The sequence below is a fragment of the Nelumbo nucifera genome, chromosome 2 (assembly GCF_055504915.1).
Source record: "Nelumbo nucifera cultivar China Antique chromosome 2, China Antique-T2T, whole genome shotgun sequence".
In the NCBI taxonomy this organism is placed as follows: Eukaryota; Viridiplantae; Streptophyta; class Magnoliopsida; order Proteales; family Nelumbonaceae; genus Nelumbo; species Nelumbo nucifera.
This window is the reverse complement of record NC_142650.1, coordinates 104589660-105166375: the sequence shown is the minus strand read 5'-3', so window position 1 is coordinate 105166375 and position 576716 is coordinate 104589660. Positions and strand designations below refer to the sequence as shown.

At 37.2% G+C, this 576716-nt stretch overlaps 19 protein-coding genes, 1 long non-coding RNA gene and 3 other non-coding genes across 45 annotated transcripts in view; 10 read left to right on the top strand and 13 right to left on the bottom strand.

Moving 5' to 3' along the window:
* Positions 1-245, bottom strand: part of LOC104603520 (uncharacterized) — a 3467-nt gene extending 3222 nt beyond the window's left edge. Inside the window, exon 1 of the mRNA XM_010267573.3 lies at positions 1-245. This exon is cut by the window's left edge and continues 169 nt beyond it. Coding sequence (XP_010265875.1) covers positions 1-195 — 195 coding nt within the window. The 5' untranslated portion in view covers positions 196-245.
* Positions 246-3864: 3619 nt separating this feature from the next.
* On the bottom strand, positions 3865-5863 carry LOC104603521 (uncharacterized). The gene is made up of 3 exons (XM_088897164.1): positions 5414-5863; positions 4613-4842; positions 3865-4257 (listed from the first exon to the last, which is right to left on the bottom strand). Exons 1-3 carry the CDS (start codon positions 5778-5780, stop codon positions 3979-3981), a joined length of 876 nt encoding a protein of 291 aa, XP_088753290.1. The 5' UTR covers positions 5781-5863; the 3' UTR covers positions 3865-3978.
* A 14137-nt stretch (positions 5864-20000) lies between these two features.
* Positions 20001-20912, top strand: LOC104603523 (uncharacterized). The gene has a single exon (XM_010267576.3). The coding sequence runs from the start codon at positions 20032-20034 to the stop codon at positions 20605-20607; it is 576 nt and encodes a 191-aa protein (XP_010265878.1). The 5' UTR covers positions 20001-20031; the 3' UTR covers positions 20608-20912.
* Positions 20913-36186: 15274 nt separating this feature from the next.
* On the top strand, positions 36187-41456 carry LOC104603524 (uncharacterized). 6 transcript variants are annotated; one of them, XM_010267577.3, is made up of 8 exons: positions 36187-36474; positions 37325-37810; positions 38913-39078; positions 39170-39220; positions 39345-39527; positions 39661-39763; positions 39866-40641; positions 40769-41456. In XM_010267577.3, exons 2-8 carry the CDS (start codon positions 37347-37349, stop codon positions 41129-41131), a joined length of 2106 nt encoding a protein of 701 aa, XP_010265879.1. In that variant the 5' UTR covers positions 36187-36474; positions 37325-37346; the 3' UTR covers positions 41132-41456. The 6 variants fall into 6 exon arrangements, with proteins under 6 accessions (XP_010265879.1, XP_010265881.1, XP_088753906.1 ...); XM_010267579.3 differs by having other exon boundaries at positions 36204-36474; positions 39869-40641; XM_088897780.1 differs by having other exon boundaries at positions 36341-36474; positions 37345-37810.
* Positions 41457-45460: 4004 nt separating this feature from the next.
* Positions 45461-60579, bottom strand: LOC104603525 (uncharacterized). Its single transcript, XM_010267580.3, has 8 exons — positions 60036-60579; positions 50739-50848; positions 49087-49143; positions 48662-48961; positions 47742-47989; positions 46973-47279; positions 46606-46879; positions 45461-45949 (listed from the first exon to the last, which is right to left on the bottom strand). Exons 1-8 carry the CDS (start codon positions 60450-60452, stop codon positions 45695-45697), a joined length of 1968 nt encoding a protein of 655 aa, XP_010265882.1. The 5' UTR covers positions 60453-60579; the 3' UTR covers positions 45461-45694.
* A 26907-nt stretch (positions 60580-87486) lies between these two features.
* On the top strand, positions 87487-111012 carry LOC104603526 (protein EMSY-LIKE 3). Of its 3 annotated transcripts, none has more exons than XM_010267583.3 (10): positions 87487-87976; positions 95466-95674; positions 95765-95874; positions 95963-96212; positions 96646-96831; positions 96911-96979; positions 109278-109523; positions 109601-109669; positions 109752-109815; positions 110280-111012. In XM_010267583.3, the coding sequence occupies exons 1-10, from the start codon at positions 87949-87951 to the stop codon at positions 110489-110491; spliced, it is 1443 nt and encodes a 480-aa protein (XP_010265885.1). In that variant the 5' UTR covers positions 87487-87948; the 3' UTR covers positions 110492-111012. The 3 variants fall into 3 exon arrangements, with proteins under 3 accessions (XP_010265885.1, XP_010265884.1, XP_010265883.1); XM_010267582.3 differs by having other exon boundaries at positions 96637-96831; XM_010267581.3 differs by having other exon boundaries at positions 87488-87976; positions 96604-96831.
* Positions 111013-111128: 116 nt separating this feature from the next.
* Positions 111129-117964, bottom strand: LOC104603528 (uncharacterized). Its single transcript, XM_010267587.3, has 2 exons — positions 117476-117964; positions 111129-111538 (listed from the first exon to the last, which is right to left on the bottom strand). The coding sequence occupies exons 1-2, from the start codon at positions 117822-117824 to the stop codon at positions 111216-111218; spliced, it is 672 nt and encodes a 223-aa protein (XP_010265889.1). The 5' UTR covers positions 117825-117964; the 3' UTR covers positions 111129-111215.
* Positions 117965-132777: 14813 nt separating this feature from the next.
* On the bottom strand, positions 132778-136594 carry LOC104603529 (uncharacterized). The gene is made up of 3 exons (XM_010267589.3): positions 136044-136594; positions 135129-135867; positions 132778-134044 (listed from the first exon to the last, which is right to left on the bottom strand). The coding sequence occupies exons 1-3, from the start codon at positions 136382-136384 to the stop codon at positions 132941-132943; spliced, it is 2184 nt and encodes a 727-aa protein (XP_010265891.1). The 5' UTR covers positions 136385-136594; the 3' UTR covers positions 132778-132940.
* A 34034-nt stretch (positions 136595-170628) lies between these two features.
* Positions 170629-173083, bottom strand: LOC104603530 (uncharacterized). The gene has a single exon (XM_010267590.3). It carries the CDS (start codon positions 172075-172077, stop codon positions 170956-170958), a length of 1122 nt encoding a protein of 373 aa, XP_010265892.1. The 5' UTR covers positions 172078-173083; the 3' UTR covers positions 170629-170955.
* Positions 173084-184052: 10969 nt separating this feature from the next.
* Positions 184053-184138, top strand: TRNAY-GUA (transfer RNA tyrosine (anticodon GUA)). Its single transcript is given in 2 exon segments — positions 184053-184089; positions 184103-184138. It is a non-coding gene; the product is annotated as a tRNA-Tyr (tRNA).
* Positions 184139-204485: 20347 nt separating this feature from the next.
* LOC104603531 (Nse4, component of Smc5/6 DNA repair complex) lies at positions 204486-208000 on the top strand. The gene is made up of 7 exons (XM_010267591.3): positions 204486-205086; positions 205235-205315; positions 205662-205911; positions 206023-206113; positions 206870-207086; positions 207181-207272; positions 207458-208000. Exons 1-7 carry the CDS (start codon positions 204888-204890, stop codon positions 207707-207709), a joined length of 1182 nt encoding a protein of 393 aa, XP_010265893.2. The 5' UTR covers positions 204486-204887; the 3' UTR covers positions 207710-208000.
* A 1272-nt stretch (positions 208001-209272) lies between these two features.
* MOD1 (NAD(P)-binding Rossmann-fold superfamily protein) lies at positions 209273-223662 on the bottom strand. The gene is made up of 13 exons (XM_010267592.3): positions 223350-223662; positions 222500-222813; positions 213902-214011; positions 213757-213812; positions 213581-213665; positions 213437-213484; positions 212303-212377; positions 212111-212222; positions 211931-211982; positions 211781-211832; positions 211603-211660; positions 209708-209806; positions 209273-209585 (listed from the first exon to the last, which is right to left on the bottom strand). The coding sequence occupies exons 2-13, from the start codon at positions 222774-222776 to the stop codon at positions 209434-209436; spliced, it is 1176 nt and encodes a 391-aa protein (XP_010265894.1). The 5' UTR covers positions 222777-222813; positions 223350-223662; the 3' UTR covers positions 209273-209433.
* A 40329-nt stretch (positions 223663-263991) lies between these two features.
* Positions 263992-269477, top strand: LOC104603533 (protein NRT1/ PTR FAMILY 7.1-like). Of its 4 annotated transcripts, none has more exons than XM_088897126.1 (6): positions 263992-264376; positions 266470-266529; positions 266791-266947; positions 267039-267256; positions 267394-267938; positions 268190-269477. In XM_088897126.1, exons 2-6 carry the CDS (start codon positions 266476-266478, stop codon positions 269052-269054), a joined length of 1839 nt encoding a protein of 612 aa, XP_088753252.1. In that variant the 5' UTR covers positions 263992-264376; positions 266470-266475; the 3' UTR covers positions 269055-269477. The 4 variants fall into 4 exon arrangements, with proteins under 4 accessions (XP_088753252.1, XP_010265896.2, XP_010265897.2 ...); XM_010267594.2 differs by having other exon boundaries at positions 266467-266529; XM_010267595.2 differs by lacking the exon at positions 263992-264376 and adding an exon at positions 264775-266102.
* Positions 269478-277683: 8206 nt separating this feature from the next.
* LOC104603535 (zinc finger CCCH domain-containing protein 14-like) lies at positions 277684-284790 on the top strand. The gene is made up of 3 exons (XM_010267597.3): positions 277684-278035; positions 279162-279222; positions 283845-284790. Exons 1-3 carry the CDS (start codon positions 277954-277956, stop codon positions 284617-284619), a joined length of 918 nt encoding a protein of 305 aa, XP_010265899.1. The 5' UTR covers positions 277684-277953; the 3' UTR covers positions 284620-284790.
* A 17263-nt stretch (positions 284791-302053) lies between these two features.
* Positions 302054-306516, bottom strand: LOC104603536 (uncharacterized). Of its 4 annotated transcripts, none has more exons than XM_010267598.3 (5): positions 306305-306516; positions 305612-305831; positions 305284-305531; positions 303126-303554; positions 302054-302534 (listed from the first exon to the last, which is right to left on the bottom strand). In XM_010267598.3, exons 3-5 carry the CDS (start codon positions 305464-305466, stop codon positions 302400-302402), a joined length of 747 nt encoding a protein of 248 aa, XP_010265900.1. In that variant the 5' UTR covers positions 305467-305531; positions 305612-305831; positions 306305-306516; the 3' UTR covers positions 302054-302399. The 4 variants fall into 4 exon arrangements, with proteins under 4 accessions (XP_010265900.1, XP_019054322.1, XP_019054321.1 ...); XM_019198777.2 differs by having other exon boundaries at positions 305627-305831; XM_019198776.2 differs by having other exon boundaries at positions 305665-305831.
* An 8191-nt stretch (positions 306517-314707) lies between these two features.
* Positions 314708-359471, bottom strand: LOC104603537 (protein N-terminal asparagine amidohydrolase family protein). 8 transcript variants are annotated; one of them, XM_088898439.1, is made up of 10 exons: positions 359349-359471; positions 359128-359267; positions 352162-352347; positions 351483-351547; positions 351275-351374; positions 351110-351148; positions 350798-350989; positions 328117-328313; positions 327810-327929; positions 314708-315140 (listed from the first exon to the last, which is right to left on the bottom strand). In XM_088898439.1, the coding sequence occupies exons 2-10, from the start codon at positions 359176-359178 to the stop codon at positions 315035-315037; spliced, it is 1056 nt and encodes a 351-aa protein (XP_088754565.1). In that variant the 5' UTR covers positions 359179-359267; positions 359349-359471; the 3' UTR covers positions 314708-315034. The 8 variants fall into 8 exon arrangements, with proteins under 8 accessions (XP_088754565.1, XP_019054333.1, XP_019054335.1 ...); XM_019198788.2 differs by lacking the exon at positions 359349-359471 and having other exon boundaries at positions 359128-359321; XM_019198790.2 differs by lacking the exon at positions 359349-359471 and having other exon boundaries at positions 328117-328295; positions 359128-359312.
* Positions 359472-372935: 13464 nt separating this feature from the next.
* TRNAY-GUA (transfer RNA tyrosine (anticodon GUA)) lies at positions 372936-373021 on the top strand. Its single transcript is given in 2 exon segments — positions 372936-372972; positions 372986-373021. It is a non-coding gene; the product is annotated as a tRNA-Tyr (tRNA).
* Positions 373022-373090: 69 nt separating this feature from the next.
* Positions 373091-376937, bottom strand: LOC148802701 (uncharacterized). The gene is made up of 3 exons (XR_016082899.1): positions 376499-376937; positions 374850-374928; positions 373091-374056 (listed from the first exon to the last, which is right to left on the bottom strand). It is a non-coding gene; the product is annotated as an uncharacterized LOC148802701 (long non-coding RNA).
* Positions 376938-386333: 9396 nt separating this feature from the next.
* Positions 386334-386419, top strand: TRNAY-GUA (transfer RNA tyrosine (anticodon GUA)). The gene is given in 2 exon segments: positions 386334-386370; positions 386384-386419. It is a non-coding gene; the product is annotated as a tRNA-Tyr (tRNA).
* Positions 386420-390994: 4575 nt separating this feature from the next.
* LOC104603538 (uncharacterized) lies at positions 390995-392052 on the bottom strand. The gene is made up of 2 exons (XM_010267600.3): positions 391891-392052; positions 390995-391782 (listed from the first exon to the last, which is right to left on the bottom strand). Exons 1-2 carry the CDS (start codon positions 391963-391965, stop codon positions 391198-391200), a joined length of 660 nt encoding a protein of 219 aa, XP_010265902.1. The 5' UTR covers positions 391966-392052; the 3' UTR covers positions 390995-391197.
* A 15620-nt stretch (positions 392053-407672) lies between these two features.
* LOC104603605 (uncharacterized) lies at positions 407673-408771 on the bottom strand. Its single transcript, XM_010267667.3, has 2 exons — positions 408596-408771; positions 407673-408475 (listed from the first exon to the last, which is right to left on the bottom strand). Exons 1-2 carry the CDS (start codon positions 408668-408670, stop codon positions 407963-407965), a joined length of 588 nt encoding a protein of 195 aa, XP_010265969.1. The 5' UTR covers positions 408671-408771; the 3' UTR covers positions 407673-407962.
* A 10075-nt stretch (positions 408772-418846) lies between these two features.
* LOC104603606 (uncharacterized) lies at positions 418847-421726 on the bottom strand. The gene is made up of 3 exons (XM_010267668.1): positions 421605-421726; positions 420306-421469; positions 418847-419897 (listed from the first exon to the last, which is right to left on the bottom strand). Exons 1-3 carry the CDS (start codon positions 421724-421726, stop codon positions 418847-418849), a joined length of 2337 nt encoding a protein of 778 aa, XP_010265970.1.
* An 11697-nt stretch (positions 421727-433423) lies between these two features.
* LOC104603539 (cation-chloride cotransporter 1-like) lies at positions 433424-568787 on the top strand. 3 transcript variants are annotated; one of them, XM_088897722.1, is made up of 15 exons: positions 433521-433750; positions 433879-434017; positions 434105-434189; positions 438366-438515; positions 439466-439553; positions 451850-451941; positions 459433-459547; positions 463005-463105; positions 463290-463351; positions 467724-467927; positions 473168-473282; positions 512558-512752; positions 549080-549480; positions 556494-556655; positions 567550-568787. In XM_088897722.1, the coding sequence occupies exons 4-15, from the start codon at positions 438394-438396 to the stop codon at positions 568638-568640; spliced, it is 2748 nt and encodes a 915-aa protein (XP_088753848.1). In that variant the 5' UTR covers positions 433521-433750; positions 433879-434017; positions 434105-434189; positions 438366-438393; the 3' UTR covers positions 568641-568787. The 3 variants fall into 3 exon arrangements, with proteins under 3 accessions (XP_088753847.1, XP_088753848.1, XP_019054305.1); XM_088897721.1 differs by lacking the exon at positions 433521-433750 and adding an exon at positions 433424-433512 and having other exon boundaries at positions 433879-434189; XM_019198760.2 differs by lacking the exon at positions 433521-433750 and having other exon boundaries at positions 433757-434189.
* The last annotated feature ends 7929 nt before the right edge of the window (positions 568788-576716 follow it).

Sequence of the window (576716 nt, the reverse complement as noted above, 5' to 3'; positions counted from 1 at the left end):
ACCCGATTGGTTGATTTCGTTGCAGAGAGACTTCAGTCGATCTTTACGCCGAGCAGCGGCGACTATCATGCAACCGGCCTTCGCAAGATCCAAGCAGAGCTCACGGCCGAAACCCGAAGAGGCGCCCGTCACCATCACCACCTTTCCGTCTAACCGATGCCATGGCTCTAGAACTTTCTGGTTTTCGTACTCCATGGATTCCGAACTCTGCCTTTTCTTTTACGAGATTGTCTACGATAAAGACACAAAAGCTGCTTCAATGAATGTTGCTATATATAGAGTGAGTGAGTGAGAGAGAGAGAGAATGAGTGAAGTGAGGGAACGTAGGCAGTGACGACAATGGAGCACATGGATATGCCGCCACAAGCCGATCATCGTTCGACTCACATTATTGGGCCCATTCATGAATTCGAATTCCGCAGGCCTTTTGATAGGTGGCGTTTGGCTTGGTTTCAGATTACTATTCAAAATCGGGTGTTCACTCCAAACGCGTTTCTGAGTCTCAATATGACATGATCTTTTCAAAAAGATTTCTACGAAAATACGTTTGCCACATCAGCCTGTTGATGTAAGGGTCTATTTGGTTTACCGTCGGAATTGATTCTTCGGAATCAAAATCTAAATGGTCCATTCCCCTCACCTGTTTGATTGAGATTGGAATAGAATCGAAATTATAATTGGTTGGAATGGATTCTCATTCCCAAGCAAAGTTATAAATAATGAATCAAATATGCAATCCTTTTGTCCACCAGTTTTTGGGTCAAACGGTCTGACCGTTTGGTTCAAATGGATGGCCTGTTCTGATTTAAAAAATAAAAAAATAATTAAAATAAAAAAGGGCCAAAACCGTTGGTGATGACTCAGTGATTCAACCACCTAGGTCAGCAGGTAACTGACCAAGTCAATGATTTTTGGCCTAAGAACGGTTTTAGGGTGAAACGGACAACCGGTCCAACCTGGTTTTCAGAACCATGTTCCCAATAGAGAGGGAGGGAAAGGCCATTCCTTCAAATGGGGGAATGCCATTCTAACATGAATGAGAAGAAATTCTGATTCTACCCAATCAATAGAGTCGGAATGGACCATTTTGATTTCAATTCCAAATTATGTTCTCCACAAGCCAAACGGACCCTAAGTATATTTTTAAATCCAAAAATCCAACTATTGATGCTAAAAAGTCCTACTTTTTATTATTATAAAAATGGTTGTGAAGAAATTAGCTAGTAGTGTTTCTGATGTGACCTATTAAAAAATGGTAGAAATCATATTCAATTTTTGCTTTGTATTTTTAAGTGGTGTTTGGAACCAATGTCGTTGTTTCAGAAAACGGTGATACATCAACGCCACATTGGAAAAATCAGTTCCAGAAAACAATAACATTTTTAAATCGTTTTTCCATAAAATACAGTATTCCCAGCCACGTCTTAAAAACCGAGAAGGCATGGTTTAGAGCAATGCTGAATTCGATGTTTTCTCTATTTAGAACTCATTGACAATGAAAACATGATGTGGCAATGACATGGACTTCCTATAATGGGTACCAGTGCTGAAAACAGATATGGAGTACTAATACCAAATGGAAGGTTCTGTTATTCCAGAAAACGTTCTACCTAATAACAACATTTCCAAACAAAAAAAGATATACCGCTTTCGTAGAAAATTGTGCTTTTAACCCACACATATACAGCACCGTTTTCTCTGCAGCATCAATGCCAAACATATACTTAATAAATTAGTTAGTAAGTTATGAATTCCTTAATTGTTAGGTTAATTATTATGTCTACTGAATATTATATTGTATAATTATTTATCCATTAAAAATAAAAGTAATAAGTCATTCAATTCGCAGTTTAGCTAAGCTGGTTCTGAAGTGTTTCAACTTTCAAATAAGGTTTTAAAAACCGACTTAAAACCAAAATGTTTTGGGCACCAATTTCTGAGTTGAGGGTTCAACCATCCAATTTGAACGAATAACCTGTTCTAACGAAAAAAAATATAAAACTAAAACAGCCATAACCATTGAATTGATTGAACGGGTTAATAGTTTAATCATCTTTGTCAATAAGCCATTGATCAATTCAATTGTTTTTGGTCAGAAAACGATTTTAAGCTATTCAATTCTCAAGCTGAACAGTCGGACCATTTCGATGAATGACGGTTTGAAAACATTAATTTCAAATAAGCTATTTAAAGAGACTAAAGCAAACGAACCTTGAAGCTGACTAATAAGTAATAACCAATTTATGTTTTTAGGATTTTTCACCTAACTTATAGGCTTTATAGGACTCACCTTGAAAAGATCAAAGTCATAGTGCTTCAGCGTTCAGTCCCAAAAAGGGCATTCAAGGCCATAGTTTTAGAAACCCCAGAAACCGCTTTGACCACTCGTTCTGAATCAAACGGTGCAACAATCCGCTCTAAACTCTGGCCAAAATCAGACTCAGAGCCAAAGCCATAATCAATTCATGGATCAACCGGTCCAATCATTCGGTCTGGTCCGATTTTCAAAACCATATTCAAAGCCCATTTGGAAGAACTGAACTGAAGATTCAATTAAGCTGATTCTGCTTTGAATTACTTCAAATAAGCTGTTAAGAAAGGGGTTGTATGGTTACAATTCACTCTCGAGTCAGATAAAATGAATAATTCATTTAATTACTCACAACGGAAAAACTTTAGCTGTTGGGGGCAACAGTCTATACTGTTGAAAGAATTTCTAAAAATTCTATATTATTAGGAGAATGGATAAATTAGTAATTATATTTTAATTTATTTTGACTAAAAACAAAAGCATGGCTGTAAATAAATAAACTGCTCAGAACGTATCCAGCCCAGAATTTGTCTCAATAGCCTGGGCCCAACAGCCAAACTTAAGCCCACAAAACCCATACTCAAACCCATGAACCCTTAACCCTGGTTAACCCTGTTAAAGGCGGATTTTTTATCCGCCTCCCCTGCAACCAAGCCAGAAACCTTACCAACTGAACCGGTTAACCCTGTTAATATTTTTCTTATTCTCTTCAGATAAAACTTAACTTTCTATCACTTCAAACCAAATTAACAATGAATTTATTAACATATAAATTTATATTTTTATATCACTTTTATTAAGATTACATTATCAAATTTTCAATTTTAAGTTATTATTTGAATAAATAAATAAATATAATTTTAACGGTTCTCAGGTATGGATATGTGATTTTATTCCAATTAATAATCAGGGTACTGTACCCGACCCATTGACAGGCCCTACTGAATAGCTATTTATTCTCTTAACATACCCCCACTACTCTTATTGTTTAATATTTCCAATTAATATTTCCCTACTGAAAAACCTGCGTTTGGCTTGATGATAGAATCGTAGAAAGTAAAGAGAATCTCTGCCATAAAGTTATCTGGTTAGCTAAGCACAGAGCAGCCGCAATGCGAAATTGAAATAGGCAAGCCTCCCTTCTTATGACCAGAGTCATGTCTTAATTCAACGTGGTTTGTCCGCATATTTTGTCCCTTGCTGAACTTCACTTGCCCAATTTGCTGAAGAGGGATTCATACCAAATATAAGTTCAAAATGTAATTTGATCTGGAGCCCAGATGGAAATCAAATTTCCCATTTACATGTTACAGCAGATACAGTTGAAAATGTTGATTGCAATATTAATCAGGTTTTGTCATGTTGATTGATCATTTTAGCTAATTTAACACATCAAATTGAAGTTGGCGTGTTGATCTGGGCAGAACGTGAATTACTGCAACAGTCATAACTTTCCTCGTTTCATTCAATGAAACGAGATTAACTTAGCTTCATTATATTTCCAGTCATCAATTAACTTTGTGACCCCACAACCAGGACTGAAGGAAGCAATCTTGGTTTCAAAAGAGAGATTAATAAATTTATCTAGCTAAGACTGGATGTAAAGCACCCAGCTAGCGAGGTATACATGATGCATACATAGAACATGTTCAAACATATACAGAAGATTAGAGAGAAGAGAAAATGGGGACACCCGGAAGGGTGGCTCCGGCGTCCACAATGAACACATTGCCTGAGACATATTCTGAGGAATCATGGATCAAATATCGCACAAGTGATGTTAACGCAGGGTCTGATGTGCCAAATGTTCCCAGAGGAACTGTTTTCTTCATCACATTGTTGATCCACTCTTTCTCCATAAGCTTCTCAGTGATCTCTGACTTGAATATTCCTGGAGCTATTGCATTCACTCTGATCTTGTAAGGTCCCATCTCTACAGCCATCACCTGCAGTCTCACAAAACAAACCATTTCTTCAAAACCCCATAAGAGTATGGAGGACTATGCAGCAGATACCGATTAATTAGGAGCTAGCAGATTCATTTGCTTCTCTGCAAAATGGAGTTATAGAAAGAACTCTGTTTTCCATCTCTTCAATTCTAAGTTGTTTTGATGTAAATGGCAAGGAATGAAAACAAAGATTTTATTAGCTGGGGCTACAGTGCCCTCAGCCACAGGGTAGTCCAGACGCCAGAGTGCCCATGTCTCACAAGCCTCTGTTGCAGAGAGCATCAAGAATCTCCATTAACTGTCAGAGTGAGTGAGTGAGAGAGAGAGAGAGAGAGAGAGAGAGAGAGAGAACCTGAGTCAGGGCGTTCAGACCAGCCTTGGAAGAAGCATAAGGACAGCCCCCAGGTAAGTGGCCACGGTAGAGGCCATCTACGGATGTGATGTTGATAACTGATCCTTTGTGTTTAGTGTCCCGCAGGCGTCTACCCACACACTTGGCTACTACCCAAGCTCCTGTTAAGTTGGTACCAACAACATTCCCCCATTCCTTCTCTGGGAAATCGAATGAAGAACTTATACGACCTAATTAAAACACACAGACACAAGTACACAACTAAGTTAGATGCATATTTACAAGCAACCAATTCTCAAATTCTGTCTTTTTCTGAGTTCTGCTGTTATAGATAGAAATCAGCTGGAATGAAGAAAACACACAGACACAAGTACACAACTAAGTTAGATGCATATTTACAAGCAACCAATCCTCAAATTCTCTCTTTTTCTGAGATCTGCTATTCTAGCTAGAAATCAGCTGGAATGAAGTTCCTGATACTTGTTTCATCTAAAGTTACACCAATAATAGAATTGAGTATCATGGTCGGCCTGCAGCCCTGCAGTGCTACTGGCTCGCTCACTCAGGTCAGCTGCACCCTCATCTTGGGTGCTGGCCTGTTGGGTGTCTGGCCTGAAAGTCTGAAACCACAAGAATGCCGGCCTGAGTCTGAGTGAGAGCTACAGTAGGCAATTGATCAGGCTGCTTGTTTCTGAATTCAAGGCAAGGCCAGATACCCAGATGGGTGAAAGTAAACTTATGACTAATCTGTAAGCTACTAGAGCCCATGAAAACATCAAGCTGAACTGTTAAAGAGTTTACCTCTAACCCCAGCATTGTTAACCAAAGCATCGATTCGACCGAACGCATCCCAGGCCTTCTGTATTGAAGCGTCAATTGCAGCTTCTTCAGCGTTCACATCGAGCTCTACAGCCACAGCCCTTATGACTTTACCAGCTTTGGAGTCCTCCGACGACGAATAGTCAGAGCCAGAGATGAACCGATTGATTTCGTCGCACAGAGACTTCAATCGGTCTTTCCTACGAGCAGCGGCAACGATATAGCATCCGGTCTTGGCAAGGTCCAGGCAGAATTCACGGCCAAGTCCCGAAGAAGCGCCGGTTACCAACACTACCTTTCCATCCAGGTGACTCCATGGCTCAAGAACTTTCTCGCATTTCTCCGCCATTGATCTTGCTTTTCTTTCTTCTGCTGCAACTACGATTGGAACTTTGATCGTTTGATAGAGAGGATGTGCACATGGGACTGACAAGGTTTCTTGTAAGATATATATACGGTGATACTCAGAGAGAGAGAGAGGAAGAGCTTAGAGCCTTTAGTCGGTGACGCCAAATGACGACGCAGGAAAACCGTCACACCGGACGTTGTTTACTTTGAAAAACTTGGTTCTGGGCCAGTGGGCAGTCTGGGCTGGGCCACAGAATCGCAATTGCCGTGCGCGGCCACGTGACCTGCTACGTGTGTTTTATTCACGAGGACAGTTCCTGTGAGTGAAAATATCGATTTTTTGTAGGAATGGCAACGTGACCATTCATTTGGATCGGATGGTCAGACCATTCAATCAGAGAACTTGACCCAAAAACGGTTCCCTGTCGAGTCCAGTTTTAAAAACCTCCGTATTATCCTGACCCGTCCTATACATAGTGCACTTGTACGTTGTAAGTTGTAACAGATAAATGTTTCAATCAAGTTTCAAAAAGAAGAATCGCGATACATGGGAGCATGTCGGGCAATATCGTATTCTGTTAATAGTTTCCCGATATATTAAAATCATTATGTATTTCTAATTTTTGTTATATTTAAGAGTATATGCAAAATTGAAACAAAAATAAATAGGAAGCGTAGTAGGTGATCGAAGCACTCCATATATACACTCAAATGTATTGAGGTGTATCAATATTTTAAGGGATTATGATGCTAGAAAGACATGATATTGAAAAAAATTTATATTCAAATCAATCAGCCTCATAACACATAAAGTGGATGTTTGGCTAAGTGTTTTGTTTTTGTAATCGGCAAGAAAATGTCAAATTGACAGTTCTTGAATTGCCTTAGTGATATGGCACATTGAAATTTAAAAAAGCTTACTATTTTTCTAAGATGTTACACACTTATAAATATATTATAACATTAAGTTAAATTACTTTAAACACCCAATCAGCCTATATCTCATCTTTTTGGGTTTAAAAAAAATAAATAAATTGAAACACTTGTGAATTGAAGCCCGTTTAGAAAACAGACCGCTTATAAAATGCTCCGATGCCAAACATTATGAAAAGTAGTAATAAAAGTGGGCTTTGAACAATTGATAATGGTTTATTTAGTAGGATGGTGTAACAGAGACTTAGAAACAAATTCCATTGTTACCGGTGGATGGGGATGGGCTACCCCTATTATGTAATTCTATAAAATAAAAAATAAAGGATAAATAGATTACACTTCCCTTAGAAATCTGAAATTACAGCCCTCTCCTAATCTACTATGAATATAACCCCAAAAATACGATGGAAGCTTATGAAGAAAAAAAAATATCTGGTGAGTTTTGACCAAAATTTACAAGGGTTGCAATTGCAAAAAAAAAACACATCTCATGCCAACAAAAATCCCTTCCAAAATATCCACACATCATGTGTGGGATCCATCATAAGACTGGAACTCACCATACAAATCATGTTGGAACGTACTAAGAAGGGATTCTTGTTGGTTGGAGATACCCAACTCTTAATCAAATCCCTTCGGATATCATGTCTTTCAGCATAATAGAGATAGATGTTCCCATGTCTTAAACCTTGGTTTCAACTTTCAAAACGCTGCAATATCAACGGGTAGAAATGGCACGGGTCCAGCTCAATCATAACCCGACCCGATATCCGATTAAGGGTCAGTGCGGGTTTATCACTTAATCCGACCCCGTTGACATCTCTAAGAGGCTAAGACATGTGAAGACCGACACCGCGACCCCAACGGGCCCTACTGAAGAATCTGAGAAGATCTCGTGGCGTAATTGAATTGTTGACTGCAATTGTCATCTGACTCATGTTGTTTGGGTACAGGTGATGGGAGTGGGACAGTGACTGACAGTCTCCGGGAAATGCCACTAATTGTCGGCTACTGGATTAAAGCAGAGTCAGAGTGGGCGACTGGGCGTATCAAGAATGAACCGGGCCAGTTGGACACCAGATCCAGATGTCTCATGAGACGAGTCTTATCTCGGGGAGGAAGGGAGTGGGCCGAGCCGAGTGGCAGTGCCACCGAAACTCCATCATCAGCAACACAACACCGAAGCGATGACGGCATCCCCGCCGGAAAACGACAAGTAAATAGGCCCTGCCATTGTATTGACCCCAACCAGCAGCTCTAAGTCTCTGACTGGCCACTGGCCTGATTCACTCACGTTGGGCGCTCATGGTTTATTCAATGAGAGCGCGCGCTCATAATCACATGTCCTCTCTCTAGAGAATTTGGCAACTTTGAGCGATTAATAGCGTTGTAAACAAATTTGAAGCCAACTTTGATACGTCCAATTTCCTCCTGTTCAGGGTTTATGAGGTGGCCCCCATCTGGATGGTTTGATAGGATTAAAAAACTTAAACCCTAAGGGTGGAATGAATTCTGATCGTAAATTGATGCTAAATCCACAGTCGAGATAAGACTTAAGACTTTACGCTAAAGCATCTTTTATTCATTTTTTAAGGCAGCTCAATCACAGCGTCCTTACAACCAGTCTCAACAACCATTGTAGCCGTACATCCGGGACATCTCTCTTGTAATTCATTCCTGCCGCACATGCACATTTCAGCGTGCATTGTCAACATCTTGTAGTTGTGATGTGCTCTGAGTCACTGTGTAAGTCAGATTTCAAATCAACCCCCATAAAATGGCGCCCCACAACGTCCCACAATACATACTGCTGTGTATTGGAAATATCTCTTCATAATAGTATCAGAATTGATGAACTTATTCGGAGATGTTCTAATACATGGAAGGGATGTGCTGTGAGACGTAGTGGGGCGCTGGGGTTGATTTGAACTCGTAAATTCATTTTAGAGATAGAATTGGTTGAATGCAATAGTTGTTAGAGTCCATTATAACACTCTACATTGAGTTCTCTATCACTTGCCAACAAAACATGTTCCAACCCTCTATCAACTTGATCTAATACGGCACATCTCATCATGAGATTGGGATCCACTATAAAAGTGGGATCCATCGTGTATGTAATGTGTGGTGTGAGATCATGTTGGTAGGTAGAGAGTTGGAACGTATTTTGTTAGTAGAAGATCTCAACTTCACATCATTCATAAATTATATATGGCGCCCACAACTATTCAACCTTTGGGTGTGGGATCCATATATTTTATCATTGGTGTGGGGCATTCTCTTACCATTGGTCCCACAGTCTACTAAACAGCTAAAGCACCAATCCCAATTCTTCATTTTTAAAGTTCTAAAGGACGCCCAACCAACAGAGCACACCACAAGTGCTCCACAGCCTTATCCCCTTGTAACATCTCCTACACTTGGAGACCCTATATTAAGATTCATTACTTAGGGTCTGTTCGTTTTTTGGATTTTAAAAAGGGGGAAATTAGTTAATAAGATTTTGATTTCTATTGACCAATAAATCAATGTTCTTTTTTTTTAATTTATATAGGAATCAGAGAAAATTTATATTCTCTAGATATCACTTATACTTGGATAGGACAAAATTATTATTTTTAATAATAATTTTTATGGTTAAAATGATTATTATCTTATTTATCTTAAAAACATTTATCTAAATAAATGTATTTATCTGAATAAACAACTTATTAAAAAGCAAACGGTGCCTTAAAGTAAAATTGCACCACTCGAATTCCATATTTAGTGTATTACTGTGTTAGATCGACGTATCGGTATTGTCTAGTTATTTGAAACTCAAACAAGAGTTCTAGTTGTATTTTGCAGGCAAAGGAGTTGTAATTGGAATTGAACTCTATGAGCTGTGTATTTTTTTATTTTTTTTATTTTACATTACACATCACACTACACGGGGATCAAGGGGTGGGAACAGAAGAGGGTGCGCGTGAGGTCTACTGATCTTTAACACAGAGATGCTGCAGTTACCACAATCTCAGCTAGTCAGTTTATAATTGAAAATGATATTTCAATGTTTTAAAAATTGACCTGATTTTGGAAATATTATGGCGATTAGTTCTTGGGTCAATAGTTTGTTCGTTCGGTCCGATCGAATGGCCCATTGTAACTTAAAAAATAAAATATAATTAAAATAAGAAATGAATAAACCCATTGTCTAGGTAAAACTGGTTGATACTACAAGTCTTCAACTTGACCTGTCAGTGGATCATTGACCAAGCCAATGGTTTTGGGCAAAGAGATGGTTTAGAGGTAAAATAAACCGGTTTCCTACATGGTTTTTGGGCTGAATGGTTCGACCATTCGAAAACCATGTGATATATTCACTCCTTTTCATTTTCATGTGACACACTATGTTTTCTTACATTCCTTGCATGTATTTCCAAGTTCAAGTAGGAAATTTATTATCCTTCAAAAAAAAAAAGTAGGAAGTTTATTAAGTTGGTGCTTAATAAATTGAATTCCAATCTCTAAGAAATCAAAGAAGATTTGAGTGTGATTCTTTCTAGAATCTGAATAGCTAAAATTTGTTTCTTGCTTTTTTTTTTATCCCTTGAAATGCAGTTGAATTGTTAGAATATCTCCATACTCGTGTGTTTTATTTCATGAAGAGATATTTCCAATACAAGGTTGCAAGAGGCTGTTCGAACGATGTGAGCATGGGCTTGCATTGATTGAAGCTGAACTCATGGGATTAAGGGTCTAGAATTGTAATTGGAATGGGCCATTTTGGTTCCAACTGTTTGGTTGGACGGAATTGGAATCCCATTCTCATTTATGGTGTAATGGCATTCCCTCATTTGAGGAAATGACCATTCTCTACCCTCCCTTGTGAATGAAATTCCATTCTAATTTATTCCAATTCCTATCTGAACCAAGCAAATTATGGGAATAGATAGGAACCGGAGTTGATTCCAAGCAAACTATATATAGTCTATTCCTATAACCTATTTGGTTTAGATACGAATCAGAATGGGAATTTAAATCAGTTAGAATGCAATTTCATTCCAGAGAGAATGAGGGAATGGCCCTCAAATGGGGGAATGCCATTCCACCAAGAATGGGAATGGAATTCTAATTCCACTCAACCAAACAATTGGAATTTGAATGATCCATTTTGATGCGTGATGATGCGCGATCTGGAAGCTCCTAACTGGAGGATGACCTGGACCTTAGTCGTGTAGCGAGCTGGACCAAGCTGCAAGACAGAGGATTAGAGCACCCAGAGCGGTTAACCCAACGAGGTCTATCCAATGCTTAAGTCAGTACTATGTCATGATTGCGAGCTAGAATCTGAGTGCTAGAGATCTTAGATGCAAGTAATCGTGCATACCTTTTTGTGTCATTTGGGTTGGTGCCTTTATATAGGCTTTGTTTGGTGTGGGCTTCACGCACCACATTTGAGATTTCCAGGAGGTCGCCTAACCAGTCCAAGAACCCCAGAGGTAACCGCCACGCACATTGACCATCCTCTGAAACACTTAGTACGTGGGCCAACTTCCGAGAAACTTGGAAGTGTCGGGATATGCGTACCGAATTTGTCGGCGAGCACAACTTGCAGGTCGCTTCCTAGACCTCAGTCAAGTTGACAAACCCTCGAAAGAAGTCACTCCTCGCATCAAGGTCACATCGGCCAGGGACGAGGTGCTACAGGTCGGCCCTAGACGAGCTTCTCCTAGCTGACCTAAGTTGTGGTTGAAGTCGCTAGGTTGGAGCAAGACGAACCACGATCTGGGACTCCAAATCATCGCTTAGGTGGTGTCCATGTGTCATCCAGCTATTCTAAGTTGCCATGTGTCACGATGTGACTAGAGGGCCAAATCCGCCCTCATCAAATGCCCCCCACTCCCGAGCTAAGGGCAACTCGGCGAAGGGAGTAGATCGTTCCTTTTGGCCCGGAATGACTGTTTGATGAGCTCGTAGTCGTAAGCATCGGTCCAATTTGCTTCTCAGGTCGGAAGAGTTCAAGTATTTGCAGCCTTACGCAGGACCTCGCCATCTTGATTTTCGGGGCACGAGAACAAACTCATCCGCTCGAGGAGAGGTGAAGCAGATACCCCAAGGACATCTACCTTATTAGGGATGCAACCATCAAGGGGTTCTGCAATCCAACCTATTACCTCAAGAGCAGAGCTCCTCATGTCGTCCTCAAGATGGGGTTCTAACCGCGTGATTGCTTTATTAGGTCGCTCCACCTAGGTAGACTTCGACGCAGTGTCACTCGAACTGGTTCTCAAAAGAGTAGCCAGTGAGTTCGACACGGAGCCTAAAACCAAAGTGAAGAGATCGGCCAAGTTTGCATCTGTCATGCTGTTGAAAGCAAACTAGTCATTCCTTTGTTCTATTTCTCGTGCTGGATGTGAACTGCTTTTTATTTCGCCCATGCAAAAGAGGCGACTAGGTCTTATGTGGTGCTGAGGCCTTTTATCAGCTCAGCACCTTAGCCCTTAGGCTCTAGGAGCGACTCGCAGTCCACTCTCCTTATCCTTGATGTTGCCCATGCCAAAGAGGTGATTGGATTTCATGTGGTGTCGAGGTCTTTTATCAACTCGACACCTTAGCCCTTAGGCTCTAGGAGCGACTCGCGGTCCACTCTCCTTATCCTTGATTTTGCCCATGCCGAAGAGGCAACTAGGTCTCATGTGATGCCGAGGTCTTTTATCAGTTCGGCACCTTAGCCCTCAGGCTCTAGGAGCGACTCATGGTCCACTCTCCTTATCCTTGATTTTTCCCATGCCGTAAAGGAAACTGGGTCTCATGTGGTGCCGAGGTCTTTTATCAGCTCGACACCTTAGCCCTTAGGCTCTGGGAGTGACTCGTGGTCCACTCTCCTTGATTTTTCCCATGCCGAAGAGGCGACTGGGTCTCATGTGATGCCGAGGTCTTTTATCAGTTCCGCACCTTAGCCCTTAGGCTCTGGGAGTGACTCACGGTCCACTCTCCTTATCCTTGATTTTGCCCATGCTAGAGAGGTGACTGTGCCTCATATAGTGTCGAGGTCTTTTATCAAATCAGCACCTTAGCCCTTAGGCTCTAGGAGCGACTCACGGTCCACTCTCCTTAACATTATTTAGCCGACGTGCAGCCTGACCTTTCCGCCTAAGCACGTGGTCATTCTGTAGTAACTTCTCATAAGGCTGCTTCTACGTCATCCCATGGGATTATCTTTCCGGGCGAGTGCTTGCGAGACTGTTGTGTACGTGTTCTGCCCCCCGCCCCCCTACGAGGGCTGTTGATACATAATGTTGTTGTCGGTGTGAGTTGGCAGTCCGGGGCCACGACTGCACTACATCAGCCTCGTTATGATGCCGGTCATCCATTCCTACAAGAGGCCACTGGGAGCTCAACCTACGGGGGCATCACTACTGACTCTAGGTCACCAGCTCGTGCAGGAGCCTTGGAGGGCTCGACCTGCAAGGGCGTCCATGCAGTCTGCTTGTCGCCGACTACCACGAGAGCTACGAAGGGCTCGACTTGCAGAGGCAACCTCCCAACATGGGGTTGGTGAGGCCTCACCCTGGCTAACTGTTGTTGAGGATGAGTTGAGGTCATTTTGCTGCTGTCTATATCAAGCTTCAATCCCGGTGGGAACCGCTGGTTGCTCTACCGCGGGAGAGGGCCGTTCACATGCGGTAGCAGAGTATCTATCTGAGGCACTAGGAATGTTGAGTTCGGCCTGAACTTATCTGATTGTCACAGGGGAGTCCTCAAGATTCATCATGGATGTCTTTGCCCCCCAGTAATTGATATTCGTTCTAGATGTTGGTGTTGTTCAAAAATGTCTTTGAGTTCATAAAAAATGGAAATTAGAGAGTGAGAACTTAAATTTTTAACAGGTGAGATATTTAGCTTTTTGGAAGATGAGGACTTATCATTTTAGAAGGAGAGAACTTAGCTTCTTGTAGCATTTACCACAGACGGCGCCAATTGATGATGCGCGATCTGGAAGCTCCTAGTTGGAGGATGACCTGGACCTTAGTCATGTAACGAGCTAGACCAAGTTGCAAGACAGAGGATTAGAGCACCCAAGGTGGTTAACCCGGCGAGGCCGCTCCGATGCTTAAGTCAGTATTGTGTCGTGATTGCGAGCTAGAATCTGAGTGCTAGAGAGCTTGGATGCAAGTAATCGTGCATACCTTTTTGTGTCATTTGGGTTGATTTCTTTATATAGGCTTTGTTTGGCATGTGCTTCACACACCGCATCCGAGATTTCCAAGAGGTCGCCTAACCAGTCTGAGAACCCCGGATGTAACCGCCACGCACATTGACCATCCTCCAGAACACTCGGTACGTGGGCCAACTTCTAAGAAACTTGGAAGTGTTGGGATATGCATACCGAGTTTGTCAGCGAGCACAACTCGCAAGTCGCCTCATGGACCTCAGCCAAGTCGACAAGCCCTCGAGGGAGGTCGCTCCTCGCATCGAGGTCACATCGGCCAGTGACAAGGTGCTACAAGTCGGCCCTAGATGAGCTTCTCCTAGTTGACCTAAGTTGTGGTTGAAGTCGCTAGGTTGGAGCGAAGACAAACTGCGATCTGGGACTCCAAATCATTGCTTAGATGGTGTCCATATGTCATCTAGCTGTTTTAAGATGTCATGTGTCACGATGTGACTGGAGGGCCAAATTCGCCCTCATCAATGCGATTATAGACCCCTACCATATTCCGGTGAACCAAATGGATTCTAAATGTTATAACATCTAAAAAGATTGTTTTACATATTTACCCTTATAAAATTATAAGTTGTATATTTTTGTAGATGAAGAAAAAATAAGAAGGGAAAATAGAAAAAACATGGTTTACCATAGTATCAACTCTACCAGGCAAAGACAAGCAAAGGAGAGACGGTGGTGTGAAAGAGGTAAGGTTTTTACTTTTGAGTAAGAAATAAATTGCATGGGCATCTGTCACATTGAAATCTGAGTGAGGTCACTTTTGGAACAAAAAGATGTACAACAGCTCTTACTGTGCTAAGAAGCAAATGAGCCCCTAAAGACGAATCTTTATAATCAGAGGCCAGAGTCAGAGAGGTTACACCAAACAACTTGGGACATCTGAAATTCAGAGCTCAGAGGTTCATTCAGTGCAAACAAAGACCACCTAAGTAATCTTACCAAACAATTTACCCAAAGTTCTCTTTCCATTAGCTGCCTATATTGTGTCAAATTGAGCCAATTTGGTAGTTTGGGGGTTCAATGTCCTAAGAAAATAATGGTATATTAATATAGAAACTAAGCATAATTAAATCTCAATGTTCTCCAAATTTGTTCAATTCAATTTCATTACAAATAGAGAAAAAAAATGAAAAGACGAGGACTCAGTTATCAATTATCATATATTTGTCCCAGTTATCTCTCCCCTGAGGCCTGAATTGCTTGATCAAATAATCTGTGTCGATAAGGACAACATAAAAACCATCAAGGTTGGCCGGGTCAATCTAGCCCATCTGGGTTCCTATTACTTGTGCAAATCCAAACCTCAAGCTACTCCAATATATGGGACACATTTCTGGTAGGGGTGGAAGGTAGGCACAGGCCCAGCCCAAGCAAGAAAACTTTGGGCTTGATCAGGTTGGCCCAAGGGGATGGGAGCATAAACCCAGGCAGACTTGTATACTGGTCCTTTGGGCAGCCCAAACTTGTCAATAGAATTTAGAAATTAGAATGTATTATTAAAGAAAGGGGGTGTTCGACAACACGGTTGTTTTTGTTTCACCCCATCATCAAAAGAGTATAATTTTGCTGATGTGGTAATTATTTTTATTTTCAAAAACAAAAACAACCATATTGTCAAGCACCCCCAAAGTGTGCCATTACACTTGGGGTTCTTACTAAGGATCGAATTGAAATTTGCTCCTCACGGAGCGCACCTAACATTATCCTCACAGCATATGCATGGGGAATTTTTCCCGTAAATAACAATACTGTCAACACACATATGGGAGATATTCTGAATGTGTGGTTGGGATGTATTGTGAAGTTGTGTAAGGAAACAAACCCAGACTCATTGGGAGCTTACTAGGTCTTGTTTAAATCAAGAGTAAGATCTTCTGAAAGCAAAAACTGTGTAAACACTCCGACAGCAGCAAAGCATCCAGTGGCAGGGTGATTGTACAGAACCTAGATCTCCTGAAAGCAGAAACTTGAGAACATGGAATCCATCCAAAGTTGGGGAATATCTCCAGTACATGTATCTTAAATCCATGGAGAGATGTTCATGTGCAGCTGGACCATACTTTCAGAGTGTGCGCAGGGTTTATGCTTACAGGAGATTCCGTTGGATTTGCACAGTTTTTACTTTTAAAAAATCCGGGCTTGTTAAGACTCTGGATCTCCTGTCCACAAGAACTTTACGTACATGTACCCACATCACACTATCCCCATGCATTGGGAATATCTTCCCGTGCATAAAAATGAGATGTTCTTCATGTGTAACTGCGATATTACGTTAATAGATGTGGGCAGAATTCTTATGAGCAGGAGATCCAAACTCGCTTGTTAAAACAATATATACAACATAGAAAGCTAAAATAAAAAAAAAAAATTAAAAAAAAACTCATAAAATATACAAAGTCAGGATCTCAGTCTTGGTGTTAGGCTGAGAGAAAACTTAAGCACGGCCCAGGCCAGCTCAGCCCTAGTTTCCTGGTGAACTGGTTTGACTAACAGGCTAACATCACGAGTTTTATTTTATGAGAATGGCACTTAATTCTTTTTTTTTTTTTTTCTTGTAAATGAATGGCACTTAATTCAGTAGATGATATGAGAAGACAAACATAAGATTTTCCAGATAACAAATAGAAGAAAACCGAGCATTTGAAGTATTCAAAGCCCTAGAAAAGTGAATTACTTGGGACTTCTTTGATTGTGACAACTGATTCCAAGGGAATATGGAAAAGGAAAGGTGATGTATTCCAATCTTCCGAGTGATTGAATGTATCTCGAGTACAAACTAAAGCTGGTTTGGGGTTTGGCCACTGTTCCTCCTCACTTTGCTTTGTTTCCTTTGTTCTAAGATTCTCTCCCACCTGCTCATGTCAGGACTCATGGACAGGGAAAAAAAAAGCTCACAGCACCCCTATTGGATTAATGGAATTGCTTCATTCTCTTGCCATTCAACACTATATCAAATATCATTTAACATTTGTCTGAACCACCTCGGCACCTCCATCGTCTAATCTAATCTATTCATGTTGAATCCCAACTTCAAATATCAATCCTTACTCAAAAAAAAAAAGAAAAAATTAAATGGGTTTAAATCTTGGTGGGACCAATGACAAGCTCCAGACACCCCATTACCTGCCTCAAAATGGTAGACTGTTTGAAGCCACTTTGCTCTCATTTTGTTGTGATCAAATTTAGTTAACTCATTAGCTATATATTTTTTCATGCTTATGGCTATGGGTGAGCAAAAAAACCGAAAAACTAAATTGATCGAAAAATCGATCGAAATCGAATCGATCAATTTGGTGTTTTTAAAAAAATCGAAGGTACTGGTTTGCTTTCGATTAACCAATATAGAAAACCGGCGGTTAATCGAACCGACCGGTATATATATATATTTTTTCTATATACTTTATGTATTTTATATATTTTATATATTATAAATTAATAAATATGCATTATATATATTTATAATATACAATATATTATTTATTATTTTAAATATAATATTTTATATATATTTATAATTTCTTATTATATATTTTTATAACATATATTGTAAAAATTAAAAAACCAAAAAACCAACAGTTACCAATTTAGCGTTTAGAATTTTCCAAAAACCGGTAGTACCGGTTCAATTACAAAAAAATTGCCCACAATTCGGTCAACCGAACCATGAACACCCCTACTTATGGCCCAACCTTTAGAGAGTCCGGATCACCTGTCAAAAAAAATACATTCCAACACCCTACTAACAACATTTGACATCGTACATCTCATACATGGTAGGTCCCACTTTTATGATCGGCCCTAGATTTATAGCAAGATGCAAGGGTGTCGGATTAAATTAGTAGGGTGTTGGAACTTGTTTTATTGGTAGGTGATCCCAACTTATCTTTGTAACTACAATCATAATTGTCAGGCCCATAGTTTGATTCGGTCGCTCCATTCATTCGCTGTTTGTAATTTTGGTGTATACTATCTACTGAATCTATATATTGATTCAGCAACTTTAGAATTTATCAATTCGATGTTGTGTTTAGACTTCTTCTATGTGTTACATCACCACAGCTTGTAACTACATTGGATTTATAGATAGGTTATTTTGAAGAAACTAAAGGTTAGTGAATTAATTCTTAATGAATCAAGAGAACCCATTCAACTTTCCATCCAAAAAAACAATAAAGCAAAGAACCTATAAATCAATTTACAATTGACTGGTTGATATTAGGGGTGTCAATTGGACTGGATTTGGTCCAATCGGATCCAGCCCAATATGAGTATTATAAATGGATCAGGTCCAATCCAGTGAATGTTTTGGACTAATTTGGATTGGTCCAATTTAATGTCTGGACCATCTAATCTGTTCAAATTCATTTTGATTTAGATTGGTTTCAATTTAAACCCGGTCCATTGACACATATATTCTTATCTTATATCAATGGATCAGATATTGCCTTATCCAACCCAATCCAATATAAATTTGTTACAGACGGATCAGGTCCAATCCAACCTAATAAATACTTTGGACCAGATTGATCCAATCCAATATGTCTTATTGATCCATCCAAATTGATTTTGGACTGAACGGGGTCCAATTCAAAACTGGCCCATTAATTGACACCCATAGTTCATAATGAGAATCTGGAAACTAGCTGATCCTATATTCAGCACAAGGATGAAACATGAATATTTTGGCATTTCAGTTGTTGCAACTCAAAATCCTAACTACACATCTTGGCTGTTTGACTATACCAGTACTCTATGGAAGTTCTTGTCCTCTATTATTTCTGATCTTCCTCTAGTTCTTTTAGACCTCTACGTTCATTACATGAACCCTTCCTATTCGTGCAATAATTAATTAGGGTTAAATTAACTACTTCTAGATTTCAGAGAATGAACTCATTTCTAATAATTCTACTTACCTTTTTATTCTTCATTTTAAATATTCTCATCTCTACTGTTATCGTTTTGTAGACATATTATATTTTGTCTGTTGTCCAGAATCCACTCTATATATGTACACATTTATCATTTTAGTGGTTTGTTGCCTTTGATTTCCTTCCTTTTTGACATTATACTCACAAAGAAAGAAAAGAAATTAACTGTATTGCAGAACAATTTCAGAACTTTTGCCATTTTGAAATGCAAAACCTTGTATTTTGTATGTATTTATGCTCTTCCAACTGAGCCTTAAAATCTAACCATATGTTCCATTCTTTTAATCACTATGATGAATATAATTCTTTTTGGTCTGTAATAAAAAGGAAAAAAAAAAACTGAAATTTCATACTACTATTTTACAAAATAAAATGTAGCCCTCTTACATCTATTTTGCTCTTTTTGTCTCTTCTCTCTTTTTTTTAATATTGGTGGAAATTAAAAAAAAAAAAAGCATGGTTTTTAAAACCAACCCGGAGAGCGAATCGGTCAGGGGTCTGGTTACCGGGTCAAACGGTCCGACCATTCGAACCAAACGCTAGGCCCATTCTGACAAAAAAATAAAAAAAGGTCAAAACCGTTTGAACGGTTAACCACCCGGTTCAGCGATCCGGTTTTGGGGGGAAACGGAACCAATCACCTGACCAATTCCCGGTTTTTCCGGTCCAACCGTCCGGTCCGGTCTGGTTTTAAAAAACAATGAAAAAATCCTTTTTTTGTTATGAAATAACTACAAATGGTGAAAAAAAAACAGCTACATTACAGCATGTTTCATGTAACCCCATGCATGGTTTTGAAAACTGGACGGTGTGAGGTTTGACCGGTGTTTGGACCGGATGATCAGACCGTTTTTGGGTTGGTTTTAAAACCATGATGTAACCCTTTCATGGTAAGAGCAATTAAGGGAATTGAAGGAAGGGGCTTGTTTGGACACTACCCAACCAAGCATGAAATACAATACATTTTCTGTACAGCATCAGCTGTCTTAAAGGGACAGGCGTGGTCATGAAGAGTCCAAACAAGTCCCATCTTTATAAACACTTACACCACAGAAACAAGAGCATAGCTTTCCAAAGTGGATGGCACTTCTGTGATTTAACTGAAACCCAGTGGCGGTTTGAAATCCCAGTTCCTTTATATATCGGAATTTGAACTAAGACCTTGAGATACCCTACCAAAAATGGCTGTCCCATCTCATCCAAAATCCATCCAGCATCCATGTCCGAGCTCAAATTCCATGAAAATCAAAACCCTATTCCACTCTCATGTCTTCAGGCACATTTGCCTCGTCGTCCGGGCACTGACCAAAGCCAAGTCAGTGATCGCAGAGCTTTTCAAGGACGACGACCGACCCGATTACTACAAGAACAGTATCAAGAAGAGCAAGAAGAAGAGGAAGCTGTTCAGCACCATTAGAACACACTACAACTGGTGCTCCTCTCATGTCATACCCATGCCGGAGCCCGCCATGGATGGGTTCAGCAGCGGCCACAATCTTTACTACGACTCCACATGGAACTCCGTCTGCCCTGCGGAGGAATGCGAGGCGGCTGTGGAGTCTCAGCTCTCGGGGCACTTTCATTGGCTTGAAGAGAAGGTCGTCGTCCCAGCTGCAGAGAACTCCACGGCAGATGTTGAGGTCGACGAGATTGATCGGCTTGCTGCCAAGTTCATTGCCAGTTGCCATGAGAAATTCAGGTTGGAGAAGCAGGAATCTTACAGGAGATACCAAGAAATGATGGCTAGAAGCGTGTGATCGATCGATATGGGTGTCTTTGGTTTCAGAGTTATACTTAGCTCCATTGGTGGGGTGGTGGTGTGGCATTAGTTGTAGAGTTGGTTATAGATTGGGTTGATGGGTTCAATGGTCATCCTCTTCCTTCTTCTTCTTCTTCTTCTTCTTCTTCTTCTTCTTCTTCTTCTTCTTCTTCTTCTTCAACTTCTTTCCTTCTTTCTTTTGTTATCTTTTTCACTGATGGGTCTTGGACAATGGTATAAAATGTGAATTGATGATCAGGTTTTTATGGTGGTTGGCTCAACTTCTGAACCAGTTGCACTGAATTGCTTGGACTTTCTCTGTGTTCTTCATTCATATTTTTTTTATTCTTATTCTTGGCTTTTAAATTTAATTAAGTTCACAAAATGTTCCGTCTCAAGGGATGGATCAAAGGAATTGTTTCTGGGATTTCACCCTACGAAGTTTTCATGGTTGATTGTCATCAATCTTATGATTATGCGTTGCTTTCCAAAGCATCCTAATCATTTTCTGGGTCCTGTTCTTCTTTCTTTTTCTTTTCTCATCAAAAACTTTCCAAGTCATATGCTCACTCACTGTCAATATATATCCTCTCTCTCTCTCTCTCTCTCTCTCTCAACAGCACATGTATTAACAACAAGAAACTTTAAGCAAATATGGTTGGGGTCTCTGGTTGAAACTCAGAAATGTTTATAGGGAGAAATCTCAGAAAGTATGGCAGAGGAAGATCAACCTAGCACCCTTCTATTCTTAATTTTGACAGAGACCCATTTGCCATTGCACTGGCTTCATGTCTTCAACCTTTCATAACTCCACCCAGGAGGCATGAAATCTCAGTCTAATAGACCAAATTTCGAATTTTCATGGCAAGTTAAAAAGGAAACAAAAGAAAAGCGAAAAACTGTAGGCCCCTCTCTCCTTCTCAAGGGAGAAACATTCAAACTCTGTGATGAGACCACAAGCACATGCATGTAACAAGAGTGTACCCCGCTATGATATCACCAGTCACCAACATAATCAGGGCATACATACCCACATTAGGCTAACCACTCGATTATGTCACCCGAGGTACAAAACTGTACAAAGTTGACGTAAATCGTCACCAACTCTTTCTATTAGAGTAATTTGGCCTATAAATACAAATATGTATGATGCAAAATCTTCTATATTGTATTACTAAACATATATAGGCTCAGTTTGGTAGCAGTACAAATGCAAATATGTGCAGCTTAAATGCATACAAAATAATACAAAATATAAGGTTTTGCATTCTACAAATTTGTATTTGTACTCCTTCCAAACTCAGCCATATTTGCATATTTACACTCTTTCACATACAAAGATTGACACCAATCCCTCTTATATAGTGCAATATATATTAGAAGAAACCATCCGGTGGGAATAATTTTATCACTGGGTGGGTTCCACCACCACTTATTCTAAACAAACGATTGTCGGATTAATTTGGTTTCAAATACACACTTTAGTCATCGTTTAAGGTGCAAAAGAAATTTGTCTGCGTTGCTCTTTCATTTGCACTGGCACAAAAGTATGAGAATGCTTTATTTGTCTGATGAAATAAAAATGAATAGTATTTGCATTCTTCTCACTTGCACTCTCATGCATTTACACTAGTGCAAATGAAATTGCACTGTAAACAAACTGATGAACCTAAATTTTGATGTCAAAACAAGCAATTAGAGATGGAAAAAGAAATTCACTCGTTGTAGAATATAAGAACCATTAACCATTTAATATCTTCTTTATTAACCATTTAGAGCCAAGATCAATGGAATTCATATAGATTTAAGCTTAACAGGTCTAGTATTCAAGTAGTGATTATGGCTAGCTACTTGATAAATCTAATTCATTATATAGCTAGCTTGTATAAAGAGATGAGATCACATCTCTGCCCCACAACACCTCACAGCACATCCCCGCCGTGTATTGGGAACATCCCCCAATGATGATATCATCGGTTCTGATACTATCATCAGGAAATGTTCACAATACACGGTGGGAATGTTGTGGAGCGTTGTGGGGTGGCCCCTTATGGGGCAGAGATGTGAACTCTAAAGAGATGGCCCGGCAAGCTATAAAAATGTACAAGTAATTGAATGCATGATTATACGCATCTAATCTTGATGTTTTCATTTTTTGGTGTGTCATCATCTAATACTGTTTTCCCATTTAAACCCTAGCTATATCCCACCTCCCAAGGAATTAAAAGGAAAAGAAAAAGAAAAGTGAAAGAAGTGGGGCCAATCCTAAGGTGGGTCTCCAACCAAAGAAAGCAAATAGCTAAGATATGTCAGGTTGAACCAAAGCTGGACCAGTAACTAGCTTAGCTGCTAAGGGGTGGAATGAGTTATACTAGAGACGGTCAAGTGTACTACTTTTTCTTTAATTTTGAGAGGGAGTCTTTGTGAAATAGACTGTGAAAAGGGTGGAGAGACATCAAAGATGCCTCTTTTATTTTTATCAGTTTTTGTTCCTTTATTCCATCAAACTACTTTTGATGCTTTTACGGGAGAGAAATGAAACTTTAATGGAGCCTTGTTGGGTTCCTTCGGTTTCCTTGACATTGATTTATGACTGCTTTTACAATAAAGTGATTAGCTGAAGCTTCTTGGGATTTCATTTTTATTCTTAACTGGATCAGCCCATCGACAACTTATCTATTCCTCTATGTTGATTTGTCATCCATCCATCCAAAATCCAAAAGATTGCATTTTTAAGAAGAGCATTTTTTGGGTATCTATTAGGTGCTTATCGTTTAAATCATGGTTTTTAAAATCAGACTGGACCGGATGGTTGGACCGGAAAAATCGGGAATCGGTTAGGTGATTGGTTTTGTTTTTCCTTAAAATTAGGATTTCTCAAAAAACCGTAGTTTTTTGGTCAGTAAACCGCTGACTTGGGCAGTTAACCATTCGAACGGTTTTGACCATTTTTTATTTTTCTAAATTTTTTTAAGTTTTTTTATTTTTTTGTTAGAATGGGCCAACTATTCGGTTCGAACAATCGGACCGTTCGACCCGATAACCGAACCCCTGACCGGTTTGGTCTCCGGGTCGATTTTAAAAACCATAGTTTAAACGGATTCAACCCAAATGGCAAAAGAAACCAGTATGAGCTATCATTAGAATAATAAAATGAAATGTTATTATTAGTATATTTATATTAATGTGTACTTAATGGTATATAAAATCTCGGGATGACAAGTGTGAAAATGAAGGTTCAAGTTTGAGAATGGCCACTTTGTGCAAAAAAAAAAAATGTTAAAGGTTATCCAATCTATCCTTCCCGAGACCATGGATAAGGGGATCAATATTGGGTAATTGTCTATTTTTTAACCAAATGCAAATAAAAATTAGGTTAGTTGGTATGAAATTCTTTTCTATCTCTAGTGTCTCAATATTGGGTAATTCTTTTCAATCAATAATAATTTTTCCCTTCTACCAAAAATAATAATAATTTTCCCCATCACTACTGGAGACCCATCTAATTGCAACACTCTGATCATCATTTTCATTATCTTCTTACTTCTCTGAGATGAATAAATATCTAAGTATAAATAAGGGAATCAATTGGACCAGATTTAATCGAATCCAATATGAGTCCATTACATATGGATCATGTCCAATCCAATCCGATGAATACCTTCGACAAATCCAATTCAATGTCTGGACCATTCAATCAGTTCAAATTGGTCTTAATTTAGATTGATTTCAATCCAAATCTAGTCCATTGACACCTGTGCTCTTATCTTCTATCAGTGGACTGGTTATTGGTTCAATCTGACCCAATCCAATATAAATAGGGATGCCCATTCAGTGGTTTGATTCGGAAAAAAAAAAAAAAAAAACCTAACCAATATTTTGTATAGGTCATTTTCATGAATCGAATTAGACTTGAAATCGAACTAAATTTAAATCGATTCAATTAATTTGGTTAGTTAAAATATAAATGCATTTTATACTTATATTAATAATTATTATTAAAATATATCAACATTTAAAATACATATTATATATTATTATTATTAATATAAATAGTAATGTTAATATTTATAATTGAAATATAAATATATGTATTTATTTTGGTTAATTTAGGTTCCGGATCGATTTGGTTAAATTTTTTTCTCAAACTGAACCAAAATCCTAAAATAGATATTTCTAAAATCATAAAGCCAAACCGAATCAAAAACCAAAATAACCAAATCGGATTGACTTATTCGATTTAGTTTGGTTTGGTTTGGTTTGGTTTGGTTCAGTTTTCAATTTAATAACTGAATTTGAACTCCCCTAAATATAAATTCATTATGCTTGGTTCGGGTCCAATCCAATTTAATGAATACTTTGGATCATTAAGTCTGGACTCGTCCAATTCAATATGTCTTATTGGTCCATCCAATTCATCCAAATTGATTTTGAGTATAAATAGTGGATTTCTCTTATATATCCTACAAAATGTTCTTTGGTGGAAAAGAAATATAAATTTTTATTTTCATGTCCCTTAAAGGTTTAAGATGATAAAATAATTCATGTATTCCCAGAAATCTGCTTCCTATGTCTATATCTATGCAACACAACTACTAACTCTAATTACTTTGGGGCCGTTTGGCAAGTCTTTTTGGGAAGATCTTTTAGTAGCTCTGACAGTCAAAAGATGCATTGAGCTTTTGCATTATGATCTGAGCAGCCTGAAGCCCGTTTGGTTAAGGCATATTTCTTCACGAAAGCAAATAGAAAAAAAAAATACAAAAACTCCATTTGAAGCTCCACGAAAATCACCTGATTTGGGTTTCTCACATTTTTTTTGGCACACCGTTTTTTGGCGGCTAAACCATGCAAAAAGATACACCAAACGGGCCCTTCAATTTTTTTTTATACCAATTCATAAAGAAATAAAGGGATAAACAAATGAAGTTAAAATAAGAAGAAAAAGTGGAAGTCGAGTTTTTCTTTTTCATGAAAATAAATAATGGATCTCCTAATTGGGTCATTTAATGAAGTTCTAAATGACATAGGAATCTTCCACATGGCAAGATGAGTTAAGGCACAGAAGAAGTTCTACAAGTCTCTCTCTCCATCCAGCAGGGGTAGCCCACCCCTAACCCCTTAATCCCTAATGAAGGAAAGATTCAATCACAAGTCCCCATCATAATCAGCCAGAGACCTTACCAACAAGCTACCTAAGAACCTATGTCATTAATTAAAATACACCGCATAAGTATTGCAGGCAGTAAAGCAAGAACTACATTTGCTTGTCTAAAAATATGCTTGACTTCAGCCCAATAGCCTTTGTCGGCCATTTTGAATCTCAGCAGTTATTATCACTTTGAGCAAAGCTCTAACTAATCAATGAGCATGGAGCTGACAAATTTGATTACCCACCTCATCTCCCCAAATAGAATAAACATGATTAGATCATCTAGGCAAAGAGCTAACTGACCCGAAAGATGAGGACCTAAATGCTCATCCGAACTGTTTTCAAGGAAATCCACCTACCCAGAGGTGTCAATTGGACTGCATTTGGTGCAGCCCGATCCAGTCCATTACAGATGGACCAGGTCCGGTCCAATCTGATGAATACTTATGACCATTTTGGACCAGTCCAATTTAATGCTAGACCGCCCAATCTGTTTGAATTGGTTATAATTTAGATTGGTTTCAACCCAAACCTAATCCATTGATACCTGTATTATTATCTGCTATCAATGGACTGGATATTGGTTCAACCCGATCCAATCCAATATAATTCCATTACGAATGGATCAAGTCCAATCCAATTCAATAAATATTTGGACCATTGAGTCTGGACTGGTCCAATTCAATGTCTTATTGATCCACCCGATCTGTCCAAATTGATTTTGATTTGGACAGGGAACCCAAAACTGGTTCACTAACACCCCTACCTACCCTGTTAGTCAATTGTCATAATTTCTGTAAATTGCCAGTATGCCCAAATCTATTCCTCTCCTCTATCAAACCAAACACAACCAAACAACCTCATTCATGTAGGCAATTTCCCTAGCCTAAGTTGGGTCTTGCTATAAAACATGTACCTAGTTCTAAGCTGGGCCTAACTGGGCTTTAAGTTGTTAAGCTCAACCCATTCAAATATTGGCCACCCTTGATGACTTGCCCATCTTATACTAACCTGGTACCAATGCAATTTGCTTTCTCAATTATGGTTGTAAGCTTCCTTATAGAACTTTTCCTTCGATATATATGGCTAACAGAAAACCAAAATAGCTTGTCTTCATTACATCTGCTCACTCTATTTATTAATCTATTTTTATATCTTCATAATAGAAGTAGGATAATTTTGCAATTAGAGGAGCAATTTGGGCAGGCTAGGATTAGGGTTTTATCAAATTTTGAATGGACTCAACTCAAAGGCCCAAACCTGGAATAGTGTAAAATGTTAACTCGGGCCAACCGACTTTGTCTCTATTTGCAATTTCCCCCACCTAGAAGGAAAATGCCGACCCTATATAGTTGGGACAAAGCTTAACTGAGTTAGAGTTTTCCTTTTTTTTCATGTCAAAAAGCCTATTATTATGATCTGACAGACCTGATCTAATCCAATGGCAATTACATTGATCCGAAAAACCTAGGTTGTATGTGGCATGCTCTCAGAGAATTAATTCTGATGAATTTTTTTATTCTAAAAATCATTTTCAAGTTTGGAAGTACGAAAATTGTTGGAAGTAATTCTTCCTTTGGAGCTAAAAGACTTTATTTAAGGAATGACTTTTTCTAGCTAAAAACTCAATCCTTAAATAGTGATTCTTTAGAATAGAATTTTTAGGTTTTTAGCCAAACATTAGGGGTGCAGCTTGGGCGAGTTTGGGTTGAGATTTTGTCAAGCTTTTTTTTTTTTTTTTTTTTCCTTTTTCTTGGGGGGCAGGGTGCTCCTTTCTTCTTATCCGAAAGAAGTTGCCCTACCACTCAAATATATTTGGTGTTGCATTGGTACACTAACCTTGTGGCCCACAATAAACAATCACCGTTGATCAATGAAACAGATGATCTAAGATGAACAAAGAAACTAGCAGTGACCTGATCCCGTAAAATCTTCCAATTCAAAAGTGCTCCAGAGGAACACCATAGCAAACGACCAAACATGAGCCAAGCCTCCCACAAAGCAATGTTTTGAGTTGGTGGGCCAAAAGATTGATCCATCCAAAATTTCATTGAGCCCACAGGCCCACTATGGCAGATGTCCCTTGCATAATTGCATGCATTAAAAGAGCCTCCCGATCAGTCAAACTTCATTGTGTGAAAGGGAGGAAGATCGGACCCCACCATTTATTTATGCAAATAATTAGAAGAGATGAGAACTTGAGAAGGATGATTTAAGAAAAAGACAAACCTTGGGCCATGGGCCCCCGAAACCATGGAATGGTCTGGACTCTGGAATGCCCATATATGGATATGCGTCTCATCTCATGTGCAGAGAATTGGGCCCACATTTCTATAAGTGTACAAAAGAATTATTTCCATGCTTCAGAAAGCTATACACAGATCCAAATGGTTATCGAAATTGTCACGTTTGGACCTACCCCAGGGTAGGTTTTTCTTGGCCCATATTTGAATGAACTTCTATTTTACGAAGGGCCTCTCACATGGATGGTTGTTTCTCTGTTCTCAGATTGGAATCTATCTTAACACCTCGGGTACCCAAAATGTATTGGAAAACCAAAGTTGTGCTGTAAAATAGAATGGTTGGATTGCAGCCGTCTCCCCCCAAAGCTTATTTTGGCCTGGTTTCTCCATTGTGGGCCCTATTCTGTTGTGGGTACCAAAACTCAGTTCACACAACAATTTTTATCTGTTAAGAACCGTGTGGACTCTTATAGATAAAATGTCAAAGGCCCGATTATCAATTTAGCTTTATCTATCCCAAAAAAAAAAGAAAAAAAAAAGAAAATTAAAAAGACAATAATCAACTCATATGCATACGTACATACATTTGACAGATATTTTCTATAAGAATCAAAACCCTTATTTCTGTATTAAAAAAAGCTTATTTTCATTTACCTAAATTTCTATCCTTATTTAGGGACCATTTGTTAACCGCTTAAGTGGCTGAACTGAATGATTTATTCAGTGAATAAATCACTAAAACACCAAGCAATAAGGTTTTTTGATAATGAGCTATAAGCTATTCAGCTATGTCATTTCAGCCACTTTTAAACATCCCCAAAGAAGTTAGTCTCAGTTTGGAAAGAGTACAAATAATATAAAGCACAAGGTTTAACATTCTACATATTTGTATTTGTATTTCTTTCAAATTGAGTCTAAGGCTGAGTTTGGAAAGAGTGCTAATACAAATATGTATGGAGCAAAACCTTATATTTTGTATGCATTTGTACTTGTATTTTACATATTTATATATTTGTATTTCTCAGTTTGGAAAAAATACAAATATAGAGTGCAAAACATTATATTTTGTATATATGACTGAATTGAAAATTCAGCTAAACTTGTTGAAAGAGATTGAAATGGACATTCCTTCAAATGACGACTGACTGACAGCCAATTTGGTGTCTCCTGATTTCTCACCAAACTAGCTTATGGGCTGTCTCTGTGGTGTGGGGCCCACATTGAAAAGCCAGAAACATCTACACTTCACTCTTACAAACGGGGCACTTGGTAAAAATGGCGCTGGCTTACACTTGTGACATACTAATGGGCTGAGGAGGTGGTCAGTCCAGTCAAGAACCACTCACTTGACTGGACAAACCACCAAACCAATTGAAAAGTGTCAGAGAAATTTGGTCATGGCTACGCTGGTTTTGGCATGATTCTGTATCTTTGTTGCGTGAATCAGACAAAGCATAGTAGATAAGTAGAACCCATACAGCACATGAAAGGGCAATGGCATGAGAGACGAGGACAAAAAGCCTAAAGCAGAATTTGACCACTCCACTCCACCCTACCGGTGTTAATTTGTATTCGTCGATATGGATGCCCAATCCTTAAATATAAGTGAACAATTTTGTTCTAATACCTTGGAAAGAAGGGTTGTTGGCTCCGTTCTGTCATTTTTAAGGTGGTGAAGTTTGTAATCCAGATTGTACCTCAAAAAAGGGAGGGACCTTCAAGCATATCCATTGATCATTTGTCTCCATCTTTTAGTAACAACTTTATTTGCATCGAGCTAATCAAATGGTGGGGATCATTTCAAATTCATGATTTTGTTCGTTGCACTTTGTGCGCATGAGTTATTTTAAGCATTTTCAGACCAGACGTCTACACTCCACATTATTCAATCAGTGATTAATTCTTCTTCTTAGTTCTTCTTATTATTATTATTATCTTTTCTAACGGTGTAGTGGAATGGATTAATGGAACCCTTCACCCCAATTTCTTGATTAGAATCTATCCCTTTTCTGTGTTTGGTTGCAATGCAAATAAATTTGTATTGATGCAAAATTATGGCAATGCAAATGAATTTAGTGTAAATTCTGCCCTATTTTTATTTTAAATTTTAGTTTATTTTGTTTGATTGCAGTACAAAAGAAGTAAATTAAGACATGAAGGAGAATAAAATAAAATTCAAAACAAAATTAAACGAGAATTTACATTTTTTTTTTCATTCACTCCCATGCATTTGTACTAGTGCAAACAAAATTGCACTGCAACCAAACACTGATTAGTATCAGTTTGGAAGGAGTACAAATATAAAATATATAAATATGTACAATGTAAATATATATAAAATAATATAAAATATAAGATTTTACACTCTATACATTTGTATTTGCACTCTTCCCAAATTGAGACTTAGACTCAGTTTGGAAGGAGTACAAATACAAATATGTACAGTACAAATACATACAAAATAATACAAACTACATAGTTTTGCACTTTGCATATTTGTATTTGTACTTCTTCCAAACTGAGCTTTAATAAAAAAAAAATTAAGGTTATGTTTGGATAAGCTTGGGTTTATACTTTTAGGTTATGTTTGGTTTGAAAGGAAAAGGTGGTAAAGGGAAAGGAAACCTATACAAGAAGGGATTTCCCTACTTTTTCTTCCAAACCAAGCACAGTCTTAGAGTCAAAAAAAAAAAAAAAACTCTCACCAACCACTCAAATAATAATATTTTTAAAAATAACTCTCACCAACCACTCAAAACATTTTATTGTTCAATTCTTTTGCTTACGCTCAAAAACAAAAGCCTAAAGAAACCACGTAGAAAAGGCCTCCAACCATAAGCTCAACATCACTCACTTTTGACACGACCTCCAAGCAAACTGGTCGTTTTTCCTTTTAACTTTTTCAGGTAGGTTTTTTCCTTTCTTTCGAATTCATTTACTCATTTAGTATGCTTTGAAGCATCAAGCATTTAGGCTATGTTTAGTTTGAAGGAAAAGGAGTGGACTTTTTCCTTCAAACCAAACACAGCCTTAGGGTGAGTTATTTTATTGGATTTGAGAGACTAAAAGTGATCTGTGAATTGTGAGTAAACAATGCACTCTATCCCGAATAATGGGACACACAAATGTAACTCTATGTTGATTGGGATTTACCATCTAATATGTGATGAGCCTTGGAAGTCTGCTCGTTTGCTTGTTAAGTTGAGCTAGAAAATTAGTCTCAAAGAACCATTCAACCTAAAAGCTTAAGTTGTTAGGTAAGATCTTTGAATAGGTTGATATCTCTAACATTTCCCCTTACACGAAAGCCCATTGGGCTTGAAGTTTGAACAAGCATAGGTCCACTCATACCTTGTTCTGAAAATTAATTATAATTGAGGTAATGAGGATCGAACACTAGACTATTTGTTCAAAGCGGCTCTGATACCATCTCAAAGAACCTTCAATCTAAAAACTTAAAACATTAGGTGAGATCCTTGAATAGATTGATATTCTCTAACAACTAGAATGGATTTGATTTATAATTTGAATAGAAATAACAATAAAGCTTGGGAGGGTGAGATCCTTGTCATATGTACTTTTATTTTGAATGAAAACTAATTCCCACACCAACCATTTTGAGTGAGAAGCCAAGCCACAAGTTTGAAGTTAAATAGAAACCTTTATACATGAGGGCTTTGTGTCCCTACGAGGAAAAAGCATGGCTGTTTGGAAAATGCATTTTGGGCTGTTTTGAAGCTTCCTGCACATGACATGTTACCTCACTTAGGTGCCTGATGACCCGGTAATAGATATGGTTATTAGGCATCTCTCCAAATGTGGAGCCATGGGATCAAATCTGTCGTAACTGCAGGCTCTGAGTGATAATGTTAACGGATTTCGCTTACATCTTCCATACTCATCACCGGGAAATATTCTCAATACACAGGTGAGAGGTGCAGCGCTGGTGAGACGCCAATCTGATCTCTAGAAAGACAGTCCACTTAAGTTTTTTTTTTCTGTCTTTTTAATTAAAAGAAATATTGAATGCAATTGCCCTTTTAACCCACACACAAGGCGTTATGCATATGAAGCTTCATAACAGCCTAGACTGTATTTTTGAAACAGCTTAGCTGATCTCCCCATGCCACTATCTTATCCAATATTTTTCCCAACTCATCTGAATCAAATGAGGATTTGGTAGTCATTAGGGGTTCTAGTTCGGGCTGGTTAGGTTGGGCTGCGGCTAATCCTGACCCAATCCAAGTTGTTGAACCCCAATCAGAATCTTGGGGTTCAGCTTGAATTGGGTGGCCAATTAAAGTTGCCTGTGGGACAAAGTTACGCCATGCTTATGTTGCATTAAACATATTTTGCCTTTTTGGCTCAGTTTGGAAGGAGTATAAATACAAATATGTAGAGTGCAAAATATTGTATTTTGTATGTATTTGTACAGTACTAAGGCTGTTTATAAGAAGGCCCAACCCGACCAAACCGACTAACTCCAACCGACCCAACCCGAATCGGCCGGGTTTTTATCAGCACTGGTTGATTTCAGGTTGTACAAATTCATAAACCGATGGTTCGGGTCGGTTTTGGTTTTGTTGTGTGAAAACCGAAACCGACCCAAACCGAACCGACTTAGTTCCTACTTAACTAAAAACTGAAATATCTGAAAATATATATTCCAATATCTATATCTAAAAAATATATATTATGAAATATGTCAGATATATATTTCCATAAAATATATATTCCAATATATTTGTATGTATATTTTTGTTTTATATATATATTTCTAAAATACATATTTCAGTTTTAAATATATTTCCAGAAAACTAGGTGGCCATGGGGGGGCATGGATGAACTTAGAGTTGAAACCGACCCAACCCGACTCAAATCGACCAAGTCGGTTTTGCTTAACACTGGGTCGGTTTCGGTTTTCATCTCAAGTAACCCGACCAGATCGGGTCGGTTGGAAAAACCTCAGTAAACCGACCCAACCTGACCTATGAACAGCCCTACACAGTACATATTGTATTTACACTCTTTCCAAACTGAGCCTTAAGATTAAAATTATTGATACATATGCATATTATAGGGGTCCAAGTCAGGTACCCAATTTGAGATTTCAATCCAAATTGGAATTGAGATTTCTTACCCACACCTACCCACATAATATCCCAACCACACATGGGGAACATCTCATCCTTACATGTTATTATGCAGGGAAGATGTCTCCAATTCAGGGAGGTAGTGTTTTGTGGGTAAATGTGGTAGAATTCTTGTGGGTGGAAAATCCAGAATCCCCAAATTGCACACTAATGTACAACGAATCTAAAGTTGCTAGAAACAAAATCATACACAACAGGCTGAACAACCTATCATGACTCATGAATGAATATATCAATGTTCCTTATAAATACTAGATTGTTCAGCCTACTATACTGTGCATGATTTTATCTCCAATCCATCTGGTCCATTATAACCATTGTACCTACCAAATCGAGTCAGACAGTTCAGATCCCCCTTCTCTCTCTCGGATGATTTGCCAATGGTTAGTGAACCCTTTTAAGAGGAATACAAAGTAACGAGGGATGATGTGACTAAACAAATGCCTTATTGTTTTTTCTTTAAATAAATAATGTTTATGGTTTATCATAATCACAGTTATGTACCATTCAACTAAATGCCTTATTTTTTTTTTAAATGGATAATGTTTGGCGTCAATACTGTTTTCTGAGAAAACAGTGCCATGTAGGCATCAGATCAGAGAAAGTGATACTTCAAATAACATCTTCTTGTTTGGTACTGTTTTTCCAGAAAAAATGTTGCTCCAGATCGCATCTTGGAAATCAGGAAAATGTGGTCTAGAGCAACACCAAATTCAATATTTTCTAAGAAAACGATGCAGTGCTGTCAATGGTGCAATGATGTGGCATCATCTTGGACGTTGGATAATATAAACCATATTAAAAACGTTGTTACAAGCAATGGTACCAAATAAAACCAATATTATTTTCTTAAAAAATAGCTTATAAATAACACCGATTCCAAACAAAAAATAAACATCGTTTTTTTCAGAAACAATATTTACAATTCAATATGCCCAACATCAATTTTCTTAAAAAATGATGCGATATTTCCAGCACCGATGCCAAACACCTACTAAGTGAGTGAGTGCAACCTAGTCATTCACTTCACCTACTTTAGCCCACAATCACATAAAATGATCTTAATCAATATAAATGCACATGAACTCAACCCATACAACCCACATGGTTGATTTTATATTAATGTCAATAATTACAATAAATAAATAAAAACCATATGGGACCCACAAAGGACTCAAAGGATAACCCATATCAATTGTTAGGATGTGTGGGGCCCACACGCATTAATTAAACATGGGCTTGATATCCCCCCTCAATCAAACAATAGTGCCTCACCATGTGCTTCGGACTTCTCAAATTAATCCTCAACAATATTTTATCAAAATGCCCTTCAAAATATTAAAAACATTAGTTTTGACTTCAAATATATATTTTGAAATTAATAAAAATATTTTCATTTTAAACACTAAATATAATTTTATCATCTTAAATTTTTATTTTATTTTTCCCTGAGATTGGGAGAGTGCAATACTGCAATTGTATTTGCAACTCTTCTCAAATTGAGAGTAAACCCTTTTTTTTATTTTTACCCGTCTTAATGCAGGGCAGTAAAAGCTTATTGGCTTATCCCTTCAAAAAGCATAAAGGATGATACTTTTGTCCTTATAACATGCAAAGAAGGTGCCAAAAAGGTAAAACAGATTTTTGAAAAGCTTTATTTATTTATTTTTTGAATATTGCATACACCAGGTTAAAGGGGTGAAGACAGGGCAAGATGCACGTGAGGTCTAATGAACTTAGTACCTTACTTTACTACGGAGAGCCCATATTTGGAGGGATGCCAAATGACCATCTTAACTATGGGTCATCAAATAAAATGGGTGGGGTTACCAAGGAAAGAGATTGAGTTAGCACCTAAATAGTTATTTTACCAAAACACCCTCGATAATAAAAATATTAATCTTGCCTCTAACATATTTGAAGATTTATAAAAGTAATCCTATTTGTGTTTTTTAAGCAAGATGTTATCCTATTTATAAATAATTTGAAAGTCCAAATTTTATTTTATTTACTTTTAATTTATTTAATTTTCTTTGTTACCTTAAATTTTATGGGAAAAATTAAATATAAGAAGGCATTTTTGTCCATATAAGGAGGTTCTAGGTTCGAGTTAGAATACAGGTGTCAATGGACTGACTAGGTTCGAGTTAGAACCAATCTAAATTAAAATCAATTTGAACAGATTGAATGGTCTAAACATTGAATCAGGTCCAAAATGATCCAAAGTATTCATTGAACCATATTAGACCTATCCCATCTATACTATAATGGAGTCCTAAAAAAGGGTAAATTTGACTTTTAAAATAAGAGATGGATAAGTTAACAAGCAAGCACGAGGAGAGATCTTGGCATTTGACCAAAACCCCAAGGGGCGTATATGTAATTTACCCTTTAATATTGGTTTAGGGGTGGGAACAGGGTAGGTTCACGTGAGGCTCACTGCAATTCTGCAGGGTTGGTCCCACTTCTCCTCCCTTTTGGAGTGACCATCTCAACTACCAGTACCAGGCCAACTGAGCCTACAATTCCTTTTCCCTTTGTGGAAATTAGGGCCTCAGGGGTAGGTGATGGTGATCAGTTCTAGCTCTAGTCCGGCTATGAATCCTGGGCCGGGTCCGGGCTTATAATATCAGCCTGGCCCAGAATGGCCTGGCCTGGCCCATGTGAAAACTGATAAGAAAACCCTGTTTTTTTAGGTTTTTAATTGCTTTTCAAAATTTTTAAAACTTTTTTTAGTGCGGAAAAGAACGATCCTGATCTTGCGGGTTGGTCAGTAGTCAGTATTGAATAAAGCGCTACCTGGTACCGTGGCTGAGCATTAGAGTGGGACCCATTGCTCAAAAGTCACGGTGCAAAAAGTGCCGTGTCCAATGCGTAATTGTTAACCCCGTGTGCTTAGCATTGCTCGGAGACGAAACAAAAAGCAAGCAAAATCGGAAAAGCGAAGTGAGTGACGCATAACGCATTCTCTCTCATACTGCACTCAGCACTCGTCTCATTTGACCCCCCCGAGTCGATACGTTTACTTCGTAGCAATCTCGTCCTCACGCTTGCTATAAATACTCTCCCCTTCCATTTTTCCGCCACATCCGCTCTCTCTTCTCCATCTCCGATTCTTCATCCCAAGGCTGCAAATTAAAAGCCGAATTTTTCTTTGAAAGCTGAATTGAGAGTTGTTTAGATTTGCTGGTTTTTTTATCACGTAAGGGCTCAGATCTCGCCTCTCCAACAAGCATATCTGATTCTTCAAAGGCGGACTTTTAGCTCCTCGCTTACTCTGCTTCCGTCTCTTGCATCTCCGATTTTTCCGACTTCCGGTACGACCGCTACTTTCTGTTCTCTTTCTTTTCGCAGATATTTTGATGAGGTTTATTTTATTTTATTTTATTATTTTTTTTTGTTATTCGGAGGTGAATATTTAGGCTGTGACAGTGTTGATATTAGCTAGATTTAGGGAATTAAATTAATCAAGTTTTAGATCTGTAAATAGTTGGATTGTGTTTCTTCTTCGAGTTAGTTTTAATTGCTCGAATCAGAGTTTGCCAATTTCAGTAAATTGCGTGTTTCCTTAGCCCGATCGACCAGATCGTACTGGTAACTACGTAGCATCTGTGTCTGCTTTCGTTGTTCTTCTTATCTTTTTTTTCTTTGGCTTATTCTTTCCGTTATTAATCCGCAATTCAAAACGAGATATCAAGTCCCTGTTTTCTGATGTTTATTGCTGGAAGTTGTGGATCTTTTGGTATTTCAGATCTGTAATAGCGAATTCTATCTATGATCTAATGAATCAACTGCTGATAGCCTGAACTCTTATCTTGAAGTTCAGTGAAAGTTTGGATCTTGGCTACGCATCCAAGATTCGATTGTCCATCGGTTCTTTCTTTAGGAAATTTTCCCTAGGTTTGTGAATGAACTAAATATGACGTCTAAGATCTGTACGTGTTCAATAAAGGGGGCTTTAATTAAAGTTGCAAAAGCATGTTTCTGATGATTTTGTTAAAAGGAAGAAGTCTTGGAGTGAGGTTGGGATCTGTACATGTGCAATAAGGGGGCTTTCTGATGATTTCTTAAAGAAAAAGGTCTTGATGTCAACTCTACAACCTTAGTTAGTATTTGCTTTTATTTTTAAATCTAATTATCTTGAAATGCTCTCTATCAAAAATGCAGGGCTGTCTTCGTTATTTCAGTCATGTGGAGGTTCAAGCAGTTTATGCCAAAAGAACATGCTGGGCTGGAAGGCCGCACTATTGATGTTGGCAACATCAAGGTTCATATCCGCAATGTGATTGCAGAAGGCGGGTTCTCTTGTGTTTATCTTGCACGTGATGCTGTTCATACATCTAAGCAGTATGCTTTGAAGCACATTATATGCAATGATGGGGAATCTCTGGAGCTGGTGACCAAAGAGATCTCAGTGATGAAAATGCTTAGGGGACATCCAAATGTTGTCGCACTTCTTGCTCATACTATTTTGGATATGGGGCGGACAAAAGAAGCACTTCTTGTTATGGAATTTTGTGAGAAGTCTCTGGTTAACGTGCTGGAGAGCAGAGGAGTTGGATATTTTGAGGAGAAACAGATTCTTTCCATTTTCAGAGATGTGTGCAATGCAGTGTTTGCAATGCACTGCCTAACCCCTCCAATTGCACACAGGTAACCATCTTCTTCCGACATCAAATTTTAATTTCCTCTAATCATAAATGCTGCCTGGTCTCCCTTCTTGGTGTTGATAGTATTGATCTACCTTTCTATTTGATGGAAATTCAGGTATTCCATTACATAGTTAGGGAATCGTCATTCATTATTTCATTTACTGTAGTATGCACTAGCTCCACATTCCCTCCTTTTTGGGCTGGGTGGACCACTTGGGGGTAAGGGGGTTGGTAGTTAGATGGTCATTTGAAGTATTTGATAATATATGGATATTAATTCTGTGCTAGATAGAGTTTGTATTGCTGGAGCTGGTGGCAGAAACATCTGATTTCCATTGCCTAACAGTAGCATTGTTTGTTCAACCTTCATGGATTCTCTAATTACTAATAGTTATGGTGGAATGTGATTTTATTGGTTACATATTCTATATTTAAGTAATTCATATAAAACATAATTTATTTTCTGATCTTTTCTTCAGAACATTACATTTCTTTTACAACTTCCATTTGTGTATTCATGCAGGGGTCTAACTTAAAAAGCTAGGTTTGCTTGCTAAAATATCATTAGATAAAAAGGGGGAAACTTACTTAAGTAAAGGCTGAAATGATATTTTATACAAAGATACTTTAATCTTTCTTGAGGAATTTCTGTGCATTTCGATTGTTTAACTACTGTCTACTGATCTTGCATAAGATAGATACTATAGATACTTATATTTTAATAGATAAATAGATGGATTTGACATAATGGGAAATTCCTTAAAATAGTAATTACAAGGGCTGTTTTATGCCTCTTTTAATGGAGATACACTGGGAAGAAGTTTCAGCTATTTCAGTTATGTCATATATAATAACTATATTTGAATTTTTAAGTAAATAGCTTTAAGGTTCATCCACATGTACTTGATTTCATGTTATGCGAAGTGAAGCTTAAGAGAATAGTTGAGTAATAAACCGAAAAGTTTTTTGCATGCAATAAGTTTCTATTTCTATCATTTTGTCATTTCTGACAAGGAAGACTTAAAAGCTGACAAGGAGGCTGCAATCTGTTTTTACCAATAAATACATTCTGATTTCTGATGTGTTTATCCTCCCTTCTTCAGAGACTTAAAAGCTGAGAATCTTCTTTTGGGATCTGATGGAATATGGAAGTTGTGTGATTTCGGCAGCACTTCAACCAATCACAAGCGCTTTGAAAGGCCTGAAGAAATGGGTATTGAGGAAGACAATATAAGAAAACACACAACACCTGCCTATAGAGCCCCTGAGGTTGAATGAAGATCAATCCTGTAGCCTGTAATGTAATACCATGGTGATAAAAATTTACAACTGACATGCTTTCCTTTTCGCTTTATATCAGATGTGGGATCTGTATCGGAAGGAACTTATAAATGAGAAAGTGGACATTTGGGTAAGTCAAACTACCTCATTTTGGTGGAAAATATATTTGTTAACAATTGGGAATTTGTGATTATCCTTTGAACTTGACATCTTTAGACATAATTGAGAGCTGAAGCTATTTTGTCTTTCTGCAGGCTCTTGGCTGCCTGCTTTACCGGATCTGCTACTTCAAATCTGCATTTGATGGTGACTCAAAGCTGCAAATCTTAAATGGAAACTACCGCATCCCAGATTTACCAAAATATAGTTCATCCATCACGGGCTTGATCAGAGACATGCTTCAGGCTTCTCCAGATGCCAGACCAGACATCACGCAGGCAAGGGCTTTGCTTGATTGCCCATTCTCCATGAATCTAGGTTAGTTCTAGATTGTTTGTGTCCATGGTAGTCTTAGGTTAATATATAGATTATTTTCTGCTTACTGAAGCCAAGCTTTTTCCCTGGTGGCAGGTGTGGTTTCGTGTTAATGAACAGCTACCTCCAGAGTTGCAGAAATCATTGCCAGACAGACCACCTGACATGCACCAAGCAACTGTCAATATGCATGATGATGGTAAGAACATATCTTCAGATATCCTCTAAGCATTAAATGCTGATAGAGTATGATATAAATTGCTCTTAGTTCATATTATCTGATATGTAATTGTGTTGTTAGTAGGTATGTCAAATCCTACAAACAGGGCTCATCCAATGCCTCATAGGAGTCCACCCCCTCCTCCAGCCAGAGAACAAGTTCAAAATGTATCATCACCATCTCTCACTTCCAAGGCAAGTGGGCCTCCTTTAGGTGCATTTTGGTCCACCCAGCATGCAAAAGGTTTACATGTCTCAGAGGACAAGGGCGAGCCCATTTTCGATGAAGAACCAAGTAGTCAAAGGAAATCCCTTCATGATCGACGGAGTCCAGAGAAACTTTGCCATCTTGGGAATGTTAGCCCTCCAAAAGAGCAGAACATTGGGACCCGTTCTTTCAGAAAGAGTGTACATGTAAACCCCCCTAAGAGATTTGATGATGTCCACTCCAAGGACTTTGAGATAAGATTTTTCTCAGAAGATGCAAACCATGGATCTGAAAAATCAAAAACATCAAAATCTGAAAATGCAATTACTTTCCAGAATGAAACATTCAACACTTTTGTTGCTGAATTTGATACCAATAAACTTGACTTTGGAAATGGTAGTAATAGCAATAACAAGAAATCAGCAAAAGAAGAAGCACTTGAGGCTGAAGTGGATAGACTGAAAGATCAATTGAAACAAGCTAACACAGAGAAAGCTGAAATAACATCCAAATATGAAAAGCTTTCTGCCATTTGTCGTTCTCAACGACTGGAGATTCAGGAATTAAAGCAAGCTCTAGCTGCTAGAACACCATCACCAAACAAGGACTATTCAAAAACAACCTCTGGAAGTCAGCAGTCTACAACTCCGGTACAGCTTTTATAAATTTGCTTTCTTCTGCTTGGCTTTTATTTCTCAGTCATCATCATAATTATTTTTATTTTTATTTTTCTTTTTATGCACTGCTCATGGTTGGTGTATTTTTACCTTTACGCAGCAAAGGGAGAAGATCGAAGGGACAGTGTGGGAACTCCAACAAGGGCTATTTGCCAATAGTTCCCCAAGTCCAGATTCAAAACCATGGAATGCATTCTCTGATGATACCAAGCCACAGCCTTCCTTGAAGAACAACACTCCCAGATCAGTTCGGACAACAAATGGACGGCAGAAGAAACAGGCTCCTGATGAAAGTCATGGTCTTGAAACATGGGGTTTTGGGTCAGATAATTTCACGGCGGTCCCGTCCAGCACTCAGGTAACACAGACCTCTAGCCAAGTTCATAGTTTTGAACGAATTGGAGATTCAAGGAGTGTAGAAAGGAAGAAGGCTTCTCAGCCTGCTGGATGGGCTGGTTTCTGATTCCAAATATTTGAAGAAAAAGCCAGAGTAAATCATTACTTTATTGCAAAGCTTTTCATTGATGTTATCCAGATTGTTTTCTTTTCCATACTAGTTATTTTGGTTTAAAAGCGAGGGGGGGGGGGGGGGTAAAGAAGAATGAAAAAAATGCAATGTATGGGCTATTGTTTTATGTTTTTTTTTGTTATCCTTGCCCTTTAGAATTTAGATGTTGGAAAGCGTAAAAGAATGAAACAATACAAATGACCTCTGAAATCTCAGAGTCATCAGTAGGCAACAGATGTACAGTTATTGCATGCATCAATATATTCAGGGTAAAAGTAAATACTTTGGTCTATAAACAACAGCAATAAAAACTCTTCCCCAAACCCATATTACCATCTGTTTGTGCTGTCGGACTGGACCATGACCATCATTGTCTTTTAATTGCCTGGAAAGATTGCACATATTTTGCTTCTATCAAGCTGAAGTACGATTCAAACAGCCAACATTGAAGCCTATTTTGATGGTTTGCTCCCTGGAGCATCAATTAAGTGTGGTAGTAGTACACTCGTGTCAATAAATTATTGTGATTAATGCCCAGTGGCTGTTTGAGACTTCTCCCAGGTCTTCAATACCCCAGGACGCAGCCGATGAGGCAAACTTGGCACTTTGGCAGTGGTATGTTGGAGAATGGAGACACTATCAATTTAATTATGGGCATGCGGCTTTGACCCCACAATAGCGGGGTGCTATATGCTTAGTCGGGATCTATGGAATGTGGGTTAATTATAGATTTATAGGTATTGTATTTGTGTTAATTATAGGTAAATACCACTATTTACATTTCAATCCTGTTGTTCGGTAGAGGACATGCGTTATGTTGGAGACGTTGCCATGCCAACTCAATCAGGACATTGAGATCCACATTATGTCTCTAGTAACTTAATCGTATGTTTTCTTTGAATCAGTGAACACCCTATGCAAATCCCTCTCTAAATTTTTCTATTAATTGTCAGATGGCTTAACTAGCCATTGAGATTCTGCACCTAAAATGGGAATATATCAATATCATCTTAAAAAAAATTCCAATCAAAGTGTTTTGTGACCATTTTAACTCAAAAACGTTCACAAACCAAACAAGCTTTCAACCATTAGAGTCAACTGACAAACTTAGTTTTAGACATGGTTTTTAAGTTCTGACAAAATTAAAAAAAATGAAAAATGGTCAAAACCTTTCGAATGGTTTGAATAGTTAACCAGCCGGTTCAGCGGTTTATTGGTTAAAATCAACGGCTTTGGAGAAAAAAACGGTTTTAGGGAAAAACAGAAATGGTCAGATGATCGATTCTTGGTTTTTTTGGTCCGGTCTGATTTTGTAAATCATGGTTTTAGATTCTTCAACCCACATCGAAAGGTAGAAGTGCTGAGCAATCAGAGCTTATCTGCACTCCACATAGGATGCAAGACTGCAAGTGTCCTGTCAATGAGTCGCTTAAATACACATAAGCCATTCTCATTCAACCAGGGAAAAAGAAATTTCGGCTTTAATATAATGCTGGGTAAGGTGCTTCAGACGTCCTTCTTTGAAGGAGTGAATTTTTTCGAGCAATTATTGCCACTAATTCCCAGCAATAAACGATTTATATGCAATCGCCTTTTAACGAATGGATCTATTGCTGAACTGTATGAGGGACCTAAACCAGATAAGTGATAAGTATTGTGCATGGTGCACTTTGATATGCCTGCTTGGTATGAATTTCCCTACTGTATTTATGCATATACAAACTTTTCCATCATATCGCGACATTTCACTAATGTCGTCCGACATATGTCGGTGTCGAGACTCACCAACATGAAAATGGGTTGTAATGTAAAAATTATAATATTTCAGTCGTCAGTCCAAATAACCAAAAAAAACAACAGTTTTCCTATTATGTCGACAGGCATGTCGACTAACGTACAAGCAAGAGAATAAGGTTTTACATCGAACAGAAAAAAGAGGAAAAAAGAAAACCGCATGCTAGCTACAATCATTCATAATTTCATATACATGCTTGAAAAAATGAAGAACAAGGGAAAGATTCGAAAGAAAAAGACAACATGCTTACAAACAAATGAAGAATCATAGTACGCCCATTCAAGCTTAGAAGAAGTAACAAGAGGAAGAAGGGTTTCATAGAAGGGGTTTTCAGTTTTCTGTGTACAATTTTATTTACCTAGAGGTTGGAACGAGGCTTGGTTTTGAATCAGCAAGACTTGGAGGCTAAATCGTGGAGCAACCGAGCAACTGAGCAACAACCAACCAAAATTTTGAGTATTTGAAGCTTTTCATCTCAGGCTTCTCATCTATTCTCAAATCTCAGGTAAGAGCAAACCCTCTTCCAGTTCCAGATTTTTTAGGAGAAAAAAAAAAAAAACTTGAGGTGGAAGTTATGAATTTCCGCTAGAAGCCTAGAACTTGAAACTGATCTTCTTTTTCATGCCTTCAAGTTCTGGCTTTCACACTTGTGAAGGATCGGAGGTTGAAGTATTTTGCAGAGCTCCAAAGCGTCTCAGCTTTACTCCCTCCCTCTTTCGAAAATTATGTCATGTTAATTTGTTAAGTAGCTTAAAAGTTATGGTATTATGTGTGATGGTCTATGAAATGTCCATAGACCATCACAACAAACATATTATTTTTGGTGTAGATGTTCTACAGTAAATGAAGGTAAATCGTAATATTGTAGACCTTCAAAAAAGATACCAAACAAATGAAATGTTAATATAATAATATAATATATTAGTATATTATATTAATATAACACAATATACTAATATACATTATTCCATTAATATATATTGTATTATATTATATTATATTTAATATTTCAAAAAATAATAAATAATAAATTAATTACTTTATAATATAAAACATAAAATATTTTTCAAGTAATAAAATATTAACTACTTAGTATTTTTAAAATATTTATTAAAAAACAGAAAACGTTTATTAAATTTTATAGTAAATCATAATTTATTATAAATTTAATATAAAAATTCAGAATAAATTTATTAAATTTTATACTAAATCATAATTTATTATAAATTTATTATTAAAAATCAGAATAAATTCATTCAGTTTTATAAGAAATCAGAATTTTTTAGAATCTTAATACTAAAAAAAGGAGAATTAGTTTATTAAATTTATAATAAAATATAATGTATTATAACTTTAATATTTAAAAACATCAAAATAAATGTATTTTTATTTACTAGTGTGAAATAAATATATTAGTATATTAGTATTTATAATAAATCAGAATTAACAATAAGAAAAAAATCAGATAACCTTGTAAAAACATCAAAATGCATAATAAATCAGTAAATCATCATTTACTAATTTGTTATTGGTCTTAGTTTCTTAGCTTTATATAATGGTTGGAAATAAGATAATAATTTAGAAATATGTATTAATGCTTCTTTTATCATTTTACAAAATATCATTGCATATTTCCACAATGTCTCTAATTTTTATAATATTTCCCCTTGACATTTCCGACATATGTCCTATATTTTGGTAAGCAACATTTCCATCGACATCAACACTTTAGACCTTACTACATACAATATCAACTTTTTTGAACCTTGAATGGCACTGTCTTCCACGAATGGTTCTATGGCGCTTTAAATTTGAATTGGGTTAGAAACTTGGGCCACATAGGTCTGAGACTAGATATATAAACCATGAGGGTTTGAGCTCAGCACCATGGGCTAATTTTAGGACTCAGCCCATCTCCATAATAAGCCCAAAGATTTCATGCTCAGGCTAAACTTGACCCGATTTCTATTAAACGCATATGGTAGCACAAAAGGATATCAGGATTCAGGAATAACCAGCGCGACCAGAGATTGCTGCTGTGGACAGAAGGCCTTTAAGTCAAGTCACCATTGAAGCTCACCTGCATACCTGCTTTATACCACCTATGATTTGCCTCTTGCCACTAAAAGGTTTTTTTCAGTTTTTGAATCCACCGAAATGCTATTTACGAATTTGAGGATTTTTTCTACCAAAAACAGAATTTGAGGATTTCTATATATGCTTAAATGTTAAAACCCCTACCCCTCGTAGTGTATCATCAACCTGTGAAATACTGGAATGAACGAGAGAGAGAGAGAGAGAGAGAGTATTGCCATTAGAAAAAACTAATGAAAACAATGAATGATGTAGCTGCATGCATGAATTTCCCAAGAGCCTTCTTAGTAAGCAGTCTTCATCAGTCTTTCCATATATTCCCTTACGACTTAAGATCATTCCCTATGAATTCACCAACCACCACGACCAATGCTCGTCATCAAAGCACTAAAAGCTAAAAGAAGTCATTTCAGCCATCTATTATTGTCTGATCCAAAATCATTACAAGTGATTTGCTGTAGTTCCAGAAGATACACTAACCTAGCAACACTTTTCTCATTACAAAGCATATGAATAAAAGAGTACAACTTTTGTATATTATTGTTTTTGGCCGCAACTGAATGCAACTATTATATACACCAAAGTTACATGATCTTTTGGGATTTATGTTCTCAGAATGTCGAAGTTTCTCAGGAAGAACAAGAAAGCATGCACACACCAGGCCGATAGGCCCATGCAGGGGGTAAACGTGCATATTTCTCCATCCCTGGCTGTTCATCATATGGTCGTTCCATGACTTTGAGCAGCCTCTTAACCTCTTCATAGTCACCTTGTTCAGCTGCATCTATGGCACTTTGACACAAGTAGTTCCGTAGAATGAATTTTGGGTTGATAGAGTTCATTGCAACCTTCCTTTGATCATCCGGAATGCCACTAGCAACAAGCTTCGGGTGGAATAGAAGAGATCATGTGAGATCAAATTTCTAAAGATCAGAATAGAATTTCCCTTGTGCAGAATCAATGGCATCATAGCTCATTAAATTGATAAATTATTATTGATCTTTTAATCATGCGGGAAATAGAATTGACATTAAAAAAAGTATCAAACTAGGGATGAAATTACCCAAAAGCCTTCAAAAAACATTTTTCAAAGAAATTGCATCCATGCTGTAGATGTAGGTGTTAGTTATAATACTAATTAATTACAACATTTTTACGTAATTCACTAGCAATTTCTCCTAATGCAATCAGCAATCAACCATAGTTCATCATATTGACAGAGAAAAAAAAAGGAAAAGGAAAATACATTTCACAGATGAAGCTTTCCTGTAAAAATATCTAGCTAAGAGCATGACATATATACAAGACAAAAGTAAATCCTCAACCTCTGAAACAAGGGGAGGAGATGAAGTAAATAAATAAGCATGTAGTATCCATGTTTCCCAGATACAGGAAGGACAATATCAGATATAGAATTTACGCTAAAAAATCAAGTGCTTGACACCAGATGACACTCTGGACAAGTATCCAGGTAATAGTGTACTATAAGAATATGCACATAAAGTAACAGCGAGACAACATCAGAGTAGCATCATTATACCTCTTCTATATAGGTCTGTACCCAGCTTATCCACGCCTCCTTGCGCTCCTTGCCCATATCCAGTAAAACAGGCTTAAGTGGAACAAGCAGTTCATCTTTTGAGATGCTAGGGTCTGCCTTAACATTTGAAAGCAACCGGAAGAAATTTGTGTAGTCAACTTTATCATCTGCCATGTTGTTGAGAAGTTTACTTATCAATTGTTTGTTGTATTTTGGCAAACCAAGTTTTCGGGTCATAATAGATTGGTACTCATCCATAAATTTAGTCCCATATCTGTTAAAAGTGAAGGACATAGACCATTTCAGTAATCAACAAACTAATTTCTGATGCATTCCTAAATGAAAGAATCAAAATTTCCAAATATACCTCTCCATAGCATAGTTCGCCTCTTCATCACTGATCAACTTTGCAGCTGATAGAGTTGCAGAAAACTGTGCAATATTCCATAAGCCAATATCTGGTTGATTTGCAAAGCAGTACCTTCTCCCTGGCAAGTCTGTGGTATTTGGAGTGTAACTTGGATCAAAAGCATCCAAAAATCCAAAGGGGCCATAATCAATGGAAAGACCCAAAACACTCATATTGTCAGTGTTGAGCACACCATGAGTGAATCCAACCCCCTGCCAGCTTGCAACCAAGTAAGCAGTCCGCTCAGCAACCTCAACTGCCCAGGCTGGTTAAATGAAAGCATAAGAGACAAGTTATTTCAGATCCTTAAGTAAACTAATTTCTCCACAACGTCCATGCTTTTATGGGCAATTTGCACATGCAAAGGGGAAAAGGAATGTCGTCAAAATAAAAAGAAAAAAACTGTCCAGGGTCTAGCCATTGTAGACATGCATCATATATATATGCCAAAAAGCCTTTTATTCAAGCATAAAAGAAGTGTATTATCACAAGAAAAAAGGGCTACTTGATCACCCTGGTCTAGAAATGAACTGGTGAAATGATCTTATCAACTATCTAACCAATGGACATGTTTCGACATAACTTTTGAAGTCAAGAAATGCAACAGATGGAACAATTACAAACTCAGGCAAATCCCAAAACATGTATAACAGCTATTGCATATATCAATTAATTCTATAATTTCCTGAAATAACCCTAAAGTAGACAAGCTGTAAAAGAAAACCACCTGCATATTTGTTAGCTGTCAAATCTACAACTGAGGAGCCCTCCCCACCCATCTTGAAAGACAAGCTCTCGCCCTTGTTTATCTTCTCAATATTGGGAAAGTGATGCCGGATGGTGTAGCCTGCCAAAGCTTTTACAATATCAATATCTTCTTTGCCTCTAGATGCATGTATTTGGAATGAACCAAAGCGAAGAAAAGATTGAGCAACTCTGCAAACAATTGCACCAGGTTCCTCCTTTGGATTTCCACTGCATGAGAATATATATTTAGCATTAACTAAATGGAACAAGCTTATCTTACAGTCAAAAAAAAGCAAAGATGATACAAATATTATAATAGGAAATATGATCCCCAGAAAATGTAAAATGATAAAGTATAAACATGCAAGATGCAATGGTTGCTTCTTTGGCATCTCAATTATTTCTGTAAATCCCCCATTCAACTATTGTGATTTTTTCTTTTGAATGATGTCAATCAAAAAAAGTATTTTATATTAATAAAATAGGATATGGACATTAACCAAGAAATCAAAGTCAACTCAAAGCTGTAGAAGCTTTACAAAAATGGAATTGGGGACTTCTTGATCAACGCTATGGAAGAGAGAATTATGTTTATAATCTTTCTCCTTCAACCTCTCACTTTGCAATGTTGTTCAACTCCCCTGGAATCAATCTCAGAACAGTGTTCATCAACCTAAAAGCATTCTGATCTCATTCAGAAAAGATGTGAAGCCTCTAAAGGCCTGTACCAAGCCCTTAACCCATATGGTAGCATCAGTAAAGTCTCCTCAAAAGTTCATGAGAATTTATGAAAACCACAGAATTTATCAAACAAAATACATGACAGGATGTAGAAAAGATATTACAGAAATAGAATTACAAACAAGTAGCATTTGATCATTTAGATTCTGCCAGACATACTCATAAAACATATCCCGGGTGACATATTTGCCTGTTGTAACAAGACAAAGTGCACGGGTTGTTGGGATTCCTAGGCTGTTCATTGCTTCACTGCAGAGGAACTCCCTGATGCTACTTCGCAGAACTGCAAGGCCATCTGCAAACCGGCTGTAAGGAGTCTTACCAGCACCTTTAAGCTGCAATTCCCACCTCTCATGTCTAGAATTCAGAAGCTCCCCAAGAGTTATTGCACGACCATCACCCAACTGACCAGCCCACATGCCAAATTGATGTCCTCCATAGCATTGAGCATAGGGCATCCTGTAAGATTAAATTGATAATGAATAATAGAATTTGAGCTATGAATAATTACCGCTACCCCTAGATGCCTTACCTATACCAAAAAAAAAGTATGATTACGAATTATAAAAGTTCAGAATACTAACCCTCCCACCAAAGGGGATGCCCCTGAAAATATGAGTGGGAAGTCCGGCCTTTCAAATCTGAAACCCACACATAAGTCACTGTTATCCCCATAGTTAACAATGTTCCAGGCAAAATTAAAAAAAAAAAAAAAAAAAAAAAAAAAAACTAAACTTATCCACAGAATAATTAACATAAGAAATAGTTTAGGAGGGCTACTGAATTGCCATTAACATTCAGGATCGATAGAATTGCTAAAGCTAGGAACTGCAAACCTGATTTTTCTAGGGTGGAAAAATGGAACAAACTGAGAAGCCCACTTTCAGCAGTTTTGGAGACTTCCACCCCAACCGGGGAGGATATGTTTAATTGAATCATCCAATTTTCATAATTGAAATTGTCAGAGAATAAAACTTATTCAGGGACCTCACCCAACAGCTTAAGCTTTTTGATAATAACAGTTCCTTGACATGGTCCCAAGCCTATTTGACCAAGTGGTCTAGTGTTCAACCCTCGTTGCCCCCATCATAGTTTTCAAGGTGCCAAGGCAAGACTAGGTGATAGCCACCTAGGTGGGCACCTAAGCATCACCTAGGTGATGGATTTTTTTAAGTAAAAAACATATATCCTAGTTGTGTTATCCGGGGTTTCATAACCATATTTCCTTAATAAAATTATCCATAATTTTCATAAGTATACTTCATGTTAAAGTATAGAAAATCAACATATTTCAACATAGTCATAAGAAGAAAAAGAAGAAAGCAAAGAAAATTCAAAAAATATAGGGGCTGAACCCCTATTTCTATTATAGGAAAGGAAGAGAAGAAGATGTGGACAAAGAAAATTTGTTGATTAGACAACATTTTAAGTTCTTCCTTACTTATCAGTTCAGGTTTTGAAGACTTTGAGGGTACAATACAGAATTTAGTAATGCTTCTATTCATGGGGACCCAAGCCTCAGTTGGGGAGACAAGAAAGTCTGTCTCCTCCTTTGTAATTAATATTTCTGATTGATTAATGAAATGTGTTATTGATCAAAAAATAAGAAAATAATGAAAAGAAATTAGTATATAAACACACAAAACGAATATTTTAGTTTAATGTCTATTTTATAATTATAACCTCAAAAAATTAAAAACATAAGAGTATTTTATAACACACTGTACAAAACTGCTTGTCGATTAGGTGAAGTGAACCTCCAAGGGCGCCTTGTCACCTAGGCATCGCCTTGACAACTATGGCCCCCATTATAATTAATTAAATTTCAGAATAAGGTATGGGTGGGCCTCTGCTTCTCCGTGCTTCAAGCCCAATGGACATTTGCATGAGGGGGCATGTTAGAAAATAAAAACCTATTCAGGGACCTCACCTAACAGCTTAAACTTTTAGGTTGTTTGGTTCTTTGATTAGGTGAGGTCCCTGAATAGGTTTTATTCTCTAACAGAAATAAATAGAAATCACAGACATTCCAGTAGATGATAAAATGTCATTCATTTGTAAGTAATAAATTTTATTTCAAAATAAAACTCTAGTTGGTTCTAGAGTTTCAGGTAATCCAGATAAGTAGGGAAACTCAATTACTTTAACCAGCAACAGGGAGATCAGGACTCCTCTTAGGTTGAATCTTAAGAGGCAGCAACAACACAAGGCCAGAAGCAAGAGAAGAGATGCTTACTCCTTAGGATCCAAATCGAGTAACTCAGCAACTGACTCTGACCATGCAACAAGCTTAGGGTTGTCTACTTCAGCCGAAGGGGACACCTTTGTGTAGCAAGCATGTAATACCTGGATACCAAAACAAATAGAAAATGCATCAGCAACATGTATACATAAATAAATTAACTTGCAATATATCTTTTTATTGACTGGTTCACATGTACCCAGGCTGACATTTAGCAAATATAAAGAAAGCCAACCGACAGAAATAAAGAGAAGGTCAGTTGTTTATTGACAAGTTCACATATCACATGTCTCCAAGCTGACTGTGTACAGATATACAGAAAGGCTATCATCAGAAAATAAAGAGTACGCGAATCAAAGTCCAGACCAACAAACTACTGCCAGCTATGATCACATCAAAATAAGTAACTACATAAAATAGTAAAAAAAAAACTGTAAGAACTGCAAGCTCCCCAAGATCAATCATGAGTAGCAAATGGGATCATTCTATCAATTGGGCTAGTTTACTTTCTACAATAGATTTCAATACAGTGCCCCATTGGCAATAGACTTGGAGAAAAAAAATCTGACAGAATTCTACACTATCTTAAGGTTTTGAGGCACAAAAAAAAAATGCATGCTTCTCTTAAGGCCCTATTTTTTATGATTCAATTATGGAGCTTGTGCCCCAAAAAATAAGCCAATAACTATCAGATGTAATTTAAAAAAGAAGAAAGAAAGATACATCATACGGTTCCTACCCTAACCTTAAACTTAATATTAACCAAATCCAAGTTGTGCGCTTTTTTTTATCATCCATGTGAAGAAAAGGGTTTTGTGAGGATCTTTCAAGTGAAGAAGAAAGACGAGATAACCAAGCAATTGCCAGGCATATGATCCTATGATTTCAACAAGGGTTGTATTAGCACTTGCATGGGCTGAGAGCCAAAGACTGGCCAGATCCTGGGGCTTTAGGAACATATTGGTGGAGGGGGATTCTAAGGTGGTGGTGAACTGGCTGAGTGTAAGCAAAGGTTCATGGCAATATAGAAACATCTTTAGGGAGACAAAATACCTGGCTAGGGAATTGGTAACTAACTATTCCTAGGCTCTAAAACTGGTAAATTGTTTAGCTGATACAATGGACAAATAAGGGGTGCACAAGTATCAATTTTTCTGGGCACAATTGTAAGAAAAGCACTTGAATAAAAACAGGTAAGTGTTAGGTAGAAGATCATAAACAAGGGGTGAACAGGAGTGATTGGCACTTATTGCTTATATATAGACATAGAACATGCTTTTCTCACAATTATTAAAGTTTAACTACTAATAATCAAAAATAAATTACCAGGCATGTGATTTCTTCTTCTTTTCCCTTTTTCCTTGTTTTTCAGGTGGGAGGGGTGAGATTTACCAGAAGAAAAAATGCAAAATAACCATTTCTTTTACTTTAAATATTTGGGATTTTCTTTTGGTTTCTTCATTCTTCTTCCTCTTCTTCAATCTCTTTTTTTTTATCAGTAACAGAAACTTTTATTAATAAAGGAGAAGGAAGAAAATACAACAGGAGGGGGGGGTAAAAACTCTTAGCCCACCCTAAAAGAAAAACATCATATTACAACACAGCCCAAAAGAAACTAGCTCTTCCCACCCCTTGTTTAGCTAAAAAGTCTGCGAAAGAATTGGCACTCCTCTTTGACCACTGAAACTGAATTTGCATGTCTTGAGTAAGCTGGTAGATTTTCTTTTTTCATTCGAGAATTTCCACAAACTAACATCTTCCTTTTGCAGCCAGTTAATAGTCAATCTAGAGTCACCCTCCACCAGCAACTTCCTAATATTCAGCTGTTCGGCTCTTTGTATTCCTTCTAATACTGCTGAAATTTCAGCTCTCAGAGAATCCCCCCAATCTATAGGTCCTGAAAACATGGCCATAACTCGACCTTCGTCCCTGAACACTCCACCTATACCTGAAGGGCCTGGATTTCCTTCACTGCTGCCATCAAAGTTCAATTTAGTGAACCCCAAAGTTGGAGGAGACCAAGTTGGAACAGGGGAATTAATCAACCGAGCGGACCAGGCAATTTATTTCCAATTTCTAATGATATCTCCTGCTGAGAAACCTTCAAATAGCTTCATAGACTTGACCCAGTGAATCACCTAACATGGATTAAGTCAATGAAGGCTTCTTTGTTCTTTTCTTTTTCATGGAAAGTACATTGGTTCCTTTCCTCCCTTATTGTCCAGCATACAGCTGCTCTTACACACCTCCACAAGATTTTACCTCTCTTTTTTAAACCCCTCACTGAAGAAGAAATAAACAAACTTTGCACACTTAGAGGGGTGGGCCACCTGCAACCAAAGAGAGAGAAAAACCAACACCGGATTTCTAAAACAAAATGACAGGAGACTAATAAGTGATAACAGCTCTCACCATCCTTCTTACATAAGATGCACCAGTGCGGGGATAAACACCAATTTGGCCTTTTCTTTTGGAGTATATCACAAGTGTTACACTTTCCTAAGATAACTTCCCAACAAAAAGCACCTACTCTGGGGGGAATTGGTCTACCCCAAACTTCCGGAACTGGGAAAGGAGAATCAAGAGCCGATTGGGAATGGGTTAATTCCTTGAAAAAAAAGAGCAAGAAAAGATACCCGAAAGAGTACGAGCCCAAATCCTACAATCCATTCTAGAGGGATCAACAACCACCTCCTTCAGAATCTTAAGCAAATTAGAAATGGAATCCAATTCAGAATCTCTAAGAGCCCTTCGAAAGCCCAGGTTCCAAACAGGGGTAGAATTCGAAAAGATAAGGAAGGTAGTTACAGGCTCATTTTTTAACCTTGAAAGAGAGAACAAAGAGGGAAATTGCTCTTTCAAAGGTGTGTCACCCACCCAGATATGTTCCCAAAATCTTACAGAGTTACCAGAGCAAAGGTCATACCTGATAAAAGGAAGGAAGGAAGGAAGAATTGCATGAATAGACTTCCAGGAAGAAGCTCTTGTGGCCCTAGATGAAACACTTGTGTCCCAGCCATCTGCCTCTTGCCCATGTATACTTAGGATAATTTTAGCCCACAGGTTATCCCTTTCCTTTGTCAGTCTCCATAGCCATTTCCCCAGCGAAGCTTCATTCTTCTTCTACAAGTTACCTAAGCCAAGACCACCATCCTTTTTAGCTCTAGTGACAAGATCCCACCTAACTCTATGATCCCTTTTCTCCTCCCCAGGTTCCTATAGGAAATCTCTCATAAGTTTCTCCAACACCCTACATACTCCCTCAGAAATTTTAAACACAGACAGAAAGTAGATAGGGAGGTTCGCCAAAGTAGCTTTAATCAAGGCTATCCTACCACCCAAAGACATGTAGTTTTTCTTCCATGAAGCAAGCCTACTTGTGAACTTCTCCATCATCGGATTCCAAAAGCCACTTTTGCGAGGATTATCCCCTAAAGGAAACCCCAAATACTTCATTGGCCACTAGGCAATCTCGCATCCCAATACTTGGGCCCTTTCTTCCACCTCTCCAACACTCATTAATGCCAATCACACAACTCTTATCAAGGTTGACTTTGAGGTTGGTCACTTTTTCAAACACATTAATCACCCGTTTTAAGTTTCTCACCCACCTAATCTCATTCCCTCCACAAAACAGAATTGTGTCATCCGCAAACTGTAAATGAGCGACTGGAACCCCATCCCTCCCAATTCTCCAGCCACTTACCAAACCTCTAGAATCTACCCTCTTAATGATCCTCCCCAAAACTTCAGCAATCAAGGTAAATAGAAAAGGGGAAAGGGGGTCCCCTTGCCTAATACCACTAGTAGCTGGAAAATGGTCTACCACCCTACCATTCACTAGAATGGAATAGTGGCAAGTCCTAATACACCCTTTTATCCACTTACACCACCTCTGCCCAAACCCAAAAGACCCCAGAACTTCCTCTTCTTCAATCTTGTGAATATCAGATTGGGATTAGGGTTCCTTTGCTCACTTTTCATTTGTCATCCTTTCTTTCCTTCCTTCTGTCTATGCAATAGAAATTTAAACATGAAAAAAAAATACTATATTTTTTAGGAATTTTCTTGGTCTTCCTTTTCCCTTATTCCTTATTTATTTATTTTTCACTTCCTTCAATCTACCAAAAATATTTTAACAAAATAAAATGTATACACTGCTTCTCTGTTAGGCTGCATTATTTCTATGTAGAAGGAACTAATAACTTCAATTTCATCACAAAGGGGCAGACTTATATCTGAAATATTTTCAAACAAATATTTTCTATCCCATTTAAGTTGAAACAAAGGAGACAGGACAAAACTAGTAATTTTTATGGAAAATTTTGGCCAAGTAGCCACAATGTGATGAGAACTTCTGTTGGGCCTCTACCCATAAGAGTACAAGTAGTAAACAAAAAACATGCTGAACTAAGTACATGTTCATCGCTCCAAATATTTTGGCTGCCAATTGTTTGCTCATTTATTTGGTTGTTACTAGATATATTGATGAGTGGTCATTTGGCTACTTGGTTATTCATTTATTAGTAAAATTTATATTTTCCGTTTTTATCCTTTTTATTTATGTTTATTTGTTTACTCAATTAAAAACTGCATGCTCATAAGGATGATTACCCTCAGACTTGGGGGTTATTCCTAATGCTCTAGGAACGTGAAATGCCTCACACCATACCTTATCATTTAAATAAATAACAATGAAACTGAAGCGATCACAGGCTAATAGGGTGCTCAAATACCTAACAAATGATGGGCAGTTCGGCAGCAGATGAAATGGATTTTAGGGCATAAATAGACTGTCAATTCAAAAGGAAGATGAGATTTTAGAGTTGGTTCTACGACTGGTTTAGACAGCATTCCAAAATTTGGACTAAAGCAGAAAGAAATAAAGCTAGAAATAGGTTATAGGTAGGAGAAAGAGAGGTTGTCATCTAAGCAATGGAGAATGAGGGGTATTATGTTGTAAGCAAACCTTATCAGGAAGAAAGAAGCATTCTACTAATAACTATGTTTGTAGAAACAAAATATGGCAAACAGAATGATAAAGGGCAGAATGAGATAAAGAACAGAAAATATGTTTACAGGGATATTCTCCCAAGAACAAGATAAATGTGTATCCATTTCCATTAAATCTTGCTTTTCCATTACAACTCAATTCAAATAAAAGAAAAAATAAACTTGCCCAACCATTTGAGTTAGCAACATAAGTCCCTTTTGGTACTCCCAATCTGCCCAAAAAGAAGAGATTTCCATTAGTTTATACCAAAGGTAATTTTATAAAGGCAACATGTCATTACTATACATATCCAACCTTTGGACAACTATCAATTATTGAATCATATGACCATGGGACCCAGCATGGAGATATGGAATGTGTATATCACCTTTCGCTCTTAGAGGTATCATCTGTTTGCCAGTTGCAATCATTAGGCTTTTCAAATGAACCATGATCTATACTAAACTTAACTTAATTGTTGCATATCTATAGAGCTACCAAACATTCCCCCAACTATTGTGGGCCCATGTTCCCAAAGAAGGGACCATCTAATTGGTTTACCTCCCTTGAAATATGTAGTATTCATTTCTTTCAAAATTCCCAAAATGATGGCCATGGTAACCTCCCTCTGGAGCATCCTGCTAGTCTGCTACTAGAGACCAATCCCACCAGCCAACCAAGCTTTCTGGAGTTACATTCATGCCTGAATGCCCAAAGGAGGCAAAAGGCAATACCAACAACAGATGATACTCCTCAATGAACCCAGTAAGGATGGGCAACTGAAGAATGAAAAGAAAACTAAAAATTTCAACACCAATCCCTCCAAATGCTTGTCAAACAATGCCAAAATAATCGAGAGAGAGGATTCTGTCAGGTTCTAGCAATAAAGTAACCCATCTCCCTCTAAAGATGTTCATGTAACTATTCCATTCCTTCAAAAATCTTCTCTTTTTGAAGAAGGTAGTATATGTTTCATTAAAACAAAAGACTTGTACAATGAGATGTTGTACCAGTATGTACCCTTAGGCCTCCCAAAAAGAACCCTCAAAAATGAAGAGTATCGCTTTTTAAATACAGTATGTATGGATAACCAACTTCTAAGATCCTCTACTACCCTGTTTATCATCTTGATTATGGTGATGCTTTCTATTCAAAAATCCCCAAAATTTAATAGTCTGTAGGAATCCATATCGGAGTAACCTCCCTCTCAATACACAAAACCCTGCAATGCACAAAAAGACAGCCTATAGATTCGCCACACAACAAGCATACTCATGGAGAAAGGTAGCTATAGAACATAAATAACTACTTCTGATAATGACTATATATGGGTACAAGTACAACCTTGAACTTCCAAATACCCATCCTGAGGAACACTTGTGGCCTTGGAGAAGATGTTCACTTAGAACTGAGAAGCACCCTAATATGTTTGCACCTACAGGAAGGTTGGGTGAAATTTCAAAAATTTCCTTCACTTCCATCCGGGAATCATATTCCCTAATTTAGAAAACTACATTTTCAAGGTTCGTTCTTGTAACCAAACCGAACCAAATCCGAAACCAAGTTTAGGGAGAGGTATACCTGATACGGAATCCACGCAAAAGCTCCTCCCAATGCAGGTGTTCACGCCCAAAGAAAGTACCAATTCATCCCTCCACTGAAGATGGCACAACTTAGGATGAGACAAGATCAACAAGTGGTTCTTCACCAAGAACCTTTGATTCTTCAGCAAGAATCGAATGGGGTAGTGAGCATAGCTTCATAATTGTTTCTTCCAGCAAAAACAATATCAAGATCAAATCTTGATCACTTCCAAGAGATGGAGATCAAACAGGGTGGGGTGGCAAGAGCAGTGAGAAAGAACTGGAGGCAGAAGCAGTCAAACTGTGTAACCCTTTTTAGGTCTGCCCTGCTCTTTATGTATAACCCTTAAAGAGATGGAGATCAAACAGGGTGGGGCGGCAAGAGCAGTGAGAGAGAACTGGAGGCAGAAACAGTCAAACTGTGTAACCCTTTTTAGGTCTGCCCTGCTCTTTATGTATAACCCTTAAAGAGATGATCTCCTAATCTGATGAGGAGTTTCTTGATCCAAATCTTTATTTGGATCTGAATTCTTTAAGAGATAAGGATAATTTCTTATCTTATCTGCAGATCAAAAACAGCTACTCCTAATTTAGAAGTTTCCTGATCCAAATCTCTATTTGGATCTGGACTCTTTAAGTGGATAAAAGTTATCCTCTTATCCTCATCTACTAATCCATACCCAGATTCACCCCTAATTAATTAATCCAATTAACCTAGTTCGAAATGGGATTAAACTTTCAAGCTCACTTCCTTTTAATGCTGGCTAGCTTGGCTCTCTTTGTATGGCGTGGGACCCTATCATTGATCTACACATCAGCCACATGGGTTCAGTCCAGCCTAAATTACAAGGCCTGGCCGAATTTACTGTAGGACACAATGAACCCCTGAGTCCATCACCATGGGCTCTTAATGGGCCCAACATTTACACTAAATGGTCATTGGGTCTAGTCATCTTATGAAGGCCCAAGGACTGTGGGCAGATGCATGATTAGCTCATCAGGTATAACCCTCAATGGTCTTACACTTAACCCCTCAGCCCTTGATGATTCAACACTGCCCGACAAGAGAGGATCTCTCCTTCGGCTGCAAGGTACAGTGTTGCACTCTTTACTCACATGAATCCTAGGAATTAAAACATTTCCCAAACAATTTGAAACCATTATATATATATATATATATATATATATATATATATATATATATATATAATATATGTATGTATATCTCTATATAAATATATTTTGCAAAAAACAAATTTCAAACACATTTGAAATCCACTACCGGCAGTTTAGGTTTCCATCAGAGAGAGTGCATTCCCCGATCATTCACTTTGTCTGACAAAGGGGATGATCCTATCACTATGATCACTTACTCGGGTGAATTCTCGGACTGTCCCAACATACTTGGGTTTTTGACCCCCTCTAAGGATCTCACTGATTGGCATATCAAAGACAGCCCAATCCAACACCTAGTGCAGTACCATAATCGATTCTAGGGGTCAAGTGTAACATTCTAGTTTTGTCCATCTATCTCCAAGGTCCAGGGCAATACTGGAATTTAGTCTGGTTCAAGGTTTCAAGAAAACCCACACTGCATGTACCTTAGGTCTCACCCTGGCAGCTGTGACAAGTCACCCCAACCAACTTGGCAGCACATCAGTATCAGTCTTGGCAGGATAAATCTCCTCATACCTATCCAACGGCCGTGAAGATTCTAAACTAACACGAGTCTCATAAGTGTCTAGTTTAAGGGTATTACATAGAAACATACCAAATCACATGAATCAATTATGCACTTTATTCATTTACAAGAAATGACAATAAGTACATCAATCTAATTGGAGCTAAGGGCATACACTGTCTAACATAGCAAAGGGACTTGCCAACCATAGTTACCACTTCTGGAACAGCCCAATGAAAACTAAAATTGAAAATAGACCCCCTGGCCATTAGCAAAGCGATTTGATCAAGTTAAGCAACACAGCAATTATTGCCCCAAATATTTGTGAAAAAGTGTTATATGTTAGGACAGATGGCATATGATCCACAACTCATGGCATTCAATATTTTCAGCAGATTTACCAGCAACTTCTTTGCACTTTGATGAATCTTAATTTTTTCGGTCTGCATCCAATAGTGGTGAGGATCAGATGAAATCACTCTCATTGCATGGCCCAAAAGAAAACATATTTATTGGTCATTAGCCCAAAAACAATAAGACTTTAATATCATAAAGATATCCCGGTTATGGAGACCATAAATAATAGACATGGTAAGGTTCTAGTGGAATGTTCAGTGCTTATGTTCCCAGAAAATCATCACTCAACCAACAGGTGGGTTTTAAATACAAGTCAGTGCTGAGAACTTCAAAGAGCTTACACACTTAGATAGCTGGCATCTTAATATCAGAATGGTCTCAATACCATACACATGTTGCCTGAAATATTTGTATGTCAAATATAGTTGAACGCCTAACATTTAGAAGACCCAAAATCCTAAAGTTCATACAGAAAAAAAAAAATGTTCTCAAGTTACAAGCACAAATATGGTTAGCTCACTAAGAAACACTTGAATCACCAATTCACCACCGCAATTAATATCAACCTCACATTGGAATGAATTATATGTAATTCACCCGTCGAATTGTTTCTTCCGGAATCAAACAAACAAGAAGCCAAAAAGAAAACGAAATGAAATTTAAAGAGAAAACTTCACCTCTCGTGGAATTGTATCAGTCCTCGGATCTCCAGGCAACTCTCGTACAAATGAATGGTCCCAATTCAGGTCTTCAAGCCTCAAACCAACCCTCTCATCGTTCCCTAATCTCTGGTTCTTAAGATTATCTGTCATTGACTCCAGAGACAAAGTCCCTTCTCTTGCAGAAGAATCCATTGAAGCAGCACCTGAGAAAAGCCGTCCTCCAACCTCGCACGCGACGGTGGATCTCAGGCGGCCAGCCGAGGAGAAGAGTGATTTTCGGCCAGTGACCCGAAAAATCGTGAATTGCCGGCAAAAGGTGGTCGGAGGAAGAAGACGAGAGGACGATTTCGGGAAGTAAAACAAGATAGGTCGCAACACAGTGGGAAAGGAGAGACGAGTGGAAGGAAGAGGCATCGATAAATGGGCGAGCATTTCTTTAATTCTTTTCTTTGTTAGGAAAAAAAAAAACCCTCCCTCTCTCTCTCTCTGACTCTCTCTCTAGTACTTGATTGGCAGTGTCTCACACTTTTTATCGGTCAAAACGGATAAGTCTCCGAGCGAGAGCGTGTGAAATAAGGAGCCGATGTATCTTGATCGGTTCAGTATTACGAGTAGAACCGTAGGCAATACGAAATGGAACTGTTTAGCGACAGAGAACCCCTGTACTATCGCCGTGAGACAAAAATCCCTTTTCCCGTTAATTCGGCTAGGAAGGGGTCATTTGATGAAAATACCCTTCGCACAATCAATTAACATTTTCGAAATGACGAAAGTAGACACCCACCTCTTATTCAATGTTTTCGAATAGATTTCACTTTTGACCTAAAAGATGCCTGAAACCCAACCGAAAATAGAGGTGTAAATCGGTCATGCCACGCGGCATGGCACGATGGCATGCAGGTCGTGCCAGGCCCAGTATGATGGTCCAAGTCATGCTAGGCTTAGGGTTAGGGGTGAATAAAAAAACCGAAACTAAACAAAAAAATCGGTTAATTGAACCAGTTGGTTCAGTTTCGATTCGATGTTTTCAAAAAACTGACAGTTTTGGTTCGGTTTCAATTAACCATTTAAAAAAACTAGCAGTTAACTGAACCAACCAATATATATAAACAATAATATATATGTATATAATATTATATATTATTTTTTGAAAATCTAATAAATGTTGAACTGAGACTTTTCAATTCGGTAGTAGACTCTAGAGTGTTCGCCAGTTTGGCAGACTGGTGAACAGCCAGACTTTTCACTTTTTCAGTCCCTTTTCTTTTCTTTCTCTCTCTCTCTCGACTCTCACTCTCACTCTCTCAGACTCATTCTTTCCCTCTCTCTGAGCTCTCTCTCTCGACTCTCACTTTCCCAAACTCATTCTCTCTCTCTCTCTCTCTCTCTCCTCTCACTCTTCGGCGCTCCCAAAAATCAATGGATCAACGGGCAACGGCCTTCGGTGCTCCTAGCTTCAACAGACCAATGGGTGACGGCCTTCGGCGCTCCCAAAAATCAATTTTCTTCTTCGTTCTTCCCCAAGCCTTAAGCTCTCTCTCTGTTCTCTGATCTCTTTGTATTTCTTCCACTCTCCCACTCTATCAGATTCCCACTCTCCTTGTCTCCAGTTCCTTTTTTTTATTTTGAAGTCATAAAAAAACTGGAAAACCGAACCACGGTTAATCGGTCAGTCGGTTAACAGGTTGCATCAGTTCAGTTTCAGTTCGGCTAAATGTAAAAACCGAACAAATCGGTTCAGTCCAAAAAATCACCCCACGGTTCAGTACCGAACCGTGAGCACCCCTACCTGGGGTTCTAGGTCCATAGGCCAACACGGCCTGTTACAAGCCGTGCTTGGCCCACCCGATGAATTAGTTGTTGGGGGTTTTTTCATAGAAATACCCCCAAAAGCTATAAACAATTATATAGGGGATATTTATGTATTTTGGTTTTGGGGGGAAAAAGAATGACACAAATGTCCCCCAACATCTATATAACAACTAGTTGGGAGCATTTTGCATAAAGTGATAAATAACTTTACAATAACTAAAATACCCCTCCCAATAACTAAAAAATGACTAGTTTTTAGGGTATTTTGGGCAATTGAATTATTTTCAAGTCCTATAAATAGCCCTATCCTCCACCATTCTCATCACACCAATTCAACAATTCTCTTAATCTCTTCTGTAGTTCTCATACTCTCTTAAGTCTCAATCTCTTAATTTCTCATACATTCTCTCATTCACTAATTCTCAACTTTATTGAAAACAGCTCAAGTATCTCAAAGTCAAGAATAATAGGAGAAAATGATGAAATCAATATTTTTTGTATACTCAATAGTTGTATATCATTTTTTCAAACTATTGTAAATTTTATTTTATTTTATTTTATTTATTTGATATTTTTAATAATGTCATTTTTTATTTTCAATTTGTTACTATATTGTATTTTTTATATTTTATTAATTTTTTCCATTTTCCAATTTTCATGTTTCATTAATCCAACCATTGTATGCTTTGTATCATTCAAATTTAAATGAAATAAAATTCATATTTTTCTTCCAATTTGTTATTCACTTTGAGTCTTTGTCTCTTTAACTTCTTATTTAGTGAAGTATTTTTTTCATTTCATTATTAGATTTCTTATTTTTTCAAATAGTTTCCAAAGGAAAGTTAAATATTTTAGTTTTACTTAGCAAATAAATAAAAAATGAAAAATGTCAAAAAAATTTAAAAAAAAAAACAATCTGGCCCAATTTGGCCCATGCCCAAGGCCCGACCTATGGCCCAACCCAGCGCCCACAGCATAACTCAACACTGGCTTGGGCCATGGGTCGTACCGGGCTGACCCCCCAAAATTATCCCTAGGGAGGGCGTCACGGCCCATTTTACACCTCTAGCTAAAAACCCTTATGTAATCCATCCTAGCTCCTTTGAATCCGATCTCCATCAGAGTTCGCACCAATATCACATCGAACGTAGAAGAAGGAAGTGACATGTCACACTGTTGTTGTTGGGGAAGAAAAACCGTGTCACTATCACCAGATAAGATCTACTTTCGTTGTCGTCGGAGAAAAATACCTCTTATCGCCGTCACAGGGGAAGAAAGCTTATTTTTTCGCAGTCTCTAGTCAAGTGAAGGTAACATATTGCATAATAGTACAAAAAGGAGATAAATAAAATTGTTTTGTTTGAATATAGGGTTTCTTTTTGAACCGACCATAGGATTCTTCGATTTTCCTCTACTAGAATTGTTTGTGTCTATTATTTACATGGATGCGTGCATGGAACATTGTCTTTGTAGTCTTTTTGTACCGGTGAATATTCCCTTTTAGTACTATATTGTCTGAAGTGGGTGTTTCATCTTGGAATAATCTTCTTGAGGTTTGTATTTAGGTTTCTTTGTAATAGTTGTTTATTGTCTTTGATTTAATGTGTTTTAACAGTTAATGTGTCTGTATTTGATTGTTGTTAACATTTATTTGATGTGTTTTAACAGTTAAAGTGTCTGTATTTGATTGCTATTAACATTGTTTTATGTGAGTATAATAATGACCAATTATACAATGTTTGATCTCAATAAAATAATGTTTAGGTTCACAATTTTTTAATGGTAGCTTTTGGTATATGTTTGTTAACTTTGGGCATATGTTTGACCTTAGTGAAATCACTAGTAGAGAAAGATATGTGGCCTTGGGTATACCACTTGTTTAATGTTTATTATTACCTTTGGGTATTTACTAACTCTTTGTTGTTGGAACTTGAGAGTCAATGGTGGGTTAGAGGTCTTTAGATATCCACCTTATCATCAACCTTGTATTCTCGTCCATGTCAGCATGAGAGCCAGAGGGGGCTAAAATGAATGTGTTTACAAATGAGTGTTCCAAAGAATAACAATAGAAAAGAGGGGGTTGTTTCAACTCCTAGTGGGCTAACTGGCAAAGGGGGAAACAAAAAATAGGGGGGAGGGGGAGTATTTCAACCCCTAAGGGGTGAATTGAAGAAGGGGAAACCAAAACATAGATGGTGGAGAGGAAAGTATTTCAGCCTCTAAGGGGTGAACTAAAGAAGGAGGAAACCAAAACATAGAGGGGAAGAGGGAAGAGTTTTAGCCCCAAAGGGCTGAACTAAAGAAGGGGGAAATTAAAACATAGAGGGGGAGAGGAAAGTGTTCCATCCTCTAAGGGTGAACTAAAGAAGCGGGAAACCAAAACATAGAGGGGGATAGGAAAGTGTTTTATCCTCTAAGGGTGAACTAAAAAAGAGGGAAACTAAAACATAGAGGGGGAGAGGAAAGTGTTTCAGCCCCAAATGATTATAACTAAAGAAAGGGGAAACTAAAACATAGAAGGGGGATGTGTTCCAGCTCTTGTTGTGTTACAAATAGACCTGTTCGTTGGCCAGGCTTTAGGCCTGGGTTACACTATGTCGGGCTCGAGCTTCAAGTTAGGCCCCATTCAAATTTTGGCAAAATCCAAGCCTGGCTCATAAACAAGTCTAATTACAAACTCCAAAACTAGATTGCTTGATGAATGATGAAGGAGAAATTTGCTTATATTTGCTAAATTATTTCTTAGCTTATTGAAGTGTAAATCAACATGAAATTGTTTATGATTTTAGCACTAATGCTTGTGTACATGTTTTTCACTCAGATGTCAAGTAATTTATACAGTATCAACAAACATCATAGTGGTTACTTTCTGAGCCTACCACCAATGATATACACTTGTGGTGATGTATTTGTTAGCCATAATGTTGATGCTGGCTTTTATCATTCATTGAGATATAGTTATTGGTGAAAGATATTGGTTACAATTCAATTAGTGAGGTATATCATAGGAGGCCGAATGCAGATCTAGATGATGAGTTGGTAAGGCTAAAATGTGACAGGAGTATACTAGAGATGTGCAGGGTCCATGAGGATTGTAGACACATTCATATATGTGACAGAGTGTAAGAGGGCTGATGTAGGGTTGTCATAGACACTACTGTCAAAGATGTGTCTTTCACATGTTGGTTCATCTAGTGTTGAGCCACCACCTCCACCATCAGGTTTAGCTGATCATGTGAATAAAGTTGATCTTGGTGCTGATTTTGCCTTTGGGTTTGAATATGGGTCTGATAGAGAGGGTGATCCTAATTTTGAATTGGAATGTAAGGTGGAAGAAGAATTGGAAGCTGAGTATGATGTTGATGATTGTTTTGAGGATGAGGTTGAGGATGGTGATGTCAACAGGATTCCTGTTGTCAATGTTGAAATAGTTGTTTGGTCAGATATATTGTCTGATTATGAGCAACCGGAGGAGTTTGAGAGATTATATGGTTCTGATGACGAGAAAGGACCTCAATTTGATGCTTTTGCTAAGAGGCGGATGGAGAATCCACAGTTGGTTGTGGGTATGATATTCTCCAGTCCTGCAATCTTCCAAAAGGCCTTAGTCAACTATGCAATCATGGGTGGGTTTGATTTCAAATATGCGAAAAGAATAAGGGTACTAGAGTGATAGTTATTTGCAAAAAAAAAAGTGTGAGTGGCATGTGCATGCATCCTGATTACAGAGTAGGGATGCCTTCCAAATCAAGTCATTGAAGAGTATACATACCTGTGAATGTGTGTATTCAAACACAAAAGCTACATCTACATGGTTAGCAGAGAAGTACAAAGACAACCTCTGGGATGATCTTGATTGGAAAAGTAGTTCACTACATAATGAGACACTATGACAATTTAGAGTTAAAGTTTCTAGATTCATAGCCTAATGCGCAAAGAGGCATGCACTTGTCGATATTGAGAGTGTACATGTTGAATAATATAGCAAGCTGTGAGATTATTATGAAGCAGTTCTGAAGACAAATCCTTGAAGTGTAATCAAACTTGGGTTCCATGAGGATTGTATAGGCCAAAGATATACATGGGAATTTCAGAGATTGTTTGTTTGTTTGGCAACAATGAAGGATGGGTTTGGAGATGGTTGTCGCCCCATCATTAGGCTTGATGGGTGCCATCTAAAAGAACCTCATTCTGGGTAGCTTTTACATGTTGTTGGGTTGAATAGGAATAATGGAATTTTTCCCAATAGTTTTTTCAATTGTTGAGACTAAGGTGAAGGATTCTTGGGCTTGGTTTCTGACATTGTTGAATGATTGCATTGGACTTCAAGACAAATGTGGTTGGACCTACATCTCTGACAGGCAGAAGGTACAATGATTTACACATGTAAATTTAAATTTTCTTATATTTATTAACCTGTTCTCATGTTAATAGTGTAATGCACAATTTCTTTCAGGTGTTGGTGGAGTGTTTTTAGAGTTTAATGCCAAGGGTTGACCATAGGTTTTGTGTCAAACACATGTATGCCAACTTCAAGGATAGGTTCAAAGGAATGGATCTAAGGGATTGCTTATGGAAGGTTAAAATGTCATACACTATGTCAGAATTTCATTGGTATATGGGTAAGTTGAAGGGCCTGAATAATGATGCTTACTAGTGGTCAGACCTGTTCACGGGCCGGGCTTCGGGCCTGATTTTACACTGTCTCGGGCTCGGGCTTTGGGCCGGGCTCATTAGAATTTTGACAAAAGCCAAGCCCGAGCCCGACCCATGAACAAGTCTACTAGTGGTTAAGTGTTGTGCCTGTTAATCTATGGTCCAGAGCTGCTTTTGAACCTAGAGCTAGAAGTGATAATATATGCAACAACTTCTCCAAGTCATTTAACAAGTGGATTTTGGATTGTAGAGACAAGCCAATAATCACATTAGTTGATACTATCCAGAGGTAGATGATGAAGTTGATTCAAACAAGACAAAAGAAGTTGAGAAGGGATTGGGGGCTAGTGTGCCCTAATGCTAGGAAGATGTTGGAGAATGCATAGTCACATGCTAGAAATTGCTTCTCAGTATATGTGAGGAATAGACTTGTTCATCGGCCGGGCCGGGCACGGACCGGGCTTTTACTCTTCATAAATAGAAATTTGTTAGGCCCGAGCCCAAGCCCGGCCCTGATAAAAAGCTCAAAGGCCAACCTAATAGAAAGATTGGGATTTTTCCCTATTCAAATGGACATTATCTATTTTAATTCAGATGGTTTTTTTTCCCCATTCAAATGAGCAACAGGCCTATAAGATGGTTTTTTTCCCTTTCTTTTACATTTTAAAGAATAGTTTTACATTCTTAAATCAAAAAATCTATTCAAATGGACATAATTCATTTTAATTTCATTCTTTTTTTCTTACAATCAAGTGAATCAACAACCTTCTTTGAGGTTGTTTAATATATTCCCTGTTGTTTCTATACAACTAAGGCAAACCTAAAATAAAACATATGATAATCCATTTTAATTCCTACAAAGAACCCATTTTAATTCTTACAAAAAACCCATTTTAATTCCATGTTTTTCTTATAATCAAGTGAATCAACAATCTTCTTTAAGGTTGTTTAATATATTCCCTGTTGTTTGGTTGTTTCTATACAACCAAGGCAAACCTGAAATAAAACATATGAAACAAGGAAAACCAGAAAATAAAACACACAAAACCAAATCATATAGTTTCATATTCCTACAAATAGCTTGATACACTAAAACTAAATTAATATAACTTCAAGTTCATGTTCCTCCAAAATCATAAAAAGAAATCTAAATAAGATAAACAAAACCCATAAAACATGTTCTCCATCCATTCTTGAATTCACCAACAATATGGAATATTCCAACTCTCAAGTTCCAAACCATTCTAAAAAATAAAATAAAAGACCACTTCATTGCCCATATCGAACAAAACATGTTTTAGCCATCTCCATTCATTCTTGAATTCACTAACAAGATTGAACATTCCAACTTCCAAGTTCTAAGCCATTCTACAAAAGAAAATAAAAGATAAATTCAGTATCCATATCACATATGTAATTAGTTATCATGTCAAATGACAAATAAATAACGAAAATATATGCTATTATAATACCTAAAACATATCATCAAGTTCAACATTTTCATTATCATCATCACTACTATTTGATCCTTCATCCTCTTCTAACAAGCTTAATTTTGAAGAAGCCCCTAACAAGCTTGATCCCATTGCATACAATTGGAAAATCTATTAGAAAAAATTCAATGAATCATATATTTTAATAAACAATAAATAAAAAATTACCTAATACAAAGCTTCGTGCACAGAGCCAATCTTCAAGACAAACCAAAGCTTGAATTGTCTTGAATTTAAGTGAACTTCTCCAAAGATTGATCACCTTCTTCCCAATGCTAAATGTAGATTCAGATGCAACTGTGGAAATAGGAATAACCAAAATATCTCGAGCCATTGATGCCAATTCAAGATACCTAAGTGAACTCTTACTCCAATACTCCAAAACATCAACATCTGCCTTGATATCAAGGTTTTGTTTCTCCAAGTAAATGTCCAACAGAGTTTTTTCACTTTGAATCTTTCTTTTTGAATTCAAAAATTGCTCATATTCCTCAAGCCCATCACCATCACCATTTCTCTCACTCATGTCAAACTGACTACAAGATCCAATAAAGGAGGTGTAGGAAAAATTTTCTTTGTATTCATCAAACAAATCATGAAGAGTTTTAATTATAGCATTAACATGCTCCTCAGCTTCATTCCCATAAAGTTTATCAAAACAATACTCCACTAACCTAATCTTGCAACGAGGATCCAACACAGCAGCACAAGACAAAATCATACTATATTCATCCCAATATTTATCAAATTTCTCCTTCATATTTCTAACCATGTCAGTCATAAAATTCTGAGATTCCTTACTCACTAACATTAAATGTCTGTGAATCATCCACACTCCCTTGAAGTAATTGTTTGAAGTATGGTACTTAGTGGTAGAAAACATGCAAATAACATCATAAAAAACCTTTAAGAATTTGTGAAGTTTATCCACCTTTCCCCATTCTTCTTCCGAAAGCATAAACATTTTGAAAAAAATATCCCTTTGCCCCCAATGTTGTAAGACTTGCTTATAATAAATGGCATGTTCAAGCATCAAATAAATTGAATTCCATCTCACACACATATCTAACATCAATCTTCTAGTTGTGTTTAAGTGAAAACTTTTTTCAGCAAAATCATAAAATCTATGCTTTCGGGCAACAGATTTCTTTATATTTTTCACACCATCATGAATCTTAGAAACAATATCATCAACAATGTTCAAACCAGCTTGCACAATAAGATTCAAAATATGGCTACAACAACGAACTTTGAAAAAATCACCACCACACACCAAAGATTTATATATTGAATATCTCAATTTCAAAGAGTTATCCATCACATCATTGTAACTAGCGTTATCTAATGTGATGCTAAAAATTTTCTAATCAATATTCCATTCGCTTAAGCACATGGCCACCTATTCTACTAAAAATAGTCCATCAAAAGGAGGTGTCAAATCTTTAAAGCGATTAATTCCTTTTTTGTAACTTCCAATTGTTGTCAATCCAATGAGCAGTTATACACATGAATTCATCATCAATGTGCTCAGATCTCAAATTAGCAGAAATTAAATAAATCCGACCAACTGTATTAGACAAATCACTTTTCACACCCTCTCTCTATTTCACATAACTAGACATGATATTTCTTTTACCAATACGCCTACTCACATTTTTAAATTTAGGATTTATAGATTGAATAAAGAATCTAAAACCAGGTTCTTCAACAGTAGTAAAAGGGTGTTTTCCACATACTAGAAAACTGATAATGCTCTACAAAACTCTTGTTGATCAAACTTGTAGTTTTTAAAATACTCCCATCAGTGTTTGATTGAGTTGTTACTTTGTACTGTCTAATATCCTAAATTGCACGTCTAAGGAAATGCTCTAAATGATGCTTCAAGTGAGTAGTTCCCTTACTTGACTTACCTTGTAAGATTTTCTTGCAGTGTTTACATCGTGCCTTCTCCGAATTAATCTTTTCCATTTCTTCCCACACCTTAGATGTCAATCTTTTCTTAGTAGAAGTATGGTCAAACTCTTGATAGTCATCATCAACTATATCTACTCTTGCAGCCGTACTTTCACTTGCCATTGACATGATAGTAATTATTAAGTATGAAATAACCTGCATAATGAATTCTAATTTTATCAATCAGACAAGCATATATTCAATAAAAAACTAAAAGAAAAATAATTTATCAAAAAAACTTAAACAATAATAGAGTCAATTTTATCTACGAAGAAATAGATGGGACCAAGTCAACAACATATCTGAATTCAATATAAATCAGAATTTATTTACATTAAAAAAAGAATATAAATTCTGAATTTGCAAAAAAAAAATAAAAAGGAAAACCAATTGCAGATTATTCAATATAAATTATGAATTCAATAATCAATATAAATCAGAATTTATTTACATTAAAAAAATAATATAAATTCAATATAAATTCTGAATTTGCAAAAAAACATAAAAAGGAAAACCAATTGTATATTATTCAATATAAATTCTGAATTCAATAATCAATATAAATCAAAATTTATTTACATTAAAAAAGAATATAAATTTTGAATTTGCAAAAAAAAAGGAAAACCAATTGCAGATTATTCAATAAAAATTTTGAATTCAATAATCAATGTAAATCAGAATTTATTTACATTAAAAAAAGAATATAAATTTAATATAAATTTTGAATTCAATATAAATCAGAATTTGTTTATATTAAAAGAAGAATATAAACTCAATATAAATTTTGAATTTGCAAAAAAAAAAAGGAAAACCAATTGCAGATTTGCAACATTACCAAAGCCAAATACAATGTTTTTGCTTTAAGAATTAGGATAATCAAATCTAACAGTTTCAACACTTTTAAAAGACAAACTAAGCCAATAAATATGTGTAGTGAATCCCTAATGCATTAGGTTGTTTTTATCATTCTCTAACAAATCTCTAATAGCATTCAGCCAAACAATAGCATTCAGATTTTGGACAAACAATAGCATTTAGATTTAGGACAAACAATAGCATCTGGCTATGTAAATAGTAAACACTAAACACTAAATAATAATTTCGTAATACAATAAAATGGCAAAGAGGACTCACTACTGGTGATTGTGTTCGTCGGAGCTGAGTTCACGGTGAGATGCGATTTTAACAATGAAAAGTGTGTCAATTCGCGTTTGAGAGAGAGAGAGAGAGAGGAGACTCGCCGCCGCCGTCGATGCCTGTATTCGCCACCTCGCCGGTCTTTGAGATTTGAAAGAGAAGAAGTGAGAAGAGGAATTAAAGAGAGAAAGAAAGAGAGAGAGAGAGAGAGAGAGAGAGGGGGAGGGAGGGAGAAGGAGAGGACTCACCGTTGGAGTTGTTGCACCGGTGAATGTTCGCCACCTCGCCGGTTGTGTGGTTGCCTGAGAGTGTGAGGACTAAGGAGGATGTGAAGAGAAGAGAGGTTCGGCTAAGGGGAAAGAAGTGAAAGAGAAGGGTTCTTACATTTTAGGATATTAGGGTTTTTTAGGTTTAGTCTATAGGTCGAGCCGAACCGGGCTCGGGCCGAGCTATTTTGGCAAATCCCGAGCCCGGCTTGAATTTATTGCGGGTCAGGCTTTTTGGCCTGAGGTTAAGCCCGCTGGCTCATTTGCGTGTTCAAGCCCGTCCGGGGGCCCAGCCCATGAACAGGTCTAGCGAGGAATGGAAATTTTGAGGTTAAGTATTTCAAGAGAAGAATGGTGGTGAACCTACAGTCCATGACATGTAATTGTAGGGCCTGGGCACTAACAAGGTTGCTTTGTTGTCGTGCCATTTCATGCATTCAGTCACAACATGGTAGTATTTATGACTATGTGGATCCACTATATAGTAATGAGAGGTGTCTTAAGGCATATAGTCATTATGTTTTATCAGTACATGATGAATCCTAGTGGCCAAGGACTAAGGTGTTCCAATCAAACCACCACCATTTAGAAAACAACCTAGTAGGCCAAAGAAAACTAGAAGGAAGGGGCCAAAGGAAGTAAGTTTGGGGATTTACGTGTCAAGAAGGTTCAAGAAGATGAAATGTACAAATCGTGGTGTTGGAAAGCACAATAGAAAGTGTAAAGTCAGGGAAGAAGCAATGAAGGACCACTACCTCAAATAATTCATAACATTTGTAGCTCTCTTCAAAGGATTGATAAATAACGCAAAGTTGATAACATTGTTGTTTTGTGTACATGAGGGTCAAACAAGCATGAAAATGCAAGCTAGTAGTGGGAGTTCTACATTGTTATTGGAATCCCAATTAAGTCAAGTTAATCTCCATGTGTCTCATGATGGAGATATTGCTACGGGTAGATGTAGAAATATAGCCAGAGGAGTGGCACAACAGTAGGTTCCAACACATCAAGCTCCAAAACATCAAGTTCTTTATCAAGTAAATGTTCTCACAAATAAATACAACCCTTAAAACCAGATTAGGTTGATAAGGTGTAATACAGTTGAGGAGCCGTGTTCTTTATTTTTGTATTTGCACTTCAGAAGATGAGGAGGCTGACCTAAACAAAAGTTATTGAACTATTATTCTCTATTAGGGAATCTCTATAGGCTTCAAACACAAAACATTATTTGCAGCTCCAGATATCTGCTCTATTGGAGATGTTATATTTTGATTGTCCCAAAACTATGATTACTATTTGTGATGATCTAAATTGAAACATTGTCCTATATGTCATGATTGTTGCAATTTCACTAATCACCTTGACTACTGTAGTTGGTTTATACTTTTTCTTACTAGTAAATAACAATAAATAATCAGATGTTTAACAGTAAATAATTAGAGGTTTGAATCTTTGCTTTTTGTTGGATTAATCATGTTATTGGAATTTAAGCTCAATTAGTTATAAAAAGTTTATTCCTAAATTGCTTTCTTGTGGCTTTGATTACTCAAAGGTTTGAATCTTTGTTTTACAATATAAACTTTTCTTGTGGCTTTGATTACTCAAAGGCTTAAATCTTTGTTTTACAATATAAAGTTTTTTTTGTGGCTTTGATTACTCAAAGGTTTGAATCTTTGTTTTATAATATAAAGTTTTTCTTGTGGCTTTGATGTTTAATAGTAAATAATCAAAGTTTTGAATATAATTTAACGGAAAATAACAGTAAATAAACAAATGTTTAATAGTAAATAATTAGATATTTGAATCTTCATTTCTTGTATAAAGTTTTCTTGTTGGATAAATCATGTTTTTGGAATTTAAGTTGAATTAGTTATAAACTTTGCTAAACTATAGGCTGAATTAGTTATAAACTTCAACTTGATGTTTAATAATAAATAATCAGTTTTGGCTATAATTTAACAAAAAATAGCAGTAAATAAGTATATGCTTAACAGTAAATAACCTTTGCTAACCTCTAGGCTATCTTCCCTAGCAAATGTGGTGGAACCATTCAAAAAATAACCACCGAGATCACTAACTAAAGTCTTGTTGTCCACATAGAAGAAGGCATATGTTAATTATTAGAAAACCCATGGAAATTAATGACCATACATCATTGTTATCAATCACATGGTTACAGTCTGGGCACATTCTTGTTGGATTTTTTTTTCCATTTAATGTTTCTAGGATCTCATGTTGCATATGCATTTTTTTTTTGAAGTTTCTTAAATAGGGAGGTTATTCAAACCCGTTATCATTCATTTCCTTTGATTTGTTTTATACTTTAGTATCTTCCTTAGAGGTGATGTACTGATTTATTGGTACATCATGTTTGTTGGATTTATATGGTGAGTTATATGCATCCCTGACATTAGTTTTTCTCCAATGGTGCAGGAAGCATCCTATAGAGTTCATCAGAATTTGGACAAGGGTCATTGAGTTTGGATGAAGTTGTAGCCATTGATATTCATTGGGCTGGAATGATTGAATGGTGAAATAACTTATGGGTCAATTGGACCTTTTTTTTGTTTATTTTCATGAACATACAATATAGGTTGGAATATCACCCAATCTGGCATAAAAACACATAAGGTCAGGTTGTTGAAAATTTTTTGTACGCAATGGTTAAGTGCTAAAATTTAAAGTGACCCTAAAGTAGATATGCCAATTTAAAGTGACTATATATTGATACTAGTTAGCCACTGTTGGGTTCTAATCTAATTAGTACAAGTTGGCAAGAGATAACTTATCTGCACATTATGCTATAAAATACACAACAGATATAGTAACTTACTTGCCATCATAACTAAAAAAAAAGTCTTAAGTTCTATCCACAAGTTAGAAGTCATAAGTCCAGATTTTCAAAGGGTATACACTAACACCCTAACACCAATGATGTATAGTGATTAACCCTCCCCAAAATGTAAACATGCAAAAAACCCATTGCTTCCTCTCTTCTCTTATGATACCCTATTTCCTAAACATAAACATTAGAATGAAGCCTAAAAGAACAACTTTCAAGAGGCGCATGATCCCAATTAACATCTTATCAAATTTGACATTTTGGTTGTTTTACTTGCATGACATGAAATGCCTTTTTTTAAAGACAACTAGGAACAATGGCCTTGTTGCAAACAAAGTGACTTTACCATAAGACTTACAACTTTGCGAGGGCATGTATAAAACAGCTTTTGTGGGTTCAAAGCCATCTCCAAAACCCTAATGACACACTTCTTCGAAAATCACAAAACTCTGTCTCAAACCTCAGATTACTTGGTGATTGCAAAGTGAAAGTTGAGTGTTCGCTCATTTCTACAATAAAACTTCATGAAGATTAATTTAAATAATTTCTTTCATTTTATTTAATGAGAATTAATATACAATTCTTGAACAGTTAACTCTCTTAGCATTAATCTTCATTAAACATTAAAGAAGAAAACTTCATTAAACAAAAAATAAAACTTCCTCAATATTAGTCTAAAGAATTTCCTCCATGAACATTAAACTTCATTTTACTTAATGAGAACTAATCTATAATTCCTGAACAATGAACTCCCTTAACATTAATCTTGATTAAACATTAAAGGATAAAACTTCATGAAGATTAACATTAAACACTTCATTAAACATAAAATAAAACTTCCTCATGAACAATAAAATTCAGTTAACTTCATGGACATTAATCAACCTAAAATTAGTTGCACATAATTTGTTCTCCTTCATGAACATTAAACTCCTTCTAGGAAGACTAATCTATAAAAATATGAAAACACAAAAAAAAAGACTAAACCATAACACTATGAATGGTTATCACACCTAATATGTATCTCAATACCAATGTATTTAGTTCATTAACATAAATAACACAGCGAATCATATTGGAGGTCGCATCATAGGCCGATACGTAATTTGTGCTCCTTCATGAACATTAAACTCCTTCTAGGAAGACTAATCTATAAAAATATGAAAACACAAAAAAAAAGACTAAACCATAACACTATGAATGGTTATCACACCTAATATGTATGTCAATACCAATGTATTTAGTTCGTTAACATAAATAACACAGCGAATCATATTGGAGGTCGCATCATAGGCCAATACGTATGTTACCATGGCCTTCCTGATACGCCCCTACAAGGGGTGTTTTAGGTTAGACCATGGTTCAAAGGGTAGTCAGGCCTTAAACTGACCCCTCTGAACCAAATTGAAAAAAATAAAAAAAAATAAACACAAAAAAAGCACCGATACATCGGTGAGGCATATCAGCTTGTATCCATATTTTGAACCTTGGTCGTAGGACGAGTTCCTATATGAAGTGTTGCATCAAGGACACACCCACCTTCTCTTGTCCTCTGCCCAGGTAATCACCATTGTAGATAATGAAGAATCCCTTGCCACTAAGACTTGATCATGAGGGAGAAATCTCTTGCCATTGAAACTTGATCACACGAGAGAAATAAAGAAAGGTTAAGGCAACATATAAAAATGAAAAGAGGGGTAAAACTGTCCGAATAGTTATCACAAGGGTAGTATGGGGATTAAGATTTGTTGCAACAACGGAATCAAAACATTTTTGGACGAACGACTAATGGAAGGAGCCTTTGTTTCATAGCCATAGTATCGGGAGGTCTTTGTCGCAAAACAAAGTATAGGGGGCCTTTGTCACAGACCCCATAATACAGGGGCTCTTTGTAATTTACCCTAAGTAAAATAAAAATCGGGTAAATTATAAAGACCCCCTTGTAGTATGGGGTCAGTGACAAAGACCCCCTATTGCAACAAGGATCCTTGAACTTTTACTATAGGACAAATACCCCCTTAGCCATTAAGTCAGATGATGAAATTTGTTAAATTACCAAAATATCCACATGAACTTTCTTTAATTTTTCTTCATTGCCCTTTTCTCTTAAACCCTAGCCTAATCTAATCTTATATTCCCTTCCCTGGTCTTTGTTGCTCACCAACCACCATTTTCTCCTCTCCCCTTGCTTCCGCCTCTACCCCTACCAATTTCAATTACCACTCGCACTCAACATTAATTCAACACCCAAAGAATGGCACAACCAACAAGATCACCAATAATGTAGATTTTCAAGACAAAAACCACCAATTGAAGAGGATTGAACAAATCAACTGTTGTCATGGTCACTGGAATCCATGGTGATCTAGTTGGTGATGTCTTTTCACCATTCGAATAAATAAAAAGGGTAGTTTGGGGATTTAAAAAATAAAACAATTGAATGATCTTTTTTTTTTCAAATTTAACCAATAGAACACTAACAGAAGAGGGCCTTTGTCACAAATTAAAATATAGGGGGATCATTGTCACTAACCCCATCATAAAAGGGGGGTCTTTGTAATTTACCCTAAAAATTACTCAATAACCCTTGTTTGAGCCAAATGGTGCAATGACTTTCCAAATTGAATGCACACACACATATATATATATATATATATATATATATATATATATATATAATTTTATTTTCAATTTTTTATACTATTTCACTTTATTATTGCATATATAAACAATGGTATACATCAAAATTCATATAAAATAAAATTTTAAGTTTTTATTTTTAATTTTTTTACTATTTTGTTAACTTACTTTAAATTTTTTCAACTTAAAAAAGCATACCTCTCAAGGCTTGGCCCAGTTTGTAACTCAGCATGGCCCAAGGCTCGACTTGTAGACCAGCTCGGCCCACGACACGGCACGGATCCGCATGGGCTTGAGTCAAGGGCCATGCCAAGCCAATCCCCTGAAGTATCATAGGGGAGGGAAGCACAACCCAACTCAACCCGTGAGATAGCATGGCACGGCCTACCAAAAGCACGGGTCATGTCATGCTAATCCAACACGGCCTAATTTACACCTCTATAGTTTTTTTTGGGGAAACCTAAGCTAGGTATAAAATCAAAACTAAATAGACAAGTTGAATGGTTTGATTGCCCACTTCAACAACACTATGACAACCTAAACAAATTGCAAATAGGTGACAAATTCCCATGCTTAAAACTAAAAAAGAACTATACATACATGTACTCTCTCATACTTGCTTAAATATGAGAGTTGAAAAGTATTCATTATTCAATCAAATTAAAAGAAAAAAAATAAGCCTCCTAGGGTAGGGATGCAAGCGGATTAGATCAGACCGAGTATATCCAAATCTGATCCAATCTAATTTAACTTTTGTAAAATTTAACAAATTATTAAAAGAAAAAAACCATAGAGGTTTATAGAAAGAAAAACAAAAAGAATGCATGCATTACAAAAATGCAATATAAAGATATTTATAAATAAATAAATAGCTAATATATATCATTTCAAATCGTATAGCGGGTGATCCAAATTCGATATGATTTTTTAAAATTTTTAATTGGTTCCTATTGTTCGATCTTATTCAATCCAAAAATCCGATAGGAGTGATATCCAAAGCCAACAAAGTACGAACAGATTCAAAATTTAATCAAATGATGATTTGGTCCATTTGCATCCCTAGTTCCAATACAATAAGCTTACACAAACATGTTAAACTACTCACTTGTTTAAAAGTAATTTGGCTTTTTTTTTCCTTTTCTTAGTTGTGATTAGGGCATATTCCACTTTTGATAAGGAAGATCTTTCGATGGCCTATATGGCCAAAAGATGTAATAAGATTTTGGGGTAATGTCTTTAAATATACAGATCATTTGGTAAGTATCCTAGTCTACCATGTGGTTTATTTAGGTGTAGAAAGACAAGAAACTTCATTTGAAGCTTTTAGATTATTGGCCATTTAGGGTTTCCATGAGCTTTTTAGGGCATAGGTCTTTCTAACTTCCTATCTTTCATTGCCAAATGGAGAAAAATCAAATTTTGGTCTTCCAAGCTTTGAAAAAGCACAAGAGACCACACAAAAAGACTTACCAAACACCCCCAAGATAACCCTATGCATCTATCTACAGTGATTGTGATTGGTATATTTTGTCTTTTCATAAGGATGTTTCCCATTTATTAAAATTAGTATGTGATTTACCAGGTGCTTTTCTCTTTCAAAGGGTTTTATCATAATTAGTATGCCACTAGTACCCTTTTTCTATTGTCAATGTGCTTGATACAAAGATGTGTTGATTAGACTTTTAAAATGTATTAGTAAGCACGCACATGCTTTGGATGTGGTAATTCTAGATGATGATAATGATAATAGTAATATATCAAAAAAAATCTATAAATATGTATATTTATTTTTTTGTTTTTTATAATTAATCGAATGCAAATTGAAAAATCCAAATGCATATCGGGTCCGATACGCATGAAAAAAGACGAAATGCTCAATTTCCATACATATTTTGTATCTGTTTTTCAAAGATACGATATGATACAATACGTATCATATGGCATATGGCATATGAAAAATGAAGATCAAGATCTAACAAAGGGATGAATAGTTATGTAAGCATATGGCATGATCAAGATGGTTATTGAACTTCTTATTAATGACCACTTAATTATGATGACTCAGTTGGTAGGTTCTTTTATTGTTTGTACTTTATAGTGAAGACCTAGGATCAAATCTTGCCGCCACCACAGTTGGGGAGGGTTATATGATTGGGGCATGGGCTACCCCGTGGTTACATAACCTCGTGAAAAAAAAATGTATCAATGATCTCTCCTTCCTAAAGACCCCATATAGTTTAGACTTTGGACCAGCACTGGTTAATGGCCTTTTATATTTATTTTCTCTTTGTTAATTAGTGAGTTAATTGGGCCAAGTCGGGCTTTGGCCAAGAAAATCATTGGCCAAGCTTACATAGAATGAATCCTTTATTGGTATTATAGTAGTCAAACCGGTGACCAATAGAGGTTTGAGACTTTGAAAATTCAGATTTGAAAAAAAAAAGAAACATTTCTTTTCCTATTTCTTTGGGAATTTGTATGTTTATATTTTGATGATGGTATGGCACTAAACATTTATATATGTAAATATGGATAATCATGTTTGGTTTTTAGGTTGGGTATTGCCTCACCCTAGCCCAATTTGAAGCCAAACCAATTCATAGTTTCTCAACCACAATCCTTATTCAACCCAACCCAATTTTTTTTTTTCAATTTTTGAGCTAATTTGGCCCAATTTGCACCATATATTCCTTGGTGTAGCCCAATCAACTTGGTTGAAATTGCAATTAAAAAGTTAGTAATGCTGAATTGAAGGTGAGGAGAGCCCTATAATATCAAAACCTTAACCATTTATTATGCTATATTTTTAAAGATGCAAACTTTGCACCATAGGCTAGAGGTGTAAGTCGGGTCGGGTTGGGCCTGGCACGAAATTGGACTGGCCTAACCTGGCCTGACACGACAGCTTGCGGTCCATGCCAGGTCTGGCACCAATGGTCCGTGTTGTGCTATAGGGGGGTATTTATATATTTTGCTTATGGATGGGAAAAAATGACATAAGTGCCCCCCAACAACTATATAACAACTAGTTTATGGGGGCTTTTGGGTGAAGTTATAAATAACTTTACAATGACCAAAATACCCCTCCCAACAACTAAAAAATAGATAGTTTTTAGGGTATTTTGGGCAATTGAATTATGTTCAATTCCTATAAATAGCCCTATCCTTCACTAATTTCATCACACCAATTCAACAATTTTCTTAATCTCTTTTATCTCTCTCATACTCATACATTCTTTGCAATATGAGTAACTATGATTGGCTAATTGTCTGATTCTACAATTCTCAAGTCTCAACTTTATTGAAGTTTCAACTTGAAAAATGCTTGCTCAACTAGCTCAAGTATCTCAATTTGGGAGGCTTGGACGTTGAAGGCTTTAATCGTTGAAATCAAATTGGGATTTTGAATCGGTAATCCGTATAAGTCCAATTAAATTAATTTTTATCTTTTTAGAATTAAAAACATATGGTCGGCTCTCCCCAAAACCGATTCTCCAACATGTTCATTGTTGACGATCTTCAATCGCATCATGATAGTGTTAACACTGATGCTATTGATATTGATGGAAGTGGAATTTTCACCCCTGGTACTAAGGTTTCGAAAACGCAAGGTGTATCGGAAAGGTAATTTTAAGAGACGTATCAAGATACGCTTTGGAAATGTATAGATACAGATGCAAAATCAAGATGCGCATTGATACACTAGAAAATCCAAAAATATCCTTAAAAATATGAACAATAATAAAAATGAGCTTTATGTGAGTATAATTAATTTATTCAAACATAAAACCATTCTTTAATGATTTATATAAAGTATAGGAGTATAATTAGTAACCATTGAAAAATAATAAAAGAACTAAAATGTGTGTATATATACTAATATTTTTTTGAAGTCATTTATTAGTTAATATGTATTATATATAGATTTAGATAATATTTATTATGTATACAAGTTGATATATATACCTTAATTTTTAATAAGTAAATATAACATGTATTCATCTTTTTATTATATAAATATTAATAATCAAATTTATAGCATTTGTTGAGAAACATCCACCAAGGCAAGAAAGATTACTTTAAGTATAAAAAAACATGTTGTTCTAATAAGTAATTAAGGTCGGCATAATGGTTAATTAATTATTGTTGTAACCAAATAACTTAGGTTTGAAACTTGTTATCTTTAGTTTGTGATTTTTAACAAGTTATTTCACTTAAATAACATTTAATGACATATTAAATGTTATAATTAAAGGTAACTTAAATGAACATTTAATTAAATTATATTAGCATTTATTGACGTCTCAAACTTTAAAGCTTAATTAAAATTGATATTAATGAGAGAGAGAGAGAGAAGAGATAAATTAAATTTAAATTTAAAAGGGTGAGGGAAATTAAATTCAGCTTATACATAATGCGTATCGGTGCATTTCGGATATGTATCGGCCCGATACAATCTGATACGAACAAAAAAATATGAAACAATCAAACTGTACATGTTCCATGTATCAGAAATATTCTGAAACGATACGTATCAGCCCGTATCGACCGATACGTTGCAAAATTTAAAACCTTGCCTAATATTAATACTAGGGGAAAGAAAAAGAGGGCCTCTAAGTTGAGTAACTTGGTTTGGAAAATTTTTTAAAGTAGAGGATATTGAGGGGAAGGAAAAAATAGCAATTTGCCAAAAATATAGAAAAGACTAGCTATTGTAGCAATGGTGGTACGGGTCATTTGAGCAAACATTTTCTCACACATGAGAAAGAAGAAGAAGAAGGAGGGAGGTAAACAACACAAATACAAATTGGGAGGGCAAGTTTTGGTACATTTAAATATTCACAAGAAAAAATGAGACAAGAATTAACAAAGTATATTATACATGCAAAACAACCAATTATATTAGCTTAAGATACTAAGCTTGAAAAATAGTTACGTAATTCTGTAAATCCATAATATAAAAAAGTTTATAGTAATACTATTAAATCGAATGCTTTAAAAATTTTTTATTCATATAAATAAAATTTAATTTATTTGTTATCAAATTTTAATTCTAAAGTTGCAATTACTTCTAATGTTTGGACATCTAAATTTAACATAAGTTATATTTGTGTTATTGACCATTTTATTTATGAAAATTGACTTTTAAATAAAAGAATTTTAAGTTTTACTATGCTTGAATGACCACATACTGGCCCCGCTATTTCTGCAAGTATTTTAAATACTTTACATGCTTATGGAATAGAAATTAGTTTTGATAATACCAACAATAATGATTATGCAATAAATATTTTAAAATCTCAATTAAAACCATGTTTAAATGGTAAATTATTTCATATCAGGTGTGCATGTCACATCTTAAATTTATGTATTCAAGATGCCTTGAATATTATCTCTACTCATATTTCTAAAATTAAAAATTATATTATATATATATTAAAATTTTGGGAACAATAAAACGGGAATTTAAATATTTATGTCAAAATTATGGTTCAAAATATAAACATTTTATATTATATTTAAAACATAGGTGGAATTCTACTGATGCTATGTTAGAAAGATGTATTTTCTCATAAATAAGTTCTTACTGATTTTTATAATGCAAAAATGCCTAATAATATTATATTTGAGGACGATTGGGAAATGGTAATTAGTGATTGTTTTGCAAAATATAGAAATAATCCACCATTTAAATGTGTTATTGAAATAATGGAAAGTAAATTAAAAAATATATATTGGGATAACATTTCTCCCCTTTATTGTTTAGCTACAATATTAGACCATAGGATTAGGAAAGATGGTTTAGATATTTTACTTGAAACATATTGTGAAAATATGAATATTGAAATTGGAAATAAAAAAATAATTTAATAATTTGTTATTTGAAATGTATAGTTTATATGAATCTGAAACAATAGGAAATATTCCTACAACTTGTACAACATCTTACACTTTTGATCTTAAGCCCAATAGTATAAGAGAAAAGCTTTTTTATTTAATAAGTAGAAGGCAAAAATATGCTACTTCTACAACAAGTTCATTTACTGAACGTAACTTTTATTTACAATCATTTTTTTCTAGTTTAGGTGAGGGAACAAATAATTTTGATATTTTAGCCTGGTGTAGTGAACATTAAAAAAATTATCCAGTTTTCGCCGCCATGGCACGTGATCTACTAATCCCTCCGATGTTTACAGTTGCATTTGAGTCTTGTTTTAGTGTATGTACCAGGGTGTTGGATGACAAGAGAAGCTGATGAAAGTATAGAGATGCGCACATATTTTAAGGATTAACTAGATGTTGAAGATAGATTACAAAACAAAGGAGGGCATGATACTACACTGGATATTTCACCTGAAGCAGATGATGAAAGTCATGATTCATGAAGTTTACTAGTTATATAGAATTTTTTATTTTTTATTCAAATTATTTTATTTTTAAAATTTTATTTAATTTATTTGCTATTTTTTTAATTTTTTAACAATGTAATTTTGTATTTTCAATTTATAACTATATTGTATTTTTTATATTTTATTAATTTATTCCATTTTCATATTTTATTCATCCAAGTATCCAATGATCCAATCATTGTATTTGTAATTTGTATCATTCAAATTTAAATGAAATAAGATTCCTATTTTTCTTCCAATTTGTTATTCCATCATTCTTATTTGGTTATGTATTTTTTTTTTTCATTTATGTGTTAGATAACTTAGATTTCTCATTTCTTAATTTTTCAAATAGTTCCCAAAGTTCAAAGGAAAGTTAAATATTTTAGTTTTACACTTTTACTTAGAAAAGAAATAAAAAATTTCCAAAAAAATAAAGAAAATAAAAAAATTAGCCTAGCCCAGTTCGGCCCAGGCCCAAGCCCACGACACAGCCTACAACCCGATCCGGACCAAGCCTGCAGCATGACACGGGCCCACATGAGCCTGGGCCGTGGGCCATGCCGGGCCAACCCCCAAAATGTTTGGGAGTGCGACACGACCTGTGATAGCCGCAGGCCAGCATGGCACGGCCCGCACTTTGCACAAGCCACCTACGGGCCATGCTATGCTAGCCTGACACGACCCACTTTACACCTCTACCATAGACTCCATTTGGAAGGAGTACAAATACAAATATGTACAATACAAATAGATAGAAAATAATACAATATACAAGGTTTTGCACTCTACATATTTGTATTGAACAATGACGAAAAGGGGGAAATGAGATTTATATTGAACATTCACGAAAAATGCAATCTAATGGTAGATGCTACATCTAATGAAGTGCACCATTTTAGAGCTACTATTGATGGTCCCATTATCGTTTCGTCTTAAATGAAGTTGTCAATGAGTTGGTACTACAATGCTACACAAAGGACACTTCATAGGGCAATGAGATATTTCACACACACTCTCAAACCATTGGCATCTACGTTTATATCTCCCTATGAATTTAACACATGTAGAAAATTTGTTCCTAATGTGTGAATATCATTTTTTAGGTACCATATTCAAGCTTGCTATTAATAGTAATTACCGAACACCCTTTTAGAACTTCAAATGAAAAATAAAAAAAAGGAAAACACCAAATTAAAGGAAACAAATATTTTACACACACTCTCAAACCATTGGCATCTACGTTTATATCTCCCTATGAATTTAACACACATGTAGAAAAATTGTTCCTAATGTGTGAATAGCATTTTTTTAGGTACCATATTCAAGCTTGCTATTAATAGTAATTACCGAACACCCTTTTAGAACTTCAAATGAAAAATGAAAAAAAAAGGAAAGCACCAAATTAAAGGAAACAACATACCCCATGTGTCATGCAAAGGAGTTGAGATCACCTGCCAACAAAACTCCTTCCAACACCCTCTCAACATGATCGACCCCCACACATCTCACCTAGGACCCGCCATATATGAGATGTATCATCATGTATGGAAAGATAACGTTGGGAGGGTGTTTGAACGTATTTTGTTGGGAGGTGATATGGATTTCATGCATTAAGAAGAACACTTTTTTGTTGGGACTTGGGAGGAGATCCCCAACTTGCCAAAGTATCTCATTAGAGGTGTAAAGTGGGTTGTGTCAGGCAGGCATGGCACGGCTTGCGGATGGCCCGTGCAAAGTGCAGGCCATGCAAATGTTGGCTCATAGGCCGTCACGGGCCATGTCACACTCCTTAGTGAAAATTTTGGGGGTCGGCCCAGCATGGGCAACAACCTAGGCCCGTGCTGTGCTGTGGGCTTGGGCCATGCCAGGCTACAGGCTGTGCCATGGGTTTAGGCCATGTCAGGCTGGGCCGAACCAGACTAGATTGAATGGATTACGATTACCCAAAAAAAATAATTCAAATACAAATTACAAAGCATACAAATATTGAAATATACAATGGTTGGATACTTCATACTTGGATGAATGAAATATGAAAATGGAATAAACTAATAAAATATAAAAAATACAATATGGTTACAAATTGAAAATACAAAATTACATTAGTAGCAAATAAATTAAACAAAATTTATAATAATTTGAAAAATAAAAAATAAAAAATTCTATACAAATAGTCAACTATGTTCATGAATCATGACTTTCATCATTTGCTTTAGGTGAAATATTTGATGTATGTAGTAGTATCATGCCCTCATTTGTCTTGTAAAGTTGTAATCTATCTTCTGCATGACTGCATCTAGCCAACCCTGGTACAGTGGTACCTGCACTAAAACAAGACTCCGATTGAATTGTAGCTGTAGACACTAGAGGGGTTAGTAGATCACGTGTTATGACGGCGAGAACTGGATAAATTTTTGAATGTTCACTCCACCAGGCTAAAATATCAAAATTATTTGTTCCCTCATGACCCTCACCTAAACTAGAAAAATTTGCTTGTAAATAAATTAAGTTCACTAAATGAACTTGTTGTAGAAGTAGCAGATTTCTACCTTCTACTTATTATTTCGTACTGTTTCAGATAATCAGATTCATATAAATTGTACATTTCAAATAATAAATTATTAATTTTTTATTTTTTATTTCCAATTTCACTATTCATATTTTCACAATATGTTTTAAGTCCTACTGCTAATCAAATTCATATAAACAAAACATTTCAAATAATAAATTATTAATTTATTCTTTTTTATTTCTAATTTTAATATTCATATTTTCACAATATGTTTCAAGTGAAATATTAAAACCATATTTCCTAATCTTAAGATCTAATATCGTAGCTAAGCAATAAAGGGGAGAAATGTTCTCCAAATATTTTTAAAATATATTTTCCATTACTTCAATAATTCATTTAAATTGTGGGTTATTTCTTATTCCTTTGCATGTGTGAGAAAGTCTGCTTAAATGATCAGTACCACCCTTGCTAAAATAACTAAATTATTTTCTACATTTTTGGCAAATTGCTATATTTCCCTTCCCCTCAACATCTTCTATTTTAAATACTTTTCAAATCGAATTGTCGATTCAGAACATCTTCTACATTTTTTGCCAATTTTTTTAATTCTAAAAAAATAAAATTAATTTAATTGGACTTACCCCGGATTGTCAGTTCAGAATCTCAACTTTATTTCAACGGTTAAAGCCTTTCAACGTCTAAGGCTTCAAGCCTCCCAAATTGCTAACTTGGAGAATCAGACACTCAGCCAATCAGACTATTAGAGTTCACTTAAACCGCAAAGAATGTATGAGAGAATGGGAAGAGATTAAGAGAATTGTTGATTGTTGATTATTGAATTGGTGTGATGAAAAGTATGGTGGATGGCTATTCATAGGAATTAAAGATAACTCAATTGCCCAAAATACCCTAAAAATCAATTATTTTTTAGTTGTTGGGAGGGGTATTTTGGTTATTATAAAGTTATTTATAACTTTACTCAAAACCCCCCTAAACTAGTTGTTATATAGCTGCTGGGGGGCATTTGTGTCATTTTCTCCCATTCATAAGCAAAATACATAAATACCCCCCTAAAATAGCTATATTGGGAGCTATTTATGTAAAAAACCCTCAAAGAACTGAAACTAGCTGTTGGGGGGACTGGGAAGTAGGGGCCACCGGGCCAGATGGATAGCCTAATTTTCGGATGGGTTGAGCGTGGCCTGCTATGGGCCCTATTGGCCATACCGGTGAGTAGACTACGAACCCTAGACCCAGCACGACACGGATCATAATGCTGGGCCTGACACGGCCCGCGGGCTGTCGTGCCAAGCCAACCCGATTTACACCTATAATTCTCATTCCCATTTGTATGGAGCTGACGTGGAATATCTTGATTGATGGCCGAATGCTACGAGTACGTCGAGTAGAACTGTAGACAATTAGAACTCGATTTTAGTAGATTCTTTAAGGTTGATTTTTATTTGATTCAGCTGTCTTTTGAGTGTCAGTCTGTCCATTTCTTTGCTACACACGTGTAATCATGTAACCACAAGAATTTAATTCACCCCTACTTGGCTATTCATCAAATCAAAAGCAAATAGCCCGATCGGACCGGCCACGGCCCACGGGTCTTTTGGTTCATACGATACGGATGCGATTCCACCTATGATCCATGATCCATGATCCACGATCGACGACCCATGATCCATCATCAATCAAACTAGATTTTTGCATATTTAAAGGTGCCCGCTCTAACTCGGGAAAGCCCCGAACTTTTCAAAGCCCTAGATCGCACAAGCAGACAATAGAAGCGAGAAGGGGCGGACCTCAAACTCCACTATAAATTGAAAAAAAAGGCGCTATAAAATACATTTCAAGTCCGTCTTTTCTCCTCGCATTCCCTCTCGCTTGCAGACCTGACTGATCGACCACGCTCGTGAGTCGTGTCCCTTGCTGCTCCCTCTCCCTCCCTCCCTCTATTTAACTGATTTTCAAGTGTCAAACGGATATCTCCTTCTCCAGCTTCGAATTCCCGCTCAGGCCCTCGTTTCAAAGCCTACTGAATCGCTTCTCCGTCATGTTTCCAGAAAGAATGTAGAAGAGGATCGCCAACATCCCGCTCGTGGTCGATTGCAGCTTCTGTTTCTGTTGATTCATTCGGATCTTTCAGCTTTTCTGGACGCCTAGAGTGAATTCCGGGGTTAATTTCGTTCGAGTAGGGATCTGGTTCCAGGAGCCTTGGTATGGATTACGGGCTCTCCGATAGCAGCGGTGAGTTACTTCAGGATCCTATGTTTACCGCGTTTTGTGATCTCCGAGGAGTTTCTGTGCTTTGTTTCACGGGTTGGGGTTTAAGAGTTTGGTGAATTTGATTCACATTGTTAGTTTCGAGGTGTTTCCCGTTGGAGCTGCTGAACGGGGGTGGGAGTTGGTGAGTGTAGGAGAGCGAATGAATTAGGGTTTAGAGCTTGATCTGTTGGTAGCTGGTTTTAGGGTTTTGAGCTGAAGTATGTTTGTTTTATAACATTTGAATTGTATTTGGGTTGGTTTTTGGAAGCTGGGTTTATTCAATTTAGGAATTCGCTCCAAGCGAACGCGGGCTAGGGTTTCTGCCTCTTTAGTTTGTGTATTTTGTTTGGCTTGTTTCCTGAACCTAGAAAAATTGGGTGTTGATCAAGGGTGAGTACCATTGGGGTGTCAGAGGTTACTGTCAGTAATCCTAAGCACAAAATAAATGTTTTTGTGAAAACCTTAAGACAATCATCTTCCTCTAGGAGTGCACAGTAATATTTGAGTTACACGGGATGGTTGGACCTGCAGGAAGTGATTTATCATCACCAAGCTGGTTATTATTTTTTTCCGTTCAACTTCTATGGTGAAAGCCACATAAAATTCTTTACTTTTTCTTTCTACATTTTCTTTATCTTGGCGATTTCCATCTTTTGAGCTTGTTCTCATTGAGAAGCGCATCTGGCATTTCAGAAAATGAACGCATGTCTGTTTTCAAGTGCTTCAAATGACAAAAAAAAAAAAGAATTTTACGTTTGACAACATGATTTCAACTTAGTGTATATGTTGCTGAACATTCATCGTGCAGCCAAGAGGTTTGCACGAGTGACTGGGGTACAGTTTTTTTTTTTTTTTTGATGAGATCGCTGGTAGACAGTCTTGGCTATCTATGCGTTAGATAGAAGAGAAAACAGCAAATAGAAAGTAACCATCATAATTAGTTAATTAGTTGCTTCTTAAAAATGAAAGCTAATAGAGTTGCTATGATAAATGTTCATTTCTAGAAGAATTATAAAAAAAAATGTTCATCTCCAGAAGTCTCTGTTCGGAGGATTATCTAATAGATAATTCTTTTGACTTATGACTTCTTAATCTAGTTCTTTCAATTTATTGACAATTATTATTTTTTGGACTAACAACATAATCAGCAAAAGTGAATTATTATTTTTTGATCAGAAACACATAAATGATTCATTAAATTAAAAAATCATGTATAACAAGAAGTTGTGGGCAGACAAAAAGTCCAAAGGAAAATCCCACTAATCACAACACAGTCCCAATTTATAGCCCAAAGGACAATTTCATTACTTACAACACAGCCCCAAAGATAGCCCAAAGGAAATCCCACTAACTACAACATAGCCCAGAACATAGATTGTCTTTGAACTCATTGCTTAGCTAAACCATCATCAATGCTGTTAGCTGATCTCCTAATCCATCTTATTTGAATCACCAAATCATTAGAAACCTGCTTGAAGCGCCTGAGCTCATTCCTTAGCCTCCATATTGCTCCTTCCTCTTTCTTCAGCCAGTTTACAACAATTTTTTAGTCCCCTTCAAAAGTGAATAAGTGAATTATTACTTAAATTGGTTGGAAGAATCAGGTGGAACTAAACATTCTCTAAGACTAAGAATCTAAGAGAGTGGAGGTACTGATGGAGCAGAAAAGCTTGTTGGACTAAAGTTTGTTATACAAAGAATGAAGAAGCTGTTGGGGGAGGAAATCAAGATCCTTTATATTTTTTCTTTTGGTTGGTAATAATTAAGAAAAATTTATCAAATTTTTGAGGTACAAAAACACTAGAGAAACAGCTATCTGGAAGAATACTAAAAGCCCCCTGTCTGGCCATCAGCCAGCTCCCCATACATGATACACCCAATAAATTACAAAGGGTAGATCACGCCCCATCAAGTTTCCTCAATTTCTCTTAGTCTAGTTGAAAATTTGTTACTTTTGGGTTTTCTTTTCTTGATCGTTCACAAGTTTAAATACGTATGCTAAGAGAAAATTAAAAAAGTACATCAAATTTTCCTCACAAGGAGAGCAGGAACAATCATTTCTGTTTTCTTCACCTAAAATAAATAAAAACCTAATGGTCCACCCGTGTAATTTTGACCCCATTTACAATCCCACACCATTAGCATTTATTCTTGCCAATGAGTCAGTAAAAGATTAGCTGATTGTCTAACATGTCATTTATATTTGAAGCTAGAGATCTTGATTCCCTAATTGCATGTCATAGAACTCATGGGCCATCTTTTTCATTCGTCATCCACCCTCTCACAAGTCACAGCTTGAGAGTCTCTTCCATCTCTAGGGATCCAATGGTATGTTGAATGAGTAACATATTTGAAGATCTTGGTGGAGAGATGGTAGTCCATATCTCAAGTTATCCCCTTTCCCAGTTTAACCTGAAAAGATATATAACTCTTCATTATGTTTCTGATTGTACCACCCATTCTAGAATATAAAGGCAGTGAAACCTGGCTACCAAGGACCTGGCCTTATGAATATAAAGACGGTGAAACTAAGGGTCCTTGTCCTCTTCAGACTTCAGTCTTCCCTCATCTAATCAATTGTAACTTGGAGAGTTATTTAGAATTAGGGAAGTTTAGATTTTAGGCTCCTCGCTTTTTTTGATCAATAACAGAAATCTTTATTAATGAATAATACTTGTGAAAATTAATTACAGAAATTGGGGAGGGAGGTAAACTATCTTAACTCCCCAACATCAAAATGACAACAAAATACTAAAAATGTGCCCAAAACAAAGAATCCTTAGCCACCCCTTGCTTAGCTAACCCTTCAGCCATTGAGTTAGCACTTCTCTTCACCCAGCTGTATTGCACCTCTAAGTCCTTACACAGCCAATTAAATTTTTTCTTTTCATTGCTGTAACTCCACAAGCCACTGATATCTCCTTTCAGCCACCTAATCACCACCTTCGAGTCCCCCTCAATCACTAAGCATTTGATGCTTAATTCTCTTGCTATTTGGATTCCTTCAAGAATTGCTAGAATTTCGGCCCTAAGAGAGTCACCCTCTCCAATTGGCCCAGAGAACATGGCAGTAATATACCCCTCCTCATTCCTGAAAACACCCCCTATCCTAGAAGGCCCTGGATTCCTTAAGCTACATCCATCAAAATTAATTTTTATGAATCTGGCGGGAGGGGGGGTCCAAGTGGGAATACAGTTCCTTTTATACATAGCAGCAGTAGCAACCTCTTTCCACTTTCTCAGCAAGTCTGCCATAGAGAATTCAGAGAATATCTCCATTGATTTCAGTTTAGGCTCCTCACTTTTCTTTCAGCCTTTGTTTTTGTTGGACAAAGCATGTTCTTTTGGCTTGATTTTGATGTTGTTAGGTAGGTTATTTAATTGCCTATCTAGTCATCATAATCATCATCATTGTTGTTGTCATCATCCAAGCCTTATGCAAACCGTGTGGGATCAGCTACATGAATCTCATTTTGCCATTCCATTCTGTTTAATGCCATTTCCACTGTTAAATTATTTGTGCTTAAATAATTTCTTATTACTTCAACCCATGTCCTTTTTGGTCTACCCCTACTCCTTCAAGCCCCTTCAACTTGTAACAGATAACTTCTTAATTCTTATAGGTGCTGTCAAAGGTCTTCTATGCCTGTGATCAAACCAATTGTCCATCTACCAATTAAAAAAGAAAAAAAAAACCAATTGTTCATCTAGTGAGACCATAAAAAAAAAGCCATTGTCCAATGTTGGTCCCTGCTATTTGGGTCTTGGTAGGGGTGGATTGGGCACTAGAATAACCTTTGGCTTTTTTGTTTTTGGTACTGTGTGACTGCTCTCAGATTCAAACCCGCATTCTCATGCTTGTCAGCCTGATATTTTACCAATACACCAAACAATGCCCCCTTATCTTTTGAGGTCATGATCTCTTGCATTCTCTATGCTTTGTGTGAGATATGACCCTTTGATTGATAGAGTGTCATGTATCAGTTGGTGGTGGTGGAAACCGTCCTTATCCTTTTCGGGCCAAAATTTTCATTGTTTTTGATTTGTTTAGTTGTACTATGATTAGTATTTGATTGTTCAAGTTGTTTAGAAGTCAATATCAATTCTGCGTGTCTTTATGGGTTATAGGTTATTGTAGTTTTGAAACGTTGAAAGAATGCAAAAATGTCTTGTAGATAAATAGATTGAAAAAAGTCCGAGTAGTGAAGAAAAGTGTTGGTGTTATTGCAGTACTTATGTTTTCATTATCATCATCATCTCTATTTCTTAGTAATAAAAACCTTTTGTCTATAGCATTCTCTCTCTCTCTCTATTCCAAACATTATTTTTTTTATCAGTGAATTGTAAGATTTATTAATTCAAAGCCAAAGAAGGTACAATTTAGGGAGAGGCACGAGATGTTAAGGAGGGGAGATGGAGGAAAACATCAACCCTTTAGTTACTAAACATAACAAAGGACTAAGAAAATTACAGAGAAGCCCAATATAAGGAGACCCGAGTAGCCCCTTGTTTAACAAGATAATCAGCCAAGGCATTAGCTGATCTCCCCAACCACTGAAATCTGACTGTCATGTCCCTTAATAGCCATTTGACCTTTTTTAAAATATCCTTAAACTGCCAAGTGACAGTACTCACAATGATATTCTAGTGCCCAAAGGCTTGAAACATTTAAAGAGAACCATGATATGACCACTTGGCAGTCACCTTCCACGTCTAAGTTTGACAAATTTATTGATGAAGCCATTTGGAGATCTTGCAAAAGGGATGTGCTCTCATCACTTAGATTTACCTACACCAAATGGACCTGAGAAGCTAAGGATAATACTTCCAGTTTCATTGTGTTAATAAATGATCTTTTCTTTTTGATCTTAATACAATACCTTACCTTCTCTTAAAAACAAAAGAACAATACTTCCAATTTCATCTCTAAGGACTGCACCTATCCTCACCTTGTCTGCCATCAAAAGCTCTCCTCATTTCCAGAGGACTTGCCATTGATGGATCGTGCTGTTTCTGTGGTGAGAACGAAGATAGTGATCACATTTTTAGAAATTGTTCTTTGCAAAACAAGTTTGGCATATCATTGATCCCAACATTGTTGGGCCGACCAATAGAGATTATTCAATTTAGGAATGGTGGAAGAGTGTGGCAAATTCTGTGGAGTCTATGCCCTATGAGAAATATAACCCCATTCTTTGGTTTCTTTGGAAAAATAGAAATGAAAAACAAAAGTTTAACAATCGGTGTCTTCCCTCGTCAAGTATTATTGTGAGAGCTGTGAACTCTTATAAAGATCGTTTTTGTGCTTAGCAAATATTAGCAATCCAAACAATTTAAAATCATGTAGGCCCATTATCTGGAAGACACCAAGATATGGTAATGTCAAAATAAACTTTGATGCATCGGGAAAGGATGATGGAGCTTGTTTGATTGCTTGCATTGCTAGGAACCATGTTGGTGATGTGCTAGATGCTAAAGCTTATTCAATTGGTATGACCACTATTAATGTTGCTGAAGCTTGGGCAGCTTGGGAAGCCCTTAATGTTGCTTTCAATTTCAAGGACCACCCCATTTGTATTGAAGGTGATTATCTCCTTGTTATTTCTTGACTTAAGAAGCTGATTGATGTTCCCTGGAGGCTGAAGACCATCATCAATGAATGTTCAAAGCTGGCCAATAGTCTGGGGTGCAGTATTTACTTTGTCCACTCCTTCAGGGAAGCGAACCAAGCTGCAGATTGGGTGGTGCATCAAGCTCTCTCTTCCTCCACCAATCCTCTAAATTTTTGTATTTTTGCTCTTCCGAGTGCTTTAATGTATATTTGCACAAGTGATGTTTGGGGCAGAGCTGCCCTCTCTTGTGTAGCTCCTAATCTTAAAAAAAAAAGGAAAAAGAAGTGAAGCTTTGATCAATGCCAGAGGAAAATAGGGGATATTGGCCAGGCTAAAGGTCACTGAAATTGTGACAACAAGTTGTTGTAACTTGTAAGTAAACCACTCCAAAAGAAGTAAAGTAGGATAAAAATAGGGTCTCTGTCTGTCTGATTGGTTAAAGTATAGGTTTTAAGGTACTGTCCCAGAACAGTGAGGAGCCGTTGCCCATAATACATAAAAATACCAAAACTAGGGCTATATGGGTATGATTGAATGATTTTTTATAAGGAGGATTTCCTACAGAATAGGGAATGGTTTCATATTGGGCTCTAATAAAGGTACAATGGGGTCAGAATGAGAAAATAATGGGCAAGATTCTAGATCAGCCATATGAAAAAGTAAAACAGTAGAGGAAGTAAATAAAGGATAGAATAACCAAAATCAGCACCATTTTTCAAGGAAAATGCACCCAGAGATATGGTATCATCACCTTCATGAGCTTGAGGCACTAGACAACTGTAAAAGGAAGTTATCTTTCATTCATTGTCCTTGCAAGAATGTTGTCATAGGTATGTGTAGAGGATATAAAAAAATATTTTTGAGTTATTTGGCAAATTAAGATTTGATTTAAGAGAATCTTATACTGATTAAGTGGGCTTATTGGATTCAGAACTTAGTTGCTATTAAGTTAGGATTGCTGCAATGGCCAGTTCATGGATTGTAAGTCTTATTAACAGTTTTCCTGGGCCTGGGCCTGTCACCTGTGGTTATAGATTTTTAGTCCTGTGGCTTAGTTTCATTGTTATATATATATATATAGATAGATAGATAGATAGATATAGAGTTCTCCTCAAATGCCTTTTGATTGTTGAAGAGTTCCTTGAGCTCTTTAACTTTGCATCATTTCCTTTTTTTTTTATTTTACAAGGATGCCATCAATTGTTTTACCATCTTGCCTGAAATCCTGATAACAAGGGAATCAACACTTTGATTCTCTTCCATATCACAGAATACAAAGATTGATGCCTTTTTTTTATCTTGTTTAGCTACTCTCTTTTCAGGTACCTAATTACATATACCTTGCTTTAATCCTCACTATTATGTATGCAAAACTGGTGGACACATGTCAAATTGTCAATACTCCATCTGCATTTCTTTGGTAGTTGAAAGAAAAATGTAATTCTACCGTGTTGCTTTGTTACTTTGTGTAATGAATCAAGTCTGTACAAAGTGTTATACATCCCTGAATAGGCTGGAAGTACTCCACCTATCTTTTTTTAAGAATATCAATCGTCAGTCTTATGAGGAACATAATAACTCATAGCCTGCTTACTTAACCCTCAGAAGCTATATTACCTAGATACATCAAAGACACTGGCTGGACATGGTATCTGGATATCATAGCTCACAGGTTATTTTCTGCAAGGGACGGTATAACTGGATCCTATATCTGTATTTCAGAAACAAAATACTTCACACTGAGGATGCATTACTTCTTTCATTTTTCACCATGAATTACTTCTTTAGGTAAACTCATCACAGTATTGGCATACCTATGGATTTATTCATGTTATATTTCTTTCTTAAAATGACAACAGGAACTGATGATGATCTTCCTCCATCACATCAAAACAGAGGAGTTCCCAGAGGGGGTCGCCTTGCAGGAAATGGAAGATCTGCTGTTGTAGGTTCTGCTGCATACCCTAGGATGCATACCGATATGGAGACCCAGATCCACCAGCTTGAGCAAGAAGCATACAGTTCAGTCCTTCGAGCCTTCAAAGCTCAATCTGATGCTATTACTTGGGTATTTATAATTGCCTGTCTGCTAAACATTATAATGTACCATATATCTTGAATAGATTTAAGTAACTGCTTAGAATTGAATTTTCCTCAGGAGAAGGAAAGTTTAATTACGGAACTTCGAAAAGAGCTCAGAGTATCAGATGAGGAACACAGAGAGCTTCTAACAAGGGTTAATGCGGATGACATCATCAGGAGGATAAGGTCTGATAGTGTTATGAAACAAGCTTTCTTGTTTTTTCTTGGCCAATTCTTCCTTGTAATTGGAAGCTATATTGGGTAATGACATTAGGGAATGGAGACAGGCAGGTGGACTACAAGCTAGTTTGCTCAGTTCTCAACCTGTTCATGATCCTGTACCCAGTCCTACTGTCTCAGCATCACGCAAGAAACAGAAGACATCACAATCTGTACCTTCTCTTTCCTTGAATGCACCATCTCCGGCTTTTCACCCACAAACAGTATCTGCATCCATGCAGCCATCGTCTTCGGCTGCAAAGCGAGGGGCTGGAGTAGGAGCCAGGGGCAAGAAACCTAAATCAGTAAGTCAAAATATTTTGAATTATGTGTCATGTGAAGATAAAGAATCTACATGGATAGAGACACATACTTACATTTTTGAGCAAAAAAGATTTCTGTTGAAGCAGTGATCAATGCATGCCTGGACGTTTTGTGTTCCTGGCTGGCAAATCACTCTTTATTCAGGGATATGCACGGAAATGATTTACTGTCTTCTGTCTTTTTTTTGAACACTTAATGTATCTTCCCTGTGGTGTGTATGGAATCTCATTGTACTGGGGTTTTTTGTACAGCTTTGATCATTAATACAATACCCTACTTTACCTTCTTCAAAAAAAGCAGGATTAAGAATTGACACCAATATCTTTTTCTTCCTTCCCTCCTTTTTGAGTTTTTCTTTCATTTTCCTTTTAGGGTCAGTCTATGCCTGATACATCCTCAATGAAGTCCATGCAGTACCCTTTGACAGGTGCAGCTGGAAGGGGCCAAGTGGCTAATAGAGGTTCCTCTGGTGCCCTCGTGGCAAATGAACCTACTGAAGCAGCAGCATTTGATCCATTAATTGGGCGGAAAGTGATGACAAGGTGGCCAGAAGATAACAACTTCTACGAGGCTGTTATAACTGACTATAACCCTGTTGAGGTATATTTGACCGTTGAAGATGCATTATTTTTAGCCTTCAATGGGATGTGTAGCTAAGCTTGTGATTCCATTCTATTAGGGAAGACATGCCTTGGTCTATGATATCAATACAGCAGATGAGACATGGGAATGGGTTAATCTCAAAGAGGTAATGTTTATACTCTTGTGAGTGAAATGTATACTCTTGCTTTTTTTGTTTGTTAGATATTGTTGCATTGGCATAAATGTGACGTTTAAAATGCCAATTTTGTGAAATTTCAACTACTTGAGAAGATTATGTTCGAAATGTTACAAATTTTATGTTAGTATTATGCTTTAGAGCATTGTTAATACTAATTGTTACTTATAAAAAACATTGTTAGTATTAATGATTGAAAATATCACTATTTTTTTTTTGAAATTATAAAAGGATATACTCTTTTAAATAATTATATCCAAAAAAAAGATTCAACAATGATTCTAGAATCCTCTTCTTCCACTTAAAATGAATGTTAAGGGTTTAAAAAATTACTACATGAGATCATCATTGGGCAATAGCCCTTTGCTATACACCAGTAAATGTGCATGTGCATTGCACATGCTGATGATGATGAGTGTTCTTATTAGGGCTGTAATCAAGCCAAGTTGAGTCACTTGAGTTTTGGGAAGCTCGAGCTTGATCTCGACTAAAAAACTCAAAGTTCAAAATTCGACTCGAGCTCAATTGAGTATTGAGATTCGTACTCAAACTCAACTTGAGTCAATACTCATAAGCGACTCGAGATTGACTTGGTTTGAACCAATTATAAATAAATTTCTATTAAAATTTATAAATAATTCAACATTATGAAATATTGTAAATACAAATATATTATGAAATTTGATTATAAATTTATTTATTTATATTATGAATAAATTAATATAAAAGTTAATATTTACTTATATTATAAATAACAATATATTAAAAAAATAATATTTTATTAGAAGCTTGATTAAGCTTGCGAGCTACTCAAGCTAGCTATTATGAAGCTCAAACTCGGCTAAACTAACTATTGGACATTTGGACTTGAATCAAGTCTGACTCGACTCATAATCTTCGAGCCAAGTTCGAGTATTTAGCGAGTTGAGCCCGAGTAGCTCGCGAGTTGGCTGGGCTCGCTTACACCCTAGTTCTTATCAAAACCCATGTAAAAAAGATTGAAGGATGGTCTACTAATGGATTTATTGCCTTTCAACCTAAAGGCCTAGCTTCAAATCTTCTTGTAGTTTATATCAATGTTTTCAACTTGTGGTTGAATTAGATAGTCGGGTTAATTGACTTGTTGCTTAGAGAAATTTCCAAGTACTAGTAAATGTGCACATGATTTGCTCATAGCAATTTCAACAACATCAAAGCCCATGTAACAAAGATGAGTAGTTGAAACATGCATGGTGGATTTATTGCTTTTTAACCTAAAGGCCTAGCTTGAAATCTTCTTGTAGTTTATATCAATGTTTTCAACTTGTGGTTGAATTAGATAGTTGGGTTACTTGACTTGTTGCTTAGAGAAATTTCCAAGTACTAGTAAATGTGCACATGAATTGCGCGTAGCAATTTCAATAACATCAAAGCCCATGTAACAAAGATAAGTAGTTGAAACATGCATGGTGGATTTATTGCTTTTTAACCTAGAGACCTAGTTTCAAATCTTTTTTATTTGTAACCAAGGTTCAAAATATTGAGACATCCAATACACACGAACGTGCATATTGGGTGTTCTGATCACGTGCTCCAATATTTATTTTCAAAATTTTACAAGGGATCTGTTTTAGCAAGGCCTACCCCTTGAAAATAACAAAAAACCAAAACACTAAGTATTTAGTGTATTGGGGTGTAGCCCAAATTGGCACTATATGCCGAATACACCGCAATACATTGTGATCTTTTGAAGCTTGCTTGTAGTTTATATCAATGTTTTCAACTTGCAGTTGAATTGGATGATTAGATTGATATTTACCCGCCACCTAGACAAAATTTTGAGCATGTTTCAACTCAACTAATTGAAAAAAGAAAAAAAGGAAAAAAAATATTGGCTTGTTGAACAACTAATTGACCCTACTAGTTGAATCGTTAACCTATTTAACCTGGTCAATGGGTCATGGATAAGGCATTAGTTTTCTTTTCTTTTTCTTTCTTATATTTTATCCATTCCCATCATTATTAACAATAATTCTTATTTTTTAAACATATTTTGGTTTAATATAATGAACATATAATAAATTTAAAATACATGCTCAAATATTACAATATTTTGTATATTTTTATTATTTAATTTATGACATCACAAGTTGATTTGTCTGATTGAGATGGTAATATGGTTCCAATCGATTTTTAAAACATTGATTTTTTATCAATGTTTTTTATTTTGTAGTCAAATCAATTGGTTGGATTAGTTGACCTATCACTTGACTAGAATTTTGGGCCCATTTACCACCAAGCTGCTTGCCTATAAAAACCATTGGCTTAGTCAACAACATGGTGACTTAGCCATTGAACCACTTGATGCCTTGTCTCAATTATGGGGTCACAGGTTAGACATTAGTTCTATTTTTTCTTAGCTTTTGTATTCCATTTCCATCAGTAATAAAAATAATTATTTATTTATCACATTTATTTTTTTAGTATGATGAATGCATAGTATTAGAGGTGTGGCCATATTTTTCTACAAAACTTCTATATTTTTTAGAATTTATTTTATTTCTATGTATTCCAATACCTTGGTTCAATAATTCATAACAAGGGAGAGATTTTTTTTTTTGGTATTCAGTGCCATGCACCATTAATAACTTCCCCCTTGATCGAGGTTCAAAGTATTGATACGTATCGGCCTGTATAAGCCAATACGTATCGTGCCGGGAGCTTCCTGATATGCCCCTACAGGGGTTGTATCGGGTGAGACCATGGTTCAGAGGGTATCCAGGACTTAAACCGACCCCTCTAAACCAGTTTTGGAAAAAAATAAAACATAAAAAAACACTGACACAGGCCTATTACTTTGAACCTTTCCCTTGACCCCTTTTCCCCCAAAGTGCTGGTTGTGGGATTCAATTCTGCATTAACACTGGAACAAACCAGTTAACACACCAACGGACCAGCCCTCGATTTGGTAACAAGGGAGAGCTTGAGGAGGATGCCACCCAAAGAATTAGAGCAGGATGGGCAAAGTGGAGGGTGCATCTAGAATTTTATGTGATAGGTGAATACCACTTAGATTAAAAGGAAAATTCTATAAAACAGTCGTATGGCCAGCTGTGTTGTATGGAGTGGAGTGTTGGGCGGTCAAGAAACAACATGTTTAGAAAATGAATGTGGCAGAAATGGGAATGCTAAGATGGATGAGTGGAAAAACTAGAAAGGATAGGATTAGGAATGAAGTTATTTGTTACCTAGGAGTAGCTCCAGTAGGTGTGGTAAAATGAGAGAGAGTAGACTAAGATGGTTTGGGCACGTGCATAGAAGACCGCCAACTGCATCCATTAGAAGAAGTGATCTGTTACACATTGAAGGGGCTAGAAGAGCTTGGAGTAGACCAAAAAGGACATGGGTAGAAGTAGTGACAAATGATTTAAGCACTAATAATTTAACAGTGGATATGGCTTTAAATAGAACAGATTGGCAAAACAAGATTCATTTAGCTGACCTGACCCCACATAGTTGGGATAAGGCATGGATGATGATGATGATGATCATTATATTTCTGTGTTTTTTAATTTTTATTATTTAATTATTACATCATGGGTTAATCCATTTGATGTAGACAATTTAATTGCTGACCCGCCACATGGATGGAAAAGTCGTTTTACTTTAGGGTCATTTTTAATTTTACATTCCATTTAATCATTAGTAAAATTAGCTCTTATTTTTCACACTTAATTTTTTTAATATGATGCATATATGATATTGGAGGTGTGCTCAATTTTTTTCTACAAAATTTATTTACATTTTCATATTTTTGTCTCTATATTTTTTAAATATTTATCTTTCATCATGACATCATGGGTCGACCCATTTGATGTAGAAGTTTGGATTGTTGATCTTCCACTTACTGGGTGAACTACTGACCCTATTTGACCAAGTCATCAAGCTATGGTAAGACATTAATTTCTTTTTGTTTGTATTATAGCCATTTCCATCATTAACAATAATAGTTCTCATTTTTTTTGAACATATTTTTGTTTAATATGACACATATATAATATTAAAGGCACAATCAAACTTTCTATAAATTATTTAATATTTTTATATTTTATTTTGTTATTTAATTTATGACATCACAAGTCAAACCTGACTTGCTTATTGAGAGGGAAATGTGGTTCGAATAAATTTTAAAACATTGATTCTCTATTAATGTTTTTTAGCTTGCAGTGAAATCGACTGGTTGGCTCATAATTTGATGAGGATTTTGGGTCCATTTACAACAAAACTACTTGCTTGTACAAACCGTTGACTTGGTAAAAAAACATGGTAATCTGTCTAATTGAACTATTTATCCATATGACCCAATTAGTGGGAACACAGGCCAGACATTAATTGTCTTTTTTCTCTAATATTTGTATTCTATTTCCATCATTAAGAATATATTCTTTATCTGTTACTTTTTTTTAATATGATGAATATAATGTTTTAGATATGCCCATATTTTTATACAAATGTTTCTATATTTTTGCCTATTTTTAAAACTTTTAATATTTAATTATGACATTGTGGGTGGACCCATTTGTCCTACAGGGTTGAAGTGCTGACCCACTACCTATGTGGAAAAACCATTTTGCTTTTGGGTTGATTTTAAATTATGTCTTTTTTTCATTTTTATCTTTACTTGCAGGCATGCATGGCATGTGTCCTTACACTAGTGTAAAAGACTGTTGGCTCAAATTACATATAAAATGTATTCAAAGCGAAAATGTGAAAGTGAAGACAAATATATGTTGATCATATCAAAGTGCTTCAAGCACTCGAAACAATTTAAGTATGTGGAACTTTCAGTGTGTTTGTTTATCACCTAGTTTTATTTCTAGAAGTAGTTAGTGTAATGTTAAAATATTGTATTCCTAATCCTAAGAGATAGCCTTCTGTCTCCATAAATGCATCATGAAGCAAGCCCAAAGAAGTCCATGCGGAGGATTGGGCAATGTCCCTAACCTAGGTTTTTGTCTGATATATACATAGGGGTTGTTTTTGTGATTTTAGTTGCACTTCATTCTATTTTAAAATTAGGGATCAGATGCTAGTTGCATCATTGTTGCTTTAATGGATATTTTGCTATTTTGATCCTACTTTCAAGAACTAAGGCTTCAGGTATTAAAAGGTCTTGGTTTTTGTTTATTTTAGAAGTTTTTTTAATGGATAACAATAATTTTATTATATGGTTAAAAGAATGGGTTAATTACATAGAGTGCTGTTCACTTAAGTAAAAAAAAAAAAGTGCTGTTCAATCTTTGCATGAGGTTGGCGCATGCCCCTTCCCTTGACCCTACTTTTGTTTGCTTTACAAATTACCCTAATACAACTGTGTCTTATTTATCCCTTGTCTGGCCAAAGCATCATCCGTCCTATTTGCTTTCACCCCGTCTTGCCAAGGCATCTGCCATACTGTTGGCAGATCTGTAAATCTAAGAGGATGTAGCATTTAGTTCTATGGCCAGTGCCCTAACTTCCCTCAACAAGTATTTATACTTCCAATCTTAAGCCTTGCAAAACAGCTAGTAGTTCTGCCGCTGTTGAATCTCTATACCCAGTAGGTCCTAAAAACAATGCCATTGCATCTCCGTCGCATCTTCTAAGTTCTAAACACTCCAATCCCCAGAAAACTTGGGCTCTCTGTAGCCATCAAAATTCATCTTAATTATGTTTTGCAATAAACGGTAATTTAGAAGTTGGAAAACCATTACAAAGGTGTAAAACATATAAGAATCTACAAAAAACATTGCAGAAAAAGTTAAAAGTAAATGAAAGATAAAAGAGGAGAGGGTAGAAAGGGCTAGCCCAAAGCAAGGATGCTTGACACTTGGAACATCTTCGTAATTGTCCCAGGATGCTCAGCAGTTGGCATACCTTAATCTAATGTTTTCACTGGAGGTGGAGGGTGACTCTTTGACCATCAACAGTTGCATGAAGGGAGCACTCTTTAGGAGCATTTCCTAAATTTCTCATCTTTTTATTTACTGTGAGGTAGTTATTTTCATTTGGACATTCTTCTTCACTCTTTTTAAACATCCAAGTGTTCGCCCTTCTACTCTCGTGGATATTTTTTCAAGGTAGCCCTGCACTTCTAGGCGCAAAGAATGCAATTATTCTTTGGAATAGACAGTCTTTTGAAGAAAAGGAATATGCATACCATAGTTGTCAAGGCGATGCCTAGGTGACAAGGCACCCTTGGAGTCTCGGCTTCTCGCCTCGTCTAATCGTCAAGCAGTTTTCTATAGTGTGTTATAACGAACTTTTATATTCTTAATTTTTTGAGGTTATAATTATAAAATAGAAAATTTTAAACTAAAATATTCATTTTATGTGTTTATATACTAATTTCTTTTTGTTACTTTCTTATTTGTTAGGGTTTAGTCAACACAAATATTGCTAAATGCTGCATTGAACCCTCAAAGGCTTCAAAACCTGAACCAATAAGTAAGAATGAACATAAAATGTTGTCCAAACACATTTTCTTATTTTTCTTTACTAATTTTGTGTTTCTATATACTAATTTTTCTTCTTCTTCTTCCACCTTTTCTTTTCTTCTTTTCCTATAACAGAAATAGGGGTTCAGCCCCTATATTTTTTGAATTTTCTTTTCTTTCTTCTTTTTCTTCTCATGAATATGTTGGAATATGTGGATTTTCTATACTTTTACATGAAGTTTATACTTTTCTTATGAAAACTGTGGATATTTATTAAGGAAATATGATTATGGAACCTAGGGAACTACCCCGGGATACATGTTTTTACTTAAAAAAATCCATCACCTAGGCGAGCGCCTAGGCGACTAGGTGCCCCCCTATTGCCTAGCCTCACCTTGGCGCCTTGAAAACTATGATGCATACTTCTGAAGGAAATATTTGTTCTACAATTCAAGTGGTGAGATATTTGTTCTATGCAGGTGGAGTAGATCTTGGTGCATTTTGAGTCCTTGGATTTATTTAGTCTCTCTTGGAACAGCTTTGCTTTTTTCCTAGACATTGTATTTTGTAATGATTAATTTATAGTTAGTATAGTCAAATTTCTTTCTTTTTCCTTTTCTTGGGTGATCTATTTGTTGCTGAAATGTCTTCACCATCTATTGTAGTTTTTCTTTCTTTTTTAATATTTTTCTACTTGCTATAGAAAGTAAAAAAGAAATGAGAGTTAATAAGTGCTCAAAGAGCTCAGATGGTTGGTTTCTGGAGCTAGTTATTTGTGCTTGAAACTCATTGGTCTGATTCTTGGTTGTGGCTGGTTGGAGCTGTTGGGTGTTGGTTTGTCGGTTTCTTTTGCCTGGTGATGATGGGTTTCCGGGTGTTGGATCAATTGTGTTATCTCTCTGTAGGTTGTGTAGATTGGTTTGGTTGGGTCGTTTGGCTCTTGTTCAGTGTGGCCCTTGTTGAAGATTTCTTTGGATAAAGGGAAGCCCATTTTTCATGGGTATTGTTTTTTGTGGGCCTGTTTTTGTATTTGCCTTTTGCTCTAGTTCCCCATGGTTGGCTCCTTTCTGGTATGCTTGCCTATGATTTTTGTAGTTATTTTTGCTGCTGAATAAAATCATCTATTTATTTATCAAAAAAAAAAAAAAGAAGAAGTGGGAAGAAGTGGCTCGGTCTGCTCCCTTGATTTCTTCCCCTAGTCCTGCTTGGACTCCTCCAGATCCGGGATACATTAAATTGAACTTTGATGGTAGCAGTGAAGGAAACCCAGGCCCTTCAGGTATAGGTGGAGTGTTCCGGGATGAAGAAGGCCGAATTATTGCCATGTTCTCAGCACCTATAGGCTGGGGGGATTCATTGAGAGCTGAAATTTTAGCAGCTCTGGAAGGGATCAAAAGAACCCAGCAGTTGAAAATCAGAAATCTGTTGGTGGAAGGAGATTCTAGGATGACAGTTAGATGGTTGCAGGAGGAAGATTCTAGCCTGTGGAAGTTCTCAAATGAAAAAAAGAAAATCAACCAGATTACTCGAAACATGCAAATTCAGGTTCAGTGGGCCAAGAGGTGTGCCAATTCTCTGGCAGACTCTTTGGCCAAACAAGGGGTGGGAAGAGCAAATCTTTTTTGGGCCATGTTGTAATCTGACCATTGATGTTAGGGAGGGTTAGGTGTTTTTACCCCGCCCTTTTCTGGACAGGTCATCCACCTTCCATGCCTCAAGAAGCTCCTTGACTGATTGAGGATTTGTCCATTGCCAAGAAAAGCGGGACCAAGCTCTGTGAGCAAAAGATTAATGAATGAAATCATGGTTTGCACTTTCCTATTCTTCATGGCACAAGGCACAGTTAGGATCTTGGATGATCATTCCCCTTCTGAACAGCAGCTCCTTGGTCAAGCATGTCCACAAGGCACCCATTCACACTAGAAATGTTACTTTAGAGGGCACTATAGCATCCCGGACTATCTTGTAGGATAATTTAACTGCTTGTTGGAAGGAGCTCACAGAGGAAAAAGGCATTGCTTGACCATTTCCAACATCTTGTATCTGGCTTATTGGGCTTTAGGGAAATGCTACGCAACTTTGTTAGTACTTTCATTTGTCTATGATAACCACACCACTACTGCTGAAAAGTTTACTTTTTCAGTAATAAGAGCGTTTGGTTCATTGACTTACTATTATATAAAAATAATTCCCTCTAATATGTTTGGAAATTGCAACTTACCATCCTATTGTAAAAGCCATTCAACGAAAATAATTAAGAAAATGATTAAATAATTCTTAAATGAATTAATAATTAATAATTATTTAATTATTGTATAATCATTTATTAATTTAATAATTCTTTGCTAATTTAATAGTTGCATATTTCAAAATTATTTAAGAATTAATAATTCATAATTTAATACTGATTTCATAATTCTTTGATATTTTAATTATTAAATTTCTCTTACTTTAATTTATAAAAATTTACTATAAAGTTAATAATGAATTACTAATTAGTTTAGTTATTAGTGACTAATAAATAATGAACTACTACTACTACTACTACTACCAATTTTTGTTATTAATTATTTAATTATTTAATTCACCACCTGAATTAATTTAAATGAATAAGTACCTAAATAGTTACTAATATTCAAACAATGAATTAATTTATCTTTATTTAATATTAAACTTCATTAATATGAATGATTTTATATATTAAATTATTAAATTACTGTTATAAGTTATTAATTATTTAATATTTAATAAATGATGTAATGATTACTAATTTAATTCTTTTTGATTATGAAAAAAATTAATTAAGAATTTATTTATTAATAAACATAGTTTAGCTTTTTATTAATTATTACTTTCATTAATCATTAGTTATTTCATTATTTATCTAAATAGTAATTATGAACGAATGGATTGATTAGTTAGTAATATAGTTATTAATAGCTATCATATATTTAATTGTTAGTCATTTTTTATTAATTAATTAATTGATTAAATTGTTAGTTTATAAAATAATTATTATTTGTATTAAATATTAATAAGTTTTTATTTCTTTTTGTGTAACTTTTAATCATATATTATGTAAATTTTTATAATATTATTAATGAAACAAATATTTATACCTTGTCTGGGTTGAATCAATGCAAGTTTACCACTTAACCTAATCCACGACATCCCTAGGTGCAAATAGTTGGGTGCCCAAGTATTTGGATCTTCTATGCACATCTATAGAGCAATAGTCTGCGGTATGATATTTTTTAATTTTACCATTGCTTGATGTAATAGTAAACTCCTAAGTTGTAATGATAGAATACGAGGCTAACGAGCATGAGAACATGGTCCGGGACTAAGGGCAGTCACTTTGTTCCCAGAAAAAAAATGCCAAAGGTTAGGACCATGTCAAGCTCACCCCTCCCTAGACCCCAGATAGCTTGGCCAACATTGGGTAATGACCTTTTTTTATGGGGAGGGGAATGTTTTAAAACGTGGAGGTGTGACGCGAGGCGTTCCACTACCTAGAGGTGTGAGGCATAGTTCAGAACGCAAGAGGCATAAGCCTCCTGAACACAAGGAGGCATAAGCGTCCTTAAGAGGAGGGGGGTTAGGAGGAAGGGGGGATCTAATTTTTTCTTTATTTTTAATAAAAATCTTTTATATTAAGAACACAAGGAGGCATAAGCGTCCTTAAGAGGAAGGGGGGATCTAATTTTTTCTTTATTTTTAATAAAAATCTTTTATATTAAGAAGAATAAAGATGCATAGCATTAGTTGAAAGGGGGGTCTTTTTTTTGATAAATGATTGAAAATTTATTCATGATAATCAGAATGATATTACAATACAGCCTGCCCAAAGGAGAGGCACGAGCTGGTACCTCTCCACAACAACAACAAAGTACTACCTCAGATTAGGAAAAGAAAGTTTACAGCGTTGCCCATAATAAATGTTCCCTTGATACCCCTTGTTTAGATAACCCATTCGCTATGGTATTAGCTGTTCTACCCACCCATTGATAATTAACAGTCATGTTCCTTGAAAACCAATTAGCTTTCCTCATAAGATCCCTGTAGCACCAAATAACTGAAGTTGGATTTTTTAACCATCCCACAATGACTTTGGAGTCTCCTTCAATAAGCAAATACCGAACTCCTAACTAGTCTGCGATCTGAATACCTTGTATTGCCGCTAGAAGCTCAGCTCTAATAGAGTCTCCTATACCCAGAGCCTGAGAATAAAGCTAATATATTACTATCTTTATCTCTCAGCACCCTACCCATCCATGATGGACCCGGATTTCCTTAGCTGCTACCATCAAAATTCAGCTTTGTCCAGTCTTCTGAAGGAGGCACCCACACAGCTGGTACCCTGTTCTTCCTGTTATTGCTACTAGCCACATCAATCCAGTTCCTCTAAATGTCATAAAAGGAATATGTTTTAAAGGAATCCAATGATCTCAGCCAATGTATTGCCTTGGTCAAAATGCAATCCTTTACGTTTTGAATACTTCTCTCCTCTTTGAAAATCTTCGCATTTCTTTCTTCCCAAATTGTCCACAAAGCAGCAGCTCTAATGCACCTCTACATTGTTTTACCAAATTTTTTGGGCCACACAAAAAAGGAAGGTCAAAGATCTGATCTACGGCTGTAGTCAAATTCCATCTGCAACCAAACAAAGCAAAGATCCAACCCCAAATAGCAACAGAAAAAGAACAGGTTAAAAGTAAGTGAGAGCAATCCCCACCATTAGCCACTGCATAGTACACACCAATTAGGACACAGACACATAGAAGGCCTTCTCTTCTACAGTAAGTCTGAAGTGTTGATTTTCCTATAGAACACCTCTCAGCAGAAAATAATAATTTTAGGAGGTACAGATTTAGACCAAATCTGCTTAGCTGGGAAACCCACTTGTCCCGAGGGAGATCAAAGAGACTTAAAGAAGGAAGCACGCGTGAAGTAGTTGAAAGGGGGGTCTTGCCGCAGGGGCAGGGGGCAAACCACTTTCTTTCCCCTTATCTTTTCTTCCCTTCCCTTTCATTTTCTTTTCTTTCCTTTTCTCTTTTTTCCTTCTCTTTCTTTTTCTTTCCCTTCCCTTCCCTTTCCTTTCCTTTTTTTTTCTGTATTTTTATATAAGATGTGCATGAGGTGTATGTCTCTAGCACACCTCGTGAAAAAAGCGCATGAGGCGTATGCCTCAGAGGTGTTGGCGCCTCTGGCATACGCCTCAGGGCCTTTTAAAACACTGGGAAACAGCTTTTTGGTCCTCTTGCACTTTAATGCTGCACATGGATTAGAGAATATTTAATTTTTGGGGCTTTCTTTTCTGTATTAGGCATTTTTTTTTCGGGTGTGGGAGAGAGGGGTGGGGTGGGGAGCCAGAGGACAGGATTTGATCCCAGGTCAGTGTGAACCACATTCACTGGCTTTAGCAGGTGAGCCAACTGGAACCTTTGAATTAGAGGACAAAATTTATATCCAAGGATGAAGGACAAACAAAGTACCAGTATTTCATTTAGCTTTTTATGCAATGGTGTTTCAAGGCATCAATTCCTCTAGATTTTTTTTTTCTTTCTTTTTAGTCTTAATTGATGTTGGAACCCATCTTTAAGCGATATTATTAGCACATGCTTTTCTATGCATAGCCTTTAGTCTTGTATTTGTTAAACCTATAATTTGCTTCATTTTAATATATAAAGCTAAAAATTATTACCATGTTTCTTAAGTTGGGCATTAACTAGATAATTATTCTGGATTTGACTTGGTCCTAAATTGATAATTTATTTCTGACTGATTTTATGATATTCATCCATTAATGGCAGATATCACCGGATGACATCAGATGGGAAGGTGAGGATCCAGGAATTTCTCGTCGAGGGGGCCGTGGTGGGTCTGGTCGTGGGATTAAGAAGTCTGTTGGCCGTGGAGGTGCTGTTCCGGGTGCTGGAAGAGGGAGGGGTACCACAAAGGTTCAGGGCAAGAAGGATTTCCCACCTTCACAAAATGGCATTGGGAAAAAGAATTCTGATGATATCGAAATTCTTCACACGGATACTCTAATTAAGGAGGTATGAATGTGCAACTTGAGCTCTCGGGCCATAAAATGCAAATGAGTTGACTTTCAGCTTCTCTAAATTTTGATCAGGTGGAGAGGGTTTTTGGTGCAAGTCATCCTGATCCCCTCGAGATTGAGAAGGCAAAGAAAGTGCTAAAGGTAAGAAATGTCACACATCATGTGATCTACTTTTCTGCATCTTTAGGAATCTAAGCTTGGCCTTTTTCTCCTTTCAAATCAGGAGCATGAACAAGCACTTATTGATGCTATTGCAAGGCTTGCAGATGCATCTGATGGTGAAAGCGGTAATTAAAATTTCACTACTCCATGTTCTATTTTACTTTTCAGTTTTCTCAAAATCTTTGGAATGACCCAGCTTCACTTTTCTATATATTGTGGTGATGAGCACCATATTTTGTATATTATGTGCTTCCCCATTGCATTAATTGAACTTCTTGCATCAAATTGAGGTCACTTTTCTTTCTGCAGTACTAAATGGTCTTATTTCTTCTGCTATAAACATCTTATTTATGGTACATTGCTAAAATTGATAATTTGATGGAATAGTTGTTTTTTGAGGCAGCTGGGGTTGTGGTTACAACCTTTATGTATAAGCTGTAGTATGCCAGTGGTTGGTGCTCAGTACGTAAATAAGATACTGATCCACGGAAGCATCACCTTTTTTAGTTTATTTAGATCAATTTTGCATTTCTTGATTGATTTTCAAAAAATAAGCTTAATTCCATATGGTTCTTTTGCCTTGAAACAGATGGCGAGCACCAGTTCTCGCATGGGCAATCAATGGACCGAGAACGAGGGTGGAGAAACCGGCAATATGGTGGCAACCAGCACACTACAGATTTTGATGATGAAATGGGTGAAGGTAGGGGTGAAGGTTCAGATGGGGATCATATAGCTGGAGAAGGTAGAGTTGGATCTGATGACCAGCAAGATGGTGATGAGGGTGACGATGACATTTGATGTTCAGTGCACCATTTCTAGGGTTTGTACTACCAGAAAATTCCTACCTCCCTTGTCAAGGCTATTTTCTTGTCTTGTGCCCACCTATGTGGAATAACAGCTCCTTGCTTCGGTATTTTGTGTAGTAGAGGACTCATAGGTGGGTCTGATCTTACCATTGATCCAGTAAATTTCACCCGGGTAGGCTAGGATTCTTTTGTAAAATTATTTAAGCAGTGAATAACCTGTGGCCATGTAACAAGCCGTCTTGGAAATGGTTGCCTTTGGTTTTGCAGGTTGCACTTGTTTAACTTGCTAATCTTCTCTTCTCTCTTTTTTCAAATTTGTTCTTGCCATTTTAGGTCTGGTAGATGTTCTCCTTGTATGTTTGCAAAGGAGGCATTTTTCATGGTGCAGAGCGTATATGAGCAATTGTACTTGTACACCAGACAGACAAGCCAGGATGAAGAACATTTACCGATTTATATACAGATGGTGTCCATTGACATTTGAAAGCAACCTAATTTCTTTGTTCTTTCCTACCTGTTTTCTTTTGTGTTTGGCACGATGTGTTTTGGTTTTCAAGTCCTCTTGAGGCAAATATCATCATGGGAAACGACCAAACTGGGCCGAGTCTTTGAAAGCCAAGTCAATAGTCTTCTTGGTAATGGAATTACTAACATAATGTATTTCACTTTCATCCTGCCAGCATAAAGCATGGCCATTGGCCAGGCTGGTGCAATCACTACAAGGATCCGATGAATTCCAGAATCAGATCGACCATTTGAGCGTCATAATTGGGCCCCTCCATCTGGAAGTGGCTCACTCCTTCAATCAGATGAGTTTTCACACGTCCTGATGCAGATTTGAGCTTGTTCTCAAATTGTTTCACGCTTGTAAATCCATCCCTGGTGCCCATGACAAATAGTTTTGGTTTTGGGGACTGTAAGATGGCTTTATGATGCCGCCCAAAGAGGATGGATGCAGTGAGACCAAAAGGGTATCCCAGACTGACATAACCAACGACTTGTTCTACTAGATCAACGGCCGAGCCTGATATGGGTGCACCTGTGCAAACAAAGCAAGATGAGGTAATCCACAACTCATTAATTGATTTCAGTAACAGCTTTTTTCTCTGAAGAATACTACATTCATTGTACGTTAGCTGAACAAAGGTGTCCTCTCATGCATCCATGTATCAAAAGTGAGAATACACCCGCTTATCTATCTAATTCATGTTATGGAACCCATATCCATTCGGCCGGCCATTCGCAGGCAATCACGTAACATATCAAATAACAAGGAAATGTTTAAGCAAAATCTATGTAATAATGTGCCGAATATTCGTGCATCTTAGATGAGTTTAACCAACCACCTAAGAAGCTGTAGACGCATGGCCAAGCCAAAATAATTCCTGCCTGCACAGTGACCAAGGCATGGCTACTCTAACATGCAAAAATGAGAAAATCCCGACCTGTCGAACCTTATGTATAATCTATAATGGGTATGAAACCTACATGTTGCCTACTCCATCCTGAATCCATGTGTAAACCCATCCTTGTCCAAGCGTACGGGTTGGTCAAGTCTGTTTTGGAATACAGCCCTTTGTACATCATGGATCTCATCTCGTTCACCGTGTGGGACCCAGTGTTTGCTTAGACACCAGGTCCCACGTCATGCACGAAGTTCTACAATTACATTGCATAAATGCATAGGAATGATTCCCCCACCCTATGATGAAAAGGTCAAAAGATAATATTTAACTAAATCATTACAAAAATATGAGAAGGGGAAGGCCCTCCAGATCTGACACTGTAGATGCCTAAATGCAAATGACGGGCTCTATCTTCCTAATCACCATGTCCAATTTTCCACTGGCTGAGCCTTGTGATCAAACAAAGCGCAAAGGAACTAGGTTTCATGGGTTCGCCCACCCCCAACCTAAGAAAAAGGATATTTCAGGGATGACCAATCCCCCTCCCAAGCATTAATTGGAGGTACAGTTCCAAATTATGTTCATGTTTTCAAATCTAATACCTAAATTTATAGTCAAATGGTTGTATGCAAAGCACAACCATCTGCTTCAAGTTTCATTTACATTCTAATGATGTTCTTGCAAAATACGCGGATTGGTGACAATTGTTTTTCTGCAGCAATATGTATGGATGATGCTGCTAATACCAACTATTCACCAAGTAGGGGATCCTTTGGATTTGCAACATGTTTGGTTCTCCAGTCCTGATCAGCATTGTACCCCACCTTGAATGGGTAATTTTCCCAACTAATATTACCTATTTGGAGTTCTAGGTTTAATATAAACCTTGTCCATAAAGTGCTTGTTTTGAACATGTGGCATGTTCTTTTGAGCCAAGATTTGTTCTAATATATGTTGAAAAGATGAATGGGATATCTTTTTCTCCGAACTAACCTCATGGAAGACTCCAGGGTTGTTTAGGCTTCACTAAACAACCTGCTATTGTGTGATGGGATGATGAAACTTCCATATGTTACTAGCCGTTTTGGAAACAGTTCTTCTTGATAAGGATCAGAGCTGGGTAGACATTTGCATTGATTCAGACTCTCAGTGGGTGATCAGAGGTGGGTAGACATTTGCATTGATTCAGCTATTTTCTGGACCTGTTTATATATTGTGGATAATATTTTGAATTCTTGTAATCTTATGAACCATGTACGTTTTGTTCATATTCTCAGGATAGTTGGACTTAAAGAAGTGGCATACACCACCTGACTGACTGAATTTGTATATTTCTGACTCTTTGGTTGTCAGTTAATGCTAGTGAGTTTTATCTATCAAAAAATGTTAAAAGACTCAAATACCCTTGTAGCATATTTAGAGCATAAGGGCCTTTATTCTTGGTAACACAAATTTGGATACCCAGTCCATCCCACCCAAGATAGCTGGGACCAACATTGGGTAATGGCCTTTTATTAGGGCCAAAATACACCTAAGACTGGAACTGGCATGATGGATCCAACAAAATAAACTAGTTCAACAATCTGACTTAAAAGAAATTTGATGTTTTTGCTAGAAACATGAACTTGATTCTCCACTGATCTGTCTGGACTCTAAGAGTTAAAATGATACCTTAATACTACTTTGCTGCAATAACAGATCAAGGTTATGTGAAATAATAAACCTACTTGATTGCAAAACTAGAAACATAGGCCTTGTAGGAATTGCAATCACAGTTTCACAAGACATCCAAGTTATTCACAGTTAGGATATTATACTCCCGAATGTTTAATACAGATTGGATATAGATCCCTCATGGATTCATGCAAACAATTGAACTAATAAAACCTCTTTCTCTCTCCCTCACACACATTAAACCAAGTTACACAAAAAATCTCGAGAATGTAGAACTGAAACTACATAAAAATAGTCATTTAAATGCATAATTGGGCGTCTGATCCACCATTTCAACACAAAGGAAGAGAATTTGACATTTCACTTAAATACTCACTAGGATATCAACCTCATTACCAACCACCTGTTTATTGAAAAAAAAAAAGTTTCCTAAAAATATAGTGGGAATGATCTAGGACAGGAGGGAAAAGATTCCTACAATCTTCACATGGTGAGAAGAAGAGCAAAATTAAGGATCTGATTTATGAGAGAAAGACATTCAGATCTAAATAGAGAAAAGAAAGAGAAGAGGTACTGCACCCTTAGAGATAGAGAGAGAAAAGAGAAAGAAGGGATTGGGTCTCCCGTCTCCCTTGTAGAATTCAATTTGAACTCAGAAATTGACCAAATACACCTCCCAATTGCTTTATGACCATCACAAAGCCATGGATAACTCAAAAAGACACTTAAAGGACTTTAGGCTCCTAAAATGACTCTAAAAATGATCTACTAATCCTGCAATAAAGGGGGTGCCCTCCAACATGAATGTTTTTGTTTTTCTTTCTTCTAAAAAATGTCACATCAGTAAAAAGTAACAATGCTTTCTTGGATGTTAATTTCTCAAAAAAAAAAAAGTGAAAACATTGTCATTTTGAAAAAAAAAACCTCTTTCTAAAACTGACAAAAAAGATGCTTTCAAAAACAAAAACATGTTTTCATTTCCATAAGCTGGTGTGGTTTACCATTTCTTGTGTGGCATATGGACCAAAATATCTAATCACCTATGGAGAAAAGACAAATACTACACAACCAAGACGGTGGTTTTTTTTTTAGTTTCAAGAAAAACAAATGTTTTGATTTTCAAATCATTGTGGAACTCCAAGATAGACTCTAGAAATGGAAAGATGCAAGTCCTATAACACCCACACCCCATTACTAAAATGGACATAACTCCCTAAAAACATGTTGGATTTGCAAGATCTTGGTCTTGTTTGATAGAAAACTAAATTACCTAACATGACATCAAAATTATGCAAAAAGGACAAACTTTGGCTCTTAAAAATAATCTGGAATAAAACTGACATGATTGCATTTTCTACTTTTGAAAACTCTAGTAACTCTCTTAAAAGTGTCTTTAAACTAATTTGACCCTTAAGATGATTAACCCTATTTGCAAAATACTAACAGGCTAGAAAGTCAAATTTTTTGAACCCCAAATTGTACTGATAAAAACTACAAAATTGCCGCTTGATAAGGAAATAGAAGAAAACTTATTTCTTTCTCCATGGATTCTTTTCCTGTACCAAGTCTGCATCAGGGAATTTATGAAGACTGTTATCTTGATATATGCATATATTGGTTCAACACAATCACTTTTTTCATTATTATAAGAACCTATAACATTATTTACAACAACTGATAACATTTTAGCTTTTAATATATGTTAGCAAATGAATCTAATGAAGCATATGGATTAGATAATACATTGCAACCATGATGTTAGTCAATTGACAGGTTCAAACTCCAAAGAATAATGAGTATCTGATGATATCTTCTTTTGGCTGGATTAATAAAGTTAAGACATTTAACAATGATTTCAATCTAAACTTAGTGGACCTTCTAATAAAACCCAATCACAAGCTTGACAAAAAACTTCACTGCCCCCTAAATAAAAATAATGATAACAAGAAAAGTCTACTACCCAATGCTAGTTCTGGTATCTGGGGTCTTGGGAAAGGTGGACTGGGTAGGGACCTAACCTCCAGTATCTTCTGCTACGTGAAGGTATTTTGTGGTTGATCTGGACCATTCATCAGATAGGTGATCCACTGGATTGGCAACTTGCCCAATCCCATAGTCCATCCATATCATCTATCTGCCCCACCTTGTATTAGCCATTCAAAATTTTAAATTTACAATATAAAACTTAATTGTAAAAATGGGTCTATTTTACACATGTTGCAAGGTATTTATTCCAAAATTTTTCCATGAGTATCCACAAGGAGTAGGTGTAGTAATTAGTTCATTTAGGGGTTATTCAGTATTGTGGTCTTGATAAAGTGCAGTGCATTTGAATCCACTGGACCTATTGTGGTGTGGTTGAAACAACATGATTTGAACCACTCCACACTCCATAGCGTGTTCTGTACTGTGGTGTGGATGGGTGTGAATGCATTGTCAACAAAATTGCCAATAAAATATCTTGGTCATTTATTGCAGTACATTATAATGATCAAGTCTACTTTGGTGTGGACCAATCCACAAGATTTTGGTGTTGAAAACAAATTGTGACATTTTGTGTTTCAAAAACATCCACAGTAATGCACCACGCCCCTAAAAGAACGCCTAATGGGTGTGGCACGTTTCAGAACCAAGCAATCCATGGAATATTAGTGAGCTTCCTTGAATGGCCAAAGAATCTTAAGAAAATTAATTTGGAACTCAAAAGGGTCTCAGAGTTCCTTTCCTCACTATCATCTATTTATGAAACAAATTCAGCCTACAACACTTTTCCATACGTGTAAAATAAGCCCACCTTTATAGGTAAGTTTGATATTGAAACTTGAACAGTGTACCACCAATATAAGGTGGGCCATATGGTTGATTAAAAACTTCCGCTCCTTTCAGATATAAGGGAATGCCCATTTGCTTATTTATTTTTAAATTAAATTATTGAAAACATATTGTCGCAATAAAATCCCTGTTTGGTCTTAATTTCCTCTTACATCTTTACTTTCCTTTTAATCTCTCTGAACCCCTCTTGACTCTCTCTAATAAAGCAGTCTATAAATTAGATGGATCAGGTCAGGTTTAAGGGCCAACTTACGACCAACCCTAAAATTGAACTTGGTCTGAAAACCCAAATTTGCCAATCCAAACCTAATCAAAATTCTATTCAACCCCATGCATTGTATGGATTTAATTGCTAGTGTTGAAAGAATTTTAAACTACATAATAACATGGGTGATGGTTTTGCTATCCACGGAGAAATGAGGATCCACTCCTTAAAACAGGGGGAAGTGAACTCATGGCTGATAGCCTCTAAGTTTGAACATGTTGCAAATCCAATGGGTCCCCTATTTGATGTATGGTTTGTATCAGCCACAAAGATCCCTCCACGTGGCAAAAATAGGAGGGGCCATGTGGAAAAGCTCTCCACTAGCAACGATCAGGGAACCTTTTACAGAGTTGGGATCTGTTGCACTTCTTTTCAGTCTGTGACAGGTGTCCAATTAAAGAGTGCAGCAGATCCGGACTCAGACAATACATGAGTAGAATGAAATTGAAAGGAAAGAGGTCTCCTTGCTCATCCAAAGCCAATCACATTCCTAACATGAAACAAATACCATCTAGAAGAGCTGGAAATCAATGGCCATACCCGTTTCACTACATCAAAATTATTTCAACAAAGTAGTATAAAAGTGTAATCCATAACAGGAATGGTAGAAACTAATTAGATTCACTTAGCACAACAAGCCCTGATCAAACACAAACAATTCCCTAACATGAAACAAATAATTTCTGTTAAAAAAATACCCATTTCATATAACTCAAGAGCCATCCATCAAAACCAATCCAACATGTAACAATGCAACATAAACACAGAGAGAAAGAGAATAGTCCTTCGAGAGTCATACCTGCAGAAGAACCGACCAACAAAATTCTGTCAGTGGACAAGTTCTCAGTGACCCACTTGCAGACAGCAACAACATCACGGATTTCAGAAAAACCGGTGAGAGAAGCTCTACCGCTTGATTTGCCGGCCCCTCTCATGTCGAAGGTCACAGCTCTGTAGCCTCTCTCAGCTAACCCACTTGCGATTCCCTTCAATAGGCCTTGACAACCACCCAAAACAGAGTAGGGATGGACGAGAACAACCACCAGGCTGTCCTTCACCTCATCGCTAGGTTTGAACACTCGGGTGTGGAGCTTAATTCCATCGCTGGTTTCAACCTTGCAGGATTCCACCTGACAGCTCCCCGCCATTGAGGTATAAGGAAGCTATGGAGCAAGGGAGAGAGGATCAGAGAAAGGGGAAGGCAAAAAGGGAGGGAACGAGAGGCAGTTGGATGCAGACATTATTTTCTGGACACAAGACATATTTATGTCTTCTTGTCAATGTTTAATAGGTGTTTGATCGAAGTAGTTGTATTTCTACCCAAAAGAAAGTAGTTGCGTCGGAAGCTTCCTTAAATTTTCTTTCCCATGGCCACACTCATCTAGACGCACAACAGGAATATCAGCTTATAAAGTACAAGAGATGTTACCAATGTGCAGCCGGATGAATGCAGTCAGCAATGTTTTGTGGTCAGCAGATCCAAACTGGTTTGAAGGGTATTCTAGCCTGGATCTGCTGGAAACAAGATACACAAGTTTTGTCGGGATTGAAACCTAAAGCTCAAGCCCTTTGATGAAGTCTCTGAACATTTTTTTATTCTCTAACATGTCCTCTCACAAAAAACCCATGGTTTTAAAAACTAAATCGGTCAGGGTCCGGTTATCGGGTCGAACGGTCTAACCGTTTGAACCAAATGTTCAGCCCGTTCTAACAAAAAAAAATAAAAATAAATAAAAAAAATGGTCAAAACCGTTTGAATGGTTAATCGTCCGGTTTAGTGATTCGCTGACCAAAAAGCAATAGTTTTGAGGGGAAATCCGGTTTTTGGGGAAAATGGAACTGGTCACGGTTCCTAATTTTCTGGTCCGATCATCCGATCCGATCCGGTTTTGAAAACCATGCAAAAACCCAATAGACTTAAAATGTGAACAAACATAGGCCCACTTATATGTTGAAATTTAATTAATTATTATGAAGACAATGAAGAATAAACACTAAACCACTTAATCAAATAGGCCTTGATACCATCTTAAAAAATAGTTCAACCTAAAAGTTTAAGCTATTAGATGAGGTCCCATACTAGGTTTATAGTCTTCTAACTTCTGCAGTGTTAATTACATGCTTGTTGCTTCTGAGGATTCTTTTGAACCCATTGAGTCTTCTGCATTTGAGCAAGCTAATCCGACAATGATTAGATTTTTTGCATTTGAGTTAGCTAATCTAAATTCGATTACATCAGACAAAGGGGTAATGCTGTAGTTGAGATGAGCTAAATTATTATTGATGTGGGGTTCTGGTGGGTGATTGATCAGAGAAGATTCCTTGTGTTCTTTATTAAGCTAATTTGTGAAAGCTTAGAGGAGAAGTTCATTGTAGATTATTTGGTTAGCTTGGAATTTGATATTTGAGCTTGTTTCTCTTTCAATCTCCAATTTATCAAGAAAATTGTAGAAACCTTCAATCTTTGCAAGATCTGTTGAAGTGGCATTTTCTTTTAACTGGTCCAAGGGTTAATGCCAGTAGTGAGTAGGTCCAGTCTGGTACACATGGAGCCCTCACATTCAATTAACCCCACATGGATGCATAATTGACTAGATGCCTTCTCAATCACAAACCATCTTTTGAATTTGACATTTTCCTTTAACTTTTTGCTGTGTTATCTGTCAGAGAATAAAAACCAATTCTGGACCTACCTAACAGCTTAATCCTTTAAGTTGAATAGCTCTTTGAGATGGTACCAAGAGTCTGTTTGACCAATTGGTCAATGTGACCATAAGGTATGGACGAATTTAGATTTAATCATCACACTGTACTCACAGTCTCTTGCAGCTGTACAATGGAACACAATTGCAAATTGCTGTGAGGATGGTTTTGTGAAGACTATATCCAAATTCGACATGAATGGGTCTGTGTTCGTCCATGCTTCAAGACAATTGGGCTTTCGCGTATGCAAGGAGAAGTATTAGAGAATAAAAACCTTTTCAGTGGTCTCACCTAACAGCTCAAGCTTTTAGGTTGAAGGTTCCTTGAGATAATCTCTCACCATTAAAAGAAGTAACATCTCAAATGCATAGATATTCAGTTTTTGTAACCACTTCCTATGGTTAGCTTCTTTCACATGAGATCTCCTAGGTGAATGTTTATGTAATAGTAGGTTCCTTGGTCTCTGCTTATAATGTTGCCTCACTACCTCCCCTCAATGTTTAAAGTATCGACACATATCGGCCTGTATCGGCTGATATGTATCGTGCCGGTGGCTTTTCGATATATCCCTACAAAGATTGTATGAGGTCAGCCACTGTTCAGAGGGTAGCTGGACCTTAAACCAGCCCCTCTGAACCGATTTCAAAAAAAAAAGTAAAATATATAAAAAAGAAAAACACCAACACAGGCCGATATGCGCCCGACCGGCCCATGGCGATATTTAAAACCTTGCCTCCTGTTTCCTCTTGATACACTGAGTAAATGGAGTGTTTCAACAAATTCAAACTATAACTAGAAGCATTCTGTGTTTTGCTATCATTTCATACCAAAAACTCTTATAACTAGTTCATGAACTGTTATGGGTAAAAGAAATCTATTAGCAAGGCAAAGCCCTTTGCACAGAAACTGTTGATGGGAAATTATACACAAACATGAAATTTTGGTAGGTGGAGACAATGCTGAAGAAAATTAGCAGGGATGAATAATACTGCCTAATTAAACTGCTTAATGTATTATTTGGGTACTCAGAATCATTTAAACCTTTTCAGGGAAAAATAAGAAAGATCCATTGTAATAAAATATGAAGGATATAAAAGGTACAATAGAATTAATTTTAATCCATTCAAATGTGTGAAAAGACCAAACCATTTTCCACCATTTTCTCATGCAGCACTTTGTTTGTGGTGCAAATTTGAACCAAGTGCAAATTTTGCATCTCTTTATTTGTGACCATGATACGCAGTCATATATTGCAAAATTTTCAAATTTTATCTCATTTGCACTCATTAGTGGAGTAGATTTTGTATCCCAAAAACTAGTACAAATTTTAGACCACCTTTGTTCTACCTTCCAATTTCACTCATATAAAGTGGGGATTATATCATTTTAGCTCCCATTTCACAATTCACACCTAAATAAATAACCTCCCCGGCTCCCCCTCATCTTCATTCTCTTCAATGGACCACATAATTTTACTATTTGCATTCCCAATGCAAATGAAATTTGCACAAAACAAATGGAGCCCGAACAACTATCATGCATACCGTAAAAATCTTGGGTTGCATCTTTATCTATTCTCTGCCAAATTTTTGTCAATCTCCCCCTATAGGGGTGCAAATGGATTGGCCATCCGAGATCCAATCTTATTTTGTTAATCTCCCCTTTTTTACGGGTGCAAATGGATTGGTCATCCGAGATCCGATCTTATTTGGTTGAATTTAGATTACCGCTGGTTGGATTTTTGGCTTGGGTTAGATCAGATTTTATGATCCGATCAAAAATTGGATTGGATTCGAATCCCCCATCCCATCCGATGTGTTATATATATATATATATTGTATTTTTATAAATATATTATTTATATTGTATTTTTATAAATTTGTTATATTATTTATTTTTTTATAAAAAACATATATATATATGATGAAAATAATTAAAAAATACTTGTATTTTTTTATTTTTTATTTAAATCGGTATATTTTATTTATTTTTAATAATTTATTAACTTTTAAAGAAAACAAGTCAGATCAAATCAGATTAAAAAATCTGATAGAATTCGAATTAAGATTGAGTCCTATCAGATCTGATTGGATCTTCGAATTGGACTAGATCTGACATGGTTCATGTCAGATCGTATTTTGGAATAAAGAGCAGCTGTACGGTTGTAGAGATAGTGTTCAAATTGTACATCCTGTTGCCATACGGAGAGGTAGTAACAATCACACAACTATCTAAACTAGCAACTATTTGACATTTTAGTACCAAATGATGGATGGCTCAATTTGTATAATATTCACTATGTATATGTTTGATATGGTTTCCATTTAATAATTATAATGTTTGTATTTAATTTCTTTTCAAAATCGAGAAAAAGTGATTGATAAATGTTTTTCTGAGACACTTAGGCATCACATCAGTGGAACAATAAATAAACACTTAACCATTGGAGAAAGTGTTAAAATGAAGATCCCTAATAGTTGGCGGCTTGACGCACATATAAATCAATATCAAAATTTATCAATAACAATGCATACGAATCGGCATGATGAGACACATACTGATTTGGCAATGACATGACATCATTTATCAAATAAATGAAAGTCATACCAAACAGCATCTATATTATTGCTGAACCATGCAAATTACCCTACCAATTGAATCAAGGGGTGGAAGTCGGACCCCATTTAAAAATCTCATACAACATTGGTCCGGGGTAATCCCACTAGTTTATAGCATTATTCACCTCGATGTGTTTGTCAATAAAACGTATGTTGTGTTTGATACAATTGATGTTTCTATCTGAAACGTTTTGGGTTGATCAAAACAAATTATTATTTTTATTTGAAATGTGAAATTGTTGTTTCAACCATAAATGTTAAATGATCAATCTAGAACAGATGCACTTTTCTAGTTGATGTGACTCTCATATGTGATATGACAATATAGGGATATAAACCATCGCATCGGATTCGAATCATGGTATATTTGAATATGATCTAATGTTGTTCATGTCGGATCCGATTCAATCGGATCTAATAGGACTTGATTTGAATTCGAATCATATTGATAAGTCAGATCTTTGGATCAGATTTCATCTAACTTGTTTTTCTTTAAAAATTAATAAATTATTAAAAAAATAAAATATATTAATTTAAATAAAATAAAAACAAAAAATACAAGTATTTTTTTTAATTATTTTCATCATAAATAATATAATAAATTTATAAATAAATAAATAACATATTATATATATATATTTATATTTATAAATATATAATATATATTAAATTGAATCTTATCCGAATCCGACCCGATGGTCCAAACATGGGTGATCCGAGTTCAACCAAATAGAATGGGATCTCGGATTCTATTTGCACCCCCATAACAACACCTCTCATCAATTTGTATTGATCAATGGAACATGCTTATATTATCCGGTAGAAACAGCAATAGTACTAAATACATTTTTCTCACAGAGGTGTAACTCCTGTGGACCTTTTTGTCAATGCATCGGGAAAAGGGACAAAATACCAGGGTTATTTTGGTCAGTAAAAGGATATGGCGTTTTTTTGTCCTTTTGTCTCTAATGTGGCAACAAATCTGAATCAAGTAAAAATCAGTGGGTCAAGTATTGGAAATAATGTATGTAGTACCCGACAGGTTAGAAAAGAAAAATAAATAAAACCATGCCTTCTCCTTTTTATGTCTTTCTCATCTTTGCCTCTCTCTCTCTCTCTCTCTCTCCAGCTTCTTCTCGTTAACAAGACAAATGAATGATGATAAATGAAGCAACATTTGATAGCTTTACTACTTTCTTCTCCTTCCAAACCACGGTTGAATCGGTTCTTGAAACAAAATTGTTTACTCGGTCAAAGACCTGGTGATCTCGTTCTACAACATGAATGTTTTTGTTTTTATTTATTTATGGAAACATGAATTTGAAGCTAGATTCAATAACATATTTTTTGTTTCAGTTTTGAAAACAGAAAATACACTCACAACCAAGAACATGTCTTTATGTTTTTGCTTTAAGAAACAATCTGTTTTCAAACAAAATAATTTTGATTTGTTTTTGGAACTGGCAACAAGAAAAACAATTCATGTTGTAGAATGCCCCCTAAACATTTTGACCCAATTGGTAGGTAAAGGGATCGGGCTTAAATTCTCTTTTTGCCCCTTTTTCTATTTTTGAATAACTCTCATTTATCAAACTTATTTCTATTTAATATGATGAATATATAATATCATAAATGTGTCCATATTTTTTACAAAAATTTAATATTTTTTCTGTAAATTTATCTATTTTCATATTTTAGGATTTATGACATCATGGGTTTACCTATTTAACCTAGACAATTAAACTGCCAACTCACCACTCAGATGGAAAAATGATTTCTTTTCCCTATCAGCTTTTTAAACACTTGTGCAAACACAAAAATAATATAAAATTTTCTTTGAATTGTTTTTACTTCCATTCGAAGGGGGTAAGTAGCTAATTTATGGGCTGTAATCGTAACACTCTTTTAATAAAGATCATTGATAAAGGTCTAAAATTAATTACCTATCAAAACAGTGATAAGATGAAACTTCTAAAGTTGAAGGCTGTTAGAAATGTTACAGGCTTGAAAAATCTCTTGATGATTTTGACACGATTTTGATAGATAGATAGCATAACTGAATGTGGAATCAAATGTTGGAACCTGTAATGAGGCTCTATCCGGTCATCATCATCTCTTTCTCCTTGAAGAGAACCTGCACTTGGGGAGGCATCTAAACCCCCATCACACAAAGATTGTCTTCATCTTCAAATGTGAAGCCAAAAAGAAAATGGTCAATTAATCATGGTACCTCAGTCCCTATCTATTCTTACAAATAGATGTGCATGAGTTATTCGAGCTCGGTCTGTGAAAAGCTCAATTCTATTTAATTTAAATCAAGTTTTGAATCGAATTCAAGTCTAATATGTAGGCTTGTTTGCTAATCAAGTAGAGCTTAAGATTAATGAAGCCTAATCAAGCTTATATAATATATAATATAAACCCCAAACTTTATTCGAGGTGGAGGGGCGATCACCTTAAATTTTATTAACCATTTTCAAAAGAAAAATTTGTAATAACGGGAGAGGACTTAGCCCACCTTACCCCAAAACCCAAGCATACATAGCTCTCCCTCACTATCTTAGGCCCACCCAAAGAAAAACAAAGAAAAAAAAATCTAACAAAACCTAATTAATTCTAAGGATAGACAAACCCAAATTATCTTTGTGAATAAAACGAGCGAAATCTCTAGGAATTTGGAAATTACCATTAATCACTTTAAGCATGCATCTTTCATCAATTCCTTTGTTAGCTAGGAGATCAGAACAGAAATTTCCCTCTCATAAGATATGGGTCCTCATAATATTCATTCTTTGCACTAAGTTCTTAATCCTGCACATGATGTAAACATAATTCAAGGATAATCCGATTTACCCATTAATAATAAATATTTTTATATGCATAATATATATATATATATATATTAATTTTTTACATGTATAATTTTTTATTTCTTATATAAAGCTTGGCTCACTATCGAGGTCGAGTGATAAACAATCTCTGTAGTTATACACTTATACTGAATAAATTATGTGAAACTAACCTGTTTATCATTGGTTGGAACCAAAATTCTACTATTTACATAGATTCTTATATAGAAACAAGGTTAAAAGTGTAAAAAAATTGCACATTTAGAATTTCATTCAATCCAAACTCTTTTTTTATTATTTTTTAGGCTTTGGAAAATTGTTAGTGGTAGTGGATATGTCACATTATCTATTATCATTTAAAACAAGCAAAACCCAAACTCCCTCGTGTCTAATGACTCAGACTTGATTTGGATATTTCCTAGTCAAGGCCGAGTTGAAAGGTGGCCAAGCTGTTATGCATTGCAAGAGGAAGAGAATTAGGGTGCCTGGGTGTTTTTACCCGGGGAGGGCACTCCGATGCTCAAGTCAATAAGTATTTGAGAGTTCTTTGAGAAATTGAGAGAACTTGAGAGTATTTGATTATGCATACATTTTCAGGTAGAAATGAGTACCTTTTATAGGCACCAATGGTCAAGGTCCTCTTGTAACGGGCCTGAGCTTTTCGCGGAACTGTTTCTGTTTTGTTGGGCGCGTTAATGTATCGGTTGCGAGATCCATGCGTGGGTTACGATTTGCCCAAGTAACTCTAAGGCGTGCGATGCGGTAGGCTGTTTTAACGGTTGAGATATCAGTGCTCTAGGATCTTATCTTGGTAGCATACTGTCGAAAATGGTTAGCAAGCTCTTCCTCGCAGGTCGCCTTGAACTCCTACAACTCGACCAGTTCCTAGGATAGGTCGTTGTAATCTTATAGGGTCTACTAGTTCAGCCTTGCCGAGGTGGAGGTCGGCCTGGGCGAGATGTTCCAAGCTAACTTGCTGAGCTAATTTGCTTACTCAGTGTCGAATTGTTATCCAAAGGCCACGTATGATTATATGATTAGAATGACCAAATTATCCCTCATCAGATACATTGTGATATTTTAATTTTTGAACTTTATGGAAAAGGATTTCCTAATTTGGCCAAGGATTTCCCTATACAGTTTGTCAAATGGAAGGATGATGTGGCTAGACCAATCCATCATCCAATAGAGCCCTTGACCTTTTGCTCAAGCTGCCTTGTACCAAACCTATTATTAACAGTTTCCACAAAGTAATAATCACCGGTACATTAGAAATTGTTTTATATGATGATGTTGAATTTATCTACTAAGGGGTTTATTTTATCCAAGTGACAAAGATTTTAGGTTTCAATTTATCCCATAAATAGATGATAGGGAAGAAAGTGGAGAACTATTTTGATTTCTAAACCAATTTCAAACATTACAGATTCCGTTTAATAGATCATCATACTTGTCTAAATGACCCAACTAGCAATAGGGGTGGAAAAAAAAAACCGAAAAATCAAACCGATTGAAACCGAACCAAAAAATCGGTTAACCGATCAGTTTAGTTTCGATTAACTAATATAGAAAACCGGTGGTTGGCCAAACCAACTGGTACACATATTTCTATATATTTTATATTTTTATATATTATAAATTAATAAATATGCATTATATATAAATATATATTTATAATATATGATAGATTATTTATTATTTAAAATATAATATTATATATATTTATAATTTTTATTATATATTGATATATTTTTTTTTATAATATATATTATAAAAATTAAAAAACCGGCAAACCAAACCAATGGTTAACCGAACCGGTCAACCAATTAACCAATTGGCTTTAGTTCAGTTTCAGTTACCAGTTTTCCAAAAACTGGTATTACCGGTTCAGTTACAAAAAAAAGTCTACGCCCCTAACTAGCAGACCCACTCCCTCTTTTATTGTTGCACATCTAAGCAATGAGAAAACTAAGGACAAGAGTTTTATTCTTTTTTTTTTCTTTTCCCTAAATCAGATTTGTTCCTCATAATGCACCTCACACTAACTTCAGAGCACGTTGCAGCCACACATTGAAAATATCTCCCCATAAATGATAACTTACAAGAATGGAGATGTTCCAGATGCATAGCTCCAAGAACTGTGAGATTGGCATGAAGCACACTCCCGCCCCTCTAAACAAGAAATGTCATGCAACCAATTCATCCTCAATTGTAACCTGACTTAACTTCAAAATTTCCGAGATTGAGCATAGGTTTTGTGTCCAGGTCTAGTTCAAACCTGGGTTACATCAGGACCAAAATGTTTTGGTCTTGGGCTTAACCTGGGCTAACCCAGGCTAGACTTGAGCTTTAGCACTTATCATAGGTGCCAATAGGAGTGAGCATTCGGTTCATTCAGTTAAAAATCGAACTGAATAAACCAAAATTTTAAAAATCGAACTAAAAAAAATAAAAACTGAAACCGAAATTTAGAAAAACAGAAATTCTCTGTTCAGTTTTCAGTTATTTCGATTAAAACCAAATTTTAATAATATATACTCTATTATATATATTATAACAGATAATATATATTATATATTTATAAAATATATATTATGAAATCAAATTTCAGTATATTATATATTAATATATAAATATATATATTACATATAATAATAAAAAGTTCGACTAATTTGATTAACCGAAATTCTAATTTTAAAAATCGAAACCGAAAACCAAATTATCAAAAACTGAACCGAAAAAACCGGAATTTTTTATTTGATTTTTCGGTTTTAATCGAATAGTGCTCATCCCTAGGTGCCAAGGTGATAGATTGGCATATATATATATTGTGTGTGGATTTGTATATACATAAATTGGATTGGATTGGATTGGATCAGATCAGATTCTAACAGATCAATAAATGCATCATATATTTTGACCCAATTGAATATTCAAATCAGTCTTATAATTATTCGGCCATTTAAAAGTGGTCCATTTGCGATCCTAATTGCCACCTGGCAGTATATGGGACATTCCATAATATATTATATGTTATTAATATAAATTGTACATAGTTATATAACTATTTTTTGCTGAAGATTTTTACGTTGGTCAAGGACTCAAGATAGTTATTCCCACATTCCACGCTCCCGATGATATTTGGTTTGTACTGGGGAATATTTTTATTATTCCCAACCAAAAGCAATGGCTTGATTCTGTTATTCTTTATTTTGTATATCAGTAGAGTAAATTATTGTATGTATCAAATCATCTCTTAAACAAAAACAGAAAAACATGTTGTTGGTTATTAATGTGTTTTTTGTTTCTAAAACTGAAACGAAGAAAAGCTCTTAAATTTCTTATTTCAATGAAAAATATGTTTTATTTTTCATGATACAATATAACGTAACTCATCATCTTTCATAAATGGTACAGCTTCTGTACTCTCACATTTGTCTTCATTTTGTAAAAACAAAAAACAAAATGAAAAACTGTTTCCTAGAACGAACAAAAGCAACTTGTTTTGTTTCTCAAAATAAAAATATAGTCCTATGAACATTCTTTTATTTTGTTGCTGATGTGGCAATTTGGAAAACTAAATAAGGGTAAAAGACTTAAATTTCATATTTCTCTTAAATACTAACACTTCCCCTCTCTTTTTAATTTGGACTGAGACCTCCCCTCTCAAAGTTAAATCTAACGGAATCATTAAAAAGTCTCGTATACCCAAGGTTTTTAAAAACGAACCAGAAATAGAACTGGTCAGGGGACCAGTTTCCGGTTAAGCGGTTCAACCGTCCGGGTCGAATGGTTCGACCCGTGACATCATAAATAAATTAAAAATTAAAATATATTTATCAATAATAAAAATAGCATTAAATTAAATAAAAAAGAAAAAATACAGAAAATAAACTATCTAGATACAAAAATAATACAGTAGAAAATATAAAAATAAAATACAAAAAATTTCTCAAAAATATAGAAAAGAACACAAAATATAAAAAAAAAAAACAGAAAATAGAACTATCTAAATACAAAAATAACAAAGTACATAACAAATAGAAAATACAAAAAAGTACAGAAACATTCTAAAAAATAAAGAAAAAACACCAAAAAATACAGAAAAAATAAAGATAAATTAGGATGTATTTGGTCATACTCATACATGTGCAGAAAATACAAAAAAATCCAAAAAACTACATAAAAACACAGAAAATTGTAAAAACTAGAAAAAACACAGGAAATTGCAAATAAATAGAAATAAATACAGAAAAATAAAACAGGAAATTGCAAATAAATACAGAAACAAATGCAGAAACAAAAACAGAAAAATAAAACAAAAAAGTGTAAATAAATACAGGAAAATAAAACAGAAAATTGCAAATAAATACAGAAAAATAAAACTAAAAAGTGCAAATAAATACAGAAAATTGAAAACAAATACAAACAAAATACAGAAAAAAAAAACAGAAATTTGCAAATAAATACAGGAAAAATTAAGCAAAACTTTCAGCAGAAAATCTGCATATGAAAATTAAGCAAAACTTTCAGCAATTTTATCATATTGAGTTTGTAGAAAATTGCTTGCAGAAAATTAAAAAAATCCAAAAAAAAAGAGATTTTATCATTCTTTGACATCATCTGATCATCATCATCATTCACGTAGCAAATAAACAGGGAATTGAAAAAAAAAATTAATAAAGCAAAATTAATTAAGCCAATGTGAGTATGTGAATCTCTGTAAATAATTAAGCAAAGAATTTAGAAAAAAATAATTAAGCAAAGTTAATTAAACAAAGAATTAAGCAAAAAAATTCAAAGAAGTAAGCATTTTATACCTTCAGGTCCTTCACGGTTTCACTGCCCGTAATGGTGGTGTTACAGTGGGCTCGCCGCTAGTGGGTCCGGGCTTGGTCGTAGGTGATTGCTGCTGCAAAATCGCCGGCCGCCATACCTGTTATTACCGCAACTGTTACTGTTGGAGCCTGGAAGTGCTGCAAAATCAACGCTGGCCGTCGTAGATGAAGCTCACCACCGTTGCCGGTCACCGTGAATCGTTGTCGGTAAATGTGAATCACCGTCGGTCGGTTGGGTGTGAGGGATGAGAGGAGGGAAGGGTTAGAACGGAAGTGGGGTTCTAACCCTAAACATTCATAAGATTTGGGATCGGGGATATGGGGGTTATTTTATTTTTTGATTTTATTTAAATCAGAAAAAATAAAAATGATAACCTGCAAACCGCTGCCCGGGTCGAATGGTTTAGCAATTCGACTGCCTGGGTCAGCGGTTAACAATAACTCACAACTAGAGGTAGTTAGTTACCATTTCTAAAACTTCCTTCATCTTGGACCCTTGGTCTATGAATATCTTTTTCACAATTTGGTTTTTTAAGGTTTTGTAATTAATGCTAAATTGCCTTCCTTATTTGAGAAAGGAAACAATAATTTCTAGGATTTTGAGACAGAGTACCCTTTTGAATCTTATCTACTCTCAATTCTCTCATCTCTCACTTTCGAGAAAACAAATTTGACTTGAAAAATCAGCTTAAATGAATGATACTTGTATGCTTTTTCTCACTACTTCGTCTGTCATGGTCGAAGGAACACAAAGGGGCAAATTGATTGTTAACAGAGGGGAGGTCTTTGTCTAACGAGATCACCTAACAAAGGAGTGTTAGTTCAATTTGGAAAACAAGGGAAGGTTTCAGTATTTATGAGAAAAATGAAGGAAGGTTTAAGTCTTTTACTCAATAAATAAAAATAAAACCATTCCAATTGAAAGATCAACCCCAAAATGAATTAGAAATAATTTAAGATTCAACTAAGATACCAAAAACATATGATATCCAAATTTATCAACCAGTATCATAAACTTATCGATCAATCATGTGAAATCTATTAAAATTCGCATGTAGATTTTGATTAATTAAACTCTTCTACAACCACATCTTTCCGGCATCATAGTTTTTTATCATATGGTCTGGGTCGGTTTTTGGTAGAATCAGTGTCAAACCAATTATTTATTGGGATTAGACCTGTTCATAAGCCGGATTTTGCTTTTATACCATCAGAATATATTCAAGCCTGAGCCCGAGCCTAATCCTCATATAAAACCCAAAGTTCAGTCAGGTTGCTCTTAGGTTTGAACTGGCTTTTTTGAGAAAGCCCGAGCCTGACCCAAAAAAGGTTGGGCCAAGTGTTTTGGGCCCAATCCCAAGCCTTCCGGCCTAAATATCTGCCAAGTCTGACTAAGAGAAAGCCGGGCTGAGCCATCAGGCTATCTGACCCATGAACAAGTCTAATTGAGGCAAAAGAACTGACCCAGAACTGCCCCGATAAATAGTCGAGTCCTATCGGATCTTATTTGATGGACCTGATTATTCTGATAATTATATTTATTTATTTATTTAAATAATAACTTAGAATATAAATTTTGATCATATAATCTTAATAAAAAATGATAGTAAAATACTAAATTGGTTATTTGTTTATATGTTAATAAATTAAACATTTTTAATTAATGTTAAAATTTACCATTTCAGTCTTCAAACACGAAATATAATAAAAAAAATAAAAAAAAAACAATATATATATTTAATAAAATAATCGGTTCGGGACAAACATGAACGAACCGAAACCCACCCGATTATTAATTGGGACAAAACCATGTACCGAAATCGACATAATAGATTCGGTTCGATTCAGGCAATAAAGTAAAACCACCACCCCGATTTTGATTACTAAGGGTTGCAGTCACACTAAAATGTATTGAAGCTTCCAAAAGGCCCTAACTTGATACATTATTTTTGTCAAAAAAAAAACATTTTTGCCTTGAATTTTTATTTTTATTATCTATGAAAAATAAAATATAAACATAAATTAGATTTAATATGAACCATATATTAAAATGATGTTTGACAAGTCTTTTAGCGTGGTCTTTGGAGCTTGGGAAAACTTGGAAGACCAAAAATTGGTTTTTTTCCCATTTGATAATCAAAAGCTACTAGAAAACATATAAATTCACATGTGCACGCCATAGAGGGTTTCCAACAAACGCCCCACAGCATAGAATTCACAATGCACACTGAGATGTGCACATGGTTTTCAAAACTGGAATGGACCGGAAAAACTAGGAACCAGTCAAGTGACTGGTTTCCTTTTACCTCAGAACCGTCATTTTGCCAAAAACCATTGTTTTGGTCAATAGACCGCTGACCCAAGCGGTCGAACCATTCACACCATCTGAACTGTCCAATGGTTTTGACCTTTTTTTATTTTTTTGTCAAAATGGGTCATCCATTCGATTTGAACGATCGGACCGTTTGACCTGGCAATCGGACTCCTGATTGGTTCATTGTCCAATTCGATTTTAAAAACCTTGGATGTGCATGTGCGACATTTGTGGGGCGCATATGTGATTTGAAAATAAGGGCCGTATCTGCTCCTTACACAGGGTGTCTCACACCGACCTCATACCCACATCCTACCATGCATTGAAAACATCTCCCATTGTACTTATATGTTATTATTCACAGGAAATATTCCTAATGCATGTGAGGTCGGAGTGAGGCACTGTATGAGAAACACCAAATTTTAAGAAGCTTCAAATAAAACTTTCTAGTATTTTCCTAGGCCCTGTATGCATTTTTAAAAACCTGATATAACCAAACCGTTTATCAAAATGGTCCTTTTATCTTTAAATACAAAGACAAGAACACAAAATCTCAATACGTCTAGGCCATCTGCCCATCTACAACGCTAGAACATCGTTTTATAAATACTAGCCAAATGATCATACAAGTCTTATAATGAACTGACCCAACCAACCCAGAAGATTGAACCATTGATCCGAAACTTGGAGGCAAAAACAGTTCAACCTTCGGGTCCGTTTTTAAAAATGCTGATAATAACAGCTTAACAAAGGCGATCTTACCTATCAATCTATCATCATTCATCAAGAATAATGTATTTTAATGATTTTAAGAGGTTACACGACCCCATTAAAAAAAGAAAGACAGTAGTATTATTATAACATGAAGCGAAAAAAGCAATAAAAATAAATTTTGTTACAAAATAAAAACTTAAATCGCCACATAATTTACAGAAATTGCCATCACCTCCTCGCACGTTTCCTCGCTTGCCTGGAGCCCGCAGCTTCCGTTTCCGCAGATTCCCTCACCCGCTTCGACGGCGCAGGAGGGGGCAGAGGAGGCGTTCCCATGGCCCGCTTCGGCGGGCGCCCGACACTCCTTTTCGCTGGACTGCTCTGCTCTGCAGTTTGTTTCCCGCCGGAACCTTGTCGGAGAACCTGATCCTTCCGCCCATCACTCCTCCCGCTCGTTTTCTTTTGCTCGGTTGCTCCACCTCCTGAGCCTCCTTTGTTATTGTTAGAATTATTTACGGAGCTCTTCAACGTCTCTAACAGTGTCCCGTTGGACGAAGAGCTCTTTTTCATCCTGTTCAAGAAATTCGTTGCGCTCCGCTTCTTGGCAACAGCGGCCGTGTTATTATTCTTCCTCTCAGCTTTGGGCTCAGGACTGCCTTCACGAGCTGCATTACCCTTGCTTGTCGAGACAGGATTCGAGCTGGGTGGGGTGCTTTGCCCAGCATTCGCGTTTGAATTTTTGCCGGAGGTCGTGTTGGTACGGCCCTTGTTGTTGCCCGTTCTTGAGCTCCTAGCACCCGACGTTGTAGGCCGTTCTCTCGTCTTCTTCTTGTCATCGGCCACAGTCGCAGATGAGTCATCGGCTTGCTTCCTATCGACAACCGCCTTCTCATCGACCGCTGCTGTTACTGGTCGTTGCTCCCCTTTCCTATCTACGCTTGTCGTAGTAGAAGCTTTGGCAGAGATTGAACTGCGTTTACGGCAGGCAATCATGGGAGCAGCAGGCTTTGGTTTAAGAAGCACTGAATCCGGCGGTTCGATTTTGGATGGTACTGGAAAAACAGGAAGAGGTGGTGGAGGTGGGTCCTCTGCGAGCTGATCTAATTTCCGATGTCTTTTAGCCATCTCCTTTCTGACGACGTCTCGAAGTGCAATTGCGGCAGAGGACTCGGACGAGTTCTTGGGGAAGAATACAATCGCATTGCTAAAGAGGAGAAGAAGATCGCGGAAGAACTTGCGGCTGCAACCAGAATATCGTCCTTCTTCCAACCTCGATCTCACTGTTTCAAGATCAAGATGTTGCCGGACCAAGTTTCTGTACCTGGCCGTATCCTGCAAATCGGGAAAAAAATCATCAGCAGCTAGTTGCAATGTGGTTTTCCGGCCAATTACGCGGTTTTCCGGCACAATCTGTAAATTATTTGTCTTTTATGCGTGAACCTCATTCAGACATTATCATAATAACTATTGCCCAGGCGGGAACGAAAAATCAAACGTGAAATGGAAGGTCTTCTGCAACTAAAACGCACGGGATGCGTAGTACGCATAGCAAACTTTACACATAAGCTGGGTTATGAGGTAAATAAACCTGGCTATGGCTTATGGGTGATTTTACGTTTTTGACTCGTTATCAGTTGGAGAGCATTCTGCTTCGAAAGACGGAAAGACGGTCTGGAGAGCTAAAAAAAAATCAAGGAGGGGATACTGCCGGGTCCCACCAAATGAAGCCTCTTTCCTTGTAAACCGTTCTTTTTGAAATTATTAGCCACGTTGTCATGAATGAGAACCGTTTGGGGTGATTTATGGCCCCATCAAGAAGCACCACAGAGACCGGCAGACCGCTTTCCTTGTTCCTATTATTCTCCGATAGGGACCGTACAAAACGAATGTCTTGATCAGACGGCAGTGATCCAGTGCCACTACTTCTGGCCCCACAACCCAGCTGCCGCATGAATGGTTTCTGACCTTACAGCTTGCAAAAGAGAACCTGATGCAAAAACTACAACGTCGTAGAGCATGCCACTATCATGAGCAACGAGACCAAATAAAAATGAATATTTGGCTCTCCCACCGTTGGATGGCCTTCTTTCGAAAATCATCCAACGGTTGCGCGGGCCCCGCATGGTAGATCGGTTGACAAACACAAAAGCCAAGAGCCGGGCCACGGTACGGCGGCAACTCTTGCGTGGGACATGCATCATGGATTCCAGACCGTCCATCGTTCATCATAATAATTGATGGCTTTAGTCGAACTGTTTAGATCCAACCTTTGAGTGGGCCCCGCAGGAGCTAAAATGGCATATTAGGAAGACGGCACTGTGTTACTCAACCAAAAAGGATTCGATATTATTTTCATTTTTCTTTAATTAAAAAATAAATAAATAAAAAATCGACGATGTTTTCGACGTGGGAATACCTGACTATCGAGCCGGCGCTCAAACATGGAGCCATGTTTGTGAGACCGGATAATTTCGAGAATAGCCACCAACGGCTGAGATTTAACAGAAATCCGTTTGATGGCGGGAGAAATCTCTTCAGTCCCCGGCTCTTCGCCGCTGCTACTGCCCGAAATCGTCTTCTTCCTGTTTTTCTTGCTCGACAAACTCGCCGAACTCTGCACGTCGCTGCTTTCCTTCATTCCTTCCTCCCCACCACCTTTCGACTCGGCAACCGATTCCCATAACTCGAGCGAGTCACCGTCCACCGTGGCCTTAACCGCTCCCAACGACTTCCCGATTGGCGGGGCGGCCGCAGACTCTTTCGCTACCGTATCCGAACTCCCGTTGTAAGACCCCTCCCCGACGGGTTTCGACTCGCCTGAAACCGGATCCGGTCCTCCGGTAACCGTTTCCACCGGTTCCCGTTTCTTCTCCGTCTCACCGACGCCGTTATCGCGAATCTCAGCTTTCGGATCCGTTGAATTGGACTCGTTGAACGACTGATTTTCGCGGTCCGATTCTTCGCCGGAAACACGTGCTCCGGCGGCGTTCTCCGGTGAAGATTTTTCCGGCTGCTCATCTACCTCCCCTTTCTCCTCCTTAGCTCTATCTTGTTCCGAATCTTTCTCTAGATCTGATTTCGCTACACTGCTCTCTTTCTCTCTCAAGCTCCGCTCGCGCTCTTCTTTCAACCTTTTCACTTTCAATTGCAGAGACCTGTAAAAATAAAACCGAAAGAAAACTTTCAGATCTTAACGAAAACTATAGATCCCTTCCCTTGACGTCCAACCGAAAACAGAAAGATAAAAGGCCACTTTTAAATTCAGATCTTCGGCAATATAACGTAAACGAAATAAATAAATAAAAGCACCGAAAAACAAACGGAGATTTACACGATCGAAACATCGTATCGTTGAACCTCACGTCTAAGCTCAGCGACTCTGAGTTTTCTCAACTCTTCGAGCCACGGAATCTCACCCTTCTTATCGTCGGGTTCGGACCCGTCTTCTCCGTCGTCGGTTTTATCGTCTTTCGCCATGAATCGGCGTTTAAGGTCATGATATTTCTGTTTACAGTTCTGAGCGGTTAAGGGATGAAGAGTGGAGCTTCTTGTCTGTATTTCCATGGCGACAGAGTCCCATCTGTTGGTCCCATGCCGGTTAACGGCACATGCTAGCAATAGCTCTTCCCAAGTACCCCATGTATCCGTCTGTCTATCGTCGTTTTTCGCCATGGTTTCTCATCTCTTAGCTTCAATCTCTCTGTAATTCCTCCATCGTTTTCCCTTCCTTTTTTTCAAAACTAGGGTTTTTCTTTTTCGTTTTCGTCTTATTTCTCCCTTTTATTTCCCTTGGATGGATTTTCGTGTTTTTTTTTCTTTTGTTTCCGTCTTTTTTTCCCTCACTTTTTCACACAAACATACTCTCTCTCCCTCTCTCTCTTCTCGACTCGGCTTCTCTTCTATACACGCAAGACACGCAACTCGCTCTGAGACCTCTTGGCGTTACAAAAATACAAAATTATAGAAATACCCTAGGTAATTGCTTAGAATTGCAGCGCCTAATTGGAATTTTAATTTTTCAGTAGCGTCTATTTTATAATTTAAGTTTTACTAAAACTCCCCCTATAATTGGCAACCATTTACTAAATCGAACTTCTATCAAGAATCTTTTATACTGCTGTCTAAGAATGGTAATGTGACCATTTACAAAGAATGGAAAATATTCAAGGGCATGGTGTATGGTATTTAATTTCAAAAGTACCCGTATATTGTATGATGCTGCTTGATCTAAGGTGTTTTGAATTGAAGTCGTAGTCAAATGATTCTATCAATTGGACAAAGTAGAGGTGGAAGGATGAAGTCGTGCAATAAGATTTGAAACCAATAATAGAGTCAGAGGCCTGAGGAGTTATTTCCCGAATAGGCACTCTAACACTTAAGTCGGTGAAAAGAATGAGTGGTCAGGTTGAGTAATTGAGAGAGTAGTGCTAGTCCGAGCAAAGTAACAGTATGGGTACTAGAAAGTCAAAAATCCCTTACCTTGAGTGGAAATTACCTATTTATAGTTGAAGATTTGTGTCATGTTTGGATGATGCTTCCAAGATTGTCGGGATGAGGTTATCTGTTGAAGTCTTTGAGGTAAGACCTAATCCCCAATGAAGTTGTCCTCTTGATCCGTACAAAATTCTCCTTCCTTGGTCACGCTTATCCATCTAATGTGGTGTCGACGTGGCCGAAGAGATAAGATGGCCACGGACGTGACATGTGGCACCCAGGCTAGCTCAACCATAACCCAAACACTATAATATTTTATATTGAACTTTTAAATCCAATCAATATTTAATTTTCAAATCTACCGTCCAATGTTTGATTTCAACAAAATGATGAATAAGAGAAAACATTGCATCCCATTTGTAACATGTCTTCCTTCTTCATATGAAGAACAAAATTGATCAAATAGAGTTATTGACTATGTTTTCTTAGGGGCAGGAATGATATTTTAATTTATATATTTTTGTAGATTAAATTGATCCTAATAACATTAAGGTCAAAACCATCATTTTTCACTTCAATTTAATCTAAGGTTAATTAGGGGTGGATTCGAGCCGAGCCGAGCCAAATACTTGGCTATTCGAGCATGACTCGGTTCATACCTCGCAAGTTCAAGCTCGGCTCGAGCTCGAGCTTGACTATAAACCAAGTTTTTTTGAAAAATAAAAATTATTATTTTTTATTTTTTAGACAAAAACTTAAGAATTATAAAAATTATTTAATATTATATATACAAAAATATTTATAAAAATTATTTACTATTATACATAAAAATAAAAATATTATTATATATAATAAAATTATTTATTATATGTATGTATATATATTTAATACTAGGCTCACGAGCCCCAAGAACTGAGCTTCACTAGGCTCAATCTCAGCTCGATTAGCAAATGGGCCTATATATCGGGCTTGAATTCGGCTCGAATCTCGATATTGAGTTCGAATAGCTTGTGAAAGGCTCGGCTCGTGGCCACCCCTAAGGTTCACTAAGGTGGTTTTGGGTGGTGTGTATGGGCCACAATATATACCATTTCAATCCACACCACATCTATGTATTGCATTCGGTTGTCCCATCATGTGCAGTCTTGTGGATCGGTCCACACCATAACCGATTTTCTCGTCCATGGATTTTTCTTGTGGAACCATCTATGCTACATCGTTTTACCTATGGAATAATGACACCATATCGAGCATGAGATGTTTGACCCTAGGACAAGACCTCCTTTATTAATATTACTATTAAGATTGTTCATTATTGTTAACACTATTTTCTTAATGATTAATTTTCAAATATTATTTTATTAATAAAAAAATATTTTTATTATTAAATAAATATCAATATTATTGCTAATATTGTTAATTATTATTGATATTATTTCATCAATTATTAAGTTTTGAATATTAATTTTATGAATATTAATAATTGCTTTTAATTATTATTAAAAATATTATTTATTATTAAATATTAGTAATAATAATAATATTATTATTATTATTATTTATTAAAATTATTAGTAATTTATTGATTTTTTATTGTGTATATTACTAAAACTATGGGAAGATTCCACCTTAGTACCCTGAACCTTGGGGGTAGTGTCAAGTTAATACCCGAACTTTCAAACATGTCGCTGTAGTACCTAAGCCTTCAAAAAGTGTCAAGTTGGTCATTGTCGTTAACCAACCATTAGTTATCTATTGAAAATGTCAAAACTACCCTTCAAAAGAAGAAATTGGTCATTATCTTCTACATTGAGACTGAACCGGTTATCTTCAAAGAAAAAGAGAGAAAAAACATGAAATATGATAGAGGGAAACAATAACTGAAAGCAAAGAAATAACTAAACAATAATGTGTTTCAGATCTAAAGGTAGAAGACAATGACTTCATTAGTCTAGAATCTCAAACACCTCAATCGGTTCAGTCTCAAGGTAGAAGACAATGAACAATATATTCTTTTGAGTGGTAGTTTTGACATTTTCAACATATAACTGACAATCAATTAACGACAGATCTTTGCCCGTGGTACAGAACAACTACCTTATTGAGGTATGAATGAAAACACACCACACAATTTATCATCTATGCTACAAAACATCCTTAAGTAAATCGGCGGTAAACTATTGGGAGTGTTTTAAAACACAACCCAAAGGGTATCTTTTACTAGAGGATTAGACTGTCATACCGAAAAGACATCATATTGAAAATATGTACAAGTGCTATGTATAAAAAATTCATAGGTTGCTTTAATTGGTCAAAGATCTTCTGATACCAGTGTCTTCTCGGTACCATATATTTTCCCTTTTGTAAACTCATTGATAAAATTACCCTCATTATATTTTGTCATTTTATCAGTTCAACATAGGCTTAAGGCTACAAGCCTGTCTGTTTGCTTTGACGTCTGACATCTAAAAGTCCAAATTACATTAAGAGGTATATTGGTATCGGTGAATTTTTCTTTCCTTTGAACTTTGAATGTAAAGAATGTTGTTCTAAATTTTGAATTATGAATTCTGAAAATTGTCAAATGTCAATTTTAACCCCATATATGAGATTTTTTGTTTGTCTATATAATTCAATAAAAAATAATATTAAAAGTTGTTATAATGATTAATAATTAATCAATAAAAACTAATAATTATTCATAAATAATATATGTTAATTAATAATTATTTATAAAAATTATTATAATTTAATAATTAATAATAATTATTAATTAGTATAATAGTTAATAGTTAATTAATAATTAAAATTAATTTATAAATAATAATTCTTATTATAATATTTAATAAAAAATCAATAGTGAATAATTAATAATTAATAACATTAATATTTATTGTTATTATTAATTAATTATTAATTTTTAGTAATTCAATAAAAAATAATATTAATAATTTTTATATCGATTAATAATTAATTAATATTTCATAATAATTAACTATAATAATTATTATTTAATAATTAATAATAATTATTACTTACTAATTAATATAATAGTTAATAATTATTTACAAATAATAGTTAATAAATAATATTTAATTAAAATAAATTTTAACTAATAATAATTATTATAATATTTAATTAATATTTTTTTTATTTAAATAATAATTACTAATTATAATAATAATTAATAATTAATAATAATTACTATATTAATAATAATAATCATTATTTAATTACTAATGAATTTACTATTAAGTAATTATTATAATAATTAGTTAAAAATAAAAGTTAATATTAATTAAGTAATAATAATTATTATTAGAGATTAATGATTAATTATTATAAAAATATGTATTAATTAAATTTTGAAAAAATAATAATAATTAGTGTAATTAATAATTAATAATTATTATTTTACTTGTGGGGTCCTTGAGGTAAGAATAATAATTAATAATTAATTACTAAATACTAATTAATAATTAATATTAGTATAATTAATAATTAATAAAAGGAAACGAACAACTATTTTCCCCTTCAAATTACAAGATTCATTTTAAGAGGTAAGAGTTTATGTTATGTTTGGTTTGAAGGAAAATGTAGGGAAAGGAAGGGAAAGGTAGGGAAACCTTTACAAACCTTGTATTGGTTTTCTGTCTTTCCCTTCCGTTCCCTACCTTTTCCTTCAAACCAAACATAGCCTAAGAGGAAAGAAACAGGCCCTACAGAAGTGGAGTGAAGTGGCAAGAAGGGGTGTTCACGGTCCGATTAACTGAACCATGGGGCTTTTTGTTTTAACCGAACCGGTACTACTGGTATTTGGAAAACCGATAACCGAAACCAAACGGAAGCCAGTCGGTTCGGTTCATTGGTTTTTTGATTTTTTTATTTTTACAATATATATTATAAAAATAAAATAATATATATATATATATATATAATATTATATTTTAAACGATAAATAATATATCATATATTGTAAATATATATTTATATATAATACATATTTATTAATTTATAATATATAATATACATAAATATATATAAAATATATAGAAATATATATACTAGTTGGTTTGATCAACCGCCAGTTTTCTATATTGATTAACCAAAATCGAACCAATACCTTCACTTAACCAATTTTTCGATTCGATTTCGATATGTTCGATTTTTCGTCTTTTTCTTTTTCTCACCCCTAGTGACAACCCAGACTTTCAATGAATTCAACTCGTTCATTGCTCTAAAAGCGTAATTATATACGGTTCTACCCGTAAACTCGTAGGGCAAGGTTTAGAAAATCATCCTTCAGTCACCACTCATCACACATCTGAGGCGGGGAAAGCTGCATGGTTTCATGTTTCAATTTTCAAGCGGCTTTCGCAATTGTCAGTGGTGTGGGTCCCGTAAGGAATATTCCATATTCGCGGTACACAATGCATTCGTAAGCCACACAAGAAAAAAGGAGTTTCAAGTGAATGTACGCTTAGCGTCTCCCAAACGACTTCGGATCTCTACCCACAACACATTATTGCTATGAATTTGGAACATCTCCCCTTGTATAATACTATGCAGAGGATGAGATGTTCTCTGTGTGACTTCGATAGACGTGGATAGAATTTATGTGAACAGGAGATCCGAACTACAAAAAAACTAAGGAAGAAGTACCAATCAGCCCAGCTCAGAATTTATTAGGCCCAAAGTTTAGGGGGAATGCATCCTGACCGTGAATTGATGCCAAATTCACGGACAGGATGTGATTTATAGGGGGAAAGGGCTAGTTGTAGGGGGGCTGGAATTCAGAATTCTGCATCGTGTGTCTCCTACTTCTCCGAAAAACTAATGAGCAATGAAACGCGGTTCTCGTGAATTTCTCCCGAAAAATATAGATGGGACAAGGACGTGATTACGTGGATCTCTAATTCATTCAACGATTCTAAACAGAACCTATCGAGAGCCTGTATCCGAATATAATGACACGTGTACCGACAAGATGTACCACTGTGAAATTGACACCTGTCCATATATTTGTTGCCGGTGCCTCCATCCACCGTATTCCACCCACCGAGTCTGGATCTGCTCTGACAGAGCGCGCCTCACAGGCTCGCACCAACGCCGACCCCTCCAAATATCTACTATGAATAATAATTATAAGTAGGGAAGATGTTCCAGATGTGAAGTTAAGTATCGAACATATATGACACGTGTACCGATAAGATGTAAGCAATAGAATGAATGGATCAATCCACTGTAAAATTGACATCTGTCCATATATGTTGCTAGGTCTTTACCCACCGAATCTGAATCTTCTCTTACAGAGTGCGTCTACACCGAGCTCACAGCATGTCCTTACCTCACATCTAAAACATCTTCCTACTTGTATTTATTATTCTTAGTGGTTCAAAGTATTGACACATTTTTGTCTATTGGCAGGCACGCACGTATTGATATTAAAAAATACTCGTTCATTAAGGTTATTGTTTTAGTTTTTTTTTTCAAAATTTAAATTTTAAAGATATTTTTAATATTTTTTTACCGAAATGAGTGAGGGTCTCAAAACACCTTTAAATAAGTATATCGAAACCAAAAGATATAATACGATGTGCTACAATACTTTGATAAGGTCGGGGTGAGGCGCGTTCTGTGAAGAGCAAATCCCAATTCCCACCCAAGACACTTAGATGCCTCTCATGGTGGGTGAAGCAGAGGTTGTGGAGTACAACTGTAAAAATGCTGTCATCGGGCGCGTTTGGCAACGAATTTTAATTTGCTCGCCAACGTTTTAAGCTGGGACTGCTTTGCTGGGGCAGGACTGGTTTATGGCAAGACAAAAGCTTGGATCCGGGATCACATCATAGGCTTCATCAGTGTCCAGAGGACAGCGATACAGTAGCAATCCGGGTCTCGGGGTAGAGCCTTTAATGGATTGGATCTAATGTTCGGATTATAATTGCGTTAGGACCGGGGCCGGTTATACCGGTTAATGGGTTGGGCCGATTATCGATCCATACGGAGTTTTATTAAGGGCCGATGTCTACTTTGAATGTGTTCTTGAAAACTCAATTGAAATACCTGGACAAGTTTGATGCAGGATCTCCTTCCATTGTGAGACCGACAAAATAGAGAGTCAGTGTCATCTCACTGTAGAAAATGGTTTTCAAACAGTCATTGATCCGGACGGTCAAACCGTTTGGTTTGGAGGAATCGTTTAGACAATTAGTTCTGTTTTACTTCAAACCCGATTCCTGGTAAAAAACTGTTAAATCAGTCAATGGCCCGTTGATTTGGGTGATCGATTCATCAACTCATTTAACGGTTTTTTAGTCATTTTTATTTTTAATTATTTATTTGTCAGAACGGACCATTCATTCTAATTGAACGGTCGAACCATCAACTTGGAAATTGGTGGCCAAAATGGTTCTATTTCCAGGTCATTTTTTAAAACTATGCTACAGAATACTTGGAAACATACCAGATCCAGCCCCTTCAGAACATAACATCAAGGTTTTAAAAATCAGATTACACACGGAATCGTTTTGGATATTGGTTTTTGAGTCAAACAATCTGATCATCCAGTTCGAAAAGATGGCCTATTCTAATTTAAAAAAAAAAATAATTAAAATAAGAAATAATCAAAAACCATTGTTTGAGTCGATGGATCAACTGCTCGGATCAATAGATTACTGATCAAATCAATGGTTTTCAAGTGAAATGGAGCCGGTTGCCTAACCTTCTTAGGTCAACCGGTTCGATCATCCGGTCAGGTCAGTTTTCAAACCATGCATAAAACAATATAGGTCAAATGTATGGTGCATTCTTATGCAAAGTGCTACAATAAGGAGAGGACGTATTCTGAAAAATGAATTATTATATAAATAGAACAATGTCTTTAACGCAATTGATTGAAACTTTGATAGATTCTAATTTGACTTAATTGTCAATATAATGACCCTCCTTACATTAAATTGGGTTGCACCCCAAAGGAGTCAATAAATCTTATTAGGCTAGGAGCGGGACTGAAAGCAGATTTGATCACCGGGTTAAGAGTTGAATTGATTAATTTGCTTCAAATAAAAAAAAAATGAAAAAGCGATTCAAAATTGTCATATAAAACTTGTTTGCATAAAGAAAAGCTTAGTAGGAGTCCTTATACTTTTAAGCACTTATTTTAGGCCAAGACAACACCACTAAGCACTCATAAACTAAGGCTGAATAAGTACATTATGTAGGAAATAAGTGCATTTTGAATAAGCTCAAAACTAAGTGATTTTGAAAAAAAATGTTTATTACGTTTTTGGCCCGTCTTAATCCATAACATAATTTTCAAAATACCTATATTACCCTCATTTGAAAGAAATGGTTTTCCACCAAACACTCATAAGTGCTTATTAAGATAAGCACTTATTTACCCAATAAATACTCACAAAGATTACTTAGAGATCACAAGGCCAATATGGTGAAGAAATCATTAACCCAAAATTGATTTTTAGCTGCCATTTTCAACTCAAATGATCCAATTTTAACAACACTACATCATTCCAATCGGATCGGGCTAAAGGAAATTGAAACTTGATCCTCCAGAAGTCACCGCTTTTTTATAGATTAAATACTTTGTTAACCAAACACATTCTTAAGCTAGCTGCAGGAATCCTCTTTTTCCATTCTATTTTATTTAATGCCATATATATATAGTGAAAATAAGAGTGTTAAATAGATGCCCTCTTTTTTTTCTTTTTCCTACCCCTTGTCTTTTTAACCCCTTCAACATTGTACCAATTAATTTGTTTGTACTATTGGTATTGATTGTTAGTTTGGCTAAGTTTGGAAAGAGTACAAAACTTTGTATTTTTTTATTATTTTGTATATATTTGCATTGTACATATTACTTTGTACTAGTAAAAAGAGATTGTAAAAGAAAAAATTAAAAATTTTAATTAGCAAAACATAGGGGTGGATTCGAGCCAAGCTGAACCAAGCCAAACATTTGGACATTTGAGTATGGATCACCAGAAAACATGAGGCTCGAGCTAGAGAGTTGAGCTCGAGTTCTTTTTGACTCAAAAGCTCAAACTCGACTGTGAGCCAAGCCTTCTATGAAATTAAAAAAAAATATATAGCCTTCTATGAAATTAAAAAATATATATAATATATATTTTTTATTTTATATAAAAAAATTAAGAATTATAAAAACTAGTTACTATTATATACATAAAAACAAAAATTATTATATATATAATATTTTTATTATATATAAGACTCACAAACCTTACAAATTAAGCTATATTGGGCTCGATGATCTCGGTTTGACGAGAAAATAAGATTGTATTAGGCTCAAGTTTGACTCGAAAATTGGTTTAGATCGAACTGAATTGAGCTTTTCAAACTCATAAAAGACCACAAAACAGTATTCACTAAGCCGACCCCATATAGTTGGGATAAGGCATTAAGGTGTGGATGATGATGATAAACTATAGGGTAGGTTTTAAAACCAAATCGGACAACGAATTGGAACTGGTCAGGGGTCCAGTTCCCGGGTTGAACGGTTCAACTGTTTGAATGGAATGGATGGCCCATTCTGACAAAAAAAATAAAAATAAGTAAATAAGTAAAAAGACCAAAACCATTGGATGGTTCGAACGATTCGACCACCCCAATCAGTGTAATACTGACCAAATCAACAGTTTTTTAGCAAAATAACAATTTTAGGGTAAAACAAAGCCAATCACCTGATTCATTCCCAGTTTTTCCAATCTAACCATCCGGTTCAGTCCAGTTTTAAAAACCATGCTTAAAACCTGAAAAGATGCCTTAATGGGCTAGTTTCTTAAAGTGGTGCCAACAAGAAAGAAGGTTGGCTAGAACACCAGTACACCACAGCCGCACCGCACATTGGGAAATCTCCCATGAAAGAAGATATAAAGTATGAGCGGCTGCGGCTGTGGTCTTGTGGTGATGTTACGGTCAGCAGATCAGATTATTGCCTTTCTTTATTTACTTTTTCTTTCAAATCAAACACAAAGATATAGCAAATCAGTAATGACAAAACATAGCGGGGATAGCAGTGTTAGGTTTTGAATTGGGTGGGTTTATCCAAGTGGTCAATCCTAATCCAATCAATAGTGAAATTGGGCTTAAAACCCTAACCCTAACCCTAATCCAGCCGTCATCCTGTGCCCCCAATCCAATCTAACTTTTTTGAGTAGGGTCTGGATAAACCCTTCCAAATTGCATCCCTAGATGAAATGCATATATTTGCAATCAATGATCAAAATTTCGATATGTATTGGCTTGTATCGGTTGATACGTATCGTATCGGTGCCTTTCTAATATGCTCTTACAGGGGTGTTTCGGGCTGATGAATGGTTCAGGGGGTATATTAGCCTTAAACCGGCTTCTCTAAACCAGTTTCGAAAAAAAAAAAAAAACATAAAAAGACAGTACCGATACAGGCCGATATGCCCTACCAGCATATCGCTGTGTATCAATATTTTAAACCTTGTTTGCAATGAAATAAATTACTGTTGTGGTTGTAGATGAATCAATCACAAGTTAATTTAGCATTGTTAAATCAAGTGATTGGGATGCATATGGACAAAATATATTTTATTCCATGGTTTTTGAACCGTCATTGACCCAGATGGTTGGACCATTCAACCCAAAAACCATCCAGGCAATAGGTTGCGTTTCACCCCCGAACCGCTCTTTTGTAAAAAAATCCATGATTTTTAAAACCGAACCAATGATTGAACTGGTCAAGGGTCCGGTTACCGGGTCAAATGGTCCGACCGTTCAAACTGAAGCTCCGCCCATTTTGACAAAAAATAAAAAAATTCAAAAAAACAAAAATGGTCAAAACTGTTTGAACGATTCGAACGGTTAACCACCCGGTTTAGTAGTTCACTGACCAAAATCAATGGTTTTGGGGGGAAATCCGGTTTTTGGGAAAAACGGAACCGGGATCACCTGACTGATTCCTGGTTTTTCCGGTCCGATCGTCCGGTCCTGTCCAATTTTGAAAACCATGCAAAAACGATTGACTTGATCAGTGACCCACTAACTCAGGTGGTTGATCTCTTAGACCCAAATAATAGTTTTTTGATCTTTTTTAATAATGAAAAAAGAAACAAGCACTTTGTGGACCAGAGAAGTAATCTGCATCGCTACTTTTTTTTCTGGGTGGCTTGGTTTGGTTGTCGGAAAGAAAAAGAAAAGGGGATCTCCATCTAAATTGATGTTGCAAAAAGCTCCACCTAAATATTAACAATCATAGGTTGTCAAACAGTAGATAGTAGATTTGCAGCCCAAAAAAAACAACTATAGTATGTAGATATATACGTCCAAAGGAGGACCACTGGACCAGGATTCAACATTAGTGACAAATACCGTGTTGTACCCCAACTTTGAAATGTATTTGAAAAGCTTCATATATATATAGAAAAAACATTAGGCTCAGTTTGGAAGACTACAAATACAAATAAAATAGTATAAAATACAAGGTTTTGCAGAACAAATACGTACAAAATATAAGGTTTTGCACTCTATATATTTGTATTTGTATTCCTTTTAAATACAAATATGTAGAGTGCAAACCTTGCATTTTGTATTATTTTCAACGTTTTCAAACCGTTGTTAACTTGGACGGTCGGACTGTTTGGCCCGGGAACCTTTCAGGCAACCAGCTTTGTTTTACCCAAAACCCAAAATCTAGTAAAAAACCATTGAAAAAGTCAACAAATTGTTGCTCAGGCAGTCGAACCATTGACCTGTCAACCCGTTCAATGGTTTTTGATTATTTTTTTAATTATGTTTTATTTATTTTTTTTTAATTTTGCTGTCAGAATGGGTCGTCCGTTTGAATGGACGGTTGGCCATTGACCCAAAAACCAATAGCTAGAACGGTTCCATTTCTGGGTCATTTTTTAAAACGTTGATTATTTTGTATGCTTTTACACTGCACATATTTGTATTTATATTCTTTCCAAATTGAGCCAACAAATTTGCATTTATACTCCTTTCAAACTGAGCCTTAGGCTCCATTTGGAAGGACTACAAATACAAATATGTAGACTGAAAAACCTTATATTTTGTATGGATTTGTACGATACATATTCGTATTTGTACTCCTTCCATGCCGAGACTTAGCGACAAATACCTAAAAAAGGGCCCAAATTCCTTTCCCACAAAACTCTGCACGACCCCAAAACACTTGACATCCACTCACACAAAGGGAGTATCTCCCATACATGTGTGTTAAAATCATGGAAGATGTTTCCAATTAGACGTGTTCATGGGTCAGCCCATACCTAGATTTTTTACGGGCCGGGCTCGGGCTTTCTCAAAACATCCTGGCCCAAGCCCAATTTGATACTATATATTAAATAATAAAAATATATTTAATTTAATAAAAATATATATACTATATTTTTTCTTTCTTCTCTTTTTTTCCAACTATTGAGATGTTTATTATTTTTGAGTTTAGGAGGTTTTAATATAAATAAAACACTTTTTTATTGAATAAAAAGGAAAAAAAAATGTTTTCAAATTTCTAGCCAAGCTCAGGCTCGGGCCCAAGCCCAGGCTTCGGGCTTTATATGACGACCAGGCTCGAGATCAAGACCTAGGCCCAATGATCAGGCCGGGCTTGGCTCGGGCCTAAGTGTATTCTATTGATACATATACAAAGCCAAACCCGGTCTGACCCATGAACAGGTCTATTTCAAGTGTATGGGTGGACGCCAAGAATTCAGGTTCAATCCTCACAAAACTAGTTTTGTAAATAGATATTCCAAATGAAAAAAAGAAAAAGTAAGGGGCTGTTTAGCAAGTCATTTTGGAAAAACTACATTTGGAACAGCACGAAACCCCTTTCATTAAGGTGTGTCTTTCCATGCGAAAACAAATGAAAAAAATAATGCAAAATCTACATTTGGAAGTTCTCAAAAACTGCATGCCAGCTTTTGGAGTAGATCTGCCTTAAATCAAACGAAAAAAAGACCAAATTACAATTTATCGGGCTTATAAATAATCGACTGATCGTATGAAAAGAAGCATTAAATGGAGCCTAATAAATACTCCAAATGAGCGCTGTATATGTTGGGAGGATGGTGTGAGCACAAATTTTGTGAGGACGGAATTCGGTCTCGAATGCCAATGCTTTTAAGGTACATGCAGAGTTATTTTATTATTTTAAAAAATAAAGGATAAATCTCTTAAACTATCCTACCATGTATGATTTTTTTTCAAAACCCAATTTTCCCCTTCCTTCTACGTCACCATCCGTCTCCCCGAAGACAGCTACAGTGTTTCTGTGCCGCCATCACCACCACTGTCCTCGTCTGTATACGACCACTTTCGCCGGCGACTTCTTCTTCACCCTCTTCCTTTCCCTCTCTCTCTCCATCGAACTGAAATAATGACCGAAAACTTCACTATTCACCTTCATCTCCATCTTCATCCCCCATTTTGGATGAAGGGGAGAACAATGATCTGCAGCAACGAAACCGGCGGGGATTTCTAGTAAGGGAGGCTCCGAGCGGAGGAAGAGAGGGAACAGTGTACCCAACTCTATCGAGGCTGATCTCGGTGACTGGGATGATGCCGGCGATAGGGAACGGGGGCGAGAGAACGAAGGGGAGAGAGGGAGCGGTGACGAGCTCCGAGTGCATGGAGGGAGCCCTTCGCCGGTGTTGCAACGAGCTCTGAGTGCGACAGCTGTGCCGAGAGGGAGAGGTGACGAGCTCCGAGTGCGTGGAGGGAGTCCTTCATCGGTGCTGCAACGAGCTCTAAGTGCGACGACTATGCCGAGAGGGAGAGGTGACGAGCCCTTCGTTGCCGTGCAGCAGCGGCAAAGGGATCCCTCCTCTCTTTCTCTCTTCCTCCCCTTCGTTGTCTCTCTCTCACCCGTTCTCTCTCGCACCTGTTTCATCACCGCCGGCGGTGAAGAAAACGGGGCGAGAGGGAATGGGGAAGAGAGAGAGAACGAAGGGGACAAAAAGGAGAGAGGCGAAGAGCTCCGAGTGTGTGGAGGGAGCCCTTCGTCGGTGCTGCAACGAGCTCTGAGTGCGACGGCTGTGCTGAGAGGGAGCGGCGACGAGCCCTTCGTTGCCGTTGCAGCAGCGGCGAAGGGCTCCCTCCTCACTTTCTCTCTTCCTCCCCGTTGTAGCAGCGGCGGTGATGAAAACGGGGCGAGAGAGAGACAACGAAGGGGAGCGGCGACGAGCCCTTCGTTGCCCTTCGTCTCCATCGAGCTGCAACGTTCACCTCAACGTTGCTGTTGACTTTTGGGAAGTGTTGGTAAATTGAAATTTTTTACGTTGAAAACAAAGCCACTACCGATTTTATTCACGTAAAAATCAAGGTGGTCCAAATAAATAGAGTTCCATAAAATTAAACTTAGCTAAAAATAAGCAATTAAACTAGAAAGTGGGTAAACATAGTCCACTAACTCAAAATAATGCCTAACATTTAGGAAGTAAATCACCCACTAAGTTCCCATTAAGTTTGAAGCACTATTCAACACTCCCCCTTGCTTCAAAACTTGTTACTCCCATTTGCTTTGTGAAGTACTCGTGCTTGGCATGCTGCAGTGAAATGATACTACTTGCTCATTGGTCCCACAATGCTTCATTGCTATTGTTCCTTCACCAACCAGATTTCGGATGAAATGATATTGGATGTCAATGTGCTTTGTTCTATTGTGAAAAGCTGGACTTTTCGCCATAGCGATTGTTGCCTTGTTGTCACAAAACACTTGAGTTGCACCTTCGTGAACTTGGCAAAAATTAGCTAACAATCTCCTTAGTTAAACTGTTTGACAAATTGATGTCGTTGCAGTGACATAGCCGGAAGTGCTTTTTCTATCATCCAAACAACCTGCCCAATCATTGTTAGTAAAACCCAAAAGTTTGAAATCTGATACTTTTGAGTACTAAATTCCAAAAGCAACAGTTCCAGCAACATAACGAAGTATCCTCTTTGCTACCTCGAGGTGATGCATTATTGGGCTATGCATAAATCTAGAAACAACGCTGACAGGGAATGCTATATCAGGCCTTGTGTGAGGCAAGTAGTTCAAACCGCCAACCATACTCTAAAATACCTCGCACTCGCCATTCCGGTGCAATCATTAGCTACGAGTGTCTCATTCACATTCGTGGGAATTGGAGTTGTTTTACAGTTTAACATATTGAACATTTTCAACAAATCATTAGCATAATTCTTTGAGAAATAAAAATTCCATCTGCACTTTGGTTTACCTCCAAACCAAGAAAATAATGCAACAAACCCAAATCTGACATCTCGAATTTTTTCATCATGCAAGACTTAAATTCCTCAACAAGAGACTCACAAGACCTCAAATAAATTATGTCATTAACATAAAGACACACAACCAAAAATTCAGAGTTACCTCGCTTCTTCACATAAAGCGTTGGCTCATTTTTACTCCTTTCAAATCCATTCTCCTGAAAATAGGAGTCGATCTTGCTATACCAAGCTCATGGGGCTTGCTTTAGGCCATATAAAATCTTCTTTAACCTGTAAACTTTGCTGTCATCGCCACTAAGAAAACCTTCATGTTGAGAAACATACACCTCTTCATCTAGTTCTCCATTCAAAAAGCTGGATTTAACATAAAACTGGTACACAACCCAATTTAATAGTGCAACCAAGGCTAGAAAGGTTCTCACCGTTTCAAAGCGAGCAACCGGAGAAAAGGTTTCTTCGAAGTCAACACCTTGCAGCTGAGAGTACCCTTTCGCCACCAACCGAGCTTTGCGTTTCTGTATAGTACCGTCAACATGATACTTTGTTCTATACACCCACTTGAGCCCAATAACATTCTTGCCTTTCGGTAGATTGATCAATTTCCATGTTTCATTTCTTTCATTCCATCCTGTGAAACATGACTTTCTGCAACTTCATCATAACAAGTGGGGTCAGAAACATACAAAGCAAAGCTACATGAAACTTAAATATCCCTCAATGATCAGAATTTTCTTGCAGGTGTTTCACTAGAAGAACTTGAAGATGAGGACTGCAAGCTTGCTGGAGTAGATGCGCTACTGTTGCTGGAGGGAGATGAGTGAATGGTTGAACTGCTGCTACCAGTATATGGACTAGCTGGTCCTGGAGGTTCTGTCACAGGGGTTATACTAGCATCTTCTGTAACTTGAGGTGTTGTAGGTGTTGTGTTGTCGTTGTTCCAGGTCAAGTTTCTTCTTCGTTGAACTTAACATCCCTGCTTATAATTACTTTGCCACTCACAGGGTTATACAACCTATATGCTTTGGATTGACGGTTATATCCAACAAAAATGCATTTTTTTTTATTTTTCATTAAGTTTGTTGCGGGTTGGAGAAGTAACCAAGGCATAGGCTATACAACCAAAAATTTTTCAGTGGCTTACCCGCGGCTTCCTGCCCTTCCAAGTTTCATTTGGGGTCTGGTTCATGACAGCCTTTGTAGGTGAGATATTGAGAAGGTATACTGTTATTGCCACTGCTTCTGCCCAGAACTGATTAGGAACACCACTTGCTTTCATCATGCTTCTTGCCATCTCAACCACTGTTCGATTTTTCTGCTCATCCATACCATTTTGCTTTGGTGTGTACGGTGCCATCAACTCCTTGTAAATGCCATTTTCCTCACAGAAATTAGAGGTAAATTCACCACCCCTATTGGAACGGAGCGCCTTTATACAACGCTCACTTTGCTTCTCCGCTAATGCTTTGAATTTCTTGAAAGTTTCAAAAGTTTCTGATTTGAATTTCAAGAAATACACCCAACTCATGCGGCTGTAATCATCAGTAAATAACAAAAAATATCTGTTTCCACCAAATGATTCAATACTCATTGGACCACACACATCAGCATGTACCAATTCAAGACAATCAGAAGCCCTCCATGACTTGTCTACAAGAAATGAATTTCTACTTTGTTTCCCCTAGACAAAGCCTTCACAAAAATCAAGACCATCAATTTTCGGCAACCCAACAACCATATTTTTTTGAGCCTACAATTTCAGCCCTTTCACATTTAAATGCCCATAATGCAAATGCCATATTTTTGCATCACTAGCTCTAGCAATCAAGGCACAATTTCTTACTTCAGAGACATCTAACGGAAACATTTTATTTTGTGTCATAGGACTGCTAACTATTATATGCCCTGTTTTCTCATCTTGGACAGAACAACAACCATCATCAAACAAAATAGAGTATCCACCGTCCCTCATTTGCCCAACACTCAACAAATTATGAGCTAAATTAGGAACATATTGTACATCATGGAGGAGTTTTACATTACCTTGTGAGGTTTTGATGGCAATTGTACATTTCCCTTCAACTTGCATCTGCTTGTTGTCTCCGAGTCGAACTTCGCTTTTCTGTGACTCATCAAGTTCTTTAAAAATAGATTTTGTTCCGGACATATGGTTGGAGCATCCATTGTCCAAAAACCACACTCCATTGGAAGCAATTTCGATAGGAGAATGAGCCATGAATAGCTTGCTCTCCTCTTCAACTTTCTTTGTACAATTGGCTTGTTTCTGCTCATCTCTTTGCTTGGTCCAACAATCTACTTCTTTGTGACCCAATTTCTTGCAATATCGGCATTGGATGGTGCTTTTGTGTTGGCGTTGATCACCAAATTGGCCTCTTCCTCTACCGCCACAGTGACCTCGACCACAAAAACCACCTCTGCTCTGTCCCCAGCCTCCTGAATTTTCTGACTTTCCCTTGTAAAAAGACTCCCCTTAACATGAAAAGCCTTCTCCTCAACCTCTTCATAGGATCTACTCAGCCTAACTTCATGGGCTAACAGAGAACTCATTAATTCATCAAAAGTATAAGTAGACAAGTCCTTAGACTCTTCAATTGCAGCAACTACATAATCAAATTTTGAGGTTAAGCTACTCAAAACTTTACTCACAACAGTTTCATTACTAACATTTTCATCATATGACTTCATATGATTAATAATTCTAGACACCTTAGATAAAAATACTTGCACACATTCTTTTTCTTTCATGGCCAACGTTTCAAAATCACGACGAAGGGTCTATAATTTTATAGTAATTACCTTCTTGTCACCCCAAAAGTCTTGCTTTAGAATCTCCCATGCTTGAGTGGATGTGCTAGCTGCTGCAATTGTTGGAAACATTTATTCAGCAAGGGCCTGTTGAATGAGGAACAGAGCCTTTGCATCCTTCTTACAGGTTTCTTGCAACCGTTGATTGGGCTTAGCCGGATTTGTGTCTTCAAATCCCTTCTCCACCAAGTCCCATAGCTCTTGAGACTTGAACATGGTCTTCATTTTGAGGCTCCATAAGTGATAATTTTCCCCTTTAAAGATTGGAATTAGGGGCAGAGCTGATGAATTGGTTCCATTGCTTGCCATGACGAAATTTCTCTCTTCTCAGTTTTATGTTTGCCTTACTGTGTTTCACTCAATTGGGATTCTCTCACTCTTTTTCTCTCTTACTTTACCCTTTGCCCAGATAAAGACCCAAATCTGGTTCTGATACCAAAGAAATTGTTGGAAAATTGAAAATTTTTATGTTAAAAACAAAGACACTACCAATTCTATTCACATAAAAAGCAACGTAAAGGGTCCAAATAAATAGACTTACAACAAAAATAGCCTTAGCTAAAAATAAGCAATTAAACGGGAAAGTGGGTAAGCATGGTCCACTAACTCAAAATAATGCCTAACAATTAGGAAGTAAATCACCCACTAAGTACGCACTAAGTTTGAAATACTATTCAACAACTTGCTGCTTGTTCCGGAAGCTACTCTTGCTACTTGTTCCCTGCAACGTTGTTGCTTGCTCCATCATCTCCATTGATGGAGCCCTTCGTCTCCATCAAGTGGCTACGATCCCTTCGTTTCCATCGAACAACAACGTTCCCTGCTGACTTTCCGGAAGATACTCTTGCTAGTTGTTTTTTGAAAGGGAGGAAAACAAGGAGGGGATACCTGGGTAGCGTGATCTTATCATAAATTTTCTCCGTTCCTCTACCTTTCCCTTTGTTAAAGTTCCATTTCTTCAGGATTCTTCCAATCTAATCATGAATATGGTATTGCGTCTCATAAATGTCACCACAACCACCGTTGTTGTTGCCATTGCCAGTTCCGGCACCGGTCTCGATGGAAATGAAGCAGACCTGCTGGTCTTGCTAGCCTTCTATAGCCTCGCTTGGCGGTGAAACTGGAAGCCTTCGGGAAAGAAGGCATCACCGCCGAGACCTTGCTCCATTGAATAGGAAGAAGATGGCAAATTTGACATTTCATTTCCTTTCGTTAGCACTTAATGGCAATAACAATTGTCAGAAAACTTACACAATAACTAAAGAGTAAGGGTACCCCGCATGTCATTACGCTAAATAGTAGGAGTAGCTTATGAGATTTAATGGAAAAAAAATGCTTATATGTCACGATAGAATTTGCTGTCAGGAAAACCATGCTAACATGTTGATAGTATGGTAATGCGGCCTAGGGCTGTTCACGGGTCAGGTTGGGTCGGTTTACTGATGTTTTTCCATCCAACTCGATCTGGTCAGGTTACCTGAAATTGAAACCGAAATCGAACCTGTGTTAAGCAAAACCAACCTGATCGGTTTGAGTCAGTTTGGGTTGGTTTCGGCTCTACTTAGTGGTAACTTAGTTGATGTTCAAGTGTTCATTTTTGGCTCTACATTTCTAAAGGAAACCAACATTTCCTTAATGTTTTGTGGCCCATCCATGGATCCAATTGTGGAGGGAGCAAAGTTTGAGAGACAACCTAGTTAAGTAGGTTGTAATTAGGATAGAGACAACTTAGTTAAGTAGGAACTAAGTAGGTTGTAACTACTAACTAGGAACTAACTACTAAGTTGGTTCGGTTCGGGTCGGTTTCAGTTTTCATGTGTGAAAACCGAAACCGAACCAAATCATCGGTTTATAATTTTTTATAACCCGAAACCGAGCGGTGCTGAAGAAAACCAGACCAACTCAGGTTGGGTCGGTCCAGGTTGGTCGGGTTGGATCTTCTTATGAAAAGCCCTAATGCGGCTGCACATCGAGAGTAGACTCCGAATGTTAATGCGGCCGCACATCGGGTTAAGATTTTGATTAACCAATTCGGATTTAAATTTTGGTTGATCCGTTATGATATCCTACATTTCTTTTTTGCAATTGTGACAGTTATTTTTGTTTTGAAAAATCAAAACTATTTTATATTTTCTGCCCACTCCCTCTAAAATCTAAACCATTGTCATGTTTATTCGAAAACTAAGGCTGCATTTGGATGCGATGTAAATCAAGAATCGATGTAAAATTTACATCGGTTTGCTTTTGTATGCATTTGGTAAAAGAGTGTAATTATTATCGACGTAAAATTACACTTCGATTCTGTTTTGCATATATTTGGATGGAGTGTAGTTTTACGTCGATAATAGATGTAAAACCTCACCACCTTTAAAATTTTACATCAATAATCGATGTAAAAACTACATCAATTTTCAAAATGTAATGGTCATTATATGTACAATTCAGTGTAAAACATCATCTCTTCCAAATGCAGCCTAAGTAGTTGTATAAATTGTCATCCCCCTTTACCAGATTTTGGTTGCTCATATCAAAGGATTTAAAGGCCCACAAATGTATACTTTTATAACTAGCAGTTTGCTCTCATTTATACAAGCGATAAGATCGCCATTTGGAAAACTGTGTGGATAGAAAAGGAACTGGAGTACAGATCAGGTAGGCACATTGCATAAGCACACTGAAGGGAGTTTAGATCTTGCTATCAACGCCTCATTACAGCTGTACACTAAGAATATCTTCCATGCTTGCATGTTACTATTTAGGGGAAGATACTCACAACATACAACTGTAGTGTTATGGGGTAGGTGTGGGTAGGACTCTTGTGGGCAGGAGATCTGAATTGCATCGGATGAATACACATCAATGTACAATCTGTTTGCAAAAAGTACAAATATATAACAAAATATACAGAATACAAGATTTTGCACTCTACATATTTGTATTTGTACTCTTAACCAAACAGAGCCTATACAATAAGGGGGTATTAAGGGGTGGAATTAGAATAGGGTGTATGTGAGGTCCACTGATCTTACCAAAAAAATAATAGCAATTACGCACTTATTCACATTTTGAGTGCTCATTTGGGAGACTGGAAGCACAATTGGCTTTCCAAGATAGGTCTTACATAAACACCCTATAAGCTGTTTTTTGGTGAAAAGTTCTAAGAATCCAAATCAGATATCTGTCCATTATTTATTTGAATTTTGAAAAGCTGCTTGCGTTAACCTCTTTAACTAGGGGCCCATTTGGCGCATCTTTTTGGAAAGAACTTCTGATAGTTCTGACATGCAAAAGACGTATTGAGCTTTTGCATGATGATCTGAGAAGCCCGAAACACGTTTGGCAAACACACGTCTTTTTGTGTGTATTTCCGTACGAGAATAAAACGCAAAAGATACAGAAAGTTTCATTTGAAATTTCTTGAAATCAACCCAAAGTGGGCTTCTTGCGTCTTTTTGGAACTCCGTCATTTGGCGGATAGATCTTCCATGAGCCAAACGAGAATTGGTCTGTCCAACTTGTAAACAGTCGAAAGACAGCACAGAAAGACACGCCAAGCGGGCCCAAGCTTTCCTGGAGTTCTTCAAAGGAGAACCAGATTAGTCGATGTGCTCACTGTTGGAAAATGGGGTCACTGAAACTTGAAGGGGAAGCTCTAAGGCGTGTCTGAAGACACTGTCTTTAGAACGTTATTTGCCCCCACTCAATTTTCACTGAGTTTGTTGTTGTGTTATAGGCAAATCCTTTCCTAGGATACAACAGAGCCTTGGGCGAGAATCTGCAACAGCAAAGTTGAAGAGTCTCCGAAAAAACCTTCTATGAGACTATAGAAAACCGGACTAAGAGAGAGAGAGAGAAAGAGAAAGTGAATTTCGAAATTGTTGTGTGTGAGATGTCTGGTTCAGAGAAGGCACCTTGAACAGTCACAATTTCAAACATTGTGACTGTTTAAAAGGTAGTTAACAGTTTGAATAGTGCCTCTTGATCACACCCGATCGAATCATGACTGTTGATCTAAAGCATCTCATTGCGCTGCACAAACGTGTACACACATTACGCAGTATCAAACCTCCATACTCTCATCATTATTTCTAAGGAGTGTGAATCATCTCCTATTAAAAATGTAAAACAAAATTTGTAAATATCCAATGTGAGACAAGTTCAAAACTGGTTTTAATAAGAGAAAAGTTGTTTTCTAAAACAAGTGTGTAAGTGCAATTTCTCATGTAATTGACCAATCAAACCCATTGGATTTAGTTCTCTAATGAGATTAAAATCCAACACTCACCAAGAGTCGGTATCAAACCCATATATAAGGTTTTTCATCCGAAGAATCGACTCATTCATCTAGAGAAGCCTTGCCAGTTGCCACTTGCTGGTGGCGTTTTCCACCACCCTTCACTGTCCAAAAGTTGCAGTTTTATGAATTTGCAAAATAGATAAAAACAAATCCCAACATCTAATACTATTTCAATGCAGGAATAAAAACACTGAAACTTTGAAGATAGGATAAAATACTTTGGACATCTTCCCAAGTACTAAACAAAATAGGCAATGTGATGAATATCAAAATTTTGCAACTTATTCGTTCATGTCAAATGATACATGTATCTTATTGGCAAGATACCAATACATTGCTTTTAGGCATTCTTCGCTTTTCGGTAAGTTACTTACCCCCGGTAAGTGTTTCTCGGGAAAGATTTACCCGGGTAAGTGCATTTATCCATGTTCTTTTATTTCCCATGTAAATAATCCAATGACCATTTTAAACATAAAAATCCATTATTAAAAAGGACACTTTTGTCCCATTCAAATATTGACAAATTTGCCCCTCTCAAAATCCAAAAAAAAAAAAACCCTTAAAGGTATTTTTAAATAAATCTTGTTTTAAATGTTAATAAATATTATTTCCACTCCCACCCTAGTTTAAAAAAATAAAGAAAATTATAAAACAATAGATTCAAAGTACAGATACACCTCTTCTGCCCTATTAGGATGTATTGATATCTTGAATCTTCAATGTGATCATTCTTGTGATAAAAAGGCCTCTTGGATCCTTGGACACAAGGTTTGTAACTGGTACCAATCAACTTGTAGTCAAATTGATAGTGAGGCATCACTCAAAAGCTCTTCACATTGTGTCGGTGGGTCTGTGTGCACCTTGCCACGAAACCCCACTGACTACTTTGGTGAATGGCACCTCGCCCCAGTGGCAAATCTAGGACATTATCAAAATAACATCTTAGTCATAAGTCATAACATTTGAATAATTAAAATAAAAAAATTGATATTGAAATATCTTCAAACTAAACATTTTAACAAAAATAGATACATCTCACATATGGATCGTTTTTTTCTTAGATTTTTTTATGCTCTCAAGATTATAGGGATCTAAAAACTAGAGAGAAAAGAAAGAAAACATTGTTCCTAACATAGGCAATGGTCTGGATGATTTTGCATAAAAAATAGGGGTTGTATTTATAATACACACACAGATCAAGTATATTTCATCCTTCAAGAATGTTAGAATGAATAGAGATAGAAAAGAACTACTCTACTTAGTTTGTCTCCCTGATTTCCTCCTCCATAGTCCATCAACTTTCTCCAAGAATCCAACCCTCCAACCCTAAACTTGAAAAAAAAATTGTGTTTGTCAATTGTTATATTAGAAAAATCATGAGGGTATAAGATTCACTTCATTTCTTGTTATTTAAGTTTTCGATTTTAAGTGGGTCCAACGACATGGGTGCCATTATTATACCCTTTCCCAACTCATTACAAAAAATAAAATAAAATAAATTGACTCCGTACTACTATTTTATTTGAGTGTCCGACCATTCCCGGGTTTTTAAAATTGAATCGAACAACGAACCGGTCAGGGTTCCATTCCTAGTTTGAACTGTCCGACCATTCGAACTGAATGGACGGCTCATTCTGACAAAAAAAAAGTAAAAATCAACCAAACTGTAAAATGGTTCAATCAGTTCGATTGCCTAGTTCAATGATTTATTGACCAAATCAATAATTTTTTGAGAAATAACGATTCTGGGGTAAAACAGAACCAATCACCTGACCGATTTCTGGTTTTTCTGGTCCAATCGTCCGATCTGGTGCGATTTTAAAACCATGATATAGATCCGCCTATGCCTTGGCCCTATAGTGATCATCTCACCGGGCTTTAGAATACCCGAGAAAAGGATTGTTACGGGCATGGGCTCATATAATTGACCTCTTCTTTGAATATTAGATTGATAAAATAAAATCAGCTTAAAATCTCATTCAAATGTGTCGTTTGGAAGCAAAACTGTTAAAAAAAAAACAAAAAAAAGGGAATATATTCAAAAGATCTTTTATCAGATGAAATTATTGTACCAAAATTTCTGGAGCAAAAGGAAAGGACGATCCATGTGGGGACATCTGCTTACTTCATATCATTAAAATGAGACCTATACCATTGCCATGCAGATGGTGTAGGGGACTTCACAACTCTGATTGGAAAGTGAAATTTGGTGAAACTTCATTCAGTTTCGGACAGTACAAGATGCACATATTGCCATATTGGGTGGATTTTATATTTTTTGTTGAAATTTTAGAATTCATATATCAGATTTTTTTCTGAATTTTTGGGATTTTTTCATTTATTTCATCTAAATAACATGAAAAATAACATTAAATAAAAATATATTAAAAATAAAAAAATAATAATGAAATAGATCAAAAAATTCATCATTGACCAATACAAAATAGCTGAACCTACGTAATTTGGGTAAGATAACTAAGGAACCACCATTTGACATGGAATAATTAACTTTGATCAATTGACCCAACCTGTGCATTCTTTTGAGTAGGAGTGTAAATGGATCGAATTCAAATTGGATTAGACAATATTTGAATTCAAATTCGATTAAATATTTAAATATTCAATTTAAATTTGGCCAATTAATTATTTTAGGTAATTAATAAATATTTTATTTATATAAATATATAAACTATATGATTTAATTATTTTATATATAAATTGTATAAAACATTTAAATATTTTATATATTATATAAGAATTAAATAATCGATTGAACTCGGATATTTATCGAATCGAATAATTAAGGTAATATCCGAATTTGGTTTGATTATATTGAATCTCAAATTGGAAATCGGATTTTTGAATACTATTGACACCCCTACTTTTGAGGTAGACCAATAAAATGGTTTACATCTAAAATTGTGTTTGGTAGAATTGATGTTTATCTGAAAAATGACATTAATTCAATGTTACATAAGTGTTTTTTTTTTCAATGAAATTTGAAATGTTATTTAGTTAAACTATTTAATCTGTTGAGGAAAATGTCTTTTTAATGTTCCTCCAATGCTTAGGGATTTTTTCACTACTAATGGCACCTGACTGTCAAAAAAAAACATTAATTAAAAAACATTTAACATTTTTTCTCATATTTTATTAGAGATATGAGATATCATACAAATAACAATTAAACTATCAAATCAAACAGCCCCTAAAATAGCCTTAGCCTCGTTAGTTGCCACAAGTTCTTCCATAGGACCCACTTTATAAGCTGACCTTTCGGCCATGCATCAGCTTCAAAATAAGATATAGACTTCCCATGTGGGGTCCTGAATATGAGTCCAGATCTACTGACCATGATACATTCTGTTATACATCGAAAATATTGGTGTTTTAAAGTATAACCAATTGACTGTCCAGTTCAAATGGATAGTTCGTTTTAATAAATAAAATAAAATCAAATAAAAAATTATTGAATAAATCAATGGTTAAATGCCGGAATTAATAAATTATTGATTTTTTCAATAACTTTTGACTAATAACCGAATTTAAAGTAAAACAAAACCAATTATTTAAATGATTTTTGGGCCGAACAGTCTGACTATCCGAATCAACGACAATCCGAAAACATTGTAACAATGTACCGTAATCAGCAGACCGGAACACGCTGGATATCTGATCTTCTTCCGCGTGAAAAATACTTGACTAAAACTGAATATGATTACGAAAACCAAAAATAAGTCAGATACCTCCCTACTTAAAGCGGTGAGACATTCCCACCCATTACAAGGATTAATTGCCGTGGCCGATCTGTTACGCAAGTTGGACTTCAAATATCATTAATAATCATCATTTTTTAATATTGGAATCGAATTCGGATTGGCCAAATCTGACCCGATTACAGCTCAGTGGTCTTGTCACCGTCCACCAACCCATTATTGCGCCCTTCCCAAAACCACTTTCACGTGGATGCGAGTGCAAACAAGCTGCAACTCTGCGTCTCAGCCGAAGTATGGGTTTGAGTAGTAAACAACCAAATTGGAATATGATACTCAACAATCGCAATTTTTACTTGATTAATCCATCTATAACCTAATCCCTGACATGGATGGGTATTCTATTTTTCTACCCAACTCAAAATTTTAGCCCATTCAAAGTTAGACTCAGCTTGTGTTTCGGATGTAAATAGATTATATTTTTTCCCTTTTTTTTGTTATGAAAATAAATCAAGAGGCATGAGATTCAAAATTTTAGCCAATTCAGATTAGCCTGCGTTAGTATTTTTACAACGCTTCGGGTTTTGAGACATTGGGCTGGGCCCAATCAAAATTTGACAAAAGACCAACCTGGTCCTGCCCAAATGGCACCTCTAGTCATAAGAATAAGGGTGTCAATGGTATTTGAAACTCTAATTTCAAATTCGAGATTTGATAAAATCGAATCAAATTCGAATATTTAAATGCTCGAATTCGGATATTCTATTCATGTTGAATAGTTATTCGGGTTTGAATTCGAATATGACCTGATTCGATTCGATAAATATCTGAGTTGATCGAAATTATTTAATTCTTACATATAGTATATAAACTATTTAAATGTTTTATTTAATTTATATATAATAATTAAATTATATGATTTATATAAATAAATTATTTATTTTATATATTTATTAATTACCTCAAATAATTAATTGATCAAATTCGAATCGGATATTCAAATATTTAATCAATTCAAATTTAAATATTAATTTCAATATCCATTAGATATCAAAATTTTTAATTGGATTCAAATTTGGATATTGCATGATTCTATTCAAATTCTATCCATTTACACACCTACATTCAAACATTATAGTAACATAAGAGATACAACATAGGTCCGGTCAGGTTGGGCCCGATTCCGTTGTAGTTGAAACCTTAGGTTATGTTTGGTTTGAAAGAAAAGGTAGGGAAAGGAAAAGAAAGGAAAGGCTTAAAGAAAGGAAGCATGCACAAACCTTATGTCCAATTCAAACCTGGTTTATTAATACTTTTACTTAAGGTTCAAATTATCAACGTGTATTAGTTTGAATCGGTTGATACATATTGTGTCAATGGCTTTTTAATATGTCCCTACAGAGATTGTATCAGGTCAGATCATAGTTCAAAGGATGGTTGAGACTTAATTCGATCCTTTTAAATCAGTTTTAAAAAAAAATAAATAAAATATAAAAATGTACGATACACCCTATCGGCATATCGGTCTGTATCAATACTTTGAATCTTACTTCTACTTTTATCTTTTGTTAATGATGATATTGGTTTCACCTACCCAGGCCAATATAAATGATAAATCCATTACAAATGATTGAGGTCCAATCAAATAAATCTTAACTGGTCCAATTCAATGTCTTATTGGATCGTTCAAACTTCAAACTTCAAACCCGTTCAAATTGATTTTAATTCTAACGGCATCTAACCCAAACCCGATCCATAACACCCTATCCAAAACGGTTGCAAGTTGCAACAGGACTAGAATTTAGAAAATATCATGATTCTATCCTATTCTGATCGGATTATAAGTCTTCACTTTTCGATTTTAGCCTCATTATGGAGTGACAGGTCACTTAGAGGCGACGAGCACAACTGTGAAGTAGGCCTACTTCTTATCATTGTTTTGAAAACTATAATGGACCAACTAGTTGAACAGGAAAAAAAAAAGCGAATCAAGCACGAATAGGTTTCCAATTCCTTGTTTTGGATAAGTTGTCAGTTGTCACGTTTATGCACTTGAAACTGCTAAGTTGAACCGAGTCCGGATATGCTCCTCACAAAACGCTCAGCACAGCACATTCCAATGTTGAAATCTAAAAGTTTAAGGGTGCGTTTGTCGCAAATGAAGATTTGGAGAGTTAAGCTAATTCACCATCCGTACAAAGCTGAAAATTCAAATTACTTTTTGCCTCTGCTCTGCTTGTCTCTTTTATAGTTCAGGTTTCTAATTGACCAACAGCCAACAAGGTAGAAGGTGTCTCTCAACTCTCAAGAGTCAACATCCATAGTCCACTGCAATTTGACTATTTTATTTGGGGAAAATTCTCGATCAGTACTTGGCTCGAGTTATAATTTGATCCCCAAACTTTAAAATGCGATAATTTAGTATCTGAACTTTCGAAATGTGACAATCTAATACATGTTGATAATGGACTGTTAGTTATTCATATCACATGATCTTATGTATGATTTAAGACTTTTGAAAATGTCAAAATAACCCTTAGAAATAAAATATACCGTTCATCATCTTCTTCTTTAAGAAGATGAAACAGAGCCCAAGCTCTCTATCACAAACACCAAAACCCTTGCAACAGAGTCCAAGCTCTCTGTCACAAACATTTGCAATGATTTTGCCTTTCTCGCAAAGTCATTGCGAGTCTTTGCCAAGAACAGAAAATTCCAGGTTTTATACAACTTATTTTTATTTTTTATTTTTAACATAACACAGTAATATTTTATTCCTACCATAGTTTTCAAAACTGAATCGGACGGTCAAACCAAAAAAAACCAGGAAACGGTCACCTGATCGGTTCCATTTTCCCCGAAAACTGGATCCCCCCCAAAACCATTGATTTTGGTCAACGAACCGCTAAATCAGGCGGTTAACCATTCGAACGGTTTTGACCATTTTTTATTTTTTTATTTTTCTATCAAAATGGGCTAAGTGTTTAGTTCAAACGGTTGAACCATCTGACCCAATAACCGGACCCCTAACCGGTCCGGTTTTAAAAACCATGATTCCTACAAATAAAAAAGAGGAGAAGAACTAAAAGATTTGTCTTGATAGAAGAGAGAGAGAGAGAAAGAGAGAAAGGGAGATCAGTAATAGTGGCCGGAGACTTTTTTCCCAGAAATTGCTTTGATTTTGATTTGAAGATGATGGAATATTCAGAGGAAAAGAAAAACAAAAGTATTGTTGCAGGGATGAAAAAAAATTGGCCGATGATTCTGATTTTAGTGGATGACTGGTATAAAAAATTAGATGAGATTTGAAAGACATTTATGTCTTTTCATATATCAGCTGATTAATAACAAATATTAAATTATCCCATTTGAAAATTTTAGATACCAAATTGTCACATTTTAAAATTCAACGAACAAACTATCATTCATGCCAAATTATAAGGTACTAATCGAAAATTTCCCTTAACCGGGCCCACCACAGCCCATAATCTCATTTGGGCGGGAAGCAAAATACAAATTGTAGAAATGGGTGTGGAAGAGATCTCAGCCGACTGATTTGTTTGAGACGGTGGCTTCATTTTCGGTGGGCTCCACTATCTATATAAGCTGTAGACTTCGACTGCTATTAATTATTAAACTTCAAAATGACGGAAGGATCTGAGCTTAACCATGTCATTTCCATTGTTCAATGCTGCTCGCGGTTACACTGTATCGTTTGCCCAGCTCTTGCGCATGAATTAAATTGACCCCAGGTTCAATCATCTGGTAATACTTGACCGGCCATAAATCATGGGGATGCATGCCTCCAACAGCCAAAGTTTTTCCTAAATCATAATTCTACTCCGGGGATACCGGTTCATTAGCTTGACCAGTAATTCAACCGTCTCTGCGACTGCAGACGGTAAGTCTACTCTACCAAAACAGTACATCATTACTGGAAAAGCAGATTTGCCATTTTTGAAAAGTATAATATTATAAAAAACACGATATAGCATTTGTTTCATATACTTGTACTTTTGCTTTCATACTTTAAAGTATTAGTGGTTCCCTCACCCTTGTAAGTTAAGGCACTCTATTTTATTCCCGCCTCCACCCCAATGGCGAGGTGGGTTTGAGGTGAGGCACTCATTTCTCGTCGAGGATAGGAAATTTCTAAATTTTTCTCACAATGAGGCAATCATTTAAAAAAATCTAATTTATGAATATTTTGAAAATAGGATTATGAGAATTTGGGGGTATTTTATGATTATGCCAATTTGGGCATGCTTTATAAATAAAATTATGGGACCTAGGATTATAAGAATATGAGGAAAACTTAGAGATATTTAAAACAAATAATATTAAATCTATGAATATTTTATTAATTTACCATCAGGTTTGGAGAATTATATACAAACCCCATCCCTAATTTGGGGCAAAAAATATTTTTCCTGTCCCCCACCTTGTTCGGGGCGGGTAGGGTAGGGCCCTAGTTTTAAAGGGAAAATTGCCATCCCTATAATTCTAATAAATTTCTATAACTAATTAACTAACAATAAATTAAATCACAATAGATTATAATATTTTATGATAATTTCCAAAATATTATTGAAATTTCTATAGATTAGTAGTAATGTATAGTAAATTAATTATTTATAATAACAATAAGTTAATTTAAATTATTTACCTTTTAAGGTTAAATTGTTTGCTATTAATCAATGTAATTATAATAAATTAATGTATTATTAAAAATTACATTATTTTTAATTAAAAGTAAACCATTTGTTGTTAACTAATGTAAACCATATATGATCTAAGTCAACCAAGTGGTCTAAGTTGATGTGGATAGACTTAATAATTTTCCTACATTATTTAATATTTTTTATTGAAATAATAATAATAATGGGTTGTAATTTAAATAATTATGAAACAATTTCTGATAGATTAATTTACTAATCTAATTTTCATAAACTGTTAATAATTATTTGTTGAATATAATAATTTATTATTATTTAAATAGTTTTGGAAAATATTTATTTCATAGATTAATTTCTTAATTTTTAAATTACTTATTTAGAAAATAATTGTGGATTATTAGTAAAGAGTTCCCCTCAATTATTTGATAATTGTTAACTATAATTATTGATTTTATAGAAACTACTAAATTATGCTAATTAGAAATATCTTTTATCAATAAATTATTATTGTAAAATTATAATACTATTAATACATAATTTTGTTATTTTAACTATTTAAAATCTAGTTATGTTAAATATTTTGTTATTTATCTAAATATTTAAAATCTTAATCTATTTATTATAATTGAAAGTCATTCAGTAACTATTTAAAATATATTATTAATTGATTTAAAACATTAATTTTAATACTTTGTTATTTAATATATTTAGTTATTCAAATATTTAAGTAATATTTCATTTTTAGTGTTATACTTTTATTATTTGAATAAAATTTAGATTGAATAATTCAAAAAATCATAATTTATATTGTTTGTACATAATTTTGCGCTAAATTTTGTAAAAATAAGTAATTATTAATAATATGAATATTATTAAATTGATTATAATCATTTTTTGTCTTTTTAATAAACATTTTAAGGTTATTATATAATTTTGTTAGAATATTTAAATAATTATTAAATTTTTTAATTCAAACATTCTTTAGATGGATGTTGATAAAAAGTGGGGGAGAAGATAAAAAAGAATTAGAGATAATTTAGGAGAGAAACTCTTTTAAATTAGAGATAGCTTAGGAGAAAGTTGGGGATAGTGGGGGAGGTTGTTTAGGAGAAATTTTAGGATATTAGATTTTTTAGGTTATTGGAACGTGTGTGTGTGGGAGAGAGAGAGAGAGATTTTATGAAGATTTTTTTAGGAAAGTAGAGTTTCTAATTGGTAGTTTAAAAGATGACATTGATTAAAAAATTATAAAATTAAAGAAAATGAGAAAATTTCTAGACTTCATTGTTTTAATATATATGGCTACATTTGTTTTCAGTCTAAATGTGAATTGACGTAAATTTCCATCGTTGGTTCGTGTTTGCATGTGCTTAGTTTTAGTGTAAATACGGATTGGTGTAAATAGGGATGCAAATAAATCGGATTGGATCAGATTCAAATCAGTGTATATCCGAATCCGATCTAACATTGTTGCAGATCCAATCGGATCTAATAAACATGGATCTATATTCGAATCCGATGAGAAAATCAAATTTTCAGATCTGATCCAATCCAATTTCATTTGATTATTAAAAATTAATAAATTATTAAAAAAAATAAAACATAACAATTTAAATAAAGAAAAACAAAAACTACAAGTATCTTTTTAACTATTTTCATTATATATATACATATTTTTTATAAAAAATTAAATAATATAATAAATTTATAAAAATATAACATAAATAATATATTTATAAATAAATAATTAAATAATATATCAGATCAGATAGGGGGTGATCCTATTTTTGATCGTACCCTATCATCCAATCCGATCCGATCCAAAGATCCGGAGTCCGAAATATGCCTAGGTGTAAAACTCCATTCTCGACCAACAACTGAGTTTTCTATCGATAATCGATTAACCCATCGATTGAGTTTTACATCAATGAACTTTAATCCTATATCTACTCACCGTTGCTAAAGTCAAACCACTATTGTCGGTCTCTGACCATAACACCACAAAACCATCATCAAAAGCACAAACGGATATTCATTTTACTAAATAGAAAATAATACTTCTTATTTGGAAAGCATACTTTTCAATTTTTTTTTTTACTCAAAACGGTTTTTAAAGTAGGTATTAGTCATTGGTGTACGTCTGATTTGTAAACACCATTTTCTCTTACTTTTTGTTGGGAGACGTGCTGCCACATAGGCTGGTTTTCAGAAAACAATACTGGTTTTATTTGGTACTAATGCTCTTGAACAGTTTTCAGCATTTGTCTATATTATCCAACGTTCAAGATGATGCCACATCATTGCACCTTGGCAGCAATGGGTTGTTTTCTGAGAAAGTATTGAATTTGGCATTTCTTGAGACCACACTTTCCCTAGTTTCAAAGCATGGTCTGAAGCAAGATTCTTCTGGAAAGACGGAACCAAATAAGAGGTCATTTTCTGAAGCACTGCTTTTTTCTGATGTGGCGCTTATGTGGTGTCGTTTTCTCAAACAACAACATTAATGCCAAGCACCGCCAAAGCAAAAATACCAAAATAATATTTAATGTAATTTGTATCGAGGTTTTAAAAATCGACTTGAAAGCTAAACCACTTTGGCCACCGGTTTCCGAACCAGCAATTTGAGCATCCTGGTCAAAACGGTCAAGGTATATCTTGACCATTGATTTAGCCTTTAGGTCACACGTTGGGAAGAAATACAAATAGAGAGAAGTAATTGTAACTTGTATGTTGTTGGCTAGGAAAGAAAGAAAGGAGGAGGAGGAGGAGGACCATTTTGGACTGATTCAATTCAATGTTTGGACCATCCAATTTGTTCAAATTCATTTTAATTTAGATTGGTTTCAACCCAAACTCGGTCCATTGACACCTATATTCTTATCTTATATCAATGGACCGAATATTGGCTTAATCCAACCAAATCCAATATAAATTTATTACGGATAGACCAGGTCCAATCCAATCTAATAAATATTTTGGACCAGATTGATCCAATCCACTGTTCTTTTGGTCTTTTCAATCCGTTTGAATTGATTTTGGATTGGATAGGGTCTAGTCCAAAACCCGTCCATTCACATCCTTACTCTCATTGGTCTCAGATTTGAGGTCTAAAAACTGATCTCATTTCAATCCCTCCCCCATCTCTCGATATGCTCTTGTTAACAATTTAGTAAACTATGAACCACTACCTAGGTCAAACGGTTTAGTGGTCGAATCGCTTGGGTCAGCGGTTTTTTGAAATTTTCAACTTTACTTTTTGAAAAAAGCAATTCATAATATAACCAAAATCGAAGGCCTGGCCAGTTCATAGATTTTCTAGTCTAGCCATCTGGTCGAGTCCAGTTTTGAAAACATTGATTTGTACTATGATATTTTTAAGGAAGAATGACTGTTTAACCCACTCCAGGATTCTTAGCCTGCCGTATAGATGAGATGACTCTCCACTTTGGATTGATACCAAAACCATGAACAGGATGTGGTTTATAGGGGACTACTAATAATGCAGTGTATTTCACTTATGCAAAATTCTAAATTCCACCTCCATTTTATACATCAATGTCTTCCCATAAATTAGCATCAATTCCGAACTAACACCTACCCCAACTATACTTTAGGCCTAAAATTTCTGACCCGTCTTCTCCCAATTAAAATTTTATCAAACAGCGACTTAAATCACAGCATATTTAAAAAAAAGTAAGGTCAGGCCAATGCAGATTTCTAAATTCTACTAAAGATCTATAAACATTCAAAATGTGAAAAACCCCCTCTCTATACACCAATGCCCGCCCGTATTTTCTTCCTGCCCCCATCTTTCAAATTCGATAGCCACAGAATCAGACAAATTTTCAGAAAAAAAAAGGAAAAGAATATTATATACAACTCTGCAAACAAAGCTAAGCTCACATAATCACATTATACAGCCTAACCCATAAGACTATCTTGCATCTGATCATCTGCCTATCAATTCAAATCCAACGGTGGAGAATGCTCAGCTACTGATGTCACAGTCAGATACTCAGATTACACCACCGCTGGCCCCCATCACTCCATCAGTGCCTTCTTTAGCTCCTCACTTACATCCCCCTCCGTCCCGTTCCCGCCGACGAATTCCGACGACTTCCTATCTCCGTTCCCCCGTCGATCGTTCCTTCCACCATTTCTTCCCATGTCTCTGTACTTACCCGAATCCTGATTTCCGATTAGTGGGGCTCGCTTCCCGGCGCCGGCTTCCGTCCGGAGGTCCTCGATTGCCTTTCTCAACAAGCCGTTCTCCGCTTGCATCATCTCGAGCTGATGCTTGACCGAGAAGCACGCCTCCGCTTCGTCAACATTCCCGGAGGAGAACAAAGAAGCTGGGACCTTCTTCGGAATATCTTTTAAATCTTCTTCTGCCACGTGTTCGACAGAGATTTTTCTCATCACCATCAACGGAATCTTGCGCAGCGATATCTGAGCCGTTGAACGTGTGATCCCGTCCTCCTTGAAAGCAGCCTTGAGCTCCGGCGGAAACTTGAGGCCCCACCGGAATTTCAGAATAGCATGGTTTCTCACCGGCAGGATGGTTCTCGCGCAAACCTCCACTCCTGAAAACAGGCCGTCAATCGCGTTGGCGGAATCATGAGCCTCTGGCGAGAAACCGCTAACCTTCTCGGCGAAAAAGGATACGCTTTCAGGCCTGTATACGCCGTTCGCTGACGGAGTTTCTCCGTCGTCAACAGACTCTTCTGCTTCCGAGTCGATATCCTTTCCTTTCGGATTGACTTTGGGGGCGAACACGGACGACTGCGACAAGACGATCGGCGAACTGGTGCATTTCTTGATGGAGAAATCGCCGAATTGAGGCTTGAACTGGATGAAGAAACTAGGGTTACCACGGCGAAGGAGATTGAACTCAGCACTCATCGTCATGGGGGCGGAGAACGGGGATCCGAAGTTTCCTATTCCGGTCTTCAGGACGAGGCTGAACGGGTTCCATGAATCGTTGGGACGATAGGCGATTCTCAGCGACGGGCCTGATTCGAAGAGAGTACCGAGATTCAAGCACAGCTCCTTGGAGTCGCCGGCCGAGATGCCCGACTGGAAAGGGAGCCCCAATATACAAAGAGGAACTTTTGCCCTGAAAAGGGGCTTTTGATCCTCTCGAAATTTGAGAGAAGCTTTCATCGTTTTCCCCTTCTCTGCTCAAAACAAACCCTAAATCGTCATTGATAGAGGCCTTCTTGGTGTGTGTATTACAGTATTACTTGGTGGTGGACTGGTGGTGCACATGCCGAACTGAACTGGTTTCTTAGTTCCTCGTAGCCGTATGTAATAAGTAGGGAACTTTGCTGTAATAAGTACTCGATTTAGCGGAGATTACGCCAAATTTGGCCGGATTAAGCCTTGGGTGTCTGTAGATGATGGCAGCTACCACCACATCTGTGGGTACTGGAAACATCCTTGATTTTGTCTAGAATTACTAAAATGGAATAGGAAGCATATCTGAAGGTTGTCTTCGTAATTTGGGAAAGAAAATGGGCTTTAATGCTGAGATACTGGATAAGAAAATTAGAAATGACAGACACGTGGCAGTGGATGAGTCGTTTTAGGCTTTTGGCAATTACGAAGCTCTTCACCTTCACCGGCAAAAGCGTGTCAATTTGGGGAATCGTCACGTGTTTAGGCACGAGGCAAGCAGTAGCTGCTGCATCCTGATTGGATTGACTGATCAGCAATTGCAAGTTAATTGGAATTTTGGGATCTGTTCCTCATATTGCGCGTCTCACACCGACTTCACCCTGTATTCGGAACATCGCTCATGTTTTGAGGTTGACGTGAGGCGCGCACTATGAAGAGCAGATCCGGACTCAAGTTAATGAAACTATGCATGTTATCTTCTCTATATTTTAATATTATATCATATATTGTATATATAAATATTATAATATGATATATAATAACTTATATTATATAATATATAAAATAAAAGATATTGACCCAAAATTAGGCCCAACCCGGTCCATGATCATCCCTGGTTTTAGCTTTCAATGAGATGCTAAGATGATTTATGGATAAATTAAATAAAATAAAATTATGTTTAATATCATTGCCATTTCTACATACATTTAGGTTGAACAATACAAATTTTTGAGAAATTATCTCATCACTGTATCGAATGCTAGAATATAATTTTTTTGGCCCAAGAAATTAAGTAGAGTCCAACATGAAATAAAATCAAAAGGGGTTGTTGGGTCCACTAAGAGGAGGGATTTTTTAGGTGGGACCCAGTGTGTTAGCTTATTAGCCCAAAGAGATACTAGCAGGGTCTAATAAAAAGACAAATTACAGGAAGTGATTTAATCACTTGATTTCCAAGTGCACCGGTCTTATACAGAGATTAATTCGGAAAGAAAATCACAAATTGAAACTTGTCACTAAATGATAGATTGATAAAATTTTAATTATGATTTAGTAGATCCCATTTAAAAGACAACTAGGATTTGATATGAGCTTAATTGATCCAATATAAAAGGAAATAATGATTGCTTAATGGACTCAATGATACGTGGCCCCGACCACCCCTTTTGCCTTGATCTCAAGTGTTGGGATTTTAGTCAAACCCACTTACCTTAATAAGGCATGTTGGGAATTAGTAAATTCATCACCGAATCATCAAAATTGGTGGGTCACATGTCAATCAACCTTAAATTATGGCCATATAAATGGCAAGCATGAAAATTCAAATTAATTTGGATTTATTGGGTGGATTCATTTAAGAATGAAAACACTATAAATTAAAGAGTAGAAGGAGAGTCCCCTCCTTTGGCTCCCCTTTCGGCTACTCAATTTCTTTTCTTTACTTTTGTTGCTTTTGACAAAGAAGAAGGAGTCAGGCTGCATCAAGATTAAGGGAAGAACAATCATAATTTCGGCTCCTCAACCATTTAAGTTTTGAAACCGTTACAACTCCGTGTCACGTCGATTGAAGGATTCCAGCCTTTGAGTTATTGTAATGAGTTTGTATTCCATTTACATTTCTACAAAAAAATAATAATAATAATTAAATTTCTTTGAATTTGTCAACATTTTTTTATGCTCCAAATTTATGCACAAAATTTATGTTGACAAATTTATGGCACGCCCGGTGGGACAAATCAACCATTGAAGCTCCGATGGTTCAACCATTTTATGCATAAATTTAGAGCACAAACAATGCAGACAAATTCAAAATTTTCTTTCTTTTATTTTTTTTTTTTTGCAGAAATGTAAGTGGGATACAAACTATTTTCTTGGGCAAAAAAAAAAAAACCCTAATTTTCTTGTCATGAACACAACCCGAACTTGTATTTATAGCTTGTCACGAATACGATCCGAAAAACTTGACAACTTATAGTTGTAAAAAGAACTTGTAATTATCAATTATATGCGCATAAGATAGGAGAATTTTCTTCTTTTTTTTCGATGTAGTAATTTGATGAAGCTTTTAATTGCAGCAACTCAAAGGCCGGAATCCTTCAGCTGATGTGGCACGGAGTTGTAATGGTTACAAAGCTTCAATGGTTGAAGAGCCGAAACTATGATTCTTCTTCCCTTCTTGGTGCAGTCTGTTTCTTCTTTCTTCTTCTTTATCAAAAGCAACGAAAGTAACTGAGATGAATTGTTTTACTTGTTAAGTGAATCCGCCTAATAAATTCAAACTTGAATTTCCATGCTTGCCATTTATTTGGCCATAATTTAAGGTTGATTGACATGAGTCCCATCAATTTTGATGATTCGGTGATCAATTTACTAAACTCCAATATGTCTTATTAAGGCAAGTGGTTTGACTAAAATCCCAACACTTGGGATCAAGTGCCATTTGGCAAAAGGGGTTGGGGCCACGTATCATTGAGTCCATTAACCGGCCATTATTTCCTTCTATATTGGATCAATTAAGCCCATATCAAATTCTAGTTGCCTTTTAAATGGGATCTATCAAATCATAATTAAAAATTTGTCGATCTGTCATTTAGTGACAAGTTCCAATTTGTGATTTTCTTTCCAATTCGATCTTTGTATAAGACCGGTGCACTTGAAAATCAAAATCAAGTGATTTAATTCACTTCCTTTAATTAGCCTTTCTATTAGACTATGCTAATATATTTCAACAGGCATTTATAGTGAAAACATCAAATTTAAAGTTTTAGGTGGTATTCGTTGGTGTGGATTGGCCACGATCTATTCAGTTTCAATCCACACCACCACTATGCCATGCGCTTTATTGGCTGTAGTGTGGATTTATCCACACTATCTCGTGGATTGGTCCATACCACAGTTCATTTTCTCACCCACAGGTTTATCTCGTGGAAGCATCTACACCACACCGTTTTGCATATGGAATAATGATCCCATACTTCGCATGGATGTTTAACCCTAGTATAAGATTTATTTTCTTCTTACCGTTGCAACACTTCTTTGTAAGCTCGCCGTTGTTATTCTTCTCTAGGGGTGAGCAAAAAAAAATAGAAAAACCGAACCGAAAAATCAGTTAATCGAACCAATCGATTCAGTTTCGGTTAGGTGTTTCTAAAAAACCAAAGGTACTGGTTCAGTTTTGGTTAATCAATATAGAAAACCAACGGTTAACCAAACTGACCAGTATACATATATTTCTATATATTTTTATAATATATTATAAAAATTAAAAAACTGAAAAACCGACAAACCGAACCGGTCAACTAGTTAATCGACTGCTTTCAGTTACCGATTTTCCAAAAATCGGTAGTACTGGTTTGGTCCAAGAAAAAGCCCCACGGTTCGGTTAACCAAACCGTGAGCACCCCTATTCTACGCTACTCGTCATTGCTATTCTTCTTTATTTGAATTATGGTTGTAATAGGATCGGACTTAGATCGGATGCAACAAAACCCACATTCAATCCGATTATTGATAACCTACATTTAAATCCAATTGGCTTGGATTCGAATTCAAATCCTAACAGACTCGGATCAGATCCGGATTTAATTTGACTCCACTATAAATTTTCTAATATACCAGAAAAATAAAATTTATTTATTTTTCAACTTTTATATATAATAAATTAATATAAATATAACATACTAAATTATTATATATAAATTCATATATAATATAATATATAGAATATATTTTTATAATTTTAAATACAATTATATAAAATTTATATATTAAAATTAATAAATATTTATAATAATCGGTTTCATATTTTAATCGGATCGAATGGGGTCAAATCTGAATCCAATTCAATTATTAATCAGATGTAGACTGTAACATCCTAATCCAATCCGATTACATAAATACATCATTTGAATATGAGATAATCGGATCGGATGTTAGATCAGGCCTTGGATTTTCGGGTATTACTAGCAAACCTAGTTTGAACTACTTGCGACTCTTCCTCCTCTAACCAATGCTGCATTGGATCGTTAATGGTAACTAGTAAGTATTCATCCTTTGTTTATTCTCATGCTATATTACTCTTCTCTATTTGAACCACTCGCCATTGTTACTTGATGAATCGATTTTTATTGATGTATCAATTTTTTGGCTAAGTACCTCGTCATTTGGTCTGCTTTCAAGTGGCCGATGACTCAGGCCGAAGTGGAGAACTTTGGCTGCCGAGCGGAATCGAGTTGGGTAGGCTAGGTGGCAAGCTAGCTATAGTGTTGAGCTGCCTATAAGGTGTCGAGCTGCCTGTGAGGTGGCGGGTTGACCAGGTGCTGAAATGGCTGTGAGGTGCCTGGCTAGCCAGGTGCCGAGCTGGATTGATGAGTTTCGTTGCTCTTTAGAGACCTGCAAGGAACCAAATGTCAAAGGACCCGGGGTGGCTAACCCGGCGAGGTTGCTCTGATGCTTAAGTTAGTATTGTCATAGTAGACTACGAGCTAAAAATCGCAAAGTATGAGAGATAGAATATGCTTACTTGCTTGCTTGTCCCCATGTCATTGGGGTTGGTGCCCTTATATAAGCATTGTTTGGCGTGAGCTTCACGCACCATATCCGAGATTTCTGAGAAGTCGTCTAAGTGGTTCGAGATTCCCTGAGGTAACCGCCATGCACGTTGACCACCCTCCGGATCGTTAAGCACGTGGGCCAACTTCCAAGGATTGTGGGAGTGTTTGGATATGCATGCCGAATTCGTCGGCGAGCACGTCTTGCAAGTTGCCAGGTCGCGCCTATGCCAGGCCGCCAGGTCGGTGCCTGTGCTAGGCCGCTAGGTCGCGCCTGTGCCAGGCTGCCAGCTTGTGCCAGGGCTAGGCCGCTAGGTTGTTCTAGTGCCAGGGCCAAGCCGCTAGGTCGCGCTAGTGCCAGGCTGCCAGCTTGCGCTTGTGCCAGACTGCCAGCTTGCGCTTGTGCCAGACTGCCAGCTCGCGCCAGGGCCAAGCCGCCAGGTCACGACTGTGCCAGACCGCCAGGTGGAACACCATCAACTTGGCTAAGGCAAGTTGTTGCAAAAGTGGTTCCGGGTGTCACCTAATTGTTCTGAGGTGCCATGTGTCACAATATCATTGGAGGCCAAATCCGCCCTCATCACTACTCATGTTTATTAATTAATATTAATATTATTTTTTTAATTATTAAGTTTCAAATATTACTTTTATTAATATTAATTGTTATTGATATTATTAATTTTTGTTAAATATTATTAAAATTATTGTTAATATTATCAATTATCATTAATATTACTACTCATTTTTAATTAATATTAATATCATTATTTGTTATTTAATATTATTAATTATTACTAATATTATTTTTATTAACTATTAAAATCCTTAGCAATTTACCAATATTTTTCTATTGTATATATTACAAAAAATAATATATTGTTTTTTAATGATTAATGACATAGATTATCCCAAATGTTGTAATTGAAATGCACGGAATCAAATGCAATCTGCAGACTGAAATATGCCACACCTTGCACGACACCCATGGGGGTGTGGTGTGGATTAATCCACACATTTTTGTCCACGGTGTAGAACAACTACCTTGTTAGAGCATTGTTTGTTTAAATCAACACTACACCCATGGTGTGAATGAAAACATACTACCCAATTTCTCATCTATGCTATAGAACACCCCTTTAAAGCATTTGTGGTAGAAAAAATATATATTCTCATAAAATTTGTGTTATCCAACCTAACACGTTTTCCCAATAGAAGCAACAATGGTACCAAACACAACCTAACTCTATGGGAGAGTTAGGTGGATTCCAACAAAAATCACTGTTGGCTTTATGAATTTTCTCCAAGTTCCCATTTGGAAGAACTGGACTGAGCTCACATAAGAACACCAGAAACTGTGTTTGGTAAAAAATCAGGAAACTGATTATTGTGTTTTGAACACAAGAAAAGCAGCTAAAAAAAAGTTACTTCATGTAGTTTTTCCAAAACACCTAGCCTTCAATGCAGAAGCCCTCCCAATCAGATTTCAAATATAATATTTGGGCTTTTCATATTCTGAAATGTAAGAAATCACTCCCTGAAAATTTATTCACAATACACTATCTCCTGTGAATTGGAAACATCTTCCTTATTATGCAGAGGATGAGATGTTCTCCATGTGTGATTGTAATAAACATGGGTAGAACTCTCGTAGGAGATCTGGACACCTTAACATTTTCAATAAAAATTCATATTTGCTCCCGACAAACACTTACGGTTTCACATTAGAACATCTACCCATTAATGACAAAAAGATATCCTTACCCCTGCAATTGAAGGCCATCGTTAATATGGTCGTGGCAGCAGAAAAACCACACGAGAGCTTTAGGGCTGATAAAATGCCAAATATTGCAGGATTGAGACCGAGCATTGGATGGGTCACGGGACCATTGTCTGAGGTCAGTATGGATAAACGCTTATGGCTTTGATGGCCGGACCATTAAATGAAGTAGTCTACACTGATTTTAACAGATTAATTGCTATTCAACTTCCTAACCATCAAAATTGCTAAATACCGTTGAATCGGATTTTCAATTCAGTGAGACCCTAATGCTGCATTTGACATTCCTTATTTTAAGGATTTATCTTCTTTTTTTATAATTAAAAAATTCAGTATTATAAACACATTTTAATATAAAAAAGGATATAAATCGTTAAAATAAAATATGCCAAATGCAACCTAATGAAGGAATAAATCAAAATCATATTTGTAATAGACTAGCGAGTTCTTATTTTGGGCTTTTGTGGGTGTTTCGGAGTGGGGAGAGAAGAGTTTCCTTATCGATATTTCAGATAGGATTATTCTTTTTTTTTTTCAGTTTTATTGCTTGTGGGAATCTCATAGAATTTGTCTGGGGTGTGTAATTGAAGTGTGGCTGCAAACCTTGTAGGGCCTGTCCTCCTTTGGTTGCTGAATCTATTGGGTTCGGCAAGGGTCTTTGTGTTTTCTGCCCTATATCAAGATGATGTTTTGGAGTTCATTAACCACAACACATATTGATAATATCAACGATATAAGGCTAAATTTGCACACTGGTTTATTTTTGTCCGTATTGGGAAACATTATTATATTTATGTATTTATAAATGATACGAAACACATTTTCAATGCATATTTACATTGATAATAAGATGTAAAAATACATCAATAAAAAAATAAATAAATTTGCATTCAAGTGGATTTTTGATAAAAAAAAGACATATGCTTTGATGGAATTCGAGTTTTCATCTATTACATCTAAAAGTCTGTTTGGTAAGAAGATAAATTTGTCAGTGTAAAACTAACCCAATTTTACAATTTATATGGACCATTTTACACTCTACATATTTGTATTCACACTTATTTGCATCGTTTCGGAACACAAAATAAAGTACAAGAGATGTTCCTAATGGCTTTTTAACACCCAATTGGGTAAACCTGGCCAGCATATCTGTGAGGCTCAATGAATGTGACTAGCCATGTGTTCAGTTAGGATCTCCTATCCACACCTCACTACAGTTATACATTGAGAATATCTCCCATATTTGCATCTTACCATTCATGGGGAGATGTTCCCAATGTAGATCTATAATGTCATGTGGGTAGGGGATCTGAATTGCAATGTGTTGTGGTCAGAGACACACCTCCCCTCTGTGTCTTGTATCTACTTAGGTTGCTGACAGTAGGCTCTTTCGGTTTAATTAAGAGTCTGTTTGAGCATTAGAGGCGAGGTGAGGTGATTCAGCCGTAGTTGTTAAGCACCTGTGTTCAAGAAAAACTACCTGGAGTAGCCTCTTATTTCAATAGCGTTTTTGGTGTTCTGAACACAATGAGGAGCTTTCTGGATTTTCACCAAACACAGCTTCTGACATTCCTGTGTGGGGACCAGTTTGGAACGCTAGAAGCTGAGTCCCGAAAACCCTCCCAAACGGGCACTAATTCTTGATTTGCTTTGTGTATAGAAATTGTAATACGGCTGCCCATACTCAAGCAAGATTTGCTATAACCATTGATCTTGATTATCGTATATCGAGTCTGTATCTCGAGATTGATTTATGAATTTAATTTGGCCTTCAGCCTCTTTCAGAAGAAAAGAGAATCGAGATGGTTATAATTGAATCGGATATAAATCAAATGATCCAATAAAACCCATTAGGATAATGTTTAATATGTTTAAGTTTAAAATGAAGTTGGTTTGGATGCTAAAGTCACTACTCAACTAGCTCAAGCTACTTTGTTTGTGATATGGTAATTGCCCATGTAATATCATTAGCCAATTTGATTTGAATAATGCCAATTTATTCATAATATATGACTTAAGATTCAATCCAAAACCTATTAATTAGTCTCATAGAGATGTGGACGACTTTTCATAACTGCTGAAATTGCTCAATTTAATGGCTTACTGCTTTTCTTAGCTGATAAAATTATTAAATAAGTGTATCCAGGTGCAATTTATATGGTTCGGGTTAGATTTTCGCCAAAACTTGAATGGCCCGACCCGAAAGCCTAAATCCAATGCATTACAAAATACTAACTGGACCAACCCAATTTGTACCCTAACAACCATTAAGGCTCAATTTGGTAGGAGTATAAATACAAATATGTACTGTGCAAGTACATACAGAATACAAGATTTTGCACACTATTTGTTCTCCTTCCAAACTGAGCCTAAGGAGCGGAACCTCCGTGGCTTTGGATTTACTTTGGATGCTTTTATGAAATGATGTATCTCCTTTAATTTTGCATGGCGAGACCTTAGGGTCCATTTCGTTTCTGGTCAGAATCAAAATTGGAATTGATCTCCCTGACTGAAATCGGAATTGGAACGGCCTATTCCTTTGCCTTTTGGACTTTGGATTAAACGGGAATTGGAATCGTATTTTAATTGATGCCGTATGATTCATCTGGAAGTTGAAAGCGAAATTAAATGGGATTTCAATTTTAACTCTTTGGATTCTCTGGATGTAGTGAAAAATAAGGTTTTAAAAATCGATCCAGAAATAGAATCGTTTTGGCTGCTGTTTTTCGTTCGGCAGTTCAACCATCAGGGTCGAATTGTTCAACCCGTGACATCATAAATAAATTAAAAAACAAAATATATATATATATATATATATAATAACTACAATAAAGATTAAATAAAATACTGAAAATACACAGAAAAATACAGGAAAAAAGAACATCATATGAAAAATAAAAAATACCTAAATATAAAAATAATAAAATACAGAAAAATCCAAAAAATTATAGAACAAATTCCAAAAATTACAAAAAAAACACAGAAAATTACAAAAAAATACAAATATTTTTCCTCCAGTTTGTATGAGAACAATTCAGTCATACAGATATCTAATGTTTGGAGCAGCACTTGGGAGGAAAAAATATTAGTGGTGAAATATATATACTGTCAAAAATTAAATTGAAATCAGATAAACAACCAAAAATTAAGCTGAAATACATTATTAAACAATTTAACACTTTTGTCTTAATATGCTGAAATATATACTATCAGACAAATCAAATGAAATCAGTCTGAAGTATATATGTTTCTGTATTAATAAAATAAATTGAAATAAAAAAACTACATTGAGCATTTCAAGTTTTCAACACTTTTGTCTTTTTGAAAGTAACTACTCGAAGAGATTAAGAGAATGGATTTCAATTCTAACTTTCTAGTTTCTAAGAGAATGAATTTCAATTCTAACTTTCTAGTTTCTAATTTTTCAAAAAACTATTTTATGTTCTTGAGCATTCAAAAAACCAGCTAAAGAGCCACAATAAGATTAATTGATTCACACATACGAACAAAGCAAGAGGCATGATATAAATCCTAGGGGTGCAACTTCTGCGGGCCCAGACCGAGCCCTAACCGGCCCAACCCAGAATTTTATACGGGCTGGCCTTGGTACCAAGAAGTCAGGTTTTTCTATTTTTTTTTGGGCCTAGCCCTTAGGTAGCCCAAACCTGGCCCAAGCCCTGCCCAATTATATACATTATACATATATATATGTGTATATATGTAAATGTTGCATTCATATTTACATATATATACATAGATATAGATATTTTGCATACATAATTACATACATAAATATATGCATAAATACATTTATATATGTATAATTTTAGAGCGGATTCATTGACCAACCCGAGTGCATCAAATTACAGGACGAGCTAGGCTCGGGTTGGGAAAATTGGGCTCGACCTCAGGCTTGGGCCTTAAAACCAAATTTTAGGGTCAGATCTAGGTTGACCATAAACCCGGCCCAACCCGCCCGACTTACACTCCTAATAAATCCAAAGTTTAAAGCTTTAAGCTTCAAAAAAACATGGTGATATACCAATTTAAGCTTCAAAGCAATATTTGAAAACAATTGATGTGATTCTGCAGTGGTTCTCAACTCTAATGGAATGGTTGCCGGTGCAAATGGTGGTTCCTGATGCAAGAAGTCATAGTATTGCAAAAAAGAAAAAAAGGGGAATGAATTAATGGCTTAATGTGCAGATATTATGATCAAATCAGAGAAAAAAAAAAACACAATCTCGTACAAGTTTTTTACCTTATAGTCGCTACTCTACTCCTTCCAGAGTGGTCGCTGGCAGTCGCAACTAAGATTGGTTGTTGGAGGTTGTAGGGATGGCAATTTTTCCCATTTCTTCAATCCCTATAGGGATCCGCCGCATGATTTTCCCCCTGCGGGGATGGGGATAGGGAAATTTTCATCCCCGTTAGCAGGGATGGGGTGGGGACAGGGAGAGCACTCCCCGCCTTGCGGGGACCCCAATCCCCGCCCGCCCCGTAGGATCCCCACTAATATATATGTATATATGTATGCACATGTTATATATGTATATATGTACACATACATCTACATATTAATATTTTTAAAAATATGGTTGAATATATTTGAATCTTTTCTAATATAATTGTAAATTTTAATTATTTTATTTTTATTTAAAAAAAAAATTATTAACGTTATAAAAAATCACTAGGAATGGGGATCCCCGTGGGAACTAAGATATGAATAGCCTTGTCCCCATTAGCAGGGACGGGGATGGGGATGGGGAGAGGCTACCCGTCCCCACCCTGCTCCGTTGCCATTCCATAAAGGTTGGATGTCCACAATGGTCGTCGTTGTTCCCTTCAAGAGATGCTTTTCATTTCAAGATATTAGAGATGTTCGGAAACAAAGGAAATAGTCTTCCACCTTGTTCGCCGACTCCTGCTACAAATCTTGGTCGTCGGCAGATAGTTGGTCAGACTTCAGGAATGTAGGTGTCGGTGTTTTGCCGTCGTCTTCTTCGGTGAAGCTTGTGAAGATGTTGGGTTTTGGCAAAACAAAACCTTACAGGGAGGACTAGAGGAGTCATCAAATGTTTAGTTAGGAGAGGTTTGTCGTTTTCTTTTTTGTTTTTATTTTAAAACAAAATAATAAATCAAAATAAATATAAATGTTGAACCACTAATCGTTGCCCGGGTCGAACGAGTCGATTATTCAATTGTTCAGGTCAACGATTTTTTTACCATTTCAACGGTTTTGGGCTAAATGACGATTTGGGGTAAACCGGAAGTGTTCGAGTGACCGGTTTTCGGTCCTAACGATACTGTCGAGGTCAACGATGCTTCGAAAACATTGATGCCTAGTTGATCGGATTGTAGGAACCTTAGATTAAAAGCGTTAATATAATAAAACAATGACTTCTTAGTAAAATCCGACCTTAGCTCAGTTGGTAGAGCGGAGGACTGTAGTTTGAAAACAGAAATCCTTAGGTCGCTGGTTCGAATCCGGCAGGTCGGATATTTTTACTTTTAAAATCAAACTCAATTTTCCATTATGATACGGGAAAGGTAAGAAAAATCTATGGGAAAAGACATTACCCGAGTAAAATCTTTCACCAATCAAATCTAGACCTGGCAAAAACCCAACCTGCGAACCCAAGTCGAAAAAGTAGGGTTAGGGTCACTGGGTCGGGTCATAGGTCAACCCGTTAATCCAATTGTCAAATTTAATTGGGATTATTTATACATTGTTAGAAGTTTTCATTCTTTAATTTTTTATATTTAGTCTGTACTCTTTAAATTGTTAAATGTTTATGTTTTTTATTTCATATTTGGAATTTCAAGGTTAATTCTTTTAATTTTGACATTTTTCATGTAATTTTTCTTTATTTTTTAAATTTCAATTATTTTTGGGGATGTTGTGAATTGACCCATGGGTCAACCCTAACCCTAACCCGAACATTTAGGGTTAGGGTTTAGCATTTGACAACCCAATTCAAAATTCAACCCGACCTGACCCGAAGTACCTTGACCTAACTCGAACCCGAACCCGACCCACCCAACCCAATTGCCAAGTCTAAACAAATCTATATCTTTCTTTACTATTATGCACATAAAATTAATTTTAACTATTATTTAAGGTATTAATTCTCTTTCATTAAATCGTATATTTAAATTATTTTTTTCACTAATAAATTTTATTATTATTTTACAACAAATAAATTAATTTTAACTATTATTTAAGGTATTAATTTTTTTCACTAATAATTATTATTTTTTCAATACTTTTAGCAATATAAAATCCATGTCTAAAACTAACCCAAAAATGACACCATTCTTCCATTGTGGTGGTAAGTAATTTGACCATCCAAATCGATTGGATCAGCCTATGATGTCATTGTTAAATAATAAAACTTTTAAAACAAATATAAAAAAGATTAAAACTTATGAAAATATTAAGCACATATCTAATATTTTATATTAATCATATTAAATAAATGTATGTATAGTAAATAATAATTGTTTTTATTGATGTTGGAAATGAAATACAAAATTTAAAAGCATAAATTTCTGAAACTATCATTTTTGTTTTAGCTAATTGACTAAGTGTACCTTTACTGTTTGAAAATTGACTAATGCTACCCCTACTATTTCTGACAAACTACCTAAAATTTCCCCTACCGTTAACATTCTATCATAAACTGTTCACATGTGATTGTCGACACAAATTTCACGCTAAATTTGGAGCACAAAAATTAGTGAAGACAAATTGAAGAAATTTATTTTTTATTTTTTGCAGAAAATTTTAGTGGGATACAAATTCTTTTTTTTTTTTTGGCAAAGAAAACCCTCTGATTCTCTTGTCACGAACATAACCCGAACTTGTACTTGTAGCTTGTCACAGACATGATCTGAAACCGTAATTAAAACTTGCAATTATGAGAAGCAAGTAACGTCCAACCTTGTGTGAACGAAAATTTTCTCACGCTCAATCAATGATTAGAACGTGAACAGCTAAAAGCAATATCCTCGCTTGTAAAATTGATAGAAGCCTTTTGGATCATGGGAATTTGAAGATCGAAATTCCCCTAATTCATGTGGTACAAAGTTGTAACAATTTCAATTCTTTGACAGTTGAAGAGTTGGAGTCTTTGTTCTTTCTTCCTTGATCTTGGTGCAGCCCGTTTGGGCTCTACTTAAAATGCCATTTTCAGTTTAGGCAAATGATGCTAACTCTATTCTCAGGCATAGACTAGTTCTACCGTTGAACTCATCACCGACATCAACACAATAGGGATCGACCTATTGTTGGTAATATCTGACACCGGCACCGACGTACAAAGGAAAAAAAAAAAACCTCTGCAACAGTGTCCTTCACGTCCACACAACCATTGTTACTCGGATTCAAGTCCGAATAGTGTATACCACCCGAGAATCCCTGCCCAAATCATCAAATAATCTTGTCCAAATCTCCTCATTTCTCTCCATAAAGAACATAGTCACAACAACGACAACGGAAACACCTTGGGAGAGAAGAAGCGGCATCCTCTACACCGATGGAATCTCTGGATTAGGGAGAGGCATCATGCTATATAGCTTTATTTTATTGATCATAGCAATGAAATACAAAATTCAAAACAAGCCCAAAATGAAGTTAGTCTCATTTTCATGGCCAATAGTTAACCATTGATGTCATAATTTAAAAATAAAAATTAGAAAAAAGATAATAATACAAAAAACTTATAAAAATTAATAAATTTTGTAGAAATAATTTGAACACATCTCTAATACCATATATTCATTATATTAAACAATAGTAAATGCAATTATATATAGAAATAAAATGTTGAAAATTTGAAATCATTTTATTACTATCATCACCATTCTCCTCCTCTAAAATTGGCATGCGCAACACACATGCACACTTACTAATACCTAAATGTTGTGCAAAGGATAATGCTTCCACACAACTAAAATTTCCCCATATTGGGGGGAGGGGTTATATTCACTTTTCAAGCAAAATGCACATGATTTACATTATGTTAAATGATAATTAAAATTTTATGCATTCTTTTGTTATATTTCTGTGTAAAAATAATTATTATTTATCAACTATCATACTTACTTTTGTCTGATACAATAGATATATAATATCATAAATAATATTAATAACAAAATTATATAATAAAAATATAAATTATAATTTGATGGATGATTAAAATTCCATAACTAAATGAAATTCAAAAATATAAATATAAATTATTTAAATAACAAAATATTAAAAATATCTAAATAATAACAAGATATTTAAATTACATAATAACTTTAAATAAATAAAATTTAAGTAACAAAAAATATTAAATATTTTACATATTACTTAAATATTTAAAATAACTAAGTTTTAAATAGTTGAAATAACCAAAAATTGTAATAAATTAAAAAAAAACTCAAAGAGTAGAATAATAATTATAATAGATTTCATAATGTTTAAATTAATAATAACTTTATATCTTACAAAATTAATAACGAAATTATGTAATAATAGTATAAATTATAATTTCATGGACTATTAAACTTAATAAATATATAGTATTCTAAAATTTTAAATAATGGTATTATTTAAACAATTAAATAATATTATAAATAACTAATTTTTAAATACTTAAAATATCAAAATATTAATAACGAAATTATATCTTATATATTATTTCAAAAACAAAAAATAAATTAAATAACAAAATTATGTTATAACATTAAAAAATTTATTAAAAGCACAAAAGTAATTATAACTAGCAGGGCCCATGCGATGCAAGGGATGTGGCACCCCTCCATGTCCATCGTCCCTATAGTTAAGATAGTCTACCCCATCCCCGTACCCTCCCCGGTGGTAGGGTGGGTTGAAGGCGAGGCACCCATTCCCCGTTGGGGATGGGATAACTCCAAATTTTCCTCACCTGAGGCATCCACCTAAAAATGATCTAATTTGTGGATATTTTACAAATGGGATGATGAGAATGTGGGGTATTTTAGGAATTGAATTGTAACAATTTGGGGGTATTTTATAAATGGAGTTTTGGGATCCTAAGAGTTTACTAATTTACCATTGGGTTTGGGGAATTATATGCAAACCCTGTCACTTCCCTATCCCTGATTTGGAGCAAAAATATTTTTCCCATCCCCACCCTCTCTCTTCCCCATTCCTATTTAAGATTCGAGAAAACATGCCCCGTTCAAGGTGGGGCAAGTTATTATTTATGTTTTAATACTATATTTAAATAAATTTTAAATGTTTTCAATATACAAAATTGAATACTAAATCATAATTTAAACATGTTTTAAAAAACAAAAAGATTAAATAACAAAATTCTATAGTAACTTTAATGAGAATATAAAAATAAATAAATAAATATTATTGAAATAGTGGAAGTAGATTAATTAACTTATAGGTATTAAAGCTTTTTATTACTTATTTATTGTATTTTTGTTATAAACATATATTCAGGAATGGTATATTTTTGCTATAACTTTTCAATAATTATTGAAGATTAAACTATTGTTATTTGTTAAAGATTATTCTATTTATTTAGATATAATTTGAAGTTTACTAATCAATTTAGTTTGGTTAGGGATTGTTTGGCTAGCCAAACAGATCTGGTTCGATTAGGGAGTTGGTCACTCGAAACTGACCAACCATTAAATAACTAAATATTTTAAATAACAAACTATTTAAAATAACTCAACTTTAAATATTTAAATTAACAAAATTATGTAATAAACCAAAAAGTTTTATTAAAAGTAGGAAATCATTATAATAGATTTCAAAATATTTAAATTAATAATATTTTATATTTTATAAAATTATGTAACAATAGTATAACTTATAATTTTATGGATTATGAAATTCAATAAATCACTAATATTGAAATAAATACATAATGATATTATTTAAATAGATAAATACTATTGTAAATAACTAATTTTAAATATTATTTAAAAATAAATAAAATAGATTAAATAAAGAAATTACATAATAACCTTGAAAATTTTATCAAAACACAAAAAACAACTATGATAGGTTTAATAATATTTGATAATAATAATGTAAAATATAAATAATTTAAAATTTTTAAATATTATTGAAATAAAGAAAATAGATTTAAATAATTTGTAGGTATTAAAGCTTTCAAATTAAAAAAAAAGGCAATAACATTCAAACAAGTTTTTAAAAGATACTAGAAAATATAATAGTAATTGCAATTATTAATGTACTAATAATCAAAACATTATTTCACTTATATCAATTAATAATTCTAGAAAATACCTTTCAAAAAATTGATGTTTATTAATAATAATTTTAAAATCTTAATCTATATTTATATACACTAAAATTAATATTTATTTGATTTTTTCTGATAAATATATTTTCAATAATTATGTATAAATCTATTTTGGTTTTGTTATTTAATAGAAAATTTTCAATAATTATTGGAGATTAAACTATTGTTATTTATTAGAGACTAAACTATTAGTTTAGCAAAAATTAGGAGTGTTCACGGGTTGGTTCAATTCAGTTGTAGGTTGTTTGGCCAACTAAACTGACTTTGTTGGGATGGGAATTGGTCATCCAAAACCATGGTTTGGGTCAATTTTCGGTTTGGTTGGTTGGGTCAAAATATTTAAACTTAAAAATTAATTTTAAAAATTACAATGGTATTATTAAAAAATAAATTAAAAATTTTAAAATTACTATAAAATATTTATAATAAGGAATATGGAAATTTTCCCACTTTTAATCCATATCATTTTCAAAACTACCAATTAGAAACTCTACTTTCCCATTTCTCCTAAATAACCCCGCCCCCACTATCCCCAACTTTCTCCTAAGTTATCTCTAATTTCATAAGGAGTTTCCCTCATAAATTATCTCTAATTATTATTTATCATCTCACCCACTTTTTATCTACATCTATCAAAAGAAATTTTGAATTAAAAAAAAATTAAGAATTATTTAAATATTCTAACAAAATTCTATAATAACTTTTAAATATTTATTAAAAAGACAAAAAGATAATAATAATCAATTTAATAATACTCATATTAGTAATAATTATATATTTTTACAAAATTCATTACAAAATTATGTACAAACAATATAAACTATGACTTTCTTGATTATTCAATCAAAATATTATTCAAATAATAAAAATCTAACATTAAAAATGAAATATTATTTAAATATTTCAATGACTAAGTATATTAAATAAAAAATATTAACATTTATATTTTAAATAAATTAATAATATATTTTAAGTGTTATTGAATACCTTTCAATTATAATAAATAGATTAATATTTTAAATATTTAGTTAGATAGCTACATATTTTAAATAATGAAATATTTAACAGAACTTGATTTTAAATGTTAAGATAACAAATTTATGTATTAATAGTAGTACAATAATTGTATGTATTATTAAATTCAACAAGTAATTAATATTTTAAAATTTGAATAATGATATTACTTCAATAAATAAATAATATTGTAAATAACTAATATCATTTATACCAATTAATTATTCTAGAAAATAACCTTAAAACGTTATTATTTATTAATAATTTTAAAAATTAATCTTTATTTATTATATATTTATCTATACTAAAATTAATATTTATTGTACTTTAGTAATTATTTATTGTTTTTTGTGATAAATATATTTTTAATAATAGAAAATTTTCAATAATTATTGGAGATTAAACTATTATTCACGGGTTGGTTCAGTTTATGATCCATTTGGTTCGTGACCGAAATCAAAATGGTTTATTCCCCCTACCTGTTTGGTTCAGACAAGAATCAGAATCAGATTCGATTGATGTTGTTTGGTTCATGAAGAGGCTGGAACTGGAATCAACCATGATTTCCAATTTTACCCTTAATAAAAAACATATAATGAAGTAAAAAATCTGTAAAACCCTTTGCTCGTTTGCTCGTTTTGGCTGGTTATCTTTGAGATGTAGAATCTCCCACATTAATCTAATAAGAAAATAGGGATTTATTATATTTTTTTTATATGAGGCTAGATGTGGTTACTTCTTGTCCTATCTACCCAAATAATAGTACTTGTCTCAAAAATCTTTTCACTAGAGCGACGCCATTAATAAAAAACATATCAAATAAATGAGGAACAAATCAAACCAGAAACGGGCGGCGGAGAAGGAAGACCCTTACGGAACATAGACGAAAAGAATAAATGCGCAATTTTTGTTATAATCCTCAAAGCTAGATCAACATGCTTTAGTAGGAAGTTGTGGTTCTCTGAAAGCTGGATTGAAAATAATAACCTCACCGGCCTATCTTAAGGCGTTTGATGTGATTCTCCAAAACGACTTCTTTCAAAATTTCCCACCTGCTCTTCCTTCGCACCCTCTTGCTATTGTCGCCATGAAAGCTCAATTCCATGCTTAACTCAGAGACACAAAAATGGAAGTAATGCCCACCTTTTTCATTTCACAAAAGAAGAGTAGGAGGGAGGGATGGAGGGAGGGAGGGAGATCGATGATCACTTACCTGGTCGAAGTAGTTCAGGTCGGATTTAGAATGCAACTGCTGAATTGTTGAAGGGTTTGAAGGAGGGAGTGACAAGAGATGAAAAAGAGGGTTGGAAACTTGGAATCGGGGGTTTGAAGTTTTTTTTGTCATTTTCATTTTTCTTTGTTTAATCGGCTGGAATGGGAATCCGATTCCGAGGGGGTGGGATTCCCCTTAGATGGGGGAATGCCATTCTGCCCAGAGTGGGAATCTAATTCCGATTACACTCAACCAAATAGTTGGATTCCGATTCCGATTCCGGGTCTCCATTCCTGCGAACCAAACATACCCTTAGTTGTAGTTAGCTAACCAAATCAACCTGGTCATGTTGGGGGGTTGGTCACTCAGGTTATATCGGTATGGGTCTATTTTCGGTTTGGCCGGTCAATTCAAAAGATTTAAACTTAAAAATCAAATTTAAAAATTAAGTTTAAATTTTAAAAAATTACAATGGCATTATTAAAAAAATAAATTTATGATATAAACTATTTAGCCTAAGAAATATTGGAATTTTCCCACTTTTCGTATTAAAAATATTTAAAATATAAAATATTAATATATATATATATATATGGTTGGATCATTCTATTTTAGTCAATTTACAAATGGCCAAAGCGAAACTGATCCAATCCAATCGGGTTGGAAAATTGTTGAACCAAAGCCGATTAGAAATACTAGAAATCGAGTTGGTTAATTTCATTAGTTTGATTCAGAATGGCGACAGGTAAGGGCGGGGACAAGGAGCCTCTCCCCATCCCCGTCCCCATGAAAATCCTCATCCACGTCCACGTCCCCATCCTCGCTAATGGGGACAATGTTATCCCCATCCCTGTCTCAACGAGGATCCCCACCCCATGTGATTCTTTATAATGTCAACCATTATGTTTTTGTTTTTATTTTATTTAAAAAAATAAAATAAAATAAAATAATTAAAATTTACAATCCTATTAGAAAAGATTCATACATATTTAACCATATTTTTTAAAATATTAGCATATAGACGTATGTGTGTATATATACAAATATAAATGTTTTCATATATATACACATATATTAGTGAGGATCAGGGTCCACGTGGAACCAACGGGAATGAAATCATCCCCATCCCCGCCCAATTTGGGGCAGATCCCCACGGGGATTGAGGAAATGGGAAAAATTTTCATCCCTAAGTTTGATAAACAACCCAATATAAAATTAATTATTGTTATTTTTATATCATAAAAATTATTAAAAGTAATATATAAAATATAAATGATTATTAATCATTATTAAAGCAATTGAACTCTTATATGTTTTTGTTGTTTATCTTTAACTTAACAAATCTTGTGCATCGCGCAGGTCCCCGCTAGTATATACTAAAACACAATAGTGAATAATTTGTCTCCTGTTTTTTAATTTTCAATTTTTTATTCCATGTCATTTTTTAAACAATAAATGAGATGCTCTCCTTCCCCATAAAAATTACCTAACCTCTCTCTCTCTCTCCCACATGTTCCCAATAACCTAAATAGTATCATCTCCTAAAATTTCTACTAAATTTCCTCTCCCACTATCACTCACTTTCTCCTAAATTATCTCTATTTTAATAGAGATTTTTCTCCTAAATTATCTCTAAGCCTATATATCCTCTCCCCCACTTTTATCTATAAATATCTAAAGAAAGTTTGAATTAAATTTTTTAAGTATTTAATATTCTCACAAAATTATATAATAACTTTAAAATATTTATTGAAAACACAAAAAGTAGTTATGCTCTCTCTTTATCCTCTCCTAAACTACCTCCCCCACTATCCCTCACTTTCTCCTAAATTATCTCTAATCCTATATATCCTCTCCCCCATATAATAACTTTAAAAAAATTATTAAAAACACAAAAAATAGTTATACTATATTTAATACTATTCATATTATTAATAATTTTATATTTTACAAAATTATTGATTTCTGGATGATTCAATTTAAATTTTATTCAAATAAATTATGTACTAACAATATAAATTATTGTTTTCTGAATTATTCAATTTAAATAAATATTAACATAAAAAATAAAATATTGTTTAAATGTTTTAATAACTAAATATCAAAAATAGCTAAATAATTATATAACAAGATATTTAATATTATGTAATAACTTTAAAATAATGAAAATTTGTAAACATTTTATATATTATTTAAATAAGTAGATATTTTCACTAACAAAATATTTAACATAACTAGATTTTAAATAGTTAAAATAACGAAATTATGTAATAAATTTTAAAAACTTCTTAACACTAGAAAATTATTTAAAACATAATATTCAAATTAATAATAATTTAATATTTTAAAAAATTAATAACGAAATTATGTAATAATGGTATAAAATATAATTTTGTGGATTATTAAATTAAATAAATAATTAATATTTTAAAATTTAAATAATGATATTATTTAAATAACTAAATAGTATTGTAAATAACTAATTTCACTTATATCAATTAATAATTATAGAAAGTAACTTAAAATTTTAAATTTTATTAATAATAAATTTAAAATCTTAATCTATATTTATTGTATATCTATATATACTAAAATCAATATTTTCTATATTTCAAGTAATTATTTATTGTTTTTTGTGATAAATATATTTTCAATAATTATGTATAAATTTATTTTTGTTTTTTATTTAATAGAAAATTTTCAATAATTATGGGAGATTAAATTACTGTTATTTAACTTTTTACATTTAACTTATTGTACTTACTGTATTTAGTGTAGTTTTGTTATAATTTATTGATTAATATTTATTAGTGATTAAACTATTATTTAAGATTACTCTATTTATGACTAATCTAATACAACTTTTTAGTAAATATTGTACTTTTCTTACCAGTATATTTTCAATAGTTGTGTATTTTCGCTATAAATTTTCAATAATTAATGGAGATTAAACTATTTTTATTTATTAGAGAATAGACTAAGAATTTAGCTAAAGCTAGGAGTGTTCACAGGTTGGTTCAATTCAGTTATTGGTTGTTTAGCCAACCGAACAAAAACTTACCAAATATAACAAAAACTACATGTAGCTTTTCAACTATTTTCATCATATATATTAATGTTTTTATAAAAACTAAATAATATAACAAATTTACAAAAATTTAATATAAATAATATATTTATAAATGAGTAAATAAGTAACATATCTATGTGTTTTATATATATCAAATCAAATAAGGGCCAGGTGATTACAATTTGATCCAATTTCTGATCGGATCAAAAGATTCGAAAATGGGGCTATCTAAATCCAATAATATAGGATCAGGCGATGATCTGATCCATTTGCGCCCCTACCCCGAAACCAACTAACCATTAGTGAAATCCGTCCAACTCGAGTTGTACAGTTTGAATTGATTCTCGGTTTGGTTAGTCGGTTCAAAAGATTCAAACTTAAAAAATAAATTTGAAAATTAAATTCATGATTTAAAATATTTTAGACTTAGAAATATGGGAATTTTCCCACTTATTAAAAAACTATATTAAAAATATAAAATATAAATATATATATTGATGGTTGGGTTGTTCAGTTTTGGTCAATTTACAATTGCCTAAAGTGAAACTGATTTAACATGGTCATGATGGGAAATTGTTGAACCCAAGCTGGCCAAAAAAACTAGGATATCGACTAACTCGATTTGAGTTGGTTGGTTTCATCAATATGATGAACAACGCTGGCTGAAATTAATTATTATTATTTATGTGTTGTAAAAAATTATTAATAGTAGTATATAAGAGAAAATCTATGATGTTGGAAAGATATGGTATCGAAAGAGTTTTGAACAATGGAAATCCACCCATGAATTTTGATAAATAACACCTATTGGCTACCACGTTTATGATACCAGTTAATTGGTCAAAAAAATTTTGGACATCATATATTTTCTATATCATTATCGAACTCAAAATGTAAATAATTATTAATTATTTAAAAATTTAAAAATTTAAAAATAAAACAATTGTATACTCTTATATGTTTCTATTATTTAGATTTCTCTTAACAAATCTCGTGCACCGCACGGGTCCCCGCTAGTTCATACTTATGAACCGTCGGCAAGTTTTGGATATCAACAACCTCATTGGTGGCCATGTCATGTCCATTGTCATCTTTATGTGCTAGTAATTTGATAGACTATGGCTATATTTGGTTCTATGGGCTTTTATTTGGTAAAATAGTAATTTGATAGACTGTTTGGTTTATTATGCATGAATATGAAACATTTATTTGCTTTAATTGTTCATCAAATAAACATTGAAAAACATAAACACTTGGATTTATGTGTATTAGGAATGAGCATGGGTCGGTTCGGCTTAGTTCCATGATAGAACCTAGAACCTACCCTTTAGGGGTTAGTTCCAGGTTTTTGAAACCGAAACCTACCCTGTGAAAGTCAAATATGGCCTTGGTGGTTTCGGGTCGGTTCCAGGGTCTACCCGTTGAACCTATACTTTTTTACTCTCCTCCTTCACAAAAAAATGCATGTTCTTTAAAAATTTGATTTTTAATAAATATAATATATAGTTTAAAACTTATATCATCATTATTGATTAAATTTGATAACTTAATATGTAGATTACCATTATATGGTTAAAAGCTTATAATTAAATTTAAAAATTGTAAATATTACCTTTTACACTACATAAAAACAAATGATCAAATCACTTAAGTAACTCAATAATCAAGTGATACCATGGCCTTTGTAACCATGAATGGTTGGGTTCTAATCTTCACATCCCAAAAGTATTCTAGGGCTTATTTTAAGGCAAGTTCAATTCTATTTTCAACAAGGTCGATTTCCCCAAGGCCAGTTCATTGATCAATTCGGGTATGGTAAACCCTTAGACCTTGAAACCGGTCTGGTTGGGGGTCGGTTCCAAGAATTTGGAACCAGACCTTACCCTATAATAGGTTGGATAGGGTAGGTTCAAGGCCGGTTCAAGGTCAGTTCCATTTGATTCCGAGTAGAACCTACCCACTTGCTCACCCCTAATGTGTATAAGATGTTAGGGCAAACTTCAAGTTCTGGTTTCTCCCAACACCCCAACGTTTATTGAAGTGAAATACTTACCTAAGGCATTGTAAATTGAGGTAGAAGATAATTTTATGGGGTGTTACCGTGTTACTCGAAAAACCCACGAAATGCCCAACCAAACAACAAAACCCACCTATAAAGGCAATGTTTTATATGGCTTCCGTTTATTTGATAAATAGTGTCAGGTCATTGCCAAATCAGCATTTATTCCATCATGCTGATCCATATGCATAGGTATTCACAAAGCAAGTCTTGATTTATGTGTGCACCAACTGTTGGGGGAAGTTACATTTTAACACTCCCCCCAACAATTGAACGTTTATTCACTATTCCGCATATGTGGTGCCTAATGGCACCCAACCTAATTCTCAATAAACGGTTTATCAAATACTCTTTTCGGTTTTGAAGGCAAATCAAGTATAAATATTTATTTAAATAAATGGGAACTATACCAAACATATACAAAGTAATTATTTTTTCAATTAAACATTTATCTAAAAAACACACCATCTATAAACACCCACAAAATCAAGCGCATACTTTTATTGGTTGTCATTGTTGCCGCCAACAAATTCCAAACCCATATTTGTGCAATCCAAACAGACTCTTAATTCTTTATCAGGAAAGCTTCTGATACATTTGCAGCCCTCCATTATGAAGAGGAAGCCAGCAAAAACCCAGGGTTCAGAACATGCCATGTATTACACGATTGGGGCCAACCATTGGATGGGTAAGGGTAACTCTCGTCTCAATTCGACATCATTAATCACTTTCAACCATATGATATATGCATTATGGCAAATGGGCTTATAGGTTGAAGGCCTAGAGGGTCCATACACACCTTCCACATTCTCTTCTTAAATTTGAGATTAAAACCCCTCGACCTTGTTACAATTTCTTTTTATTTCTCTTTTTTTTTTCATATTTTTCAATTTAAAATAAAGATCAAAATATTGCCGTGGATCGACATATGTAAGGTTCATGGGTCCATGGTGAATGGACCATGATAAATGGTAGACTGGGAAATGGGGAATTGAAGGCATTGATTATTGTGGAACTATGAACAAATGTTTCGGGATAGCTGACCTATTCATGGATCAGTCTTGGATTAAGCTTTTGCCAAAATTTGAATGAACCAGGTTCGAGCCCAAAGTAGTCCAAAATGTTTATGGCCCCCTGCCTATGAACAGACCTATCGGAGAGACACATGGGTTGAAGATGCCACAATAGAGAATTTTGGCCTCGTTTGAAGTGCCTTTCCATGCAGTCTTTCAGATGTTTATAAGCCGGGCAGATCATGTTTCAGTCTTTTTCTGTTTGGTTTGTAACAAATTTAGTCACCAAAAGTCAGTGCATTAGGGAAGCTCCAAGTAGAGTTTTTTGTGTTTTTCTCACTTTATTCTTACATGACACACTACGTAGATCTTCATACAAAAACTCAATGCTTCTTTTGATTATCAGATATACCAGAAGATCTTCCTAAATAGACTTGCCAAACAACCCCTTTATAAAGGAAAAAGGTATAAAAAGTCGATACCTATTTCCAACTCCAAACCCAATTATTCCGGGTATGGATCGTACAAGTTGTGTTCGACTAATAATTGGATCCGATGCTGATCCGATTCAAATTATAGTCTAATAAATATTTATTATTATATATTTAATATAATTTGTCCATATATGTAAGTATTATATATAATTAAATAGAATTTATAACTAATAAATTTAATATTTTATTTATATATAAATTATAAATAATTATTTTTTAAGGCATTGCAAACTATTTTTGTTACTTTAAACACGATAATAGTCCGGATGCAGATTATGTCCCAGTCTGACCTAGCGGATCTCGCATGATATTCAAAGAGTCTATCCTTATGAATGTTTTAAATATCAATTTGAAGGCTGAACCATTTTTTGCTTGTAAGTGATGGGTTTGGATCATGATATATATTCTAATACAATGTTTTTAATTCGTTGTTGTTGATTTGGCCGATTGAATCATTTGAATTGTCAATTGGTTAAGATTCTAGGTTTGGTTCAGTCAAAATCAATAAGATGATAAAAAATTGTTGACTTGGTCAAAAATTGTTTGATCTGATTAGTTTAATCATTGGCTCATTAGACCCCGTCATTGGGTCCCAGGTTATATATATGTTTGACCCGGCCGGTTAAACAGGTGACTTACAATCTGGAGACAAAAATAGGTTGGCCTTCATGTGGGTTTTTAAAACATTGCCCCAACATATTATATTTTATCAATAAAATAATGAGTTAGTTACTTATATATACCCTATAACCTCTATCTTTAGGAAACTATTTAAATATACTCTAAAATTTTAAAACCTACTTATATAAATCTTATTTACCTTTCAAAGGTTATAATAGATAAATTGTAAAAGACAAAAATGTCCTTATCTGCTAATTAAAATTTCAAGATATACCATAAGCCTGAATATCAATAAAAGATAATATTTTTATAAAATAATAAAAATAGGATAACTTTTTATGAAAATATCAAAGAAGGGCAATTATACTCTTCGTCGTCTTCCTTTTCCTCTACCTCTGTATTCATCCGAATACACTGGACTGAGACAAAGCGACTCGTGCCGGACTGGGACAAAGAAAACGAGAATTTGATTGGGTAGCTTCGAAACGGCGGAGATGGCAGCCACCGCTTATGGCATCGTGGCGTTACAACTTAGAGGGCGGTTGGTGAGTCTCAATTTCCCTGAGTTGGCAGGCAGATCATTGAGGCGGCTTCACTGCTTAGAGGGCCAATGGAAAGCTTCGAGGTGTGTAACTCCAGCTCGTACTCTGTTCCAACAACCCAGCGGTAGCTCAGAGGGCTGTTGGGTTGTCACAGAGTCAAATTTAGGCTATCAATGAGTCGCCATTGGACTCCCTCCCTTGAGTTTTCATCCACGACCCACTGATAGTGGAACCAAACTGGGAATGCCACGACCTACCATTAACATCGGAGAAATATCGTACCTTTGATTTATCAATAGAGATAAAAGAATGGGAGAATTTGCCAGGTTTAAAGAAAACAGATAACCCGAAATCTTCCCCTAAGATGTGGACAGAGTAAGCAGAAGCTCCGTTGGTGGAACTCCTCTAATGGTAGTGTTTTCTCCTTCTCTACTTTTGTTGTTGCATTCACTAAGAGCTCACAACCAACTCACGGTTAATTGCTTCTGTCATCTCACCTTCAAAAGATCTGCCTGGAGCCATGCATAGCCAATTTCTCGGTTTGTTCAATATCACCAACATTAACAATCCAGACAATCATATTGTTGCCATCGAGCTGGACACAATCCGGAACCCCGAATTCAGCGATATCAACGACAACCATATTGGAATCGATTTTAATGGATTAATCTCCAGCTTATCTGCTCCAGTAGCATATTTTTTGGAACCTTCTGAATGTGGCTTGCATCGTCTATTTGAACAATTCTGATTATGATGACAAAATCCATCTTCCGGCCATCGTCTCCGGCATCTTATGAAGGTTCTCCATCATCAAGTTGGTGCTTGTGCTAGCTTTCTCGATTCTAGCAAGCTCTCTTTGACTCTGTGTGTGTACTGGGATTTTTTTTTTTTTTTTGAACTCTACGAGAGCTTTGTGAAAGACAAAGAGCAGAGCCCCTAGCAAAGTGACAGAACAGCTATGCCGGTGGTGGCTATTGATAGAATATCGTTGGTGCCATTTATTTCCGCCGAGTAGGAGGTAGAGGAGCTATTGCGTCCGCAAAGAAGAATTCTGCTTGAAAACAGAGGAGTTGGAGTTGCTGGAGAGGAACGGAAACAGAAACGAAGGCATAAATAGCATCAATGGGGTGTTTGACGAAAGTCCCCGTTCCTTTCAAGCTGCAGCGATGACAGAAACATGACATCCTCGGAGAAGCAGGGGAAAGCGTTGAATCAAGGATTTTTTTGAGAGGAGATGGAGTGGATTTAAAGTTTTAAACAATTAATAGTATTTTTGCATTTAATTAATATTATTTTTAAAAACTTAATTTATTTTTTAAATTTTATTAAAAATATTATTTTTATTGATCCACTTAAAAAACAAAAAAAGATGATTGTTGGAAGTAAGTCCATTTAATTTCGGTCAACAGCCAAGTAGATAACCCAAGACCAAGAGAGCCGAGAGCGGAGGCCAGCAACACCTTTGAAGGGCGTAGTAGCAACCTCAGTTCTATTGTCATCCTTTGATTTCATTCCTAAGGGGGTCAAGCTCCCTCAAATCTCTTACAGGTTTGATCTCTCTATCTCTCTTCTCGTTGGTTTTTTCTCAATTACTTATTGATTTTGCACTCCATATGGAACTGGGTGCTTCAAACATATTCTGAAAATTCCTTTTTCTTTTTCTCTGCATCTTTAATTGGATATGGGAATTTCATTTTTTCAAGAGGGAGAGGTTTTCTGGTTGACGGATCTGTTGCAAAGGTAATCCTGGGCATTTATTCAATAAATGCTGTCACATAGGCCTTACTTTAGCATTTAGCCCATTATGCAAACGTAATGGTGGGCATTTATTCAATAAATGCTGTCACATAGGCTTTATTTTAGCATTTAGCCCATTATGCTGATTCGTAGGCATAGAGATTTGCAAAAGCATGACTCGATTTATGTGCATGTCTAACGTTGAAAGAAACTTTATTTTAGTATTTCCCCCAATAAATAGGTGTTTATTTACTGTTTTGCTGATATGGTGCCTAATGGCATCTAATTATCAATAAACGATTCAATTATTATTTTTCTTAATTTCATAAATAAATCAAGTACAAACATTTAGTGAATAAACAGAAGCTATATCAAATACATAATAAATCAAAGCCACAATCTCAGGTTTGAGTCTTCCTTGTTCTCCCATTGAAAGTGGAAAACATCTTAATTTGACCTTTCATACCAACAAGAGACAATAAAAGTGTACATTTGGGATTTTTTTTTTGGAAAAAATTAAAAGGCATATAAAACAGTTTGTATCATGTAGAACCATCCTATTAAGCTATACACACACACACACATACACACGCAGACACTACTTTAAAAAGTAAGAATAACCTCAAGAATATTTTCTGGAATTTTGTGATGACAAAATTTATCCCTCTATATTTAAATTTATTGATAAAAAATGAGGGCAAATAGGGTAATTAGTTATTGATATTAAATGAGTTGAAAATAGTTAATTTTAAGATATTCGATGCATTCAATTATCTCTCGTTAAATCCAACATTTAAGATATTAATTTGCATTCGCCTTCATTAAATCATATATTTAAGGTTTCTTTGTTTCTTATCATCATTAAATTCTATAATTAAATACATACATAATAAATTAATAATTTCAATAACAAAAAAATGTATACTTTTAAAATCTACCTTGAAAAAAATAGTGTTTTCACCTAGGTGGTGGTAAGAAATTAAACCATTTGGGTCAAATGGGTCAATCCATGTTGCCACAATTAAAAAATCAAGTTCAAAATATATAAAATACAAAAAATATATAAATTAAAAAATAGAACGTTTTTAACATCATATATTTGACATATTAAATAATAATAAGTATGATAAATAATGTTTTAAAAACCAACTTGGATGCCAACTTGCTTTTGCCTTCAAGTCATAGGTCACCAGTTCGACTATCAAGGTCAAACGAGTCAAATCGCTCTGCGTCAATACTATGTATGTGTGTAAAAATACATTTTATTAATAAATAGTATATTTATGTTTTACATATATCATATTTATGTTTTACATATATTACAAATAATATATGTATTATGTTACATTTATTGATTTTTTAATTCTGTTTTAGATTTATTATTTATAAAAATATTAAAAATTATAAATTGAGGCCAAAAAAGGTTTTTTTTTTCGTGAAAATAGCAAGGCAAGGCGCATAATGCCCTTGGAACGTATAGATCTTGAAAAGTTACTAAAAAAAAAAGATAACCCCAATTGGATATTGGAGTGTAAAGTTATGGCTTCCAAAAGTTTGCACAAAATTAAGTGCGCAACCTACGATTTGGTTATTGGGTCGAACGGGTCAATAGTTAAACCACCCAAGTTAGATGTTTTTTAACCAAAGTGGTGAGTTTCAAAAGAATCAAACCTAGAATTAAGGCTGAGTGACGATTAAAACGGTTCAATCGGCTAGGTCAACAACAGGTTGAAAACATTGATGATAAATAAGAAATGTTTTTATTAATGATGGAAATGAAATATAAATTTAAAACCAATTGGTAGTAAAATTATTTCCCTATTATCTCTCATTGAATTTCATATCTAAGGTATATTCTTTTATTAAATCATATATTTAAGATATATCTTTTTCATCATTAAATTGTACTAATTAAATCCACAACGTTAATTTTAATAATATAAAAATAAATATTTTAAAAATAAATTGAAAAACAAAACCATTTTCTTTCCTCTAAGTGATGGGTAAGCAATTCAACCATTTTGGGGTCAAATTTGTTAATAAATAATACCATAATTAAATAATAAAAAAATTGAAATAAATAAAATATATAATACAAACAAATAAAAAGAACTAGGCATTTAATTAATATTGTATATTTATTATTATACTGAACAAAAATAAGTATGAAATGTAAGAAGTATATTTGTAAATGATGAAAATGGAATGACAAAATTAAAATCAACCAAAAAATGAAATGATGTCATAGTCAAATAATAAATTTTTTAAAAATAAAATATACAAAGAATCACAAAAATAAATATTATACATAAGATATAATGTTATATATTTATAAAAAATAAAATATTATATACATACATATAATATTATACATTCATTATATTCAACAGAAATAAATATTATACATAAGATATAATTTTATCAATAATTGAAATGTAATACAAAATTTAATGTCAACCTAGAAATCAAACTATTTTTCTTTACGTGTCATGAGTTAGTGGTTTGGGTCAAATGAATTAATCAATGATCCAACTTTTTTAAGAAATTCATGATGTCATAATTGAATAATAAATATTAAAAAAAAAGATAGAACATAAAAAGTAAAAATGTATAGAGTTTTGTCAAAGACATTTTGGAACATTTCTAATATTATATAATCATCATATTAAACAAAAATAATTGTTAAAATAAAAACTATTTTCATTTAAGACATAAATGGAATACAAAACATAATAGTAGTAGTAGTAATAATTGTTATTGTAATTTAATTTCTGTAAGTGCACATTTAGTACAAGTATTTAAGTTTATTTTTTACCATATTGTTAATTTTCAATTTCTATCGTAACTATTATATATATAAAATTCAAGTAATTAATATAAAAAGAAGTATACATGCAACACACATGCTTAATTACTAGTATATATAAAAGGAGGCTTTGAAGGTTTATGGTACATATAAGTTGATGCATAACCGGCACTTTAGGAGAAAAGGGAAGAAGGGGAAATTATTAATGGTGCATGGCACCAAATACCAAAAAACAAAAAGAATATATATAAGTAATTAACTCTAAAATAATATATTTCTACATATAATATATATTAATTCTCTAATTTATAAAAAGGTTGAATATTGAATTTTGAGGCCCAAAGATTTTTTTTTTTTAATTTTTTTATGAAAAAATACAAACAGATTCAATGCAGATTTTTGATTTCCATTGCAAAATTATAAACATTCAAAATGTCTAAAACTCACACTCTATGCACCTATGCTACCTATAAATTGGCATCAATTCCAAACTGGCACCTAATTCAAATGTATTTTAAGCCTAGAGATTCTGACCCTGAGCTAAAGGGTCATTATTTTTTTTTATGCCTCCTTGAAACGCATATATCAATGGGACAATAAACTCTGACCCGATAATTGGATCGGATGGATCAACTGGGTGAACGGTTATTGACTAAATTAACGATTTTAGGTCAAAACCTGGGTTGAAAAAACCGGACCAGCAAATATGGCGGCAGTGTGATGGTCGACCGTCCTTATAAACCGCTATTCGAACGGTTCGACAATTGGACCGTCCTTCATGAATCAAACCCTACCCATAGGCATCCGTACACCTTCACTAGTCGCTTACTGCGGGTTAATCTGTGGAAGTTTGCATTGGCTTGGGGCTCAAGCAACTTGATCGTGCTTCAACACTAGCCGGAAAATCTCAACCGTCCACGTGTTTTTATTACACCGCCTCTCTCCCCTCTCTCTCTCTCAGACAGACGGAGAGAGGATCGTTCGTGTCTTCTTACAAAATTTTGATTTTAGAGAGAGAGAGAAGAACGCAGAAACTTAAAAAAAGAGAGGGCTCCAAAAAAGAAAATGTCCCAAAAGTTTCACCGAAGCGGGAAGCCCTATATCTTCAAAACTTCGTAGTTCAAACTTATAACCAGAACCTTCATTTTCGATTTATTCGACTTGCAGCAGAAATCTTTCTCTCTCCCCCTCTCTCTCTTTCCTTAGGGTTAGGGTTTTCAACTGGGGATTTCTCTCTACTAAGGGGTTTCAGACTTTCAGTTTCGGTCATTGGGGGGATTCCATTGAGGGGTTCGAATCTCCGAGTTGCTCAACTTCATTACCCTTTCTTTTATTAGGTTTTTTGCTTAGAAGCTGAAGTTATGCCGAGAATTGTGAAGAGGGAACTCGGAAGCAGTAGTAGAGCCGACATGGGAGGCCCCAGGATAGTCAAGCGCGAGCAGGGGAGCAGGGGCCGAGGGGAGAACGGAGAAGCTGAGACGAGCGATTCGGCTTCGCAGGGCGTCGTGGAACGTAGGGTTCTTAGGTCCCACTACCTGGCCATGAAGAACCTAATCAATGGTGAGGGGGTCTTTCTGTTTGTTTTCTTCAAAAGGGTTTGTTGTTGGAGGCATTTCATAGATGGGAGCTCATTGGGCTTTGTTATGGTTGGGTTTGTGATTTTGCTGATGGTCTAATTTGTTTGTTTGTATTTTTTTTTTTTGTGCAGAGGAAAGGGATGATATCTCTAGAGTGGATTCCGATAAATTCAGGACGATTATCAATCAAGTTGAAAACTTGCATCAACTAGGTACTGAATTATAACTTCTCTATTCGTTCCCTTTATTGTGTCATTCTTGTTGCTTTTTTGTTTCCTGTATATATTTCTTTTCTCTATCCATATCATCTCCTCTGCTGTTGATTGCTATCCTCTTTAGAATAACAACATTTATTGAAGCTATTCATACACTGTTTAACAAAATCTTTGTAACAAGTGGTGGATGATTTGTAACAAACTATTCTTACTACTAATTTGACCACGATAGCACACCCTTAATGAATTGAAATATGCCGTTTCCTTTACTTGTTTTTGAATTGCTATTGGTTCTTTCTTTTTATTAAATCTTTTGTTGTGCTATGTTTTCCTGCAATTTCAGTTCAGAAACCAAGGGAACAAGTGGCGGATGCAGAAGCTTTGCTTGATATTGCTAGCACACTGGTAACCTCTGTTAAGTCACATGGCAATGAAGGTACGACCGCTGCAGATTTCGTAACTTCTCTGCTTAATTTTGGCCAACACGGTGGGTTGAGTGCAAACACGGAGGATGCCCGGAATTCGGTGGCTTGGGGGGAAGTTGGAATTGCAGTCTCAGACGTTTTCAGGAGGGTTAATGGATGCTGCACCATGTAAGTATTGATTTCAGTTTGTGATCAGTAAATGAGTGTTAAAATGTTTACTCGATGGTTAGTTTCTTATACTGCAATTAACTTTATCTTATATTGTTTTTTTTTTGAAAGGCTTGGGCCTATGGATACTGAGGTGAAGCAGCGGAGGGTTGCGGCTCAGCGAAAACGTGTTAGGCCAACTGAAAGTGCTCGCCCAGAAGAGGTAAAATGCTTTTTTTCCCCTTCCTAGCTTCAAAACACGTATTTTCAAGCACTATTTTACCATATGCTATCCTGACATGGCTCAGAGAATTGAAGATTCTAGTTATATGTGAGTTGCTAAGTAAATGGTAGACCTCTTATCAAGTTAAGGTTAATGGTTGAAATCATGGTTTGAAGTAAGTCATGCTCCTTGTAACTTCTGTTCCTAGCCAGGTTTATCGTGTTCTTGTCTGAACCTCTCAACATTCAATTTACCGCCAGTTAAAAACACCAGCTTACCCTCCTTTCTCAATTTTGAGTTTATTGTTAAATATATTGCAAACTAACATTTTTCCATAGTAATATGTCTTTGTATTGGATGGTCGCAGAAAAAGGGGCCATCACTTGATGCAATCGTATACTCTTGGGATGGCAAATCTATGAGTGTGGGTTTGAGTTTGTCAGTGACCACTTTGTGTAAAAAATGCCAAAGTTTAGGGCCATATCTAGTTGGCCCCTTCCTATAATTCAGATGGCAAGGACAAATTAGGCCCATAACTAGCCCTTCCTATAATTCAGATGGCAAGGGCAAACCAATATTGGTTAATGCTCAGAGTCTTAGACTTGAGCAATACTGAGAAAAAAAGACATTATCCATGCATGAAAAACAGTGGTTTAAATTGGTGTTTTGTTTAGGTTTGTTGCATATGCAGATTGACATTCCTTTGTCCAGGATATTGTAATTTGGTTACTTTAGCTTGTTCATATTCTTGTGCAGCTTCATGATGCAGGAGCAGAAGAGAGAACAGATACTGATATAAACATGGCAACCATGTTTGATATCTTGAGGAAGAAGAAGAAAGTTGGGCTTGAAAATCTGGTCTTGAATAGAAAATCTTTTGCACAGACAGTGGAGAATATTTTTGCTCTGTCATTTCTTGTTAAAGATGGGCGAGCATCAATTACTGTGGATGAGAGTGGTCGTCATCTAGTTTGTAAGATCTTTTCTAAGTTATGCATTGATTCCCTTCTCTCTTTGGTTGTTATGCCCGGTGCTGATGAGTATTTGTCTCTGTTTTTCCCTCTTAGCTCCAAAGAATGCTCCCAATGCCAATGCAGTAGCATCAGGGGAAGTTTCCTATAGCCATTTTGTATTCAGGTTTGACTTCAGGGATTGGAAGGTATGGAACCGGAGGTTATTAGCTTAACTTGAAATTCTCATTGCAGATGTAGCTTTCTTTTCTCATTTTTTAAATGCCTTTTATACCATAAAACATTTAAAAGTTCCAATTCTTATTTCAACCAGTGGTATTCTGGACTAATCCTTTGTTTTGTAAAATAAACTGTTCTGGCGTGCTTTGTACAGTTGATGATAACTTCTGTGGGGATTGGTGAAGAACTTATGCCTCATAGAAATCGAACAAACACACCAAGTGAGTCTCATTTGGATCAAGCTGTTGGAGACACTCATGCAGCAACAGCACCTACAACACCAATCAGAAAATTGTCTCGGAACCGTGGCTTAGTCATTCAGGAACAGTCAGTTGTAGAGGAGTCGCCTGAAAGCAATGATGCTGAACCAGCTGCCATTCGAAAGGGTAAGCGTAAGCTTGGTTGAGACTTGAGAGAATGGGTGAGGAATACGATCAGGGTTCTATTAAGTTTGTATAGTAATGAGCTGCAAAACGCGTCTAATTGTAGTTCTACTTGTGTATATAGATTAAAAGATTGATAACTACACCCTAAACCCTTCTACCGATAGGTTGACTTTGTAAATGGCATCTCCGCCGAGGCTCGTCATCTTTTATCCTTTTGTTTAGCTCATGTCGAATTCCATGTAATGGGAGATGCTGGAATGGTCTCATATCTTCTTTAATGATTTTTGTATTTGTTTCCCTTTGCTAGTCAACTTGATCTTGTTGGTATGCAATGTATTTATGATCTACCAAGCAAATTCAGAATTCTGGGTGATACCTTGATCCTGATTATGGCTATTTAGGACTTTGAGACTCCGTGATCAGCAAGCCCCCTCCCTCAAATCATGCAGGTTCAAGCACAAACAAAAGTGTGCAAGTGGCCTGGAGGCAGTCCAAACTGGCTCGGAAAAAAAGGTCCTATTATCGCAACGTTACCATGATTCTATTTGAATGGTCCGTGGTGGTTATAGGGAGTGCGCCATTTTATCTTTTGCTTAGTTTAGTGGGTAGATCATGCCAAATGTCGATCAACTTGCAGTGCTGAATTGGACAGTCTAAAGTTGTCCCCTTTCTTAGGCATCTCAAGATCAACACTTTGCATTAGGCCGAAGATTCAAAATTTGACTTTTTTATAATCCGAGTAAAGGCTCAGAAAAAGAATAGCTACATGTCATGTATTGAGTAAAATTTGCTTAAGCGATCATCCACGGAACCATTTCAGGATTTTTTTTTTGGTCATCAGTTTCATGCAAATATGGTATGTCATGTATCGAGTATTAGGCTATTAGTCAATATGGAACGACACTCAAAATCATAATCGAGTATTTGGGCATAGTGATTCCATATAAACGTGGAGTTTGTCATGCATTGATGATAGTATTAACCTAATTAATGCTAATAACATGACAAATATCCTAATGAAATTCTTCATTTTTATAAAATTCTTTTTATACTTCAATATCCAAACTTTCAAAATATGCTAATTTAGTATCTACCATAAAACTAATTGTTAATCAGCCATAAGTGGCATTTAAAAACACAAATGCCCTTCAAGTGTCATCTAATTTTTTTATCAGCCATCCAAATGTTGACAATAAATAGTCCTAAATCTTTTTTTCTTCTTTTCAAGTTGGGTCACTAAAATGCCTCAAATCTGATATGTGACCCTAACTTTATTGAATGTTAGAAAAAAGGATGACACTATTTTTTTAGTCAACATTTGGATGGTAAATAAAAAAAATTAAATGACACTCAAGACGTTTGTCTTTTCAAATGCCACTTAATGACTGATTAACGGTAGGTACCAGATTGACATATTTTGAAAGTTCAGGAACTGAAATGGCACTAAGCCCAAAGTACAGGATAATAATTGAGAATTTTTCCAATTTTTTATCTCTACTAATTATAACGTGTCACTTCACTGTTTGAGTGAGAATGGTATCACCCAAAAAGGGAAAAAAAAAAGGAACTTGAAGAAGCGAAAATGTGGAAGAATAGCTCATCAATCAGCAGATAAAATGAATTCCTACAAAGGGAAACGTTCATGGCATAATTGGCACAAAACTGTCAGTCGGATGAGTTAAAAAGTCCAAAGGCAATTCCGACTAAAACGGTGTTGCTAATCAACTTGTGGCTATTTCTAGCTCTAATTTTGCTTTGGGATATCAAGGTCCCCAAAAACAGGGCTGTCCACTCCTACTCCCATTGCATTTAGACCATTGTCGACGTAAATAACTGCCCCTGTGATGGCTGAAGCCAATGGTGATGCCAAAAAGGCAGCAGTGTTCCCTACCTCATCTGCCAGATATTTTTCTCGAATTCAGAAAGATTGTAATGTAAACATTTAATCAGAGTATAGGGAGAAAAAGAAAAGCAAGACGAACAAAATCAGCTTTGGTTAAGTGACACAAAATACTTACCCGCAGATAGTTCTTTTTGCAAGGGTGCATTGGCCACTGAATATTCAATCATTGTGTCAATGAAGCCAATCGCTTTTGCAGCACGGCTTCGCAGAGGGCCTGCATTAAGAGAGTTTAGAACTTCCGTAAACCTTAACCGTTAATTTATTTTAATAGTTACCTTAATCATTTAATAAAACCCCCAGCTGAAAACCAAGAAAGTTCAGTAAACTAAGGGGGGGGGGGGGGGGGTATTTGTGATATTGTTTTCTAGAAGAGAAACAAGTGCCACATCAGCAAAAAATGAATTATTTTGCTGACTAGGCAATTTTTAATAGAAAAAAGGAATCATATTAGCAAGACCCCCTAGGTTGTATATGAAAACAAAAGTACCAATCTTTCCCGACTTGATTTTTTTTTATCAGCACTCCCAAGTTTATTGAGGAATGCTTACATGCAACCAAAAAAGTTCTTTGAACTTGCGATGAACTAATATTAGTTAAAAACCAATGAAAAAAGTTGGTAATAGATTTACGGCTGTCAATGGACCAGATACTGGTCTAATGCGATCCAGTCCATGGACCAGGTCTAATCCAATCCGATGAATGCTTTGGACCCTCTTGAAATTGGTTTTAATTTAGATAGGGTCCAACCCAAGCCAGGTCCATTGACACCCATACTCTCCTGTTAATGGACTGGATATTGGTTCAATTCAACCCAGTCCAATATAAATTCATTACAAATGGACCAGGTCCAATCTAATCCAATAAATACTTTGGACCATTGAGACTGGACTTGTCCGATTCAATGTCTTATTGGTCCATCCAATCCGTTAAAAAATTAATTTTGATTTGGGTGGGGTCCAACCCAAACCTGGTCAATTGACACCCCTAAATAGATCCCGCCATATTGCAAAGCCAAAGGTGCAAAACATCTCGTGTTATGGTTTAGCTTTTAGCATAAAATTACATCTCATATTGTGAACAGATCTAACAAATCAACTTGACAATATTGTGCAATTAAGTAACTGTGGTATAAAAGAGTAAAAAGAATGATCTTGATATAAATATGCATGGGGTGATTATGGTCATCTGAAGGGTCCAGCATCTGTATTCCAATTTGATTCTAGCAAAAACTGAAAATCAAACGGAATCAAACCAAATAAGTCAGTTCAGTTTGGTTAATTTGGATATCAGTTTGGTTCGGTTTGTGTTGTTAAAAAAACAGTTTACGGTTTTGGTTCGGTTTGCATAAAAATTTTGACCGAACCAAACAGAAAACCCAAATGCTATGTTATGTATATCATATAATTAATTATTTATATTAAATGTATTATATTTTATTAATTTATTTACTGTTTTATATATTATACTTTTTCCTGAATCTCCCTTTGGGCTTTGGGCCCAATCGAACTTTTAGTTAGTAACAAATTAAAGGACTGCATGACTAGACTAATAATACTGGTGAATGGGATTGGGAAACTCAAAAGACACAACGCCCTACTCAAGAGTAGGACAAAAGACTAATAGTAATAATTAGTTATTCTGAGTCTCTGAGAGAGGTCACAGTCTCAGTCTCACATCACAGTAGGACACACATAACTGACCCAGTGTTGCTTCTTTTTTTTTTTTTTTTTTTGTGGTTGCTTGCTTCATTCTTTGAGTTGCTTCTTTTAAATGTTACTAATGACAAAAACTGAACCGAACACGGAACAGTCGATTCAGTTGAGGGATATGGTCAAACTGAATAGTTGGTTTGGTCCTCGGTTCAAACTGAACCAACCAAATATACACCCCTAGTCACAGCCCTGGAGATGCATACTGCATGTTCTGATACGAGGACGGAAGACAAGTCTTTGGGAAAAAAATATGGCTTCGTATAAACAATAAAATTATGAAGATGAAGAATAGAATTACCAGCAGATATCGTATTGACTCTAATTTTGTGCTTCCTTCCAGCTTCAAAGGCAAGCACCTGCATCGGGCAAAAGGAAAAAAAACAAAAAAAAAGAAAGAAAGAAAAATATATTAGGACAAAAAAAAAGAGAGAACATAAGGAACAACAATATGTTTAGCCAGGAAAGGAAACACTTACTCGAGTATCACTCTCCAGAGCAGCTTTTGCTGAACTCATGCCTCCACCATATCTATGTGCAAAACAATCTGGATTAGAAATCTTTCTCCTTGATAACAGGTTCAATTTGCAGGACCTAAAAAACAACTAAACAAGGTATCAAGTTCATACCCAGGAATGATCCTCTCCGAAGCAATGTATGTGAGAGAAATAGCAGAACCACCTGTAATATAAATACCATATGTATAATAAATTCAAACGATATTGCTTGGTGCTGCAAATTATACAAGGAAATGTAAGGGGAAAAGAACAAATCTTGATCCTGATTAGAATAGCAAAGGGAATGCATGCCTGGATTCATTATTGGGATGAAATGTTTAAGCAAAGATACATAGGAATAGCTTGATGCAGAAAGAGCTGCAAGATATCCTCTCCTGGATGTTTCCAATAGAGGTTTACTGACCTGTATGCAGGATGTTTACTTGTTAGGTGCAAACAAAGATTGAAAGAAAAAGAACACCAGTGGAAAGAGAAAGAGTGAACCTCTGGTCCATTAGCAAGAGAATGCACAAGGATGTCAATGCTCCCATAATCCTGTTTGACAGACTCAGCAACTTCCTGCAAGACATCCAGAATAGATGAGAAAATAATAAGAAAATGGCTTGCTTTGCATGCTTTGTGTTATATTGGTCTAAATGAAGTTATCAGGTCCATGGAAGGACAAATATGGATTACTGTATCAGACAAAAGTGGGATGGCTAAGTCCCATTAATAGGCTACAAATTTGTTACATATGTTGGGGTATTTTTGTTTATTATGCAGATTTCAAGATTTAGAAGTGCCCCAAAAATTTAGGAGTATGGTTACACAAGGTAGAACTAGCAGTTCTGTTTAGATCATGCCCCCTCTATCAGATTCTGGACCTGGTAACTATGATACAAGACACTGCTTTAAATGGGTATGTCAGGCTTAGACCTTGACCCTTAGGCTTGAACCAAAGTTAGGCTTTAGTGAGGTTCAACCTTGAGACTCATGTCTATACGTCTACAAGTATAGTGCACATATGTCAACCTTTGATGTGTCTTATGTCAAGATTCAAGAACATGCATTCTGTCCATTAAATGAAATAAGGCTCTCATGAAAAGAAAGAGTTAAAAGACCAATTTAAGATTTCCAGGCGTGTTTTTGATTTGGATAGACATTTAAGGTTTCTTGGATAGGTATAGATATTTAGGTTTTTTCAACACCCATTTGAGATTTTGATTTTATATTAAGAGCTTTTTAATTGTTGAAAGGATTGTAAGAAAGTTCTTAATACTTTTTACTCCTCGTTTTATATGATGAGCAGTTAATTTATGAATTCTTAAACAAAATTGTCGTCCTTCATTGAATAATTAAACACTTATTCTCAATTAAGTTCACATTTCTTGAAATAACGAGATCTTGAGGTGTACGTCTCTTGTATTAGAAAATCCTAGCATCTCTTGCATTTTAAAACATTGATATAGTGTATAGACTTCAGATATCATTATAAAGCAGGAATGACCATACTTCATTCAAATATCCTTACAGCAGAGTATGTTCTGAGAAGTTTAATAGTATTCCCCTCATTTGACATTGATCACCTTGTATTACTTTTATTCTACATCAAACAAATAATCATAAAAGATAAGATACCTGAACAGTCCAATTTGAAGATACTGCATAACGTTTATTTGTTCTTACCTGCACAAAACCATTGTATACCAATTTAATGGGCTTAACCCTTCAAATGCAAAATGCCCAGTGTAGGAACTACCAAAGTTCTTCATATATGCTTACATCTTCAGGCACATCCTCAGGGCTGTCAAATACTGCATCTAGTGGATATATTCTGGCAATCTCCATAAGAGACCCATCTGGCAACCTGGAAGATCAAGTTTACATAAGTGGATAATATTATGCATGCTCAAATCCATCTAAATGCTATTGGAAAACATCAATTATAATTTTCCTACATGCGTGATTCATCAAACTTTCCACGACGTAGACTGGTCTCAAAAATGTTCAGTGCCTGAAAAAGATTTGTCAGATATTGAAAATTGGTGCTAGAAATTATTGCAATCATAGCAAAGATCGTAGAGAGAATGTTGTTTTACATACAGGTACCCATGTGCCGACAAGAATTTCAGCACCTGCAGCAGCAAGTGATTTTGCAATTGCCCAACCGTATCCATTGTCATCGGCTACCCCAGCAATAAATGCCTTCTTACCTGTAAAGAGAAGTAGGTCTTCATATCCAACTAAACAATCATTTAAATGGTGACTGATAAATTTGCAGTGCTTTGTTCAATTTTTTTGTAAAGGAAATAAAAGGAGTCTTGAACAATACATAACAATTAGTACTTAAATTTTCATTTTGATCAAATTGGTACTTTAATTTTCTTTCATACACGTTACATAACACGTAAATGGCATCTAGTTCTAAGCAGAATTACCCCAGATATCAATATTAATGCAAGTAACCATAACTAAAGTGAATCATAATCATGGTATTCAACCAATTGAAGGCTAATTCTCACTGGAATTACAACTCGCAAGGTGTTCTTGTCATTGGCACCAAGAAGTTGAAGGTATCCCTGCCTTCCAAAGGTGCATGCATGCTTGTTTGAACAGTGAATGTCACAATCTCTTGAAGAGCATGTAGCAAAGAAATAAATTATAAAGGGAGAAAAGAGAGGCAAAAGCATCTTCTATAAAGAGTTATACATATATGCAAATATATAAATATATATAGGAGGGACCTCTGTTGATTCTCCCAACTCTCTGAGGATTAACTTTTGATTTTTGACCCAGTTAGCTTCCCTACACAGCCAAGGAATCTTACAAATGGCAAATCAGTTTAGAGCACAAAGGGAGTCACCAAGTCTTTGTTCCTACCTGTATTCATGGAAACAATTTCAGTCCAAAATACCTTTCCATGAGTGAAAAATAAGCCCACTTTTGAGGTAAGTTTTATTTGACAAAGTTAAACATTGAGCAGCTAACATTCATTGCTAAAAACCACCAATACAAGGTGGAGCATATGGCTGATAAGCACTGTGGGACTGTATGTGCCTGACAATAGTTGATCCCCTATCTAATGGATGGTCTGGATCAGTCACAATATCTCTTTATGCAGCAGAAATAGATGGATTTGTATACGGAAGCCCCCCCTAGTTGACCCAATCGGTAACCTCTTTTATAGATAACTGAAAATCTTACTAAAAAACAGCAAATGAATATGTACAATACATATTTACAGAATCATAGATAGGCTGGAAACTTCCACCTATCCCCAACCAAAAGTACTATTTACAATTGAGCCCAAAATACTTGTTCTCTGTTCACCTCTTGTTTGGCTAAAGAATCAGCCAAACTGTTTGCCAATCTTTTTACCCACTTAACTGGTACATCCATGTTCCCAGTCAACCACCTAATCTCCTTAAATTCTTCCTATAACATCACAAAGCCTGACCACCATGAATTAAACAAACTGGCAACCACCCTTGAAATCTTGAATCACCTTCTATTATGACTTTTCCCAGATTCAAGCCCTTCGCTAGCCTCAATCCTTGTAAAACGGCCAAAAGTTCCACTTTTGGAGAATCCCCCAAACAGTTCTGAGAACATAGCCTTCACCACTCCATTCTCATCTCTAAAAACACCTCCCAAACCTGAAGGCCCCAGATTGCCAAAACTACTGCTGTCGAAGTTAACTTTATGAAACCTCTATGTGGTGGCCTCCATTGCATTTGAGTTATGACCTTTTTGGACAAAGTACCATCTACTTTTAAGTTTTATCCACTTTCTATAGAAGTCATCCATCGAGAAAGCTGAGAAAACCTCCAAGGTTTTAATCCAATACACCACTCTCACCATAATACACTCTACTATAGCTTCCATGGTTCTATACCGCTCCTTAAAGATTAACATATATATAGTTAATATACATAAATATTAAATTTTGTATTATAATATTTATAATACATAAATATTATAAAATGGCACATATATTATATGGCATATATAATATAATATATTTACATATATTAAATATAATGCATATAAAGAAATAGGTCTAAAACCAGCCCAGCCCATGATCACCCATAATCTCCACATGATTCTCCCTCTTTTCCTTGGCCATCTAAAAGTTGATGAATTAAACAAACTAGCCAAATTAATTGGAAAGGTTTTCTTGCCAAAACCGAACCAAAGAGTTAGAAGAACCCCATTTTCAACCTCAGGGTCCGACAGGCTCCACTTCTAATTCCAGCAATCCCATTCTTCCCCAAATCAACCCATGTAACTGTGTCTTTTCAGTTTGTAATACTAATGTCTGCTCTTTATCCTATGTGCCAAATACAGATCGAAGTCCAGAGGCTGCTACCCGTGAAGGTGGGGAAAGGGCAAGAGATGGCAGTGGAGACAGGGAGGGTCAGGAGGGTGAGATAGGAAATGAGGAAGAAGCAAAAGGAAATAAAAGAATTCTGGAAATTCTTGAATGCCTGTTAAAGGAAGTAGTTGGGAGCAATAAACAGAAGGAAGGGCCAGAGGGAATTAGAATAGAAGAAATTAAGGAGAATGGGGACAAAGGTGAGGAATCAAAACAAGGAGGGAGGAATAAAAAGTCGGAAGAAAGAGAGTTGACTAGTGAGGATTCTATGGCAGCTTTTGTGCAGAAGTTGGGATGTAAAGTGAAAAATCCAAATGTCTTAAAAGTGTTTCTACAAAAAAAGGGAGAAGAAACTAGGGCTAAAAGGAAAAAATTAAGTGAATTGGAAATATTGATGAAGGATGTGGAAGGAGATAGTAGTCTTGGTGTTAAGAGGGACGGGAGGAAAGGGAATAAGTGAGGGTAAGAGGAATAAGTGGTCAAGAGTACAGCGGAATGAAGATCATAAGTTGGACTGTCAGAGGGCTAGGAAATGCTAGGAAGAGAGCAGTAATAAAAGAGGTCATTAAGAAAATAGACTCAGATGTAGTTCTCTTGTAAGAGACTAAAAGAGCAGATTTTGATATCAAGTGGGTAAGAAGTGCTTGGAGAGGTAGGGGGATTAATTGGGCATTTCTGCCCTCATGGGGGTTTGCAGGGGATGTTGTGACAATGTGGAAGAAAGAAGTACTAGAGGGTAAGGAGGAGCTGATAGGCCAATTTTCAGTTTCCTTGAAGTTTAGACAGGTGGAGGATGGGTTTGAATGGGTGTTAACCAATGTCTATGGACCGAATGACTATAGAGAGAGGAGGCAACTATGGGAAGAATTGGCTAATATAAGGGGTTTGTGGGAAAGACCTTGGTGTTTAGGAGGTGACTTCAATGTAATCAGATTCTTGGAAGAAACAAATAGTATTAGGCAGAGGTCAACCATGAGCATGAGAAAATTTAATCAATTTGTGGATGCCTTTGGACTTAAGGAAATCCCATTGTCACATAGCTGTTTTACCTGGTCCAATCTCCAAGTGAACCCAATCTGTTCCAAGTTGAACAGGTACTTGTTTTCAAATGATTGGGAAGAACATTGGGGAAGTTTGAATTCTAAAACACTCCCAAGGGTGACATCTGATCACTGGCCTATAGTAATTTGTAAGGAGGTGAGAAATGCAGGCCCCACCCCTTTTAGATTTGAAAACATGTGGCTTGGACATCCGAGTTTTATTAAGAAGGTCAAAGATTGATGGTTTGAGAGTAATCCAATAGTGAAATGGAGTGGAATGAGGTTCTATAAAAAACTCCAACATCTGAAGGGTAGAATCAAGGAGTGGAATTTGTTAGAGTTTGGCAGACTAGAGGAAAGGAAACAAATGGTGACTGCTCAAATTGAGGCATTGGATAGTAAGGAAGGGAGGGGATGTTTTACAGAAGAGGATAAAGAGCAAAGATGGAATCTGTGTAAACAATTAGAGGATTGTCTTTTGCAGGAGGAAATAAGTTGGAAACAAAAGTCAAGGTGTAAGTGGTTAAAAGAGGGGGATAGAAATACCAAGTTTTTTCATGCAATGGCAAATGGAAGGAGGAGAAAGAATTATATCTCAAGTTTGGAGATTGAAGGGGCAACGATTTCCAATCAAAGTGAAATTGCAGGGGCTTTTGCAAATCATTTCAGGTCTATCTTTAGAAGACCCCTAAACAATAGGGTTTGGATTGAAGGATTGGAATGGCCTACATTAAAGTTGGAGGAAAAGGAATGGCTGGAAAGGAAATTCGATTTGGAAGAAATAAAGGAAACAGTGTTCCCTATGGACAGATCAAAGGCACCAGGCCCTGATGGTTTTACGATGGCTTTTTATCAAGATTGCTGGGAGATTTTAAAAGAGGACCTAAGGATAGTGTTTGATGAATTTTATTCTCAAGGAGTGATAAATCCGGGGCTAAATTCCACATTCATTGCCTTGGTTCCCAAGAAAAGGAATGCAAATCACCCAAGGGACTATAGGCCGATTAGCTTGGTAAACAACCTTTATAAGATCAATACTAAGGTGTTGTCCATTAGAATTAGAAAAGTGCTCCAACAATCATAGCAGACAACTAAGGAGCTTTTGTGAAAGAGAGGCAGATAACAGATCAAATACTTATTGCAAATGAGAGTTTGGAGGAGTTCAAGAGATCCAAGAAAAAAAAGGGGTGGTTTGCAAACTAGACTTGGAAAAAGCTTATGATGTGGTGGATTGGTCTTTCTTGTTGGAGGTGATGGTCAACTTTGGGTTCGGAGATGGGTGGTGTAAGTGAGTGATGGGTTGCATAAGAAAATGCCATTATTCCATTTTGATAAATGGGACAGTGGTGGATTTCTTTCTAGCTTTGAGAGGAATAAGACAGGGAGATCCTCTTTCCCTATTCTTATTCACGATGGTTGCAGAGGTTTTGGGGAGATTAGTTTCTAGAGCAGACTCCAGGGACTTAATAAGAGGATGGAGAGTTGGAAGGGAGAATGTGCCACTCACTCATTTGCAATTTGTAGATGACACAATACTTTTCTATGAAGGAGGGGACCTAAATAGAATAAGAAACCTGAAGCTCATTATACAACTCTTTGAGCAAATGTCAAACCTCAAGTGAATTTTGAGAAGAGCTATCTAGTGGGGGTAAATATGGGGGAGAGGGAGATAGTGGAGTGTGCAAACATCCCGGAGTGTGCAGTTTCTAATTGGCCCCTAAATTACCTTGGTTTGCCATTGGGAGATAACCCGCAGAAAGATGAGTTTTGGAGTCTGGTTGTGGAGATGTTTGAAAAGAGACTTGCAACTTGGAAGAACTATTTGTCTCTTGGTGGGACAATCACTTTAATTAGGTCTACTCTAGCTAACCTTCCTATTTACTTTTTATCAGTCTTTAAGATTCCAGCTAAGGTGGCTAGCAGGTTAGAAAAACAAATGAGAGATTTCCTTTGGGAGACGGGGGAGGAGAAGAAGGACCATAGGGTTAGGTAGGAGATGGTTTGTAGGAGCAAGAGGGAGGGAGGTTTGGGTATTGGAAATATAAAGAGTAGGAATTTGGCACTACTAGGGAAGTGGCTGTGGAGATTTTCTTTGGAGAAGGATAAGCTGTGGGTGAAGATAGTGGGCAACATTCATGGGGTAGCAGACAATGGATAGGACTCTGGGATTGTGGCAAGGACTACAAGAGCAGCACCTTGGAAAGCTATTCAAGCTATTTTTCCTTTGTTCTCTCCATGGATCAGGTATGACTTGCACTCAGGTAACCTCATCAATTTTTGGGAAGATGTCTGGATTGGAGACTCTCCCTTAAAAGATCAATTTCCGAGTCTTTTCACTCTTTCCACTCTTAAAAATGAACCAATCTCCTCCTTGTTCCTTCTAACTCAACTTCTAGGTTTAGCTGGAACTTGGGCTTTAGAAGGGAAATTAGGGACACAGAATTTGATTATGTCTTATCCTTGCTATCCATTCTTGAAGGGTTTTTTTTAGAGCCTACAAAGACCGACAGTAGAATTTGGTCACATGTGCTTCCTTCTTTAAAGCTCTAGCTCAACCTCCTTCTTTGGGTCTGTCTTTCCTTGATAAAGAGGTGTGGTGTCTTCCTATACCCCCTAAGGTTTGGAGTTTCTGTTGGGAAGCCTTTCTGGAAAGAGCTAATACATGTGATCTACTTCAAAGAAAAAGACCCAACAGTTGTTTGTGTCCTCATTGGTGTATTCTCTGTAAAGCTGATGGTGAATCTGAATACCATTTATTGGTTTCCTGTCGATTTACTAAAAGCATTTGGGAATGGTGTACTACTTTGTTTGGGTGCAGGTGGCCCCCCCTTTGAATGTGCAGAGTTTATTTAGGTTCATGCCTAGTCGGCCAACAAAAAGGGCCAAGGCTATGTGGAGATGTATGAGGGCTGCAGTATGCTAGACTATTTGGGAGGAGAGGAACTCACGGATATTCTCAGAAAAGGAGAGAACCTTGGAAGTAATATTGGAAGTAATCCATATTAGGGTGATACATTGGCTGAAAACTTTGGCCTTGTTTGCAGACTTCTCAGTAGATGAGATAGTAAAAAACTGGAAGGAAATTGCAATTAGCCTCAGCTAAGAAGGCATCACTCTCTTGCTGGAGTCCCCCATCTAATGGCTTTCTTAAACTAAATTTTGATGGCAGCAATATGGGTAATCCAGGTCCATCTGGAATAGGGGGAGAAATAAGAGATGAACATGGAAATCTGTTAGTTATGTTTTCAGGACCAATTGGGGAAGGAGACTCCCTGCGGGCTGAGATTCTTGCTGCCCTTGAAGGGGTTCGAAGAGCCAAGGGTATGCAAATTAGAAAGCTAATTATTGAAGGAGATTCTGAAGTGGTGGTGAACTGGTTAAAAGAAGATAACTCAAGGATATGGAAGTACAACAATGAAAAACGAAAATTCAAGTGGCTGTCTAAGGATGTTAAAAATCAGTACAAATGGGTTAAGAGAAGTGCAAACTCACTGGCAGATGGTTTAGCTGGGCAAGGGGTTAATAGAACCTCTTTGTTTTGGGCTTTATTGTAATTGTATTTGACGCTCATAGACTGTTATAGGGAGCTAAGATTGTTTAGCCCCCTTGCTTTGTAATTCTTCTTAATTTTAATGAATACATTTCACAGTCATTGATAAAAAAAAAAAATCCTATTTTTCCATTCTGTTTGGTTCAGTGCCCATCCACCTCTAGGTGGCTTTCTATGCACGTTACAAAACCATCTTAGTCTACAATCTCTCATTTTATACCTATTGGAGCTACTTTCGGGTTTCCTCGAATGACTTCATTTCTGACCCTATCATTTCTAGTTTTTCTGCTCATCCATCTCAGCATATGCATTTCTGCCACACTCATTTTTTGGACATGTTATTTATTAATTGCCCAACACCCTCCTCCATGCAACATTACTGGTCTTACAACTGTTTTATAAAATTCTCCTTTTAACCAATGTGGCATTCCCCTAGCACATAAGATTCCGAATGCTCCTGTCACCTAAAACTAAAAGAACCTTTTTATATTTACGTATATACTGTTATATTATCAGCACTTATGAATTATGACTTATAATACTACTCCATATAAGATTACTATAGCTTAAACATATCATAACCAAATCTCTCTCCGAAATGGAATTCTACTTATAAAATTCTCCTTTTAACCAATGTGGCATTCCCCTAGCACATAAGATTCCGAATGCTCCTGTCACCTAAAACTAAAAGAACCTTTTTATATTTACGTATATACTGTTATATTATCAGCACTTATGAATTATGACTTATAATACTACTCCATATAAGATTACTATAGCTTAAACATATCATAACCAAATCTCTCTCCGAAATGGAATTATACTCAAATAATACTAAATTCAGTGCAACATCAGTTAGGAAAGAAGAGTTAAAGTTTCAGTAATATGACAAAGACTACTAAATTGTATTTGAAAAGAAATAGCTGAATATTTCCACATCTGCAGATCTGATCGTCATGATCATGAAACTTTAGGATATATTGAATGAGCAGTGTTAAATGTGCTCCAGTCAAGTGGTTGGTGATCCCGTGGAAATGCAGCAGTAACTCTACCAGGAACATTTTCTTGGTTACTCAGCTTTGTATGGCCATATTTTTTAAGGTTTTGACCTCTATCACAGTTATAAAATAGATACAAGAGGTGAATGGGCAACTGCAAACAAAATATTAGCACAGAAATCCCAGGTGGCATATTGTCTGAATTGGAGCACAACTACAGAATGTGAGAGCAAGAATACTCATTTGGTTCTGTTATACTGTATAATTTGTTTCATGGAAAAATTAGTTTCAGTTATCATCAAAGTAAGTGTCTCTCCAGTACTAATACACATTTCATCATCTTTGCAGAATGCTCTCCATTTATTTATGCTAAAAGGGCTGGGGAAGAAGAAAACATATATTAAAAATGTAGCACATGAAAAGACCGCTAAGAATGTAACAGAATCATTAATAAAACTTAGGATTCTACTTCTAGAAAAATGGACTCTGCTTACTATATAGCAGCAATGAACTATAGAAGTCAATGGAATTCATCAAGAGAAAAATTCATTAGACTAATACCATGAGTTTCATGTTCTCTAATTTGGCTTCGGCATAAACATGAATGCCACTGATTATTTGGGGAAGGGTCAAATGGCGATGTTAATAAACCAGCATTCAGGACATAGAAACCTCTAAAAAAGACAAAACAAAATATCTATACGTATCAGAGAATAGGAAATACATGAGATATCAAACCTCTGAGATCAATTGGCAACCCTGGAATTGATTTGCTCTCACTAGCTTCAGACATTGCCCTTGTAACAAGCTTATTTAGTTTAACAGGAGTGGCTGAAAAGTTCCGGATGAACAATTGTGCAGAAGATATATGAGAAGAGCTTGTAAGCTTAGAACGTGAGACGCCCTTAGAATCGGCACAGACAATAGCAGAGGTTGCCTTGAACATCCTACGAGATGAAGAAACACAGGGCCTTGTTGTTGCCATTTGCAGGCCAGAAGCCGCAGTTGCCGCCATTTTCAATAAATTAAATCCCGAAGCCACAAAGGGAAATCTACAGAAAACAAAAAGATCAGAGTTATTCTACAAGAACGTATTTATGCAAGACCGAGATTTAAGCAACATTTAAGCTTCAGGTACAGTAAAAAATGCATCAACAAAAGAAATTCATAGAACAGAGACCTACTTAGGCATTTAAATCTCAACCCTCACTCTGCAGAAGAAGAAAATATTATAAAGAACGCCTAAAAGAATAAATGAAAATAATTCTGCGGATAAATCCTAAATCATCAACATTTAATAGTGAATTAAGTCGCAAATTTTCTTCAAAATCTTCTAAAGCACACATAAATCTGCAAATGAAGTTGAAAAAGAACCACATTTTCCATTTAAGGCCCCGTAAGCTTTATCCAGACCAGAGGAGCCTAAGCAAACATCAACATTGAACAAATCTAATATCCGAATGTACACAAAAAAATGGACAAAATGCGAAAAAAAAGATGCGAACTGTGGCCAAACGAAACGCATTCCTAGATATCTTAATAGAACAGCAGATCAAAACTATCTTTCGCCATTTCTGCTGAATCTCACCTCTTAGCGACCGAAATCGCGGCGTTCAAGTGTTGCTGGGTTAAAGCTGGGGACAGAAACGGAGGGAATCTTCAGTTCCCCTCGTTCTTATCAGCGGCTGATTTGTCGAAACCCTGGAGTCGGTATCAGACTCTGAAGCACTGAGGAAGTTGATTTATAGAGGCGTCGATGAGATCGAGGTCTCCCTCCTCTCTAGTCTCTTTAGTAGTGCTTAGCAAATACCATTTATACCAACTGTTGAAGCTTTGGAAATGTCGAGTGAATTAAGCATATGACAATAATCCTCTACGGTTTAGGTTCGCAGGTATCTTCCTGCGAGTCTAATACCATTTTGGCTAAAATGGGAGTTCGGATCTGCTCATCACAACAATTCATTGCTGGCCAGTGGCCACATTCATCCAGCCGCACAGCAGGATCATTGGCTATATAGTAGTGAGATGTTCCCGATGTACGGCTAGATGGAAGTGGCCAGCAATGTGCCAATGTGTGTAGTGTACAGATCCGAACTCCAAAATTGGTTAATTAATCAACCAGGCACCGATTAGATGACAAGTAGAGGTAGGCTTTGAAGGCGTGAAATGAATGATCCGGCGCCTGGGCCTTGCTTTTAGCAACGTCCATGGACTTACAAGTACATTCGGGTTTTTAATACCCATTTAGGAGAGCTGAACGGCGAAGTGTATATGCAAATAACACGGATCGGTTTGAAACCGAATCCGACCCGATAAGAGCATGATTCGGATACCTTCCTCAATCCTAACAAGTCGGTCCGATTGGGAAAGTTGATCCGTTTAGTTAATAGATCAAATTTCGGATATACTCCAATCTGATCGGTTATGACTCGATCTAACCTGTTAGTTATGAAATACTATATATTATATATTATATATGCATATTCTACATATTATTCATATAATTATATATTATCTATTATATATTTTTTATTACAATTCTAATCAAATCGGATATTGGATCGAATCAAATATACCCTTTACCGAATCTGATGAGATTTATTTGCAAGCCTATCGAAGCAGTGGTTTTTGGTTTTTTGAGATGGGCCCTATAGGGACACTTTTGAAATATGTTTGGTGAAAAATCCGGAGGGCCCAAATCAGTCATTGGCTAGCTATTTGAAGGGCTGTCCGCTTTAATCTTTATAAGGCTCCATTTGGGACGTTTTCAGTGTCTGAGCCACTTTGGTTGATCATCCATGTTTTGGATAAGTTATTTATAGTAGCTTGATGTAAAAATCATGATTCTGACACTTAGAACGTTCATGTTGGTTTTTCAGGATTTTGATCAAACACAGTTTTAGAAGTTTCTGTGTGGGGTCTAGTCCAGAATGTTGGAAGTCATGTTTCAAAAGCCCTGGCAAGTGTTTCAATGTAGTTGAACCTAAGGATCAAAGTATTTGTATTAGGTATTATGTTAGACAATTTGGACATAGATATAGATACGCTTTGGAAAAAGCATGCATATTGATAGAAGATATGGAAACGCTTGGATATGTTAGAGAAATGCATCAATAGCACTAAATCCAAAGCCAAATAATCTATGAATAAGGTATAAACACGAGAAATCCATACTAATAGGTTATATGAAGAGAAATATTACAATCAACAATATCTAGACTCTAACATGTACACATCATATAATAATTATCATTCTATTTCAGTCTTTTATAATTATACTTTTCAATTATTATTATTATTTTTGTTGCAAAATTTGTTTATTTAGTATTTTTATATAAATAATAACTCTAATTTTCCAATTAATAAACATGTATTCATTTTTAACATATAAGTGTTTTATTTTATATATAAGTGTAAAATAAAACATACAAAACATTTAATATAGATAAAATAAATGATTTTTATAATTTTCCATTTTTATTATATTTTTGGGAAAAGCTTGCATCTTAATTTTTCAGTTTTTATAATTAAAATTATTATTTTTTAGGAAAATTTATTTATTTAATGTTTTATATAAATAATAACTATTTTTTCAAATAATAGACATGTTTTCATTTTTAACCTATAAATTATATGTAACATAAACATATAAATCATTTAAAATAAATAAAATAAATTATTTTTATATTATTTAAAAAATAAATCTTAAATTTTTTGTTTTAATTTTTAAAATTAAAACTATTTAAATTTTTAGAATTATAATTTTCAATTTTTTAGTCCAAAAGGGGTCAATATACAAAAACAAAACCATTTATCGATCCAACACGAAGGCACATGACTCAAGAGATATATATAATCCACTCGTGGTGTATCTCATATTTGTTAACCTTTGGATGAACCAGCTTAGTTGAATCTTCAACTCAACCTTCCTTGATGGGTCATTAGTAGTTGGAGTTGAGATTCTCAATGCCTATTTGATAGGGGGTTGAAGTGAAGCAACTTCTAGATTTCTAAGGTAGGCCCTACATGGACGTCCTATAAGCTATGCTTAGCTAAAAATCACAGCCCAAAATTGTTTGTCAATTGACCATTTGAAGGGTTGCCTGCTTCAATGTATTTGAATAGTTTATTGGGAGTGCTTCAAAGCAGTTAAACCAATTTAGCTGAATCTTCAGCTTTACCCTCCCAAAATGGGCCCTCATATTTGTGGCTTTGGACCTATTGAAACTCACATCTTCATTTTTGTAGTTATGTAGTTTTATGCCTTACTAGAGAATGACCCCATATTAAGTACGGGGGCAATTACACTTATATGTTTTTTGTAATAATATTATTTTATTTGAGGTTCACTATTTATTTGGTAATTATATTAAATTTTATTTTTATTTATTTTAAATAATGAAATCAAGTATAATTTATAATTTAAAAGCATTTATAATCACTCCTTTTATTTAAATTAGAAAATTGAATTACAAATATTAATATGGGCTCCATATCCTTTGGTATAAATAATTTTTTATAAGTAGCCGTGTGTCTAAAATTGAATTGGAGTGGATACTTTTTTTTTCTATGAATAACCACATGTTTAAAGTTATCACTTTTCTTTTTCCGAGAGTTTAGTTAACTTTCACTTTTTGTGAAAGTGGATAAATACATGTATGAGGAATATAGTTTCTATTTGAGAGTGGAAAGTACCCACTTATTGGATATTGTTTATTGAACAAATAGAATGCCATGTATTTGAGGGAGTGGCTCTCTTTTCAAGGGCTTTCCTTTAGGCTGTGTTTGGTTCGGAGGAAAGAGTAGGGAAAAGAAGGAAAAGATAGGGAAACCTTTACAAACATTGTATGGGTTTTTCTACTTTTCCCTTTCTTTCCCTACTTTTTCCTTCAAACCAAACATAGTTTTAATATATATTAAAAAAGACAACACTATACTCTAAGTATGGGGCAGGTATTCTGATCAATTTTGTTAGAAACTCATTATTTATATTGTAAGTATAGGCCAATTTTTTATTAGATATGTAGAATTGTTATTTAATTTAAGAGATTAAATCAAATTTATTTGTAAACATTAACTTATGTCATTGATTCTACATCATTTGAAATGAGTTTTTTCGTGGAGATACCACTAACATTTTAGAGGATATAGGTAATTACCATTTGAAGCTCATACTTTTTTTTTTTTGAGTTGGTAAATAGATGTTTAAAAAGAAATGCTTTCTACTTCAAATATCAACAAATCAAATTTGGGTTTACTTATCATCCATTTGGAGCCCCACCCTAAATAACAAAGTCCTCTTCATGTTAAAATCAATACCCATGGATGCAAAATGTGGTGTGGTCATATCAGTTGTAGTGTGCCCAATATCAAATTAAATCACCTATTGTATGCTCGTATTAAACTAAATTCCCCAGATGTGGTGTGTGCAAATCATTTTTATAATGTTTCGCATGGATTCATAACATAATGGGCAAAATAAAATATAAGTTATTAATTTTAATAATTACTATTTTTTATCATAATTAATAATTATTATATTATCTTGTATGTTGTGCTGTAAATTAACCATTCAATTTATAGTCAACCATCCATTTTATCTACCTTACCAAACATTAAAAGCCCTTTTTATTAAAATTTACACTAATAGTGTATATTAGAGTAAGGGGTGGGATTGTAAATATCTTGCTTATTATGATCAATATGCAAGATTGTTTGTGCTCTTTAACTCGAACTTAGAACTTAGAACTAAAAAGAGCTATGCATGGGCAATTTAATATAGATTTGTGGGGGGGGGGGGACAATAATGGGTTTTATTAGAATCAATTAAGACTTGGGAGGGTTTTTATTTGAGTAGTGGGTGGATTTTATAATAGATAATTAAGGTTGGGTTTTTTTTTATTTTGATTTTTTATATTTTTTATGATTTAATTTAAAAATAACTAACCACATATGTCAGAAATGAGGGGAGGAGGGTTGTGTGAGCATTGTGGTGAGAGAACTCCTTTGTATATATAGATTGGTAGAATCATGGTTTTCAAAACTGGTTTGGACCGGATGGTCGGATTGGAAAAACTAGGAATCGGTCAGGTGACCGGTTCCATTTTTCCCCAAAACCAAAATTTTCCCAAAAATCGTTGATTTTGGTCAGCAAACTGCTGACCTGGGCGGTTAACCATTTGATCCATTCGAACATTTTTTACCATTTATTTTATTTTTTTTTGTTAGAACAGGCCGACTGTTTGACCCGGGAACCAGACCCCTGACCGGTTCGTTCTCCAGGTTGGTTTTAAAAACCTTGGGTAAAACTACAAATATGCAGCCATTTGGATTTTGGAGTTGCAAAGATCAGCCCAAGTCCAGCCCAACATTTCTAAATTTTAGCCCTATAATTAGGAATGGCAACGGGGCGGGGCGGGGATAGGGAGAATTAGAAATGGCCTCTCCCCATCCCCGTCCCTGCAAAAATCCCCATCCTTGCTAATGGGGACAAGGTTATCCCCATCCCCATTCCCCATGATTTTTTGTTATGTTAACAAATTTGTTTTTATTTTTATTTTATTTAAAAAATAAAAATAAAATAATTAAAATTTACAATCCTATTAGAAACGATTCAAACTTATTCAACCTATTTTTTAAAAATATTAATATATAGATGTATGTGTACATATGTACATATATAACGTATACATACATATAAACATATATTAGTGGGGATCCCATGGGGCGGGCAGTGCTCTCCCTGTCCATGCCCCGTCCCTACTAACGGGGATGAAAATTTCCCATCCCCGCCCCATTTGGGGTGGATCCCCACAGTGATAAGGGGAATGGGGAAAATTGCCATTCCTACCTAGAATCTTAGTTCAAGCCTCAAACTAGGCAACTAGAATAAAACTACTCAAGTTGTTCTGTATGATGATCACACTCATCATCATACAGAAAATTGCCATCCAAACTTTTTCCAATGAGATTTACACTGTTTTGGTTTTGGTTTTGGGCCTTTGGGTCAGGTTCATTCAAATTTTGACAAAAACTCAACTCAAGCCCATTCCCCATGATTTTTTGTTATGTTAACAAATTTGTTTTTATTTTTATTTTATTTAAAAAATAAAAATAAAATAATTAAAATTTACAATCCTATTAGAAACGATTCAAACTTATTCAACCAATTTTTTAAAAATATTAATATATAGATGTATGTATACATATGTACATATATAACGTATGCATACATATATACATATATTAGTGGGGATCCCATGGGGCGGGCAGTGCTCTCCCTGTCCGTGCCCTGTCCCTACTAATGGGGATGAAAATTTCCCATCCCCGCCCCATTTGGGGTGGATCCCCACAGTGATCAGGGGAATGGGGAAAATTGTCATTCCTACCTAGAATCTTAGTTCAAGCCTCAAACTAGGCAACTAGAATAAAACTGCTCAAGTTGTTCTGTGATGATCACACTCATCATCATACAGAAAATTGCCATCTAAACTTTTTCCAATGAGATTTACACTGTTTTGGTTTTGGTTTTGGGCCTTTGGGTCAGGTCCATTCAAATTTTGACAAAAACTCAACTCAAGCTCATTCAAGTTGCACCCCTAACTTCATCCGAACTGAAGCCATGAAGGGTTGAAGCCTAAATTCAGGCTTGGCTCAGGCTCAGAATCTGTGCTGAGTTTAGGCCCAGCTAGGTTTAAATATTTGATGTCTATTTGAACCTCTGTGACAAAGCCTAGCCTCATACTCATCCTCAAATACCCATGTATCATAAAGTTTACTCACTGAAGGCCTGAGGCAACCTCAAATATCAAATGTATCTTAACCTAGTTTACTGAATGTAGTGGCTTTTAGATTTATGAATTGGAGCCCACCAAGACAGCGTAGTATTTTAACTATAAATCTGGAGAGCCACTGTGGTCATTGTAAAGCCGTTGAGACAGCTCTCTGGTGAAGCCTCTTCCATCATCTAATCAAAGTTAAGCCCTTCCAAACAGGGTGTGACGGACCTCAAATTGAACCTGACACTAAGGGGTATGATAAGTTGGGGTGTTGAGAGTTTTAGTGTCTGTTTGGCATCATTGCTGTGCTCTGCATCACATTAGCACTATATCGGGAAAAATGGTGCTCCAGGAAATGGGTATTTGTTTGGAACTGTTTTTCATAAAAAATGGTACTCCAAGTCATATATTGAAAATTGGGAAGGCAGGGCTTGGAGCAATGTCAAATTTGACATTTCCTGGAGCAACAGCTGGTTGTTACCAGAAAGGATGTGAGGTGGCACTGGATAATGGATACCAGTGCAGCAAACATTTCTTGGAGCATTGGTACCAAACAGAAAAAGTTATTGTTGCTCCATGAAACATCCTACCAGGTAGTAACGATTCCAAACAAACAAAAATGACACCGTTTTTTCAGAAAAAAGGTGCTTTCAACCCGCACATCAGCAACTCCATTTTCTAAAAAAATGGTACTGTATCTATAGCATCGATGCCAAACATATACTTAAATTATTATGACTATACCATAAAATAAAAATTTGTGAGATGGATTTCAGTGAGATATCCCCGATTTTTCTATTGGTTTGTGTATTTGGACAAACCACGGCGCTAGGGTGTCCAATTGTTGATACAATCTGAAACCGATTTGTTCTTAAGTTTTAACAATCTCGATTCTCGACCAACATGCATTTATCCAATTGGTACATTTTGATTTGTGCAGTATTCACCTCGGACCAACTTTTCACTACTCTGACCTGACTCTTTCCGTCTCCAGCTTGTGAAGCCTACCTTGTTGTTGCTGGTGGAGCTCAACTGTTTGATCAAATGCTTAATTGTGTTAATGGGCTGGGTTGGCCTAGTGGGCTTTTTGGACCAGTGCTGTCGAGTTCAAACCTTGAGATCCATCTATGTTTATGGGTCTTTTCTGTTTTTTTTTGGGTAAATAGACAGATCATTTGGCATAGGCAAATTTGCTTGGTACAAGTGGGCTTGTTTGGCAAGACATTCTAGTCTTCTTTTGTACTAGAGCCCAACATATCTGCATCTGCCCAGCCCATAAACATCCGCATACATGCTCTCATTTGAATGGTAGTTTAAATGAATAGAGTGTTAAGATTAGGGGTGGATTTGAGTGAGCCAAGCTGAATACTTGGTTATTCAAGCTCGACTCGCTAAAATTTTGTTAGGCTTGAGCTCGAGATTGGGCTTGGTTCAGTTCAAAGCTTGCAAGTTCGAGCTCGGTTCGGCTTGAGCTCGATTGCAAGCCAAGTTTTTTCTAAAAAATAAAAATTATACATATAATTTTTTTATTTTACATACAAAAAATTAAGAATTATAAAAATTATTTATTATTATACATATAAAAAATAAAAAATATACATATAAAAATGTTTTTATTTTACATACAAGAAAATAAGAATTGTAAAAATTATTTACTATTATACATAAAAAATAAAAATATTATATATATATATATATATATATATAAATAAAAACTATTTATTTTATATTTATATATTTATAAGTATAGGTATGTATGTATATATGCATATAATAAAAAAATATTTATTTATTATACTAGGCTTGATTAGACTTACGAGCCTTATGAACCGAGTTTCACTGGACTCGAACTCAGCACGAAGCTCGATTTAAACCGAGCTGAATCGAATTTTTCACAAGCCGAACTCGAATAATTAGCAACTCCTAATTGAGAGCAAAATAGATTGGCCCTCTTTTGTAACAAATATGATCCATGAGGCATGAGGTTGATCGCTACCTTGAAAACTGATTTATTGGGCTTGGACCAACTTTTGGGCTTTACCCTTGGCTTCCAAGGTCTGCCTAACCATAGTCCATAATTCAGATGGAGGTCCAAATGCTGCCAAATGTAAGGCCTGTTAAATTCTTTCTCCCTGTTACAGATCAATAACTGTCTTTGTTAATATACCGATGTGAATGCAAATTTGGTCCAGTATGAGCACAAACTTTATTTGCTTTTGCACTGGTAAATTTACGTGTATTGTTTAGTTGTGATAGGTGCAAACATCAATAATCTCAAGGTTGGAACCCACTTGTTTTACATTGATCAACTTTGAGTGCAAAGTTTGCTTAATTTTTTGGTATTAATTTTGTTTCCATTTCGAAGCAAAAACGTTGGAGCAAACAGATTTATTTTTATTTTCAGTAAAAAAAAACACATTCTTACCAAACACATGCAAAACCAAATCAGAGTGCAAATTCACCATTCTGCATTTGCAATGGTGCCCAAAGCAGTAAGAGGACAATGTGAGAAGAACGTGTCTCTTAGACCACCAAGTGAGTTGTTACGTGTAAGATTCTTGACCTGTTGAAGCTCAGATGCCAATGTGAGGTCTGAGCTAAGCCTGTCGCTTGCACGGGACCGTGCACTTAGTGAGGGTGAGGGTGTTGCCATCAGCTCGACCAAGCACCTTTGGTTGCATATCTCCAACCGTTCTTTTTAGCCACAAGGTGGGCTGATGTGTCTAGTTCAGACACTCACTCCATTGGATTTAGATAGATAGATAGATGAGACCCATTTGGATGAACCAACTCATTCGTTTGCAGTGGCCCATATCAACCCTCAAACCCAACCTACATTAGTCTCTTTCCCCAGTAATTACACCCACCTATCAAATTATTAAAGCAAGTAAGCTTTCAATTGTAAGATTGTCAAGTCTGGACTAGCATAGCAGTCCCTGCACCGGCTAGAAAAAGGCACATTTGTCAAAAATGGCGGAGCTGAAACCGATTGGCTATTTATTGGAGCAAGGATTAATCGAACTCATGGCAGTTCAGCGGGCTGTGGAACCAACTCAACAGTTGGCTGTTTAATGTTTATATACATTAAACAATTATGATGGTTACACAGCCAACTCAACAGCCATCACGTTCAGCTAATCCGAATTCTATTTATTGGCATAAGCGAAAAGCCACTTTTAAAGGTTCTTCTAACTGGGGTCAAGCCCGCCCTATGACATGAAGTCATGAACAATTCCTGCTGCATCACATCGAATGGAGAAGCAAATGAGCCCTCAACATCTGAGAAGCACACGCCTTAGCTTGTTGGTGGTCATGGCGGCCATGACATTGTTGAGCAAGGAACAGAAATCGTCATTGGGTGGTCATTGGTTTTGGGGTGATTAATCATGAGTGGACACTAGCTGAGCTTTTCACGAGTTATTCGAGCTTGGTTCATGAAAAACTCAATTCAGTTTGATTTAAATTGAGTTTTGAATTGAACTTGAGTCCAATATATATGTTCATTTGCTAATCGTTCTGAGCTTGATCTCAATAAAGCTTGGCTTATGAGTCTAATTGAACTTTTACATATATACATGTATATATGCACACACACAAACACACACACACACATACATACATACATACATACATACATACATACATACATACATACATACATACATACATACATACATACATACATACATACATACATACATGCATGCATGCATGTTGTACATATAAAAAATAATATATATAAATATATATAAAATAAAAATATTATATATATAATATTTTATTATATATAAATAATAATTAGTTTTTATAATTCTTAATTTGTATATGTTAAATAAAAATATTTTTTATATGTATAATTTTTTATTTTTATAAAATGTTTGGCTTGTAGTTGAGCTCAAGTTGATCCAAGCTTGAAATTACGAGCTTTTGACTCAAGCCAAATTTAAGCTCAAGTCTCCTTGAGCCTTATAGTTTATTGGGAAGTCGAGTTTAAATAGTTAGATATTCGGCTTAACTCTGCTCGAATCCACCCCTACATTTAAGTATATGTAGAACTCATTTCATGGTGGATCATTGCTTCTTTACGCTTGTTTAGAATATAGGACATGCAACACTTTGGGAATGAGAAAAACAAGGTCAGGTTATGATGTTTCATGCTAGAACTAAATAAAAACCTATGCAAAGGAAAGAGAGAAGTTTTGTTTGACTGAAAGTTGATAAAGAGGAAAGAAAGTCCAAAGAATGAATGTGGTAGAAATGCAAATGTTGGAATGGATGAATAGAAAAAATTAGAAACACTAGACCAAAAATGATTTCAATTGAAGGAAGCCTAGGTGTAACTATAATATATTATAAAATGATATAAAGTAGGTTAAGATGATTTAGTCACATGTATAGAAGACCATCTACAACACCTGTAAGAAGAAAGGACATGCTACAAGTTGAAGGGGCTAGAAGGACTATGAGCAAACCAAAACAGATGTGAATTGAACTAGTAAGAAAGGATTTAAACAATCATAGTTTTTAAAAAAGGATGTAAATAATACATTCTTTATTGTTATTCCATGTAGAATATTTTCCATTATCCCGAAACAATAGATTTAGGCCCCGTTCGCTTTTTGGTAAGTTACTTACCTGGATAAATGCAACTACCTGGGTAAGTTTTTCTTGGGAAATACTTACTCAGGTAAGTGCAGTTTCCCATGTTCTTTAATTTCCCAGGTAAATAAGGTAATGACCATTTTAGCCATAAAAATCCATTATTAAAAGGGGCATTTTTGTCCCATTCAAGTGTTAGTAACTTTCCCCTTAAGTGGGAAAGTTATTTACCCACCTACGAGATGGGTATCACTCACCCGTGTATCACTCACCCGTGTAAGTGATTCCCAGGAAAATAAACTTTTTCTCATCTCCACATAAATCTGAAAAATGAATATGGGATTCTTGGTACCAACTCCCCCCCTCTCAAAATCCAAAAAAAGACTGCCCTCTTGGTGTTACAAAATGAGGTAAGAAGCTGTGGTTAGAACTCATGGGCCCACATGTCACATACATGACTCTATTAAATAATTTATTTTATATAAAAAACATAGTAAACAATTGAATAAAATACTTCTTGAAGCAATAACAACAACAACAAATTCAAATTATCACAAAAAAAAATCACAACAAATTCAAATTATCACTTCAATTATAAATAAAAAAAAGTCTACTACCAATTTTTTCTAATTAATCACAAAAAAACTACAATATCAGAAGACAAATATTTCAAGCACCAAAACAAATTCGGATTAATATTTCAATAACAATAAATAATGTTTTTCTTGATTAGTCACAAAACAATTGCAATCAATATCATAAGCAAATATAAACTGTTAACCACATTTTCTATATAAATAATTCAGGTATTAGCATTCTCATTCACAATGATAGCTAGGGAAAAAATGATCATATATTTGTAAATAGCTAGGAAAAATAAAAAAAAAAGTTTAGAATTCACCAAACTAGAGACTGTTGTTGGCTAGGTGGTTTATCTCCTTCATAAATTGCAGATCTAGGGAATAATGGCACAAAACTAAAGGATTAGATAAAACCACCAGGGAAGCTTGCCCAAAATGAAGAGGAAATATAGAAAAGTGTGGGAAATTCCCATACCTGTAATGTGAGTTCTGCTTGGGTTCCTTATCATCGTTGTTGTAAAAATTAAAAAGGTCTTCACACGCAAATGGAGCTTTTCTATAACAGGGGCATTTAGTGTAAATTTGAAAAATTTATCGGGATGGTTTTGTCCTATAATAAGTACTTAAAAAATAAGTGATCCCAAAATGCTATAATAGTTTCCTTAGTCCAACCAAGATTTAGAGGATAGGCCTTAACAATATGTTATAGTTGGGCTATTTGGGACAAGCACACACCTGTTTTATTGGGGCTGCAATGGGTGTTAGACAGTGTATGCCCTTAGCTCCAATTAGATTGATGTACAGATACATTTATTGTAAATGAATAAAAATACATTATTGTTTCATGTTGATATTGGTATGTTTATGTGAAATTACCCCTTAAACTGGACACTTATGAGACTCATGCTAATTTAGAATGTTCTCAGTTGTTGGATAGGTTTGAGGAGTTTATCTTACTAAGGTTGACACTGATGTGCTGCCAAAGAAGTTGGGGTAGCTTGTCTCAGTTGCTAGGGTTAGACCTAAAGTACATACAGTGTGTGTTTGGATGAAGCACTGAGCCTGTACCATTTTCTAGTTATGCCCTAGACCTTGGAAATTGATGAGCAAAACTAAAAAGTTACACATAATCCCTAAACTTGATTATGGTACTGCATTTGGTGTTGGATTGAGTTGTCTTTGATATGCCAATTAACGAGATCCAATAAGGATCAAAACTTAGGTATGTTGGGGCAGTCTAAGAATTCAATTGAGTGGGTGATCATAGTGATAGAATCAGCCCCTTTGTCGAACAAAGTGAATGATAGGGCTTACACTTTCTCTGATGGAAACCTAAATTGTCGATAGTGGATTTCAACTTTGTTTGAGATTTGGTTTTGAAAAATATATTTATAATATATATATATATATATATATATATATATGTTTTATGAAAAATGTTTGTAAAAGGTTTTAATTCCTGGGATTCATCCAAGTAGAGTTAAGTGTCCTTGCAGTTAGGGGAGATGTCATTCCTTGTCGGGCAGTGCTGTAATCATTATGGACCGAGATGTTAAGTGTAATAGACTATTAAGGGTTGATTATTTGATGAGTTTTATCTTACTTAAGTCCATTATCCTTGGGTCTTCATAGGATGACTGAATTCAAGGATCATTTAAGTGTAAATATTGAACCTATATTGAACTTTTAGTGATGTGCTCAGGGGTTCATTACGTTTATTAGTGAATTCGGCCAAGCCTTTTTACAAAGGCTGAACTGAACCCACGTGGACTTATGTGAGGTCATTGTAGGGTCCCATGCTATACAAATCAGGCCTAAGTTGGCAATGCAACATCTTGGGTCATGAAACTTTGAAGAAAATGGGCCTAAGGCCCATAATTAATAAGATTATGTAAGGTGTCACATGATTTGGGTCATGTGCTCTTGGTCAAATCTAGGTTTGGAAATGGGTATGAAGAACCCATCTTCTTAAGAAGATAAGGCTTATCTCTTGATAGAGTTCAGATCCAAATTAAATTTGGATAATCTCCTAATTTGATTGGGAGAGTGCTCCATAAGGAGATAAAAGAAAAAGAGGGTGAACCAGACTAAAACACCACTCTCTTGTTCTCTTTTGTCTTCCAAGAAACCCTATCACGACCTAGGCTTTCAAGGACTGATAGATATAAGTTTTTTTTTTCAATTTTTGTAAGAAAAATTTAGAGGAATTTCAGGCTCACCTTCCCTAATTCGATCAAAGCAGTTGGGTTGTAGTTTTGCTAAAACAACTTCACCTATACACTGCGCCATCTTCAGTGGAGACTGGTTTTAGGACTAATTTGGGCATGAACTTCCACCCTGGGATCTGTGTTTGTGGTATCTGTATCAGGTATAAATCTCCATCCATGGTTAAAGTATCAATATGCCCCTGTGTATCGGTAGGGGCGTATCGGTACTTAAAAACACACGCTCAATGTTTTTTTTAGTTTTTTTTTTCAAAATATGATTTTTAAAGATGTTTTTTTATGATTTTTTACTGAAATAAACTAGGGTCCCGAATCACTTGTAAATAGGTGTATCGAGACCAAAAGATACAATACGATATGCCCGATATGGGGTGTATCGTATCGATACTTTAAACCTTGTCTCCCTCTTTATTTGTCCTTAAATCTGGTCCGGTTCAATGCAAGACCGATCCTGAAAAATCTAGTTTTTCAAAACATAGGGAATTCGATTCCCAAAAGGATTAGGAAATTTTTGAAATTTCACCCGGCCATCTATCATAGTTTGGCCATTCATATAGTGGATCCTAACCTTCCAACAATGGATCAGGTAGACTCGATAGTTGACAGTGTCAAACCTACCCAATTATATAGGTTTTAGGTCTGGATTATGTGCCCGAATTGGGCCTAAATCAGGTTTGGTTATTGGACTGATTAGGACTTCAACCGCTTATATATAATTATGTATATGTATATTTATCTAAAACCTATTTTCTCGCGATATAATATTAACTTATTATGATATCCAAATTTGTCAAAAAGTAAATAGGTTTTTTTTTGTCAAATTATAGATTAAACACATGGTTATCAATTATACTCGGTTCTTATCCAATTTGACCCAATGGTCTCCATTAATAATTGGTTTTAGGTAATATAGGGTCTAGTTTGGATAGGTTTTGCATATTTATTTATCTGGCCAAGACTTGGTCTACCCTGACATAGATCAAATCTGACTTACTGACAACATTATAAGCCTATTTGGTTCATGGGAATAGGGGTTTGGAATTAAAATCGAAATAGTTCATTTGATTCTAACTATTTGGTTGGGTGGAATTAGAATGCAATTCTCATTCCTAGTGAAATGGCATTTTCCCATTTTAGAGAATGGCCATTCCCTCTCATTCCTTTAGGAATGAGATTCCATTGTAGTTGATTTTAATTTTGAATCCAATTCCCATTTGAACCAAATAGGCTATTGAAATAGACTATTCTGGTTCTGATTCCAAAGGAATTTGGTACCAATTTCGGGTACAAACGAAATGAACCCTATATATTATAGTTCACTAGGTTGAATTGGAAAATTTTGATGAGCCAAACCACCCAAAAGGAAGAGAATTTTTTAGATATTAGGAGGCCGATGAGTGGTAGACTTAACCCATGAAGAGCTGCCTTAGGCAACCATCACTAGTTGGGCCCAAGTTGGATCCAAGCCCGATGCCAAGTCTTATGCCCTATTTAGCACATCTTTTCGTGTGAGTTGTAGGCTGTTTAGAAGTCCAGTAGCCTATGCTTTCATCTTTTTCCATTTGATCGGGGAAGATCTAGCCGCTGAAATATTATCTAAAAAAGACATGAAAGACTTGATTATAACTTTTTTTGAAGGTGATTATAACTTATTTTGGAAAGCTAGAAATAAAACTTTTTGCATTTAAGTTTCTTAAACTACCCTTGTGGTTTATCTAATTGACTAAGTGTACCCTTACTGTTTAAAAATTGACTGATACTACCCCTACTATTTCAGACAATTGTCTAAACATTACCAGGGTCGTTAAAGATAGACCGAAAAATGTAAAATGATTGTCTTACCCTTAAACTCAAACCCCTTCCACTGATGGGATTGTGCCCATTGTTGACCCATTGCGAGTAACTGAATGACTATGACATCTTGGTTGGCGGCGACAGAACCATTGCTAGAGACGCCATTGACCTTGACGGGAACTAACCATTCCCCCAAAAATTGAGCATATGGTTTGCTTCTTCAAATCCTGTACAGAGATGCGGTGGTGGTGAAGTCGGACTAAGAGAAGTTGGACAACGCTTTGGCTGTTGGTGAAGTCAGATCAGGAGAACCAATCTTCGCAGCTACTGCGTCATGTCGGTGCCTCAGTTTAAAACCTTGCCCTCAGTTTTCGTTGTAGTTACTAGAACCCGCCACTCGAAAATCTTCACCAATGGATCTCAAATTCTCAAATGGCAAAATGGAATGTCCATCATTGTTATCATCATCGGATGAAGATGAAGTCGAGACCAGTGTTGTGACGCTGAACTGGGCTGCGAATCTTGCTTGGGTCTTTAAATTGCATGTGAGGGGTGCTCTCATAGGGGAAAGCACCAACAGTAGTGACAAGTTGTGGTGGTGGCGCTCAGTCCCAACCTTCACAAAACTCAGTTGATTTGAAACCCATTTCTTCACTCTTTCCCTCTCGTTCTCTTTCTATGGTGTCACAGGGGAAAGCACAATAGCAGTGGCAAGTGGTGGTAGTGGTTCTCAGTCCCAACGTTCGCAAAACTCCGGTGATTTGAGACCTAGACTAGAAAAGATCTTCTTGCCCGCCACTCGAAAAGACCCTTATCCATAGTGTTTGAAGGTCAGGCATAGCTAGTGAGGAGCGAGGGCAGGAACTAGAGCAAGAATACCTTTACAAGATGACATGGTTTCCTTTTCCGCTTTAGAATAAAGTCTTTTTAACAACACTTGACTTGCCCAAGGAAGCATATCAATAGCATCAGATTTGGAGGAGCCTGAGACCTGAGAGCAGAGATCAAGGACCCTTCTACATCGCCGAATCTCGACACTGGAAGACTCTCAAATATGAAAGATAGGAGGAAGCGTTCCTCTTAAGTGGAGGAGTTGCAGCGGAAGAGAGAGGAAGAAGAGTAAGAAGGAGAGAGAGAGAGAGAGAGTATAGGTGGAGGAGTTGCAGCGGAAATCTCATATGGTCATTGACATTCTCTTCAGTTCTGGGTTGGGATGTCGATGCCCAGTTCTGAGAGATGCCGATGGCCATTCAGATATTTTTTGTGACTGCTCATCTCCTACAAATTCTTTCTGGTTAATGGTATTTGATCCGAGCAGGGAATCAACCTGCGTTATCTTCGTAACTCAGTTCTTCATCGTTTTATTGTGGTGCTTTGTTTTGCTTACTTGCCTCTTTTTTGTAAAGGACTGATATTCGATTTGATTCTGGGGGAACTAGGATTGATGTTAGGATTGTTCATAAGAAGACCCAACCTGACCAAAGCGACCAACCTGGACCGACCCAACCTGAGTCGACTGGGTTTTCTTCAGCACTAGTCGGTTTCGGGTTATAAAAAATCATAAACCGACTTGAACCAAACCGACTTAGTAGTTAGTTCCTAGTTAGTAGTTACAACCTACTTAGTTCCTACCTAACTTAAAGTTAGGTTGTACAGCAACTAAGTCACCACTAAGTAGAGCCGAAACCGACCCAAATCGACTAAAACCGATCAGGTCAGTTTTGCTTAACATAGGGTCAGTTTCGGTTTCAATTTCAGGTAACCCAACCAGGTCGGGTCGGTTGGAAAAACATCAGTAAACCGACCCAACCCGACCCGTGAACAACCCTAATTGATGTTTAGTTCTAGGAAGTGGGTGTTGTCGGCGACACCAAATAGAGTTGAGGCGTACTTTTGAGGTTGGAGTATTAATGTTGACCGAAGTTGAATATAGAAAGACATAATTTTTAGTTACGGCGGCGATCATTGTGGGAGCCCAGTCCTATCAATTCATATGTGGACTCGACAGCTGCTTATGAACCCACAAACAAGGTCACCTTCTCCACCTCCTCAACCACCTTCGTCGTCATCTACCCCATTCATATGTTGCTTCCCAATCCATCCACTACTACTTATCTACAGAGATTTCAGTTGGACAGAGTTGCGGCTACAGCCAGAGTGGGCTTTGGTAGTAGCTCAATTCATCCAGCACAATTCACTTGGGTCCAAGGTGGTGGCCGAGGTGAAAACACGGGTACTCATCTCAATATCACAAACAAAATTGGTGGGGTGTGGAGAGCCAAGGGATTTTGTTATCTTTGTCATCATCATTGCAGCACTTGGAAGTGGCCAAGGCTGAGGAATTGAGGACGGGAGATGGTGGGGTGTTCTATTACAATCTCGGAGGTGGTGTTTCTTCAGCCACTTCGTGCCAATGGAATCCCAGTTGGATGACCCATCCTAGTTGACCAATCCATTAATGACTACCGGTGATTCACCCTGTGATGAGTTCTTCCATTCTCCGAATTCCGGATAGTCGGCTGGATACATCACATCTACAAACTGCAGGGTTAAGAGTACAACTACATGGATATCTCCCTTTTAATAGTTTAAAACTACAACCACTTTTGGTTCCCACTGCTATGTATTCCAGAGAAACTCTAATCGGTTGCATCAATCAACACCTCGATGGGATTCCTTCCAAGAGGAAACTAAACGATTATGGGCCCTGTGGCGATGATTTCTTTGATTTAGTAGTATCGGCGAGGATGAAGAAAGATGAAATTGATGCCGTTTATTCGTCTAGAGTGGAGGAAAGCAGATTAAGTCATAGCCTCAAGGGGAATGATGATTCCGGTGATGCTGGAAATGGGGTTTCCCATGCTCTATCGGAGCCTTGCAGTAGTAGTTTGAGTGTGGGAGAATTACAACCGGTGTCAGAGTTGAAACCTGGATTCATCCCAAGTAGAGCATGCGACAACAATAGACACAACTCTGGTCATAGGAAGGCGTTGTCGATCAGAGGAAGGGGATGATGGAGGGGTAATATTGGGTTTTAAAAGAATTTTAAACATTATTAATACGGGTTCTGACGGAATATTAACGGATATTAACGATATGAGTAGAATTAGTCAATTGTCAAAAACAGCAAGGGCAACGTTAGTCAATTTTAAAACAGTAAGGGTACACTTAGTCAATTAGCTAAACCATAAGGGTAGTTTAAGAAATTTACCATTTTTTTATTTTATTTTCACGTAGAAAGATGCACGGAAAGATATGCCTCCAATCAAACGATATATAAATTAACAAGATCTTTATCTAAAACCCACCACATCTTTTGGGTTTTCAAAAAAGATTTTCTTTCTCAATCATCTCAACCTCCAAATCCCAGTAGTCAATCTTTGAATGTTGCTTTCACCCTAAGGAGTAACGTCACATACTACTACTAGAAAGGCAAACAATTCGATAGGTGCCCATATGAGGATGGGCAGTTGTCCTTTCAAGGGGTGGCTAATGGTGGGAGAGTCCTTAAAGACAACACACAAATGCCAAAAAGTACAGCACACCCTTAAGCCTATCCCACTTGTGGTCCAAAGTCCTAACCATAATTTTAATGGAGGTTGTGTTTTTCATTGCTCAAATTCTAAAATCTTCCAAGACATGATTGTACACACTACCCATAGATAGTGATACACTCCATTCCCTACTATAGTGCCATTATTTGTTACCAAAAGCTTCTAATTAATGAGATGTGGTCACTCAAGGGTTAAAACCTTTGAGAAAATTTCACCACAAACTGCCTTATTTCTTTAGGTAAGACACAAACTGCATTGTTTTATTTTAAATTTATCGGACTTGAATTAGGGTTTGAGGCTTCGAGTCGATTGAAAATTTAATACTCTCAACTTAACTTTACCCAAGTAGCACCCCACGATTATTTTGTATGTATTTATATTATACATATTTGTATTTATATTATTTTGAAACTGAATTAGGATTTAACTTGGGCCGAATACAGCCCAAACTTGACTACTCAACCTGAAGAAAAAGGGTAGATTGGGTTGATTTTGTTGTTCATTATATTAGGGTTTATATCAGAAAATGAAAAGAAAAGGCTGTTTACATAATTTAATGGTATTGCTATTATTGATATTGACGTATATGTATTACTTGTGCATGGTGACATGTGTTAGGTATGGTGGGGATACTTAACAAGATCCCAACCTCAACTAGATTTGGTCTAAACCGTCACAAGTCCCAACTCACTTGGTAGTTGCACACTTGCATTTTAGGCTCCGTTTGTTTGTAATACAAATGTCGAATTGGGGTATTTATATATTCCGGTTTGTATTTGCGAGCGTTTGTTTGATACGTAAAAAAGTAATGATTATCAGAGTAAAAATGTATTTTCTGATACTTTTATACTTTGAGAAGAGAGAATTATTGTACCTATTTTTTGGATACAATTTTATGTTCTTTTGATAATTAATTTTTTGACCAAAGTTAAGGCATTTGAGCATAAGATAGTTGGAGCATTTAATGATGGGCCCATACTTTTGCACCGATTTCAAACAAACAAGGTAAATGCAAAAATGGTTTAAAATATGAACTGTATTTGCATTCATGAACCGAAAAATGGATAAATATGTAGTGTACATATTTGCGTTTGCATTGCAACCAAACGCAACCTTAAGAACAAAGCTCAACAAACGAGATTTTCTTTCGGGGAAAGATAGTAGGAATTCATTCATAAAAGAGGAAGTAGGATATTTCACCCAATCATATCTATAGGATCATAAAACCTCTTCCTATAATTGATCACTACGAAAATCTTAACTCATAAGCTTGCCAAAGATTAAGTCTACACCCAGTCGAAAAATACTTGGCTCCTTCTTGGTTGGAGGATATGTGCATGACCAATGTCATTATATACACTAACTTTAAGGTTCAGAGTGTCTGGGGTGATTTATCTGGTGTGGATACTCTGATGCTTAAGTTAGTGAATTGAAGGTTTTTAAGAGAGCTGAAAGTAATACTACTAGAGTATTGAGAGAGCTGAATCGCGTGTACCTTGTAAGGCTAGAGGCGAGCTGCTGTGGGCCTCATGATGCGTGTCTGAGATCCTCGGCCCGTCTGGTCCGGAGTTGGTTTCGCACTTGAAAACAGACTCAACATAAGCTGATAAGACTTATCCAAGTCCGTCCCAATCGGGCAGGGAGAAGATGAACTCCGTTGACATGGTATCGTGATCCCAAGAAGATCGGAGACAACTAACTTACTTTTGAATCGAGGTTATGTGGCATCTCAGTCTAGTTGAGTGATCCGAGGTGTGCGAAATGATTAGAATCACTGAGGTATCACCTCATCGTTCTATCACTCTAGGTGTCGTCACATCATTTGATGGCCAAATAATCTCTCATCACTAGAAACCAAAGTTAAATGGTAAAATTGCCTTGACCCAACCTTTAAACTTAAGGGTGGTAATTTGTTTGTTTGTTTTTTTTTTTCACATTTGTGTTGTGTTGAGTATTGCCCTATCCAATCGACCTTAAGCTTGAGTATTTGGATATATGGGCCGATATAAATATGACATGTACGATTGTTTAATTATGCCAACTTTTCAAACATGAACACAACATATTTATTATTTGTATAACAAGATACGACCCGTATAATCCGAATTAATACGATTAACTTGATTATAAATACAAATATGTAGGGTATTATTTTGTATGCATGTGCACTTTACAGTATTTGTACTCTTTCTAAGCAGAGCCTAAATGACACATATAACCTGAATTAACACAATTAACTTGTTTAAATCAAATAATAAATTAATTTAAATAATAAAATAAACATTTAATTATTCAGTATCTAAACAAATTCATAAAAATCATTCAATGTCATATTTATCTACCATAATTCTTTTTGAGTTAATTGGGTCAATCCAAAATTGACATGTTAAACAGACTGATACAATTTTAATATGAACAATACTAAAATAAACTCAAACCCATTAACCTTGTGTTGTATTCAAATTGTATTCGTATGCCGTGTCAAATATTGTTCATAAACTCAAACCAATTAATTTCTCTTATTTTCCATCAAACCAAACATATCTTAAGGGTAGAATCATAATTAGAGTATAGGGTTATCATTGAAAGACGGGGTAGGTAGGGTTCCGTATCCCATTTTATTTCAGATTCAAGTTGGAATAGCTTTGGGCCAGGTTTAACCTGCATTGGACCGGACATGTTGACATGTCTATCTAAGGCGTATAAAAAATAACTAATAACCTTATGTTTTTTTGATTAATACAGTCTAGTGCCATCTTTAAGCCAAGAAAAAAAAAACTATCTATATATGGCATTTAATTTATGATTTAGACTTTCCACTTGAAGCAGGCAACAAAAGCATAGACAAACAACACCATTTTCATTACGAAGGACAATGGGGTGAGGGCAAGGCTGGGTTTTGCAGGATCTGTCCCCGCCCCTGAACTCAAATGCCCTTCCCCACATCCTTATCCTCATCGTTAGTGGGGAATGGAGATTCTCGAATTTTCCCCGCCCTACCCCAATCATTCATACTTTCATACTTGCAAATTTATTTATTTTTATTTTTTTGAAACTAAAACGATATTATATTTTATAATATAATATATTATAATATGATATATATTAATATATAGTTGGGATGGGCTCAAGGCCAAAGTTAGGGTGGGGTGGACAAATACCATCCCTGATTCCTAGAGTTTTGGGTTTCCTTGAAACTTACACCAATTGGAGCAGGGTTGGGCGGAGCCCCATGGGAACTGGTTAAATTGCCATCTAGCTTCCTAGCTTCCTCTGAGCGACCAATTTGGGTTGGCACTCAAAGTTTCTAGATTGGTGAGATTCACAATGAACTAACCCCAGCCTTTTAATTAAAAATGGGTGAATTACAAATTACTACTCTTGTACTTTGGGGGTAGAGGAAATTATTCCCCTAAATTTTCATTTTTGACAAAGTCACAAAGACTCTTAAATATTCAGATTCTGACCCCCTCCATTAGCATTCCCTGGTTAACTCTGAAAAAAATATTCTTATGTGATTATTTAACTTATTTTGAATCTCCAAACTATCCTTTTTTCAGGATTTTTTAGCAATTTTTTAATTTCCATTTGCTACTAGTTTAATTGATATTAATCGCATGTTATGTTAGTTGCAGTTCCAAATTTTCATATAAATTTTTTGGTTTTCTTATTGTATTTTCCATTTTATAAAAGTTTCTTGAATGGATATTTTGGTAAGTTAACTTCTTCCGTCACTCAACCTAACGGAGGGTAAAAAAGTCTTTGTTGGAATCTAAAAATTTAAAGGGTCTTTGTTGCAAAAGAAAGTTTAGGTGATAATGGCCTCTACCCTTAAAGTATAGGGTACTGATATACAATTTGCCCTAAAAATGCAAAACAAAATTAAAAACTAACAACTTTTTTAGATCATATTAGGGCAAGTTACAGATCTTTCTAAGTACATAAAATCATAAATGGCACCAGTTCTCAACCGCAGGTAGGTTGGGCTGTAAATGAGCCGAGCTAACTAGATTGCCTCGTCCATATGAACTTGGTTGGCTGGAACATAGCCTGGAAGTCCAATATTAAAGCTCATTTGGCTAAGGCTGCGTTTGGCGTGTTTTTACAATTAAAAACTCAATATTTATAAAGGCATATTTTAACTGCAAAAAGCGATAAATCCTTAAAGTAAGAAATGCCGAATGCAGCCTAAATGAAATCGTAGCTCCATTGGTTTGGCTTTAAGCTGGGCTAGTTTGCTGCTGCACTATACATTCAATTTCTTTTATTTTCCTCTCTTCTGATGATGGATATTAGTTATCGACTTATCATAGAGCTAAAGCCTGCTCGAACTCAAATTTTAGGGCTTTCAACGGATTTGGGAAGCTCTATATTCCATTTGACTCTCGGATTATCTCAGATTTAGATATTAAAAGCTGATTTGATTATGATTAATAATCAGATTGGATCTAGTTGAGATGTTGAATTCATCTGGTTGGGACAGTGCATTTGGACTCAAGACTCCGACCCTTTTGGGGGCTCATACCAACTTACCTAGTGGCACCTATATCTAAACAGAGTTGGATTGATTAGACCACTGAACCAATTTGTTACTAATCTTTTCTCTTTTATTGTTATTAGGGCAGGGCCAGCCAGTTTCTGCCATATAAATGACCACTCAACTTGTCAATCCAAGTAGGTTGTACCCACTCCATATTGGTCGTTTGAAGTTGGATTCGGGATCAATGGATCGATGCCAATTGTTCTATCCTTCTAGGTCCCCAAATGTCTACCTAACACCCATACAGTTAGAGAGAGAGAGAGAGAGAGAGATTATATTGATAAACCCAAGATCTAAATGATCTAAATTGATTGATAAATAAAAATATATTGGATCAGAATCATACTGGTTTATTCCTCGTACCTGTTTGATTTAGATAGGAATCAGAATCTGAATCAGAATTGGCAGGAATGGATTTTTACTATCTGTTTGGTTCAATGCCTTTTTCATTATGAATGGAAATGGGATTTCGATTCCATTCAATCAAACAGTTGAAAATGGAATTTTCGATTCTAAACTCCTATTCCCACAAACCAAATGGACCCTTAGTAGCATAGAAGAATGTAACATGGTTAAACTTTGGCCTATTGCCTATGCCTCTATGGGAGACCATACTCTCTCCATGCACGTTTGAAGCATTCTCTATATTGAAAATAGGACCCATATACAAAGTGGGTTGGACCCCAATCCCTTGCATTCACCACAGACCTTGACAAAAAATGCCAATTTGGTTCTTCTCCACAGTAATGACCTAATGGGGCAGAGACCTTACTCTCCATCCCTGACTTTGACCTTAAATAAATTCCCATTCCTGATCTTAATCCTTGTCGGAAAAAAAATTAACCTCCATCTTAAATCTCGGATAAAGACAAATACCCCATCCCCATCTCCTTCCCCATCCCCATCAAAACAGTCTCCATCCCCAACTCTATAGGGCCACGAAGGCTAGGTACCCAGCACTGCCATCCATATGAAAAATGTCAGATCAGATCATGGAATGGGCCACGAACAAGAATAAGGCAAGAGCCCAAGATTCAATGGAGATTAATATAATTACAAGAAGGTGGAGAGCCATGTGATGGGAGACTGCTTATCTACTTAAGGAGTAAGGACAGGTGATAAAGACGTGGCTCAAGGTTGATAAGCTGTACTTCAGCGTAATATGTACGTTCCTCCATATTATCACACTCCTTGTTGGCCAACCACCCTTCATATCTTATTTGGAAGTAGTTCTGATGGGGACACTGTATATGAGACAAAGGATCATTATAGGAAAATTATAATGCCAAATCACGTCTCAGTGTTGTTAGTCCTGGATCGACCCAACGGTTGCATCCTTCAGATCGAGAATGACCCAAACAAAATTCAAATGGGTCTTGGGTTGCCCAGTTTTCAGAATTTTCCTTTTTGGACAATGATTTTTAGAAATATTGGCTTATTATTTTGATGTCAAATGGTCTAGTCTACAAGATAATCTAAAACCATTTTTTTTTAATAATTTTTTTTGACATTTAATCTTGCATAACTGAATGGTCGAACCATTCGTCCACCGACCAGTTTTAGGTGCACGGCTCTCTTGGGGCCCAATAAAGCGAATACAGAATTACAGATTGAATCAGGATTTTTCTGTCAACCCCTTGTCTCCTAGTTCACTAGTTCACATATTGAGGGTACACCCATGTGCAAACCCTATAAAATCCGAGTTCTGGCCCAACCTATTCTCCATGATGGAACCCCATTTAAAATTGCCTAATTGAAGTAATATCGCCCGTATAAATTTGTTTTTTGTAGGGGTGGTAAATGGGTGGGGTGGGTTGGGTTGAACACCAACCCACTCATATTAATCCACCAACCCATCATGATCCATGCATCATCAATTCTTGTTAAAGGGTCATAACACACCCTAATCCTGACCCACTCAATTGATCCACTTGACCCATTCATATTGACTGTTAACCACCCTCACCCATACTAACCCACTTATTTTCACCTATAAATACAAAAATGGGTTAGGACGGCCCGTATACCCGAAATAATAACTTTTGAGAGAATAATCTCTCTTAAGATTGCCACGTGACAAAAACAAGTTAGATCAATCCGTATACCCAAAAATGCAAAAATTGTAGATAAATGCAGAAATTAGTAGAGAATTGTAGAAAATGCAAAAAATACTAAAAAATAGAAGAAATGTCCAAAAAGTACAAAAAATACCAGAAAATTACGAAAATGCAAAAAAGTACTAAAAAATGCAGAAAAATCAGAACTTTTGTAGAAAAATCATAACACATGCAAAAAATACCAGAAAAATTGCAGACAATGCATGAAAGCACCAGAAAAATGCAAAAATTATGCATTAAAGCACCAAAAAATTGTAGAAAATGTAGAAAAATACCAAAAAATTGCAAAAAATGCAGAAAAAATACCAAAAATTATAGAAAATACAGAAAATAGCAGAAAATGAAAAAAAATGCATAACTTTATAAAAGTGCTTTTACAAAAGTACTTCTGTAAAAGTGCTTTTATGCTTTCATAAAAGTACTTTTATAAAAGTGCTTTTGTGTAAAAATAATTTTGTAAAAAGTGCTTTTATGCTTTAATAAAAGTGTTTTCGTAAAAGTACTTTCATAAAAGTGCTTTTGTGTAAAACTACTTTTGTAAAAGTACTTTCATAAAAGTATTTTTATAAAAGTGCTTTTATGCTTTCATAAAAGTGTTTTCATAAAAGTACTTTCATAAAGTGGTTTTGTGTAAAAGTGCTTTCGTAAAAGTGCTTTCACAAAAGTGCTTTTATGTAAAAGTATTTTTATAAAAGTGTTTTCGTGTAAAAGTACTTTTGTAAAAGTGTTTTGTAGAAGTCCTTTTCATAAAATTACTTTATAAAATTGTTTTTGTAAAAGTGCTTTTGTGTAAAATTGCATGTGAACACGAAAGTTAATAAAATCTTTTTATTTCACTTTTAATTTCAAAATGAAATGTAGCATGGTGGTTTGGAATTCTAATGAGATAAAGACGTGTTAAGAGGTTTGAGTTCGAGTCATTTCAACTGCTTTTTTTTTTTTGAGATTTGGCAAGTATAGATAGAGATGACTTTGACCCAACCCATCCTAACCCGTGCGAACCAACTCATCTTGCACCCTAATGGGTGCCCTTGACCCAACCCATCTTGACCCTTTTCCACTGACCCAAATGGGTTATTTGACCCATATTGACTTGCCAATAGATTGGGTGGGTCAAATGGGTTGGGGTCAAGATTTACAACCCTAGTTTTTTGTTTGAAAAAGTTTTTTCTAATTCGATCAATAAGGCCATTTTATGCGATGGGCCCTCATTAAGTCTATAAAGTGTGTGTTCTAATACTGGTGAGAGCTACGAATTCAAGTTTATCCCGGGGAACAGAGGTCCAATCCACAAAAGGTGCCAAGACCAGTAAAGTCTTAGTTGGTTGTAGCAGAAACCTGCCACTCGATTCCCGCTTTCGTTTGGGTTGGGGGTTCTAGGGTTTGAAAGGGTTATCCTAATGTATAGCCCATCCAAAAAAAAAGAACCCAATTTGTTGCATCGTGTTGAAGATCATTGGATGGTTTAGAATGACTCTGTCGCTCGATTCCCACCTTCCTCCAGGTTGGGGGTTCTAGGGTTTAGAAGGGTTATCATAATGTACAGCCCATCCAAAATCTATCTATATCTATACTATATATAAAAGTGTGAATGTAATGTGAAACTTTTTCTGGACTAAAATTACCTTCTATTTCTTTGCTTGAGAAAGGATATAAAAGCCATTTTATTATAGTTTTAATATCAACTTTAATGGCTACTACAATGGCCATATTTGTATATTTAATCCATCTCTAATTGTAAGGGTTGAAAATATAAATTCAATTATTACTTTCTAGCTCATTTAATCCCCTTTCATTAAGCATTATACTTAAGGTATCAAATCCCATTTTATCTTATTAAATTAGATCTGTGTCAATATTTTTAACAATATAAACCCATATATTTTAAAATTGACTCAAAACAAAATCATTTTCAATCCAAGTGGTGGCTAAGCAATTTAACCATCCAGATCAAATTGATCAACTTATGAAGTCATAGTTAGGTAATGAAAATTTTAAAATATAAATAAATATAGAAACTTACAAAAAATGTAGAAAAAATTACACATTTATGATATTTTTATTAATCAAATTAAAAAAATAAGCATAATAAACAATAATTATTTTTATTGGTAATGAAAATTAAATGCATAATTTAGAACTAACCAAAAATGAAATTATTTATTGTTTGGAAAATATCAATAGTTCAAATTTTGGGTCAAACATATTAACCTTTAATGTCATAAATAAATAATAAAATATAAAAATACATAAATTTTGCAAAAAAAAAACATTTAGACACATGTATAATATCATATTAAACAAAAAGTAAGTGTGATATATTAGAATTATTTTTACACACAAAAAATACAAAAAAGTTACAGAAAAAAATTTAAACCATTTATAATTCTATATTTATACTACTATTTAAAATATGAATAAGATTGCTGAATTTGTTTTTGACTAAAATATTCATTTTTGAATTTAGTCCCTATTTAATTATGAGATTTAAATTGTAAATTGAACTAATACTTTTCACCTCATTCAATTCCCTCTATCAAAAAAAAAAAGAACAAAAAAAGTGATACACCAAAAAGATTAAATATTACAAAAAAGAAGAATGTAGCCAAGCAAGTAGGCCCATCAATGATACTTTAAACTTCAAAATTCAATCTAATGATCACATATTTGTATGAGGTGTTTATGTAATTAAATTTTGATTTTCAATCCGCATCTGATTAATAACAAAAAAAACAAAAAAATACAAAATACATAGTTTATAGAAAATTTTGGATACGTTATTACTATCATTATCATCATCTAGAATTACCACGTGCAAAGCATGTGCACATTTACTAGTACTATATAAAAGTGTGGATGTAGTGTGAAACTTTTTTTGGACTAAAATAACCATTTATTTCTTTGTTTGAGAAAGGGTATAAAAGTTATTTTATTATAGCTTTAATACTACTAAAATGCCCATATTTATGTATTTATTCCATCTATAATTGTAAGGGTTGAAAATGTAACTTCAATTATTGCTTTTCACCTCATTTAATCCCTTCTCATTAAGTCTTATACTTAAAAGGTATTAACTCCAATTTTCTCTAATTAAATCATATATTTAATTTATTTTTCACTAATAAATGCTACTAATTATATTTATGTCAATATTTTTTACAATATAAACCCATATATTTTAAAATTGACTCAAAAGCAAAACCACTCATTATCCAAGTGGTGGTTAAGCAATTCAACTACTTGAATCAAATTGATTAACCTATGAAGTCACATAGACCTGTTCACATGTCGAGCTTCAGGCCCGACTTTCATTGTGTTGGGCATGGGCTTCGGACAGGGCCCCATTCAAATTTTAGCAAAAGCTAAGCCTAAGCCCGACCCATGAACATGTCTAAAGTCATAGTTAGGAAATAAAACTTTTAAAATACAAATAAATATAGAAAATTACCAAAATATAGAAAAAATAGACACATTTATGATATTTTTATTAATCAAATTAAAAAATAAGTGTAATGAATGAGAATTATTTTTATTAATAATGAAAATGAAATACATAATTTAGAATTGACAAAAAATAAAATTATTTTACTCTTTGGCAAAGATCAATATTTCAACTTTTAGGGAAAATGTATAAACATTTAATGCCATAAATAAATAATAAAAATTAATAAAATACAAAAAATACAAAAAATGAGAAAACACATAAATTTTTCTAAAAAAATCAGGGACATGTATAATATTATATAATTATCGTATTAAACAAAAAGTAAGTGTGACATATCAAAATTATTTTTTACTCACAGAAACTCAAAAAAGTTGTAGAAAAATTGAACACATCTATAATTCTATATTTACACTACTATGAAAATATGAATAAGATTGTGAAACTTTTTTTGACTTAAATACTCATTTTTTAATTTAGTTCCTATTTAATTGTGAGGTTTAAAATGTAAATTGAACTACTACTTTTCATCTCATTTAATTCTCTCTATTTAAATCTTATATTTCTTTGATAAATGAAAAAAAAATGCATAAAAAAGATAAAAACATTACAAAAAGAAGAATCTAACCAAACAGGTAGGCTTATCAATGATATTTGAAACTTCACAACTTGATCCAATTATCACATATTTCGATGAGGTATTTATGTAATTTGAATTTTGCAATCTGCATCTGATTAATAATAAAAATATAAAATATAAAAACAAAAAAATAAAAAAAACTAAATATTTATAGAAAATTTTGGATACATTATTATTATCATTATCATCATCTAGAATGACTCCACTAACAAATCCATGCTATTTCAGGTTTAGAACTACTTAACTACCATAAATAAAGGTTTGAAGGGATAAGAATCAGAAGCATACATAAGTTTGGGGCACCAATAACTTACCCATGATGTTCCACATTTCAAGAGTGGCCAATTAAGTGGTTGTTTGGTTGGAGGAACTAATTTGTCAATACTGTTTATGCTTTTTGGTCTAAACATGCTTCTGAAAATGCCAAATTTTGAAAAGCACTTTTCTAATATTTGGTTGTTCACTAGCCTTTTGGTTTAAAATGACTTCTTGCAAATATAAAAAAGCTAAATATAGTTTTTTTTAATTTTTAAAATAAATTTTTATGCTAAAGTCTATTTTGAATTTTTTTTCCAATATTTTTTAATTGGATTTTAGCTTTTGTAACATAAAATAGCACAAAAAATCCATTGGAGAAGCACTTCCAATTGTAGCCTTAAATTTGCTGCATTGGCTTATTCCCCATGTTATGTACAAAACCTTGTTTGATAAGATTAATTCCTTAAAAATAAAAAGAGAAATATGTTAGTCTAATATCCATGACTTGGGGTGATGCTAACGCTTTGGAGAATTTTGGGGATAAGGAATGGCAATAGGGTGGGATTGGGGTAGGGACCATATATACTCCCCATACATACTTTATAGGAATGGGGAAATTTCCATCCCAAGGGGGGGGGGGGGAGGTGACCCATACATACCAACAATGTTGTGGCATTTGCCTATTATTATTATTATTATTATTATTATTATTATTATAACCTTATTAGCGTTATTTCTATAAAATATGTATTTTAGAAAAAATAGTGATTCCCCAAACCTCTAAAATCAGTGATTATTGAAAATGGTTTTGCTAAATCAATTCCTCCAACCAAACAATCACTAAGGGGGCGTTCTACAACATGAATGTTTTTGTTTTCATTTGTTTTTGGATCACCACATCAGCAAAAAAACGCACACACAACCAATAACATGTTTTTTGTTTTAAGAAACAAAAAACACAAGTTGATAAATTTTATGCATTTTGTAGAATGCCCCCTAATTGGTCCAATTTACCAACATAGGCTCATCAATTTTATGCATTTTGTGGAATGCCAAATAATTTTTTTTAATAACTCCAATAGTCTTCAAGTGTTATTCTCTTTAGAATTGTCCTATCTTTTCTTTTTGTTCTTTCATTGGAGCTGATTTCTTTAGTCTTTTCCACTAATAGATCTATCATTGGTTTCTTTATCTATGGATGTAAGATATTGATATTTTTATTCCATTACCTTTTGTAATGTTTCACTTGTTTCTTTAATTTTATTTTGTTAGATAAACTAACTATATTATAATTCCAAAATATCTACATAATTTTGCACATTGGGAATCCCCTAGGGGTACTTTGAAAAATAAAAATAGTCATGGTCTAAAGTTTTAGCTATTTGAGAGATTGAAAGGTGGTACTAATTTTTTCAATGATTCTATGAGGAACTAGTTTTTTTATCTTTGAAGCACCTTTCACACCTTGCAAACCAGATAAAATACAAAGTAATTGCATACCAACCTATGACTAGATTGCATAAGTTCTAATTAAGTAAAGACAAAAGTAAACCATTCACACAATTCAACCAACACCTTTTAAAAATAGTCTATAGATTAATGTTCCAAGAGCTATAAGTGATTAATTGTTTCAGAGTTTTGATTACATAAAACACATCAATGATCTTGAGGAGCTACAAACAAAGACTCTTTCATTAGGACATAGCTATTGATTGCTCTCCAAAGGAATAGTTGGTTTTGAGGGTATCGAGAAGAAACTAACGGCTTCCAAATGAATTTAAAACATTTTCTTTGAGTGAAAGAGACTAAATTAAAATGATATTGTTAGGCTTAGAGATAGCCATGTTTCATAGTAAATTTGCCTGAGGAATGAGGGGTCTAAATCCAATTAATTGAATTATCCTCAAGAAAGATAGGAGTATTAAGAATGTCTCTGATAACCTCCTCACTAAAGTGGTGCTAGAGAGCCTGTTGATCCCAAGAGCCATCCACAATAAAAGGCAAAATTGGGATATTCACCAAAACTGAGGAAATAGGTTGAGGAAGTAAATGAAAGTTGTTGTTACTTTTCACCCAAGGAACCTTATCTACTGCGATTGAAGAGTTTGAACTCACCAAATATCCCACTTATTGAGCCATCTCTCAAAGTTTGGGAACCATGGATTTCCAAAATAACGATCTGGAATTTTTGATGGAATAAGGAAAGAATAGATTATCTCTAAGGTATTTGGATTTCCAAAACTAAGCCCAAAGTTTATGTTGTTCTTTAATGAAGTGCCAATCCAACTTTTTTAGAAAAACCAAATTCACTATTTTGGAAACCCTAAAACTAAGACCGCTAAACCCTTTCAGCTAGGCTAAATTATTCCATGCACACCATCTATGGGGATGAGGATTTGACTTAGACGTAGCCCACAAAAAATTTTTAATTTGCTTATCAATTTTCGATATGGTTTTTTGAGGGAATTGAACAATGCTCATAGGATAGACATGAATAGATTGAAGAACAACTTAGATTAAGGTACACTTTCCAGCTTGATTAAAGGCAGAAGCTTTCCATTGGTTCAATTTTGTTGTTATATTATCTGGCACAAATGAAAGACTGCTATTTTTATTCCTAGACCAACATATAAAAATCCCTAGGTATCTAGCATGAGGGTCAAGGACTTTAATTTGAGATGTATATTTTTTTAAAAGGATCCCTGATTTATCAAGATTAACTAACTGCCTACATAGATCTTGGAACTAATGTATAAGAGATTTAAGGTTGTCACGATCTTCTCTATGGGCTTGAATAAACAACATGCGTGACATCATCAACAAAGAAGAGATGTGTGATTGAAGGAGAGGGTGGTGAAATTTTATTCCTTGAAATTTGTTCTCAGATTCTACTTGAAGCAACATTCTAGAAAAACCCTCCATAGTCAGAATAAAGAGATAATGGGATAAAGGGTCCCCTTGTTTGAGACCTCTAGAGGGGTAAAGATGACCTTATGAGGTTCCATTCATGAGGATAGAAAAAGACACAATAGATATACACTCCTTAATCAATTGACAGAAGTCAGAAGAAAACCTTAATAGGCTCATGACTTTTAGTAGGTAGGGCCAATGCAATTTATCATAGGCTTTTGCCATGTCTAATTTAATTGCTACAAAGCTTGTACCCCTATTGTGATGCTTTATAAAATGGAACATTTAATGGGTAATTATTCTTTTGTCAAATATTTGTCGGCCTAGAACAAAAGCAGTTTGGCTACGAGCTATGCATTTATCTAGGAGAGAGTAGAGATGATTAACAATAATCTTTGCTAGGATTTTGTATAGAAAATTAATAAACCGATGGGTTTAAAGTCCTTGACTTTGGAATAATCTACTTTCTTGGGAATAATACAAAGAAAATTATGGTTTAGCTATCTAAGCATTTTCTTGTTTTGGAAATATTCCTAGGAAAATCGAACCAAGTCATTTCTCATCAGATCTCAACATTCTTTATACATCAAAGCCGACATGCCATCAGGGTTAGGGGACTTAAGGCTTCCTATACTAAAAAGAGCTTATTTAATCTCTTCTATTAAAGGACTGACCATTAATCGCTGGTTTTTCTCCTTTGAAATGGTTGGATTAAACAGAGAAGATAAAGGTTGCAAATCCCCAGAAGTTAGAGCCGTAAAGAGCTCCGAAAAGTAGGAGATAAAAACTTGAGCTATATCCTTATGCTCTAGCACCCAAGTACCACTGTCATTATTTATTCCCTCAATGGAATTCATTTTTTGCTTAAAAATGGTAGTTTTATAAAAATAATTGGGGCTTATCACCTGATTGTAACCACAATTGTTTAGACTTTTGTCTCCAAAAACTTTCTACCTAGTTAGAGAGATCCTCATATTGTCTATACATGTCTTCAATTTTCTCATTATCCTAAAGTGAGGATTGTTCAACCACCATAATTTGATTCTCCAAACACTTAAGTTGTTCTTGGGGGTTTTTAAATGCGGATTTATTCCATTGTATCAGGTAACATTTAATGTGGTCCATCATCAAGGCAATTTTATAAGTTGTGTGGCCATTTATGTGAAAATTCCAACCATCCTCAATAACCTTTTTACTAGATTGCTTTGACAACCACATTTCATATAATCTAAAAGGTTTTAAGAGTTGTTGAGTTCTAGGGTTGGTCTTTAAGATAATGGGACGGTGATCAGAACCCCACTTTGGACCTCATATCAGAACCCCATCTAAGAGAGGAAAGGGCCCTATCCAGGGTATGGACCAGGCAATGACCTTTCCTATATTTATTTGACCAATTTAAGCCTCCCTCTCTAACACTTAACTCTAAAATATTTTGGTCAAAAATAAGACTTCGATACTTACGAGGTGTTAGATAGTTAGGAGCATGGGAAGAGCAAGGGTCATGAACTTCTACAAAAGCTGTTTCATTGAAGTCACTAATAAGAAAGAAAAGGAAGATCAACAATTTATAACCAACTTTTCAAAATTGCCCAAAACCAGTTTCAATGGACTTTGAATGACACAATGCCAATAAGCCAATGGTCCAGAAGAGGAGGAGATGAGATTTTCAGAAAAAATATACCTTTCGTTTACCACAAAAAAATAGAAACAACCAAACCAAACTTCTTGAAGACCACTAAATTTACGGCTCACCCTTTAAGAGGAATTAAATAAGAGTTAGCATATTTCAACTGAGAGGCTTAGATGATCCATTTTTTCTCTAGGGATTTTGGTTTCACATAAAAAATATAAAATCAAGATTGTGGCAATGTACCTAATCCTGAAGGCCCTGAATTGCCTTGGGATGAGCTATCCCTCAATAGTTCTAGCTTAGGATTAACATTGGTGGTAGTGGGGCTGTTTTGGGCTAGTCATCACTACCCTCATTGATAAAAAATGCAAGATGAGTCGATACATACTGTAAGGAAGTCCACCCAACAACCATCACTACCCTCAAGACTTCAGGAGTTTCAATTGTAGTATTGTCTATGGAGATCAGGTTGATCAAATAGTGGGAGATCAGGTCTTTCATCCTCAATTTCAAGACTTGAAATAAAGTCAACATGTGGTCATTTTCCTTGTAAAATGGATGATATACTTAGGGTATCATCCAAGAGGATGTGATTAAGCATAGCTTGCATATTGGAAGCAAGATGAAAAGTTTCAGAAGAAACCCCGACTAGAGAAATTGATGGATGCATGGAGGCCTCAACTCTTTTTGACTGAGGGGATAAGGTAAGTGCTAGAGTGTCATCAGATAAGTTTTGGTTTTGTTTAATGGGTTGAGGGATTGAGTGTTGAGCAATATGGATGGATTGTACCTCAGGTCATGCTTCTGGCTGGGGTGGAAGGTGAAAAATTCATGGATATAAGGTTGGTGCCTGTTTCATCACATATTCAACTCAACTCTCAGCAAATGTCTAGGAAGGTTCATTGAATGCTAATTAAAAAATTAATAAAGGGAATGGCCATTACTACGTGGAAGAGGTTGGGAATAGAGCCGAAAGAGATGGCCAACTTTACCACAGATGTAATAAACCCAAGGAAGGTCTTCTTATTTGAAAGTGACCTAGTTTTGGGCATTGAAAAAACAATAAGTTTTTAGAGGTTCCTTAACAAAATCATAACTTTTTCTCTAACAAAGTTTTGAACCATCAAAAGCGAATGAGCTAGACCAATCCTTTCAAATATTGACCTTCCTATATCTACATATAGGATTTCAAAAGGCAAATTGTGCAATTGAACTCATATTTCAATTTCATGGAGGTTCCACTCATACCAGGGTCTTCTTGGTTTGTAGGGTCTAAGGATAATCCATTGGCCATTCAATTGCCAAGGACCATTGTCTCTTATACAAATGAAATCCTCTTCGTAATGGAACCTAAGATGAAAGTGGCCTCTCGGGAATGGGGCTATAAGTAACATGTTGGGACTAAGATTCCAAAGATAATACAAGCCTTATTTTAGGTCAGAGAATTGGTCCATCAGATGTTGTAACAAATGAAGGAGAATTATCAATGTTCATGTAGGTTTAGAGGAATATGGTTTTGAATATTCACTACCTCTATTCCCGTTGGCTATTTGCCATGTAGAATGTTTTGGAAGGTCTCATTCAAAGTGTTAAGGTCAATGCTAATGAAGACAAAGAAAGCAAGGGGAGAAAAAATGACAAGTGGGGAAGGAAGTAAACTAGAAATGAAGAAGATGGAAAAGCAAAACCTAGAGTAAGGAGAAGCGAGAACACAAGTACCAGGTGGCAAGAGAACCTCAACCGCAAATGAGAACTCCATCGCCTCTCTCCACCTAGACAACAAAACGACTTGATGACAAGACCTCTAAACTAAACCACCAACTAGCACAAGAGCTGGTTACAAACCCTCCCTAGCCAAACTTTCCTTAAGTATACTCAGCAAGAAACTAAGAGCCTAACTAAAAGAGGAACTGATTAGAACCAAACAAAATTAAACTTAAAATAAAGATCTTGCATTTAATAAGAGTAGAGTAGAAGGATGAAAAGATATATGTTAGCAGTGGTGCTGACAGTACCATTACCGGCGATGCACTAAGTTGGTGCCATTTTGTAAGAGTTGGTGATGAGTAATGGAATTGGTCTTTTTACATGTTTCTTTAATTAATTTGATTTCCGATGGAATATTGTGGTCTAATGGACTTTTTATCACGAGTTTTAAGTCCCTTTCGAACTATACTCATTGTAATATCTTCTTTTCTATTATGATGATAACTATTATTTTTGTTAGGACTTGATGCCCATTTGGGAGGGTTTTCAGTAGAGCTATAAAACAGGTCGTACTGGGCCAGCATGGCACGACCCGCACGCTCGTGCTATGCTATGCCATGCCATTGGCCGGGATGGTCCGTGGGTCGAGCCTTAGGCCAAGTCAGGCCATGGACTTGGCCAAAACTATTTATTTAAAAAAAATTGAAAAAAAAATCTTAAAACTATTATTTTATATGAATTTTGATGTATACAATTGTTTATATATACAAAAATTAAATAAAATAGTATAATAAGATTGAAAACAATTGTATATTATATTAATATATTATATACTATATATTATTATATAATATATATAAATATATAAATATTATATATATATATTAATAATATATATATAGGTCGTGTGTGGCACGACCCGCCATGCCAGCCCGACCCACGGACCTGAAACCCCAAGCCTAGCACGGCCCGTGAACCATTGTGCTGAGCTGGCTCAAAATCATGCTAGATTGCAGGCGACATGACCCGATTTACACCTCTAGTTTTCATAATGTGGCTTCTGGCATTCTAATTTGGGCCCCACATTGGGAATGCCATTGTATTTGGTGAAAATCCAAAAAGTCAATCATTGTGTTTCGGATGGTATGGCCGAAATGGGAAGCTACTCCAGGTACCTTCTTTGGAATACAGGTGCTCAGTCGCCATGGCTAAATCACCACACCTTTCCTCCAACATAGAAGCCCTCTCAAATGGCCTCAATACCAAAGAAAACATATCCATTTAGACCCTTATAAAAGGAAAATGTGTTAATTGGGACCCATTTATTGGTTGGTTCATTTATTAGATACTACTCTCTACATAGGATTAGGGGGTTGAGACATGTGAGGTCCATTTAGCTTAACATAGAGAGCTTGCAGTTATGTGAATTTGATGATTTGATCATGTGCCTTCAGAGGGACATCAAGTGACATCTCAACCATTAGGTCACCAACATAATTGTACTCATCACCGAGACCCAAGTTGCTCCTCATAAATCGCTTCTCACACCAACTTTACAATGCCTCCGAGCCATACATCAGGAACATCTCCCGTACTTTGTGTTATTCATAAGGAGATGTTCCCAGTACATGATGGGATTGGGATGTGAAGTTGATGTGAGATGCACTCTGTGAGAAGCAAATCCTGATTCATGATCAAAATAATTATACTAATAGAAAGCATAATAAGATTATCACCATGAAAAAAAAGGAGTTGTTGATTAGAAATTTACTTTTACAAAAAGTGCCTCGTATATTTAGTCAATGGTTCAAGTGGGAAAGAGGTCAGATGCATTAAAATTTCATCAAACCAATGTACCATGTCTTAATTTGATAAAGGGAGAGCAATTTTTTTATAAAACAAATGAAGAGAGGCTACACAAGACGGAAATAACATATCCCCAAAAATCAAAGCAACTAATAAGACCTAAATGCCTAGGAATGTTAGATGCAGTGATAGGGCTATAACAGTAGCCTAATGGGCTTTTAAATTAATGTTTAAAAGTGCTTGAACTGAGTTTTGATAGCATCAAATACAATATTCAACCATTATAACAGTAAAGCATTTATTTGGCCGTTAGGAATTAGGACTTGTTTGTTAAATGGTAAAGCATTTATTTGGCTACATTTATTTGAGCAAATGTTTTATAGGAAATACTTGCCCGGATAAATGCTTTAACAATGCTTTTTTGTTTCTTATATAATATTGTACAATGATTGGTTTATTTGTAAAAGTGTCATAAATGAAGGGGCAATATTGTCACATCATATATTAACAAATTTTCATGTAGCCAGAAAAGTGATTTATGCAAGTCTTAAGTTTTTTTTTTTTTTTCATTTGACACAACACACTATTAATTTTCAAAGGTAGGTGGCAATAGTGGGACTCGAAACCGCATAATCATGGAGTCTAGGCAAAGGAACTAGGACCATTGGAGTTGTAAATAGTATGTTTTCTATATGTTCATTTAGGTCTACCGGTGGTGTCTAACTGTTTATCTAATTCAATTATTTATTATTTATTTAATTTATATATTTAGATTTTAGAATCTACATCCATAATTAAATATTTTTTTTTGCTTTTTATTTATTTTATAGATAATAAATTGAATCAAAGATTAAAATATCGATATGATAATACCCCTTAGTGTATCATATTTGTATCGGTGTGTCCTAATACACGTGGATACACTTATACAAAAGTGTTTTAAAGTACTTAAAAGTTTGGAGGTCTCTTTCCTAACCCCCTAACAATTATAAAATAAAAAAAAAGTAAAAAAAAAAAGAAGAGAGTATTAATCATGTCCATATGCACCAATACCCAGCTTTGGGTAACCGATTTAATCATGTTGATATGCACCAATATTGATTAAAATATAAATATACTCAATACCAAAACGTACCTCACTAAATACTGACATTTTTTTAAATTTTTATTTTTTATTTATAATGAACAAAAGATTGGGATCCACATCTTTGAAAAGTCAAATCTTACTAATAAAAAGTCTTTGATACATCAATATGGATATATGTGTATCTTATCGATATTTTAATCCTTAAAATTGTAATGTTTTAAGACTTGGCCTGGACCATATTGTAGGATTGTGAAAACCGAGACCAGTGGCTTTTTTTGGGTCCCAATTAAATGATGGTTTTAGAAGGTTTAATGGGCAAACTGCTCAATTAAGAAGTAAAACCGGGACCTAGAGAGCATTTCAGTTTTACTCTGATCCAAGTCTTAAAGCATTACTTAATAGAAGAAAGGGAAAATCTATGATGCAGGAAAGATATGGTATGGAAAAAGTTTTGACCAATCAAAACCCTAAAAGAAAATGGTGAAGTGAATGAGATTCATGTAACTGATCACATGTAGTTAACAAGGTTTGATATATTGAATGTTATATTTTCAGTAAAATAATAGTTCGATGTTTTGTTAGAATTTATTTTCAAAGTCATATTATGCATGAGAGACGAAACCAAAGTTCATTTTGTTTATAGTTTCCAAAAAAATAAAAGCATTTTGCTTATAATTACGCAATATTTTGATCATTTTCAGTTTGATCCGAATGAGATATCAAATTTGGACCAAATACATCCAATATTGTTCGACCCGATCTGTTATTTTATTCTGTTGTAACTAGACCTGTTCATGGGCCGGGCCGGGCCGGGCTCGGGCTGGGCTTTTACTGTGTATTAACAAATTTTTTTAAGGCTTGAGTCTGAGCCCGGCCCGACCATTGGGCCCGAGCCCGGCCCTCATAAAAAGCCCGAAGCCCGAGCCTGGGCCCGGGTCCGAAATTTAGCCTATATTATTATTATTATTAATGTTGAAGCAGCTGAATAAAGAGAGATAGATTGAAATTATAAAGAAAAGAATAAAATATATATATATATATATATATATTAAATTATAAATATATATTTTAATAAATATTATATTATTTATATATTTTATATAATATATAAAATACATATTATATATTTTATAAAATATATAATACTGAGTTGGGCCGGGCCGGGCTCGGGCCGGGCTTTTTTGACAAATCCCGAGCCCGGCCCGAAATACAGTCGGGCTTACTGTGTTAAGCCCGAGGTCAGACCCGCGGGCCTAATTATATGACCAAGCCCGGCCAGGGTGCGGGCCGGGCCGTCGGGCTACCCGGCCCATGAACAGGTCTAGTTGTAACTAGATAGCCTAGATAGGCACGTCCATCCAAACGTTAGTTTCTGGCCGTGGGATCTGTTTGCCACGTTGTGGTAAAGTTTGGTCCGTGACTCCGTGTCACGCGACGCAATGGAAATGAGGGAGCATTCCAAACGGAACCCCTCGAAACGAACAGCCAAACTCGGTCTAAACTTCCACCCGGTATTTCGCCTATAAAATATAGATTAACCGATTCGTTCTGATTCACAGTTCACAGTTAGTTGAATGGGAGACCCAGTTTTTAAGTTCGAACAGGAGAGTTCGTCACACAAATCGTCAAAAGAAAATCACCTGGAACTGATCGATCAAACAGTCTCTCTCTCCCTCTCTCCTCCCCAGTTAACCTTCATTAGAGAGAAAAGAAGAGAAACAAGAGATTAAAGAGAAGCAAATCGCTGATCTTTGAAAGAGTAGAGTGTGGTCTTTTGCCGGTGAAATTTGACCCACATTCACTCATAAATGTCAAAAGGTTTCACCGGTTCATTTGGCTCTCCGGCGTGGCCACGTCTGTTCCTCGACATCCGTTCATCACCCTCGCCGGAGTCCGGCAGAAACTGGGAACACACCACCTTGTCAGTTACCAAGTATCGTAAGAAGGGTAGGCCGCCGCTTCTCTATCTTTGACTGTTTACTTCTCGCTTTTTCTAACTTGTTATAGGATCTTGTTCTGATGCTTTCTTCCTGGTTTGAGGGACTGAGATGTCCCCAGAACTTTTGAGAAGTTTTGGGCAGTGGCGAGAAGTCAATAAATGAGGTGGGGTTGGTGATGGCAACCCCTCCGATGAATCCCTTTTCCTATAAACGGTTCACTATCTCATCCACATGTTTTATCCAATCCACTAATCATCTTGATTGCTTAGTTAATTAACAATTCTGGTAATCTACCCTTTAACCTGTAAAACTCTCATCGTATTTACTGCCCAGGGGAAAAGCTCATAGAAATGGTTAGCCCATGTTTGGAAGTGCTTATTTGAAAAATAACTGTTTATTAAAAAAAGTGTTTAAAAATAAGTACGACTAAAAAAAATCATGGCCTTGGATCTAATGCAGTGTACCTAACAATAAGTCATTTCATCTGATTCAAGGTGGGGCTCATGACAACAAATCAAAGATTCTGATACTGGTATGGGTGTTTGGTGAAAAAAACACTTATTTCAAACACGGTGGTATAGGCATTTTTTTAAAATGATGTGGCAAGTCAAAAAGGAAATAAGAAATTAAAAATTAGAACAAAAGAATTGGATTTATTTTTAATTGTTTATTTTTTGGACTTATTTTCTAAAGGCAAATCCGCAAATAAGCACTTATTGATATGGTCATGGCCCAAATTAAGGGTTCATTTGGTTTGCATCAGAATCAAAATCTTCGTAATCAGAATCGGAATGGTCCATTTCCATAATCTATTTGGTTCAGGCAGGAATGTGAATGGGAATTAAAATCAGTAGGAATGGGATTTTATTCCCAAGAAAGGAGCAGAGAATGGCCATTCCCTCAAATATTCTAGCAGAAATGGGAATGAGATTCCGATTCCGCCTAACCAACCAATTCCAAACCCCTATTCCCGCGAACCAAACGGGGCCTAAGTGTTTATTCCAATTAGCATTCCCAAAATTAGATTTAGATTCAAACATGCAATGTCTTCTTGGTGAAACTTTCCTTTTTGTGTGTGTGTGTGAAATCTGGATAACTTCTGTAGTTCTGTTAATATATTTTCAGAAGAAAGGACAAGGAGAATGCTATAAACTCGTCGGTTGATTCTTGTCATCTTGAGAATAGTTTGGATTCTTACCCATAAATCATCAGCCATGGAGTAGCATATTCTAGTATCTTTTATTTGGTAGATGGTGACATTAGAAGTGGATCTCTCTCTCTCTGTTACTTTACATGAAGAGAGTAGGTAAAAGCAAGTTTTGGATTTTCTGGAATAACTTTTACTCTGTTCTTTTTGTGCAAAAAGACATGATTACTAGAATTACAAAGAAAACAGGGGATAACAGAGGAAAATAAAGTTTACAGAAATATATAAATCCAAAAATGATTCAAGCAGGAAAACATATCGCTTTCCACAAGAGCGTTCAATCGCATACCCGCCACTAACCCGAGAGAATCAATAGAAGAAGCAACCAGTTCGTGGTAGATACTGTTCCAAACCACAGTCTCTCCTTCTCTGCCATCCACCACTTTTGTCTAAACAAAAATTAAAATCCTGAAAACGACCCTTTTCGTCTCTTTGCTTCCCTATATATTTACCTTTCTCACACTCTTCTCTCCTCACTTCTCTATTCACTTCTCTCTCTGTCTGTAACGTCTCTTCACTTGCTCAGGTATTTTCAGGATACTTGTTTAGTCCTTTAATTCTCGTTCTGTTTATGTTATCGTTCTGGTTTGTTTGTTTGTTTGTTTTAAGTAGAGTTCTGTCAACGAACAGTTTGGTTTCTCAGTAATAGTGCTCCAATTTTGTTGGGTTGCATCTGAAATTTGTTTCTGAGCTTTAGTCTTCTAGTCCTTTTCATTTGCCACCTAAACGTCCCAGAATGAATCAGTACGTTAAGCTTGAACAGAGGAAGAGCATCATTCCATGTTTACAGTGAAGCCTTTCAAGAATGAATATGCAGTCCTTTAAATTATTTTCTTCACATTTTTTTCAATAAATTTTAACAGATATTCTCCTGTCTGTGTTTTCCAAAGAAGTAAACCATGGAGGCTTCGGAACTCGGCAACAAAGATGTTGTGCTGAACGTTGGAACTTCGGTGAGTTCTTGGATTAATTTGTGGATTGTGATCCAGCTGAGCTGTATGAGATGGTTCCACCTCAGCTTTCAGGGGATGCCACGTAAGCATGGGTCTACGTGGCAAGCAAGGACCTGGTCTATGGCCCAGCTAGATTGCCAACATAGCAACAAAATGGAGTGCCCTTCAACCATTTTGTTCAAGTCTGTTGCTTCAGAATTCTTCTTAGTTTTCTGTTTCAGTTTCAATCATTTATTATTATTCCTATATTAAATAAAGCAGGTGGTAGAAAGTGGACATGGAGAAGAATTGAACAGAGACTCAACTGAGAATGAACATGTAGAGGTTTCTTCTACAAGAGAGAGCTCCATTAACGGGAGACAGAACAGTGTAATCAGAGGGAACTCAGGAGGGTGGAAGCCTGCATTTCTCTTGCTGGGTAATTACCAGATTAGTTTCTATGTATATTACAGTAGTTCTACTTTTCAGATTGTAATCTTTTAATTTGTTCAAATGGGTGAATGCTGCAGCAAATCAGGGTCTAGCCACGCTTGCTTTCTTTGGTGCGGGTGTGAACTTGGTCCTGTTCTTGACTAGGGTTCTTGAGCAAGAGAATGCTGATGCTGCAAACAACGTTAGCAAGTGGACTGGGACGGTTTACATGTGTTCACTGATCGGTGCATTCCTCAGCGATTCATACTGGGGCCGATACTTAACCTGTGCAATCTTTCAGTTAGTCTTTGTGCTGGTACCCAAATTTCTTTTTCTCTTCTGATTACTGAAATATTAATGAAATCTTCCTGGGTATTTCTATTTCATTTATCAGAATCATTTACCCAAACCCAGAAATCAGAAATGATGGATTTTTTTTTCCTTGTTGAATAGGGTCTGGTATTGCTATCACTGTCATCTTGGCTGTTTCTGATCAAGCCGGAGGGCTGTGGAAATGGAGTAATTGACTGTAGGCCAGCATCTTCAGTTGGCATCGCCATCTTTTACCTGTCAATTTACCTCGTTGCCTTTGGATACGGCGGGCACCAACCAACCATAGCCACATTGGGATCCGACCAGGTTGATGAGCCTTCGAAGCCAGCTTTTTTCTGCTATTTTTACTTCGCATTGAATGTTGGCTCTCTCTTCTCCAACACCATTCTGGTCTACTTTGAAGATTCCGGCAAATGGACTCTGGGGTTCTTGACCTCCACAGCTTCTGCAGTTATAGCTCTCATCCTCTTCTTGGTGGGAACGCCGAGATATAGGCACTTCAAGCCATGTGGCAACCCATTGCCCCGTGTTGCTCAGGTATTTAATGCAGCTTTCAGGAAATGGAAGGTAACTGCTCCTAAAGATGCCGAGAAATTGTATGAGTTGGAAGGTCCAGAATCTGCAATTAAAGGGAGCAGAAAAATTCTGCACAGTGATGAATTTGGGTAAGATAGCAATTGACACAAATATTCTGTATGTCGACTCCTTTTTTTTGCAGTAAATTCTGGTTTATTTTTGCTCTCAACTCATCATTTGCACTCTCTTTTGGCTTGTTGATCAGTTTTATCTGGGTAGGTTAGTACTTAGTACGTATAGTTGAAGCATTGTTATCACATGTTTACCTAATTGGATGTGGCCCATTTCCTCCATTTCATTACTGCAACCACCTTCATTTGTGTTCTTTGAATATGTTCAGGTTCTTGGACAAGGCAGCCACCATGACTGAGAGTGACCTACATGGACCAATGGACCCCTGGAGGCTCTGCACGGTGACGCAGGTAGAAGAGGCCAAATGTGTCCTGAAGATGCTGCCCATATGGCTCTGCACCATCATCTACTCTGTCGTCTTCACCCAGATGGCTTCACTCTTCGTTGAGCAAGGAGCCGTCATGAACTCCGACGCTGGCAACTTCCACCTTCCCGCTGCAAGCATGTCTGCTTTTGACATCTGCAGCGTTCTAGTCTTCACCGGCATTTACCGTCAAATCCTCGTGCCGGTCGTCGGTAGACTAACCGGGAACCCAAAGGGTCTCTCGGAGCTTCAACGAATGGGTGTAGGGCTGGTAATCGGAATGCTAGCTATGGTGGCTGCCGGAATCACAGAGCTACAAAGACTCGAAAAGGTTACTCCCGGAAATGAGATTAGCTCACTGAGCATATTCTGGCAGATTCCACAGTACACTCTGGTGGGAGCGTCGGAGGTGTTCATGTACGTGGGGCAGTTGGAATTCTTCAACGGGCAAGCACCGGACGGAATCAAGAGCTTCGGGAGCTCGCTTTGCATGGCTTCAATCTCATTAGGAAACTATGTCAGTAGCTTGCTGGTTCACATGGTGATGGGGATTACAGCCAAGAATAACAAGCCGGGATGGATCCCCGGAGACCTCAACTCCGGTCATATGGACAGGTTCTACTTCCTCCTTGCCGGGCTGACGGCCATTGATTTCGGTGTCTACTTGTTCTGTGCTAAGTGGTACAAGTGCATTAATCTTGAGTGCCATGCGCAAGGCACTGAGATGGCGGAAGGCCAAGCATCAGATAATGCAGTTAGACAAGTCTAGTTAAGACTGAAAATCTAGGGAAATGACTGTCTATAAGCATGGTATTAGAGCGTGGAGTTCTTTCATCAGGAATTAACAATCCAAATTAGTAGTTCAGATGATGAATTATGTAGTGTAGATGGACAGTCATTTCATTTCTGATCAGTATCAAAGGGATAGAGAAGCATGACCCTAAGGAGAAAGCTGCAAGGGATGGTTGCTTCCATTTTAATGCAGGATTTCATACAGTGAGAAAGGTTGATTCAAAACTGAGAGATGGGTTCTAGTTAGTAGGCTTTCTTTTGATACTTTTTAGGGTTTGAGATGGGGTTTGCTAGGTGAATTGATCTAAGTTTTCCTTTTCTTGCTTTTCTGACTTTTAAGATTTAATTAAGATGGGTTGTATTCCCAAAATTTTAGTTGATATTAAACATGAGAAGCCCAGATTATTTATATCTGTTCTTTTGCAACTTTTATCCATCTATATAAAGTCTTTAAAGCTGTGTTTGGTTTGAAGGAAAAAGTAGGGAAAGGTAGTTCACAAACCTTGTATAAGTTTTCTTACCTTTTCCTTCAAACCAAACATAGGCTAAAACTACGTAGTTTAGGAGATCAGGGAAGGCTTGTGCCATGTCTGTTATATGGGCGAAAGAGGCTCCAGAATTATAAGATCTACAAATTAGGGGCAATGTCTGTTCAACTAGGGGGTTTCAAAATCTGGTTGATGGGGGTTGCAATCCAAGCCCCAATTGGGTTTGAGCAATTAAAGGTATAGGTGGTGCAAATATGAGACTGTTCAAATTAGGGGGTGATTATGGGCTGGGCCAGACCTGGCTCATGGCCTATGTAGCAATATATACATCATATTATTAATTAATAAGTTTGACTATGATACCATACAGACAAAACATTGGAAAAGCTCATGAACAATTATTCATCCAAATTCACGGGGTGCTTTGATTGCAAAACTCTTCTGGTACCATGTCTTTATAGTATTGATTTTCCTTTAATTAATATATTGTTTTTCCTTTAATTAATACCAAAAGACCTTTGATCATTAACCCCCTCCTCCTTTTGAATTTTCATGAATACAACCTGATTGGTTACCAATCAACTGATATCATAAAAGTAGTAATAAATAAGTAGTATTCATCAAAATTCACATGGTTTTGATTGGTTAAAGCTCTTCCAATATCATACTTTTCTATCATCATAAATTTATCTTATTTTATATTATATGACATAAAATATGTTATAATTTATATAAATATAAATATTATATATATGTTATATGTGCCTTTTTATGATATTATATATAAAAATATTACCCAATGTTAAAAACCAACCCAAAGGTTTAATGGTTTTTGTCTCTATGTCGTGGATCACCAATTCAGTCATTTGGATTGAACAGGTAAGATTGTGACACATCAGCATATTATATATACATATATGTGTATAAACATGTATTATATCAATAATTTGATGTATAATTTAGGGTTGTCAACGGGTTGGAACCAGTTAGAACCAGAACTGACTTGACATGAAATACTAAGGACCTGGAAGCTACCCCAGACCCAATAGGGTCCCAGAACCGAACCGATCGATTCTCAATACAATCGGATCTGACCCAATGGACCTGATTATAATAAATATATATGTTTAATATTTATTAAGTATTAAATATTATAGATTATATATTATGTATATAACTCGGATCAGGTCTAATGGTGATCCAGAGAGAGAGAGAGGAACTTTGGCTTTCATTCCTTCCGTTGCAGTCTTGATGAAATTCAAGACCCTCGACAAATTCAAAGGAGCCCTAAGCTAGAAAATGTTAAGGGAGGCTATTTAGGTCTTTTACAATTGAAGAGTATTTTTGAATTTTACAAAAAAATAAGAAAAAATGACATGGAAAACCATATTCTCTTCCAAGTCATCAATATAGACAAATTGCCATACATAGTGTGGGAATCTATCCATCAAATGTTTCAAGTAATTTGGACTTTTGAAATCTGTTAGGACTGGATTGGGATTTAGAAATCTGAATCAGGCCTATCCGTACTTTTCCCAAAAATACAACCATTAGAGGTGTAAAAACAGATTGGGCCGCCCACAGGCCATGCCTAGCACAACCCACCAACTATAGTGAAGGGTCGTGCCAGGTATGGTACAACCCTTGGGGCTAGGCTAGACCGATGGTTTTTTCTACCCTTGCGGCCGTGCCAGCATGGTTTGCGACATGGCCCAAATCCCAATACATTATTTAATCATTTTATTATAATAAATTTTTAATTTCATTTAATCATTTTATATTTTTATTGTAGTTATTGATTGTTCATATGGAATAAAATTTTAAGATGATTTTTTTTTTCCAAATGGTTGTTACAATCACAATGCAGGCGGCACCCCAACCTACTACAATGCAAGCAGCACCAAAATGTGGGCTGTGCCGGATCACTTTCTAGTTTTTAATAGAATGTTTTGAACATCCTAATGAAATTACATTTTTAATAATTAATTTTTAGTAATTATTTATTAGTAATTTTTTTCTAGTAAATCACATCTAATTGTTTTTTAGTAATTATTGAAAATTTTCAGTAAATATCAGTAATTATTAATCTTTTTCATTAATTATTGATATTTTCAATAATTACAGATATCAATAAATTTATTTAAAAACTTTTGAAAATTAATGCTTAAGTGCGATATTAATTGAAATGATTTTTTTTTTCAAACTTAATGAAATTTAACTTGGTTTTATAAAATTTCTAAATATATCAAAAACTAATTATTACTAAAAATATCAAAATTACTGAAATTGAAATTAATTTTCTTAAATTACTAAATTTGAAATTAATTTTCAAAAGTTGATTAATTTATTGTTTAATGAAAATATCTAAGCAATTATGGTTTCATTACTAAGAAATTATATATTGTTTAATTAATGAAGTTTAGTTACTAATGAATTAATAAATTGACTGAGAAAATATAGGAAAATCAATTAAAATGGGATAAACCTGACCCGACGATCCAAAGCTCTACTTTCTTTCTTTTCTAAGTTCTCTTAAACGACAATGCCTTTTCTCACTCTCATTCCAAGCCCTGTTCTCATGATATTTATATCCATTTTACCCTAATATTCCAATTCAATGGGTAAGATGAGATGATTTTATCTTGTTAAAACTTTTGAACCGTTTGACCTAGATGATCGAACCACTGACCAAAAACTAGTGGTCAAAGTGGTTTCGTTTCCAGGTTGGTTTTTAAAATCTTGCTTTCCATTGACTAACTCCACCCTTACTATTTACATATTATTTTAAAGTACCCCTACTCTGTTGTTAAATGCTAATGGAAAAAATAAAATGTTGAATTTTTCCTTTACTGTTTTTCAAATTTTCAAAATAAAACCCAATCAATGAAAATTTTCAGAAAGACAGGAAGCAGATCGTTGCTCTGCCTCGGCCTCCGTATCCGTCTCTATTTTTGTACCCGTCTCCTCCATCTCCATTTTTCATTTTCCATTTTCCATTTTCCATATTTGCCCCCGCCTCTGTCTTCGTCTGTGTCCCTGTTGTCTCCATTTTTTATATGCTCTAATTTTCTTTTAATGCTCTAATTTTCAGTAAGCATTAAAAGGGAATAATAAAACAAGAAACGCAATTAAGTAGTGTAATTTAGAATTAGTAACATCTAAATTGAGATCGAAGGAATACAAAAGGGAATAATAGAGACTTAGGATAAGATCATCCCCTGCAATGGGTGTGATATGGTCGTCATCCACCAAATCTTGCCATACTTGTCTTGTATTTCCTGTCAATTGATTTACAGTAAGCGCCATTACAACTGTTTACACCAAAGAAGAAATCATTGAGAGAAATGAACAGGCGTTATAGTAATTGAAATTACCCACTGTTTTCAAAACGGGATCGGACTGGACGGTCGGACTGGAAAACTGAGAATCAATCACTTGATCGGTTTTGTTTTCCTTTAAAACCGTTTTTTCCCCCAAAACCATTGATTTTGGTCAGTAAACCGCTGAACTTACCGATTAACCGTTTGAACGGTTTTGACTGTTTTTCAAATTTTTAAATTTTTTATTTTTTGCCAGAATGGGCCGACCGTTCGGATTGAATGGTCAGACCGTTCAAACTGATAACCGAACCCCTGACCGATTCGATCACTGGTTCGTTTTTAAAAACCATGCAATTACCTCTTATTTCCTTAAGTCGAAGCATCATCCACCTTTGAAGACTCTCAGCTAGAGATCAAAGAAAAATTTTCCTTGATTTCTTCTTAGCTAAAATTCTGCTAAATTAGGTTGGAGCAAAATACTTTGGGGGAGAGTTGTCAGTAATCTCTTATAGGACGAAGAAATTTCTTGTGTTTTATCTTCTGACTTCTAAGTAGTGGACCTTTAATGGAACTTTCCATCTCACACGCACTCGAAAATCTGTGAAAACTCTAGTTCAGAGTTCAGACGTCGCCCTTTCTATTTATTTTGCTCTTTTCTCTCCATAGTCTGTACTCTCTTCTTTGGTGTTGTCATCCTCCCTTTGTCGGACTCTGCGTCTCGAGATCCTTCTGTACAGAGGAAAAAGAATATTAGGGGTTGTTCTCTTTTTGGATTTTGAGATGGAAGAAAGTTGATCCATGGGATTTTGATTTTCATTGACCAAGAATTTCATATTCATTTTTCATATTAATGTGGGGATCAGGAAAAGTGTAAGTGGTACCCATCTCCTAGGTGGGTAAATAACTTTCCCACCTAAGAGGAAAGTTGACAACACTTGAATAGGACAAAAATGTCCCTTTTAATAATGTATTTTTATGACTAAAATGGTCATTACTTTATTTATTTGAGAAATAAAAGAACATGGGTAAATGCACTTTCTCGGGTAAGTGTTTCTTAGGAAAAACTTACCCCACTTACCCAAGTAATTACATTTACCCGAGTAAGTAACTTACCGAAAAGCGAACAGGGCCTTAAAGAAAAACGTAGTAAGAAAAAAGGTATTGTCTTCTTTTTTTATTTCCAGAAATGTACGTTACATAGTGACAAGCTCCTATTGGATTCCAAAACTTCACCGAAATGGGAGAGGAGAGAGAGAGAGAGAGAGAGAGAGAGCTATTGAAAACACCTCAGCACTGGAAAAGTTTTCAACGATAAATCAATACCAGTAATGAAAAGGGCATTATTGTTATTTTCTCAAAATATAACAATCACTTGGTGTAGCATGTGAGCGGATTGTGACGGAACCCTAACGGCAGGGAAGTAATTAGTCAATTGTCAGAAAACTTGGGATATTTTAAGACAGAATATAAATAGTAAGAATAGAGTTGGTCAATTAACTAAACCAAAAAAGTAGTTTAACAAATTTGCCCAAAATTAAATGAGAACTTTGTTTTTGTAGAACATTCTTTTTATTTTAATATTTTCTTACTTTTTTCCATTTTTTACTACTTTTTAGAGGGAACCGTTATTTTTACTATTGATCATCGTTATTATTTCCATATTTCATGCATTACCAATAGCCAAATTTATGTTCCCAATTTGTAGTTTACATTTTACAAAAAGATGCCATGCAACTTCATTTTCGTCTGCAAAATTTCCAACGAGGGTCAATATCAAACCTTCTTGACCTTAGATATGCTTTTATAGGAATTTTCCCAACAATATGTCTACCATTTTGAAACCTATAAAAATCAGTATGGTTTATGTGGGAAAGAAGTTTATATTGTATATGTAATAAAGATGGCTAGGTCTGTTTATGACTTCAAAAAAAATAATTGATTTGTATATTATAAATCTCTGTATAATAAAATTAAAGAATAATAAATCTCTGTATATTATTTATTTATCAATATGTATTTATTCTTTTTATTTATTTATGCACGCTTTGCTTGAAGTGTTGCTTACAACCCATCAAGGAAAATTTGGTTTCATGCGGTGAACATCTCCAAACTTGAGATGTCAAGGTCCAGGAAACAAATCACTACAGTAGAGCTTGGTTTGGTGTTACCATTAATTCCTCCGGATAATAAAATTAATGAAACACAAAGCGATTTTTTTTTTTGTTTATTACTTATTAATTTTTGTTAACAAGAATTCAAATGATGAATTGGTTTTGTTCAATTTAGAAAACAAACTTGCTAGAGTCTAGACCTTATAATTTGTTTTTGCTTTGGATCAATGGGGCACCAATGGGCTGAACTAGCATTTTATGCCCTTCTATTCCACTTTTATGTTGTGTGTTATATGGCATTTCTAGGTGGGTAGTGGCCATTTGATTTATCCATGATTGGTTACCAATAAGAACACAAGTGAAGTAGGAAATTTGAGAGCAAATTTCATAGAGTGAACCATTCAACAATTCTGCATTTCTTTCCATCTTAAGCAGTTTTTATTCTAGTAGCTTATTGCATGTCTAATTTGAGTGGTCATCGATTTATGTATAGTAGGTGTGTTCCGTGAGTTCTCCTCATTGCCTATGAAAGAGTTCTGGTCATCGATTATAATAGCAAGCGATGTGTTTGATTAGATTTATGTATAGTAGGTGTGTTCCGTCCTGTATCATCACGTCGATCCATGAAGTATGGATCTTTTATGTTTAGAACTTGTTTGGCGTTTCATCTTTCATCTTTGTGGGAGGACTTTTTATTGATTTATATTCTTAGTATATAACTTGTTCTTGTCTTTGTCGATTTGACCAATCGGCATAGAAGATCTTCTATGTCAACCTGAAACACAGAAGAACATAGAGAGAGAGATAGAGGGTTGATTTGATTTATAGGTTTTTGGGTATTTTTGGTTGTCGTTAATGGTGTGCTTAGAAAAAAATTGAACGGAATGTAATCTCCTCCTTGCTCTGCCTTGCATCTTTTTGCATCCTTAAGCATTTTGTCATCTCCTCCTTGCTCAGCTTATCGTTGTCATTTATGATCACCGACGATCTCGCCTTGCTCAGCCTACTGGGTTTCTCTTACCCTCTCTTGTTTTATCCCAATCTCATTGGAATATAACACTCACCGGCGATCTCTCCAGTGACGACAAATGACAGATGGCAGAGGTCGGTTGTCGTTCTTGATTGGAAGATCCAAAAGACGCCTGTTATGTTAATTATAGTAATTTACTATTTGGCGCCCTTTCTTAATGTAAAGGTAAAAATGACTTTTCATGCGTCTCCATTATGATTTAATGATTGTGATAATTGTCAGAAGCAGTAGGGGTACTTTAAGATAATATTGAAACAGTAGGGGTAGAGTTAGTTAATTTCCTAAACCTTTGGGGTAGTTTAAGAAATTTACCCTTCCATTTATTATGAAATGATGATGCAACACACTTATGTAATTTGGTTGCTATTACGATTGCAATGAGGAGGAAAAGGATGATGGTCTCCAGGGTATTGCGTAGTTATGACGAAGAGGGGATTGAGAAAGAGTCATGAGAGGAAAGGCTTATGAATAGGCTTTCAAACCTTAAGACTATAGTCATGGAATCGAATTAGTCATGTATAAATCATATATGAATGGATAAGACTAGTTATTTGAGGTTATGTGAATTATTAAGTAATGTAAGAAAGATGTAGTAAACATGTAGGGGTGGAAGAAATGGTTGCATGCTTCCTAAATATTTTATCACATGATGTCAAGAATAGGGAGCAATAATAGAACTTTAGGAGGTTTGGGTCCACCATAAGCAAGTACCTCAACATGGTGTTGAATGCAATGTTACGCCTACATGAAATCCTACTTAAAAAACATGAATTTGTGCTTGCAAACTCAAACGATGAGAAATGGAAGTGGTCCAAGGTGTGACCATTTTTTATTTATTCTTTCCTACTCATTACAAATAACAAACCTTTAAGGTTGAAATTTTAAATTTTATCTCTCTTGTTTTGTTTTATAGAATTGTCTAAGGGCTCTTGATAGAACATATATTAGGGCCCGAGTGTCTGAAAAGGATAAGCATAGATATTTAACAAGAAAGAACGAAATTGCAACAAATGCATTAGGTGTTTGCTCCCCATATATGGAATTCATTTACATATATACCTTGTAGTCCTTTGTGTTGCCATTTCAAGGAGAAATGACTTAAAAGTACTACAAGGTAGATAATAAACCCTGAGAATTAGGATAACAAGATCAAAGGGCTAATATTAATATTTGATAAACTAATATGTATTGTCATATTTGTTTAGGTTATTATTATTACTTGTGTGATGTTGGGTACTCCAATAATGAGGGGTTTCTAATACCTTATATAAGGGTCAAAGATATCACCTAAATAAATAAGGGCAAGGACATCAACCAGCATCCCAACTGAGATATGCAACATGAGGCATGAACAATACTTAGGAATTGCACCGCAAGGGTCCCGACCTATTTTTTCATAAATTGGCAACCAAACAGTTAAAAGCGATTTTTGAATCGCTTAGTTCTGAGTCTTCTGACGTGATCAGGGCCCAAAATGCAGGTCCATGGGCCGCTATCCTCGACCCAGTACAAAGATTCGAGAATACTCAAGTGAGGCGGTGACATAAAAAGCCCATGACCCACGACTTGAGCAACCACGGGCTGTTTGGGATGATTGGATCCAATTACCCAATAAATCCAATTAATCATTTAAACCCTAAATTTGAAATCCCACCCTGCATTTATTTCTTTCTCTCTCTTCCCAACTTGTTGCGTGTTTTCGTATCCTTCCCTTCCCTATCGTTTCTTCTAGAAACCCCGGCCCTTCGTTTGCTCTGTCCCTGCTGCAAACCCTAGGGTTTTGCTTTCTCTAGCTATCCACTTTTCCGTAGGATTTTTTTTTTTGCTTTTTTAGGATTTTTGGCGATCTCTCTTTTTTCTTCCCATCACTCTCTTTTGCTTCCTTGTTCTAGCGGTTTCTTTCCGATCTCGATCTGCACTTATTGCCATGGACTTTGGAGCTGCGCGCAAGAGAGGGAGGGGTGACCTGGCTTTTAATGGCAATGGAGGAATTAAGCGTCCTAAGCAAGGTTCGTATCTGTGGTTTCTCATTATTCACTCTATTTACCCAGTTTTTTCTAGGGTTTTTAGTCCCTTTGTAATGTTTGTTACTCTTTGATCTTTGGGTTTTCTTTTCTTTTCATGTTTTTTTAATTTTTGGGTTTGATGAAGTGGTCTAACGCTATTTTTTCAGTCTTTGCCCTTTTATCCCTTTTCTTCTCTTTTGAGGGAGTTAAGTTCTCATTGAAACTCTGTTCTGATTAGTTTATGTTCTAGTGTCTTTAGGGTTTCATTTAGATCCTTCATTCTTGTATCTCTTTTTTTGGGTGATAAGTTAGATTCTTGTGTCTTAAAGAGTTCTATTATCTATTGGATGAAGCATGAGAGCATTGGAGTTTCGTATTGTGGGAAACTTGTACGTGGGGTTGGTGTGACTTGGAGTACTTGTTCATTTCTAATTGATTGTGTCTGTATTTTCATGCATTAAGAAAGTACTGCAACGTGTTTACTGCTATCATCGTTATTATCATATGTGCATATGTATATTTACTTTTGCATTCTGTTGGTTCCCCCTTTTTATTTGTTTGATTGCACGAACCCTAAACCAGGGGAAATGCAATTCCATACGTTCAATTGTAGGTGAAGATATAGATTTTGAATATTTATGGTACCCCTATTTTAGCTAAATTATTTGATACCTTAGGACCATAGCCTTAACGTAGATTAATAATGATTCTCGTTCGTCGAGTATATGTGAGCAAGGATCCAATCCAACTTCTTCATAAGTGTATACGTGGTTCCAAGCTTCAGAAAAGAAGTTTTTGGATATAAATTTGTTAAAAATTAACCTAAGAAGAATATGAAGAATCAGAAATTGCACCATTCTTCTTTGTCTCTCACCTTCTCAGATCTGTATATGTTTGTATGGTACGAGGCAAAGCTGAAATAATTTTAATTTACTGCTTGAGAATAATAGTTATTCTGTCTTGATTCAATTTAATATCAAATATTATTAATCTTTATAAAAGGGTAACTTTTTCTAATTATGTTAACTACTAAATAATGTTAATGCAATCATTGGATATTCATGGAGTTCCCGGATTAATAACTCACTGGAATTTTAACTGAGGAAAAGTAATTAATGTTCTGCAACAGAAATGGAGTCCTTTACACCTGGTATAGGAAGCAAATCGAAGCCATGCACCAAGTTTTTCAGGTTCTAATCTTAACTTATCTAAGATAAATTCTCTAATTTAATTTGTTTCTATTCCAAATGTTTACAACTATTAATAATAATTTCTTTATATCATTTTTTGTAATTAAGTACAATGTTATCAAAAGGCTAATGAATTGGTCATGTAAAGTTGTGATTACAGGTCCACACCACTTATTGCTCTAATCAAGTTAACAAAGATTATTTGAACAGAGATAATGGTTGATATATGAGATTACAGTTGGAAAAAATCACTTGCGAGGTTGTCTAGCTCACAGGCAGTTGTATCGGGTTATGAAAGATTTCCTCAATAAAAGTGCATATTATTCTAATAATGCCGCATTTAGTTGTTTATCAGATCTTGTGAACTCAGTTAAAGTCTTCGATTAGTTTGGCTACCAATTAAAATACTGCTCATGAAGATAAGATATTGGACACGCTCAGAACATAAAAGAGTCAACCGGCTAAAACCTATTGCAAAATTTGTGTGCTATTACTTTAATTTCAAACGCTAAAACTGTATTTTTTTTTGCTTATGTTGTCCTACATGACCACACCTGATATTTCTATTTATTACTTTACCAAGTCATTCTCGTATCACTTTTCAATACCCATATTCTTTTCTGTAGTTGAAGATAATAGTGCCGTGAGTTTTTACTTTCCAATAGTTTACGATGCATTTTACAAAAATGCTATATTTAATGACTATCTAAAATGTGTCAACATGATAGGGGCTGTGTAATATAAACATAATATTATAATTTACTAAATGTTGAATTACTGCCGTTTACACGATATCTGCACAGTGGTGGTAATATAAATGCACTTTTTTATTAAATGATATATTAATCAACTATTGATATATGAAGACTTGGAAAGCTTAATATTTTACTTTCTTCAGTGAGTTTATGCATGTACACCATGAAAATTGTGTCCTCCATTCTTTTTGACATGTATTTTACTGTGTGAGTTGTTCATTGTGTGTTGGTTTGGGAGTTGAAAATGGCTGAACAGATGGTAAGTAATATGCTCTTTCTGTTTTTTGAAAAGGTAAAAGTATTGATTGCAGGAAGAGTATACACAGCATATACAGAGGGAGGCAAAAAAAGAAACAGCCTCAACAGAAAAAGAAAAAACCTCTAAAAAAGGCCTAAACCCAATCCCACATAGCACTGTGACTAGGCCCAGTTACCAAACAAAACAACACAAGGACCTTAAAATAGGAGACCACTGAAGCAGCCACAATCTGCATACAGACACATCAGAGCACACTACTAGACTAGTTGAAAGTACAAAGCACACCTTCATTCAAAATATTGCTACAAAAGGCCTATCGAGCAATCTATCCTTTACCTCTTCTATTACTGCCTCTAGTACTGTGAAGACCTCTACGTCTAGGTTTCTGAACCATCACATCATCAAAGAAATCCAAAAGCTTTTTGGACCATCGACAACCTGGCAGAAAATCTATATTAGTGAAGGAGTGATCAGATGAAGTGCTACCCGAATTTTGAGTCTGATCCCGAGCTGCAAAATGAACCTGGTGGATGGGCCATAATGTTGGATTTGAACCAATCACGAACTTGGACCTCTTGCTTCTCTGCAAAAGACATGCCTAAAAACTTACCAAAATCAAGGGCCTGATCCACTCATTACTCCTAAAACAAGGTTGGATTAGAGGAGCCATCTTTGGAACACGGTCGCACCTCAAACTGCTTCATTGTTTCAGCCTTGAGACTAGACTGAGGTGAAGCTACTTCTCCGGCACACTCCCCAATAGTCAAGATAGGGCCTTTGACTTTATCTTGACAGCAAAGAAATTTCTTGACTTTATCCTTCTTTTGCTTACAAATTACTAATGTGGGAGTTTATTTTCAATTAGAACTAATCTTTAATTAGAAGGATCTACTGGGAGCAATTTTGTGTGCCTTCTCACCTTCTTTCTGTAGAAGAATCATCATCTCATAGTTTAACTATACTGTGAAACTTCTCTCAGCACTGTTGAAATCAGTATGTTTATGCTTGTTCTGTGCATGTCATGACTATGGAAGTTATTTTAAACCCCAGCCCCATGCTTTTCTGAGATTTGATTTGGCCTGCATTTATTAACTGAAACAGCAAGTTGAACCGGTGATCCTTTAGCTTAACTAAGGGGAGATGTCTCATTGTCATAGCTTTGATATATTGCAGTGTTTTTCCAGTTTTGCAACTTGTTCAAAACTTACCTTTCCCAAAATACTTGTCAAAAAAAAGTTTGCCTTTCCAGTTTTGCATTGTAATATGCATTTGAGAATAGGTATGCATATTGGGTTGGGTAGGGTTGAAGTTCGATTTAGGGTTAGGGTTGAAAGGTATGAACCCAACTAAACTTTGGGGTGGGTAAGGGTTGAGGCTTTGGCCAACCCATCTCAACCCAAACCTGACTTAGTATAAATGTTACACAAACATGTATTCGTAAAGGTATTTGTATATTTTGTGCATCAACAATTTTAAGTTTAATGGGAAATTTTTTCAAAAGCCTAATAACTTTGCCCTTTTACATATAATAATGCTAAAACTGAATTGCCCTCAATCCTCGAGTCTTTAGGAAACAAGATCATTTGAAGTCGGGTCAATCTGATCCCAGCTTCAGGATGGGTTAAGTTTAGGGTTGGGGGTTCAACTGCTAAGGTTTGGTTAGGGTTGACCTCAACCTAACCTGTACTGATCTGACTTGCACCACTAATTTAATCCATGTAATCTACACAATCTCATAGCTGTTGCTTATGTTATATTCCCTGTAAGGTGGTAGTATCTTTGTTACCTAGGTTTGATGACCCTGGATCTGTTACACCATTCTGTGCACTTCACTAAGGCAATTTGTGTGTTAGTTGTCCAGGACTTCTGTAATACACGGTTACTCTAATGTGTATGGTTTGTTACACATGTATAATGTAATGCCAGTTGTGTACTGTCTGTTTAGTGTAGGAAAAAAATGTGTATCAGGTATAGTACTCAGGTTGGAACTTCAAGTTTGATTCTTTTGAATCTCTATACAGTTGCATTTTCTCAGTGGTTAAACAGAATATGGACTTGCATAGTTTGCAGATAATGGTAGATAGAAGTCATTTATTTTAGACATAAATACTTAAAATAGTAATGTGCCATATAATCTAGATATGACAAGGACACAGCTGGACATGTGTTGGCACCACTGAACATGTATCCACTATCCAGGTATTACAGATAATAGCTATGTCAGTCTTTTAAAAGCACAAGGGCATTTTGTGCCCTAGGCACAAGGTGAGGTGCATGCCTTTTTGAAGCGAGACACAAAATTTTCAAAAAAAATCTGAAAAAAATTCAAAGATGCAAAAGAAGGTAAAAATTCAAAATAAATCAATAAAATATTAAAATTAGTATATTAATTAAAAATGGAAACCGTAATTTAAAAAAAATACACGAACATAAAAGCATCAAAATGAAAATGCAAAAGTAATATAAGAGAATTGGCCAATGTCTTGGTCTTGGGGTAATTTGGCTGAATGTATGAAGTGGAACCAGGTTCCAGTTGCTTTGCGACCTATTCTTATTTCTCTTATCTCCAAAGAAATGGAGTAAACTTGATTGAAGTTAAATAAAGAAATGTGATGTTTTAATAATCACACCTGTATTTTTATTAATGGTGAATAGTATTTAGCCAGGTATAAATGGTTTGGTGTCAATTGTAACTCCTTTCTCCATAAAGAATTGTGACATTGACTGTCTCACTAGTTGGACAATATTGAGATAGTTGGCCACGTGGAGTTATTTATATTTAATCATGAGAACAAATAGTTGCCCTTTGACATGTATTTTAAGAGCAATGTTGTAAGACTCAATCAGATTTGGAGCATGACAGTTAGCCTGTTCAAACTGTAAAAGATGTTATTTAACTGGGACCTGAAAAAGTCACTGGGTAATCAGTCAACCATCCGGTCTGGCCTGTCTTAGAACGCTGTTTCAGAGCATCACCAGCCCCTCTTTGTTTAAGATCTTCATATGGTTGCCCTGCTGACATAAACTTGTCTGTACGTATTAAGTTGTTTCAACCAAGTGCATATTTTGGGATGTTTTCTCTGCTGGAACAATGCTCATGTAGTTTGTAGAGAAAAGGGATCCTGATTGTGCATTTGGCACATAGTGATGGTGTTTACGAATTTTTTGCTCGACTGCATGCATCTGTTAGTACACGCTATCGTGTATCTTGTGTATGTACTATTTTTGTGCTGTGTGTCTGATCGCCTTTTTTCTGCTTGTGTACTTTTTGTTTTTTATTTGTTTATTTGTTGTGGTTATTATTTATGTGCATTTAGCATTAGACATGCCGGTTTGGCCTTACCAATTGGCTGTTGCACTGTAGAATTGAATATTAAATTACTTGTTAGGTGTTTGTGTCTCAGTTCGTAAGAAGGCTTATATGACTTTAATTGCATAATCCTCCTGATCTCTTACTAATAAAAAAAGAGTCCAGATAACATGTCTCTATTTTAGAAATTAAGTTGTCTATAAACTTTTATAGCATTCTTGGAACTGTTGCACTCACTCTCTCTCTTCAACAATTTTTGCGCTCTAATTCGTTGTTTCACTTCTAATGTCTCCTGCAGCACTGCGGGATGCCCATTTGGCGAGGGTTGCCACTTCCTACATTATGTTCCTGGTGGAATAAACACGGTGGCTCAAATGACGAACTTGGGCAACCCAGCTATTCCGTCCTCAAGAAATCCAGTGCCCCCACCACATGTTCCTGATGGTGTTTCTCCCTCAACTGTGAAGACTCGCATGTGTAACAAATTCAACACAGCTGAAGGATGCAAATTTGGGGATAAATGCCATTTTGCCCATAGCGAGCGGGAGCTTGGCAAGCCCAATGCCAATGCCCCATCCCAAGAAGATCCCCGCATCATGGGACTGATGTCAGGCAGGTTAGCTGGCCGACTTGAGCCCCCACCCCCGGGCATCACCGCTGCAGCGAGCTTCGGTGCCTCTGCAACTGCTAAGATTAGTGTTGATGCTTCCCTTGCTGGTGCAATCATCGGAAAAGGAGGTGTGAACTCAAAGCAGATATGTCGCCTGACAGGCGCCAAGCTCTCCATAAGGGAGCACGAATCAGATCCTAACCTGAGAAACATCGAGCTCGAGGGTACCTTTGATCAGATCAAGCAAGCCAGCGCAATGGTCCGTGAGCTGATTGTGAACGTTGGTTCAATGGTAGCAGCCGCCGCCCAAGTGAAGGCCCAAGCCGCACCAGCGGCACCTGCTGTGCCACCAAGCAACTATAAGACGAAGCTGTGCGAGAACTTTTCAAAGGGCTCCTGCACATTTGGGGACCGATGTCACTTTGCTCATGGTGCAACTGAGCTTCGCAAACCTGCAATCTGAACACTGTTTCCCTGTTCCTTTTTCCCCCCAATCCGGGGACGAGCTCTTAGGCTATAGTTGTACTAGTTATGGGAGAATGGTTTGAGGATTACTTGTTAGATGAAACTGTGTGGTAGTTAAAAAACATTGCCTGTTCAGCAAATTATTCTTTTCATCTTCGTTCCGTACCGATACCAAGTTGTTTCACGGTTTCACCCTTAAAAATTACACTATTAAGGTGGGCTCTTGGTCTTAAAAGCCTGCCATGTTCAAAAGCCACCGTGCAATGTCAACTCAGTGAATAGTAGCCACAAACGCCGAAGATTGTATCTGCAGTGGAGTCGAATGTTTTCTTTAACGGTCAGTCTTGATGCACCAAAGTGGGTTACACAAAGGTTCGAAATTTCGTACGTATCGTTTCGGGGGCGTGTAGGCAATGCAGTGGCCAGTCATTGAACGGTCAAACCACTGATTTGTAAACCAGTGGCCAAAGTGATTCTGATTCCACTTCCACGTCGTTTTTTAAACCACAACAGAAAATACTTAACCTTACACTTTTGAGCCTAATTACTTTACCTCTTCAAAGAAAAGGGTTCCCTTCATTGAGATTAATGGACTATTACATTTAAATAAGCAATCCCATATGTTGATTTTATTGTTTTTTTATATGATCCTACTGTCTTTGTAGATGTTATGGAAAACACATGATATGGTGTGAAACCACAAATAAAATCAAATTTGGGAATTGATTGTTCTTATCAAAACAAAAACCTAGTGTGTAAATAAATATTGAGGGATCCATAAAAAATTATAAAGCAAGTTTTGTATATCAAGAAGATATACTCAAATAGAAGCATTGATTATGAGGAGGTTTATTCTTAATTCCTTTCTTGGGCTTGCTCTTTGAATAGTGGGAGTATGTTTATTGTTCTTCCCTTATGTGTAGAGCACATCCCAATTATTATTAATGATGTGTCCATTATCAATATAATATTTGTTTGAAATCCAATTTGAAAAATGAAAGATGCTTCTCAAAGAGATAAGGGGGGTCGGAACTTTAGATCTTTTAAGAGCATTATTTAGAAAAGATTCTAAGATAGTTTATATCAAAGACTGCAATGGGAATGGCACTCAAATCTGCTAGATAATATTAAGATATGGCTTCCATAAATGAAGAAATACTGAAGATGAAAAGCAAATCTTGTGCTTAAATCTATAAGTTGCTTGATTTATGCAATATATTATATAAGACCCAATATATAATGTGTTGTTGGTCTTGTAAGTAGATACTTAAGGAGCCCATTGGAAAGCTATTAAAAGAGTGCTTGGATTTTTAAAGTAGGTAAAACACTTCAAACTCATATTACTTGGAAGTGTTGGATTAGTGTCATGCTATTTTTTTGCAGGTGACCCAAATAGCAAATTCACCATTAGGTGCTGATTCCTCTTAGGAGGATCAATTGTCTCATCGATGAACAAGAAAGCAAAGCTATGTATTTAAATTTGTCATGCATACTGAGTTCATTACTTGCAGATTTGTGGGTTCAAAAGGAGTGAAAAATCTTGATGTACTAATGAGAACTACGAAGATACTCGGTTATGCCACCATGGCATGCCTTGAAGTGAAACATATTGATGTCCGGTACCGGTACTTAAATAATGTTTACCAACGGAATAGATCCTGGTAGAATACGTGCCTACAAAATAAATGATTGCCGATCCATTGACTAAACCCATTGCAATTGCAAATTATGTAAGGCATGTCAAAGCAAAGGGGTTGGTTGGCACTTATTCATCTCGGGCCTAACTGGCCAAGTGGGAGATGTTGGTAGAGTGGCCATAGGCCCTCGTTTTGATCCTCAACATGTTTGAACATCCAATGGCCATGTGACAAGCCACATGTTGATGGAAGATGATTATTTTATGGTTATCTCTATGCAACACTTTCACACACAATCATTCACTTGTTTTTCTCAAATTATTATCTATTTATTTATTTTCTATAAAAAGAAATTTATTTGATTGTTTACTTGAAAATGTTTTATGCATAGAGATACCAATATTGTTGGATTATTTGGATCCATATTCCAGCTCTTATTGGGTCAATGGATATCTATTTGACCCAGTGTAGACTGGATAACCAAGTGATTATATCCTTGGTCAATATGAGACACTTGTCTCAAATCTGATGGAGCATGGGTTCTAATGTTAAGGAACACTTATCTCAATTGGTTATACTACTAACAGTTTGTTCCTAATGTCAAGGAACTTAACGTTGGAGAAGCAACCATATAAGGGATCTCTCCTAAGTGCTTCAACAACAGAATGAGATAGGCTCTTTACTGAGAAAGGAAAATGATCCTCTCAGCCTTTGCTCTAATCAGATTAAGCTATTCTCTGTTACACATTGTTTGAGAGGTTGGTGTCTCGGATCCTATACTGTGAAGCTGTTATTATTCTCTTTGCATGCAGGTAAGGCAGACAGAGATCTCAGCCGTTCGATTCTACATGCACTTGGATCAACAGAGAGAAGAGAGTCGTCGCACAGAATCGGAAATGACACAGAAACAGGAAACTCGATGGTGGAGGGTGTCGGCGAAGAAACTCGATGATGATAGAGCAGGAGGAAGAGTGCTGTTGCTTTTTACACCGATGGACAGTTTGATAGATTTTTACATAAAAAAATCAACGTATAAAATACATCAATTATTCATGTAAAAATCTTTCAAAATATAGTTTTACACCAGTCTTCGTTATTTCTTTACACCCATCCAAATGACTGCAAAACTGGACCAGAGTGTAAAAGAAGAACAAACCGAGATTTACAGTCCAAAGTATAGCTGAGTGCAATATTTTTCATGTATTATATATTAATTAATTTAAAAATTTTTAAGTAATCTAACTTTTATTACATTTATTGGGTCCCAAGTCATTAGGCCCTTAGAAAGCCTATAAGACCAGCCCAGGCCTATGTAGGGCCAGGCTTGGACTTACAATTTAGGGTCGAGGTGCAAGACAGGTCTAGACCTAAGTTAAAGCCCTTATCATCATCAATGTAAGACCCATCCCTAGCCAGCAGGATGCCTTGACCGAACCCATGATGAGCCCTAGACTCATGAAGCCAAACCCATATTGTGATAAGGCTTAGGTGGTGGTGGTAGAGGTGTAAATCGGGCCATCCCCTGGGATAACTTGGGGGGTCGGCCTGGAACAGCCCACGACCCAAGACCGTGTGGGCCCATGCTGTGCCTCAGGCAGGGCTGGTCCGTGGGCCAGGTCGAGCCATGGATTGGGCCAAAGCTATTTATTTAAAAAATTAAAAAAAACTTAAAATTTTAAATTTATATGAATTTTGATATATACAATTGTTTATATACAATAATTAAATAAATTAATATAATAAAATTGAAAACAATTGTTTGTTTTATTAATATATTATATATTAAATGTTATATATAATATACATAAATATATAAATGTGTTATATATAAATAATATATATGGGCTGTGCCAATATGCAGGTCGCGTGTGACACGACCCACTTGGTTGTGCTATGCCAGCCTGGCCCGCGAAACAAAAATCCCAGGCCCAGCATAACCCACATGATCATGCCGAATCTGACACAACCCACATACCATCATACCGGACTGATCCAAAATCGAACCGGGCTGTACTGGGCCACGGGCGGCATGGCCCGATTTACAGCTCTAGGTGGTGGTGACGACGATGATGATGGTTGACAGTTCTAGTTTTTCCCAGTCAAGTTACGGCCTGTCTATCAATTAACAAGTCTGTCAAAGAAAAGATTCTTATTATTGATACTAGTACCCACGGTTTTTCATGTATGTTAGAGGCAAATGGGAGCATGTGAAAACATTATTCACTCTACATGAAAGTGTACTGTGACTATACTTTATGATTTCACCTGACCTCAACTTCCATAAAACCAAGACCCTTTGGTTTCTTGGCCTCAATTCCTTAATCAATCTGCTGCTGCATTTCCTTCTCTTCGCTGTGTCTGTAAAAGATTTTTGTTCATGATTCGACTTAAGCGTTACGGTTATCTGTTGTCGTTAGGGGTTATTCGAACCGTGGGTTTATTTTTGAAATCAAATCAATATTATATTAATTTCTGGAAAAGCAGTAATTAAAACTGAATCGAAGCTGATCGATTAAGCGGTTGATCGGTTTAATTAATTGTCGGTTTTTTGGTTTTTTATATGTATAATAAAAATATATAAATATATAATAAAAAATTAGAAATATATATAATATTATATTTTAAATATTAAATAACTCATTATATATTATAAATATATATTTATATATACAATGCATAATTATTAATTTATAATATATAAAAAATATATAATATACATAAATATATATAATATATAGAAACATATGTATACCAATTGGTTCGATTAACTGCCGATTTTCTATATTAATTAACTGAAATTAAACTGATACCTTCATCTTTTTAAATACCGAACCGACCAATTTTATTAACCAAATTTTCGATTCTGTTTCAGTCTTTTTTTTTGGTTCGGTTCAGTTTCCCTAGATATGGTTTGGCATCTCCACAAAATCTTTACACTTTTGTGAAGAATTCTGATGTGTAGAAGAGAATCACTTTCCATGATAATAGAAGTGCATTGAACTTCGGTAGCAAGCAGCTTGTGGGCCTCCAGGGCAGCCCACATTTTGATGAAGTGTTTTATGAGGCAAAGGGCTGGTTTTATCAGTCATTTTGTGCTACAAACGAAGTGGCTTATGCTTTTTAAGTACAAAACAATGTCTATATATACTTGGCACTACCAGCATATAAGCTTCTGTGTGGACAAATGTCTCAAAAATACTTATCATGCTTTGATGGTGTCAGTTGACCAGTTTACTTGGTCGGCCGGCCCGGTTTGAGTCATTGATCCTTGATGGCAAGCCGGCCCCATGACTTCGATCCATTTGTATGACAAATTAGATGCTTTTGTTGATGTATTATTATTCTTCATGACAAAGCTGACACCAACATGGAATAGTACTAAATGGTAAGTGGAACCTTTCTTGACCCCACCTTCTTGTTCTTTTCTATGATCGATTCTTTGGTCTGTTAGTTGCCTTGAAAGAACCTTCATAATCAACTGAAGTTCAAACTAAAGTTTGACAGTGGTGGATGCTGGCCATTTTGTCTATGGATTTTTCTTGGAGATGGAAGCAGACAAGCAGTTTCTATGTTACTTTTGAAGCATGCCCACCTGAAGGGTAGCTAATTGGGAGAGGAGAGAGAGATCGAGATCGTCCAAACAGAGTGTTCCTTTACTAAGCAAATATGGAAAGTGATAGATCTGTCTCCTAAGGTCTCGGAGGTGTGCGATCTCAATATAATGGATTGGTGGATTAAAATAAGCAAAGGAAAAGAAGGAATATATGTACAAGAGAAAGAAAAAAATCATTTGTATTCTATGGGAAATATGGAAAAATATAAATCAGAAAGTGTTCAAGAAAGTAACTGCCCCACTCCAATTAGTTATTGACAAGGCCCTCAATTTGTTTAGGGAATACAATGAAAAAGCATTTGGAGACCAATATTGACAAATTGGATAAAAGATGGAACACAATTATTTGGAAATCTCCTAATATCTACTGATGAAGGGTGATTTGGCATGACCTAGCAAGAAGGGGATATGTAGGCGCGATCTAATCGAGGAGTGACAACTTAGCCAAGCGAACCCAGTTCGCAACATTCGGAGCTCGAGTATTCAGCCACCTTGGCCCAAGAAACCACCTCGGTGTAGAGGCACCTCGACACCCAATACAGTTCAGGAATAAAGAACCGAAGTTCCAGCTTGGAGCTAATGAGCCAAAACGCTACATAACCGACTCTAAAGGCCTCCCCAATAGATCCCGAATTTCTCTAGATCACAATGAGAACTCGTCCTGGCTCCGCCTGAATCGGAGGTAAACGATTAACCTTATCAATATATTACTCTCCAAAAATGGAACAAACCTTATCTCCATAGCTTGGAGATCCCGAAGCTCTTCCGTAAGGCCCAAGACTACTCCAGTGTATAAAGACATGAAACCTCAAGGCAAAGGTACGCGTGATTATTCTACTCACTAGCACTCATGTTCTCAAGCATTCAGCTTGCATTCACAACATAAGTACTGACTTAAGCAACGGAGCAACCTTGCCGGGTTAGCTACCTTGGGTTCTCTGATCCAATGTTTTGCAAAATGGTCCAGCTCGCCGCCCAATTGAAGTTTGGATCGCCTTCCAGCTAGGGGTAGCCAGATTGCGCACCATCAATTGGCACCGTCTATGGGAAACGATTGAAAGGTCATCCCTATATCTTTACAGTTTCAAACTCAATCGCAACCTCAATGGCATCTTCTAGTCACACCGAAAAACGTATAGAGATGAACGTCATCGGGGGGCAAGCCCAGTAATCAACCTTTCCCCAAGGTCCTACAGTATGCATCGGCTAGTTTACCATACCGCTCACGGTGTCTGGAGTCCCGTCATTGTCCGCACCATAGAGCACCACACAAGTGAGCATCCCACTTCCCCCAGTGGTAGGCGCGACTTTCTCTGAGACATCTGTGGTTCCCCCCGGAATTGAGCATTCCCAGTTCCATGACCTCGTTCAGTGCGTCCGGGCAATTCAGATCCACATGCAGCAGTACCAACAATACTATCTGTACCAGTAGTATCAGCACCAGTTCCCTCCATTGCAACCGAACCAGCAGCCGGTTCCACCCCGGCACCCAGGGCCCCGTCAGGGCCAGAACCCGAATCGGCCTGGAATCAACCAGAACATCACCCGATCTCCCCATCGGGGTGAAGAGACCTCGTAAGTACCGATTCCTCTCAGGAGTCAGGTTTCGCCCCATGGGAGGAGAGATGGTCAGCACACTCCTCCAGTATTGCAAGAAAATCTCAGAAACAGAGTCGGGGATAGTCAGCCCAACAGGACCAATCCACCTCGGTACTCCCAAAAAGAAAATGACAGCTTACGAGTAGATAATAACCGGTTCAGAGTTCGAGGTGCGAACTCAAGACAAGGCCTCTCCGTCCCTCGTGATAGCCAGTTCAACCCCATAACCAAGAGAATCCAATGAGAAGGAACCACGATCTACCTCGCGATAAGGCCGAAGTACCAGACCAGACTGAAGTCAGCAGCACCAACGTCGAGTCGGTGAAGAAGCAGCAGCGGTGACGTCACAAAACACGCCACCCTTCGGCCAGGAACAGCCTGCCGGCGAAGCCAAGCCAGCAAGAAGAGCAAGCCAAAGGAAAGAAAGAAGTGGGCTCGGTGGCTACGAAGACTGTGCCTCCACTAATTTGTCGGTCATCCCCTCTGTCTCCCGAGCTCTTAGCAACTCCAATGCCAAAAGATTTTAAGATGCCCCCATTATACAAGTATGACGGGTCGTTTGACCCCAACGACCATGTGGACTTGTTCCAGTCTCAGATGCACCTAGCTGGGGCTGATGAGTCTTGCATGTGTGTGGCCTTCTCCACTACGTTTAAGGGGGTAGTCCGAACTTGGTATCGGAACCTCGCGTCGAGCTCCATCAAAAGCTGGTCCCAGTTTTCCGACCTGTTTACTACGCACTTCATTACCAGCAAGAAGTGTCCGAAATCATAGGAAAGCCTTCTGAACGTGGTTCAGAGGGAAGGAGAATCAATCAGAAGCTATATAAAGCGCTTCAATGATACTTGTAGATACCGGACCTCGACCCGGCTGTACCACTCATTGCTGCAAAGAAATGAACCGCCCATAAAGAGTTTAAGTGGCATGTGGTAGCTAACAAACCAAAGGACATCACCAAATTTCTCAAGTTAGCAGATCAGTTCATCGGTACCGAGGAGGAGATCAACCAAAAGATCGATAACCCACCGCCGGAAAAGAGGAAGAGAGAGAATAAAGGAACGAGCAGTGGTGGGCAGAAAGGAAGAAAAGCAAGTCCCCAAGCAGAGGAAGAAGCAAGTTAAGAAGCCGGTCCCCCTCGCGAACTTACAAGTCAGGTCGGCGCTCCAGGACCCCACCTGTGGAGAGAACGTGTTACACGCCTTTGAACGCTAAGCGGGGAGAGATCTTAATGGCTATTAAGGACTCCTCCTTCGTCAAATAGCCTCCCAGGCTAAGGGGAGACCCGACAACAAGAAACCCAAATGTTTACTGCCATTTCCACCGAGATCATGGACACAACACGAAGAATTGCAGGAATCTCCACGACGAGATCGAGGAACTTATCCGCTGCGGATACCTGAAGAACTTCATATTGCGAGAAGAGAGGGGACAAGCAGATCGACAGGGGGACCAAAGGAGGAATGGCCCCGAGGTTAGCAGGCAGAATGAACAACAACCACGACAGTTGCCGAGGAAAGATTAGTTTGTGGGGTAATTAACATGATCACCGGCGGGTCCATCATCGCTAGATGCACTTCGACGAGGACCTCGGTTCGTGAATTGGAGAACAAAGAGGAAAACCCGCCAAAGCGACCTCGGCTCGAAAAACCGATATACTTCATTGAGGACGATGCTCACGGGATCCAGTACCCTCATGATGATGCCCTAGTAGTGAAGCTAAGAATTAATGACTTCGAGGTAAAGCGCAACTTGGTGGACTCAGGCATCTCAGCAGATATACTCTTCAAGGAGACCTTCGATAAACTATAGTTACAGTAGAGTGACCTAAAACCGGCGGATACGCCTCTGATAGGGTTCAACGGCGAGGAGGTTAGACCTCTTGGTCGAATCATAGTACCTGTGAAAGCCGGCATGTGGCCAAACAACGTGCGATTCGAGCACACGTTCCTAGTAGTCGCTACTCCATCCCCCTACAACGCCATAGTAGGTCGGCCTATCACGCATGTTTTATGTGCGATAGTATCCACTTACTATTTAGCGATGAAATTCCCAACTGAATACGGAGTGGGAGTAGTGCGAGGTGACCAGCTCGAATCTCGCAAATTCTACGTGGCTGCCTTGAAAGGGAAAGCAAAGATAGCAGAGGATGTCGAGCTCAAGCGACCAATAGAGTATCCCGATGAACGAGCTGCCCCGAAAGAAGAGACAGTCCACATACCAGTCTCCGCTGTCGAACCGGTCAAGACCCTTCAGATCGGTGCCTCGATCAACGAACCACTCCGAACTCAGCTAGTAAGTTTCTTACTTGAAAATTTAGATATTTTGGCTTGGTCCGCAGTAGAAATGCCCGAAATTGATCCAAAAATTATAACTCACAAACTTAATACCGACCCCCTAGTCAGGCCAGTAAGGTAGAAGAAACGCAACCTCGCCCCAGAACGTTGGAGGGTAGTCAATGAAGAGGTTGGGAAGCTCCTCGTGGCAGACTTCATTAGAGAAGTCCATTACCCGAGCTGGGTGGCTAACCTGGTTCTGGTGAAAAAAGCCAATGGCAAATGGCGCATGTGCATCGACTACACCGACCTGAACAGAGCCTGCTCGAAAGATTGCTTCCCGCTACCCAAGATCGACCGCCTAGTGGACGCAACCTCAAGGCACGAGTTGCTGAGCTTCCTGGATGCCTATTCATGTTACAACCGGATTAGGATGGATCTTGCTAATGAAGAGAAGACCACTTTCATAACTGAGCTCGGGTTATATTGTTACAAGGTCATGCCCTTTGGATTAAAAAATGCTAGGGCAACATTCTAGCGCCTTGTAAATAAGATTTTTGAGCCGTTAATCGGCAATAAAGTAGAATGTTATGTTGATGACATGGTCGTGAAGACCTAGTTTTCAAATTCTTTGTTGAATGGTTTAAAAAATGTTTTCAAATTTTACGAAAATATAACATGAAGTTGAACTCGAATAAATGTGTCTTTGAAGTCACTATGGGTAAATTTCTAGGCTATATAGTCAACCGGCGTGGCATCGAGGCCAACTCGGAAAAAATAAAAGCGATTTTAGACATGAAACCACCCCGAAAAATAAAAGAGGTCCAGGGGCTGACGGACTAGATAGCCGCTCTGAGCCGCTTTATGTCCAAATCGGCAGATCGATGCTTACCCTTTTTTAAAGCTATAAAAAAGAGTAAGGACTTCAAATGGATTGAAGAATGCCATCTCACTTTTGATGAACTAAAAAGATACTTATGTACCACTCCAATTTTAACTCGATTCGAAGAAGGGACATGTTAAACCTATACCTCTCTGCGAGTGATGAAGTGGTTAGTTCGGTACTGATCAAAGAAGTAGATAAGGTCCAACAACCCATCTACTATGTTAGCAAAATTTTGTAGGATGCAGAAAATAGATATTCGGAGATCAAGAAATTAGCATACTTACTAATCATAGCAGCCCAAAAACTTTGCCCGTACTTCCAGGCCCACACTATCGTTGTTCTCACCAACAAACCCCTGAGGTAGATTCTGCTCAAGCTCGAGGTGTCTGTGAGATTAACGAAGTGGTCCATCGAGCTGAGCGAATACGATATCCAGTATGAGCCTCGGCCAGCAATCAAAGCTTAAGTCTTGGCCGATTTTGTAGCAGAATGCACGTTTAAAACAGCGACCCCCGAGTTGACCGAGCTCGCTCACGCGATGAAAGCTTCAACTAGTGTGGCGCTAGTCCCCGTCAGAGTGGAACCGAACTGGAATGAGAAGCCTTGGATCCTCCACGTCGATGACTCGTCCAACTAGTAGGGAAGCGGTGCAAGACTGATACTGTACGGCCCAAGTGAAGTGAAGCTGGAATATGCTCTCCGGTTTGGATTCGATGCATCGAACAACGAAGCAGAATATGAAGCGCTGGTCGTTGGGTTAACGTTAGCAAGGGAAATGAAAGAAAAGCACCTCGTCGTGGCAACAACTCACAACTAGTGGTTGACCAAGTCACTAGTGAGTATGAATCCCGTGACCCTACTATGGCAGCTTACTTGGTCAAAGTCAAAGAGATCCTGCGCAGTTTCGTCTCCTGCTTTATCAGACAAATTCTAAGGTCTAAGAACACTAAGGCTGATGCCTTGTCGTAACCAACTAGCACGAGCAACAACACCATGCGAACTGTGTACATAGAACACTTACCTCGGCTCAACATTCTCTGGGGGGGGGGCATAATAGGTCACTCCCGTATCACAAGCGGAATTGAGGTGGATCGACCCACTCATGAGTTATTTACTCCATGGGACCCTACCTATAGAACGCAATGCGGCCCAAAGGGTAGAGCGCCAGTCAGCAACACCATGAAGGCTTGTGCGGCGAACACTTGGGGGGCAGAGCCCTCGCACAGAAAGTGTTGTGACAAGGCTATTATTGGCCCACAATGAAGGCAGATGCAATCAAGCTCGTCAAAAAGTGTGACAAGTGTCAGAGGCATGCGAACATTCACTATCAACCTACTGCTGATTTGAAATACCTCACCAGCCCGTGGCCCTTTGCGCAGTGGGGAATCGACATCCTTGGTCCTTTCCCGCCAACAATAGGGAAGAGGTTCTTGGTTGTAGCAGTAGATTATTTTATGAAATGGGTGGAAGCTGAACCCTTGGTAACGATCACAACCCGCAACATACAAAATTTCTTCTGCAAAGCATAGTATGTCGCTTCGGACTACCTCGAGTGTTGATATCCGACAATGGAAAGCAGTTCGAAGATGTTAAGTTTCAAAACTGGTGTGTCGAAATGGGGATTCAACAAAATTTAACCTCGGTGGCACACCCCTAGGCGAACGGGCAAGTAGAAGTAATTAACATAGTGATACTTTGCGGATTGAAAGCTCGCTTAGCTCGAGCCAAGGGATTGTGGGTGGACGAACTACCTAGTGTCTTTTGGGCCTTCTGAACTACTATTAAGACCGCGAAGGGTGAGACCCCTTTCAACCTCACGTATGGTACAGAAGCGGTGATCCCGGCGGAAATAGAGGTGCCCACATTACGATTTGAGGCTTATGATGAGGAAACAAACGATGATGACCTCCATACCAACCTAGACCCGGTAGAGGAGGTATGAGACCTGGCTTACATTCGAACCACAACTTACCAACAAAGAGTAGCTGGGTACTATAACGCCCAGGTTAGAAAATGACACTTCCGTGTCGGCGTCCTGGTTCTTTAGAAGGTTATGATACTTGAGCCCGGTGTTGGTAAGATCGAACCGAATTGGGAAGGTCCATACCAAGTAAAGTGGGTATTCGGGGAAGGCACATACGAGCTCGAGACTTTGGAAGGGAAGCATGTACCTCGAGCATGGAATATCGATAACCTAAGAAGGTACTACTTATGAACTTGTAACTCCAAGGCAATATTTCTTCAAGTCTATGTGACCGCCGAACTGGTCAAAAAAGAAAACTGACTGGAGAGAGGACTGCATGTCACTCCTAGAAGCCTAAGGGCTATAGCGCCGAGCTGATGGAAGACCTCGACACTACGATAAGTCCTAGTCGCCTCTTTGGCATAGGTATGCAAGTCCTAGTCACCTCTTCGGCATAGGCAGACAAGTCCTAGTCGCCTCTTCGGCATAAATAGACAAGTCCTAGTCGCCTCTTCGGCATAAATAGACAAGTCCTAGTCGCCTCTTCGGCGTAGGCAGACAAATCCTAGTCGCCTCTTCGGCATAGGCAAACAAGTCTTAGACGCCTATGAGGCATAGACAGCTCGAGTGCAAATCCTACAGTGTCTAATTCACCTCGGCGTACAACAACGTAAGGTTAATCCCACCTGGAGTCAAGCTCGTTAGCTCGACACTTAGAGATAACCGACACTTAGGCAAATGAGTGACCCGGGCATAGATAGATCGGGTATGTACCTTACAGTGTCTGTTCATCCTGGCATACAATGGCAATTAGATCATTCCTACTAGTGTCAAGCTCACCAGCTCGGGAGCAACCTATACTTAGAAAAAAGTTCACTCCTATTTGGTTTAGTTCGCCAGCTCGGGAGTAATCTACGCTTAGAAAAAATTTGCACACAAAGATTGCAAAAACACTTGTATTTCATTGATATAGGACTTCAAGTACAACAAAAAAAAAGAGAGAAAGATTACAATTGACCAAGCTTGGAGGCTTGGAATATTGAGCATTACAAAAATAGGGGGTCCAAGAAAAGAGGCTTCAATCACTTCAGGGCTCTTCATCCTTATTGGAGACTTTGGCAGGAGGATCTGTCTCCATACGGTCCTCACCAGCACTGGTCTCCTCTTCCTCATCAAGCTGGTCGTCATCACTCTCTACTTCGGAGTCTGGATCTTTGGCAGCTTCGATGGCCATTTCCTTGGTGATCTTCGATGTGGTTATGGCACTAAGGTCGAGGTGGGGAAATTCACGCCGGGTCAACCACCTGCTGAGTTTGAACTCCTTGCTGTAACCCGCTGTCCCTGCCTCGAGTAGCCTTTCCCGAAGCTCCACTGAGGATTTGTACTCCTCAACAGCCTTAACTTTGGCCTCCTCCATCGCCTGAAGCAGTATTTCGGTTCGTTCCTTCGCATGGGCCTCGAGGTTCTTGACCTCCCTCTTCAATGTCGTTTCACGCTCCTTGAGCTCCTTCTTCTTTGACATCAGCAGAGTTAGTAGCTCCTTCTTAGTTTGCGCATCGTTCTTTAGTTGGTTGATTTCGTTGCGAGCTAAGTTTAGTTCGACATGGGCATTTCGGGAAGGCTCCCCGGCTTCGAGAGCCCGCTTTAGGTTCACCTTGGACTGATAAGCCAAGGCATGGATAGAGGAGTTCACCTGCCAAGAGAAGAAAACGAGTATCAGTATACAAAAAATCTAAGTACGAGACAATTTGAAAGACAAGTTCAAGAACGTACCGCCATACAGTGTATAGCCGCATGAGCCCCAAGTTGAGTGACTAGCAAGTCGGCCCAACGAGTGACCTCCTCAGTGAACATCGCATCCTTGCTCTTGAGAAGGCCGAACTTTGGAGTCAAAATGCTCCGAACTAGAGCATCGCTACCCGAAGAAGTGGCGTTCACTGGGAGGGGCTCTGAAGACATAGCCCCCTTGGGCATGCAGGGTGGGGTGGGCTTGCCCGAGTCCTCCTTGACTAGATCGATCACGGGAGGCTGCTCGGCAATTGGTGGGTGCTCGAGCTCAGGAACGACAGCCTCATTTGTGGATGGTTCACTCTCGATGCGAGCCTTTTTGGAGGCTCTCTTCTTTTTCTTCCCCTTCTTCATGCTCCCGAAGAGCTCATCGACAGGGATGTCGTCCATGGAAGGTGCGGTGAAAACGAGCTAAGTCAGATACAATACCAAAGTAAAACGAATAGAAAAAGTACAGCAAATAGCGACCTACTAGGAGGACTTAGCCCAGCTTGCACGAGCTTCTCCTCGATCATGAAGTTTTCGAAATTCAGGCTGAGCTCCGCCCAAAATCGGACCTCCTCCCTTGTCTTTAGTTCCAGTCTAATGTTGGGGTCTTGAATGGCTGCCCTCCAATGAGTCAGGAAGGGCCACCCCTCGGTGTTGTGGACCATGAAGTAACGCCTCTTCCAAGCTGGGACCTTATTAGGGAGCTCGTGCAACAGTTTGTATCCAGGACGAGGTGACAAGTAGTAACTTCGTCTGTGCTCGGGCAGAACACAGGACGAATTTTTCTTAATGGAAAGGATTGAAGAAAAGATGTCGAGGTCAAGGGGACAGTTGTAATTATGGAAAACAGAAATGGTCCCTACGATATTACAGATAGAGTTCGGGTGTAGTTGATCTATGGTAATGTTAAAGAATTTAACAATCTTGATTATAAGAGGGTGAAGTGGAAGACGCAGACCGGCTACGAGCTGCTCCTCGAAGATCACGATCTCGTTGTGATCATGATCCCAAGGAAAGTTGCCTAAGGGGATACTATATACAAGGTCGTTAGGGAGTCTGTACCGGGCTACTAAGGCTAGGAGCCTGTCCTCCGTCATTATCGACAGATCGAAGTTGTCTGGAAACCGACCTCGGTGTAAGGTGGAAGCCGAGTTACCAGAGGCCTCACGCTCTCGTCGAGGTGAGTTCACCCCGAGCGGACTGAGGACCCCGTCCTGTTTCGAAGTGACTGCCTCGGTAGGACAAGGATCCACGGTCTGAGCCAAGGTACCCACATCGGCCCCAATGGACTCGTCGCTCCCGTCTAAAAGGCTATCTAATCTAAGGCTAGGCATATTAAAGGAAAGGACAACGGAATCAAAAGGAAAAAGCAAAGGAAGGTGGACTCACCAAAAGGAAGACCAAAGAAAAGAAGGCGACCTCGGACCCAGAAAAGGATAATTCCGTACTGAAAGACTTGAACGCGACCTCAAAAATTACGGATTTGCGGACTTGTGAAGAGGAAAATGGGCCCTTTGGCCCCTATTTATAGCCAGTATATCCGGGAATCAACAGTCAAGATCAACACGATCCGATGGCTCCTAAGGAAACCTGTTGCATGCCCCCCAAGGTTGAAATCGATTTAGCACGTGTTTTGACGTCCGTGGAGTTTATAAATAGTGTGACGTCCGCACGTGGCCGAGACGCGACCTAGGTCATTTCATGGTTGAGCCAAGTGGTTGAATAGGCCCGACCAACGGTTCGCCTTTCAAGTCGTCTAGACGTCGTGCCAAATCCACCTAGACTTGTCATGAACTCCCCGCACCGGGTTGGGACCCCTGGCATGAGGAGTGGGGGGCAATTGATGAAGGGTGATTTGGCACGACCTAGCAAGAAGGGGACACGTAGGTGCGATCTAATCTAGGAGTGACAACTCAGCCAAGCGAACCCAGTTCGCAACATTCGGAGCTTGGGTATTCAGCCACCTCGGCCCAAGAAACCACCTCGGTGTAGAGGCACCTCAACACCCAACACAGTTTGGGAATAAAGAATCAAAGTTCTAGCTCGGAGCTAATGAGCCAAAACGCTACATAACTGACTCCAAAGGCCTCCCCAACAGATCCCAAATTTCTCGAGATCATGATGAGAACTCGTCCTGGCTCCGCCTGAATCGGAGGTAAATGATAAACCTTATCAACATATTACTCTCTTTCAAAAATGAAACAAACCTTATCTCCACAGCCCGGAGATCCCAGGGCTCTTTCGTAAGGCCCACGACTACTCCATTATATAAAGACATGAAACCTCAAGGCAAAGGTACGCGTGATTATTCTACTCACTAGCACTCAAGTTCTCAAACGTTCAGCTCACATTCATAGCATAAGTACAGACTTGAGCATGGGAACGAGCTTGCCGGGTTAGCTACCCCAAGTTCTCCGATCCACTGTTTTTCAGAACGGTCCAGATCTGCCCCACTCCAATTAGTTATTGACAAGGCCCTCAATCTGTTTAGGGAATACAATGAAAAGCATTTGGAGACCAATATTGACAAATTGGATAAAAGATGGAAGACAATTATTTGGAAATCTCCTAATATCGACCATATCAAGATCAACTTTGATGCATGTAGGAATGGGGAGGGTTTTTGCTCAGTTGCGAGCATTGCTAGAGATCATTTCGGGAAAGTCTTAGACATCAAGGCATATAAGCTTGGTATTGCTTCAATTAACATTGCGGAAACTTAGGCAGCGTGGGAAGTCCATAGCTTGGCTTTGGATTTTAGAGACTATACTTTCATTATGAAAATGATTCCAATCTTGTCATTACTTGTCTCAAGCAGAAGATCCCAGTTCCTTGAAAGATAAGACACATCATTAAGAACTGCATCGAGTTAAAGGATGAGTTTCGAAGAGGTCTGAGGTCTGACATAAAGGCATTTATATTGGGAGGCAAGCACAAAGCCCTATCTTTTCTATCGGAGTCCGTTAATCTTAGCTTAGCTGAAATGCTATCTCCCGTCTTATGTAGCCCCTTTTGCTTCTATAAAGAAAACAGTGGGAACAAATCTTGAAGGTGCCAATTGGTTCAGTTGGTTGGGTCTTTTGCTGATTGTAGACTTGCGATAGATTCCCACCTTTTGCGGGTTGTAGCCTCATGAACCAAAAAGAAAGTGGTTTGACTATGACACCAGAAAATCATAGTAACCATTCAGGTGGAATTTGTTCAAATTCACCATTAGGTTATGATTTGCCAATGCTCTTCTATAGTATCATCATCAAACTATATTTTCTCAAGGGCACTTGCATGTAAGTATAAATAAGATAATATTCAGATTTTAAAAACTTTTCGCTTTATTCTTAATTCCATCTGGCAGTCATGATTTGCAAAATAGGCAAGTATTAACATTATATAATATAATAATAAAAATGATGAAAAACTTAAACATACCTTTTGATTCTTTTGTCCTTTATTTTCTTTCAAAATATACTCTAAAATTTCCAATTCATGTGAGTGGTAGGTGCATCGGTAAAATTGCCAAAGCAGAACAGATCTCCAACCCCCAACAATAGGATGAGAAAAAGAAAATAACATGGTAGTGCCAATTGAAATTTTGTTAATTTCTATTTGTGACTCCATCTTATCTCTAACTCCAACTTGGTTGAAGAACAAGAAGAAGAATTTTGCTAGTGTTAATATCTTACACAGTAAAAGGCATTTCTTATGGGCAAGTTAAAAGTTGAAATAATCACCCCTCTTTCAACTCATCAAATACATAATATCAGATGGAATAAACTCTCTCTCTCTCTCTCAGGAACCTACAAGCAAACAAAATAAATACAATATAAAACTCACGAGCCTGCAGAAGAAAGACCCAGAAGAGAAAAGCCTTATTTTGAAACCGAAAACTTTTATTCAAATTACCACCAATCATCGAAGCATTCAGCATTCCAGTCTGAACCATGGCCCATTTAATTTACAATCCTAACAAGAAACCTTAATTCCAAAGAACAGATGGAAAAAAGAGTCAGATGGCGGAAAGAGCAACATGTGTCTTAGAACTTGGGCTTCTTGGTGGAGTCTCTTCCCTTGGCAGACCCACCAACCTTAGATTTCTGAGGGCTGTCTGTGCTTCCCGAAGCCTTCTTCTCTTCTTTCTTATACCGGATGCCGCAAGCATTGCACAGTGACTGAAATCCAACGCCAACGTTACCAACTTACAAACATATCAATGGTTGTTCGTGTGTATGTGTATAGACTGTAGTCGATTAATTGCCACGTGAAGTGGGCTCGTTTCATTCTTCTTTGGCAAACTCAGCGTTTGCACCCAGAAGCAATGGATTCGTTTTTCATTCCCAGCTGGGTTCTGGGATTTAAGGTCCGTTTGGGAAGGTAAGTTGAGCTGAAGATTCAACTACCTTGAAGTGCTCAAGCATAAAGCTTATATGCAGGCAGTCCTTCATATCACGATAGACAGCCATAATTTGGGCTCTCCGTGTTTTTCAGCAAACATAGGTTATATAGGTTATAGGCTGTCCGTGTGGGGTCCATCTTAGAAAACCCCAAGCAACTGCTAGGGTGCCCGTTTGGGATTCACCTGGACAGCTAGCTATTTTAGTGCTCATTTGAGAGGAATATAAGCTATGCTTATTGAAAAACCACGAAAGTCCAAATACCCTCTCATTCTGCAAGAATATTAGCCTTAATAGCAATTTAAAACAGTTAGATTAAACTTTACCCCTCCCAAACGGACCCTTAATATTTAAAATAGGAAAATTTACCTTGGAGCCCTTGGGGCCGTTGCGCCATAATGGGGTGGTGGAGGTCTCGCAAGCAGCGCAACGCTTGACTGGACCAACGGCAACCGGACGCTCCGGCTGTGGTATCATCTGAATTATGTTGTTCATCACCGTGACGTTATTCCGCTGCATCTGTATCGGCAGCAGACCCCCGGCACCGGCACCGGCACCGGCATATCGCCGGAAATCATTCATCACAGTTGGATTATTGCTACCTGAAGCAGAAGACGAACCCACATAGTAACTGAACCCATCCCTCCTATTGCCGTTGTTGCTCGGATGGTTCACCATGGCCGGCAACCAGGTCAGTTGGTTCGACCCATTGACTCCCCAGCCGTTGTTCATTGAAGCTCCCCTTGGATTCATCATCACTCCATAGTTCCCGTTCACCATTCCGTAGTTCCCCATCACCTGTTCAGTTCAGGCCAAGCAAAACCATGGTTAATATTGATTATCTTATCCACAACCAACAGACCAAACCGGTTGCAAGACTCAAGCCGGACTAAAAACCGGAATGCTCCATGGGTCACAGTTTTTCCGATTAATCGGGCAATTCACCCATCAGCCCATAAAAGACCATAAAAATCATCATATCATCCATTTTTCAATCTTTTGAACCATGTACTACCACCAAACCCGGTAGGGATATGCTACCAACAAAGCGCTCCCAACAGTCAATGCAGCTACACATTATGAATATCTCTTATCATTCATGATAAGATGTTCCCAGTACATGACTGTCATTAGTCTTGTGAGTGTTTGTTGGTAGCAGATCTGAACTCCACAAAACCAAAGATGATTAGTGATTACTGATGAGAGGGATGAGACTAGTCCACTAAATTTCACCCGGCCCAATGTAGAAAGCCACAAGGACAAGGACGAACCTATGATGAACCAGACCAGACCAGCCAGTCGAAGGAAATGGCCAAAAGTACCTATCATTGGGCTTTGGCCCCTTTATTTTCCGAGCAGGCATCAATACGTCCAACGTCACTTCGACACACTCATACACACATAATAAGACACATGATTGAGCCAATCCGTCAGCCGTATTCATCTGGTCGGTCTTGAATGCGACCAACCAAGTGGAACCAAAAGTACACGATCCGATGGTTTGGATCGCCCAATCGAGCCTAGACGGTGGGCCAGGGGCGCAGGGGATCCAGCACGGTGGGACCCGCGGGGATCACCCATCCTTGGATATGATGACGAAAGTGAATCTATCTCAGCTTGAGAAGCTCATACCAAGATAGGAAACGCCAAGGTCAGGTCAAAAGGACCTAACCGTGAGTCATATCGAGTCAACACTTTCCATGTATGGCAGGTTCACCAGTCCACGTGGACAGCCAGATTCCATGACACGTCACCTAACATAACCGTCACTCGATGAGCATGCGCTGTATCAAGCACCAGCTTTTATGATACTAGGCGGAGCATGATTACTCCATCGTACATGTTCACGAGGCAAATACATACAACCCCCAATAAGGAACAAGGTTCTCTCTTAAATCAAGGTACCGATAACCTGCCGTACCGGTGACGGACGATACTCATCTCCACCGTCCGATCGAGACTTCTTCTCTTCATCTACACCACCTGATTGGGTTCTCCCCGGGCATCCCCACCGCCGGCGGTGGATTGCCGCCGCAGCTCTCCAATACCCAGAATGGGATAAGATATCGAAACCTGGGAACAAGACACGGAACTGACGGAAGACCGGTTTATCTGTCTGTACCGAATAATCTTTTTATGCGTTGTACATGAGCCATCTCAAGAGCCCCAGGATCGAGGGACCCACCAGCAGATCAAGGTCTGAGATCTGTGGCCCGGATCTTCCTATCGCATCCCCCACCCTGGTTCAGGTTGTATGCTCATAGGGCGGCATCTCTGGCTTGGGATCGTGGAATTTTTCGGCCAATTTAAAAAAAAAAATCAAAAAGAAAGAAGACGAAAAGGTAAGCTTTGCATGAAGAGAAGTAAAGATCGATCATTGATCTTTACGTAGATCGTTACGTTAATCAAAGCTTCTGGGATCAAAACCCAAGAACTTTCCCAGATCGCTGATATCAGTTTGCATGGATCCGTTGATGCTGAGAGAGTGAGAGCTGATCGGTTTGTTGAGAGAGAAAGAAATTGATACCTGTGCAGGGGGAGAAGGAGGAGGAGGAGGAGAGTCGTAGATGATCTTTCGATAGTTCGTCTGAGATTGCGGTGGGTTGGGACGAGAGTAGGAGAGACCGAGTCTGAGCTCGCAGTCGACGCCGATGTCTGGGTTCTCGCCGGGGAATTTCTCGAGTCGACGGAGAAGGTCCTGCTCCTTCATGGCTGTGGAGGGGTTTAACCGATCCGACAATGTGATTCCGGAGTTTCGACGGCGGTTGTGTCGATCTGTACCAAGCCCATGAAAGAAGTACGTTCAGTACAGTCAGAATCGCTGTTTGCTTTATTAGAGAAAGACAGAATGGTACTTGAAAATCTTTGACCATGCAAATGACGAAAAGGAAGCAGAGGTGAAACCAACAAAGGAGCCTTCAGTATCACTGGTAGATTGAAATTCTATTTCATTCAACTCTGAGTCTCTGAGAGAGAGAGTGGGAGTGAGAGAGCCGATGAGTAGAATAATGTGGACAGATGTATGTCTGTAACGGCATTAATCGATTGCAAGCTCAGTGGAAGTAGCAGGAAAATCTGACACAAAAGTCCACATGGACACAGTAACATGAGTATACTAATGACTAGGAGAAAAGAGATATGAACTGATGGGCAGAGAGAAAGAATTCAAGAATCAAGTAAAAATAAGAAGAACCAAGAACAGAGACGATATCGAATCGTTTCTCTGCTCTCTCCCTCTGTTGATCGAAGAACCGGCCTCAGGTTAAATTTTTACTCAAACATCGATCTGCATATCTGAAAAATAAAACACAGAGACCCCGCAAAGGAAGGCTTCGGCGTAATAAAACATCAGAAATGGAAGTCAAAATAAACTTCTCTGGTTATCTGCTCATCTGGGTATTCCATGCAAAGGATATATAGCACAACACTACGCTAAATACATTGATAGAAAACGAGCAGTTCATCGATTCATGAATTTATTCTCTAATAAAAAGTTACAGAACAGAAACCACACATATACATGAACCTACAGAGATAGAGAGACTTACTATAGTATCATCAGATGGTCAGGTTTGAAACCAGACTGAAACCCATCTTAGTTTTTTGGAGAGTGAGAGTGGGAGAGGAACAGTAAGGGATGCGATGAGAGGAGCTTGTGTGCTAGAGAGAGAGAGTTCACACCTTTAAATAGGCGATATGGAGAGAGAGAGAGAGAGAGAGAGAACCCTAATAGGAATCCGAGATTATTTGCTGTATGTCTTTAGGATGATCGATGGGTCGGGTCTTATAGACGAGACAAAATGGGGTATAGGATAGATTCGAGCATGCAAATCGAAAAATTCAAAAAAAAAAAAAAGAAGAAAAAATGAAATAAACTAAAAGCAAGCTCGGCGGCTGAATCCCTGTTGAAGAAAACAACGTTGATGGAAGCCGGTTCGAGACTATTAAAAATCACACCATTCATCACCTGCCACGTGTCAGATCCCCGGCGAGCAACCCGAAAGGCCCCACAGGCCTGTAGGCCACAGGTATCGGTCCCACCAGATCCGAGTTCCCACCTCCTCCTCGATCTTCTCAACCTTTTCTTTTTTTTTTGAAAAATCAATTTCCTTTCTTCTCCATCTCACAGAATTCTCTCTCTCTCTCTCTCTCTCTCTTCTCTGCTCTCTCTTTCTCTCTGCATAATTTGTCCACTCGCAGCGTTACAATGTCGACGAGACACGTAGCCGGCGGGAGCCTTTCCGTCCGCCCGAGTGGGTCCCAGCAAAGAGCACCGTCAGTCAGTCAGTCACACAAATCTTCACTCGCGAGTGGACAAAGCATTAACCACTTTTCAACCATTCGATTTCATGCTTTGGACTGACCAGCATCGGTGTTTACGCCATCGGATTGGATTGGATTGGCGCTTCAGGATCATCGCCACCACCTGCACCATCAACTTCATCATTCATCAGCCGTTTCTGTTCTCCAAATCTCCTCCTTGTGCTCTGCACCATTCCCACACCCCATTAATTAATCCTCTGTAATCCTCTGATACTCTGGTTTTAATAATATTTTTTATTCTTCTATTACCCTTGCTCTTTTTCTTAATTGTCTAACAACCCACCAACTTCCTTGTGCCACCGTGTGGGTTCTAAACTCTAGGTTCTGTTTGGGATCGATGCCTTATAGGTGGTGTTTGGGATCGATACTAATTTTTCAAAAATCACCATATCAGAGCCACAACAATGATTTCAAAATCGTCCATTATTCACCCATAAAGAATGGATTATTATAATCGGATTGCTCTATTCATGTCGACTCTAATTATTTTTGAATGATATGGCATCTTATTTAGATAGGGGAGAGGATTCCAACGATAATAATCACTACCAAACTAACTCATAACTGATATATTATGAAAAATTGACTAACAGAGCAACAATGAACCAAACAAGCAATTTCTCTAATTTGTGAAAAATCAGTGATATTTGAAAAAATCTCATCAAAAGAATGACATGGGTTCCAAACATTTCCCTAATCACTTCCAATTTCATCATCTCTATGATGCCACCACCTCATTTCCATCAACACCCCTACTAGTTTTCAACAACAAACCAGCCAATCACCAGATTCACCACCTCTTTGGGTGGTGGAAGGGTATTATAGTCACATTGAAATGCATTTTCTCGTTCATAAGTGAAGGAGATCCTTTTGGTAATTTGTCAAATGTGTTTATTGAATATATATATCTGAGGTCCTTAATTTTCACCATTGTATCGGGACAATGGAATAAATGTATCCTTCCCTCTCATCTAATGCATTAATTAAGCTGTTGATTACATGGTGTCACCAACCATGTTGAAAAAAAAAAAGTGAAAAGAAAAGAAAACTACTGAATCTTTAATGGCTTCCTCTAGTTACTCGCGATCTACTTTAACTAGCTTGTGCCTTGTGGGGTTTCACGGGCAATTGCACAAACTGGTAAGAGGTGGTGAATTACCAAAAATATCCATTAAAACAGTAATTTTTTTTTTTATATATAAATTAAAATTATTAATTATTGTTTTTATTATTTGACATTTATTTTAGAAATGAACTACATTATAGAAGAACTCTTTAGGAAGTTAATCATTAAACTGGTTATGTTGCACCTCCCATCTTGATGATGTTCTTCACCATTCTTTTTCCATCAAACAGTCATAAATTGATGAAGCTGATATTATCTCTTATTAATTTAGTATAAAAACATCCGCGGCCTCCGGTGTGAATTGTGATCTCGTCTTACACCGCCGGTCTCAAGCCTGGATAAAGGCGGGTTGTGTCAGGTTGGTGGCCACATAAAACTTTTTGTCGAACTCTTATCATCATGATGATATAGATAACGGTATGTAGCAAATTAATATGATGTAACTTAATCGTCTTAATATACTTGAAATGCAGTTATCCACGTCAGCAGTCCTCTTTTGCCTTCAAGACTTAAACATATCCCGATTTTTCATTAATTGACTTAAATATACCTTGTAACTCTTTTACCCTTCATTTTCTCTCAAATTTTCAAAAATAACCTAAAGGATTATAAATCCAAATAATGAAGATAACAGAGAATATCACATTTTCCCCCTCCAACTATTAGCAAGAGTGGTGAGGTTTTAATACGGATCTAGAGATTGCTTAATGAGCCCCACCTAGTTCAAGTTGAAATTTGTCTATATAAATTCTAATGTTAGATGTTTTAACAGCTCTATGTATTGGCTATACAAATACAAAGTTAAAAAAAGGATTTGAAATGACAAATCCATATAGTACAGAGGAATGAGAAGTAGATGCATCTTTAAAAGAATTAGATTTAATAATTCAAAAGGTTTTGGTCTTATATAAGCAACAATGTTTAAAGAGCAGCTGCACTGATGTGAGAAAAATGGAACCGTTTATGCAGAGAGACTTCATGAACTGTTGTTGACCAGTAATTTTTCAAATAAAATAGTGAAGGCCATCTTTATTATAATTCAAATAATAGAATAGGTGAACAGACAACTAGGTTCATTTGTTAAAGGGCAAAATAGGATTTAAATGAATTTGCATACAACGTTTCATTAAGTCTAATGGGTCAATCTACAAGGTATCTTTAAATCCTTTTGAAAAACTCAGGGTATAAGTCAAATAATGAAAACTAAGGGTATGTTTAAGTCTTTTACCCTCCCTTTTATTTTTCTATCTTTCTGAATGTTTGCATTTTCTTAACATAATCTCTACCATCTCACCTTCCTAATCACATGAAACATTTCCCCTTCTAAAATTTCTCCTAAACTATTTCATAATTCTAGTTACATAAAATTTCCTCCTAAACTATCTTACATTCCCAATAACACTATGTGATGTTTTCTTCTCTCTCAATATTAATGTTTGAGTTAAAACTTAAATATTTAAATAAGATAAATAAAAAATATCTATAGTACTAACAAGAGAAAAGAATAGATGATAAAACAAGATAAATAAATAAAGTAAATAATAATATTCTAATAAAAACAATAATATTAAAGTAAATAATAATACTCAGTAATTAATTATAAAATATTATTATAATAAAAAATAATTACAGAATCTTCTAATAATTATCCATATTACTTATAAAAATCATAACTTCAGTCCATTTAAACTATATTTAAAATTATACAAATTAATACAAATAAATTAATAAAATATTAGTTTTTGAATTATTTTTATTAATTTAAAGTGTATTTAAATCTTATTTAAAATAACTAAAATTAATAAAAATTAGTAACAATCAATAAAATTAACTCTATGATTAAAAATTATTAATTGAAATGTTATATTAATAAAATTTAAACTACATTGTTAATAAAAATAAAATGTATAATCTTAAAGTTAATGTTTACTAATTTAAAGTTCATTTAAATTCCATTTTAATCATCCTTGATTGAGGATGTCATAGGGATCATTTTGTTTCAATTTCTCTTAACAAAGCCTATACATCACTTGGGTCCTGACTAGTTAAGAATAATAAATAACTTCAAATGAAAATGAAAATTTTTTGACTAACTTATTGGATTGGGATCTTTCTCCTAATGAGCACGAATGTGCTTGAATTGCTACCCACAAAACACTATAGCCACACATTGGAAACATCTCCCATACTTGTATGTTGTCATTCACAAAAGATGTTTCTAATGTGTGGTGTAGTGTCTTGGGCTCAGTTTGGAAAGAGTACAAATACAAATATATACAAAATAATATGGTATAAAATATTACGAAAATACATTTTTCATGGAAAGGAACATAAGGTAAGGAGAAAAGAGGGCTTATTGCTTGGTGCAATGGTAATGTGTTGGACTAAATGTGAGATAAAACAGGTTTGAGAGAATACAGGTTGGTTACTTGCATTAGATTCAGATGATACCTGGATTAGATTTGAATATTATTATTATATCATGTAAACAATGACTTAAAATCTTCTTTTATGAAAATTCAACCTATGACCCTCTAGCAAAAATACAACAAAAACCAACATAACTAATAAATATATGTTACTTTTATACTGATATATGAATATGTAGTGCAATATTATTGGATTTTGGATTGGAACTTAGGCAATGTTTGGTTTGCTGCTCTAGGCCTCATTCTTTTAATTCTTGTTCATCTTGAGCAAGAATGGGCAAGAATAAATAACATTAGAGTTTTTGGTTACAAAATTCTTACCATGGGCCTCATTTTTTTTTAGAATGAAAAATCAGCTTATAGCACAAAAATTGTGGTAACCTGTAGCATGAAAATTAATCATGCACCATGTTGCTCATTTTCATTCTTTAAAGAAACTCTATGCAGGTAGGAATGGAAATGGGTAGGGTACCCGTGCAAATTGCCCTATCCATTCCCGACCTACCTATGTATCCCTGATTCCAAACCTATCTAACTTTTCCTTTCAATTTCCCAAACCTGTTAAACCTGGGTCACCCATCCCGACTTGTTCCACCCGTTAAACCCCTTGACCAAACATTTTCTACTAAAAAAAATTTCTTAATGCTTATAATGTGACTTGAACCCAAATCAATTAATGATAACACCAAATCTCTTAGCTCTACTTTAAGCCACTAAGCCATTTCACCTTTGGTATTTTTTAATGAAATAAAATAGATTTTATTAAATTTTGTGTCCATCAAAACAATCAATGCATACATACTATATATATATATATGGTTAACAATTCCAACTAAAAATTAAAAGAAATAATATTTAAAATTAGCATTTTATAACTAAATGAAATAAACAATCTATCAAATCCAAATTTACATAAAATGATCATTTTAATCCAAGAAATTTATACAAATAAAATATTAATAATAGAATAATTATCTTAGTACATAAAATTTATAAATTTGTGCATGATATATAATATAACGGGTTCATATTTATGCATCCCGGGTATCGGGTATCGGATACCCTAAAGTCAAAACCCAAACCCTATAGGGTTTTGATAAACGGGTCCTATTAAGGTCGGGACATGTCGGATACCCAAAAATTCCCGCAAAATTGCCATCCCTACTAGCAAGCGTAAGCCATTGGTTAGGTCTACAAAATTTTCACCATAGATGTTTACTGGTGGACTGCCATGAAATTTATGCCAACGAACAGTAACCATTGGCCAATTGCTAGTAAACATCTATGCCAACGGTTTTGGAGACCTAAGCTGCATAGTTGTCAAGGTGACGCCTAGGCGATGAAGTGCCCTTTGAGGCTTGCCTCGCCTAATTGCCAAGCAGTTTTTTACTTCCTTCTATAAAATACTTTTTTGTTCATTTTTTTATATTATAATTATAAAATAGACATTATTAAACTAAAATAATCATTTTGTGTGTTTATATACTAATTTATTTTTATTGTTTTCTAGGGCTTAATCTACTACTACCATTACTTTTTCTTTTCTTCTTTCCTATAACAAAAATAAGGGTTCATCCCCTGTATTTTTTGAATTTTATTTTCCTTCTTTTTCTTCGCATGAATATGTTGATTTTCTATATTTTAATATGAACTTTATACTTTTCTTATGAAAATTATGAATAGTTATTAAGGAAATATGGTTATGGTACCTAAGGACTACCCTAGGATCTATGTTTTCAACATAAAAAAATCCATCACCTAGGCGACTAGCCTTGCCTTGGCGCCTTGAAAACTATGCTAAGCCTGCAGTATATGATCACCAGCACAGAGTTTTTTTTGAAGAATGAAAGTGAGCAAAAAGAGCACTTGTCAGTCTGAAAAAAAACATTTTTTAGGAAAAAAAAGTGTTTGGTTTGTAGCAAAATTTTCTCATTCTACCCATTTTTACCCATTCTTGTTTATTTTAAAATTTCATATTGGGCAAGAATGAGAGTTAAACCAAACATAGCCTTAATTGCTGCGAATCCAATTTCATTCCAATTCTGAATGGATTAGAATTGGATTGCCTTGGTAGAAAAACAGAAAGCTGGTAAGGTCAATGGACCTCAGGTGCACGGTGCTTTGTCCCCACCTATTAATAATTTGTAATACCAAAAAATATAAAACACTGCGAGAATGATGCAGAATCAGAACAACATGTGAAAAATCATTAGGGCTGCATTTGGTTGCAGTGCAAATTTAAACCATGTATAACTTTTGCACCTGATTCAGTTTTTCTTCTGTGTGTAATAATGATTTTCATTCCTACTTAATACAAAATTTATACTTTTTGTCTCATTTGGAAGTTGGTGGAATGAACTGTTTGTGCCAGAAAATGCCACCTCTAAATAAGTTGGTCCAAGACCCTTCAAACCATAAATAAATAAACAAAAGGCTATGCTTTTTTGTTTTTTTTTTTTTGAAAAAAAAAACCATTCAAACAAAGACAACAGAAGCAACAACACTAACAATCCAAACAAGAGAAAGCGACAGACAATATATGCTTAGATCCATGAATTCAAACTCCAGCAAATAATACATGGCAAAATAGGAATTAACAATAGACTCATGGTTTAAATCATTGATACACTTTAAACCATGAGTCTACTGAGGGATAGTCCAGTTGGTGCATTGGATGAATTGTCCCAGCAGTGGTGTGGTTTCAAATCTTTTTAATATCATCTCCTAAGAAAAGAGATGTTGATGTAATTTATACTGTTCACTTAAAAAAGTAAGACCCCTACGGGGTGTCAGGCAGTGATTAATACAAAAAAAAAAAAGTATTGATAAACCTGATATGAACAAATAAGCATATCAGGTGTTTCAATGCTTAATAACCATTTTTTTATTTTTTTCAAAATTGCTTCAGGGTTCGATTTTTTGCATTTTTACCCTGAAACATCCCAAAATCTGAAACATTTCTTTTTTTGGGGTATAGGAGACCCGTTGATATGATACAATACGTTGAGTATATCATGTGAATCTGCTTAACCACCTTCCTAACTGTTCAGTTACATTCACTCCCAGATCAGGTAATAAGGCAGCCCACAAACTGGCAAGTCTTGCTCTTTACCCAAAACTTGGTCTTCGGTTCCAGGGTTTTTGAAAGATACTTGCATTTCAGATGTAACTGATAGTTTTCATTGAATGAATTGGCCCTCGGGCTTTATCAACAAAAAAGAACCTTGAATAGACTGTTTGAAAGTGGCTAAAATGAAATTATTTTAGTTTCATGTGACCAACGGATCAGTTCATTTGAACCTAAAATTCAATCCACTAACTGTTCACCTCAAACGGATTCATAAATCAAATAAAGATTACCTAATTCAACTCTATACAGGCTTAACCCATTTAAGACTACCGCATTCTAATATCTAAATTACAACCATGGATACTTCCATTTTAGATTTAGACGGTAAATTTTTGGCTTAAAAGTATCAACCAATGTTGTCAGACCCAGACTAGAGTTAACCGGCCAGATGGCTCATTCAGATAGCCGGTTCATCCAATCCGCTCTGAGTCTGACAATACACTCAATACTGGTATCAAGGAAGACCACAATGAAATAAATAATTTTATTTCACATAACGTTAAGCGTACCATAAGGTCATAAGGATGTATTTGGTTTGAAGGAAAAAAGTAGAGAAAGGAAACCTGTAGAAACCAAACACAGCCTAAAGGTAAAAGAAATTCATGCCCTTTGATATATTCCCCTTCTCATCTGTTATCAGCATTGTTATACTTCACAAAGGTTTGCTTGTTGGATGGCCAATAAGATATCTGCTAAAGAATACATTCAATATTTAATATAAAAAAAAAGAAGGCAAATTCCTCTTTGAATAAGGTCAGAGTTTCAGAGGCCGAACTGAAGCAAATGATCATGGTGGACTTGACTGAGATAATTGGTCCATGCATGGTGTGCCAAAATTATATTACAGAAAAGTTATAGCTATTGTTGTGGCACTAAAAAAGTATATGATCTAGAATTCTAGATTAAGTCATCCTGTTTTAATAAGGTCCAAACCAGTCCCAAATTTTGACCTAATACCCTTCATAGACAACATACAAGGCTTATGAGAATCACATTTCTGATCTCCTCTAGCAAATACAAGAGTAAATCTCAACCCTTCTGAATCAACATATTATAAACCTTTTTGCGGCAAATCTATTACAGTGCATGTTGTGTACAACAAAGCAACTGTATTGTGCTATTAAAGAATACCTATACAATTTTATTGAGAACTTTTGTCTCGATAACAACATACAAGTAGAAGGGAACTTAAATAATAATATGGGAATTTAAAGGTAGAGGTAATATATATGAACTTCAGCATGTAGCTTACATGAAGATCCTTCTTATATCAGCACTTTATCCAGCCTCCATCAGCAGACCTATGAAAGATGCGCGGCTTTCTCATAGGAAAGGTGTCTTTCCAGTTTGGATGTTGAATCAAATAGTCAAACACCCTGAATAAAAAGAATTGGGAGATCCAATCAAGTTGCCTATCAAATGGAAGGGAAATTACCAGAAAATGTCTAATTTCAAGGTTTTCCCCACATGCTGCCCTAAAGTTTGAAAATGGCTTTCAGCATCTTTCTTTTTCAATTTCAACTGAACCTAACCACCTTCATGGCTTCACCTATATAAAAAATTCCTAACCACCTTCAATTCAACTCCATACTCTATCATTTAAAAATGGGGCTGGGGAGTAATGCCATTGCACACCCCCTACCATACCATGTTCCAGAACTACATCATCATTTTGCAGCTGGGGCCGACAATTAAGAATAAAATATGGTTAAAACGTAGAAACTCCTTGCAAATTGAAAGGCTTGCTAAACAGAACCAGATCCCTAGGATTGAAGACCTTGGATCACCAGAAATCTATATTAGAAAATCAGTAGAATCTTACTTGATCAATGAACACTTACAGAGACAAGCATGAGAACATGGGTTTGAGTCAGGGAGTTGGCACTTGTAAAAATAAAATATAGCCATTACAAGTCTGATAATTATGACATTATTGTGATTGACTATAAAACTGTATAACCAAACACTATACCAAGTTGACAAGCCAAGTCAATGGCATTATGGGGAGTAATGCCATTGCACACTATACCAAGTTGCACTAACCAGACATCCTATACATATTCATAAGTCAAGGAAACCTGCAATCTACTGAACGTTTCGAAAAGAAAGATGTTCAAAGCCATCTTCAAACTTTGAGGCAATATGCGGGAAGAAGCTTTGAAAGCAGGCAGCCCATGAAAATTTTCCCTAAATCAAGGTTCAAAATATCGATACGCCCAATACACCGGTGTGGGCGTATCGGGCAAATCGATACAGTTTTTCAGGCTTTTTTTTTATTTTTTTCACAACCGGTTCAGGGGGCCAGTTTAGGTCTCCTCTACCCCCTGAACCAGTCTGACCTCCGATACAGCCACTGTAGGGGCGTATCGGAGGGGTCCCAGAACGATACGTATCGGCCGATACGTGTCAATACTTTGAACCTTGCCCTAAATGGAAAATGTTCTACAAATCCACACATTGGCAGATAAGTTTCCTAAATCCACCAGTATACAAAGAGAATTTATAAACAAATCAATGTTTACACTTGCAAAACCCAAGATAAAGTGAGACATGCAAAAAATAAGAAATGAAGCAAGTAATTAGTAATTTTTCAATTCTTGTGGATTTTGCATGTTCACAAAGAAGCTATTAATTATTGATAATAAAGGAATATAGGACAAAAAATCATAGCATGGATAGAGTATTCTATTATTCAAAGTGCAAAAAAAAAATCTTTTTTATTTTTATATTAATGAATAGAATTACAGAACCATAGTCACATACCCAACGCCAAATGGTTGGAATAAGATAGTATTACTTGTTAAAGCATAAGTTCCTTCTTTCACAAATGCTAATGAAAATTATAAAGATTGTGTGTGCCTGTGCCTATGCATTTACATTATATCATTGGCAACCAAAAAAAGAAAAGATGAGTTCAGCATGAAAAAGAGCTGTATAGAGCTCAAGTAGAGCCATAGAGGAGCGCCTACAGTGAGAATGAGTCATACGTACAAACTTACAAAGAGCCATCCCAGCATCATTTGAGTTAATAATCAGATTCTATGCACTGGACAAATGAAGAAGCTTCATCCCCACAAAATCACTCTTCAAGCTTGCCCATCGGATTATGGTCCTCTCCACATTCCCCACCACTAGTTCAATAGGAGAAACCTTATTCTCAAAGATCCTATGGATTCTTACAGACAAATACAAGGAAAAGGACACCAAAGACCAAAGAATGCTTCTTTTGCTGAAACATTTCAAAGGCCATCCACAAAACAAACCAGCCACATCCCTTGGTGTTACCCATTGGGTACCAAACAACTTCACAAAGTGAGCCCAAATGTTATAAGAGAATGGGCGGTATATTAGCAAATGCTCTACACTTTCACTTGCACTCCCTCACAGCTGACAGGGATTCTCCAAAGCTATTCCTCTCAACAGCAGGTGATTTATGGTGATGATCTTATCTTTGATAGCAGTCAAAGCAAAAAAAAGACCACCTTAAATGGAACCCCAGCCCTTCAAATCCACTTCTGATGCACCTCAGGAGTCAGGATCCACTGAATCCATCAGAGATCTCTAAAATGTTCACTGTAAAAATACCATCGCTACTACCAAGCTACCACATTCTGTCCTTCCTTTCTGGGTTGAGAACCTGCAGGCTTAGCATTTCTAGTAGTGTAAATGGCTCCTCAGCCTCCCAATCAAAGATATTCCTTCTGAAACGACGCATCCAAGTAATCTAGCCCCTAATAATCTAATAGTAGTCCCGGATAGTTGTGTTTATTCTCAGCAATCTCATATATGCTGGAGTAAGAGGTGCATAAAGGATGCACATCCACCAATCTCATAGCAGTCCTGGATAGATGAGGTCTGCCATATTGAAATATACTGTTTGAAATTATACTGTTTGCGTTCATAGCAGTCCTGTTGAAATTATACTGTTTGCGTTCATCTAAATCCTGTTGAGCCAAGATCCACCAAACACCAAGCCAATATTTTAAAACCTGGCAGTCGGATCATTAACCTTGCAGTTCAGTGGAACCCAGAACTTTGTCAGATCATCTCCCAACCCAATGATACTATCTCCAGGATTAAACCACTGGATCCTAATAGTCCAGTTGGACCAACCAGCTGAATTTTCATGTGCCAGGCTTGAGTTTTCTGTGCTGCGTACATGAGATATAGATTTGTATTTTTAAGTGTTTTTCATGCTGTTGAAATAATTTAGTTGTTGGTGTTAGGGTCTGTTTGGCTAGTTAAAGCGTTTTTTATTTCTATTTTTTTTACTTCTGTTATGTCTGTTATTGTACTCACTTATAGCAGGGGCACAAGGGTCTTTTCTCTTTTTATTTCTGCCGCCCTATATATATTATAATAAAAGCTGGCGCCGCCAGTACTGTTACATTGCCAATCCCTTCTCTTCTCTTCTCTTCTCTTCCTCTTATTTCTGGCGGGCCACACTGTCAAGATGGTATCAGAGCAGGAATACTGACTGAGAGAACAGATCGAACAAACTTCACTGATCAAACAGATCGAACAGACTTCACTCTTCCAACTTGCTGAATCTGGGTGGAACAGAGATCTGAATCTGGACTGAGAAAAACAGATCTACAACTGGTACAGTCCTTCCTTTTTCTCTTCTTTACCCTCCTTGGTCGTGTACCAAGTGAAAAAACCAAATGAATCTGGGCTGCTGAATGCTATCAGATCTTTATACCTCAGTTTTTTTGGGATCGTGCGATCCTGTTCCTGTGTTAAGGCGACTGTAGGTCAAGGATGACCTGTTATCTCAATTATTTGGCTTGATTATAAGTGTTAAGGATCTCTCCTGCTGATTAATGTTCTTAGACATTCTGGAAGGCTAGTAGGTTGGGACTGTTAAACCGTACAGGTCTGAAATCTGCCGAATATTGCCTTTGTTTGTCCTGAAATTGGTATTGTTTGTACTCAGACTGTTTTCAAACCCAAGTGTGTGGGTGTGGACTGAGTGGAGCATTTTTTTGTGGAGTAAGGAGGGGTCCTAAGTCCGGTGTTTGGGACTGATTGTCTGTTTTGACCATGTCGTCTGAGAATTCTGCTACTTCAGAGATTTCAGGGAATCACAATGGATTGAGTAGAAAGCCTTATGTGCTGATTCGGCCAAGCTTCTTGTGAAAGGAAGAGGAGAAAGTTGGGGGTTTCAGCAATAGACAGAGGAAAGGGAAGAAAAGGAGAAGAAGGTCGACTAGGATAGTGATACATAACCCTAGCCGCCAGCCCCTCATTCTATTTATAATTAACTTAATATGGGATATTACAAAGATGCCCCTAGTAGGGCGGCAACTCAACTAAGTAGTTACAATTCTTTTAAAAATAAAAGACTAATGGGCCCAAGGCCCAACCACTTCTTAATTTAAAAGAAAACAAACTAAACATAAATCGGCCCAACATAAATCAGCCCACTCAACACTCCCCCTCAAGTTGGGAATAGATGTCACACATTCCCAACTTGTGTAGATCATGTTCCAGCTTATTCTTCGCAACACCTTTTGTGAGAACATCAGCAAGCTACAGATCAGAAGAAATGTATGGAAGACAAACTTCTCCAGAAGTTACCCTTTCTCTAATAAAATGTCTATCTACTTCAATGTGCTTAGTTCGGTCATGCTGGACTGGATTATGGGCAATATTGATTGTTGTCTGATTATCGCAGTATAGCATCATAGGTTCTTCTGCCTGTACACCGATTTCTTCCAACAGAGAACGAATCCAGAGAAGTTCTAAAACTCCATGTGCCATGGCCCTATATTCCGCTTCTGCACTTGATCTTGCCACAACTGTATGTTTTTTACTCTTCCATGAGATTAGGTTACCCCCAACTAGGGTGCACACTCCTGAGGTTGATCTTCTGTCATCAAGGCATCCTGCCCAATCCGCATCTGTATAGGTCTCTAGCTTCAGTTGTCCATGATCAGTAAACAACATGCCTCTGCTTGGATGTCCCTTCAAATATGCAAGGATCCTGTCAACTGCCTTCTAGTGCTGATCTCGTGGAGCATGCATGTATTGACTCACTACACTTACTGCATAGGAGATGTCCGGTCTTGTCATACACAAGTATAGTAGCCGACCAACAAGTCTTTGGTATCTCCCAAGGTCCTTCACTGGTTCACCTTCTGATGCACTGATTCTATGGTTCTGATAAATGGGGGTGCTAGCTGCCTTTGTTCCAAGCTTCCCTGTCTCTTGGAGAAGGTCCAAGACATACTTCCTTTGAGAGATAACAATTCCATGTTTCGATCTTGCAACTTTGATGCCTAAGAAGTATCTTAGTTCTCCAAGATCCTTAATCTCAAATTCCTTATGCAGGTTCCTCTTCAGACTATCAATCTCACTCAGATCATTCCTAGTGACAACAATGTCATCCACATAAACAATTAGGATTGACACCAAAGATCCCCTGCGCTTCACAAACAAGGTGTGATCAAATTGAGTAGTGTAGCCAAAAACAATCAAGGCCTTTCTGAATCTGTCAAACCATGCTCTGGGAGATTGCTTCAAGCCATATAGTGACTTCTTCAACTTGCATACCTTTCCCTTTTCAGCATTATCATAAAAACCAGCTGGAAGATCCATATACACCTCTTCTTGCAGATCCCCATTTAGGAAAGCATTCTTTACATCCAATTGAAACAAGGGCCAAGAGTATGAGGCAGCAAGAGAAAGGAGTATCCGAACAGAGGTCATCTTTGCAACTGGCGCAAATGTCTCTAGATAATCAATGCCATAGGTCTGTGTGTACCCTTTTGCAACAAGTCTTGCCTTGTACCTCTCTATACTTCCATCTGCCTTATACTTTACTGTGTAAACCCATCTGCATCCAACTGTCTCCTTGCCTTCTGGTAGGTCCACAATCTCCCATGTCTGATTCTTAATCAAAGCCTCCATCTCTTCCTGCATAGCTGTCTTCCACTCAGGTTTGGAGAGAGCCTCACTAACACCCTTGGGTATAGACACTGAATCAAGAGAAGAGAGAAAAGCACGGTAGGAAAGAGAAAGTCCACTGTAGGATAAGTACTGTGAGATACAATGAGCAATGCACTTTCTCTTCCCTTTTCTAAGAGCAATAGGGAGATCAAGGTTATCTGTAACAGTATCAGTAGGATCAATGGGAACTGAAATAGTGGGATCAAGAGGAATACCTGAATTCGTATCAGTCGAATCTGGAGTCTCCAAGGGATTGACAGGAGGTGGTGTGAGTTCTGCTGTAGTGGAATCAACCGCCTTATGGAGTCTCTGCCGTGAGTAATGCTGTGAAATGGAACGCAAAGGAGGCGGCAAGGTGGGTGACATCGGGTGGTGGTCAAGCATAGGAGTAGACACAGGAACTGGAACTGGAACTGGGAGAGGGATAGACTGCTGACTTACTTCCCCAAAACACTCCCCCTGAGAAGGATCCTTTGAGAAGAAGTACGTAGATTAAAAAAAGGTAACATCCATAGTAACATACCGGTTCCCAGAGACTGGATCATAGCAGCGGTACCCTTTCTGATTCTCTGCATATCCAAGGAAAACACATTTATTTGCCTTGGGGTCAAGCTTCGAACGGTAAGGGACAAGAATATGTGCAAAGCAGACACATCCAAACACCCTTAGAGGAATATGAAACATCTCCCCCTGAGGAAAAAGAAGGCTGAATGGGGTCCTGAATCCAATTACACGAGAGGGCACTCTGTTAATCAAATATACTGCCGTGAGAGCTGCATCACCCAAAAAACGAACCGGAACTGTGGCTGTGATCATCATGCTTCTTGCCATCTCAACGATGTGTCTGTTCTTCCTCTCTGCAACACCATTCTGCTGTGGACTATAGGAGCAACTGCTCTGATGGACAACACCATACTCCACCAGATATGAGGCAAGATGTCTCTCAAAATATTTCCTAGCATTGTTAGATCTAAACATCTTTATTCTTGTCCCAAACTGTGTTAGTACCATCTGGTGGAATTGCTTCACCAAGGATGGTACTTCATCGCGTGATTTCATCAGGTAAATCCAGGAATGTCGAGAGAAATCATCCACAAACAGGAGAAAATAGCGATAGCTGCCCATAGAGGGAACATGATAAGGGCCCCACACATCCGAATGAATAACATCAAAGGGAGAAGAACATCTTTTATTACTAGGTTTAAAAGAGTGTCTACAATGCTTTCCAAGTTCACAACCCTCACACTTCAAACTTGACAGACTCATAGACTCAAACAGTTTTGGAAACAAACAACTCAAAGAAGAAAAGGATAAATGACCCAGACGGTTGTGCCAAAGCATAATCTGACCCACAGATTTTGACTCACTATCTCTGCAAACATGATGGCTTTGGTGAAGAGGGAGAGCATCCAGGAGGTAGATTCCATTCACTTCACGACCACTCCCAATCGTCCTCTTTGAATCCAAATCCTGCAAAATACAGCGTCCAGGAGAAAAAATTACTGAGCAGTTCAGATTCTTAGTCAAACTACTAACAGATAACAAATTAGTGCTCAATCTAGGAACATTGATCTTAACAGATCCCTTCCCAGCAATAGGAACATGGGATCCATCAGCTGTGGAGACCCTATCTCTGCCAGAACAGAGCTAATAAGAAGAGAAAATAGTGGAGCAATGGGTCATATGCTCTGAGGCTCCAGAGTCTATAATCCAAGGAGATCTCTCCTTACCTGAAGTAGAAACATAGTTTGCAGTGACATGAACTACCTGTGTGGGCAAAGGAAGTAGAGTGAGTTCCACCTGTGCTACCTGTACCTTGTTGTCCGCTTACGGCTGAACTGGAACTAGTTGTATCCCTCTAATTCAGAAGTAACCCAAACCTCTCAAGCTCGGCCCTTACTGCAGCAGTTGCAACGGACTCCAAAGCAGTTGTAGTAGGGGGGGGCGGAGTATCACCGGTAACTGCCATGTGCGCATTTCCTTTCTTATTCTTCAATCTGGTCGGCACAAGATGTGGGTGAAGCTTCCAACAAGTGTCTCTTGTATGCTTAGGCTTCTTACAGTAGTCACAGACCAAGTCCCTTTTGTCTTCCCTTTTGTTTTCATTGCCATTCTGTTTAGATTTCACAACACTTACCATAGTAGACTGATCAGAACTGAGATTTTTCATCATTACATCCCTCCTGCACTCCTCTCCTGACACAAAGGCATATGCTTGGAAGAGAGTGACACTGTCCCTAGAAAGAAGATGCTGTCGTGCAATGTCATACTCAGGGTTAAGGCCAACAAGGAATTCAAACACCCTATACTTCTCTAAATGTCTTTGATAGGTAGTTGCATCCTTGGTGGTTTCCCAAGCAAAGGTCTCTAGATGGTCGATCTCCTGCCACAGGGTCTTAAGAACTAAAAAATAGGTTGCAACAGATCTATCTCCCTGCCTTGTGGCAATAATTTGATTTCTCAGTTGATAAGCCCTAGCAACATTCTCCCTTTGTGAATAGGTTTCTGCAACCCCATCCCATATCTCCTTAGCAGTGTTTGCCCATAAAAAAATTTTACTTATATGTGGCAACATAGAATTACACAACCATGTCATTACCATATAATTTTCCTGCACCCACCGGGAGTTGCTAGTTTCGGGTTTCACCTCTTCACCAGTAATATACCCCAATTTTCCATGAGCCCTAATTGCCATCTTTGCAGATTAGGACCATTCCAAGTAGTTTGTACCATCCAACCTAACTGTAGTAATGGTTCCAGCACCGAAGGGGTCTCCAGCACCTCCTCCCACCGGTCTCATTTCATTCCCGGGCTTATATTCAACTCTGTGTCCCTCCATGTGTCTCAAAAGAGGTACAGAAAACAACCAAAAAATGCAGCAAGAACAAACAGAATACCTTCTAGAACCAACGACACTCCTTTGGTGTCCTGGACTTTCTTCCCACGAAAGATTCCTTTTCAATGGGATGGGAAAAGAGAGAAAAAGCAACCGCCCTCTCTAGAAGTCTCCAAACCACATGGAACTTGAATCGCCCCTTACAAAAAACCCAAAGGAACCCTAAAAAATTAGGGCGCCACTACCTAGGTCAAAATTGAAGAGTCCAACAAAATCAGGACTCTTCCCCTTTCTCTAGTTTTTCCTGATTCTGATGAGAAACCCTAGACCAGCTACAGGGCATACGGATCCATCAAGAAAATCCAAAAACTGGGCTTACCTGAGAGCTTCGATCAGCCTCTTAAATCTCCATGTAGTCGGCCGATCTAGGGCTGCAAGAGTGAATCTCTTCAAGAACCTTCAACCTGCTCTGATACCAAGTAGATAGCCTTATGTGCTGATTCGGCCAAGCTTCTTGTGAAAGGAAGAGGAGAAAGTTGGGGGTTTCAGCAATAGACAGAGGAAAGGGAAGAAAAGGAGAAGAAGGTCGACTAGGATAGTGATACATAACCCTAGCCGCCAGCCCCTCATTCTATTTATAATTAACTTAAATATGGGATATTACAAAGATGCCCCTAGTAGGGCGGCAACTCAACTAAGTACTTACAATTATTTTAAAAATAAAAGACTAATGGGCCCAAGGCCCAACAACTTCTTAATTTAAAAGAAAACAAACTAAACATAAATCGGCCCAACATAAATCAGCCCACTCAACAGAGTGAGTGGGGGAATGGATATGAGTTTCCCCATGGCTGTTGTTCCCTTTGATGGTCTGAACTACCTTGAGTGGTCTAGGGGAATAAAACTCTATATCACAGTTAGGGGGAAAATAGGATACATCAATGGGAGAGTGAAAGAACTGAAGTACAGAAGTGTTGAATATGATAGGTGGAACCAAGAGAATAGTATGGTGATGTCTTGGCTCTTGGTTTCCATGCTGCCACGGGTAAGGAAGACTTTTATGTGGGCTGAAACTGCTTGTGAGATATGGGAACAAGCGAATTCCACCTATTTAGAGCAGAGACACTATGCCAAGATATATCAACTGCAAGCTGAATCTTCTACTTGCAAGCAGGGGGAGAGGAGTCTCTCGATGTACTATTCTAATTTGACATCGATATGGAAAGAACTTGATCACTATTAGAATGTGAATTGGAAGTGTGATGAAGATGCAAAGGCATACAAGTCACTTGTATCTCAGCAACGGGTCTTTGCCTTTCTCCTAGGGCTAAATCCTTCATATGAGTCCATCAGGGTGCAGATCTTGGGTAGTAAAGACTTGCCATCAGTTCAGGAGGTGTATGCCTTAGTGCAGTCAGAAGAGAGTAGAAGAAGTGTGATGAATTGTGTAGAAGGGGAGTCAGTTGCCCTAACTGTCCGGGGAAATTCAGATACAAATGTCGGAGGTCTTTTTAAAAAAGGTGACTCCGAAAAAAACAGATGATAAGAGTAAACTTTGGTGCACTCATTGCCAGAAGACACGACACACGAGAGATACATGATGGGATTTCCATGGAAAACCTAAATGGGCACAGGACTTGGGTAAGAAGTCAACACCTAATCAGGGCAAGAAACCAAGCCAGCAGAATCAAAAGAAGTATAACTCAACCAATATGGCATTGACAGAGACTAGTCCTTTGGTAACTCAAGAGAGGCATCCCAGTTTTGACCCTAAGGAAGAAATTATCAACTCCTTTCGTGAACATTTGGAATTGTATGGTAGGACTCTTCGCCAGATAGATTCTGGTCCTACTCCCTCTACCTCTTTTGCGTCTACATCAGGTAATGCTGCCACTGCCTTCCATGTGTCATTTCATACCACTGATTCTCCTTGGGTTATTGACTCCGGAGCCTCAAACCACATGACCGGTAAGTCAAATTTATTTCAGACATATAACCTTCTCTCTGGGAGAGATAAGGTGAGACTAGCTGATGGTTCTTTTTCTACCATAGCTGGCCGAGGTACCATACCTCTCCCACTTGGCCTTACCCTTCCTAATGTACTGCATGTTCCGAAATTACCTATTAATTTGTTGTCCATTAGTAGTATAACTTACTCCTTGAACTGTTTAGTCACTTTTTTTTCCGTCTTCATGTGTATTTCAGGATTTGGCCTCGGGGAAGACAATTGGTAGAGGAAGCATGGTGGATGGTCTCTACGTGTTGGAGAATAAAGCTGGCCTTGTGGCTACAGAGTCCATGAGTTTGTCAAGTGAGAGTCAAGCCTATTTATGGCATAGTCGTTTAGGCCATCTTTCTTTTGAGTCATTAAAAGTTATGTTTCCAAAGTTGTTTGAGTCCTTGTCAGTGAGTCAGTTACAGTGTCAGACATGTCAATTGAGTAAACATTGTAGAAGTTCTTTACCTTTGCGAAATAAAAGATCTGAATTTCCATTTCATATTATTTATTTTGATGTTTGGGGCCCTGTTACTCTACCCACTGAGGCTGGATATAAGTACTTCATTACCTTGATTGATGATTATTCTATATACACCTGGGTTTACCCTATGCAATCTCGAGATGAAGTGCCAAAAATTGTGAAAGACTTTCAACGCATAGTGTTCACTCAGTTCCAAACGGAAATCCATATCTTCCAGTCGGACAATGCGAAGGAATACTTCCATAGTGATCTCACGGAGTTTTTTGCTTTGAGTGGGTCACTTCAGCGAAGCTCTTATGCCAGGACACCCCAACAAAATGGTGTAGCTGAACGAAAGAACCATCATCTTCTCGAAGTAGCTCGTGGCTTATTAATTCATATGAATGTGCCAAAACGTTTTTGGATGAATGCAGTCTTGTGTGCTACATACATCATCAATTGCATGCCCTCTCGGTTACTAGAGTATAAGGCCCCACATCAGCTTTTGTTTCCTACAACTCCGTTCTCTTCTCTTCCTCTTATATCTGGCCGGCCACACTGTCAAGACATGCCTAATATAAGCATGATTGTTGTAATGTTTTCTAACCTCATTTTTTCTTCCTATACAGTCATTAGTGGTTACTTAGCGGTCAAATTTTACCTATGTTGAGGACGTTTCCAGGTTCAAAATATTGCCTTTACATTTCTTCCCACCCAACCTACATACGGATATATTTTCATCATCCAAGCCGTGTCCCAATTACTAGGGATCAGCAACATGAATCCTATTCCGCCATCCTATTCAGTGCCATCGTAGTTTTCAAGGCAGCAAGGTGAGGCTAGGCGACAGGGGGCGCCTTGTCGCCTAGTCGCCTAGGTGTCGTCTAGGCAGTGGATTTTTTTAAGTGAAAAATACATATCCTAGGTAGTTCCCTAGGTTCCATAACCATCTTTCCTTAATAACTATCCATAATTTTCATAAGAAAATTATAAACTTCATGTTTATGTCTAGAAAATCAACATATTTATGAGAAGAAAAAGAAGAAAGAAAAGAAAATTCAAAAAAAAAAAAAACGGGGACTAAACCCCTATTTTTGTTATAGGAAAAGAAGAAAAGATGTGGAGGAAGAAATGTGTTGATTAGACGAAACTTTAAGTTTTTACCTTACTTATTGGTTCAAATTCTAAAGTCTTTGAGGGTTCAATACAGCAGTTAGCAATGTTTGTGTTGATTAAACCCTAACAAATAAGAAAATAATAAAAAAATAGTTTATAAACACAAAAATGAATATTTTTGTTTAATAATGTCTATTTTATAATTATAATCTCAAAAAAGTAACAATATAAAAGTATTTTATAAGACAGTATACAAAACTGCTAGGCGACTGGGCGAGGCGAGCCTCCAAGGGCGCCTTGTCGCCTAGGCATCGCCTTGACAACTATGAGTGCCATATCCATTGTTAAATATGGGCCCTTAAATCATTCCCCCCTACTTCAAGCCATGTCCTTTTTGGTCTGCCTGTATCTCTTCTAGGCCCTTCAATTTGTAATATATCACTTCTTTCTGGTGCTATAGATGGTCTTTAGTCTTCCCTGCATGCCAATCAACTTAGTCTACTTTCCCTCATTTTATCACTATTGGAACTACTCCTAAGTTCCTTCACTTAAGTTCATTTCTGATCCTGTCCTGAGAGATGCTTTCTACTTGCTGCTATCACACAGCTCAAACCTTCCAGGTTCCTAAAGGACCTAACCACAAAATATTGGAAGATGGAACATGTTTCTTTGAAGGTTCATACCTTCTTTCATTATCAACAAAATCTGGGCCCTCAGCATAAGGTGAGGTGGAACATTTGAGGAGAATTTCGGGATCAGAGAGTTTCTGTAGTATAAAGGCATGTCTTCTCCAGTAAGGTACCCTATACAAGTGAAAGTAAGAGAACAAAGGATCAAAAATGAGAACATGAAGAATTCACCAAACATAAAAGAAGGATGAAGAAACATAATGCAAGATTGAGTAATGACGATGGAGTATATTGTTAAACCTCAGAAGTTTCTTTGGATGATTTACATTGTAGAATTAAAGGTCTAAAACAACAATTTTACCAAGAGCAAGGAGCAATTTGAAATCGGTCAATATGAGTATCATAAGTCTCTAGTAATTTCCCATTCCAACTAGGATCGCCACAGGACACAGTCACTCGTATTCTCCGGACAATTTCATCTGGACATCTTGAGCTTCTATCAAAAGTAGCTGGCTTAACTGATCCAGTGGAAGTTTCTACCTGAGAAGTGAAAAGGAACTAAGATACACATTAACATTCTCATTAATGTTTCTTCAAAACAGGATAATGTTATGATTTAAAACTAGCACTTATATTTATAAGGATAGATCTGCAGAATGTAAACCCCGAAAAACATAAATGCTCAAATGATTGCATTAAGATGCATGTTCTTTCAACAATTGTTTCGTTCTAACAGATCAGAAAAAAATAGTTGTCCTCATTTTAAATTATACATGTTAAACCTTCTCAGTTTGTGTGCCAAACAATAATTACCAATAGGAAGATGATATCTTTGCAAAAAACAGGGATGTTACTAGAGTGGAGGTAGGAAAAGCCATTTGATTGTTGTCTTATCTGCATCTTGGAAGCAGAAGATCTCAATCTGCATATCTAAGTGAAGAGCTGAGGCTCTAACTTTTGAAATGGCACATACCTATTGAGTAATCATTTCCAGATTTCTCCCTATTCCAACTTGATTAAGGAAAAATTCCATTCCATTGTTTTCACAGCTTGGGTAAATTTCTTGTAATGAAGAATAACTTATGGAGACTAACTAATTAAAGTTTACTCGTTGTTCATTTAGAGCTTCAATTCACATAGATAAAAATTACATTTTCAAGCACAACTTTTCAAGGACAATAACTTCTGCATTCCTGCCACAATAATTTTATCTATCAATCATTTCTGCCTTATGTTCCTTTTTTCTTTCTTTATTCCCTGTTCTTTTTCTTTTTCCTCTTCTTAAAAATACTGTTCTGCCCTTACACTCTGGTTAGTGCCTGTTGACAGGTGTATTATATGTATTGTACACAGGTTTAGTGCCTGCAGGGGTATTTTTGTAATTTTTTGTAGTCCTCTTGTGTTGTACGGCCAGTATAGTATAAATACAAATGCTTCACTCGCATGAAGCAGTTCTTTTGAGGCCTTAAGTCTGCAGCCTCTTCTCTCTTCTTCTTCTTCTTCCTTCCTTTCTTCTTCTTCTGCTCAACATGGTATCAGAGCAGGACCGACTAGGCCTGGAAAACAACCAACTGAGGTCTCTCTTCACTGCTGTGTAGAAGCTATAGTCCTGATGCTCGAAGACAAGGAAGAGGAAGCATTCCCTAATGCTGCGATTAGTCTTCACTGCCGAGTAGGGTTCTGCTACAAGAAAGTTGACTGTTCAACTTCCTAGCGCAGAACAGGGTTCTGCTTCATGTTTTCTGGGGTTGCTCAACTAAGAAGACTGTAGAAAACCATCCCAGATGTTCGAAGAAGGGTTCTGGCCTGCAGAGAAGATTGGGTCCATGAGTGTACTGCCTATTCACAATTCGGGTGACCTGGGTACTGAACTGAAGTTTCTCTGTTTATGGTTCTCTTCTTGCACTCTTCCGATGGACTGTTAATGTCCAGAAATCTGAGTAGGAACTGTTCGGCTATTTTGTTTTTCCCTCCTCTGATTGTGTGTTGCTCTATTCAGCTCTCTAAGGGACTGTTGTTGAACCCTAAACCCTAAGTGACTGTTCGGCTGCCCTGGAAAGTGGATATCAGCCGATTAGGTGTGTTGAACCACCACTTGTATTGCTGTATTGCTGTTCCTACTGATTAGGTGTGGATATCAGCACTCGTATTGCTGTTCCCACCGTGAAGCTGCATGAAAGTTGTAAGATTGTAGGTCATCTAGACCTGGTTACACTGCAAGTGCAGTGTTCGTATATTGTTCTGTGGACTCCTACAAAGCGTAGGTCATACAAACTAGTACTGCAGCTGCAGTGTTTGTGTTTGGTTCTCTGTGAAACCGGAAATCAGCAAGTGCCTTGTTGTGGACTGTAGCAGCTTTGTAAGGCAGTGTACCTTTGTTTTTGAGTTCTTCTAAACCTAGAACCATGAATAAGGGAAGATTGTGGTGCACTAATTGTCAGAAGCTCCGGCACACCAAAGATACTTGTTGGAATCTCCATGGGAAACCAAAGTGGGCTCAGGATTTACCTAAGAAGCAAGGTTCAGATGTAATTAAAAGACCCGGGCAACAAGGTACCAAGAAACACCACATGATCAATATGGTTACTCGGGAGAATCAGCCCTCTACTTCTATTGTGACTCAAACACCACATGGCCAACATAGCTACTCTGGATCTGACCCAAGGGAAGATATTGTAAACTCCCTCCGTGACCATTTGGAGCTTTATGGTAGAGCAATTCGCCAGGTGGATGCTCCTTCCACCACCTCTTTTGCATCCACATCAGGTAATCTTGCCACAGCTTTCCATGCTGCTTCTCACAACCTTGACTCTCCATGGATCATCGATTCTGGAGCGTCAAAACACATGACCGGTATGTCCTCTTACTTTCAAACCTATCACCCTCTTTCCAAAAGAGATAAAGTGAGACTAGCTGATGGATCATACACTTCCATAGCTGGTCAAGGAACTGTCTCTCTTCCCCTCGGCCTTACTCTTTCTGATGTTCTTCATGTTCCAAAATTCCCTATGAATTTGTTCTCAGTCAGTAGTGTTACAAATTCCTTAAACTGTTCTGTGACTTTTTTCCCTACCTATTGTGTGATTCAGGATCTTGCCTCGGGGAGGACGATTGGTAGGGGACGTATGGTTGATGGACACTACATGTTGGAGAATACGGCTGGTCTTCATGTTACAGAGTCTATGAGTCAGTTCAAAAAAAGTAAAATGTATTTGTGGCACTGTCGTCTGGGTCATTTGTCTTTTGAGACCTTGAAATTTGTTTTCCCAAAACTGTGTAAGTCAATGTCCGTTTCTAATCTTTCTTGTCAAACGTGTCAGTTAAGCAAGCATCGTAGAACTCAATTTCCTCAAAGAAATAGTAAATCTGAGTTTCCTTTTCACATTGTGCATTCTGATGTGTGGGGCCCTGGCACTTTACCTTTTGAGAGTGGCTACAAGTACTTCATTACCTTCATTGACGATTATTCTAGATACACTTGGGTATATCCAATGCGAACCCATGAGGAAGTACCAAAAATTATCCAAGATTTTCAGCGGATGGTCTTCACCCAATTTCAGACCGAGATTCAAATATTTCAGTCAGATAATGCAAAAGGGTTTTTTCATAGTGACCTCACGAACTTCTTTGCTTCACATGGCTCTCTTCATCGAAGCTCTTGTGCCCGTACGCCACAACAAAATGGTGTGGCTGAACGGAAGAACCGACATCTACTTGAAGTGGCACGGGGTTTACTACTCCACATGAATGTTCCCAAACGTTTTTGGCTTTAGGTTGTCCTTTGTTCTACATACCTCATTAACCGAATGCCCTCTCGTTGGTTAGAGTACAAAGCCCCACATCAGCTTCTCTTTCCTAAGGCCCCTCTTCTTTCTATCCCTCCTCGTGTTTTTGGTTGTCGGTGCTTTGTCCAAAACCTATCTCCCACCCGGGGGAAATTGGACTCTCGTGCTATCCCGTGCATATTTCTTGGCTACTCATTCTCTCAGAAAGGGTATCGTTGCTTTAATCCTGTTTCTCGGAGATTCTATGTCTCCATGGATGTTACCTTCTTTGAAGATGAGCCCTTCTTTCCTGTTTCTCCTTAGGGGGAGTGTAGGCATGAAGAGAAACCGGTTCAGCTTCCTCCTCTTCCTAATTCTTCTCCTTCTCCCCCTTCTCTTCCTGATCCTCCACCTTTCCGTGTTTTTTCTCGTCATCATAAAGGCCAACCAAGTTCAAGAGCTGTGGGGAATCCAGAAGCTATCCCTCAAGTGCCATCAAACTCCTCGGGGGAAGATCATACTCTCTTGGGTAACTTGACTCCCAATGATGGTCCTGACCTCCCTGTTGCTAATGATCTTGACCTTCCTATTGCCCACAGGAAAGGTGTTAGGTTGTGCACTACTAAACACCCTATTTCCAACTTTGTTTCCTATGAGAACATCTCACCTTCATTTCGTGCCTTCCTTACCTCCATTGACAGTATTCCTATTCCCAAGAATGTGGCAGAAGCTCTCTCAGTACCAGAATGGACAAATGCCATGAAGGAAGAAATCGATGCTCTTCATAAGAATGGCACGTGGGATCTTGTTGATCTCCTTAAGGGGAAGGATCCAGTTGGATGTAAATGGGTGTTCACTGTTAAGCATGGGGCTGATGGAACTGTGGAGAGGTATAAAGCTTGTTTAGTGGCAAAGGGTTTTACTCAAGTATATGGAGTTGATTATGTAGAAACCTTTGCCCCTGTTGCCAAAATGAACTCTATTAGAGTATTTTTCTCTCTTGATGCCAGTCTGAATTGGGATCTAAGTTCGACATCAAGAATGCCTTCTTGAATGGGGACCTTGAAGAGGAAGTTTATATGGTTCAACCCCCGGGTTTTTTGGCTCAAGGAAGTGAATAGAAAGTGTACAAGTTAAAGAAGTCTTTATATGGGCTAAAGCAATCACCAAGAGCTTGGTTTAGCAGATTTCATACTGCAGTTCAGCAGAGAGGATACAAGCAATGTCAGTCAAATCACACACTGTTTGTAAAAAGGGTAGAAGGTAAAATGGCTGCCCTAATAGTATATGTAGATGACATAATTGTTACTGGTGACTGGAAGGATGAGATTCAAAGTTTGAAGGGCTTCCTTGCTACTCAATTCGAAGTGAAAGATCTAGGACCCACTAAATACTTCCTTGGAATTGAGGTTGCCCGATCAAAAAAGGGTATCTTCATCTCCCAAAGGAAATATGTCCTAGACTTGCTTAAGGACACTGGAAAGATTGGGGTTAAACCAGCTGACTCTCCCATTGACCCCAACCATAAGTTAAGTGACAGCCAAGGTGAACCTCTTAAGGATGTGAAGCAATTTCAGAGGCTTGTAGGGAAATTGTTGTACCTCTCTATGACTCGTCCAGACATAGCATATGCTGTTGGTGTCCTTAGCCAGTTCATGCATGCACCTAGGTCCACTCATCTTGAAGCAGCGGAAAGAATACTGCGGTATCTTAAGAAGTTCCCGGGTGTTGGCTTATTATTCCAGAAACATGGACATTTGAGAGTTGAAATTTACACAGATGCGGACTGGGCTGGATCTCAAAGTGACAGAAGATCTACTAGTGGTTACTTGGAGGGAACCTTGTTACTTGGAGGAGTAAGAAGCAAACCGTGGTAGCTAGATCTAGTGCTGAATCCGAGTACTGTGCAATGGCACACGAAGTAGCCGAAGGTATGTGGATAAAGAATCTATTGGGAGAGTTGGGTTTTCCAGTAGACAAACCCATGACTCTACTCTGACAACAAGGCAGCTATAAGTATCGCTACCAACCCGGTACTACATGATAGAACAAAGCACATTGAAGTTGACAAGCACTTTATCAGAGAGAAAATCATCACAGGCAAAGTATGCACTCCATACATCAGCTCTGAAGACCAATTAGCAGACATCTTTACAAAGGGGCTAAACCATTCCAGACACCAAGGTCTCTGTGACAAGTTGGGCATGATTGATATCTATGCTCCAACTTGAGGGGGAGTGTTGACAAGTGTATTATATGTATTGTACGAAGGTTTAGTGCCTGCAGGGGTATTTTTGTAATTTTTTGTAGTCCTCTTGTGTTGTACGGCCAATATAGTATAAATACAAATGCTTCACTCACATGAAGCAGTTCTTTTGGGGCCTTAAGTCTGCAGCCTCTTCTCTCTTCTTCTTCTTCTTCTTCCTTCCTTTCTTCTTCTTCTTCTGCTCAACAGTGCCCATAATCCATTCATCTAATTTCTCAAATACTACTTCAGAAGGCTTCACATGTGACTATCAGATGTAGACTTTTTTATTAGTAACAACCAAAAATGTATTGAAAATCATGAATAATATGTACAAGTACAGCAATAAAGATGCTATGTAGACTAGCAAAGCTATCTACACCTGAGATGTCTCCTCCAAGAACATTTGACCCCTACTTACTCCCTTCCTAGCTAAGGCATCAGCCGTGCTGTTTGCATTCCTATGCACACATTGGAATGTAACCATCATGTTAGCAATCAGGGACATGAAAATAAGAATACTGTGGAAAAGAGGACTGCTAATTCTTTTGCAGATACACTTGCAAAACAAGGGGTGGGAAGGGAAAGTATATTTTGGGCTTTGCTGTAATTGATATCTGTCCTGGGGAGAGTTAAGAGTGTTTATCTCTCCCCTTGTACTTTATTGTATCTGATTTATAATTTTTTAATGAATTTATCAGTTATTGATAAAAAAAATCATGTTCCCTTAACCCCTATCTGTATATCCATGTTCCTTGAGTGTTTTTCAGCCATCCCACTACTACTTTGAAATCTTCCTCCACTATTATATTTCTATATTTGGGAGTCTTGTCCAACCTCAGTCGTGTAGGACTGCCAACAACCCTACACTTATTGAGTCTCCAAATCCAATTGGACCTGAATAGTGTAGAGGAGATGGATAATTCTGTCTTTATTGCTTACAACAAGTACAAGTGTTTTTTCCTCTTACAATGTGAAACCACATGACCAAATTCCTTGAATTCATAGCATTTTGTATGTGAGAAAAATCTTTCTTGCCCTTAGGTTTGGTTGCAAAGACAGCATCAACATTGAGATCTCTCTTCCCATCAAGTGTAATCTGAGTTGCCAACCTAGTTTCTTCTCTCAAAAGCTAAAGGATGTTAGACCTCACCACTTCATAGTCAGGTCTCAGATGCACTAGGAAGTACATAATATTCTATCAAAGTGTTTCTTCATAAATGTCACACAACGGGCTGAAGGATCCTCTCCCAAATGTACCAAATCATACTCAGTCCATAGGTTAATAAACTCAGCACAATACTCTTGAATCTTCTTAGTGTGGAAATATATCAATTTCAATCTGATATTTCCTTGAGATATTAGGTAGTTGATAAACTTTCTCATGGTATTGATACATATCATATGTAATCGTATTCCCATGCATGGGAATGGCAATGTCAACCTCAACTGAACCTAAAATCCAAAAGACAATCTTAGCATTGGTCAATTCTCCATTGTTGGAAAGCTTTAAATAGTCCTCTCTAAAGTTTAAAAACATTAAATTTTAAGAGCACTTATAGAAGGAAAGAAGGAAAGAAAAAATATATGCTCTGACTCTCTGAGAAACCAAATTAACCCAACACTGTAAACAGAATCATCAACAAGATATAAACATCTGGCATACATGCATTATCGTAGTGCCAACAAGAAAGTCTTCACAGGAGAATCTTTTATTAGTCGTCATATTTTCTTTACGGGAAATTGTCTAAAACTCACCTTGAGTTTTCAACATTTCTCTTAAACTTACCACAACATTTCAAAATGCCTACACCATATCACTAACTCGACGTTAACGTGTGTTAATATATTACCATTTTAACCTTTATAGAAAAATTTAAAATATATACAAAATAAATTAACAGTTAATTTATTATTTAGACATGAAAAAAGGAAAAAGTTCAAAAAAATATTTTCAAATATAAAATACATAAAAACATAGAAATTACAAAAAATATAAAAAAAATATAGAAATTGCCAACAAAATAAAAAATTATTTTCAAATTATAGAAACTATAGAAATTGAAGAACAAAATCAGAAAATAAAAATTGTAGAAAAAAAAACAAAAATTATAGAAGTTATAAAAAACATTGGAAATTATAACAAAACACTAAAAATGCAAAAAAAACAAGAAAATTGAAAACTGAAAAGACCATTTTTCCTCTAACTCACCATTCAAGGGTAATTTGGTCATGAAAACTGTTATTTATGCTGACATGGACACCTCTGTTAAGAAGCATTAATGGTGCACTAACGGAAGGTGAGTTTTGGAAAATAAAAACTTAGGGTGAGTTTTAGACATTTTGAAAACTTGTGGTGAGTTTAAGAGAAATGTTGAAAACTCATGGTGAGTTTTTGACAATTTCCCTTTCTTTACCCACCAAAAGAGGGAAAAAATAGTAACTTACACTTCTATTTACAAATAGTAATATTGAAGATACTTTTTTTGTACTTAAGATAAATATCATGTTTCCAAGTCTTAATCAAATATGCTTATGAATTCTATACTAAAATCATCTACGGAACTAGGTTCCTTGGGCTCACGGCCTAGCCCACTTCACCAAAGGGCCTCAAAGGGTTCCTTGGGCTCATGGGCTATTATTGTTGATTTATTCCCAGGTATGGACATATAGCAACACCCCTCACACGCCTCTAAAAGAAGCAAGCCTTCCACTGGGATGAACCGGCCGAAGAGGCCTTCCAACTACTTAAGAAGGTCGTCACTAGCTGATAACTCTGTATTTTGATGCCTTAAGGGCATCATTTCAAGGGTATTTTAGACCTTAGACTAGCTAATTTGTACCCTTTTTCCGGTTAAATTCAATATTGTGACCTCTGACAGTCCTTGTGCAAATTCTGGGTAAGAATTTGGAAATTTACCGAGTTTTCTGCAGATTTTGGGAAGCTAGTGAGAATTCTAGCTGAGAGAAGGGGTATTTCTGTGAAAAACTAAGCAAGGAGGGCGCCTCCTATCTGCTAAACCCAAAAAGGCGCCCCTCCTACTATATTAGCATACTCCCCTCTCTTTAGCAAACCCTAGGGTGCCTCCCCGCCCATTCTTTTCACCTCTAACAAACCCTAACTGCTAAATCTTCACCTTTCACTACAACCTCTCTCTAATCTCAACCATCCAAGCCTTAACAGCCCTTCATACCCTTAGATCTCTCCCTAGACAGCATCCTAGCCTTACTCCTCACTCCTTAAACTTCAACCAATCACCTTAGGGCGCCACATCACACCAACCAATCACATTTCTCCAGCTCTAGGTGCCCAAATCTGCTCCCTCCATTCCGGGCGCCCAAATCTCAGCCCTACATAATATTGGGCGCCCTCTCCTTCTCTTTTTAGCCTTAGGATCTCCTTAGAACAATCCTAACCCTCCATTCTCAAACCCTAGGGCGCCCATATTTTTGCATAAACCCAAGAGCTGCCCATCTCTTCCACTCTAATCCCAATTATGTCCACCCTTCTCCATAAAAAGAACCCAAGGGGCCCTTGAGAAGGGGTTGGTCAATTCACCCAATTCACAAGGCTAAGGTTTCTTGAGGAGTTCAAGGGTTGTAGAAAGGAAGGATGCCCAGATCTTGTCAGGAGGGGTTCCTACAAGCAGTCCAGCCAATCTGCAACTACCGCCACTGGATTTAATCAACCATCCCTTTCGTTTTCTTTATTTTCTTTTATGTTATTTTTATTCTGGCAATCTTTTAGATTTAATTTCGGTCCCAGGTAAGACGGAAGGTTGTTCTTGAGAAGTTCAAGGGTAGAGGAAGAGAACGCCCAAGCAAGAGGAGGGGTTCCTGCTTGCAGTTCGCCTAGCCACTATTGCCACCTCTGGATCCGGATCCCAACCAGCTTCCCATAGTTTTAGATTTACATTTTACGCGTGTTTTTATCTTTCGTTCTTTAATTTCCAGTTTTTATTTTATTTCTGCAATTTATTTTAATCAAATTTAATTTTTGTCTTCCTTTCTGCAGATCTGAAATTCGGCCAGGTAAGACGGAAGGCCCAGCTCGAGGAATTCGAGGGTCAAAGGATAGATCCAGAGACTGCTACCTCTAACCGAGTTGTAGACTTTTTTATTTAGTTTTTTTTTATTTCTGTTATTTTATTTATTTTTCTACAATTTTTACTTTCAGCATTGTTAGAATTTTATTTTAATGGATTCCAGTTCAATTAATTAAATTTTGTGTTTTTGCAATATCAAATCTTGTTATTTTGTCCGGATTGAAGTACGTAACAATTTTTCCCTCGCTTCCCTGTAGATACGACCCCTTTCTCACCACTAACTGCGTTTTGTAGTTATTTTGAGAATCGGAAAAATTTATAAATATTGAAATTGGTGTTCCGAAGTGGTTAACGACACGCTTTCAGACACCAAGTTTTTGGCACTGTTGTCGGGGAAGCAACGGAGAAAAAATTTTTATTTGCTTTGTTCGGATTTGTTTCATTATTTTTTTTTATTATTTTTGTTTGATTACTTGATCTGTAATCTCATTTTAATTCTTGTTTCTCTTTGATTTTGCAAGACGTAATAGCAAAAGGTGGGGTACCGAAGCGTTGCCGGACTACTGAAGAAAAGAGAAAAGAAGAGAAATTGGGATTGTGATTCAGGTGTAGTTGCCCCAATTTAATCCTTTTTTTTTGTTTTTATTTTTGAATTCTTTTTGGTAAAGTAGTGTTTTCGAATTCTTAGTTAATTATTTTTATTTCTTGATAGATCCAATTTTTTTTAGGATTATTTTTTTCTTTTGTTTCGTCATTAGATCTAATTAGTTATTTAATTGAGTAATTAATTGTTAATTAGGAAATTATTCAAAATTTCGAATTTGAGTTTAAATTTCAAATTTTGAATTTGAATCTGAATTTGAATTTGAATTTAAATTTCAAAATTTAAATTTCAAATTTCGAATTAAAGAAAAATTAAAAAAATTAATACTTTAAAACTTTTTTTTGCATTCGCATTCCAACATTTAATGTGTTAGGGTTTTTCATTTTTTTTTAATTGCTCTCTTTGGTGAATTAATTTGTTTTATTATTTTATTGTTGAATTGCATATTAGAGATACTGTTCATGCATTGTAATTCGTTGCATTTATTTTGTTTATTGTGTTTTTCCATTAATCCATTTAAGGGCAATCTAATTTAAATAAAATAAGGTGGGGATTCATCACCCTTCCTTGGTCCAAAAACCACCACCTTTCACGTGCGGTTCACCCTAAACCTTAATTTAAAATTTGGATAGCAAGATCCTTTAGGGGGGCCCACACATTTGGTTCAAAAGTGTGCTGAATTTAGGGAAGCTTACGATTACTTTCCATAACCGGCGGTTGGTGTCTAAGGAAAGAAGTTAACCGGCTAAGCCAGCGGGTTTTGTGGTTACTTAATTAGGTCCTTGCGAGAACAAGGGGAGCCTCCCACATCCCCACCTTTTACCTGGTTAACCAAAGGAAGTGGCGTAATTCCAAGTGAACCTAAAAGGATTCACATTGGTTGAACCACTAGTTTAGGAAACCTTAGTTCAGCCCGTAGGTCGTGTCTTGAATTGCTTGCATTAGAAAAAAAAGGTTAAAACAAAATAAAATAAAATGAATTCAATGGTCGGAGTTTGGGGAATGAAAAACTACTTTCAACCTAAGCCACGAATAGATTGGAACCATGTGTCTGAACAACTGGATAAGATTAATGGGATGGCCCAAAGACTTGACCAAGTCCTTGCATTTCGTCAACAATTTAGCCCATTCCCAACCTTGTCATTCTGCCCAACATGTTCCATTTGTGCAAGCCCGACCCATCATGTTAGCTAGTGCCCTGCGGTGGGTCCAACCAGTCATTCCAGAACAAGTACATGCAGTTAACGGATTTTTCCAACCCAATGCTAACCCATCCTTTAGTCCATATAACCCTGGGTGGAAAAACCAGCCCAATTTCGCTTATTGGGCCCAAGCCCAAGAAACCACACTGCTAGATGAGCACTCTCAATGGCCAGAAGCCCAGACTCACTATGAGTATAATGATTACCCTGGAACTCAACCAGCTCAGCCATGTCAAACCTCCCCTCAGCCTTATCAAACCGATTCTCTTGATGATATGTTTCTGTAGCTCCAACAACTAATCTTAACTCAACAACAGTCAATCCTAAGATTAGAGAGTCAAGTAATTCAGCTCATGGAAGCTAACCCGCAGTGGGAGAACGATTCAATGCTTAGTCAATCGGTTGTCGACCCTAGAAACGAATCCCTAGGTCTTCCCAAATACCAAGATCTTACAACCTCTAATATCCCATACTTAGAAAATGCTGAAGAAATCTCAGCTCTTCAAAGGGAAGGAAAGTTTGAAGACTTGTGTGAGTCCCGGAGTCCATTTGCATACCCAGAATAGAATAGGAATTGTTGTATGATAGATGTAAAGAGAAACCCCGAAGAAACCAATCTAGTCACAATAGATGACCCGACGGAAGAAGCTAATGCCTTAATAAAGTATCCTCACCCATTTCAATCTTGGCCTATTGTTGAGCCTCTACCAGAACTAAAGAGTGAACTACCTGTGCCTTTTCTTGAATCTCCCCCACAACTGGAACTAAAGCCCTTACCGAACTCCCTTAAGTATGTGTTTTTAGGACCCGACCAAACACTGTCGGTGATCATAGCCGCGGACTTAACCCCTAGACAAGAAGAGAAACTGATCGAGGTATTAAAGAAGTATAGGGGTGCCATTGGTTGGTCAGTAGCTGATCTGAAGGGAATTAGTCCGTCCATTTGTATGCACCATTTTACACAGAGGAGGGTGCCAAACCAAGTAGGGAGATGCAAAGAAGGTTGAACCCAAATATGAGAGGTGGTCAAGCAAGAAGTAGTTAAGTGGTTAGATGCGGGTATTATCTACCCGATTTCAGATAGCAGTTGGGTAAGTCCTACGCTGGTGCTTAAGAAAGCTGGACTCACCGTGGTCACTAATGATCAAGGTGAAGTAATCCCTACCCGACTTACCACGGGATGGCGAGTGTGCATCGACTTTAGGAAACTCAATGCAGTCACGAAAAAAGACCACTTCGTTTTGCCCTTCATTGACCAAATTCTGGAAAAACTTGCCGGGCAAAAATATTTCTTCTTAGATGGGTATTCTGGGTATAACCAAATAGCCATTTACCTCGAAGACCAAGAGAAAACTACTTTTACCTACCCTTATGGAACATTCGCCTTCTGACGAATGCCGATTAGATTATGTAATGCACCAGCAACCTTTCAAAGGTGTATGATGGCAATTTTTTCAGAAATGGTGAGTGATTTCCTGGAAATATTTATGGATGATTTCTTTGTCTTTGGGGATTCCTTCGAAACATGTCTCGAACACTTACGAAAAGTTCTTCAACGATGTATCGAGACAAACTTGATCCTCAATTGGGAGAAGAGCCATTTTTGGTCAAAGAATGCATTGTTTTAGGTCACATAGTTTTCGAACGAGCTATTGAGGTGGATAAAGCAAAACTTGACCTAACCTCTAAACTTCCACCTCCCGCTTCTGTCAAGCACATCCATTCTTTTCTTAGACATGCCGGCTTCTACCGACGATTTATTAAGGACTTCTCAGATCTCCGGGCCATTGTGCAACCTTCTAGCAAAAGATGTCCCATTCAGTTTTGATGAAACATGTCTTAGGGCTTTCGAGTACCTGAAAGAGGCATTGACCAAGGCTCCAATTCTGCAACCTCCTGACTGGTCTTTGCCCTTTGAAATCATGTGTGATGCCTCCGACTATGCCATCGGAGCTATTCTAGGACAAAGGGTGAATAAACGTCTTGTGGTAATCTATTATGCAAGCCGTACCCTCTCAAAAGCCCAATTGAATTTTCCCACCACAGAGAAAGAACTATTAGTTGTTGTATTTGCTTTGGAAAAATTCCGCCCTTACCTTTTAGGCAGTAAGGTTGTTGTATACTCTAATCACTTGGCCCTAAGACATTTGCTGTCAAAGAAAGAGGCCAAACCCAGGCTCATCAGATGGATCCTTCTATTGCAAGAATTTGACCTTGAGATTCGGGACAAAAAGGGGTATGAAAATGTGGTAGTTGACCATCTGTCCCGAATTCAAATTGAGAAGAGCGAGCCCATCCATGGCTATTCCTTCCCAGATGAGCACCTCTTAGTTGTTTCTCATAATGCTTCCCCGTGGTATGCTCATATTGTCAATTACTTAGCAGTAGGAAAATTCCCGAGGGGTGGTCTAAGAATGAGAATGACAGATTCTTTTCTCAACTCAAATACTACTTCTGGGAAGATCTCGAGCTATTTCGCATCTGTTCGGATCAAGTGATCCGGCGTTGTGTCCCCGAGTCTGAACACCAAAGCATCCTCAACTTTTGTCACACTCTCGCTTGTGGGGGGCACTTTTCGGGAAACTGCGACCAAGGTTCTGTAGAGTGGTTTTTACTGGCCGAGTTTATTTAAGGATGCCCATGTCTTTAGCCAAAATTGCCTAAGATGCCAATCTGTCGGGAATATGTCCTATAAAGACATGATGCCACTTAACCCTATTCTAGTTGTAGAAATCTTTGATGGTTGGGGTATTGATTTCATGGGATCATTCCCGCCATCATCTGGTCACGAATACATCTTGGTGGCCGTTGATTATGTATCAAAATGGATTGAGGCTGTGGCAACTCGAACCAATGATCACAAAGTCGTCATGAAATTTGTTCAAAAGAATATTTTCTCTAGGTTTGGGTGTCCGTAGGCAATCATCAGTGATGGGGGATCGCACTTTATTAATGCGCAATTCAGTGCTTTGCTCCGTAAATACGGAACCACCCAAAAGATAGCAACCCCCTACCATCCCCCAAACAAATGGTCAAGTGGAAGTGTCCAATAGGGAAATTAAAAGTATTCTGCAAAAGTCCATTAAGCCCGACCGAAAAGATTGGTCCAATAGACTGGGCAACGCACTTTGGGTTTATCAGACTGCCTACAAAACTCCCATTGGAATGTCTCCTTATAGGCTGGTTTTTGGTAAAGCATGCCGCCTTCCCGTTGAATTAGAACATCGGGCTTATTGAGCCATCAGAAAGTTCAATCTAGATTTAGGCCAAGCTAGATCCCACCGAGCCCTGCAATTAAGTGAACTAGAGGATTTGCGCAATGAGGCCTACGAAAGGTCGCGCATTTATAAAGCCAAAACAAAAGCCTTCCATGATAAAAACATTTCAAGAAAAACTTTTGAACCAAATCAAAAGGTCTGGCTTTTTAGTTCTAGGTTGCGTTTGTTCCCTGGTAAATTAAGGTCTAGGTGGGACGGGCCGTTTATTGTGGAAAAAGTATTTCCGTATGGTGCAGTTAAAAGTGTTGATCCAAAGAATGAAAGCACGTTCAAAGTCAATGGTCAAAGACTTAAACCATATGTGGAAGGAGTCTCTGAGAGCGGAAAGATTGAGAAGATAGGCTTAAGTGATCCAGAGAGAATGGTGTCTGGCTGAAGACATTAAACTTAGCGCTGGTTGGGAGGCAACCCAACGTAGTTTTCAGTTGTTTTTGCTTTTAGGATTAGAGTTTTGTTTCTTTTCTTGATTCGAGACCAGTTGATAGACCTTGAACCCTTGGGAAAACCCTCTTGATTGTTCCCTTTGGCCCAAGTCCCTTTGCAACATTCTAGTCATGCCATTAGGGACAATGGCACTTAAGTTAGGGGGTGAGGAAAGAGAGAGAAAAATTGGAAAAAAATAATAATAATAATAAGAGCTAAGACTTTAGAAATGCAGAACTAAAAATTTTACTAAGAAATTTAAGTTTTTCTATTAAAAGAGATTCCCAAACAGAAAAAATTGAAGAAACTGATAGAAGAATATTGAATTTTGTAGAAATTGGTAGCAAGTGATAGGAGTCAAAATTGGTCTTATTTGAATATTGTCGAAACCGTTTAGAAATTGGAAAATACTCCCAAGTTTTCCCTTGGTAGGATAAGAAGAGAAAGATTGAGAAATTAGACAAAAATTCTTCAAGTCATTAGAGACAATGGACTACCCTGAACAGTGTTTCCTAAAAAAAAAGAATAAAAGGTCAATGGACACCCTGGACTTAGTAACTGGGTCTCTTCACCTAAGTCAAGTGTCGAGATTCGCGACAGAAAAGGGAATGCCAAAGACAATCACCTAACACTTAGTAACCGGGTCTCTTCACCTAAGGCAAGTGTCGAGATTTGCGTCAATCAATGGAAGGTAGCAATAAAAATAAGTATGCATCTGAAAGTTCAAGGGTAGAAATCCATTGTCAGAAATGGTAAGAAGAATACCTATCCAATTTTGAAATCAATCTCAGATTTTCTTGACAAACTAAAAATGGAAGAGTATACAAGATTTTTAAGCTAAGTTTCTGAAATATTCAAAGCAATACAGTTTTACCCCTTAAACCCAATACTGATCTATACAAAGTTTGAGAATTCTGGAATCAGAATACTTGGCTAATTTTGTCAAAGATGATCTTGCTATGGAATTGACTTTTTTTTATACTCAGTAGGATTTTAAGGCTGCATTGCTAAGGGACTAGCAATGATCAAGTTGGGGGTGTGATAACTCTGTATTTTGATGCCTTAAGGGCATCATTTCAAGGGTATTTTAGACCTTAGACTAGCTAATTTGTACCCTTTTTCTGGTTAAATTCAATATTGTGACCTCTGAGGGTCCCTATGCAAATTCTGGGTAAGAACTGGGAAATTTACAGAGTTTTCTGTAGATTTTGGGAAGCTAGTGAGAATTCCAATTAAGAGAGGGGTGTTTTTGTGAAAAACTAAGCACAAGAGGGCGCCTCCTATCTGCTAAACCTAGAAAGGCGCGCCTCCTATCTGCTAAACCTAGAAAGGCGCCCCTCCTACTGTATTAGCACACTCCCCTCTCCTTAGCAAACCCCAGGGCACCTCTCCACTCATTCTTTCAACCTATAACAAACCTATAACAAACCCTAACCGCCCCTAACTGCTAAATCTTTACCTTTCACTACAACCTCTCTCTAATCTCAACCATCCAAGCCTTAGCAGCCCCTCATACCCTTAGATCTCTCCCTAGACAGCATCCTCGCCTTACACCTCACTCCTTAAACCTCAACCAATCACCTTAGGGCGCCACATCACACCAACCAATCACATTTCTCCAGCTCTAGGCGCCCAAATCTACTCCCTCCATTCTAGGCCCCTAAATCTCAGTCCTACATAATATTGGGTGCCCTCTCCTTCTCTTTTCAGCCTTAGGATCTCCTTAGAACAATCCTAACCCTCCATTCTCAAACCCTAGGGTGCCCATATTTTTGCATAAACCCAAGAGCTGCCCATCTCTTCCTCTCTAATCCCAGTTATGTCCACCCTTCTCTATAAAAAAGACCCAAGGGGCCCTTGAGAAGGGGTTGGTCAATTCACCCAGTTCACAAGGCTAGAGTTTCTTGAGGAGTTCAAGGGTTGTAGAAAGGAAGGACGCCCAGATCTTGTCAGGAGGGGTTCCTGCAAGTAGTCCAGCCAATCTGCAACTACCGCCACTGGATTTGATCAACCATCCCTTTCGTTTTCTTTATTTTCTTTTATGTTATTTTTATTCTGGCAATCTTTTAGATTTAATTTCGGTCACAGGTAAGACGGAAGGCTATTCTTGAGAAGTTCAAGGGTAGAGGAAAAGGAGAACACCCAGGCAAGAGGAGGAGTTCCTACTTGCAGTTCACCTAGCCACTACTGCCACCTCTGGATCCGGATCCCAACCAGTTTCCCATAGTTTTAGATTTACTTTTTACGTGTGTTTTTATTTTCCATTCTTTAATTCCCAATTTTTATTTTATTTCTGCAATTTATTTTTATCAAATTTAATATTTGTCTTCCTTTCTGCAAATCTGAAATTCGGCCAGGTAAGACAGAAGGTCCAGCTCAAGGAGTTCGAGGGTCAAAGGATAGATCCGGAGACTGCTACCTCTGACCGAGTTCTAGATTTTTTTATTTCTGTTATTTATTTATTTTTCTGCAATTTTTACTTTCAACATTGTTAGAATTTTATTTTAATGGATTCCAGTTCAGTTAATTAAATTTTGTGTTTCTGCAATATCAAATCTTGTTATTTTGTCCGGATTGAAGTACGTAACAATTTTTCCCTCGCTTCCTTGTGGATACAACCCCTTTCTCACCACTAACTGCGTTTTGTAGTTATTTTGAGAATCGGAAAATTTATGAATATTGAAACCGGTGTTCCAAAGTGGTTAACAACACGCTTCCGGACACACCACTAGCCCACCCACATTCGCATTACCAGACTTCAACCGGGATTTTGTAGTGGAGATTGATGCATCGGGTAAGGGTATTAGGACAATCTTTATGAAGCAAGGACAACTCCTGGCCTATTAAAGTAAGGCCTTGTCACCAAGGGCTCAGGCAAAGTCCACTTATGAGGAGTTAATGGCCATCACCCTAGTCGTCCAGAAGTGGAGGGCGTACCTCATGGGTCAAAGGTTTACCGTTAGGACAGACCACCATAGCATTAAGCATCTACTGGAGCAGCAGGTGTTAGGTCTAGATCAACAGAGATGGGATTCTAGGTTTTCTGAAAGAGTAAATGGTATTTTGAGTACCAAGGGACAGGGAAGATCATGATGTAGTTGCTATTCTCACCAATTCGGATGATGTATTTTTTGGTCCAGATGGATATGAAATAAACCTTGCTTGCCACTTGTCAGATGCTCACGATGCTTGGGGAATATGGCCTAAAAATAAGCACCTCTCACATCTGACGTAAGAAGAGACTACTTTGGGCTCTTGCTCACCATAGGTGCTTTCTTTGCAAGGCTAGTTAGAAGTTACTTTTCGGTTGTTAATCTCCCAAAACTTTATCTAGTGTTTTAAAGTATTTATTTTCTCAGTTATCATACCAAGTGAGAGCAGCCATATGTGGCAGAGCATCTATTGAGCCCCCCGGTGTTGCATAGACTCTCCTAAAATGACAACATGTCTATGTCAGGGTATGTATAAGGGATCAGACACACATCAAAATCTGACACTCCATGGATTCTTGAGGACACTTTTATGTAACAGTTCCTTTTTATCTCCTAGCTTATTTGGCATAAATGAATGATTAATGTACAAAATGACTGCCATTTTTAATATCAAACATTACTAACCATTTTAATAGTATATAATTTTCCATAGTCATGTCTAGACATGTCCACAAGTCCATGTTTTCTCATCTTGCCAAGTCAGTCGCACCGACACGCATCAGATTCCAACTACCTTAATTTAAATTTTGATGGCTGCTATATTGGAAATGCATAAAGGTCATGTATGCAAGGAGAAGAAAAGAATTACAAAGGAGAAATCTTTTTTATGAGTATTATGGAGAGATCTTATTGGCATAATGAGAACCTATAGGAAATGGGAACTTCAATCAAAATGGACTTTTACCTAGTTTTAGATAGTAAATAAAAATTCATAACAAAGGAAGTAAAGATAGAAGAAAGTATACAAGAAGTGTAAAAGCTTTGCAGCCCAAGCACCACAGGCAAAAATCTCCTCTTCTGACTAAAGTGTCTAACCTTGCAATCACATAAAAGAACTCCATCCCCATAACCTACACTAATCTAAACACCCTTCCATCTATCCTTTTTTCCAGATGAACTTCTATATATTCTCCAAGGGTTGCACTTGTTCTCCTCTTTGAGCCCCACTTTTTCCCTTTACTTTTTTCTTCTTTTTTTTTTTTTTTTGATAAATGAAGGTTTAAGGTGAATAGGCGATTCATGGGTGGTGATGGGGTGAATGCTTGGAAGGGGTGGTGACTGCTACTCAATTAGGAAAGATAGACACATTGTTCAGATGAAATAAAATTTCAGACAAAACTTTATCAGATAAGTTTGGTAGAGAAGGGGTAATTGGGTGGATGTGGATCTGTATTGGGGGCCAATTCTTTTAGGTAGGTAGTGGGTATTGTATGAGTCATATCTTTGGGATGGTTGGGCTAGGTGGTACTTTTGTACTCATGATGGGGTATACACCCTTTTACTGTAGTGTATATTTTCTTTTTTCTTAATGTAAATATGTTTATGGCTAAAGTGTTGTCATTGAGAATCCGAGTAATACTACCCTCCATCATCAGTCAAGAACAAGGTGCTTTCGTGTAGGGAAGGCAAATAATGGATCAGATCCTAATAGCAAATGAGTGTGTGGAGGACATGAGAAAGTCAGGAACCCAAGGTTTCGTTTGTAAACTAGATTTGGAGAAGGCTTATGATCTTGTGGATTGGAGCTTTTTACTAGAGGTCCTAGGGTGCTATGGGTTTGGAGATAGATGGTCCAATTGGGTAAAGGGCTGTATTATTTCCTGCCATTACTCCGTTTTGGTTAATGGGGTGGTGAAAGACTTTTTCCCTAGCTTGTAGAGGCCTTAGACAAGGTGACCCCCTCTCCCCTTTTCTTTTTACTCTAGTTGCAGATGTCTTCAGTAGATTAATCTCTAAAGCAGATAGGGAAGAGGAAGTTAGAGGCTGCAGGATTGGAAGGAACAATGTCCGGGTAACCCACCTGCAGTTTGCCGATTATATCATAATTTTTTGTGAAGGGGGTGGGAGGCGGGAAGTGAGAAATCTCAAAGCATTGTTACAACACTTTGAGAATGTCTCCAATTTGAAGATAAACCTGGATAAGAGTTGTGTGGTAGGGGTTAATCTAAATGAGAGGACTTTGCAGTCTGTGGCGGATTGTTTAGGTTGTCCCATTTCTTCTTGGCCTTTGCAGTATCTAGGTCTCCCTCTAGGGGCTAACCCAAAGGAGATTTTGGACCCCAATTCTGGAAAAGTTTGAGAGAAGATTAGCTTCTTGGAAAAAGAACTACATTTCCATAAGGGGTCGAGTGACTTTATTGAGAGCTACCCTAGCAAATTTACCGGTTTATTTTCTCTCTATCTTTAGGATTCCTATTAGGGAAGCTAAGAAGTTGGAGAGGATAACGAGATCTTTTCTGTGGGAGCCTGGGGAGGAAAAGAAAGATCATCTAATCAATTGGGAAATAGTTTGTAGGAGTAAAGAGGAGGGTGGACTGGGAGTAGGAAGGTTAGCTCAAAGGAATAAAGCCCTCTTAGGGAAGTGGTTGTGGAGGTGGCCTAGAGAAAGGGAGAGATTGTGGTATGAAGTGATAGCTAGTATACATGGTAGACGGGAAAATGGTTGGGATGCGGGTGTATCACGTCAAGCTACGTTGGCATCTCCTTGGAAAGCAATTCAGAGTGTCCTCCCTCAGCTTCTCAACTTGGTCAGGTATGATGTCAACTCTGGTGACTCTGTTTTATTTTGGGAAGATACTTGGGTGGGTACCGTTGCCCTTAAGGACAAATTCCCGACTCTCTATTCTCTTACCCTTTGCAAGGAAAAAACTGTTTCTCATTTTCTTCCTTCTATTACTTCACCCTCTTCCTTAAGCTGGGACTTTGGTTTTAGGAGAGGTTTGAGGGATGTTGAACTTAGTAGTGCTTCAGAATTGTTGTCTCTTCTTGGCAGTGTCTTTCTGGACCCTCTTCGCTCGGATGTGAGACTTTGGTCCCCTCATCCAAAAGGTTTTTTCACTTGTGCTTCCTTTTTTAAGTCCCTTTGCCCTTCCATGGGACAGTTGGGTTTCCCTGCTAAGGAGATTTGGTTCAGACCTGTTCCTCCTAAAATTATAATATTCTGTTGGGAGGTGTTTTATAGAAAGATCAATACTCTGGATTGCTTGCAAAAGAAAAGGCCTTTCATGTGCTTGTCCCCTAACTGGTGTGTACTTTGCAGGGCTAGTGGTGAGGATTGCTCCCACTTATTTGTATCTTGTTCCTTTTCTAGTGCTATTTGGAGTTGGATCTTTTCTTTGTTTGGATCCAGGAGGAATTTGTCCTCAGAATTAAGTCAGCTGTTCGATCCTTCTTGTTTTGTGTGGCCTACAAAAAAAGGAAAAACGATGTGGAGATGTATTAGAGCAGCAGCCTTGTGGACAATTTGGGAAGAAAGGAATGCTAGGGTGTTCAAAGAAAAGGAAAGAAGCTTACAAACTGTTGAGGATTGTTTATTGACTAGAGACATTCATTGGCTAAGAACTTTGGAGTAACTGGAAGGCAGTAGCCACTAGTCATACGAGGAGGGACAAGGCAGCTGCAGTGTGGAAGCCTCCGCCTGAAGGTTGGGCAAAGCTGAATTTTGATGACAGTAGCCAAGGAAACCCAGGCCCTTCGGGGATAGGAGGGGTGCTGAGAGATAGAGAGAGCAACATCCTAGCTTTGTTTTCAGGCCCTGTGGGAATAGGAGACTCAAATAGAGCAGAGATCTTAGCGGCTGTACAAGGCATCCGAATTGCTGAACAGTTAGGAGTTCAACACTTGATAGTTGAAGGAGACTCTAAAACTGTTGTGGGATGGCTGACAAAGCCAGCTTCAGCTATGTGGCGATATAGAGATTTATTGAGGAAAGTCAATTGGCTCACAAGAAATATGACAGTTACCTCTCTTTGGGTAGAAAGATCAGCAAATTCCTTAGCTGGACTAGCTAAGCAAGGGGTTTCAAGGGATCATTTGTTTTGGGCTGCCATGTAATTTTATTTCTGTTTATTTCTGCTTATTCGGTTCTTAATTGATGTAATACTTTATTAGAAGAGGTAACAGCTCGTGCCTCTTCATGGGTTTCCTGTATTGCCTTATATTCTGATTTAATAAATTATTTTCATTTGTCAAAAAAAAATGTAAATAAGTTTCTGGATCTGTTAATTATATAAAAAAGATCTTACATACAAAATAATTTCCCTGTTAGAACAAGACATCACAAGTTGGATAAAGATCCCAACTATTGTTCGTAGTAAGGTTATTGTTCATTCTAAACAGTGCTCAACTCTTTTTCTATAGGACATTTTTAGAATCTCAAGAAGTAGTAAAAGAAGACAATGCATATATATCAATCAAACACACACAGGCGTACACACAATGCATACTGTCAATAGAAACCAAAATTCAAAGATAAAGAATTAACTAACCACAAACCCATTGAAGATGGGGTATGTATTTCCATCAGAATCTCTTCTAGTATTATGCCCAAGAATGCAGAGAGTTTGAATGTGAAAAATTTCCTGTCTCTTGTGTAAAACTTCAACTATTTTTGAACATAGAGGAAAAGAATAACCTTCTGGTTCTATATGTCTATCCGAGACACTAATGCCACTGCAGTGCTGCACAAGAAGTATATTAGTTCATTTAAAGTAAGTTATCCACTTCTTATTTATAGTGTTAAGTAGCAATTAAATATTTATAAATGGAAAAAAAAAAAGATTCAGAATCACAGGACAGACTTCACATGAGGTATCTTCATAGCCACCAATTAGATGCACCTGCAATTTATATTCTCATAGAGGATTAACTGCAAGAATATTTAAGAATAGAAAAGAACAAATATTTAAGAAAACAAGATCTGGTATTCAGAAAACAAATATTTAAGAAAGTAGAAAAGAACAAACATCCAACTCAGCATCTAATCTGGGATCAGCAACTAATGACAACATCTGGGCAAGGCCAAAATCTACAATTTCTGGAGAATCCATATGGGCAACAGACGTCCTGTAATCGAAGCATATAGAGGACAGGAAATATGTTATTCAGAACGTAGGTTTATAACAGATTGTTACAATTCTAACAAGTTCAGTGTCTAGACTAACTGATTCTTACATTCCAGTCTTCTGGTTACGGATGACAAGACCTACACAGGTAGTTGCTTCATCTGTGCCAACTAACTTTAAATGTGGAAGAAAATTGAAAATTATGAAAATTGTTGGTGTAAGGGCATATAAAGAAAAGCCACTAAGCAGCATGAATAACAAGTAGTGAATTGACATCATCCAATAGAAATAAAAAATAATGAAAATCTACATTACAGCAAAAACATGAAACAGTTGACATATCTCATTAAAGCTATCAGGTAACAGTTTTGAAGTCCTGAATCTTCAACAAAATAGTTCAAGTATTTATTTATTCTTTAAAGATAATTTACTGTTTTTAGATGTTTTAGTAAAGAATGATGACTGACCAAACCTTTTACCATTGAACCAAGCAATGGATCCTTTTCTCAGGAACTAAGAGTACCCACTAAAAAATTCCATATCCACATCTGGATTTGAAAGGCTAATTAAGATTTTTTTATAATAACTGAAAAAGAGAACATTTTTATTAAAGAAAAAACAGAGAGAAGTACATAAAATGGATATGGTGATGAGATCACACCCCAATCCCAGTTCTTGCAAGGCAAGAGAAAAGGCAGCATAGAAGAGAAAACAAAACATAAATCATCATTAACCAAATTACAACTACATCTATCTGCTTGAAGAAATATTCCTGGAAATCAACATACCTCTACAAGTGCAGGATCAACAGTTGCATATTCTCTTTGAAAAATATAAACATGCTTAATTTGTGTAGATCCCTCCAAACCAGATCCTTCAGGGACTGAAATCTTCCTCTCTGGAATAGCTTTAAATGAATCCGTAGCAGAAATCAGTACAGGATGTTCCAGTAATGCTTGCAGGTTCTCACTGCCCTGATCATAGCAACACATTTTGAAGGCTATTAATGTCTCTTCCACTTTTATTTCATTTTAACTTTTTTTGGATAGCTACATTAATACATGTAGCCTTTCCCCTTGTCTCTTAGTCAAACCACATCAATGGCAATAAGGTCAACAAAAACAACAAAAGAAAAGAATGCAAGTGGGAAAAATAGCTCCCAAAAGTGGGTCTAAAATATGGATTAGAGACAAAAGCCCATTTTGACCAAGCTGACAAGCACGACAGTCCCCCTGCTACCTCTCTGCTCTTAGGAGAGGATTTTCCAGATGCACCTCTCTCTAGTAGAGGAGAAGAGATGTTAATCGCCCTCCCACGACATTAATTACAGGAAGCTTGAGTTTGGAGAGGGGAGATTTGGAAAAGGAGTCTGACTCAGAGTTGAGCTCGTATGAATCTGATGCAGATGTTGATGGTCAGGAGGTAGCTCTAGAAAGAGCTCAATCACTGTTCGAGAACAGAGGAAACTGGGGAAGTGTGGATATCCTAGATCTGATGCAGCTTGTAAACTCAGACTACAGTCAATCTGATTCTAGACACCTAGAGAGAGGAGGAAAGCTCGAACTTGTGGCAAACCCCCTTCCAGGCTCTCCAAATAACCCTTTAGCTTGTCATTCTTTTGTTGCTTCTTCTCCCGTCTTTTCTACCTCTGAGCTTCACTCTACTCCTCTTTTCCCATGTTTCAGGTGAAGGTGGCCTTCTATCCCAACTTATGGCAAGTCTCTGCGATCAAGGTCAATTGTTGAAGACATGCCAGAATTTCAACGACACAGAGAATAGTGGGGCAGTCAATAAGCAACAGAGTGGGGTAAAGGGAAGCAGTGAGGGAAAGAAGTTGGAAGTTGGGGGTGAAGAAAAGGGAAACAGAGAGCTCAAAAGACTTCAATGGGAATTTGTCGACCAGGGAGTAGGACCTGAAATCAGTAATGATAGAAGGTTAAGCAAGGGAAAGGCTGTTGTAGACAAATCACGAAGATCTTGAGTTGGAATGTAAGGGAGCGGGGAGGGAATTTGAAGAGAAGTCTGATTAAGGACAACCTAAGGAGAGAGAACCCTGACATAGTAATTTTACAAGAACAAAGAAAGAAGTCATTAACAAAAATCTAATTAAAGCAATTTGGGGAATCAGAGGAAGAAAATGGGCAGACGTCCCAGAAAAGGGAACAGCGGGAGGGATCCTCATTGTTTGGAAAGAAGAGGTGGTTACTGGTTTCGAAGTAGACAAAGGAGAGTTTTCTATTTCAATCCTTTTCACAAACATTTCTGATGGGATCAACTGGATTCTGACAGGATGGGCCTAATTCTCCATCACAGAGAGGAAGATTATGGGAGGAATTGGACTCTCTACATGAATTTGAGGACCTGCCCTGGTGTGTTGGTGGTGGCTTTAATGTCACAAGATTGTGCAGTGAGAGTCCAAACTGTAGGAGAGTAACAAGAAGCATGAAGGATTTCCCGGATTTTATTGCTAGGCACAATCTTAGAGAACTCCCTCTTAGCAATGGCTCCTTTACCTGGTCTAATATGAGGGAATGTGCAGTAAGCAGCAGACTAGATAGGTTTCTCCTAACCAATGACTGGGAGGAACTCTTACCCAACTATGTGCAGTTTATTAAGCCTCATTGGACCTTTGATCATTGGCCAGTGGTTCTACAGAATGAAGTCTACAGAAAAGGAAAGGCACCTTTTAGGTTGGAGAAGATTTGGACTACCCACAAGGACTTTCAACAAAAAGTAGCTGCTTGATGAGAGGAATGTAAAGTGGATGGTTGGGCAGGATTTCAGTTTCGGCAAAAATTAAAATACTTAAAGGGGAAGCTTAAAGTCTGGGGTAAAGAGGAGTTTAAAAATTTTGTGAAGATAAGAACAAACTAACTCAAGAGCTAGATGATTTGGATCATAGAGAGCAACTGGGGAATTTGGATGAAGAGGGTAGAAGTAGAAGATAAATTCTTAAAAAGGATTGGGATAAGATTATAAGAATGGAATAAATCTTTTGGAGGCAAAGGTCTCAATTGAGATGGCTGAAGGAGGGAAACATAAATTCAAAGTTCTTTCATAGGTATGCATCAAGGAGAAGAAAGCAAAATTATATCTCAAAACTGAGGGTGGGGTAGAGAGAGATAGAGGACAAGTGAGAAATTTCAGAAGACATTGAGCAGTTTTTCAAAGGGATTTACTCAAAGTATGGTTCTAGTAGAATTCCTTTGAACAGCCAGGAGGGACCTAAGCTGCCCAATGACAAAAAGCTGTGGAAGCATGGTTTTTAAAACCGAACCAGTCAGGGGTCCAGTTACCGGTTCGAACGGTCCGACCGTTCGAACCGAACAGCCAGTCCGCTCTGACAAAAAAAATAAAAAAATTTGAAAAACAGTCAAAAGCATTTGAATGGTTAACCGGCCGGTTCAGTGGTTTGCTGACCAAAATCAATGGTTTTGGGGAAAAAAGCGGTTTTGGGGAAAAACGGAACCGGTTTCCGATTTTTCCAGTCCGACTGTCCGGTCCGGTCTGGTTTTGAAAACCATGGCTAGAAAGGAACTTTGAAGAGCAAGAGGTTAAGAAAGCAGTGTTTAAGATGGATGGTGATAGAGCTCCTGGACCGCATGGGTTCCCTATCCTATTCTATCAATTGTGTTGGGACACAATCAAGTCTGATCTGATGGAGGCGTTTTCAGATTTCTACCTTTTGGCCATCATGAACAAAGGTAACAACTCGACCTTTATCACCCTAGTTCCAAAGAAAGAGGGGGCCTTGGAAGTTAAGGACTTCAGACCCCTCAGTTTGGTGGGAAGTTTATACAAAATAGTAGCTAAAGTACTGGTGACTAGACTAAAGGAGGTGCAGAAAGATTTAATTTCAAGCAACCAGTTTGCCTTTGTGGAAGGGAGACAGATTATTGACAGCAAACTAGTGGCTAATGAATGTGTAGAAGAAAGAAGGCAAAGTAGCAAGGCAGGGGTGGTAATCAAGCTGGATCTGGAAAAGGCCTACAACAAAGTGGATTGGGATTGCTTGGTAGAGATTCTAAACCTGGGAGGTTTTGGAAGTACGTGGGTGAGATGGATTAGAGGGCGCATAAGTTCTGTTTGGTTTCCAATCCTAATAAACGGTGAACCTACTGGCTATTTTAATGCAAACAGGGGTCTGAGACAAGGCTGCCCTCTCTCCCCCCTACTCTTCACTTTGATGGCTGATATCCTCAGTTATTTGCTTCAAAAAGCGAGGGAGCAAAACCTGCTGAAAGGGTTTGAGGTAGGTAGGGAAGAAATTCAGGTATCTCACTTGATGTTCGCAAGTGACATAATCTTGTTCTTGGAGGTGGATTGGGACAACATATCCAACCTAAAAATGGTGTTAAACATTTTTGATCTGGTGATCGGTCTTAGAATTAATTTCTCCAAAAGTAGTATTGTGGCTTAAATGAAAGTGACACTCTGTTGGATAGGTTCAAGGAGCTGTTAGGCTGTAAACTGAAAAGGCTTCCCATTGCCTATTTGAGAATGGCTCTTGGTGGGAATCTAAGGAGTCAAAAATTTTGGAATCCAATGGTAGAAAAATGTGAGAGAAGATTGGCCACGTGGAAGAAAAGCTACCTATCAAAAGGGGGAAGACTCGCACTTATCAAGGCTTCCCTTGCCAACTTGCCTACCTATCATCTGTTGGTTTTCCGAGTCCCGGGCAAAGTAAAAAGTAAGATTGAGAAGATCCAACGGGATTTCCTATGGGAAGGAGGTGGAGAAAAGAAGTGCCATTTAGCTTGTTGGAATCAATTTTGCAAGCCTAAGGAAGCTAGTGGATTGGGGCTAGGACATGTTATGTAAAGGAACATAGCCCTTCTTGGAAATTGGTTGTGGAGGTACCCCTTGGAGACAGAAGCCTTGTGGACAAAAATCATCAAGAGCAAGTACGGAAGACACTCCAATGGTTGGAATAGCAAGGTCCACTTAAACGGAGTCAAAGCTTCTAACCCTTGGAATTGATTCTGTTAGATACAAGGTGGTAAACGGGAGCAGAATCAAATTTTGCACTGATTTGTGGTGGGGAGAGGATACCCTCGCTAACTCTTACCCTAGAATTTTTAACCTGTCCTGCTCCAAAGAAGCCACAGTAGCCTTTAGCCTTAGCCCCTCTCCTTCAGGAACCAGTTGGAAACTTAATCCTGCCGGCAAGTTCTCAACTAATTCTTTTTTCAAGGTTCTAGTCTCGGAAGATCAGAGCTCTCCCTTTCCGATTAAGAATGTCTGGAGCTCACATATCCCACTTAGAGTTTCCTTCTTTGTTTGGGAAGCCTTCTTAGCGAAAATAAACACTTGCAACCTGATCCAGAAAAAGCTTAGAGGCAGATTATGTATCTCCCCCCATGTATGTCCTCTTTGCCTTGGCGAAGGAGAGACAGCTAATCACATCCTTCTCCACTGCCCTATCACAAGGAAGGTTTGGTTTCTTCCTAAATTTAGTTGGCTACAGCTGGGTATTCCTAGAGAAGGTGGTGGACCTCCTGTGGCAATGGAAAGGCAAAGGTCTAGGAAAAAGAGGAAGATTATACTGGAGTATGGTGACCCATGCAATCCTATGGGGTATATGGGAAGAAAGGAACAACAGAACTTTTGAAAACAAAACCAGAAATGTTGAATACCTAACTTCTTACATTACTTTCCTCTGCATCCTTTGGGTGGTTAACTCTGAAGTTTTCAAAGGCCTGTCCTTAAATGCCCTTAAGAGCAACCTTCCAGCTATCCTGCAGTCCTCTCCAAGATCTGAGTCGATCATGAGAAACCTTGTTAGAGAAGATGGTGTGATGACCCTAAACTTTGACGGCAGTGCCCAAGGCTCTACTGGTCAAGCAGGAATTGGAGGTGTAATCCATGGGGAGAGGGGGATTTGTTGGGTATATAGTGGTCCGATTGGGAGGGCTGGTGCTACAAAGGCAGAGGTCTTGTCTGCACTTACAGGAATTCGGTTCGCCAAACAGCTAGGGTTATTCTCTTTAACCATCAAAGGAGACTCTGCAAATACTTTAGCCTGGCTAAGGGAGAAGGAAGGAGGGCCTTAGAGACTTGCACATCTGCTAGCCGAAGCTTGGGATATCTTAGAGTCTATGAATGTGAATCTGGTCTGGATTCCTAGGGAACAAACACTGTCGCTGACAGCCTTGCAAAATCAGGGGTTTTCAGAGGAAGCTTGTTTAGTGAAATCTGTTTGCCTCTGTAATTCTGCTTTAGCTGCTTTAGTTTCAGTACATCCACTCATGTACTTCTTCCCGTTTTATCATCAATAAAAAGTTACCTTTGCTCAAAAATTAAAAAAAAAAAAAAAAAGTGGGTCTAAAATAGAAACTTAATTGTTGATAAAATCATTATTCAAAAGTCACATGTATTAGGGAGCTGCATGAGGTGCCAAGTGGGAAAAATGTGGATTGAACTAGTTCAGTTTAGATTCCACAAATTTATGACAAATTCAGGTTTTGTTTTGATACCATAAATTCTTGGGTTTGTCTTTGCTGAAACCAAAATAATCTTCCAGAAGCTATATTTACAAACTCCCCAATTTCACCATAGTACCTATTATAGAAGTTTCATGAATATGTCATTGTAAATATCTGTCACTTGTGCATTCTTGACAGTATCAAGCTACATAACCAGTTATATCTCATATTTCTTAGAAAGTAACCAAGTTTTATGATCCAACATTACCTAAGTATCATGTTTCATAACAAGTAAACAAGCAAAATCATAGGACCTAGAACAAGATTGAAAGGAAAGAAAGTTTTTCAAATGGGCCAGAGAGATTTTAGGAGGGGAGAGATTCCATTTCCATATTGGATGGGAGAGATTTTAGGAGATAGATAATGGATGAAAGCTATAAAGCCTTTTCTTTGAAGCCTGATTAGGCAAATTTCAATCAACAAATGCTCAGGACACATCATTTTCAACAGCTGTAAAAAGAAAATCAGGGACTCTCGACCAAGTCTGGGTACGAGAGATAGAAAGAGAAAATTTAACTACAATATGGGCCACCTTATTTGCATCCCTTGGTGTATATACCACTAAAAATCGGGAGAATTGAAACATGTAAGCTCTGCAATCGGCCAGAATTGCTCTAATCCGCCAGGGAGGAGTATCAGATTCCAGCAACAAAGCCTTTATCACAACTAGAGGCTACAAACCTAATTATTACCATGTCATTTCTTTCCTAAAATATATCAAGTTTTGAGAAATTTCCTAGGGGTCGGGAGAGGTGGAGAGGTCCTTCCAGGCCGCAGCCAAAATAGTCCCAGCACATACAAGTCAATGATACATCATTGAGAACGCAAGAGTCAAAAGTAATATTACACAGATTACTCGAAACCATTACAACAACATCATAATGATAGTCATTATAAGCCCAATAGTTAAGAACCTAATCAGATCAAACTCTTGCAGTATAAGAGAGACAGTGTCGTAAGTAAAACTTTTGAGTACTTTCACCAGCTGATTGTGGACAATAGAATTCTACAATGAAGGGAACTATTGTAGTCATTAACAGGTGATTGCAGGTATTAGCAGCAAGTGAACCCAAAAGTGAACGATTGAATCAATGAAGTTGAAGTGTTGAACTCAGCTTTTAAATGTGGCTTGATTTCAATCGTACAAGAGTTGGGTTCAATCCAAAAAATAAAAAGAAAAAAGCAATTTAAGTCAATTCAAGATCCAAAGAGTTTCTAATGAAACAACCGTTTGGGAGAAGAAAACTGAAGGGCAACGGTAAGCGGTACCTGAGAGGAAGAGGACGAACTAAACAACGGAGACCCACCAACGAAAATCATGATTTCAGATTTCTGTCTATGTTTTGCAGTTAAAATCTGACGAGTTCGCTGTGAGATACATGCAGCCTCCCTCTGTCCCTGTGTGCAATCTGGACACTAGACAATGGTTAATGTTCGCAATACTAACGATCACGCGCTCTTTATTTTTCAGGTAAATTGTTGAAACCAACCCGGAATTTTTGACCGTTGCTGAAACCTCCCCTCATATTTGATGATGGCAATTACCTGCAAGCCTATATCCAACTTTGTGATAAATCATTTTTTCAGCGATGAAAAAATCCCAACTCGTCAAGCCTGCATTTAGGCCCCGTTTGGTTCGCGGGAATACGGGTCTAGAATCGGAATTGGAATGGGTGTTTGGTTGGGCGAAATTAGAATCTCATTTCCATTTTTGTTGGAATGGCATTCCCCCATTTGAGGGAATGGACATTCCCTACCCCTCCCTTGGGAATGAAATCCCATTCCTGTTGATTTTAATTCTCATTCTCATTCTCATTCTCATTCTTGTCTGAACTAATGCTGCGCAATCTGGATGCTCCCTCGTGTGTAGTGACTTAACTTGATGTCTATCTGGTTGGGCCAAACTGATGTTTGAATGTCCGAGATGATGTATGCTGCAAGGGGTAGAAAGTGAGAGTGCCCAAGTGTCTTTTACTTGAGTAGGGCACTCTGATGCTTAAGTCAATAGGCGTTTGAAAGTTCTTTTTGAGTGGGATTGGGTGCATTTTATAAATCCCAGGGCCCAGGGTCTTCTAGGTAATGGTTCTGAGTTCCTTATGGGGTCGTTTCTGTTTTACTTGGTGCGTTAATGTGTCAGTTATGAGATCTCCGTGGAGGTTACGGTCTCCCTAAGTAAAGTCAAGGCATGCAACATGGCGGGTTGTTCTAACGATCGAGGCGTTGGCACTCTTAGCAGCACGTTGTTTGTAGGGGGTGGTTGGTGAGCTCTCCTTCGCAAGTCATTCTGAATCTCTATAGCTCGCCCAACTCTTAGGGCAACGTGTCGTAATCTCGCGGTGTCTACTAGTTCAGTCTTGCCGAGGTGGAGGACATCCTGGGTGAGGTGCTTCGAGCTAATTTTGCCGAGCTAGTTCGTTAACACAGGGTTGAAATGTCAACCGGAGGCCACATGTTGCTATTTGATTGGGAGGACCAAATTACCCCTCATCATGAACCAAACAGATTATGGGAATGTACCATTCCGATTCTAGAGTATTTCGATTTCTATTTCGACTGCGAACCAAACGAACCCTCAATTTTGAGAGCCCAAAAATATAAGATAAAGTGAGGGAAGGGGATTTTAATTCAAATAAAAATTAAATTTGAATTCAGTTAAGTAATCAAATATTTGATTTGATACAAATTTGATCAATTAATTAATATATATTTTATTTATTGTCTTGAATATGATGATGGAATACATGATAATGGAAAAGCTTATAACCAATCAACAAGCATCATAAAAAAATGTGGCAACCAATCAGTTGGGTTCTCATCAAAATTTATAGGGTTTTGATTGGTCAAAACCTTTCCAGTATCATGTATTTTCGACATCATAGATTTTTCTTTTATTTATATAAAATATATAAATATATAAATTATTTATATAATTTATACATTATATATTATAGTTGACTATGGGTGGGAAAAGGCTTAGATGACAATGACAAACAATGCCCATGCCCATGATCAAGGTTCAAAGTATCGATACAGGGCACTACATCGGTAAAGGCAAGGCATATAAACCTATATTGGTATTCTTTTTATGTTTTTTGTTTTTCATATTTTTTTTTTCAAATCTGGTTCAAAGGGATCGGTCTACCCCCTGAAACACCCCCTATAGGGGCATATTGGGAAGACTCCAATATGATACGTATTAATCGATCGATATGTATCATACTTTGAAACTTGCCCATGATAGACACTACAATAAAAATGGTCTAGCAATGTATTAATGGCGTATAAATTTATGCCACTGAAAATTATGTCGATATAGGCTATAAGGACATATAACAAAATGCTATTATAGATATATCAATAGTGCCATTTATTTAGTCAATAGTAGTGCATCCATATGCAGTTACAAATTTAGAAAACTAACATTTAAATATTTATAACAGTATACACAAGCACCACCGTAACTATGCTATTTACAGTGATGAAAATAAAGCATGACAATTTATTTATGAATGTAGAGAAATAGTGGCATTTATATACATCATTATAGTGTGTTTTCCCTACATGATATTTTTTTTGAGTTCAATCAATAAACTAAACAGTATGAATGTGGTATTGAATTCAACCAATTAAAACATCAAATTATTTGAGCTCGATATTCAAAGTAATGATCAAATTCAAACTTAGATTTAATTTTTAAAGATTATTTGTATGGTAATATTTAGTTAATTAATTATTATTGTTATTATTAAGTATTTAATTAATGATCTTATTATTATAATAATTATTATAATTAAAATCTTTACCGTAAAAATTTAAAGATTAATTAAAATGTAATACTTACTTAATTATTTAATTAAAGATAATATTATTTTTAATTAGTAATGGTGATGATTATTTTCTTATATTCTTATTAATAATCAGTATTTAATTACTGAGTATTATTGTTAATATAAATTTTCTAAGTACACTAAATTCTGGTAATTTACATAATTTTACTGCACAATCAGTTTTTGAACCGTAGAGCTCTTAATTAAAATTTGTTTGTGACTGAAAGTAACCACTTTGATAATTTTTTAGGAGTGGATGAACACATATTTAATTAAATTTTATGGATAAACATATGTTAAACTAATAAATAATTGTCTATTGAGAATGTTTAAAAGGAAAAGTACCCACTTTTTGAATCATATTTCTTGAATTAATAGAATATCATGTATCTAATATATATATATATATATATATATATATGACAACCAACAATAAAACAAAAAACAGAAGGACAAACCCAACATATCATAAAAGCAACATGAAACAAACCCAACAAACCTACTACAGAAAACCACAAAACATATCATAAAAGCAAAGATAACCAGGTTGGAATAGCTCCTTCCAACCAGAGCACAAAGTGAAAGGCAATCTTAGCTAATTCGTTGGCAGCGGAATTTGCACTTCAAAGGCACCACAGAAACCTGACCTCCAGATCTTCACAAAGAGAAACCAGATCTTCTGTGAGGAAGACTAACTCCTTGGAACAGTAAGGAGAGGGACTATTTAGATATGTAACTAGGAGCTGTCAGTACAATTCAAAAACCTCCCAAGCTACTGCTTCCACGAGAGCCAAAGCTTCTGAGATAGGACCACATGCCGCCTAGCAGCCAAAACCAACTGAATCTCTCGCAACAAAAGCCAAAGGAAGCCTTATTTGGAGCCTCAAAACCTCTATCAACATTCAGCTTCACAAAACCATCGCAAGGAGGCCACCAACAAAAAGAAGGGTCAGGATGACCCTTAGCTAAAGAGTAAAAACTCATAAGCTTGAGCTCGAGCTTTACTAACAAAGGATTAGTGGAAGAATTTTCAAAATAAAAACTATTCCTATATTTCCAAATCTCCCATAAGCTGGTGCAATTGAATCCAAACGAATGCGAAAGAAAGACTTGAGAACCTTGGCAAACCACTCAGGCTGCGTTTGGAAATGATGCAAATGGAGTGTAAATTCCGGTTCATGGTAAATTTGCACTCTAGTTTAATTTTGCTTGTGTTTGGCAACGTTACATTTATGCATTGAAAAATGACAGATTAATACATATTTACATTGATAATAAGATGTAAGAATACATCAATAAAAAAGAAGTAAATTTGCATTCAAGTGGGATTTTGATAAAAAAAAAAGCATATGTTTTATTGGAATTCATGTTTGCATCCATTACAGCTAAAAGTCTGCTTGGTAAGAAGGTAAATTTGTCAACACAAAACTAACTCAACCTTGCAATTTATATGGAATGTTTTACACTTTACATATTTGCATTCACACGTATTTGCATCATTTCCAAACGCAGCCTCAGCAAAAGAGTCTGAGCTCAAATATATATATATATATATATATATATATATATATATATATATATATATATATATATAAATTAAAATATAAATAATTATTGAAAATTATATATAATAAAAATATTATAATTTTTAATTTTTTAAATATCAAATAAAAATATTTTTTATATATAATTTTTTATTTTATAAAATATTTTTTCTCGAATCGAGCTCGAGTCAAGCCGAGCTCAAGCTTATGAGTTTTTACTCAAGCCAAGCTCGAGCTCAATGTTCTAGCTCAAACCAAGCTCGAGCCTCGTACTATTCGGCTCGGCTCGGCTCGAATCCACCCATAGAGATATCTATTTGACTTACTCTAAGACCCAAGCTTGAACGAAACCAAATACACTTACTCGTCTCATAGTGCAAAAGGGCATGCATTACTGATAGGCCTGTAAACGGATCGAATTCGAAAGGCTAGATTCGAATTCGAAATCGATTATGAACACTGTTATTCAAATTCGATTCGATATCCAACGGATATCAAATCTTTGAGTTTGAATTCAATTTTGATTATCAAATTGAATATCTGATTCGATTCGAATTCGACTGATTGACTTTTCAAATGTGAATTTGAATCCGATTCGATTCAAATAGACATTGTATACATTTTGCAAAGAAAGTGTGAATCTATATCATAACCAAACACCAAAAAACCAGTAAATCATTATCTAAATCACTATTAGAAATTTGTGATCTAAAAATTACCTTGGGAAAAGAGGTAGGGGACGGTGGTAGGCGTGGGTTCCCGACGGCAGTCATGGGTTGCAACACAAGAAGGTGATGCTGGCGATGATTCACTGTCTTACTATCACTGAGATTGAGAAAAGAAGGTGAATAGTGATGGGTTCTCGGCGGCGATTCACTGTCTCAATGTCACTGAGACTGAGACTGAGAAAAGAGAGATAGAGGTGACGAGATGAGCGACGATGGCGATGACTGGTGGCGGACCGATGGTGGTTGCTTGGGTGGTGTCTGACAATGGTGAATGGAGTGACGGAGGTCGAAGGGTTAGGGTTTTACACTTTTACTTTAGGGTTTTGAGAAGATGAGAGAGAGATGGTAAGGAGGTTCAAGTTTGTTTGAATGAAAGAGTTCGATTTTGAGATTTTTGAACTCATTATTCATAAAGTCATTAGTTATTTTTTTTAATCTTTATATTATATAATAATATAATATATATTATATAATATATTAGTATATATATAATCGGTTCGGATATTTATCGGATCGGATCAATGCATATCCAAATTCGATCCGATAATTTAATCGCTAAAAAAATGATATTCGAATTCGACCGAATATCCGATTTGAACTATCCAAATTTGATTTGATTATGCCAAATCTCGGACTCGAATTCAGATTTTCAAATACCATTTACAGGCCTAATTACTGATTCACTTTCACATTTGAGACACAAGGGAGATTGCAGATCTTCCCCTCTTTTAAAGGTTTTCATTCACAACAAGTTTGTTACTGTAGCATCTCCAAAGAAAATATTTAAATTTTGGTATTTTTAGACTATACTCCCCCAGAATTCTGATTTGAAGTGCAGACCTACAACAATTCCAATTTATAAACAGATCTACCTATAACATGCATATCCACTCGTGAATTGGCATCAATTCCAAGCTGACACCTACCCCACCTGTACGGTGGAGCTAAAAATTCTAGGAGTGGACTGAACATTAAAAACCCCTTTAATTTTTTGTTCCACTGGGAGGTGCCAAAGTGTCTTCTAGGACTCCTCTCCATCAAAAGTACCTCCAGAAGAGCTTGATTAATCACTATGCTCCCGGGGGAGGCAATAGAATAAGCAGTTTTGACTGTGAACTGGCCTGACTCATTCCCTATCCAAATGGGTTTATCATCCCATGAGACTATGGGTAGTCTGATTTGAAGGATTTTTTTTTTCTGCAACCTCATCATAGAATAGGTACTGAACATTCAAAACCAACTTCAACATGCCTTGTTGACATTGCAAGAAAAAAATGCCAGTTGATTAATATTGATGTAAAATATGCATATACAGTACATTCCATTCTATGACATTGAGAAAAAAAAAATGCAAAATACCATTAATGTCGAAAAAGTTCAGAACTAAGGCCCTGTTTGGTTTGTGGGAATAGGGGTCTGGAATGGGAATCCAACTGTTTGGTTGGATAGAATTAGAATCCTATTCCCATTTCTGCTAATTTTATTTTCCATTCTCATTCCTGTTTGAATCAAACAGATTATAGGAATGGATCATTTCGATTTTAATTCCAATTCCGGTTCTGATTCCGACTGCAAATCAAACGGACCCTAAAGTCTCCGGCCAAGCTTCATTTCATTTTGCGAATAAATAAATGTATATGTTTTTCAAGAAACAGAGAGTATTCCGTTAATAGTTTTTTCGTTTTTTCAGGTACATACCCATATACAGTTGTGGGATGCCGACGACTGTTGGAAGAACATTTGGGCATTTCGTGAGTACTGTGGTGGCCTCCTACGTGGGAGAAACCTTTTGAGCTCGACTTCTTTTTTTTTTCTGTCATAGAATTTAAGGCAATATTGGTATTATGAAAGTTTTTGGAGTAAGGTATTAAGGGCTCGAAATGGTGCACTAATGGTGTCCTATTTATATTATGCGGGGCTGGCCAACAAGACATCTATAATTTGTTTTTGGAAGTTTCAAGTATATATAAATAGTTTCGCGAATGTATAAACAATTGACCCTTGAAATAATAATAAAATATTACTCTTTCTTTTGTCAAAATGTTTCTCTTATCAATTATCTATGAACCGGTTTTGGATTGGACCCGTTCAGTCTAAAATCAATTTGGACGAATTGGATGGACCAATAAGATATATTAGATTGGACCAATCTGGTCCAAAATATTTATTAGATTGGATTGGATCTGGTCCATCTGTAACAAATTTATATTAAATTAGGTTGGGTTAAGCCAATACCTAGTCTATTGAGATACGGTAAGAGTGTATGTGTCAATGGACCGGGTTTGAATTGAAACCAATCTAAATCAAAATTCATTGAACAAATTGAATAGTCCAGACATTGAATTGGACAGGTCCAAATTGGTCCAAAACATTCATTGGATTGGATTGGACCTGGTCCATTTATAATGGACTTACATTGGATTGAATCGGATTGGACCAAGTCCAGTCCAATTGACACCCCTAGTTGAAACGAAACAGTAGTAGTCTACAATTCAAGCTTAGGCATCATGTATGTGTTTGGTTCTGTTTACGCTTTTTCATTTAATGTTTGTACTTTATTTGCTTGCAAAACCGAGAAATGTAATAATTACAACCATTTATGACAACTAAGTGCCACTAGGCACTACATCAGCATAACAGTGAAAAAACGCCAAACCGTTGGGGAAAACTTTAAAAAATAACTTCCCCAAACAACAAGTATACACAGAAACTGAAGTCACTTTTTATTATCCTTGATGCATACAAAAGAGCACGAGAGGGGATCTGCTGAAGTGACACCTATGTGGCAGTATTTATTGAATAAATGCCCACGGTTCCAAACACCCTCCATATTAACAAACACTATTGAATAAATGACAACTATTTATGTATTATAGAGAGGGACCAATGATTTTTTTTTCTTTTCACTGTTATAGCTTCATAATCAAAATCCAAAAATTGAACAAATCAATTTGACAGTAATATGAATTAGGTAGACGATACTAATCAAACATCTTAACACAGTAATATGAATTAGGGAGATGATACTATGCCAAATTGCACCTCACACCGTGTTAACAGTCACTTACAGTTGTGCATTGAGAATATTTCTCTATAAATAAAAATATGTAAAGATGGAGATATTTTCAATACACAACTGCAAAAGGCTATGAAAACGGTGTAAAGATGCTATTATGAATGCTGAATCCGGCCTCTTGTCATGCAACTCAGTTAAAAGCCCAACTAAATTCTACGAGTTCACATAAGCACATCCCAGTTGTGTATAGAGAACATATCTCGATGACATACGAGAGATGTTCCCAATGCATAGCAAGATGTGCTGATGTGATCTCAAATTCTGCTACTATTGAGCATTCTAACCCTAATTTATTTAATATTGTTTGATGTTGCTCGATCCTAGGTGGTGCAAGAACTGAGGTCGTAGTCAGATGATCCTTGCCAGCTGGGTGGAGCCGAGGTGGAAAGACGAAGTTGCGCTCCAAGATCTGCAGTCAGTCAATAGAAAGCAAAGGGAGCCGGGCCGAGCAGAGTAACGGTGTGGGAGTTAAGAGTTAGATCCCTTACATTGAGCGGAAGGTACCTTTTTATAGCCAAAAATCCATGTCCTGGTAGGATGAGGTTTCCGTGGTTGTCGGGATGAGGTTAACCATCGAGGTCTTCGAGATAAGACCTAATCCCTAGTAGGGTTGTCCCCATCCTATCTCATGTCTCGGTCACGCTTATCCATATGGCATCGTCTATGGAGGTCGAGCTTCCTCCGCGGGCTGGCCACAGATTTGGGACCACTCCTTGTTGCTTGAACCTTGGGGATATGGCTCGAATACGGGCTTTATACTACATTCCTAAGGAGTACGAACTTAGGTGTTTGAGGGCTGGTGAGAGGCCCACAGATGCTTGGTCAAGCGAGCTTTGTGTGTATGATAAGAGCCTAGAGTTTGGATCGAGGATCCCATTGCACGAGGGGATGGCCGAAGTGTTTGACTGGTATTGAGTGCTGCCAATGCAGTTGATGCCGAACTCCTTTAGGTTCCTAATCGGGTTGATGTCCTACTGTTTTATCCACAATCTCAAGCTTACCCTAGGGATGGTTTCCTACTTCCTCCAACTGAAGCACCACCAGCAAGAATACTACTACTTCCCGGCGAGGAGGCACATTAAAGTGCTTGTCAGGGGCCCGTCCTCGATGAAGCACTAGAAGGAGGATTCTCCTTTGTGCGTTACCCTAGATGTACGCCTCTTCCTGCCGTGCTACGGGATCTAAGGACTAAAGTGCCGCAGCCTATGCTGGCCCGACTTACCGAGGAGGAGAGAGCGGTGATAAGCCTACATTTGTACATATTTTCATACCTCTAACTTGATGATTTTGGGTAATAATGCTTTTGGAATTAGCATGGTATTGCACAAATTATGATGAAATTGTCTTGCAAGATGATTTGGAGCTTAATTGTGCAATTTTAAGGAGGAGTTCGATTTAATTGATCAAGATAATCAGAGAGGAGGGACAATGCAGCAATGATGCTCCATGATGTAGACATGATGGAGAGAATCCATTGAAATTGGATTTGATATGTATGCATAAAAATCGTGAAATTTTCTATTTTGATATAGTTCCCGTAGTTTGGGTATAACTTTCTTTCTATAACTCGGATTGAGGTGATTCAAACGGCTAATTAAAGATAAGAGATAGGACTACAACTCTGGTGTTTATCACTCAATCTAATTCCACCGCTAACCAAGTGCAATTCGAACTACAAGTTTCGGGTCTGGTAGTTGGCAGTGCAGAAGAGATAGGAATTCAATTGAGATAAAGACTAAGAGACCTAATTTGTGTTGAATTAGGAGTCTGCATTGAGAAGCAATTGAGGGGAAACTGCACTATAAAAAGGACCATAGACTCAAGGCAAAGGGGCACATCCTTAGAGAAAATTCAACAGAGAAGAGAAGATGAAGTAGTCTCAGCACATCAAAAGAGAAGAGGAAGCAATTTCAGCACGCGAGAGGAGAGGAAGAATCCAAATTCAAGAGGGAGAAAGGCTTAGTTGCTACACTTGTATTCTACCTTCAAAGGCTAAAGTGTTCTTGTTATTCTATCCATTCTTTGATGTGTTCTTGCTATGTTTCCCCTTTAATTTTTTTGAGTATGTTGAATTTAATGATGTTTAGCTAAATTCTCTTAGCTAGGGTTTAGATGGATTTTGATCTTAAGATTATATAGTTATTTGTTTAATTAAATTCAAGACCTTTATTATTTGCATGAGAAATTTTTTATTGCTATGCTCAATGCTTTAAAAGAATTGGCCAATCTTTTAATGATTTGATGATTCATGCATGACTGACCAAATGATTGTTATGAATTAGAACCCTAGGTAATAAAAGTCGCATGATAGACTATGATATCGAAAGATGATTAACTCATTTGTGGGAATCAAGGAAGCTTAGTGAGTCAAATCCCCTTCTACGATTAGAGGTTTCCAAAGAAATTAATGCTTATTTTTACTTTTGACAACCACTTAGAAATTTGATGGTAGAATTGGATTAATAAAGGATTAATATGACTTGAGAAAGCTTATTAATTAATTTAGGGAAATCCACCATCATATGCAAGTAACTTTAATATATCTTAGGGTAATTTCGGTCTTGAGTTGGATTAAATAGATAATTATATAACCTTGATTTAATGAAATCTAAACCCTAGCTGCATTCATCCATCAATTCATTTTTTATTAAGTTCTTGGATTTGCATTAACTCTTTTAGTTTTTATTCATTCAATTGATTCACGAGTTCAACTTAGGTTAGTTTAAAATTGATTTGGTACTGTGATCTAGTCTCTATGGGATCGACACTTTTCTCATCATTATATGCACATTTGACTAAGGTACACTTGCCTGAATTAACTGTGCATAAATCACACAACAAGCAGCTATAGACGCAATTAAACGTGCCTAAGGGCAGCAGCTCAGCTCTTCACATGCTGTAGTTGACTATTCGCTTTGGGGATGGGCACATGACGGAGGTTGTACCTGAACAGCTTCTCCACGGAATCATGACGCTGGCCATTCGGTGAGAGGCCGCGGAAACAACAAGTGGTGCCCTGGAGTGCTTGCTCCTTCACCAAGTTGCTTCAGTAAGTCCATGCTTATTCTTACTTTCTTGTTTGGTTGAAGTTGATCATACTAACACGGTTCCTTTTGTAGAGTGCTTGTTCGGCGGTTGCAGTGGTTGACCACCTCTAGGCATTGCGGTGCCTCTACGACTCTAAGCACACCGAGCTTGTGGGTCTAATAGCTCAGTTGGCCGAGATCGAGGCAGCTGGTGAACAAATGGTCCGCTGGAGAGGGAGGTGGCCGAGTTGAAGCACATGATTGATGAGTGGTCGAACATCATTCACAATCTGAAGAAGCGCATTAGCGAGCTAAAGGATGAGCGGGAGCATATGAAGAAGGAGGCTGCTAACCGGGAGGCTCAAGTGGTTGCTTAATTTCGGGGCTCAGTGGAATATCAACACGAAATGGACGACGTCACCGCGTGTTCCTTTGAGATGGGGTTCAACCTTTTTCAGAATAGGGCGTTGCACCACTTCCCAGACTTTGCTGAGGTCACGCAAGGCTGGGGTCCTTATGATGCCACCACTCCTGAGGATAACACCCCTGTGAACGTGCCTGAGGAGAATGAGGAGGCCGAGGACCGTCCTATCGAGGATTGAAGTGCTTGTTTGCCGCTGATGTCGCTTGTTTGGTTTTTTGCTCTACTCTGCTGATGTTGTTGTTCCTTGATTTTTTTGGCTATGATGTGAATAGCTCGGTATGTCGAGCTCCAAGCTACCTATAGAACTTCGATTAATTAATAGAATACGTCTTTTGGTTCCAATCTTGTGAGTTGCCTCCTTTCTTTGGCTCTTTTTTTTTCTTTGTAGTTGTGGGCTTCGGTCTTATCATGACCAAGGTCAGTTGTGGCCGAGATCTTTGGTCTCTGGCTTTTGGCCGAAGTATTGTTCGAGCTCTCATCTTTTGGAGGGATGCTCAGTTACCGGTCTCGGGGGCTTTTGGCTCTTTGTGGGTTATCGTTCCTCAGCTAGCTCTTCTTTGACAATCTATCAATAGGGTGTGCAGAGTTCGATGACTACTCTTTGGCCTTTGGAGGCGAGAGCGTTCTTCTCCGCTTTAGGCTCTAGCCGTTGACAACCGACTCAGTTTGCTTGGTTGGCTAAATGCTATCGAACTATGTGTTGGAGGCCCTGGCCATTTAGTGATCAGCCAGGTTAGTGTGTAGGTGTTCTAGCCATTGAGATGTGTTGTGTGGTATGTGTCGGGTATGTGCGGTGTGCAGCGTGTGTGTGTAGTGTGTGCAGTGTGTGTGTGTGTGTGTGTGTGCGGTACATGCCATGCAATCTGTGTCAAACAACCATCTTGTAGGGAAAAGAATCTCTTGATTGATATTGAGTTATTGATAATACATTCAAAGATTCCCAGTATTTTAACTCCTTTATATGGGTTTGTCGTCGAGGTCTCTTAGTCTGTAGGTACCGAGTCCGAGAAATCTAGTGACTCTGTATGGTCCTTCCCAGTTGGGTCCGAGCTCACCTTCTCTTGGGGCGGGCTCTATGACTTTGCGGAGGACGAGATCACCAGTTTTGAACTCCCTTCTTCAAACTTTGGAGTCATAGTATTTGGCCATCTTCTATTGCTGTGCTACCATCCTGATGTGTGCTCAGTCCCGTGCTTCCTCCACCAGGTCTAATTCTGTGCGGAGGTCCTCGTCGTTCTGCTCATCATCGTAAAACTCAGTATGGAGGGTTAGCGGGCCTATCTCCACGGGTATCATGGCTTCAGCCCTGTAGGTTCGACTGAAGGTTGTTTCTCTAGTAGTCATCTACGGAGTACTTTTGTATGCCCAGAGAATGCTCAACAACTCCTTGACCCACCTTCCCTTGCCTTGATCAAGTCTAGTCTTTAGGTTGTGCAATAGGGTTCGGTTGGTCACTTCAGTATGCCCATTGCTTTAAGGTCGGTGCACGACGGTAGTCCGGTGGTCGATCTTCAAGTCGGTATAGAGGGCTTCGAACTTCCGGTCAGTGAACTGTGCTCCATTATCTGCGATGAGGACCCGTGGAATACTGAATTGGCAGACAAGGACCGATCCTAGGTGGTGCAAGAACCGAGGTCGCACTCAGATTATCCTTGCCAGCTGGGCGGAGTCAAGGTGAAAGGATGAAGCCGCGCTCCAAGGTCTGTAGTCAAGAAGGAGATCAGAGGCCTAAGGAGTTATCCCTGGGTAGATACTTCGGCGCTCAAGTCAGTAGAAAGCAAAGGGAGTTGGGCCGAGCAGTTGGAGATCAATGCTGGTCCGAGCAGAGTAATGATGTGAGAGTTAAGAGTTTGATCCCTTACCTTGACCGGGGGGTATCTTTTTATAGTCAAAGATCTATGTCCTAGTTGGATGAGGTTTTCGGGGTTGTTGGGATGAGGTTAACCATCGAGGTCTTCAGGATAAGACCTAATCCCCAGTGGGGTTGTCCCCATCCTATCTCTTGTCTCGGCCGCGCTTATCCATATAACACAGTGGTGACGTGGCTGAGATGATAAAATAGGTCACGGAGTATTATAGCACTAACATGGCCAAGGTGACAAGGCGGCCACATGGCGTCCAAAGCCAGCTCATCCACAACCCGAACATTGTTGTTTCAAGGATCACTCATTCGATATAAACGTTAAGTGGGTTTGGATCCAAACTAATCCCCCACCCGCACCTAAATCCCGAGAGGCATATTTATCTATACAAAAATTGACAAATCTGCGCAATGTCAATTAAAAGATTATTTGACATTTTGATGCCATCAAATTTTAAACTTGGTGAACACACAACTATAAATGTTATCAGAGCATTTAAAAAAATCGATCAGAGCATTCTCATTCGAGAATCACATTCGGATTGTAGCAATCTTAGATTAAATATTAGAGTTAATATATTTAAACAAAATCCGACCTTAGCTCAGTTGGTAGAGCGGAGGACTGTAGTTGGTAAACAGAAATCCTTAGGTCGCTGGTTCGAATCCGGCAGGTCGGATACTTTTACTTTTAATCAAGCTCAACCTATCTAACTATTTGATCAGTTAGATTTACTTCATTTTACTGCGTATGTGCGGGTTCACTCAATTAAGTAGAATGTCCGGAGCACCATTGCAATCGCCTATAACGGTAGTTGCTGCAAGTTACAAACGACAGAGCTTTGGTGAGAGCACTAAGGACACAAAATCGGGCGACAATCTTTTCTTTCCCTCACCATTATTGGTTTCAGTAGTCTCTCCATTTCTACCCTCATTAATATACAACGTTTTTATGTCTTGCATAGGAAAAACCAAGCTTTGTTTCTTCGAGAAGTAAAGGTTTTTGAATTTTTAAAATCTCTCTTCTTCTCAAACAAGAGAACAGAGCTACAGTGCTTGAAGCTCTGGTTTTTGTCATTGGGGTTCGGTTTATCTCCGCCACCGTCTTCTTCATCGACCCCCTCCGGCACTGCACCTTCGTGGCAAGATTAGCGATAGGTTGGAGATCTCAGAACTTTCGATCAAGTGCCCGGATCTTCTGAGTATCTCTCAGATCTACAAAGAACCCATCTGGTCCATTGATCTCGGCTAAAGCTCCGGTTGGAGGGGGATACGAGGTCTCGAGCACAACCAATGAGTGGGCAATTGTGAGAGGGGACCGGAACTGGACCTTGCAGATCATAATGCTATTGGTTTGAGAGAAAGCAAGCGAGTCGGCGAAATTCCAATCGGAAGCAGAGGATGTCAATGCTTATCAGTGAGAGAGTGAGAGAGGGATCGGAATTGTACTTGTAGATCGTAGTGCCGTTGGTCCGAGAAAAAGCAAGTGAGTTGACGAGATTCCAATCTACAGCAGAGGATGTTGGTGCTTCTCCCCAATCCGGAGATTCCATCGGAGCATAGGACGCTGCTACTTCTCCTTCAAGGTTCGTCTTCGCTGTTGTCGAAGATAACCAACAATAGGTTGGTCCCTGTCGTGTTAATGTCGGTGATTGGTTCAACAGTAGAACCAGTCTACCTGGTCTACTCTCCAGAATAGAGTTAGCACCATCTGCCTAAACCAAAAAAGGCATTTTCGACCATAAAAAAGGTATATTAAGGATTTTCGAAAATTTAATAATTACGTGATATGTCCTGTGAACAGTTTACAATGGAATGTTAACAGTAGGGGAAGTTTTATGTAGTTTGTAGCGATAGTTAATTTTCAAACAATAAAGTTAAGTTTAGTCAATTAGCTAAAATATAAGGATAGTTTAAGAAATTTAAGCTTTTAAATTTTGTATTTCATTTCTAATATCAATAAAAACAATTATTATTTACTATACATATATTTATTTAATATGATTTATATAAAATATTAGAGATGTGCCTATTTATATTTTAAAAGTTTTATTATTTAAATATGACATCGTAGGTTGATCCATTTGACTTGGATGGCCCAATTACCACAATGGATGGAAGACTAATGTCATTTTTGGATTGGTTTTATATTACTATAAAAGTATTGAATATAAATTTAATTGACATAATTTATTTGTTGTAAAATAATAGTTAAAAATACTTTTATGTGCATAATAGTAAAGAAAGATATAGATTTGATTGGTGAAAGACTTTCCTCAGATCATGTCTTTTCCCATAGGTTTTTCTTACCTTTCCCGTATAATAATGGAAAACCAGCGGAGGGGCCTTGAGAAGTTAAATTATTGTATAGATAAAAAAGAAGTTGATAAGCTTAGAGAAAAAATTATTTAAAAAAAATTAAAATTTATGTCTAATAATAGTGATGAGAACCTCACGTCAAGATGGTTGCAGAGGGAATAACAAAGAAACAGTACATGTGCCACCCACCTGGTAAGCAAAAACAGTCCTCTGATCCCTTTCTGGATCAGCTTCAGGCTCCACCACTTCTTTCTTCTCTTTAAATCTCCTGCATGAATTAAGACACTTAACTGAATAAGCAGAAAGAGAAAGGCGAGAAAAGAAACTCATAAAATTGACAGAAACCTTTTGTTTAAGACCGCTAAATTGAGAACAGGTATAATAAAGATAATAATATAGGAAAGGCCTTATTGCAGGAGCCGCTGGGTAATCAAAGAAGTGACGATGGCGATGGCAGCCAAACCATAACAAGAGGCTCGTTATACATCTAGATTGGAATGTTAGGTTACAAAAAGATCATCCATCATCACTCTCACTCCCATTAACTGTCAGAAATAGAATTGGAGGATCTCAGAACCACTCTGATCAAAGGGTTCAGTCAGTTCAGTTACTTAAAAGATTGGGAATAAGGATACCAATCAATAGGTAATGCATGTAAATACATGCCAGCCAACTATTAGCCTTTCTACCCAAAAAAAAAAAAAAACGACAACTACAGCCCCAATTAAAAATAGAGCTTTCCTAATTTTTCCTTCAACAGAAAAGAAATCTAAGAAACTCCTTAAGGTCATCAAGTGAAAGCACCCAAGACCTTGGGGCCAAAGAGGCAAACACAGGATAATCCCAAAAAGGAATCCCATCAGGAGGAAATAAAGAAAGCAATGTAAATCAGTGCTCAAACAAAGGGACAATGAGGAGTCCCAAGTGTATAACTCCTACAGGAACATTAATGAAAGTTTCAATATTTCTCCAACAATTTTCATGAATTTCCCAATTGATATATAGTCTATGAAATATGAGGAATGTAAGTCTCCTGAATACCATGATGGACCCTACACTCCTACAGATAAAAAAAAAAATGATTTAGTACTGATTGCAGCAGTTAATGTTCAACTATTAAAACATAACAGGTGCATATTCTTCTTTTTGTTTTGGTAAAAGAAGGTAAACATTCATATTTCCAGTAGTCTGACTTTAACAAGATTGATAAGTAAATAGAGTAGAAACAATCAACCAGCAGTGCTTCAGCTAACCATTTGGGTTGGTTATATATACTTCACTCTATTTTGGGGTTGTATCCTCAACCAGTTAATAACATCGATTATGTCAAGTAGTAGTTATCGAAGTAAAAATTGTAACATGTAGTTGTGAGAAATTGAGAATCAATGAAATTTAAAGTATGGGTCGGATGGGGAACAAGATCTAAAATGCAGATGGCATCCTGAGCATAGTCTTCCTATAATAAAAATAGTTATCAAAGTAACAACAGTAACGCATAGTGGATTAGTGGTGAGAAGCAATGAAGGTTAAAAGCATGGGACAGATGAGAATAAGTATCTAAAATGTGGATAGCACCCTGAGCAGATTCTTCTAGTAAGAAAGGACTACAGCTTGCATGTTCACTTCTCATTTTGCACAACAGAAAATATTAGAAGAACAAACATGCAGAAGGAACCAAGTTCCAAGGATTTTCTCACCCCCATAGATAAGTAATGCTCCATGGGCATCACATTAAACCCCTACAGATTTGGTGGATTTACTCAAAAGATCCACCAATATCTAGTTGAATTTAAGGCAAACAGTCTAAAAAAAGGGAAGAAGACACTGTAAACTCTTACTGGTAATCATTGTTATTACATTTGAGTCCAAGTAGAATTTTATCTTCAAGTCTTACTGCCTTCCATTTCCTGTCAGATTTTTTCTTCAAAGCCTTCAGACATAAGATCCTTCACTTTGCAACAAAGGAATACTTGGAGCTCTACTACCTTTAATCAAGGCCTTAGTCTCAATGGTTGTGATCAAAATGTTCAATACATCCAATCTGATTCAGAGAAGGAACACAAAGCCATATTTCAACTTTTGTAATATGTAAAGCTGATGATGAGCCCAACCGTCCCTTTGTCCATTGCAAAGCAACTTCCCTGATTTGCTATCCATTGCCTGCACCTTCTTTGTGTTTCTTAGGTGTTCCACTGAGCAACTACCAGCTTCTTCCAACTTTAGAGTCTCACCATTCCTTGCAATGTTTGCCTCTTGATGATTTTGGAGGTTGGAAGAAAAAAATGAGAAGTTATAAATAATAGGCTTCATTTTATGAAATAGGTTATTGAGAAGATCAAAGTTTTCAGTTCACCTAGAGAAATCTCAGACAACACGTTTCAAGAATGTGAATGTTTTATATCAGGAATGAGTGGACTATCCTGAGTTCCTGACCTGCACCTTTGTGTCCAATTCTCTGTTGATTGAACTTCTCCACTCAGATCAACATCATGGTTGCTTGAGCCTGCAGACAATACTAAATGGAGAGGTATCCTTTCTATATACCATGTGATTTCTCTTTCATCATGTGCCATCCCAAATCTTTCTTTGCTTTCATAGTTTTCCATATTTTCCCTTTTCATTAAAGAAAAATTGTGTTATTGTCGGTACATAGGAAAAAAAAAAAAGAATTAAAAGGCATTCAATGGAACAGACAAACCACACATATGTAATGCTACACCGTTCTGAAATCATACTAAAAAAGGAGTTTCATAATACATGATAATTTCTGTGCATACATTCCTAAAATATTATCCAAAACATATTAAAAGCAATAAAAAATTACAACAGACCTTATCACAATTCAATTTTTGGAAAAGCCGATAGCTTCGAAGCCTTGGGGAAGTTTCTACTTCTTAATCCCGTTACCAATGTGGGAATAATCAATCTACGTTTTCAACCCAAGTTAGACCTTGTATAGCAGTATAAGGTACATCTATCTCTTTTTCTTTTTATTTATTTATTTATTTTTGTTGTTGTTGTTTTGTGCAATCACTGTGCAATTTCAAATGAGATGTCTATACTAATTATTAGTTATTACCACTTATTTAAGTAGCCCAAAAATCTTATATGAATGGATGACGGAAATCTATATAAATATATTAAGCTCAAAGTAAGAAGGCTTGAGGATGAGGGAAATGAAATTTAAAAGTATTTTTTGTCTTTTTTTCTTAGAAATTATAAGAATGTCACTCTTCTCTCTCCTACCAACTCTCTCTCTCTTTCTTTTACTTACAAATTACAAGAATGTCATCTCTCTCTCTCTTGCCATCTCTCTCTCCTTATACAAAAATGATACTCTCTCTCTTTTATTTGTTCTCTGTCTATGCAATCTGTGGACCCTTAAATATTACTATAAGCATATACTAGCGAAGGGGGCCCTACGTTGTAGGGACTCGCTCATAAACTATCAGGCTCGAGCTCAATTCGAATTAGAAACTTGAGCTCGAGTCAAAAGCTCAGAAGTTCGAGCTCGACTACCTTTGATTGCAGGTCTCTCAAGCAGCCGAGGTGCCGAGCCGAAGTCTCCCTCAATTGCCAAGGTTCCTAATCGAGATCTCCCTTAGCTGCTTAAGTGTCGAGCTGAGGTTTCCCTAGCAGGCAAGGTGTTGAGCTAAGGTCTCCCTTAGTTGACAAAGTGTCGAGCTAAGGTCTCCCTCAATTGTCGAGGTGCTAAGCCGAGATCTCCCTCAGTGACCAAGGTGTTGAGCCGAGGTCTCCCTCAATGGTCAAGGTGTTGTCTAGCTCAAGCTCAATTCGAATTAAAAACTTGAGCTTGAGCTCAGAAGTTTGAGCTCGACTCAACTCGAACTCGACTACCTTTGATTGCAGGTTTCCTAGCAGCTGAAATGCCGAGCTGAGGTCTCCCTCAGTTGGAGAGAGAGAGTGTGGCATTTTTGTAATTTATAAGGAGAGAGATGGCAAGAGAGAGAAATATGACATTCTTGTAATTTGTAAGTAAAAGAGAGAGAGAGAGAGTTGGTAGAAGAGAAAGTGGCATTCTTGTAATCTGAAAAAAAAAAAAGCAAGAGAGAGAGAATTGTGAATTGAAAACAGTTGGGCTTTTAACTGAACTGCATGACAAGAGGCCGGATTCAGTCTTACCAATAGCATTCTTACACCATCTTCACAGCCTTTTGCAGCTGTGAGTTGAAAGCATCTCCATCTTTATATATTTTTATTTATAGAGATATTCTCAATGCACAGCTGCAAGTGACTGTTAACACGGTGTAAGGACTGAATCCAATTTAGCATAACAGTATCGCTCCCTAATTCATATTACTGTATTAAGATGTTTGATTAGTATCATCTACCTAATTCATATTACTGTCAAACTAATCTCTTCAATTTTTGGATTCTGATTATGATTTATGACGCTTTAACAGTGAAAAGCGAAAAAAAAAACGAACTAGAGGTTTTTCCCATTCCAAATACTTTCATAATACCAATATTGCCCCGAATTCTATGACAAAAAAAAAAAAACAGAACAAAAGCTCAAAACCCAGTAATGAGAGGTTTCTCCCATGTAGAAGGCCATCCAGAGTACTCACGAAATGCCCAAATGTTCTTCCAACAGGTGGCATCCAACAACTGTGTATATGTATCAGCGTATGGTCCCTGAAGAAACGAAAAAACTAATAACAGAGTACTCTCTGTTTCTTGAAAAACATATACATTTATTTATTCGCAAAATGAAATGAAGCTTGGCCGGACATATTAGGGTTCCTTTGATTTGTAGTCGGAATCGGAATTAAAATTCTTAGGAATCAGAATTGGAATGGTCCATTTCCATAATCTGTTTGGTTCAGACAGGAATAGAAATGGGAATTAAAATCATAAGGGATGGGATTTCATTTCCATGGGAGAGGCAAGGAATGACTATTCACTTAAATGGGAGAATGCCATTATAACAATAATGGAAATGGGATTCCGATTCTATCCAACCAAACAGTTGGATTCTGATTCCAGACCCCTACTCCCACAAACGAAACATGGCCTTAGTTCTGAACTTTTTCGACACTAATGGTATTTTGCATTTTTTTTTCTCTCTCAATGTCATAGAATGGAATACTGTATATGCATCTTTTACATCAATATTAATCAACCGGCATCTTTTTTTCTTCCAATGTAAACAAGGCATGTTTAAGTTGGCTTTGAATGTTCAGCACCTGTTCTATGATGAGGTTGCAGAGAAAAATCCTTCAAATCAGACCACCCATAGTCTCATGGGATGATAAACCCATTTGGATAGGGAATGAGTCAAGCCAGTTCACAGTCAAAACTGCTTATTTTAGTGCCTCCCCCGGAAGCTGAGTGATTAATCAAGCTCTTCTGGAGGTACTTTTTGATGGAGAGGAGTCCTAGAAGACACTTTGGCACCTCCCAGTGGAACCAACATGGGACCGGTAGCAGTGGAGCTGGAGTGGGTGGCGGTAGTGGCGGAAACAATGCGACCGGATACGGGGCCAGCGGGACTTTCCGTTAAACGTACGGTCGAGTCATCTACATGTATGTTTACGTGGTAATATCTATATCTTTAGTTTGTCGGGTGTTTCATGATCATCCACCTCACGTCCTCACCCTTTTTAAATAATGTGTTTTGAGTTTTTTTCTCTATTCTCCCTATAATAATATAATGTGTTGGGACGACACATATTGAGTTCGGATCTCCTGTTCACGTCTACCCACAATACACTATCTCCCTTATTTGGGAACATCTCCCCCTGTATAATACTATGCAAAGGATGAGATGTTCTTCATGTGTGGTTATAATAAATGTGGGCAGGGTTCTTGTGAGCAGGAGATCCAAACTCATACTGAAAAAATGAATAAAGTGAAAAGTTTGTTCACTTTGGTCTCTTTAATTCTGAGGGTATTGAAATTAGTGCTGTTTGCCTCATTCTATGGTATGAATTTAATTTCATTTTTTCTGAAAAAAATTAATTATTTCTTATTATATTTTATATTTAAGGATATTTTTCTCATATTCTACTATAATATAAAATTCATTTTTTCTTTAAACTGATAAACACCATGATTGTTTTTACTAATGATATAATTGAAAATAAAATTTAAAATCAACCCAAAAAAATATATTCTACTATAATATAAAATTCATGTTTTCTTAAAACTGATAAGTGAATACAAAAAAAAATCTATTCGACATATATCTCTAATGTTTCATATTAATTATTTTAAAAGTAAGTTTGATAAATACCATGATTGATTTTACTAATGATATAAATGAAAACAAAATTTAAAATCAACTCAAAAAATGAAAATGCTTTTTTACACAACAAAATTTAATAAATTAATATATTTATATTAATTTATTAAAAAGTGATTGGTACATATCAATTAAAAAATAAGTGTAGTAAATAAAAAGTGGAAATCAAATACAAATTAAATTTAAAATTAATCCAATAAATTAAATTATTATTTTTTATTTAGTGGCAAGTCAATAATTCTTGAATTTGTAGAAAACATTTGGGTATATTTATAATAATATATTAGACAAAAGTAAGTATGATAGTTGATAAATAAGAATTATTTTTATACAGAAATATAACAGAAGAATGTAAAAAAATTTAATTATAATTTAAATCATTAGATCAAATGTAAAGCATGTGTATTTTTCCTGAAAAGTGAATACCACAGGATGGTGATATAGTAATAAATTGATTAAATTTTCAACACTTTATTTCTGTATATAATCATATTTATTTTTGTTTAATATAATAAATATATGGTATTAGAGATGTTTTCAATTTTTATAAAATCTATTCATTTTATAAATTTTTGTAAGTTTTTTATATTATTATTTTTTCTAATTTTTATTTTTTAATTATGTTATTTAAAAGCTTGTAACTATTGGCTTATCATGAAAAATGAGACTTAACTTCACTTTTTGGGCTAGTTAAGCTATATAGCATGAGATGTGTTTAAATATTTTCTGCACAATTTATGCATTTTTTGTAAATTTTTGTGTTTTATATTTTTTATTATAATTATTATATCCAAGTTGACACATTTAAGTCAAAAGGTTGAACCACCACCAAATAGAAAAATAAATTCATTTTTGAGCTAGTTCTAAATTGAATAAATTTCTTAACTTAGTCCAAAAAAATTTAAGATGGAAAGTTAAATTTTATATATGCCTGCTTTCTGTGTGCGCAAAATGAAATCTACTCGTACAAGTAGATGAATGCCTTCACGTGCGAGTACTTTTGAGCGTGTGAATATCTCTCTCTTCCGGTTCCCTCTCCCCCTCCGGCCAACTCTCTCCCTCTTTCCCTCTCTCTTCAGTTCCCTCTGACCAACTTTCTCCCTCTTTCCCTCTCTCTTCCTCTCTCCCATCGACCATCTCTCTCTCTCCCTCCATCCATATTATGATTGTATGTATCCTGATAAAATTTTGTTCGAGTCTTTCCGACTTTCGAGTTTCGTTCCCAAATTCGAAGTTTCGAACTCATATGTTCTCACCTCCGATTCCATTACAGAGAGATTGGTAGGAAGATATTGGAGTTTTTGGCAGTTATCTCGACGGCCAACACCAGCTCACTACAGCATCTTTCTCGTCTGCAACTCTAGGATTTGGATATAATATCGAATTTGAATCAAGTTCGAGAGTTTGAACTGAGCTGAGCAGGTAAATGGATTTTGACGAGTACAATTATCTAGAAAAAGTGGTGGAAGATCCAGGAAGTCGAAACGATCCGGGGAAGAAGGATTCAATTGAGAAGGCTCGGAGAAGTTCTCGACGGAGGGAAGACGACGACGACGAAGATCAAATTGATAATGCTAGGACTAAATGGTCGAAAGCGGATGAACTTAATGGCGAAAGAAGGGAATGGGATGAGCGGGAGAGGTCATCTCGTTCGGAAAGGTGCGATAGAGACAGGCATAGAAGTGGCGGAGATGCGGGCAGGGAGTATGAGAGGGATAGAGATCATGGTCGGGAGAGAGACCGTGAGAGAAGCGACAGACATAGAGAGGCCATTTGGTCCGAACGGAACTGTTCTAGGGTCGAATGGTCCGACTATTTGGTCCACGGATGACCCGCTCTAACAAAAAAAATAAAAAATTAGAAAAACAAAAACGGCCAAGAACTGTTGTTGGGTTGATGGTTTAACCGCATATGTCAATGGTTCGCTAACCAAATAAATGGTTTTTGGACAAAAAGCGATTTTGAGGTGAAACGGTATCCAGTTCCCAATTTTTTCGGTCTAACCATCTGGTTTGATCCAATTTTGAAAACACTATCCCCGTCAATCCAATATTCAATTTGATGATAGAAATGATATATTGAGTATCAACCATATGGTAAATTTCTAATACACTAAATTGGCTTTAATGTTCAAAAATGTAATTTTATGAAAAAATTGAAAATTTTATTTTATTTGTGTAATTTTGAAAATTTATTTAAATTTTTATTAAACAATTTATTTTCTTTTTAAATGGTTTACTTACAGAACTATACTAATTTATCTTATCATTTCTAATATAAGCTAACCAATAAGTTCTTTTTTCCAATATTATACTAATTTATCTTAATAATTTGTGTAATTATTTGTTCAAATTATAGTTTTCCATTTCCCATGGTCATTTATCTTTAATAATTTGCAATCAAATTTACATTATTTTTCAATGGTTTTCCAAAATCTATCAAATGTCATAAATTTTCAAAATATTCTAATAATTTTCAATAGTTATTTAATGCATTTTAAATAAACTTTCAAATACTTTATATATTTTAATTTCAAAAATGTTATTTTACGAAAATGTAGTTTTATGGAAATTTTTGAAAAATATATTACATTTGTGTAACTGTGGGGATTTAAGGAATTTTCTTTAATTGTTATTAAATATATATTTTTATTTGGTAGTTTACTAACAAAATTACACTAATTTATCTTTTATTTTTTTAATATAAATTAATTAATAATTTCATTTTCTAACATTATAATATTTTGTTCCCCCCATTTGTATTTGGTTATTAATTATAATAATAACAATAACTAAAATTTTATACTTTTTGATGATTGTTAAATATAATTCTCAATTTTATAGAAATTAGTTAAAGAATTTTCAATTTCTACAAAATGTTGTTAACGAGTTAATTAATAACAATATTTATTAATTTTTGGTAATTTACTAACCATACTAATAAGAATATTTAATTTTTTATAATTTACTAACCGTATTTATTAACTTTTGGTAATAACGCTATTTAATACTCATTAAATATGGGTGGGATTAAATATTAACCATATTTAACTATTTAATAATTAATATGAATATTTTAAATGAGGGAGAGTGGATATAGATTGGACTAATGCATTTTAGGAATTGATTTGGGAGTGGGGCAATATGATACTTTCCTATTGGTTTAAATGAGATATTTTAGGAGAAAGATTATAGCCTTATAGGAATATTTTTAGGTAATTGGGTGATATGGCTTAATGGGAGTGGTGGTAAGGGGAGATGAGAGAAAGTCAAAGAAAATGCAGGGTGGAGATAAATGAGCAAAGAGAGGCATGTTAAGTGAAAGTTAAACACTAGAAATACATAAGAGTATATAATTGTTTTATATTTTAACTTTTTAATAAACAATCCGATCAAATTCAACCCGAGTTGGCCGATTTTCTAGCATTTCAAATCGGCTTTGGTTTAATAAATATATATTAATATTTTATATTTTACATTTAATTTTTAATTTTTAATACGGAAAAGTAGGAAAGTTCCCATATTTCTTAGTCTAAAATATTTTATATCTTAATTTTTGTAATTTATTTTTTAATAATATCACTATAATTTATGAAATTTAAGGTTAATTTTTAAGTTTTAATCTCTTGAACAAACAAACAAAACCGAAAATAGACCCAAATAGATACAATCTGAGTTGGTGGTTTTCCACTAGTGGTCAATCGATTTCGAGTGACAAACTACGAACTTCACCAAATCGATTTGGTTGGTGAAACAACCTGCAACTGAACTGAACCAGTCATTGAACACTCCTAATTTCAACTAAATTTATAGTCTAATCTCTAATAAATAACAATAGTTTAATCTCTAATAATTATCGAAAATTTATAGCAAACGTATACAGTCATTGAAAATAAGTTTATAATGAAAATATAATAAAAACAAAATAATTACAAAAATATAATAAATACTAAAAATATACTAAATTAGTCAATAAATAGTGTAATCTTAAATAATAGTTTAATCTCTAATAATTATTAACCTATAAATTATAAAAAAAACATATAATTATTAAAAATAAATTTATAACAAAATTGCAATAAATACGATAAAATAAATTTCAAAAGGTAAATAATAGTTGTTTAATCCCTAATAATTATTGATAGTTTTCTATTAAATAACAAAAGAAAAAATAGATTTATAAATAATTATTAAAAGCATATTTATAAAAAAAATAAATATTAAATACAATATATATAAATATATAATGAATATAAACTATTATTGTAAAATTATTACTAATAAATATAAATATTTAAATAATATGTAAAATATTTAAAAAATTTCATTATTTGAATTTTATTTATTTTAATGTTATTACGTAATATTAAATATTTTGTTATATTATTTAGCTATTTTTAATGTTTTTATTTAAGATTTTTAGTTATTGAAATATTTAAATAATGTTTTAATTTTTAATGTTAGTTTTTTATTATTTGAATAACATTTAAATTGAATAATTCATAAAATTATAATTTATATTGTTACTACATAGTTTCATCATGAATTTTGTAAAAATATTGAATTATTAATAATATAATACTAATAAATCTATTAATTTTTTTGTGGTTTGGAAAAGTTTTAAATTTAGAATATAATTTTGTTATAACGTTTAAATAGTTCTAATTTTTCTAATTAAAATTTTATTTAGATAGATATAAATAAAAAGTGTGGGAGAGGATAAATAGGAATTAGAGATAGTTTATGAGAGAAACTCTCTATTAAATTAGAGATAATTTAAGAGATAAATAGGAATTAAAGAAAATTTAGGAGAAAGTGGGGGAAAGTAATGCACTTGGCTAAACATTTAAAAAGCAAATCCCTCTTTCTTTATGGTTATTAGAAATAATTAAGCATATGTGATTTCTTTATCGGTTTAATGGGTCATTATGTGGAATTTAAAAAAAAAAATAAAAAAAAACAGAAAATTAAGAAGAGGGTTTGAAGGGAACGAGATTTGCTCCTCACACTTGGGCGCGTCACATGCACATCCACCGTGCATTGGAAACATCTCCCGTTAAAAATAACTTACAAATACGGGAGATGTTCCCAATGCATGATAGGATGTGCGTATGAGACGCCCCATATTAGGAGCAGATCCGGTCTCGAAGCAAGGAAAAGTATGATGACATAAACAGACTAATTTTAAGTGGGTTCGGTACAAACGTTAAGTGGGTTCGGATCCAAACCAATCCGATCCCGAGAGGCATATGCATGTCATCGAATTCTAAAATTGGTAAACACACAACCGATGTTATCAGAGCATTAAAATAATCGATCAGAGCATTCTCATCTGAGAATCGCGAGCCTAGCAGGAACCTTAGATTAACTATTAGTTAATATAGTAAAATAATAATATTTGTTCAAAATCCGACCTTAGCTCAGTTGGTAGAGCGGAGGACTGTAGTTGTAGCACAGAAATCCTTAGGTCGCTGGTTCGAATCCGGCAGGTCGGACATTTTTACTTTTAAAATCAAACTCAATTTTCCATTATGATACGGGTAAGGTAAGAACAATCTAATTCTATGGGAACAGACATGATCCGAGGAAAGTCTTTCACCAATCAAATCTATATCTTTCTTTACTATTAAGTACATAAAAGTAATTTTAACTATTATTTAAGGTATTTATTCCCTTTCTCTCTTATTAAATCATATATTAATTTTTTTCATTAATAAATTTTATTATTATTTTATAGTAAATAAATTCTGTTAATTAAATCTATATTCAATACTTTTAATAATATAAAATTCATATTTAAAACCAACCCAAAAATGACACCGGTCTTCCATTGTGATGGTAAGTAATTTGACTATCCAAATCAAATGGGTCTCATAGTTAAATAATAAAACATTTAAAATATAAATAAATACAAAAATTACAAAAAAAGTTTAAAAATTATAAAAACATTAAACACATTTTTAATCTTTTATATTAATCATATTAAATAAGTATATGTATAATAAATAATAATTGCTTTTTATTGATGTTGAAAATAAAATACAAAATTTAAAAACTTAAATTTCATTTTAGTTAATTGACTAAATGTACCCTTATAGTTTGAAAATTGACCAACGCTACCCTTATTATTTCTAACAAACTACCTAAAACTTTCCCTACTATTGACATTCCGTGGTAAATTATTCACATAATGTAATTGTTATATTTTAAAAAATCCCTAATATATATATTTTTTCAAAAATGCCCTTTTCGATTTGGGCAGATGATGCTAACTCTATTATCGAGTATAGATTGGTTCTACTGTTGAACCAGTCATTAACCTCAACATGATAGGGACCGACCTATTGTTGATAATCTCCAACACCAACACTGATGTAGGAAGGGAAAAAAATAACCTCTAGAACAGTGTCTTAGTCAGCACAACCATTGTTACTCGGCTACCAAGTCTGCACCAGTGGATACCACCCAAGAATCCCTGCCCAAATCATCAAATAATCTTGTCCAAATCTTCTCATTTCTCTCTATAAAGAACATAATCACAATAGCAACGATAGAAACAACAGCATCCTTTGCTCCGATGGAATCTATAGATTGGGGAGAAGCATCAACATCACCTAGGGAGAAGCACTTGCATCCTCTGCTTTGATGGAATCTCTGTATTGGGGATAAACACTAGCATCCTCTACTCTGAATTAGAATCTCGTCGGCTCACTTGCTTTCTCTCGGACCAGTGGCACTATGATCTACAAGGTACAGTTCCGACCCCTTTCTCACTCTCTCTCACTACCGAACTACAATCGACACCTAGGGAGAAGCATCGGAATCCTCTGCTTCGATGGAATCTCTGGATTGGGGATAATTACCGACATCCTCTACTCCAAATTGGAATTTCACCGGCTCGCTTGCTTTTAGGTATAGTTCCGACCCCTTTTTCACTACTACCCACTCATTGGTTGTGCTCGAGACCTCGTATCCCCCTTCGACCGGAGCTTTCCGCCGAGATCAATGAACCAGATGGATTCTTTGCAGATCTGAGAGATACTCAACAGATCTGGGCACTTGTTTGAAAGTTCTGAGATCTTCAACCTATCGTCGATCTTGCCATGAAGGTGTCGGTGCCAGAGGGGGTCGATGCAGAAGACAATGGCAGAGCTAAACCCGACCCAAACAAGAAACCAGAGCTTCAAGCACTGTAACTCTGTTCTTCTCTTGTTCGAGAAGAAGAGAGCTTCTAAAAATTCAAAAACCCCTCTCGAAGAAATATAGCTTCATTTCTCCTCTGCAAGAACAAAAAACGTTATATCAACGAGGGAAAACTGGATAGACCATTAAAACCAGTAATGGTGAGGGAAAGGAAAGATTGCCGTCCGATTGTGTGTCCTTAGTGCTCCCGCAAAGCTCTGCCATTCGTAAGTTGTAGCGACCGCCGTTATAAGCGATAGCAATGGTGCTCCAGCCTCCGGGCATTATGTTTAACTGAGTGAACCCACATATACGTTAAAATGAGGGATAAAAAGGTACATTTAACTTTCCGTCTTAAGTTTGAGTTAAAGGGTAAAATGAACATTTTAACCATTCCAAACAATACTAGTAAAACCTAATCACCAAATCAAGAGGTAGCGTCAGACAATTTTCAAATAGTAAGGATACATTTAGTCAAATCTCTAAAAACAATTTACCCAATTTAACATTATCCCAAAAATAAATTTATTTTCCAGGATCAACAGTTCAACTTTTGGGTTAAATATGCCAAACTTTAATATCATAATTATAATAAAAGATACAAAAAAATTATAGAGAATGCAAAAATTGTGTTAAAAATATTTAATCACATTTCACATAGAACTTTATTTTATTGATGATGGTAATGAAATACAAAATTTAAAACTAACCCAAAAGTGAAAATGAAGTAAGTTTTAATCTCATTTTTGTGATAGGACAATAATTATAAGATTTTAAGTCAAATATATTAAACGTTGATGACATAATTAAAAAATAAAAATTAAAAAAATACAATAATACAAAAAAGTTTACAAAAATAAATAAATTTTGTAAAAATCATTTGAGCACATCCCTAATACCATATAATGTGATTATATACAAAAATAAAATGTTGAAAATGTGGAATCATTTTATTACTATCATCACCACCCTCCTCTAAAATTGCCATAAATTGCCATGTGCAATGCAAATACACACTTACTAATACCTACATGTTATGCACAGGATAATACTTTCAGACAACTAAAATTTCCCATATTGGGGGAGTTTACATTTGATCTAATGATGCTAAATGATAATTAAAATTTTTTGCATTCTTTTGTTATATTTTTGTACAAAAATATTTCTTATTTATCAACTAAATACTTACTTTTGTCTAATATAATGAATATATAATATCATAATTTGTTTTTTACAAATTTCTATCTTCTTTTAACTTATTTATATTTTTATCTTTTTTAAGCGGCTTAAGTTGAACTATTGACTTACCACTAAATAAAAAAAATAATTTCATTTTTGAATTAATTTTAAATTTAATTTGTATTTCATTTCCATTTCCATTTCCATTTCCACTTCTTATTTATTACACTTATTTTTTTAATTGATATGCACCAAACACTTTTTAATAAATTAATAAAGATATATTAATTTATTAAATTTTATTATATACAAAAACAATTTCGTTTTTTGAGTTGATTTTAATTTTTTTCATATCATTAGTAAAAACAATCACGGTATTTATCAAACTTACTTTTAAAATAATTAATACGAATCCAATAGATTTTTTTTTTGTAATTTTTGTATTCAGTGGTCAGTTTTAAGAAAACATGAATTTTATATATTTTTTGGGTTGATTTTAAATTTTATTTTCATTTATATCATTAGTAAAAACAATCATGGTATTTATCAAAGATACTTTTCTTTAATAAATTAAAATAACCAATACGAAACAATTGAGATATGTCCAATAGAACTTTTTTAGTAATTTTGTATTCACTTGATCAGTTTAAAAAAACCATGCATGAATTTTATATTATAGTAGAATATGAGAAAAGATTTATTAAATATAAGGGTAAAATACGAAAACCTTCCTACAAGTTTCTGATAATTATAAAAACCTCTCCTTTAATTTAAATTTCTCAAAAACCTCCTTTGAATTTTCAAAAAAATCAACGATCAAGTCGAAAAATGTTAAATCTATGATAATTCTTTTTCTGAGGCATAACTTCACCGGAAAAATGCCTGAGCTTCGATCTGAAGCATAACAACCTCACCGGAAAAATCCCTCAAACTGAAAAGTAGACAACTGGGATGAGCCTCTCTCCGGCATCACTTTCTTCATGTAGTTTTTAGTTTAATGGGGAGCGCGAAACCGACCTCGACAAGGTCTGCATTTGTCTCTGGAGTTCAAGAATTTTCGGTCCTTTCTGAGTCGGAAAATCAAAATCCCTCCTTAGCATCCGTCGGAAACCATCAAGATCATCACCGGGAAATGATTTTTCTAGAGAAAGATTGCCAACGCCGGAGGGACTGAGATTGGGGCGCGTGGATTATGAGAATCAGATACGGAAGCTACAGGGGATGAGAGAGAAGTTCATGATGTCTACGGCGAACACGGTCGTCTGCGAGGTGTGTTCGGATGCAAAAGGCAGAGGTACCATTTTTCCAATGCGTATTCGATGCCGTGACGGTGGGGTTTCAATCTTCGGCCGGTCCAATTGCTAGGCCGCCCAAATCCGGTTAGCTTTTAATTTCTGGCGGTTTGAGGGATTTCTCCGCTGAGGTTATTATGCCTCAGATCAAAACTCACCGGCACCGGCAATCTCCCAAGTGATGCCAAGATCTCGTACTCATTTTTCGTCTTGCTTATCGACGGAAGGAAGGTTTTTAACAATTTTTTTAAAAATAAAAGGGAGGTTTTATTTTTATGATTGTCAGAATTTCAGGGGAGGTTTTTGTAATATATAATAAGAAATAATTATTTTTTTCAAAAAAATGAAATTAAATTCATACCATAGAAAGAGGCGTACAGCACTAATTTCAATACACTCAGAATTAAAGAGACCAAATTGAACAAACTTTTCACTTTATTCGTATTTTCGATATCCTCTAGAGTCGTCCCAACACATTACATTATTATAGTGAGAATTGAGAATTGAGAATAAACTCAAAACACATTATTTAAAAGGGGTGAGGTGGATGATCACGAAACACCCAACAAACTAAAAGATATTACCACGTAAACATACATGCAGATGACTCAACCGTACGTTTAACGGAAAGTCCCGCTGGCCCCGTATCCGGTCGCATTGTTTCCGCCGCTACCGCCACCCACCCCAGCTCCACCGTCATCCAGTCCCATGTTGGTTCCGGTCGGGTACCCGTACCCTGTACCAGTCCCGGTGTCTCCGGCTCCGCCACCAACTCCAGCTCCACTGTCATCCAGTCCCATGTTGGTTCCGGTCGGGTACCCGTACCCAGTTCCAGTCCCGGTATCTCCGGCTCCGCCACCAACTCTAGATGCTCCACTGTCATCCAGTCCCATGTTGGTTCCGGTCGGGTTCCCGTACCCAGTTCCAGTCCTGGTGTTTCCGCCCCCAAGTCCAGCTCCCGTGTCATCCAGCCCAGCCCCTGCGTTGGTTCCGGCGGTGTAATCGTATCCAGTTCCAGCACCGGCGTCTCCGCCAACTGCCCCGGCGTAATTCGACCCCTTGTTGTCTCCCCCCGTGTTTGACCAGCCCGCGTTGGCCTCATTCCCTGCAAACCCTGCACCTAGGCCGTCGTCTCCACACGCCAGACCGGTGTTGCTATCATCCAGCTGCTGCTGATTATCGCCGGTACCGGTCATCCTGCTCACCTGTCAAGAGTTTATATAAAGCCGAAACGATTCAAAGGTAGAAAGCAAAAGAAGCGTTGAGATTCCTATCGATCAGACGGCGTAGATAGAAAAAGGAACGAAACGAACCTGTTCTTTGGTCTTGTCCACCCCGGCCCTGGCCGAGTCGGCAATGTTTGAGACGGTATCCCTCATGGCCTGCATTTTCGTTTGCTTTCACAGACGATCGAAGATTAATTAGGAAATCTGTATCTGATTTCAGAAAGAAAGAGCTCGTCGTGTGTGTCGGACCAACGCGATGTGTCCCCGCTTTATATGAATGAATCAAATGATCCATTGGTTGACAGGTGTAAAGAAGAGATACTACGTGGTGATGTTCTTCGAATTGATTCTAACACGAAGATGAGGTCCGCCTCCTCCAGGAGAAGCAAGGTGGAGAATTGAGGCGACTCCACTTATTGTCGGAAATTCGACGAGGCATCCGGTTTGTTCACGTTTACTAGAACAACGTTTATTACCTTTTACTTTTTTTTTTCCCTACTAAAATATAAGATTACCTGGTACTTCCTCGCAAGTAAATCCGCAAAGTAGGGAAGTTCACAAGTCGAATTCTGTACGAATTATTCGATTTCGATTCATGAATATCTCGATTTGGTTCGTTTTAAATGAAGCTTCGAGTATATGCCCCGATAGGAATTGGAATTTAATAAAGTTGGATTCGTGAGGTTAATCAGCTTAATAGAGCTTTTACAAAAATATACTACTTAAAAAATTACAAATGGCTTTAAGAATATTTATCGAATATTTTAAGGATAAAAATTAATCCTCTATATTTAAATTTATTGATAAAAATGAGGGCAAATAAGATAATCAGTTTTTGATATTAAATGAGTTGAAAAGATATAATTTTAAAATATTTAATACATTTAATTATCTTTTGTTAAACCCAAACATTTAAGGAATTAACTTACATTTACCTTCATTAAATCACATATCTAAAATATTTTTGTTTCTTCTTATCATTAAGTTATATTAATTAAATCCATATATAATAAATTAATAATTCCAATAACATAAAAACTTATACTTTTAAAATCTACTTAGAAAAAAATAGTGTTTTCATCTAGGTGGGGGTAAGAAATTAAATCATTTTTAGGTCAAATCGATTAATCCATTTTGCTACAATTAAATAATAAAATTCAAAATATAAAAAAAAATAATTGGGAACATTTTAGCATCATATATTCAACATATTAAACAATAATAAGTATGATAAATAAGGAATGTTCTTTTATTAATGATGGAAATTGAATGTAAAATTTAAAACTAATTGAATATATTCTCTCATTAGGTGGATATTTTAGTAGTTTAGTGCATTCTGTCACCTGACTTAACGGCTAGGGGGTATTTGTCGTAGGGTAAAAGTTCAGGGATCTTTGTCATAGATTCCATACAAGGGGGTCTTTGTAATTTACCCTTTCACTTATGTGTATCACCTTTTTTGGGTAAACTACGAATTGCCATTATGTACTCTGGGTTGGGGGTAGACGGGTTAGTGACACTTACCCTTAAACTTTCATTTGCAGCACAAACAACTCACCCTAAACTTCTTATACTTTAGCACTTTGCTCCTCTCTCATTAATAGGCTTATGGTAAGGGTAAAATTACCAAAGTGCTCATTCTATGCTCAAGTGGCTAAAAGAAGAAAATATCAAAATAACAAAAATAAGAATGTTAAAGCACGGAATCTCTTGTTATATAGTTAGTTTCTTTTTTCTTTTAGTGTTTTTTGTATTTTCTCCATTATCTTGTTGTATTTAGAATTTTTTTGATTTTCTGTATTTTGTTGTAATTTTCTCTTTTTCTTCATTTTTTGTAATATTTCCTTTTTTCAAGTTTGTATTTTTCTTTTATTTTTGTTTTTATTGTATTTGTTCAATTTTTTACAAATGGTCTCATTAAATAATATAAAGGTAGTTTGACATTTTAGAAATGTTTAAACACTCACATGACAATTGCGTGAGAATCTCTTTAGAAGTTAATAATTAGGAACAAAGTATTGGAATCTAAAATTTCAAGATGGGTTTTTGTTTTGTTGCAAATGAAAGTTGAAAGGAATTAGGTGGTATCACTACCCAAAATACAAGGTGGCAGTCTATAATTTACCCTTTTTATAACTAAAATATGTTAAAACCTGAAGTAGAATCGAAAATATTAAGGCCAAAGTTTCCAATAAGGGAGATGGGAACAGAACCTTAGAACAACCAAACTCGTTAGTATGAGCTGCCCCACTACAACTTGTATTAACAAAACTATATGCCAAACATCTAATTTCATCAACAAGCACCCAACACAATAATGAAAAGAGACAAATTTGTCATTCGATCTTATACATAAATTCTTCCAAGATCCCTACCCACAGGATACTCAAAGTGTTTGCAAGATTTTTGCTTTCAATAAGAAACCTTATCTCCATATTTCTGCTAAATCCCACCTTAGATTTAATTGGAGCTCCTGGACTTTCCTATAGATCACAAGATCCTATTGATCTTGGTAGATCGCTTGTTATTAATTTCTTAGTTGTGTTTTACGGAAAATCTGTAGACCAATGACAATGCAAGTTGAAATCTAATAGCTTTTTCATTGAAATTGTCCTTTTTGGATTTGAATTCGAATTTGGATCGCATCTACTTGATTTAAGCCATATCATTGGAATTTGTTTCAAAATAAATATTATCCATAATATTTTGATTATAGTTCATTAAAATTGATCAAAGTACTTTATTAAGGCTGTGTTTGGTTGGAGTGCAAATGTTGAACCGTTACAAATTTGTAATCCAATTCAGATTTGCATCTATTTGGTTAGACTTAAAAAAAGCATGTATTTTTTATGCAAATTTGCATATAGGCTTGGGTTTGTATCGAAAAGAGTTGAAAATATTGCTTCCTCAAAATGAAAGAAAAATTTTCTCCTATCGTTGGTCAAAGTAAATAGGTATTGTTGTTGCATCAATTTTTAGTGTTTTTCTCCAAAACCCTTGAACAGAAAGAGGAACAGAGGAGAACGGTGAACACTGAGAGAGAGAGAGGAGAACGACGAACATTGAGAGAGAGAGAGAGAGAGAGAGGAGAACAACGAACTGCGAGAGACAGAGGAGAACGACTGCGAGCGAGAAAGGTAACTCTGGTGATCTCCATGATCTCTAAAATCTAAGCTAGGTAAATCTGTTACCATCTTGATATTTGGTCTCTCATTTTCTTTTTTTTTCCCGTTTTCAGGTCGCCTACCTCTCTATTAGAAAGACTTTCTCCAAATCCATTATTTGTCTTCGTTTTTAGAGAGGTAATCCAATCTACCTTCATTTTCTGACTGCATATTTGGATTGGTATCTGTATGTGTTGGTGAGAAGGTGCTTGTTCATATTATGTTTTAAATGTCTTCTTCATATGTATATATGTTAGACCATAGGTTTATACCTATCTCTGTTGCACATACTGTAGGTATGTTTAACTCACTCAAACCCTCAAAGAACACTCAGACACCAAGAGTAACACCACGAAGCATTTACGAGCAGCTTGCAATCAACCCCCATGATGCAATGAACTTGCAGTACATCACCACCTTTGCGATGAATCGGCAACACATTAAGCAAAACCGCGATAAACCCGCGACCCACCAAGTCCAGTCAATACCCAAACCTAAACAAACCTCAGAAAGACTCATCCAAGAAGACCCAAGCACACCTAAGTGTGCGATGAAGCCACACCCGCTATGACATGCGATGAACTCACAACCTGCGAGCCCGCTCTGGATGACGCATTAGAAAGGACAGTAGGTCGAGCCCATGGCGAGGCCCGCATGTACCCAAACACACGTGGACCCACAACAGCAAAGGACTTCGTGAACCGCCACGTGGAATTGATGAAGTACCGACCGCCGAACGGAGATGTCACCGTTGCCACATAGGATTAGTCATGACGCACAAAAAGGTAGTAGCACACGTGAGTAATGAGGGATCTCAAGGATAAGGAAAGTCAGTCCTTGAGAAGATCCTCATGAGACACATGGCGATACCCAGTAGCGCATCCAATAATTGACAGCGAATCAAATATTCCCTTCCTCGATATGGAGCGAATATCTTAATCTCCTACCTTTTAGGATCTCAAAACCTCCTCCATAGATAGAGATCCTCCTCACATTAGAAATCATCCGATCCCAAGCATTGTCACCCAATACTCCCAAGTACACTCTAACTCTCCAATTGTCTCGATTTCTCTCTTTCTCTTCTAGAAGATCATTAAGCATATAGAGAGTTTTCTCAGGGTTGAAAAGGAACCCGTCTTTTTGCATCCATTTGTACTGTTGTATGGTGATTATCATGTTAGATGTTACGGAGAGACGATTCAAATTTTCAGAACATAACCAAGGTGTAAACTCATTTTACCTGCTCAAAATTAACATACCACTCATGCTCAATTGAAATTACAATAAAATGAACACTCCCTTGTTCTATTGAGTACCATGGCTTGTCCTTTCCAACAGTGGGCATGGGAAAATATGTCTCATAAGGAACACATTCTTCACCAGAGTCCAGTGTCTTGTACACTGATCCTGAGCTTGCAAAATCTCTGTAAATGTTATCAACAAGGAATTATATCAACTGGCTACTAAAAAAAGATGGAAAATGGCAATTCAAGCCCATAGAGTCTTGATATATTTACCATTAGTTCTCTCATCTGTTCTTCTATAAGCATCCACAGGAAAAAAACAAACAAAAGGAAAATAAAGAGTTTATTTGAAATAAGAGACTTCAGAAGGCATAGGTTTGATGAGGTGAAGAAAGAAATATTTGGAATAAGGCTTGTTCAAAAAAAATAATGATTTTTTTGAGAACATAATGTGTTCAGTTTTTGTTTTTATTCTATTAGGTTGCGTTTGGATGGGGTGTAAAACTCGGTTAGGTGTATTTTTATATTCCGGTCCTATTTTGCGACCGTTTGGATGGCGTGTAAAAATACACTGAAAATAGGTGTAAAAATGATTTCTGATTTTTTTTACTTCGATTATCGATGTATAAATGATATTTTCGATGTAAAACTCCATCGAAGTAAACAAGGTGTAAAAACTCTGTATCAGCCAACGACTCTTCGTCTCCTCTAATCCTCTCTCTCATCATCAAGCACTTCGCTAGCACCCTCACTATCGTTCTGTTGGTCACTCCTCTTCCACTCCCTCCCTCTCTCTCGCTCTTTCTCTTCTTTCCTCACCATCTTTCACGGATTCGAATGCCCTAATCTCATAGCACAAAGGACGCTCTTAGGTTGTCATCATCCTCATCTCGCAACGATAGAAGGTACCGGATCTAGAGCTGGCTACACCGTGACCCTGTTCATGACTACAACCATTACCAATGGCACTACTCACATCGTTCCTGCAACTCAAATGGGAATGGTACCCTATACACATCGGGACATTCAAATTCAAAACCCTAGCTCTGGCTCCCCCACCACCAACATTCTTGCTCCATTGACTCTCTTATCCTTCCTTCTTTACCCCCTTATCGGCATTCCAAGCCAGAGGCTCGGAGCTTCTTACGTCGGAGCCTCCACGCCGTACTTGCCAAACTGGGCTACTCCTCCCCACATGGATTCCACCTCGACCAGGACTACTTGGCCATTTCCGGAACTTGTACTCCCCAGCTGAGTTATTGCGTGAACAAGGGGCGCTACTAACCTTCCGAGAAGCTGCCCCTCCAGCGGCCATCTTTGGTTGGTAGCCGTTATTCCCAGCTGAACGTCTCGAGAATGGCCATATATTGATGTTGAGGTCTGCTGCGTTCGCACCACTGCTACTTTTCCTTTCTTTCTTCTTGTCTTTATCTCTGTCTTCATGATTGTTGGTGGTTGTAGAGGATCCACAGCTGCCGCTTTCCTTTCACCCTTCTTGAAAATGTCTCCCCATCGCTTGAATGTCGAAAATACAGGCGGTGACTCGGATAACAAATCTGCTGACTTTGGTCTTGGCCTAGGCTCTGATTCGGGTTCTGGAGCGTGCATCTCCTCTGCATTGGGTTTGGGTTCTAAGTCAGGTGGGTTAGAGTGGTGCGAAGGGAGGTGGAGCGGGAGCAAGACACCGTCAATGAATAATTCGTCAGTAGAGTGGAGGTTGGGTTGTGGAAAGGATGGGTTTTTGACCATCTAGAACTTGAACTCAGGCGAGTTGGAAGCACTACTCCTCCTTCCATTGCTGTTGGGTGAGAGAATTTTGTGGGTTGCAGGTGTTTGAGCTTCTCGTTCAATTCTGTGTTTCTCCATTGATGCAATCATGCGAGAGCCGGCCAGAGAGGGAGAGAGAAAGTATGTGAGAGGGGAGAGGAGGGGAGTGGGGAGTAGTTTTTGTTGTACAGAGGTGGGTGGTGTGAAGTTTCTTTTTTTTCCTCGGGAATCAGCACATGGTTCCATGCAGTAGTTCTCACGTGGGCTTTTATTCCAAAGCGGTTGAATTTGGCATTAACAAGCATTTTTAATTCTGGGTGTAGTTTTACAACCATGTTAATTCCAAACACACATAAAAATACTCTCATGATTTACACTCTTCTTCCAAACGCACAACAGTATAAAATTAAACATTGTCCAGTTCAACTTTTGTGATGATACATCTGGCCGTTTTTCATTTACATCGATGTATTTTTGTATTTACACCGGAAACAAACACAGCCTTAAGGAAAAAAAGATGGTAAAGATAATCTTAGGAATTGGTCTCTCTTTTGGTAACAAGAATTATGATTATGATGGTCACTTTAGCTAATCTATACATTCAAACAATGTTGTAGGGAGTCTCCTAAAATGGATGAAGCCATTTAAATCATAATGCTATTTTCAAAGTGGGGAGGAAAAAGAAAAAAGAAATCCACCACGGCATTATAAGAACAAGACAACCGTTCTTAGTTATGGAATTGGAAGATTCAGGCCAAGAGGTATATGCATAATTACCACTGCAAAGTCTTTGGTGTCTTTGTTGTTAATTAATTAATCAGTGGACATGGTGCTACCACTCGCAATCACAAAACCTTCTTGAATTGTGTTAACATTTGAATAAAAACTGAATGGGACCATCTAGATTTAACATGAAGTACACACTAAAAACACAACTTGACAACCTAAATGAAACTTTTGCTGAAAAACTAATCTAATATATATGATAAGTATTTTGCTCCCTATACACAATGGCTTTAAATGTGTAGAAAGATATCTATTTTTCCCATGTTTAAGTTTTCACTCGTGGTTATGGACAGCTTGAAAGGGTAGTTGAATTGAGGGGGTAATAATTTGCTTGCAGCTTTTTGACTCCATTCTATTTCCATAAAACAAATCTGGTAGACTGTAAACCATTAAAACGATCAAACAAACTAGTTAACTAAAGTATTTTAAGCAGATCACACACCCTTCGCCTTGATTATCTTCCTTCCAAGTTATAATATTGTTGATATTGGGTCTGTAGTAAATCTTTGCTTTAACTTTCCTGGGTGGATTATTGACTTTCTTTTTCAATTTCTCTACAACCATCTTTTGCTCTTCCTCTGTCAATCTAGAGTTTCCCTGTGGAGGTGGTTGTATATTCCATTCTCCCATCATCCTCCCCTGTGGGAATTGTTGGACCAAATGCCTGAATAGAGAATTCATCCTTTGTGCCATCTCATTATGGAGAACAAGAACTTTTATTGAACTACCAAGCCATTCATGTTGATAGTAGTATATCAGATGATGATAGATAACAAAGAAAAGAAGGTATAATAAAGATAAATAGCTTGATATATAAGATAATATCTTGGACATTTTATTGATAACATAAAGTTTCAGAACAAGTTCTAATCTCAATATTCCAATTTCAGAATTACCTTAACCTTTGTTTCTCTCAAAAAACTTGGAATTTATTGACAATTTTAGTTTCTTGTTCAAAGCTTGTTTTCTATTCTGTCATTATCATGTAATTTAATCAGTTACTAACTTAATGTTTATATTTTTTACATTACTAAAGCTGCTTGAAAATTGAAGAGGAAAAGAGAAAAGCCTATACATTGTTATCCAAATTTCAAAGAATTTTCATATTTGTTATGCTTTTAATATTTTTATTGCTTATTTTATTTTTAGGAATGGTAAGAATTGAACTAAGAACCAGTTTTTCTAAGAGCATAAAGAACAATAATAAGATAATTCAATTGGCAACCTTTCTTTTTTGTTTTGTTGAAACTTAAACAAAAAAAAAAAATTACTGATAAGAATATGTACTACAAAATAATTGTTTGCTTTTTTGTTTTTTTTTGTTCTTTGCCATTTTCCATAACCTAGGAGACTAGGTTCTTTACTACCGTGTAGAATCCCTATGCCTTGACAAATTCATGTATCTTGTAGAAAAGAGTGAACATGGGCTGGATTGCTGTCATTTTTTTTTCTTTTCTTTATTGTTTACATTTATCCACTCCTATTGAGCCCTATGAACTGTTCTTCCATCTTCTCTTCGTCTCATTTCTCTTCTCTATCTCTTTCTTTCTCATTGCTAAAACCTCTTTTTCTTGCACAATCTACACAAAATCCTTTTAACCAGAATTGTTTCTTGGATTGACAACTTGCTATCAGAGCCAAGTTTTGTGCATAATTCTTTTTCTCATGTAGTCTTAGTCCAACCGACTGCATGAGATAGTTGGAGGGTTGTATAATATTGCTTCTTGTGACCTGGTTCGTTCAGTGGTTTTTGGAGAATTTTGTTAATGCTGCCCATGTGGTTCACTGTTGACTTGGGGAAGATCCCAAAGTCAAAGAACCAGAGAAATGAGGAGAATTCAGTATTGGATTAAATCCTTGCTTAGGATTGAAATGTTGGAGATTTATGTTCTGTTGTTGATCCTAGAAGGGGTTGACTGCATTTAAGTTTTACCTTAGAGGAATGAGTGAGAAATCAACAGTTTGTTCTCTATTTGCTTGTTCTTTTCATCATGGGAAGGTTTTCAGGAAGACTATACACCAATTGGCTGCATCTGTAATTGTTCTTAGCATTGTATAAGTCTCCAACATTTGGATTGAAATATTGGAGATTTATGTTATGTTGTTGATCCTAGAAGGGGTTAATTGCATTAACTTTTACCTTGGAGGAAGGAGTGAGAGATCAATAATTTGTTCTCTATTTGCTTGTTCTTTTCATCATGGGAAGGTTTTTGGGAAGACTATACACCAATTGGCTGCATCTATAATTGTCCTTAGCATAGCATAGTGATTATTTGCTGAAGTTAGGTCTCTGTGTTGGTAAGTTAATGGAGATGTTTGGAGCGAATTTTAAGCTAGGTGGTGACACATATGTGAGCCCAGTAGCTGGTGACCTATTTGCTTCTCAAGTAACCCTTGCTAAGTTGTAAGGAAGTGATTACCTCTAGGCTGTAAAGATTCACATTTGAAAAGGAGTCAAATTTCTGGGACCCTAAACATGCTAAGTGGGTCTAATTAATTCTGTGCAACCTGAAATCAGCCAGAATTTTCTGTGGATGAAGACTTCAAAAGAGATTCGGGATAATGCCTTTGAGACATACTCTCAGGCTCTTAATGTGGCTAGAGCTTACCAACACTAACATCTATTAATTTTGCAGATTCCCATTCATTTTTTTCTGTTATTAAGTAAATGTGTCAGAGATTTGCATCTGATTCAAGACTATAAGGCAAAGATTCAGAATGCAATGTTGTTGAATGGATTGGTTGCTAATGATCAGGTTGATTTTCTTTATTTTTTTCCAGCTAATCAGGTTGCCTAATTTTCATTTCTGTTTATTGCTAATCAGGTTGCTAAGGTGAATAGGTCTGGGTTCATGACAGGTGCAACTCAGGTGCTATGGGTTTTGGATAGAGATAGGTTCATGAACATGTTTGTTTTTGGGATTGGGATGCATAGGTATGGTGTTTTGGGTTTGAAACTGGTACGAAACAGGTATGAGTATGGCGTTTTGTGTTTATTGGAGAACATGGGCTGGGTTTAATATATGTATGGTGTTTTGAGTTCATGGCATTACCTTGCTGAGTTATGGGTTCATGGGAGGACATGGGCTGGGACCAATTTATATAAAGTATTAATTAATATTAATATATGTAGACAAACTCCTAGACACGTGCTTTACATTTAAATTTAATTACAACGTTCAACTAACATGTTCATGAACAAATTGAAATGCAATCGGTCTTGTAATCCGATTTCCATTTGCATAATTGCATTACGTAAACCGCTACACATTTGAAATGTAACATACATATTTATATTTGCACCCATTTGGGCTCCATTTGGAAGGAGTTCAAATACAAATATATAGAGCTAGCGCAAAACTTTGCATTTTGTATTATTTTGTAAATATTTGTATTTGTATTCCTTCCAAACTGGCTCAATTTGGAAGGAGTATAAATACAAATTTGTAGAGTGCAAAACCTTGTATTTTGTATTATTTTATATGTATTTGAACTGTACATATTTGTATTTGTATTTCTTCCAAACCTAGCCTAAAGGAAAATCCATGATGCTGAAAAGATATGGTATTGGAAAAGATTTAGGGATTATAGTTGATAAGGGCAACTTTTAGGCCCTAATATCAATAAAAGTAATACTTTTAATAAAATTTTAAAAATAGGTTAACTTTTAAAAATAATATCAAATAAGATAAAAAATATTGTTTATCTTACTCCTCTTGCAAATCATTCATCAACGCCGCCGCCCGCAACCGCCTCCAGCAACGTCTCTGCCCACCTCCGCCTTCACCTTTGCCTAAGGCTGCCACCTCCGCCTCTGGCAACGTTGCCGAAGGTGGGCGGAGGCAGAGGTGGCGATGGCGGCGTTGGTCAGAGATAAACTTACTTGGGAAGCTGTTATTCTTGAAGCTTCGAGTACCGACCCTCCCTTAATCTCTCTATTGGCCAAATTAACTTGGTCTCCTCGTAGTTGTTCAATTTCAACGATTGGCCATTGCACCAGTTGTTTCCCACTTGAATCGAGGTAGAGATGCCTTGGGGATTGCCTGCAAAATGGATCTCGTAAGATTTTATTGATCTTCTCCTTCCTTCTGATTAAATTGCCCAACTTCAGTTAAAGGGCATCAACAGAGGAAATTGAAACCGTTGACCCAAGTGAAAAACTAAGCCACTTTCTGAATCGGAAAGGATCACTGGAAAGCGAACTATGAGAAATAAACTGGGTCTGGGAAGCATGACTGAAGTATTGAGACCCATTTTGCCGTTGAAAGAGATTGGGAAGAAATCTGGGCATTCCCACATTCCGGTGTTGTCCGATGAATGGAGTGGGTTTTGATCTTGCTAGAGGTGGGCGGAGGTGGCAACGTTGGGCAGAGGCGGAGGTGGAGGTAAACGGAGGCGGCAAAGGTGTTGCCGAAAGTTGTCGGAAGCGGCGACCAGCGGTAATGCTGGTGACTGATTTACAAGAGAAAAAAGATGAACAATATTTCTCTTTATTTAATATTATTTTTAAAACGTTAACTTATTTTTAAAATTTTATTAAAAGTATTACTTTTATTAATATTAGGTCTAAAAAATTATCCTTATCAACTATAATCCCAAAGATTTAACCAATCAAAACCCCATAAATTTTGATGAAGACCCACCTATTTGATTGGTTACTACTTTTATCATGTTAGTTGATTGGTTATAGCTTATAAGTTTAATTTTAAGGTATCATGTCTTTCTAGCATCATATATAGTTGAACTCATTTTATTAATATATAAATTATATATGCATTTCTTTAATTTGTTCATATTCAGCTTGTTCCGCAGGATTGTACATAGTTGAACTGAGACCACGAATTGTAAACTCTCTAGTATCTTTTTTATAGACATAAGTGAAACATGTATATCTTGTGTATTCTTCTCTATGTTTACATCTTTTTTCTTTTGTAAATATATAAAGCTTGAAATCTTCAATTAAAACAATTTATAGCTAAGCTGCACAATTCTTAGAAATGTTAAATTTATCAAAACAATACTATTTGTTGTTTTGAATCTTCATGTATATGACACATTACCCCACCTAATTCTTCATTTGTCTTTTATTTTTAATTAAAAGCATATTTATTCTCATTTGCCCCACACCTATGCAAATAACCTGTCTAGTCTTTTTTTTTTCCAAAAAACCAATCTTTTTCCATTTTATAGGGAGTGTTTGTCATTACAAATTAATCGTTTTATTTTCTAAAAGAAAAAAGCAACTTTTACGTCAGCAATCTTTTTTACTGACATGACAGTAGTTTCGTTTTAAACTAAAGAAAACCATTCACATAATTGAACACCTAAATTGGGCCATACCGCCCGTGGTCCGATACAGCTTGGTATGATTTTAGACCGGCCTAGCATGGCACGGCATGACAGTTTATGGACTATGCCAGGCCTAACACAATGGTCGGTCTATAACCCGACTTAGGCCAAGGCCTAGCCCATAAACCAACCTGACTCGCAGCACAAGGCTCAAACCCGACCTCCAAAATTTTTACCAACAAGAGCGGCACGACCCACGGGCCAGCACGCCGGCCCACTTTACACTTCTACTCGTCAGTCGTCACCTCGATCCTTAATTAATATAATAGCATTAATTGATAGGAAAAATTATAAAACAGCTCCCATGTGTTTTATGATAATCCTATAAACCTCCGCTGACTTTTGATCCCAACAAAATCCTCCCCTTACATCTTCGAAAAAAAAGGAGGTGCAAATTAATACCTCTCCTATTAGTTTTACAATAATATAGACATTGTTATTACTGAACTGCCCCTCCTATTTCCTCTACCTCCTTCTCTTTTTCTTTGCTTATTTTTGCAACCCAACTAGTGAAACGTCATTGCCAATTGCACATGTTTTCTCTCCTTTTCTTTTCCCCTTCTCTCTTATTTTCCTTCATCCAATTTTTTCTTCTTGTTTTTCCTTTTTATTGTCTTCGTCCTTACTGTTACAGCCAATTTAGTTGCAACCTGTTTTTAAGATATAATTTGAATTATTATTTTTCACTAATTTAATTCTCTCTTATTTTCTTTTAAGATTCACCAATAAAAATTTAGAAAATACAAAATATTTATAAAAAATAGAACACAATATTTAATATTAATCATGTTAAAAAATAAGTATAATAAACTAAAATTGTTTTTATCTTTTTATTGATAATAAAAATAAAATACAAAAGTTAAAAGAATAGAACACAATCTTTAATATTTAATATTAATCATATTAAAAAAATAAGTGTAGTAAAATAAAATTGTTTTTAAATTTTTATTAATAATAAAAATAAATACAAAATTTAAAGTCAATCAAAAGATAAAAGGGTTTCTTGCAGATAAAGGCAACCTTTTGCCCTGAATATCAATAAAAAATAATATTTTTATAAAATAACTTTTTACAAAAATATCAAAAAAGGATAGGAATATTATTCATCGTCTTCTCTGCCCCTGTATTCATGCGAAAAAATGTGTACGATGGTTCCACTTTACTTTGCCAGGTAGGGTTGTTCATAAGAATGCCCAAACCGACCAACTCAGGCCTACCCAATCCGAGTTGGCCGAGTTTTCATCAGTATCGGTTGGTTTCGAGTTGGGCAAATATATAAACCAATCCGACCTGAACCGAACTAGTTTTCGGTAGTTCCTAGTTTGAGTAGTTTCCTACTTAACCTTAACTAGTTTTCTACTAGAACTAAAAGGCCCATTAGTCAATTACAATTAGAATAGGCAATCTATCATAGTTTCCAACTTTCTATAATCTTTTACACCAAATAGGCAACCCATTAGGCAAATACAATTAGAATTCAATTAGGTATCATTTTGTATAGGAGCAAAACCGAAACTGACCCAACCCGACTCAAATCGACCAAGTCGGTTTGGCCTATCAGTGGGTCGATTTTGGTTTCCACCTCAGGTAACCCGACCAGGTCGGGTCGGTTGGAAAAACCCCAATAAACCAACCCAACCCGACCCGTGAACACCCCTATTGCCAGGTGGCGTATGGCTTGGTAAAGTGATGAAAGATATTTACGCCAGAGCATTGCTCCGGCATCAATCGGTTCGTAATAAAGGAAACTATCCCCAAACCCCAATTCTTTTGCCCAGTTGCACGTTTAGCTGCAATTGGGCTTATGAAGAAAGCATTGCGCCAGATTCCGGTAGCAGTGTATGGATCGGGATCGGGGAAGAGTATTCAGGCCACCGAGTGCCCAATTTGTCTGGGAAAGTTTGTGGACGGTGATAAGATACGCGTCTTGCCTAAATGCAGCCATGTGTTCCACGTCAAGTGCAGACACATGGCTGGTGTCACACCCGTCGTGCCCTACTTGCCGGCATTCATTGCTGGACCGCCCAACAACATCTGATGCAGAAGATGCCGATGAACGAGTTAGGCCGCCAGAAGGTGGGTCCGGCCGACAGGGTGGCGTCATAGTAGTTGTAGGCTTGTAGCGCCGCCAAGTTGATGGTGTTGATTGGAGCTGAGCTGCCTCTCTATTCATACGACAGAGCAGAGCTGCCAACTCTACCGCGTTCCTCCGAGTTCAAGACGTCTGCCGGAAAACCCTCCCACCTGCGGGAGATCTGATCCACGTCGGTGTATTTGATGTCGTCACCGTCGTTGTATCCAATACATTGAAATTCGATGTGCGTGGCGTTGGCTAGAGGGAGTAGGCGTCGGATGATGCGGCATACCCGGATAGCCGAGGGCTGGCTGCCGACCGGTAGCCGAATTGCCAAATCGGCATTGCAGAAAGCTCATTGTTGCTGTGGTTGAACGCGCGAGGTGGGGCTGGAGTGTTTACTGAATGTGGCCGAACTTCTAACTTGGTAAGTAGAGAGTGATTAAGCAATCTAATCCTCCATGAACTAGAGGGAGAGCAAAACAAGCACCAAGATCTTAGAAACAGTATCGGCCAGTATGAACTTGGTGTCCACGGGTTGTTTTGAGATATGAAGTGGAATGATAACACCGGAACAGCAAACACGACAACGAACCGATTGATGCCGGAGCATTCCTCCGGCGTAAATATCTTCCACCACTTCACCGAACCATGCGCCACCAGCATAGCAATAGAGTGGAACCATCGCACACATTTCTTCGCATGAATAAAGACGATGAACAGTATTCTCTGCCCATTTTTTATATTTTTTTAAAAAAATTATGTTATTTAAGTTATTTTATAAAAATTTTCATGTTTGGCAAAAGGCCAACCAGCTGAGTCCCAAATTATGCTATAATTAAATAATAAAAAAATATAATTTAGGGTCAAAAGCAAGCGTGATAAATAATTTCAAATTATTTTATATTCTATTAAAATATAACAAAAATTATATAAATATTTGAACACAGACCTACACAATTTGATAATCGCATGAATTTGGGATGGAATAACTCCATTTTACGAACCACACGACAATTTGACTGAATTTGGTCTAATCCCATCAACGACCTCATATCACCCAACATGTACATGTAGTTAGGGTGTCTGAATTTGGTCCAATCCGTTTTTTGTTGATCCAATTCAATGTCTTGACCGTCTGATCTGTTTAAATTCAAAACATTTTGATTTAGATTAATTTCAAACCCGGTCCATTAACAGACCGTCTAGTCTGTTTAAATTCATTTTGATTTGGATTAGTTTCAACTCAAACCCGGTCTATTAACACATATATTCTTATATCAATGAACCAATCCAGTGTAGCATCTGAATCACACAATCTATCTTCAACCCCAAAGAAGTTCTATTAATTTGTCGAGATAAAAATAGGGGAACTAAAATCATTTCAGAACATGTGGTTCCCAAACACCACCGTAAATAAATCAATGCAGGAAACCATTAATTAAGAGCTAGAAACCAGGAGGTGGAGGGGAAACAAATCAGACGGCCCCAATATCAAGTGATAATCTGATATAATAACAAGAAGAAAATAAACAGTTCTGAATTTTAACTCGTTCATGGAAAACTATTTTAATATATAAACACTTAAACAGCACGGCTTAATTTTATCGTAGTGAGCATTCATTCCATGCCATGCACGTACGTGGTTTCATTTCAACGAGGCTCATCAACCCAACAAACTAAGGATATTACGTATACATATATGATATATGTAGAAGACTCGACCTACATTAATATGAAAACCGTAACGATAATCGTGTTACGATACAACCGCTTCAACGGAAATTTCCTCTGGCTCCATATCCGGTCCCGGTGTTTCCTTCGTTTCCGCCACCCCCTCCAGCTCCAGTGTCTCCGCCGGTATTGCCATCCATTCCAGCTCCAGCAGTGTCATACACCACGGTGGTTCTGGCCACATAGACGTATCCAGCTCCATCTCCGGTGTCTCCGCCACCCATTCCAGCTCCACTGTTATCCAACCCTGCGTCGGTTCCGGTGGTCATGTAGCCGTATCCAGCCGGATACCCGTACCCAGTTCCAGCCCCGGCGACTCCGCCACCCACCCCAGCGTAATTCAACCCCGTGTTGGCTCCCCCTGTGTTCGACCAGCCAGCACCTTGATTCCACCCGTAGGTCTGCCCACCTAGGCCACCGTCTCCAGACGCCAGACCAGTACTGTAATTACCACCACCGGCGTTGCTTGCATTTCTATCTCCGCCTCCGCTGTTACGATCACCCTGTTGCTGCTGCTGCTGCTGATTATCACCGGTATCGGTAATCCTGCCCGCCTGCAAGAGTTTCATGATTTAATGTTACACTCCCACCGTATAAACCCAAAGAGATTCAAAAGTAAAGAAAAAAACTCGAAATTCCTATCAGACGTACAGCAAAAAGGAAAAGATAAGAACCTGATCTCTGGTCTTGTCCATCCCGGACCTGGCTGAGTCGGAAACGTTTGAAGCGGAATCCCTCATGGCCTGCATTTTCGTTTGGTTTGGGTGGAGACGATGAAAGAAAATCTCGAAATCGATCGATCGGTATCTGATTCCAGAAAACAAGAGCCTGTGTGTGTTAGAGCAAGCGCAGTGAGTCGCTGCTTTTATAAATGAAACAAATGATGCGATAGCTGACGCGTGAGTTACGACGTGGTGGTGTTGTTCAAGTCTTCGACTTCCTTTACAACACGTAGAGTGGTAGATAAGGTCCGCCGACTGCAGGTGAGGCCCAACTTCCCAAGGATATGTGGAGAAGTGAGGCAACTCCACTTATATAATCGGAGATTCGGCAATGAATCTGGCTTGTGCACGTTTACCAGAAAGAATCAACACTGTTAATTTATTACTTACTACTTTGCTCGCAATTAAATAAGCCCACAAAGAAGTGCTGGGATATAATGGGCTAAATGTGCTATTTTTTCAAGAAGTACTGGGAATTAAATCGGACGTACATTGCACTAATCCCGAAAAATAATAATATAATTTTGTTATTTAAACTGAACTATTTGCTATTTTGCAGATTTTACTAAAACTATAAAACTAGAATTTTGAAGAAGTATGTTTATGTTCTGATGATAAGAACGTTTACACAGCATATGGATACTCCCTGGTCATGCCAGTGGCATTTGTTGAAAAGCAGGATGTTACTAAGGAACCCCCAAAAAAAAGTTAACTTTTGTTATCTAAATAGACAGTAATCAGCCCATGCAGTATCCCAAGTAGCTAAATCTCACTCTTTTTCTTTTGTAAGTTCAGATTATCTAGAAGGGATACGGAAGGTTGAGGACTTTATTATCCTTTCTGTGTTAATATATAGTATTCACCTTTCAAAAAAAAATTAAGTAGAAAACTTTATGCCTATCAGTTTATACTTTAGGCAAATGTCATAAATAAAATCACCATGCATTGCATAGGTTTTGTTAATCAATAATGAAATAATTATGACTTATAAATAAATTAAAAGAATCAAAACAATGGTCCGATTAAATTGATAAAAATATTAAAATAAATTATAATAAGAATGTCCAAAATAAAGTCAATCCCATAGTTTATGGAACTAAAATATAATAACAATTAATAGTATTTGTTAAAATACTATAATTATTAAAAATGATGTTAATTAATAAATAATTTATTTTTAATAATACTGTTAATTAATAATGTTATTGAAAATACCGCTAATTAATAAATATAGTAATTATTCAAATATTATAGTTATTAACAACGTTTTTAATAGAAACCATTAACTAATAAATACATTATTAAAAATACTGTTAATTATTAAAAAAATCATTAAATACTGTTATTTAATAAATATTGTATTTATTGAAATACTCTTAATTATCAAAATTATGTAATTATTAAAAATATTGTAAATCAATAAATACATTAGCAATATTAAAAATACTATTAATTAATACTACTAATTAATAAATATTTTTAATTAGTACTGCTAATTAATAAATATTTTTAATTAGTACTGCTAATTAATAAATGCCATATTATTAAAATAATGTTAATAATATTGTATTTATTAAAAATATATGGTATTTGTTAAAATACTGTAACTATTAAAATAATTATGACAATTTTTGGTAATACTGGTACTTTAATTTTTGTTATTTTCTTGGATAAAACTAATTTATGATAACTTTTGGTAAATAAATGAATTTTTTTTATATTTATAGTTTAAAATAATAATGTTAAAAAGTAATTACTGTTAATTATAAAATAACCATAATTTTACAAAAATAATTACTATTAATTACATTATTTTCATTTAGATTACTATTAATTACTGTTAACCATTGTATTTTTTGGTAATTAAATGTAATTTTCTGATATTTATAGCTTAAATTAAAATTAATGTTAAAAAGTAATTATTGTTAATTATAAAATAACCATTATTTTATAAAAATAATTTCTGTTAATTACTTTAATTAGATTACTGTTGATTAATGTTACAGTTTAAAAGGTAATTACTATTAATTATAAAATAATGGCTAGTATATACATATATGCATACATACATGTATGACTTGCTTTATATATATATTATAAGGGGAGAGAGAGAGACAAAATAATTCAAGTGACCAATCACCTTTGACTTGGTTAATGACTTGCTTTATTGATGAGGAGTGTTAAAAGAGTTAATGGAAAAGAGGAAAGAGAGAGAGAGAGAGAGAGAGAGGGTTAATAGCATAATTAATGAGGAGAGATTATTAAGAGTTAATGAAAAAGAGGAGAGAGAGTTAATGATGTATTAATGAGGAGTGTTAAAAGCCTTAAAGGTGAATTGGTCACTTGAATTATTTTATTCAATTTTAAAATTATAAAATAAAAAAAAAACAGAAAAAAGATAAATGGTAGGAAGAAGCCTTCTAGTATATATAGATTGCAAAAATATTGGTTAATAGGGCGAAATCATATTTGGATCAAATAATTTCCCTGTTCTGAAGTGCTTTTATTCCAAAAAGAAAAATTACTGACAATATTTCAATAGTTCATGAGATGCTTAATACAATGAAAAAGCAAAAAAAAAGGAAGAAAGGAGCCCTACCATGTAAGACATGGAGAAAGCATATGATAGATTGGAATGGCAATATTTGAAGGCTATCCTTCAAAGATATGGGTTCCATAAAAAATGGATCCACTGGGTTATGCAATGTGTAACAAATGTCTCCTTCCAAATTCTCATGAATGGATCTCTAACACAAGAGTTAACCATCAAAGGGAATCCACCAAGGAGGCCCACTATCCCATACTTATTTGTACTGTGTGGAGAGGTGCTAACAAGGATGTCTTGCTCGATTGAAAGAGAAACCAAGCTAGGATTGACAACATCAAGGGGTGAACCAAGTATCCCCATTCTTCAATTTGCCGACGACTGTATAATGTTTGTTAAGACCACTATCAATAATGCTCTGAAAATAAAGAAAGTGCTCCAAATATATGCTAAGGCATTGGGCCAACTTCCGAACTTAAAATCGAGCCTCTTGTTCTCAAAGAATAGTCCTGAAAGATACCAACGAATAATAGTGAGAATTCTAAAAATACCTCGAGGAAAAAAAACACCAATGCTACTTTAGGGCACCCATGATTGAGGGGAGGGTAACCAAAATAACATTAAAAAAAATAGAAGAGAAAATCAAAAGCAAGCTCTTCAGATGGAAAAAGAAGATGCTCTCAACGGCAGGAAAAGTCACCTTCGTCAAAGCAACTACCAATTTGATGCCATTATTTGCAATGAATGCCTTCAACCTTCCTAAAGAGAATCTAGAAGGGATTGATAAGGCTCAAAGAAAATTCATATGGGAAAACAGCATTAAACAACCAATTCGTTTAGTGGGATGGAAGACAATTTGTAAACCAAAAATCAATGGTGGACTAGAATTGACTGTCTTAAAAGGTAGGGTGTCTATTCCATGGAATGTCAAAACTATTATTGAAGAGTGTTACAACATATGTGAAGAATTGAGGTTGAATGTTCAATACAAGCATGTGTATTAAGAGGCAAATCAAGCTGCTCATTGTTTGGCTAGTGGTGGTTATTCTGGAGATCAAGCATGTCAAACAGGTGAACTCTTCTTTCTCTTTCTCTTTCTCTTTCTCTTCAATTTGTTTAGCTGTTGCAAGAGGGAGGGTAATCTCAAGAATTGTTAGGTGTTTGTGATCGTCGGAAAACGGTTCACTTGGGATGATTTAGAGAAATGGAGGTGATGGGACTTCCGAGAATTGCATCAAAAAACAATTTTCATTCACAGTGACTCCAAAGCCCAAGGCACTGGCTAAGCAGTCTAAGTAAGACTCGGATGGGAGAGAAAAGGGATTAGACACCCCTCTCGTAGGTCCAATAGGTGGGGTCCATATGGAATTAACAAACAATCATAAACACAAATACCTAATTCTTTAACTAAGAACATATTAACAAGGGAGAGAGAGCAAAACAAGCTAAGAGCAAATCAGGATAAAATAATCCATCCTAACTATATTTTATTTATTTTATCTACCATCATTTTATTATTATTTTCTTACCACCCACTTCTCGTCTTTATATTTATATTATTTTTTTTTTTTATAATGAACTAGGCTTTTATAACCGGAAGTTTAAAATTGATAGTCTCTTCTAACTTAGGTATTAGGGGCGAAACAAATATGAGACTCAATAATTGAGCCAATAAACAAAGCAAATAACAGATAGACCTGGAGGAAGAAACATGGCGTTAGGATCTGAATTTCATCAAAATTTTTAAACCAATCAGAATTTATCTATCAAATAAGAAAACTAGCTTGCAGAGGTCAAGGAACAAAATTTCAATTTCTAATAGCTAGTTGATTTGCAACAAACCCACATGATAATCACAATACCGGGAGAAAAACCTTGACGGAACTAGGTGAGAGTCCAAAGCTTATAGGAGCCAGTTCAGTGGAACTTCATCACCGGCTCTGTTAGCTTTCCCTTTCCTCAGATCCCGAGCTTTCTAGGAATGTAAAAAAAAATAGTCTAACAAAACTAATAGAGAAAGAAACTAAGGTGGGAGCTTACTTGATTCGGGATTTTGGCATGAAACCAGACGATGATGCAGAAATACCGAAACTGATTTGGTATAGGATTGTCCTCTTTAAATGACAATGGCTATGGGAGTTTGTAGTTGGGAGATCGATGGGAAGCGATGCTATATTAAATGGGAGATCATGTTCAGAACTGAGAGGGAACGTCTGAGCTGCCACTGCGACTATATATCTATTCAACTAATGAGGAAAATAGAATAGGGGACCGGTGATCGATTAGGGAGTAGAAATGTTGATTGAAACTGGTTCCAATACCCGAGTGAACAGGATCTAAAAAAACTGTGAGAAGTCACTAGAAATCGCCACCTCTATTCTGAATGAAGAAGAAATCACCACCAATTGGTGAACCTAGTCGCCAAATGGAGAAGAAATCACAGTAACCTCAGCCGATTGGTGAAGGTGGAAAGTTATGTAGTGAGAGAGATGACCATGGCTGCTATAAGTTGTAGCAGCAACAGTGAGGTTTCAAATGGAAACAGGGGAGGTTGAATAGCTGGGGAGGAGGAAGAAGAGTGAGAAGAATAGAGAGGTGATAGAAACGAAGGTGGTGGAGAGAAGAGAAATATGGAATGAGGGAAAGTGATGGAGATTGGAAGGAAGAAAGGTGCTGGCGCCGCTGCCAAGAGTTGCAGCGACGATCGGAGAAAAGAAACTGACAAGGAAAACTAGGATGAAGACAGGGAATAAGAGAGAAAACAAAAAGAAAAAAACAAGAAAACTGGGAGAAGGGAGAGTTTCTTCCGATTGCCGCCACTCTGTTCTTTCTAAGAAGGGAAGACGATGAACAGTGAATTTAGAAGAAGAAGAAGAAGAAGAATGAGGGAGAGAAAAAGATAGTATGGTGGTGGAGACTGGAGTGTGTTCCACCACTCTCGTTCAGTTTGAACGCAAGAGACGATGGGCAGTTCCGAATAGTCAATTTTCTCGAATTAGGAACATTAGTTCAAACCGGGATTCGAAGGGCATTTTTTAATTTTGAAATATTTGGGTCAAACCGATGGATGTCTGAGAGTTTGGGCAAAGATCAGAGGGTTGAGATGGTTTGACCGCATAGATATGTTTTGTGTGTGCCAATTGATGGAAACAAAATTTGTTTAGATGAGTGGGTAAATTGGGGTATTTTTTGTTGAAATTTGGCAGGATGGGGTTTTGAGCATTATGGGTTAAATGACAGGGTCAAATTGGGCCAATTGGGCCCTAATCGGGCAGATTTGGAAAATGGCTTGATTTGATTGATTTAGAACCTTGAAACGGAATCTTTGAGCGATGGAGAGGCAAACAAGGGTATTTTTTGTTGAAAATTCATAGTGTAAGGTTTCTAAACATTATGGGTTGATTGGTAGGGTTGAATGGGCCCAACTGGGCCTGGATTGGGCATATCTAGTAGGGTAGTGGATTCGGTTGATCTAGAGATTCGGAATAGAATCTTGGTGCGATGAAGAAGAAAACAAAGGTATTTTGGACTGAAATTTTACAAGTGGGTGTTTCAAAGTATATGGGATCTAGTGGTAATGTCTGATTGGTTCAGGTAGGTTAAGATTGTTTGAATTTGGGTTAATGAGAGGGTTCGGAATGGAATCTTGGGTTGAAATTTTATGGGCAAATGTTTTGGTGTGTCTAGGGTTCAATCATATGGTCTAATTGGCTCAGATGTATTTGGATCAAGGGGATCTAGGTTGTAAGTGTTTCAGGCTAATGAAAGGAGTCAAAATGGAATCTTCGCTTAATGAGAGGGTAAATAAAGGAATTTTGAGTTGAGATTTGATGCATAGGTATTTGGGAAGGTCTCGAGTCTAATGGTGGTGTCTGATCTAAGCAATAACAACACCTTGTGGGTGATTTTGTTCAAATGCATCTGATTTTTGTCGAACCTATTCGCCATATCTCTGAGTAGAAGAAAATAAGCAATAACAACACCCAGACTTCTTGTAACTGTCAATAGACAGTCATATTTGTTCACGAATGAAAAGGGATGCTGTAGTCCTTTTCCTTCTCCACCTTTCCCAAGCTTTTATCAAATCACAACAATGGCATCTGCTTATTCCATTTGCCCTCAAACGAATAAAAGAAATCAGAAATAAACTGAAAGAGACAATTTGCATGAGAGTTGTATAAGTAACAGTTCATTCTCCTTCAAACCCGTCATTTTCTTCAATGGCTGAGGGATGACTTCTCAATCTCTGATTCTCTATTGTCGTTATTCTGTTTAGATATGTCATTAGGAATGATAACATCTTAGGTTTTGAACTATTGATAGTCCCTCTCAGATTTTCATCACGTTTATGGTTAGGTTGACTCTTGAAGCACCTCAATTCGTTGAATTATCCCTTTTTACATTCATCTTGAGATATAAATAGACTGATAAAGATGTTATTTTTGGATTCCTCTTAAAGTTTTGACCTTCAATTTATTATACTATAGGTCAGATTGCATTTAGGGAAGGTCCCTTACTTTGGTGTGGAAATGGAAAATGGTGAAACTAGGATGAAGCTTGAGACCTTGAGGTTGAAGGACAATTGAGGTCTCGATCATAGATGTGGTGGACAATTCAAAGTAGAGCCTTCTCTTTTAGGGGGTCCGGATATCTTTGTTTCCTCGCCATCACCCAGTAGAAAGCCGCTTCTTGCTATGTTTCATGGAACTGATGATAGCTCATTAAAATTGGTCATTCTTCAACCCAATAAGAGTGTTCGGTTGTTGTGAGCATCGGAAAATGATTTACTTGGGCTGGATTTGGAGTCGCCACCCATCAAATTAGGAATTAGAGGTGATGGGACCTCCAAGAATAACATCAAAATCATTTTTATCAAATAGTAACTCCAGAGCTCAAGGCACCAACTAACCAGTCCATGTAAGACTCAGATGGGAGAGGGAAAGGGTTAGACACCCCTCTCCTAGGTCCAATAAATAGGGCCCACAAGATACCTTAAGCAAACATCATCACAAAAACCAAATATTTAATCCAAAAAAACTAACTAATATAAAGCAAAGAATAAATCAGAAATTCCTCCTTATTTTTACTCACATATTTTTTATTTTATTTTTACTCTCTTTTTATTATTATTTCTTGTTTAATTTTTAATTATTATTTTCATTGATTAATTATTTTTTTTATTTTTAAAAACTTTTTTAATTTTTTTCTTCTATTTAATTTTACAATTTTCTTATGGAACCTTATTGACATATTTATTTATTAACTGATCATTGACATTTCTTTATTAGCCATAAATCAGTCCAATTATCACATATTTTTATTATCATTATATTTATTTTTTATTTCAGAACCACACTGCTCTTATAACCGACCTATTGTTCTCTGTAACCAACCTCTCTTATTTTACATTTATTGTTTTTTGTATAACTCTTCCAATTTGCTAGGTTATCACTCCTCTCACCCTGGAAGGCAATTATTCAATTCAAATGGGTGCAATCTTACAGTAGAGAATTGACCAAACAAATAAAGTCCCCACTAATCGTCTCAGTCATTAACATGCCAAGTAGAGCGAGCATCCATTCAATAAAACGATTGACAACTTAGAGAGAAGGAACATCCTACTAAGATAAGAAACTTACAACCTTCCATTTGAGTAAATTAGACAAAGGTTGAAAGAAAGAAAAAAATCAAAATAAAGAATGTGATGAACAACACAGGTCTATTCTAACAAATATCTTCCGAGTAAACAAGATCAAGTAATGATCAGAGATTCAAGAAGAGGTAACAACGAGATTGGATAGGTTTTAAGAGCATTGACGGAACCGGTTCAGTAGAGACTTCACCACCAGTTCCGATCAACATCATCTCAGTACACGTCAGTCCATATCATTAAGAAGAAAAAAAAGAAAATAAATGACATAAAATAAAATAACAAACCAAGATTAACAAATGCAAATAGAGATCATAAATCGGAAGGGAATTTACTGAATCGTATGTTGGCTTGAAATTGAACTCTACAATGCTCTTAAGAGGGAGCTGCTTATTTGCTTAAGGTCTACCTGAAATGTGCCTCTATATTAGCCAGGAATCATGATCTTCCAACTTCTAAGAACGTAGGTCTCTCTGCATCATCCTGTAGAACAAGTTTTAGCCAGGAATAATGGAGTTCAAAGTTGAAACCCATCTCCTTCTAATACGAAAGAGCAAAGAAGATATATGGGAGAATAATATTTCTTGATAATATCCATTCAACAGGTTACAACCTATTTATAATAGAGCTAAAGATACAATTAGAGAACAGGTCGGCAACCTAAATTGGAAGCCAACAAGGAAAGAAAAATATGTACAACTAGTTGGAGTGGAACTATATCTCCTAGAATTAAGGAGATAAAGATACAATCCTAAATCTGATGGAACATGCTAACATCCCCCCTCAAACTCAAGATGGTAATGTATCAGTCATCTAGAGTTTGCCAACTAGAGTACGAAAGCGAAGAGGAGAGTGAACTTTGGTAAATATATCCGCCGACTGATCCTGGGAAGGGACAAGAATAAGAAGAACAGTACCCTCGAGCACATGATGACGAATAAAGTGGCAATCAGTCTCAATATGCTTAGTGCGCTCATGAAATACATCATTGTGGGCAATCTGTATGACGTTACGATTGTCACAGTAAAGAGAGGTTGCAGATGACTGAGTGATTCCCATGTCATGGAGTAACCATCGTAACCATAACAGCTCGGAGGTAGTGTCAGCAAGAGCTCGATATTCAGCCTCAGTACTGCAACGAGAGACAACCGTTTGCTTCTTACTATGCCAAGATATAAGAGAATCGCCAAGAAAGAAGTAATAACCAGTAGTGGAGCGTCTATCAGTAGGATCACCGGCCTAATCAGCATCAGAATATGCGATCAACGGAAGAGATAAAGAATTGGAGTAGTGAAGTCCATGAAACAAGGTGCCCTTGACATAACGGATGATGCGAAGCACGACAGCATAATGAGTAGTGCGAGGGGCAAACATGAACTGACTCACAATATGGACAGCATACGCAATATCAAGACGAGTAACCGTAAGGTATACAAGACTGCCAACTAGTTGCCGATATAAGGTGCAGTCACTGAGAGGAGTACCATCAGTGGCTGAAAAATGGGCATTAGGCTCAATCAGAGTGTTAACAGTCTTAGTATCAGTAAGGCCGGCACGAGAAACAAGATCAGTGGCATACTTGGCCTGATACAGATAATATCCTGATTGGTCGGAGGAGACCTCAATGCCTAAGAAATAATTTAGTCGACCAAGATCTTTCATTTCAAACTGTTTGCTGAGAAAAGTCTTAAGAGCATAAATGCCCTGCAAAATCATCGCCAGTAATGATCATGTCATCCACATAAAGGAGAAGAAGTACACAACCCTGAGAGGTCTTACAAATGAACAAGGGATGATCATGAGTGCTAGATTGAAAACCAAACTGACAAACAGTAGAGCTGAATTTGGAGAACCATGCTCGAGGCGCTTGCTTAAGTCCATATAGATCCTTACGGAGACGACAAACTTGATTAGGGAGATGATCATAACCAGGAGGGGGTTGCATATAAATCTCTTCAAAAAGATCTCCCTTGAGAAAAGCATTCTTAACATCCATCTGAAATAGCTGCTAGTGCTTAGCTGCAGCAATCGCAATAAGACTACGAACAAAAGTGAGACGGGCTACTGGGGCAAAAGTCTCCTCATAATCAATGCCATACTCCTGTGCGAATCCTTTTGCTACCAATCTAGTTTTATACCTTTCAATTGAACCATCTGCCCGAGTCTTGATTTTGTAGACCCATTTACAACCAATCACGGATTTATCTGAAGGCAGATCAACTAAATCCCAAGTATGAGTGCTTGTAAGAGCTTGGGTTTCTTTTGCCATTGCTTTTTGCCATAGAGGGTCAGTGCTAGCCTCGTGATAGGTACGAGGCTCGTATAAAGAAACAATGGTAGAGTAATAATGAAAATCACGAAGAAGAATGGAAGGTTTAGTGACCCTACCAGAACGACGGAGTGGAGCATCAGAACAATCAGGGTCTAATTCAGCAGGAGGAATCAAGAGTTCAGAAGAAGACAGAGCTGGAGAATCCATAGCCAAGGTAGATGCATCAGGAGAGGTTGCAAGTTGTGCAGTACTGTTAGAGCTATCAGAGGAAGAAGTAATCAGACCTGCAGGCAAATCTTCCGGAAAAAGCGAAATAGTAGGATCAGTAAAAAAATATGAAGATGCCGTGGTAACTCGAAATGGGGAGAGACTTGAGAACATTTTGTGTTCCCAAAAGGTAACATGACGAGATATGCGAAGTCGTTGGGAAAGAGGATCCCAACACCAATATCCTTTATGTTCAATACCATACCTGAGAAAACAACATAAACGTGCTTTTGGTTCCAATTTGGTATATTCATGAGGTTGTAATAGAACAAAACAAGTACAACCAAATACACGAAGAGACTGGTAATCGGGGCAATGGCCATACAACCGTTCATAAGGAGAAATGTTACCAATAACAGGAGAAGGAATGCGATTGATGGTATAAACAACAGTGAGGGCTGCCTCCCCCCAAAAACGCTCAGGACAAGAGGAAGAGATTAAAAAAGCGCGGACAATATCGAGAATATGCATATGTTTTCGTTCTGCACGCCCATTTTGTTGAGAGGTGTCGGGACAAGATCTATAAATGATGGTTCCATTTTGTGAAAGAAATTGAGTAAAGATAGAATCTCGATGTTCCATGGCATTATCAGTGCAAAAGATCTTGATGATAGAGGAAAATTGAGTTTTGATCATGGTGGCAAATTGAATATAAATTGCAGATAATTCAGATTTATTACACATGAGATAAATCCATGTATACCGTGAGAAATCATCAACGAAAATTACAAAATAACGCGAACCACCCATGGTATTATGAGGCAAAGGTTCCCAAATATCATAATAAATAAGATCAAAAGGTGTAGAGCAAACAGAATCACTTATATTAAAAGGCAAAGCATGATGTTTTGAAAAATGACAAGAAACACAATCAAGGGGTGTTGTTTTAATAGGACCCAAACATCCATTAGAAATTAAAGATCCTAACCTAGAGGTGGAAATGTGTCCAAGACGAGAATGCCAGATGGCAAAAGTGACAGCAGCAGCAAGAGATGGTAATTGAAGAGATGATAGCTCAAACGGTCTCCCAACCTTACGGCCTGTCCCAATGATCTTCCATGTCCGTGGATCCTGCACAGTACAACCACGACTTGAGAAATGTATGTCAAAATCAAGTTCACATAATTGTCCAACAGATATAAGATTTAGAGATAATTGAGGTACCAAAAAAGTATTAGGTAGTGACAAATGAGGTGTTGAAATAGTTCCTATACTTTTGACAGTTAGGGTTGAACTATCGTCAGTATGAACAATTGGTGCAACAGAAGGTAGGGACTTGGAAGTAAACAATGATGAATTGGATGTCATATGATTGCAACAGGCAGAATCAAAATACCATGATGAGGTAGTACCTAGAGTGATGGACAATACTGAATTAGAAGGCATACCAGAAGCAGGTTGGAGCTGGTGAAGAAGGGCTTGGAGATCTCGAAGAGAAAATTTTGGAGAGGTGTTATCAGAAGAATCCTCTGTGGCAGCAATGGCAGTAGAACTCGAAGCCTGAGAACCCATTGATGAGGACTTCTGTCCAGATGCCTTTTTGGCTTGCAGGCGGCGACACTCAGAAATAGTGTGACTAGTCTTCTTGCAGTAATTGCAGAAACTCCATTTTGAGGATTTAGAGGAAGTTGAAGAAGTAGTAGATGTACCCGGAGTAGCAAGAACAACATCAGTAGATAGTAAGGATCGCTCATCTCGAAGTGTTTTTAGTCGAGTTTCTTCAGAGAGCAAATCTTTGATCACAACTTCAAGGGAGGGCAATGGGCAATGATGAAGTAAAGTACCACTAATAGGTTCATACTCATTCCTGAGAGTCATCAGAAGATGCCAAACACGTTGGTGATCGCGAAGCTTGGAATAAGTAATGGCCGCAGAGGTACTATCCCATTCAGGTTCACACTGTGCCAATTGATCCCAAAGAACTTGTAATTCAGAGACATAATTGTGAATGGTCTGTTCAGGTTGCTGCTTCATACGGTGAAGACGCCTATAGAGTTGAAACTGATGCGCATCATCAGAAATAGAATAACGAGCTTGTAAGAAATCCCATACCTCTTTAGGAGATTCATATTTGCGAAATTCCAACTTGATGCTTGCAATACAAGTATTGCGAAACTAAGTCAATATTTGATGATTTTTTCTGTCCCATTTTTCTATTCGTTCAACAAATTTATCCTCTATTTCATTAGCAATTTTATTGGGTTTGGGTATCTCACCAGTCACATACTGCCATAGAAGGCGTCCCTTGAGAAAACTACGCATCTCTTGGGACCATAAATCATAATTTGAGCCATCAAAGATAACAGTGATGAGATGAGAAATATGTTGAGCAGCTTCAGATGAATCCATGAGGAGAAACGCTGAATTTTAAGTCATGAGAAATTCTTAATGCTGACCTTAAACACAAGTTTCGGTTTTGCTCACATGGGCTGCATGCTTCATTCAACCAGCAGGGAGCGCTTCTCTCCTAGGAGGGCCAGACGCAGAAGAAGCGGAGAGGGTGCTATTTCTACGAGCCTTCAATCAGGGACTCCTACACTACTCTCTTCACCATCGTATGGAGGTCAACTGCCCTTATCTTGCTGGTCCTGTCGACTTCCTCGTATCCGTAAAACTCGAGACTCTCCTCGACCACACACACGCCTGCCACCTCAAGCGCTTCAACATCGGCGAAGAATTTCTTGTGAAGAAATGCGGATTTGCAGAGGTTAAAGCATCCAATCTACGAATGGAGCTTTTCAAAACATATGGGAGCTCTCTTGCCGGCTTGAGATTTCTAGACTATGACATCGACGCCGACAACTACCACGGTTTCGTGCACGGAAGGTTGCCTTATGAAGCGATCAAACCAGATCCTCAATTATGAGCTCTTTTGCGAAGCATCAACCAGAGAAAGATCATTCTTATGAATTCCGATAGGAAGCACACGATTAAATTTTTGGGGAGGATAGAAGATAATCTGCCCCGTTTTCGACGACTTGTTTGCCTTCTGTCGACGATTACGTTGACTTCCTCGTACCAGTGCCGCTGTTAAGTTGAACCACGAGGATGCAGAGTGAGAGCAGGGGAGAGCATCACGCGGGTGGATTGCCTTGAATTGGGCGGGTGGGTTGCATCATGCGAAGAAGAGTGAGAGCAGGGGAGATCAAGAACAGTGCTCATCTGATGAGCAGGGGAGATCAAGGCCGGAGGGGAGGGAATCATAGCTGATCACCGCGTCTATCGAGAGGTGGAAGACGATGAACAATGCTCATATGATTTATTTCATTGGAGAGAGAATGAGAGAGATGAAAAGTGAATGGTTGGGAGCAAGAGATATTGCCGCCACTAGTTGTCTTCGTTCGAACGGGGAAGAAGAAATTGCAGAACCGTTGAGCATGAAGACGCGGAAGAGACCACCGAACTCAGACCAAATAAAAAAAAAATTGCAGAAGAGAAACGAGAACCGTAGAGGAAGCAAGAAGACGCGGATCACAACTCTGATACCATGATACGAAAGAACAAAGAAGATATATGGGAGAATAATATTTCTTGATAATCTCCATTCAACAGGTTACAACCTATTTATAATAGAGCTAAAGATACAACTAGAGAACAGGTCAGCAACCTAAATTGGAAGCCAACAAGGAAAGAAAAATATGTACAGCTAGTTGGAGTGGAACTATATCTCCTAGATTTAAGGAGATAAAGATACAATCCTAAATCTGATGGAATACGCTAACACCTTCACTTGCACTACTTTTCAAGTACATTAGGTTGTTAACGTGAGCCCGAATCTCCTGCACATGGCATCTTGCATAATTTCCTACACCTTCAATTGCTAGGTGACATGTCACATTGGCATCACATGAGGATTTTTCTTGTGCAAATAGACATTTGAAACTTTCGTGTATCTTACTTTTAAGATAAGAAAAATTATATTAAATTTTAAATGAAATAAAAAATAGAAATCAGTGAGGGTTTTTTATGCTATGCCTACCAAAAAACAAAGGGGTTTTTACTATTCCGTCCACCCTTAGAAATCTTAGCTCTACTGTACAGTTGAGGTAGGTGCCAGCCCGGAATTGATGCTAATTCACGGTGGACATGGGTGTTATAGGTGGAGGTGTTTATAATTTTGAATTATTGTAGGTCTGCAGTCAAATTCAAAATTCTGAGGTAGAGTGTGTACTTATCCCAAAAACCAAAGGGTTTCTCAGACACTATTTCTTATTGCTCAAGGCTTTTCTCCACTTAACAACATGCCTGAGTACTGATGGATTATGGGTGGAGAACTACAAGCTTGAGCACCGGTCGACCATGGACGGAGAATTGCACACATGAGACAATCAATACAGGAACTCACTTTGACCTTTCTCTGAATTTCATTAATTAGATTAGAAATAAAAATCTCAAAATATAGGGGATCTATGACTGGTTACAAATTTCTACATTTAATGTACAAAATATACAAATTCAAACAATGCAGATTTCTATAGAACCCAATAAACATTTTGAAAAATCACGTCAGACATTTAGTTTATACAGATTCAAACAATGCAGATTTCTACAGCACCCAAAGTCTATGAACATTTTGAAAAATCATGTTGGGCATTTTTTATTCAACTCTTTGCAACTTGATTTGACAAGACAATACATGCCTCACCTTCTATATGATAAATTCAAGATGGAAGGCAACTTTATATTCTAAGATTCTCATTGCTTATTTTCTTAACAAAATCAAGAGAAAAGGCCAAACAGAATAACTTTATTGTACATCTCAAATGTCTTCCATGATGGTCAGCTGGTGCTCAGGCATACTCAATTAAGTGGTAAAAAGCTTTGAGCGAAATAAGGAAAAAAACCTTCTTTTTAGAAACCCCAAGATTTTCTATATTTGTTTATTTCATCTATTATAAAAAAAAACTTTCATAAATTAAAACTAAATTAAATGAAACATGGTTAATTCTACTCGCACATGGCAAATCTACATATGATGTAGTGCTAACATGGCACCCTGCAATTGGGAGTCTAGGAAGTTATGTAGGATTTTATGTGCAAACTCTGTTAACATGATTATTAGTAAACAAGCCCTTCGGCATTTATTTGTCACCAATACAAATTGCAAGAATAAGATGGAAGGAAGAGAAAAAGGAAACATGGAGGTGTTAGACTTGTTGGTTTTTATGCATAAATATTTTAAGCATTTGTTGTAATCTTTTAAAAGGTATATTTTCCTTTTTGTTTTCTGTTTTGATAGTCAATTAATTGGTGGTTAATGGTTAGGACTGAGAATGTTGAAGATGTGATTTGAGTATGTTTTAAGTAATGGTTAGGATAATACATATACCATTAGTAAATCAAAATAATAATGGTCAAAGTATTATATTTTATAAATCAAATGAATTATATGTGCATATTTTGTTCATATTACTGGTCATGTACGACATTTTTGATATATGTCATATTCTCTCTTTTAAAAGCGTGGTAAATTTCAAAGAAAAACTGATTTGGTGATGTTATTCTCTTGCTCTCGAGAGCAAGCATCCCTCTTGTCGTAGTTTAGGCTTCCCTCCCTCTCTTCCCCTTCCACATCTCTCCTTCTACCACCATCTCCTCCCCCTCCCCCTTTAGAAGCCACTTTACATATGATACCATGGAAGAAGAAGATCTTTATACTACTTTCTCTAGAATGCTCATCCCTCGTGCTACCAGGGGAGCCAAAGCCTCTTCGGAGGATGCCCTCCCTGATGAAGAATGGAGAAGAAGCCTTATATTCAAAGTCTTAATGGATAGAATCATCAAACCAGGGGGTCTAAAGGAGATGGTGAGCAAGGCTTGGAAGACACATGTTTCAACTATCTTGGATTTTGCGAAAGACACTTACATCATTAAGTTCCCTAGCAGCTTTGAGAGGGACTTGGTCTTCGATGAAGGCCCATGGCTTTTTGAAAACAATATCATTCTGCTATGTAGAGGAGAACTAGATCTAAGCCCTGAAGATTATGAGCTACCAACGACAAATTTTTGGATTAACCTAAGTAGATTCCCTATAGGATATCTATCAGTTAATGCAGTGAAAAAAAAGTGGCAACTTCTATTGGTAAACCGTTTGAACCTTCACCAAAAGAGGTGGCATTATGGAGCAAGTTTGCTCGCATTAAGGTTGCTTTGAATATCAATGAACCATTAGTTGATTCAGTCCCATACACTCTACTCTCAGGGAAGACAATTGCGATTAAAGTTAAGTATGAAAGGCTTTCCACTGTTTTGCTTGTTCTGTAGGAGATTAGGCTACGAGAAGGCTTCATGCAGAACTCTTCATCGACTGAAACTGGCCATTGAAGATTGCAATAACCCGGGTCAAAAGGAAAAGTTATAGTCCCTTAATGTAGATAGACTGACAGAAGACATTAAAGTCACTCCAGTTGCTAGGACAAATGTTCGTCAAATGCCTAAAACTGCAAAAGGAGATCTTCAAAGGAATATAGACCACGATGATGCCCCCGGGGAGTTACAACTGGATTGTACACTGGCGAACTCACAACCTCTGACCATTTCGGTGTTAGAGAGCCCGCCAAATCAGGCAAGCCCCTCCCACCTTCCTATTTAATTTCTGACATTTCCAACATTGAAACGGATATGCACGCCTTCAATTTCTCTCCTAATCCTGAGTTAGATGCACCAATCACAAAAACACACCTAAATGGAATGATTGTTCGTATTCATTACCTTATTACCAGCTAGCTAGTAGCAAGGAGCATGGAGGATCATGCTATTGAATCTCCCACTATGGACAGCGGGACCACCTCTACTTTATGAGGTGCTCCTACTAAATCAGCAATATTGGAGAACCATGGATCTATTCTCAATACTAAGGGAACAACATGACATTAAGGGGAACAATGTGAATGAAAGCTCACCCATGCAAACAGATAAAATACATGTGATTGCTAAATTTGAAATTACAATGGGGAAAAAACGCATTGGTCGGCCTCTCAACCCCTTGACATCAAAGAACCAGAACCTGGGAAAGGATCATGGACATTCCAATAGACAATCAATTAAACGATTGGCACATGCACAAGTAGATGATCTCCATCCTACAATCAGTTCTCCGAATCTAGATGAAGAATTGAGGGTTAGGGTGGCGGGCCCAATACTGCCTCATAGTCAGCCATGAAAATCCTTCGTTGGAACTGTCAAGGGGGAGGGAGCCGTCCGAAAGTTCATCAACTACATCAACTCCTAAAAAAACATGCTCTAGATATTATCTTCATTTTGGAGACCAAGTGCTCTCAAGAAAAGTCCTTAAAAATCTGTAGAAGCTTTTTTGCATTTTATTTTCACATAATTCCCTCTGAAGGACGATCTAACGGACTTTGGCTTGGCTGGTTGAAGCCTCTTAAATTAAATGTTTATCAATATTCTCCTTACATTATTGCTTGTGATTTCTTAATGGGCCCACCTGACTTGCAATGGACCTTATTATGCTACTATGTTTGCCCTAATAATGAAAGCTGATGGGAACTCTAGTCTCAAGTTATAAATTTTAGTGCTTCTTCAACAAGGTTGTGGGCGGTGTTAGGTGACCTTAATATGATCCTAAATGCAAATGAAAAGGAGGGGGTGTGGTAGTGTCTCAGTCCAAGTGTTCTATTTTGCAATTTATAATACATGATTGCGCTCTCATTGACCTAGGCTTTAAAGGTCCTAGTTTTACTTGGTTGAACCATCGAGAAGCCCAATACCATGTTCGTCAAAGACTAGATCGAGTTCTAGTGTCTGTTGATTGGTTACAACTTTTTCCTATAGCCTGGGTTTCACATATCTCTGTGACTAATAGTGATCACTTCCCTTTGTTATTTGAGCTACGAAAGAAGATTACTCAGGAGAACCAACTTTGATTTGAAGCCAATTGGTTCAATGAAGAAGGTTTCAATCAGTTTTTCCAAACTTCTTGGGCAGCTCATGAGGGCTCTTTTCATGTTAAAATGCCAAAGGTATTGAGGGATCTCCAAAGTTGGGGAAACAAATGCTGCAGCAACTTCCAACCCCATATTCGGAAGCTTTAATCCCAGCTTAGTCAAATCCAACAGCTTCCCCTGTCCCAAGTTACAATTACTAAGGAGAATCGAATTAAAGCTCAAATTAACGAGTGGTTATACAAGGAAGATGTTTACTGGCATCAACGGTCACATATACAATGGTTGAATCATGAAGATAGAAATACATGCTTTTTTCATGCAGTGGCATCAAACAGGAATAAGAAGAACTCGGTGCTCTGGTTTAAAAATAACAATGGAATTTGGACATCAGATATAAAGGAAATTGGTGCCACATTGTCCTCCTTCCAGAAGCTATTCCAATCTTCTAATAGTGACATCGAAGATTTTATTCTACCTTCAGATACCGGTTACACCCTCTCTTGAAGATAACAATAACTTGTGCATGGTGCCTACGAAGGAAGAAATCAGAACATCAGTGTTCAATATAGGGGCTGATAAAGCCCCAGGTCCTGATGGGATAAGTGCAGCCTTGTACCAAAGATGCTGGGATGTCATGGAGCCGGAGGTGACTTCTCTAATTCAAAACATCTTTATGAACCCCCCAGCTATTAAGGAGATTAACAAAGTAATTCTTTGTTTAATCCCCAAGAACCAAAATGTTGAGGATGCCAATGATTTCTGTACAATTGGATTGAGCAATGTAAGCTATAAGATTGTTATTAAAATTATAACAAACCAGTTTCGTCCTCTTCTTAAGAAATTTATATCTCCCATGCAAGGTGCCTTCACCCCAAGAAGATTGATAGCAAACAACACTATTGTTGCACAAGAAGTGATTCATATGATGAGGAGGGTCAAGGGCAGGAATGGATTCTTCATGCTCAAAATGGACTTATCAAAAGCTTATGATCAGATCGATTGGAACTTTCTGTTGAAAATGTTGAATCTTTTGAATTTCTCTAGGGAGTTCTGTAATCTCATTCACAACTGTCTTGCACCCACTGAACTGGAAGTGAAAGTTAATGGTGCAATGAGTCATGCCTTCAACCCCATGAGAGGACTAAGACAAGGTTGTCCTTTAAGCCCTTATCTATTCATCATATGCATGGAAGCTCTTTTCCACACTCTCATTCACAAACCTAGATACAAAGCAACTTATAGGTTTCAGGTTTGGGAAATCAACAATAAGAATAAATCACTCATTATTTGTAGATGACTTAGTCCTATTTGGAAAAAGTTCACTATAAGAAGCCATAAAATTGAAGGATATCCTTGACATTTTTTGTAGGTGGTCTGTCCAACTCCCAAACAAACAAAAATCAGCCATTTTCTTCAGCACCAATGTGCATAGAAGAGTTAGACTCCAGATTTCTAGCATTTTTGGAGTGACCCAAATGAAACTAAAGGATAAGTATCTAGGTAACCCTTTGTTTGTGGCTCGAAGATTTGTTGGAGATTGGAACCAAATTATCAAAAAGGTGAAAGACAAACTTGTCGCTTGGAAGGGTAGGCTCCTATCTCAAGCTGGTAGATTGGTGCTCATCAAGTCCACACTTAAAAGCAACCCAACTTATACAATGCAAACTCACCTTTTTCCAAAGACAATAACGGATAAGCTGAATACCCTAAGCCAAAACTTTTGGTGGGGAGACGTGGAGAACCATAGGAAGATTCACCTTTGCAACTGGAAATTCATGCATAGATCCAAGAATAAAGGGGGTTTGGGCTTTAAAAGTACCTACTATAGAAACTTCGCTGTAATAATGAAACTGGGATGGCGTTTTTTTACTATGGCAGATTCATTATGGGTTACTATTCTACGATAGAAATACTTACAAAATAGTTCTTTTTGGGAAGTGAAGGCGTCCAACAATGCTTCATCAATCTGGAGTGGTATCTTAAAGTACAGATAGTTCTTAAGACTAGTGTGCAGATGGTCAATCGGTAATGGGTGGGACATGCAAGTAACTACAGACCCTTGGTTACCTAATGGCTTAGTACCAAGACTTAAGCAAGAAACAAGTGCATGCCCTTTCAAAGTTGCTGATTAATTGACTAGAACTCAATGACTTGGAGAGTCGAGAGAGTTGAACGTCTTTTTGATGATACATCATGTGAAGCCATTTTGTTTATACCACTCCCTCCACCTGGAAACGTGTTAAATGATAAGGTTGTGTGGCATGTGATACTTTTAGGCAAGTTTTCCACTTCATCAACTTACATGCTTATAAGCAATTTGGACCCATCATCCTCACAAGATGGAGTCATTGCGGGAAACTTCACATGACAGCAGTTTTGGTCTTTCACCACTATCTCGTAAAGAGTGTTACTCTTTGCTTGGAGATGTGTTCACAATCTATTACCAGTTCAAGCTTCCCTTCAAAAGCATGTGCCAAATATTGATGTGAACTGCATGTGTCACAGAGTGAGGGAAATGGGGGACCATTTATTTTTTGAGTGTCTAGTCACTTTTACAGTCTGGTTTGACTGTTCTCTATCACTCAGAGTGGAGGCCCAGGCACAGTTCACAATAAAGAATTGGTTTCTTCTTTGGTGGAGGGGGGATGATGAAATTGAGAAGCAAACCCACCACACCTTTGCTCTACCCTTGCTAGTCATATGGCATATTTGGAGGGCTAGAAATCAGGTTGTTTTTGAAAACAAGCCATTTGACCCTACCTCTATCATTACTAATGCCCACCGAGATCTGGAAATGGCAGTGAAGAACAAAAAAACAATATGGCACCACAAACTTCACCTCCAGAAGTAAGTGAAATGCCCAGATGGCAAAAACCCCCTTTGGGTTTTCTCAAAATTCAGCGTCGATGGTATTGTGACCCAAAATTGGTTTGGAGTAGGAATTATTGTCAGAGATGACCATGGTCATTACATTTGTACTAGAGCTGCCCCCTATCTCTTTTTCCAGCCCCAAAAGCGGAGGCCCAAACTATCCTTGAAGGGTTAAGATTGGCCTTATCTTGGAATTTTTCTGATACAGTTATTGAGAGTGAGTTCATTATCAACCTCTTGTTGGTGGAAAATTCTGAACCACCATGGTGACTCAGATTGGTGATTGTAGAGAGCAAGAGGCTTATTCATCAACTACAAAATTGTGTCATTAGTTACAAACCAAGGAATTGTAACAAAGTGGCTCATCGTTTGGCCAAATTTGCTCTTTCCTTTACTCGGAGAATTTCTTGGTCTTTCCCCCTTCCTTCTTCTTTGATCTCTTGGGGAGTGATTGTTACTTGAGTTGATTAATGCTAAGCCTATGGGCTTCAAAAAAAAAGTAGGCATGAAGAATTTGCTTGGAATTGCATGGGGAGTCCCTTGGCAATATTTTATTTTTTTCCTTCTAAGGTGAGAAGTATTGAGTTAAATCTCAATGACTCATTAGAAGTTTTTTAATTTGCAACATTGATGCAGATGGCATAGTAGCAGATGAAGTGGTGGATTATGGTTGGGACGATGTGATGGTGAAGGAGATTCTTAAGGGTATCAATTGGATCAGATTTGGCCTAATCTAATTTTGTCCAATATGAGTCCATTATAGATGGACCAGGTCCAGTCCAATCTGATGAATACTCTTGGCCATTTTTGATCAGCCTGATTCAATGTTTGGACCATCCAATCTGTTCTAATTGGTTTTAATTTAGATTGGTTCCAACTCAAACCTGGTCTATTGACACCCATATTCTTATCTTCTATTAATGGACTAGATATTGGCTCAATCAGATTAATCCAATATATAAATCCATTATGGATGGGTTAAATACAATCCAATCCAATAAATGCTTTTGACCAATAAGTCTGGACTGGTCCAATTCAATATGTTTCATTAGTTTGTCCAATCTGTTCAAATTGATTTTGATTTGAAGGAGGTCCAACCCAAAACTGGTCCTTTGACACCCCTATATCCAGTTGATTGATTTCTGTTCTTGTGGGAGACTTTTTATTGTATGCATGTCCCTCATTTTTTTTTGTGTTCTTAAGTCTTTGACGCTATGTGCATAGGGTTCATGAATTTACTCTCTTAGTGCTCAATGGTTTCCTTTAACTTTTTTTTTTTTTCTACCGCTTGGCTACGGGTTTTCTTATCACTTTGTATTGACTTTTTTTGTAGCTTATGCTAAACATTTCAGTATGAAATGAATTTTGCCTTATTAGGCTAAAAACATACTTTAGATTGTCTACTTAGAATTTTTGACTTTGTCAAATTTACCTTAAATACATGTATTGGTACTATTGTAACCAACACTATTAACTGGTTTTTTTTTTTTTTTTTTCTAAAACAATAACCAATTGCTATGTCTAGATTGGTTAGAGACAAAATCATGCATAGTGGGTTAGGCAACCTAATCAACACTATTCATTGTTTCAAGCTATTTTAGGGGGTGTTGAGAATATAAGCGATTTTGTTTTTCTAAAACAAAAACCAATTGCTACGTCCAGATTGGTTGCAGACAAAATTATACATAATGGGCTAGGCAACTTATCATGAGTAAACACGCCAATGTTCCCCTACAAATATGGTGTGGATCCCACATGGGCCCCATGCATACAAAACAATAGTATGTTTACTTGTGATAGGTTGCCCAACTTGGTGTTCATGATTTTGCCTCCAATCCATCTAGTCCACCAATTATTGCATCAACAAAAATGTATTTTTTTTGCTGATATGGGAATTGCTTCATTTTAAAAAACAACACAAGTCACATTGTAGAACACCCTTGATCATGTCTTGGAAGCTCCCAAGTGACTTAAATCAACCCGATCATCGAACTAATTAGCCTAACTTGCCCACACACAAAGCACAAATAGATAAGGACTGATTCGCGAACACGACATCTTTCCAATATATAGGTACGGTATCTTCAGGAAAGGTACACAAGCACATTATAACCTTTTTACCTCATGCTTTTTCTGATGCTTTTCTTACTGATTAGCCTCCATTACTTGGTCTAATGATCTACTTCCTACTTATTGACTTAATGGTTGGAGAACATTATAACCCTTTCTACTCTCTTAGTAGGCCATGTTTGGGAGTGCTTTTGTTAAAAATAAGTGTTTATTCAAATAAGCGCTTGCATTTGGCAACCAACTTTTTCGAGAAAACAACCACTTATTTCATATTAGACGTTTAGTAGTCTTTTTCTCCAATAAGCATTTGTGACTATTTGTTCTTCATTTTCTTTAAATTTTACGAAAACACTTTACAAAGTACTTTTATGAAAACACTTTAATAAAATCATTTTTATGAAAGTACTTTAATTATAATATTTTCATTAAAATACTTTTACGAAAGCATTTTTATAAAATTCAAATAGGGATAGTTTTATAAATGGTATTTTAAAATTCAACTAGGGATAGTTTTATAAATGGTATTTTAAAATTCAACGAGGAATAATTTTGGAAGAAAAAAAATTGAATAAGTCCTTACTGTATAAGTACTTAAAAAAAGCTGAAAATTTGGGCTTAAAAAATAAGAGCTTATTTTTAAAATAAGCACTTATTTTGGACTTATTTTCCAAACACCAATAAGTGCTTAATGGTGAGATCCCACCCCAAATAAACACTTATTTTTAAGCACTCCCAAATATAGTCTAAAATAGCTTTGAAAAAAATAATATGAAACTATTTGCTATTTCCATTTTTTTTTCAAATTAATCTAACAAATAATTCTATGTTTCCATTATGTGTTACGACCTAGAGGCAAGTACGTTTTTTTTTGTGGCAAAATATAATGGGTATACTTCAGTGGTAGGGGAATGAAAATTACATTTCCTAGTTACTTAAGCCATCAAGATGAAAGCACTGTAACAAGTAGGGCATACATTTGGTGATTTTGAGAAAGTAGCACGAACCATACATTGGACCATTTTATTCACCAAAATATCACAATGTATATATGTGTCTCTTTTCGGTACCGTGCATTGACAGAAAAACGCGGGAAAGGTAACGGTTGACAAGTTTTCAAAAAGGATTTTCTCTCGATTTGGATACCATGCGTTTAAACTCGCGAATAATTCCCAGCGAGTCCACACCGTCTTACTCCGCGTCGAGAATTGGTTTCCGTTGCGTAACCAATCAACCAGCAGGAGCACAGCCTTGTGCCACAATTAACGTGAAGTAGGGAATAAAGGGGACGTAAGGGGTTTTCTTTCTTTTCTTTTTTTTTTTTTCAATTAAAATACAGTTTTTTTTTTTTTTTTTTTTTCTGGAAAAAGGAAAATCCACGTTTTGTCTTTTTTGGATTTTCTCTTTTACAGTTTTACCTTTTCTCCTGCTCACCCCCTTCCTCTCTTTTCCTCTTCCTCACGTAACCTGCCATCGCCGTTCGTCGTTCACCGATCACCGGTCGCCGGTGGCCGTTTGCTGATCGCCGGTCACCATTTGCCATTTTTTATTAATTAAACAATAAAAACTTTGTTTGGATAAGGGGAAACACACGTTTTTCCCTTATTCTTTGTTCTCCCTCTCACCCCTTCCTCTCTTGCCCTTTTTCTGATGCAGGGACTTGCAATCGCCTTCTCCAGTCTTCCTTCCTCGTTTTTTGTCGCCGTTCACAAGTCGCTGGTAGGGGTGTCAATGGACCGGCGGTAGTCCGTTTTTCTCCGGCGATATTCTCCTAACACCGGTGGTAGTCTCGATGGTATTTCCCTCTCTCCGGCGATCTATCACTGTTTATTTTCTCTCGCTCTCTCACTCTCTCCAGCGACAACACTCCCCCTTCAATCAGGCAATCATATTTTGGTCATTCTTTCTCTTGCATCTCTTTCTTTCAAGCGATAGGCTCCTCTGACCTCTGCGATTTGTTCATTCAGGTATTGCATCTATACTCTGCCATTAGAAATGAAAAACGGTGAATACTTTGATAGTTTTTAAATAATAAGATTGTTTAAATAATAAGCTAGATGTAAATAATTTTCGTGGGTTGATACTTGGATATTGCAGTTGCTTTCTATTATATTTTTTGATAATTGGTTTTCTATTATATTTGGAATGCTAAAAATGATATGATATTTAATAATATTAGAAGATCGCTTAATGGATTTTATTTCATATATCAGATATCATTGAAAACCAATTATTAAATAACTAAATGTTAATAGTCTGAAAAATTCTGATTCAATCTCTTATGCAATTTCAAAATGATTTGAGCCATCATGACTCAAGTGCTTTTTAATCTATGCTATCGGAAAGACCTGATACCGAAAGGGTTTTGACCAATCAAACCTTCCCGTGAATTTTGATGATTATCATCTAATTGGATACCAGTTTTATGATACTGGTTGATTGGTGATTTGGTTTCAGGTTTTTCTGGTATCATAGTTGAACCCTTTTTTCTTGTTCTTAAATTTAGTATTCACTTGCATTTTCTTTTTAGTTTTGTACTAGAAGAGACATATTCAACGCACAGGCTGAAAATAGTGAAGGGATTTATAACTGTATCTTTGTAAATGGAGGTGTCAATGGACCGGGTTTGTTTGGACCCTATCTGAATCAAAACTAGTTTGGACAGGTTGGACAGTCCAACAAGACAATGTTGAATTGGACTAGTCCAAGCCTAATTGACTTGGTCCATTTGTAATGGACTCATATTGAACTGGATCAAATTGGACCAATATCCAAGCCATTGACAGCCCTGTTTGTAAACAATTTCATTAGATTTTATTGTGTTTCATGTTAGTGTGAAAATTGATTTATTTTCTTTCTTAATGCATTAAGGATGGATGAACCTAGTGCTGGAAATGCAGATGATCTTGAAAACCCTTGTGAGTCATCTATGGCATCTAGCTCTACTAGAAAGAGGGTTAGGTCTAAAGCATGAGAGCATTTTAAGAAAATTGGATTTTGGTGAGTAGAGAGCTATTTGTAAACATTGCGGAAAACAATATATAGGAGGAAGTTTTAAAGGAACGAGCCACCTATTAGGGCATGTACCAAAATGTCCTAAATTAAAAGAAAAGGGCACTAGTGAACAAGAAGTTATGGAAAACTTTAAATTTGACCAAGATAGGAGCCGAATGGACTTAGCAAAGATGATAATGAAGCATAGACATCATTTTAGTATAATTGAACAAGAGTTTTTTTTTCAGATATTTTTCAATAATCTTCAACCATCATTTAGATTTGTTTCTAGAAATACAATAAAGAATGATGTCATGAATATGTACCTGGATGAAAATGAGAAGTTATACAAATACTTTGATGGTTTGGATTATCGGATTAGCTTAACCACCAATATGTGGACTTTGGAACAAAATTTGAGGTATTGTTGTGTAACAAAATTATTGCATTTGTGGCAATTGAGTGCCCCCATGATGGAAATACTTTGTATGAAGTTGTTATGGAGAGGTTGTTGACCTGGAACATTGATAAAAAAATATGTTATATAACAGACAATGATGTTATGGTTAGGGAGCTCAGGAATTGGCTTTGTGTTAAGGGTTTGCTCCCATTGAATGGTGACCTATTTCATGTGAGGTGTGCTGCTCACATCTAGAATCTTATTGTGCAAGATGGGTTGAGAGAAATATCACCATTGTTGCATAAGATTCGAGAAAGTGCTAAATATGTAAGGTTGACACCCCATAAAATTCGAGAAAGTGCTAAATATCACCATTGCTGCTTAATGCTCCCTAAAGTCTCTGTACTTCTTGTATACTTATTTGCTTTTTATAAGTCCTTTTCTTACTAAAAAGTATTGGGCCTCTTGATTTTAGAATCATTTATCCTATTAAAAACCTTCAAAATAATCCTAGTTCCATCATGATCATCACATGATACATAGTCTTTTATCCTTATTTTTGAGACCTGTGATGGTAAAACTGAAAAAAGCTATATTTGTGATGGTAAAACTGAAAAGAGCTATCTGATCATGATCATCACATCCAACTATATGGTTTCTCAGCCATAGAACATATATTTGTCATAAGACTGCAATGGTGAGAGCTATCTGATTTTTATCAGTACTGTTCAGTGTTAGATGATGTTTGGAACTCATCTGATTTGATTCTTGAGGGCTGTAATTCAATGGCAAAGTAACAAGTCATATTAGGTTAAGGTGGCATTAATTCCTATTTGGACATTGTATACATTCATCTTTCAACTTCTAGTTATAGTCTGGCAGTTCTAAAAGTTTCAACCGATGAATAATTTTTATAGTTATTCCCTCGATAACTTCTTCCTGGGATTTTTCAATGTCTTTGAATATCCTATTGTTCCTTTCTTCCCATATTGACCAAAGGACAGATGCCCTTGTATCTCTCCACATTATTTTACCCCTCTTCTTCGATTGCCTAAAGAAACTTGGATCAATAAGGTCCACCACATCCAGGGGAGGGTCCCACCTGCAGCCAAAAAGAGAAGAGAACCAATTCCAAATATAAGATACAAAGGGACAAGATATCAGTAAGTGGGTGAGTGTCTCACCACATCCCAAGCAAAGGCTACAAACATGAGGAAAGATGCACCAATTTGGTCTTCTTCTTTGGAGTACATCCAAGGTGTTGATTTTTTAGAGTATCACCTCCCAACAAAAAGCCCTAACTTTTGGAGGCATAGGGCTACACCAAACCTCCTTTGTTGGAAACATTCCTGTCAAGTTAGAGGATTGAAGAAGAGTATTGTGAAAGGAGGAGCAAGTGAATACACCAGAAGGGGAAGGTGACTAGATTCTACTATCTGAACCAGAGTGCTCCAGGAATACTGAGCTTAGAAGAGAGATGAGTTCATCTACCATTTCCGTTTCAGATTCCCTTAAACCTCTTCTCAACCCCAAGTCCCAAGAACTATCAAGGTTAAAGATAGAAGAAATCACTTTTTCTTTATTGACAGAAAGGGAGTAAAGTGAAGGGAATCTATCCTTGAGAGAGGATTCGCCAACCCACAAATCTTCCCAAAACTGGACTTTATTACCTATACAGGCCTCATATTTGAGGTGCGGAAGGAGAGAAGGTAAAATGCTGTAGATAGCTTTCCAAGGTGAGGACCAAGTTGCCCTAGGGTCAAGACCAGCATCCCACCCATTACTTGCCAATCCATGGATACTTACAATTACTCTGTGCTATAGTCTATCATGCTCCGAAGGCAGCCTCCACAACCATTTCCCCAACAATACTAAATTCCTAACTCTAATGTTGCCAATATCTCTTTCAAAAAAAAGTTTCCAATACCTAGTTCCCCATAATCCTTACTCCTGGACACTACCTCCCACCTTGCCAGGTGATCTTTTTTTGTATTTCCCAATTCCCAAAGAAAGTCCCTCTAATCTTTTCTAGTTGGTTGGCCACTTTAACAGGAATTTTGAAGGTTGAGAGGTAATACACCGACAAGTTGGCAAGTGTACTAGAAGCTCTTAGAGTTTGGGTTCCCTCCCAGAGGTTAGTCTAAATATTGTAGCCCCTACCTCACAACCTAACAGACTAGAAAGTTTTCTACTTCCTCAACTCTTGCCCCAATTGACTCTGAGGTTCAAAATTCTCTCAAACTGTGTCACTAGTCTCTTCAAGTTTACTAGTTCCTCCCTTTCCCCTTGACAAAACAGGATTAATCTTGTCTTCCACTTCAGCTTTAGAGACCATCTCTCCCAATAGGTCACCTACTAGGGTGGAAAGGAAAGGAGAAAGAGGGTCTCCCTACCTAAGGCCTCTCTTAGCCGGAAAGAAGCCTCGGGCTACATCATTCACCAATATAGAATAATGGCAGGAGGAAATACAACCTTTTATCCATCTGCACCATCTTTCACCAAATCCTCTATGGTTTAAAATCTCTAAGAGTAGGCTCATCCTTTTAGATTATTATCTTGTTCTAAACCATTGGACAAATCTGAGAAACTATGGTTAATAGACGAAATAATCATGATCCCCTTTGCAGCATTATAATCTGTTGAGAGTAGAAGCCAGATGCTGCCTCTTGTTTTTCCTTTTTTTATTTTTTTTAGGTTCTATCTACCCATGCTGCTTAAAGTACTTGATATTGATTCTTCTTGATGGCAGGAACATTGAAGTAGGCTCCCAGTCAAACATGGAATCTGATACAGGAGAGGGGTCATTTTCCACTCATGCAGAACTGCATGATTCCCACAGCGAATCCAAATTGGAATTGTTTGGTTTTGATTCTCTTGTCAATATTCTTGGTCTTAAGAGGTAGTGATTCATTTTCATTTCTTGTTTATATTCCACAATTATGTGACTCAAAATGTTTGTTTGCCATTGAGCAGATTTTTGGATATGTTTTTTTTTTGACAAGTAACAGATTAATTTCATTAATGAAAATCTCCTAGCTGTCCCATAATTAAGGCAGTAGGCCTGAGTATATACAATGCCAGCTTATAAAAGATAAACCAATATTACAAACCAATGTTTAAAGAACTGATCCGGAGGCTGAACCATTTTCCCTCTGGGTTGCGGTTCATTGGTTAAATTGCTTGGGTCGAATAGTCAACCTGTGACACATCATCATATATATAATATGTAAAATGTAATCAGCATAATTATATGATATATACATAATAACGTTAATTATACACATATATTCAAAGTATATAATTATATTTTTCATATAACATATACTAAAAATTAAGATTTATGGCCAAAAAGGCGTTTTTTGGCAAAAATAATGGGCCAACACAAAGATCATGAAAAGTTACCCAAAATAAAAAATCTAATTGGACAACCGAGCGCAAAGTTGTGGCCTTCAAAAATTAAAAAAAGATGAACGAAAACCGACCAGTTTTATGAAACCAGGACCAGTTCACTGGGTCCCCTGTTGGAACAGCTGGTTGGCTGGTTTTCACCGGTTTTTAGAGCCTGACTGAACCGGCCAGTGAACCAGTTCATGGTTTTACTTGTTGGACCATCTGGTGGTATGGTTCTATGAACATTGTTACAAACTGATGCCCAGTCCCGGCAAACCCATTCCATGTGATCTCCTGCAGCACCTGTCTTTGCTAATGAACCAGTCATACATTTATACTTCTAGGTACATATTCGAATTGGCTGTCGAAATTAGCACCTAGGTTTGATTTTTTGATATGTTACTCACAGGAGGTATGTTTCAATTCATGCTTACTGTCTTAATTGGATATGTTAATCAGTATGGCAGGAGAACAAATTGCAGCACCCTCTAGTCCTATAGATGGGGGAAATGGGGAGGATGTTTCTATAACTCTTGGACAACCAAAGGTACATCTGTCCTCTTTGGCCTGTTAATATGACTCACCATAGATTTGTCTCTTAATGTGCTAACTACCTGGTAGAAAATGATTGCAAGAAACCATTGACATTTATATCACTTCCCATCCTTTTATATTACTTTTTATCATCCAAATGGGCTGTTTGTTGTTATATTCAATAGATCTTTCTTAAGCCATCAAATAAGCATGCTTTCTGACATTTTCTTCACTAATTGGTTAACTGCTGATTGTTGCTACTGTATGGTCTTGTAAATGTTTGATTAAGGCACCACACTGAAGCCGAACAAATAAAGGAATTGGGTTATATAATTAAATTAGAAACTGATAAAGCACCAGTTTTCTAAATACCAGCTTTAAAACTGTACCTTGATTAGGTAATCCTAATGACTAAATTGTCTCAACCTAGACAAGGGGAAAAAAGGTTAACACTATTGCTACTTTATGCCTTGTTCATTTTTTTTTGATAGACAACAGGAATTTAATTAGAAAAGCCAAACTATTGGGATGTGTCTTGTTCATTGCCACTCTTTCTCATTCAGGTATGGATGATGAGTGTACTTTGCAAGAGCAATTCTCCTTCCCCAATTGGTCCTGAGTATAAAGCTACCACTTTCTCAATTTCATCCCTGAAAATTCCTATTCTAGAAACACCTGAGTTGCCCAAACAGCTCCTGTCAAAATTTAATTTGATAAAACCTCTCTCTGGAGGGGTCCAGCTAGCTGAAGTGAGTGTTTTAACAGGAGCTGAATCAGCCACCTCCTTCCAATTGAGCATGATGTCATCTACTAAGAATAAGGAAAAGAGATCCATGGTCTTCACCCAATGAGCCACCTTGATCATGATGTTATCAATAATATCAGTTTTGCTTCTTTCTTTCTCTGAAAATATTCCAAGTCCCCTGATGGCAATAAAATAAAGCTGAACTTTGATGGGAGCTCTTTAGGAAACCTGGGACCGGCAGGCATAGGGGGTGTATTTAGAGATTGTTCATGGAAAATATTGACAATGCACTCGGGTCCTCTAGGGGGAGGAGATTCAGTAAAGGCTGAGCTGCTAGCGCTGTTACAAGGTCTAAAACTTGCTAAACAGAAGATGGGGGCTTACACTTGCACCCAAACAAAGAGACAAACTATTCTCAAATTGTAGAAGCAAAGGGGCAGGAGATTAACAAGTGGTAGCATGATTCACCATTGGCTTTAAAGAAATTAGTTCACGAGGAAACATTAGCTAGGTCCTTATCCAGTCTCCTTCAGTGGTAAATCTGCAAGAAACTGCTTAATAAAAATGGAGTTTGATCAGCAGTTGACATGGAGGAGGTTTTTGAAGGCTGAAGCGAAGAATCTGATTTTTGAAAAGACTACACTGAAAGGAAAGATCACGCTGAAGATAAGAGAGTTGAAGAAGGCCGTGATTATACTGGTAGGGACTGATGTGGTTGAATGACTCCAATGTTTTGTGGAGGGAGCTCTTCTTACCATCAGAGAGGTAGACTGGAAAAGGTCGAAGGAAGGAGACAAGAGGAAGTATTTAGCAGAGAGAAGAGTAATAACAAAGTTAGGTTCTTGGTTGTGGTGGAGTTCTTTGGAGAAAAGGAAAGACAGTTGATTTGCATTCGTGAAGGAAGAAAGGGATTAATCTGGGTGGAGAGATTAACAGTCTGCTGCAGGAGTTCTTGATCTTGAAAAAGGAAGAGAGAGTATTGGAACAATCCATAGTAGAAATGGAGGTTACTGTTTCTGAGAAAGAACAGGAAGCAAAATGTATGCTGGTGAATGCATTGGGTGTTGGGAAATTGGCCTATAGAGAGGATAAGGCAGATTGGGGAAAGAAACTAATAGCAGTACTGGAAAAGGAACCAGGGGATTGGGGGAAATTAGCTGTCGACTTAATTAAAAATCTAAAACTGAAGGGTCTTGTCTTGATCACTCCGTTTGAAGAGTACAAAGCCTTGCTCAACTTATTGGAAGATGAAGTTGAAATCACGTGCAAATAGCTGAAGGAAATGTTACAGTTATGAATTGGTCCCCTGTTTCAAACTCAAAGGACTTGGCAGTGGTGGATGGATTCACAGTTAGGATTGCTGGTTTACCTTTCCATCTATGGAAGAAAGAAGTGTTTGAGTCCATTGCTTCATTATGTAAGGCAAAATTTGTTGTTGTCTTCTTTCTAGATGTAGAGAACACTGATGTGGGCCCCACGGCTGTGGTCCCCACTGTGTTCATATGACAGCTCATGTAATCTTTGATTAGTTTGCCGGTGTTAGTTGGTAGTTATCTTAGACAGCTTGTTATCTCAGTTATTTATTTGTTTTATTTGCCATGTAAGCATTAAGGGCAGTTCTGTCCTTTCCTACATTTAGTGAACATAAGCTATAAATATTGAGAGAGTGGCGGCGGCAGATTCATTCGATCTGTCCCTCCTTTCAAAACCCTTGTATATTTCTGCTTCTTCTCCTTTCTTCTCCCTCTTTCTTCTACTTTTCTCTACTTTTCTCAATCCGAAATCTGTTGGAATTCAAGACTGACTGTAGTCTTGATCGACTACTTGGTATTAGAGCCTATCTAGGGTTTCTCATGTGAGTCTAGTCCAGCCGACCACATGAGAACTGTCTAGGGCTGGATGCTTACAAAGGAATGTTCGTTGGCTGATTCTTGGAGGTTACCGGAAAAGTTTAGCAGCTGTTCGAAGACTTGTCGAGGCTTGCAGAGTGTTTTGGTAATCAGGAAGAACCAGAGAAGGTTAGGGTTCAGGCCACGATTGAAGGTAGCGATCAGAGTTCTCTGGGTAAGTCTTTATAGTTCCCTTGAGATTGCTGTCAGGCAAGATGGGCTGGACCTATCTAGGAGGAGCGGCCGAACTCTCCTAGTTTCTCTCAGAGGCAATCAGTTTTTTTTAGGGTTTGTCATTAACCCTACGGCTAGACTTGACTGTGAATTCTTTTGGAAAGTGCGGCTGAGCACTGTTTATGTTCTCACAAAGGTCTTCCTAACCCTACGATTAAAACCCTAATTCTGCTTCAGCATTACAGATTGCTTTCTAAGAGGGTTTTAGACCTGTTTTTGGCTTCCGAGCCTGTTTTGGGGGTGAGAACTGTTATCGGACTGCATATATTCTGATTGCCGATTGGTTTCAGATCAGATCTGAACTGATTTCATACAGATTTCTGATTGTGATTGATTGTTTAAGTGCTGTTTTCTATTGTAGTAACCCTGATAGTTCTTAACTATTGATTCTTGACCAAGAATGGAGTTCAAAAATCAGGGAGAAGGTGTTTTTGGGAACAACAGTTCTGGTAGTATGTCTAAGACTGCATTTCAGATTACGATTGTGAGATTTGACGGATCAAATTACTTGGAATGAGCCCAATTAGCCTTGATGGCTATTGGGGGAAGAGGAAAACTTAGCTACCTATTGGGAGATGTGAAAGAACCTTCCAAGGAGGACTCAATGTATACCAAGTAGGTTCAGGAGAACTACTTGGTTATGACATGGCTGTGCAACTCTATGCAGCCACATATCAGCCGAAATTACTTGTGGGCAAAGACAGCCAAGGAGATATGGGATGTCATGAAAGAGACCTACTCCCAATCCCTTAATGTTGCTAGAGCCTATGAACTGAAGTGTGAGGTGAATACTCTTAAACAAGGAGAGAAACCAGTATCTGTTTATTTCTCTACCTTGAAATCCTTGTGGCATGAAATTGACCATCTGGAGACTCTTGAGTGGGAAAGTCCAAAAGATGCACAGACCCATACAAAGCAAGTCGAGACCAATAGGGTGTTTGAATTTCTGGCTGGCCTGAATTCAGATTATGACATTGTGAGACAACAGATACTGACAAGAGACAGTGTGACCCTCTCTCAAGCATACTCCCTGGTGCACAGTGAAGAGACCAGGAGGAAGGTTATGATGCAACATCAGCCCTTTTCCCCAGCCCTGGCAACAGTTAAACCTAAGCCTGGGGGTGATACAGAAAGGGACATGAAGAAGGAAGATAAACGAGATCTGGTATGTGAACATTGCAAGAAACCCAAGCATACGAAAGATACATGTTGGAAGCTCCACCCTCATTTAGTCCCAGCAAAACTGAGGAATAAAAGGGGTAATGCTCATATGGCTGTGAATACTGATTCTGCATCCTCGTCAGGCACAAAAGGCACGCCCCTAGATACCTTAGCTACTGTTCGGGCTGCCCTAATATAGTTGGAAAAGGAGGTTGGGAATTCAACTCAGTCATCTCAGTCACCATTAGCATCAGCCCCTGCCACATCTGCATTTGATCATTCAGGTACTCGGGCCTCAGCCTACCATGCTTCGCTCCAGGTAACACTGAACACTGTTGGGTAATAGACTCAGGTGCATCTAACCATATGACTAACTTGCCATCATTGTTCACTACTTATCACTTATCTTCTGGTCGAGATAAAGTATCCATTGCTGATGGCTCTCTTGTTCCCATTTCTGGCAAGGGTGACATCAAGTTATCTGATACTATCTTTTTATCCTCAATCTTGCATGCTCCTAAACTTGATACTAATTTGCTTTCAGTCAGTAGTATTACCAAATATCAGAATTGTTCAGTAACCTTTTTCCCTGACCGATGTGTTTTTTAGGACTCGGAGACGAGGAAGGTGATTGGGACTGGCCGTGAGACGAATGAGATCTATCTGCTTGGAGAGAGTTCTCATTGGAAAGAGCCAGTGGATAAGAAGTCTTTTGTTTCTCAGTTTGTGAGTCCGGTTATGCTTTGGCATAATCGATTAGGTCATTTATCTTTTCGGTCTTTGAAGAGTTTGTTTCCTACTTTATTTGAGTTTGTTGAGATGTTAAATTTGAGATGTGAGAGTTGTGAGCTTGCCAAACATTGTAGAACCTCTTATTCCTTGAGTAATAAAAGAAGTAATAATTCTTTTGATATTGTGCATACCGATGTTTGGGGGCCATATCACATCCCTTCTATGGGTGGGTACAGATATTTTCTGTTGTTTGTTGATGACCATACCCGTTTTTTTTAGGTCTACCTTATGCGTTCTCGAGATGAGGTTCCCGCTCTGACCCAAAACTTTCATAAGATGATTTTAACCCAGTTTGGGGTCAAAATCAAAGTCGTCAGATTTGATAATGCAAAAGAATACTTTGCTAAGCCACTGGCCTCTTATCTACTTGATCATGGGGTTATTCACCAGAGCACTTGTCCTCATACACCACAGTAGAATGAGGTTGCCGAGAGGAAGAATAGGCACATTTTGGAGGTGGCTAGAAGCATCATGTTTACCTCCAATGTGCCTATCCGTTTCTGGGGTGATGCTATCCTCACGGCAGTGTATCTCATTAATCGGGTTTCTTTCCGGGTTCTTGATATGAAGCCTCCGTTTACCCTTCTATACTCAGACGAGTTATTTACTGTTCCTCTTAAAACCTTTGGTTGTACCTGTTTTGTTTAGCTTCTTGGACCTCATCATTCCAAATTTGACCCTAAGGCCTCCAAATGCATTTTTCTCGGTTATGCTCAAACTCAAAAGGGTTATTGCTGCTATGATCCTGTTTTAGGGAGGAGATTTGTCTCGATGGATGTCACCTTCTTTGAGAGGCACCCTATTATCCTAGGGTTCTCCTCAGGGGGAGAGTAGTGAGAATTTGGGTCTTTTTCCTCAGGGGGGAGCGCAGTGAGAGTGGGGTTAACTCATCTGAGGTTGTTCCTTTACCCATTCCATTGAGTGATGAAGGCTGTAATGGTGAGGGTTGTCAGAGGGGTCAAGAGTTGAAAGTCTATCATAGGCGATGCAGGTAGGTTGATCTCGGTCATCGGCAGTCCAGGCCAACTCCAGTTCCTTCTGCGGATCCAGATCCAGGTACTACAGTCCCAGGGCCCACTGAGATACCTTCCACTGTTGCTACTTCCCCCCCTTCTTCAGATGACCTTGACCTCCCTATTGCGGTCCGCAAAGGGAAACGGCGTTACACCGCATCCACAACTCACTGCATTTCCTAGTTTCTATCCTATGATCGCCTGTCTCCCTCTTACAGGTCCTATCTCACTTCCATTGCCGATATCCCTATCCCCAGAATAGTGCAAGAAGCCTTATCAGTTCCAGAGTGGAAAGATGCAATGAAAGTTGAGATGGATGCCCTTTTGAAAAATAATACTTGGGAGCTAGTTGACCTACCCAGAGGAAAGAAACCAGTTGGATGTAGATGGATATTTACTGTGAAACATAATGCTGATGGCTCCATTGAAAGGTACAAAGCCCGGTTGATTGCAAAAGGGTTTACTCAGACTTGTGGATTTTGATGTTTTTACATAAAGCTAAGAAACTAAGTTCAATAGCAAATTAGTAAATGATGATTTACTGATTTATGCATTTTGATGTTTTTACAAGGTTATCTGATATTTTCTTTTCTTATTTTTAATTCTGATTTATTATAAATTCTAATATATTTATTTCACACTAGTAAATAGAAATACATTTATTCTGATTTTTTAAATATTAAAGTTATAATACATTATGTTTTATTATAAATTTAATAAACTGATTCTCCTTTTTGTAGTATTAATATTATGATAAATTCTATTTATAAAAAAAAGATTATGATAAATTCTGATTTCTTATAAAACTTAATGAATTTATTATGATTTTTAATACTAAATTTATAATAAATTATGATTTATTATAAAATTTAATAAATTTATTCTGATTTTTTGTATTAAATGTAGAATATGCTTTATTATAAAATTTAATAAACATTTTCTGCTTTTAATAAATATTTTAAAAAATATTAACTAGTTAATATTTTATTACTTGAAAAATATTTTATGTTTTGTATTATAAAGTAATTAATTTATTCTTTTTCTTTTATATTTTGTTAATTCTTTTTTATAAATATTTTATTTGAAATATTAAATAGAAATTATTAATGAAATAATTTATATTAATATACTGTATTATTAATATAATATACTAATATATTATATTATTAATGTACATAGTAAACATCCTATCGACACTAGTTGACATCCTATCGACATAATAGGAAAAACTGTCTTTTTTTTGGTTATTTGGACCGATTTGGTCGACATTTCTGACATAATAGGAAATGTTAACTGAAATAATGTAATTTTTATACTACCATCCATTTTCATGTCGGTGAGCCTTGACATTGACATATGTCGGGCGACATTAGCGACATTTGGCGACATTTGAAACCATGCCAAGAATCAGCTGATGGACCAATCTTGCTAAACTTCCAGCCCTAGGAAGTTCTCATGCAATTGGCTGGATCAAACAAATATGAGAAACCCTAGGTTGGCTCTGATACCAAGTTGTCTAATAAAGACTGTAACCAGTCCAATTTCTGGTGTAGATTTAGTAAGAAAAAGAACAGAGAATAGAAGGAGAAGAGAAGATAATGGAGAGAAGAGAAAAACAAAGGGGAGAGATTAGAAAAAGAGTGTGAGTTAGAATAGAGTTGCCGCCCCACTCAGCTATTTACATTAGCAATTTAAAAACATAGAAAAGTTCCACTACTACCCTTACTGCTTATATAAACAAAAAGAGTGTGAGTTAGAATAGAGTTGCCTCCCCTAAGCCCCCGTCTTTAGGGCATTATTGACCCAAAGGCCTATTCAAACTCCATTCACAGTGGGGCCCACCTCATAAAAGTCTCCCATCTGAATTCACCCTTGTCTCTTCATTTCTTTCATGAATCTCCTTCCTGAAAACGCCCGCCACATGTTCCTTTCCACTTAAAATCTTTTCACTCTTTTCTTCCAAAGTTGCTAATTTACCCCTGCCTCTTTCTTACTTTCACTCAAGGTCTTTAGGTTGCAAGGTAAGTGTTTGGTCTACCCCACGTAATAGCTTTTCACTCTTTTCTTCCAAAGTTACTAATTTACTCCTTTCCTCTTTCTTATTTTCACTCAAGGTCTTTAGGTTGCAAGGTAAGTGGTTGGCCTTTGGTGTATTTAAGTCTACCACTGGGGGGAAATCCTAGAATAGAAAGCTTTTGGTACCCAGTTTTGGAAAGATTCACCAAGAAGCTAGCAGGGTGGAAGAGAAATTATATCACATTAGGGGGTAGAATCACTTTAATCAAGTCCACTTTGGCCAACATTTCGGTGTATTTTTTGTCTAACTTTAAGTTACCGGTCAAGGTTGTGAATAAGATAGAGAAATTCATGAGAAATTTTCTATGGAAACCGGGAGACTCAAAAATGGACCATCTAGTGAAGTGAGAAGTAGTTCACTAGTTCCTAGTAAAAAGGAATTTGGGGGTCTATGCATTGGCAATGTTAGATTAAGAAAGGTAGCATTGTTAGGAAGGTGGTTGTGGAGGTTTCCCCTATAGGAGGACAATTTGTGGCACTTGGTGGTGGAAAGTATTCGCCGGATGGGAACTAATGGATGGAATGCTGGTATCAACCCTAGGGCTTCTCATTTCTCCCCTTGGAAAGCCATTGCTGGAGTCTTGCCTTCCTTTCGGCCTTTCATCAGACTTGATGTGTGTTAAGGTAATAAAATTCTGTTTTGGGAGGATCTTTGGTTTGGGAACACCCCCCTTAAGGACAGATTCCTGGTAATTTATTCTCTTTCCCTAAATAAATTCAAAGCCATTTCCTCACTCCATGTGTCTAAGGGGACCTGGGACTTGGGTTTGAGAGAGGGTTGAGGGGTTCAGAATTGGCTTGCGCAGATGAACAGTTCACTATGTTGAGTTCAGTTTTTAGATCTTTCTTGCCCAGACAGTAGAATTTGGATAGTCCTCTTCAAGGATCTTTTCTTGCTCCTCTTTTTTGAATGCCCTAATTCAACCTTCTGTTGTGTCTGTCTCCTTTCCTGCTAAAGAAGTGTGGTGTTCTCCTGTTCCACCCAAGGTTGGGGCTTTTTGCTTGAAAGTGGTTTTCCAAAAGATCAAATACTATGTATGTACTTCAAAGAAAAACGCCAGATTGGTGCCTTTCCCCACATGTCTATTTCCTTTGCTTAAGAAATGGTGAGACGGTGACTCATCTTTTGATTTCTTCTCCTTTTGTTTCTTACTTGTGGGATGGTTCTCTTCTCATTTTGGTTGCTGGTGGAATCCCCCCTCGTGTGTGCTGAACCTTTTTGACTTTAGCTTCTTCCGACAACCAAAGAAAAGAGGCAGGCTAATGTGGAGAATAACAAGAGCAGCTGTCCTTTGATCGATTTGGGAAGAGAGAAACAATAGGATTTTCCAAGGGCCAGAAAAATCCAAGGAAGCACTTGTTGAGGGCATTACCATCAAGATTCTGCATTGGCTGAAAATGCAGCAACTTTTCAAGGACTTCTCCTCAGCTAATTTAATTAGAAATTGCAGTTCTATAGCTATATCCTCTCCCTACTCCCCTGTAGTTCAAGAGAGTTGGTCACCACCTCCCTTTACTGTTCTACCAATCGTTGTTCCCAATCAGACTTCCCGTTATTCAATATGACTCTGTAGTTCAAAGCTGCACAATTCAAGGAGAAATTAAGTATCGCCTCGAGCTCTTCTTCCTTCTCTAATCTCTCCTGTTCTGTTGTCATCAGACCTTCTTCCAAGCTTTTCTCCTTCTTGGTTTCCATTTCCTTTTGTTTTTCATTAGAAATCTGTACCTCCATCTCAAACCTCATTGAATATTCCTGCAAATTGTTGTTGAACTCCTTCCATCCCCTTCTTCACCCTTCAGGAATACAAATCAATTGTTTTCTATTGCCTCCAAAGAACTCCGTTAAAGCAATAAACCATCCCTTTGCATTCCTCCTCAGCTCCACCTCATAGGAACATGTTTTTTCCTTATTGTGTTTTTCCATCCCTGTTTACTGACTGAGTGAACTTCTCCTTCCATGAAACCTTTTAACCAACTTATGGCTCCTAAGAACAATATCACGGTTACTTGATTGATCTCCGGCTCTCCCTGATCTTTAAGCTTGCTGCTCCCCTATTTTTATTTTCTTCTAGCAGATATCTCTTAGCTTCGATGACCATCTGTTTCCTCCACCTTGTTGCAGGCTCAAAACCTCTGTTTCCTCGTCACTGTTCCATCGCCCCATAACACCCTTGCATCTTTACCTTGCCAACTGGGAATCGGGTAAATCAACTTTCCATCATCAAGAGATTACCATGTTTGTTACCTTGTGTATTATTGCTCTTCATCTCTACGTTTTTCTATAGATTACAAAGGCTATTCTGCCCCTACTTGTGTGTGGGGACATGAAAGTAAGACAAGAGAGACACAACACAACTTAGTAATTAAGAGATTAAAGACTAAAGTAACCCTGTCTAGCCAACTCTAACAATCTGAAAAAGGAATATTTCACACCATAAAACTACACAAAATCCCCCCCCCCCCCAAAAAAAAAAAAAAAGTTAAAAAAGCTTCTCAAAATATCTCTTATCGAACCTTAACTCTAGACTAGAGTTTAAATGCTTCCAACTAAACCCTAGTCCTCCCGAACGTCCTGAACTGTGCAGTTTGACCTAGACTCTTTCAACCTCAGATTTGGCTTCTAATTCTTCAACTTGAATTGTCCAAAAAAAACCTTACTCCATTGTCTCTAATACCATGTTACTCTTCTAGGGTTTCATGTATGCAACAAAGCTTTGGAGGGTGTATAGAATAGAATGCCCCCACCCTGATGGTTGGGATCAACATTGGGTAATAGCCTTTTAGTAAAACTTATCAGCTGGCTATAATGATGTACAAGTGGAAGGGGATTGTCAAGTAGTGATTAAGTGGTTGACAACTGATCAAGAGGTATCCTGGGTCCTAATCAGTGTTTTAAAAGGCATTGGAGGTGCGCCTAAGCTAAGTGCCCCCAAAACACCCTGAGGCGTGTGCCAGAGGCATTGATGCCTAGGTGTTCTAGAGGTGTACGCTTCCTGTGCCTAATGCACACCTCATACAAAAAGATATTAAGAAAGAAAAAAAAAAAACAAAGGGAAAGAAAGGGAAGGGAATGAAAAGGAAAGAAAGAGGCTTATGCCTCCTTGTGCTTGAGAGACTTACGCCTCTTGCATTCTAAACTATGCCTCATGCCTCCAGGTAATGGAATGCCTCGCATCATGCCTCCACGTTTTAAAACATTGATCCTAATGTTTCTGGTCAGAGAAACAAGGGAATTGGCTACTAACCTGAAGTGCTTGTTGAGGTGGTTTCCAAGATTGGCAAACAGCTTCATGGACATTTTGACTAAAGCAAGAGTCATGGGGGGCAATTTGGCATGGGGTAAGATAACCCAAGACTGGGTTGGACAATGTAAAGAACTCATTTGGATTATATCTATGTATAGGAGTTGTCCGTTGCATGCGGTTCTTGTTTCTATCCATCCACTGGTGAATAGGGGGAATCAGTTTTGAATTAATGAAATATCTTTATTTTTCACTATTAACAAACTATAATTATATTGCCCATAATCCAGTTCAACATGACAAGACCAAACAAATATAGGTAGACAGACATTTTATTCAAGAAACAGAGATTACAAAAGAAATATGTTTGTTATTTGTTAAGGTTCAAGATCATTTAAAGATACTATACTAAACTTGTTAGCAAGTTCAAGTTATCTACTGTTCTAAGCAAGTTGGACATGTGTGATGTTTACACACCAGCTTATGGGGAATGTAGTTAGGCATAGTGGGAGTATGGGATATTGTATAATACTGCATTGCAATAAAGTATCATGTGGGTGATTTGTAATTTTACTGTTACAACTTACAAATAAAAAAATAAATAAAGTAATAAAAGGGAATAGTGTTATTCGAATCATTCCGCTTTCTTCCCCAGAATTTCTCTTGTTCTCTTCAATATTGCAACTCTTCTTTTTAATCAATCAACGACTCTTTATATCCCTTGGAGATTCTTTTGGTCTGTCTCTGCTCCCTTTGTTGGTTACTTCTTAGTTTTCTTTTGAAATCCTTATATTTTTGTTGAACAGTCCTTGAACTTGTTTGTTTCTGATTAAGCAGTGCTAAGCATATGGTGCCTCAAACACTGTGGATTTGGTGTATCGTTTGGGACTTAATATAGTTGTAACTTAAGTCATTGTAAATGCTGGACCCACATGATGCACCAGATCCACAGTATTTAAGGCACAATGTTCAATGACAGGTTTGACCCACTCATATGCTTATTGTTTTTTTTAATATTACTTGGCTTGGACATTTGACACTTAAGAACAATAACAATGATGAGTTGATGATAAATGTCATCATACATGTTGAGTTTCTGTTGCATTTTAGATGCCTTACCATGCTCTGATTCAATGGAATTTTGATTCATCCTGCAGCCAGCTGGTGTTAAACTGGGGACAATGATGGGTGTTTTTGTCCCATGCCTGCAGAACATATTGGGAATTATTTACTATATTCGATTTTCTTGGTAACACATTACCTTAATGCTATTTTTCTTTTGCCCATCTTATAATTTCTTTTTTCAGTGGTATATTATGTTTTGCCTTTGGGTGGATCTGACAATAAACAATACCATGGTTTTAGGCAATTATATCTGATTACAAGAACTCCTATAGATTAAAATGTTAGGGATTAGCTTGAGTGTAGAACATGTGGTATGCTTATCTTCAGTTATGGACAGAAGTTTACTGCATATTTTCTTTTTAGTTTTTCAGATTATGTCTAGTTTAGATGATAAGCTAAATTAAATAAATTGAGAAAACTTCACTACAAGTAGAATATAGAAGAGGGAGGCACTGTGTGGTTAAGAGCTCACAGGAAGTCTTGAGAAGATTGCAAAATTTACTCCATTTTGCTGTCATAAAATACTCATCCTATACTAGAATTTCCTGGATTGCTCATGCTGCACCTGTCAAAGTTTAATTTGACTTGATTAATAGATGATGGTGGTCACACTCCATAAAGATATTGGGTCACTTTCAAAAATAAGAAAGTGACCTTGCACCAACTTTCATCCTATAGACATTATATGAGCAAATTTTATTGGCAAACTGGCAATCACACCACTTGTGTGCCATAGCTAATATTCAATATATAGTATGGTTAAGTTCAATTTTATTTATTTTAAGAATGGTAATTGCTGAACTATTGAAACCTATATAGATTATAGAGTTGTAGACAATCAAGACAACATGCATACAAGAACTGAGTAATTCAAAATGCACATTACTACAGTACAAATGCCAGTTATATACAATTAAAATATATTAAAATCTAAACCGAGAGATCATGTACACTTTTTAATTGTTTTAAAATTTAAACATGGCAGTTCATATTTTACAGATCATGCATATTTTACATAAATTTCATGACAAAGATGAAGACATGGGGTAGAGCTTTTTTTCTCATGATTATGGAAGAAAAGGGCATGAGGTGGGCCTCTATATTCATGGAAGAAAAGAACAGTAAATATGGAGTAGACCTCTGTTTTGACCTAGAACCCTAGTTTCCTGGTTTCTTGTATTTTCTTCACAATACTGTTTTTTTTTTTATTCTTTTTGGTAAGTTGTACTCCCGGCCCTAGCAAACCTGGTGGTTTCTTACAATTCGATTGGAAAAACTTAATCAAGACCTGTTTTTCCTTGAATTAAATTTGATAGTTTTGGAACAAAGATGGAACTTTTGTAGTTAAGCCCCAAGACCTTTCTAACGTAACAGATCCCTACCTTTTGTATATTAATCTTTCCTAAACCTTATTCTATCCATTCTTTTTTTATAAGTGATAAGTGGAATATCATTAGGAGTAAGAAGAAACTATAAGTGGATACTGCATGGAAATTCCAAGAAGCGCGAGCTGCAGCATCCAAAAGAAAACAAAATTACAATTTAGCCCAAAATAAGTTGTCCCTAAACACCCCTTGCTTAGCTACAGAATCTTCCAGCCCATTAGCTGATCTCCTCTCCCACTGAACTCTCACTTTTCCATTCTATCCATTCTAACTAATCTTCACCCTCCTCGACTCATCCTTGTATTATTTTTCATTTTTTTCTACATCAGGTTGGTATCAGGGTAGTTGGTCCTACACCATTACTCTTTTTATTAATTACCATTTTTGTGTTTTGTGATACCATACAATTACTTGCCTTTGAGTGTGACTAGTTCCTTCATCACAAGCTTTTTTTTTTCTATTTTCTATTTCTCTGTAATGTAAATATATAATCTTCTCGCCCCCTTCCTTTTTGATCATTGTTAGCGTAGGGGTATTTCTGTCTTTATACCTTGATTGATGTTGCTGATTTGTAATGTTGTGTTGAAACATGTGCTCTTAACTTAAGTAAGGGCACATAGGTCTTTTCAGTCATGCTTTAATAATAATATAAATACTTACTGGCCACTGGGAGAAGTCAAGTTGACTCTTTCAGTTCGAACCGGAATTCTCTCTTTCTTTATCACTTTTTCTTCTTCTACATAACTGAACTCAGTCAGGCCGAACTCTAAGGCAGACCTGAATTATAACATGGTATCAGAGCTAGGTTAAATCTGCCTAGATTTCTGCTTGCCTAGGGTTCATTCTCTGCGCACCCTATCTAGGGTTTTCCTCTTTTTTTCTGCGTTCGATTGGAGATAAGGGAAAGGGCTGAAAAGGAGTGATCGCCCTCTTCCCTTGGGGGTCTCTATGCCTCCAGTCAGGTCGTATGTGGTCGGTTGTTGTGATTTCTGAGATCGCCCTCTCCTAGTAGAGGAAGAATAGAGGGCCGAACTGTGTGGGTAGTGGCTGTTGTGTGTGAAGCGGCTGTTGTGTGTGGACTGCTCTCCTGCTCACATGGGTGTTACTTCAGCGATAAGGTAAGAGATTTCAGTGCATGATATCTGTTATGGATTAAATAGGAGGTGTGTTTCAGATCATTTGCTAGGGTTTCAGCCAATAAGTGCTAGGGTTTATGCTGGTTTCTTTGTGCATTTTGAAGGAAGAGATATGATCATATAGTGGTGATATTTCAGGTAGTTGTAAGAGTAGGGTTTGTGGTGTGAGCACACTTTTCAGCAACAACAAGTGCTGAAATCAGTGTGACAGGTGTGATCTAGGGTTTGTGGTGTAAAGAACACATATTCCAGCAACAATTAGTGCTGCAATCAGTGTGACAGGTGTGACCTAGTGGTGTGTAGTGTGCAGATCTCAGTGATAATAGAATTCAACAAGTGTGCAGAATTGGTGATAACATAATGGGAGACAATAATGATTATAAACCTAGTGTGATGGTGCCTACAGACTACCTGAATGTTCAGATGACCTCCATTAAGTTAAATGGAGAGAATTATGTGCCTTGGGCTAAATCCGTTGAAGTCTTTCTGAAGGCAAAGAAGAGGGTAAAACACATCAGAGAGGAGAAACCCTCCTCTGACTCTCACGAGTATGAAGACTGGGAGCAAGAGGACGCTCAGATCATCACATGGTTGTGGAACAGTATGGAACCCAGGATTAGTGTGAACTTCATGTTCCTTGATACTGCCAAAGATGTGTGGGACCATGCGAAGAAATTGTATTCGGGGCAGGACAATACAACCAGAGTTTATCAGCTTTATCAAAGAGTACTTTAATCTGCAACAGGGCAATCAGAGTCTTGAGGAGTACTATGCCAACATGAGGAACATACGTAATGAGTTGAATGTCTATCATCCTCTCACTTCTGATGTCAAGATTCAGCAACAACAGAGAGAGCAGCTTGATGTGACTAGATTTTTGGTGGGACTAAAGTCTGAATATGAACCAGTACGGGCTCAGATATTAGGGGGATCAGCTCTTCCGTCCCTAGAAGAGGTATTTGCTCGACTTTGGGGGATTTCTATTGGATCTACTGAGAACTCTAATATCTCAGATAGATCTGCCTTTGCTGCATTGAGAGGCCGTGGTGGTAGAGGTGGAGCTCGGGGAGCTCAGTCTGGCCGTGGTGGTGGTAGTGGTTCTGCATATGGCCGAAGTGGCAATGGTGGGTCTACTTATAATCGCGGTGGTGGTCGTACTGGGAGCAGAGATTTAGGGGGAGCCCGTGGTAGAGGACGTAGCTCAAGCCCGAGGAAGTGCACTCATTGTGGTATGGATGGACATACCATCAACTATTGTTATGATTTACATGGTCCTCCCTCAACCTGGCCAATCATTCTGCGACCGGTGACTCAAGTTTCAGCTTTAGACAGGAGAATCATTCATCTGACCAGTTGCCTCCTACATCCACAAATGGTCCCATGAAGGAGATGGTGAGTGTTCCCCGTGATGAATATGAGAGGTTTATCCAATCACAGTAGAACACGACTACTTTTGCTCACTCAGGTATGGCTTGTCTGGCATCTACACCCAATCCCTGGATCATTGACTCTGGAGCCTCCGATCACATGACTGGAACTCCAGGTGTGTTTTCCTCCTTATCTCATTGCTCAACATCACAATCTATCACCCTTGCTAATGGTTCCACATCCTCAATTTGTGGTGTTGGTAATGTTGACTTAGATCCTGTATCCCTCTCATCAGTTCTGTATGTTCCTAAATTGCCTTTTAACCTTATGTCTATTTGTAAGCTGACCAAATCACTTAACTGCTCCATTACCTTTTATCCTTCTATGTGTGTCTTTCAGGATCTCAAGACGGGGATGAAGATTGGTGGAGGGCATGAAGCAGGTGGACTATATTATCTTGACGGTGGTGGTGGTAGAACTTCAACAGCTCTCCAGTCATCTCTTTCTCCTCTCCAGTGGCACTGCCGATTTGGTCATCCGTTGCTCAAAGTCTTGAAGTCCTTGGTTCCGTCCTTGAGTCAACTTTCTGTTTTGGATTGTGAGTCGTGTCAGTTTGGGAAATACCGTCGTGTTCCCTTTAGTTCTAGGGTTGATAACCGTGTGTCGAGTCCTTTTTCTTTAGTTCATTCAGATGTTTGGGGTCCTTATAAAGTAATGTCATATAATGGATACAGATATTTTGTCATTTTTGTGGATGATTTTTCAAGGATGATGTGGCTCTATTTAATGAAAGAAAGAAGTGAATTGTTTACCATTTTTCAAAAATTTTATGCTGAAATTCGTAACCAATTTGGTACCCACATCAAAGTTTTTCATTTTGATAATGCCCGCGAATATTTATCCTCATCATTTCAGGAATACCAGGACCACCACGGCATTATACATCAGACCTCGTGTACCTACACCCCACAACAAAACGGGGTGGCTGAGAGAAAGAATCGCCATCTCCTTGAAACAGCAAGATCCCTAATGCATCACATGCATGTTCCCAAACCTTTTTGGAGTGAAGCAGTGCTTACCTCTTGTTTTCTGATTAATCGGATGCCCACGTTCATCCTTGATGGTCAGTCTCCGTTTCAGGTCTTGTTTCCCACTTTGTCTCCGTTCCCTCTTACGCCGAGAGTTTTTGGGTGTGTCTGTTTTGTCCATAATCTGGGTCCTAGGAACGACAAGTTTGATGCCCGTTCTCTCAAGTGTATCTTCCTTGGCTATTCTCGGACCCAGAAAGGGTATATGGGTTACCATCCTGGTTCTCGACGGTCCTTTGTGTGTGCTGATGTCAGTTTCTTTGAGTCTACTCCATTCTTTTTGGGGTCTGGTGATGTTTCTTCCTCCTCATCACCTCCTCCTCTTCCACTTCCCATTGTTGATCCTCCTCCCTTTGTTCCAGTCGTGACCAAATCCTCGCCTCCGGTGCCACCACCTGTTGAACGCCCACCTATCCGTCATGTGTATACACATCGCCCACGTGCACCAGTTACTACTCCTCCGGCTACATCTCCGTCGACGGATCTGGCACCAGACCCCCACTTAACATCTGAGATTGATCTACCCATTGCTTTGCGGAAAGGTAAACGTACTTGTACCCTTCATCCCATTTCTAATTATGTTTCTCTTACTCACCTTTCCGCTTCCCATCGCCAGTTTGTTACCTTGTTATCATCAGTTATTGTTCCTAAAGATGTCCAGGAAGCCCTTGCCTCTCCAGGGTGATGTCGTGCCATGGAAGAAGAACTCTCAGCCCTTCATCATAATCATACTTGGGACCTCACTGCTCTTCCTCCTGGGAAGCAAGCTGTTGGTTGTAAGTGGGTTTATACGGTTAAGTATCTGCCTGATGGTAGTGTTGAACGCTTGAAAGCGCGATTAGTTGCAAAAGGGTACTCTTAAACCTATGGCATTGACTACACAGAGACCTTCTCACCGGTTGCTAAGATAGGGTCAGTTTGTGTTGTGATCTCTCTTGCAGTCATGTATGAGTGGCCACTATATCAGCTTGATATCAAGAATGCCTTTTTGCATGGTGACTTACTCGAGGAGGTCTACATGGAGCAACCTCCAGGGTTTGTTGCTCAGGGGGAGGATGGTAAGGTGTGCAGACTAAGGAAGGCTATATATGGGCTTAAACAGTCTCCTCGAGCATGGTTTGGTAGGTTTAGTGAGGTGGTAAAGATGGCATGAAACAATGCAAAGTTGACCATTCTGTATTTAGTCATGACTCTCCGGGAGGAAAAATACTGTTGGTGGTGTATGTAGATGATATTGTTATTACTGGGAATGATAACATTGGTATTGATAGGCTGAAGACTTATCTACAAGATCACTTTCAGACAAAGGATCTGGGTAAACTGAAATACTTCTTGGGGATAGAGGTAGCGAGATCCAAGTATGGGATTAACCTGTGCCAGAGGAAGTATGTGCTTGATTTGCTGGAAGAAACAGGCTTGTTGGGTGCCAAACCAGCTGAAACACCCATGGACACAAATATCAAGCTAAGCAGTGATATGGGTGAAGTATTTGAAGACCCTGGCAGATACCGACGACTTGTGGGCAAACTGAACTACCTAACCATTACCAAACCAGACATCTCATTTGCAGTTAGTGTGGTAAGCTAGTTCATGCAAAAACCTCTGATTCCTCATTGAAATGCGGTTCTGAGAATTGTGAAGTATCTAAAAGGGGCCCCGGGTCGTGGTCTGATATACAAGAGTGGGGGAAAACTTGAAATAGAAGGGTATTCTGATGTTGATTGGGCCGGTTCTATGTCTGATAGGCGGTCTACTACAGGCTATTGCACGTTTCTGGGAGGTAACCTGGTGACATGGAAAAGTAAGAAGCAGACGGTTGTGGCAAGAAGCAGTGCAGAAGCAGAATATAGGGCTATGGCGCATACCGCTTGTGAATTAGTGTGGCTAAGGGAACCTTCTACAGGAAGTAGGGTACAACATGAACACTCCAATGAAGCTCTATTGTGATAATCAGGCTGCAGTTCAATATCTCCTCTAATCCAGTGTTTCATGAAAGAACCAAGCACATTGAGGTTGACTGTCACTTTGTGAGGGAGAAGGTGCTGAATGGAGAGCTAGACACTACACATGTTAATACAGGAAATCAGTGGGCTGACTTATTTACAAAAGGCTTGAGTCGGGGAAGAGGACTACATATGTAACAAGCTGGTGAGTATATATCATATACTCACCAGCTTGAGGGGGAGTGTTAGTGTAGGGGTATTTCTGTCTTTATACCTTGATTGATGTTGCTGATCTGTAATGTTGTGTTGAAACATGTGCTCTTAACTTAAATAAGGGCACATAGGTCTTTTCAGTCATGTTTAATAATAATATAAATACTTACTGGTTGACTGGGAGAAGTCAAGTTGACTCTTTTAGTTCGAACCAGAATTCTCTCTTCTCTCTTTCTCTCTTTCTCTCTTTCTTTATCACTTTTTCTTCTTCTACATAACTGAACTCAGTCAGGCCGAACTCTAAGGCAGACCTGAATTATAACAATCATTAATAAAAATTATGTTACTGATAAAATAGTTTATTAGAAAACCACCTTGCAAATTAGGTAACACAACCAGTTAAATTGTTGACATAATCATTCCAGGTGCTGTTTTTAAAAGCTTGAGACTGTTAAATAAATGGTTGAAGTTTCCTTTTGCAGGATTGTTGGTATGGCAGGCATAGCCCAGTCACTGTTGCTGGTCTCTTTTTGTGGCTTATGCACTTTTCTTACTTCAATATCATTAAGTGCAATTGCAACTAATGGTGCAATGAAGGTATTGGAGACATGTACTTTTCTTTAGTTGCTGCATTTCTTTTCTTGTCTTCATTTTCGATGACTGCTGAATTATATAGTTATTAATGATTGGTAATTTACGTGGTAGATGGTTAATGCAGGATGACTATGACCTATTGTGAGGCTAGGAAGGTTTAGGGTTGATTTTAGGACTAAAACCAGAAGTGAAGTTTTGTACCACCTCATCAGATTTTTCATATTTAAAACATGCCTGCCTGTAATCTGCCTAGGTTTAGATAACATAAATGCAGAGTGTTTCAACAATAGTGTTCTGTGTGCAACCCTCTGGCTCTTGGCTCTCCTCACCTTGCACGGTTGCACCAACAAATATACAGCAACAAGGGAAACAATATCAGCACTAGGGACGTTTGTCTGGTGAAATCCTACTTTAGTTGATAAACTCTAGCAGTAATTTTGGCCTAGGAATAGGTATCTGTGACTCTATCCTAAATGCCTTTGGTAGTGGTAGTGATTTAAAATGCGTGCCTAGACGAACAGGCGAGGCACAACACTTTGAGAAGGTTGACGCCTGGTGCGCCGTGCAACTTGGAGTGCAAAAAAATGCAAAAAAAAAAAAAAGATTTTATAAGACCCTAATGTGGACTTGTTTGGGCTTGCCTCAAGAGGCTTGGTACAAAGGCAGCTCATAGAATCAAGAATGCAAAATGTTTAGCATGACACTAACTACTTTAAGTAATGATTGGGAAAAAAAATAAAGAGATTGAGAGTTTTACATGCATGAATATGGTTTATATGTTATATTTGATTTTATTTTTAAACTTTCATTTTTAATATGTTATACATGTTATGTTTATGTATTTTAATTTGAGATAAGAGGTTTTCTTTAAAACATTTATGTATTTTCATTTAAGTTTTTATTTTAATATTATGTTTAATATTTTAAAATTTGAAATGTTTTTGCATTTTTTCTTTTGCTTTGAAAGGGTGGGTGCCTCGCCTTGCACCTTGCACCTTGTGCCTTGGGTGCAAAATGCCTCTTTTTTTTGTGCCTTGCGCTTTTAAAATATTGGGTAGTGGAAAGAAACATGTAGTTCCTTGCTATGTGCGGTTACATTAAGCATACCAACCATGATATCACCATTAAATTGTCTTGCTCCTGCTTGGCAAACTGTGGGTCTTCAAGCTTTGGTTTACTCTCCTTGCCATTGAGGAATCCCGGCTTACCTCTTCCCCCACTTATAAGCTTAGCAGATAGAGACCACTCTTGGAAGTTAGTCCCATCAAGTTTTATAGTAGTTATCATTCCACTAGAGACATCAACACTTCTGGGAAGAACATTGGAAGGAATCTTAGTATCGTTGGAAATTTCCATAGTTCACAACTTCTGAGAAAAATAAACACTCTGTCAAGAACACTTTCTTGTGACTCCGAGAGCAGCCCAAAAACAACTGGACAAACACAAACTCAAAATAGTGGGGTATATTCATGGTTTAGCAGCAAATAGCCAAATAAGGCCTTAAACAAGAGTTGACGGCAGAATAGAAGGGAAGAAAAAATCACCAAAAACTTTCTAGGGCTCAAAAAATTGTGAAACCACTCCCTTTCATTAAAGAAATATAAAATGACTCAAGTGACCAAGGTTTCAAGGATTGAAAGGGCTGCAATTAGCCGAACAAGTTAGAAAACTCGTATCTGTATTTTTGTGCTATTTTAGTTAAATAAAATACAAAAAAGTATCCAAACACCTTCAAATGCTCACAATGTATATACCAAAAATCTTCTAAAAGAAAGGTACACCAAACCATATCAACGACTAAGCATGGCTACCACCAACTGTATGGACTGCTGACATCATCTGGTGGTGGTATGGTGTTAGCAGGTCTCCATGAGAGAGATGATCAACTATACATTGTGATGCCAACTTGTGAAACTCTATAAAGGTGTATGAGAAAGGAAGAAGAGAGGAGAAGGAAGAGAGGAAGGAGAGAAGGAAGAGATACATTTGAATGAGTGGGGTTACTGTTCACTCTCACAAAGTTGTCTCTTTATATTTAGTATGAAATTACATACATGCCCTTAGATAGGCACCCAAATACGAAGAGGATATGGACAAAAATTCCCTTACATAGGAAACATATTCTCAACAGGTGATGGATAAAAGGTGGTTTGCTGTTTCCACTTCACATGGGAAGAAAACAAATCCAGCTGCTGGTGATACCATTCCTCCAATTAGCTTATTTCTTGTAAGACATTTTCCTAGCATTGCAATCTGTGTCAAGACAGACTTTTGTAGGTACTGGGGGTTCCCATAATTCCTTGTTGGTGAAATTGCCATTCACAACTGCACATAACTGCCTACAATACAATAAGAGTTTACATTGAACATGTCTGCCTTGTTTCACATCCACATCCTCTTATCAGCAGCTATGAGAATAGATAGGTTGTTCTGGATTTTCTATACCAAACCAGTCATGCCATCTGAGTCCTAATCGTGCAAGTTTCTTTTGAATCTTGGAGTCCAACTTCCCTGGTCTCATATTTTTGCTGAATTGTTGTCTCATTATGCTTTCCATGAGTGGTCTGTCATTGCACTGTGGGTAGTTTCCGTGAGTGGTCTATCTTGCAAGTAAGGCATGATGTATTTATGATGTAAGATAAAGAATTGACAACTAGGTGAGAAGCTCATCATTGAAGGAGATGACAAGCAGGCAAAAGAAATTATTTGCTCATTAAGAAACTTCTGTGTATATGCTCATGTTCTATTGCTCTATAATCTTTTAAAGGTAATAAGACCTTTTGGTGTCTTTTGCTTTGAATGAGTTTGAGAAATCTCTTATCTTTCTTAGAAGGTTATGCTTTCTTAGTTTTGGGTGTTCCTAGAAACCTTAATGTGAGGCTAGGCTATCCTTTATCCCCCTAAGTGTGATTTCAGAATCCTTCTATGTTATTCTAATATAACTTATGCCTCCCTAAGAAGGGCCATTATCCAATGTTGGTCCCAGCTATCTGGGGTCTTGGGAGGTTGGTGCAAATTGAAGGCTTTATAAGAAAAAGGTATAGACAAAAAGAACCTGGGTGTGGGGTGTGGTAGTGTGATAAAGTTTATTAGCTTGTTCTTTAAAAGAAGATATGGCCTTGTATTGAACGGAATGGAGTAATTAGATTTATGCCGCTGTCCCTACTCGGGTGGGGTAAGTCAAATGTTGATTATCATCTAGTTGTCAAAGAAGGATTGAGATGTGTCTGAAAACTGGGGAACTTTCTGCTTTCTCTTTCTTGCTTCTAATTCCATTTCTTTTGACAACAATCCTATATTACAGTGACTTAGATGGTTTGACGTGCCTGTGTCACACATTTCAGTGTTGAATAGCCATGGGTTGATTTGTTTCTGGTTTAATATATATTGAAGTAAAAAGGCAAACCAACTGGACTAGGGTCCTGGTTCCCAGGTCAACTGATTCAATTGTCACTTGCAGGGTGGAGGACCATATTATCTCATTGGTCGAGCCCTTGGTCCAGAGGTTGGAATTAGCATTGGGTTGTGCTTCTTCCTAGGGAATGCAGTTGCTGGAGCTATGTAAGTGTGGGTCTTCTATTTCTTTTCCTTTGTTATGATATTAATGTGACTTTTGGTAAGTTCAGTAAGGACAGTAGATCCCATGTCCATTATGTTCTTTCAATATTGCAGAATTGGATGTTGCAGGAAAAATTGCACTAATGTTTTCTTTCTTCTGTTGTTTCTGACTCACTTGTGGCTTTAGGTATGTTTTGGGAGCTGTAGAAACCTTCCTAGATGCTGTGCCAGGTGCTGGGATATTTAGAGGTAACTTCTTGATGAACCATTTTTTATGGAAGGCTTTTACTTTTGTGCATATGTTTTTATCCTGCATTAGTAAAAGGTCCACCTTTTCACCTTGAGCCTTCACCATCGCAAAAATATTAATGTTGTCTGCAGACTGAAGGTGAGTGATTGTTATGTTATTCCTTCTCTCCTCAGTCCTAGAGATTATTTGGCTAAACACTTCTGCCATCAACGTTAAAAAATGGGAAAAGGGGGTTACCTTGTCTTAAATCTCTAATCGCTGAAAATAAATGCTTGACCAAACCATTAGCCAACACTGAGTAATGACATGTGTGCAAGCAACCATCCATCAACTTACACCACCTCTCCAAAACCATTATTCTTGAGGATCTCTCTCAGGAAAATCCAATCTACTAGATCATAAGTCTTTTTCTAAGTCAAACTTGTAATCCAACCCTTCAGAATCAGATCTCGTCAATTCCTCCACACACTCATTAGCGATGAGAATTTGGTTGGTTTTTTGTCTACCAAATTAATAAATTCGATAATTATACTTATATACATTTATTACATATGTATAAGTTAAAAAATCAATTAATTTTCTTAAAACTTTTTAATCTTCTTTGTTTTAAAGACAACAAAGCAGATTTAGATTAAATCTGAATCCAATATTTCTGGTTGGATTCAGATTTGAAGTTTCAATAATTGGATCAGAGTCGGATTCGATCTGAATGCAACCTGATTACAACCCTCTGTGTGTGTGTGAATTTTAATGGGCAGAATGTACTTTTGTTTATTCCTTCAATGGATAGGCATAGCTCATTTGTATTTTATTACGGTCCAATCCCACATATGAGTCATGTGTCCCCAGACCCAGGAAGAATCCTGTGAGTGAAAATTTGTGTGTATAATGATGACTAATGATAGTCTCCTCTGATGGGCAGAATGTACTTTGTGTTCATTCCTTTGGCTAGGCATATGCTTGATTGTAGTGTATTGCATCCCAATACCACATATGGGTCATGTGTCCCCAGACTCGAGAAGAATCCTGTGAGTGCAAAGTTGTATATGTATATGATGATTGATGGTGGTCATTCTAAATTACACAGTCAGATGACTATACAAAAAAAAGAAAAGAGCTACATAATCAAAATGGTATTGTCCTATCCCAATCACTCTTGATCTGGCTGTGCCCTTAAAACCATTCAACACCAAAGCACAGCACAGTCCATAATGTATGAGCATACAGAACCAATTTGTGGTCAAGACATATCTGGAATTGACTCCTCGTATAGTTGGGAAAAGGCTTAGATGATGGTGATAATATATTTGGAATGGATTCAAAATGACTAACATAATTTATCACATTAGCTTGATATGCAGCATTCTTGCAGGTGCACTCTGGTATGTGCCAGCAATCTTTCTTAATGGGGTTTAAAGAGCACTGTATTCAAGCTTATGCATTGAATACAAGCACACATGCATTTATACCCATTAAATTCATATATTTAAGTGTGAAGAAGGACACATTAAGTTCATCTAGATACAATGTTAAATGATATTATTACATATTGTGAAAGGTACTTTGTCCATTCCTCAACTAGGTAAGTAATTACTTAGTTCTTATTTGTACACATGATCTTATGGATATGCAGACTTGCAAGTATTTCATGTGCTAATAATCTCTTATGGGATTTTCCATTACCTGGCACCAAAATTGAGTTTCAAGATGATGGTTTTCCATATAATTGACTTGGTCAAAATCTTCACCACTGACGATGTGACAATGTTATTCGGGATAACATTGTTTTAGGCTCATATTGGCATAAATTGTATTTTACCAGCCACTAGAGGTTGACAAATAGTCTAGGTTTTTTCATATTGGTTTTGTCCTTCGCAATCATTTGTGCTTATGTACTTGATGCAAAAATGGAAGCAAGGAAAGCAACTAAAAAAGAAGATCCTTGGTGAGTACATCTTGCTGGACAATTGGGAGCAACATTTTCAAAAAAAAAAAAAAAAATGGGAGCAACATTCAGTTGGATTCAAAAATCAAGTAATAATTTGGCAGATGGACTAGCTAAACAGGGGACTAGCAGATCTGATATGTATTTGGGGAGGGGTGAATGATTTGTAATTCCTGATTCAAGCAGATTGTGGGCTGAGTACTCTTGTATCATTGCTAGCTCAAATTATGGGATGTGAACTAGCTTGTACTGTATATAACACAATTCTTTTCATGAATTAATAAAACTTAAGTTGCCAATAAAAAAAGGATTGTTAGCACATATCAAACAAATAAATGTAAGAAAAGAGGTCAGATGGCAGACTTGCAGAATGTACTGTTAACCAGAAAAAGAAATGACTTTTTGACCAGTCAAACCTTAGTCAATTTGGCTGAAAATTGGTGGAAATAAAGTACATATAGAAGTGCGCCAACCATAAGTTTTGGGCTGAATCAGACACGAGGAACTGTCCCAACTGAAGGCTTTAAGATGACTGGTTTTTTTGTGTTTTTGCAAATTGTGGTCAAGGTCAAGTCCATGGGTTGACCTGTGGATCCCACTGGCCGTCATTCACAGTAGTACTGTAGTATAGCCTTTGTTTCAACTTTTGGTCCCTGTTGGTTTGGTCTTTAGAGATTGAAGTATCAATCTTCTAGAAATTTATTACTTATAGTATTTTCTGGACCTACTGTTTATAATAATTCATATAATCCTGGTTTCATACATCAAGTTAGTTTTAGTAGATTTTGTAGATTTTATAAAGGTGTTAGTTTGACAAAGTTTGTAATTTTTAGAATTCTGAATACAAGTTGGAAGTTGTTTACAAGAGTGTTAACCAGTCTTGTAAAGAGCATTCTAATTGTACTGTTTTTTTCTCCTGCTACGGAATTATTAAAGAGTTATTTACTGTTTCTACCATAATCAAGAGCTATAGTAAAAATTTTTCTTGTTTATTCTTCTATTCCCTTCTTTATTTGCTTGTTCGTGTTAGGGACTTTGAGCTTTAGTTCTATTTAGACATGATTACTTGTAGTAAGCTGGACTGAGGATGTTTTTATTGTAGCATTGATAATTGTTATTTATAGTGTTGGAGGTATAATTGAAAATTGCTATTTTAACTTGTACCAGTATAATAATTTGTTAGTAAGAGTATAAAAATTTCTTATCTGCAAAAATCCTTTTTCTTCTAACTTAAAGTTGTTAATCATCTGATATTTCTGACTTGATTTATGGGATAGTTCGGAACAGTCCACTTCAACCACGAACATGTTTTATGTGCTGATCAATGATAGTGATGCATTTATTTTCTTATAAGAGATACGAAAGCATCTTACACCACAACATTGTATTGGAATCTGCTGACAGGATAACCCCCGCTCCCCACAGCTGACACAATTTTGCTGTTCAGTGCTGTAGCATGCTTTTGTACCCCTTAGAAGCAAGGTTTAAAATGTCGATGTCGGTGGAAATGTCGGTCATCCAAATATAAGAAATATGTCGGAAATGTTGGAAATATCGTATGGAAATATTGTAAAAATTATAGACATGGTGGAAACATTGTAAAATATGCAAACTATGGAATGATATTTTATGAAATGACAAAAGAAGCATAGGCACACCTTTTTAAATTATTATCTTGTTCCAAATTATTAAACAAAACTAAGAAACTAAGGTTATAGACAAAAGAATATGTTCTGAAGTTGCCCTGTAAACCTTAAGCTTTAGAACTTCTTGATAGAATTAGTTAAAGCAAAATTTAAACTCAAAGAAAATGTAAATGGTTGTAATAGATCTACCAAATAATCTACTACAAAAACAAAAACTATTATTTAACTTCATGTTTGAAATGAATATTGAGCTAGCTCAAAGTTGTAATCATGTAAGTTAGGTGGACAATAACTTGTTACTTCACTCACATATCTACAATATTGTCTCCAACATATGTTATAATAATATCTCTTGTACTCCACATAGTACTGGTAGTGTTCATTAGGGAATATGTCAATTCTAGTAAAATTTCATGTTGCTACCCATGGAAGTGAAAATGGAAATATGTCCTAGATACTATCTCTTGTACTCCATATAGTACTGGTAGTGTTCATTGGGGAAATGTTGATTCCAGTAAAATTTCGTGTCGCTACCATGGAAATGGAAATATTAGGGAAATTAGGAAACATTTTAAACCATGCTTAGAAGAAGGATTGTTTACAATGCTTTTTATGTGCTTGTATTCGGTTTGGAAATTTCCACTTATGTCAACTTCCAATCTATTTATCTTAGTGTTTCTGCTATGAAACTTATTGGTGGTATGTTTGAAATGTGTTGTTTTAAGGATAAGTAATCATCAGCTACTAAAATATTTGTTTTCCCTGATTTTGTCAATGTAGGGAACGTGGTGAATGGAAATGAAAGTCCGAGCTTGCATGACCTGCAAGTTTATGGAATCGTTGTGACCATCATACTGTGTTTTATTGTATTTGGTGGTGTGCAAATGATCAATCGGGTGGCGCCTGCTTTCCTTTTGCCTGTTTTATTTTCGGTGTTCTGCATATTTACTGGGATTTTTTCTGCAAAAAAGGATGACCCTTCACGTGAGTTGTGCATTGTTTATATGGTTTATTCGCCATTAGTGCATACATTTTCATGTATCTGAATTTGAAGCCAGTTCTTGTGAGATAACCTAAATCACTATCTTATTTTAAACCATAAAGATAATCTGGCACAAAATAACATTCACATTGTGTACATGGATTTTGTTGCACTTCTCTCTCTCTCTCTCTCTCTCCATTTAGACAATGTTATTGCAGAGAGGTTTGCAGCGAGGTTAGGAAAAGAACATTTTGAAGGATGGGTGTACAGAAAATAGTCTGTTAATTGGGAAGTGCAGTCAAATTCTTCATGGTCTCTCAAAAGAAACTATTACAACAAATCTGTGGTTCTGGTTTTGTAGATATTGTTGCCAGTAAATATTATTCACAGTTGGCTGTCGGCCTTAATGAAATTCCTTCTCAGTTTCTTTATTTTTTAGGGATACCTCCTGTTTTGCCTTTATTTTCTATTTCTCATAATGTTGTCTTTTCCTATTATGTATTTTTTATTTGGACATGCATATTGATGTAGGACCAGCTTAGTTCTAGTCCTTAGAAATTGTTGAATGGTCTTCTTTGATCAGACTTTTATGGCTGTTGATGGCTGTAATGGCTTCTTGAAGGAATAAGAGAGAAAATAGGGAGAGAAAGAAGAGAGAAAAATACCTGGAATCACTCACAGGGTGCCTAGAATTAGGGGTGTCAATGGTATTCGAAAATCCGATTTCGAATTCGAGGTTCGACATAATTGAATCAAATTTGGATATGACCTGATTCGAGTATATAAATATCTGAATTCGATCAATTATTTAATTCTTATATAATATATAAAATATTTAATTGCTTTATATAATAATTAAATTATATAAATAATTTATATATTTTTATATAAATAAAATATTTATTAATTACATAAAATAATTAATTAGTTGAATTCGAATCAAATCGAATATTCAAATAATATTCGAATTCGGATATGAATTTTCAATATCCGTCGGATATCAAATCGTATTTGGATATGAGTTTTCAATATCCGTTGGATATCGAATCGAATTCGGATATCAAATTTTCTAATTGGATTCGAATTCAGATATTGCCTGATCCGATTTGAATTCGATCCGTTTACACCCCTACCTAGAATCACTCTAGGGCATGGTAGTCACTCACCATAATTAGCATAAGCTAAAGAAAACACAATAAACTTCATTTCTCTTTGTTTAAAATGTTCATGCATATTTGTAGACTCTAAACTCATAATAATCCTAGGAGTCAAACTATTTCATAATAGTCATAGGAGTCAAACTGTTAGACTCAATAATCCTAGTAGGACTTAAACTAAGTTGTCATATCCTATTTCAATTCAAAAGAATACTCAATAACTCTAATCCTACTAATGCAATGACTCTGAAATTTTAAACAATCAAACTATAATTAAACAAATTAAAGCCCATCATTGGACCCCACAGGAAAATGCAAAATGACAAAAACACACCTACTGTCCAAAAATACAGAAATACATAAAATTTCATAAAATTCCAATTTTGATTCTTCAGCTCCTGCATCACATATGGAACCATATTCTTTTTAATTGTTTAATATACGTATTGTTCATTTAAAAACATTAGTAGTTATTGCGTGGCACAATGCATTGGAGTCTATTTTTCATTCAGAAAGCATAACTAATTTAACATTATATTTCAGTTTCATAGGTTCAGTGCTTCTAAATGGCACCTATTGACTCACTTTTTGTTAAGGTTAAAAATAGCCAGTGTTATTTGTTTCAACCAGAATCATTTTCTTTTGATGGATCCGAGTCTGATGCTGAAAATTGTTTTTTCTACCTTTAAAAAGTGCATCAGATATTGGGTTGAGGTCTGTCTAGTTAGGATTGAAGTGGGTATTTAGATTCAAATGGAAGACTGTAGATTTAGTAACAGTATTTGAAATATTTGTTCATTTTGATGGCTATCTAGAAAAAGTTCACTTGGACTACATCTCTCTAATTACAATCAAATTAGGTCATCGTTTCATAAAATCTAGAGCTGACAAGCATGGGAACATGGGTTCAACTCTGAGAATGGCCACTTTGTGCCAGTTTTGCATGGACGCAGACATGGGAGCTGGAATATGTGTCCAGGAGTCTGACCTGGCAAGATAAGAAAACAGCGACTAGTGAATGTATATACTATTAAAGTAGTTTATATATATATATATATATATATATATATTGAATCCTAACATTATATACTTGCCTAATAGTGTTGACTTCATTACTAAATAATGTTTAATAAGACAAGTTCATCTTGTAAACTAGCCTTTCGTTTATGTCAAATAAGCTAGGAGATAAGAAGGAAATGTAAAGTAGAAATATCTCCTAGAATCTGTGGAGTGTCAGACTCCAATGTGTGTCTGATGTGGATACATTATCCATTTAGGAGAGTCCATGCAATACTTGCTAAAAAATCCATAGGTTAGGTCTGTATCAAGTGTACCATTCCGAAGACCTTGGACAGCTTGGACCAGCATTGTGTAGTGCCATTCACTATGTTATTGGACTATAGAGTAGCCCCTGTACTAAGTATAGAGCAACTACACCTATATATTATTTTGTATTTGAGATTTACTATTTATATGATAAATTTAATTTGAGTTTCTTATTTTAAAAATTTAAATCAAGTTTTATTTGTAATTGGGAACCGGGACCCATACCATTGAAAGTTTCATAGTGAATCTTTTATTTGAATTTTGAAATTGGATCAAACAATATAATTGAGTCCTATTTTTTTTGATGAATAATAATAAATTTATTGATTCGGAAGCAAATTTAGAGTGAGTTCATGCATCATCCTAGCGAGAGGCGTGAGTTGCAGCCCCTCCTTGAATCTTACAAGTAAACTAGGAAAAAAAACAAGAATCACAACTGAGCCCAAAATAATTCTTCCCTATTTACCCCTTGCTTAGCTAACATATCTGACAAAGTATTTGCTGATCTCCCCACCCATTGTACAGTGACCAACATATTCCTTGTCAACCAAATAAATTTCTTCATTTCATTCTTGTATCACCACATAGCCTCTTCAGAATTTTTCAACCAACCCACCACCACTTTGGAGTCCCCCTCGATTATTAGTTGTTGTACCCCCAGCTGGTTTGCAAATTGCACCCCTTGTACAGTAGCTAAAAGTTCTGCCCTAATGGAGTTCCCAAATCCCAAGGGACCTGAGTAAAGCAACAAAATCTCTCCCTTCGCATTTCTCAGAGCACCCCTCATTCCGGATAAACCTGGATTACCCATGCTACTTCCATCAAAGTTCAACTTTAGTGAGCCTTCGGATGGAGGAGACCAGCTTGTAATTGATTTGTCCTTTAGAGATGAACACCTCGCTACTGCTGACCAATTTCTCCAAAGGTCATTAAAGGAGAATTGATGAAAGATTTCCAAGGTCTTCAGCCAATGTATTGCCCTATTTAACACACAGTCTTTCAAATCCTGGCTGCTCCTTTCCTTTTCTTGAAAGGTTCTAAGATTTCTTTCTTCCCAAAGAGTCCAAATCAAAGCAGCACGAGCACATCTCCACATAATTCTCCCTATTTTTGTAGGCCAATAAAAGGTAGAATGGTTGAAGAGCATGTGAACTTTTGCTGGTAGACTCCACCTACCCCCAAACAACGAAAGTAGCCAAGCCCAAAGGTCTGCAGAAAAGGGACAAGATATTAATAGATGGTAACGATCCTCACCGTGAGCTCTACAGAGGATACACCAATTAGGAGAAATACAGAGGAAAGGTCTTTTCTTTTGTAGGTTATCTAAAGTGTTTACTTTCCCATGGAATACTTCCCAACAAAATGCCATAATATTTGGGGGAACTGGCCTACACCAAATTTCTTTTGACGGAAAGGGTTGGTGAGCAGAAAGTTGAGAGATGGACTTGAAGAAAGAAGCACAAGTGAAGGTTTCATTGGGTCTAGGAGTCCAAACCCTCTTATCTGGCTTGGAGGGATCCAAACAAACTTGATTAAGACAACCAAGCAAAGCAGAAAGAGAATCAATTTCATCATCCCTAAGACCTCTACGAAACCCAAAATCCCAAGTAGGATCTAAGGGTGTGCCCAAAGGTGAGACAAATTTTGAGACCACCTCTTTTTTGTACAAAGAAATAGAAAATAGCGAAGGGAACAAATCCTTTAACGGTGTGTCTCCTACCCAAATATCCTCCAAAAAATGGACAGAGTTGCCAGAACAAACTTCATACCTGATAAAATTGAGGAATTGAGGAAGTGTGTTGTGAATAGCCTTCCAAGGTGCTGCTAGGTTAGCTTGCCTCGATACACCAGCATCCCATCCATTCTCTGACCTCCCATGAATGCTTCCCACCACCTCATGCCACAATCTCTCTCTTTCCAAAGGCCATCGCCATAACCATTTCCCTAACAGAGTTTGATTTTTTCTAGTTACCCTCCCAAGTCCCAAACCCCCCTCTTCTTTACTTCTTTACACAATTTCCCAATTAACCAAGTGATCCTTTTTTTCTTGTCCCAGCTCCCATAAGAAATCTCTCATCAACTTCTCCAGTTTCCTAGCTTCCCTAACTGGTATCCTAAAAACAAAAAAATAATAGGTAGGTAAGTTAGCCAAGGTAGCTTATATTAGGGTAATTCTCCCTCCTAAAGAGATATAATTCCTCTTCCATGAGGCTAATCTCTTCTCAAACTTTTCTATCACTGGTGTCCAAAATCTACTCTCCCTAGGATTTGCCCCTAAAGGAAGCCCTAAATATGACATAGGTCAAGCAGAAGTGGAACACTCAAGACACTCCGCAATAGCCTCGACCTCCCCTACCTCCAAATTTATACCCGCTATGCAGCTCTTTTCCAGATTTATTCTCAAATTAGAGATACTTTCAAAACCTTTTATTAGCTCCTAATTGAGTCCTAATTTTTTGAAGTGGGTGTTTTTTTTCCTTGATAAGTAGCAAGTAGCCACATGTTTGAAGAAGTTAGAACTTTTTTTTCCTGAAAGCGGAGTTACCTACCCTCACTTTTTCTGAGAGTGGATAGACATGTGTCTGAAGAAGAAAGCTTCAAAAACTGCACCTACTTCATGGAATTGCACTCCTTGTCTTTTCTGATGGTTTAGAAAGAAAATAATTGCCTTCTAGGTTTTCTAATGATTAGTGCCATACTACATTTTATTAAATCTTCTAAGCTGTAAGGATGACTTTTTTTTTGGCAACTCTTCACAGCTGGAATCACAGGATTGAGTATGGAAACATTTAAAGACAACTGGAGTTCAGATTATCAACGCACTAATGACGCTGGAATACCTGATCCTAATGGGAAGGTTTACTGGAATTTCAAGTAAGCTATATTGTATGTTGGACTTTAATGCCATATTCTATAAATTTGATTTTGTTTTACTACTCAAGTATGTTTCATAAGTTTCTTTATTTGATTTTCTGTTCTTTATTATCATCTAGTGGTCCCTTCTACTCGATGTAAATAGGATTTCTAGCATTGCCAGCTGCTTCATCTTTCTCACATATAGATGCTTCTTATTAACTTTTCCTTTTATATGTTTAAACTAGCAGTAACTTGTTTGATGCACAGGCTTGTGTTACAAAGGATTTTTATTTATTTATTTATAGTAGTTGACCAACTAAACTTGAATCTAGTCCACTCTTTTTGCTCTACATGGATGCTTGCTGCCTACCAAGATTTTGATCTAATGGAAAGAGTAATTAAATTGCTAGTACTCTTTCCATTATACATTGATATTACCATGTAAAATGGAATATTTTTTGTGGGCTTTGATAATGACAAGAATCTTGAATGGTTTTGTTCTATTTTATCCTTTTAATTTTTCTGCTTCCTGTTGTAAGTCCTAATGTTGTATGGGCTGGGCTATTATTTACTTCAGTTTATTTCTTATTAGGCCGTTGGGTCTTAGTTGTTTTACTCTTAAAGTCTGTTTATATACAGTTTGCCTATTGAGGGGCAATCTTGTACTTCATGTCTTTTAAGTTCCATTTGAATGCTATCTAGGCCAGGACAGATAAGGTTACTGTTGCCCCAGTTTCTCATTCACATATCCTCTTGTCTTCTCTCATTTCTCTTCTTCTCTTCTTCTCTTGCTCAAAATGCTTCATGGTATCAGAGCACTTGAAGTTCTCCTAAGATCCAAATCTTTCCTCTCCTTTCCTTGTTCTTCTGGGACTTTCATCTACTGAAACCCGAACTTGTTCGTGAGCCACTAAGGAGTCTTTTCATCTAATTCTCAGGGCTTCTTCTTTGGAGAAGGGATCAAATGGAACCTTAAGCAGCTTCGATCATGCCCCATTAGGGTAAGAAGAAGAAGAGCAGTGTACAGAGTGCTAGAGAGACCTGAGTTTCATGTCTAGTTGCTGTACAGCAGGAGAGGCATTGGTGAAAACTGAATAGTGAAATTCTCCGGAGACCCACTAGAGAGTGAGGAAGCTCTATGTTTTTTGTTATTTTTGCACCCAGAATTTGTATGAACTGATTCCTAGGCTGTTCACAGGTGTTAGTTGGGTTTTTTGGGCTGTGAACAATTGTTCTGAACTCTTGGGCTGATTAGTGTCTCTGTTTCTTGCTTCCTTATGGAGGACAGTCAGTTTTTGGGTGCTATTTTGAGCTACTAGTGTTTTTTGGGTTGAAGTTGTGTTTCTATTTTAAGAATGTCTACTGCTAGTAAGGTCTCTTCTAAGGAAACCAGGTCAGGGGAGGGTCTTCCCAATCTTGAAAACCGTGCCTTTCAGATTACCAACATCAAGTTGGATGAGTACAACTATGTTGAGTGGGCCATTTCAGCTAAGCTTGCCATAATCAGCAGAGGAAGGGAAGGATATATTTATGGACAGACTGTAGAGCTAAAGAAAGAACAGCCTGAATAAAAGACCCGGTGTAGGGAATGCCATTGTGATGTCTTGGCTCTTCTATTCTAATGACACCTAAGATTACTAGGACTGTGCAACACTACATTACTGCATATAAGATATGGGAGTATGGGACAAACTCCTAAGGACCTATGGGTAGAAGAAAAATTATGCAAGGATCTAAAGACTGAATTAAGACATCGAAGACATGTGTCAAGGAGAGTTTACTGTGGTACATCTTTTGCATCTCTTGAAGGTCTTTGGGAAGAACATGATCATCACTTGATATTGGATTAGCTTTAGGAGGGGAAGAGTACACCGGAAAAGTATTCCGTGAGCTAGAGCTACAATACTCAATGAGTGCTGAAAGGCCTTGATTTGTTTAGGGTGGGAAGTTTTCTTGGTTTTTGCTCCTGAGGAAGGTGTTGCTGATGTGTATCTGTGCAGGAGTTTGTGATTCATCAGCACTTTGGTCGTTTTAGTTCAAAGCTTTGTGGGGATGTATTTGGGCTGCTTCAGAGCTATTGTGGTAATTCAAAGGCTTCTGGAGTTTTTTTTTTTTTGCTCGTTTGGTCTACTTTGAAAGAATCCCAGTTAGTTTTAATTTTGTACTTCTCTCACCTCTTGTTTGTATTTCTCTTCTTAAGTTGTTTAGAGTTTGGGGATGAAACTGAGAAGTGGGGCTCAGTTTCATCCAACTGAAAGTAAGGGTGGAAATAAGAAACATTGAAGTGTTCTCACCAAGAGGAGAGAAACATACAAAAGATGCATGTTGGATTTTGTATCCCCACCTCAAACCAGTAGCTCTGAGGAAGGATAAGAATCCATATAAGGGTCCTAATGGTGCTGGTCATGTTGCAAGTTCAAATGTGGCTAATTGTGGGAAAAGGAATACTACCTAGGTGTTTCTAATCATTTTGGACAGACTACTGCACCCTACTTCTGGTCTGCCTGACTTTACTGCTGTGGAGGTGAATCTTCTTAACTGGGCTATGGCTTGGCTAAAATGGTCTTCATTTGCTAAGACAGGTATAGTTTTTGCCTAAAATGTTATTCAACCATCTCCCTCTTGCTCCTAGGTGATTGGTTCAGGAGGCTCGGGACATGTGACTAGCGTATCCTCCTTGTTCAACTCATATCGCCCTTCTTTTCGCCAAGACAAAGTCAAAATTGCTCATGGCTTTCTTTCTAGTATTTAGGGGAAGGGAGGCATCATGCTTGGGAATGATCTATCTCCAAATTTTGTGTTACATGTTCCTAGATTTATCACTAATTTGTTGTCTGTTCTAAAATTATCAAAGACCTTGGCTGTTGTGTGACTTTATTTCCCACTCATTGTGTGTTTCAGGACTGGTTGATAAGATGAAAAATTGGGAGTTGTCATGACGCTAGAGGTCTCTATTACCTAAATGTAGATATTGGTGCTTCTATGCAGGCGTCAAGTGGTGGGGACATCAATCGTGAAGACTTGGTGGTCATGTTGGAGTTGGTCATTTGTCTTTTCCTTCATTGAAAGTTTTGTTTCCTGAGCTATTTGAAAAATTGCCATCATAAAATATTTTGTGTGAAGTCTGTCAGATGTCAAAGCATTGTAAATGGACCTATCCAAGATCTATAAATGAAATTTCCAATCCTTGCGATTTAGTCCATTCTGATGTGTGGAGGTCCTCACTTTGTTTTTGTGGATGGATATCACTATTTTCTTAATTTTATTGATCATTTCTCTTGATGTATGTGGATATATTTGAGAAGTGAAGTTCCTAGAATTACTAGTCTTTTACAAAATGATTGAGTTGAGACACAGTTTAGGAAGAAAGTCAAGTAGTTTCGATCAGACAATGCATCTGAATACATTGAGTATTCCTTGAATATCTTCCTCAAATATGAAGGAATTCTTCATCAATTATCTTGTATTTGTACTCCACAACAAAATGGAGTTGTAGAAAAAGGTTATAAGTGCTATAATCCCACTTCCCGTCATTCATTTATTTGGGATGTCACTTTCTTTGTGTATGTCTCTTTCTTTATCGGCTATGATGTTTCCTTCTTACCTCCTATGCTTCCACTTCTGGTTCCAGTTGATGACCCTATTCCTCTTGTTCCAATTGTGACCAAGCCCTCGCTTCAAGTGCATGTTAATGCTAAATAGCCACGAATCAGGTAAGTGTATACTCATCAAATGTACCAACTCCTTTAGTTTCTTCTTCGTTGACGGATCTAGTAGTTGTTTCCACATCCATCTATGTTTTTGTTGTGGAGAACAGTAATGTATACTATAGTCCCTGTTGTATTGTATTTTATTCTTGTTCTTTTTCCTTTACAGCCCCATAAAGGTTTTCTTGTAATCCTTCAGCCCTATGAGGGCTTTCTTGCAATTGTACATAATATATAATATAAAGGGCTATTTGGGGGTGGGGGTTGAATTATTCTGCATACTATTAGATGTTATTCAGTCCAATAAAAAACTGTAAAATAATTTCAGATTATAGCAAAGAAAGAAAAGGAAGAAGAAGACAAGAAAGAAGAAGATGGAGAAGATGGGAAAGGAGAAGAGAGTTCGATGGTCTCCTCTTCTACCTCTCTTATCCTTTATTAGTCTTACTAAATCTGAACAAATTACAAGTCTGCCCTTAAGTGGGCGGCCAACTCATCATCATACGTAAAAAACATAAAAAAGCATTAACAAGCCCATAAAGCAAAGGCCCATTAACAAACAAAAACAACTAGGAAGAACTAATAATAAGACCATAATGGGCCAGGGCCCAATTGGCCTAGTCTCTCTGCACCATTTAACCTTATTATATTCTCTCTTTCTCTAGTACAACTGAGAAGACTGTCATGGTATCAGAGCAAGCCTTTTTCTCCAGCTTGTGATTGAGGACTTTACTCCAGTTTGAGGGGCTATTTGTGGACTTTCAGTCCTGTGCTCGAGTTCGTCCTTGAGGGGCTTTTGGAGGCTGCTTCAATTGGCATAAACTAAACCCTATTTTTTGGAAATCGCAAGCTAGATTGGGCTTTTCCTTGTTCTTATCTAATCGGTGGTTCCAATCAGTTTGTGCTTCTAGATTTTGCATCACCCTAGGGTTCAACACCATTTTACTCAATTAGGTTGATATCCCATTCAATTTTGAAGGGTTTTTGATCCCTTTACATAGTTTCAAAGGCAGTTTTTTTTTTTTCCTGGGCTATCACTATCAGAATTTGTTGTGTTTGGCTTGACTCTAGAGAAATCTCTTGAAGACCTACTTTCTTTGGTAGTGCTGAGATTTTCTGCTACAGTTCTGATTAAAATTGCTTTGGAGCAGCTTGTTTGTTTCATTTTTGGGCTTTAGATTCACTGCCAACCTTTTCTTTTAGACTATGAACTCTTGAATACCTTGCTATTTGGGTTTTGTTTCTTAGTGTATCCTTCTTTAGTTGTGGGGTATTGCTTACCAGCATAGAGAAAGATTGCAGGTCCTTCTTTTTCTTGGAAAACTGAGTTTTTTGTTTAGTTGTGGGCTTGACTTCATTACTGTTACATTGTTTACCTGTGAATTGTTTGTTGAAATGGCTAAAAAGATGGATGTTATTCCTGTGAAGTTCAATGGAACTAACTACAACATGGGGAACTTCCACTTTTGACTTTTTTGTTGAAGGAAAGGGTTTAGAAGGATATCTAAATGGTAAAATTAATAAACCTCAGGAAATTGATGTAAAGGCCTTTCAACAATGGAAGCTTGACGATGGGAAGTTGGTTTCTTGGATCTTGAGTTCTATAGAGATCCTTATTGTTGTTCCCTTGAGAGGAATGAGAACTGCATATGACATGTATGCATATCTGAAGAAAGTTTACTATTAGTCCGACATGTCCAAAAAATACCAAATTGAATTGGAAACTTTTGCTTATTGTTAGGGTACAAGAGAATACAAGAGTACTATGTTGGATTTCTCGATTTGTGGACTGAATATGAACTAGTCCATAACTCCATATTAACCCTTAAGATTCTACGGATTGTGTAAAATACTTTCAGAAACATTTTTAGAAACAGAAGGTAAATCAATTTCTGAAAAGACTTAGACTTGAATAAGAAATAATAAGGTCTATTATCTTAAGTAGAGAGACCCTTCCAAAATTAGACTTCTTTAAGCGACAAACTTTTCCTTCATAGTTAGGAAAGCTCATCCCAGGTGGTAAGTCCATATACACTTCCTCTTGTAAGTATCCATTGAGGAAGGCATTCTTCACATCCATTTGATATAAAGACCAACAGTAATGGGCAGCAAGAGACATGATCACACGAATAGAGTTCATTTTAGCAATTGGAGCAAAGGTTTCCAGATAATCAATGCCATAAGTGTGTGTATCCTTTGGCTACAAGCCGAGCTTTGTACCTCTCAATTGAGCCATCTGCCTTGTGCTTAACAGTGTAGACCCACTTACACCCAACAGGAGTCTTATCCTTAGGACAAGGAACAACCTCCCAAAGTCCGGTTCTTTATTAGGGCCTCCATCTCTTGGTTCATAGCTTCCTTATGGTGAGGGGACTGCATTGCCTCTTTAACACTGCGAGGGATGGAAACAGAAGAGATGGTAGAAATGTAGGCATAATAGGAAGGTGAGAGAGCATCATAAGACACAGTTAGTAATAGGATACTTGTTGCATGCCCTCTTCCCTTTTCGAATGGCAATAGGAAGATCAAGGTCAGGATCAGTAATAGAATTATTAGGAGGTTCAAGATTACCTGAGTCTGGGAGATTAGATTGTGATGGGCATTCTACTTCAGGAGCCACCCTCTTATTGTGTCTGATGAAAAATTGCTGCCAAGAGTAAGGCCAATACACAGGAAGAGGAAGAGGAAGAGGAAGAGGAAGAGAAGGAATACCATCATTATAAAAAAGAGAGGGAGGAGGAGGAACAAAAGAGACAGGGACAGGAAGGCAGAAGGGATTCTGATCTTCACTTGCATTCTCCCCCTGAAGAGAAGGACGGGATGACTGGAAAAAAGAGGACTCCAAAAAGGTAACATCCTTAGAGACATATCTCTTGCTAGAGAGAGCATCAAAGCATCTATAGGCTTCTAGACAGGAGACTAACCATGGAAGACACATTTAACTGACATAGGATCAAACTTACGCCTGGAAGGACTCATATCATGAACAAAACAAACACAACCAAAGATTTTAAGGGGGAGATTGAAAAGAGGTTCATCAGGAAAGAGAAGTTGATGAGGAGATTGAAAATTAAGGGTCGTTGAAGTAAGTCTGTTGATAAGATACATAGATGTCTCAACAACATCACCCCAGAAATAGGTGGGAACATGAGTCTGAAACAGTAAGCCTCGAGCAACTTCAACCACCATAGGAACTTCATCTCGACTTTTCATCTAGTAGAGCCATGTATACCGATTGTAGTCATCAATGAAAAGGATGGAGTATTTATACCCACCCATGCAAGGGATAGCATATGGGCCCTAAACATCAGTACGAATCAAATGAGAAACAATTTACTTCTTTTACTACTTGCAAAATATGTGGTTCTACATTGTTTTGATAGATGACAAACTTCACATTCAAAGTTACAACTTTGACACTGAGTCAAATAAGTTTGGAAAGAAAAGTTTTACATAATTGAAAGACATGTGACCAAGACGACAATGCCATAATTTCAAAAGACTCATTTTCTCATTTAAACAAGACACAGTCCGGCTCGATAATCCATGCTTTGAAGGTCCATCAAAGAGGTAGACTCCATCAGCTTCATGCCCACTTCCAATCATCTTCCCCGTGCTCAGGTCCTAAAAAACACAATGGGTAGGAAAAAAGGTCACTGAGCAATTATGGGATTTTGTAAGGGAACTAATAGACAATAAACTTTTATGTAATTAGGGCACATGAAGAACCGATTCAAGAGAAAGGTTATGAGTGAGTTTGACTTCACCTTGACCCAAAATAAGGGCTGAGATCCATCAACAACAATAATCTTGCCCTTCCCTGGGGTTAACTTATATGAGGTAAAATGTGAAGGCATGCTAGTCATATGGGCACTGGCCTTGGAGTCTACAATCCAAGGACTAAAAGATGTGGAACAAGCAAGTCCAGTACTTGTCTTGGCATATGAACTAGATGGATTACTATGTCCAGAATCAGATGAGGAGGATGTACCACCCTTTTCCAACTGTAGTAGTATATTTCTAAGTTTGTCCATTACATCAGAGGAGTCATGAACATTAGAAGGTTGAGCATCATTACTAATTGTAGCCAAGTGAGCATTTCCCTTCCCCCTGGTTTTGTATTTTTCTGGTTTTAAGTGAGGATTGAGCTTCCAACACTTTTCCTTAGTATGTATTGGCTTCTTTCAATAATCACAAACCACATCCTCAGCCTTCTCAATAATATGGTGCTTACTAGTATTTTGCTTGATTGAAGTAGACATAAAGGCAGAGTGATCAATCATAGGAGGTTGCATCATGGCTGTCCTACTCTCTTCCCCTTGTACAAGGGAGTACGCGGAAACAAGAGTGACAATGTCGACACTAAGAATATGTTGCCTAGTAAAATCAAACTTTGGATTCAAGCGAACCAAGAAATCAAAGACTCTATTCTCCTCTATATACTTTCAATATTGCTCACCATCTTCAGGGTCCTTTCATACAAGAGTCTTCAGGTGATCCATTTCTTCCCAAATAGACTATGGAGAAGAGAAATACATAGCCATAGATCTCTCCCCTGGACGCATACTACAAGCTTCCCTCCAAAGCTGGTACACTCTAGTAGTATTGTTAACTTGGGAATAAGTGGCAATAACTCTATCCCAAATATCTTTGGCCGTTGGAAGAAACATGTAGTTTCGGGCAATATGAGGTTGCATTGAGAAAATCAACCATGACCTTACAAGGGAGTTATCCTATTCCCACTTTGGATATTTTGGATCTTTCAGATTTGGTTTCACCTCCTTTTCTGTGATGAATCCTAGTTTACCTCTCCTAGTGATGGTAAGTTTAGCAAATTGGGACCACTCTAAAAAGTTGGTCCCATCAAGTTTAACAGTAGTTATCATACCATTGGAAATGTCTGCACTTCCCGGGAACACACTAGAAACCATCATCCTTAGATGATTCCAAAACCTATCAAAACACTTCCGCGTCAACAAAAAGGGGCCCCAAATACTTAACCACAACTAAAGATCCAAGAAACTAGGCCACCACATGGTTAAGAGGCAAAAAAAGCTCAAAAAACTAATTTGGTGCCAAAATAGAGGGGGAAGAAAATCTCCCAAAAATTGTCTAGGGCTTAGAAAAATACGGGACCACTTCCCGTTGCTCCCAAGGTAAAAAACGACTTGAATGGTCTAGGTTTTGTAGCAGAAAAACTGATTAAACAAAGTGTACAAGGCTCGACATCAGATCTTGCTGTTTTTTTTTGTGATTTTCTGCTTGAAAAATCTATTAAAAATCATAGAAGCTTCGAAAAAAGACAAGAGACATACCAAAACTATTCTAAAATCAGGGTGAACCAAACCATATGATTCATGTATTGCCGCCGACAGCTGTATGGACTGCTGACGTCATCCGATGGTGGTCCGATGTTAGCAGTTCATCTTGTGCAAGAGAGTTAGCAAGAAAGGTATTCCCAAGTGCCTTTACCTGCTCTGATACCAAGTTGGAAACTAGTATTGTAAATCTAGGGTTTGTATGAGAGAAAGAAAGAAAGAGAGAAAGGAGAAGAAGAGAGGAATGTGTCGAGTGGTGTGTTCTTGTTTCTGTTCACACCCTCGAAAGGCACTTTATATTTTGAAACAAGAAATTACAAAGAGGTCCCTACTTGGGTGCCTAAATACAAAAAGAGTACAAAGGGAAGAGGTAAAGACTAGAAACACCCTTGCCTAAACTTTCGCAACACAATTTTGTGTTTGTATCATTCGCTTAGATTTAGGGGGAGGGTACATAGATGGAGATTTTCTATTTTGAAGATAAATGGGGTACAAGTTCAATGAAGTTGTCTAGATTCTCCTTAATATAATGGTGTGGTCGAGTGCAAGAATGGACATGTTCTCAGTGTTGTGAGGACCTTGTTACAAGAGTTGCATGTGCCTTCAACTTTTTGGGTGGATGTAGCTAGTAGGGCTGTGTGTACTTGATCAACTATATTCTTTTCTCATCTTCTACAACAATCTGGTTCCTTACATCAATCATCATTCAAGTACCCTTGAACCTACTTCTTATGATATTGATCTTTCTATTGCTCTTTGTAAGGGTGTGAAGATGTGCACTGAACATCCTATTGCCCACTTCACTTCCATTTCTTCTTTGTCTCTTAGTTATAGTGCTTATATCTTTGCTATTTATAGTGTTTCTATTCCAAACAGTGTTGCAAAGGCATTGGATCTACCTAAATGGAAAACAATTGTGTGAGGAAATTTTTGCCCTTTATAAAAATCACATATGGGACCTTGTTGATCTTTCAAAGGGAATGAAACTAGTGGGTTGTATGTGGTATTTACAATAAAGCATCGAGCTGATGTGTCTATTGAAAGGCATAAGGCAAGACTGGTGGCAAAGGGGCTCTCTTAGATACTTGGTGTGGATGGCATAAAGACATTTTTATCCATGTTTTGTTATCTCTAGAAGTAATCTTCTCACAACCTTTTCATTAGCTCGATGTGAAGAATGCCTTTTTGAATGGTGACCTTGCTGAGGAAGTGTATATGCCTCAATCTCTTGGATTTCAACTATAGGGTAGTGAGGATAAGGCTTGTTGCCTAAGGAAGTCTTTATATGGTTTGAAACTATCTCTTAGGGCATGGTTTTGAGAGGTTTAAAAGTGTTATTCAACAAGTTGGTTTTATGTAGTGTTAGGCTGACCATACTTTGTTTATAAAGAGAAAAGATGAATTCGTTGCTATTTTGATTGTGTATGTGGATGATATTGTGATAACAGGAAATTGGAAGGAAGATATTCAAGAATTGTAGAGATTTCTTGCCTTATAGTTTGAAGTAAAGGATCTTGATCCTCTAAAATACTTCCTTGGTATTGAAGTTGCTCGGTCTAACAAAGGCATTTTTATTTCCCAAAGGAAGTATATCCTTGACCTGTCGAAGGACACTATGAAGTTGGGATGTAAACTAGATGAAACCCCTATGGATCCAAGCAATAAACTTAGAAAATATCAGAGTCTTATTGGAAGACTTCTATATCCTTCTAGACTAGACCTGATGTTACATTTGCTGTGAGTGTTTTGAGTTAGTTTATGCACTCACCTAGACCTTCCCACTTTAAGGCTGTCGATGGAGTTCTATCCTACTTAAAAAGACACCCTGGTAGGGGTCTTCTCTTCCCTAAACAAGGTCAAACCAAGGTGGAAGGTTATACTGATGCTAATTGGGCTGGTTCTGTTGATGATAGACGGTCCACCACTGGTTATTGCATCTTTATAGGAGGAAATGAGGGAATCACCCATGAAGACACACCTGCCCGTGGTAGAACGTTTGGTGTCAGGGAAGCCTGCTCAATTGTCATCAACATATGCCCTCAATAGAATAGGAGAGAAGGGAAAGAATAGTCCTTGTGATAATGTTTCATGAACATATTGAATAATCCAATGAACAACTATCAAATGAGATTGTCGGGGGGTAGAGGCAAACTAACTAACAACTTGAACAACATGGGATATGTCAAAATGAGTCATAGTAAGATAAATGAAAGGTCCCATAAGTTATCAATAGAGTGTGGCATTGGGAAGAGGTGATCCCTTTTTCTTTGATAACTCAGTGTTAAGTTATAAAGGATTGCCTTCTTTCTTTTCATCAGTAAGATCAGCTAACTTGATAAGATTGGAAGCATACTTTTGTTGATAGATGAAATATCCTTGATCACTTCTTTGGACCTCAAGTCCTAGAAAGTAGGTGTGTGTACCTAAATCCTTCATGAAATGAACTTTGAAGAAGGGATTTAAATTTAATAATTCCCTCATCATTCCTAGTCAACAACATATCATCAACATATAGGAGGATTGTGATACCTTGCAGTCTTTTACGAACGAAAAAGGAATAATCATAAGAACTTTGGCTATAGCCGGCAGAAATAGCAACATCCCGAAATTTCTCAAACCCAGCTTGGGGAGCCTGTTTTAGACCATGTAGAGGCTTTTTCAGTTTGTAGACAAGAGAGGGATTACTATAGTACCTAGGGAGTAGGTTTCGTATACACTGTCTCCTTTAGCTGACCTCGAAGGAAAGCATTCTTCACGTCCAATTGATAAATAGACCAAGAATGTACAACTGACAAAGCCAAAAGAACACAAACTATAGTAATCTTGGCAATTAGGGCAGACATGTCTTCATAATCAATACCATATTCCTGTGTATACCATTGGGCAACTAGATGACCTTTATATCGGTCCAATGAGCCATCGGGTTTTAATTTGATGGTGTAGACCTATCTACTCCTAACAATAGAGGCATTAGAGGGTGCCAACACAAAATCCTAAGTGTCATTCTCATGCAAAGTATGAACCTTTGCATCCATAGCTTCTTTCTAGTGAGGGCTGCTAGTAGCTTTCTAGTAGTTATGAGGAATAGCTATAGAGGATAAGATAGAAGACAAGGAGCTATGGTCTAAAGGGTAGCCATTGTAGTCAAGGGGTCTAGAAATTTGAGTAGAATGACAAAAAGGAATAGAAATAGGAGGGTCTCTGAAACAAGAAAGGCATCACTTATGGGCACAAAAATAGGAGGGTTGTAGGCATAGTAACTGGAGCATTCAACCACTTGCAAGAGAAGATAGGAATATCTTTCATAGCCATTGAAGAGGGGGTATCCTGTGAATCAAAGTCATACAAGATAGAAACTAATGGAGTTGGTAATCTAACAACCCTAACAAAGAAATGTGCTTTATAAAATAACATTACGAGAGATATAAATACAACAGATAGATGGATCATAACATAAAAAGCCCATATGGTCAGGGTTGTAATCCACTAAGGCACACATAACAGATTGGGCAAACAATTTAGAGCGTTCATGAGAAGGGAGATGCACAAAACTTAAACAACCAAGCACATGAAGAGTAGTAAGTCTGGTGGATGACCAAACAATCTCTGGAAAGGGGATACATTAGCAAGAACAAAAGAAGAAATATTGTTAGTTGATCAAGTACACAACCATACTAGTTGTCTCCACCCAAAAGGAATATGGTGCATGTGACTCCTGTAATAAGGTCCACACTCCTCACAATACTAAGAGCATGTCCATTCTTGTGCTTGGCTACACCATTCTTCTGAGGATTATCTGGACATTGTATACCTAGTGCCAAAGAAAATAAATTCTGATTTATGCCAAAGAAAATAAATCCATGTATACCAAGTGCATTCATCAGTGAATAGTACAAAATACTTGTATCCTAAATGATAAGTAACAGATGAAGTCCAAGCATCAGAGTGTATAATTTCAAATAGAGAAGTAGCATGCCCAGACTATTGAGATAAAGGTAGAGTATGACTTTACTCAAGCAACAAGAAACACATGAAATATCAAAAGTTTGCAAAGAAGGAACTTTATTTCTTATAAAACCAGAGTCAAACAAAAGATTTAATTTGTCAGAATGTGGATGACCCAAATGTTTGTGCCATGAGTCCCAAAGGTTGTTTCTTTGGTCCAAAAAAACTAGATGATTATGAATTAAAGTAAGCTAATGACTGGGTTGTGAGAGACTTCTTGAACTCCAAAGCAAATAGGCGGCCTAGCCTGTGTCCCTTCTCTTTCACCTCCTAGTGCATCGGTCCTGGATCAAGTAACTATCAAAAGATTTAGTAAGAATGTGACCATCAACAAGCTAACCCATTGAAATAAGGTTTGTGGTGAAATTGGGGACAAAGAAGGTCTTGGTAAGGGAAAAGGAGGGTAAATCTTGGGGGAAAAATCATTACTACCAATGATGCTCGATCTTTCACCATTGGCAGTAACAATAGGTTTATGATGAGTTTTAGTATGATGATTTGAGGATTCAGGGTAGGCTTCTGTCATATGGTTAGTAGCTCTAGAGTCAATAATCCAAGTAGGAGAAGAAGAACAATAACCAACAAACTCACCAGATAAGCCAATAGCCGAGAAGTAGAAGTGATAAATGAGGATAGCAATTGCCAAATTTTCTCTTCACCCATAGGTGCAGATGATTCACCCTTAACAAAAGAATTGGACATGGTAGAAATAATGTCAGAAGCTTGCCCTAAGTCAACTGATTTGCACAATGTTGGTTCTTTTGAACACCCTTAGCTGGTTGAACAAGGCAGTCCAGAATAATGTGACCCTGTTCTTTACAGTAAGTACACACATTTTTCTTCTTGGAATGTGAAGCAATTGGCTAAATCCATTACACTCATAGCATTGAAGCTTTGAAACATTCTTAGTGGTTGGTTTCTTACTTCCATGTGGAATGAAAGCAGTGTCAGTTCCAGTATCAGTTGACTTTCCATCAAATCCCACAATAGTCAGAAGTCCAGTTTCCTCTCTAAGGAGTTCTCCCATCACCAAGTATAAGCTTGGAAGGATCCCACAATAGTCAGAAGTCCAGTCTCCTCTCTCATCAGAAATTGATTTACGTTTTGTTTCTCAAAATGTTTGTGAATGTTTTTAACACACTCAGCGAATTCTGAAGGGTCAATATGGACTAATTCATATTCAGCCCACAAATCCAAAAATCCAGCATAGTACTCTTGTATTCCCTTGTCCCCTTGGTAATAAGCAAGAATTTCAAATTCAATTTGGTATTGTTTGGACATATTGCACTGATATGCGTAGATGTCATATGCAGTTCTTGTTCTTCTCATGGGAACAACAATATGGGTCTTTATAGAACTTATGATCCAAGGGACCAACTTCCCATTGTCAAGCTTCCTTTGCTGAAAGCCCTTTGCATCAGTTTCTTCAGGTGTAATATTTTTACCATTTAGATATTCTTCTAAACCCTTAACTTCAACAAAAAGCTCAAAGTTGAACTTCTACATGTTGTAGTTAGTTTTATTGAACTTTATAACAATAACTTCCATCTTTTTAGCCATTTTAACAAACAGTTCACAAGTCAACATTGTAACAATGCTGAAACTGAGCCCATAAATGGACAAAAACTCACTTTTCCAAGTGAAAAGGAATTTGGATTCTTGCTCTACACTGAGAAATAGTACCTACATGACTAAACAATAAAGATTCTCTAAGAAACAAGTCCAAACAATAAGGTATTCAAAAGTTGACGGTCCAAGAAAAGGATAATAGTGAATCTTAAGCCCAGAAATGAAATAAACAAACAATTTCCAAAGCGATTTTAATCAGAACAGTAGCATGAATATCTGAACACTACTAAGGAAAGTAGGTCTTCATGAGATTTCTCTAGGGCAATGTAAAATCTAGAGGTCTAAACTGATTGGAACAGATGATTAGAGATGAACAAGGAAAAATTCTACTTGATTTGTGATTTTCCAAAAAATAGGGTTTTGTTAGTGCTGATTGAAGCAGCCTACAAAAGCCCCTCTAGGAGAACTTGAGCACAGCTCTGAAAATCCACAAACAGCCTTTCAAACTGGAGTAAAATCTTCAGTCACAAGCTCGAGAATAAGGCCTGCTTTGATACCCGTGATAGTCTTCTTAGTCATACTAGAGAAACAGAGAATAAAAAAGAGTTAAGGGGTGTCTAGAATAGTTCGACTCCCACCCCCAAAGATACCTTTATATTATATATTATGTACAATTACAAGAAAGCCCTTATAGGGCTGCATAGGAAAAAGAATAAAAGAACAGGATACAATACAACAGGGACTATAATAATAGTCCCTTGCATTTCACAGGTCTGTAAGAATAGTCCCTACTAAGATTGCATTCCCAACTAAGAATAAAAGAACAGGATACGATACAACAGGGACTAATTTCGCCCCTAAATCTGCCTTCACCTATAAGAGGAGCTGCAACAGAAAATGATCTAGGTAACTTGATGAAATATGTTATATATCATAGAAATGACAATTGAGGGATGCAAATGCCTCACTGCCCATTGTGGTGTTGATGCATATAGTGAAAATTACTCATTGTGACGTCATTGAAGAAAATACAACAGGATACAATACAACAGGATACAATATTATCAGTGCAGTTAGTACAAGGTTTTAGACTTCCAGTAGAATTACCAGAACAAATAAAGTTATTCATCTTTTAGATGATGAAAGAACCAAAACACCTCACCATCATATGTTGAATAAGTATTTTAAGATAAGGGGCATTCTTTGTAATTTCCTTATAGAGAGAGCAATTGGTGGACCTGATGGACCTATTCTTTTCTTTCTTTTTCGTTTTTTTTTTTATTAGTAAAAAACCTTTTTGTCATCTAACTGATGGGCCTATTCTTTTGGCTCAGATGATCGCTTCTTCCTCTAATCTTATACTCTCTTCCTCTTCTCCTTCCTCTCTCTCTCTCTCTCACACACACACACACACACACCCCTCTAGATAGTGCAAGTCAGTAAGCGTTAGTTTTCATAGTTGTCAAGGTGCTGCCTAGGTGACAAGGCATCCTTGGTGGGGTGCCTACCCTGGAAACACCTTGACTTTTAGCTAGAAGGTATGTATGTCTAGATGACTAAGCATCAACCTAAGTGACAAAAATCCAATGGAGGTAACCTTATGACAATATTCTTATTAGTATGTGTTTTGTTCAGAGAAAGGGAAGGTCCATGGTAGTGGCCTTGTATTCGGGTTCAATTGGCTTTGGAGATTCAGTTCAGACTGAAATATGGGTCCTGCTACAAGAAATGAGGTTTGCTGTACAACTTGAAACCAGGGAACTAGAAATTGAAGGAGACTCACAACTACTCACTGCTTGGACAAAGGAAATCAATTCAGCCCCTTGGACATATAAACAAGTTTTTGGGAACATTGATGCCCTAGCAAAAATATTCAATGCTACTTTCTTCTGGGTATGGAGGACTGCCAATGGGATGACAAATGTGCTTGCAAAACAAGGAGTTGACGGGCCTCTTCTATTTTGGGCAAAATTGTAATATGGTGTAATTTGAGATGGGGAAATGATTTAATGACTACTAATTTTATGAATTAATAATGAAATATTTTTACTGATAAGAAAAAGGTTGCTTGATTCCAAAAAGGTATGGAGTTTCCCATTACTTCATGTTGCCTTGTAAGATTTTCTTTTTATGATAAATATGATGATGAAGCATGGTGTGATGTGGCTCCTATGGATGTTGTCATATACTCTTGGGAACACCTTGGTTATGTGATCACAAAATAATGCATCTTATGGATGCCAATACTTAGACCTACTGGAAGGATGGGAAGAAGATCACTTTGAATCCTATGAAGGAGCAAGCTACAAATCCTTCTAAGGACAGCAAGGTTTGAGGTTACCTTTCAGCCTGTAAATTTGAGGAGAAGTGCAAGAAGTATGGTGTGCAACATGCAACTTGCTATAGATCTGGAAAAGTTGATACAAATCCGTAAGTGTAGGCATTACTAGAACAATTTGATGAGCTTGTTAATGGGGAGTTACCAAGTGGTCTGCCTCCATTTCGCAATGTGCAACATGCTATAGATTTGGTACCAGGTTCAGCCTTGCCAAATCTTCCTGCCTACCATATGCCACCTACTCGTAGGGCTGAAGTGAAAGGCAAGTGGAAGACCTGATTGCAAAGGGGTTGTTTTGTGAAAGCAAAAACCCATTTGCAGTCCCAGCACTGCTTACACCAAAGAAAGACAGGTCATGGAGGATGTTTGTGGACAGTCGCTCAATCAACATCACCATAAAATGCTGGTTTCCCATTTCCAGATTAGATGATATATTTGATAAGATGTTGAGGTGCAGGATTTTCTCCAAGTTGGACTTAAGATCTGGTTACCACCAAATCCATACGTGGAGTGGATGGCACACTTTATCTCATGTTCTAAGACAGATGAGCTACTCATGTAGCAGATTTGTTCTTCATATAAGTTGTGTGATTGCATTGGGTGCCAACATCTATAACTTCCGACCATGATATGAAGTTTGTTGGTCACATTTGGAGATCATTTTGGAGGTGTTTGGGGGGCCAAACTGAAATATTCCAGCACATGCCATCCCCAAACTGATGGGCAAACAGAGGTTGTTAGCAGAAGTTTGGGTAATACGCTAAGGAGTATTATGGGAGAACATGTAAAGATATGGGATCAGGTCCTCCACCAAGTTGAGTTTGCTTATAATAATTCAGTTAATCACACCATTAAGATGACACCGTTTGAGGATGCCTATGGATATAAACCACATGTTTTGGATCTTGTTCCATTACTGCAGGAGGCTTGGGTGAGTGAAGATGGTGAGGCTTTTGCAGAGCGCATATAAAGAAAATTCACAAACAGGTGTGTGAATCCTTAAAGAACAGCAATGTGCTCTATAAAGAAGCTTCTGAGGGTCTTGGTGAAATGACTACGAAAGCCACCAGGAGAGAGCACATGGGTTGCAGAAGAGGAACTGAAACGACTTTATCCAGCAATGTATGCTGAGTTATAGCAAGTATACTCATCAGGGCCAAGTTCTTCTCACCCTGGAAGATTGGTGTAGGAGCATGAAGAGCAATACAGCCCGTAGTACTGTAGTATCACTGTTCACGGGTTACTGTATTAGATTTTAGCCAGGGTGTCTTTTGTTATTTTGGTTTTCTATGAGGGCCATTTTGTAATTTTGATAGCTTAAATGTTTTGTTGTTAGTTTGTGGCTTGGGATATAAGTTTCTTTAATGTGGTTTGCAAGGCAAGCTTCTAGTTATTAGTCTATATAAAGAAAAAAAGGCAGATCTGTAAAGGGACTTTTGTCTTATTTTCAATCAATGTTATCAAATTGAAAGTCTTGTTACAGCCCTTTCATCCTTTTCTTTGTTCTGATCATCTTCACTCTCTAAATCTATCTCTTCTCCCACTCTTCCTACATCAACATGTCTAGACAGTACCAAATTGAATCTGAAATATTTGCATATTGTCAAGGAGACAGGAAAATACATGAAAATTATGCCAGATTTCTAGGTTAGTGAGCTGAATATGAGCTAGTACAAATTGACCCTTTAGACCTTCCTAAATGTGTTAAGTATCTTTAGAAACACTTTGAGAAATGGATGGTGAATCACTTTCTCATGAGACTTATGCCTGAATATGAGATAATCAGGGCTAACATTCTAAGCTGGGGAGCCCTTCTAGACATGGATTTAGTGATAGGGGTACTCTTGAGAGAGACAAGACTTTTGACTGCTGTGGGAATTGAAGGGAAATCAATGGATTCTGTGGCTGATACTTCTTTTATTGCACATGGGAATAAGAAGCCAATCACTATGGATTTCTCAAAAGTTCAATGCTATGAGTGCAAAGGGTTTGGTCACATTGCTTCCCACTGTAAGAATAAAAATATTTGCATTTTCTGTAAACAGCCTGGTCGCATTATTCCTGATTGTCTTGTTCGACCAGGTATGGGTGTTAAAAATAAGAGTCAGTTGTGTGCATATCAAGTTACTAAGGGCTAGACTTTTGACATGATTACTACCAAGAATAATTCCTTTGTTAAAGGGGAACCATCTATATTTATGGATGAAGAAAAGATCCAACAACTAGTATCCTCTACTATCTCCTCTACTTTTCTTCTATTGGCTTGTCTGGTAAGTTCTCTGCCTATTGTTCTTCACCCTCACATGTTTGAATTATTGATTATGGTGCCACCAACCATATGACTAGAGCCTATTCCACTCATCCAAGTCACCTTAGTGAAACCCATGATAAACACATAGTTATTGCTAATGCTGAATAGCTAAGCATCGTTGGTAGTAATAACCTGTCTCTGAAACGTTCACCTACTATGTCACCTCTTTAAAAGCCTTCTTGGTCCTTAATCCGATAAGTTCTCCACCTATTGTTCTTCACCCTCACATGTTTGAATTATTGATTATGGTGCCACCAACCATATGACTAGAGCCTATTCCACTCATCGAAGTCACCTTACTGAAACCCATGATAAACACATAGGGGCCATTTGGCAAGTCTTTTTGGGAAGATCTTATGGTAGCTCTGATAGTTAAAAGACGCATTGAGCTTTTGCATGAAGATCTGAGCAGCCCAAAGCTTGTTTCGCTACCACACATCTTTCCGTGTCTTTCCACGTGAGAAAAAAGCTAGAAAGACGTGAAAAGCTCCATTTGGAGCTTCCTGAAATCAGCCCAAAATGGGCTTCTCATGTCTTTTGGCGCACTGGCTTTTGGTAGCTAGATATGTTACGAACCAAATGGAAAAAGACCGCGGTGTGGTCTGCCCGGCTTGTAAACAGCCAAAACACCACGCGGAAAGACGCGCCAAATGGGGCCATAGTTATTGCTAATGCTGAAAAGCTACGCATCATTGGTAGTAATAATTTGTCTTTGAAACGTTCCCCCACTATACCCTTCCCTTTTTAAAAAGCTTCTTTGTTCTTAATCTTACTACCAACTGAATTTTTGTTGGACAACTTGTTGATGAAGGAAATATTCTCACCTTTTCTCATAATGGTTGTTTGATCTAGAACCAACAAACTGGGAGGGTAAAAGGGAAGGAGCGTAGGGTGGGCCATCTATTTGCATTAGAGTTTTTGAAGTCTAAATCAAAAGCATCCTTAAGTTATCTTAGTTCCTCTATGTCTAGTTCTTTTTTGAGTCAAAGAAATAGTTTGGGATTTTATCATCCTCCATAGATATCTCACGTTCTTATCAGTAAGCCATTAGGAATCCTCATTAGAGAGAACCCATGGATGTTGAGATTCAGGCTCTTCATGAGAATGACACTTAGGATCTTGTGCCTACTCCTTCAGATGCTTCCATTGTTGGGAGCTGTTGGGTTTACACTTTCAAGCTACAATCTGACAGATCCCTTGATCGATATAAGGCTCGATTAGTTGCCTAGGGCTATAGTTAGGAGTATGACATTGATTATGAAGAAACCTTTTCCCTAGTTGCCAAGAGCACTGCAGTTTGTGTTCTCTTTGCATTGTCAATTATCCAATCTTGGACCATTTACCAGCTAGATGTTAAGAATTCCTTCTTTCGTGGTTAGTTGAAGGAGACCATTTACATGAAGCCTCCTCCTGGTTACTACAATGATCCTTCTTTGGTGTGCCATCTAAATAAATCACTGTATGGTTTGAAACAGGCTCCCTGAGCTTGGTATGAGCAGTTTTGGGATGTTGTTGCGATTGGATATGGCCAGAGCTGTTCTGATCAGCTCTTGTTTGTTAGGTGATTTTTTTTGATAAACCTTGTTTTTTTGATAAATACCTTCATCATTATTTCCAGTCAATAATATATCATCAACATACAACAGAAGAATGGTAATACCCTGAGGTTTGTTAGGTGATGGCCTTAGGGTATTACCATTCTTTTGTTGTATGTTGATGATATGCTATTGACTGGAAATGATGATGAAGGTATTGATGAGATGAAGTTGTTACTTCATAATTCCTTCCACATTAAGGACCTATGAACTCTCACCTATTTCTTGGGCTCAGAAGTTCATTGTAGTGATTGGAATTTTGTTTGTCAGCAAAAGTATGCTTTTGATCTCATTACCCTCGCTGACATGACTGATGAGAAATATGTTGATACACCCTTGGAGCTGAATGTTAAGAGAAGTAAATCAGTTCTCTAAAACTGATATAAACATGATTAAAATTAGAGAGAAAAGTGGAAGAAAAGTAGAAAACAGCAGTACAAAGAAAGATGGAGAAAAGAAGAGGAAGAAGAAGAAGAGTTTGATAATCTCCTCTCTCCCTTCTCTAACCCTTTTGTTAATCTTCATTCATTAAGTTAATTACAAGTATGCCCTTAAGTGGGCGGCTAGCTAAGCAAGAACTTAAAGTAAGCATATAAAAAGAAGTAAAAGGCCCACAAAGACAGGTCCATTAACAAACAAATAAATAACACATTACAAAAAAATAAAAGAATAGATACTAGGGCCCATTTGGCCCAGTCTCTCTACATTTACTTATCTAAATTTAATGGTCCATTACTTCCAGATATGCTACCTTGTATCACTAGTTTGTGAGGTCCCTCATCTATCTAACTATGACTTCGGCCTAATATTTCATATGCAGCTCAAGTTGTTAGTGAGTTCTCATCAGCCTCATATGACAGTTGTTAATCACATCATCCATTATGTCGAAGGCACAATTTCTCAGGGACTATTTTTCTCCTCTTCTCCCATTTAGTTGAGAGCATATGCTAATGTTGATTGGGCTGGTTGCTTCAATACTCGCTGATCTACTTCTGGATGGTATATTTTTCTAGGTGACTTTCTTATCTCCTAGATGTGTAAGAAGCAATAGATAGTCTCCAAGTCTTCCACCAAGTCTAAGTATAGGGCAATATCTTCAGTTTGCAGTTAAATTGTTTGGTTAAAATCTTTCTTTATTGACCTTGGTACCTGGCTTTCCACTTCTATCCCTCTCTATGCTAACAATACAAGTGCCATCGAGGTGGACTAGCATTTAATCCAAGATCATTTCATTGTTGGATCTAAGATCATTTCATTATTGATACCCCCTGAAACGTCAAACGAGTTCCACCCCCATACCCTTTTTTTAAATCTGAGACCTTTTGAAAATGATTGGTATGCTTTTCAATTTCCTTCCAAACTGAGCATCCATACTGATTTGAGGCTCTTGGGACCCAACCCAAGTTTCCATCTCGTATTTGGCTTGTGCCACCCTCCCACCATAACCAGCCATGATTTTCCCCAAATCTCCAAAACCATTTCTCCAAAAGAGCAATTTTCGCATTCTTTATTCTCCTCAAACCCAAACCTCCTTGGGACTTTGATTTTGCAAACCTTGTTCTAATTGGCTAAATGCTATTGTTTTTCCATTTTTCCACCCTCTCCGTAAAAAACCCCTCATTTTCTTTTCAATAAGAGCTGCCATTCGTGCTGTGATTGGGTACATTGGGAGTACATACATAGGGTGAGAGGATAATGGACTTTTCACTAGGATGACCTTGCCTCCATAGGGGAGGTATTTGGTTTTCCAAGAAGCCAATCTTTTATCAATACTTTCCACTATTGGTTCCCTTATTGATTTGGAATTGCACTTTACACCCAAAGGCATGTTCAAGTATTTTAAAGGTAACTTGCCCACTTTACAGCCCCACATCTCTTCCCATTGTGCCAACTCATGGAACTCCCCTATTGCCACCGATTCACTTTTATGCAAATTTGCATGAAAACCAAACACTATTTCGAACCATTCTACTAAGAGCTTCTGTCAGACATATGAATAGAAAATGGGAAAATGGGTATCCTTGTCTTATTCCTCAATATTGATTTGTTTTACGGGGACCAAAGCAACAAACTTCATGTTTTTGGAGTAATATCAAGTGCTTGGTGATGGGATCTTCTCTTCTATTTTACTGATCACCTGGAATACCCTAGTTTTTTCCTTTGGTGGTACTGACATAGTGGTTGACCTATAGAGTTCAAATGAGGTCTTGCGTTGCATGACCAAGGTCACATGTTGTGGTTTTGAGTTAGAAAAACATTGTAACTGCATGGAGCCACTAACCTGACCAATGTTTTAAAATGTGGAGGCGTGACTTAAGGCGTTCCACTACCTAGAGGCGTGAGGCGTAGTTAACAACGCAAGAGGCGTAAGCCTCCCGAACACAAGGAGGCGTAAGCCTCCTTAAGAGGAGGGGGGTTACGAGGAGGATGAAGAGGAAGGGGGGATCTCATTTTTTTTTTATTTTTAATAAAAATATTTTATATTAAGAAGAATAAAGATGCATAACATTAGTAGAAAGGGGGGTTTTGTCGAAGTGGAGGCGAGCAAGCGAAGCAAGCTCACCGGAGTGTGGGGGTCTAGGGTGCGAAGTCACCCAAGCGAAGGGGGTAGAGGGGGCAAACCACTTTCTTTCCCCTTATCTTTTCTTCCCTTCCCTTTTCTTTTCTTTTCTTTTCTTTCCTTTTCTCTTTTTTTTCTTTTCTTTCTTTTTCTTTCCCTTCCCTTTCTTTTCCTTTCCTTTCTTTTTTATTTTTTTTTGTATTTTTATATAAGATGTGCGTGAGGCGCATGAGGTGTACGCCTCTAGCATGCCTCATGAAAAAAGCACATGAGGCGTATGCCTCAAAGGTGTCAGCGCCTTTGGCATACACCTTAGTTTTTGGGAGTGCCTCGTCTGGAGGCGCATCTCTAGGTGTACGCCTCCCATGCCTTTTAAAACAATGGACCTGACCTATTGTGGAGTGCTCATTGACTAGGCTGAACTTTGAGATGGTGGGGTTTTGTGTTAAGTTCACAATGCAAGTAGAGACGGCCAGATGAGCAGGTTGGGTGGACCTAGAGAGGGGTCACATGGATTAGCAGATTGTATATACCTAGAAGGTGTGTGGAATAGTTGGTTGCGTGGTGGTGTAGCAACACAAGAAGCCTTTAGCCCTTGGGCCCTTAATGGGGTAGAGGATATTGTTTAAGGTGCCAAGGTGAAACTAGGCAATAGGTGATTAGTTTTTTGTAGTAAAAAAAACATAAATCCTAGGCTAGTTCCCTAGGTCTTATACTAATCAGTAGTAATCTTTAAGTAACTAATTTTATAGAATGCTTGCTTCAGAGGGTGTGCCTAGCCATGCACCTTGCACCTTAGCCCAAGTGTGCACCTTTTAAAAATTTTACACTTTTTTGCCTTTTTTGAACCTAGCGGCTGGGCTCTGAGAATCCCCCTATTTGCTAATGTTGTTCATTCATTCATCTTAATAAAATATCTTCTTAAAGGCAATTAAAATTATAAAATCATTTTTTTGTGTGAACATTAAGAATTTAAGACCCTAACATGGACTTGTTTGGGCTTGTAATATGTTTTACAATTGAGGAAAAAAAGAGATTGTGGGTTTTACATGCTTGAAAATGTTTTGTATGTTTGGTTTTATTTTTAAATTTTCATTTGAATTTGCTTTACGTGTTATGTTTATGTATTTTAATTTTAGATAATAGTTTTTTTAAAACATTTATTTTAAAATTTATGTTTATATTTTTTATTAATATTATGTTTAATAGATTATGATTTTTTTTTTGAATTTTCTGTCTTTTTTTTGGTATTTTTGTGCCTTGCTTCAGAAAGGCGCATGCCGCACCTTACACCTTGCACGTTGGGCACAAATTGATCCTTGCGCCTTGCACTTTTAAAACACTGGGACCAACCGGACCTGGCTAGCCCAAGCATTTAGGCGTTGTGACTCTCAGTGATTGTAGTCATTCAAGAATGTTTTATCTAAATTAAGTCATGATTTTCATCATCTATGCCTTGTCCTGACTCTATGGGGTTGACTACATGAATCTTGTTTCGCCTTTTTGTTTTGGTTTACCACTAACTATTCTAGTCCTTTCAACTTCTAACGGATCTCTTCTTATTATGGATGCTATAGATGGTCTTCTCTGCACATGACCAAACCATCTTAGTCTATTTTCCCTCATTTATCACCTATCAGAGCTAATCCTAAGTTTGTTTGTATGGGCCCATTTTTAACCTTATCCATTTTGGTTTTTCCATCCATCCATCTCAACATTTGCATTTTTGCCACACCCATTTTTTGGACATAGCTGCTTAACAGTCTGCTCCATAAACATTGCTAACCTTACAACTATTTTGTATAATTTTTTTTTACTCTAGGTGGCATTCCCTGAACACATAAGATTCTGGATGCACTCCATTTTGCCCACATTTTTCATATTCTATGGGCAACATCCTCCTCAATCTCTCCCTTGTTGTGGATTATTGAACAAAGGGAACAAAAGAGGTCACATTGAGTTGTCTCTTGGTCTCCAATCCTAATTGAACCCTAATTTGCGCTTGATTGTTATTAAAATTAAATTGCATATATTTTGTTTTAATCTTTAAAACCTCTTGATTCTAGGATATTTGTTCATAAACTTCATTTTGCATTTAATCCTTCACTAATTTCATCATTTAATATTATGCCATCAGCAAACAACAAGCACCATGAGATCTCCTGAATGCGTTTAGTCAGTTCATCCATTACTAGTGTAAATAATTAGGGACTAAGTGCTGAGCCGGTCATAACTGTAAAAATCTGATGTCACTTCCAAAGGTGTTCTAACATTTGTTGTTGGACGTTATTTATATTTTAATTAAGTCCTATTTGGCACTTATTTCTTTTCCAAAACCTATCACATTTTCTCTCTAGGGTCTCTATCATATGCTTTCCCTAGATCTATGAATACCGTATGTAGATCTCTCTTCTTCTTTCTTAACTCTTTCTCAGTAGAAAGATGGATTCCATAGTTGATCTCCCTAGCATAAAAAAAAAAGGTTTTCTGATTTACTTGTTTCATGTCATAACCTTTGCTCAAATTGCTCTCTCTTGAAATTTCATAATGTTATTCATGAGTTTAACCTTTGGATAATCTCCATGTATACTCATGTTGTTCACACTCAACCCAATAACAGATGTACTTGTCACCTAGCAAGAAAGAGAATAGTAAATCAAGAAGAAAATAGGAAGAACAAATAGAGAAAACACCAAGATTTAATGTGGTTTATCTCAATAGCCCTCATCCATGGGAATAGGGCTGGCAATTTTGATTCCAATCCATGACCCATCTAACTCACCCACACCCACCCATTCTAGTGGCGGGTCATTATGGGTCAAGCGACCCATTAGGCTTAGGGAAAAGGGTTAGGGTCATTATGGGTGACAGCCAACGACTGGCAGATTCTCTGAGGGGGAAAGTAGGACTAACGGACTACAAGACTAAGGTTTGAATAGCATGACTGATGGTTGATGGCCATAGTTCTTTCTTCTTCTCCATTGATGGAAGGAGAGAGTAGGTCTTTGGTCTCTTTGTTTCTTCCTCCATTACAGAACAAGGCCAAAGGGCTTTCTATGGCTGACAATTGAGGGCCGATTTATTCCTCACTGGAATTGCAAATTTCTATTCACACCAGATCTGGGTTTGCAAAACAAAGTCACCTGTGGTCGTTTTGATTTCCCCTATCGGTTGGTGAAGAAAGAGAGGGTGGAAAAGGTAAAATTGAGTCATGAGAGAGAAATCCTCAATATATTTTGAGTGTTTGTTTTGGTTTTTTTTCTGACAATATGGATCTGAAATTTGTGATAGAGGAAGTTCGAAGTTTGAATTCTGGACTTTTTAAGTTGAAATCAATAGAACTCTCTTGCTATTTGTAGAATTTTCAAGGTTTCTTCTAAAGTTCGCTTGATTTTTTTGGAAACTCTGGGTTCACAAATAATTTTCTTCTCTTTATATGATTTGAGAACAACTTGTGGCTACTAGCCATATTCTCTTGAAACTTTTCAAATTGACGATCGTATTTAAATTTTTTGGAGAGTAATTTATTTGGAACGTTTTATTGTGTTCTTTTCTAATTTTCTTAGATCAAAAACCTTATAAACATTAGACCTTTTTTGAGTTTTCTTGATGTTTTCTACATTTTTTTTTTATGAAAATCTCTGTTAATTTCTGTAATTTTCTCACATTTTCTACTTTTTGATTTTTCTCTGCAATTTTTACACTTGTATTTTTTGTTATTTATTTGAAATTTCTTACTTTTGTTCTTTTTTTTTGCTTTTTTTATATTTTTCTTCAATTTTTTGTGTTTTTATGCTTTTTTATCTTTTATTTGAAAAAATTGAACTTTATATGTTTTTTTAGTTGAAATATATAGCTCTATGTTTTTATGCAATTAGAATAGAGAAAAAGGAAAAAGTAAGAGGAAAAAAATGTCTAATTTGAATTAGAGGGTTAAATGGGTGGAGGTGGATTAGGACCCACTAACATGTGTGGCAAATAGGTTAGTGGATCAATATGGGTGGGGGTGAAGAGCTTCTATATCGAAAAGTTAGAACTCCCAAAGAAAATTCCAAACTTGACTATATGATCAGCAACCAACCATTAAGATAATTTATCATACAGCTGCTATGCACATAGAAACCTGAATCTGCTTGAAGGCATGAACTAATTCAGATGCTAGGGAGCATAACAAGACAAGGGGGGAGAATATAAATCCTTCCAGAGAGCCAACAAAAGAGGAAATCCAAAAAAATAAGAAAAACCTTAATAGTGTTATGGGAGGGACTAGAAGATGCCATACTTTACCAATCAGATCAGATTTCCTTGCCCAAATGACCCTTTGGTCTTGTTTCTCATATAAAAATGACCTGAACTCTAAAAGATCAAGTCTAGATTCCACCAGGTGTGAGAAAATCAAAAGAAAATCCAAAATTAATGTTACTTTTTCCTGGTTTCTGAAAGAAACAATATCACCCCATTAGGGGTTTTAGTAAAATTCCAGAAAAAATGATGTAATATTCATAAAATGTTCCTCATTTATTGGTAAGTCCCTAACAATTGCTTCATAGATTCAAGCACCTTAGACATGGCATGAACACTAACTATGAACAATAACGTGAATAGTAACTATGAACAGCAACAAGATTGCTAGTCTTTGGTTCACCAAACTAATTCCTAGACTAATCCTGCTATAATACATGTCACCTAACAGGAAAGAGAATGGTAAATCAATAAGAAAACAGGAAGAAGAATTAGAAAAAAATGCCAAGATTTAACATGGTTCGGCTCAAACACTCAGTAGCTTACATCCATGGGAAGAGAGGGAAAAATATCCACTATGAGAACAAGAGATACATGATTGACCTCTCTATAGATCCACAACAAAATATCCACTCTCACCCAACCCTAATCCCACACAACCAATGGCTTATTTAATCAAAAGACCCAATTATATGAGAATTTCACTCAAGACTATTAAGTCCCCAAAATTTATCAACATTGCAAAATTCCCTTCTAACCTCCAACAGTACTAGTATTCATACTAGGCATCTCCAACAACGCAACAACTAACCAAATACCTACTCACCTGATCCACATGTCATCCCTTGGAAATCCCAAAGAATCACCATGTCATTCTCAGGGTCTGATTTCATACAAAAGGACAATGAACTAACATACACAAACATCAATGTGCAACATCAACCCAGAAAAGAATTGTAAATAAGTCGAGTAATCCTATTCAGTTCTAGGTTCGAATATGTAAGAAGAAGTTCGGTCTAGCCTCTAGGAGAGAAAAAGTCACCTCACCCCTAGTTGACCCACTTTGTATTTATATTGTATAAGCTGAATTACAAATGACAATATTGTCCCTCATTAAGTATGGGGCATATAAATTAAATAAAACAGACTATTCACTCTCAACTAGATAATCAAATGACCAAAATACCCTTGTACTGTCGACTCTAACACTCCCCCTCAACCTGGAGAATATATGTCATGTAGTCCCATCTTGTCACATATATAATCTACTCTACCTCGAGGCAGCCCCTTTGTAAACAAATCCACCCATTGGTTTGCTGAACTTACATGAGCTATAGTTATCACTCCTTCAATCACTTTTTCTCTTACAAAGTGGTAGTCGACTTCAATATGTTTTGTTCTCTCATTGAAGACTGGATTAGAAGAAATGTGTACAACAACTTGTTTATCACAGTATAACCTCATGGGTCTTACATAGATCCGGCCTAATCAGCATCTGTATAGCCTTCTATCTCAAGAGTTCCTCCTGAGCACCCTTCAGATACCTGACTATTTTTAGAACTGCTTCTTGTTATGATTCGGCTTGCCTTAGAATTCTATCTGTCTGAAATCGGTTAGGTAGAAAGAGGTAGAAAGGTGGAAGAAAGAGAGAAAGAGAGAAGGGGAAAAGCCGGTTCGAACTGGAAGTCTCAACATAACCTTCTCCCAGTCGGCCAGACAAAACTTATATTTATAAAAATGATTGAAAAGACATATGTGCCCTTATTTAAGTTAGGAGCACTAGTTCCAACACAACATTACAGATCAGCAACATTAATCTAGGTATAAAGACAGAAATACCCCTACGCTAACACTCCCCCTCAAGCTGGTGAGTATATATCATATACTCCCAGCTTGTTACTTATGTAGTCCACTCTTCCTCGACTCAAACCTTTTGTAAATAAGTCAGCCCACTGATTTCCTGTATTATAATGTGTAGTGTCTAGTTCTCCATTTAGCACCTTCTCCCTCACAAAGTGGCAGTCAACTTCAATGTGCTTGGTTCTTTCATGAAACACCGGATTAGAGGAAATATGAACTGCAACCTGATTATCACAATAAAGCTTCATTGGAGTGTTGATGTTGTACCCTACTTCCTGTAGAAGGTTCCTTAGCCACACTAATTCACAAGCGGTGTGCGCCATAGCCCTATATTCTGCTTCTACACTGCTTCTTGCTACAACCGTCTGCTTCTCGTAGACCGCCTATCAGACATAGAACCGGCCCAGTCAGCATCAGAATGCCCTTCTATTTCAAGTTTTCCGCCACTCTTGTATATCAGACCGCGACCCAAAGCCTCTTTTAGATACCTCACAATTCTCAGAACTGCATTCCAATGAGGAATCAGAGGTTTTCGCATGAGCTGGCTTACCACACTAACCGCAAATGAGATGTTTGGTCTAGTAATGGTTAGGTAGTTCAGTTTACCCACAAGTCGTTGGTATCTGCCAGGGTCTTCAAACACTTCACCCATATCACCGCTTAGCTTGGTATTTGTGTCCATGGATGTTTCAGCTGGTTTGGCACCCAACAAGCCCGTTTCTTCCAGCAAATCAAGCACATATTTTCTCTGGCACAGATTAATACCATACTTGGATCTTGCTACCTCTATCCCCAAGAAGTATTTCAGCTTACCAAGATCCTTTGTATGAAAATGATCCTGCAGATAAGTCTTCAGCCTGTCAGTACCCATGTTATCATTTCCAGTAATAACAATATCATCTACATACACAACCAACAATATTTTTCCTCCCGGAGAGTCATGACGAAATACAAAATGGTCAACTTTGCATTGTTTCGTACAAAACTTATTTGCCGCCTCACTGAACCTGCCAAACCATGCTCGAGGAGACTGTTTAAGCCCATATATAGCCTTCCTTAGTCTGCACACCTTACCATCCTCCCCCTGAGCAACAAACCCTGGAGGTTGCTCCATGTAGACCTCCTCGAGTAAGTCATCATGCAAAAAGGCATTCTTGATATCAAGCTGATATAGTGGCCACTCATACATGGCTACAAGAGAGATCACAACACGAACTGACCCTATCTTAGCAACCGTTGAGAAGGTCTTTGTGTAGTCAATACCAGAGGTTTGGGAGTACCCTTTTGCAACCAATCGCGCTTTTAGGCATTCAACACTACCATCAGGCAGATACTTAACCGTATAAACCCATTTACAACCAACCGCTTGCTTCCCAGGAGGAAGAACGGTGAGGTCCCGAGTATGATTATGATGAAGGGCAGAGAGTTCTTCCATGGCTCGGCACCACACTGGAGAGGCAAGGGCTTCCTGGACATCCTTAGGGACAACAACTGATGATAACAAGGTGACAAACTGGCGATGGGAAGCGGAAAGGTGAGTAAGTGAAACATAATTAGAAATAGGATGAACGGTGCAAGTGCGTTTACCTTTCCACAAAGCAATGGGAAGGTCAAGCTCAGATGCTGAGTCCGGGTCTGGTGCCAGATCCGTTGACGGAGATGTAGCAGGAGGAGTAGTAGCTGGTATACGTGGGCGATGTGTATACACATGACGGATAGGTGGGCGTTCAACAGGTGGTGGCACCGGAGGCAAGGATTTGGTCACGGTTGGAACCAAGGGAAGAGGGTCGACAACGGGAAGTGGAAGAGGAGGAGGTGATGAGGAGGAAGAAGCATCATCGGACCCCAAAAAGAACGGAGTAGAATCAAAGAAGGTGACATTAGCACACAGAAAGGACCATCGAGAACTAGGATGGTAACACCTATACCCTTTCTGGGTCTGAGAATAGCCAAGGAAGATGCAGTTAAGAGAACGGGCATCGAACTTGTAATTCCCGGGACCTAGATTATGGACGAAGCAGACACACCCAAATACTCTCGGCGTAAGAGGAAACGGAGACAAAACGGGAAACAAGACCTGAAACGGAGAATGACCATCAAGGATGAACGTGGGCATCCGATTAATCAAAAAGCACGAGGTAAGCACTGCATCACTCCAAAAGGGTTTGGGAACATGCATGTGATGCATGAGGGATCTTGCTGTTTCCAGGAGATTGCGATTCTTTCTCTCAGCCACCCCGTTTTGTTGTGGGGTGTAGGTACATGAGGTCTGATGTATAATGCCGTGTTGGTCCTGGTATTCCTGAAATGATGAGGATAAATATTCATGGCTATTATCAGAACGGAAAACTTTGATGTGGGTACCAAATTGGTTACGAATCTCAACATAAAATTTCTAAAAAATGGTAAACAATTCACTTCTTTCTTTCATTTTATAGAGCCACGTCATCCTTGAAAAATCATCTACAAAAATGACAAAATATCTGTATCCATTATATGACATCACTTTATAAGGACCCCAAACATCTGAATGAATTAAAGAAAAATGACTCGACACACGGTTATCAACCCTAGAAATAAAGGGAACACGATGGTGTTTCCCAAACTGACACGACTCACAATCCAAAACAGAAAGCTGACTCAAGACGGAACCAAAGACTTCAAGACTTTTAGCGATGGATGACCAAATCGGCAGTGCCACTGGAGAGGAGAAAGGGATGAGTGGAGAGCTGTTGAAGTTCTATCGCCACCACCGTCAAGATAATACAGTCCACCTGCTTCATGCCCTCCACCAATCTTCATCCCTGTCTTGAGATCCTGAAACACACACATTGAAGGATAAAAGGTAATGGAGCAGTTAAGTGATTTGGTCAGCTTACTAACAGACATAAGATTAAAAGGCAATTTAGGAACATACAAAACTGAGGAGAGGGATATAGGATCTAGGTCAACATTACCAACACCACAAATTGAGGATATGGAACCATTAGCAAGGGTGACAAATTGTGATGTTGAGCAATGTGATAAGAAAGAAAACACACCTGGAGTTCCAGTCATGTGATCGGAGGCTCCAGAGTCAATGATCCAGGGATTGGGTGTGGATGCCAGACAAGCCATACCTGAGTGAGCGAAAGTCGCCGTGTTCTGCTGTGATTGGATAAACCTCTCATATTCATCACGGGAAACACTCACCATCTCCTTCACGAGACCATCTGTGGGTGTAGGAGGTATCTGATCAGATGAATGATTCTCGTGTCTAAAGCTAGAGCTTGAGTCACCGGTCGCGGTATTATTGGCCCATGTTGAGGGTGGACCATGTAGATCATAACAATAGTTAATGGTATGTCCATCCATACCACAATGAGTGCACTTCTTCGGGCCTGAGCCACGTCCTCTACCACGGGCTCCCTCTGAATATCTGCCCCCAGTATGACCACCCCCACGATTGTAAGTAGGCCCACCATTGCCACTTCGGCCATACACAGAACCACTACCACCACCACGGCCAGACTGAGATATTAGAGTTCTCAGTAGATCCGATAGAAATCCTCCGAAGTCGAGCAAATACCTCTTCTAAGGAGGGAAGAGCTGATCCTCCTAATATCTGAGCCCGTACTGGTTCATATTCAGACTTCAGTCCCACCAAAAATCTAGTCACATCAAGCTGTTCTCTCTGTTGTTGCTGAATCTTGACATCAGAAGTGAGAGGGTGATAGACATTCAACTCATTACGTATGTTTCTCATGTTGGCATAGTACTCCTCAAGACTCTGATTGCCCTGTTGCAGGTTAAAGTACTCTTGATATAGCTGATACACTCTGGTTGTATTGTCCTGACCCGAATACAATTTCTTCGCATGGCCCCACACATCTTTGGCAGTGTCAAGAAACATGAAGTTTACACTAACCCTGGGTTCCATACTATTCCACAACCATGTGATGATTTGAGCATCCTCTTGCTCCCAGTTTTCATACTCCTGAGAGTCGGTGGAGGGTTTCTCCTCTCTTATGTGTTTTACCTTCTTCTTTGCCTTCAAAAAGACTTCGACAGATTTAGCCCAAGGCACATAATTCTCTCCATTTAGTTTAATGGAGGTCATCTAAACATTCAGGTAGTCTGTAGGCACCATCACACTAGGTTTACAATCATTGTTATCTCCCATTATGTTATCACTGATTCTGCACACTTGCTGAATTCTATTACCACTGAATTCTGCACACTGCACACAACTAGATCACACCTGTCACACTGGTTTCAACACTTGTTGTTGCTGAAAAGTGTGCTCTTTACACCACAAACCCTACTCCTACGACTACCTGAAATCTCACCACTATATGATCATAACTCTTCCTTCGAAATACACAAAAACCAGCATAAACCCTAGCACATTACTGTCTGAAACCTTAACATATGGTCTGAAACACACTTCCTATTTGATCCATAACAGATATCATGCACTGAGACGTCTTACCTTATCACTGAAGTAACAATCACACGATCAGGAAATCAGTCCATACACGACAGCCATTGCACAACACAAATTGGCCCTCTATTTTTCATCGATTTGGGGAGGACGATCTTAGAAACCACAACAACCGACCACACACGACCTGACTAGAGGCATAGAAACCTCCAAGGGAAGAGGGCAATCACTCCTTTTCATCCCTTTCCCTTATCTCCAGCCGAATGCAGAAATAAAAGGAGAAACCCTAGATAGGGTGCGCAGAGAATAGAAACCTAGGTAGACAGAAATCTAGGCAGATTCAATCAGCTCTGATACCATGTTATGATTCGGCCTGCCTTAGAATTCTATCTGTCTGAGATCGGTTAGGTAGAAAGAGGTAGAAAGGTGGAAGAAAGAGAGAAAGAGAGAAGGGGAAAAGCTGGTTCGAACTGGAAGTCTCAACATAACCTTCTCCCAGTCGGCCAGACAGAACTTATATTTTTAAAAATGATTGAAAAGGTATATGTGCCCTTATTTAAGTTAGGAGCACTAGTTCCAACACAACATTATAGATCAGCAACATTAAGATAATTCCATGCCTTGACCTTGCAACTCGAGGATGTTGCATAAATTGACTCACCATACTTACAGCAAATGATATATCTAGCCGTGTGATAGTCAGATTGTTCAATTTTCCCACCAACCTCTTATACCTTCCAGGATCACAAACACTTCACCTGCATCAATACTCTTCAAGCAAGTCAAGGACATATTTCCTTTGACACAAGTTAATTCCATGCCTTGACCTTGCAACTTCTATTCCCATGAAGTATTTCAGCTTACCAAGATCCTTCGTGTCAAAGTGATCTTGTAGGAAGTTTTTCAATCTGTCAATCCCATTGTTGTCACTGCCAATTATAACAATATCATCCACATACACCACTAGCAAGATTTTCCCATCTTTTGAGTCACAACTGAACACAGAATGATCTACTTGACACTGTTTCATGCCAAAGTTCTTCACTACTTCATTGTATCTACCAAACCATGCACGTGGAGATTGTTTCAGCCCATAGATTGCCTTCTTAAGTCTACGAACTTTACCATCCTCCCCCTGAGCAACAAACTGGTGGTTGCTTCATATATACTTCATCAATCAGATCACCATGCAAAAAGGCATTCTTGATGTCTAGTTGCAAGAGAGGCCAATCATACATTGCGGCTAATGAAATTATTACCCAAATTGAACCAATATTAGCCATAGGAGAGAATTTCTCCATATAGTCAACACCATATAACTGGGATTAGCCCTTGGCCACTAACTTGGCCTTTAATCGTTCCACATTGCCATCTGGAAGATACTTCACCATGTAGACCCACTTACACCCAACAACATGCTTACCGGGAGGGAGAGTAGTAAGTTCCCACATGTGATTGTGTTGTAAAGCAGACAATTCCTCTTCCATTGCTTGTCACCACCCTGGAGAGGTAAGGGCTTCTTGTACAGTCTTAGGAGTGGAAACAGAGGATAGTAAAGATATAAAGTGGCGATGGGAAGCAAAAAAGTGAGCAATAGAAACATAATGAGAAATAGGATGGGATATGCAACTACGTTTACCGTTCCACAATGCAATAGGAAGATCAAGGTCAGAAGGAGGAGGTGCAAGCACAGGATTTGTCAACGAGGTCTGAACTGGGGGAGGGGCCCATACTCTTTTGTGAGTATACACTTGTGTTATTGGTGGCCTCTCAGTATTAGCCTGCACTGGAGAAGGTAAAGATGGAATAGAAACCACGGGAAGGGGGTCCTCAATTGGAACAGGAAGTGGAACCATAGGAGTAGGAGAAGTAACCTTAGTACTAGAGAAAAAAGGAAATGACTCAAAGAAAGTGACATCCGAGCACACAAAGGACCGATGAGAGCTACGGTTATAACACTTATACCCTTTTTGAAAAAAGAAAAGGGTAAGAGGGAACACAACCAAAGACTAGGAGTAAGAGGGAACGGAGAAAGAGTAGGAAGCAAGACTGAAAAAGGTGATTGACTTCCAAGGATGGACATGGGCATCTGATTGATGAGGAAACATGATGTCAAGACAGCATCACTCCAGAAACGCTTTGTGACATTCATATCAAGCATAATGGACCAAGCGGTTTCAAGTAAGTGTCGATTTTTCCGTTCAGCCACTCTATTCTGTTGTGGGGTTTACGAGCGAGAAGTTTGATGAATTATCCCATGATGCTCCAAGTATTCCCAAAATGGAGTTAAGGTGTATTCTTTTGCATTATCGGAGTGAAGAATTTTAATATGAACTCCAAATTGGTACGTATTTCAATATAATTTTTTTGGGAAATAGAGAATAATTCACTTCGATCTTTCATAAGATAGAACCATGTCATCCTTGAAAAATCAACAAAAATTACAAAAAACTTATAACCATTGTACGACACCACTTTATTTGGACCCCAAACATCTGAATGAACTAAAGAAAAATGACTCAAAACACGACTATAAACTCTTGGACTAAAAGAGACTTTGTGGTGTTTCCCAAGTTGACACGACTCACTTTATTTAGAGCCTTGAGAGACGGATGACCAAGTCTGCAGTGCCATTGGAGAGGAGTAAGAGATGACTAAAAAGCTACTGGCGAGCCACATTCATCAAGGTAATATAATCCAACTACTTCATGCCCTCCACTAATCTTCATCCCCATCTTAAGATCCTGAAACACACAAGAACAGGGATAAAAGGTTATTGAACAATTAAGTTACTTGGTTGGTCTACTAACAGACATCAGATTAAATGGGAGCTTAGGTACATATAAAACAAATGGTAAGGATAAGGATGTTAGATCAACATCACCAACACCACAGAGGGGAGAAGTAGACCCATTAGCAAGAGTAACCGTTTGGGATGAAGAAGATGGGGAAAACGAAGAAAATATGTTTGGAGTCCCAGACATATGATTTGAGGCTCCAGAGTCAATGATCCAATGTGAGGGTTTGGAAGCCAAGCAAACCATACCTGAATGGGCAAGGGTAGTTGTATGCTGCTAAGAGGATGTCTGAAGGAACTTCTCAGATCATGTGGTACCACTGCCACTAGTCACAGCATGGTTAGACCAAGTGTTGGGCGGACCACGTAAATCATAACAGAAATTAACAGTATGCCCTTCTAATCCAAAGTATGTGCATTTTCTAGGTCCATTACTTCTTCCTCTAAGATGACCTCTTCCTGACACTCGGCCTCCACTACGGACACTAGAACGATTAAACATAGGACCACCTCGGTTTCCTAGAAACCCACGACCACCACTTCCACCACCTCTATTTCCATGACCTCCCCCTCTAGTGACCACAAAACCTAATCTGTCCGAGAGAGAGGAAGACTCTGTAGAGTCAATAGAACTTCTCCGAAGACAAGCAAACACTTCTTCAAGAGAGGGGAGAGCAGACCCCCCAGTATTTGTGCTCGAGTAGGTTCGTATTCAGCCTTTAGACCCACTAGAAACCTTGTCATATCAAGTTGCTCTCGTTGTTGTTGTTGAACTTGAACATCTAGAGTCAGAGGGTGATATACATTAAGCTCATTACGGATATTTCTCATGCTTGCATAGTATTCTTCCAAGCTTTGGTTACCCTACTTCAGATTAAGTACTCTTGGTAAAGTTGATATACTCTAGTGGTATTATCTTGGCCAGAATAAGTTTCTTAGCATGGTCCCGGATTTCCTTAGCCGTATCTTGGAACATAAAATTCACACTAATTTTAGGTTCCATGCAATTCCACAACCAGGTCATAATCTGTGCTTCCTCTTGCTCCCAATCACTAAATCCTAGAGAATCAGAGGGGGGTTTCTCCTCTCTCACATGTTTCACCTTTTTCTTGGCTCTTAAAAATGCCTCCACAGATTTGGTCCATGGCACATAGTTCTCACCATTTAACTTAATAGTTCTCACTACCATCTCCAGTTGAAGCCATCCTATTTGATTCACCTCACTTCACAAAGAAATCACTATTATAAACGAAGTAATCACCCTCTACTATTCAGCACCACACCACACACTACACAGCATAATGTAATTATGACCACACTGCTGCTGTCATGAATTCAGCATTCGAAAACCCTACTTTCAACTCATATAACCAGGTATAAACAGAAGAAAAGGAGATTCATATGCATACCTACCAATCCACACTGCCACAGAGATAAAATTCAGACCAAAAAGGAGCATCCGCAGTCCACTATTAGCCGAATTGGAATTTCTGTTCACACCTGTTCACAGTCAGCCCTCTTCGTACCATCGAGTAGAGGGTATTCAGTACACCACCATAATGATCAACCACCACAGCAACTGGAAGCATATTTACCTCCAAGAACAAAAGACAACCACTCCTTTTTGGCCCCTTACCGAACATCCAATGTAAGTTTTTCAAAAAAAAGTCTGATATGGCAGTGACCCCAGGAAGACAAAGAGCGATGAGATAAGAGAAAAGAAATCGAACCGATTTCTTATTGCTCTGGTACCATGTAAATAAGTTGATTAATCCTATTCAGTTCTAGGTTCAAAGTATGTAAGAAGAAGAAGAAGAAGAGAAAGAGAAGGGTTCGGTCTAGGAGAGAAAGTCACCTCCCCTAGCCGACCCACTTTGTATTTATATTGTATAAGCTGAATTACAAAAGACAATATTGTCCCTTTTTAAGTATGGGACATATAACTTAAACTTAAATAAAACAAACTATTCACTCTCAACTAGATAGTCAAATGACCAAAATACCCTTGCACTGTCGACTCCAACAAGAACAATGTCCCTACTCAACACAAAATGAGAGGTGTTCAAACATCACAATATCAAGTAACTGAACAACTATGTGTCACTACACCCCAGTTAATCTTATAGAAAATAGTGGGCAGCCCAGTGCATGAGGTTCCCACCAATGCGGGGTCTGGGGAGGGACAGATGTACACAGCCTTACCCTATGGATACATTCTCTCTCTCTCTCTCTCATTTTGTATGTATTAACAAACCCTCAGAATTTTTTGGGAAGGGAGTACAGTTTTTTTCCTGTTCCTATTTTACTTTGAAATTTTGCAAGGTTAACATGAAGTCCTCTTGGAACATTCTTAAAGCCTTTTTCTTCTTGATGTTTCTCTTTCTTTTTTCTCATGTCCATTGTTGGTTAATTATTTCAGTCTGAGTTAATGACTACCTGGATAAATTCTCTGATCAATGTGATCTATTGAATTTCTGAAATATGTAAAACTACCATTTTATAGATGAGTTTCAGGTGGATTTGTTTTCTTGAGTTTTTCCTAACAATCAGATGGTTCCTTGGTCTCAGTGCATTGGTTGGCCTTTTTTTCCCAGCCGTAACGGGAATTATGGCAGGTTCAAATCGCTCTGCATCATTAAAAGACACTCAACGTTCAATACCCATTGGAACACTAGCTGCAACTCTTTTAACCTCTACTCTATATGTGATTTCTGTGTTCTTTTTTGGATCTCTGGCAACTCGAGAGGAGCTTTTGACAAACAGGTATTCTTATCTAGTTTAACTCATATTTGTTTCAGATATGAATCGATTTAATTGTCATATTACTTTTCTTTACATATTTGCATTTCTACTTATTTCTCTTCTGTTATTATTGGTCTACATATTATGCTTTAGTTTCTAGTTCTCTTATCTTGCTATAGGTACCATTATGGCATTACTTGTTTCTTCCAACTTAGTGACTGCTACAAGTATGTGACGTACATAACGAGGGTAACTATTTTTTGGAGACATGTCAGGAGGACCTTTTCATGTTTGAAATGAAATTTAGTTTGAGTTATCAAATTGGATCATTTCTCAGGCTGGCAACATAAGACAATTACACTAAACCTGGAAAGTCAACCAGTTAAACCAACTTTTTTCTAGTTTTCATTAAAATGTGTCTTGCCAAGTCACCGTTGTTTCTCCTAAGTCACTTATTTGTAAATATTTAAATGTCTTAATCAATTAGTGCTTTAGTCCATTAGAAGTTCATTTTGTCTTAATCCTGATGTTGATAGTTCTTAAAGAGAATTATTTATCCTGTTTCCATTTTAGAAGAGGAAAATGTTTTTAGAATAGTGTATAAACCTCTAAGCCATGATTTTAAAACAGCAGGCAGGATTACACAGTTCACTTGTATTATTGAAAGAAAGGGAAGAGAAGCCAATAGACTGCTGGTTGTCTCTCTGATTAACTTTTATTCTTAAGAAACAAAGTGTGTACAAAGTCAACTATACCATTAATAGGGTAGCTACTGTCAATACTCTAAAAAGACATAAAACAGCAACTTAAAAAGGAACTACTAATGGGCTTGGGTAGTTGGGCCCAATAACATCAAATAATTAACAAGAAATAAAATACAACAGATTGTCAACATGCCCAACTTGTGTAGGTCATGCTCAAGCTTGCTTTTTATAACTCCCTTGATAAACACCTTCCAAGTCAGATGAAATATAGGGCAGACAACATCTCACAATACAACATCATAGGTTCCTCTTCAACAACACCCATCTCACCCAACAAGGACAGAATCCAAAGCAGTCCTCAGACACCATGTATCATAGATTTGTATTCTTCTTCTACACTTGACCTAGCCACTATGAATTGCTTTATACTTTTCCATGAAACCATGTTACCCCCAACAAAGGTGCAGAATCCTGATGTAAACCTCATGTCATCTAAGCATCCTACCTAGTCTACATCTATTGGATCCTCGTCCAATGGTCTTTTTTAAATCATACATAGAGGTCCTGTCAGCCCCCCCCCCCCCCCCCCTTGCATCCAATAAAAGGAAGCCCAAGAGGCAGGATTAGATAAAGGGGTTTTTGAACCAGGCTTTTTTCTTTCTGGTGAACTAGTTTTGCCCAAATTTCAACTGGTGGTCCAAAGTCTTACTTCTATATCAGGGAAAGGAAAGGCATGTGATCACTTACATGACACATGATAGTAAAGGGATGATAACAGGGATCTATCATTGGTTTTTGAAAGGAACATATAGTTAACCAGTCCCAAATATCCTTGGTTTTTGAAAGGAACATATAGTTATCCTTGGTTTGTAGCTTGAGAATAAGTGGTAGTTAACCAGTCCCAAATATCCTTGGTTTTTCAAAGGAACATATAGTTGCGGGCAATGTGTGGTTGCATAGAGCATACAAGCCATGACATGACCAACAAATTATCCTGTTCCAGTTTGGAATGGTTTGAATCTTCAGGTTTTTGATTAGCTTCCTTACCAGTAATAAACCCAAGCTTAACTCTCCCACCAATTGAACCTTAGCTGATTGGGACCATTCAAGGAAATATGTTCCATCAAGTTTGACGGTAGTAATCTGTAGTGAGAATGGGCTGAATAGGCCTTAGTGTTTTTTATTTCTTTTAAGTAGTGTTTAAGGTTATGTTTGTTGGTTATGGGCATTTTTGGTTTCTTTAATTATTTCTTTAGTGTTGGCCTTCCCATTAAGGGCATCCAGGTAATTGTACATGATTTTAGAATTAAGTCAATAAAAGAGATCAAGGGAGCTAGAGAGACAGGTTTAGACTCTTCTTTTTTCTCTTCCCTTCTCTTTTCTTCTTCCACAACCTAATGCTGAAACCTCTTTCCTCTCCTTTCTCTTCCTTTCTTTCTTCCCTTTTCTATATTTTCTGAATTACTGCAGGTGTATTTCTCAACTTGGTATTAGAGCGGGTTCTCACTTTCAACTTCTTTCTCATTTCTTTGCCCATACATAGTGTGTATGGAGAACTGATCAGTTGATCAATCAACAACTTTTGCAGCCCAGTTAGGAGGGTTTTCGGAGAGTTCTTGTGAAGGTTTCCATCTTAGTTGAAGCCCAAGGCAGGTTCTTGGAGATTTTTTTTTTCTCGAAAACCCTAGATAACCGAAGAAATCTTGTTACATGTCATAGAGATAGTTTGTACCAAGCGCTTGTGGATCAGAGGTAAGCCTTTTGATTTCTATTGAGGACGGTTTTGTTTGGACTGAGTTTTGGAACCTCTAGTAGGAGTAGTTGAAGTTTCTCTCTTTCTCCTTGTCCTGTCAGGTCCTGTGAAACCCTATTTTTGGGAGTTTTAAGGGTTGTTCTTTGCTTAGAACATTAAATCTAGTCTAGTAAAACCCCAATTTGGTTTTTGTTTGCACCCGTTCATTCAATGGAGAAATTTGAAGGAGAGACCAAATATTCCACAGATTTTGGGTTTGGACATAGGGGGTCAATGGAGAATCTTTTTGGGGCTATGACTACTGTGGAGTCAGATAGGACCAATTATTTATCCCGATCTCAATCTATTAAGGTACGTGTGTAGTAGAGGAAAGTGGGGTTACATTACCGGGAGCCAAAAGAAACTGAATGAGGATGATCCTACCTATGAAAGGTGGATGAAAGAAAACTACACAATAGTGGGTTGGTTAATGAATTCTATGCAACCACACATTAGTTAGCTTTACCTGTGGATAGAAATTGCAAAAGAAGTGCAGAATAGTGTCACAGAGACCTATTCCCAAAAGCTTAATGTTGATTGCGCCTACAAATTGAAGCATGATGTGAATAATCTAGGACAGGGGGAGAAGCCCTTAGCCATCTACTTCTCTATGCTGAAATCTCTTTGGCAAGAGATTGATATGTTGGAGATTGTTGTTTGGGGTTGCACGCAGAAACATATAGGTGCAGAGAAATTGGGTGTTTGAATTCCTCATCGGACTCAACTCAGAGTATGATATTGTGTGGCAAAATATTTTCGCAAAGGATGAGGTGGCTTTGTCTCAAGCGTATTCTATGGTGAGCAGTGAGGAGAGCAGAAGATGGGTTCAATATATCAAGCCACAGGTTGATCACTATGCCATTGCCGATATGAAGCCGAAGGTTAACGCTGGAAAAAAAATGTTATTTGTTGTTGAGTTGGGCCGATTTTAAGTTAGGAAGTTATTGGGCCTTAGGCCCATTTGTTTATGCTATTTTAAGTTGTGACTATTCAACTACTTAAAGTAGCCGCCCAAGAGGGGTTGGCGGCCAGATCTATTCAATTATGGCGACATCCCACTATCTTTTCTTCTCCTCTCTTATTCTCTACTGCTAAAACTTTTCAACTTCTTCTACTTTTCTTCACAAGGCATTCATTTGAAACTGTTGTTAGACAGTGTATGCCCTTAGCTCCAATCAGATTGATGTACTTATGACATTTATTGTAAATGAATAAAGTACATATTTGATTCATGTTATAGTGGTGTGTATCTGTGTAATACCCTTAAATTCCAGAGATCAAATCTTAGTTTGCACAGAGAGAAGACAACACCAGTGTGATTGCGCCTTCTTCTCCCTACGTTCTCCTCCAGTTGCCGCCACACTGCGAGTTCGATCTCCATTGTAGGAGCGATCAAGAGGTGTCTTGATATCAGTCTTTGCAGAAAGGCTGATCAGAAGTCGTGCTCACTGCCTCCATTGAATTCTTGCTGAAGAATTCGGTTCGTTGGACGGACCCTGCTGATTCTACTCCACCATTCATTGTGTCATCTTCAGTAGGAGCTGTTTTTGGAGTCTTTCTTTGGGTGTGAACACCTTCATTGGGAGATATTGCATCTTCGTATCAGGTATATCCCTCTCCTGTTTTGGTTCAGATTTGGTTCGGTTCTTGGTTCAAGATTGATCATTGAAAAATGCAGTTTTTCTAAAACAAGGAATGCGATTCCCACATGGGAGAGAGAAATTTTTGAAATTTCGCCCTACCTTCCAGTAGGGTTCGGCCATCCATATGATGGATCTCTCATTCTTTCAGTGGTATCAGAGCCATGGTTCAAATCTTGAACCAAATTAAAACAGATCTGAACCTGCGCAAATGGGTAGAAGGCGTTCTACTCGATTTGCGCAGATTAGTGTTTTTTTCTGGGAATTTGGTTCCCAGTTAAAGGGCAAATGATCTGAAATTAATTTTTATAAATCTGGAATTTATTTAGAACTGTTCTTTATTATTTTCTTTATTTATGGGCTGTTCGTACAACTGGAGATCGAAATCTTGATTGGCGTAGTGAACCTGCGATTTGTAGTTTTTCTTTTTACATTTTGGTCTGTAAATAATTTTTTTTTTTATTTTCTAAACTGAATGTATTGGATTCGATCAGATGTAATATTAATAGAAATTAGGTTTTCTATTTATTTTATTTTCTTGATCGAAGATGGTGGCGCAGAAGGAGATTTCGTAGATAACAAAATCGCTATCTACGATTTGCAGTTTCTAAAACTGCAAATTGTGTTATGACTTTTGTTTTGCAGGATGGAGGTGTGCGAATAGCCCTATGACTGATTCTTGCTTGTTCTTTAATCAGTAATTAATTTCAGATCGTTTTCTTGAATTAAATCTTTAATTAAAAATCAAACCCTAGACCCATTCGAACCAGATTGGTCCAAGTTTGGACCAAATCTGTGGTTTGATGGAGGCTGATGTCAGCCCTAATTTTTCAACTTTTGGGTTAGGGGATTGATGGTTAATTGAAGGATTTAATTCGGCCCACACCTGTAAGACCTAGTTTTAAGGTGTTAAAACTGCTAAAGCCCACAATTTGCAGGAAAGTTGTATGGGCCGAACTGCCTAACCCGATTTGGCCCATATACGTAGATAATATTAATTGGTAATACTATGGTTTAAAATAGGCTTTATTAATGGGCTTTAAAGATATTAATTGATTGGATCAATTCTATCCTTGCATGTGATGTATGGATGTGTGATGTGCTACGTACATGGGCCATAAGTACTTGGCCCATGTAGATGCGATAGTGGCTCTTACGCACACCATGGATGAATGCACATCATTGCCATAGTGTCCCTAAAGATCATTGAATGATCTCCCTCAATGGTGGGCCCTACACCCCTGAAAAGGATACGTGCGGAACCCTAGCCGTTTAGGGCCCACCAGAAATCTGGCTTTATGAAAGTCAGTGGGAGCCACTTTGGTTTGACCTAAATTAAACATGGGCGTAACTTTGTTCCCTATAGCAATATGAGTGCATGTGATAGGGAGATTCATATGATGAACTCTCTAAAGGCCTTCCATCATTAGCATGAAGATGGGTCCTTCAGTAATGAAGAAACACACCAGAAAATGGGCTATCCATTTGTTGCTGTATCTGTTGGAGTGTTTCATAAGATGATAGGGGTGTCATAGACCGATGTGGGAGGGGCTTCACCAGAAAATGGGAACTCTCTCACGGTACCTTGGCGTTCACGAATATGATGGGTGAGCACTCACTGGACAGAAAGGTTTAACCTAAAATGGCTCTTAACCTTGTCTGATAGAGGCCAAAGGGAAAGCTCATATGATGAGTGGATATGATCCTTCACAGAAAGGTGGTGGGGTTATGCAACTGAAACAGTTGGTTCCATGCACCCTATGTGGTTTCCCACATTTCCAGAGACGATTCGCAGTCTCTGTCACTGAGATGGGAGGGAAATCTCAGATATGAATAAATGAGAATGGGACATAGATTAAAAGTCGTATCTATGTAGATAACATGAATCAAATTAGGTTGTGGACTGATGTTTGCTCTTTATCAGAAAATGGCAAACGGACAATTTGCAAAGCTTCTTGACGACAACAAGCTTAAGGGCCCAAACTATGCTGATTGGTACCGTAACCTAATGCTGGTCTTGACCTCTGAAAAACTGGATAAGGTGGCCAAGAATCCTACCCCAGAATGTCCGGGAAATAGGGCTTCTAAGGCACGAAGAAGGGACTATCAGGAATGGGAGGAGAAAAACTCCCTCACCTGGTGTTACATCATTGCCTCACTGGACAATCCGATACAGAGGCAGTTTGATCAGATCGAACTTGCTAAGGACATATTGGATAGTTTAAAGACAATGTATGAAGAGCATAATCGTTCTACTCGACAGAAGGTTTTGAAGCAGTTCATGACCGCACAGATGTCCAAGGGGCAACAAGTTCATGACCATTGTCTTCGGATGATGGGCCAGATAAATGAGCTTGAGGCTCTTGGATCCGGGCTGGATCATACGATCCAGATAGATGCCATTCTCAACTCTTTGCCTCCGTCCTTCAATCCATTCATAATAAACTATAATATGAATAAGCTGAATGTCAGCGTTCAGGAACTCAACAATATGTTGCAGAGGGCCGAAGAACTAATTAAGAAGGATGAGCCCCTAGCTGCTTGTTGAAACTGGCAAGAAGGGCAAGAAGAGGAGGGCAAAGAGAAAGCCCTAGAAGGCCACCAAACCTAAGAAACAGAGGAAAGACGAGGCATCGGATGCATGTCATTTATGCCATCAGGCCGGCCACTGGAAGAGGAACTGTCCTCAATACCTGGAATCCCAAAAAGGTAATTTTGAATCCTGTGTCATAGAAACCAATTTGTTGGTTACTTCTGCGTTCTGGTGTATTGACTCCGGGGCTTCAACTCATGCGTGTAACTCACTGCAGGGGTTCAAGGTAAGCAGAAGGCTGAGTGAAGGAGAAGTAACGCTTTACTTGGGGACTTCTGCAAGTGTTGCAACTGCGGCCATAGGAACCGTAGAATTAATTTTTAGAGAATAATCTATTGTACTTAAAGATTGTCTTTTTGTACAGAATTTCAGAGGAAATTTGATTTTTGTCTCAAAACTGTGTGTGGATGGATATTCTGTCTTCTTTAGTAATACAATTACTATCAAAAGAAACAACAAATCCATCACATATGGGGAACTAGAGAACGGTCTCTATGTTCTACATCCTTCTTTAGAAACTAACATAGCCGAAACTACGTCGGCTGATATCCCCAAGAAAAGAACCCGTGATACAGTTAATCCCACATGCCTATGGCATTACCTACTTGGCCATATCAGCATTGATCGTATCACAAGGTTGGTAAAGGATGGTCCTTTGGATTTTCTAACTGTAGAAGATCTTCCCACTTGTGAGCCTTGGCTTCAGGGTAAGATGACGAAACGACCATTTAACAGTAAGCCTGAAAGATGTACAGGCACGCTTGACCTTATACATACTGATGTATGTGGTCCCCTGAGTGTTAGGACTCGTAACTAGCACGTGTACTTCATTACATTCACCGATGATTATTCTCGGTATGGTTACGTGTACCTAATGAGATACAAGTCCGAATCCTTTGAGAAGTTCAAGCAGTTCAGACAAGAGGTCGAGAAATCGTTAGGGAGAGAAATTAAGACCCTTCGATCAGATCCAGGTGGCGAGTATCTCTCTGACGAATTCAGGGACTACTTGAAGGTCAACGGGATAGTATCACAGTTAGCTCCTCCTGCTACACCACAACTTAATGGTGTTTCAAAGAGGAGGAATAGGACTTTATTGGATATGGTCCGGTCACTTCTCGTACACTCAGAGTTACCCACATCTTTTTGGGGTTACGCATTAGAAACTGCGATATACGTGCTGAATCGGGTTACACTCCATATGAAATTTGGAGTGGAAAGAATCCAAGTGTCAGACACTTGAAGATTTGGGGTTGTCCAATGCACGTTAAAAGAACAAGTGCAGACAAATTGGAATTCAAGACTAGTCATTGCCTATTTGTAGGCTATCCCAAGGGCTCTGTGGGTTACCTATTCTATGACCCAAGAGAGCAGAAGGTGTTTTGTAGTCGAAATGCACAGTTCTTGGAAAATGATTATATCCTGAACAACCATCGTCAGGAAGTAGTTCTTGATGAGGAGAGCTCGGGAGCAGTTGGAGGTGTCCCATAGGTTCTAGGTATTGACCAACCTAGAAGATCTACCCGGGTATCCAGGCCACTAGTCTATTTTGGCTATGACCAGGATAGTTACCTGGTGGAAGCCTTGACTAGTGAGGAGGATCCCGTGACTTATGCGGAAGCTATGTTGGACATAGATTCCTTGAAGTGGGTAGATGCCATGAGAGCTGAGATGGACTCATTGGAGACCAATGGAGTTGGGACTCTAGTAGATCCGCCCCCCGGGGTAAAAGCAATTGGTTGCAAATGGATCTATAAGAGGAAGAAGGGCCCCGATGGTAAGGTTGAGACCAGCTCGTCTGGTGGCGAAAGGGTATACTCAGAAAGAGGGCATCGATTATGAGGAAACCTTTTTGCCCATGGCCATGCTTAAAGCCATTAGGATCCTGCTAGATGTAGCAGCATACCATGACTACGTGATTTGGCAAATGGATGTCAAAACTGCGTTCCTGAATGGAGATCTTACTGAAGATATCTATATGCAGCAACCGCAAGGTTTCATAGCTGTGGGTCAGCAACACATGGTATGTAAGTTAAATAGATCCATATATGGACTTAAGCAAGCTTCTAGAAGTTGGAACATCCGGTTTGACTCTACCGTAAAAAAGTTTGACTTTGAGCAGAATCCGGATAAGCTCTGTGTTTACAGGAAGTCCAGTGGGGACAAGGTTACGTTTCTTGTTCTGTATGTAGACGACATTCTACTCATTGGGAATGATGTAGGAATGTTGACTACGGTGAAAGTATGGCTTTCATAGCAATTCTCCATGAAAGATCTTGGAGAAGCCTCCTATATACTAGGTCTTCGACTCTATAGAGATAGATCGAAGCGGATAATAAGATTATCCCAATCTGCTTACATTGACAAAATAGTCAAGAGATACAGCATGGAGAACTCCAAGAAGGGAAATGTTCCTTTCAGGCATAGAGTCACTCTCTCCAAGAAGATGTCTCCCAAGACTCCTGAGGAGATTGAGGGCATGAAGGACGTTCCCTATGCATCAGCCGTAGGGAGCATCATGTATGCCATGTTGTGCACTCGTTGACATTGCTCAGACAATGAGTGTGGTAAGCAAATTCCAGGCCAACTCAGGGCAGGAGCACTGGACTGCTGTGAAAAATATACTTAAGTACCTTTGAAGGACAAAAGAGTTTTGTCTGGTATTCGATGCTAGCTCACTACAGATCCAGGGGTATACTGATGCCGTTTTCCAGTCGGATCCAGATGATAGAAAGTCTACATCTGGGTATGTTTTCACGATAGGATCGTGTGCTATTTGCTAAATGTCAGCAAACAGGGGTCCTGAGTAGTAAGAATAACAGTCAACAACCCAAGCCGAATACATTGCCGCAAGTGACGCTGCCTTATGAATGAAGGTGTTCATTCTGGAATTTGGAATTCCGCACATCACCCATTCCACTGTTGTGTGACAACACTGGATCTACGGGAGATTTATGTTAAAAGGTAGCATCAGCGGAGAATGTAGCATACCCATTGACTAAGCCACTCACACAGAAAGTGTTTGAGAAACACATGGAAAGACTGGGACTCCGGCTTATACCAGATTGGACCTAAGTGCAAGTGGGAGCTGTTAGACAGTGTATGCCCTTAGCTCCAATCAGATTGATGTACTTATGACATTTAGTGTAAATGAATAAAGTACATTTTTTATTCATGTTATAGTGGTGTGTTTCTGTGTAATACCCTTAAACTGGACACTTATGAGACTCGTGTTAGTTTAGAATGTTCACAACCGTTGGATAAGTCTGGGGAGATTTATCCTGCTAAGGCTGACACCGATGTGCCGCCAAGTTGGTTGGGGTGGCTTGTCTCAGCCGCCAGGGTGAGAACCGAGGTACATGCAGTGTAGGTTTAACTTGAAACTTTGAACCGAACCAGAATTCTAGTGTTGCCCTAGACCTTGGTGATAAGTGGGCAAAATTGGAATGTTACTCCTGACCCCTAGACTCGATTATGATACTACACAAGGTGTCGGATTGGGCTGTCTTTGATATTTCAATCAGTGAGATCCTTAGCGGGGGTCAGAACCTGGGCATGTTGGGACAGTCCGAGAATTCATCTAAGTGGGTGATCATAACGACAGGATCAACCCCTTTGTCGAATAAAGGTAATGATCGGGGATGCACTCTCTCTAATGGAAACCAAGACTGCCGGCAGCCGATTTCAATCGTTGAAATTTGTTTTTGCAAAATATATTTGTATAAAGATATATATATATATATATATATATATATTATGGTTTCAAAATGTTTGTATAATGTTTTAATTCCCAAGATCCATGTGAGTAGAGAGTGCAGCATTGTTCCTTGCAGCCGAGGGAGAGGTCCTCTCTTGTTGGGCAGTGTATGATCATTATGGGCTGAGAGGTTAAGTGTAAGACCATTGAGGGTAATGCCTGATGGGCTAATCTTGCATCTACCCACAGTCCCTGGGTTTTTGTAAGGTAGCTTGGCCCAGGGACCACTTAGTGTAAGTGTTGGGCCCATTAGGAGTCAATGTGATGGGCTTCAAGGGGTTCACTGTCTTTTCAGTGAATTCGGCCAGGCCTTGTAACAGAGGCTGGGCTGAACCCATGTGTCTGATGTGTAGATCATTGTTTGGGTCCCATGCCATACAAAGAAGCCCAACTGGGCAGCAGTTTGGAAGCAGTTTGAGCACTAAGACTTATTGGGCCTAAAGCCCATTTCGAGCTGGCCTAATTTGATAAGTTAAATAAAGGGGGCGGATCTGGGATTAAATCAGCAGATAGGATAGGGTCTTACCCTAACCCTATCCACTTAGAGAGTCCAGATCTGAACAAATCTGAATTCAGATCTGGAAACCTCCTAATGAGATTAGGAGAGAGCTGATCTAATCTGCAGATAAGATAAGGGCTTATCCTTATCTCTTAAAGAGAGCTCCTAATCTTCTCCCATCTCACAGAAAGGGAATCTTTTGTGGGAGGATTATCTAGGGTACCAGATGGGTGTTTGTGGTGCCTAAAGGGTTTTATTTCATATTCTTTCATCTTAAAGTGATCTTTTACCTCTCTTCTGGGAATTATGGAGGGTTACGAAGTTGAGAACAAACCGGTGAGTGAAATAAGACCAGTGGGAGGAGGTGCTGGAGACCTTTTCAAGGCTGGAACCATCACTACAGTTAAGTTGGATGGTACAAATTTTTTAGAATGGTCACAATCTGCAAAGATGGCCATTGGTGCTCGTGGGAAGTTGGGGTATATCACTGGTGAGGAAGTGAAACCTGAGACTAATAGTTCCCAGTGGGTACAAGAAAATTATATGGTAATGACTTGGCTGTGCAATTCTATGCTGCCTCAAATAAGTAAAAATATTTTGTAGGCAAATACAGCTAAGGAAATTTGGGATGGGGTTGCAGAAACTACTCACAGAGTGTAAATGTTTCTAGGGCTTATCAGTTGAGGAACTAGGTTATTGCTACCAGACAGGGAGATAAACCTATTGTTGTTTATTTTTCGGTCTTTAAAATTCTGTGGCAGGAGATTGACCATCTGGAGACAGTGGTTTGGGAAACCACTAAGGATGTTGTTGCCTAACGGAAACTCTTAGAGAAGTATAGGGTTTTTGAATTTCTTGCTGGTCTCAATCCTGAGTATCACATTGCAAGGCAACATATCCCCGAGATAGTGTTATTCTCTCTCAGGCATATGCCTTTGTATCAGGGGAAGAGGGTAGGAGGAATGTGATGATTAGGAATTCGGGTCTTGAACAGTCAGCCATGGTCAGTACTGTGAAACCTAGGGTGGCAGTGAAAGCAGGAAGGAAGATAAGAAGGATCTGGTTTGTGACTACTATAAGAAACCTAAACACACGAGAGATACTTGCTGGAAGCTTCATCCTCACCTTGTGCTGAATAGACTCAAAAACAAGAAGGGAAATGTTAACATGGCAGTCACTAGAAGCTTCACCCTCACCTACAACTACTTTGGAGTCTGTTGCAGGTGCTGCAATGAGGGCTGAACTTGAGAGATATGGGCAATTACTAAACCAGCGAGATACAGTCAGCCCTAATCCAATAAAGGTGGATAGCTAGGTACAGGTGGTTCTGGTGGTGGACATTCTACATCCTTTGCTCATACAAGTAGTTCACATGCCACTGCAAACTATGTTTCTACTATAGGTAAGGAGGGACCTCCTTGGATTTGTTGGAAAACGTGGGGTTACTGGTTCAGATATGAAAATAGAATTGTATATATTCCTAGGATTGTGGAAGGATTGATTTAGAAAGTTTTTTCTTTCTATTTCTTTCTTTCTATTTTTGTACTTTCTATTTTCTCTTCTTTCTATTTTTTCTTCTTTCTATTTTCTTTTCTTTATATTTTTCTTTCTTTCTATTTATTGCAGCAACTTACTGTATAAATATGCCCATTGGCAATAGAATGAAACATATCAGTATTCTACCATTCCAAAACATGGTATCAGAGCTCTAGGTTTGTCAACCTTGAGATTTTTTTCGGCCTTCATTGCCAATTTTTTGTGTTTTTTCTCTTCTGGCCTTCAGTGTTGATCTGTAACCAGAAGTGTTCCTTTATTCTCCTTTCCTGCTGGCCTTATTTTTCCTCCATTAACAATGTCCGACATGACTGCAACAAGTGCTCCCGTCTAAACCGATGAAGGAGCAACAAATTCTCATCCTCACACTGGTGATTTACAGAATATTCAGGCAACATATAGACTGAATGGCCAGAATTACTTGAAGTGGTCACAACTAGTGCGTACCTATTTGAAGGGAAAAGGAAAAATTAGTCACCTCCTTGGAACAGGACCAAGGTTGGGCGAGCCAAATTTTGATGCTTGGGACGAAGAGGACTCCATGATTATGTCATGGTTGTGGAGTTCAATGACACCCGAGATCAGTGATACTTGTATGTTTCTTCCCTCTGCAAAGGCTATTTGGGATGCTGTCCGACAAACCTATTCCGAAGCCCATGACGCTGCTCGTGTCTATGAGGTCAAAGTGAAGACTGTGGCGGCCAAACAAGGGAGCAGGAGTGTTACAAATTATGCAAATCTACTGCAAAATTTATGGCATGAGCTTGATCATTATCGGGTTCTTGAGACAGTGCATAGATGATGTTGTGATCTTGAAGAATTTTATTGAAAGAGATAGGGTGTATGATTTTTTGGTTGGACTGAATGCTGAATTTGATCAGGTTTGAATACAAATTCTTGGCAAAGAAGAAGTGCCTCCATTGAATGAAGTCATAGCCCTTGTCAGAGCTGTGGAAAGCCGCTGTGGAATCATGCTTGAGCCTAAAGATCCCGAAGGCTCAGCCATGGTGGCAAGGGGAGGAAGTTATAGTGGTTCAAAGGGTAAGAACAATCACAACTTGGCTCATGACACAACCACCCGTGACTCTAACGATACCCTCTGGTGCACCTATTGCAAGAAGCCTAGACACATGAAAGATCGATGTTGGAAACTTCATGGGAAACCTCCCACATCCAGCAAGGAATGAGGAAATCGAGGAGTTTCAAAAGGAGTTCAACAGGCCCATAAGGTCTCCACAACCCCGCAGCAAGAACACTCAAGTCAGGGACCATTTAATGATGAAGAAATTGAAAGGCTAAGGTGCTCTGAAATCCTTGAAACCAGGAAGTGGTTCTACCTCTCTTGCTCTCTTAGGTGAGTCTTTATCTCTAGAATTACATGCCTCGACTAGTGTTTTTCCATGGATTCTTGATTCTGGAGATACTGACCACATGACACCCTCTTCGCTACATTTTCTCACCTATACACCCTATCCTAGTAATAGAAAAATTTCTGTTGCTGATGGTTCTTTCCCCACAATGGAAGGGATTGGGAATATTCAAATTACTCCATCCCTATTACTTAAAAATGTGCTTCATGTTCCTAAGTTATCCACTAGCCGTATCTCTATACATAAACTCACCCAGGATGTGAACTGCAATGTAGTATTTCAGGACTAGGTTTCGGGGAAGAAGATTGGACTTGCTAAGGAAAGAGATGGACTCTACTACCTTGAAGCAACCAGCAAATCTTCTCACACTGTTATGCATGTCACACACGAGTCATTCTTATCTACCTCCAATAAAGATTTAATTTGGCGTCATCATTTCCGTTTTGGTCATCCTTCATTTCCTATTTTAAAAACAATGCTTCCTTCCTTGTTTAAATGAATTGATGTTGAAACCTTGAAACCTTTCATTGTGATGTTTGTGAACTTGCTAAGCACAAAAGGGTTTCTTTCCCAATCAGCAATAAAAGATCTTCAACTCCTTTTTATTTGATTCATTCGGATATATGGGGCCCTTCTCAAATTCCCAACATTACTGGTTCCAGATGATTCGTCACCTTTATTGATGATTGCACTAGGGTCACATGGATTTTTCTTCTTTAGTCTAAATCTGATGTGGGTACAATTCTTCCCAACTTTCATAGCATGGTTCAAACTCAGTTTGGTGTAAGAATTAAAAGGTTTCGATCTGATAATGCTACAGATTATTTTAGTCAGAATTTGTCCCCATTTTTTCAGAAAGAAGGCATTGTGCATGAATCCTCCTATGTTAACACTCCCCAACAGAATGGGGTAGCTGAGAGAAAAAATGGCCATCTTTTGCAAACCACCCAAGCCTTTCTCTTTCAAAATCAGGTGCCAAAACAATATTGGGGGGAAGTTGTCCTTACTGTTGCCTACACCATAAATAGACTACCATCTAAAGTTTTTGACAACCGAAGCCCAATACAAGTCCTTTCTCAATTTTACCCTGATATTCGAGCATCAAATAATCTCACACCAAGAACTTTTGGCTGCACTGCCTTTGTTCATGTCCATAATAAGGGAAAATTAGACTCACGAGCAATCAGGTGTGTCTTCTTGGGATATTCCCCAACTCAGAAAGGTTATAAATATTATCATCCAGCCACCAGAAAGTTCTACACCTCCATCGATGTCACATTTGAGGAAGGAAAATCTTTTTTCACTCAACCTTATCTTCAGGGGGAGCCCTCATTAATGAAAGATAAGGCCTCGGATCTACTCTCCCTAGATGTATTACCCTCCTCACAGACACTCAATCGTCAAGAATCACATCCCTCTGAGTCACATTCCTCTGAGCCCCACATTCCCGAGTCTCAACAAGAGTCAAACAACCTGACCATTGAACCAAAGTCGGACACTGTTAACCCCACAAATGATGTGCATGATAATGTGAGATATATGCAGGTTTACTCTAGGAGGAAAAATCCAGATCCTCAACCTGTGCAAGTCCAAGATTCAACTCCTAATCCTAGAACCTAAGGATGCTTAGATCCTGAACCTACACCTTCACAGTCTAAGTATGAGTATGACCTACCTATTGCACTGAGAAAAGGAACCAGAGAATGTACCAAACACCTATTGTACCCTTTAGCCAAATATGTATCATTCCAAAGATTCTCTAAATCCCATAAAAGTTTTCTAGCCAGCCTTAACACCATTCCAATTCCTAATACTCTAACCGAGGCACTTTCTAATAAGGAGTGGAGAAAAGCCATGAGAGTGGAAATGGAGGCATTAGAAAAAAACAACACATGGGAAGTTGTGGATCTACCAAGAAACAAGAAGACGGTAGGTTGTAAATGGGTGTTGACAATTAAGTACAAATCTGATGGATCATTAGAAAGGTACAAAGCACGCCTGGTAGCCAAGGGATATACATAGACTTATGGTGTAGATTATCAGGAGACTTTTGCCCAGTAGCTAAAATGAATACAGTAAGGGTGTTACTGTCGTTGGCTGCTAACTATAATTGGGATTTGCAACAGTTTGATGTAAAAAATGCGTTTCTCCATGGTGATCTAGAAGAGGAGATATACATGGACATTCCACCGGGTTTTGGAGAAGGCATTAAAGGGAACAAAGTTTGTCGGTTGAAGAAAGAACTATACGGTCTCAATCTCCGAGAGCATGGTTTGGAAGGTTTACGAAGGTAATGCTGAGTACAGGTTACAAGCAAAGTCAAGGTGACCACACATTGTTTATCAAACACACAGCCTCAGGGGGAGTTACTGCACTATTAGTCTATGTGGTTGATATAATCGTTACTGGGAATGATAAAAAGGAGAAGGTAGCATTGAAAAACTGCCTTGCCAGAGAATTTGAGATAAAAGACTTGGGGAGACTGAAGTATTTTCTCGGAATTGAAGTTGCACATTCTAAACAAGGCATCTTTATCTCTCAACAAAAGTATGTTGTTGATCTTTTGAGAGAAACAGGAAATATGGGATGTAAACCAGCTTCCACGCCTATAGATCCCAATCATAAACTTGGAGAAGCCAACGAGAATGCAAGTGTAGACAAGGAGATGTTCCAAAGACTAGTCGGAAAACTCATTTATCTTTCATATACATGACCGGATATTGCATATGCTGTAAGTGTAATAAGCCAGTTTATGCATAATCCTAAAGAAGTTCATCTGCAGGCTGCTCATCAAATTCTGCACTATTTGAAAGCCAATCCAATAAAAGGAATTTTATTCAGAAGAAATGGAGGACTGACTCTTGAAGCATATACAGATGCCGATTATGCAGGATCTCCAGTAGATAGACGGTCCACTTCTGGTTGCTGTACATTCTTAGGAGGAAATTTAGTCACTTGGAGGAGTAAGAAGCAAAATGTAGTGGCTCGGTCAAGTGCAAAGGCAGAATTCAGGGCTATGGCACAAGGAGTGTGTGAATTACTCTAGTTGAAGGTAATTTTAGAAGATTTGAAGATTCCACGAGAAGAGCCTATGAAACTATATTGTGACAACAAGTCGGCCATCAATATTGCTCACAATCCTGTTCAACATGACAGAACGAAGCACATCGAAATTGACCGACACTTTATAAAAGAGAAACTGGACATCAAGTTGATTTGCACTCCCTATGTGTCTACAAAAGGACAACTGGTTGATGTACTTACTAAAGGGCTCAATAGTACAGACTTTCGGAGAATTATAGCCAAGCTGGGAATGGAGGATCTCTATTCACCAGCTTGAGGGGGAGTGTTGGAAAACGTGGGGTTACTAGTGCAGATCTATATTTGGTAGTTGTGTAAAAAAAGAATTGTATATATTCCTAGGATTGTGGAAGGATTGATTTAGAAAGTTTTTCTTTCTATTTCTTTCTTTCTATTTTCTCTTCTTTCTATTTTCTTTTCTTTCTATTTTTCTTTCTTTCTATTTATTGCAGCAACTTACTGTATAAATATGCCCATTGGCAATAGAATGAAACATATCAGTATTCTACCATTCCAAAACAGGATTATAGATTCTAGAGCCTTAGAGCACATGACCCATAGTTCCAATATTTTTTCTTCTTACCAACTCTGTTTTGACAGAGACAGTTTCTATAGCCGATGAATCTCATGTTCCCACTGCTGGGAAGGGGTCTGTTAAGATTACTAATTCTATTTCCCTACCTTCTGTCCTTCATGTTTCCAGATTGAGTACTTACTTGTTATCTGTTAGTAGTTTGACTAAGAACTTGAATTGCTCAGTGATTTTTTCTCTTGGTCATTGTGTTTTGTAGGATCTGGTTTGAAACAGGACAATTGGGAGTGGTTGTGAGGTGAATGGAATCTACCTCCTGGATGTGCTTCCTCATCATCAAGGTCATCATGTTAGTAGGGATTTTGAGTCGGAGTCTGTGGGTTAGATTATGCTTTGGCATAGTCGTTTGGGACATTTGTCTTTTTCTTCTGTGTTTCTTATTTCCGAAGTGATTTGAGTCTGTTAATTTGTCTAGCTTAGTGTGTGAAAGTTGTCAGCTTGGAAAACATTGTAGACATTCATTTAAAGTTAGTAAGAAAAGGTGTTCATCTTCTTTTGGTGTTATTCATACTGATGTGTGGGGACCATACCATGTTCCTTTTGTGGGTGGCTACCAATATTTTCTTTTATTTGTGGATGATTTTTCTCGGTATTCTTGGATTTTCTTAATGAGATCCTGTGATGAGGTACCGTCCTTGGTTCGACAGTTTCATCAGATGGTGCTAACATAGTTTGGGGTACGAGTGAAGGTGTTTAGATTAGATAATGCCAAGGAATATTTTGAGAAGAGCCTTGCTTTGTATCTTCTAGAGTATGGAGTTATGCATCAGAGTTGTTTTTACGGTCCACAGCAGAATGGTGTAGCAGAGAGGAAGAATAGGCACATTGTTGAGATTGCAAGGAGCATGATGATCACATCTATTTTTCTAGTTTGGTTTTGGGGTGATGCAGTTCTCACAGCAATCTTCTTGATTAATAGGGTGCCCTCTCGTGTACTTGGATTCAGCATCCCATTCAGCCTCTTTTTTCCTGAAGGGGAGATGTTCCACATCCCTCTCAGGGTTTTTGGGTGTGTTTGCTTTGCACGTGTTCTTGGTCCTCACCACTCCAAGCTCAATCCAAAGGCAAAGAAGTGTGGTTTTCTTGGGTATGCAGAAAATTAGAAAGGGTACTGTTGCTATGACCCAGTCTCTTTGAGTCGGTATGTTACTATGAATGTCACCTTTTTTGAGTCCACATCCTTTTTCTCGAAGGGTTCTTCTTAGGGGGAGTGTTTTGGGGAGGTGAGGTGAGCAGTCTATTCCTCTTCCAGTTCCAGTCCCTATGTCCACTCCTATGTCTGATCCTCTTATGTCACCGATCTTACCACCTCCCTTGTATTCTGCTTCTCAGTGTTACTCACGACAGCGACTTCATAGGGAGGTTGATTCCACTACAGAAGAGCCCATATCACTTCCTATCGGTTCCTTGGAGACTCCAGATTCGGCTAACATGGACTTAGGTATTTCTCTTGATCCTTCCAATGTTTCAGTTCCTATTGGTTCTACTAATCCCATTACAGGTGACTTGGACCTTCCTATTGCACTCAAAAAAGGGAAGAGAAATTGTACTACTAATTGTATCTCACAATACCTATCTTACAGTGGACTTTCTCCTTATCGAGCTTTCCTTTCTTCCCTTGACTCTGTGTCTGTACCCAAGGGTGTCAGTGAGGCTCTCTCCAAACCTGAGTGGAAGAGAACTATGTAGGAAGAGATGGAAGCCTTAATTAAGAATCAAACATGGGAAATTGTGGATGTACCAGAGGGCAAGGAGACTGTTGGATGCAGATGGGTTTATACAGTTAAATACAAGGCAAATGGAAGTATAGAAAAGTATATGGCCAGACTGGTTGCAAAAGGGTACACTCAAACCTATGGCATTGATTACTTAGAGACCTTTGCACCAGTTGCAAAGATGACTTCTTTGGATCCTTCTCTCTCTTGTTGCTATATACTCTTGGCCCATTTTCCAACTTGATGTAAAAAATGCTTTTCTGAATGGAGATTTGCAAGAAGTGTATATGGATCTTTCTACTGGTTTCTACAGTGATGCTAAAAAGGGGAAGTAATGTAGATTGAAGAAGTCACTTTATGGTTTAAAACAATCCTCCCAAAGCATGGTTTGACAGGTTCTGGAAGGCCTTGATTGCTTTTGTTTGTGAAGCAGAGGGGGTCCCTGGTTTCAGTTCTAATTGTTTATGTGGATGATATTGTAGTTACAGGAAATGACCTGAGTGAGATTGACAGTTTGAAGTAGAATCTACACAGAGAATTTGAAATTAAGGATCTTGGGGAGCCGAGGTATTTCTTGGGCATCGAGGTTACAAGATCAAAGCATGAAATTTTTATTTCCTAGAGGAAGTATGTTCTAGACCATTTACAAGAAACAGGGAAACTTGGAACAAAGGCAGCCAATATTCCTATTGTTCAGAATCACATAATTAATGCATCAGAAGTTGAGCTGGTAAAGGACATTGGGAGATATCAAAGACTTGTGGGGTGGCTGCTATATTTATGTATGACAAGACAAGACATCTCCTATGCAGTGAGTGTGGTGAGTCAATACATGCATGCCCCACGAGTCCAGCATTGGGAGGCTGTTGATAGGATTCTTGCTTATCTGAAGGGACACCCCAGCAGAGGCGTACTATTTGTTGACCATGGACAATTGAAGCTAGAGGCTTATATAGATGCTGATTGGGCAGAATGCCTTGATGACTGGAGATCTACATCAGGAGTTTGCACTCTTGTTGGGGGTAATCTAGTCTCATGGAAAAGTAAGAAACAAATAGTTGTGGCAAGGTCAAGTGTAGAAGTTGAATACAGAGACATGGCACATGGAGTTTCAGAGCTTCTCTGGATCCGCTCCTTGTTTGGAGAGATTGGTGTTGAGGCAGAAGAACCTATGATGTTGTACTGTGATAAGCAGGCAGTAATTAACATTGCCAACAACCCAGTTCGGCATATAGGACAAAGCACATTGAAGTGGACAGACATTTCATAAGAGAAAGGGTGACTTCAAGGGAAGTTTGTCTCCCATACATTGCTTCTGATTTGTAGCTTGCTGATTTGCAGCTTGGGTATGTGTGACATTTACTCCCAACTTGAGGGGGAGTGTTGAGTTGGGCTGATTTTAAGTTATTGGGCCCAGCCTTTTATTTTTTTATATTTAAGTCATTAAGTTAGGAAGTTATTGGGCCTTAGGCCCATTAGTTTATGTTATTTTAAGTTGTGACTGTTCAACTACTTAAAGTAGCCGCCCTATTAAGGGTATTCTTGTAATCTTCCATTCTTTTATTTTAAGTATATAAATTAAGAGGGGTTGGCAGCCAGATCTATTCAATTCTGGCGACATCCCACTCTCTTTTCTTCTTCTCTACTGTTGAAACCTTTCAACTTCTACTTTGTTTTGTAATGGTAAAAAACTGTTCTTGTTTCATTCCATTGCCAAACGACATATTTATACAGTCAGCTGCTGCAATAAATAGAAAACATCTTCCTAAATCAATTCCTATAATTAAGGGACTAACTATTTTAATCCCCATATTTAAGGGATTATACTTTTCCACAATCCTAGGAATACATATTCACACAATTCTATTTTTACACAACTACCAAATTTAGATGCTAACTACCAAATGTGCATCTACACCAGTAACCCCACGTTTTCCAACACTCCCCCTCAAGCTGGTGAATAGAGATCATCCATTCCCAGCTTGGCTACAATTCTACGAAAGTCTGTACTATTGAGCCCTTTAGTAAGTACACCGGCCAGTTGTCTTTTTGTAGATACATAGGGAGTGCAAATCAACTTGTTGTCCAGTTTCTCTTTTATAAAGTGTCGATCAATTTCGATGTGCTTCGTCCTGTCATGTTGAACAGGATTGTGAGCAATATTGATGGTTGACTTGTTACAATATAGTTTCATAGGCTCTTCTCGTGGAATCTTCAAGTCTTCTAAAATTATCTTCAACTAGAGTAATTCACACACCTTGTGCCATAGCTTGAACTCTGCCTCTGCGCTTGACCGAGCCATTACATTTTTCTTCTTACTCCAAGTGACTAAGTTTCCTCCCAAGAAGGTACAGTAACCAGAAGTGGACCATCTATCTACTGGAGATCCTGCATAATCGACATTTGTATATGCTTCAAGAGTCAATCCCCCATTCCTTCTGAATAAAATTCCTTTCCCTGGATTGGCTTTCAAATAGAGGAGAATTCGATGAGCAGCCTGCAGATGAACTTCTTTAGGATTATGCATAAAATGACTTATTACACTTACAGCATATGCAATATCCGGCCGTGTATGTGCAAGATAAATGAGTTTTCCAACCAGTCTTTGGAACATCTCCTTGTCTACACTTGCATTCTCGCCGACTTCTCCAAGTTTATGATTGGGATCTATAGGAGTGGAAGTTGGTTTACATCCCATATTTCCTATTTCTCTCAAAAGATCAACAACATACTTTTGTTGAGAGATAAAGATGCCTTGTTTAGAATGTGCAACTTCAATTCCGAGAAAATACTTCAGTCTCTCCAAGTCTTTTATCTCAAATTCTCTGGCAAGGCAGTTTTTCAATGCTTCCTTCTCCTTTTTATCATTCCCAGTAATGATTATATCGTCCACATAGACTAATAGAGCAGTAACTCCCCCTGAGGCTGTGTGTTTGATAAACAATGTGTGGTCACCTTGACTTTGCTTGTAACCTGTACTAAGCATCACCTTTGTAAACCTTCCAAACCATGCTCTCGGAGACTGTTTGAGACCGTATAGTGCTTTCTTCAATCTACAAACTTTGTTCCCCTTAATGCCTTCTCCAAAACCCGGTGGAATGTCCATGTATATCTCCTCTTCTAGATCACCATGGAGAAACGCATTCTTTACATCAAACTGTTGCAAATCCCAATTATAGTTAGCAGCCAAAGACAGCACACCCTTACTGTATTCAATTTAGCTATCGGGGCAAAAGTCTCCTGATAATCTACCCCATAAGTCTATGTATATCCCTTAGCTACCAGTCGTGCTTTGTACCTTTCTAATGACCCATCAGATTTGTACTTAATTGCGAACACCCATTTACAACCTACAGCCTTCTTGTTTCTCGGTAGATCCACAACTTCCCACGTGTTGTTCTTTTCTAGTGCCTCCATTTCCACTCTCATGGCTTTTCTCCTCTCCTTATTAGAAAGTGCCTCGGCTAGAGTATTAGGAATTGGAATGGTGTTAAGGCTGGCTAGAAAACTTTTATGGGATTTAGAGAATCTTTGGAATGATACATATTTGGCTAAAGGGTACAATGGGCGTTTGGTACATTCTTTGGTTCATTTTCTCAGGGCAATAGGTAGATCATACTCATACTCAGACTGTGAAGGTACAGGTTCAGGTTCTGAACATCCCTCAGTTCTAGGATTAGGAATTGAATCTTGGACCTGAACAAGTTGAGGATCTAGATTTCTTCTCCTAGAGTAAACCTGCATATATCTCACATCATCAGGCACATCATTGGTGGGGTTAACAGTGTCTGGATTTGGTTCAATGGTCAGGTTGTTTGACTCTTGTTGAGGCTCGAAAATGTGGGGCTCAGAGGAATGTGACTCAGAAGGATGTGATTATTGACGGTTGGATGACTATGAGGAGGGTAATACATCTAGGGAGAGTAGATCCGAGGCCTTATCTTCCATTAGTGAGGGCTCATCCTGAAGATAAGTTTGAGTGAAAAAGGATTGTCCCTCCTCAAATGTGACATCGATGGAGGTGTAGAGTTTTCTGGTCGCTGGATGATAACATTTATAACCTTTCTAAGTTGGGGAATATCCCGAGAAGACACACATGATTGCTTGTGGATCTAATTTTCCCTTATTATGGACATGAACAAAGGCACTGCAACCAACAATTCTTGGCGTGAGATTATTTGAGGTTCAAATATCAGGGTAGAATTGAGAGAGGACTTGTATTGGACTTTGGTTGTCAAGAACTTTAGATGGTAGTCTATTTATGGTGCATGCAACAGTAAGGACAGTTTCCCCCCAATATTGTTTTGGAACCCGATTTTGAAAGAGAAAGGCTTGGGTGGTTTGCAAAAGATGGCTATTTTTCCTCTCAGCTACCCCATTCTGTTGGGGAGTGTTAACACAGGAGGATTCATGCACAATGCCTTCTTTTTGAAAAAATTGGGACAAATTCTGATTAAAATAATTTGTAGCATTATCAGATCGAAACCTTTTAATTTTCACACCAAACTGAGTTTGGACCATGTTATGGAAGTTGGGAAGAATGGTTCCCACAACAGATTTAGACTTAAGAAGAAAAATCCATGTGACCCTAGTGCAATCGTCAATAAAAGTGACGAACCATCTAGAACCAGTAATGTTGGGAATTCGAGAAGGGCCCCATATATCCAAATGAATCAAATAAAAAGGAATTGAAGATCTTTTATTGCTGATTGGGAAAAAAACCCTTTTGTGTTTAGCAAATTCACAAACATCACATCGAAAGGTTTCGACATCAATCCCTTTAAACAAGGAAGGAAGCATTGCTTTTAAAATAGGAAATGAAGGATGATCGAAACGAAAGTGATGACGCCAAATTAAATCTTTATTGGAGGTAGATAAGAATGACTCATGTGTGACATGCATAACAATGTGAGATGGTTTGCTGGTTGCTTCAAGGTAGTAGAGTCCATCCCTTTCTTTAGCAAGTCCAATCTTCTTCCCTGAAACCTGGTCCTGAAATACACAGTAAGAAGGAAAGAACACAACATTGCAGTTCACATCCTGGGTGAGTTTATGTATAGAGATAAGGCTAGTGGATAACTTAGGAACGTGAAGCACATTTTTAAGTAATAGGGATGGAGTAATCTGAATATTCCCAATTCCTACCACTGTGGTGAAAGAACCATCAGCAACAGAAATTTTTCTACTAATAGGATAGGGTGTATAGGTGAGAAAATGTAGTGAAGAGGGTGTCATGTGGTCAGTAGCTCCAGAATCAAGAATCCATGGAAAAACACTAGCCGAGACATTTTATTCTAGAGATAAAGACTCACCCGAGAGAGCAAGAGAGGTAGAACCACTTCCTGGTTTCAAGGATCTCAGGAAACTCCTTAGCCTTTCAATTTCTTCATCATTAAATGCCCCCTGACTTGAGTGTTATTGTTGCGGGATTGTGGAGACATTATGGGACTGTTGAACTGCTTTCGAAACCCCTCGATTGCCCCATTCCTTGCTGGATGTGGGAGGTTTCCCACGAAGTTTCCAGCAGCGATCTTTTGTGTGTCTGGGCTTCTTGCAATAGGTGCACCAGGGGTTATCGTTAGAGTCACGGGTGGTTGTGTCACGAGCCAAGTTGTGATTGTTCTCACCCTTTGAACCACTGTAATTTCCTTCCCTTGCCACCATAGCAGAACCTTCGGGATCTTCAGGCTCAAGCATGATTCCATGACGGCTTTCCTCAGCTCTGACAAGGGCTATAACTTCATTCAATTGAGGCACTTCTTCTTTGCCGAGAATTTGTATTCGGACCTGATCAAATTCAGCATTCAGTCATACCAAAAAATCATACACCCTATCTCTTTTAATAAAATTCAAGATCACAGCGTCATCGGGGCACTTCGTCTCAAGAACCCGATAATGATCAAGCTCATGCCACAAATTTTGCAGCAGATTTGTGTAGAGAAACTGCCACTTTGTCCGTAGGGTAGAATATACCTAGTCTATCTGTTATGTTATTTTGTTATTCTAGTTCTGTTATTTATGTTTCAGTTTTTTATATTGTTAAGTGTTATGTAAACACCAAGGGTAGATATGTCCTTTCATGTAACTAGCATAACATATAAATATTAAATTGAAGTGGCGGTGGCAGATCATTCAGAATCTGTCCTTCCTTTCAAACCTGTGTTCTATTGCTCTCTCACCAATCTTTCTCCTCTTTCTTCTTCACTTTCTCTTCTGACCATGAAGATGATCAAGACTGCTATCAGTCTTGGGCACTAAGGAATTTCATGTTCGAACAGAAGAGAAAGTGAAGAAGAAAGAGGAGAAGGATTGGTGAGAGAGCAGTAGAACACAGGTTTGAAAGGAAGGACAGATTCTGAATGATCTGTCGCCGCCACTTCAATTTAATATTTATATGTTATGCTAGTTACATGAAAGGACATATCTGCCCTTGGTGTTTACATCATAACACTTAACAATATAAAAAACTGAAACGTAAATAACAGAACTAGAATAACAGAATAACATAACAGATAGACTAGGTATATTCTACCCTACGGACAGAGTGGCCCCACAGCAGTTTCTCTACAATTTGCATACTCTGTAACACTTCTGCTCCCTTGTTTGACCGCCACTGTCTTCACTTTGTCCTCATAGACACGAGCAGCGTCATGGGCTTTGGAATAGGTTTGTCGGACAGCGTCCCAAATAGCCCTTGCGGAGGGAAGAAACATACAAGTATCGTTAATCTCGGGTGTCATTGAACTCCACAACCATGACATAATCATGGAGTCCTCTTCGTCCCAAGCATCAAAATTTGGCTCGCCCAATTTTGGCCCTGTTCCAAGAAGGTGACTAATTTTTCCTTTTCCCTTCAAATAGGTACGCACTAGTTGTGACCACTTCAAATAGTTCTGGCCATTCAGTCTATATGTTGCCTGAATATTCTGCAAATCACCGGTGTGAGGATGAAAATTCGTTGCTCCTTCATCGGTTTGGATGGGAGCACTTGTTGCAGTCACGTCGGTCATTGTCAATGGAGGAAGAATAAGGCTAGCGGGAAGGGAGGATAAAGGAGGAAAAGAAACACTGCTGGTTACAGACCAGCACTGAAGGCCAGGAAAACACGAAAAAAAAACTGGCAATGAAGGCCGGAAAAAAAATCTCAAGGTTGGCAAACCTAGAGCTCTGATACCATGTTTTGTAATGGTAAAAAACTGATCTTGTTTCATTCCATTGCCAATCGGCATTTTTATGAAGTAAGCTGCTGCAATAAATAGAAAACATCTTCCTAAATCAATTCCTATAATTAAGGGACTAACTATTTTAATCCCTATATTTAAGGGATTATACTTTTCCACAATCCTAGGAATACATATTCACACAATTCTATTTTTACACAACTACAAAATATAGATGCTAACTACCAAATATGCATCTACACCAGTAACCCCACGTTTTCCAACATACTTTTCTTCACAAGGCATCTTCTAAAACTGTTATTAGCAATTTCTACTTCTGTGAATACTACAAGAAGCCTAAACACACTAATGACGCCTGTTGGAAGTTGCATCCAAAGCTTATTCTTGCCAGACTCAAGAAAAAAAATGGTGGAAAAAGGTTTTAAACTAGAAAAGGTGGGAATGCAAATGTAGCCATATCCTCATAAGTGGAACATGGACAGGGTGGAGAGAAGTCAGTGGGAGAACACTTGCAGCCGCCAGGGCTGAGTATGAGAAGTACGGCTGAATAATCAGTCATTTGGAGTCCATTGTTGCTTCTGACCATCATGCTTCTATCTTAGGTACTCATAAAACCCCTTAGATAATTTATTTTGGTGCTTTTGACCATATGACCAGTGTTTCATAGTTAATTCACCTCTTACCAACTCCTTTCTGTCTACGATAAGATATCCTTTGTTGATGGCTCTCTTGCCCTTATCACGAGAAAGGGAGAAATTAAGACCTCTAATGCCCTAACCTTATCATCTATTCTTCGTGTGTACTTAAATACCAATTTGCTTCCAATTAATAATTTGACCAAATCCTTGAATTGTAGTGTGACTTTTTTCCCTTCATATTGTGTTTTTCAAGACATAAACTCTCAAAAGGTGATTGGGAATGGCCATGAGGCGATGGGATCTATCTATTAGACATGCCTAAACAAAGCCAAATACAACCTAAGAGAATTGCATTTGTTTTAGAGTCCACTAGTCGTATTATGTTATGCCATAGTCGTTTAGGTCATTTTACTTTTTCTTCATGAGTTAGTTGTTTCCAAAGTTATTTAAAGGAATCAATCTATCAAGTCTACATTGTGAGTCATGTGAGTTCTCAAAGCATTGTAAGAACACTTATCATTCAAGTAATAAAAGATCGACTATTACTTTTAATATTGTTCACTTTGATGTGTGCGGCTTTACCATTTATCATGTATGGGTGGCTATAGATATTTCATCCTGTTTATTGATGATTTTTCCTAATATACTTGGATTTACCTTATGCACTCTCGTGCTGAAGTGCCTAAACTTGTGCAACAGTTCCATGGGCACATTCTCAGTTTAACACCCGCATCAAAATATTGTGATCGGACAATGCTAAGGAATATATTAAGAAGTGCCTTACCTCCTATCTTGAGAAGTTTGAAGTTCATTAGAGTTCTTGTGCCTGCACTCCACAACAAAATGGAGTAGCAGAGAGGAAAAACAAACATATTATGGAAGTTGCAAGGAGCATCCTTTTTGCTACCCATGTCCTTGTGAAGTTTTGAGGTGATATAGTTTTAACAACTACCTACCTTATTAACCACATGCCTTTTCGAGTCTTGGGGTTAAAATCTCCTTTTGGAGTCCTCTTTCCTGGTGTTGAGATTTTCTCCATTCTTCTACAGGTTTTAGGTTGCACTTGTTATGTCCACATTCCCAGTTCTAAGAGATATAAGTTTGACTCCAAGGCTCAGAAGTGTATCTTCCTTGGTTATGCCTCCACACAAAGGGTATTGTGGTTTTGATCCCATTAGTGGCACCCGGTTTGTTTCCATGGATGTCACTTTTGCAGAGTCAATTCCTTTCTATAATCGTCTTTTTGAGGGGGAGAGATCTCTTGAGTTGTTTTCTCATCCCTTCCTTTGCCAACTCTAGTTAAGTCTTATGTCGAGCCCTTCACAATTACCCCCATTCCCGTGGAGGGACCCTCTCCTTTGAGGTATCCCATTCCTGCTCCCCCTCCTCCTGTTAGTCCTCCAGTTTTTACCACTCATCCTATTCTCCAGAGGTGGTACCAACAGAAAAGGCTAAGGCAAATACAGGTTGGTCCCACACCTCCAATTGAGTTTCAGGTGCTTCCAATTACTAAAGAGATGACATGTCCATCACCTCCTCCACTAGCACCCTCGTTTCCAAACCTTTACCTATCCATTGCTTTGAGAAAAAGTAAATGTACAACTCATTGTATTTCCAAGCACCTTTCTTACAGATTGTTGTCCCCATCCTACTATGCTTTCCTAGACTCCATTTCCTCTCAACCCATCCCAAAGTTTGTTTCAGAAGCCTTAGCCACACCAGAATGGAGGGGTGCTATGAGGACTGAAATAGAAGCCCTTCATTAAAACAGTACTTGGTATATTGTTGACTTGCCAGCTGGAAAGGAAACGGTTGGGTGAAAGTGGGTTTTCAGTATCAATATCATGCGAATGGGTCAATTGAGAGGTATAAGGCTTATCTTGTTTCTAAGGGATATACTTATGTATATGGGATAGATTACACTAAGACTTTTTCCCTAGTTGCTAAAATTAAGATTTAGAATGTCGATGTCAATGGAAGTGTCGCTTAGTAAAATATAGGACATATGTCGAAAATGTCGGAAATGTCGATGGGAAATATTGTAAAAATTAGAGACATTGTGGAAATATTATGAAATTCGTGGAAATATGCAATGATATTTTGTAAAATGATAAAGGAAGCATTAATACATATTTCTCGACTATTATCTTATTCCCAACCATTATATAATGCTAAGAAACTAAGTTCAATAGCAAATTAGTAAATGATGATTTACTGATTTATTATGCATTTTGATATTTTTACAAGGTTATCTGATATTTTCTTTTCCTATTTTTAATTCTGATTTATTATAAATTCTAATATATTTATTTCACACTAGTAAATAGAAATACATTTATTCTGATTTTTTAAATATCAAAGTTATAATACATTATGTTTTAATATAAATTTAATAAACTGATTCTCCTTTTTGTAGTATTAAGATTATGATAAATTCTGATTTCTTATAAAACTTAATGAATTTATTATGATTTTTAATACTAAATTTATAATAAATTATGATTTAGTATAAAATTTAATAAATTTATTCTGATTTTTTATATTAAATGTAGAATATGATTTATTATAAAATTTACTAAGCATTTTCTGATTTTAATAAAATTTTAAAAAATACTAACTAGTTAAAATTTTATTACTTGAAAAATATTTTATGTTTTATATTATAAAGTAATTAATTTATTCTTTTGTTTTTATATTTTGTTAATTCTTTTTTATAAATATTTTATTTGAAATATTAAATAGAAATTATTAATGGAATAATTTATATTAATATACTATATTATACTAATATAATATAATACTGTATTATATTAATATATTATATTATTAATGTACATTAGTTGACATCCTGTCGACATAATAAGAAAAACTGTCTAACTTTTTCGTTATTTGGACCGATTTGGTTGACATTTCCGAAATATAGGAAATGTTGACCAAAATAATGTAATTTTATATTACCATCCATTTTCATGTCGGTGAGCCTCAACATCGACATATGTCGGGCGACATTAGCGACATTTCGCGGCATTTGAAACCATGGCTAAAATGATTTCGATGAGAGTTCTTTTATCCTTAGCAGTGATTTATGATTGGCCTCTGTAACAGTTTGATGTTAAGAATGCATCATGAATGGTGATCTCACTAAAGAGGTATATATGTCCCTTCTACCTAGTATATATGGAAAGGAGATGTAAGGTAAGGTGCGCATATTGAAGAAATCACTTTATTGCCTAAAATATCTCCATGTGCTTGGTTTGACAAGTTTAGGACTGCTCTTGTTCAGTTCAGCTACACTCAGACTCAACCAGATCATACCCTCTTTGTTAAGAGAATAAGCACCCTGGTGACATTCCTTATTGTTTATGTAGTGATATAGAAGAAGTTAATGCTCTCAAAAAGTTTCTCAGTTCTGAATTTGAGATCAAAGACTTAGGTGAGTTGTGGTATTTTCTTGGCATTGTGGTTGCTAGGTCCAAGGAAGGTATCTTTATTTCTCAGCGAAAGTATGTGCTAGATCTTCTTATTGAGACTGGAAAACTTGGTGCTAAACCTTCCTCTACCCCTATTGATGTGAATCATAAACTCTCAGCTAGTGATGGAAAATTTTTAGTTGACAAGGGAGTGTTTCAAAGATTACTAGGGAAACTTTTTATCTATGTATGATTCACCTAGACATTTCATATGTTGTGAGTGTCATCGGCTAGTTGATGCATGCTCCTATAGACACACATATGGCTGCTGCAGAAAGGGTGCTAGGAAGGGTATATTGTTTGCTAAACATGGCTACATGAAGGTAGAAGCATATGTAGATGCTGATTGGGCAGGAAATGTGGACGACATGAGATCCACAACATGTTATTGTGCTATGGTATCCGGAAATATTGTTTCCTAGAAGTAAAAAGCAGTCAATGGTTGCTGGATCTTCAGCTGAGGCAGAATATAGGGCTATGGCCCATGGGGTTTCTGAGTTATGGCTTAGATCTCTCCTTGATGAGATGGGCATTTCATGGGACGATCCACTGATGTTGTATTGTGATAACCAGGCTGCTATTAACATTGCTCACAACCCGGTTCAACATGGTAGACCTAAGCACATTGAGGTAGACAAACACTTTATACGGGAGAGAGTGGCTTCAAGAGAGTTGTGCCTTCCTTTCATTGCATTAGAAGAGCAGTTGGCAGATTTTCTAAGGGTGTTCCAAAGGCAAAGCTTCAACATTATGTAAGCAAGTTGGGCATAATTGACATCTATGCTCAGCTTGAGGGGGAGTGTAGTGAGAATGGGCTAAGTGGGCCTTAGTTTTTTTTTTATATCTTTTAAGTAGTGTTTAATGTTATGTTTGTTGGTTATGGGCCTTAGTTATGGGCTTTTTTGTTTTCTATAGTTATTTCTTTAATGTTGGCCACCCCTTTAAGGGCGTCTAGGTAATTGTACTTAATTTTAGAATTAAGTTAATAAAAGAGATCAAGGGGACTAGAGAGAGAGGTTCGAACTCTTCTTTTCTCTCTTCCCTTTTCTTTTTTCTCCACAACGTACTACTAAAACCTCTTTCTTTTCCTTTCTCTTCCTTTCTTTCTTCTTTTTCCTATATTTTTTTAAATTACTACAGGTGTATTTCTAAACTTACTTTGTCCACCGACATTATCATTACCTCCCAAGAAGACATAGGTAGGCACATGAACATCCTTGTGTGAGTCCATCGATCACAAACCTTCCAAAAAAATTTTCACCAACACCATAGTATCCGAAAACCAGCTGAAAACCCAAAACCCTTTCTCATAAGGTTGAACAAGGGTTACAACCACAAAAAAGAGAAAACAAGTGCTTACGACAAAACAGAGGAGGAAAAAAATCCTCAAAAATATTTTAGGGCTCTAAAAAATCGGGGATTACCTCCTACATGCTAAGAAATTCCCATGATACGAACACTTGTACAAACCCAACCCACCATATGAACACATAATCCCTAAACTTCAGATCTGGAGTTTTCACCAATTTTCATCCAAAAATGCAAAAAAAAAAAAAAAAAAAAAAAAAAAAAAAAAAAACTCAAACACCTTCAACTTACCATGAACCTATACCAAAATTCTTCTAAAACTTAGGCGCATCAACATGCATCAAAAACACATGGTTTCTGCCGATTGTATGGATTGCTGATGTCAACAGGTCTGTCTGAGTCCCAACCAGGAGGCGTTCCACTACCTAGAGGCGTGAGGCATAGTTCAGAATGCTAGAGGCGTAAGCCTCCCAAACACAAGGAGGTGTAAGCCTCCTTAAGAGGAGGGGGGTTAGGAGGAGGATGAAGAGGAGGGGGGATCTCATTTTTTTCTTTATTTTTAATAAAAATCTTTTATATTAAGAAGAATAAAGTTGCATAACATTAGTTGAAAGGGGGGTCTTGTCGTATGCCTCCCACGCCTTTTAAAACACTTCAAATGATTGAGTGGTAGAGAAAGGAAGAAGGGAGAAAAAGAGGAAGAAAAGGGAAAAGAAGAGTTTGTCGAGAGAATGAGTGTGTTACTGTTCACACCTAAAATCAAAATATTTGAACATAATGAAGAAATTATAAATATGCCCCTAACTAGGTGCCCTAATACAAAAGCATATAAGGACAAAAATGCCCTTACACTCTCAACAATATTTGCAATGAATATTGAACTAGCTCAAAGTGGTAATCATGTAAGTTGAGCAGGCAATAACACTATTGCTCCACGTATCTACAATATTGTTTCCAATTTATGTTATAGTGCTATCTCTTGTACTATAGTGCTGGTAGTGTTTATTGGAGTATGTTGTTTCTGGCAAAATTTTATATCACTACCATTGGAAATGGAAATGAAAATGTCATAAAAACTATCTCTTGTAGTCCATGGAAATATTAGGGAATTTTGGGACATTTTAAACCATGTTTGTAGTAGGGTTCTCACCACACTCAATATATGTCTATTCTTACACTGCTGCTCCATTTTGTTTGGTGTACCTGAACAAGATCTTTGACATTGAATCCCTTGTTGCTTCAGATAAGTTTAAAATTCCCCATCAAAACTCAAAAGTACTCTCTCCTAGAGTCAAACAGAGTATACCAATTGAAGCATTAGATTGGTTTGTAACTGTTGGTTCGGCTGGTTTAGTGTTTATGTTAGTCATATTTGTGTCTTAAGTCCTTAGTTATTGGGCCTAAACTTGTTTTAATGTTTTATTTGTCTAGGTGTCCCATCACTAATCAGGGGCATTCCAGTCCATTCATGTAACATTATTTTGTAAACATCTATATAAGATTGTAGGGCCGGCTGAAGTAAGGAAGCCGCCATTCTCAAATCTTCTCTTCTTCTTCTTCTTCTTCTTCTTCTTCTTCGGCTGTTGTGTTTCAGCAAACATGGTATCAGAGCACTAATCCGTTTGTCTGGTTACAGCCACCACTTTTCTGTTCTTCTCTATTCCTTTTTTTTTTCTCTCTCTCTCCTATCTTGGCCGCTGTGAAGAAACCCTAGGGCTGACCGTAGAACACAGCAAGGTCTGTATCTAGGGTTTCCCTTGGTTGTAGGGCCCAAGGGGAGTTTGTTCCAGAAGTCGATGCCCTACTAGACACCTTGCAGCAGGTAGTAGCCATTCGGCTGCTAAGAGAGATCTGTGTGGAACAGATCTAGGTGGAAGGACTGACTTCGACAGTCCTAGTACAGATCATAAGGGTGATCACAGTCTACTACAGCAGAAGTCAAAGCCCAGCCTAGTCCAGAAGAGTTCAGTACAGTACAGAGGTGGATTGTTCTTGGTTTCAGACCTGTTACGAGGGGTTCTTAGACTTGTAACAGCCTCGGTCTGTCTGAAATAGTGTTCTTTGTACTGAGTTTTCAATTGTGATCACTGTAAGAGGAAGGAGATGTCTTTAATATAGGGAGAAGTGTCTTCTAGGGATAATAGAACTGATGAGAGGTCTCCTAATCTGGAAAATCCAAATCTGCACAGCTTGCAGATCACCAGTGTATTGTTGGATGAATATAACTTCAGAGAATGGTCTGTTTCAGCCATGCTCTTCATTACTTCCCGGGAACTTACGGGTTATTTAGATGGATAGAAGAAGGAACCTGAAGTGGGTAGTGTGGAGTACGCAGTATGGCGTAAGGAAAATGCTACTGTTATGTCCTAGTTGCTTGCTTCGATTACTCCGAGAGTGGCCAGGACAGTTCAACACTTTCCCACTGCTGCTAAGATTTGGGAGAAAGTGTCTAAAACTTATGGACAGAGAAAGAACAATGCTAGAATTTATAGGCTAAACCAAGACATTGCTGCATTGAGACAAGGAGATATGACAGTTGCAGCGTATTTTGCAACCCTAGAAGGACTATGGGAAGAACTTGATCATCATCTTATTCTCGATTGGGAGAATGCAAAAGACAAGGAGAGGCATGATAAACAAATTGAAGAGGGTAGAGCCTTTAAGTTCTTGGCTGGTTTAGACCCAATGTATGAGAGCATAAGGTCTCAATTTTTTGGAAGGGATGAAATGCTAGATTTACACCATGTCTATTATCTAGTAAGGAATGAAGAGGTTAGGAGGAAAGAGATGCAAGTTGACACTCAAATACAGCCAGTTGAACAGCCTGTTGAACATTCAGCCCTGATTTCTTCAAACCAAAAGGGCAGCAAGCATTCAGACAAGAGGCATCTTAAGTGCACTCATTGTGGAGGTGAAAGACATGTAAAAGAGACTTGTGGGGTTCTTTATCCTCATCTAAAACCAGCTGCGTCAAGGAAAGACAAGAAGCCCCAGAAGAATCAAATAGCAAGTGGGAACCTTGTTACTAGTCACAGTGGTGATAGCTCGAAGAACACATCTACAGTTGCATTTTCTCCCCTGGGACAGACTGCTAACTCCTCCATGGAGCTGTTTCTTTTTGGCTCAGCCAGCTGATAACTACTTTAGTCTCTTTCAATTATCAATTTTCTCACCCCCTTATCCATTGCCTTCTGTAGCCCAAATACTGCTGCTGTCAATTCAGCTATAATTGAATTCCCCTGCCGACATGGACCTGAATATATTCCAACCACTTCATTCTTTTCATTTCTGAATATCCCCTATACCACATAACTAAAATATTGTCATCAACTTATCTACTCCACATAGTACAAGTAGTTTTCACTGACAAATATGTTAATTCCTAAAATATTTTGTGTTAGTACCAATGGAAATGGAAATATGTTGAGGAAATATAAGGAAATATATGGACATTTTAACCATGTCTGTACATACACAATTTACAACTTAAGATTCTCATCCACTCATTGTGATTTCACTGTTTTATCAGAAAAAAAAAAAAGGCTTTCTAAAACCCAGAAATTTTACTAAGACATGCTTCAAATTGTTTGGCTATTTGGTCCAATCTTCATCTGACAGCATTGATTCTATGATGTTGTTTAGATAAGGTAATTTTATTAATCAAAGATAATAATAATACAACAGGCCTGCAGGGTTGTAAGCAGAGAGACCCCAGCAGGACAACACTCATAAAACATTCCAAAGAATTACATCATGCAATGACCACCCCAAGACCCCACTCTTCCCACAGACTGACAGACCAGCTCATCCTCAGCCCTGCTCAAATTACAGAATACCCTTCTATTCCTTTCAGACTACAAGGTCCAAACACTAACAGATGGAGCCAGCTCGCAAAACAACTTGCCCTTCCTACTCAGACCTTGAAGGAGACAAGTAAACAGCACCTTACCGAAAGCTCTACGCATCACCCAACTCAGACCGGAAGCTCATAGAAAGAGGCCTTGAGCCACCCAGTAGTGGACAAACAGATGATCAGCACTTTCCATCTCCACCCCACAGAGCCCACACAAACTATCTTGAATATGCACTCCCCTTCTTACCAGGCCTTGTGAAATATCTACCAATTGCAGCAGAGAACACAAGAAAGCCCACCTTTGAAGGAATTTGTGGCTTCCAAATCAGCTTACATGGGAATTGGGTGTCCCTTGGGTTTCTTAGACTTCTTTCAAAAGATTTAATGGAGAACAACCCATTGGTTTCCCATTTCGACCTCTAAGATTTCTATTATGTGTTTTTTATTTGTATAAAATATAAATATATGGGATTTTCAACACCCATTTGAAATTTTGATTTATATTTGAGTTTGTTCATGTTTCTGAATTGAAAGAGAAAACGATTATGCATAAAAGAGAGTGATTCTGCCATAAATGTGCAAAGTTGAACTTCTTATGCAGGCTACTTACAGCTACAGTGGCTTGGCCTTCTTCAGCAGTAATTTATGCTGGGATTATCCTCTCCACTTTAGGTGCTGCTCTTCAAAGTTTGACGGGGGCCCCACGCTTGCTTGCAGCAATAGCCAATGATGAAATCCTCCCAATTCTTAATTACTTCAAGGTTGCAGATGGGGGTGAACCGAGCCTTGCTACCCTATTTACAGCATTAATATGTATAATGTGTGTCATTATTGGGAATCTGGATCTTATCACTCCAACCATAACCATGTTTTTCCTTCTCTGTTATGCGGGTGTCAACTTGTCTTGCTTTCTTCTGGATCTTCTAGATGCTCCCAGTTGGCGTCCACGGTGGAAGCTTCATCATTGGTGCCTCTCTCTTCTTGGAGCATTTATTTGTATTGGTATGCAGCCTTATGTTGTTAGCATCTTAAGCATGATTTTGCTTGTTCTGTTGAACATCCCCCCTCCCCCCAAAAAAAGGAAAAAGAAATGGAATCTTTGATTTTTTTTTCTAGAATCAAGACAAAGGAATAAGAGAATCTATAAAAAGTAAAAAGGCAGTCAGTGCACAAGGCTCCTGCCCAAGCAAGGCCTGCAAAGGGACAGATGTACACAGCCTTACCCCCTGCACATACAGAGGCTTCTTCCAAAGAATCTATAAAAAATAAAAATATTCATTTGCATGATTTAGAAAAATATAACCCATTTTTTAGCCATTTGGTTATAGTAAATAGTTTCACTTTGTTGTATTTAGATATTGTTTAAAAATGGGAAGATGCATATTGGACAATTGCTCCTACCTACCTGGAAGTATGTGCATATTTCACTTTGATAGGGGGTACTTCAAACCAATGTTTCAAAATGCTGAGTTGTGACGTGAGACCTTCCACTAACTAGAGGTGCGAGGCGTAATTCAGAACATAAGAGGTTGTAGTTCAGCAGTGATAAAAGAGAATAGAAGAAGGAAGAGAGAAGAAGAGAAAAGGAGTTCTATTCTCTATCTATGGCTGGCGGCGCCTAAGTTTATATTTATACTTAGGGTGACAGCTTATAACAAATAACAGAGAAAAAACCAAAATTACCCTACTAGTAAGATACATGTTACAACACAATCCCTCAAGTTGGAGTGTATATGTCAATCATGCCCAACTTGTCACGCAATTCATTATGTCGCAAATAGTGAAAACCCTTTGTAAGGACATCAGCTAATTGTTCCTTGGAATTGATGTAAGGAGTACAAACTTCCCCCTTCTCAACTTCAATATGCTTGGTCATATCATGAAGAACTGGATTGGCTGCAATATTAATGGCTGCCTTGTTGTCACAATAGAGAGACATTGGACCATCAACAGAGAAGCCCAACTCTCCAATCAAATTTTTTACCCATAGCACTTCCGAAACTCCATGTGCCATGGCCCTATACTCGGCCTCAGCACTAGATCTGGCCACTACACTTGATTTCCACCAAGTGACCAAATTTCCACCAATAATTGATTTCCTATCATCAACTGCTCCGGCCCAATCTGCATTTGTGTAGACTTCCACTTTCATATGACCATGTTTCTTGAATAGTAACCCATTTCTTGGATATTTCTTTAGATATTTGAGTACTCTCTCAGTTGCCTCTAAATGGGAGGATGTTGGTGCATGCATAAACTAAGGACACCAACAGCATAAGCTATATCTGGCCGAGTCATTGATAGGTAGAGAAGTCTTCCTACCAACCTTTGAAGTTTCTTGACATCTATTACTATTCTCCAGTACAATCACCAAGCCAATGGTTTCAATCAATAGGGGAATCTATAGGCTTTGCTCCCAACTTTCTCGTGTCTTGCAAGAGATCTAGGACATACTTCCTTTGAGAAATGAATATGCCCTTTTTGAGCGGGCAACCTCAATACCAAGGAAATAACTTTGTTGTCCCAAATCTTTCACCTCAAACTGCATAGCAAGGGATTCTTTAACTTTCTGAATCTCAAAGTCCCAATTCCCTGTAATCACAACGTCATCAACGTAGACAATCAATAACACAACATTCTTCTGGTTTCTTTTGACAAACAAAGTATGGTTAGATTGGCACTGCTTGAACCCAATTTGTTGAAGAGCCAAGTGAAATCTACTCAACCAGGCCCTTGGGGGTTGTTTCAAACCAATAAAGATTTTTTTCAGTTTGCACACTTTCCCCTCACACCCTTGTGCTACAAACCCAAGAGGCTGAATCATGTAGACTTCTTCTTCCAGATCCCCATTCAAGAGCGCATTTTTGATGTCCAAGTGCTGGAGTTCCCAATCAAAGTTAACAACCAAGGATAGTATAATCTGAATAGTGTTCATTTTAGCAACTGGGGCAAATGTTTCTGCATAATCGACCCCATACACCTGTGTATACCCTTTTGCAACTAACCTGGCCTTATACCTCTCAACCGACCCATCTACTCTGTGCTTTATTGTGAATACCCACTTGCACCCCATTGGTTCCTTGCCTTCAGGAAGATTCACCAACTTCCTTCATTGCATCTATCCATTTAGGTATAGATAAGGCTTATGCAATACCTTTGGGAATGGAAACACAATCAATGGCAGTCAGAAAAGCATGAAATGAGGGTGCGATGTTTTCATAGGACAAGAACTGAGCAATAGGATGCTTAGTAGTACATGATCTAACTCCTTTCCTATGAGCAATTGGGACATCAAGATCATTGTTAGAATCATCAATAGCAATAGGTTCAGTAATGTCAAGGGGAACAAGAGTACTTGGATTTTCCTTCAATGAGTTAGATAGTGTTGGATGTATAGTCTCAAGTAGCTCAACAGCCTTTGAATTCAGCTGTCCCTTACGGTGCCTCAAGAACACACGGAATGGAGAGGAGTCAGGAATAGAGAAAAGAGAAACTTGAGGAGCTTGCCTCTCCTCCTTCACACTTCTCTCCACCTGAGGAGTTGGAAGAAGGATTTAGATTCAAAAAAAGACACATCCATCGATACAAAGTACTTATGTGTGATAGGATTAAAGCATTTGTAGCCTTTCTGGGAAGATGGATAACCCAAAAGAACACATGGAACCGACTTGGGGTCCAATTTACCCCGGTTTGGAGATAGATAATAAGGGGGATTGAGGGAAAAGAAGTTGATGTGGGGCCTTGTATTTGCAAGAGGGCATGATAGCATACAATTGATAACATAAGCTATGACCATCACAACATCAATCCAAAATCGTTTTGGAACATTCATGTGAAGCATCATACTACGGGAAACTTCAAGAAGATGTTGGTTCTTCCTTTGAGCAACACCATTTTGTTGTGGTGTTTTGACACACGAGCTTCTTTGAAGAGATCCATGAGAGGAGAAAAACTCAGCTAAGTCATGATGAAAGTATTCCTTTGCATTATCCGATTGGAAAATTTGAACTTCAACATGAAATTGAGTAAAAACCATGCGGTCGAAATCTTTCACAATCTTGGGTACTTCTTCTCTAGAATGCTTAGGATATATCCAAGTGTATCTTGAATAATCATCAATAAAGCTGATAAAATCATGGTTTCAAATGTCGCGAAATGTCGCTAATGTCGCCCAACATATGCCGATGTCGAGGTTCACCAACATGAAAATGGATGGTAATATAAAAATTACATTATTTCAGTCGACATTTCCTATATTTCGGAAATGTCGACCAAATCGGTCCAAGTAACCAAAAAGATAGTGTTTCCTATTATGTCGACAGGATGTTGACTAATGTACATTAATAATATAATATATTAGTATATTATATTAATATGATATAGTATATTAATATAAATTATTCCATTAATAATTTCTATTTAATATTTCAAATAAAATATTTATGAAAAAGAATTAACAAAATATAAAAACAAAAGAATAAATTAATTACTTTATAATATAAAACATAAAATATTTTTCAAGTAATAAAATATTAACTAGTTAGTATTTTTAAAATATTTATTAAAATCAGAAAATGTTTATTAAATTTTATAATAAATCATATTTTACATTTAATATAAAAAATCAGAATAAATTTATTAAATTTCATACTAAATCATAATTTATTATAAATTTAGTATTAAAAATCATAATAAATTCATTAAGTTTTATAAGAAATCAGAATATATCATAATCTTAATACTACAAAAAGGAGAATCAGTTTATTAAATTTATAATAAAACATAATGTATTAAATCTTTAATATTTAAAAAGTCAGAATAAATGTATTTCTATTTACTAGTTTGAAATAAATATATTAGAATTGATAATAAATCAGAATTAAAAATAAGAAAAGAATATATCAGATAACCTTGTAAAAACATCAAATTGAATAATAAATCAGTAAATTGTCATTTACTAATTTGTTATTGATCTTAGTTTCTTAGCTTTATATAATGGTTGGGAATAAGATAATAGTCTAGAAATATTCATTAATGCTTCTTTTATCATTTTACAGAATACCATTGCATATTTCCACATATTTCATAATATTTCCACAATGTTTCTAATTTTTACAATATTTCCTCACGACATTTCTGACATATGTCCTATATTTTGGTAAGCGACATTTCCATCAACATCAACATTTTAAACCTTGATTTTAGCAACTGGAGAAAAAGCCCTAGTGTAATCTATCCCATATACATGAGTACATCCCTTAGCAACAAGATAAGCCTTATACCTCTCAATTGACCCATTTACACGATACTGATACTGAAAACCCACTTTCACCCAGTAGTTTCCTTTTGAAACACTTTCCTTCCCAAGTATTGTTTTAATGAAGGGCTTCAATTTCAGTCCTCATAGCACCCCTCCATTTTGGTGTGGCTAAGGCTTCTGAAACAGACTTTGGGATGGGTTGAGAGGAAATGGAGTCTAGAAAGGCATAGTAGGATGGGGACAACAATCTGTAAGAAAGGTGTTTGGAAATACAATGAGCTATACATTTACCTTTTCTCGAAGCAATGGGTAGGTCAAGGTTTGGAAACGAAGGTTCTAGTGGAGGATGTAGAACCATTAGCAAGAGTAACAAATTGTGATGTGGACAGAGAAAGGGAGGAAAACACACCTGGAATCATTAGCAAGAGTAACAGATTCGGAACCTCTAGAATCGACATTGGATCTAGAATTGATAATCCAATGGAAAGGTTTGGATGCCAGATAAGCCATACCTGGGAGTGCAAGGGTATCGTGTTCTACTTAGACGTAGCCTGAATGAACCGCTCATACTCATCCTGTGAAACACTCATCATCTCCTTTCTGGAGGCATCTGTAGATGTAGAAGGTATCTGATCAGTTTGCTGAGATTCTTGTCTCGAACCACCACTAGTTACCGCTGCGTGATTTGCTCGGGTCGAAGGTGGGCCATGTAAATCATAATTCATAACAGAAGTTGATAGTCTGTCCCTCCATACCACAATGTGTACACCTCCTTCGATCATTACTACGTCCTCTGCCACGGGCAACCCTTAAGTCTCGACCTCCAACACAACCACCACCACGACCATACATGGGTCCACTACCACCACCACGACCAGGCTAACCTTCCCGAGCTCCTCCTCTAACTCCACGTCCTCCCCCTCTCGTTACTGCAAACGCAGACCTATCTGATATAGTGGAGTTCTCCGTGGGTCCAACTAAGATCCTCCGAAGACAAGCAAACACCTCCTCGAGAGAGGGAAGAGCATACACACCTAGTATCTGTGCTCTTACCGGTTCATATTCAGACTTCAACTCTACAAAACATCTGGTGACATCCGATTGCTCTTTCTATTGTTGCTGAATTTTGATATTAGATGTAAGAGGATGATACACATTCAACTCATTCCACAGATTTCTCATACTAGCATAATATTCTTCAAGACTTTGATTCCCCTATTGCAGATTGAAATACTCTTGGTACAGTTGGTAAACCCTAGCATTGTTGTCTTGTCTAGAATAAAACTTCTTTGCATGATCCCAAACCTTTTTGGCTGTATCTAAAAACATGAAGTTCACACTGATTTTGGGTTTCATACTATTCCTTAGCCATGTCATAATTTGCTCATCATCTTATTCCAACTCATCATATCCTTGAGAACCAGTTGGGGGTTTATCTTCCCTCACATGCTTCACTTTCTTCTTAGCTTTCAGAAAAACTTCAACAGATTTAGCCCAAGGCACATAATTCTCCCCCATTCAGTTTGATAGATGTCGTCTGCACATTCAGATAATCAGAAGGGACCATCACACTAGACTTTTATTCACTGCTGTCTCCCATGACTGCACAAGGAAAATGAAAGAAATTATACTACTAGTCTGGCACTCCACTTCACTAATTAGTCACCAACTACACACCAACAACTGATTATTACTAGGGTACTTACTATCATAGGTTTTAGCAACAACACTATTTCTGTCTTCCACTTTCAGCACCATAAAGCATCACAATACACCTCACGAATAGGGAATTAGATTCTGCAACAGATCACAATCTGTTCCTCACTGCTACACCCATGAAGCCTACCTATCGAACTCTTTTCTCTTCTCTTCTTAATTCTTCTTTAACAAACTTCTGCTGAAACTTCTCCTTTCTTCTCTTTTTCTATATTTTCTGAATTATTAGCAGGTGTGCTTCACAACTATTTTAATGAAATATTAGAAAGATCTTAATAATATTCTAAGGTTTTAAACCTCGAACATATAGCCTATCAGTGAAATCTAAAATATCATCAACATATTGGCAAAATATTAGAGATATTAGGAAAAAGATTCTTAAAAAATTCTGTACTTCCACCTACCAAAATGAGGAGAATCTGGGTAAATTTCACTAAATCTCACCAATATTGTGAACCATGATTAAGATGAGCATCCTTGGGTTTGAACTGTCACATCTTTTAGCACTACATCAGGAACTTTCTTCTTGTTTTCTTATGAATTTGCATATGGAGTAACATATGAGATGTATCATGAGGCTCAGGCTGAGAATAATAATTGCTTTTCTCGCACTCAAGGTCTGAAATGTCAACTTGTCATATTTCATTGCTTATGTTTAAAAGTTCAGTCCAAGTTACCTTCTTTTGGATGACAAATAAGGATGTAGGGGTTGATCCAGGAAAAATGAACTCAGGATGTTTTCCATTTTTAGGAGATCTCCTAGTGTTGAACAATAGATTCTTGAATCCTACCTATTGCACATGTACCTTGGCATTGCTTTGTCACTATTTCCCTAGTTTGTTTGTTTATTGAGATAATACCTGTATCTATTGTGATTTCTTGAATTGCTTATGGATGGTTAGAATATTAATGTCCAGTGTGTTTAGACCCAGATATTTTAGAATTCTCCATGCTTATTATTGTTATCCTTGTAAACTTGTGTGTGTAAATGTTCCTTTTAAGTACCGTATTTTACATGCTGCTTTTGTTATTGGTGCAGTGATCATGTTCCTGATTTCTTGGTTATTCACTGTGGTGTCTCTAGCCCTTGCTAGCCTAATATACTATTATGTGATCCTAAAGGGGAAAGCCGGGGACTGGGGTGATGGCTTCAAAAGTGCATATTTCCAACTTGCTCTTCGCAGCCTTCGATCACTAGGAGGTACATTTATACATTCTGAAAATGTTGAAAATGATTGTTGCTATTCTGAACAATTTCTCTTCCTCTTTCACTAGCATGGCCAACTGCTAGAAGATTTCAGGGAATAGGTTTTGAAATCAGAATGATTCCTGTGCTTGGCTCTGAATGTTATATTTATTTTATGGTTTTTTAGATTGACACATTGCATGATTTAGAGTAATGTTGGACCATGTCAGCCACTTGGTACAAACTTTTGGTCCAACCATAATTTGCTGCTCTTGGCAGGCTGGACTGCGTCTCACTGATTAGGTATTGTGTGGAGCATTTGAGTAATGAAAGTGCAGCCAACTGCTGGGCTTCATCCCAGTTGTTAAATACTATGATAAACAAATGCTATCAATACTATAAAGCTGCAAATACACATACTCTTTATGATTTAGTGAACCTATGCCTATTCAATTACTGCACCCATGTGGAAACAATGTATGGATCTTGTCTTATTGTTGACTGAACTGATCCTTTCAATTATCTCCATGAATTGGCTTGTTTCAGTATTCTTCCTTTCTGATCTTACTAGCCACCCACCTTGAATGTGCATCTCTAGTATACTCATTAATCATTATATGGATGTGTGGTGTCTTAATTTCAACATTCAGCTCCATTTAGCATGGAATCTTATGGATTTGTTATAAAACTTAATCATTCAGTTTTATTGATGAGTCAATAACATGTCCTGAAGAAAATGTCCACTTCATCATATCAAAGTTGGACATGATCCTAACCCTTGTGCTTGGAGACCAGCTTGGTTTATATTCTTATTGATTCAGAGTCCAGAAAAATTGGTAGAGGCAAGGATTAAAGTATTGTAGCGGACAGCTCAGATACGGATACGTTTTGGAAATGCATGGATACAGACGAAAGATATGAAAAATGCTTGGATACACTAGGGAAATGCATACAAATCACACAAATATGTTAATAACACTAAATCTAAAGCTGAATTAACTATGAAATGGTATAAATACATGAGATGTGCACACTTAATAGGTTATATGAAGAGAAACATTACAATCAACATTATCGGGATTTTGGAAGATGTACATATCATACAATAATTATCTCTCTATTTCAGTTTTTATGATTATAATTTTCAATTTTTATTAATGTTTGGTAAACTTTTCTAGTATTTTATATAAATAATCACTATCTTTAAAATAATAAATATACTTTTATTTTTAACATACAATTGTTTATTTTACATATAATTTTAAAATAAAACATATAAATCATTTAAGGTAGATAAAAGAAATTATTTTATAATTTTCAGTTTTTATTAAAATCTTGGGGAAACTTAACTCTTACATTATTTAGTTAAGTTTTTATTATTTTTTTTGGGAAATTTATTTATTTAGTATTTTGTATAAATAATAACTCTATTTTTTCAAATAATAAGTTTTTTTTTTATTTTTAACATATAATTTATATGGAAAATAAAATATATAAATCATTTAAGATAAATAAAATAAATTAATTTTATAATTTTCAGTTATTAAATTTTTGGGGAAAATTAAGTCTTAAATCAAGGTTTGAATGTCATCAAATTAGGGTCCAATACGCCTCCCTTATCGGTGAGTATTGGGCTGTATCCACCAATACAGTGCAATATGCACTAATATAGTGATGTATCGTGCCGATACGCATGACTGGCTGGTGAGCATGGATACAGATATGATACGCACATGCCTCGTATCGGGTGTATTGTATCGATACTTTAATCCTTGGGTAGAGGGTACAAGGAGTAGAAATATACTAAATCAAAAATCTGTAAAGAAAAGAAGTGTTTCTTGTGGAAGAAGAGAAAGAGAAGAGAAGTTGAGAAAGAAAGAGAGAGCAAATCAGATCCCGTCGCCCTCTCCATTAGTATTTATACTTCAATTAATAGAAAGAGTACAATGATTAATATGCCCTTATAGGGCAGCTAACACATAAACAAATAATAAATGTGTTGTGGTCCCAACAAGTGTGTTGTGGTCCCCACTTCCTATCTAAACAAATAATAAATAAAAACAACTAACAAATCTGGACAATATCCTCAACACAAGGCAAATGTAGCATAGAAACATTTAGCCTAAATATGTTGGAAATGTGCTTCCAATGTTTCTAAGTTCCTTTGCTTTTCCTTTCATTCTGACAAGTGAAAAACAAAACAAAAAAGTGCAATGCAGGAAAATCTAGTTATTTAATTCTCAATGCACAGCAGTTTCATGTTATCCTGCTTTCTTAAGAATACTTTAGTTCCAGTAGAAAAGTGCTGAAATAAAAAAATAAAAAATAAATAAAAAAAATAAAAAAATCTGTAAAAGAAAAGAATATTTCTTGAAGAAGAAGAGAGGAAGAAAGAGAAGAGAAGAGATTTGAGAGAGAAAAGAGACCAATAATGTTGGCCGCCCTAATAGGGCAGCTAACACATAAAACAGCATAAAACACTTAAAACAACTACTCAGAAAGGACCCAACAAGAGTGCAATGGTCCCCACTTCCTATCTAAACAATAAATAATCAAAGACTACCACTATAGACTACACAATTTGTTTAAAACCCCAACATTCCCCCTCAAGTTGGGAGTAAATGTCACACATTCCCAACTTGCATAGATTGTATTCAAGCTTGTTCTTTGCAGCCCCTTTGGTGAAGACATCACCCAACTGTAGTTCAGAGGAGACATAGGCAAGCAGACTTCTCCGGTTGTCACCCTAACTATCCCTTTCCCACCAATGGGAATATGGGAACTATCTGCTATAGAGACGTTATCTCTACCAGAGCACAACTGGTAAGAACTAAAAAGGGTAAATATATTGGTCTTTTGCCTGTGCTCCTGAATCTATAATCCAGGGAGGTCCCTCCTTACCTAAGGTGGATACATGATTTGCAACTGCATATGATCTACCTGCATGAGCAAAGGAAGTAGTATGGTTGACTCCTGCACTGTCATGCCCATCTGAAGAACTAGAAATGGTTGAATCCTTCTTATTCATAAGTTGTCCATTCTTTTCCAATTCAGTCCTCACCATAGTTTTCAAGGCGTCTAGGTGATTCTGGGCGACATTGGGGTGCCTAGTCGCCTAGGCGATAAAAGTTTATAATATAAAAAACTGACTTTTGGCTAGTTTCCTAGTTTTATATACCATTCAGCATGTATGTTAATTGAAAAAATAGTAATTCTCTTTATTAAGAACATTAAATTTCCTCTAAAAATGTGGCAAATCATCACATCTAAAAGATAAAAATCTTTTTACATGTATTAATTTCATTATTTTCAAAAATAATACTACTATAATTAGTATTTAATAGAGAAAATTCATATTAATTAGCAGCTAAAGAAGGTTATTAACTTTATATGATAAGCATTCAAGATAGAAAGTAAACTAGAAAAAAAAAACAAGGATGGAGTTTCTGTTTTATTTAATTAGAGAGAGAGAGAATAGAAAAAAAGAACTTTATTATTCTATTCTTTCTTTCTTTCTTTCTTTTTCTCTCATCAAAACCCTTTGATCTTTTAAATTTCAATAGTAAAACATTAAAACAAAGTATAATTGATATATATATAGCATATAATAAAATTTATTAACACAACATTAATAAGATACATCAATATAAATGACATTATAAAAGGCGCCCGCCTTGTCATTTTTGTCGCCTAGGTGGGCACTTAGTCGCCTAGGCGAGGCGCCCAGCCAAGGGCTCCTAGGTGATGCCTTGACAACTATGGTCTTCACTGCTACTGCTACAATGGACTCCAAATCAACTTGGGAGAGGGGTCCTGAAGGGTCTCCTGTAATTGATCCGAGTCGGTACAAGATGAGGGTAAAGCTTCCAACAAGTGTCTCTAGTATTCTTAGTATTCTTGCAATAGTCACACACCAAGTCCTTGTCCTCCTTCCTGGCCTCACTACTCCCCCTGTCTCCATTTAGCTTAGATTTAACTGTACTAACCATAGCTGACTGATCAATCCCAGGCTGTCTCAACATGACATTCCTCCTCTTGCTCTCCTCTCCAGAGACAAAGGCATAAGCTTGAGAAAGATTCACACTTTCTCTAGAAAGGAGATGTTGCCTAGCAATGTCAAAATCAAGGTTCAGCCCAGCCAAGAACTTAAAAATCCTGTTCTTTTCTACCAACCCCTGATAGGTTGTTGCATCCTTCATACTCTCGCAGACCACAATTCTAAGTGGTCAATCTCCTGCCAAAGAGTTTTCAGCATGGAGAAATAGGTGGCAAGAGGTCTATCTCCCTGTTTTCTACTAATCACCTAATTCCTTAACTGATAGGCTCTAGCTACATTTTGTTTCTAGGAATAGGTTTCAGTCACTCCATCCCAAATCTCCTTTGCAGTATTAGTCCACAAAAAAAATTTTTCCAATGTGAGGTAACATAAAGTTACACAACCAAGTCATCACCATGTAATTCTCCTGTACCCACTGGTAGGGATCTGTATCAGGTTTCTTCTCCTCCCCAGTGATGTACCCCAGTTTCCTACAAGCACCAGTGGCCATCTTGGCTGATTGTGCCCATTCTAGGTAATTTGTACTATCAAATTTCACTATAGTAATAATTCCAGACCAAAAAATATCACTACTACCTCCAACACCCAGACCCATGTTACCGATGGACTTCTGCTCGATACTCCAACTCTCCATTTTACTTCAAACAGTTCAATAGTAGAAAACAATTAGGTAGAGAGCCTCCAAGATCAAATCGATCTCACACACAAAGGTAACAGACCTTTCCAAAAGAAGAAAAGTCTATCTGGAGAGAAATCTCTCTCTTCCCACTATCTCCCACCAGAGAGAAAAGTGAATCGGCCACTCCAGAAGGCCCAAAAAATTCTAGAAACCTAACCGCCCCCTACAGAATACCTAGAGAAGTCCAACAATACCTGAGTGCCCAAGATCAGATAAAATTTGAAGAGTCCAACTTGATTAAGACTCTTCCTCGCACTCCAGTTCTTCCTAATTTTGATGCCAAAACATAGATCACCCTCTTGATGACTAGATCACACCAAAATATCCAAGAATTGGGCAATTTGAAGTAGATCGATTAGCCCCTTATCTCCTCATGCAATCATCTGATCAAGGACTGCATGGAAAAACTCCAAGAAACCCTAGCCGAGCTCTGATACCAAGTAAAAAAGTGTTGAAATAATAATAATAAAAAAAAATCTATAAAAGAAAAGAATATTTCTTGAAGAAGAGAAGAGATGAGAAAGAGAAGAGAAGAGATTTGAGAGATATAAGAGAGCAATAATGCTGGCCTCCCTCTTCAGTATTATTTATAGTCTAAAATAATAAAGAGTACAAAGACCAATATGCCCTTATAGGGTGGCTAACACATAAAACAGCGTAAAACACTTAAAATAACTGTTCAAAAAGGACCCAACAAGAGTGCCATGGTCCCCACTTCCTATCTAAATAATAAATAATCAAAGACTACCACTATAGATTACACAATGTGTCTAAAACATCAACACATCGCATAAGACCCATGTATATGCCTATTGGGCTTCTTAAGCTGAACTTATTGATGTTTTAAACCTCCAGGAAAAGCATGAATGAGATGTCTAGCTATGCTCAAGCATAATTAGACATCTGCAATTTCATCTTAAGCAGTAAATAAACTTGTGGGTAAGCTTTTAACAAGTCATACTGCTTCAGATTTAGTTAAGTCACAAGAATGTTATGGAAGAAAGAAGAGGCATATATTTTCTCATTTTCCCAGGCCATATAGTGCAAATTATATGTGGGTTGTTAGATTTGACACAACAATAAGATCCCTAGATTCCTTTTCCTAACTCACTTGTCTGCAATAGACATGACATCAATCCCAATCCTTCCCATTAAAACTTTTAGCATTTAGGTTAGGAATGGTTTCAATCCTTAACTATAATAATTGCATATTTTGTTCCAAATTTGTGAAGAAATTCCAGAGTAAGGAAAATAGGTCGAAGATAGAATTTTTCAACTTCTGTTTTGTGACGAAACAAGTTTGGTAAAGTTCAAAGTATGTCTAAGACAATTTCTGTTTTGTGGCGAAAACATAATCTTAGGTAGAGTTTTGAGATGAAACTTAGTATGATGAAAATGAAGATCTATGAGAGCACTCAAATTTTAGATAAATTTGGTGAGTTACTGCTCACTCCAGGAGTCTTACTTTGAGGGAGACTCTACCTCCAGAAGGGGAGAGAGAGAGAGAGACTTAGGAGGGAAACTCTGAACTCTTATTCTTCTCTTCTCCTTTTTATACACTGCCTTTACATTCTGTTAATCTTGTTACAACTGTCTACAACCAACAGATTTCGGACTTGCTTACATGAACCTCTGGTATACACCTTCTTGATCGGCCCGACTGGCTTAAATGGGCTTTTATCTTGCTCAGCATTCTTACCAATTCCATCCCCCATTAAAGCAACCTTGTCCCCATGGTTGAGATGACTGAACTGGTGCAAGATAGTATGGTAGTCTTCCCATGTAACATCTTCAAATGGGAGATGTTTCCAAACGATTAGGGCTTATTGAACTGTGGCACTACCCTTCTTAATCCTTTTGTAATCCACAATTTCAACTGGTTCCGGTAGCAAGTTCCCCTCACCTAAGAACTCTGGTAATGTTGGTGAAACAGGAGCTGTGGGCCCTAGGTGTTTCTTCAGCAGGGAACATGGAAGGTGGCATGTAACTTGGATGAGGCTGGCAGGTCTAGCTTAGGCAACCCTACCCACCTTCTCAAGGATCTGAAATGGCCCATAGAATCGAGGGGCAAGCTTCTGGGAGATTCTCTTTGACAGGATAAGTTTTTGGTAAACCCAGTCCCCTAACTCATAGGAGACATCCCAGTGCTTCTTGTCATAGTGAATTTTCATCTATTGTTGAGCCTGTAGTAAGTGGGTTTTAAGGTCCTTAAGGACAGTGTCTCGCTGGGCCAAATAATCATCTACTTCCGCAAATGCAGTTGAGCATTTTTCATAGGGTAATAAGGATGGTGGGTCATGTCCATATAGAGCTTTGAATGGGATTGCTTGTAGTGATCCATTGGACGAGGTATTTTACCAATACTCAGCCCACGATAACCAGTTGAGCCACGTCCGAGGGTAATCACTTGCAAAACATCATAGATAAGTTTCTAATGTGCGATTAACCACCTTGGATTGGCCATCCGTTTGTGGACGGTAGCTGGTTCAGTGGTGTAGCTTGGTCCCTTGGGCCTTGAAATATTCAGACCAGAATTTGCTCATGAAGGCTGCATCACAATCTGAAATGATAGTTCTTGGTGTCCCATGGAGACAAGTGACCTTCTGAATGAAAAGATTGGCCACTTGTGCTGCTGTCAATGGTGCAAAGTGGGCATATTTAGAGAGTCCGCTACAAAGATTACAATGACTGTCTTACCCAATGAAACCGGAAGGCCTATGATGAAGTCCATCGTGATTTCCTCCAAACTTGATCAGGAAATGGGATGGGCTGCAGTAGACCAGCTGGTGTTTGAGTATCATACTTGTGTCTTTGGCATATGGTGCACTGGGCTACAAAATCATGGATGTGCTTCTTCATGCCTACTGAATGGAAATGTGAAGCCAACCTTTTGTGAGTGCATAAGACTCCAGAATGACCACCCCCCAGAGAGGCATGAAATAGTTCTAGGAGGGCCAGACGTTGAAAACTGAATATCCAGGTAGGTGGCCCTTGCCTTGCATAAGCTGATTCCGAATTTTAGTAAGGTCTTGAGAGACCTTTTCTTTCAGCTGACCCACCAAGGGGTAAATGGGCTGAGACACAGATAGTTGTTGGCCCAATTCATGTTGCCGTGAGAATGCATGGGCAATCATATTAGTGAGGCCAGATTTATATTAAATGGTGAAATCAAAACCTAACAATTTATACCACCACTTTTGTTGAACTTCTGAGAGGCTTGGTTGTTCCACCGAATGTTTTAGACTTCTGTGATCTGTGTGGATAGTAGTGGTGGCGACCCAGTAAATACCCTTTCCACTTTTGAATTGCAAGGGTCACAACCATCAGTTCTTTCTCATATGTTGATTTCCCTTGGGCTTGTTCTGAGATGGTTTTGCTGAAATAAGCCACTAGTTTCCCTTCCTGTAGTAAAACAGCTCCTAGATCCGTGCCTAACGCATATGATTCTACTACAAATTCTTTAGAAAAGTCTGGTAATGTTAACACTGGAGGGGTAATTAGAGCATGCTTCAGTGTAGTAAAAGCTGAATTAGCTGTTTCAGACCATTTGAAGTTGTTCTTCTTTAGTAAGTGTGTTAGAGGAGAAGCCGGAGTACCATAATTCTGTATAAATTGGTGGTAATATCCTGTAAGACCCAGAAACCCCTGAAGGTTCTTTACAGAAGTGGGTCATGGCCAAACTAGCATGCATTGAACCTTTCCCGAGTCTGTTGTAACTGTACCGGGTGAGACGACATGTCCAAGATAATGAATCTGTTTTGTGGAAATGTGGATACTTATAAGGCCGTATGTTTGCTATTACGGCTCCCAGTTGTATCGAAATCCAGTGATCTTGTTCTCTAGATGGTGGCAGCTCTGTTGGTTCTTGAAAGATGTCTGAGTATTCCTGCAATAGTAATTGGAATTCTTTCTCTTAGGCTTCTATTCTAAAGCATCCGCAATCCTCCCATCAAGAGTGTTGGGCCTGAGTAGCTAGGACGACTCATAAGAGTGGTGTTCATTGTTGGTTGACAGTTTTTGAGTATGGTTTGCAGACGACTTTGGTGGACTGTGTTCAGCCCGATTCCTTTGATGTGGTGTGGCTTCCTGATTTGGAGGAAAGCCATGGTAAGCTTGGCCCAGTCATGTGTTACCAGGCCCAATTTGCTTAACCAATGGATTCCTAACACAACGTTCGACCCATAGAAGTCGAAGGGATGAAGGTCCATCCTAAATTCACAACCTTTAATGAGCAATGCCACCTTGGCACAGACCCCCTCACATCGGATACCTCCCCCATTCACCACATGTACAAAGAAGGGAGTAGTAGGTTACACAGGTAACCCCAATTGTTTGGTGAGCTTCACTGTTACAAAGTTAGAGTGCTCCCACTATCAATGAGCACCGAGACACATCGGCCCACCCATCACCCTCATTGTCCTGGTTGAGTGCGGACCTATAAGAGCTTGTAGGCAAATGGCTGGTTAATTGAATTCAGTTCCTCATTCTGGTTCACCTGAGTTCTCAATAGGTTCCTCCCCTACATTCTTCAGAGTCGGTCTATAACAAAAATGCTTGTTGTTTCTTATAGTGATGACTGGGGGAGAATTTTTTGTCACAGTTAAAGCAGAGGCTTCTCTCCCGGCAATCTTTCATCTCCAAACATGACAGCCGTTTTAATGGAATTGCATGGGTTTTCTGTAGCGTGGGTGGATAGTGTCCTTGTAGTTCTGTCCTAACCGATGATGTCTCAAGGATGGGTCTCCTACTTGACAATTCTTTCTCAGTCCATTGATCTTGTCTTCATGGAGTGTCTAATCCTATAGCTATGGCTACCATATTAGGCTGCATAGCTTTGACCTCAATACAAAGATCGTCTCTGAGACCCCCAACAAAACAACCGATGAGGACTTTTTTCGGCCAACCTTGTACTCTTGTCGCCAATTGATCGAATTCCACCTGATACTCTCACACCATCCCAACTTGATGAATCTTGCCCAGTGCTTCATCAAAATCTTCAAAAGAGGAAGGCCCAAATTTGATGCAGAGAGACTCCATGAAGTCATTCCAAGTTGGTTGAGAGTGTGATCGTTTGTACCACTGAAACTAGTGAATTGCTTCTCCTTAAAGGTAAATTGAAGCCACTGATACTCTCTGGTGACCGGTGATTTCTTGGAGGTCAAAGTATTTCTCCGCACAATAAATCCAAGACAGAGGATCTTGGCCACTGAATATTGGAAATCCATCTTTACCACTTGGGAGTAGCTTCTGCCGTTCCTTGTGCTACCCTGGCTGAAGTCTTCTGCTTTCAACTTCTTTGTTGTTCACCAGAGGGTTTGACGAATCTTGCTTTTGCTCTGATAGCAGAATTGGTGAGTTCCTGCTCACCCCAGGAGTCTTACTTCAAGGGAGATTCTGCCTCCAGAAGGAAAAGAGAGAGGCTTAGGAGGAAAACTCTAAACTCTTATTCTTCTCTTTTCCTTTTTTATACACTACCTTTGCATTCTGTTAATCTTGTTACAACTGTCTACGGCCAACAGATATTGAACTTTCTTACATGGACCTCTGGTATACACCTTGATGGACCCAACTGCCTTAAATAGGCTTTTATCTTGTTCAGCACTCTTACCACAATTGGTGGCACAAAAAGAAGATTAAAAAACTACCAGAAACAGGAATTTTTTTTTATTAAGTAAACTGAAGAAAAACATACCTATATTAGTTTTAGACTTTCAAGGAAGTTGAATGAACCCCTTCAGTGCAGAACTTGTGAGCTTTTGATGGCTATAAATTCTGTTTTCAGAACTATAGAGAAGATAGAGGGAAAATCCAAAACCGCTCATTTGGCACCTAGAACCACTTGCCTTTATGAGAAGCACCAACTATAAGCATAATATACTGAAAAATCACTCCAGTATCAATAACCACATCTTACTATCAAAAAATACAAAGAATACATTCAAACAATTCCATAATTGACCACTTTGCTCTAGCATCATTATGATTTGTATTTATGGACCATGTCAAATCTAAGTGGTGGCTCATTTATGAAATGATTTGATTCAATGGACACGCACATGAATCATGTAGGTTAAGACAATTTTATGTTGTTGTTGTTGTTGCTGCTGCTGCTGCTGCTGCTGTTTTACTTATTAGATTGTGGAGACTAACCTATCTATTATAATCACTTGCAGCAAACCAAGTTCATCCAAAGAATTGGTACCCAATCCCTCTTGTATTTTGTCGACCATGGGGAAAGCTACCAGAGAATGTTCCTTGTCATCCAAAACTTGCTGACTTTGCCAATTGCATGAAGAAGAAGGGTCGAGGAATGTCCATCTTTTTCTCCATCATTGATGGGGACTACCATGAGTGTGCCAAGGATGCTAAAACTGCCTGCAAGCAGCTTGCTACCTACATAGACTACAGGCGCTGTGAAGGTGTAGCTGAGATTGTGGTGGCCCGCAACATGTGTGATGGTTTCCGTGGGATTGTCCAAACTATGGGCCTTGGCAATCTCAAGCCTAACATTGTGGTGATGCGATACCCTGAGATTTGGCGCCGGGAGAACCTGACCTATATTCCAGCCACCTTTGTTAGTATCATCAGTGACTGCATTGTTGCCAACAAGGCTGTTGTTATTGTCAAGGGTCTCGATGAGTGGCCCAATGAGTACCAGAGACAGTATGGTACCATTGACTTGTACTGGATTGTCAGAGATGGAGGTCTCATGCTTCTCCTCTCTCAGCTGCTGCTCACTAAGGAGAGCTTTGAGTGCTGTAAAATCCAGGTCTTTTGCATTGCTGAGGAGGATGCAGAGGCAGATGTGCTCAAGGAAGATGTGAAGAAGTACCTCTATGATCTCCGGATGCAGGCAGAGGTGATAGTCATAACAATGAAATCATGGGAGGCCCACGTGGAGGGTTGTGGACAGCAGGATGAGTCAATGGAGGCCTTCACTGCAGCTCAGAGACGCATAGCTGCCTATATAGCAGAGATTAAACAAATAGCTCGTAAGGAGGGTACCCCACTAATGGCTGATGGAAAACCTGTGGTTGTGAATGAGCAGCAGGTGGAGAAATTCCTTTACACAACCCTGAAATTGAATTCTACAATACTCAGATATTCAAGGATGGCGGCAGTGGTGCTTGTAAGCCTTCCACCTCCACCAGCCAGTCACCCAGCATGCTTCTACATGGAGTACATGGATTTATTAGTGGAGAACGTGCCAAGACTGTTAATTGTTAGGGGTTATGGAAGAAATGTTGTGACCATTTTCACATAACTGCTTGAAGTTGCATATCTAAAGAGCAGCTGCTTCTTTTTTTTTCTCTTTTTTTTGCTATTAATGTTCATATTCATTTTTTCATTCTTTTGGAATGTTTATAACATGGACGTTTCAATTCATTCTTTGTATGCTTTCTCTTGCTAACGGCAGGAGCCATCTTCTTTTTCTGTCTCCATCTATGATAGCCCTTTGGACGAGTTTTACAAGGAAATACCATAAGGCTTTTCTGTAATCTGATGCTCCCCCCAAAAGAGAAGAAAATTATCTTAGAGAATTTTGAGGCTTCCTATTGATTTCACAATTGTTATTAAATCAGCAAAGTAGCTTATTGGAACATGTCAACTAATTCAATAAAAGACGGTGATATTTCAGTAATTAAACGACTCTCTTTGTTTTTTGATAAGTAAACGACATGGGAAACCATTAATTAGTAGTCATTGAGGAAATCAGAATAGTAGGTTTTCCCTAATTCTGAGGCCTCTCTAACACGTTTTTGCCTTTCCTTGCATCAGACAAGATCGTACACCAATTGTTCTTGTATAAGGACTATCGCTTTGAAGTTTGAACACTGTAGCTTGGATCTTCAAGTTACTACACAATAGGCAATGGCAGAGCCTCTTTCTTGTTAGCGTACACAACTTTTGAAGGAATGGGAGAATTTGAGTAGGGTAATGTTGGACCTGCCATATCTGTAACAACTAACAACCACTATTTGCAAAAGATAACATCTTGATCTTCCTTTCCTTGTCTTTTATTTATTTATTCTTTCCGAGCATTACTTACTAGACATACAGTGAAATCGGGATGGGGTTGGGCAGAGAGCACGGCGCACATTAGGGGTGATCATGGGCCAGGCTTAACACCAATGATAAGGGTTATAGCTCAGGATCAGGCTTGGCTCAGCCTAGACCTTGGACCTAAAGTATAAGCCTGGGCTCGGTCTGTAGCGCCATGAGGCCACTGGATATACCACCCAAAGCCTGTGGTTCCGTGATTTTGATCCCCCTACCGCCTGGAGGGGTGATAAGTGACTGCGGTTCCATGAGCTTTAGTTGAAAGGCAACTAAACTTCTCTCCTTGAAGTTTGACACTGAAATCCCAGGCATTAAGAATATCATCTAAAAGGGAGCAAAATTAGATTCAAAGACTGCATTGAGCCAACGAGACTCGAGGCTCGATCTAAATATAAATCTCAGTTAGTTCTTTCTCTTTTACTTGCACGTACATTCACTATCATTGTTTTTGTTGTTGGATTGTTACTATGAACTTGTGATGTCTGTGTTTTACTTGCTAATACATACACTATTTGGGTTGTATTTTGGATTATTCCGAATATATTGTTATACTTTTGTTAACTAAATTATAACCTCCATATCTCCAATCGTTTTCTATCTTTAAGATGAGGTAATACTTATCTTATTTTATTGAAGAACTACCATTCATGGGGGACATCCATCCATCCCCATTTCTCCTATCAACAAAATAATCTATTTATTAGCAAACAAAGGGTGTGATTATTGGTCCCTCATGGAGATGAGAATTTTTGGGTGATGATATCACCATTTAATTGTTGAGACCAGATCTGCTCCTCACACACCTCACATGCACTTCTTACCATGCATTGGGAAGATCTCCCGTACTTATAAGTTATTATTCAGGGGAGATGTCCCCAATACACAGCGGATGTGCATGTGAGGCACCCCTGTGTGAGGAGCATATCCCATTCCTTAATCGTTATTGTCTTGTCAAATCTACGTGATTTCTAGTTGGTCATAAAGTATCCTTATTAGAGGTATGGGTTCAAATTACGGAAAGTAGATCTTGACATTATGTGCAAGTGGGTTCTGTGTAATTTGTCACCAACCCACTGACCAGGTCTAGCATATAGCACCTGGCCCATATGTAGGGTTAAAGCTGCATCACCAATAAAAAAGGGAGAATGACGGTTCAACCCAGCATCAGAAGTCTTAGGCCCAAAGTATAGTTGGGGATTGTGCCCGGTCGAAATTGATGTCAATTCACAGACGGGCATTGATATATAGAGTGATAGTATTTGACATTTTGAATTTTTATAGGTCTGCAGAGGGATTCAGAAATCTGCAATGGGTCTGTCCATACTTTTCCATAAAAAATGGCATTGTCTTGATTAGATGAAAAGAAAACAGTAAATTAGTTATCCGAACCATCAAATGAATTCAACGAGTGTATTCATTTAAACAGCGCCTTGGTAGATGATGAAATGAAGAACATTGTTTTATTCATTCATTCATTTATTTATTTATTTATTTATTTTTGTTGATATAGAAATTTTAAAAATAAATGAAAATAGAAACATTCATGTTATAGAACACCCCTTTAACCTTCTATTAATGTGAAAATAAACCTCTGATCTCCCACCAGTTGGTCCATATAAGGAAAAAATTTGGGGTTTTTATTGTTCAGCTTTTTTTTTTTTGATAGATAAACTAAAATAGCATTAAAAAAGAAAGTCTATACAAGTTTGTGATAAGTTCCACCTTACAGAATCATCAGATTAGTTCTTAGCTTCCTGCGACAACAGATGAGCAGCCTGATATAACAACTTAGGATTATTTTTCAGGTTTGATAGCCTATGTCATGCATAAGACTCTCCCTACGAGGCACGGTTAAGGATATCAGTGAGTTGGGTTTATGTGGTAAACCTGTACTGAATCTACTGATCCAAACCTATGGGCTTTAGGGTCGGGTCTAGGTTGAAGTAAACCCATTCTAAATCCAACCTATTGTTGATATTGCCGCATTGGAATTTTTGTAAAAGTGAGCTTGGTGGAGGGCAGGGTTCAGGATCTCCTCTCTAAGTCTCTATTTAACTGGGTCAAGTTGAGTTTGGGTTGAATTGCTTCGAGTGGATTGGAGTTGAGACAAGTTTTAGCCGAATTCATCCTGTTGACCATGGTTTTTAAAATCGGGCCAGACCAGATGGTCGGACTGGAAAGACCGGGAATCGGTCAGGTGATCGGTTCCGGTTTTCCTTAAAACTGGATTTTTCATAAAAACCGTTAATTTTGATCAACAAACCGCTGAACCGAGCAATTAACCGTTTGAACAGTTTTGACTGATTTTTATTTTATTAATTTTTTTTGTCAGAACGGACCAACCATTCGATTTGAACAGTAAAACCATTCGACCCGATAAATCCTAATAAATCGATTTACTGCCAATCCCAATGTCTCCTTGTCTTGATATCTTGGTGTTAGGTGCGTTTAGATTCCACATTTGGTCCAAGTGCAGCTGCATTAAATAGGACAAGGATCCACTGTAGTTGTACATCTCTTGGTGGACCCGTTCCATATAACTACTCTGTTTCTTTTATCTTTATCTTAATACACGTATACAACTTTGGTTGGTGGGTGGATCTCTCAGTTCTCAAATCTCACTTATAAGGGATTTGACTGCATTTATATCAAAGCAGTACTAATTGTTTGGAGTTTGGACTATATTAATGTTTAATGAGTAGCTATCCTACTTTTTTCGTATCTCAATAAGATCTTCTGATTCTGATTTCTAATGCAGAGCTATATACATTTAAAAGGTCAAAAACCCACTCCCTATACACCCATATTTACTACTTTGAACCTACAAATTCTGACCTGGGTTGAATCATCATTCTCCCTTTTTAATATATGATATGTCTCACTCAAAGTTTAAAATATTGATATCAGTACATTCCTTATAAATCATACTCAACCGTTCAAACTCACATTAAATTGATACAAATTAATGGTCACAAATTCATACTCAACCATTACAAATCATATTCAGTGTTACATGTCAATATTCAACCTGCCCAACCAGTAAATAAAACTGTCACTAATTAACCCAAATTAACTTCTGTTTCCTTAATTTCTTGGACCAATTTGCTCATCTTACATATCTATGCCATATAAAATAGATACTTGTTTTGAATTTGATACAAATCATAAAAGTTAAATCAGTGTATCATATCATTAACTTATAACTTTGCCCTTTCATCCTTACTTGTGCACGTGTATAGCATGTGCCCCTTAGTCTAGTTTGTATAAACCCTTTATGTTTCTTTCTTGTAATGAGGGTTTTGTTCGATAAGCAAAGTTGGTGAGAAAGAAATAATGTATTTCGCCCAACCTGTATTCGTTATTTTGAAATGTCACCCTCTCACCTATATGAATCTCAAAAAGGCATGTTAGTAAATTAGCTTCCTCTACCAATAAAATTTATGGAGAAGTACGGACAGGCCTAATGTAGATTTCTGATTTCCACTGTATAGTTATAAACATTCAAAAGGTCAAAAACCCACTCTATGCATCTATACCCACCCGTGAATTAGCATCAATTCCGAACTGGCACCTACACCAAATGTACTTTGAGCCTATAAATTCTGACCCTGGGCTGAATCATTATTCTCCCAAAAATTTAATGGGGAGTATCAAAGTATTGGAATCCAAAAGTTCAAGGGTCTTTATTGCAAATAAAATTCAAGGGGTTAAGTATCATTACCATCAAAGTATAGGGTGGCATCTATAATTTACCCCAAAAAAAGCCAATCCCTCCAAACTAGTTGCTATGCTGCCATTGTATTGGTTCGAATGAAAACTCAATGTTGCATTAGCGCTTAAAAGTTGCCTCTAAGCATTACTAAATGTAAATCGTCCAATTCTAAGGGTGATAGTGGGGTGGATTGGGCTAGGCTTACCACCGCTTGGGCCTAGACCCATACGGGTATATGATTTTAAATATATATTAGAAGAGATCCATGTAATGCATGAGCTGGTGTTAAAAAGTACACATATTCTATACAAGAGTGATTACATTTAATTTCCTAATAAAAATGAAACCCATTTAATTGTGATTGAGTTTAAATAGTTTCATGTTTAATTCTTTTTTCTTTTTAAAAAATTAAAAAATAAATAGATAGTTAATTCTAAGGGGTTGGGAAGCAATATGAGGACGACAGAGAATAAGCTGACATATGAAATTTAGGATAAATTACAAACTGCATTTTAAGCATATAGAATAGATGTATAAAATTTAGGGTAAATTACAAACTCCAACTCTGTACCTAGGGGGTGGAAGCACAATAACTTAGCCCAAAAGAGATATTTGTGATTTAGAATGCTCAATTTTGTCATTTTAATAGCTATTTTTTTTCTTCTAGTCCATTGAATCTCAAATGGGTAATTTTATAATTTTACCTTCACCATCAACCTTATTAATGGAATATGGGCAAAGTGCTGAAACGAATAATTTATGGGAGTCTTTGTCACGAAACATAATTTTGGAGGCTAAGTGTTTCACCACCCCCTATGTATAGGGTGGCAGTCTATAATTTACCCAAAATACTTACACTAGTGATATTTGCATTGTTTCCATGAAAAGTGAATATTTGCCTTGGTTTTCATGCAAATTATAAAAGTTAAATCCAATATCATATATGATTAATACTTATGCATATGCATAATATGTGCTATTACACTAGTAATATATAAAGTACATTCTTATTTTAGTTTTGGTGCAGATCATAAAAGTTAAAATTGATAAATATAATATTAATTTATATCTTTACCTTTACTTACACATATACGTTAATGATATATAATATATCATATATAGTGTACTTTTATGATACTCACATTTTTCGGTATCATAATTAAACCCATTATATGTATCATATTTATGATGTGGGCCTTGTGGGGATAGAGAAATAGAGCAGGGTGCATGTGAAGTCCTATGGATATATGCGAGGTTGAGCTCATGCCTCGTATTTTAGAGGGACCATCCAAATTATTGCATCATCGATTATAACAATGCGGACCCGCTTATAAATAATTGCCCCTAAACTGGATTCTCCTCATCTCATTCAGTTTGGTAGGAGTACAAATACAAATATGTAGCACAAAACTTTGTATTCTACATATTTGTATTTATACTCTTCAAGGGAAAATGATCAAGTGAAATTGAGGTAGATTTGAGATGGATGTGGGTAGCCTGTAGTGATTGTAGAATTCAAATATGTTCCTCGTAGAGTGTTCATCACACCAGCAACCTCAACATGTTTCACCCATGCTTTAAAAATATCTATCCAGATGGTGTGAGGAGCAAATCCGGTTTGCTGACTGTGAGTGACACAATCATTATAATTACTTCTCAACTACCTATACCTTGCGCTAATAAATGCCAAAAACACAATTTAGTGGATAAAGTTTTCTCCTAACAATGGGTAGACTGATCAGGGTTGGTGTTTCCTTCTCAGGACTGATACTTTCATTGGTTGGAGGATCAGAAATACCAAACCAAAGACCAAAATTAAATCAGTTGATGAACAGTCAAATTCACATTGTGCCCCACCGAGGGTGCCCCACTGTACATCCCAACTATGTATTGGGAACATCTCCTGTACTTGCGGCTGGGATGTGCTGTGGGGCACTAGTGGGGCGCTCTCTGTGCGTTGGGGCACAGATGTGAATTCTGAACCGTTGGATTTCAGATTCCAACCAGGTGAGCTGAGTTGTTCTTTGCTTCCCAAAGAGTTGTCAAGTGTCATGAACAGTGTTTTTTAACCTGTTCTTGGCCTGGTTCAATGTACTAGTGATCCTATCACACCGTTTCCAATCAGCCTCTAAGCTGTCATATTACCAAAAAGACAATAGAGAAGTACACCGCAAAATCCACAGTCATGATTCATTCCACCTGTACAGTGGGGCTAAGAATTCTGAGGTGGGACGAACAGTCATTCTCCCAAGAAACAATGACTCAATCAATGATTCTAAGACGGTTGGATGCTGCTATCATAAGACTGGGATCCATGTCTGCATCATAAGACTGGGACCCATCATTTTTTTCCATATGACCCACCATATATATTTTTGGGTAAATTGTTAAAATCCTCCCCTGAAGTTTTGGATCATCACTAAAACATCTCCTGAAGTTTGGTAATTGCAATCACTTTTCTTAAACTTTTTAACATAGTTGCAAGTAGGTCCGCTCCATTAGAATTTTCTAACAAGAGGCATACATGAAAATGTCCAAAATATCCTTGCAATTTACTTTTGACCAAATTATTTATTTTCCAATTTTTCTCTCCATATCAATCGCTACCCCAAACCCTTCCAATCTCTTTTAGAAAATTGATTTATTTTCTAAATGTGCCCTTTATATCACTCAAGGGTAAATCAGTAACTTTAAACTCTCTTTTTTGTTGTTAATAAAGTGTATATTTTTTTGTAAAATTCAACCTCAACAATAACTGCATGGGTATATTGGACAATTTTTGTACATTTTGTTAGAGGATTCTAATAAATGGGGGTCTACTTGCAACTATGTCAGAAAGTTTATGAGAGGTAATTGTAATTACTAAACTTCATGGGAGTTTTCAGCAACCATCAGAATCTTCAGGGGAGGTTCCCACAATTTACCCTATACTTTTTGTTTATAGGACCCACCATATATGAGATAGGACAGATAATATTGGAACGTTTTTTTATTGGAAGCAGATCTAAACCCATTATCCCTATAGAAGATTAGAGAACTTGCAATATATGCATGGTTCATGTGTTGTTACCATCAAAGTGTAGGATGAATTTGCATCAGGTGTCAATACACACTCCCAACAACATCCCAACCAGTCGTTACAAGTATACATAGGGAAGGTCTCCCCATGAATGATAAAGGAGGTATTCCTTATATACGGGCTGTAGTGGCACATTGGGACAGTATTGGAAGCTTTTTATTGGTATCAGATCCATGTAGAACCCCAAGCTCTTTGTGGTATGGGTAGTGGGCCTCATTTTCTCCCTCCTCTTCCCCAACCTTGATTCGTCTATAACGTGTAATAAATAATACAAAAAAAAAGAATATCTCTACATGAATGATACAAAATATAAAGTACAAGAAATATTTCGTGTATAGTTGTAGTGTCTTGTGGGTAATTGTTGATAGCTATACTCCTTTTAAGCATCCAATAACATATTTTTTATTGATTGTCCTTATTGTCAAGGAGAGTTTCAACAAAATTAAGTGTTTATTTATTTATTTTTCTTTCAATTTTGATTTTTATGC

What these genes read in the sequence shown, in the direction of transcription:
- LOC104603538 (XM_010267600.3), bottom strand. Translation starts at nt 391,965, where the DNA reads ATGCAGGCCATGAGGGATACCGTCTCAAACATTGCCGACTCGGCCAGG. An exon ending in TGGACAAGACCAAAGAACAG is followed by an intron (nt 391,783 to 391,890) that starts GTTCGTTTCGTT and finishes AACTCTTGACAG; the next exon opens with GTGAGCAGGATGACCGGTAC.
- LOC104603524 (XM_010267577.3), top strand. Translation starts at nt 37,347, where the DNA reads ATGTGGAGGTTCAAGCAGTTTATGCCAAAAGAACATGCTGGGCTGGAA. An exon ending in CTGCCTATAGAGCCCCTGAG is followed by an intron (nt 39,079 to 39,169) that starts GTTGAATGAAGA and finishes GCTTTATATCAG; the next exon opens with ATGTGGGATCTGTATCGGAA. An exon ending in GTCAGCAGTCTACAACTCCG is followed by an intron (nt 40,642 to 40,768) that starts GTACAGCTTTTA and finishes ACCTTTACGCAG; the next exon opens with CAAAGGGAGAAGATCGAAGG.
- LOC104603536 (XM_010267598.3), bottom strand. Translation starts at nt 305,466, where the DNA reads ATGAAGGAGCAGGACCTTCTCCGTCGACTCGAGAAATTCCCCGGCGAG. An exon ending in CTCCTTCTCCCCCTGCACAG is followed by an intron (nt 303,555 to 305,283) that starts GTATCAATTTCT and finishes TGAACTGAACAG; the next exon opens with GTGATGGGGAACTACGGAAT. An exon ending in ACGGCCCCAAGGGCTCCAAG is followed by an intron (nt 302,535 to 303,125) that starts GTAAATTTTCCT and finishes GTTGGATTTCAG; the next exon opens with TCACTGTGCAATGCTTGCGG.
- LOC104603537 (XM_088898439.1), bottom strand. Translation starts at nt 359,178, where the DNA reads ATGATTTTCGTTGGTGGGTCTCCGTTGTTTAGTTCGTCCTCTTCCTCT. An exon ending in GTTCGTCCTCTTCCTCTCAG is followed by an intron (nt 352,348 to 359,127) that starts GTACCGCTTACC and finishes TGCTATGATCAG; the next exon opens with GGCAGTGAGAACCTGCAAGC. An exon ending in TTTGTTGATAATGAAAGAAG is followed by an intron (nt 315,141 to 327,809) that starts GTATGAACCTTC and finishes CTTTTTATTCAG; the next exon opens with GGTGTTTGACTATTTGATTC.
- LOC104603525 (XM_010267580.3), bottom strand. Translation starts at nt 60,452, where the DNA reads ATGCTCGCCCATTTATCGATGCCTCTTCCTTCCACTCGTCTCTCCTTT. An exon ending in GCATCCCCTTTGGTGGGAGG is followed by an intron (nt 48,962 to 49,086) that starts GTTAGTATTCTG and finishes TTAATCTTACAG; the next exon opens with GATGCCCTATGCTCAATGCT. An exon ending in ACCCGGGATATGTTTTATGA is followed by an intron (nt 47,990 to 48,661) that starts GTATGTCTGGCA and finishes ATTCTCATGCAG; the next exon opens with TGGAAATCCAAAGGAGGAAC.
- LOC104603539 (XM_088897721.1), top strand. Translation starts at nt 438,394, where the DNA reads ATGGAATCTGATACAGGAGAGGGGTCATTTTCCACTCATGCAGAACTG. An exon ending in AATATTCTTGGTCTTAAGAG is followed by an intron (nt 438,516 to 439,465) that starts GTAGTGATTCAT and finishes TATGTTAATCAG; the next exon opens with TATGGCAGGAGAACAAATTG. An exon ending in AAGGTTTACTGGAATTTCAA is followed by an intron (nt 473,283 to 512,557) that starts GTAAGCTATATT and finishes CCTTGGTCTCAG; the next exon opens with TGCATTGGTTGGCCTTTTTT.
- LOC104603523 (XM_010267576.3), top strand. Translation starts at nt 20,032, where the DNA reads ATGGCTGTCCCATCTCATCCAAAATCCATCCAGCATCCATGTCCGAGC.
- LOC104603528 (XM_010267587.3), bottom strand. Translation starts at nt 117,824, where the DNA reads ATGGCGGGGAGCTGTCAGGTGGAATCCTGCAAGGTTGAAACCAGCGAT. An exon ending in GTTGGTCGGTTCTTCTGCAG is followed by an intron (nt 111,539 to 117,475) that starts GTATGACTCTCG and finishes TTGTTTGCACAG; the next exon opens with GTGCACCCATATCAGGCTCG.
- LOC104603605 (XM_010267667.3), bottom strand. Translation starts at nt 408,670, where the DNA reads ATGCAGGCCATGAGGGATTCCGCTTCAAACGTTTCCGACTCAGCCAGG. An exon ending in TGGACAAGACCAGAGATCAG is followed by an intron (nt 408,476 to 408,595) that starts GTTCTTATCTTT and finishes AAACTCTTGCAG; the next exon opens with GCGGGCAGGATTACCGATAC.
- LOC104603529 (XM_010267589.3), bottom strand. Translation starts at nt 136,384, where the DNA reads ATGGCGAAAAACGACGATAGACAGACGGATACATGGGGTACTTGGGAA. An exon ending in CGATACGATGTTTCGATCGT is followed by an intron (nt 135,868 to 136,043) that starts GTAAATCTCCGT and finishes TTATTTTTACAG; the next exon opens with GTCTCTGCAATTGAAAGTGA. An exon ending in AGCGCCGGCTCGATAGTCAG is followed by an intron (nt 134,045 to 135,128) that starts GTATTCCCACGT and finishes CCCGATTTGCAG; the next exon opens with GATACGGCCAGGTACAGAAA.
- LOC104603606 (XM_010267668.1), bottom strand. Translation starts at nt 421,726, where the DNA reads ATGGATTCATCTGAAGCTGCTCAACATATTTCTCATCTCATCACTGTT. An exon ending in AAGGGACGCCTTCTATGGCA is followed by an intron (nt 421,470 to 421,604) that starts GTATGTGACTGG and finishes TTGTATTGCAAG; the next exon opens with CATCAAGTTGGAATTTCGCA. An exon ending in GGACACATTTCCACCTCTAG is followed by an intron (nt 419,898 to 420,305) that starts GTTAGGATCTTT and finishes CATCATTTATAG; the next exon opens with ATCTTGTCCCGACACCTCTC.
- LOC104603526 (XM_010267581.3), top strand. Translation starts at nt 87,949, where the DNA reads ATGGATTACGGGCTCTCCGATAGCAGCG. An exon ending in AATGGGTTAATCTCAAAGAG is followed by an intron (nt 96,980 to 109,277) that starts GTAATGTTTATA and finishes CATTAATGGCAG; the next exon opens with ATATCACCGGATGACATCAG. An exon ending in AGGCAAAGAAAGTGCTAAAG is followed by an intron (nt 109,670 to 109,751) that starts GTAAGAAATGTC and finishes CTTTCAAATCAG; the next exon opens with GAGCATGAACAAGCACTTAT.
- LOC104603521 (XM_088897164.1), bottom strand. Translation starts at nt 5,780, where the DNA reads ATGGCGGAGAAATGCGAGAAAGTTCTTGAGCCATGGAGTCACCTGGAT. An exon ending in TAACAATGCTGGGGTTAGAG is followed by an intron (nt 4,843 to 5,413) that starts GTAAACTCTTTA and finishes TGTTTTAATTAG; the next exon opens with GTCGTATAAGTTCTTCATTC. An exon ending in GTCTGAACGCCCTGACTCAG is followed by an intron (nt 4,258 to 4,612) that starts GTTCTCTCTCTC and finishes GTGAGACTGCAG; the next exon opens with GTGATGGCTGTAGAGATGGG.
- LOC104603531 (XM_010267591.3), top strand. Translation starts at nt 204,888, where the DNA reads ATGCCGAGAATTGTGAAGAGGGAACTCGGAAGCAGTAGTAGAGCCGAC. An exon ending in GTTAATGGATGCTGCACCAT is followed by an intron (nt 205,912 to 206,022) that starts GTAAGTATTGAT and finishes TTTTTTTGAAAG; the next exon opens with GCTTGGGCCTATGGATACTG. An exon ending in AAAGTGCTCGCCCAGAAGAG is followed by an intron (nt 206,114 to 206,869) that starts GTAAAATGCTTT and finishes ATTCTTGTGCAG; the next exon opens with CTTCATGATGCAGGAGCAGA.
- LOC104603533 (XM_088897126.1), top strand. Translation starts at nt 266,476, where the DNA reads ATGGAGGCTTCGGAACTCGGCAACAAAGATGTTGTGCTGAACGTTGGA. An exon ending in GCCTGCATTTCTCTTGCTGG is followed by an intron (nt 266,948 to 267,038) that starts GTAATTACCAGA and finishes TGAATGCTGCAG; the next exon opens with CAAATCAGGGTCTAGCCACG. An exon ending in TTCAGTTAGTCTTTGTGCTG is followed by an intron (nt 267,257 to 267,393) that starts GTACCCAAATTT and finishes CTTGTTGAATAG; the next exon opens with GGTCTGGTATTGCTATCACT.
- LOC104603530 (XM_010267590.3), bottom strand. Translation starts at nt 172,077, where the DNA reads ATGAAAGCTTCTCTCAAATTTCGAGAGGATCAAAAGCCCCTTTTCAGG.
- LOC104603535 (XM_010267597.3), top strand. Translation starts at nt 277,954, where the DNA reads ATGGACTTTGGAGCTGCGCGCAAGAGAGGGAGGGGTGACCTGGCTTTT. An exon ending in AATTAAGCGTCCTAAGCAAG is followed by an intron (nt 278,036 to 279,161) that starts GTTCGTATCTGT and finishes GTTCTGCAACAG; the next exon opens with AAATGGAGTCCTTTACACCT. An exon ending in CCATGCACCAAGTTTTTCAG is followed by an intron (nt 279,223 to 283,844) that starts GTTCTAATCTTA and finishes TGTCTCCTGCAG; the next exon opens with CACTGCGGGATGCCCATTTG.
- MOD1 (XM_010267592.3), bottom strand. Translation starts at nt 222,776, where the DNA reads ATGGCGGCAACTGCGGCTTCTGGCCTGCAAATGGCAACAACAAGGCCC. An exon ending in CTTCAAATTGGACTGTTCAG is followed by an intron (nt 212,378 to 213,436) that starts GTATCTTATCTT and finishes GATGTCTTGCAG; the next exon opens with GAAGTTGCTGAGTCTGTCAA. An exon ending in AGTCAATACGATATCTGCTG is followed by an intron (nt 209,807 to 211,602) that starts GTAATTCTATTC and finishes CTCTTAATGCAG; the next exon opens with GCCCTCTGCGAAGCCGTGCT.